At 40.9% G+C, this 576,716-nt stretch overlaps 5 protein-coding genes across 9 annotated transcripts; 3 read left to right on the top strand and 2 right to left on the bottom strand.

Annotated features, from left to right (window-relative positions):
* Positions 1–659: 659 nt before the first annotated feature.
* LOC124795765 (polyubiquitin-C) lies at positions 660–18,323 on the top strand. The gene is made up of 7 exons (XM_047259850.1): positions 660–791; positions 6,483–6,688; positions 6,849–7,076; positions 10,975–11,202; positions 15,245–15,472; positions 17,504–17,731; positions 17,824–18,323. The coding sequence occupies exons 2-7, from the start codon at positions 6,499–6,501 to the stop codon at positions 18,099–18,101; spliced, it is 1,380 nt and encodes a 459-aa protein (XP_047115806.1). The 5' UTR covers positions 660–791; positions 6,483–6,498; the 3' UTR covers positions 18,102–18,323.
* A 58,539-nt stretch (positions 18,324–76,862) lies between these two features.
* On the bottom strand, positions 76,863–173,557 carry LOC124795518. 5 transcript variants are annotated; one of them, XM_047259583.1, is made up of 10 exons: positions 173,518–173,544; positions 173,245–173,380; positions 167,843–168,021; positions 144,939–145,110; positions 124,941–125,664; positions 101,222–101,407; positions 100,953–101,073; positions 100,613–100,840; positions 77,212–77,326; positions 76,863–77,112 (listed from the first exon to the last, which is right to left on the bottom strand). In XM_047259583.1, the coding sequence occupies exons 3-10, from the start codon at positions 168,009–168,011 to the stop codon at positions 76,884–76,886; spliced, it is 1,944 nt and encodes a 647-aa protein (XP_047115539.1). In that variant the 5' UTR covers positions 168,012–168,021; positions 173,245–173,380; positions 173,518–173,544; the 3' UTR covers positions 76,863–76,883. The 5 variants fall into 5 exon arrangements, with proteins under 5 accessions (XP_047115539.1, XP_047115538.1, XP_047115541.1 ...); XM_047259582.1 differs by having other exon boundaries at positions 173,245–173,557; XM_047259585.1 differs by having other exon boundaries at positions 144,939–145,127; positions 173,245–173,551.
* Positions 173,558–176,635: 3,078 nt separating this feature from the next.
* On the top strand, positions 176,636–404,903 carry LOC124794649 (proteasome activator complex subunit 4-like). Its single transcript, XM_047258171.1, has 34 exons — positions 176,636–176,993; positions 185,956–186,096; positions 187,912–188,028; positions 188,105–188,149; positions 188,231–188,447; positions 196,314–196,505; positions 206,967–207,115; positions 211,696–211,902; positions 212,267–212,546; positions 235,994–236,209; positions 236,296–236,394; positions 237,591–237,728; positions 238,437–238,652; positions 246,490–246,647; positions 246,860–246,949; positions 252,758–252,938; positions 265,794–266,045; positions 266,785–266,913; positions 274,196–274,387; positions 275,562–275,749; positions 290,627–290,756; positions 303,387–303,628; positions 319,154–319,349; positions 337,116–337,230; positions 337,421–337,563; positions 353,530–353,618; positions 354,839–354,970; positions 367,711–367,877; positions 376,671–376,793; positions 376,971–377,176; positions 391,060–391,170; positions 391,257–391,376; positions 391,464–391,676; positions 404,471–404,903. The coding sequence occupies exons 1-34, from the start codon at positions 176,773–176,775 to the stop codon at positions 404,603–404,605; spliced, it is 5,550 nt and encodes a 1,849-aa protein (XP_047114127.1). The 5' UTR covers positions 176,636–176,772; the 3' UTR covers positions 404,606–404,903.
* Positions 404,904–410,378: 5,475 nt separating this feature from the next.
* LOC124796035 (probable cytochrome P450 6a14) lies at positions 410,379–464,357 on the bottom strand. The gene is made up of 7 exons (XM_047260120.1): positions 464,182–464,357; positions 459,003–459,238; positions 456,890–457,155; positions 450,705–450,936; positions 445,395–445,562; positions 439,243–439,482; positions 410,379–410,428 (listed from the first exon to the last, which is right to left on the bottom strand). The coding sequence occupies exons 1-7, from the start codon at positions 464,355–464,357 to the stop codon at positions 410,379–410,381; spliced, it is 1,368 nt and encodes a 455-aa protein (XP_047116076.1).
* A 37,157-nt stretch (positions 464,358–501,514) lies between these two features.
* LOC124796036 (cytochrome P450 6k1-like) lies at positions 501,515–506,761 on the top strand. The gene is made up of 6 exons (XM_047260122.1): positions 501,515–501,636; positions 503,294–503,529; positions 503,635–504,129; positions 505,190–505,363; positions 506,115–506,324; positions 506,436–506,761. Exons 1-6 carry the CDS (start codon positions 501,515–501,517, stop codon positions 506,549–506,551), a joined length of 1,353 nt encoding a protein of 450 aa, XP_047116078.1. The 3' UTR covers positions 506,552–506,761.
* The last annotated feature ends 69,955 nt before the right edge of the window (positions 506,762–576,716 follow it).

Here is a 576,716-nt window from a genome sequence, read left to right on the forward strand (position 1 = left end):
TCAGTTTTATACGTAATAAAATCAGTAGTTCACCAAATATAATTAGCAAGCTATCAAAAGTTGTTTTTGGTGAGATATTAAGAACAACTTATTATGGGACAATTTTCGCACAGAGTAGACTAATTGTGGGATAGAGATGTTGTTATGTGTTACTAAATTCAATAATGTGATAAACTAAAGATGAAATTTTAAAATCCCAATGCCGGCCATGGTTTGAATAAAAGATTATTACAACTGAAGCGGATCTTTCTAAATTAATTTAAAACAACAGTCAGTCCGTTATGGTATAACAAGCTGCCAATCACTATAACGTGTCGGAAATGGAAGCAGTGGCAAGCATGTCAGTGGTGGAAAACGGCATACTATGCTCAGTACTTTAAAAGGTGTGGCAAAATAACGGTGTGGATTTCACTGGAGATGATGTTCTTTTTTTTCTTTTATTTCATATATAGATTTTTCTGGAATATGGCTCACTCTGTTGACTGCAGGTGCATTTTGGAAAATATGTGCGTATACTGATTTATAAGCTGTCGTTTCGTTTCCTTAAATATATTTTTTATGCCAGCGCCATAAAGTAGAAACATATTTTAATTTCCAGAGCCAGCGATGACATAACAAAAGCAATAATGTGCGATCAATAAATGTACTGCACCAGAGATCTTCCTTCCAAGATTGCTGTCGTCACCATTTAAGCGACGTTGGGCCTGTCATTGTCATACGACTTTGAGGTGTGGCGTAGCTGGTTGAAATTTTGACGGTAGTTCGCATTTGACAGTCGTTCTCTGTTTGTGGTAAGTAAACGGTGTAGTTGTTAGTGTTTTAATATGCTAGAATATAAAGGACGAAGAGTAGATGTAATAATTCCTGTGTGACGCAGTTCACAAGATTAAGAAATTCATTTTATTGCATCAGGTGAAGTTTGGCGGGATATGTTTCGTACATTTTGTTGTGGAAGTAAAACTTGTGGGTGGTTTAAAGGCGTTAAAAATATTGGCTTAGTAATGTGTAAGCCTAGAGACCTATGCCTTCAAAAATTGGATCCCATAGGAAGTTTACTACAAATTCGATGCGTCTCGGGGTTTCCTTGATCAATATGAATTGGTGACATGTCTACCGCTATTGCTTTACTTATCTGTTAACTTGCAAGCTTCGAATGTGAGGCGAAGTATATTCCTATTTAAGAACAGAAAACAGGAAACAACAATTTAGCAGTTGGTCTCACAATTTTTAAGAAAGTGTGCCTATTCGCACATTTTACGTAAATTCTACACTTCACACCGATAGTGTGGTTTCAGCTTAAGGTGTTGGACTTGCAAGTAGTTGTATAGGGCATTTGAGGAGTTTCTGAAGGTACATTTTTAAATCTTTGGTAATTAATATGAGAGGTTAAAATCGTATTCATTAATATGGTTCGGCCGTTATTATAGTTGTAGTTACAACATTGTAATTTATTTGTGAATAAGAGCTGTGTATGTTTGCACTTGAACTGTCTTGTTTGTCACTTATATTAGCCTTTGCCAGTTGGGGTGCCTTTGTACCACTTTAGTTTAAAATGGGTGCTGCTCCACCTAATAACATTAATTTGTAGTAGAAGTGAGTTTTCTTACCACTTCGATTTCTACAGGATATTTCAGTTGCCTTTGCAACTTCGTAAAGCTCTGTAAGCTTGTGGTTATTCTTTAATTGCTTGGGCATTGAAGAGTTTCTGATGACAATGGTAGAAGTCTAACAATGCCAGGTTACTTGAAATATCTTGATTTTTCCTAGTAAAACTGCAGTATTGAGCTAAAACTATTTCTTATTACTGGTAACACCGGACACAATCCAAATGTACTCACAGGTTTTTTTTTTTTTTTTTTTTTTTTTTTTTTTTTTTTTTTTTTTTTTTTCCCAAGGGGGGGGGGTTCGGGCGGGCTTTGGGTCTGTAGTTATACTGAACAAAAATGTAACTTTGTAGCCCAACTAGCATTAAAATTGAAAATTTACTCTAATAAGCACATTTTCTCTTATGTAGGTACTGTTACTGTAGATGTAAAATGTTGTCTGTTGCCATGTATAATTTAATTTTGGTCTAGTATTAAAAAAAAAAAAAAGTGGTACAAAATTAACCCAGTTGACTGTAATGCGTTACAGTGTTCATGGAGGCTAGTTAATTTGAGTATAGGCCTAATGTTCAGCTACAGTAGTGAACAATGTAAATAATTAGAGAATTGTCCAAAACAGTCCAATTGGGTCTTTTGTGATTGTTAGTGTATGGTACGTTTTCTAAGTAGCTAAAGTATATTAGGTTTAGGCTACTGCTGCATTGTTTTGTATTGCTGTTAATATTCTGCATTAATATTTATGATGTGTGTGAAACTAAATGTATTTACAAAAAAAAAAATGGATGGGAACATCCGCTCTTTGTGCAGTTGGCACAAAATGGCATTACAGGCAGTGAAGGCAGTTACCAGTGCAAAGACAGATAAAAAAATTGTTATATTTGTCACTGAGCCTGCATTGGACTTAATATGTATGATTTAGGATAGTGTAACTTTGAGTTTTACAAAGAGACTTTGTACTGCACAAATATTGTGGAGAAGATTATAGTCAGAACTATTGTCGGTGGCTTACAACTGGCTGTGAGATGAGTCATCCAACAATGACACAGTGACTTGTCATTGTAATAGGCATAGACTGTATAAGAATATTTTAGGAAAGGACAGGTTGTGGACTGTGGTATGGTTGAAAGAACCATCCTGGCATCTTCCTGCAGTGACTTTAGGAAAGAAAATATGAACTGGACTGTCTGGATAGAGCAAACTGAGGAATTGAGGTTACCTATTGGTTTATAGATAAATTTTCAAATGTCATTTATCCTTGATGAAACTACATGTGATGCTCTTTCATTCAGTGCCATAATTTATTTAAAAAAATGTATTTTGTAAATTAGTCAGTGAAGGTGAATGGACACAACTGCAAGCTTGTGTAGTAGTAGGTTGAGCTTCAAATGTGTGGAGCTGGTACAAAGATTTTTCATCAGCTTTGATGTTGAGAAAATGTAAGCTTGCTTGCTTAGTAATATGGAAACTGTATCACATTAAATTTTGAGGGGCTGACTGGTATAATTATTTCAGAATCAAGAGAGATGCTTGTTTGAACCTTCCATTACTTAAGTAAAGTTGGATGCAGTCGTGAGGGGAAGCCCACTAAAAACTGACAGCAATATTGAGATTTCTTTGGTGCTGTAGGTGCTATGAAAACAAATACATGTTCATACAATGTTATGTGTTGACTTTCTCTCTTCCTGCCTTAGAAATATATATTATTTCATAGAGGAGCATATACAATCTGGAGTGCTTGGACAAGCTTGTATTACTGAAAACCTAAGCTCTTTGGTCAGTTAGGCTGCATTTGCAACAGTATTTCTGGCTTCCATAATAGATTCTCATAACTTCAAAATTGAGCCATATGCTTCTAAACTTGTAAAATGCATTACCAAAAATGCAGTATTATAAATTGAAGTGGACTCTAAAGGATCATGTTCTATTATCTTATTAATTGCATGATGTGATGACTTTGTCATGAAAGCATTTAGGTAACTCAGTTTTGGGTTGTGTTGGTGTTAGTCATCAAGCACAATAGGCATTGTAACCTTTTAAAATTGATCAGGATTTGGAGTTTCATGCAAACATGTTTGTCCTGAAAGTTGTTCACTTGCCAACTTAAATCAATAACAAATTTCTATCAATGTCTTTTCTTTAAACACTGCTACTAAAGTACGCAGAGGAGTTGGAAAATAACTTTCCCCTCCCTGTCGACTGTGGTCAGTTGAGTGTGAAAGGAAAAAAAAGAGAATGAGATGTTAAAGATAAGATATGTTTATTTTTCTGCATAATTTCAAAGTACAGTGACATTTGTCATATCACTTTATAAGCTTCAAAAAGCCTTCCAGGAAAAATCAGGGTGTTGCATACGGAAGAATCATTGAACGGCTTGTTTGATGTCAGCATTCCTGCCAAAGCGCCTTCTGTTGAGTCTCTTTTTCAAAACAGGAAACAGGTGGAAGTCACTTAGTGCAAGATCCGGACTGTAGGGCACTTCCAACCAAGAGGTGCAGTATGGTTTTGTGTTGCCGTCACCATGTGTGGTCTTGCATTGTCATCCAATAGCAGAACACCAGATCAGAAGGCTAGGCCGCTTTTTCTGAATCACCTTTCAATTTTGACAGTGTGGCACAGTACCGCACAAACATTGATGGTTGCATCCTCCAGAAAGTCCAGCAGCGAAACTCCTTTGTCATCCCAGAAAACAGTGAGTAGCACTTTACCTGCAGACGGAGTGCTTTAGAACTTCTTTTGGACAGGTGATGGCTAATGTTTCCACTGTATGGACCTTTGATTCAGGTGTGTAATGGTGGAACCATGTTTCATCCCCCATCACAATCAGAAACAGAAGGTCATTGCCAGATTCAGGGTAACGCACGAGCTTTTCCAGGCTGAATGCCATGCATTGTTCCATGTGTGTCGGGGCCAGTTGGCGGTGCACCCATCGTGCTGACACCTTCCTGTATCGAAGAATGTCGTGGATGATCTTGTGAGCTTGCTCATGTCTGATTCCAAGTTCTGCCGCTACTCCATCGATGGTGATACACTGGTTTGCTTTAATCATGTCATCCAGCTTACTGACATTTGCATCTGTAGTGGCCGTGCACGTCTGTCTAGGTCTCGGTATGTCCTGCACGTGCTGACGTCCATCACTGAATTGCTGACACCATCTCTCCAGCATTTGCCTTGACATCACACCTGACCTCTACACCTCAGCAAGGTGGTTATGAATTTCTGTGCCCATTCATAGTGGATAACGGCTCTCACTTCCACCTTTAACCACAACCCCAAAACGTACCTTCTCTCCATAGCTCTGGGAAAAGACTGAGTGGGTGGCCTCTGCTTTGCACAGGTACTGGCAACATTGCCATCCGCTTGATCGCCGTCAACCTCTACCCACTGGTGTATCGGTATCTTGCAAATGCGCGTCACCTGCTGTGTGTGTGTGTGTGTGTGTGTGTGTGTGTGTGTGTGTGTGTGTGTGTGTGTGTGTTTCGTCTTTTGCCCATATCACACAACTGTGCCCACAGTTGGCAGGGGAAACATATTTTCCAACTCCTCCTCATATAAATGTAATGTAGAGACAGTGGTTGAAACCATATAAACTATACAGGTCAGTACTTTCTTTTTGGGGAGTTCTCTCTCTCTCTCTCTCTCTCTCTCTCTCTCTCTCTCAAATGAATCAATTAAGGTGCCAAGAGTACAGATATAGAGTCATAAATAGAGCAAGTGGGTCTTCTTCACTTTAGTGTGTTGTACTCTATTGATACCTAAAGATTTCAATGTGACACTTTGTAACAAAACTCTTGATAAACTGTTCAGGATGTAATCTAAGAAGTAATCTCCATGTCAACATTTGCTATTGTGAAAGTAATTTACTGCTGCGTGTGAGCTTGACAGTCAAATCGGCAAAGTTAAGGCATTATACTCCTATTAGGGAAGTTTGTCTTTATCCTGCCTTGTACTGGTTCCTTAATGATGGAAGTCTATGTGGAATGTAGAACACAGAACAGGATAACATTGCTATTGATGTAAGGGGAAGGGCTATAAATCATGTCGCCGGTAGGTGTGTTGGAATAATTGTTTTTGAATCTAATTGAAAATAAGAGGACACGTGGTCAGAAACAAAAATAGTTACGTTGAAAAAGAAATTTAAATAATACTGTTATATGTATTTCTAACTTTATTTAATATATAAACTCCGTCAAAAGTAAGAGCTCATCTGGATTTGTATGGTCTTTCCAACAGAATACAAGAAAGTCTTTTTCATGAGTGTTGTCTTTTCTGAAGTACACAATGCATGACTAAGGGCTTCCTCCCTCCCTCCAGAGATTGGAATTTCTTCTCTGTAAGAAAGGTGCTTGAGAGATCAACTACTGATCCATTTCACTATTGATGTTTCCCAAAATTTTTGAGAAAGTTGTGCATTCTAGAATTGTATCTGTCATAGCAACAGGTTATATTAAAGTATCCTTTTAAATGGTCAGAATGTAGCCATGATCATATTCATGTAAGACGACTTGTTCCACATAATTGCAATCACACAAATAATCCATGGAAAATGATACTAACAAATGTTTACATGTGCTGGAAAGTTTATGCCAGATTTTTACCACTCCCCCCCCCCCCTCCCCCCCCCCCTTTGCTTTGATGTCAGCAATACCACAGTGCAGTCTCGTGTCTTGAATGAGTGGCACTAAAATTTGTCATCGAAGAGGTATAGCATGTGGGTTTTGAGGTCATAATATTGGTAGAAAACTTTAACATGAATATTTCAGGAATTTGTGTAATGTTTAGTGCATTTTCTATTTATTTTGAGAAGAAAGTGTTATTAAAATGGCAGTCTGATAATTAAATGTAATCATACCTGTAGTGTTTAATCTATTTTATTTTCAGATCCCACAAAGAAGATATGCAGATCTTTGTAAAGACATTAACAGGGAAGACAATAACACTTGAAGTTGAACCTTCAGATACAATAGAAAATGTTAAAGCAAAGATTCAAGACAAAGAAGGAATTCCACCTGATCAGCAACGTTTGATATTTGCTGGTAAACAGCTGGAAGATGGCCGCACTTTGTCAGATTACAACATACAAAAAGGTAATGTGCATGTTCATGTCCATGTGACAACATTGTTGCCACAAAATAGACATGTCTCCTATTTGTAGCATTTTGCAGCTTTTCTGATTTTAATATACTACAATCCAGTTGACTGTTTTTCTGTTCAAACAGTCCTACAATATTTCCATTTTGTTTCTAGAATCAACACTTCACTTGGTTCTCCGTCTCAGGGGTGGGATGCAAATATTTGTCAAAACTTTGACTGGCAAAACAATAACATTGGAAGTTGAGCCTTCAGACACAATAGAAAATGTGAAGGCAAAAATTCAGGATAAAGAAGGCATTCCACCAGACCAGCAGAGGCTAATTTTTGCAGGAAAACAGTTGGAAGATGGACGAACACTGTCAGATTACAATATTCAAAAAGGTAAGTTTATATTCAAAAGTACTTGGTGAATACTCATAGTACATACTTTTTGTGCATGATCTCATAACTAGTCTGAAAAAGTATAAAATGTCATTATGGAAGCCAAATAGCACACATTTTGTCAGGTACTATTAAGATTCATCAAGTGCAAAGCTGCATGAAAACTAACAATGCTACTAACAATGCAGGAAACAAGAAATTTCTCCCAAAAATTGACTTAAAATCAATTGAAGTAGGAAGTGCTGCTACCAAACCTGCCAAATTCACCAGAGTACATTTTAAGAGATCTTTGTAGATCAACCAATAGGATACTTACTTGCTTTTGTCCTAAAGTTGACATGGGCCATTAAAATTACATATTACAATAGTGCAACATTATGTCCAGATGAATTGCAACCACATGTACAAAACTACCGACCATTGTTGCTTGCTAATAAATTTCCAGGGCATGTTTCCATGAGGCCATAAAATTGGTGAATGTAAGCTAGTAAGAGTGCAGCTAGCAAGGAATGAAATGAGAAGAAATTGGGCTTCATGGATATATTTTTTAAGTTTGCAGAATGCTTATTGCTGCTGGATAAATAGGTTTTCCAGAATTTTACCAGAATGTTGAAATAAGATTTCAAATGCCTCTTCAGTGATTGTCCAAGAATTGCAAATGAATGTATACCAATTGAAACTAGTGATTACATTTTGGTTTTTAGTCACTGGTGATCCTTCAGAAGTTTAATACATATCTTTAAAGTTCACTATTCATAAACAAGCCTCTTGGTACTAGAAGTATGTAATCCTTTCGTGGGAAATATTTTAATTTAGGTTCGAAATTATATAGTTTTCATTTAAATTTTGTTGACTGGCACACTATTTAGCAATGAATTCCTGCTTCAGACATGTCCCAATATTATGAAGTACCTGGTATCAAATTTAAACTTCTTGGATGAAGAGCCACTTGCATGTAAACTCCTCCCATGCACTTTTCTTGCTTCGTATTTGGAATACATTCTAAGCTTTAGGAATTTTTAGGGTACGTAATTTTGCCAGTTGTCCTTTCAGATAGTGATCTTTTTATGCATTACTGTCTTGTAGCTCTAGTCATAAATGAATCAAATTCATGAAATAGTTTTCTCATTTGTCCCCTTCCTTCTTGCTCTCCACACTCGCAACAAAAATCTAAACTAAGTGGTTATTTTACATGCAAAAATTTTTGAATAAAAGTGTATGTCGTGTATTGCAACCCACTGTAAAAGTGATATAGTATTGTGTACCCCTTAAAGCAATATATAAAAAATTGTATATTTGATCTCTTGATTCATCTTGGATCTTTTAGGCTTAATCAAGAAAAGAGCACTAAATAGTTTTTAGATGACACACATATCACCAATGCAATTGCAAATAGTGTAAATGCAATTAAAGGAAATTACAGGTAGGAATATCAGCAATGTAGGAAAAGAATCACTTTTAATACTAGAAGGTATGTCTGTATAAAGTTGCATTCTGGCCCAAGATGCTGGAGTTGGTCATGTTTGCATGAGGTGTGCTTGCTTGTGGTTTCTCTGCTGGTGAAGACTGACCAAAAGCGTTATGTAAGTGTTTTAATTGTTCCTGTCTGCAACTCAAGTGTCTTCTTTACAGTAAGTAGCAATGTCTCCTTCATACATTGATATTTCTACCTGGATTTTCCATTGTTGGATGTAAGATTAAGGAAGATAAAAAATTACCAGGTGGATTTTGATTATGCCGTTATCTATATTCTAATATTATCACATAACAGGCCATTAAGTAATCTTCGTAAACTATATGTAGGTAAATAATTCAGTGATAGGGCACATTAAAGGTGATACTATTCTCCTTAGAATTATCACTGGGAAGAAACAAGCCTATGTAATATTCATGCCCCCTCTTTTTGTTAATTATAATGGTGCTGACATGAGACATGAATAATAAACCTGTACTGTAAATGAATCTGAGCGGCATGGTCACCTGATTGTAAAAGAATGTGATTTTAAAGAAAATGGAAATGATGCTAAAATTGAATATATTGTCTAGATACAAAAAGTAAATAAAGTTTCAGTGATGCTGCAGAGGTTTTTGAGTAATTGGAAATACACTGTATTGCGTTATCAAGTAGACTGTTGCAAAGGAGCTTTCTTGATGGTAAGATTTGACTAAGCATTTGCAGTTGCAAGTGTGATTGTAAATAAGAATTTGGTAACTAACCATTATTGGTAGACAGAAAACTATGTTTAGGTAGTTAAGATTTAAAACCTTTAACGTGGTGTCAGTGAAGTGTGTGCAGTTGCAAATATGGACATTATTTGTTGTATAATAGAATGATGACATTGAAAATTTGTGCAGGACTAGGATTTGTCACAAGCTGTGGCCTTTGGCTGTCAGTACATGCTTAATGGCTAGGCTCAAACTTCAATGCATTGTCACCAAAGTGTTTACAACCTGCACTTGTACATTCTTTATGTATGTTCTGTACAGGGGAGACATTTGAGTCACTACTTCTGGACAAATAAAGTAAAAGGTTATTACAAATGACTGAAGCGATTTCACAGCTCTACAATAACTTTATTATTTGAGATTTTCACAATGCTTTGCACACACATACAAAAACACTTTTTTTAGGCATTCACAAATGTTCGATATGTGCCCCTTTAGTGATTCGGCAGACATCAAGCCGATAATCAAGTTTCTCCCACACTCGGCGCAGCATGTCCCCCATCAATGAGTTCGAAAGCATCGTTGATGCGAGCTCGCAGTTCTGGCACGTTTCTTGGTAGAGGAGTTTTAAACACTGAATCTTTCACATAACCCCACAGAAAGAAATCGCATGGGGTTAATTAAGTCGGGAGAGTGTGGAGGCCATGGTATAAATTGCTGATCATGATCTCCACCACGACCGATCCATCGGTTTTCCAATCTCCTGTTTAAGAAATGCCGAACATCGTGATGGAAGTGCGGTGGAGCACCATCCTGTTGAAAGATGAAGTCGCCACTGTCGGTCTCCAGTTGTGGCATGAGCCAATTTTCCGCGGGCTACACGTGAAACTTGCCCGCACGCGTTCAACCGTTTCTTCGCTCACTGCAGGCCGACCCGTTGATTTCCACTTAGAGGCATCCAGAAGCTTTAAACTGCGCATACCATCGCCGAATGGAGTTAGCAGTTGGTGGATCTTTGTTGAACTTCGTCCTGAAGTGTCGTTGCACTGTTATGACTCTGTTATGACTGACTGATGTGAGTGCATTTCGAGCACGACATATGCTTTCTCGGCTCCTGTCGCCATTTTGTCTCACTGTGCTCTAGAGCGCTCTGGAGACAGAAACCTGAAGTGCAGTTTCAGCCGAACAAAACTTTGAATTTTTCTACGTATCTGTAGTGTGTCGTGACCATATGTCAATGAATGGAGCTACAGTGAATTTATGAAATCGCTTCAATCATTTGTAATAGCCCTGTATTGCAGTGCATGCACGTCTGAAGTAATCGGCACTGCAGTGACTACAGCTTTTGTGATATGTGTGAAATGTTTTTTCAGCTGTAGTGGTCACCTTGCCAGTTTTGAGCACGTGTGCGCTGCAATATGCTGATTGTACATAACACTTAAATTGCGTAGAATGATGTGCAACCAGACAACTATTTAGTGTTCTTAACTGTGGTTGTCATTCCCTGTCATTATATTAAATCAAGGAAAAACAAAATATTGATATACAGTAGTGTTGGCACAAATATGAATCTTTTTGAAAGTGAGCATGGTTATTTCAAATGTAGCAAGAAATTGTTACCTGTGGTTCAAAGGGAAAAAGGGTAATGTACCTGAAGGTTGATATTGTTTCTGGCTTCTCAACCCATTGCTGTTCTTCAAAATTTTAACTGATGAATGTCTTTCTACTTCAGAATCTACATTGCATCTAGTGTTACGTCTTAGAGGAGGCATGCAGATTTTTGTAAAAACTCTAACTGGGAAAACAATAACATTGGAAGTTGAACCATCAGACACAATTGAAAACGTAAAAGCAAAAATCCAAGACAAAGAAGGGATTCCACCAGACCAACAGAGATTGATCTTTGCTGGGAAACAGCTTGAAGATGGAAGAACTCTCTCAGATTACAACATACAAAAAGGTGAGGGCAGGGTTGCAGAAATAACAGGAAGTTTTGACTTCCTGGGTAATGTTTTGTTTTGGTAATGATAGCTTGTGATCATGACTTGTGTTGTGTGTGGGATTTAGTAGTTGCAGCAAATAGTGTGTTAAGTATTCTTCTGCACTGTAATCTAAAACAAAAATTTGTTGGAAAAAGTTGTCTAGGTATTAAAGAACAGTGAATCAAAAATTTGTTAAAGTGAAGTTGTTATACTCTTCATTAATTGGTTTGTAATAATGCAATACAATAAACTGAACAGGTGTCTCACTAGGAGAATTAAAATTGTAACTGATGTTGTGCAGAATTTGTCCATTGCTAGAAAAGTGTCTAATACTAAGGTGTTAGTCTGTAGAGCTATATTAAAGTTTGAAAGTAGAAGCCAGATGCAGGAAGTCAGTTATTAAAATTTCTTATGTTGTGAAGGTTTTTAGAGTATGTAAAAGTATAATTTAATGTGCATTGTGTTCTCATACAGATTGTTGAAAAGAATCTTTCTTGTTCTTGTTGTTGAAAGATTTGACTGAGCATGTGCAGTGAGAATGAAAGGTCATTGTTAATAAATAAAAATGATTTATGTAACTACTACACGATTCAGAAAGAAAGAACAATTTTTAAATTGTTCATCACACACACACACACACACACACACACACACACACACACACACACACACACACACACACACACACACACACACACACACACACGAGTAAGAGGTAAAAAAAATTGCATGTGTTACAGCATAAAGGATTAAGTTTTGACACAGCTGGACTGTTTGTAGCAATATAGTAACCACAAGAAGAAATAATTTTGTGTTTGAATTTGCGCAAAGTCGGTCCAGTGTTAAAGTGCATTCTGCTGTTGATTCAGCAAGAAGCTGCTTTTGCACAAGCAGATTTATAACTGGCTTGCAGAATTCATGTAAGTTGGCTGCATGTGAAAAGGAAAGAGCACTGGTCAGCCATACATGTCTGTCAATGTGGGGGGAGGGGGGTGTTATCAAAGATGCATTCACATGGATCCATTGGGAATCTCCAATACAAGCAGATGAACTTAAAATTCCTGAAACAATGCTGTGGCATGTCCTGAAACAGATGCCTGCATATGAAGCAGTAAGTTACTGCAGCAATTGATTCCCACTGACCATACCAGTAGACAGTAGGTACAAATTTTCATTTCAGTTCTCCAGGTGTGGCAGAACACTTTTCAGAAAACTCATCTTTTCAGACATCTAAATTCCATTGGTTGGGTAAAGTAAACCATCGTAATGTAAGATTTGTGAGGGGTCATAATTTGTGAGGGGTCATAAAATCCTGATCTCGGAAACAGAATGTTCACAAAGTTTGTGGACCTTTCCTTTCTTGTGGAGGAAATGGACACGGATGCCGTACCTTGACATGTTGCAGAATGTTTTTAAACTTCATGACAATCCCAGTAATTAAATTTCTGTGCATGGTGGCACACAGGCTCACTTCCACATTCAGGTATGGCATTCTTACCAGTGCCCCGGAACGCTGGATTGGAAGAGGTGTAAAAGGTCATGTTCATTGCTTTTGGCCTTCCAGATAACCAGAGGTGATGCCCTGTGATTATTTTCTGAGGGAGTACATAAAATAAATCTTGCTTACCTCTGGCAGCTACTCTTAAAGAGCTGAGAAATCGAACTGTTGATGTTTATTTAATAAATGTGGACCTATTGATTTTTCATGTGAGATCAGACTAATCAGACATCTCGTGAGCAAGGCATGGTATAGTGTCAGTGTGAACATAAAACACTGAACCTTCCTCTGTCCATTGAGAGCACTGTATTTATATCTTGCATATTCTCTGTGACAGGCAATTGAAATATGGTCTGGGAAGTCTAGAACAGGGCCAGTGGCATAATACTGTTTCGTGCAAGAATGTTGTCAGCACTTGCTGTGAGGTGTGATGGGAACAAAAGTAAGGGGTCAGCTGTTTATCTTAAACACCCAATGAGGTAAATGATCATAAATTTGATTGTTCCATAAGGAGATTTTCATTCTGCAGTGGAGCGTGTGCGGATATGAAACTTCGTCAGATTGAGACTGGCAAAGGTCCTGAGTTTGAGTCTCGGTCTGGCACAGTTTTAATCTGCCAGGAAGTTTGATTGTTCAGTGTTTAAGTCACAGCTGTTTAAACTGTGTTGTTATCTGCAAACAAGGGACAGGGTCTCAGCCCACAATATATTCGAAAATAAAAAAACAGTGAAATACTTCTCTGCTCTTTGTTGCCATGCAATCGATCTGTGTGACCACACTAAGTGGATCAATCTTCAATAATTAAATCAAGGGAGGAGGTATGTGGATCAATCTTGTTTAATATATTAAACATGTGACCCATGAGTAAACAATGATCCACCTGCCTTCTTCCATGACTTAGGAAAAAAAAAACATTGATCCGCTTACTCAGTGTGCTTGTGTAGATCAATTGTGTATTCACTTAATCATTGCACTTGATAAATTTTTGTGCCTCTGCAATTAATCAGTGAGATGCACACTAACGTCAGTCCACTTTATAACACCAGCTGCCATAATCACAAAATATTTCTCTCGGAACTCACTACCAGACTAGAAAACAGCAAACAAGACGATGGTTTCAATTTTGGCACAAGAAATAAATTGGCTACTTAAAACTGACATGTTGACGGCCTCTGAGGAATAGGTAATCACAGCTGTGACTGCCACTGGCCCTGGCGCAGTGGTTAGCACACTGGACTCGCATTCCGGAGGACGACGGTTCAATCCCGTTGTAACAAATAAAAAATATTAAAATAAAATAATAATAAAATATAATAATAATAATTTGTAATAATAATAATTGTTAGTTTGGATAAGTAATTGAGGGATTAAAATTTTACGCCGTGAATTTATCGAGCTTCGCACGTCCGAAGATGTACGGAACGTAGCCAGGGCTCATTATGTATTTTTTTTGTAGACAGTCTGATATCTGACCTCAGCTTCAATCATGAAGATGGAGTGACTAAAACTACTAAAACAAAGCAAGGCATAAGATTAAATAAACATATTCATTTCAACACATACATTACGATGTAAATTACACTTACGTAAAATTCTAGATAAATAATGGCAGATCATTCACAAATGAGAGCGACTTATTAATTCTGCGCCTCTTTTCTGCTAATAAATATCAATATGGCTAACTGTGGAGCCGCACAAAATATTAAATCCTTCTAGGACAACGAATGACATGAGAGAGTTGATGCCTACTCGCTGTGACAAGAGAGCGGTGTTAATTGCTTTATTTTGCATTCTCTTGTCTTATAAAATCGATACATATAATCTAAGTTAACTAACTTAAATATTATCTGTGCTCTAGTGCAAATGGTTCCTTAAACCGTCTCCGGCCATCCTGATTTAGGTTTTCCGTGATTTCCCTAAATCGCTTCAGGCAAATGCCGGGATGGTTCCTTTGAAAGGGCACGGCCGATTTCCTTCCCCATCCTTCCCTCACCCGAGCTTGCGCTCAGTCTCTAATGACCTCGTTGTCGACGGGACGTTAAACACTAATATCCTCCTCCTCCACTGGCCCTGCTCTAGACTTCAACCATCTGTTCTTTGTGAATCACCCTGTACTATGGATGGGCAGGAAGCTGCATTTGCATAGTGAAGATTCAAAACCTTTTATGCTGATTGCACACAATTACATTTAAGTTGAATGGAATGTGATGGTGTCCAAAGAGGAAACTATTAGTTATATTCTTAACTGTGATTGTCATTTTCTGACATTTCATTAAATTAATGAAAATGAAATAAAAATATTGATAGTGCTGGCACAAATATGAATCTTCCTAAAAGCAATCATGGTTATTTAAAATCTAAAAAGAAATTAAGGTTCCCAGTGGTAAAAGCTGCATTGGCTACTGTTGAGGTAAAGTTCTTCAAAGGGGAAAAGGGCAATGTGCCTGAATGTTATGTTGTTTCTGGCTTCTTAACCCGTTGCAGTTCTTCAAAATTTTAACTAGTGAATCACTTGATTTCAGAATCTACATTGCATTTAGTGTTGCGTCTTAGAGGAGGCATGCAGATTTTTGTAAAAACTCTGACTGGGAAAACAATAACATTGGAAGTGGAGCCATCAGACACAATTGAAAATGTAAAAGCAAAAATTCAAGACAAGGAAGGGATTCCACCAGACCAACAGAGATTGATCTTTGCTGGGAAACAGCTTGAAGATGGAAGAACTCTCTCAGATTACAACATACAAAAAGGTGAGGGCGGAGCTGCAGAAATAAGTTTTAATTATGTGTTTCTTTTGGTAATGATGGCTTGTGGCAGTGACTCATTATTTGTTGAATGCACAGCATTTACTAGCTGCAGCAGATGGTATGTGTTGAATGTTCTTCTGCCGTGTATCTAATCTAAAACAAAAAATTATTGGATTGAGTTTGCTTAGTATTAAATATCAGTGAGTCAAAAAGCCTAGAAATAAAATTATTATACTCTTTATTAATTGGTTTGTAATAATGCAATATAGGAAACTGAATAGGTGTCTCAGTGGGCTAATTGTAATTGAAGTAGCACAGTTTGTCGTTCTAGTAAGACCACCAAGAGAATTGGTCTGTGAATCAAAGTGAAGTTAAAATAGTAGTGACATTTTTGTTTATTGGAGATTATGGGGGATAAACTGACAGTGTGCCTAAATGAGTACTTCCTCACTCCTCATTAGTTTTCCCGATCCCAGGTATGAATTTAACTGTCAGATCTCTGCTCACTCGGAAATGGGCTATTGCCCCATCAGATAAACCCCGTGCAATCAAGCTAGCTACTGCAGTGTTGATATCTTCTTTCCACTTCTCCCAGAATGAATCCAGTCCTATGTTATCTCCACATCAGTAGTACCAGGTTAACCCATAGTTGGGTGTACTGAACCAACTCTACATTATGGTTATGGAACCTTACAGACAGCTCATATCTTGGTGGAATGCTCCCTCCTTTTGGCCCTCAAACATTGTTGGAAGATTCACGGATGGTTTACGTGGTTGTCAGTGTTCTCTGTAAAACTGGTTTTTATTTGCAATAATGTTTTATCTCAGGAGCAGGAGTAAGGTGGTTAGGGATGGGGCACCTGTCATTGTTGTAGGGGCTCCCCAACCTTATCACTTTCACTAGGCTACTCTCTCATCCCTTTTTTATTCTGTTTTAATTGCTTTTAGATTCAGTTTGTGTCCTTTCTGCCACACCCAGTTTTCTGTCCTAGATGTTGCATTCTGTTGAATAGTGTGCACTCAGATATATTTACAATATTAAATATTCCTGATATTAATATTGTGCTACACCAGGGTATTTGAACCCACACCTTTCTCTGTGCACACACATCAGATTGATAAATGTAAAACTATTTAATGGGTGAACTCAACTTCAACCTGTTGCTATTCACTACTGGCATAATAGATAATGGAAGGGCAGCACTAGTGACAGATCACAAGTCAGGAAGCACATGAGCTCAGCCAATCTTAGAGTATGACCTACAAAAGGCAAGAGGTAGACTTTGGGTCAGTATGAAATCTATAATTTTGGAATAGTAAAATGGGTAATTAGACTGTCAAATAGCAATGTAAGTGTATTATGACTTACCAACCAATAGCATTATTGTGCTAAATATACTGATAAGGTTCACTTTGGGGATACCGTGTTGGTTTCATAATAGTATAAGCATGGTGAGACTATTTAATCACTGTAGTGTTAATTAGTAGGTGCAATAAAACAAATATGATGATTAGACTAGCAAGTGTTTTCATAGTATGTAAATATTTCAAAAGAAGTCCCCAGGCAGTGCACAACCCAATGTTGCCAGTTGTTAGGAGAAAAAGTTTGAATGTGGGGTGGTATTGACATCTGATGTTGAAAAAATTCTCTGTAGGGAGCAGCCATACCACTATACTTCACTTCTTTCAATACCTTTCAGAAATATTTGACAGTCTTCAAATGACACTGTGTGATGTGCAGAGAATTGTGTGTAAAGATAACTAAGTGTTAAAACAGATTTCAGTGGAACTTAGATATTACGAAAAGAGCATTTACAAAGCACTTTCTTTTCTTAGTTTGCCAATAATAACCCAAGGTTTCAGTCTGCGCCCAATGTTTACAAAATTTTTGAAGACTTTGAGTGCATACACGGAGCATCCATTTTTAATTTTACCAAAAAATTCAATTTTTCTCATTCAATAAACCTTATGAAAGGTTACTGCTGTACATTGATTTGTGTGGGGTTAATACAATCTGCATATTTTTCACTTCAGAATCAACTTTACATCTGGTGTTGCGTCTGCGTGGTGGTATGCAAATTTTTGTAAAAACTCTTACTGGCAAAACAATAACTCTAGAAGTGGAGCCATCAGATACCATTGAAAATGTAAAGGCAAAAATTCAGGATAAAGAAGGGATCCCACCAGATCAGCAAAGACTCATCTTCGCAGGGAAACAACTAGAAGATGGTCGTACCCTCTCAGATTACAACATCCAGAAAGGTGAGTAAAGAACTGTTTGTCATCCAGTGACCTCATTATACATGGCTGTTGGATATGTGATTTTTTTTACACCCTGGTAAATTATTTTCCAGAATCAACATTGCACTTGGTGCTCAGATTGCGTGGTGGTATGCAAATTTTTGTCAAGACATTAACAGGTAAGACAATAACATTGGAAGTGGAGCCATCAGATACTATTGAAAACGTGAAGGCCAAGATCCAAGACAAAGAAGGTATTCCACCAGACCAACAGAGGCTTATTTTTGCTGGTAAACAATTAGAAGATGGGCGTACTTTATCTGATTACAATATTCAGAAAGAGTCCACTCTACATTTGGTTCTGAGGCTTCGCGGTGGTTGCAGTGTCTGAATTTTATGGGCTTCAGATATGAGTGACATTTTTGTTCTGCTGTGAAATGTATAAAATGAGCATAATGAGTATTTTGTGAAAATTACTAGTCACTGTGATAGTTATTAGTTATTTAAGTTTGACATAATATAAAGCTTTGAATTGAAGTCTAGTCTATGAAAAAACTCAATTGTTAGCTGTAAAAGTGTTAATTGTTCTGAATAAATGGTATATAAGTTTTAAGTGAGTGTTTTTGAAAATTGAAGCACTGCTCTTTCCTTTGATGAAGACTTTCCATTATTTCTCGTAGTGTGTAAAGACAAATTAATTTCTGAAACTGACTGCATGTTAGCCTCGCTGCAAATTGAATTTGGTGATGCAAAATTGTGTGGGGTCATTAATCAGTTTAGTGTAATTAATTCTATTGTGATAGAGGCTATGTAAAACACAGAGAACTTTGAAGAGCATAGCACTCAACTTAAAAATAATTTTCTGTTAACATGACATAGGGCTACGAAGCCAAAAGACGGGCTTCTAGCACAGCCTTAGACCATAAAATACATTCGTGTCACTTAGTTCATTATTATTGTAATTATTGGCATAAAATTCAATCCAGAAATTATTGCAAACTAAAGCAGACTATTAATTTTTAAAACGTTTACTGAATTTTTGGCGAGACACTCATTTCTTATTCACTTGACATGTCACTAAAGTCTTCAACAATATTTAAAACATGTGTTCATGGACTATGCTCAGAAAATGAGGCAGAACAATGTAGAACATAACAAGTGATCCAAATAAAATGGAGCCTCAAGAAAATAGCTTTGACAAAAAAAGTGATACGGCAATAACTAGCCACAAAATTCAGTTATTTCCTCAGTGACATTGATCCCAGTAATAAACACAGATGCATTAGATGTACGTATACAGACTGCATGTTTCACCAACAATGTTAAATGAAAACTCTTAAGTGGATTACGCAAGTCATCAGGTCACTACACAGTAATAATTCTTTTGGTTATGTTGCTTAGAATATCAATTTTGGGCTGATTTTGTAGTATTCCCTTCCAATGTAATTTTAATCATTGGTCAAGGCATATTTCCTGGTTGACGTAAGTATGCTGTGCTAACAGATACATATAAAACTGGAGAGAAGCAAACCACCTCATATTACACATTTCACTCTTTCCAGTTACTGGCAAAATGGGCTGTGACACTGTAATAAATAAAAAAAATTGACTAATAGATCTTCCTTTATTAAATTTATCTGCCATAAGCATGAACAGGGACTGTTAAGCAGTATAATGCAATAAAATGTGCTGTTTGTCAATTCAGTGTTCACTGAAAGCTAAAACACGGGAGTAACAGTCTGCATTGCATAAGACAGTGATTTAGGGAGTGTCTGACCTGTAAACACTAGGCACTTTAGTTACTGAACAGCTGTTGTGGGGATTTAAATGTCAGCCACAGCTGATTACTAGTTAAGGAGATGGACTGAGACTTAGGCACTTGCTCTGAAGATAGAAGGAAAGGACATGCATTCCAAAACATCACATACTTACTGCATATGGACACAGCAAGAAACCAGAGGAAACATTTATTGCATTTACACACTGAGCTTTAATTTTCATAAGCAGTATTGTGCTAGTTTGTCATTAATAAAATATTCTTTTCCTGGTATCCCTGAAGGTATTCTATGTTGAAGTGTTCAGATAACAATGTATGTCAGTTTGGTTTTTTAAAACTCTTTGAAAAGCCTTAAGTTTTACCTCTGACAATAAAAAAGGCTATAGATCTTCACAATGTCTATATTTGTATGTGAGCAAGGCAGTTGGCATTAAGAAAATTCACTTAAAAACTTCCACCCTGTTAACTTTGTACACACACTGCGGACTACCACTATCCACAGCCTCTACGACCAAATCCAAACCTCCCCCTTGTCCCCTCATAGCTGATAAATCCTTTGTTGTAGACCTGCTATATTTAACCCACTCTCAAAATCTCCCTCCCACCAAACAGAATCCTGAACCTAAACAGATCCGAAACAGTCGTGAACCTTTCCTCCAAAAGCCTTAGCCCAGCAGAAATCTCATTTCCTAAGGCCTCACCTTCTGCTTCTCTCAAATTCAATCATGCAGGACTTAGTAAAGATCTTCTCTTCCTCTCCCGGTGGCTACAATGGAAACAGGTTTTTGCCACCAACCTTACCAATTGGACTCGGACCAACATTGAACCCTGCCTGTCTCAGGTCACTCTTTCATCCAAGTGTGATCCATCTCCACTGCCCCCAAATCACTCCCTGTTAACTTGCCAGAATGTCTTAACCTCGAACCTTTCCTCACCATTCCCCAAATCCCTCAGCATGCAAACTAACCTTACATCTGGAGAAAGAACTGCACCATCTACAAACTGATTCAGACCTTAAGACCCTACATGGTGACAAAGGCTCCACCACTGTTATTTTGAACCACAAAGATTACTTGGCAGGAGGACTCCTCCAGTTGTCAGATTCATCCACCAACAAACCATGCCACAGTGGCCCTATTCCAGAAATCCAGCCTCTAGTCTCTCAAAGTCCTTCGGTCATCCCATAACTTCTCTCCGGAGTCCATCTCTCCCCTCACCCCTGCCACTCCCTGCATTCCTACATTGGACATGATTTTATGAAACCCAACCACCTAGGATGCTTCATTGTGCACAGTTACTCTGCCCATAGTCAAAGAATCTTGACCATGACAAACTACATCAGCCTGTTACACACAACGTGCCGTCCTGTATTAGATACCATTTCCTGCACAGTTCCTGTTGCTTTACACAGTGCCCTGCTCGTCACTAATGCCATTTCCCTTTACACTAACATCCCTAATGCCCATGGCCTTACCACTATTGGACATGTAAATTTCTCAATGCCCAATGGACTCAAACCAAAAATCTCCTTCCTAGTTGCCATAATCTCATCAGCAGTTACTTCTCCTTTGAAGGCATGACCTAAAAACAAATATGGGGTATAGCTATGGGCACCCTCACAGCACCATCCCGCGTCAACCCATTTGTGGGCCAATTAGAGGAATCATTCCTAAACTCCCAGAAACCCAAACCTCTCACCTGGTTGAGATTCTTTGACATCTTTATGAACTTGATCAAGTGTGAAGACACACTTTCCTCCAGAGCCTCAACAAATTCTCCATTTGCTTCACTTAGTCCTACTCAAGCCAACTTCTTTGATGTTTACCTCCACCTCAGAGATGGCTACATCAGTACCTCTGTCCATATCAAACCTACCAACCACCAGCAGTACCTCCACTTTGACAGCTGCCACCTGTTCCATATCAAGAAGTCCATTCCATACAGCCTGGCCATCTGTGGCCATCACATCTGTAGTGATAAGCAGTTTCTCTGGAAATGAGGGTCTCACTGAGGCCTTCGCAGACTATAATTACTGTCCCAACCCTGTACAGAAATGAATCCCCTGTGCCTTATCTTTCCATTATCCAACATCTGTCACAGCTGGTCATAGTGGAGCATTCCCCTCATAACTCGGTACCACTTAGGACTGGAGACTTACCTCTTGTCATGCCCCCAACTGAGAAATGTCCTACCCTCTATTCCTCCCACAGTGATATTCCACTGCCCAACAAACCTATACAAGATACTTGATCATTCCTACACACCTTGTCTCATATCCCTGTAGTAGACTTAGATGCAAGACATGTTCCATAAACAACCACCACCACCAGTCCAGTCACAAACCTGTTAGCTTCTTGCTAAATCTGTGTGAGCTACAAGCTAAGCTGCAACCACTGTGCTGCATTTAGGCATGACAACTAACAAGCTGTCTGTCCACATGAATCCCCATTGACAAAATGAACCACAGCAATGCAGAGCACGCTGCTCAACAGTATTCTTCAGTCCAGTTCCTGCTTTACAGCTTGTGCCATCTGGAGCCTCCTCCCCCCTCCCCCCCACCAGCTCTTCTGAATTGCACTGGTGGGAAGTCTCGCTGCAATATGTCCTGTTCCTGTAACCCTCTTCCACCTCAACCTTCGTTAGTCTGTGTCCTAACCCCTCTAGCCCCTTCCCTGTTCACATTCCAGCACTACACAGCCCTCTATTCCACCAATGCACCCACAGTCTTTGTACTTACCTCCTTTCAGACTTGTCTCAGCCTTAGTATGGAAGACTGCAGTGAGAGAAGACATTGCCATTGGACGACAATACTAACCATTACTACTTGACACTGGCGTACCTGATTGTATGTAACTCAGCACTGCAGAATTCACAGCACCTTGAAAATGTATGCATCTCAATTAAGAGTACGTATCTTATATAAACTTATTGTCACTGTTTTGGCCACTTTTATTAACATAATGGCAGAAATCATCGAAATTCACAATAGTGAAGAGCAATCGCAAAAGCAAAGGATAAAACCCTTACTGATAAGTTATAGGAAGTGTAGTGGAAATTTAATTCCTCAGTGTCACATAGGCTGTAAGTTGAGCATAGGACTGACAGGGCTATAATGTGCATAAACCAAGTGGACTGCGAAAGACACTTGGTCTGAACAGCTTAGAATGGACATTCTTGTAGTCTTACTTGGTGTGTGGTGTGCGCGCACACGCACACGGTAGGTTCAAAATGTCTGACCACTTACACTTATCAAATTTTCTCAGAATGGCTAGCAACACTTCACACCACGCACAATGTGAAAAACAGCAAGGAAACTGAAACACATTTCCAAAGCACAGAAATTATTTGAAATAAATATTTATGCTTTTGTGAAAACGTCTATTGGTTTCTGATACTTTTTCCCTTTCATCATTTTGTGGGGGTGTCAGTGAGATTAAACTAAGAGGGCTATTCAGAAAGAAGGAAAAGTTTCCATCTGCCACCAAGTGCATGTTGATAGCACATATTTTGGTACATGCGTGCTCGGCAGCTCAGTCGACATCCATCCGCGACAGCAGGAACGTCTGGTTTTTCCGATATTCGAATTTTAAATGTGCGCTGCAAACAAAAATGCCACCTGTTGTGAGGTGTGGTCTGTGATAAGGTTTTTGTTGGCAAAAATCCTAAAACCTATAGAAAGTCATCGTGAACTGTGCAAAGTGTACGGAAACAACGTAATGAGTGAACGTTTAAAAATCGCTGAACTTCTTGGTGAAGAGAAGTGGACGCCTGAGCATTGACTGATGATCTTGTCAAAGTTGATGAAACAATTTGTGAAAACTGTCGCTTCACAACAGGGTTTTTAATTTCTTTTCCACAAGTTTCACGGACTTTTGTTTGAAATTGTCACTCAAAAGATTGGGTGCCTAAAATGCTCGCAGAGAATGGGGGCAATTTTCACATTTCTGGAGGCCTACCACAAACATGGTGACTCTTTACTGGATTGAATCATAACCAGTGATGATCCTTGGGTGAAATACGTCAATTGCGAGACAAAATTATAGTCCATCATGGAGTGGGGCACCCAAGGTCTCACCGCTTCCCCCCCACCCCCACCCCCTCCAAAAAAAAGAGGAAATGTTTGCAAACTTTGTCAGCAAGGAAGTTGATGGCAACAGTGGTTTGGGATAGGCAAGGTGTGCTGCTTATTGAATTTCTCGAATGTGGAGCAACCATAAATTCTGGCAGTTAGTGTCAAACTTTGCAGAGCCTTTTCAAAACAAATGCCGGGGAAAGCTGACATCCAAAATTTTGATTTTGCATGACAATGCCTGACCTCACACAGCAAACTGCACTAAAGAAATCCTTAATTCATTCAAATGGAAAATTTTCCCTCATCTGCCCTACAGCCCCAATCTTACACCAAGGGACTTCCACTTGTTTCCCAAGGTGAAGAACTGTCTTGCAACGCAGCACTTTGTTGATGACACAGGACTCCAGGCAGGTGTGACTCACTGGCTGAAGTCTCAGGTGGGAGAATTTTACGACCAAGGTATTTCAAACCTTGTCCACCACTGTGATAAGTGCCTCAGTTTGTCTGGTGACTGTGGAAAAGTAGTATGTCAGTCACACTTTCAGATGTGTATAATAAAATGTATTTCTTGTACTTAGTTTTTTTAATGCCAAAATGTTCCCTAGTTTCTGAACAGCCCTCGTATGTGTACAGGTTGTTGGAAGTCACAAAGTTCTCTCAGTCTCAAATACTGGATGAATATAAGAGGGCAGATCAAATATCAACAGGAATTTATTTTTTATTTAAATTCATTTGTTGAAAAATTCGAGGCAAGTATAATTTATTTTTCCACAGTCTCCTGCTTTGGAAATGAATTTGTCCCAGCATTTGGGTAGCTTTTTGATGCACCCATCATAAAAAGAACTGGGTTGTGTCACCAGCCAGTTGCACATGAAGTTATCCTCAAATCATCACTCTCTTAGAGCTTCTTTAAGCGATCCAAATAAATGGAAATTACAGGGCGATAAGTCCAGGCTGTAAGGAGGGTGATCAAGTGTAGTTCAGTGCATTTCCTGTAGCTTGGAGACAGTTAGAGCTGCAGTATGGGGTCGCGCGTTGTTGTGGAGGACGATGACCTGTTGAATCGATTGGTCTCGTCTTTTGTGGCAATATGCAACTCTCGCCTTGTTCAACAGTTCACAGTAGTAAGCAGCATTGATTGTGTGTCACTCGTGCAAAAAATTAATCAGTAAAATGCCTCGCTGATCGAAAAGAATTGTTCAAGGAACTTTGTCAGCTGACAGTCGAGTCTTGGCTTTCAACAGTGCTGCCTCCACTTTCCTCTGCCACTCCTTACTGGCTTGTTTGGATTCTGGAGTGTAGTGATGAACCCGTTTCATTGCAGGTGACAATCCAACTAAAAATGCATCACTTTCTTCCACAAACCTCGCTCTAAGCCTCTGATAGACTTCCAAACGTCTCACCTTCAGATTTTGGTCAAAAGTTTGGGGACCCATCTGGAACACACTTTACAGAACTGTAGGTTGTTTGTGATGATTGCTTGACAGCTCCCATAACTGAGTCCAACTTTTTTGCAATTTCTGATATTCTCGCCTGTTGATCGTCGTCATTAATATCATTAACTGCATGAATGTTTTTGTGTGTAATGCTGGTCCGAGGACGGCAATCGTGCTGATTTTCCACTCATTCTTGTCCTTCCTTGAACTTTTTATGGCAGGCAAACACATACGTTCTTGGTAATGTTTTATCACCGAGTTGTGCAGTCAATCTTTGGCAAATTCGCGCCGGTGTAACTCCTTCATGAGCAAGAAATTTGATAATTATGCATTGCGCAATGGAAGGGTGCACTTGTTACTCAGACATCTTGAGCGCTACTGACAAAATGGTGGGAAATATATAACAGCACACTCTCCTCGCTTCTAACGGTCCCGCCTAACCATAGCAGAAGCACAGGGCCAGTCCTACCAACTGTTGATGTTCAGGAACAAAAATCCCATTTATATTTGATCCCCCCTCGTAGTGTGGGTAATATGAGGTATACTGCCTCAAGGCACATACATTTCCTAACTGTAACACTTGGCTTACTGTGCTAAACCTTTAGTATAAGATTATATCACGAGTTGATTATGATGGCATTTTAAGCTCGGTCAGTTATGACAGTAAATACTTCAAATTGCAGTTTTTATTGGCGCTGGAAGCTATTTGGCAGGTAACCTATGAGGAGCATTAAATAAGTAATGCAATAATTTTTTTCTCTGCCATTTTCAGCTGAAAAAATCTGGAATTTCTTGTGAGACATCATGAAATATTCCTGCTTCAGTCCCTATAGCTTCAAGAAGTTCCAATAGGTGTGGGCGCTATACCTAGCCTTCAAAATGATGTCTGTAATGGAGTTGCCATTACAAATAGAACAGACACTGAATTTCTTTTGGTGAAAAACAGTGCACTGCACACATCCGTATGTGCTTGCAGAACATCTATGAAGACCTGACAGTGAACAAAAGCACAGTGAGTCATTGGATAAGGTGTCTGTCATCATCGTAACAAGGTCGTGCATAACTGTCCAGTCTCCCATGTGTCGACTGGCTGCACCTAGCTGTGATTCTTGCAATGTTGGAACATGTAGACATTCTCATCAAGGTAATCAACATATCACAATCAAACAACTCACTGCACAACTGGATGTCTGTTGGTAGCACCACAGTCTAATGCATAAAGTCGTGCCACACCCTGGTATGAAAGTTGTTACCTTTTGCAGCTGGAGTGACACTAGTGCTCCAAGCAATGAGGTGGTAGTCAGTCACATGTGTTGTAAGGATGATGTTCATTTTTAGTTCTTTTTTACTTAATTTATGAAATAGTTGTTATGTTTATGCATCTATCATTGGTAAATTCTTGTGAGATAGGAATTAACGTGAAATACATTAAAAAACAGCCAAGTCACACTGATTCAGTGACATAAGCTACATCTTGTTCGTGAATAAATTCTTTCAAATATATGTATATTTGCAGCTTATTTCGCTGACACAAATATGTATTTCATGCATGAGAAACATATATTTCTGTTGTTGGCTGTTATCATAGACACTTTCCTTGAGACTTAAAATTTTTATATACCGGGTGTTACAAAAAGGTACGCCCAAACTTTCAGGAAACATTCCTCACACACAAATAAAGAAAAGATGTTATGTGGACATGTGTCCGGAAACCCTTAATTTCCATGTTAGAGCTCATTTTAGTTTCGTCAATATGTACTGTACTTCCTCGATTCACCGCCAGTTGGTCCAATTGAAGGAAGGTAATGTTGACTTCGGTGCTTGTGTTGACATGAGACTCATTGCTCTACAGTACTAGCATCAAGCACATCAGTACGTAGCATCAACAGGTTAGTGTTCATCACAAATTTGGTTTTGCAGTCAGTGCAATGTTTACAAATGCGGAGTTGGCAGATGCCCATTTGATGTATGGATTAGCACGGGGCAATAGCCGTGGCGCGGTACGTTTGTATCGAGACAGATTTCCAGAACGAAGGTGTCCCGACAGGTGTATTGGAACCCGGCGTGAAATCAACCTTCTTTGAGAAAAAAAAAAGTTTCGTATTATGTACTGAATGCCCTCATGTGCAACTATGACCAGGTGACTGTGTGCTAGGGTAGCCATTTAGTAAGAGAGATATTTTTGGAAGGTGAGTAATAATAATAAAGTTCAAGATGTTGAACAAGATATTGTACTTGATTTCTTATACACCGGTGTTGGCTCAATCAAGAAATTCAAATTAGCGCACTTCTACACTATATGTTGTACTAAACAGAGTGGATCCGGTGGCCGCTGACATGCACACGGTATCAGGCGTGAAACCCTGCTGTGTCTGCTGGCAGCCCTGGGGCTATCAGTGTGTGAAATATTTAGGGTAATTTTAAGAGAAACAATATGAGATGTTACAAAGACACCAAATCAGTTGTAGGTGAGGCAGAAGGAAGAATGCAAGAATTTCACTGCTTCTGTTGTGTGTCTCCTGACAAGATTGTGAGAATATGACAACTAAGGACTAAGTTGTATGTGTAGTGATGCATATCAAAACTTATCTTTCACTTGCTCAGTATGCAAATGGGGTATGACAGATAATCATCAATATTGTGCAGGAAGTACCCGCTACTATATACAGTACAGTGGTTTGTGGAGTACACATGTGCAGATGTAGATAGGTTTTCCAAACCTCCTGACTTGTCTTAAGTGGAAAGTTTGCATATGAAAACTAATCCATGAATCTAGGAATAGACCTAATGGTGACTGTAGTGGGTATGGGCAAGGCGTGTAGCCAGCCAATTTTAGATGAACTTATTAAGTTCATTGCTGGATTCCAAGTGATAACGAAGGGACGAGAGAACAGCCTAATTCTGAGATTACAAAAATAATTGAAGGTGGGTATATATTATAAAACAAGCAGGAGCAAAATGGACATGTATAGCTGATGGCTGTAATGCATGAAGTAGTCAGGAGGAAGCCTTTATTTAGAATAGTATGTCAAATGGTTAAGGATGATTTAAAAATCTAAGTCAGAAGTTTGTACCATTGTGTTCACAAATAAATCATTTGAAATGATGTCACACCAAGGTAATAGAATGACAGGTATAGGATAAGCAGAATCTAAATACATCACACAATTTGAGTTAAATCTAACATTTGCCATGATACATGTCTGTGAAAATACGTGGTTGAGAGCAAAACAATCCTGCCCATATATACATTTTGTGCAAAGGCATACTAGTTCATTACGGCCAATAAGAGATGTTCTGATTCCAGTCTTGTGATTGTCATTCCTGTTATGGAAACACAACCCTCCTCAGAGCAGCTGTTAGCATCAGTTTGTGCTGCTGTGCTCCCTTGTAATAATATTGTATAGTACAACTATTAATAATTATTATTACAAGGACACATTTACTTGCCTGCTTACTGCATTTTTGGTAGAGGAGAGAAACTTGTACAAAAAAGGCCAACAGTTGTAACAAAAGAGGAATATAATGTCTACCAGTCAGGGGGTGAAATAAGAAACTGGAGAGCGGTAGACGTGAAATCCCTATGTAAGGCCTACAAAATTTAGTGACAGGAAACAGATTTTCATATACAGGTGCATAGAACACTATGGGAAATGCTCCTACTGATATGGGGGCAACTGAATGCTAGAGGTCCAAGCAGGATCTACAAGAGCAGAAATCTCTTTAGAAAGTCATGTGAACCATTACAAAACTCTTTCCATAACTATGAGCTGAAGTGCTTCTCAGCCATCCGATTTCAGGCAAGATGAAGAAAGATGTTGGTGGTTTACAGTAAACTATTTTCAGCGAAGACAGGCAAAATCCAGAGGAGTTGATTTGGTATACATCCATCATTTATGATATACCTATGTCGTTTTACACAAATGTGAATTGCTTGTGATTGTTTAGAAGATGCTTCTGGTTGATATGTGGCAATGCCATTGTTACATCATTGTTCTCTGATTTGAAATACTTGAAATAATTCTGAAGCAACAATAAAATCAGAAGTTATATAAAACACTGAATATGAATATTACAGTTGACAATTTATAATTTTTTCCCAATATCATACACTAAACTGTTAGAAATACCCAATATGATATAGTGTAGCAAGAATTATACAAAAATATGTAATTTATTTTCAAAAAAACAAGATATTTGCTTTTGAAAATTGTTCAAAGCCAAACATGTCCATATTTAAATGTACTTTTGAAATGACTATTTTCATTGTAAATTTGATTTGCATATATGAACTGCCTTTGCATTGCAATTTATTATTTTCACCCATATGTATATCTGCAGTAAATTTTGTGTTGATTGTGAAAAACTGCATTTAGTGGACATATCAGTCTTTGCATGTCACCACCTCATTTGTGTATGATACTGTTTATGTCTGTTGTTAACAATTATTTATGATTTATTTTCCAATGCCTTTGGAAGAATCGGACCAGTTTGGATGCCTTACAAGGCACCTTATTTGATCTGTGAGAAAGTGACTAGTTTGGGGATAAAACCAAATAATAATGATAGCTTGCTGATCTTCTGACAGTCAATGTGTAAGATATTTAGGGGTATCTGCCAGTCACACCAGTATCTCACATGAGCGGTCACAGGTTGAACAAAGTACAACACATTGTTTTGCTTGAATTATTGGTCCTATTTTCGGTTAAACGTATTAAAAAACATATGTTGAAAACAGAATGCGTTTTTGGGTATATAATTGTACTAAATTTTTTTTATGACAAAAAATTTAAAAGAAACTTTTATTGTTCTTCTTATTAAAACTGAATCTAATTATTATCATAATGATAAATTGCTGTTATTGACAATTATTGCAAACAATTTTTTTAAAGAGTGAGTTGCATGTACAAAGCGAGCACATATACTACGTCGTCGTTGCAGAGCTGTTTTTTTATCTCCCGTAGCGCAATGCATAATCTACAGTACAACAGTTCAGACTTTCTGGTATCTAAATATTGAAGAACCTACAGGTCTTGTCTTACTAGGCAAAGATTCTGGAGGAATTATGTCTTTGCTTTTTCTCATAGTTCCTAAAAGTGTAATACATTTTGATATAAGATATATTGCCAGAGACACAGCAATTACTGGCAATTAAATTTCTGTATTTGGTGACTATGTCCTCAACAAGACACTTTACAACTTCTTCTGGTGCATATGATACAGATATGGGCCTTGTGGTTGTTCATAAATATGTACCTCCAAATTTCCACAATAAAATATCTTTGCATCCTCCACTGCATACATTTTGATGCCATATTTGATAGGTTGTGATGGCATATAATGAAGCCATGAACATTGTGCACCAAATAGATGCTGTAAGTTTTTTTTTTTAACAAACCTGTGAAAAATATGTCTTCTGGTAGTAAGTTTATCAAGCTTTCTTCATTCCTGACATGTTGTAATATCATCAGATCAAAGGCTCCTCAGAAATAGTAGAAACCTGCGAGAACTCATGGTCACACTCAGAAGTGTAATTCCCATCTCACCCTATGCCCACAGCTCTTCCACATTGACCATCCAACTTTTTCAAGCTCATTTGAATAATGATACTGATAGTGGCCAATGATTCTTCTCTGGTTAGATCAGTACAATATCTGGGCTGTGCATACATTGAGCATAAATTTTCTATTTTTGAATGGAAAGTTTACATGTGAAAACATATGGGTCAGGGAATAGATCTAATGATGATAGTAGTGGAGGTGGACGGGTCACATAGCCAGCCAATTTAGATGGATCCATTTAGTTCTATGCTGTATTTCAAGCGATAAGGAAGGTGCAAGACACCAACCTAATTGAAGATGGGTACATCACATTAAAAAACAAACGAGCAACATGAATGTGTATAACAGAAGCCCATGTTAAATGGTTAATGATGATTTACAATGTATAGGCTAAGTTAGTTTTTTTGTATCTGTTATCACTGTGTCCATGAATAAATCATTTGTGTATGAAACTGTTAAGATCCGAGTTACTACCAACTGTTTAAGACTTATGTGTCCAATCTTTTGGAAAAACAAACCAGTTGGTTGCCTTACAAGCCATCTTATTTGATGGATAGTCATATTATTTTACCTGTTACCTGTTCTTCCCCAGAGAGAGAGGGGGGGGGGGGGGAGAGGGAGAGAGAAGGAGAGAGGTAGAGGGGGGGGGTAGGGGAAGAGAGAGAGAGAGAGAGAGAGAGAGAAATTGTAATAGCATTACTTAGGGATGATGGTTATTGCTGGAACAACTGGTTTTCAGTTAAACTGGTTCTTATCATCTCCAGTTTAACCTGACTGTTAAAACCACCCTGAGTAACTGGTTTGTGAAGTAACAGATTTTCAACTTTTTACTGCCATTACCTCCAGCAATAAACAGAGACTTCGAACAAATGGTTCAAATGGCTCTGAGCACTATGGGACTTGACAGCTGTGGTCATCAGTCCCCTAGAACTTAGAACTACTTAAACGTAACTAACCTAAGGACATCACACTCATATCCCCGAGGCAGGATTCGAACCTGCGACCGTAGTAGTTGCGCGGTTCCGGACTGCATGCCTAGAACCGCGAGACCACCGCGGCCGGCTTTCGAACGAATATTGAAAAATTCTAATGATGCTGAATGAGTAGGAGATCATAACTGACATGGGATTGAAGTTGCAAATTGGTCTCATTGTCTCCAGCAAAGACAATGAACATGAAAGAGACAGGCTTGGTGACAGCAAGAGTGAAAGGTCACAAATCGATGGCTTCTCAATATTGTCACTTCTGGATGGTGTCAATTTATTACACTGAAGCAACTACAAAATTGAGGCTTTAATTATTATCCCAAGTTTATAGCACATCAATAAAATTGTGGGTATATCAATAAAATATACCTTCTCTTCCATAGAACATTGTGGGTATTTCTCCTTCTATGACATCGCAAATTTATTGTGACTTCTCCCGTTTTCAGTCTTTTAAACCAAATGGAGCATTGTACTTCGTTGATACTGCACATCATAAAATACTTTCAAACTAGGGATGGTACCATTCTGCAATGCAACCGATGTCCAAGGACAACAGCAAGACACTACCCTGTAGCCCAGGAGGAAACAAATCTTGCATGTTGCATGCAGTCGCATACCATCTACGAGGGCAGTTCAATAAGTAATGCAACACATTTTTTTTTCTCGGCCAATTTTGGTTGAAAAAACCGGAAATTTCTTGTGGAATATTTTCAAACATTCCCGCTTCGTCTCGTATAGTTTCATTGACTTCCGACAGGTGGGAGCGCTGTACGGAGCTGTTAAAATGGCGTCTGTAACGGATGTGTGTTACAAACAACGGGCAGTGATCGAGTTTCTTTTGGCGGAAAACCAGGGCATTTCAGATATTCATAGGCGTTTGCAGAATGTCTACAGTGATCTGGCAGTGGACAAAAGCAAGGTGAGTCGTTGGGCAAAGCGTGTGTCATCATCGCCGCAAGGTCAAGCAAGACTATCTGATCTCCTGCGTGCGGGCCGGCCGTGCACAGCTGTGACTCCTGCAATGGCGGAGCGTGCGAACACACTCGTTCGAGATGATCGACGGATCACCATCAAACAACTCAGTGCTCAACTTGACATCTCTGTTGGTAGTGCTGTCACAATTGTTCACCAGTTGGGATATTCAAAGGTTTGTTCCCGCTGGGTCCCTCGTTGTCTAACCAAACACCATAAAGAGCAAAGGAGAACCATCTGTGCGGAATTGCTTGCTCGTCATGTGGCTGAGGGTGACAATTTATTGTCAAAGATTGTTACAGGCGATGAAACATGGGTTCATCACTTCGAACCTGAAACAAGACGACAATCAATGGAGTGGCGCCACACCCACTCCCCTACCAAGAAAAAGTTTAAAGCCATACCCTCAGCCGGTAAAGTCATGGTTACAGTCTTCTGGGACGCTGAAGGGGTTATTCTGTTCGATGTCCTTCCCCATGGTCAAACGATCAACTCTGAAGTGTATTGTGCTACTCTTCAGAAATTGAAGAAACGACTTCAGCGTGTTCGTAGGCACAAAAATCTGAACGAACTTCTCCTTCTTCATGACAATGCAAGACCTCACACAAGTCTTCGCACCCGAGAGGAGCTCACAAAACTTCAGTGGACTGTTCTTCCTCATGCACCCTACAGCCCCGATCTCGCACTGTCGGATTTCCATATCTTTGGCCCAATGAAGGACGCAATCCGTGGGAGGCACTATGCGGATGATGAAGAAGTTATTGATGCAGTATGACGTTGGCTCCGACATCGACCAGTGGAATGGTACCGTGCAGGCATACAGGCCCTCATTTCAAGGTGGCGTAAGGCCGTAGCATTGAATGGAGATTACGTTGAAAAATAGTGTTGTGTAGCTGAAAGATTGGGGAATAACCTGGTGTATTTCAATGCTGAATAAAACAACCCCTGTTTCAGAAAAAAAATGTGTTGCATTACTTATTGAACTGCCCTCGTAATAGACCATATTATGTGGAAAAACATAAATTCTTTGTCTCTTTAGTGATGTACCAATTCTTATTCCATGTTTCTTTCCAGTTTCTAAATGTAGGTGGTGGTTGGTTGGTTGGTTGTTTGGGGGAAGAGACCAAACCGCGAGGTCATCAGTCTCATTGGATTAGGGAAGGATGGGGAAGGAAGTCGGCCGTACCCTTTCAAAATACCATCCTGGCATTTGCCTGGAGCGATTTAGGGAAATCACAGAAAACCTAAATCAGGATGGCCGGACGCGTGATTGAACCGTTGTCCTCCCGAACACGAGTCCAGTGTGCTAACCACTGCGCCACCTCGCTCGGTGTGTAGGTGGTGGTATTAACATCACCTTTCCCAATTTCTATAACAATCCAATATTTCAAAGTGTTGGAGATATTATAAATAAATGTCACTCATTTTTTAAAAAAAGTTTTGCTTTAAGAGCAAAAATTTTATCATTGCTACTATGGCAAATTGAGGTGCTGGTTTGTTTTTTTACCCAGTCATTTGTGAAAAAAATGAAAAACACCTGTTATAACCGAGATCAATCAAATACCGAAAAATACCAATTATTCAGAACTAAAATACCACTATCACTTGTAGCCATTAATCTTGTCCATCCCTAGCTAGACTTAAATTGAAGCTAACAGATGCTGTCAAAGTAACACAATAGAACCCAGTGGAAAGAAAATAATTATATTCTTAATGATTACTTTAGGGATAAAAATCAATATTTGTTCAGACAGTAGTGACTACTATTTTCCTGAGTTTTGTGTAAGATTTAAACTGAAGTGAAACCCCTATTTTACATTTTCATGTGGTCCAGGCTTAAAAAATACAAAACTGAGGAAAATGCAGAAGCGAGGGAAACATTAAAACCCTAAAATACAATAAAATACTTGTATGATTAAAAATCATAATCCTCTCCAATGCAATATATAAAATCTGTATAAATGAAGGAAATTAAATTTACGATACAATGTTAATACAGTAATTTGTGTAATGAATTTCATCAGTTCCTAAAAAAATCACGGGTGTGGAACAGCAGTTAAAAACACTTCAAAAAACTGAAATTGGTGTCTGGGTACTAGGTAATCGAGCTATTTTACAACATGCTATGACCACATATTATTTGTCAAAACATGTATTTTTGAGAGATCTTTTGTTTGTGCTCACCCAGAAAAAAGCAAAAATTGATGAATGTGGTGAATTTAATGGAAAACTGTGAAGTACAGTGATAGGCATCGAAATCTAACATGTGGGAATGTGTGTTTTCCTTCTGTAGCCAATGGAAGTGCAGCATATCCTGATGATGCAAGAGCAGTGGCCTCTAATGTATTGCTTGTAATTTTTTCCTTGTTCACTGTGCTGAGGGGAAAGCTTGTTAGCACCTAAATGAGCTAAGGAAGTCACATCAAAATGGTGTAAGCGAGCGTTCACGGTGTATTTCGATACACTGATCGGCGAATACAAATTGAGTTGACATGAAAGTAGCAACAGCTTTCGACTGGAACAGATCCTGCCCATTCACCCCCCCCCCCCCCCCTCCCCCTAAAGCAACCGAGTGCTCATTCTTCCATCAAAAGGGTAACCAGTGCAATCCAGAGTATCGCGCATGTAAATTCTGTGGGCTATGCCGTACAGTCAACAGTGCATACATAGTCTTTGGGCCATACTTATCACTGTATAGTGCATATGTTTTACCTAGTTTGCTTGTTTGTACTAGCAGTGTTTTGCAATTTAGAATAAAACTGAATGCTTCTAAATGTGAAGTTTACGGGTACGAGTACAGTAGTCACAAGACTCTAAGGCAGTGTATTTCCAAAGTCCATCCATAGCAGCTGAACGAAATCATACCTGTTATTAGAAATTGCGCACCACAATGTGCAATATCTTCAAAATTAAAATATTAGAGCACACCCTGCAAACAATAAGCCTTGATTAGGTTGGAAGGTGATAATTTGGTGGACTCCATTTAAATAAAAGAATTGCTGGAAATGTGATGTGAAGAGGCAGACTTTGGTGAAATGGAATTGGTCCAGAGACAGAAATTTTGAGCAGCAACAAGCTAAAGTGTCTTCGTCAGTTTTGTAAAGTATATTAGGAGATACAGTATTTTTATTTTATGCGCTGTATATGATTGTAAAACAGGAAAGATGGAAAAATATAAAATCTCACAGCAGCTAACTGATTAAACCATAAGTATAAATGCAGGTATCTGCATAATGAGAAACTTTGTCACCATTGCTGTTATTGTTTAATGCATTTCTTACGAGCTGCACTTCATATGCTCACTGCACTTCATAAGCTTCACCATGTTGAAATGTTATTTTAGGCTTCATGAGAGAAACAGAGACATGAAAAAATGACTTTGTTTCCCCAACTGACGTTATAAGCTTATTAGAAGTTGGCTCAGTAAATTTCTGTACACTTTGTTAAATGTAAACTCAAAAGAAATCACAGGCACTATAGTTTTATGCCTTCTATCACGGCTGCCAATCCTTTTCAATTTACAGTGTGTCGTCCAAAGTAGGTACATGAGTAGTTTATGTAGTTGTTCAACTGTATCATGTCAGATCTGAACATGGAAGTCTTTAAAATGTGCTATCGCAAAACCCTTGTTCTATTTTTGTATGAGATCTCTGCCATAGCATATGATCTGCACAAAAAGTATATTTTCAGTACTTAAAAAAACTTTCACCCCTGCCCACATTCCTGCCGTTGAAGGGCCACTCTCCTTCTCCACACATCCGGCAGGCGAGCTCATTTTGTGTGTGTTATCGTGGTGTGGTGTCTGCACCAGCTGTCGGGTGACTTAACAAGTCACCAGCCATTAAGAGCTCATTAGCCAGAAATAGCTGATGTTTCATTGATTCTGTTTGAGAATATTCTTCGAGATTCAGCGTTTTAATTTAAAAGGTTGATAATCGATACTATTGCTCAATACAGTACATCAGAAATATGTGCAGAAAGATGAGACTGAGTTATAAATGGCAAAATAAAACGTGGCAGCTAGACCCCTTTGTTGTGTATTGGCTCAGTCAGGAAATTTCTCATCGACTGTCCTGTTTTCGCATTGCTGCCACAACCCAGCAACAGTAGTAAGTTAACTGTGCGGTGAAGTTAAACACTACAAGCTGTATTGGCAATGCCAGTCATGGATTACATCAGGATTTCCTCTCTCACGTTTCCCAACTCCACAACAGCCTAAAATATTCCCTTAACACCACCATTGCCCACCATGCAAACCATCTCTCTTTTGTGCCACTTACAACTTGTTGAGTCACATCAAATGTCAATAGGAAGTAAACAAGAAGAAGTCAAGCAAGACGTCGAATAAGAATGTAGAATCAAGTTATACCTAACTAGGAAGAAACATAAAATTGAGGAATTCTTAGCATTGATTTTATCGGTTTTTCATAGGGCTATGAATTTATACAATAGAATCATGAAAAATGTAAAATCAGAGAACGTAAAATCGAAGCACCACTCTAATAATGTACACAATAACTATGTATCAATTATGTATGAAATGTCAGATAGCAAAACATCTGAGGACAGTGCTCTACAGCCATTAAAAACTGGAATAATGACATGGAAATCCCCAAGTGGCTGTTTGCTACTTTTTCATAGAGTAGCTTATGGTGTTTCTATAATGTCATTCTTCGCATTAAATCTATCTAATTGTATACAAAGAAGCATGTAAATTCCCAGTTAAATAAATTCTTTCTTTTAAATATGAGTTTTAGTGGCAAAATAATCTGTGGGTGTACTTCCAGCGACTAGTGTCCAAATGGCATGATAACAACTGATTTGAACTAAGTTAGGAGAGTACAGAGTACAAAAAGCTTGAAGTGTGCATTTCATTGAGAGTTCTTTTAGTAGATACAAGAATGTCATGTCAGTGGGGGATAAAAAATGGGGGGGGGAGGGGAGGAGGGAGGGAGGGAGGGAGGGAGGGAGGAGGGGGAGAGAGTATTATGTATGATAAAGTGTCTTAGTAGTGGAGTACAAATGTAGATGGTGGTGGTGGTGTAGTAGTAGTGAGGTATGATGCAGCTCTCCATGCTAGTCTATACTGTACAAGTCTCTTCATATCTGCGTGACTACTGCCAGCTATATCCCTATGAACCTGTTTGCTGTAGTTAGGCCTCCCACATTTTTTAGACAAAGCCTGAATCTCAAATCATCATGTTTTAATTTATTACATCTTTACTACTAACACTATTTGCATCAAATTTTGCAGAGAGTATCCAAATACACTACTGAATGTCCCTGCACAATCATATCATTGCACAAAACATAGCTCAGGAGATATGATGTCTATGGACCGTCACAAAAGTGTTAACTATCCTGTGATGTCTCAGGATATATTATATCAACTTTCTTTTCAGTTAGTAAGGTAGTGTGGTAAATTTCTTTTCTCCCTGATTCGATTCAGTGCCTCTTCATTAATTACCCTATCAACTCATCCCCCATTGTTCTAAGGCACCACTTTTCCAAGGCTTCTATCCTTCACTTGTCAGTATTGTTAATTGTCTGTATTTCCCATCCAAATAAGGTTACAGTCCATACAAATACTTTCAGAAGAGACTTCCTAACATTTAAATTTATATGCAGAGTTAAGAATTTTTTCACACAAAAGGTGTTCTTGTTGTTGCTAGTCTGCATTTTGCATCCTTCTTACTTCAGCCATCATCAGTTATTTTGCTGCCCAAGTATCAAACCTAATTCAATAGTTTTAGTCTCATTTCTTACTCTAATTCACACATCACTTGATTGAATTCAAGTATGATCCATTACCCTAGTCTTAATTTTGTTGATGTTCATGCAGTATGATTTCTGTACATGATGTAGATAATCTTTTGTTCCAAGTATTTTATCCTTGATGACTTGTGAATTCCAAAGAGTGCATTAGAGTTGATATTGTCATAGCTTTTTATAAATCTACAAATAGTCAAGTATTTAATAGATTTTCAGCCGTATTAACATAAGCACAGACTTTAACTTTGTTACCATCTGATTCACAAACTACTGTTGCCAGTGACTCATTTTCCCTCTTTCTGCTGTTAAGATGTTATCAATAAAGATTTATTTAAAATTCTTTTTACTACTACTGCATGAAATAAGTTTCCCCAAAGAGTGCTAAAATTACAAGATTTGGGTATCCCCTAGAAATCATGATTCTCTGACCAGTCCTTCCACTTCTGAAGCACCATGAAAAAATGAAGTCAATGAAACTGTCCCTTTTTTTAGAATCTACTGTATGTGTTATATTCATAAATATTGAAGGCATGTTAACAGCCAAACAACAGCAGCTACACAGTATTTTTGTTGAGACAACAAATGTTATATTTTGTGCATTCGAGAAACGCAGAGTTGCCAGCAATGACATCAAAAAACTCCGAGGAATGATTCTAGTGGCTGAAAGACCACAAAGACAATATATGGAATGCATCCTTTATGACATTAGATCTAAAAGTGTCCAGTGCCTTAACACACACACACACACACACACACACACACACACACACACCACTTATACAATTATACAAGTTATATATATTGTGCTCAGTAATAAACAGTTTGGAATTGTATCTCTATAGTGCATCACTATTCTGCTATCACGGCTCCTGTACCCCATTCCCACAGTGGTGACCTCGAATAACCATGTTGCGTAATAATTTTGCTGTTAAGTCGAAAATCTGCAGCTCTGGTTACACCACTGAGAATGCTGTCATTATAAATGGTACAACCTCACTATTTTTAAAGTAAAATCGACTACACCTCTCAACAAATGCTTGTGAATTCCACAAACGTTCCATGAGCAAAATTGTTAAATATCTGCCAAGCCTTGGAAAATATTACAAGCCAAACAACATAGCGACAATGCCTTCATTGTTCACCACATCTTCAGATCAACCTCCAATCACTGCCGATGTCAAGCAGTGAAATGTGCCTTGATGAGTGCCAAATTTACTGAGTGATTTCATGGTAATCATTCCTGATTTGACACCAAGTAAATCTATTCCTGGTACTTCAAAGAAAAGTGCTGCATCAAATCACAATAAACAATGGCCACCCACCTCTGTAACACACATTACTCTAAGTGCCTTTGAGCATCACACAGGACAAAACATCGCATGCTCCAGTGCTGGTAATTATGAACTTTATGACACTAGGTTTAATGAGCTGAACCATATGGATGCCGTCTCAAATGCCATTATGGTTGAACAACAATAGCCTGAGTCATGGCACTCCATCACTCTATGTCGTCACCCATCTGCAAGCAGACCATGGGATGACAGTTTACATCATCTTTCAGTACCTGTGCATTCCAATTTTCCAAATCCATTTCTGACCATTGCGGCTAAATGTGAGTTCCGCAAGATGAACTATGATGTTACTCATATCCCAGTCGTGCCAGGCATCTCAGCTGACTCGCTTCTGGTCCAGCACTGTGCTTTGCATGAGCATCACTCACACCCCACACCGAAACCAACCATGGACTCCGAGAATATGTTTTTTATATCCTCACTTTGGCAAGGTCAGATTCCGCTGCCTCCCACCTCAAGTCACACGACACCCATGCCATGCCAGGCATCTCAGCTGACTCGCTTCTGGTCCAGCACTGTGCTTTGCATGAGCATCACTCACACCCCACACCGAAACCAACCATGGACTCCGAGAATATGTTTTTTATATCCTCACTTTGGCAAGGTCAGATTCCGCTGCCTCCCACCTCAAGTCACACGACACCCATGTTGCGAATGACTGCACATCTGCATAAACTCCACAAAACACTGCCTCTGCTGCTGGATGATAAATGGATCATGCCCTCCTTATTTGCTGTGCCATGATCTCATGCACACTCTCACATATGTTTTCTGCGGTCTCATACATTTGACATTGGGAAAGTCGTACCTATTGCATCGGCCCCAGAACTTCACTCACACGTGTGGCTCCCCAGAATTTCACTCACCCGTGGGGCTGTTCTTTGATCAGCCACCTAAGTTCTACACATACTGCCACATGACACTAATGTCACCCGTGCTGAACATGAATCAACTCACCACATGCCTCCATATGTTGAGCCACATTTCCTGCCCATCTTGGGCATCGACTGTCCTGTGCCTCCTGCACTGTGTCACGCCCACCTTGTGATGGTGCCTTACAATCAAACCAATGATGGTCATCATACCATCCACCATCATCTGAAACTATCGTTGTTCCGTGCGGATTCTCCCATGATGTGATTTGACCTCAGGAACTGTTTGAGCCAGTGGCATCTTTGGGAACTACGAGAAGTTTGCCACTTTTCTTAACCACCTTGCTGACAGTGTGGACCATATTAGGGACTTGCGTATGTGCATTCTGGCTTCTCACGAACACAAAACTTCCAAGACACTACTGCTACAATGACTAACATGCACGTCTGAACGGCGGCTACCTCTCCTCGTCAATGGGACTACTTTGGGCAACGGCACACTGTCTTTGCTGTGGTGCCACCTACGAGCTCTAATTGATCCAATGCTTCTACCTGATAGTGCTATGGACACTTTGACTCCTAAAACTGCCAGAGAACATCCAGACAGTGATGCTAGCACCTTTGGAGTTTAAACTTTGCCTTGTTGACACAATGCAAGCACTATCACAACACCAAATTGTAATCAATAATCAACAGTGTTACACTGCAGTTGATGTCCAGTATGCCTGCACCAAAACCAATTTTGCACAATGCTGGGTGAGCTGCTCTAACATTCCATGCAGCCATGGACTGCCCAACGACAGCTGAACCAGGCTGTGGGCTGTGCCACCCTCCTCTACTACCCCAAGCACCTTTCACAGGTCCAGTGTACAACCGTCACCAACTGCTAGAGACAAGGTTGTTGCCCCCCCCCCCCCCCAGTTGGCCACCATCCTGATTCTGTGTATAAACAAAAGCCGCACCAACCAAGTGCATCATCTGCCTCCGTGCCCAACATACAGCAATGCCACTGCTGATTTCACACCAGATTTTGGGTGGATGCACAGCGCTGCAGATAACCCTGTGCCTACCCAAACTAGAATGGTGACCTGATGTAGGTGCACCAGGCCGCTCTTCATTAACAAGATGCCTCTGCACACCATCATAAAACAGCACTGACACAGTGTTTTGATGGGCAGATGGTTGCTGACTATCTTTCCATGACAAGGGCCTGCACACATATTTCCTTGTTGATACTGGGGCTGATGTGAGCACTTTGCCGCCTGCCCTCTAACTTGCTTCACTGTTGCCACTGCTGCTGCAATTGTGTGTGGCCAATAACATTTTAATCACAGAAGCTGGAACTGCACACATCACACTTGATCTCGTAACAGATATGCACATGCGGTGGACATTCTTAGTGGTGGAGACAGTTGAACCAGTCCTGAGAGATGACTTGCTCCAGCACTACCAACTATTGCTGGATTTAAATCATGCCCTGCTATTATGATGGGATGCTCAGCAGCCTGTTTGTGGTGTGGTCAGTGATACACTACCTGCCGGCCCAGTAACACCCATGGTTACGCTGCTGCAGCTTGACATGCCACTCAATCTGAAGCTACAAAGTGAAGCAGCTATGCTTAAAGGCAGCTGAGTACTCATCATTACATCATGACAATGAGGTCATGCAAATCAACAACAAACAACTACAGAGACGAATCGTGGATGCCACCACAGCACTACATGCAGCTCAAGAGTAACTTGATGACCTTCGTCACGTTGACACTGATCACTACCATGGCACTGCTACTACAAACATTTCCCACATTCCTGGAGTGTCATAATCCCCATTCAAGTGCACTCTCAAGACAATCCTGTGTGATGTAACAGTGATGGCAAATCACATTGCACCCCATCTCCAGGACAACAAAATCAAGCTCCCTGTCATCTAGCCCCCCACAAACTTAGAGAGGCTAAAGCTGTGGTGAATGAACTTCAACAAGCTGGCATAGTCAGGCCATCAACCAGAGCCTGGGCCTCTCCAGTTAAAACTAGAGCCTAAAAAGAATGGTACTTGTCATCTATGCAGTGACTACCACTACCTCAGTACCTGTACAGTCACTGACAGCTAACCTGTTCCAAAACTTGTACGATTTTTCCCACAACTTGGCTGGGGCAAAAATTTTCAGCGTTGTTGATTGCAAAACAGCATACCTGCAAATTCTGATGGCAGCTGAAGATGTACCAAAAACTGTAATAATCGTTCCATTTGGTCTCTCCGAGTTCGCCTACATATTGTACGGACTAAACAAAGCAGCAGAGACACAGCAAAGATTTATTGACAGCATACTGTTCAATTTGTCTTTTTGTTATGCCTATTTAGATAATCTTTTTGCAAAATGAGTGAGACCTTGATGACCATCTGTGTATTGTCCTTGATAAGCTGGCCTCTCATGGGCTCATGACAAATGATGACAAGTGCCAACTTCGGCAATTCCATGTGACCTCTCTCGGACACCATGTCGAAGCATCTGGGGTGCATCCTACTCCTGAGAAAACTGAACAGATACGCCTCCTCCCACCCTCCAACAACTAACAAGAGCTGCTTACGTTTCTGGGGCTCACAAATTTCTATGACCCAATTGCAACATGCAGCTGAGACTTTACTATCACTCACACAAGCATTGACCAGCAAGAACACATCTGATAGAGAACGCCTCGACTGTACATTGCAATGTGGATTTTTTTTTTATTTATTTATTTTTATTTTACAAGTCTAGTTCCGGAGGATCAAATTGAGGAGCAAATCTCCAAGGTCATGGAACATGTCAGTACATGAAATTACAACATAAAAGTGACAACAGATAAAATGTTTATGAAGTTTATGAACCCAAAAAGACAAGCCGTAAGTTTATGTAGACACAGTCAACAATGTAACACAAGAATCAGCTTAAATTTTCAAGGAACTCCTCAATAGAACAGAAGGAGTGACCCATGAGGAAATTCTTCAGTTTCAATTTGAAAGCGCTTGGATTACTACTAAGATTTTTGAATTCTTGTGGTAGCCTATTGAAAATGGATGCAGTAGTATACTGCATGCCTTTCTCCACAAGACTCAAGGTAGTGCGATCCAAATGCACAGTGGATTTCTGCCTAGTTTTAACTGAGTGAAAGCTGCTAATTCTTGGGCATAAGCTGATATTGTTAACAAGAAATGACAGTAAATAATTATATGTTGAGAGGCCAATGTCAGAATACCCAGATTAATGAACAAAGGTTGACAAGAGGTTCATGAACTTACACCACTTATTGCCCAAACCATCCACTTCTGAGCCAAAAATATCATTTGAGAATGGGGAAGAGTTACCCCAAAGTATAATACCGTACCATATGTCATAAGCAAATGAAAATAAGCAAAGTAGACTACTTTTCATGTCAAGCTATAATTTACTTCAGATACCATTCAAATAGTAAAAATGGCAGCATTAAGTCTTTGAACAAGATCCTGGATGTGGGCTTTCCACAACAGTTTACTATCTATCTGAACACCTAGAAATTTGAACTGTTCAGTTTCACTAATCCCATCCCATTCTGTTGAATTAATATATCAGGTTGTGTGGAATTGTGCCTTAGAAACTGTAAAAACTGAGTCTTACTATGATTTAGCTTTAGTTTATTTTCTACAAGGCATGAACTTAAGTCTTGAACTGCGCTGTTTGAAACAGTGCCAATGTTGCACACAACATCCTTTACTACCAAGGTAGTGTCTTAAGCAAACAGAAATATCTTAGTCACCTGTAATATTAGAAGGCATATCATTTACATAAATAATGAAGAGGAGTGGCTCCAGCACTGATCCCTTGGGCACCTCCTGTTTAACCATTCCCCACTCAGACCCTACGACATAGTCATTCTCAACTGTGGAGAATGGCCTTTTGCGATCTGTTATTAAAATAAGAGGTGAACCAATTGTCATCTACTACATGTATTCCAAATGGTCCAACTTCTGGAGCAATACTTTGTGATCAACACAATCAAACACATTAGTTAAATCAAAAAAAGATGCCTAGTGTTCGAAACCTTTTGATTAATCCATCCAGAATCTCACAGAGAAATGAGAATATAGGATTTTCAGTTGTTAAACCACTTCTAAAACCGAACTGTATATTTGATGCCAAATTACGTGAAAGAAAATGATCAGTTATCCTTAATACTTTTCAATAACTTTAGCAAACACTGATGGCATAGGAATAGGTCTAAAATTGTCTAAATTATCCCTCTCTCCCTTTTTATAAAGTGTCTTTACTACTGAGTACTTTAACCATTCAGGAAACTGACCATTCTTAAAGGAAAAATTACAAATATGGCTAAGTACAGGGCTAACATGTGCAGCACAGTACTTTAATATTCTGCTAGCACTCCATTATCTCCATTAGAGTCCTTTGTCATCAGTGATTTAGTTATTGACTCAGTCTCCCATTTGTCAGTATCACAGAGGGGTACTTCAGACCTCAGTGTCAGAATGACATTTTCCCAGAGAGTTATATGATTCCCTGTAGAAATTACATTTATATTAAATTCACCAGCAATGCTCAGAAAGTGATTGTTAAATACCGTGTGTGTTATCAGTAACAGAAACATTTTTACTACAAACTGACTTTATATCGTCAACCTACTGCCTCTGACCAGACGCTACCTTTGTGACTGAACACGTGGTTTTAATTTTATTCTGTGAATTAGTTATCCTATTTGTGACTGAACACATGGTTTTAATTTTATTCTGTGAATTAGCTATTCTATTTGCAATTTGCATACCACTTATTGTTTGCCTTCCTAATAACATTTTAAGCACTTTGCAGTACTGTTGTAATGGGCTGCTGTAGCTCAACTGTGACTACTTCTATCATTTTGATAAAATTCCCACTTTGTTCAACATGATATACTTATCCCACTACACAGCCACCCAGGCTGCCTTTCACTGCTATTACCCTGTTTAGAACATTTTAATGGAAAGCGGCTTTCAAAGAGCATGAGAAATGTGTTAAGGAAAGCATTATATTTGTCATATATGTTATCGACAGTATAAATATCCTGCCACTCTTGTTCCTTAACGAGCTTAAAAAATTCACTATTGCTGTTGGATTAGCTTTTCTATATGGACTGTAATTACATATACCATTTGCACATTCTGCATTAGATCATATGAATTCAGGAGGTCTTACAACATCTTTTTCTTGCACAGTCACCTACAAAATTAATATTCAAGTCACCTCATATAACTAATTTTTGATACTTCCTATAAAGTTTACCAAGAACCCTCTCTAGTTGAGCATAAATGCTCTGAAGTCAGAGTTAGGGAACCTATAAATAACAACAATTAGAAGTTTAGTTTACTAAATTCAACTGCCCCTGCACAACATTCAAATACTTGTTCAATGCTGTGCCCTGATACATCTATGGACTCAAACAGAATACTGTTTTTTTTACAAACGTGGCCACTCCCCCATTCCACAAGGAACTACTTGAAAAACAGCTTGCTAATCTGTATCCTGGTAAAGGAAGCCTCTGAATTGAATTGTCAAATTATTTAAGTGGTGCTCTGATATATCAATAATGTCAGAGTCAACATCTATAACCAGTTATCTGACTTTATCTCTGATGCCTCTTATATTTTGATTAAATATGCTAAGTCCTTCACTACCTGGACACCTAACCTCCTTTGAAGGCGATTCCTTTGTTAGAGGGACTTCCTTTAAGTAGGGATACCTATCAGCTGAATAAAAGGTGCAGCTCTAACGCCAACTACTACAGGAACTTACCCAAGAGTGATCCAATCACTGCCCACTACACTGTCACCTATAAGCTTTGCCAGTTTCCCCTTCCCATACCTATTGAGATGCAGCCATGCCTAGTGAAACCCAGCCAAATTGATAGACTCAACTGGCACCACTGCAATGTGAGCCAGGTCCTCTGCCATCAGTGCCTTCTCCAGCGCCATGTTAACACGCCTAACAGTAGCATTGAGATGAGGCTAGTCATGACGCTGAAACTGTTGCATGAAGTGCACATTAATGCCACCGGTTTGAGTAGCTATCTTCACCAGGTCACCACTTACATCATACTCCCTGTCCCTATCAAGACTATTTCCAGCTCCACACACAATCACTACTTGATCCTCTTTTTGTAAAATTCCTACATAACACAGTCACCTGAGCCAGCCCTGCACTGGGCTTCACAATACTTGTGACCTGGTACTCACTTCCCAACACTTCCTGCAACTGCCCACACCTCTACCATAAACTGCCCAGCAGCAGGACCTTCTTCTTTCTGTAAGAATTTGCGGCTGACTCAGGCTCCCTGACTGCTGATGACTGACTGCTGATGACTGCTCTATGCTTCCTACACCTACAGATACAAGACACTCCTCTCCACTAAACTCTGACAGTTGGTCAAATCTATTGGTAATACACAAAGTACAACTGTCTGAATATCTCCTCCTCTGAGCTGCCTTCTCACCAACTGCCAATTTCCATTCCCAATCACCCGTCACCCTCCTCATCCTACTAGTTACTTCTTTGCATTTAGTAACTGTACCTGAAGGGCACAGATCTTACACTCCTGCTCCTATATCAAATTATTTCTGCTACAAATCCTGCATTTCCAGGAGACGATCTCTTTAGAATGTCCACTGGCTTTCCCATTGCATTCCCCCAGATTAAAATACTTTGAACAAATCTCACACTGTAACCCACTACTCACAAAGCTACAACAAGCCCACACTTCATAGTGATCTCAAATTTGGATCTCTACTAAGAAAGCAACTACTTTTATTAATACTACTAAACCACAACTAATACCAATACCAAAAAAACTTCACACATAATTTCTTATCTAAAACCAAAAATTCAAGCGACCACTGGAACACTCAATGAAATTAAACATGATGCATGAAATATTTCACTACAAACAATAAGAAATGTCAGCTGAAGGTTACTGTACTAAATTTAATAAATGAATACAATGCACAAACAACTCTATAAAATACAATTGGTGAAAGTTTCCGAAAGTTCATTTAACCGTTATTTCACCAGAAACAGCATGAGACACTGTTGAAAATTACTAAATTTAATAGAAGAGTAACAGTGCACAAACACTTTGTCAGAACTTAAGAACTGCTACAGCTGCAACTGTACTCTGCGAAATGTAAACACCCTGCTAATATTTAGATGAACGACTGAAAACTACTAAATTTAATATTCAAATACAGAGCAGAAAAAACTTTGTCAGTACCTGATACTAACAAACTACTACAGAAAAAAGCATGTCATGTGGTGGCGTCTCAATCTACATTAAAAGCAATCTTGATTTACATTAATTAATCACAGACCTTATCAGAATATGCCTTGAAGGCATATTTGAAGTAGCTGGTATGGTAACACAGACACAAAAAATTGTAATTGTCTCAGTTTATCGGACACCGGGCACTGATTAAATAGTATTTATAGAGAAAAATTAATACTTTAATATGGCAATTGTCCAAATATAAACAGCATAAAATAATAATTGTAGGTGATATTAACATAGATATAAGGACAAAGAGAAGAAATGTAATTCATATGGTTAATTTCCTGAAATCATTGGACTATTACTGTCTCAGTGAAAAGCCCACCAGGTTGAATTCACGTCTTGATAACATAATTAGTACTGTACATAGACACACTCAGAATATCAGATCATGCAGGGTTATGGATTCAATTTGAAAATTTAGCTCTTAATACTGGAGGAAGAGAAGTCACATATAGACTACTAGGAGAAGCCAAGGTAAACAAAATTATAGACCAGTTAAAGGAAATGGACTGGTTTCATATAATGGATAATAATAAAACTGTTGACAAATGCTTTTCCAGTTTCATGAGCACATAGTAGAAAAGACGTGCCCCACTGTAACCAAAAGATACTGTTTGGACATCACACATAAGCAGCATCCTACAAACAAGTGGTATACTCCACAACTTAACAAACTCAGGATACTACTATTAATTCTAAAATATAACTCTGAAAGAAGTGATTGGGACAAGAAAAATTACATAAACATGAGAAAACTCTTCAGATCCAAAATAAAAGATGCCAAGTGCAGTGCAAATGATGAGTATATTTTAAATTCCAAAAATAACAGTACAGCAGTCTGGAATGTTATCAAAAGGGAAATCAATAATATAAGTAAAGAAAACGGAATCCTTATTGCCTGTGATAAACTCTATGAACATTTTGTAAACGTTGCCAGCACTACCACTCTACTCAATAATTATACATTATCGGTAGAAGTCCTATAATTCATGCAAAACAAACACATGAGAAGTTTATGTAGACCCTATTCACTTGAAATGACATTCATAAATCGATCCACAAACTACGCAGTTCCAAAACAGATGACTATTCTGAACTTTGTAAGTCCATCATAAAGTGTATAGCAAAGGAAATCAAAATGCCACTTCTTTCACTAACAGAGTACTTGATGAAGGAATTTTCCCAGAATTTCTTAAACTTACACTTACATTACTTATAGCTCACAGTTACATCACCTATGTGAAAAAGTGGCGATAAAAACTTCCCAAATAACTACAGACCCATTTCAATAGTACCTATCACAATGAAGATAACAGACAATTGTATGCATAAGCAGGAATACAGCTACTTTGAAAGCAACAAAATTTTAAATGAGCAACACTTCAGATTCAGCAGTTGAAGCTTTGGTGAACAGTATTTATGAAGGGTATGAAATAAGGCTTTCTATGTCTGGAACACTTATTGGTTTAAGCAAAGCATTTGACTCAGTGCCACATGACTTAATTCCCAAACGTTAGAATATTGTGTCATAGAAAGTAATAACACAGTTTATTCAAATATTGTTTAGGTAGTAGGTTACATCTTATGTATGTATATAAGCAGAGATCGGCACTGTATCCAATAAAAAGAGGAATACCCTAAGGCTCTGTTATTGGGCTTTTCCTGTTTATTGTCTACATTAATGTCTTTTCAAATTATATACCATGAAAGGATAGACAATATGCTGATGACATAACATTAAAAACCACAGACAAAAATTCACAAAGGTAGAAGCTAGCAATAGAGAAATGATGCAAATGACTGATCATTTGTGTCGTGCCAATCAGCTGTGCATAAACTAAACAAAAACAGAAGAAATAATTTCTAATCTAAAGGTAATTAAAAATGAAGACAAAACAGTAAAACAATTTGGACTGTTCATAGGCCAAAATCTCTCTCGGGAAGAACACACAAATTATCTGTGTAGCAAACTAGATCATGTACCTTTTTATTGTATAAACTAGCTGGGGTACCTGGCTTCGCTCAGGGACTTGATATGAGATTGAGTGGTAGCTGGAATAAAATGATAAACTTTAACGAATAAGACGTAATTTTTTTAATTGAAAACATGTTCGAACTATTTACAATACCTGTTTATAAACAACATTTTTCATTTTATTATCCGGGGTATATGCCTACAAATTTTTTGAATTTCCTACTCAAGATCAAGTTACATACAGTTGACTGTGAGAGCAGCAAGAGTCTTTGAGGTTGATGCTGCAATATTTTAAAGTTTGTCCTTGAGCTTTGTTAATTGTAAAACTGTAAGCTAATTTGATTGGAAACTGCAGTCTTTTAAATTGGAATGGCAGTTCAGTAGAGATCAGAGGTATTCTTGGGATAAATATTGTGTGTCCTTTGTACTTTCCTGTCATAAGTTTGGCTTCGATGATGTTATTCGATGGCTGTTTGACTATCATCCTTGTTCCATTACATAGTTTTGGTGAATTGAAATTTCTGAGTAGTATGATTGGAGGTCCAATTCTAAGATGGAGGCAGTGTAATGGCATTCCTGGTATTGGCAAAATGGCTCTAAGCACTATGGGACTTAACATCTGAGGTCATCAGTCCCCTAGACTTAGAACTACTTTAACCTAATTAACTTCAGGACATCACACATATCCATGCCCGAGGCAGGATTCGAACCTGTGACCGTAGCAGCAACGTGGTTCTGGACTGAAGTGCCTAGAACTGCTCAGCCACAGCAACCGTTCTGGTACTGGAAAAGAGTTTAGAAATTCTGTAGGGAAGCTCACATTTTCTTCAATGTTTACCATTGTGTCGATCAATTTATATATTCTCTCTTCAATGGGAATTTTATTTTTAATATTAAAGTTGATATCGTTGAAAATATTGTTTTTAGTTGCCAAAATTGTCTTTTCAAGTAGCCAATCCAGATTGGTATAGTTGTGAACAATGTTTGGATAAATGTGGTTGATGAATACGTTTTCAGCAGTTGCTGTGTTGCAGAAATCACTGTTGAGTTTAATGAGGTTGGTTGTCTGGTCAGTAGGATATGTGCCTTCACCTATTTGTAAAAGTTGTTGAGCAAAATGTGCTACTATTTCATGTTTCAATAGTTCAACTCTCTTTTTTTTTTTCTTTTTTGTTAATCATAGTTTTTGTTTGTGTGGCCAGAGAAGTGATTTTCTTTTTAAGGATGAGTTGATCTTGTCTGCTGGTGTTGACTTGGGGATAACTGGAAGCGTTTGAGGAAAATCCCTTGAGAATATTAGTTGAGCTCCTCTCACCACTTCAGAATTTCCTTTCAAGTCTTGTAATGATATATCCATGGCTTCGAGTGACTTTTTTGTGAAATTGTGCATTCTACATCTACATTTACATTTATACTCCACAAGCCACCCAACGGTGTGTGGCGGAGGGCACTTTACGTGCCACTGTCATTACCTCCCTTTTCTGTTCCAGTCGCGTTTGGTTCGTGGGAAGAACGACTGTCTGAAAGCCTCCGTACGCGCTCGAATCTCTCTAATTTTACATTCGTGATCTCCTTGGGAGGTATAAGTAGGGGGAAGCAATATATTCGATACCTCATCCAAAAACGCACCCTCTCGAAACCTGGCGAGCAAGCTACACGGCGATGCAGAGCGCCTCTCTTGCAGAGTCTGCCACATCTCCGTAACGCTATCACGGTTACCAAATAAACCTGTGACGAAACGCGCCGCTCTTCTTTGGATCTTCTCTATCTCTTCTGTCAACCCGATCTGGTATGGATCCCACACTGATGAGCAATACTCAAGTATAGGTCGAACGAGTGTTTTGTAAGCCACCTCCTTTGTTGATGGACTACATTTTCTAAGGACTCTCCCAATGAATCTCAACTTGGTACCCGCCTTACCAACAATTAATTTTATATGATCATTCCACTTCACATCGTTCCGCACGCATACTCCCAGATATTTTACAGAAGTCACTGCTACCAGTGTTTGTTCCCCTATCATGTAATCATACAATAAAAGGATCCTTCTTTCTATGTATTCGCAATACATTACATTTGTCTATGTTAAGGGTCAGTTGCCACTCCCTGCACCAAGTGCCTATCTGCTGCAGATCTTCCTGCATTTCGCTACAATTTTCTAATGCTGCAACTTCTCTGTATACTACAGCATCATCCGCAAAAAGCCGCATGGAACTTCCAACACTATCTACTAGGTCATTTATATATATTGTGAAAAGTAATGGTCCCATAACACTCCCCTGTGGCACGCCAGAGGTTACTTTAACGTCTGTAGACGTCTCTCCATTGATAACAACATGCTGTGTTCTGTTTGCTAAAAATTCTTCAATCCAGCCACACAGCTGGTCTGATATTCCGTAGGCTCTTACTTTGTTTGTCAGGTGAGAGTGCGGAACTGTATCGAACGCCTTCCAGAAGCCAAGGAAAATAGCATCTACCTGGGAGCCTGTATCTAATATTTTCTGGGTCTCATGAACAAATAAAGTGAGTTGGGTCTCACACGATCGCTGTTTCCGGAATCCATGTTGATTCCTACAGAGTAGATTCTGGGTTTCCAAAAACGACATGATACTCGAGCAAAAAACATGTTCTAAAATTCTACAACAGATCGATGTCAAGGATATAGGTCTATAGTTTTGCGCATCTGCTCGACGACCCTTCTTGAAGACTGGGACTACCTGTGCTCTTTTCCAATCATTTGGAACCTTCCATTCCTCTAGAGACTTGCAGTACACGGCTGTTAGAAGGGGGCAAGTTCTTTCGCGTACTCTGTGTAGAATCGAATTGGTATCCCGTCAGGTCTAGTAGACTTTCTTCTGTTGAGTGATTCCAGTTGCTTTTCTATTCCTTGGACACTTATTTCGATGTCAGCCATTTTTTCGTTTGTGCGAGGATTTAGAGAAGGAACTGCAGTGCAGTCTTCCTCTGTGAAACAGCTTTGGAAAAAGATGTTTAGTACTTCAGCTTTACGCGTGTCATACTCTGTTTCAATGCCATCATCATCCCGGAGTGTCTGGATATGGTGTTTCGAGCCACTTACTGACTTAACGTAAGACCAGAACTTCCTAGGATTTTCTGTCAAGTCGGTACATGGAATTTTACTTTCGAATTCACTGAACGCTTCACGCATAGTCCTCCGTATGCTAACTTTGACATCGTTTAGCTTCTGTTTGTCTGAGAGGTTTTGGCTGCATTTAAACTTGCAGTGAAGCTCTCTTTGCTTTCACAGTAGTTTCCTAACTTTGTTGTTGAACCACGGTGGGTTTTTCCCGTCCCTCACAGTTTTACTCGGCACGTACCTGTCTAAAACGCATTTTACGATTGCCTTGAACTTTTTCCATAGACACTCAACATTGTCAGTGTCGGAACAGAAATTTTCGTTTTGATCTGTTAGGTAGTCTGAAATCTGCCTTCTATTACTCTTGCTAAACAGATAAACCTTCCTCCCTTTTTTATATTCCTATTAACTTCCATATTCAGAGAAGCTGCAACGGCCTTATGATCACTGATTCCCTGTTCTGCACTTACAGAGTCGAAAAGTTCGGGTCTGTTTGTTATCAGTAGGTCCAAGATGTTATCTCCACGAGTCGGTTCTCTGTTTAATTGCTCAAGGTAATTTTCGGATAGTGCACTCAGTATAATGTCACTTGATGCTCTGTCCCTACCACCTGTCCTAAAATATCTGATTGTCCCAGTCTATATCTGTTAAATTGAAATCTCCACCTAAGACTATAACATGCTGAGAAAATTTATGTGAAATGTATTGCAAATTTTCTCTCAGTTGTTCTGCCACTAATGCTGCTGAGTCGGGAGGTTGGTAAAAGGAGCCAATTATTAACCTAGCTTGGTTGTTGAGTGTAACCTCCACCCATAATAATGTTTATGGCTCTGACCACTATGGGACTCAACTGCTGAGGTCATTAGTCCCCTAGAACTTAGAACTAGTTAAACCTAACTAACCTAAGGACATCACAAACATCCATGCCCGAGGCAGGATTCGAACCTGCGACCGTAGCGGTCTTGCGGTTCCAGACTGCAGCGCCTTTAACCGCACGGCCACTTCGGCCGGCACCCATAATAATTCACGGGAACTATCCTCTTCTACTTCACTACAGGATAAACTACTATTAACAGCGACAAACACGCCACCACCGGTCGCATGCAATCTATCCTTTCTAAACACCGCCTGTGCCTTTGTAAAAATTTCGGCAGAATTTATCTCTGGCTTCAGCCAGCTTTCTGTACCTATAACGATTTCAGCTTCGGTGCTTTCTATCAGCGCTTGAAGTTCCAGTATTTTACCAATGCAGCTTCGACAGTTTAAAATTACCATACCGATTGCTGCTTGGTCCCCGCATATCCTGACTTTGCCCCGCACCCTTTGAGGCTGTTGCCCTTTCTGTACTTGCCCGAGGCCATCTAACCTAAAAAACCGCCCAGTCCATGCCACACAACCCCTGCTACTCGTGTAGCCGCTTGCTGTGTGTAGTGGACTCCTGACCTATCCAGCGGAACCCGAAACCCCACCACCCTATGGCGCAAGTCGAGGAATCTGCAGCCCACACGGTCGCAGAACCGTCTCAGTCTCTGATTCAGACCCTCCACTCGGCTCTGTACCAAAGGTCCGCAGTCAGTCCTGTCGACGATGCTGCAGATGGCGAGCTCTGCTTTCATCCTGCTAGCGAGACTGGCAGTCTTCACCAAATCAGATAGCCGCCGGAAGCCAGAGAGGATTTCCTCCGATCCATAGCGACACACATCATTGGTGCCGACATGAGTGACTACCTGCAGATGGGTGCACGCTGTACCCTTCATGGCATCTGGAAGGACCCTTTCCACATCTGGAATGACTCCCCCCGGTATGCACATGGAGATGATAATTTTAGCGTGCTTTAGAAGTTCACCCCACCCAGATGATTTTGAGAATTTGCTTACCAGAAATTGTTCTTCGGCTATATTCATCGGTAGTTGGGCAGTTCATCCTCCCTCCATAAGAGTGGCTGCAAGGCCAGATGATGCCAGTGCAGTGGGTTGTTTAGCACCACCAGCAATAGATTTACTAGAAATATTTTCCTGGTGCCACCTGGTGTGTCCAAGCAAATAATTCCACCACTGTTGCTGTTGATCCGGTCCGTGATGATATTGTAAATTTTCTTTTGATTGTCACTGAGGAGTGGTTTATTGTTAGTAATGTACTGGAGCAGTTTGGTGATGTAGTTTTTGTCTGTGCAGTTTCAAAGTTTGGTACACTAATCACATTTTTTCATGGTATTTGCATCCCAAATTGTACTAAGGTCTAGTAGTTTATTGCTAAACCTTTATCTTCTGTCAGAATGAGTGTTTTGTTGAAGATGTCGTCACTGAGTTCAATAGTCAGTTCAGGATGAGCTTGTCGGATTTGGTACAGTATGTCATCATTCATACTCTCTTTGAAGGAGTCCCATAGCAGTTTTGGATTCAATGGGTTACATGTTGTTATCATTATGGCAAATATGTCTCTCTTATGTTCAACTGAGGTTGTGAGTGAGGCTTCTTGTAGTGTTAGTTGCTTGTGGCTGTTGTTTTCTGGTAGTCCTAAGCATTGGCATGCTTCTCTGTACGTCTGGCATAGGTAGCCAACAGTCTTGAGATCTGTGAAAGTTGTTGGTCCCTGTATTCTGTGTAGCAACATCCAGAGATAGAAACATTCGGTGTTGTTCAGATATACAGTGCATAATCAGCCTAGTGCGCCAGTTTTCATGATTCCTAGACGACCTTCACTGGAATCCTTGTTTTCATTGTGGGAAAATTTTTCTTGTTGTGTTCCACATATAATAGGTAGGAACATCAACACACAGTACTGTTTTTGCGAATGGATTCATTTGGCACAGTTGGTAAAAAGCTGTTAATATTGTGTACTGAGGTGATTCACTTCCAGTTTTTCTGATGGTGTCTTTTGGGAAGTGAACTCTCCGTCCATCTCCAAACGTACTGCTAGATATTGCACAGCAGGTTTGCATTCATGTATGGGAAATTCAAAAATCCACCACACTGTTGATTTATCTCCCCATTTGGTACATGAGAATCTCGTCGTTTCTGTTTTGTTGTTCTCTGTTTTTGGCTACTTGAGATGCTGTCATGTTACTGCCTTTGTTCACATACTTGCAGAAATATTTGATGGATTTCACCAAATCACAGTATTCTATGGTTATAAGTGCTTGGAACATTTTGGAAAGTAGTGTGTTATATGGTACTAACCACTGATTATCTATTTTCAGTTGCTGCCTCGTAGTCGTATTTTGCTGCGAAGTCACCAATTTTGGGTGATCGTCTTCTGTATTTGGGATAGTCATCAAACAGGGCTCTGGCTACTTTTTTTTTTTTTTTTTGTACATTTTACATTGCTCATGTGTAGCGAATTATGGTTTAAAAGCTCACATGGTCCATGAATCAGGTTTTTCACTACTGTGTTGTACAGTTCTTGATCTTCTTGCGGCTTGGGAAATACAGTTTGCATGATTTTGTCGATATCCATGGGATGAATTCTGTCATGTAGACATATGAGAGTGTTTGAGTGAGGCAGTCCTCATTTTTGCCATTCAGTTGTGTACACACAGCATCTAATGGTTCCAAAGATGTGGTATTTTGTGATGACTTCAACAAATATCACTTGTTTTTGTTGGAAAATACAGGATATTATGTCATGTTGAAGCACAAGGGCTTGTCAGTATCTTAGTTGTCCTTCGATTTCTGGCCACAATCAGTTGCATGTGCAGGTTATGGAGATGCAGATCATCCATATTTTCTTATGTATATCATGCCATCTTGAGTGTATTCATGCATTTGTCTCTGACTTCCTACGTAAGATGAGGGTAAGATTATCATTGTTGCAATGTCGTTGATGTTTCCATCATTTATGATTGCATCTCGAAGGTGGATGTATTCCGTTGTGCACAGTTTATTATGATTCAGTCTTATGTGAGGCACCCATTCTGCTTCCATTTTTTGCATGCATATCTACCAGGAATTGCTGGAATAAATGGCGAGTGTTGAGAATGTGATTGTATCTTTCATTGTCTCTGATCATTAAGCGGTAAGCATGGAAGTCCTGGGAAGTGACTTTTATTTTGTTTCTATGCCTATTTCAGGTTGGATTTGTTTCAGATTACAATGATATCCATCCTCTCTGTGCAGAAATATTAAGGGGTGTCTCTGCAATTCACTGTAGTTCTTCTCTTCTCTGTTGTACAATTAGGTCACAGCTTGTGTTTTCATTGTCCACAATTGCAATGGTGGCTTTGTCTATTTGAGATGCATTAAATTGAGGTTTGTGTTCTCCACGTGGTCTTTTGGTGGCTCAAATTACAACTTTATAGTCATCACGAGTCATTTGGTCTAGCGCTGTTTTGAATACATGATCAGTTGATTTTATTTGTGTAAGATCCTCCGTATATCTCATACTATTTCTCATCTCAATCAACTGACATTGGTGCATTGTTGATCAATTTCTGTTTCTTTATTTCCGATGAGATATACTTGCAGATATTTATGGTCTTGAATGGGTATAAGTAGTAATGATTCCACGTGTGATAGATTTGTCCTTGGATGGAAAAAACATAATCAATATCAACTCTGTTATTGTTGATTGAAGTGACACTGAAGGAAGTCATTTCGAAGCAGGCATTGTACGCTTTTATATTTTGAAGAAAGTGTTTCGATTCTGGAGTTTTCCCAGTCAAGCAATGTAAAAATTCCGGCAGAGGTGCTTCCAGTGGTGCCAATCAAATTTTTCCATTCATGCAACAGAAAGTGGTGTTCCTCTACTGAAATTTTTCTCATTGCAAAATTGGCAGATGGTATCCATTTTTCCGATTACAATATGTTTGTGTTTGTTATATTCTTTAGTCAGGTTGTAGTGAAATGCTTCATTTGTTAGGTTGTTCTGTTTACTTGTCCTTGTCCGCACTTCTCGTAGGGTGATATCTTCAGGGCTAGCTTGAGTTTGCAGTTTTTAATTAGAAGAACGTGTCACAATTCTTGCAACAGAAACCTGGTGTTCCTCTACCAAAATTTTTCACATTGCAAAATTGGCAGATGGTATCCATTTTTCCGATTACAGCGTGTTTGTGTTTGTTATATTCTTTTGTCAGGTTGTAGTGAAATGCTTCATTTGTTAGGTTGTTCTGTTTACTTGTACTCATTCGCACTTCTCATAGGGTGATACCTTCAGGGCTGGCTTCAGTTTGCAGTTTTTTATTATAAGATTTTTCAGTCTGTTCATTTCGAAGTTCTTCAGTTTCTCTGCCCATCACGGAGCTCATCCTAATTTTCTGGGAGCTTAAACATGCTTCGCACTCTTTGTCTGTTTCATTTCTTTGCTGATCTTTTTGTTTTCCCCATTTTGCTTCAGAACTGGCAAGATCTTCTTCTCTTTCAGGTTTGGGCATTGTCTAAAATATAAATAAAATGTACTCTTTATTAACTTTACATACTTTATTTTTGATTTATATTCAGTCACTGTATTACTTTGACTACTCAAACTTCGCTGTTTGTTTTTATTCATTCACTGCACTAATTTTTCGATTCCTTCCTTTGCACTGACAAAAAAACTGACATTCAAACCCATAACAGGTCTTGCTTTATATATCTATACCAATGGGTAGCCCCACCAGTGCCGAAGTCCAGAATATACCAGAAAGGATTTGAATGGTCCATAATCTTCCAGAACATTCCACAACATTTGAGAGTGTTCTGGAATGTTTCACAATGATACACTAAGTTCTGGTATGTTCCCAAACATTCTGGAATCTTTCTGAATTTTCCAGACTATTCCCAAACATCCCGGATCATTGTGGGACTTACTGAAATGTTGTGCAACGCTCTCAAATGTTCTAGAAAATTTCTAGAGGGTGAAACTTCCTAACCCTTATACATTCAAAAGCACACTCTTCAGGTAAAAATGGGAATCTTCTGCATGGATGGGAGACAGAAGTCTACCACACCATGTAACTCCTTTGATCATACTGGGACTCATCTCCGAGTTTTAGCGGCACACACACTATACACGTACTTTTATAATGTATATTGATTAAGGAACAGTGTGAACAAACAGTTGTTGCTCCAGGTATATTTTGGTTTCTTCCATTCTTATTGGCAGTATAGAGTATTGCTCTGGGGCAATTCCTCAGGAGCTAAATGTATTTTCAGATGGCATAAGATGATATCAGATGTTAAGTATGATTACCACCCAGAGAGTCCTGCAGAAACCAGCTTAAATATCACAACATAATGACATTATCTCACCTGTGTGTATGTGTGTGTTTTGAGGGCAGTCTATGGCAACTGAAGCCACACTGCGAGCAGCAGCACCAGTGCAGGTTGGGAGTGATAACTGGATGGGGGTGAGGAGGACGCTGGGGTGGGGAGGGGGAGGTATAAGAGGATAGGGGTGGCGGACAGTTAAGTGCTGCAGGTTAGACAGAGGGCAGGGAAGAGGTGGGGAAGGGGCAGGGGTTAGCAGAAAAGGAGAGAAGTAAAAAAGACTGGGTGCAATGGTGGAATGAGGGCTGTGTAGTGCTGCAATGGGAACAGGGAAGGGGCTGGATGCGTGAGGACAATGACTAACGAAGGTTGAGGCCAGGAGGGTTACGGGAACATAGGATACATTGCAGTGAAAGTTCCCACCTGCGTAATTCAGAAAAGCTTGTGTTGGTGGGAAGGATCCATTATGGCACAGGCTGTGAAGCAGTCATTGAAATGAAGGATGTCATGTTGGGCAGCATGCTCAGCAACAGGATAGTCCACTTGTTTCTTGGTCACAGTTTGTAGGTGGCCATTTATGTGGACAGACAGCTTGTTGGTTGTCATGCCCACATAGAATGCAGCATGGTGGTTGCAGCTGCGCTTGTAAATCACTTGACTGGTTTCACAGGTAGCCCTGCCTTTGATGGGATAGGTGATGTTTGTGACTGGACTGGAGTAGGTGGTGATGGGAGGATGTATCGGACAGGTCTTGCATCTAGGTTTATTACAGGGATATGAGCCATGAGGTAAGGGGTTGGGATGGACGAGTATATTGTGTAGGTTTGGTGGACAGAGAGATACCACTGTGGGAGGGGTGGGAAGGATAGTGGGCAGGAAATTTTCTCATTTTAGAGCATGATGAGAAGTAGTCAAAACCCTGGCACAGAATGTAATTCGGTTGCTCCAGTCCAAGGTGGTACTGAGTTACAAGGGTAATGCTCCTCTATGAACATACAGTGAGACTTTGGGAGGTGGTGGGAGACTGGAAACATAAGGCACGGGAGATTTGTTTTTGTACAAGGTTGCGAGGATAATTATGGTCTGTAAAGGATTCAGTGAGATCATCAGTATATTTCGAGAGGTCACTGCAGATGTGACGACCATGGGTGGCTAGGCTGTATGGAAGGGACTTCTTGACATGGAACGAGTGGCAGCTGTGGAAGTGGAGGTATTGCTGGTGGTTAGTAAGTTTGATATGTAACCATCTTTGAGGTGAAGGTCAACATCTAGGAAGTGGTTTGTTGGGTTGGCTAGGACCAGGTGAAGGAAATGGGGGAAAAGCGTTGAGGCTCTGGAAGAATGTGGATAGGGTGTCCTTACCCTCAATCCAGATTGCAAAGATGTCTTCATGGATCTGAACCTGGTGAGGGGTTTAGGATTCTTGGTGTCCGGGAAGGATTTCTCTAGATGGACCATGATTAGGTTGGCATAGGATGGTGCCATGTGGGTGCCCATAGCTGTGATCCAGATTTATTTGTAGGTAATGCCTTCAAAGGAAAAGTAATTGTGAGTGAGGATATAACTGGTCATGATAACAAGGAAGGAGGTTGTTGGTTTGGAATCCATCGGGTGTTCGGAAAAGCAGTGTTCAACAGTGGTAAGGACATGGGCATTAGGGATGTTAGTGTAAAGAGAAATTGCATCAGTGACGAGCAGGGCACCATGTGGTAAAGGGACAGGAACTGTGGAAAGTCGGTGGAGGAAATGGGTGATATTTTTTAAGGGGGGGTAGGACGTCAAACGGGCTGACTTGGAGCAGGAGAGTCACCACAGGACATTTTAATTTCTACTGTCTATACTTTTACAAAAAAATTCATAAAACTTTGTCACCATGACCAGGAAGGATTGAGGGCTCACACTCATCGCAGTGGAAGTTCAAAAACGTAGCAAAATACCTTTTTTTTACATATGAAATTTCATCATTTTTTCATTTATTACTGGCTGCATTTGTTGCTATAGGTACACTTTTCTTTCTAAGTAAGAGAGATTCTTCGATGAATTTTTCATAGCATACAAACAGTAGTTACAGGTGTATGAAACTCTGGAATTTTCCAAATCTATTAAAAAACTATGGAAAAAATTGAGATAATTAACTATAACACTTGAATTATTTCTAAAGATGAAGTTTAAAATGTAACAGTTCATTCATTTGGTCATAAATCAAATAACTTCTAGAGTTTCATACACTTATAACTATGGTTTGTATGCTGTGCAAAAGTCATCGAAGAATCTCTCTTACTTAGGAAGAAAAGTGTACCTATAGCAACAAATGCAGCCAATAGTAAGTGAAAAAATGATGAAATTTCACATGTAAAAAAAATGTGTTTTGTTAAGTTTTTGAGCGTCCACTGCTATGAGTATGAATCCTGAATCCTTCCTGGTCATGCTGTTAAAGTTTTATGAATTTATTTGTAAAAGTATAGACAGTGGAAATTAAAATGTCCTGTGGTGCCTCTCCTGCTCCAAGTTGGCCCGTTTGATGTCCTACCCCCCTTAAGAGGGTGGGTTCCATGTAATAGGTTGAAGGTATTGGTCTACAAGAGCAGAGATTCTCTCTGTGGGGGCACAGTAACTGGCCACAATAGGGTGTCCTGGGTGGTCGGGTTTATGGACTTCAGCATGCATGTAGAAGATAGGAGTGTGGGGAGTGGTAGGGGTGAGCAGGGAGATGGACTCTGGGGAGAGTTTCTGGGATGGGCCTAAGGATATGAGGAGTGACTGGAGATCCAGCTGGATCTCTAGAGGGGTCACTGTGGCAAGGTTTGTAAGTGGATGTATCTGACAGCTGGTGAAGTACTACTGCCAGGTAATCCTTGCAGTTCAAAACAACATTGGTGGAGGCTTTGTCTGCAGGTATGATAATAAGGTCGGGATCACTTTTTAGATGGTGGACATTTGTTCTTTCTGCAGATGTAAGGTTAGTCTGCATGTTGTGGGATTTGGGGAACGATGGTGACGCAAGGTTCAAGGTTAAGAAATTCTGGATAGCTAACAGGGGCTGATTTGGGGGCAGTGGAGATGGATCACGGTTGGATGAAGGAGTGAACTGATTTAGTCTGGGTTCACCACTGGTCTTTGGTTGAGTCTGACTGGTACAGTTGGTGGCAAAAAAGTGTTTCCTCTTTAGGGACCAGGAGACGGATAGAAGGTCTTTAACAAGTCCTGCATGATTGAGTTTGGGAGCGGGGCAAAAAGTGAGATTTTTGGCAAGGACTGATATTTCTGTGGGGCTAAGGCTTCTGGAGGAAAGGTTCATGACTGTGTCTTGAGTTTGTTTTGGTTCTGGATTCTGTGTGGTGGTGGGAGTGAGTTTTGGGAGGTGGGGTAAATGTAGTAGGTCTGTGAGAGAGGGCTTGTCAGCTGTGAGGAGATGTGGGGGAGGTTTGGAGGTTGTTTTAGAGGTGGTGGACACTGGTAATCCAATGCAGGAGTAGGAAGTGAGAAGGATGGAGAGCTTTCTGAGGTGGCGTTGTGCATGTTGCTCTAGTTCCTGGACGGCAAGAGTTTCAGTGTGTGTTATGGGATTCACGAACTTGGGATTGCATAGCAGGAGAATTTTACGGATGAAGAGTAGGTAATGCAAGGAGGTTTGGGCTTGGTTGATATAGTTTTGCAGGACTACATTGGTAAGGGCTAAGGATTGGCAGAATCTGAACAGATGGAGGTCATTGCGAAAGGAACGGTGGCACCCGGAAACAAGTAATTTGATAGTAAGACCATTTGGGGGGATTCCATGAGCCAAGCAACAACGCAGAAACTGTACGTGGTACTGGGTTCTGGCTAGGGCTAAGGAAAATTTTCTGTACTGACGCAGATGGAAGGAGCAAGGCTCCATGGTGGTGGAAAAAACACGAAAAATTACATAAATAATGAAGAAAAATTCGCAAAAATACCACAAAAAATCACAAGAAAGATGAAATGGATGCAAAAAGGGGAAACATGATGAAATCTGAGGGAGTTGACAATAGCAAAAGGCGAAAACTCACTAAAATTAGTGTGAAGTCACAATGAATCAAAGGAAAGATTATATAGGTAGCAGATCTGAGGGTGGACAAGCGCGAAGAAGGCGATACCAAATATAACTGGAAGAGGTGGAATTATTGGGTGCAAACTGGGATAGTACGGAGAAAGAGTGGGGGGTGGGGAGGGTTTTTAGAATGAGATACAAGATCATGTGGTACCAGAAAGGTGCGGGAAACAACACACGAAAATATGGGACAGTGATGCAGGGAGACTTATCAGTTTGATGGTATAGGATTAAAGATATCCACAGATGGCTAGGCTGTATGGAAGGGACTTCTTGGTACGAAATGGATGGCAGCTGTCGAAGTGGAGGTATTGCTGGTGGTTAGTAGCTTTGATATGGACAGAGGTTGGTTGGTTTGTGGGGGTTGAAGGGACCAGACTACAAAGGCCATCAGTCCCTTTTTCCACGACCAAAAACACCCTTGAAGAAGAAAAAGAACAAGCAACACAGATGACAAGGGATGACACACAACAAGAAGGACATAGACAAAGACCAGAAAAGAGGAGTTAAAAAACACACAGAGTGTTACAGTGGTTGGTCAACCATGGTAACAAAAAAAGGAAAAGCCAACCACCAAGAGACACACTAAAAACCCCAATCTAAAACTGTAGGCAAAAGGCCAGACTCAACAAAAAAAGACACAAACCCTCAGATCAAGCACTAAAATCCCCTTTCGCGAATAAAACTCAAAACTAAGCTTGCCATGGCAGCGTCATACGTTAAAAGTGCAGGGAGTGTATCAGGCAGCGCAAACTGCTGCCTGAGCGCAGTTAAAAGTGAACAGTCCAACAAAATGTGGACCACTGTCAACACTGATCCACAGCAGCACAGAGATGGGTCCTCGCGGCGCAATAAATGCCCGTGTGTCAGCCAGGTATGGCCAATGCGTTGTTGGCAGAGAACAACTGAGTCCTTGCGAGAGGCTCGCAATGAGGAGCACCACACATCTGTAGTTTCCTTGATAACCTGAAGTTTGTTTGGTGAAGGCAGCGTGCACCATTCATCACTCCAGGCACCAAGGACCTTCTGCTGCAAACTGACTGGAGACCACACTCCGAAAGGCCAATCTCCAGGGCCAGTGCATTAACAGCCTGTTTGGCCGGCGTGTCAACCCGTTCATTACTCGGGATGCCGACATGACCCGGGGTCCACACAAAGACCACGGAGCGGCCGCAACGGACAAGAGTATGGAGGGACTCCTTGATATTCATCAACAGATGAGAGCGAGAAAAACACAAGTTGATAGCTCATAAACCGCTGAGGCAGTCACTACAGATAATGAAGGACTCACCTGAAAAGGAGCGCGTATACTCTAGGGTACGAGAGATGGCGAGAGCTCTGCAGTGAAAACACTGCAGCCATCCAGCAATGAGTGTTGTTCAGATTGTTCCCCAAGAAGAAGAGCATACCCAACTTGACCAGCAAACATTGAACTTTTGGTGTAGACTATGGCAGAACCATGAAACACGGCAAGGATGGAAAGAAAGCATCAGCAGAGGGCATCAGCTGGGACTGAGTCTTTTGGGCCTTGTGCCAAATTCAGCTAAAGGCATGGGTGGGGCACATACCACAGTGGTAGATGTAGATGGGCCCGGAAAAGAGGTGGGAGAGGGAAAAACTCAAGCCCAGAGAGAAGAGCCTGGATGCGAACCGCGATCATACACCCTGACCAGGGCCGCCATTCTAGAAGATGGGCGACCGAGTTAGGGAACAGGAGACAGTAATTTGGATGCCTGGGCAAACTACAAACATGTGCAGCATAAGCGGCCAGTAGTCGCTGGCACCGGATCCGCAATGGAGGGACACCAGCCTCCACAAGGATGCTGTTTACAGGGCTTTTGCAGAAAGTGCCAATTGTGACGCGGATCCTGCAGTGAAGTATGGGGTCAAGCAACTGCAACGCGGAAGGTGATGCCGAACCGTAAGCCAGGCTCCCATAATCGAGACGGGAGTGAATCAATGCCTGATAAAGTTGTAGAAGGGTAGACCGATCCGCACCCCAGTTGCTGTGATTCAAGCAACATAGAGTGTTAATATGGCACCAATATGTTTGTTTAAGCTGCCGAATATGAGGGAGCCAAGTCAACCGGCCATCAAAAAGCAATCCCAAATACTGATGCGTCTCCACCACAGCAAGAGGTTCACCGTAAAGATAAAGCCGTGGCTCAGAATGAACAGTGTGACGCCTGCAGAAATGCATGACGCAAGTCTTGACGGCCGAAAACTGGAAGCCACGCAATACAGCCCAAGACTGCACCTTGCGGATAGTGCCCTGCACCTACTGTTCAGCATCCACAATGCCAGTGGAGCTATAGTACAGGAAAAAGTCATCAGCATACAAAGAAACCGATACGGACATGCAGCAAGCCCATTGATAGCAACTAAAAAGAGGCAGACACTCAAGACAGAGCCTTGTGGAACCCCATTCTCCTGGACCCCCACCCATGAAGTGTGGTGAGGATGTGATGTCGCCATGTTGTATCATATGCCTTCCACATGTCAAAAAAGATGGCAACCAGATGCTGTCGGCAAATCTACATCTACATCTACATCCATACTCCGCAAGCCACCTGACAGTATGTGGCAGAGGGTACCTTGAGTACCTCTATCGGTTCTCCCTTCTATTCCAGTCTCGTATTGTTTGTGGAAAGAAGGATTGTTCGTATGCCTCTGTGTGGGCTCTAGTCTCTCTGATTTTATCCTCATGGTCTCTTCGCGAGATATATGTAGGAGGGAGCAATATACTGCTTGACTCCTCGGTGAAGGTATGTTCTCAAAACTTCAACAAAAGCTCGTACCGAGCTACTGAGCATCTCTCCTGCAGAGTCTTCCACCAGAGTTTATCTATCATCTCCGTAATGCTTTCGTGATTACTAAATGATCATGTAACGAAGCGCGGAGCTCTCCGTTGGATCTTCTCTATCTCTTCTATCAACCCTATCTGGTACGGATCCCACACTGCTGAGCAGTATTCAAGCAGTGGACGAACAAGCGTACTGTAACCTATTTCCTTTGTTTTCAGATTGCATTTGCTTAGGATTCTTCCAATCAATCTCAGTCTGGCATCTGCTTTACTGACGATCAACTTTATATGATCATTCCATTTTAAATCACTCCTATTGCATACTCCCAGATAATTTATGGAATTAACTGCTTCCAGTTGCTGACCAGCTATATTGTAGCTAAATGATAAGGGATCTTTCTTTCTATGTATTTGCAGCACATTACACTTGTCTACATTGAGATTCTATTGCAATTCCCTGCACCATGCGTCAAATCACTGTAGATCCTCCTGCATTCCAGTACAATTTTCCATTGTTACAACCTCTCGATATATCACAGCATCGTCCGCAAAAAGCCTCAGTGAACTTCTGATGTCATCCACAAGGTCATTTATGTATATTGTGAATAGCAACGGTCCTATGACACTCCCCTGCGGCACACCTGAAATCACTCTTACTTTGGAAGACTTCTCTCCATTGAGAATTACATGCTGTGTTCTGTTATCTAGGAACTCTTCAATCCAATCACACAATTGGTCTGATAGTCCATATGCTCTTACTTTGTTCATTAAACGACTATGGGGAACTGTATCGAATGCCTTGCGGAAGTCAAGGAACACAGCATCTACCTGGGAACCCGTGTCTATGACCCTCTGAGTCTCATGGACGAATAGCGCGAGCTGGGTGCCGTACAAATAGCAGACTACACGCAGACCAGATTATCGGTGGCAGAGCAGCCCTTACGGAACCCACCCTGGGACAGAGCCAGAAGGCCCTGAGACTCAAGTAGCCAACTAAACCTCCGGCTCACCATGCGTTTGAGCAACTTGCACGGAATGTTGACGAGGCTAATAGGGCAGTAGCTCTCTACCTCCAGTGGGTTCTTGACAGGTTTCAACATGGGGATGATGATGCTTTCCCGTCATTGAGACGGGAACTCACCCTCAACCCAGATACGCTGGCAGTTCACCGAGAGGTGTTTGAGCATCTGATAGTGGATGCGGTCCGGCCCAGGAGCCATATCAGTGCAAGTGGCTAGGGCACTTTGGAATTTGTACTCACCGAATGGAGCATTGTACGATTCAGGGTGGCGCGTATGGAATGAAAGGCTCTGATGTTCCAACCACTCTTTCAGGGAGCGGAAGGCCAGCAGGTAATTTGTAGAAGCAGAACTCTGAGCATAATGCTCTGCTAGGAGTTCTGCAATCATGTCGGAGTCAGTACAGACTGGTCCATTCAGGGAAAGCCCAGGTATGCCTACGAGGGTCTGATAGCCATAGAGTTGCCTAATCTTGGCCCAAACCTGCGATGGAGAGGTACAGATACCAAAGGTGGAGACATACCTTTCCCAGCACTCCTGCTTCCATTGGCGAATAAGGCGACGGGCTCGGCCAGGGAGCCACTTAAATTCAATTATGCGGTCCAGTGACGGGTGCTGTTTATGACGTTGGAGGGTCCGCCTGTGACTGCAAATCGCCTCAACGATCTCTGGTGACCACCAAGGCACAGTCCTCTGCCGAGAGGACCCAGAAGAACAGGGAATTGCAGATTCCGCTGCAGAAACAATGGTGGTGGTGACCGTGTGAACCACCACATCAATGGTGTCATTAGAAAGAGGCTGAATAGTGGCTATGGAGGTGAACGAGTCCCAGTCACCCTTATTCAAAGCCCATCTGGGGAGGCGCCCAGGTGAATGACACTGGGGCAGTGACAGAAAGATCGGAAAGTAGTCACTAGCACACAAGTTGTCATGCACACTCCTTTGGATAAATGGTAGAAGGGCAGGGCTGCAGACTGGAAGGTCAATGGCTGAGTACGTGCCACTTGCCACACTGAAAAGTGTGGAGGCACCATCATTTAACAGAGAAAGGTCGAGCTGTGCCAACACTTGCTCAACGACAGTGCCTCGACCTGTTGCCACCAGTCCACCCAACAAAGGGTTATGGACGTTGAAGTCGCCCAGTAACAGAAAAGGTGGTGGCAGTTGGGCTATCAGCACAGTCAATACATGGTGTGAGACATCACCATCCGGTGGCAGATAGATACTGCAGACAGTAACAGCCTGTGGCGTCCACATCCTAACAGAGACAGCCGCTAAAGGTGTTTGAACAGGGACGCACTTGCGGTAAAGAGTGTTAAGGATATAGACGCAGACTCCAACAGATACCCTCTCATAAGCTGCCCGGTTCTTATAATAATCCCGATAGCCGCAGAGGGCGGGGGTTTGCAACACCGGAAACCAAGTTTCCTGGAGAGCAATGCAAAAGAAAGGGTGAAGGCTGAGAAGTTGTCAGAACTCAGCAAGATGCTGGAAAAAACCGTTGCAATTCCACTGGAGAATGACATTGTCCTCGGTCGAAAAAGGCATTAAGGGACTGTGGAGGCAGGTTACACTGCTGGGTCATCTACCGCCAACGAAGGAGAGCCTGAATCGAGGACCATCATGTCTGAGGAAGAGGTGAGATTGAGGTCATCGGGGGATGCCAAAACCTGCAAATCATCCTTGTCCTTCTTCTTCTTCTTCTCCCTCTCCTCCTCCCGCTGCTCCTTAGGAGCAATCTGGGAGGGAGTTTCAGAAGGAGGGCCAGGGACAGACGAAGAGCAGGAAGCTCTGCGATCTGCTGCTCCAAGCGCCTTGAGCCACTGACTGAGGTAAGCTGTCACGCTGGAGGATGCCATAGGATGAGAGAAGCCGAAGGGGGGGGGGGGGGGGAGGGGGGGCAGGGTCTGTTATCCCTGACAGTTTGGGGGTTGGAGCACCAGAAGAAGCAGTTTCCCCCATCACAGACATGAGGGGAGAGCCAGGGCAGCCCTGAGGGCCCACTGGTGGCTTAACAACCGCAGGGACAGCCGTCGCCACCGGGGGCAATGAAGTTGCAGTCGCAGCATACAAGGTAGTCATCTGCACAGGATGAAGCTGTTCATATTTCCTCTTCGCATCCTGATAGGTGAACCTGTCCAGGGTTTTTATTTCCATGATTCGTCACTCGTTATGGAGAACAGGGCAGTCAGGTGAGCAGGGGGAGTGGTGCTTCCCACAGTTGATGCAAGTGGGAGGAGGCACACATGGAGCACCCGGGTGCAGAGGATGACCGCAATCCCTGCATGTGGTGCTGGAGGTAAAGTGAGATGACATGTGGCCCAACCTCCAGCACTTGAAGCACCACATGGGAGGAAGGACATATGGTTTCACGTCACAAGAGTAAACCATCACCTTGACCTTTTCAGGCAACGAGTCACCCTCAAAAGCCAAGATGAAGGCATTGGTAGCTACCCTGTTTTCTTTGGGTCCTCTATGCACATGCCGGACAAAGTGGACACCCCGTCGCTCTAAGTTGGTGCGTAGCTCCTCATTTGACTGCGAAAGGAGGTCTCGATGAAAAATAATACCCTGGAACATGTTAAGGCTTTTATGGCGCGTAATCAAGACAGGGATGTCACCCTTCTTGTCTCAGGCGAGCAATGCCCGCGACTGGGCTGGGGAGGCCACCTGGATCAAAATCGCCCCGCTGCACATTTTAGACAATGCTGCCACTTCCCCAAACCTATCTTCAAGGTGGTCTATGAAAAACTAGGGCTTCGTTGCCTGAAAGGTCTCTGCATCAGTCCTGCAGCAAACTAGGTACCGAGGCGAATATGGCTCTTGAGACTGAGTCACCCTACGGCCCTCCCAAGGCGTGGCCAGGTAGGGGAACGATCGGGAATCATAGGTCGCAGCATCGAATTAATTTCGTACAAGCTTAGAGTCTGCTGGGGCCGAGCAACCACAAGCTTGATTTGATTTAACCCATCTCATTGTGGGACATCTGCCCAGATACCACCCACTCCGACCAGGGACTCTCCCCACAGGTGCCACCCAGCCTCAGCAAGAACCATCTGGCAGGATGGTCACTGCCAGGAGTCCTGGTGCCCCAGAAGGATGAGCACCTACTCCTTGGCATACGCGGGGAGGTCTTAGCTCTGGCGTCAGCAGTGTGATCCCTGTGTTGTCAGGGGGTTACCAGCAAGAGGGTACATGACAACCCCACCATGATGGACTGATTGCCAAAATGGTCCAGAATTGTCGTGGGCACAAAGGATGGTATGACACAGGAGATAAGAAGAAGGCAACCCATAAGACATTGGGTGCAAAGCCTGCTACACAACAATAAGTAGCATGCAAGATCTTGGTGCATGATGGACAAACAAAAAACACCATGTAAGGCATCCTTCCCCAAATGACATGCACTAGCAACAGAAATTTGGAAAGGATAGAGGTCACACCCAAGAGCGGACCAACACATAAAGGCTGAAACGTATGGGACTCCTTTTAATCGCCTCTTATGACAGGCAGGAATACTGCAGGCCTATTCTAACCCTCAGGGGTGGACAGAGGTACTGATGCAGCCACCGTTGAGGTGGAGGTCAATATCTAGTAGGACCAGGTGAAGCAAATGGGGGAGAAGCTGTTGAGGTTCTGGAGGAATGTGGATAGGGTCTCCTCACCCTTGATCCAGCTCGCAAAGACATCATCAGTGAATCTGAACCCAGTGATTAGTTTAGGGTTCTGGGTGTTTAGGAAGGATTCCTCTAGATGGCCCAAGAATAGGTTGGCATATGATGGTGCCATGTGATTACCCACAGCCATACCCCAGATTTATTTGTACATAATGCCTTTAAATGAGAAGTAATTGTGGGTGAGGATATGGTTGGTAATGATGACTAGGAAGGAGGTTGTTGGTTTGGAATCCGCTGGGTGTTGGGGGAAGGTAGTGTTCAATAGTGGGAAGGCCATGGGCATTAGGGATGTTAGTGTAAAGGGAGGTGGCATCAATAGTGATGAGCATGGCACTGTGTGGTAAAGGGACAGTAACTGCAGAGAGTCAGTCGAGGAAATGGTTGGTATCTTTTATATAGGAGGGTAGATTCTGGATAATAGGTTGAAGGTATTGGTCTACTAGAGCAGAGATTCTCTCAGTGGGGGCACAGTAACCAGCCACAATGGGGCATCCTGGGTGGTTGGGTTTATGGACTTAAGGCAGCATGTAGAAGGTAGAAATGTGGGGAGTGGTAGGGATGAGAAGAGAGATGGACTCTGATGAGAGGTTCTTGGATGGGCCTAAGGATTTGAGGAGTGACTGCAAATCCTGCAAGATTTCTGGAATGGGGTCATTGTGGCAAGGTTTGTAAGTGGGTATATCTGACGGCTGGCTGAGTCCTTCTGTCAGGTAATCCTTGCAGTTCAGAACAACAGTGGTGGAGCCTTTGTCCATATGTAGGATTATAAGGTCAGGATAACTTTTTAGGTGGTGGACTGCGGTTCTTTCTAAGGATGTAATGTTAGTTTGCATGTTGAGGGATTTGGGGAACGATGGCAAAAATAGTCACTTACTGGAGTTGCCTTCCTCATGACTTGCTATAATCCATAACAATTATAAATAACTGAATATAAAATTTTTCAGTAAGCTACGATACTCAGCTCGTACAGTACTGCTAAATAAATATAAGAGCATGTTAGAAACTTGGCTAAAATACAGTTTCAACTGAAGAATATCTGGAAATGTATGTTTTTTCTCAGTCATAAAAAAAAATTTGAATCTTAAATAAGCTGTTTACTGTATAATTTTTTTTTATTTATAATTAATTTTAGTCGATTATTGTATTAAACTTGACACCACTGTAAACTTTGATGAAGCCCACTGTACGAAAATACTGAAAGAGGAATAAAAATATTCTATTCTAAGTACAACCCTAACATTCCCCTTCCCCATCCATTGGTATTGCTGCAGTTAATGTAATCCCTAAAATCTCAATGAATGTACATGCTTTGTGGACATTGTCAAATATTACTCAATGGGAAACTACACCAAGAGTTTTCAGAACAAGCTGCCTATGAAGGACAAACAGATACCATAGTAAAAGAATACTGTAAACTTTACAATGAAAACCTTTATAGCAAACACACTCTTCAAACAACACTTGTACTTCCTCCCATGTATCAGGTTCAGAAGGAGCAATGGATAAAGTTGATGAGTCGTTATTAGCAGGAGCAGCCACTTATTTCAGAAGGTGTCGGAAAACCTAAACAGTAGCCCCAACCAAGCAGGTACCTATTCTAATGTGAAAAAGCAAATGAGATTGCTTATCAGCTATTATTAAATGGCAAAGCAGTTTCTTTGAACATCTAAGATAAGAAAAAGATAATCAGACACCTAAAGACAGAAAAACACATGTTTTTAAAAAACCTTTCACATTAAATAAATTGGGACTGACTATGGACAAATAGGTGGAGGAAACACATAAAGTGACATGTCATGGAAGTGCGTTAGTGCCATCTTTGACATCCTTATGAACAATCAACTCTTTCACAAGGCAAGAAATGTGAGACAATAGTGAAGCAACTGTTGACAGCCCTAGACACCATCTCTACATATTATGAAAGGAACTAATTCACTGAAAACTCAACTACGTCCTTCTCATCTGAGGATCAGAGAGGCACAAAGTAGTTTAAAGATCTCCCAGGGGTTAGACTGGACTGCACCTCATCTATTAAGAAGCATTGTCTGAACAACAAGCTGAAAGTGGCTGCCAGAAATAATGATGTGCACGAACTGATACTGACAACTTGATGAGCACAACCAGCAGATGTGATGATATCTACACTAGTTTTGTGCAACTCTACAGCTGCATGTGTGTTGTGGCACTGGGTGCAAATATCAGAAGAATATATTGCTTTGATTTGCTCAGAATATAAACTTAGGGAACTCACCTTCTCTGCTAATTTAGAGCGCAATATCTTTCTCCAATTATATTTGCAACTGAATAAGTTTTTTAGCAAATGACTTGATAGATTGCTTTTACAATAAAAAAGAATAAAGAAGATTCTTCCATTAATGTATATTAAAAATGTCAGAATACTTTATCTGTCATCACCACAGTACTAAAGATTCTCCCTCACTCTGTTTTAGTTACTTATCAACTTTTTCAAAGACACACTTTCAAATTTCATTATTTCTTTTTAAACTAAATTTAGTGTCGGTATATATTCCTTTAATGCTTTAGGTATGTATTTTCCTCAATAAACAAATTTAAATTGTCAAATAAAAAGCAAATCCACTTACAGGTAAATATTCTCAACATTGTTTATTAATTTCCAATGTATAGAAAAATACATATTGCATGTAACAAATTCGTACATCTGTTCTTGACAAAGGCTTTCTAGAAAGTAAACAACATCACAATGACATACAGCATGGTACATATTACTCACTCAGTTTCCACTAGAGATGACAGCACATACACTCATTGCTATGCGATGGTGCTCATTGTTTGCCAAATACTCTAGATAAATTATCGGAAGATCACTTGAGCAATAATGATGCTGACAGTGAAGGCCAAGAATTTTATGGTGACGTAAGCAGTGACAGGAAAAGGAAGTCTAAACCACATCCTGAAGATTGGAAGAAAAATGCCAATAAAATTCTGAGAATGTGTGGACAGGCGTATATTGGATACGAAAGATGTCGAATTGGTAAAAACACTCATGATACTCCAAGCGAGGCACAAAAATTAAGTCCAACATGTACTTCGAAGATGTGCCAAAAATCCGTTCAAAGAAAGTGTCATTAGTTTTCTGCTGATGATAAGCAGGCAGTATTTAACACATTTTGGGAAATGATGTCATGTAGGAAATCCTCCTCGAAGTTGTACCTTGAGCCTATTCTACAATCCAGACAATAGCTGTATGGACTCTATGTGGAAAAATGTCATGTGGAGAAGGTTTCCCCATTAAGTCGGGCTACCTTTAACTTGATTTTAGAAGATGGTAATATTAGCTTATTTTCTCCCAAGAAAGACCAGTTGTGTTGTAGTTACAGGCTTGGTAACTTGAGTGAAGACGTGTGGAAGCAACACACAGAACGGAAAGAGCAGGCAAGGATGCAAAAAAATGCTGACAAGAAAGAAGCCCAGCAGAAGCTCTGCTCAGTGCACACCATGGACTTACAGGCCGTGAAAGTAGCTCCATTTTTAAGTGCAAGTGCAGTTTGTTATTAAATAAAGTTGGCTGTTCATAACTTTACAATGTATAATTTAGAAAGTCATGATGCAGTATATTACTGGTTCGATGAAACGCAAGGTGACGTGGTTGCATTGTGTTTTGCCTCGTGCATCGTGGACACCCTATCCAGAACGATTAAGGAAAATCCCGTTCAAGTCATTCTGTATTCTGACAGCTGCACATATCAGAACAGAAATGTGATATTATCTAATGCTCTTTTAAGATTAGTATTTGATGCTGGAGTATTGATTACACAAAAGTTTTTGGAGAAAGGCCATACTCAGATGGAATGTGCTTCAATTCACAGTTCCACTGAGTGCAAGCTTAAAGGACGCGAAGTTACACTTCCTAGCCAATACGCTATATCTAAAGAAGCAAGAAAAAAGCCACAGCCATATGAAGTCCATTACCTACATTATTCCTTCTTTATCAGAGAAAAGTTTGTGGCAGTACGACTCAATTAGGCCTGGAAGAGCCGTAAAAAATGAGCCTACAGTTACCGATCTGAGGGCACTACTGTACCGCCCAAATAGTATTATTTACTACAAGTGCTCTTTCAACGAGGTATGGCAAGAATTACCGAGGCATCCGAGGAAAATTCTTGGAGATGTTTGCTTCCCAAAACAATACAAGGAAAGACTGAAAATCAAGAAATCCAAATGGGATCATTTACAACAACTTAAATCTGTTCTTCCTAAAAATTGTCGTAGTTGTTATGACAACATTCCTCATGAATGGAAATTATCGCTGAGATAACTGTATGACTAGTATCAGTGCAGTGTAATTCTCGGTTGCTGCTTTGAGTGACAAGGATTTTTCTTGAAGAAATGTGCATACATTATCGGAACTATGTAAACAGTATATTTATTTCAAATGTTTCTATGAAGTCTTTCAATAAAAAAATGATTAATGCTCCAAAACGTGTTCCTACTAGCTTTCTCAGCACCAAATACCAACGTAAATGTGTCAAGTCGTGCTGGGAAACTGACAAACAAATAATGCGTAAGTAACAGATCATGGCATAAATACTGAGACAATTCCGTGTATGTGCCATAATTAAGCTTTCTGAAGCGTATTTTTTTTTTGTTTCACATTTTTATTTGATCCAATATTTCCTTGTAGTGCTATGTCGCAAATTTAGCGCCACTGTGAAATGTATTGTGCAGTTTAGACAATGTTTTGTCTCTCGTGTAAAATTCTTATTTTGCTACTTATGCTGTATTGTTTCTTCGCCGACAATATGTAAAATTATGTTTGAAATATGGTATATGTCCATGATTTGTTTTCTCTGCAATACATTCCTGTTCTCAAGATTCATCTATGGCTTTAGAATGCACCATACGTGGTAACTTGGAATTTCATTTTCCAAAGTTAACAGGTTGTATGCCGTTCTTCAGTATTCCCACACAGAATAATGTACTATCTAGAAGTCATTCAACCAACTGGTGTCACAAGAAGGAAAACTAATATCTAAAGGTGGGACCATTGTGTAGAATCTATATTCCGTGAATGTGGGGCAGAGTAGACCTTAGCCCAGTTCTTTTAATTTAATATACTTCCAGTCTAGTGCACCATAGACTCAGCTATGATCAATGGACTTGTTGGTTGTCAAGTTTTCATCTGCAATTGGTAATGGAAAGTTCTTGGTGGACACCAATGTACACCTCTGCCCCAAGACTGTAACTCCGTTTATACTACAATCACACTCTCCTTTCCACAGGCTCCCCCTCTCAATCCACTGCCCCACATCAGTGTAAGCTGTGCACAGCTACCCCTGTCTGTGGCCAGAATGCTCACTGGTGCCACATTCTCCTGCACCTCTGTCAGCCACCATTCTCCCATCCTTTCCCTACTTCCTTGTCCACTTCACCTGGCACAACCTCTCAGCATAGTAAGGCTGCAGTGCTGGCGCAATGCATAGTCAGGGCAATGTAGCTATGTAGGGTATGTGTACTTAATAACTCTGAAGAAGGATTTATTTGAAAGCTACCAAAGTTCTCAGTCTTGCTTATAAGCCAAACACCAGCTCACTACCTCAAATATTTGGTGACTTGCTACTTTTACTCCTTCCATCATTTGTTGTTTAATGTTTGTAATGTTTATAGTTTTTTCTAGTTTGAGTTAGGTATGCAGGTTGTATGTGGATGCTTTTGACACAGAAAGTAAATGTGGTTCTTTTTGCTGTCTAGCTTACTGTGACTATTGCACTATATTAATTTTTGTTTTATTTACTTCCTTTAACAGTTGATTTGATTTGGCCACAACTAACTTGTCCAGTTGATACCCCCACCCTCCCTTCTCCATTAATAAGTGAATAGTGTTTTATTCATCCCATAACATACAATTTCTAATCATATGATTAGTGTCCAGAAGACATGTCAAAAAAATGGATAACATAACTTAGGCCTAATTGGTACACAGAATTTTAACATTAATATAAACTTTTATTTTTCTTTCCTCCCTTTTGCGAAGGACAGCTACATTTACACACAAGACTATATGTAAATTCATCCTGCTCAAATGTTCAGTTTATCCTTCATGAACTCCTCAACAGTGTAGTAGCAGTGCTTGACAAGTTCACACTATTTCATCTGGAAGATGTTCATCTCCAAAACTTAAAAGAACAGGGTCCGACTCATGAAATGAACATAAAATTCCTGCAATAAGCTTTTACTGTGTCTCATTTATTGAACTAATTTTATTTCACTATTTGTCATATCACATTTTGATTTAATATTCTGCATAAGGTATGGAATTTTCTCATAGTCAGGAATATCTGACCACAAAGACAAAGAGACAGGTACAACAGCATATCCCATCGCTTCAAGTCCTTTGCACATCATATCAAAATGACCTCGCAGACGTTTGCAGTTTAGTGTATAACAACCTCGATGAAAAGCCAGTACAAGGATCCTGAAATAAATAACCATTATAATTGTTTCTGGTAGTTAAAATTTGACAGAAGTAGGTTTACTACATGAACACTGTAACTACATCATTGCACACACTTACACTTTGCTGTCAGGTGGTATAATTAGGTCTTCAATAAGTTGCTTCATGGGTTCCTGGTCTTTAGAATGATTCACAGCTACTGGGTAACCACCTTTCCTCATTACAATAACATGATCTAGAAATGTATGAGAATTATGTTAATTATAACAATTATACAAAAACAGAGCTTGGACAAACTATGTTGTAGTCAGTACCTAAGGGAGAATGGACAAGTTTAAGAAAATATGCCCTTACAAAATTCACTCATATCTTTGCACAAGAATGTAATGCACTGCAAGTCTTTCAGTCTTTTTCCTTCAAGCACTATCTATGTCTCCTCTTCTAAATGATACTCTCGAATTTTTCTCCTGCCTCAACTTGCAGAATAAAATAAAGAATTAAAATTAAATTGTATATTTGAAGATTGATCACAACTCAGCAAACAAAAGACATAATAATCAGCTAACGAGCAAGCAGAAAGGATGATATAATACTAAACTTTTGACGAAGTAGTTGTGCAGATCTAACACATAGCAAAGCTGGTATATTACGATGTTATGAAAAATACATTGCAATGTGACACAGAAAATCTTTTTCCCTATTTCATAATTAATACTCAAACAACAACATGAAGTGAAAAATTTATTTCAATGTGGTACCTTGTTACAGTATAACTGTATTCTTTAAAAAATTAGTTCCTTTGAAGTTCACAACTCTATCAAGAGTAATCCACTTTCGTGGACACGTCTGTCATCACTTAATTGCAAACCTTGTAACTTATCATTTCTGGGCTGATCCTGTCAACCAGTACTGGTTGCTCTTGTGAATGTCCACGACAGTTTTCTGGTTCCCATGAGACAGTAGCTATTCTCCAGCCTGGAGGTAAAGGGGAGGGTTTCACTAATCCAGTGGAAGTGAGATGGTCTGCCCTGACCTGGCTGTTTTGAAAGGTGAATGGCTTCCACCAGGTGGCTGGTGTTTCTTAATACCCTTTGGGTACAAACTACTGAAAGTCTTGGTAAGCAGCAACACTTTGCAGTAGTACCATGAGCATTAACAGGAAACGACCAATAAAAGTGCCTACTTTCTGCAGTGGAGGCTGATTGTGTCTGCATGTGAAAGTAATTCTGTGGAGCTGTGAGGAGCTCATGAAGCCAAGGAAGTGGAAGGCAGCACTATTGGTACGCAGTAGTAGTTTTGAGCCCTCTGGGACAGAGGTAGGGTGCAGGTGTTCAGAAGTCTGTAGTCAGGGAACAGTCAAGTTATAATCTCTGTATGGGAAATGTTCAACATTTCTGGAGGTAGGTTACTGTGTGTGGGAGGGGGGGAAGGGGGAGTCTTGATTTGCTGCCTGTTTTCAAGATGGGTATTGCTGTTTAGCAAGTGTACATGGACTGTTTGAGAAGAGGCCACCTAACACAGTGTGGAGCTGCCGGCTAGTTGGAGGTGACGTGGGAGATCCTTAGTATGTTCTTATCCTGTTTCACTTAAGACTGTGGTCCTGTGTTGTTTACAGAGGAGATGGTAGAAAGCGAATGGTGACAGTGCAGTGACTGACTGCAGTGTTTGTTGTCCAATCCAATGGTCAGACTTTGGAGCTTCTGGAAAAGTAGCTACAGGGCAATGATTACTGGGATAGAGGAAATTCCTCTACGTTCATAGGTCAAAGTGAGGCTGATGACACCTATTTAGTCTGATAGCATATATGTAACAGGGTATATGCCAATAAATTTTGGAGAAAGTCTAGGAACAAGATGTCGCAGGATATGTCTTGTGGCGGCCGCAAGTGAGACTCAGCCGAAGCTATGAGATGACAGACAAGAAGCACTTAGTGACCCTGTCTGGACTGAAACCACATGGAATTTCATCTTCATCAACCAGAAAAATTGACCATCAGCAGTACAATGAAGAACGCCAAGTCGGGTAAATCCTATGACCCAGCAAGGTGCTGTTTTTAGCAATCATTGGATACAGTTGTCTGCTTTTGTGGTTGTGCCGGCTGTTTCTATTTAGTGCTGTGGACCGCTGTAATTTGTTGTAAATGTGTACCATTTAAATCACAAATGTGTGAATAACTCTCTAGGAATATCTATTTGGATTGAGTTTGGAGAGAGTGAAATGAAGACTGAAGCTGAAAGTACTTAGTGCAGACAAAATGGATCTAATAGCAAAATTGTTGGCATGTATGGAGGCAGATAGGAAAGAGCAGGAGGCAAAATGAAGAGAAAAAAATCTAGAAGTGGTGTAACACAATATTCCTCACAACTGGAGGAAAGATGTTCATGTGAAAACAATTGTCCGATAGTTAGCATTTAGAGAAGTATCCACAGTGTGTGCACTGGCTTGATCTATGTACAGAGTCAGAGAGAGATGCGCGAGCCCAGAACATTACAAAGGTGTAATGTAAGTGGGCATCTCCACCTGCTGTGAAGGGATCGCTTATGATTTTGTGTCACAGCTTGATAGTGTTTTGGAAGGTAGAGAACAAAAGGCGCTGCTTACAATTACAAGATCCACATACGTTTGAAACAGGCTGAAAAGAAATGCCATTCTCTTCTGTTATGTTTTGCTTTGAGATTTGGTTTGGAGATGCTGTTCTAATGAATAAGAGATTTGTTACCTAATGCTGTAATTGTTACATTAGAGCAACAAAATACAGAAAAGTTCTTTAAAAAGAATTTATGTCATTTCATAGCTTGAATACTACAATGCTCTCTTCCAGCCTTTGATTCTCTGCAGTTGGAGAAGAAGTCACAGGGCAAGCGTTGGTGGCACTGCATAGCAGGTCAACTGCGCCAATAAAATTCTGGAAAGACGATTGTACAAGAAAATAGTTAAGGTGAAAGTATGATAGATAGCATCAAGGTGACATCGTTCGGGAAGTAACATGTAACACATCTTCTGGGCTCAGGCAGCCATATAATGGCACCATTAAATGCCATTTTGGTGCCCTATGCACACAACATGGATAAGAGGTGTGAAGAGAAGAGAGCTTTACCACAAATAAGAAGAATTTTCAAGAAATAACCAAAGAAAATATGATGCTGCCTAGAGCAACCGAAGTAAACAGCAAAGACAATACAGATGAGCTCACGATGTAATGTCACCAAATGTTATTACAGTTTTTAGAAAGAAGTAATTTTATGATTCAGTAAAAACCAAATAAGTTTGAATTACAGCAACAGAAGGGATAAACAAGATTAGCTAACTACAGCAACCAGGTCAAAAATGAAATGTTTTAGTGCTGAAATAACTGTTGACATGTGAGTCATAAATATTATGTTTACAAAATGGAAGATTTTGGCATGATGGTTCTGAGGCTACATGTGCAGCAGTAATCTCCGAGAGTGACTCTGCAGCAGCTGACCTACAAAACAGCAGCTTCACTACACTTTGCAGTGCAGCATCTGGTCAGCTAACTATGTGATTATTACACAGTGGCTGATGGCAACATCATTTCATCCATACACAATGCAGTGGCAGTATGCGGTATGCCTGACCCCCTTTTTTTTGCGGTGATCTGCTCATGAAGTGTTGTCAATGTACGTTCTACTGATTCTTGGTGTTGATAGTAAAACAGAATCCAAGGGTTTCAGGGTTCCTGGGTATATTATATATTGCTATAATTACAGTACACCACCTACCACCTGCAACATGTAAAGCAGTTTAGCTGAAATATGAGAAAAACTAAAAACTTTCGACAAACTGTCAAAAAATGTTAAAGCCCTTCAAACACAAGGAGAGGAATTAATAGATAGTATGAAATCCACTAAAGATGAATTAGCTGATAATATGAACCACTAAAGAAGAGTTACCTAATAACATTATTTCCCATGGACAAGGATTAGAGGAGGTATCTACAAAAGTAGATAAGATTTCTTATACTGAAGCTACCTTAGTAAAGTTTCCCAAGGAGTTACAGCTTGAAATAGAACAGCTATGTGATTTGTTCAGAATGGAAATTCTAGAACAGTTTTAAGAGGTAAATGGTCAGATGAAAAATATAGAGGAAATATCCACCTAGGAATTTGAAGACATAATCAAGTCTCATAGACAGCAAAATGAGTAAAAGTTTTAGAGCAGAGTAGAGATTTTGGTGAAGTAATTGGTGTCCCAAATACTTTGACTAGTTTGGATGAATGTTTACGGGAGATAGTTGAACAAAAGGTACAAGAGAAAGCTGAATCCACAAGTGCTACAATTAATTCTTTGTTCAATATTGTAGTACACCAAAAGGAATTTCTGAAGTTCAAACCACATGTGTCTGAACTTCCAATTGCCTTTTAGAAGCAATGTAAAGAAATGTTACCCAAAGGGTTGGGCTGATACCACTAAAATTAACTTTACTGTTAAACAATTACAACGGGAAGCAGTAAATTGGAGATCCAAATGCAGAAATAAGTTTAAGACTTTGAGTCAATTTGAAGTAACATTTAAATGAGAATGTGCATGTCCTAATGAGTATACTAAAGTTTATGATGTTCCTAAGCCTAATTTTGAAAAATATTCAATCTCAAATGAATATGATGTTGAATATTTGAGCTGTGTAAGCACCCTACACTATGTGATCAAAAGTATATGGACACCTGGCTGAAAATGATTTACAAGTTCGTGGCACCCTCCATTGGTAACGCTGGAATTCAATATGGTGTTGACCCACCCTTAGCCTTGATGACAGCTTCCACTCTCACAGGCATACGTCCAATCAGGTGTTGGAAGGTTTCAAGGAGTGCTGCACTGAGGAGAGGTAGCGATGTCGGTCAGTGAGGCCTGGCACGAAGGCAGCGTTCCCAAACACCCCAAAGGTATTCAATAGGATTCATGTCATGACTCTGTGCAGACAAGTCCATTACAGGGATGTTGTTATCATGTAATCACTCCACCATAGGCCGTGCATTATGAACACAAGCTCAATTGTGTTGAAAGATGCAATCACCATCCCCAAATTGCTCTTCAACAGTGGGAAGGAAGAAGGTGCTTAAAACATCAATGTAGGCCTGTGCTGTGATAGTGCCACGCAAAACAACAAGGGATGCAAGCCCCCTCCATGGAAAGCATGACCGCATTATAACACCACCACCTCCAAATTTTACTGTTGGCAATACACGCACTGGCAGATGAGTTCAGCGGGCGTTCGCTATACCCACACTCTGCCATCGGATTGCCATGTGTACTGTGATTCGTTACTCCATACATTGTTTTTCCACTGTTCAATCGTTCAATGTTTATGCTCCTTACAACAAGCGAGGCATTGTTTGGCATTTACTGTCATGATGCGTGGCTTATGAGCAACTGCTCGACCATGAAATCCAAGATTTCTCACCTCCCACCTAACTGTCATAGTAATTGCAGTGGATCCTGATGCAGTTTGAAATTCCTGTGTGATGGTCTGGATAGATACGTGCCTATTACACATTACGACCCTCTTCAACTGTCGGCGGTCTCTGTCTGTCAACAGACGAGCTCGGCCTGTACACTTTCGTGCTGTACATGTCCCTTCACGTCTCCACATCACTATCACTTTGGAAACAATGGACCTAGGGATGTTTAAGAGTGTGGAAATCTCGTGTACAGACGTATGACACAAATGACACCCAATCACCTGACCACATTTGAAGTCCATGAGTTCCGCAGAGTGCCCCATTCTGCTCTCTCACGATGTCTAATGACTACTGAGGTCGCTGATATGGAGTACCTGGCAGTAGGTGGCAGCACAATGCACCTAATATGAAAGACATATGTTTTTGGGGTGTCCGGGATACTATTGATCACATAGTGTATGTGCAGGCAGTACATATAGTGATATTAATGTGTGTCTGTATTTTAAGGTTTATGGCAGTAAGTATGTGTGCCTTATGGATTATCTGAGAGACATTTTACATCATAATAACATAGTATGTAAGCAGTGAAGTCTATGATGCATCAGACATCCTACGTTATAGATTCCCTATACTTACAGGAAGAAATGTAATAATAAACAGAGACTTAGGTGGGAAAGATTTATGATGCATTTTCTCTCATGATCCAGGAGGAGTTTATAATAAGATAATCTAGAGGATGTTATGAACCTATGAATGTTGTATGCCTCATGTTACCAGTCAAAAATCTGAAAAAAGTATCTTTATTTATTTTAGTTACACAGTTATATTTAGCTTAATTACTTACTTGAGGCAAAGCTAGTGTTTATTGCTCACTGATTTGTAAATAAAACTGGATTTAATCAAAAAAGTTTACACATTTACATAATATAAAGAATGTTATTATACAGGGTGATTCAAAAAGAATACCACAACTTCAAAAATGTGTATTTAATGAAAGAAACATAATATAACCTTCTGTTATACGTCATTACAAAGAGTATTTAAAAAGGTTTTTTTTCACTCAAAAACAAGTTCAGAGATGTTCAATATGGCCCCCTCCAGACACTCGAGCAATATCAACCCGATACTCCAACTCGTTCCACACTCTCTGTAGCATATCAGGCGTAACAGTTTGGATAGCTGCTGTTATTTCTCGTTTCAAATCATCAATGGTGGCTGGGAGAGGTGGCCGAAACACCATATCCTTAACATACCCCCATAAGAAAAAATCGCAGGGGGTAAGATCAGGGCTTCTTGGAGGCCAGTGATGAAGTGCTCTGTCACGGGCTGCCTGGCGGCCGATCCATCGCCTCGGGTAGTTGACGTTCAGGTAGTTACGGACAGATAAGTGCCAATGTGGTGGCGCTCCATCCTGCTGAAATATGAATTGTTGTGCTTCTTGTTCGAGCTGAGGGAACAGCCAATTCTCTAACATCTCCAGATACTGTAGTCCAGTTACAGTAGCACCTTCGAAGAAAAAGGGACCAAAAACTTTATTGGCTGAAATGGCACAGAAAACATTCACCTTAGGCGAATCACGTTCATACAGAGTTGTTTCCCGCGGATTCTCAGTGCCCCATATACAGACATTGTGACGGTTGACTTTCCCGTTAGTGTGGAAAGTTGCTTCATCACTAAACACAATCTTTGAAACGAAAGATTCATCTGTTTCCATTTGAGCAAGGATAAAATCACAGAAATCGATTCTTTTAATCTTATCAGCTGCAGACAGTGCTTGAACCAATTTCAGACGATAAGGTTTCATAACTAACCTTTTTCGTAGGACTCTCCATACAGTTGATTGTGGAATTTGCAGCTCTCTGCTAGCTCTGCGAGTCGATTTTCCTAGGCTGCGAACAAATGCTTGCTGGATGCGTGCTACATTTTCATCACTCGTTCTCGGCCGTCCAGAACTTTTCCCTTTGCACAAACACCCATTCTCTGTAAACTGTTTATACCAACATTTAATACACCACCTATCAGGAGGTTTAACACCATACTTCGTTCGAAATGCACGCTGAACAACTGTCGTCGATTCACTTCTGCTGTACTCAATAACACAAAAAGCTTTCTGTTGAGCGGTCGCCATCTTAGCATCAACTGACGCTGATGCCTAGTCAACAGCGCCTCAAGCGAACAAATGTACAACTAAATGAAACTTTATAGCTCCCTTAATTCGCCGACAGATAGTGCTTAGCTCTGCCTTTTGTCGTTGCAGAGTTTTAAATTCCTAAAGTTGTGGTATTCTTTTTGAATCACCCTGTATGTTCATCTGTTTTCATCTGCTGGGGCGAGAAAGTCTAGTGTTAAATATAATCACTGGTTCAGGAGCAGTGCATAAGTTTAAAGTTGAAGAGAATAATCAAAAGCACTAAAATGCTGCTTTGTAAAGAATCTGAAATTCAGTTTAGTGATAGAAATACATTTAGTTATACTTGTTACTTTATTGTACTATTAATTTGATTTTGTTATTACCTACCCGAGGCTCTATAGCCACATTACCTTTTATTTAATGTTTGGCTAAAGCTAAAGAAAATGTTTTACATTATGTTACAAGCCTTGGGAATCATGTGTTTAACTTTTACAAATCAGCTGTCAGAATAAGCAACTTAAGCATTAGTGCTGGATCAGTTGCAGTAACACCATAGTATTACTTAACCTGTAGTATATAAAGGAATAAAAGTTTTATTGGTGAACCACTGTTACTTGTTTAAGTGGCTGCCTACAATACCCATTAAACACAAAGAACAACATAATATTGTGAAGGAGAACTTGCAAGAATAAGCAGAAAGCTGATTAAGGAAATACGTTGCAAAAGCAATTACACTTGCATTCCAGGTTGATAACTTGGTATTAGTCCAGGAATTCCTCCCTAGTTCTAACCTAAAGTGAGGAACAAGTAATTTTTTTCAAAGCCACACAGAACCTTTCAAGGTGCTGGATATACCATATCCAAAGACAGTATTAGCAGACCCAGAGACTGCTCAGAAAAAGGGCTTGTACAACACTGCTGTATTAAAGAAATTCAAATCCCCACGAGGATTTGCACCCTTTGCAAATTCAGTGGATTGTTAGCAGTCTCAGTTAATTGCTTCATTGCTTCACATGTAGTTTTCCACAGAGCAATTTTTTCCTTTTCAACTATCCTACTGTCTATAATTTACATCCTGTTCTTACTATTCTATCTTGCAGCATGAAAATAACAGGAGAAGCCTGTTATCTGGGTGCAAAAAACATACATTACTACTGATTGTAAGCTCTGTTTGAGTACAAGAAAGGTAATTTTGTATGTTTTGTACATGGGATTTTCTACCTTTCCTTTCCTCTTATGAGTAAAGTATGTGTTTCGAATTTCTTTTATAGGAGACATTGGGTAACATAGGATATTAAATAGGTACTGTAAACTGTTAAGTATGGAGATACTTATGTTTCACAGTGATGAAATACCATGAGAGACCACTGACTTACTGACAGATGATCAAAAGGCTAATTACTACTGATGACTGGCTTATTGTTACCCAATCTCTACTGGCTAGCCATAGGAGTGAAGTCAGAATCATTTTTGGGGTCTTTTTGGGTGAAACCAAGACCAGTCCATACTGTACGGCACGGCACATTGGCCAAACTTCATTCTCCTGTGTCTCAGTGAAGAACCCATTATGCAGGGTATCTTGAGACGAGGGTTGGGATGGGAAGTTGTCTTTGGGGATCTGTATTCTTCATTTCTTCAGTCCTAACACACTTATTCTTAATTTTTTTTCATTCTTCTCCAGCAGGAGTACTGGTTCTGTCTTCCCCCTGTCAAGATTCACATGTTTCTATTGCTGAAACCCTTCTCTTATCCATGACACATTATGGTAATTACAACTTGTTTACACAGGTAAAGCCAAGAGACAATTCAAGTAACCTAGGGCAACATACATATGATGTACTGGCATAGACAGTATCTTTTTGACACTATGGTAAGTTACAGGACCACTGGTATTATGATCTTAAGTATATAATAGTAACGTGAAATAAATGGAGGGTTTAGGGGTAATGGAAGGAAGCTAATATCTGTCCTTAAACGAGACTGTGACATATCAGTGAAAAGAAAATAGTGGAACAAGAAAGACCTTGGGCTGTGATAAATTCATATGTTTGTTAATGATTGCAACAGAGAGCTAATCACTTGTTTAACAAATGAGGAGCAAAACTAGTCTAAATGATTAATGTTATCTCCAATAAAGTTGCTTCAGTTCATTAAAGGATATGAAAAATATGATAGATATTAACATATATCTTTTTACATGAAGTCAAACAACTGATGTGTATTAGGCAGAGGTGTCTTGTCTTATAATTATGGAGAAGAGTACCTACAACTTAAGAACAAACTTAGAATCATTCTGAATAGAACTTGAGTGATTTACCTTTGAAAAAGATAACATGCATGCAGGCTCTGTATTGCACAATTTGAAAGAATGTAAACAGAATTTTGATGCAGTCACTAGTGAGCTAGGGTGTGAATTGGACATTTAAAGAAGCTATGATCCCCCTTGAAAATGTTCTATGCTGAGGGGGCCGAAATGTTGGGTTTAAAAGTGAAATCCATTCGACCAAAACATACCAGCCCTGGAGATTTTCTTAAGTGTGGCGTTTCCAGCTATGACAGTTATAAAACGAGTTAGGGAACGTATGTTTGAAACAGTGAGGTAAGGTCATCAGGATACTGAGAAACTTTGTCACTGGAAGTTATAAGGGTAAGGCTTGTAAGCTGTGGATAAAATTACAAATTGCTAAGAAGAGGTTGATACAGTTTTATATAGACATGGGAAAGGAGGAGGATAGATGAACTCACAGAAGGGATGGTCTAATCCTTGGTCAGATGAAACAATGGAAGGAATGGCCTGTACCATTTCTTTTATGTAGAGGGGAAGGAGAGGGACATCTGCATCACAAAGACGATATAGTATAAACACAGTATACATCTGAAGGAAAAGGTGTAAGCACAGTTCTTGCAAAGGTAGGAAACTGTATTGCAACCATTTGTAACACAAATTAAGTATTCTCCAAAATAGTTGAAATCAAATAGACTTACCTGGGCAATGATCGGTTCTTTGAATATTTGTCTCTGTACATGTTGGCTTATCACAAATCTGGAATCTAAAATTGTGGGAAGATGTGTAGAGGAAAATGTCTGCTTATATGGTAATTAAAGACATAAACCTTTCCAATCTCAATTAATTTGAGAACCTTGTAATATTGCAAACAATGATTTACGAACAGTGAGATGCAAATTACCTTTGAGTGAAATACTGAAAGAATGATTGAGCCTGGTCAAATAGGGCAAATCTCTTATGGATTTTCTCCATGTACGAAAATCTAGCAATGTAATTAGGAAATGGCTGGATGACAATCGTAGTTTAAGAAAGTGAGAGAGGATAGACGTAACCACAATGGAAATGCAATTGCCGTTGAACCTAGTAATCGCAAATCAAAAAGACTGAACAAAGAAATATGCGCACACAAATTTCGTATTGTGAAAGAACAAAACTGAATTTGAATTTGATTTTAATAAACTTTAAGTTTAATCACAATAAGTTAAAAAAGATGAAAGTTATAAATTGACTGTAATTAGTTAAATAAGTAGTTTTACATGACATATTTCATCTTAACGGGGGGGGGGGGGGGGGGGGGGGGGGAATCTGTGATGTAACATGATATTCTACCACTTCCTCACACTGAGATGAAAGATGTTCATGTGAAAACATTGCTTAGGTTAGTTAGCATGTAGATAACTTTCCACTGTGCATGCACTGGTTTGATGAACACACACAGCTGGAGTGAGACGTGTGAGCAAAAAACGATACCAAGGTATGATGGCAATTGAACATCTCCACCTGCTGTGAAGGGGTCTCTTATGCTTTGGTGTCATGGCTCGGTGGCATTTTGGAAGGCAGAGAACAGGAGGTGCTGCCTACAATGATAGCGCCCAGAAACAGCTGACAGATGATGGAGAGAAATGTCATTCTCTTCTGTTCTGTTGTAATTTGGCTTGAGATCTGTTCACCCAATGTTGTAACTGTTACAATGGAGAAAGAAAATATAGATGGGTTCTTTAAAAAGTAGTTAAGTCATTTCATAGCTTGAATACTACAAAGCTCTCTTTTTGTCATCAATCCTCCACAGATGGAGGAGAAATCACATGGCTAGAGATCGTGGCACTGCATAGCAGGTCCACTGTATTAAGAGAATTCTGTAAAGGCAGTTGTACAAGAAAATAGTTAAGGTTAAAGTATCATCAACAGTATCCACGTGACCACATTGTTTGGATAGTAATAGGCAACATGTCTTCTGGGCACAGTACAGCTACAAAATGGCACTGTTACACACCAGAGGGCACAGGAGGAGGTCTAAAAGGAAAGAGATGAGAAGAGGGCCAAGAAAGAGCATAAGATTACGGAATGGGAGGAAGAAAGAAACAAATGGCTTGAAGGTATGTCCGCGCAGTTCAGATTAGTGCTGCAAGCATGTAAAAATGAACTAAAGGAACAAAGTGGGCGTGAAACATAGAAGTTGAAAGACAAAAATTCTAGATTACTAGGTGAGAAGGTTTCTCGTTATTGTAACTCAAAAGGTTATGACCTTTCACAAAATAATCAGGAGAAGTATAATGTTTTATCCATGCAAGAAGTGGTTCGAGCCATGTCCTTTGCCTCTCATAGCAAAGCATTAGCAACTGGGGAAAAGAAAGATTCACATGAATTAGCGGATGTATATGAAGAGATGAACTCATGTTTTAAAGTGTTGGGACATGGTCAGGTATTACTGAGGAGTTGGCAGTGATTATTAATAATGATCTCTCAGAAATAATCTCTCTACAGAAGCTGGAATTGGAAGATGAATTACACATCTGGGGTGAAAAAACTGTTAAGTATTTATCAAATGTGGAAGGGTTTTACAGAAATATTCCACAGTGAAAGAGCAGGAAGAAGAAAAAGGATGGATGGAGATCAAGAATTTTTTGGTAACTAATGTAGAGGCCAGAGGAAAGGGAAACTAAACTAAGTAATCAGTACACTGGCGTAACGCTACTGAGAGTGGCTGACAGCAAAGTGCACAAGTGGGCACCATTGTGACTTGCTCAGTCTTTGTCATATCTACAAGGTAGACGACATACAGAACAGATATCACAGGTGAAGTCAGGGGCAGAGTGGTGACGAACATGGAGGAAGACCAGATTACCACTGGGGCATCATTAATCAATGAAATCACAAGTGAAGAATCATACCATCCCTAATGGTTTTTGTGACTTCCTCTACGTCAAATGCTGCATCCTCCCAAAGAATCAGTGACTCCATGTCCTGGTCTAAATATGCAATGAGTTTGCAATGATTATATCAGCACACTCCAAACACAGAGGCACTTCATATTCAAAGTGTTGAGTGGAATTGCAGTTAGATTGCCAATATCATGGGTGTTCAGGTAGCCTATGGCACCTGTGTGTTTGAATCTTCTTGATACATGGTTTCCAGTAATTAGCCTTTTTTCCTTTCTTTGTGGTACCAAAATGCTTAGATGTCACTAGATGGGTTGACAGCAACAGTATCCATTCTTGAACGGATATGAAGCCTTCACTTTAATGTAATTATTTGATACAATATTTTATTTGTATTTTAATCTGCTGATTTCATATGCATTTTGATTGCAGTAATGTGGTGACATGCAAACACCAAAATTTTATGCTCTACTTATTCACTGTTTCTTTACAATGCTTCCATCTTGATAGTTTACTTTACAGTGATGCAAACTGAACCCATTATAGCTAACAATTTGAAAATGTAGTACAACTTCCTTTTGATTCTTTAGTTTGGTGACATTTGTTTAGTTCATTATTATGTTGTATTGATGGATACCAAGTTATTATGTCTGAAGTCATACTTTATACTCTTGTTATCTCAATAAATTATTTCTTGTGTCTTGGGAGAATTATACGCACTCTGTTTTTTATGTTTTTTTATTTTTCGTCTTTTTTGTTGAAATGGTATTTTTGGTGAAGAGCTGCAATGTTATATTCATGCCCTGTTAGTTGGAACTTTTTTTCCTTATTTGCTAATTTTATTTAGTCTACGAGTAATGACTGCATTTTTGAAGCAATTCATAGTAGACAGCAATTACACTGTGTTGATTTGCTGTTTTGTTTGTTACTTTTTCAACCCATTGTTCCTTCACATTATGTTAATTTTTCAGCTACCAGTTCAATGTCCTAATTAGGACACCAAAAAAGGGGGGGCAGGACTATGTAACATATAACTTACAGGCTGCACTTGTCGGCTAGTGCTGGTTTCTCTTATGAATGGCCACACTGGCTTCCCAGTTTCTGTTGAGCTGTGGCTATTCTGCAGCCTGGAAGTAAAGGACAGAATTCCCCTAATCTGGCTGAAGTAAGTTAGTCTCAAAGTTAAGTGGTTTCCACAGGATGGCTGGTGTGTCTGAATACCCTTTGGGAAGTAACTACTGACAGTGGTGGCAGGCATCAGAAGTTTTCAGTAGTACTAATTCTGTAGAGTTGTGAGCAACTCATGAAGTCGAGGACTCAGCCAGCAGCCCTGGTTGATGCAGGAGTTTTGAGCCCTCATGGAGGTGTATTTTGTAAGTCTGGAGTCAGGATTCAATAACATTGTTCTCTATGTGTGTAAAGCATAGAAAGTTTCCAGCATTCCCATGAGCAGGTGTGGGAAACGTCTTAGTATGTTCTCCGTCCCCAAGGTGGTGTTGCTGTCTAACGAATGTACATGGGTGTTCAGGAACAGGCTGCCTAACCATGCATGGAGCAGCTGGCTAGCTGGAGGCATTCTCTAATGAATGAAGCTTATTTCGCAAGGAATGTTAGAGGATTATAAACAGTGTTTTTCTCCAATACAAATTTGAAGTGAGCAGTTCTTGTATACATATTTCTACTGTTTGACTTTAGACTGTAGTCCTGTGTTGATTGCAGAGGAGATGGTAGGAAGCAGCTGGTGACACTGTAGTGACTCAGTTATTAAAATCTTTAGAGCTATTATGCTGTGGTCAAATGGATTTCACATTTAAACCCAACTTTTCATCTTCATCTGCAGAGGACATTTTCAACAGAGTTCATAGCTTCTTTCACACCCTAGCTCACTACTGACTGCAGCAAAATTCTGTTTACACATGTTCCTGCTCACTGGCATGATGTCACAAAGTTGGAGTGCCTGAGCACAAATGGCCGTTGTTGACCACGATTGTCCACTGTTGCTATCACCCCATGGTGGAAGACTGGTACACATCTTTTTCAGCACTGGGATCTAAATGTAATTCAATTTCATGCACTTCTCCTTCCTATTGGAATTTCTGGAGTGTTTTACAATCTCTACGGCCTCTCTGTATAAATTTTCATGGTATCTCCTAGTGACTGCCAGGACTAAAGTACCGGCAGCCGGCACCTTAGCCCTGGCAGTCACTAGGAGATACCATGAAAATCTATACAGAAAGGCCGTAGAGATTGTAAAACACTCCAGAAATTCCAATAGGAAGGAGAAGTGCATGAAATTGAATTACATTTGGATCCCAGTGCTGAAAAAGGAAAAAGAAGTGTACCAGTCTTCCACCTTGGGGTGATAGCAACAGTTGACAATGGTGGTCGACAAAGGCTGATTGTGCCCAGTTTTCAAACCATGTGGTATCATGCCGGTGTGCAGGAGCATGTGTAAGCAGAATTTTTCTGCAGTCAGTAGTGACCAAGGGTATGAATTGGATGCTCAAAGAAGCTCTGATCCCCTTTGCAAATGTTCTCTGCAGAGGTGAACAAAACATTGTGTTTAAATGTGAAACCCATTCTACCACGGCATAATAGCCCACAAGATTTTATTAATTGTGACATTTCTGGCAGTGAAATATTTGGCTGTGTAGCTACTGACTGCAATGTTTGTTATCCAATCTAGTGATTGGACTTGGGAACTTTTGAAGAGTAGTCAGATGGCTACAGGGCACTGAGAAATGGGATACGGGAAGTGGCTATTTTAAGCCTGCTGTAAAAGTCACAAGGCTGGTGACCCTTTTTTAGCTTGATAGCTTATGTGTAGCAGGGCATAGAAATTATCCATGTCCACCAGTAAACATACTGGAGGAAGTCTACAGAGCCACAAATTGTGTGATTTCTCTCATGTGCTTCAAGGCACTAAGAGCACGTGGACTCTGGCCACAGGCACTACTAGTTCACAACAGAAGCTCTGAAACAACAGATGAGTTGGAAAGTTTCAACCTGAATAGAGACTGTACCTTCATGAACAAAATGAGCTTGGCTTCTTCCATCTTCCGGCCTAATAGCAACCCACTTATTGTATTACAGCCATTCCTTCTTAGTAGAAAAAAATATCTCTCTGCATAATTTGAACCAACAATCTTCTGATACACATAAACTTGTATTATTGTGGACATATCTTCACAAATATAAAGTAGTCCATTGTACTTTCCCATTTGTGAGTTAACTGAACCCATTAAAAACCTGTTGGGGCAAGGGAAACAAAGAAATAAAGTTCTGGCTCTTTTTTTGTTAATATTGTCGTTTTCTTAGTAGACTTGTAAACTGTCACCTCACTTCATGATATAAAATACAAAGCTCTATAAACACATTAATAGGCTGCGTGAACTGATTAACACAGCACTGTAAGCATCCAATTGGTTGGCTGCCAGTGATCTGTATGATAGCATTTTGCAACTGAAGGCTGCAACATACTGTCAATAAATATGAAAACCTATACACAATTTGTGACAAATGTAAGGTTCTGTTGCTATACAGTGTAAACTTATTACAGGCATACATACAATTTATCACCAAAAAAAATGAAAAAGTTCTGTTTGCTGTAGTAAATGCAAGATGCCTTAAATAATTTAAAAGAAAATTCAAGGTTTTTCATTCTCTAGAGAAAGGATAATCATAAAACTGGAACCTCTGTTCAGTAGTACGTCACTGAATGGAGCAGATAATTTACATCAGTGCAATGATAATGCAAGAAAAATTCAGTAATTTTCCTTAAGTTATTTATTACAATTGTAAGTTTTGCACTACAGTTGCTATAAGCTACGTTGGGGGAGGGGCAGAGGTGGACAGAGGGAAGGAGGGAAGGAGAGAGGGAGGGAAGGGGGAGGGAGGGATGGGGGAAAGGAAAGGGGGGAGAGAGGGAGGGGGGAGAGGGAAGGAGAGGGAGATGGAGGCAGAATAAATGGATATGCACATACAATGCATTAAAAAACACTGATGCTGACAAATGGTTGTGAAAAGGGTGTGTCATTTTCTTTCACATGTCAAATTCATTTTAAAGGCATATTGATTTAGCCATAATCTAATAGCTCCAATTAATAGGAAATTTTGCAGTGATTTGGCAATTTTAGTTGTACCTGAATAAGAACAAACATACAACTGATCAAGGTGTTGGCATGGAGAATTTATAAAGGAAGCTACTTTCTGAATCAAGCTAGCAATTAAGCTGGGCATAGTGGTTGAGAGGATATAGAAACAGTTCACAATTATGAGAAAGCAATCTTCAATAAAGAATTTCGACAGGAATAGTTATAAATTACTGCAGAAGGTAGTTATAAGGCAACACACAGCTCGAAAAGGCTGAAAAAGCTGCACACTCCATGTAAGCAAATACGGAAGTAAACTGAAATGTTTTAAACACCAATGTTGGATTACAAATTTTTGGTACACATACAAAAGAAGTAGCTTGAGATAGTGTCGAATAATAGTTAATACTGCATGTCAGTGTAATACATTTCACTCAGGCCCAAGGAGACCATGTAGATCTACAAGGGTCTTCGACCACTGTATTTTATTTCTTTGTCTCATTCTGTATGTCAGTCTGCAGCGCATTTTTGCAAAATCCATCTCTCCATTTTTATTTTTGTCATCAGCATGTCGTGGCCTGGAGGACTAGACTTTTGACTTTTTGGTGTCACTTGCTCCTGGAGGAGTTTTTTTCACTTCAGTTGAAAATATGTTATGTGAAATACGGTATTAGAAAATCCTGGATGGAATATAAGCAATTGAATGAATAAAGACATCCACTTACAATGCAGAAGTGGCACTAGGCTATGAATTAAGACACGAACAAGAGGTTGAACACTGCAGTCACATAAATAAAAGGCACTTACTTACAATTCTATGAAAATTTAGCAGTTGAAATGCAGCTGAAAGTAACAGTTACGTGTACTAGTGTAGATTATATGACTGTCATCACAGTAAAATGCACTTACAGTGTTGACAGTTTTTATGTGACATGCAACTGTTGCTAACGGTGCGATGAATCACAGGATATCCAGATGACCAATTGTGAATTAGATGTTGGTAGCCAATGAGAAACCTGCTTTTCATTTGTTTCACTTTGTAAATAAAGTTAGCTGACATTTTCTTTCTCTCGTTGTTGTTGTTGTTTTGTTGTGGTCTTCAGTCCTGAGACTGGTTTGATGCAGCTCTCCATGCTACTCTATCCTGTGCAAGCTTCTTCATCTCCCAGTACCTACTGCAACCTACATACTTCTGAATCTGCTTAGTGTATTCATCTCTTGGTCTCCCCCTACGATTTTTACCATCCACGTTGCCCTCCAATACTAAATTGGTGATCCCTTAATGCCTCAGAACATGTCCTACCAACCAATCCCTTCTTCTGGTCAAGTTGTGAGACAAACTCCTCTTCTCCCCAATCCTATTCAGTACCTCCTCATTAGTTATGTGATCTACCCATCTAATCTTCAGCATTCTTCTGTAGCACCACATTTCGAAAGCTTCAATTCTCTTCTTGCCCAAACTATTTACCGTCCATGTTTCACTTCCATACATGGCTACACTCCATACAAATACTTTCAGAAATGACTTCCTGACACTTAAATCCATACTCGATGTTAACAAATTTCTCTTCTTCAGAAACGCTTTCCTTGCCATTGCCAGTCTACATTTTATATCCTCTTCGACCATCATCAGTTATTTTGCTCCCCAAATAGCAAAACTCCTTTACTACGTTAAGTGTCTCATTTCCTAATCTAATACCCTCAACATCACCCGACTTAATTCGACTACATTCCATTATCCTCGTTTTGCTTTTGTTGATGTTCATCTTATATCCTCCCTTCAAGAGACCATCCATTCCGTTCAACTGCTCTTCCAAGTCCTTTGCTGTCTCTGACAGAATTACAATGTCATCGGCGAACCTTAAAGTTTTTATTTCTTCCCCATGGATTTTAATACCTACTCCGAATTTTTCTTTTGTTTCCTTTACTGCTTGCTCAATATACAGATTGAATAACATCAGGGAGAGGCTACAACCCTGTCTTACTCCCTTCCCAACCACTGCTTCCCTTTCATGTCCCTCGACTCTTATAACTGCCATCTGGTTTCTGTACAAATTGTAAATAGCCTTTCCCTCCCTGTATTTTACCCCTGCCACCTTTAGAATTTGAAAGAGAGTATTCCAGTCAACATTTTCAAAAGCTTTCTCTAAGTCTACAAATGCTAGAAACGTAGGTTTGCCTTTCCTTAATCTTTCTTCTAAGATAAGTCGTAAGGTCAGTATTGCCTCACGTGTTCCAGAATTTCTACGGAATCCAAACTGATCTTCCCTGAGGTCGGCTTCTACTAGTTTTTCCATTCGTCTGTAAAGAATTTGTGTTAGTATTTTGCAGCTGTGGCTTATTAAACTGATTGTTCGGTAATTCTCACATCTGTCAACACCTGCTTTCTTTTGGATTGGAATTATTATGTTCTTCTTGAAGTCTGAGGGTATTTCGCCTGTTTCATACATCTTGCTCATCAGATGGTAGAGTTTTGTCAGGACTGGCTCTCCCTAGGCCGTCAGTAGTTCCAATGGAATGTTGTCTACTCCGGGGGCCTTGTTTCGACTCAGGTCTTTCAGTGCTCTGTCAAACTCTTCACGCAGTATCGTATCTCCCATTTCATCTTCATCTACATCCTCTTCCATTTCCATAATATTGTCCTCAAGTACATCGCCCTTGTATAGACCCTCTATATACTCCTTCCACCTTTCTGCTTTCCCTTCTTTGCTTAGAACTGGGTTTCCATCTGAGCTCTTGATGTTCATACAAGTGGTTCTCTTATCTACAAAGGTCTCTTTAATTTTCCTGTAGGCAGTATCTATCTTACCCCTAGCGAGATAAGCCTCTACATCCTTACATTTGTCCTCTAGCCATCCCTGCTTAGCCATTTTGCACTTCCTGTCAATTTCATTTTTGAGACGTTTGTATTCCTTTTTGCCTGCTTCATTTACTGCATTTTTATATTTTCTCCTGTCATCAATTAAATTCAATATTTCTTCTGTTACCCAAGGATTTCTACTAGCCCTCATCTTTTTACCTACTTGATCCTCTGCTGCCTTCACTACTTCATCCCTCAAAGCTACCCATTCTTCTTCTATTGTATTTCTTTCCCCCATTCCTGTCAATTGTTCCCTTATGCTCTCCCTGAAACTCTGTACAACCTCTGGTTCTTTCAGTTTATCCAGGTCCCATCTCCTTAAATTCCCACCTTTTTGCAGTTTCTTCAGTTTTAATCTACAGGTCATAATCAATAGGGAGGGAGTTGATTTTTGACGTTATTAGCATGCATTTTATGAATAACCTCGTAAATTGTGACATATTTGAAAATTACAGATAAATGTTTCTGAAAACAAACATTATAAATATTAGTGCAGATCATTTGTAGGTGCACTTTAGCACAATTCTACTGTTGTGAAAGTGCTGCATTTCATAAAAGTACACTTTCAGTGTTGGCGTATTTTTTGCAGCATGCTATTATCCATGTTGCTTTGCATGCTCATGTTCAATAAGCAGCAGTCATATTTACAGCCATGCTAATCAAAAATACTTTGCTGTGTTTTATGAACATGTCACAATTTTCAAATGTGTGGTTAGGCAGGAACCTAAGAAACAGCTTATGAGTAACAATAGTTATGTAAAAGTGCACTTATGATGTCATACATCATGCGTCATGAAAAAGCTGGTCACATTCCAAGTGTTCTTTCACAATTGTCAAAAAATGAATCTTCATACATCAAATTAATTTGTTGGCTTTCACAAACCAATAATACCAAAAACTTAAATTTTTATGAAGAAAGACAATATCAACTAATTTTACTTAAGAAGCAAAATAAATGAAGAACAAGATCCTCACTGGCAATCAATTCTTACTCATGAAAGGTTGTCTTGATTTTGTGAGATTCATTATGCCGTTACAACAGCTGCATGTCATGTAAAAATTGCCAGCACTGTAAGTACACTTTCACTGATATTACAAATAGCACTATGAAACCTGGAAAAAACCACCTCTTCTTTCTATATCTGCTCTCTGTGCTGATCTCAGGAACTACGATATGTTTTTTGATCAGTTTTTGATTAATAGACACACTGATTCACAAGAAAGGTTTGTGTATATAATTTAAAAGTATTTGTTTCAATTACAGTGAAATGAAGTCGTCCACTGCTGTGAAAATGAGGTCATTGACATCTGGTGTTACACCTTCCACAACTTGAGAGAACAGCAAACCTTGACCAAATTCTGTATTGGGCCTAGTGATGTAGCAGTGAAGTGCATGCCTGAAAAGTGAAAGGTTGCAGGACTGAATCCTGGCTGGACCATTGTTTTTTCACACTAACCCAGAATTCACCTCTGAGTAATGTGGAGTTTTACCAGAAATGAAATGTGGTTTGGATTCCACGTTACAATATAGGTCCTCTCTCCCTGGTTGGATAACTTGTCAGAGACATGCAAATCATTTAAGTGACATCCAACAGATTATTTTAGAACATCTGCATAGTGAAAAAAAAGGAAAAGCTATTCTAAAATCTGTGGTATTTAATTTTTTATATGCATAATGTAAAGCATTTCTGAAAAACTACTTCAACATAGGATGCACCTTTGCTTCGAATACATAAAGAAAGTTTTTCAGCAGCACAGCACATGACTCAACTTTCAGCTTTCTGCTTTCCTTGAATTAAATATACATGCAACTTGATTCTTTTGTGAGGTAGGGGACAAAGTCTGCAAGAAAGGTCTGTGACAAAGAACTGTGACAATGAGTCTCAACAATGGATCAAGGTATACTAAGCTTTGCAAAGGCAGTGTTGTAACAGGCTGCATACCTACATCAAGTGTTTTCTTTTTCTTTTTTTTTTTCTTTCTTTTTCATGTTTTTTTTCTTTATGGTATTCACACTTGATACACTCAACCAACCTCCAATACATAATATGCTACAAATTAAAGTATATATTGTGGTGTAACATGTTGTCCCACCCCTTTCTCCCGATCAGGGGAATGATTCTCATGTAAAAATGTTGTTTAGGTATTTAGCCTGTGGAGAATTTTCCACTGTGTGCACTGGTTTGCTAAGTGTACAGAGATTGAGCAACACTGATTGAGTGTCTCCATCTGCTGTATTTTGGCATCGAGGCTTGGTCGTTGTTTTGAACGACAGAAAAGAAGAGGTGCTGCCTACAATGACAATGATCAGAAACAGCTGAAAGAAGCTGAAGACAAATGTCACTACATTCTCTTCTGCTCTGTTCTGAGATTCACTCTGGATATGTTTTTCTGATTAAAATGAGATAGTGTAATTCTTACATAGAACAACCACATATGGAAGAGTTCTTTAAAAAGTTTTTATATCATTTAGTAGCATAAATACCACAAACCTCTCTTCTAATCCTCGACCTTCTGCAAACAAAAACAGAAGTCACTTGGCAGGAGTTTGTGGTACTGCATAGCAGGTCACAGCACCAAGAAAATTCAAGAACAATGATGGTGTAATAAGATAATCAATGTAAAAGTTATCAACAAGAGTACTAGGGTGACAAGATCAATGGTAAAGTTGTTGGTTCAGTTCCTTTAAGTGGAGCCTTTTTAACCCTTTTGCTACCACAGATGTACTCTTTGCATTCTGTGCTGAGGCGGCTTTTATTATGGCTACACTGCTTACAAAATCCTAGTGCCTGTGCTAAAAGATGGCATTCTGGCAGATATGAAATAGTTATCATTCAATTTTTCAAAAACTATAAGTTGAAAAAAATTTATTTTTGCACGTCTTACAGTCTGATGCCTTCAAAACGGAAAATCCTGGATGGAATGTAACAATATTAGAGACTCAGCATTTCTGCTATATAATAGTCTGATATATTCACTTGATAAAGAACTGATTTTCTTTTTGTTATCTGTCATACTTACTGTGTTGCACCAAATTAAGTAAAACATTGCATGGAATTTTAAAGAGTTCACAGAGGTAGCAATGCATTGCGTTAACTTTGCATATGGTTGATTTTCGCTTATATATCGCACTGAATAAAATGTAGGTAAGAAGTCAACATTTTATTTAGAATTGACAACAGATGGACATCTCATTTCATTGTTGAGCTAGAGTGTTTTATATCTGAAAGACAGTTGTGCGGGATTTGCCTGTTCACATCCTTGTGATTACGACTCACGTCTCATAAATGGTTCAAGATATCTACATGAGGTTATTTGCAAAGGATAGTATGCAATGAGGGCCATACATTATATGATAAATACTCCACACTTTTCTATTCACCAAGATATGGAAGTAACCCACCCACAGCAGTGAGAGGTCAGCAGCACAGGATGCATTCAGACACCCATAGCATTGTAGGAAAACCAAAGCAATGAATGTATACAAATCCGCAACACTTGGGGAATGGCGTAGCAAGATGAGAATGTGCGTGCGCGATTTGCATAGTATATTTACACTGGCAGTGAAACGATTAACTGCATAATGATGTGCTCCCATAATTGCCATGAAATGTCACTCCAGATGCCATTTAAATACACAGGCAGGGCAAATAACATTCATGTCCCTTGAGAACATCCTTGGTGTGTACTGCTTAAAATGATTTAAGTTACATAAAATTGATGATGTTTAGTTACCTAATGTTGATCTCTGAATATTGTGCATAGCAAACAAAATAACTGCCATGCCAGACAAGTTATCTGGCCATAGATACTTTGTGCTACTAATGCAAAACTGGGGTGGGTTGATAGTTACCTATAAAATGTCCCAGTTTTGTGGTAAATCTTGTCTGCAAATATGAAGCTCCACCAAGACCATGTTCCAGGGCACCTTTCAGTGGGAACTCATTAACATTGTCACCATTTAGTCTTGATGCTTTTTGAATGATGTCATCTGGTGGTAGAGGCCCACTGTATGAAGGAAATAATGTAATCACTGCTTGGAACAACATCAGTAACTGCAGATGGTCTAACAGATTATAATCTGAAAAACAGTAGACATGCACGTCTCAGTCATTATAATAGATATTTATACTGTTACTGTGTAGTTGGTAGATTTAAGCAAGTGAACATACAGTGAATATATATAATTATACCTCTAGCAAGGAATTTTCTCAGGAATTGTTCCTCAAAAATACGCCGCAACAGTGGAGGGTGGAAACATCCCAGTGAAGCCAATTCAAGTGTGAATTTTATCCATGGAAGTTCAATTTTATCCTGAACATTGAAAATGATTTTATAATGACTATGTAGCAAGAAATTTGAATGTTGCACAGTGGACAAAATAAGATCATAGTCTGATTAAAACAAATTTAATTTTTATCTGGCACATTATAAAGGGATCTTTTGATGTCATTAGACCTACCTCTTCCATAATCTTATTTTTTAGAATGCTCTTCTCAATGACATTCCAATATTTGGTTCCGTAATTGGCACTTGACATTCCACTGGTAAGTGCAAAAATTGTGTTTGGCTCAGCTGACTCAAGAACATTTGGATCATTTGCAACTATGTTTGCAATATAATCCAAAAGCTTGATGCTAGAGTGACCCTACAGGAAGAAATGAGTTTGTATGAACTACTTTCCTACGAACAGTCACAACACATGTACTGCACAATGCAACAGTTAAATGAAAATGAGACAGACAATGAAGTAAGTAAACTTTATTATTTTAAATATGTTCACCATAAATTTTAATACGTTTACCCACTGTGAGAAAAGAAAGTCAATTGCCTTCATGGAAAAATGTTTTGGGCTGCCTATGGAACAATGACTGTACCCAGACTTGCATCTCTTCATCCGAAGAGAAATGACAGCCACAAATGTTTTCCTTCAGAACTCCAAAACTAAAGAAACCACAAGGGGGAAGATGAGGACTGTATGTAGGATGCGTAAAGGCTTCCAAATGAAACTTCTGAAGAGTAGTCAAAACAACAGGCATGCCAGCTCCAGGAAAGTCATGACGACTTTCTCATTGACTTTCAGGAATATAGCACCAAAATTAATGCGCAGCAGTATGTAGCCACTTCACAAAACATGAAGCGTGCCATCAAGTCAAAACACACAGGAATGTTGATGGAGAGCATTATTCTGTTGCAGGATAATGTCCCCCCACAAGTTGCCGAGGTTATTTTGACTATGTTGCAGAAGTTTCACTGGGAGGCCCTTACACATCCTCCATACAGTCCTGATCTCTCTTCATGTGATTTTCATATTTTTGGAGCCCTGAAGAAGGACATTTGTAGCCGTCCATTTGCTTTGGACGAAGTCATACACACCTAGGTACAGTCGTGTTTCCATAGGCAACTGGGATTGACTGTGTTTGTCTCACAGTGGAATGAATGTATTAACAATTATGAAGCTACTTCAGAAATAATAAACAGTTTACTTGGCGTTTTCCCATCTGCCTTGTTTTTATGTGACTGACCCTTATATTCTTCACTAGTATCAGGTTTTTCCAAACAGTAAGATAAGATTTAATGACTACACAAATTTTCAAAAATGATCTCAAGGACAGAACTCATAATAATAATAATAATAATAATAATAATAATAATAATAATAATAATAATAATAATAATAATCAATAACATTAGTAATGAGAAATTCTGTGCTAAGTGACAATGAATAGTACAGATTTGGATAAAAGAAATTTAAGGGAACAATGAGCACATCCTACATTCTATGTAAAAATGGTCATCATTACAATAAAGCAAATGATGGCTCTCTAGCCTCCAGAATATGTGCCATCTTCAGGAAAATTCTCAAGACACAGAAGAATTGCAAGGATAATAGAGGTAAGATTAGTAAAATATAATCATTTAGATTTTTGTAGCCCTTACGTATTGTAAGGTAGAGATTGTGGCATGTGAACCAGAGCTGCCACTTATTTTGTTGGTTGACTATTTGTGGGAATAATCCATAATCACAAGCCATGTACATATACTATTGTGTAATTGTGTTGTCACATTGCAACTGGAGCAAGGATTTGGATTATTCTGCATTATATTATTTGACCCACTTGACAGGTAAAATAGAACTAGAATCTCCCACCATAATGTATTACACACTGACGAGCTAAAACATTGTGACAACCTGCTTAACAGCTTGTTGTTCCATCTCTGGAATGCAATACAGCAGCAATTCTGTGTTGCATGGATATGCCAAGTCCTTGGTAGGTTTCTGGGTGTATAGGGCACCAGATGCCTATGCAGATCACACAGTTCCTGTAAAATATAAACTGGTGGTTTGTGGGTGTGGAGCTGGTGCCCAATGGAATCTCAGATATCTTCTATCAGGTTCAGATAAGGCGAAATCAGTGGCCACAACATCAATATGAGTTCACCATCATGCTCTTCAAACCATTGTAGCACAATTCTAGCCTTGTGGCATGGGCAGTTATCCAGCTAGAAGATATCATTGCTACTGGGAAAGGCATCAACCATGAAGGGATGCAGATGGTCTGCAACAGTGTTCACATAGTTAACAGTTGTCATGGTGCCTTTGATTACTATCACTGGTCCATGGACTCTGCTGTGTCCACTGTCAGATACAGTACACTGCTCTGTACATAGAGGGCACCATACAGTAGGACCAGTCTCCACTGTTGTGCCATATAGTTATGATTAGTCACCGCAGAGGGTGTACCCAGCCAGGACCACAGTATGCTTCTCCATAAATCACATAGAAAGCCTCATACATCAGCCATTGTTATGCTCCGACACCATGCAGGGTGCTGATAACAAGCACTAAATCCTGCTTTTGCCTGATGCCAGACAAATACTTTACAAATGAACAGTCATCTACAAATGAACAGTCATCCATGAACTGCAGATTTAAGCAGATGCACATCTTCACTTGGTCAGCTGTCATCAGTAGCCAGTGGTTATTGCAGTCATCATATGATGTTGCATTATATGCCAAGTGTCACAGTGTATGTTATTAACAGTCAAGAGACAGCAGAACCAGATAGGTACTACTTGTAGATTAGTGAGTCATCATTCACTGTGTTAGGATTATACAAGTATTAGCGAACATGGCAATGCTTGCTAAATATGTATAGGAATTGGTTATACATCATAAACTCCAAACTCCCTCTTTCTGTGCATCCCCCCCCCCCCCCCACCTCTCTTTGTATCACCTCCTCCACCCCATCTTTGTCCATCTCCTCTTCCCTCACCTTTCTGTCCATCACCTCGTTCCCCTTTTATGTCCATTCCGCCCCCCGCCTCTGTCCATCTTTTTTCCTCTCATCTCTCTGACCATGAGCCTTTTTTTATTGTTCTTGCAAATGAAATCTTGTCTGGAAACTGAATTCACTTAAAATGAATAGGTAAATCGGTTAGGATGATTGGTAAATGGGATATGAGAGAGAATTTCCCAGTTGCTGGAATGTGAGGGTAATAGCTTCATTGAAAGTATTTTGCATAGCTTTAATCTGCAAATGGGTAGGTCTACAAATTTCTGGGCAATGCAGATTCTCTACCAATGTTCTCATCTTAAGCAGGTAAACCATAAATACAACTTTTCTGTTTTCTCTAAAACTGACAGCAAGGATAGAAACAGAACAGCACATTATTGTGCATACAATTTTTGTTTAAAATTATGTGTAAGGATGACACAATTTGTCTAATGGCATATAAGACCTGGTATTGTAATTAAAACTGACTGCAACAAAAGGAAACAGAACTGCACATTTTCACAGCACAGCATTTTCTTTCTCAGTCAATATTAACAGAAGATCTCCACATTGCCATTTTTTAAAAAAATTAGCCTACGTCTCTCTGAATGAATATTACAGTATCACGTAAAAATCTGAACTAAACTGGTAAAGAACTTTTCAAGATTTTTGCTAACAATGTTTCATTCTTTATGCATTGTATATAGATTTATGTATCATATATATGTTAAAAAATTTGAAATAACTGGTCAAAACTTCAAGATTTTTGCTAACAATGTTCCCTTTATTATATTTACATATTATATATGTGAGGTCTGTTAGAAAAGTATCCTACCTCTTTTTTTTTCTGCGAACAGCTGATGAATTTGAATCTAACATGCTGCATGACCTGACCTTGAACCTTCGTGCATATGTGTAAATTTTTTTCCGCCTGTCAACAGCATCAGTTGTTGGCAAGCAGCATTTGAATGAGGTAGTGGGTACTGCTCGTGTTGTTTTTTCATTGCAAGGGAAATGACAGAACGACTGGAGCAGCACTACATCATCACATTTTGGCAGAAACTTGGCAACTGTCAGGAGGAAACCGTTAGGAAGATTGAGATGGCTTTCAGTAATGATGCTACGGCCATCACACAGATTAAGGCAGCTGCACACCAGGGAGAGTGAGCCACGCTCCAGTTGGCTATCAACATGCCAAAATAACCAGGTCATTGCCAAAGTGAACGCTGTGATGTGGGACCATTGTGTGCCTATCAGAGAAATTGCGGAAGAAGTGTAGGTGTCACCGGAAAGCAATCCCAGTTGCCACAGTGGAAGTGTTCCTTGTCACCAAGATCAAAGAAGGCCTGCCATGTGAGCAGCAATGTCAAAATGATGCTGACTGCTTTCTTTGAGTCCTGCAGTGTGGTACACCATGAGTATGCACCACTGAGTTAAACAATCACCAAAGAGTTCTACAGAGACATCCTCCACTGCCTATGTGATGCTGCGTAGGGCACGAGACTGGTCTTGCGTTCAACAGGAAATTGGCGCCTCCATCACAACAATACTCCAATACATGCCTCGCACTTGATTCAGACTTTTTTTGGTAAAAAAACCGGTTTCCTGGGCTTCAACAGGCTCCTTACTCTCCTGATATGGCCCTCTTCAGCTTCTGGCTGTATCCAAAACTCAATAGACCATTGAAAGGAGTGCAATTTCACACAAGACAGGACATCATGTCAGCAATGACAGCCAAGCTAAACTCCCTTCAGAAAGCGGCTTTTTCGGCAGGCTTCCAACAATGGTGGCACCGCTGGGAGAAGTGTGTGTAGTCCCAAGGAAACTACTTTGATGGTGATGAGGTGTCCAACACTCCAGGTAAGCCATCCCCCCCCCCCCCCCCCCAATCCAAAGGTCAGATACTTTTCTAATAGACCTCTTATTTCAAAATATATAATCTGTGTCTGCTGAAACGTTTGTTAGAGTAGCATTTAAAAATTTGAAGTAAATTGCTCAAGTACTTTTCACGATTTTTGGCAACAATGTTAAACAATTACTTGTCTTTATATACTAGAATAGAAGCATAGGTTTAGAACTTTAAACTCAGAGCCACATCTACACAGCAGCATCAAACTAAAGCTGAATATTTGTATTAAGTTTTAAAAAAATGAAATGACAGTTAATTATTATTCATTGTGTTGTCAACATTATTTTGCTGTAGTCTAATTTGCCCCATGAAAAGCCATTTGCTACATGTGAGCATGTCACCTCGATACAGCAATTACTTTCTGTGGAAGGGATTATCTACCTGCTACCTTTACATTAGGCACCGATGAAGATTAATGGGAATAAATTGGTGACGAGAATTAATGTCAGTACGTACACGGGCTAAGGAGATTTACCTGGAACAAAACATTTGCAGTGCAACATCAAATGCTGACAAAAACAAAAGCCAATATAACTGGCGAGTGCAAGTGAACATTTTTGTAGCAACACATTAGTTCGATGCACGGCATGCGTATATTTTGGACTATGCTACAATTTTTTTTCATATGATGGCTGCCATCCCTGTTTCCTTTTCAGGAAGACTACTGAGAATTTGTATTCTGTTCATACTTTCATTTTTCATATCTCAAACTGAATTGCAGCAACCGACGATAGTATTGCAGCAGCTACTCGCCTGTCAGAATTACTTGAGGCACGGCTGGCCAAACCAGAAGCACAGAGCAACATGGCCATGAAAATTTTAAGATGCTGCCACAACCTTGTTGCCTTTTGATCATAAAATAGAAGCCTGGATCAACATTTCATCATGCACAAACTATTGGTGACGTTGAGTACAAACCTTTTCTTCTTGCTAATGCTGGCACCAAATACTAGCATTCTTAATTTGACAAATCTGTCATTGCAAGACTGTCTAATTTTCATCTGGGCACAATAACAGATGCTAGTATCAGCTGACAGCTTCAGTTCAAAGATGCTAGTGTGTTTACAATGCGTCTAACACAACCCACAAGGCCAAGTTCCAAGTACAATTGTCTATGACATAACAGGGCATGAAAACAACATAGAACCAGCAGATGATAAACAAATTGACTAGAGAAAAGTTATCTTCATGTGAACACTTTGGCATTAACCACAAAAGCGAAAACTGTTTCTTCTGAAACACGAAATGCACGTGTGGCAAAAAGACATGTCACAAATCTGAAGTACACAACATGAAGCAAATCAGGCAAAAAATAAAATGAATGCTACTTTTTCAGTAAATAGCAAGGTTTCATCTGTGAAACTCAGATTAAATAAAGTCTCTATGAAATCTTAAACTGGATCTTCAGTTTCTTTAATTAATTAGCAAGCATACAAGCAATTAGGATCACCAAATTAAATGAATTTCAGAGTTTACCATTTAGCTACAGTGGCCAACAAAACACCAATCAAAGGCCAATTCATAATGGATGTTACATACAAGCAGTTTACTAAACAGGCCAGATGTATAGTAGTAAATTCAGACAAAGCAACAAATTTACTGGGCGTTGAATTATTCAATACCCAAGGCTTCACAATTCATGAAGGAGCAATTCCAGTCCACACTGGTGTTCCTAAGAGCAGCAAAAAGCTATTGCAAAAATGTGATACACTTTCTGATGTAACAAGCAGCATTAAAGACTACATGGTCTACATCATATTGAAGCCGAATACTGCATCACAATTATGTAACGCACGCTATTCCAATTGCATTAAAGGATAAAGTGAAACAGGAACTAGATTGCCTAGAACAGAATGGCATTGTAGAATCCACTAACAATCGCCAATGGACGATGCTAATTGTTGTACTATCAAAACGGAATGGCAGAATGAGGATGTGCGCTCACTTCAAAGCAACAGTTGATGCACAAGGCATAATACACTAATGGCCATTAAAATAGCTACACCAAGAAGAAATGCAGATGATAAACGGGTACTGACTGGACAAATATATTATACTAGAACTGACATGTGATTACATTTTCATGCAATTTGGGTGCATAGATCCTGAGAAATCAGTAACCAGAACAATCACCTCTGGCCGTAATAACGGCCTTGATACGCCTGGGCATTGAGTCAAACAGAGCTTGGATGGCGTGTACAGGTACAGCTGCCCATGCAGCCTCAACACGATACCACAGTTCATCAAGAGTAGTGACTGGTGTATTGTGACGAGCCAGTTGCTCGGCCACCATTGACCACACGTTTTCAATTGTTGAGAGATCTGGAGAATGTGCTGGCCAGGGCAGCAGCTGAACATTTTCTGTATCCAGAAAGGCCCATACAGGATCGGCAACATGCGGTCGTGCATTATCCTGCTGAAATGTAGGGTTTCACAGGGATCGAATGAAGGGTAGAGCCACGGGTCGTAACACATCTGAAATGTAATGTCCACTGTTCAAAGTGCCGTCAATGCAAACAAGAGGTGACCGAGACGTGTAACCAATGGCACCCCATACCATCACGCCGGGTGATACGCCAGTATGGCGATGAGGAATACATGCTTCCATTGTGCATTCACCGCAACGTCGCCAAACACGGATGTGAGCATCATGATGCTGTAAACAGAACCTGGATTCATGTGAAAAAATGAAATTTTGCCATTCGTGCATCCAGGTTCGTTGTTGAGTACACCATCACAGGCACTCCTGTCTGTGATGCAGTGTCAAGGGTAACTGCAGCCATGGTCTCCGAGCTGACAGTCCATGCTGCTGCAAACGTCGTCGAACTGTTTGTGCAGATGGTGGTTGACTTGCAAACATCCCCATCTGCTGACTCAGGGATTGAGACGTGGCTGCATGATCCATTACAGCCATACGGATAAGATGCCTGTCATCTCGACTGCTAGTGATACGAGACCGTTGGGATCCAGCACGGCGTTCCGTATTACCCTCCTGAACCCACTGATTCCATATTCAGCTAACAGTCATTGTATCTCGACCAACACGAGCAGCAATGTCGCTATATGACACAGCGCAATCGCAACAGGCTACAATCCGACCTTTATCAAAGTCGGTAATGTGATGGTACGCATTTCTCCTCCTCACACAAGGCATCACAACAACGTTTTACCAGGCAATGCCGGTCAACTGCTGTTTGTGTATGAGAAATCGGTTGGAAACTTTCCTCATGTCAGCACGTTGTAGGTGTTGCCACCGGCGCTAACCTTGTGTGAATGCTCTGAAAAGATGATCATTTGCATAGCACAGCACCTTCTTCCTGTCGGTTAAATTTCGCGTCTGTAGCACGTCATCTTCATGGTGTAGCAATTTTAATGGCCAGTAGTGTAGTTTCCTATCCAATTCAAAAACTAGAAGTGCTGTAATAATGAATTTAGTATAGGCACCACTTCATAGTTCACACATGATGTCCTCGATGCGGCCACTAGGGGCCACCCAGCCTGCTAATACAACGGCAGTTGCATGCACAGCCTGCTGGCTGTTAGAGCTAATGATTATATAGGCCAGAGTAAAAGGTTCCGCTGGCCACTTGTTTGCTGCTAATTGTGTTGTACCTTGCCTTCCATGTATGTATGTACCGTTCGAGCAACAAATTAAAGTGTTCTCGGGTTACAAAAATTTTTTTGGCAGTGAGTATGATATTTGACTGCACATGTTCCACTTCAGTCATTGGTCCTTTAGGTTTAATTTCCAGAGAGGCAGTGCTCTTCTTGAGCAACAGCAGGCACTGACTTTGCTATTTCCAGTTTGAAAACTACATTGGCACAACCTGCAGACCCACCGACAACATATCCGCCATTGTTCCCTGCATATGATGATGCAGTGGATGACTAGAACATCTATGAAAAATGCCGGCAGCAACATTCCCAGACATTTGGGGTAACAGACAAACACTTGTGCAAGGCCCTTTTTTGGTCATGGATTTCATCATGCGTGTATCAGTTGTTGCATTAGCTGGCCCTCTTGCAGAACCTTCAAGTCTTTCTTTTGGACAGATGTGTGATTTCCTTCTTACCTATCACTGTAAATGAACTCAAATTATCACTGCTCATGTGGAGTTTTACCACTGCCGAAAGCAGCCAAAACAGTCACACAGGCATGGGCAGAAGAACTACTTGGACCTAGCCACATTCATAATTTTGACAAATATTCATAAGGAACCCTATGCAGATCAAATGATTCATGATGCAATCATAGTTTTGCTTCTGATAGGGAAGACCAAAAGTGAGCTCTACACTGTGAAAATCCTATCCTTAATGAAGTACTGAAAATTTGAAGTTTCGCAGGCTGCAGGAAGTCATATAGAATCCTGGTCAGAAGTCTCAGAAATAAGTTTCTCTCTCCCCTTCCAGCCTTCAGTCAGTTCACACAGGAACATGAATGCTATTGCAGCAGTAGAGCAGATGTCTCCACATTGTATAGATAATTGCCGTTCACGACCCAGTCCGCATCACAACAGCAACAGCCTTGTGCTCCACTGCCTTCATGCCTACACTGTTTCATTCAACATGAATGGACCATGTATCCCAAGCACTGGGTAACGTGTAATAGGTGCCATAAGAAAGGATAAACTGCTTCTGTATGTAACTCCTTTCCAAATCTGAGTGAGGATGAAGTGAACATGGATGTGAACAATGTTTCAGCAGTGATGGTGCCTCAAAGCAGGTTATATACCGAAGTGCATGTGTTTGCAAACTATTGAGAATGCAGGTGGACATGGGTGCAGCAGCAGCGTTGGTGAATTCTCAGACTATACGATTTGGATTCTTCTCCTCTGACTCCAGTGTCACGGCAGCTGGTGAGTAGTAACAAACAACAGATTCCCCTACTTGGACAGTTTTCTGCATCTATGACTTACAAGGCCAACACCTCCACAACTGCCGCCTTCATCACAGCCACTGCTTTCTATTCCGCCACAGCCTCCTCCCTTGGGGTTGGACACATTTGTTTGCAAAAGAAGAGAAATGCTGCAACTACCAATTTAGTGTGTGTGCTGCTTCATAGTTCATGCAAGAAGTTTTTGCTTGATATGGCCATTAGAGGCCATCCGGCCTGCTAAAACAGCAGCAGTTGGGTGTGCAGCTTGCCAGTTGTGCCCCTGTTGGGACTAATGATTATATAGGTCAGCACACAAGGCTCTGCCGGTCACTTGTGTGTTGTTAATTGCATTATATCTTGCCTTCCACGTGTGTATACTGTTTGAGCAACATATTACAGTAGTCTTGGGTTACAACAAGAAAAACTAATGTCTAAATTAAATGGCCGTATAAATATTGTGACACTTGATTTGAGGGAGGTCTATTTACAAATACCTCAGGCTAAAGAAACATGTCACACACGGATCCCAAATGGCATTTTGGCTTATGGATGATTGGGCATTCCAGAAGTGGACAAGCAACAGTATGGTATGCAGGTGAAATTGGAGCTGCGAGGAACTTACATGCCTGCTGCACCATGAGGGTCTGCCACCAGATGATGAGCACCCATGGCCAGCCAAATCCCCTATGTTGGACAGCATCAATGATCTTCAAACAAGAAGGCCTCACTGATCCATACCCATAGTCCAGCCACGAACACACAAAAGCCCTATAAAACTGGAGCAAACGTGCCCCGTCTGCTCCCCAAGGTCTGTGGCTAAGATACTTTAAGATATTCAGTGCCATCAGGGTTCAGGCTTTCAGGTACCTCAGGTATGGCAACAACAATTTGGAGTGAAAAATGAGGCCCAGAAACATCACTGTGTCTCAAAAATGTAGGATGATGTCCCTTATATGCAAGTCAGGTAAATTAAAAATATGATGAGAACAATTAAAATGAACACACACGCACACACGCACACACGCACACACACACACACACACACACACACACACACACACACTTATCAGCAGAAAACTGAAAACCTGTCTTTACGGCCCACTTCTCTAACCTCTGCACTGTAAGGAGCAACTGACAGCCAGCTGTTGCAACACTGGAAGAGGAACAGGAAACAGTATAATCGTCCACAGATAAGAAGCACTGTACAGGATTCCTTACTGTAGACATGATACTATTTATGGCTCTGGCAAAGAGGGTAACACTTAAAACACTGTCCTGAGGGACACCATTCTCCTGCTCAGAATGATCTGACAGCAAGTCACTAACTCGGGTCCTGTGGCAGTGGCAGTAGTTTTTGCAAAATGCTTTACCAGTGTCTGAGTGATACGTCCAGGTATTGTTTGGAGACACCTCTGTTTCAGTACTGCTTCTGTTGGTAAGCAACTATGTTTACCGAATATCCTCTGTGTGGTTTCTCATACTTTTGTAGAACAAGTGGAATCATTTATAGAGTTCAGGAATGCTTGCCATGACCTTTTCTTGCTCCCCTTAATTGTGTATCGAGCCTTGGTGTGATTCTTAAGGCTATTAGGTCTGTTGTAGGGCGACATTTAAATCATTAAAGAGCTGCATGCCTATCCCAGATTACTGAAAAGGCATTCACCTTTCCACGAAGGTTCAGGCTGCCTCCTAAGATAAACTGAGAACCTTGGGCAGCGGCATTACAGATCATTCGTGTGATGTGGTCTACCTGTTCCTGGATGCTATCGGAATGTTCAAACACATCCAGCTGGCTGAACAGTGTCCAGTTATCCCTGCTGACTTTCCATTCTCATGCCTTCTGTTGGAGCAATTGTCCATCCAGTTAGTGAATGTGGATTGGGAAGTGGTCACTGGAACAAAGGTCGTCAATGACCTCTCAGTAAACAGAATCAGTGAGGGCTGGAGACCAGAGAGATAGGTCGATGGTCACGAATGACTCAGTAGCAGCACAGAAATGTGGGGGAGTACCAGTGTTTATGATGCACAGCTCATGAGAACTCATGAGTCTCTCCAAAACCCAACTCCACGGGCAAGTAGAGGTCAAGCCCTACAAGAAATGATGTGCATTGAAGTCTCCCAGGAGAAGAAATGGTTGGGGGAGTTGTTCATACTAGCAGCGGTACATGCAGCAAGCGAACTGTAACCCTCCAACATGCAGGAATTTCAAATGCAACTGCTTGCAGGTCAATAGTTGAGGGAGAGCAGAGGAGTGGTGTGCATTATTGACAAACACAGCAATCCCTCTCTTGGTCCTTTCTCCAGCAAGTCATCCTTGCGATAGAATGTATAGCCCCATAGCAGACGGTTTAAAATGTGTTTCCTGCAAAGACATGCACAGGGGGTGTTCTTGTGCCAGAAGCTTCAGTTCCTCCATGTGTGTCCTGAACCCATTAATGTTCCATTGGAGGATAGGAGCTAACTATCATGGGGGCGCACTTTCATCCTGACTTTCTGCCATGGAAGGCAACCCACAATGAGTGGAGGCTCAGTCTCGGGGCGAGACGATTGCCCTAGTCTGACAAGTTCCATTGCCTCCAAAGAAGAGTCAAGAGAGGTTAATATTGACATCGTTGGGCTGTCTATTGCCCACTTACATCAGTGGTGGACGTTTTGCCTTTGTTTTTCCCCACTGTGTAGACTTTGCTGCCACAGCAGCATTGGACGGAATACCAGATGGAGCCTCTGGAAGGGCAGGGCGCTCCCTAATGTTGGCAACCATGGTTTTTTCTGAAGCTCTGGGGGGAGGGACAGATTTTGAAATGATTGCAGCACAAGACCATGAACGAACCCAGGTACCAGTGCTGACACTAGCAACTCCATTTGTGTAGCAGCACTGGCTTTTTGCACTGGCTGTTTAACAACTGAAGAGAAGGTAGTAGCAAATGTTGGGGGAGCAGCATGGCTTTATATATGTTTTTGGCCTCATTATAAGGGATGTGCTCCATAATTTTAAGCTCTTGTATCTTTTGTTCTTCTAGATACATGTTGCAGTCCCGACTCCAAAGAGGGTGAGCTCCCGAGCAATCCACACACTTAAATGAAGACAAACATGGGACACCTTCCTGGGTGGCCTTACTGCACTTACCACAAGTAACTTCCCTGTGACACCCAGGAGTAATATTCCCAAAGTGCTGGCATTTGGAACGCCATATTAGGACGGGTACATAAGGCCACACACTTATGCAAAGGAAACATGTTTAACACACTCAGGAAGGTATTAAATGTCACGATAAAGGAGTGGGACTTCACAAGATCCCCAACTACCCTCTTCATGATATTTAACGCATCAACAATTCCTTCTGGAGGCCACTCATCTTTCAGTTCCCCCTTGGGAATGTTCATCAGACCCCTGCACATCACAACACCTTTGTTGTAATTAAAGGTGGTGTGCAGTTCAGTTTCGATGGCATATTCCCCAAGGCATTGCACATTCAGTATGTTCTTAACTTGTTGGGACCTTGCAGTTTCCACCAACAGTGTCCTGTTACGCAATCACTCAACAGGTTTTAAACTTCCAGCACTGTCTTCTAACCCTTTTTGAATACAGAAAGGTAAAACTTCCTTGAAGCTGGCTTCTTTCTTTTTGTCAGTTAAAAATACATTCTGACTACTAGCATGTGTTCAATTACTAGACCCAAAATTCTTAGATTTCACCCCTCAGGAGGACTGGCTACACGAGCCCTCTTATTACATTGGGTGTTGGTACCTACCAGCGGCCCACTCTTTCTGCTGGAAGGAGGAAAAGAAAATTTAGAAGGATCCATTTCATTTCCACGAGCAGCTAGGGAAATAATGGTCCACTCAGGCACAGCCCCGCCTGCCTGGTAAGCCTTACGCAACCGAGGTGTGGCAAGTTTCCCAGAGCTTGGCCACTAACAACTCTTCCACCTCAACAGTCATACATCTCACCACTGCGCAGCACACTTTGAGAGTGAGGGGAGTTTTACAGAGGTTTATGCCATCCTTGCGATACGGGCAGTCAAGCCAAGATCCCAGTTCCCTGAGACTCTCAACATTCCACAGCCACACCACGTGATGGTTGCGGAAGCAGGCCCAGAGCTTACGGTGACAGAGGACTGGCAGCGCTTACCAGCCACCAGCTCAGGACCCCCAGTGTCGCCAAGTCCGTACTTAGCAAACAAATGCTGAGCACCTGAGGGCATACGAGGCCTGTCTAAAAAGTATCCGACCTTTGTTTTTCCTGCGCTAAAGAGAGATGACAGCATGGCGCCACTGTACACAGTAAAGGAAGAGACCTTTATGTGCATGTGTGAATTTTGTCCCTGCCTTCCAGCACGTCAGTCGCTGCCTATCGGTCGTTGAGTGAGGTGCTACACAATGTGTTTGTCGGATTACCGATTCTCTCAAGATGACTGAACGTTTTGAGCAAAGAAACTGCATCAAATTTTGTTAAAAGCTTGGTTATTCTAAAAGCGAAACAATTCGTATGATTCAGCAGGTGTTTGGAGAAGATGCGGTGGATGTAACACAAATTAAGGAGTGGTTCAACCGATTCAAAAATGGCCGCACATCAGCGGAGAGCGACCAGCGTTCTGGCAGGACCCAAACTGCTCGGAGTGCAGCTGTCTTTGTGAGGATGCAAAATTTGGTGATGGCAGATCCTCATTTGACCATGCAGGAGATTGCCCAAGAGGTCAGAGAGAGTACAAATTCTGTACATGCAACTTTGCGCAATGATTTGAACATGCATGGAGTGGCTGTGAAATTCGTGCCCAAGTTGTTGTCGGCGGAACAAGAAGACCTCCATTTTGACATTGCACCATTCTGGACACCACCAACACTGATCTTGGGTTTCTGGACACCTTGATAACTGGAGATGAGTCATGGGTGTATGGGTACAATCCAGAAACAAAAAGACAGTCGTCGCAATGGAAGCATCCCGAGCCTCCAAGACCGAAGAAAGTGTGGCAGGTGTGGAGCAAAATCAAGATGATGCTGACTGTTTTCTTTGATGTCCGTGGAATTGTGCATCACGAATACACACCGGAAGGACAAACAGTGACAAAGGAGTACTAACAAGATGTTCTCCAGCGACTCTGTGACGCAGTTCGGCGCAAAAGACAGACATGGACAGCGAAAAACTGGGAACTGCATTATGTCAACGCCCCCACACATTCATTCCACTTGATCCAAAATTTCTTGGCCAAACATGGAATTACAGTCTTTCGCCAACCTCCCTACTCTCCAGACATGGCTCCTTGCGACTTCTGATTGTTTTCAAAATTGAAGACTCTCCTGAAAGAATCGCGTTTTGAGAGTAGAGAGGAGATAATGCAGAGGATGACAACGAAGCTGGACATCATTCCAAAAGAAGACTTGCAGAGGTGTTTCTGGCAGTGGAAGGATTAGTGGGCTAAGTGTGTGCAAGCACAAGGGGCTTACTTTGAAGGGGATTAGGGTCACAACCCCATCACGTATTCGAAATATTTTTTCTGGCCAAAGGTTGGATACTTTTTAGACAGGCCTCATATGCCTGGCTGAATTTTTATTTCAATTAATTCAATCACAAAGTCATTTAACTCTCCAAACATTGTGTAATATGCTATCCCATGAGTGACATACTTTTCCCACGGCTATATCAAGTACAAAAACTGAATAGTAGCTCAAAATTAAAATTTTCATCAGCGAATGGTGCCGCAATCTCAAATACGGCTGGGCACCATCTCCCCTTCAGAAGTGCACAATATCTTCGTGCCTCACATCAAACACTCGGGAGCTCTCTCACTTCTGATTGGCTACTGGAAACTAAAACCAATCAACTTCTCTTACTTCTTGCACTTTAGCTTGCCTACCAATTAACAGATATCATTACTTTATATCAAAACTGAGAGAGCTGAAATCTGGAATCTTCTCAGAATGATATCTTACAAAAACTTAGAAAGATGGAAAACCAAAAGGCTCTTCCCCCCAACTAGAATATACTAGCTGAATACAGAAATCAGACATCCTCTTTGTAAGTGACACACACACACACACACACACACACACACACACACTGTACAAGCAACCTAACCCCCCACCCCCACACACACACTAATTCATCGTCACAGTTCCACATATTCTGATTCCACATACATAGCCCTCTCGCGTCTGTCATTCTTACAGTTTATGGAAAATAAATGAAACTGACTGCACTGTGATATATAATATGCAAAAAGGTAAATAATAACTCTTGTGAAATAAAATTTATACCAAAAATTATGTATCTTTGAGAAGTAACTTTCAATAGTTTGTTTAAACTGATATACACTCAGCAAACTATTGATTGTTCTGTCAGTGAAAAGTTCAGAATAATTTCAAGTTCATAATTTAGAGTTTAAGGCAATTTTTTGTAACTCTGGAATGAAATTGGTTACAGAACTGAAATTCACACAAATTAAATAAATTATTAATACATGAGTTTGTGCATAGTTTCATTTGGACAGGTCTGAAACCAGAACAGATATTAATTTGTGTAGTTCATAGTTATTTTTTCCACTGCAAGTGTGCTTAACAAGGCTGGAAGCTAGGCTCTAATGGTTCACACACATCACATTGTGGCTACAAGAAATGACTCGCCATCCAGTGATACTTTCCTACATACTCCTTTGCGGCCGGACAGTGGGTATGTGGGGGATGGTAGATGACTGGGGAAGGAAGGCACAGGAGACCCGTTTTTGGCATATTTGCAGATGGACTTCTCACCACTATACCTGTGATGACCACAGGTGGTTAGGCTGTATAGTAAGCACTTCTCAGTGTGCCATGGGTGGTAGCTGGTAGTATGTAGGTTTGATATGGATGGAGCTGCTGAGGTAGACATCCTTGAGGTGGAGGGTGACGCTAAGGAAGGTGGCATGTTGGGCTCAGGAGAACCAGGTGAAGTGAATGGGGTAGAAAGTGTTGATGCTCTGGAGGAATGTGGACAGGGTGTCCTCAACTTCAGTCCAGATCATGAAGATGTTATTTATGAATCTGAATCATCCGAGCAGTTTGTGATTATGAGTGGTTACCAAGAATTCGTCTAGATGGTCCATGAACAGTTCAGCAGAGGATGGTGCCATGTGGGCGCATATTGCTATGCCACAGATTTGTTTGTAGATGATGCCTTCAAAGCAGAAGCAGTTGCAGGCGAGGATATAGTTGGCTATGGTGACCAGGGAGGAGGTTGGTACGTTTGGAGTCAATCAGGTGCCAGGACAGATAGTGGCCAGTAGCGTCAAGGGATTGCGGAAGTTGGTGGGTGTGGGGGAGAGCATTGAAAATGATGTGCTGTGGGTAGGCGGTAAAAGAACAGAAGCTGTGGAGAGTCAGTGGAGGAAATGGCTGGTGACTTTTGTACAGGACGGTGGGTTATGGGTAATAGGCTGAAGGCTTTGGTCCTCAAGGACATAGATTCTCTCTGTGGGGACACAGCAACCGGCACCAATAGGGGTCGTGGGTTGTTAGGGTTATGTACTTAAAGAAACGTGTAGAAGGTAGGGGTGCAGAGAGTGGTGAGGGTGAGGAGAAAGAGAGAAATTCAGGAAGTGGTTCTGGGATGAACATACGGATCTGAGGGAGGATTGGAGATATTGTCAGATTTCTGGAGAGGAGCCACTGTGACAGGACTTGCATGTGGACATATCTGACAGCTGGCGCAGACAGTGGTGGAGCCTTTGCCGGCAGTTGGATTGAGTCTGATTGGTAGTGTTGATGCTGAAAAAGTGTTTTAATTGTAGGGACCAGGACAAGGACATAAGGCCTTTAACAAGTCCAACATTATTGACTTTGGGAGGGGGGCAAAGATTGGAAAGAACTAATACTTTTGTGGGACTCAGGCTTTTGGAGGATAAGTTCATGACTGTGCCATTGCTGCAAGGCAGGGTTTGGTGGCTATGAAAGGTTGTGTCAGAAATTTGATGGAGGCACTTGTAGTCTTGGTGGGTAATGGTAGTCCAAAGCAAAGTGTGAGGAGAACAAATGGGACAGTTTCCTTTTGGAGTGGTATTGTGCATACTACCCTAGTTCCTGGAGGGCAAGGGTTTCAATCTGGGAGATGGGATGCAGGAATTTGAGATTGTAGAGCAGGAAAATTTTATGGATGGAAAGTAGGTGATGCAAGGGTGATTTGCAGGACTAGGTTGATGAGGTCTATGGACTGATGGAACTTGAACAGGTAGAGGGCATTGTAGAAGGTGTTACAGCCAGAGGTGAGTTACATGCCTGCACAGATTGTACATTGCAACACTTCATGTCCAACATTCTACCTCTTGATATATTATCATTCATGGACCTTAAAATTGGTCCCACTACCTCCCTTCACCCTCGCGCATTTTCCTGCACCACTCGCACTTTGTTGTACCCACGCCTAACCTCCTCCCTTTCGTCTTATTCAATCATACAATTTTGTGACCTCATGTAATACAATTATGTCTGCTGCCCCCTTTCTTCACACATCTCCATCCACCTACTTGCACCCCACTCACTTCATTTTCACACCGTTATCAATTTTCACTGTAAGATCATCTACTTACTCATGTTACATCTTCACCCATTTCATACTTTTTGCTATCTCCCCCCTGCACACACACACACACACACACACACACACACACACACACACACACACACACACACTTTTTGTGTGTTTTTTTATCCTCCACTATAGATTCTTGCATATCCATGTGTGCCAATGAAGAAATGTTTGGTCATCTTTGGCCAGAACCCAATCTCATGTACTGCACCTGCAGTCTTGCCAAGCTCATGGAATCCGTCCAAATGGCCTGACCACCAAATTAACCATCTCTGGCTGCAGCCCCTTGTTCCACAGTGATCTCTATCTGTACAAATTGTCAGTCCATAGGCTTCAGGACACAGTCTTACAAACTCTCCTGTACTACCTTCTCTCCATCCACAAACTCTCCTGCTCTGCAATCCAAGTTCCTGCATCTCATATCCAAGATTGGAACTCTTGCCCTCCTGGTATTAGAGCAGCACCTAATATGTTACCTCAAAAAACTGTTCAATCTGTTCACCTCATACTTATGCCCTGGACTATTACTATCCACTGTGCTTACAAGTGCCTCCATGAAACTTCTCCCACCCTCACAGCTGCCAAACCCTGCTTTGCTGACATACCAAATCTACCGCACCCTCTGAAACTTCTTCCCACTATGCTACATAACTCAGAACCTACACCAACCCATAGCACATTCATGAATCTGTCCTCCAAAAGCCTCAGCCCAACAGAAGTATAAGTCCTTCCCATAGGTCCAGCCTTTTGCCCCACTTCCAAATTCAATTATGCTGGGCTTATTAAAAAGACCTTCTGTCCTTCTCATGGTCCCTAAAGTTGAAGCACGTTTTCACCACTAACACTACAAATCAGATTCCATTCAGAATTTACTCCTCCATCTAATCATAATCCACCCCCCTTGCCACAAATCATTCCCTGTTAACTTTCCAGAATTTCTTAACATCAAATCGTACCTCACCATCATTCCCCAGATCCCTCAAAATGGAAACCAACATCAAATCTGCAAGAAGAAACACAATTCACACCTAAAAACTGATCCTGACCTTATAATACTACCAGCTGACAAAGGCTCCACCACTGTGGTTATGAACTACAGGGATTACCTGATGAAGTATCACCACCAGCTGTCAAAAAAATGGTTCAAATGGCTCTGAGCACTATGGGACTTAACATCTTAGGTCATCTGTCTCCTAGAACTTAGAACTACTTAAACCTAACTAACCTAAGGACATCACAGACATCCATACCCGAGGCACGATTCGAACCTGCGACCGTAGCAGTCCCGCGGTTCCGGACAGCAGCGCCTAGAACCACACGGCCACTGCGGCCGGCCCACCAGCTGTCAGATATGTCCACATACAAGCCCTGTCACAGTGGTTCCATTCCTGAAATCCAGCAGATTCTCCAGTCTCTCCTCAAATCTTTACTCTCTCTGCTCGATCCCACCTCTCCTACCATCTGCATGTTTCTCGAAGCACATAAATCCAGCCACCCAGGACACTCACTGAAGCCCCCAGACAGAATCTCTGCCCTTATGGACCAACACCTTTAGCCCATAACCATAATCACTTCTCTTTTGAGGGCATCACCCACAAACAAATCTGTGGTACAGCAATGGGTGCCCAAAGGGCACCATCCTATGCTAACCTGTTCCTGGGCCATCTAGAGGAACCCCACCATCCCAAACCTCTCACCTCATTCAGATTCACTGATAACATTTACACAATCTGCACTGAGGGTGATGACACCCTATCCACATTTCTCCAGAATATCAACACCTTCTCCCACATTCGCTTCACCTGGTTCCTCCTCAGTCCAACAAGCCATCTTCCTCAATGTCAGTTTCCACCTCAAGGCTGGCTATACCAGCAACTCCATCTATAACACGCCTACCAATCACCAACAATACTCCCACTATGACAGATTCTATTCATCCCACACTAGGAAGTGCCCTCCCAAAGCCTAGCCATATATGGTCACCACATCTGTAGTGGTCAGCCATTCCTCTGCAAATATGCAAAGGGTCTAAGTGAGAGACCTTCACAGACCAAAATTACTCTCCCAACACTGTTCAGAAGCAGATCTCCCATACTGTATTTCCCCAGTCATTTACCATTCCTCACAAAGCCAACAGCCAGCTGGCGCACTCCTCTTGTGTCTCAGTACCACCTGGTACTGTAGTAAATGAATAAAATTCCCTGCCAGTGTTTTGAATACCTCTCCTTATGCACTGAAATGAAAAATATTCACCCCATCCCTCTCACAATGGTCTTCTTGCCCATCACTCAACCTATCCAATATCCTTGTCCGTCCCTCCTCCAATCCCAATCAAAACCATTTGTCTCATGGATCATACTCCTGCAATAGACCTGCATGCAGGACTTGTCCCACGCATCCTCCCATTACCATTGACTCCTCATATCCCCCCCCCCCCCGTCCCCATCCCCCTTTCCATACTCCCACATTCCCACACATACCTTCTCAGCTAGACTGCTGCTTACCTCAGATGAAGCAGCAGTCCTAGGTTAGTGCCCAGAAACATGACAGTGGCAGTGTGTGTGTGTGTGTGTGTGTGTGTGTGTGTATAAAGTCATTAATGTCAGTGGATTTCCCCATTTTTTTCCGGTATTGTCATTACAATGATTCCCCATTCGTATGTGCTTTACTTATATATTTTTTCTTTCCTGTGCTGCATGCTCATAATTACACCAGCTAGCATTCCGTCTCATGCTGGGCAGTGGTTATAATGTTTTGGCGCATCAGTGTATGTACTAGCCAAATAAATAAAATAATATAATGCTGGATAATCAGGATTTTACCTTACATAAATATGGTGATTAACATAATTTGTGAAATTGGGTTACATTTGGAACTAGTCAGCCAACAAAATACATGGTGTCTCACAAAGCGGTTTATGGTTTTTGAACTTTAATAACAAAGAGGAATTAATGATGACCTCAATCCAATTGTAATCCTGTGGTGCACTCATGACTAGTGTGTGTAGTCACTTATTTGTTTTTTATTGTTTATTTCAAGTTGCTAATGACTATAAATAAATAACAAGATTGCTGGAGACTTGTCCATGGGGCAAAGAAAGTGGACTTTAGAGTGTTACTGAAAGTACGAAATCATGAAAGAAGTACAGAGACAATGGCAGGCAGAGTATGACACTGCATCACCATCACGTTTAACAATAATGTAATTATGTGACAAATCTAAGAGGGAAATTATCTGAAGAAGGGACAGTGTGTCAGGAATAAATCTGTGATGGACGAAAGAGGAGTACACACAGTGGTACAAGCATTCACAAGATCCAGAAAAGAAATCCAATATAACAAGCTGCACATGAATCAGGTGTCAGCAAATCAAGTATTCAACAAATTTTATAGCAAGCAAAGTGGAACCTTACATTCCCAGGTTTCTCCCCACAACAAGTAAGGATGATGAATAAGTGCCTCAAATTTTGTCAATGCATTTGTGAAAATGAACAATTGACTGACACCATTGTTTGATCTGATGACATGACATCTGAAACTGAATGGAACCATCAATTGTGTGGGTCTAGGCGCTACAGTCTGGAACCAGGCGACCGCTACGGTCGCAGGTTCGAATCCTGCCTCGGGCATGGATGTGCGTGATGTCCTTAGGTTAGTTAGGTTTAATTAGTTCTAAGTTCTAGGCGACTGATGACCTCAGAAGTTAAGTCACGTAGTGCTCAGAGCCATTTTTGAACCATCAATTGCCATAACAGTATGTACTAGGCAAGAGTTAATTCCCTTGTTATAGAAAAATATGAGCTGTTAATCTTCCTGGATTACCAGTCTGCAATGGTATGCCTGTCAGAGGACTTGTGGGGCCATTCTTTTTTGAAGGAACAGGGTCAGCTCTGAAGTATCTTACCATATTGCATGAACAAATTGCACTAGCTGTTCACCAACTATACTGGGATGAAGATTGTTTTTTCCAACAAGGCAGTGCACCATCACACTACAATAATGGTGTGCAGCAATTCCTGGATGAAACATTTTTTGAGAGGTGAAAACGCCAACAAGGAAGTGTTAAGTTTCCACCCAGGTCTCTCGATCTAATGCTGTTAAGACTTCTTTCTGTGACGAACTATAGAGGACGCCACAAATGCCACAAAGTTGGATCCACTGGATGACATGAGAGAAGTGATTATGATTGTCTCTGAATCCATTAAAATGGCAACCATAACATACATTTAACTATCCACTCTGCAGTGTTGCAGAGACTGTACTGCTGCTGATGATGGACATTTTGAACATATTCAACAGTAAATAATCATCAATAAAATCATACCACTATATATGATTAAAAAGTATGTAATTTTTGTTTCAGTTATTAAAGTTCAATCAGTATAAGCCCCTTTGTGTGGCACAATGTAAATAGCAGGTTTGGATCTCATATGAAAAATGTTTTCCTTCAAGATTAGTTCCTCCATCCAGAAAGAAGAGAGACAGCACTGATGATGAATACGAACATAAATGTTGTTAAATAGTGAGGATTAAGTCAATAAATGGGGGAGAAGCCAGTGAGATCCAAGCAGTACAGGCACAACTGATTGATATCACTGTAAGACAGGATGTATTATGAGTAAGGGAAAGATAAGGAGAAGCAGACCAATATCTTAACGAATAAATAAGAAAAATTCAAGTTACAAATTATATGGAAAATGGTGCAGGTTTTTGCAAGGACAGGGGTGCCACTTTGCAAATGCAAGCAGAACTGAAGCTGGAAACAACTGAACAAGGAAACCAACAAAATGCATATGACATGGAATGGAACATGAGAAACAATAGGAAAAGATCTGGTAATGTAAAGACAATAACACAGACTATAAAGAAAAGTAGCACCTGAGTACAGGACAATATAATGACATCAGAAGAGCAGGATGATGTAATGGTTGTGGTAATAGGAAACAAAAGTTGAGAAAATCTCACTGCTGAGTAGAAAAACTGAGGATAGAAAATGGAAAGAACTAATAAGGAGCTGCTGCCCGGAGGGTGGCAGAAATGTAGCACATAATGGAGATCGTTCATATTTTGTAAAAGGATGACACTGGTTACTGTCTTTCAGCCACAGCTTATTTGTACTTTTGTGCTTGATGTTCTCTCTTTTACCATTTAGAATTCTTTTCTTCTTTCATTGTCTAACTGTAAGACTTTTTTGGATATCATCTGCTGCTAGTGTCAATCTCTATACTTTCCCATCTTTTTTCTCCAACTTAACCCCCTCATTCAGTTGACTGAACTTACGGTTTAACCAGTTTAATCCCTTAAAAATTTCTGCATCCCCACAAAAAATCCGTTTTTTCCTAACCAAGGGACCACTGGTTCTGAGAGCGTTTGAATCCTTAAGATCCTTTGATATTCTGCTGTTTAGTAATTAGATTTTCCTTCTTATCTATATTTGGTTATTAATTGTCACACTATCTGAATAATTGATTCACACTTGTACAGCGCAAAAGCTATTTTCTTACACATATCATAGCAAAAATAAAGAATGAAATATAAAAGAGCATATTATATTTAAACTTACTAGCCTTGTTAATTTCTTGAGGATCCAGCAAGTTTTCTCCAAGGTACACCGCTTTTCAATCACATATGACGCACAACTGTCCAAAAATTCTTCATGATAAAAATTACCACTTGTCTTCAGATACTTCTTCACTACTTTACTCACAAGTGCATGCACTTCATCAAATGAAAGACTGTTAATATTTTCTGAAACAATGTTCAATGTCTGACGTAAAAGAAATGGAATAGAGAGTACAGGTCGATCCACATCAAGCAAAACCCATGTAATATTCTCTGCTGTTTTTTTGTCCATTTTGTGACATGTTCCTGTAAGGCGGTCAATCAGCAATGAAACTATTGAGTCAGACAAACTGTTCCTCACAGCATACTGCAGCATTTCTGCCATATGTGATGGATTTTCTCTATCTAATTTGATGGGAAGCTGTATTTCAAAAACAATTGGTAGAGCAATATTCAGTGCATCTACTAAGGGGCAACTATCAAATTTCTTTAAGATGAACTCAAGGAATACAATATGTTGTAAACTCAATTCATTGACATTGTACCTGACTAGCTGCAAAAGGACTTGAATCAAAGGACTCGAACTTGGAAGACCTAAAAATGAAACAATTTTCAGTGCTTCAATAGTCTCATTTATTTCAAGTGATCTTGACTGTAACTTCAGTGTGTGGCACAGCTTGTGAAATTCAGCACTCTGTATGACAAACTGCTTAGCTTGATGTGAACTGCAAAAAAAGCAAAACAATTTCTTATAAAATAAAGCACAATAAAAAAGTAAACTGCTTTTGACCAAACAAATACATATTACTGTAATAACTACAGTCAGTGCAAAGCATACACTGGCACTTCTTAACTTGTGGAGAACAGAAAAGGATTAGGGAAATTTAATTGAGTGTAGTCACCTAATACAGGAATACAGAGCAGAGAGAAAAGGAATGACCACTTTGTAGCCACTAATATGACAGGTCTGGAGATATGGGATAAAATAGTGACATGGGAGTGTAACACAGTTGCAAGGTAGACTTTTCATTCATTCATTATATTCTGTAGATCCCATCTGAAGGAAAACCTGCAGGGACATGGGATGAGTAAAGATATTCATTAATAAGACAAATCACAAAAACTTAGTTTTACACTGTGTATTGCTTAATGCTATTCATGCTATTTCAGCTAAATATAAAATAAAGATATTCAGAAGAAAGAGCTGTTTTAGCTTAATATTTACTTTATTACATTGGTATTTAAAAAAGAAAATTGTTACCTATATTCAGAAACACTTGGTCCTGTTTATGGTGTATTATTGCTTGTCATGCTTTACAGTGAAAACAGCTATTTGTCCTGAAGCTAACGCAACTCTGTAATTCTCGAATCTAAATACTCAGATACTTTGCAGAAGAGTGTGTAATGAGTTACATTTTTAATTTTCTTTTGGATCATATGGGATTCCCAATTTCTTGCTCAATGGTGGATGGGAGCATGTGAATACCCTTGTGCAATTAGATCCAATCTGAACCATAGACAAGGAGCCAAAGTAACACAAAAAATATTCTCGTGTCTTGTATTGTAATTGTGTAGCTCTCAGTTCAACCGAAACTGATTTTTATTATTGGAGAAAAAAAAAATCATTCTGGAATAAATGTACTGGGAAGTGAATGTGACCACATAAAAACCTCTATGAAATGTGTGGTTATACACTTAGTACAATATTCTTACTCACACTTCTGCTGAATAAACAGTATTTATTTTAGGTGAAATGCCCCAGATAATCCCATTAGATAACAAGGAGTGAAATTATACAATATAATTGGACACCCTTACCTTTAGGGAAACACAATGAGAGAGACTTCCAAAGGCAAAACAGCTGAGCAGAATTTCTCGAGTATAGCTTGAGCACATATGACTTAACACACATTGTATGACTATTCCTATCTACTTCTGGTGCTAGCAGGTCACTTTGCTCATTTGAAACCATATAACACAAGTCTCAGCGATATTAAGATTGAAACTGTTTGTAGCAGACACGTTCAGCTGTCATCTGAGCTGTGTCTGTTAAGACAACCTGCCCCCTCTCTCTCACCCCACCATTCTGAGGGCAGTTTCACATCTATAACACAGACTGTCAGTGACACCACTCTGCTTCCCCTTACAAGGATGAGATTCCATTAATGCAAGAGGGATGCCATTAGCACCACATTTTACTTTGAAAAGCACAATTTTGTAAGCACACAAAGACCTTGACAATACCAACACAATAATTCTTCTTGTTTATTACTGCCAGGACTTTATTTGTAACACCTTGTATTGCTTTCTCTGTGAAGAGTCCTATCTGAATTTGAAACTAAGATGCAGTTAACAAGTTCTTCTTAGTCAAATGTGATAGTGTTCTGTCATAGGCCATTTTCTCAAACATTTCTGAAAAGACTGGAAAGAGTGAAATAGATCAGTAATTAGAGGTGGTTTGCCTATCTCCAGTGGTATAAATAGCTGCTACTACATCATACTTTAGTGTTAGGAAATGTGCAGTGATTCACTGATTGCAAAGACAGCTGGAAGGTAGTCCTACTAAGTCTGCAACAGATGTTAATATTCTGCTGGGTACACTATAACCAAAAGATTTATTATTTTTTGTGATCTGACAAATTCTGTAATCTCCTTAGGAATTTCATTTTTAAAAATAATGTCTAATGGCAGTGAATGAAGTGACTGGAGAAGTAAGTGTAATGCACCCACATCTAGTTCTTTATTAGTAGGTGCAATGTTTGCATCCACTGTGAAAAAGTAATAACTGGATTTGGAGGTCAATGATTTCAATGCATCACCATTTTTGCTGGAGCTGTTTTCTAGGAGCTAAATTGAATTTGGATCACTGTTTTTGTTTGTTTCTTGTAAATAATGTTCAAATTGTTTTTGCTTTGTTCTTTGAGTGTTTTATTTCTTGAATATATTGCTTGTTGTACACTTTCTCAAAAACTGTCTCAAGGATTTACTACACTGGCGGTAATGGAGTTTTTCCTTGGAATTAAGCACAGCTCTCATCCAAGCACAAGGTGCTTTAATCCCAGATGTTTATAAAGGACAAGAAGAAGAAGAAGAAGAAGAAGAAGAAGAAGAAGAATATACCCAAACCACATAATTATAAGACTGATTAAAAAAATTAAGTTTCAATATGTGGTAAAAAATATAATATTGAGAACAATATACGTGGAACGCACAACTATTGGGCATGTCTTGATGAAAATTTAAAAAAATCATATGATATTATTTGCTTGGGATGCCCTGAAGGATAGGTACAGCTGCAAAATAGGAAAAAGTTTTATTTGTTTTGCACAATGGTAACAAGTTTTCAAGATGGGGATGAGTAAAGAGTTAAATGGAACTGAACATCCAGTTTTTGTGAATTCTCATACGTATCAGGCATCAAAGGTAAAAAGAAATACAGCAGTAGTGCTCTGCAAAGTTCCAAGTCTTGTGCTACGTAAACTATGGTGAGAAACCATCCAGTACAAAGTGTGTAACGTGTGATGTGCACCCTGACAAATCCAAAGTCGTTGAAACTATTAACTCACAGCAAGAAATTGTGTGCAGATCAATTGAAGAGAACAGAGTGTTAACTGACAGGCTGAGAAATACTGAAAGTGAACATAATAAACTAAAGACTGGAAATCAGGCCAAAAGTGGGTGTAATAAAGAAGTAGTTTACACAACGGCCGAAGATAATGTTAATAATGCCATTACTCCAATGCATGCTGCTGGCTGCACAGATCATAGCGTATAAATTCTCATGTGCTGCATCAAAGTAATTTATCAGAAAACCATCAAATCATAAGCCAAGAGAAAAAGGTTGCAAAAATTAAACAACCTGTGCTTCCCCTCCAGCCAAAATTGGCACTTGAAAATAAAAACAATATTTTTCTAATGCTCGAGAAGCTGGAAAATTTAACTAACACAACAAATGCCACTGGAAGAAAAGTGTTTTTACTGGATGATAGTCATCTTAGAGGTGTTTCCCATGAAATAAAAAATTCGAACAAGGAGGTAAGTGCCATAGGTTATATCAAAGCAGGTGCTCGCATTGACCAAGTACTATCAACAGTAACAGATACTTCTCAAAAGATAACCAAGTAAGACTACATTGTGATCTATGGTGATCTAAATGATGTTGCACACAAAGGTTTGCATGCCACTAATGAGTTAAGAACAGCTCCTGAAGCATTCTAATGTAATTGTGTTTGACATTCGACACAGGCATGACTTAATACAATCCTTGTGTTTAAACAAGGCAGTAATAGCTCCAAATATACATTATGCAGAAATCTGCAGCAGTTCTGTGAATATTCATAGGATTGAAGCTCACAAATTTGGTTGAGAACTTTACACCACTCATGGCCTTCACCTCAACTGCTATGAGAAAAATCATTTCGCCACTATAAGCTATGACATTATTGCAAATGCAAGGAACAATGTGAACCCAGGACACTCTGCTTGAATGAAGAGTGTACCACTACATAAGATAATTGTAGGACTCGGTATAGGCACGCTACGGAGGACAACTGCCAGGTGAATAAACAAGGTAAAAGTGCTTCTTCTCAATTAATCAGTGTGTGGAAACATACCAAACTGGAGAAATCAGTAGTCAAAAATACCATGTCCTGACCTTCAACTGAAACTACTAATTAATCAATGTCCATGAGCCACGAGGTATAGATTATGCCGATGTTCTGTGCTTTAGTGAGCACCATACTGATTCTGGTACAGAAAAACTTGTGACAAATAATTATTACTTAGCTACATCATTTTGTAGAAAGTGTAAAGAAAGAGGTGGTATTGCCATTTATGATAAAAACAGTGTCACATGAAGAACAATTGATGTGGAGAATTACTGTTTAGAACGACATTTTGAAGCATGTGCCATAGTACTGTCTTTGAATAACTCCCATATATCAGTAGTTACAGTGTACAGAGCACCTTCAGGGGAATTTAATCTCTTTTTGAACAATTTAGATGCTCTCCTAATATACTTATTCAAACACAAAAGAGATGTGATAGTGCTTGGGGAAATTTAAACTTTCTAACAAATTGCAGAGACAGACTAAACCTAGAAAATCTGATGACTACATATAATCTTGCTTCTGCAGTTAGCTTCCCTACTAGAATAACTTCATGAACAAGCACAATGATCGATAATATATTTATAGACCAGACTAAAATAGATGATACAACAACCAGGCAAGTCTTGAATGGTCTCTCTGACCACAATAGGTAAAGACTCACTATCAATAGTGCAAGTATCTGTGAGAATGACAGTGGCACCAATTAGAAAATAGCTAGGACAATTAATGTAGAAAATATCCAGACTTTTACATCACATATCCAAGCCACAGACTGGAGACCTGTGACAATTTACAAAATGCCAATTCCAAGAATAATCTTTTCAGTAATGAAGTGGCACTGATATTTAGTAATAGTAGTAGTAGTAGTAGTAGTAGTAGTAGTAGCAGCAGCAGCTTTATTCATCCATGGATATCTTTTTACAAGGGTATAGGACATGTCAAACTATTTACAAGTTTAGACCAATTTAAAATAAGCTAATATTTACAGACTTCTAGTTAGAGACAATCATTAGATTCTACTCCCGGTATACATTACTATTTTTTACAAATAACTTATTAAATAATGTAATGCCACACTGTTCACTCATATCTCACTATCAGTCAATGCACACACTATACACACATCGTTTCATAACACTTCACTCACTTCAACCACTACACACACACACACACACACACACACACACACACACACACACACACTGGTGATCTCTGGACCATTTTCTGTACTGCAACTTCCCATTTGCTATACTGAAAAACTGAGTCAGCAACCCTCCAAAATGAGTGAGATGTTGAGCTCAGAAAGAGGAAGAGGTGTTAGTATTGTGCTATGCACAGCTTGAGAGGAGTGTGTTTCTAGAAAGGAAAAAAGAAGGAAAAAAAAAACAAAGTGAAGGTGTTATGTGGAATGTTGGATGTTTTATAATCATTATTATTATTATTTATTTCTATAACATTTTTTTTATCAAGCCCCTACTCTGTTTTATCTAAGTAATCCTTCAATGTATAAAACATATTGCATAACAGGTACTTTTTAGCTGCCTTTTTAAATAAGTGTATTTTTGCAATTTCTTTAATCTCTTTTGGTAATTTATTGTAAAGTTTTATTCATTGGTAGAAAATGCTGTTTTGAGTTTTATGTTTATTTTTTTATTGGTAAACGTAAATTGAGTCTATCTCTTGTTGCATGGTCATGGACAGAGCTGTTTGTGCAGTAATTACCAATGTTATTTTTGATGTGTACAACTGACTGGTAAATGTATTCACTGGACTAGTATTTTTGGCTATTATTCTTATGGCTCTTTTCTGGAGTTTGAAAACTGTGTTCATATTTTGTGCATTTGTTCCCCAAAAAAGAATGCCATAGCTAAGAATTGAGTGTACATATGAATAATATGTAACTAAAATACACTGCATATTACACACTGATGATAGGATTCTAGGGGCATAACATGCTGATGACATTCTGTTTGCAAGTACCTTTGTGAGTTCACACCACTTCAACTGAGAATCAATATTCATTCCTAGAAATTCTGCACTTGTCACACAATCTATAGAGGTGCCATCTACATTTAATTTAACATTGTCATTTTTCCTCTTCAAACTGAAATTCATGGCATTAGTTTTATTTATATTCAATGTCACTTTATTGCTTATTGACCAATCATAAACTTCCTTCAGAGTTTCATTTGCTTTCTCAGCAAGGAGTTATCTTGTTTCCTCAGTGACTATAATATTGCTGTCAGCAGCAAAGAGAATTTTTTCACCATGAGTAACACCACTGGGACAGTCATTGATGTATATCAGGAATAGTATTGGTCCTAACACGCTACCTTGCGGAACCCCTATTCTAATTTATTTTGGTTCTGATAAGTGTTTTATTAAATGTTTAGATCTACTTGAAGTATGCGTTATCTCTACTCTTTCTACCCCATCTGCTAGGTATGATCGAAACCAGTCATTGGCTACCCCTCTTATTCCTAACACTTCTATTTTATTTAATAGAATCTTGTGGTCGGTAGTATAAAATGCCTTAGAAAGATCCAAAAATATGTCTCTGACACACTTATCTTTATCAAGAGCATCAAGTACAACTTTTGTGAATTCTACTATGGCTGACTCCATATTTTTGCCACTTCGAAAACCAACTGTGATTCGCTTAAAAGATTGTATTTATTCACATAATTCATTAAACTGTCTTTCATAATTGCTTCTATAATTTTTGAGAATGCTGACAGCAGGGAAATGGGCCAGTAAATTTCTATGTCTTCTGCATTACCTTTCTTAAGCAAAGGTATAACTCTTGCCTGTTTCAGCTGCTCTGGAAAAGTCCCTGATGTGAAGGATTTATTTATTCTATTTGTTAAGGGGCCTTGTATAATCCCTATGCATTGTTTCAGTACACACATTGGTACTTCATCTAAGCCTACTGACTTTTTATTTTTTAGTTTTTGAACAGTTTTATTGACTTCATTCTCTGTGGTTGGAAGTAACATCATTGTATTTAGTGCAACATTATTTACAGGTGTTATATTTGTTTTGGGGAATTTTTGTTGTAACTTCTCTGCAATACCTGAAAAATGCTCGTTTACATAGTCTGCTAAGTGCTGTGGATCATTTATTACCTTATCCCTCTCCCTTAGCAGTATGTTATTCTGGGTTTGTTTGCCTCTCCCGGTTTCCCTTTTTATAACATCCCAGACTGTTTTGCTTCTATTCTCTGCATTATATATTATTTTGTCATTAAATGACTTTTTTGCAGCAGTCAGCACCTTCCTGTAGATCTTTTTGAATCTTTGATAGAAATTTAAGAATTCTGGATCATTGTGAATCTTTTTCATGGAACTGAGTTGGTTTAGTGTTTGGGAGGACTTCTTAATACCTGCTGTTATCCATCTGTGTTTGTGACATGTTGATACAGACATGCATAATTTTGGAAATGCCTTTTCCAAATTCAGTTTAAACAACATGGAGAATTTAGAAAATTTCATATTCGCATTGGTTTCCTTATACCTTCATCCCAGCTTTGTTTTTCTAGTTTTTTTGAAAAATCTTTTATTTTGATTTCTGATAGATGCCGTTTTTAGGCTTGTAGTTTAGGGAATGATTCAATGTCTGATTTTACTGTTGTTATTTGACAGAGATGGTCTGATAGTCCGAGATCTTTTACAGCTACATCACATTTTTCCCCTGTCCATATTTGTGGCCACATGGTCAATTACTGATGCAGTCATTGTAGTAAACCTTGCTGCACTATTGACCAATAGGGACATGCCAAAACTTTGAAGGATGTTTATGAAGGTGATATTAGTGTTGATGTTAACGTCCCCACACAGAATTATGTTGACCTCTGTGCTGGATCTTTATCTAGAACTTCTGTTAATTTATTGAAAAAAGTGTCCACACTACCACTGGGAGATCTACACACACAAAATGATTAATTTCTTGGTGGTATCAAGCCCTGTTAATTTAATAGCTGATATTTCAAAGTGTTTGTCTTCACTTTCTGTACTGAGGTCATGTCTTGATTTGAACTGTGTTCCTTTTCTGATATAAATGCATGATCCTCCACCCTTTGCAGTGGAGTAGTTCTGCAGTAAGAGTTTGCACTTTCATACAATGATAATACTACATGTTAGATTTCTGTGTCTCTACACCAATGCTCAGTAATACAAACTACTGTGCAGTTCAAATATTGGAGCTCAACTTCTAATAGTTGTATTTTATTTTTTATTGATTGCATGTTTTGATGGAGGATAGTTAAGTCTGAGAAATGCCCCATGTTTCTCTTTCCAATGTTTTTTTTATTTCTTTGTGACATCTGGTATCTGTGATATTTGAAGTGTTAAAATCTATCTTGTGAGTGATTGCTTCAGTATTTTTTAAACTGCTGGAGATACTCTTTAGGCAGGGGAACCTGTTGGCTGGATTTATCCTAAAAAAGACCTACTTTTCCTACCTATGACAACAGGTATTTGACCATGTGTGGCCTGAGATCCACCCCTTATATTTTTATGAATCAGCTGTACCAATCTTCCCTTCCCAGTCCTGTATAGGTGTAGGCCATGCCTAGTGAAACCTCATCGGTTGATAGTCCCGACGGGCACCAGAGAAACATGAGCAAAGTTGGTTGTCCTCAGAGCCATCCCTAACCCCACATTGATCCGCCTTGCAGCTCCGTCAAGGTGTGGTCAATCATGATGCTGGAACAGTTCAACGAAGTGTATGTTGGTGCAATGAGTCAGGGAAGCTATCTTGTACAGGTCACCACCTATGTCATATGCCCCATCCCTGTCCAAACTGTTTCCTGCCTCACTCGCTATCACTACATGGTCCTCTTTTGTAAAGTCCTTACATAAAGACCCTAGATCCTCTATCACATGACTCAGCCCTGCATTTGGCTTGAAGATACTAGTGGCCTGGTACGCTGCCCCTAAACTTTCCTGTAACTGAGGGCCTACACCTCATCCATGGCTACTACCTAACAGCAGCACTTTCTTCTTCCTAACACTTTGTACATTCCTAGACTTCTTGGCCTTGGTTGAAGTGTGCTGCACATTTCGTGCTCCTTGTTCTACCTGAGGCTCTCCTCCACTTAACTTTGGCAGTGGTAGATTCAGATCACGTTCTCTTTCTTCCTATCCTCCTACCAGCTGCCAGTTCCCAACCACCCTCCTCCCCCCCTACCTCCCTTGATCCTTATCAGTTCCTTCCTTGCTTCCTCCAACTGTGCCTGACGCGCACAGATTTTTCTTTCCTGTTCCCCAATCAAAATGTTCCTACTGCATATTCTGCAGTTCCAGGAGAGAGAGAGCCTCTTCTGTTCTCCCAACGTTCCCCCACTTTTTAAGTGTCCTTGAGAAAACAGGACGCAATGACTCCTTTGAAGCGGCCTTAAAAATACTGAAAGGTCATTTTCTAGAGCAGATAGGTATAGCTCTTATAACAGTACAGGAAGTAAGAAAAACCACTATTTCTTTAAAAAGCAAAAATCCAACTGGTGTTGACAACATCTCCAAGGTATCTTCCCTGACAGGATGAAATATGCTATTGTAAACCCCCAATACAAAAACACTGATGCCTCAGATGTTGCAAATCATCATCCTCTCTCTCTCTTGACTATATTTTCTACAGTCCTCAAAAAATTAATATATGCCGGGATAGTCAGTCATCTAAAAATCTTTGCAATAATTATTAAAAACCAGTTTGGATTTAGAGAAGGTATCTCCGCAATCGAAGCTATATTTTCATTTATCGGTAATGTTTTGGAATGCCTTGACAAGAAGATATTGCCTTTGGATATATTTTGCAATTTGTCTAAGACCTTTGACTGTGTCAATCGTAGAATACTTTTACAAAAGCACACCACTATGGAATCCGAGGACAAATGGGCAACTAGCTCAAATCCTATCTACAGGGCAGACAACTGAAAATAGTGTTGGATGTTAACAATACACTGGTAGGATGGGTAGAGTCCAACTGGGAAACAGTAAAGTATGGGGTTCCGCAAGGGACGAGTATTGTGAGGCAGTAAGACATCCTCTGACGTAGAATTAAATGCCAACCAATTACCTGAGGATGTTCTGAATTAGTTCACAGTAAATTCTCTATCAAAAACTTCAGCAAAACCAATTACATTAATTTCTGTTCTGGTCACAAAAGCCCGCATGAGATAAACACTGCACATGGGAGCCAGCAGATAGAGAGAGTAGATTGTTTGAAATTCTTGGGCATACATACAGATAACCCTGAAAAGGCTTAGTTCAGCAACATTTGCCATCTAGATAATTGCCAAAACTGGAAACATCAACGTCTTAAAATATGCTTACTTTGGCTATTTTCATTCACTTATGTGTTATGGAATAATCTTCTGGGGCAATTCACCACTGTTGAAAAAGTTTTGACGAGTCAGAAAAAGGTTGTCCGAATTTTATGTGGAGTACCTCCAAGAATCTCATATCACAACCTTTTATAAGCAAATAATAATACTAGCCATTACTTCACAATACCTGTTTTCAATCATGACATTCATGCTTCACAATCCTCCTCAATGTGAAACAAATGGCACATACCATCTTCATAACACAAGAAGGAAATGTGATATACACTGTGACCTGAAAAATTTGTCTCCGGTGCAAAAAGGTGCAAAATACACAAGCACAAAAATCTTCAATGCACTTCCAAGTAATATTAAACATCTATGAGGTAGTAATGTAATATTTAAAAGTAAATTAAAGGAGTTCTTGCTTGAAAAAAGTTTCTTTCTCTAGAAGAATCCTATAGCAGAGAGAGATAAGATTATTTACCATGTATTGTTGTGTATTTCTGATTCAATATATCTTCTGCTTTAATTAGATTAATTGGTGATCTGTAAGTCAAGACGATGGTCACTTTTACTCTGTAAAAAACTGTTTAGATAAGATCTGAAAATTGTATCTTAACCTCTGTTTGAGAGTGTAATTAGAACTTACTGACCGTGTTACTTTATTATCATTTTCAATTTGTACTCATAATCTTTGTTTATTGTCCTGATGGAAACAAATGTAATAATGAAATAAATGTTTTGACTCATTCCACATCCATTCGTTACCACACAAAAATGGATTTATGGAACACAGATTGCAATAAATAAATTTTCTATGTGAAGTATGAGTGTCGTCATATGTGCACATGTTAAATAATAATTATTGTTGTCCACTATTAAAACAAATAACAGGAGGAAGGAAACAGAAAAATGAGAAGAAGATATGACCAAAATCACAGAAAATCATAGGTCTGATAAGAAATGTAGTAAGCTACTTAGAATCTATTTGTAAATAAAGTTTGTAAAATATTTTTCATTTGTGTGACAAAACTGTCTCAGCTGAGACAAAAAGATAAAGCACACACCAAGTACCAGGAATGTATAAGAAGCTTCAACAGTAATTGTTGATTGGGGGTTAAGGGATTAAACAGTATGATCTTGAAAGTCTCTTCAGATTTGCTACCAGATCCTAAAATCAACTTGACTCGATATTTCGGCGATCCAACTGTTCGCCATCTTCAGGAAATGCTGCTTTTGCTGATGAGTCCCGCTGAGAACAGTTCTCAATGGGACTCATCAGCAGAAGCAGCATTTCCTGAAGATGGCGAACAGTTGGATCGCTGAAATATCGAGTCAAGTTGATTTTAGGATGTTCTCAGCGGGACTCATCAGCAGAAGCAGCATTTCCTGAAGATGGCGAACAGTTGGATCGCCGAAATATCGAGTCAAGTTGATTTTAGGATCCGACAGCAAACCCGAAGAGACTTTCAAGACTTATTACGCCGGGAAAGCCTACGTAGCCACAAACAGTATGGTCCTCAGCTCTTTGGTCAAAAGGGATATGGAGTTAGAAATTTGATCGGATTCTGAAAATATGTAGGAGTGATAAGACTGGGATATTAAATGTCATATCCATGCCAGAGCTGAGAAATAATGTAAGGATGTGTAAAATATATGGGTGAGACCAGTACATAGGGCGGAGCAGATGAGGGGACTCTTAGGTCTCATCTGTGGTGAGATCAATCACACCTACATCCAACTCACCACCAACACAATTAAAGGCAAAGACAGTCATAAAGTAAAGAATCCCTTCTACACAGAAGATTTGCAAGAATAAAAGCAAGAAGGCTAAAAATGTAATAGCTATCATCTGGACCAGCAATAATAAAATAAGATGAGAGAAATAATCAGGCGAGTGTCCCCGTGTGATGGGGCCACCCCCCCACGGTTGTCCCACCCCTGTCATATTTCAGTTATATTCAAATTATTAATGAAAGAAGACACCCATAATTAATTGAAGTGTTACCCCTAAACTGGAAAAAGGGGGGGGGGGGGCGCTAGTTCCATCTAAAAGCAATTAAAATACAGTAAAAGACAGACGACCAAGTTTCTGGCAAAGGAAGTAGCGTTGAGGGTCCCCCAGACCCAGACCAGCATGCAACAGGAGGCACTGTATCCCACCAGATGTTCCATCTCCACGTGAGGAGAGATCTGCACCTACAAATCTGCATCTAGCATCACCAAACAGTCAGCCAGCTCATTCCCTGAGATACTCCCATGACTTGGAACCTAATGAATGACAACTTAGCAAGCTGTATGACTAAGATCAGAGAGAAAGTCATGAATAGCAGATATCTCAGAATGACAAGAGTACCATCAATCAACAGCGTGGAAACTGCTCACTGAGTCACTACAAATTAAAACATGGCTGAGGGAGGTCTGATACATAAAATGTACGATTCTGTCAATGGCTATCGGCTCTATTGTGAAAACACTGCATGTTCCCAACAACAAGTGTTATTCCTGTCCTATCCATGGTTTTATAACCATTGGTGCAAATGATGGTAGCACTCAGATAATCTTGAAGAACTGAGAGGAACAGACATTTAATGATCGTGGGGGTGCCTGGAACTTTAGGTCCTTGAAATAGATTGGTCTCTATTCTTGATCTGCATAGGTGTGAAAAAAACATGGGGAGTAATTCTAAGGAGGAGGCTGCAGAAGAGGGCTTCAAGGTACATTCCAACTGATAATCTCACCTGAGAGCAAGGGTCAGGGGGTCACTGCACCTTGTGTGCAAAAATAATTTGACAAGTTGGACTGGTAAATTGTCATGTGGTGATTGCATAAGTGTGCATGAGTTTTTATCAAAGGGGAGCCCCAAAAAACCAGGACTTTGTAACAACATCCAAGTACTGGTTATGTATACAAGTAGTGTTCTGGGACAGGATGGACTGGGATACGAGAACATAATTGCATGACTCATTTTTGAAGCCATGGGAAAAAGTTGAAGAGGAGGGTACCTTCGGATGGTGCCAATAACTGGCATTCAGCCAAGGCTCCAGATTTGGAGCTATATCAAATGCAGAAGTTCTTGACATAAGGCATAGGGCTGGAACACAATCTGATGGAGATAATTACCCTACTGATGGCAATGGGAAAAAGTGTAACACACAGAATGGAGACCTGAGAGGAGCCACTCTCTTGGAACCATGAGGAGCTGAACAATGTACCTCCTCAAACCTGAAACAACCGCTGGGATAAAAACTGATGATTAAAAATTAGTAGGGAGTCTTGACAGTCCCTGTCATGGAAGGTAAGTAAAATGTGACAGTGCCAAATGATGTTTTATGTAAGTAAAAACGAGTGTAATGAAATGTTGATGTTTAGAAAAAGTCTGTTGGATTGCTGTTTCCCAAATTGTCGCTTGTGGGTCGTCTCTCCCAGAAATTTCACTTGTGGGAAGGAAAGAAAAACCCAATGATTCAAGAACTCAGCACAATCAAAATGCTACCATCCTTTCACGCAGTTTTTAGAGGACATTGGAGAGACTAATTGGTCAGTAGCTGTCAATGGATGTTCTGGCTAAAGGACTGGGATGATGATGACACTATCTTGGCATTGTGAGGAGAAAACACCTTCTAGCCTAATATGGTTGAAAACTCTGAGTAGATAGTGATTTTGAGGAACATTCAGATGTTAGATCATCTGATTATGAACTGACTCAGGGCCTGGGGCCATATCGTGTGACAAGTCAAGAGCCCCAAGCAGTTCCAAGCAAAGGCTCATTGTAGTTTGGCATGGCGCAGAGAGGGGGAGGGAGGTGTTAAGGGTAGGGAGATGTCTTAAATTGATCACTTATGTGTTCTAAAGGTAGCTGGAAAAGATGATGATGCCAGCACTGTCACAAAGTGGATTTCATGGTACTCAGCAAAAATCAATTGTTGGTACAAATACAACCTGAAGGAAGAGATCCAGAAACAGTTGCTTAATTTTAGCAGCCCAGGAGATTATGGAGTTTGGCCCACGCCTATCATGAGGCAGCAAATGTTCGTAAGGAGGAAATGTAATACACCAGGAGCACTTCTTACTTCATTTAATTAAATAGGAGACCTTAAGTGCAAAGCCACTTACAAGTAAGGAGAGTAGTTTGTGAAAGGTGTTCTTGAGATGTTATGGGGCCCATCCACAATTCTAAACAGTTGCTGCAATGTCTCTGGTCCTCCACAGCAGCAAATGCGTGTCCATGAAAAGGAAAATAGCAGTTCCAACTGAGTGGGTTGCCATGTTGGAGACATCTCCCAAAACCTCCTCGATGCAATCTGAAGAGGGGGAGTGACAGTGGCAGCAGAGGTATACAAATGTGAGTTGGTCCTTCAAAGAGTCCAAAGTGCTAATTGATCCATTGGGTGGAGGTAAGAAAGCGGATCAGCAGAAAGTTGCCACTGTTACAAAGATCGTCATGTGGCGATCACTGTAGCGAAGCCACATTATTAAGAAATGAGGTCGTAAGGTTGATAGCCAAAAACTTGCCATGGGAGGCATTGAAGTGGGTGGGAGTATTGTCAAGGAGGTGGCAAGATTAGGAAGATGGATTACAAGGAAACTTGCCAATCAGAAGGCCCCTATCAGGCAAAGTATTACTTCTGCATAGCTGTTGGTGCACATTAAAGCCCTGAAGTACGAGAAGAGGTGGGGGGGGGGGCATGGTAGAGGTTGTATTATGGTGGCCATCTCAAAGTAAGTACATGGCCTGCCTGGAGGTATATAAATGTTAAAAATGGTGATAGCTGGGTTGTTTGTGTTTCAGGGTGTATACGTGGACAAGCAAAAAAAAATTCCCGGATTTTTTACGGATATCTCGTTTAAAAAGTATACATTTTCCCGGCGAAAATACACTTTTCCATGCTAAGTGACAGTAGTTTTCCATAGATTTTTCCTTTGGAACTGTAAAACTTATCACTCCTTTGAATGGTTAACATTTTATACACTAGTGTAGAACTTCCCGGAAAAAAAAATGGGGAAGAGAAGTTTTGGAAAGACCTTTGATGTGCAGTTACATATACGCTGCACATTTTTGTATTACAAAAGTATAAATTAGAACTGCACCAAACACAGCACGTTAGTTTCCGGAGCGTTGAAACCGAGATTGCGACATCCTTTCGTAAGCCAGTCATATCTCAAGCAATGTGATCTCACCAGCCAATGATAGCAGATATTCAGAGCATAGGACACTTGCTATAGTCAGCCAATAGCAAGATCACTGTCACGTAGCACGAGCACACAAAGAGGAAAAGTTAATGGTTTACATTAATATACACAGTATAGCTACGAGAAAAGCTAACCTTTCACATATAATATTGCACACAAATGTGCCAGTAAATTTAAAATAATGATATAAATGTCTGGTCTTCAGGGGTCAAAATTCTTGTAAGTGGCTGGTCCTCAAAGTGTTCAGTTTTAAATGCTCTTGATTCAAGAAATTAATCCCACTTTCTCACACGTAACATAATTCATCTTGAGTAAAAAGAAATTTACTTTGAAAGTAACGCTTTTTGAACCACCGTTCGCAATATAACCCCGAGATTGCGAGAAACAGATTCGATTTAGCAGTTGACAGAGAGTGCCAGAAAACAGGCATTATTGAGTGTGCGCAGCTGCAGTGGTGTAGGAAGCCTCCATGTTCTTATGTATAAAGCACTTAGAGAGGTTACATTATGACATAAAAGAAACAGGACATCAGAGGATACTCCAAAAGCATCAGAATTTCGTAAACCATACTAAAATGCATAATTCGGCTTGAAGTGCACATTGATTTTTTCCAGTCCCATCTAATATTAAGCTTTTCAGTGTGGTTTTTGGGATGTAAATTTTCTTGGAGTACTAGTACTCTCATAATTAGTTCTTTATTATGGCATAGTGCCACACACAGCAGAAGATGAAAACATGCACTTTAAATTCAGCGAGTTGTAACTAACGAATACTGTGGAACGAAACAGTTCATTTCAAATTAATTGATTGCCTCAGTGGAAAGATTAACAAAGCCAAATATCTTTAGCAAACTGACAAAAATAATTTCATTGTTCTGCAAGGCGATTAATGTTTGACTGCTAAAAATTTGTAAATAAAATAAAATCAGAAAAATGAAACTAATAATATATTTTTGCCCTCTGTAATTACATGAATGTGTTATAATTCATTTGATAGCTCCCAGCCGCAGAAACCCGTTTTGTTTTCATTTGACGTGGGAGCTGTAAACGAAGAGGAAACAGCGAAATCACTTACCGCAAACAGGGGTCAGGTGGAGACTAACCCCTCCCCACTACAACTCAGAGAACTCTGTGCATGCACGAATCTGGCAGCTAGGGCGTGTGAGAAAAATTTTTCTCGTTAGCATCTGGCTGCTTGCTGCCTATACAACTAACAGCCACACTTCCAGGTAGCAGGAAGCAGGAGAAGGTACTGCTCATACGCGAGTCGTCTACAGATGCACATGAGCCCGCTGGCAACTGGTCAAACGAACCTAATGTAAATAGTTGTGACATCACGCTCATAGAAAACAGTGTATTGTTACTAAATATTACACAGTCTCTGCCCTAAGGCCTTTGACATATTTTTGCTGTTTGCAGACACTTGTGTGTGCACGGTGTTTTGTTGTTGTAAATCGTGCATGTCCTTTGGCACTAAAGTTTTAATTGTTTTTCCTCTCGTTTACATTTTATTGCTGAAGTATCATTCTCCAGTAGCAGGATACAGTAACATTCTTTGCTAGAGAATAAATTCTTACGTCAAAATTACAAAAATTTAACTGAAAGATAAAACAAAGATAAATTCCTGAAATTCCGAAAAATTCCCAGGTTTTTCCCAGTTTTCTCCCGGATGAAAAAATTCCTGGGTTTTTCCCGAATTGTATACACCCTGTGTTTGTATTGCTACTGGTTCCAATATCATTTGGAGGGGAATCCACTCACAGCTGACATCTGTGTGAAGCAATGTACAGACTTCTCCAGATAAGCTCTACGGGTCAGTACAGTTCAGACATAAAGCATGGTAAGCTTGAAGAGTTGGGGAATGATCGTCAGTGAAGTGTGTTTCTTGGAGAGCAACATAAATTGCAAAATGAGAGGAAATTAGCTGTTGTGGTTCTGGTAGTTTCATTGTACCATCATGTTCAGAGTGTTCAAATCAGTATGCAGGAGCCAGGAAGACACTTCGCATCTCGGGATCAACTGTCTTATCACTGGCGGTGGTGGAAAAACATCAGTAAACAATGATGTGGAATCTGACGGCACAGCAGAATATGGCATTTCCATGGCCACTGGAGTAACGCTCTCCAGAGATTTCTTCTTTTTTTTCTTCACTTTCACAACTTTTGGCACTGAAAATTCTGACCTATCCACTGTGGGTGTTGGAGTAGATGAAGAGCACATAGTCTGGCCATCAACAGTCTGCAGCTCCTGCGGCCCCTGGCTTGTGTAACATCTCTTATCAGTGGATTACTTGGAAAAGGGTTCCTGAGAGAGGGCCCTGTAACTGGTAGAAGCCAGAGGAAGGAGCTGCTTCTCCAGATGGGCGTGAAGTTAGTGTCATTACTGCATGTAACAAAGAACTGTGATAGCTCTGTGCATTCATAGTTCCTTAAATGATGTATTATTTGATGTTCCAATTGTACTCTTGCTATTTCATGATTATTCTCTTGAAGATATACTAATCTACACCTTAGATAAATTGGGATAATGCTGACAAGAACAAATTTTGTTTTGGTATAACAATAGTTACTGCTGGTTTGAAAGTAATTTTCATAAATGAAAATCAACACTACTAACACATTTATGGAGGTTATTTTAAAAGAGGCACCAAAAGATAAAAGTTTATGGACTGGGTAAAAAAAAAAGGGGGGGGGGGGGGGACATACAAAATTTAACTGGTATCAGTGAGTTTAAATATAAACTCAGTGAAACTAGAGGATCAATTGTGAAGTTGTTATTTTTCAGTTGTGATCCACTTTTTTTCTTCTGGAAATATTAATAAGTGCATTCTTTTTTAAATGAATTTATCTTAAACAGACAATGATAATTTGTCCAGTACTATGCTATTGAAAATCTGTGCAACATGAGTCACGACACCTGAGTGTCTGTTATATAATGAGGGTAATTTGGTTCCTGCAACCAAACACATTTCCCTGAACTGTGAAGATGAGAATTTACTCTCGAATATATCCCCTTATCCCAACACCCTTCTACACTGAAGCAATGTTGGTCTTGCCCATCACATTCCTTCCTCCATTTGAATTTTATCTTTTTATTTACTTATTCTTCTCATCTATAAATGCCTCTGCTCTCCATTGTGTTTGCCATTTCTTCTACTTCTTCTTCCTCCTCCTCCTCCTCTAAAACAATTTTTTTTCTTCTTCTTCTTCTTCTTCTTAATTAATGTGCTGAGCTCCTATTAGTCTGAAGTTTTATATCACATATTTCACTATATTTCTCTTCAAGCAAGATAGATCTCTATCAGGCTAGGTTCCAACTACTCTTCCATCTCCCCCATACAATATCTCTTACCTCTCTGAAAAAGGAACCAATGGTTCCAAAACCTTGGAGTGCTGTTATTTAATTTTACATTTTTCTACTGGATACTGGGTGTTTCACTTTTGAATGTTCCTGGCTAACCATCTGTTAATTTGTTTATTTCAAATAGATCAGTTTCAATGTGTGTGAATGTGTGTGTGTGTGTGTGTGTGTGTGTGTGTGTGTGTGTGTGTGTAAAAGAAAGCTGCATCTGCATTCCCTCCAACCAGTTAGTCCTTTTCATACCAGTTTCTGTGGAAATGGTACAATTCCTTTTAGAATACAGACTGCCTATGGATGTTTGTTATTGCACGTTCAAATTCTATTAGGTAGGAAATCTAGTGCAAACCAAAGTTTGCTGCTGGGGGAAACTAGAATTCTGTATCTCAGCTGGTGATAGGACAAACAGTGATGAGAAATATTCATGTGTATGTCAATCTTTGTATGCCATAAAACGGTGTACTGAAAATGTATATAAAAAATGTAGCTTTTGATAAACCAAAACAATAAAAACAAACCTTTCAGATTTTGACAGTTCAAACAGTGACCTCAGAGCCTGCATGACATGCTTATTGTTCATAATTGAATGATGCACTTTCACAACTTCCATCAGAGATTTGGGATCAGTAGTGCATTTCAGGTTCTGCATCAGCAAGTCTCTGGAAGTTTGCACACCATGGGAAGAAACATCTGAAACATAAAACATGCTATTCCTTAAATTAAAAATAAATAAATAAAATAGAGAGAGAGAGAGAGAGAGAGAGAGAGAGAGAGAGAGAGAGAGAGAGAGAGAGAGAGAGAAGTGTTTTATGTGGAAGTGAACATTACACAAAAATGGCTCACTTGTATTTCCTTTTTCATTAAAGAAAATGAAAGTAAAAGAGATTTAAGGAGAATTGTTTAGTTCATCCATATTTCTTTGCTAATTTCAGAGGGGAGTGCACAGAGCAAGGAAGCAAAATCCACTCAGCAAACAAACGGTGACAGGGAATGTAGCAGTGCAGGGGAGCAGCCCCCCCCCTTTCCCTTCCTCCCTTACTGAGGCTACACTGTCTGTGCCATGTGTGCATCAAGTGTCTAAACAAGTAGGTCTCACTCAATGTATTGAGCCTTAAGTACTAAGAATGACCCATAATGGACTGAAACTGCTCCATCACTCATTATGCCATAATATTCGACAACGGCTACTAAACACACTGATATTTCATTGTTGTATGAAGCACCCATAATGGACTAAAACTGCTCCATCACTCATTAAGCCACAATATTCAACAACGGCTACTAAACACACTGATTGGACAGGAAACACTGGAATCCACCAACTTCCCTTGATTCAGAATTAGGGAGCATAAAAGAGGAGTATGTGCTGGCAGTAATGGATGGAGAAGACTGGCTGGGATCGACTTCCTCTACAGCACAGTTTTAATCCATCATAAACTTTGATTCACAACTCAGTTTCTTGCCAAGTAAAACAATTAATCCACAATGCTAATTTACAGGCAATCATGAAATTGGTTTACAAATACAACAACACTACTACAGGATTTAGAATAAAACGAAGTATTGTGTTGAACAGTTTGAAGTATACAAAATCATTGTACCAATTCAGAAACAAATTAAATCTAAATTTTAATACTATTCAAATTGCAAAAGATTATGCAGTAACTAGTTTAATGAATGAAATGTCCCACTTAATGCTCTGACACAAGAAAATTATTTCAAATATGAAACATTTGAATATAATACTCATTACCCAGATAATTTGTTAGGAGCTTGTCAAATTATGTGAATACATTACAGTCAGCTGGAACTGCTAATATTCACAGAATTAATACAATACATTCAAGGTAAATTTTCAGAAAGAACAGGATGAATGAAATCCTTATCAACATAAGGTGCATAAGTTCTCCTGAACAAAGCCTATACCAGATTGGATAATTGGTGGGCTGCAGGGGAAGAGGAGTTGGGAGGGGGGTGGAGGGAGGCTACAGACTCTAGAATAATTAAGTAATGAAGGTAAACAATACAAGTAAGATGCTAACAAAGAGAGAGGATTTAGCACACAGTACACAAGAAGTAAGAAGAAACAGAAGTGGGAAATGATGGGTCTGATGCGGGGGGGTGGGGGGGGCGGTGGGGTGCAGGGAAGGGGGGGAGGGAAGGGGGGGGGCACATAACAGGATGGAGAAAAGTTGGGCAACAACAGAAAACAGATGGTGTGCCTAGAAGTTTTTAATTTTTCCCACAAAATGACATTCCTATATCAGCCAAAAGTATCAAGTTTTCCAACGATCGACTTTTGTAATTGTTTTGCAAGTGATGTGTTTTTCTACATCTTGTCAAGATAAGTTACATACTTGAAATAGCAAATTCTAAATTGATGTAGGAAAAGCATGACCAAGGGTAAATTCTGTTTTTTTTTTTCACCCCATTTTTCTGAACCCAGTCTAATAATTATTTTGTGCTGAGACTGGTCCATCTTGTTGCGTTTTAGAATTTGGCATTTTCAAAGTCAATATTTCAAACATCTTGTTACTGGTTTCTACTCTTCAATATTGTGTTTTGGTACTATGGCATTATTACTTTATTTTTGTAAGTAACTTTTTATGCATAAATCTGATGCTTCTCAAAGTTCAATCTTTAACTAGGAAATCCCATAAACTACAAAGGAAGGAAGGAAGAAATGAAGAAAGGAGGAAGGACAGGAAAATTAGGGTTTTGTACCTTGTCAATGGTTAGGTTTTTAGGGGTGGAGCAAATGCTCAGATAGGGCGATGGTAGGAAAGGGAATTTTCCATAGCCTTTTAAAAGAAATAATCTACGCATTTTCCTTGAGTGATTTATGGAAATTACATAAAACCCAAATCTGGATGACTGGATTGTGATTTGAATCTCTGTCCTCTCGAATGTCCAGCATGTTACCAACTTGCTCAGTTCAAAGAATAAAAATACTTTTATATTGGGGGCTTCAAGTTATTCCATTCCATTGAGAGACATCAAAGTATGATGGTCAAAGTCAGCACTTGGTGGATGGAGCTTCTGTTAAGTACAGGTCACTTGAGATTATGAGAAACTGTAAAGAAGCTTGTTGGTAATGAGCAATGCAATAATATGACTACACATTATCTTCTTACAAAAACTTGAAAATATACACTGGAGTGAAAAGTCACACTTTTAAGTAAGGTAAGTAACAAATTTAATGTCTTGACAGTAGTGTTGTCATTATTAGATGAGATTAGATGTATGTTCCATAGAGCCAAAAATGACATGATTCTCGTAGGTGTGGACCAAGTCAGAAAGTATAACATAAAACATTTGAATATAATACTCACTACCCATATCATGGACCATGAACCATGAACCATGGACCTTGCCGTTGGTGGGGAGGCTTGCGTGCCTCAGCGATACAGATAGCCGTACCGTAGGTGCAACCACAACGGAGGGGTATCTGTTGAGAGGCCAGACAAACGTGTGGTTCCTGAAGAGGGCAGCAGCCTTTTCAGTAGTTGCAAGGGCAACAGTCTGGATGATTGACTGATCTGGCCTTGTAACAATAACCAAAACGGCCTTGCTGTGCTGGTACTGCGAACGGCTGAAAGCAAGGGGAAACTACAGCCGTAATTTTTCCCGAGGGCATGCAGCTTTACTGTATGATTAAATGATGATGGCGTCCTCTTGGGTAAAATATTCCGGAGGTAAAATAGTCCCCCATTCGGATCTCCGGGCGGGGACTACTCAAGAGGATGTCGTTATCAGGAGAAAGAAAACTGGCGTTCTACGGATCGGAGCGTGGAATGTCAGATCCCTTAATCGGGCAGGTAGGTTAGAAAATTTAAAAAGGGAAATGGATAGGTTGAAGTTAGATATAGTGGGAATTAGTGAAGTTCGGTGGCAGGAGGAACAAGACTTCTGGTCAGGTGACTACAGGGTTATAAACACAAAATCAAATAGGGGTAATGCAGGAGTAGGTTTAATAATGAATAGGAAAATAGGAATGCAGGTAAGCTACTAAAAACAGCATACTGAACGCATTATTGTGGCCAAGATAGATACGAAGCCCACACCTACTACAGTAGTACAAGTTTATATGCCAACTGGCTCTGCAGATAACAAAGAAATTGAAGAAATGTATGATGAAATAAAAGAAATTATTCAGATCGTGAAGGGAGACGAAAATTTAATAGTCATGGGTGATTGGAATTCGAGTGTAGGAAAAGGGAGAGAAGGAAACATAGTAGGTGAATATGGATTGGGGCTAAGAAATGAAAGAGGAAGCCGCCTGGTAGAATTTTGCACAGAGCACAACATAATCATAACTAACACTCGGTTTAAGAATCATGAAAGAAGGTTGTATACATGGAAGAACCCTGGAGATACTAGAAGGTATCAGAAAGATTATATAATGGTAAGACAGAGATTTAGGAACCAGGTTTTAAATTGTAAGACATTTCCAGGGGCAGATGTAGATTAAAACTGAAGAAACTGCAAAAAGGTGGGAATTTAAGGAGATGGGACCTGGATAAACTGAAAGAACCAGAGGTTGTACAGAGTTTCAGGGAGAGCATAAGGGAACAATTGACAGGAATGGGGGAAAGAAATACAGTAGAAGAAGAATGGGTAGCTTTGAGTGATGAAGTAGCGAAGGCAGCAGAGGATCAAGTAGGTAAAAAGACGAGGGCTAGTAGAAATCCTTGGGTAACAGAAGAAATATTGAATTTAATTGATGAAAGGAGAAAATATAAAAATGCAGTAAATGAAGCAGGCAAAAAGGAATACAAACGTCTCAAAAATGAGATCGACAAGAAGTGAAAAATGGCTAAGCAGGGATGGCTAGAGGACAAATGTAAGGATGTACAGGCCTATCTCACTAGGGGTAAGATAGATACTGCCTACAGGAAAATTAAAGAGACCTTTGGAGATAAGAGAACGACTTGTATGAATATCAAGAGCTCAGATGGAAACGCAGTTCTAAGCAAAGAAGGGAAAGCAGAAAGGTGGAAGGAGCATATAGAGGGTCTATACAAGGGTGATGTACTTGCGGACAATATTATGGAAATGGAAGAGGATGTAGATGAAGATGAAATGGGAGATATGATACTGCGTGAAGAGTTTGACAGAGCACTGAAAGACCTGAGTCGAAACAAGGCCCCGGGAGTAGACAATATTCTATTAGAACCACTGACGGCCTTGGGAGAGCCAGTCCTAACAAAACTCTACCATCTGGTGAGCAAGATGTATGAGACAGGCGAAATACCCTCAGACTTCAAGAAGAATATAATAATTCCAATCCCAAAGAAAGCAGGTGTTGACAGATGTGAAAATTACCGAACTATCAGTTTAATAAGTCACAGCTGCAAAACACTAACACGAATTCTTTACAGACGAATGGAAAAACTAGTAGAAGCCAACCTCGGGGAAGATCAGTTTGGATTCCGTAGAAACACTGGAACACGTGAGGCAATACTGACCTTACGACTTATCTTAGAAGAAAGATTAAGGAAAGGCAAACCTATGTTTCTAGCATTTGTAGACTTAGAGAAAGCTTTTGACAATGTTGACTGGAATACTCTCTTTCAAATTCTAAAGGTGGCAGGGGTAAAATACAGGGAGCGAAAGGCTATTTACAATTTGTACAGAAACCAGATGGCAGTTATAAGAGTCGAGGGACATGAAAGGGAAGCAATGGTTGGGAAGGGAGTAAGACAGGGTTGTAGCCTCTCCCCGATGTTGTTCAATCTGTATATTGAGCAAGCAGTAAAGGAAACAAAAGAAAAATTCGGAGTAGGTATTAAAATTCATGGATAAGAAATAAAAACTTTGAGGTTCACCGATGACATTGTAATTCAGTCAGAGACAGCAAAGGGCTTGGAGGAGCAGTTGAATGGAATGGACAGTGTCTTGAAAGGAGGATATAAGATGAACATCAACAAAAGGAAAACAAGGATAATGGAATGTAGTATAATTAAGTCGGGTGATGCTGAGGGAATTAGATTAGGAAATGAGGCACTTAAAGTAGTAAAGGAGTTTTGCTATTTGGGGAGCAAAATAACTGATGATGGTCGAAGTAGAGAGGATATAAAATGTAGGCTGGCAATGGCAAGGAAAGCGTTTCTGAAGAAGGGAAATTTGTTAATATCCAGTATTGATTTAAGTGTCAGGAAGTCATTTCTGAAAGTATTCGTATGGAGTGTAGCCATGTATGGAAGTGAAACATGGACGATAAATAGTTTGGACAAGAAGAGAATAGAAGCTTTCAAAATGTGGTGCTACAGAAGAATGCTGAAGATTAGATGGGTAGATCACATAACTAATGAGGAAGTATTGAATGGGTAGATCACATAACTAATGAGGAAGTATTGAATAGGATTGGGGAGAAGAGAAGTTTGTGGCACAACTTGACCAGAAGAAGGGATCGGTTGGTAGGACATGTTCTGAGGCATCAAGGGATCACCAATTTAGTATTGGAGGGCAGCGTGGAGGGTAAAAATCGTAGAGGGAGACCAAGAGATGAATACACTAAGCAGATTCAGGAGGATGTAGGTTGCAGTAGGTACTGGGAGATGAAAAAGCTTGCACAGGATAGAGTAGCATGGAGAGCTGCATCAAACCAGTCTCAGGACTGAAGACCACAACAACAACACCCATATCATTTGTTAGGAGATTGTCAAATTATGTGAATACATTACAGTAAGCTGGAACTGTTAATATTCACAGAATTAATACAATGTCAGAACAAAACATAGTTATGCACTTCTAATAATGTTATTACACACAAAATGCCTAATCTCGACTGTTGTTACCAAATTCTGTCGAAACTGAAATCTAACAGACATTCTTAAGCTGGTCTAACAGACCCTGTTAAGATATTCACATATAGAGTAGAAGGAGTTGCCTATCAAAAAGTCTTTAAACCTCTGTTTGAACTGTGCTTTATCTAAAACCAAGTTTTTAATGGTTGCTGGCAATTTATTGAAAATGTGTATTGCTGAATATTGGACATCTTTTGAGACCAAGATAAGTGATTTTAGGTCTTCATATACATTCTTCTTATTCCCAGTATTGAAACTATGTATTGAGATATTGGTTGGAAACAGAGACATATTAATTGAAAGGTTGTTTCACAAGGTTAGTGTCACAAGATTCGTGAAGGAAACTGCCTGTGACCTTTGTGAAGAAACTATTCCAGCATTCATCTGAAATGACTGAGGAAAAACTGAAATGAAACAAAATCTGAAAGGTTGGGGATTTGAACACTATTCCTCCTAAATACGAGTGCATTGTCTTAATCACTGCACCATCACATTGCTGTCAGCATTCAGTTGGAAACCCCACAAATGACAGCCCAAACAATGCACTAAACTATCTCATGTTGCACATTTGTCCAAACAGCATGCTGCAGCCAACAAGCTAATAAAAGTTGCCACTGCTATTGTCAAAATGACAGCAACTCATTCCTACATATCATCATTTTGTCTTTTGTACAGCATGAGAAGGCAACTGCTACAGTAGAAAGCCATAAATACTACAATACTAATAAATGTCATAAGAGCACACAAAATCTTACTGTTTTTGGTAATATTTGTAAACAATGACTACAAGAAGAAGTCGTATCATATTAAATTTGTTACTGCATGTGATATCAGCATGAAAAAACTGTGTGTTGAATATAGCACCCCAAGATATTTCAATAGCCAAGTGACCAACCACTAAGAAACTACAGTGTTTTATTGAAAAGACCAAACAATGAAAAATCCAGGATGGAATAACAACAATATTATAAAAAGGAAAGATTGCTGCACACAATATAGAGGAGACAACATATAGACTGCCATACATGTTGAGTTTTAGCTGAAAGGCCTTTTTCTAAAGTAAACCACTCTCTCAAAGAGTCATGCAAGCACAACTCTCAAACACATGACCATTGTCTCTGGACAAACAGATATCTTGTGCCTTATCTCTCCAGTCGCCTACCACCTCTGTGAGTCCCAATGTCCGACCACAAAGGAGCATTCCCTCTTGATTCATTACCACCCAGGGCTGGAGAAACAATCTCAGGATTTCGACTACCTATCACCTTACCCTGAAATGAGGAACTTCATACCCACTATCCTTCCCACCCTTCTCACCGTGGTATTCCACTGACCACCAAACCTACACAATATCCTTGTCCACCCCTACTCCAACCCTGCTTCCAACTCCTTGCCTCATGGCTCACTTCCCTACAACAGACCTAGAGGCCAGACCTGCACCATACAAACTTCCAACCATGTGCTGCATTCCACAAACAAGATGTTTGTCCGCATGAGTGGCCTCTGGCAAACTCTGGCCAAGAGACAGCTGGACCACTCAGTTGCTGAGATTGCTGCCCAACACAGCATTATTCAGTCTGGTGACTGCTTCACTGCCTGTGTCATCTGGATCCTTCCTACCAACATCAGATTTTCTTAATAGCACATGTGGGTACTTTCCCTGCAATATATCCAATGTTTCTGTAACTACCCTGGCCTCAACATTTGTTAGTCCCTATCCTTCACCCACCATCCTATTCCCTTCACCCACTCTAGCACTACACAGCTTTTTATTCCACCAGTGCACACACAATCTTTCTTCCCCTCCTCTACTTCTCTCCTTTTCTGCTCCTCTCCCTCCCCCCATCCCCCTCCGAGTCTCCTTCCCGACTGCACCCAGCTACCCTACCCTGTCCACACGACATCCTTTCATGCTCTCAGAAGCAGCACTTTACCTTCTTCCCCCATCCCTACCCTTCTATCCCTCCCCCAACCCACCCCAGCCTCCTCTTCACCCCCACCACCCAGACTGCTTCTCACATTAGGTGTGGTTGCTTGCAGTGTAGCCTCAGTGGTCAGAAAAAGTAGTCATGTGTGCATGTGTGAGTTGTTAGAAAAAGGCCTTTTAGCTGAAAGCTCAACATGTATGGCAGCCCTTTTGTTGTGTCTGTCTGTGACTCAACATCTTCTCTATATAGTGAGTAGCAATCTTTCCTTTCCATTATACTGTTTTATGGCCACTTATTTATGAAGTATGAATGGTTTGGCCTTGAAGTGAGAAGGCTAATGTAGCATCCCTGCCAGCATGAATTATTTATGCTTCATAAACAGGTCATAACACTTTAGCTCCACTGGATTCCACTAAAGTCAACAGCTTCATTAACATGCTATTCAAGATGCTTATTTGCTAAAGAAATTGTAAGAGGGATTAAAACACAACTGATTTCTGAACCATCCAAATTTTTGTTTGACCTTTGGAATGACAACTAATTCATACGTGTGTCACAGGTTTACTATTAGCCTGCTTGGGGTGCTTACTGTCGCCCAACTAATAAGAATGTATGAGAACTTATTTATGTCAGTTCAGGTTTTAGATACGTACTATTTACACCAACACTCAAAGGAATTCTTGGTGGGGAACAAATGCACAAAATACAAACAAAGTCTTCAAGCCACAGAAACGGACCTACAAATTATACGAGCTAAGAATGATAATCAAAAACAGTAACTGAGCTAACTGAAAAGATCTGCTCAAAACATTGGGGTTTCATCTACACCAGTCAGATATGTACATGAAAGTAGCCTTAATAATTACTATAACAAACCGCTCTGGCCTTGATCATGATCATCATCATCTATATTGAGTTTACATGGAAGAATAAACATAAAAATCAAAACACCATTTCTATCAAAGGATAAAATTTTACAACAAATAACTAAAGAGATTATTAAGAGAGACTTACTTAAAGATAGAATTAAAAAGTACCTGTAAAGCAATACGTTATTTGCAGTGAAGGATGACAACACAACACCCAGTCCCTGAGTGGATAAAATTCCCTGACTCAGCCGGGAATCAAACCTGAGCCCAAAGGATTGACAATCCATCATGCTGACCATTCAGCTACTGGGGGTAGACAGTGAAGGATTAATTCGTCAACACAGATTGCGAGTTTGATATAAATGTAACTCAAGTAAATAATAACAAAACACATCTATCATTTTACAACACATAGTCAACTTCTTGTCCCATCGTTGTCATACTGAACCTGTAAATATGTACATACAAGTGTATACGAATTATATTTATGTAGGAAAGTTCTGGCAGAAAGAAAATATTTAAAAGTAAAGGAGGCTACTCACTTAATAGCAGAGGGGCTGAATGATCAAGAGACACATGCAGAAGAGAATGAAAACTTTGCTAGTTTATGAAAGAAATCCTTTGACAGCCCCCCCCCCCCCCCCCCCCCGCCCACCCCCCCAAACACACACACACAAAATTCAAATTTTATTAGTCTTAAAATGTAGTACCACGAGTCCAATATCCTTGTAAAAGTTATCCACAGATGGTAAATGTTTTCTTCTTATTCTACTACTACTACTACTACTACTACTACTACTACTATCAGTACATGAAGACTTATTTCAAAAGGGAGTTAATTAATGTAAGAGAACATGAAGTATGACTTATAAGACTAACAGGATTTACAACTTCCTTTATACCATAATAAAATAACACAACAGGGAGAGGGGGAATGGGGTGGGAGGGAGGTTCCCACCCCATGTCCTCTCTCTCTTTTTGCTGCATTTAAGACATGAGGGTCGATCCTCTCAACACACACACTGTCTAAATTTCTTGTGACACAGTAAAATTATGCACCAAACTGATTCAGTCTGGTTCAGGTTCATTGATTATATCTTCATGATTTGAATTCATGGCCAAGACACATTGTTTTTGTTCCTTCACAACATCAACACCACCTCTCTCATCTACTTCGCATGGTCCTCCTCAACCCAGCGTGCCACCTTTCTAGATGTTGACCTCCTCCTCTCTGATGGCCATATTCACACCTCTGTCCACCAACCGTACCTGTATTTTGACAGCTTGACACCCCTTCCACACCAAAAAATCCCTCCCATACAGCCTGGCCACCCAGGGACGGCATTTCTGCAGTGACAAAAACTTCCTTGCTCAGTACGCTGAGGGTCTCACCATGGCCTTCAAAGACAGGCACTATCTCCCAGACCTAGACCACAAGCAGATCTCCCCTGCCATTTCTCCTCACACCCCCAATCCTCCCACCTCACCCAAGACCCAGACAGAAAAGTTTATGCCAGTCATCACCCTTTACCACCCTGGACTGGAACAACTCAACCACATCCTTCGACAGGACTTCGATTACCTATTGTCATGCCCTGAAGTGAGGGACATCCTACCCAAGATACTTCCCACCCCTCCTACAGTGTTGTTCTGTTGCCCACTCAACCGTCACAACATCCTAGTCCACCCCTCTGCCACTCCCAATCCCAACCCCCTGCCACAAGGATCATACCCCTATGGAGCACTCAGGTGCAAAACCTGGCCAATCTGCCCACCCAGCTCTTCCTACTCCAGTCCTGTCACAGGTTTATCCTACCCCACCAGGGGCTGGGCCATCTGTGAAACCAGTCATGTCATTTATCAGCTCTGCTGTAGTCATTGTACAGCTTTTCATGTTGATATGAACATCAAATTTCTGTTCAACAGGATTGGTTTTGTTTTGCTTTAGGGCAAAAAAACAACTGGGGTCATACACGCCTAAGTCAAAACTATATTACACGAAGACAGAGAGGAGTTAAAAAACGACTACACATCAGTCCCAAATAACATAATAGAAGACAGCTAAACACAGGCAAGTGGAAAAATGGCTAAAAAAAGACACCATACAGAAACAGAGGTCCAAAACTAAAAATTAAATGGCCTTTGCCATATTGCTTTGGTGGATAAAAATTAAAACACAGTCGACAGCCCGCACATCATTTGCTAAAACAGCCGATAACTCAGACGGCAAACCCAAGCGGGAATGTAACCGGTTAAAAAAATGGACAGTCCGTCAGGAAGTAGCGGACAGTTAAAACTTGGGGCGCAATGTGTACAAAGTGGTGAAGTAGCGCCACTTATGAAATGACAATGGCTAAAAAGGCACTGCCCAATATGCAGCCTACTTAAAATAACCTCCTCCCGGTGGGAGGGCTGAGAAGAGGTTGTCCAAGCAACTGGGAGAGGCTTAATAAGATGGAGCTTATTCCCGTGAAGCGAGGACCATTGGCGATGCCAAAGGGACACCACCTCCTGAAAGACGGCAACACAGAGATCATCAGAGGGAATATAGGAACTCGCAGGCTGAGGTATGAGGACCGCAGCCTTGGCAACACCATCAGCAGCCTCGTTTCCTGGCAGACCGACATTACCAGGAACCCACAGAAACATCACACTGGCTCCACCAAGAGTGAGCAGTTGACAGTTTTCCTGGACATGCTGCACTAAGGGATGGCAGCGCACACAGACTTTGAAGGGCACTGAGTGAGTCTGAGCAGAGGACAGAATCGAAAAGGCTGTGTCGCTGGATGTACTCCGTGGCCTGATACAGGCCAAAGAGCCTGGCTGTAAATACTGAGCAGTGTGCTGGAAGTTGATATCAAAAGACACGGGTGCCAATGGCGAAGGCACACCCGACCCCACTATCAGTCTGAGAGCCATCAGTGTATACAAAGGTACTATTGCGAAGATCCATGCAAAGGTCATGAAAAAGAAGGTGATTGACTGAGGCTGGAGTAGTTTCCTTAGGAAGTGAATGGAAGGCCAAGGTTAATATGGGCCACTACAGAAAGCCAAGTTGGTGAAGAGTTCACGCCCACCAGGAAAGGTGCAGGTAGTGTTAAGTTAAGCTGCCGTAGCAAGTGCTGAAAGTGGACTCCAGGAGGTAACAGAGAAGAGGGATGTGCCTCATACTGGTGATCAAAGGAATCATCAAAGAAGAAGGCATAGGATGGGTGGTCACGCATGGAAGACAAATGGCATGCATACCTGCTGAGAAGAAAGTCAGGGCGGTAGGAGAGTGGCAGTTCAGCAGCTTCAGCATACCGACTCTCAACTGGGCTAGTGTAAAAAGATGCCCGTGGCCAAATGGATGCCATGATTGTTGATAGTACTGAGATGGTGTAAGATTGATGGATGTGCAGGTGCATAAACAAAGCACCCATGGTCAAGTTTTGAACGGACTAGGGACTGGTACAAAAGGAGGAGGGTGGCACGATTGCCACCCCAGGAAGTACCATTGAGGACACACTGAGGAACCACGTACAGCGGACTGCCAGGTAAGACACATGGGAGGGCCAAGAGCATTTCCTATCGAGCATGAGCCCCAGGAATTTCGTAGTTACAATGAACGGAAGGGCAACAGGCCCAAGATGTAAAGATGGTAGGAGAAACTAACTGCATTGCCAGAAATTTATACACATGGTTTTGTCCGTGGAAAAGCGAAAGCTATTGTCAATGCTCCAGTAATAAAGATAACCATGACATCGCTGAAGACACCGCTCAGTGAGACAGTCCATGGAGAACTGCAATAGAGGGCAAAATCGTCAACAAAAAAGGAGCCAGAGATGTCCGGTGGGAGACAGGCCATTATAGCGTTTATTGCAATAGCAAAGAGGACGACACTCAGGATGGAACACTGAGGCACACCATTTTCCTGGATAAAGGTGTCTGACGAGGCAGAACCCACCTTGAAAACGCGATTTTTTAAAAAATGCCTGAAGGAAACAGGGCAGGTGGCCACAGAAGCCCCACATGTAAAGAGTATGGAGAATACCAGTTCTCCAGCAGGTGTCGCAGACCTTCTCCAAATCGAAAAACACGGCCAGTCTGGGATTTCCGCAGAAAACTATTCATGAATACGGTGGATAAAGTAACGAGATGGTCAACTGCAGAATGCCAACTGGAAATCCACACTGTGCATTTGTCAGTAAATTGCTAGACTTGAGCCACCATACCAGCCGGGCATGAATCATAAGTTCCATCACCTTGCAAATGCAGCTGGTAAGAGAGATGGGGCAGTAGCTAGAAGGAAGGTTTTTGTCCTTATCGGGCTTAGGTATGGGTATGACTGTGGCTTCACGCCAGCGTCCGGGAAATGGGCCCCCTGCCCAGATGCATTTGTGCAAGAGAAAGGTGCTGCAACATCTGAATGTGGATGGCGCCTGGCCCTGGGGCGGAGGTTCTGGATGAACTAGCTTCCTCATAGTAAAGGTGGCACTGTAGCACTCACGATTCGGAGAAGAGAAGGGTGTTGCCTGAGTCTCCTCCACTCGTTTCCGATGGATGAAGGCAGGGTGATAGTGGGAAGAGCTCGAAACTTCTGCAAAATGGCAGCCCCAGGTGTTGGAGATAGCAATAGGGTCCATGAGGACATCATCTACTATTGTCAGGCTGGAAATTGGGGAATGGATCTTAGTCCCAGAGAGCCGTTGGAGGTTGGCCCACACGACAGAGGAAGGAGTGGAACTGTTAAGAGAACCAGTGAATGAAATCCAGCTAGCTTTTTTGCTGTCCTGAAGAACGTGATGACACTTTGCACTCATCTGTTTACAATGAATGCAGTTTGCCACCATAGGATCACAGTTAAAAATGCAGAGAGCATATCTCCGTGCGCAAATTTTGTCGCAGCATGTTTCAACCCACCAAGGGACTGGGACACAATGTGGTAAAGAGGAAGAGCAAGGAATGGAACGTTCTGCAGCAGGAAGGGTAACATTTGTGAGATATTCCATCTGGTCATCACAGCTGGGGAAATCATGGTCTTTGAAGGTCGCCAAGGAGGAGTAAAGCTGCTAGTCAGCCTTAGTAAGCTGTTTTTTTGGTGTGCACGTGGATGGGGTAGGAGTCAGCAAATGGATAGCACATGGGAAATGGCCGCTCAAGTAGGTGTCAGAAAGAACGGACCACTCAAGACGATGGGCAAGCTGGGCGGTGAAAAAGGATAGGTCCAAATGGGAATAGGTGTTGAAGGAGTCGGAAAGGAAAGTGGGTGCTCCAGTGTTAAGGCAGAAGAGGTAAAGTTCGTTCAGAAGGTCAGTCAAGAGGGCATTTCTCTGACAGGTCTTGGGAGAACCCCAAAGGGGATGATGTGCGTTAAAGTCACCAAGTAGCAAAAATGGGGGAGGTAGCTGCCCAATAAGCTGAAGGAAGTCTGCCCTGGTGACATCGAATGACGGAGGGACATAAATGGTACAGAGGGAAAAAGTCAGGTGGGGAAGAAAAAGGTGAACTACAACAACTTGAAGATGGGTAGTCAGGAAGATGGGTTGATTACGAATGTCTTCCCATACGAGCAGCATGACGCCACCATGAGATGGAATGCCGACCTCAGGGGGAAGCTCAAAACAAATTGGTAGGAGAGCTCAAAGTGGTCGTGAGAGCGCAATTTCGTTTCCTAAAGGCAGAATACAAGGGGACGCTGGGATGCTAAAAGTAGCCGTAAATCCTCTTTGTGGGACCAAAGGCCATGAATGTTCCATTGGAGGAGAGTCATGATGAGGAAGAGATGTAGGGGTGTAACCTCAGTGGCTGCCACTGAAGAGTCACTACTACAGATCACAGAGGCAGGAGGATCCTGCTCCATGGGGCCCACAGAAGCATCGGCTTGCTTGTGCAGTCCAATGCTGAAAAACAGTTGGTGGTGTGCACCGGCAACATGGAGGCTGGCCGGGCTAGGTATCATGTGACATCACCGTCGAAGACGATCTTCGAGTTGGTGAAGGAGGAGACCGTTTGCCTTTGGTGGACTTCTTTGAGCCTTTCCGGTTAGAGGAAGACTGGGGTGTTGTTTGGCTGGAGGGACAAAGGAAGTCTTCACAGAAGTGCTCCTCCCATCCTTTCTGGCCTACCAGTTGTGTATCTGGTGGCTTCGCCCCTTGAGCCAAGAGTCTGATGGCTTGTTGCCCACAATGCGATGCTACCTTGACACTGGGCGATTTCACAACCTCAGAGCTGAATCTGAGGTTGCAAGCCTGCGTGGCACTTTTTCTTTACCCGCATCTCTTGGACAGGACGCTCAGCAAGATACACAGGACAATCCTGAGATGAGGTGGCATGGTCTCCATTGCAGTTGATACAGCACAGAGAAGGAGGCGGACAATCGCCCTCGTGCGCATCCCTACCGCAGGTGACATTTGGCTGGGTTTTGACAAGACATTATAGTGTGGTTGAAACAAGGACACTGGTAGCAGCGCATCAGGTTTGGAATATACGGATGGATTGTGATAATTTCATAGGCTGCTTTGACTTTGGACAGGACGGAAGCACCACTCTATCAAAGGTGAGAAGAAAAGTGCGGGTGGGTACTAAGGAGAATCTACCTTTTTCATTACATGATGGATGGCAATGACGCTCTCATCAGAGAAATAAGATTGGATGTTGGTCTCAGTTAGATCGTTGAGAAGCCTGGTGTAAATTACACCATGGGTAAAGGGAGCCACGGAGAAGCGAGGCAGCAAGCAGTTGTCATGCTTGAGAATCAGAAGCAGTCTCCAAAAGCAAAGTGCCATTTGTAAATGAGAGAAGGATTTCATATGGCCGACAATTGCATCAATACCTTTCTGAATAATAAATGGATTTACCGTAGCAAAGGACTGACCATCTTCAGTACGTGAGACCACAGGGAACTGTGGTGCACTGGGAAGGGTCTTTGAACCAGTAGCCTCATGATGTTGATTGTGAAGATGATTGACTCACTGTGAGGCAACCCCCGTGATTGCCAGCATATCCGATGACGCACTCCTTCCAACTGGGGGTCCCCTTCACAAGGGGGCACACCCGCCTTAGGTGATTTTTCACACCTCCTGAATACCTGATAGAGGGATCAATCGGCAATTCGGGAAGGTTGCAGTTCAGGGAATCACCCCTCCCTGGGCCTGGCCTATACCAGGGGGTATGTGAGAAACCTACCGGTCGACCCGGAGCTGGGAATTATGCGTTACCCAGTTACCTGTTATGCGTCAGATGCGTGGATCGTCCTTCAGGAGCGCACAAGGAGGAAGAAGGAAAAAAGGAACCTCAAATGCCGAAGTGAAGGAACGAGAGGTGAAGGGAAACAAAGAAAGGAAATGGGAGTGAAAAACAAAGGTGAGACTGTTCTTGTTTCAGTGGCAGACAATGCAGAACATTCCCAATAACACCTCAAACATGTTCCTCAAGTGAGGGGAGAAAGAATAGCAAGAGGATAGACACACAGAACAGAAGGGATTAAATGCTGCAAAGGCTGGGGCCCAGTGGTAGCCAAGCAAGAACCTGCCAAAGAGTGGTGAGCCCCCGGGGGTGGGGGGTGGGGCGAGGGGTAGGGCGGTGTCCACCAGGATAAATGGTCGCCGCCAAACTGAGGTGAAGAGCGCAGTAGACCACCTTGAGGAACAACATGCAACTGAACGTAACACACCTGATTTAAATGTCTGCTTCACAACCCAAGCCATCTGAATCCTTCTCTCCACCACCAGCTTTCCTGAAACGCGCAGATGGGAGTTACCCTTGCAACACGTTCTTCGTTCCCGTAATTATCCTGGCCTCAAACTATGGTAACATACTGTTCCCACACCCTCCACCCAACAGTTTTGACACGTCTATCCTATCATCTTCTCCCCATTCTCATCTCCCACACTGTTTATTTGCAGCCCTCTACCAATGCATCTGCCCATCTTACCCCATTCCTCTCCTTTATGCTACTTTTCTCACCACCTCCATTTCCCACAACCTTCTGATGCTGTACTTGTTGGTAGTCTAATCCCTTCACACTCCACCAGACAGTGTTCATCTCTCTCCCCACACGTACACTAATATGCTTCCCCCTCCCCAACCCCTCCAGATTGCTGCTTGCATCCCACATGATAGCTGCATTCCGGCCCAAAAATGTTGGCAATCGTGTGCGCATGAGGTGTGTGTGTGTGTGTGTGTGTGTGTGTGTGTGTGTGTGTGTGTGTGTGTGCGCCTCCCTTTTACTGATGAAGGCTGTTGCCTACAGCTTTATGTAAGTATTTATTAATGGGGCCTGTCTGCTGCTTGACATGTCTTCTTTACAGTAAGTAGCAATGTGTCTTTTCCTACACTGTTCAAAAAAGAAGGAAAATGCATAAAAGAATTTCGGCAGCTGTCATCCTTTCCACACCAAAAAACTCTCCCCCATACAGCTTGGCCAGCTGTGGATAGCTTATCTGCAATGATGACAACTCCCTTGTTCAATATGTTGAAGTATTCATGAGGGCTTTCGCTGAAACAACTTCTCCCCAAACCCAGTCTGCAAACGGATTTCAATGCAATATCCCCACACACCCCTTATGCACAAAAAGAGCAAGCAAGTCACAAAGGAGTGCCCTCGTCATCTCCAAATATCGCCCTGGATTGGAAAAACTGAATCATATCTTTTGCCAAGGTTTTAACTGTCATCTATCATCATGCCCTAAAATGAGGGAAATCCTACCTGAGATCCTTCCCACTCCTCCTAAAGTGGCATTTTGCCACCAATACAACCTACACAACGTCTTAGTCATCTCTGTGCCACTCTCACTCCCAAGACTCAGGTGCAAGACCTGCCCAATCCACCCAACCACCACTTCCTACTCCAGTCCTGTCACATTCTTATCCTATCTCATCGGAAACAGGAAAAGCAGCCATTTCATACAACAACACTGCTGCAATAACTGCATGAATTCTTATGTCAGCATGACAACCAACTACCTGTCCATCAGAATGAATGCCCATTGCCAAACTGTGGCCAAGAACAAAGCTGACCACGCAAATGGCACAACATGCTCAGTTTCAACGGCTGTTTCACTAACAGGGCCATGTGGATCCTTTCCTCCATCACCAGCTTTTCTGAACTAAGCAGACAGAAGTTATCCTTGCAACACACCCTTCGCACCCATAGTCCTCCTGGCCTCAGTCTCCAGTAACCTACTACCCCCACACTTCTACCCATTAGTTTCCCCTTCCTCTGCCCCAAGCCGCTAGCTATCCCTCCCCAATCCCTGTAGGCCTAGCTGGTTCCTGCCTCTCTCCCCCTCTACCCACCCACAACTCCCATCCCACCTACTGAACTGCAATACTACCACTGTGTGTCCAGCTGGCATCATGTAGGGGCACAGTGTGTTTATGCAGGTATGTTTGTGTGTGTATCTAACTCAAGGAAGGTTTCATTCTAAAAGCTAGGTCAACTACTCTGCTTTTTTCTGAGTAGTTCCCTTTACTCCTATTATAGTTTATATAGTTTTATAACCGCTGATTGTAAACATTCTTAGAGTACACTTTAAACAAGCAACATGCAGTTTTTAGTCTATTTTCTTTAAGAGTACAAATAACAATACCAAATATAACAAACTATTTATCTCAAACTCTTACAAGCAAACTTCATGAATTGGCCCTCTTCGATTTTCTTCATATTTACAGGACTCGAATGTCAATGTAAAGACATCAGTTTCTTACAGCAGTATTATGTAGTTCTCAAAAAAATCCTAGAAGTAGTGTTTGAAAATATGAAAATTTTGAGCGCTGTTAAGTGTAAAGTTTTCAACAAACTGAGTTCTGTGGCTGAGTGGACAGCAGTTTGGACTCATAACCACGGGGTCACTGGTTTGTCTTTCTTTAAAACTTGAATTCATATTTAGAATGAAACTGAAATATTAACTTACAAATACTGACATGAACCATAATAAACCTTGATTCACAATAAATTAAATATATTTAGTAATACAATATTTGTGTTTTTTGTTACATTCATTAACCAGGCAGGAAGGTCAGAGAATTTAAAAAGGGAAACTGATAGGCTAAAGTTAGATATAGAGAGAATTAGTGAGGTGTGCTGGCAGGAAGACCATCATTTCTGGTAAGGTGTGTACATGATTAGAAACCTAAAATCAAATATGGGTAATGCAGGTGTAGGCCCAATGATAAATAGGAAAATAGGAACGTGGGTAAGCTACTACATACAGCATAGTGAATGTATTACTGTAGCTGTGATAGACATGAACCCAATACTCCCCACAGTAATATAAGTTTGTATGTCAACTAGCTCTGAAGACAATGAAGAGATTGAAAGAATGTACAATGAAATAAAAGAAATTATTCATGAAGTTAATGCAGAGGAAAATTTATTCAGATGTGGAATTGGAATTTGATGATAAGAAAAGGAAGAGAAGTAAAAATGGTAGGAGAATACGGACTGGTTAAAAGGAATGAAAATAGAAACCCACATGGTAGAATTTTGCACAGAGCATAAGTTAATAATTGCTGACACTTAGTTTGAGAATTGTGTAAAAATGTTGTATAGATGGAAGAGACCTGAAGACACTGGGAGATATCAAACTGATTATATAAGGGTGAGGGGGTGATTTAAAAAGCAGATTTTAAGCTGTAAGACATTTCCAGGTGTAGATGTGGACTGTGATCATAATTTACTGGTTACAAATTGCAAGTTAAAACTTGCAAAATTGCCAGAAGGTAGGATATCAAAGAAACAATTTTGGAGGAAGCATTAGGCAATGACTGCCTGCACTGGAGAAAAAAAATATAATGGATAGTGAATGGGTATCTTTGAAAGATGAAAAAGTGACAGCAGCAGAGGATCAGTAGGCAAAAAAACAAGGCTTAGTAGAAATCTTTGGATAACACGAGACAGACTGAATAAGATGAATGGAGAAAATACAGAAATGAGGCAAATTCAGCAATGAAAGGAAATGCAGACACCAAGAAACTGATATTGGCAGGAAGTGCAAAATGGCTAGAGGACAAATACAAGGTTGCAGAAGCATCTATCTATAAACGGAGGAAAATGCTTGACCACCAGATCTGTCTCCAATCAAGCAGATATGGGACATTACCGGATGACAACTCCAGTGTCATCCACAATCAGCATTAACCGTCTCTGTATTAACCAACCAAGTGCAACACGCATGGAACTCCATCCCACAAACTGACATCCGGCACCTGTACAACATAATGCAGGCAGGTCTGCACATTTGCATTCAACATTCTGGCAGTTACACCACTTATCAATGGCCAGCATTTCACATTTGCAATGGCTTACCTTGCACTTACATTAACTTGTTATCTTGCAATGTTTATCACTTAAATATATTGCCTAGGCAAGTATATTCACTAAATATCATTGCTCTATGTTAATTATTTTTTGATGCTGTGTTTTTTTTCTGTTAATGTTGATTCTGCCTATAGGAAGAGTAAACAGACCCTCAGAGAAAAGAGAAGTGACAGTATGTATATCAAGAGCTCAAATGGCAAGTGCCTACAGTAAGCCATGAAGGAAAAGCTAAAAGGTCGAATGAATATACAGAGCAGATCTACAAGGGAAATAAACTTGAAGACAATATTATCGAAAGAGAAGAGAAATTAGATGAAGATGGAATAGAAGATACGATACTGTGAGAAGATTACGACTTAGCACTGAAAGATTTCAGTTGTAACAAAAACCCTTAAGAAGATAATATTCTCTTGGAATTATTAAGTTCATTGTCAAGCTAGGAATGACAAAGCTGTCCTTCCTTGTGTGCAAGATTTATGGAACAGGAGAAAGAGCTTCAGACTTTAAGATGATTGTAATAATTCAGTTCCAAAGAATGCAGGTGCCAACACGTGTGATAATTACCAAACTATCAGGTTAATAAGTCACGGTTGCAAAACAGTGACACAAATTATTTACAGGAGAATGGGAAAGCTGGTAGAAGCTGACCTTGGAGAAGATCAGTTTGGGTTTCAGAGAAATGTAGAAATACATGAAGCAATACTGACTATATGACTTAGCTTAGATAAAGGCAAATTTACAACATTTGTAGCATTTGTAGGCTTAGAGAAAGATCTTGACAATGATGACCGGAATGCAGTCTTTGAAATTTTGAAGCTAACAGGGATAAAATACAGTGAGTGAAATGCTATATACAGCTTGTACAAAAACCAGAAAGCAGTTACACATAAGAGTCAAAGGACATGAAAGCGAAGCAGTAGTTGAGAATAAAATGAGGATATTGAAGCCTATTGCCGATGTTATTCAGTCTGTACATTGAGCAAGTAGTAAATGTAACCAAAGAAACAATTGGAGAAAGAACTGAAGTTCACTAAGAAGAAATGAAAACTGTGACACTGTAATTCTGTTTGAGACAGCAAATGACTTGGAAGAACACTTGAACAGAATATAGTGTCTTGGAAAGATGTTACCCTTATAATGTCAACAGAAGTAAAATATGGATAACGGGATGCAGTCAAATTAAATAATGTGATGCTGAGGGAATTACGCTAAGAAATGAGACGCTAAAGGTAATAGATGAGTTTTGCTATTTTGACAATAAAATAAATGATGGTACAAGTAAAGGGATATAAAATGCAGACTGGCTGTAGCAAGGAAAGCATTTCTGACAAAGAGGCATCTGTTAGCACACAAAAAAGAAAAAAAATTGTAAATGTCAGGAACTATTTTCTGGCTGTATTTATCTGAAGTGTAACCTTGTAAGGAACTGAGAAGGTGGATGATAAGCAGTTAAGACAAAAAGAAGAAGAATGCTGAACATTGGATGGGTTGATTGCGTAACTAATGAGGAAGTATTTAAATCAAACTGGGGTGAAAACAAATTTGTGGCAAAACTTGACTAAAAGAAGGGGTCAGCCATCAGGACACATTCTAAGGTATCAAGGAATTATCAGTTTGGTGCTGGAGTGAAATGTGGGAGGTAAAAATCGCAGAAAGACACCAAGGGACGACTACAGTGAGCAGGTTCAAACTGATGTAGGATGCAGTAATTATTTGGGGGTGAAGAGGCCAGCACGGAACAGGCAAAGGTGGACAGCTGCACCAAATGAATCTTTGGACTGAAAATTACAATAATATTAATTAAATCAGAAAATGTCATATTCATTAAAATTATGAATCCAATCAACATTTGTCAATTAACATTTGAGTTTATTAATGAATATTGAATTCAAATAAAAGCTTTAAAAATCAGCACCAAACCACTGACCTCACGGATATGAGACTAGAGGAGGAGGAGGAGGAGGAGGAGATTATTATTTAACATCTCATAGACAACGAGCACATTAGAGATGGGGCACAAGCTCGGATTAGGGAAGAATTGAGAACGAAAGCAGCTGTGCCCTTTGAAGGAACCATCCTGGCATTTGCCCTAAGCAATTTAGAGAAATCACGGAAAATCTAATCAGGATGGCTGGACACGGGTTTGAACCGGTGTCCTCCTGAAGGCGAGTCCAGTGTGTCAACCACAGTGCTACTCTTCTCAGTATGAGACTAGACTGCCACACTCTAAGCTATGGGCAATATCAGTACTTCAGTTGAAATGTCTTGCATTTATTAGCACTTGCAAAAAATTGATGTCTGTGCACTGACTTTAAATTCTTACAAGTATGAAGAAAATCGAAGAGGGCCAGTCCATTAAGGTCCCCTTGTTAGTTCATTTATTTGCATGACAGTGGTTGCACTTATTCTCTGCAAGCATTGTGAGCCAATTTTATACAGCAAATGTAATTTTCTCCAACTTACTTTGTTGCTCATTTAGGAACTTGAACTGAATTATAAAAAAATGTTTCTTACCTTGCGAAGAAAACATCCGCCTGTTACTACCAATGATGGCAGTATTTCCATGAAAAGAATAGTATTCTATTAAAGGAGGTCCTGCGCAGTAAGATGAATGAGTCCGTTTTCGAAAATGAGCATTTGCTATTTTGCAGCTCAGACGGAAAAGCTCACTGTGAGCAGTCATTTGTACAAATCTGAAAAAAGAAATAATTTCAAAAATCGTTTTTGTTTGCACCCAAAAGGAGATAAGTAAAATATGATGATAAAGAAAAGGACATGAGGTCGTTAAGTACTAAATAATACTTGGGGCAGAAGATATGGAAGTAGACAACTAGAGGCACAAACATTAACAGAAGTCACATCAAACTGAAAGATGCTGTAGATTTGACTTCCCACATGTTTCTAAAATGCATGTATTGGAAGCAAGGTTTGAGATGGTACATACACTGTAATCCAGTTTCTGTTAAGCAGAGATACCTCACAGAAGGTAATGTGTGTTATCAATACAGGACAACTATCTGCATCTACTGATTCTCACCATGGTTTTATTATCATTATGTTGAGAAGGAATAGTGAGCAGTATTTGCATATATACTAATGCAATACATATGCTACCAGTGGCTCGCCGTGTCAATCACAGAACTGATAGAAGCACAATAGTCTGGAGCAGGATGGATTCTATGATGATCTCAGACAGTTCTTAAGAGTTATATTGGCTGGAGAACTGTATGTCCTCTAAATTAGCCAAACACAACATACAGTACATGAAACAACTACTCATACAGTGGAGTACAGGTGATGGGCAAATGTGTGTGGTAAGCCCTAGAGAAACTAATTAAGCAGAAAATAAACATCCCAACAAATCAGGGTGGGGGGAATATGACTTTGGTATTAGTTTGGCAGACTTACTACATAAGCAATAACTACTTACACAAGTCAGGCTGTATTGTTGGGAGGGAGAGTAGAGAGAGAGAGAGAGAGAGAGAGAGAGAGAGAGAGAGAGAGAGAGAGAGAGAGAGAGAGAGGACGGGGGGGGGGGGGGGGGGGGGCAGGGAATCACTGACAATACATTATGAAGTACTTGTGGACTCAGAATGAGTGAGATAGTAAAAAGAGAGAACTGGCATTTTTTTTTCCTCTTCCAATATCCTAATATCCTGGAGTTTTTGGTAAGGGCTAAGCAGATAGGCACTATGATACAGATTCAGTCCACATAAAATTTTCCAGCACCATTCCCTCTCACATTCTGTACATTCCACACAATACATCAATCATCCACCAAATATACTCACCCAGGCCACTATTCCAGTGTACCATCTACAAATTAAATAATACTGCATACCCACTGAATAACTCGACAAGTACAAAGAGAAAATATGAGTTCACTGTACCCGGTTACAACTGTGACTGAATACAGTAAAGTTGTAGTTTCCATTGGTAATCATAACAGTCAGAGTACAAAAAACATTTAAAATTTCACCACAATTGTTCTTACCCTCCCAAAATGGATTTCCAACACCTACTCTCCCTACAAAATTTCTTGTCTACTGCTGTACCACTCCAATGTCAAAATATCTTGCTCTGTGAGTCATGTTCCCCTGCCACACCCCAGCTGAAAACCAGTTGCACTACCTCCTGCTCTAACCATCCAAGTAGAGGTTATTGTTGTTGTGGTCTTCAGTTCTGAGACTGGTTTGATGCAGCTCTCCATGCTACTTTATCCCGTGCAAGCTTCTTCATCTCCCAGTACCTACTGCAACCTACATCCTTCTGAATCTGCTTAGTGTATTCATCTCTTGGTCTCCCTTTACGATTTTTACTCTCCACGCTGCCCTCCAATACTAAATTGGTGATCCCTCGATGTCTCAGAACATGTCCTACCAACCGATCCCTTCTAGTCAAGTTGTGCCACAAGCTCCTCTTCTCCCCAATTCTATTCAATACCTCCTCATTAGTTACGTGATCTACCCACCTTATCTTCAGCATTCTTCTGTAACACCACATTTCGAAAGCTTCTATTCTCTTCTTGTCTAAACTATTTATCGTCCACGTTTCACTTCCATACATGGTTACACTCCATACAAATACTTTCAGAAATGACTTCCTGACATTTAAATCTATACTCAATGTTAACAAATTTCTCCTCTTTAGAAATGCTTTCCTTGCCATTGCCAGTCTACATTTTATATCCTCTCTACTTCGACCATTGTCAGTTATTTTGTTCCCCAAATAGCAAAATTCCTTTACTACTTTAAGTGTCTCATTTCCTAATCTGATTCCCTCGGCATCACCCGACTTAATCTGACGACATTCTATTATCCTCGTTTTCCTTTTGTTGATGTTCATCTTATACCCTTCTTTCAAGACACTGCCCATTCCGTTCAGCTGCTCTTCCAAGTCCTTTGCTGTCTCCGACAGAATTACAATGTCATCGCCGAACCTCAAAGTTTTTATTTCTTCTCCATGGATTTTAATACCTACTACAAACTTTTCTTTTGTTTCCTTTATTACTTGATCAATATACAGATTGAATAACATCGGGGAGAGGCTACAACCCTGTCTCACTCCCTTCCCAACCACTGCTTCCCTTTCATACCCCTCGACTTTTATAACTGCCATCTGCTTTCTGTACAAATTGTAAATAGCCTTTCGCTCCCTGTATTTTACACCTGCCACCTTCAGAATTTGAAAGAGAGTATGCCAATCAACATTGTCAAAAGCTTTCTCTAAGTTTACAAATGCTAGAAACGTAGGTTTGCCTTTCCTTATTCTATTTTCTAAGATAAGTCGTAGGGTCAGTATTGCCTCACATGTTCCAACATTTCTACGGAATCCAAACTGATCTTCCCCGAGGTCGGCTTCTATCAGTTTTTCCATTCATCTGTAAAGAATTCGCGTTAGTATTTTGCAGCTGTGACTTATTAAACTGAAAGTTCGGTAATTTTCACATCTGTCAACACCTGCTTTATCTGAGATTGGAATTATTATACTTTTCTTAAAGTCTGAGGGTATTTCGCCTGTCTCATACATCTTGCTCACCAGACGGTAGAGTTTTGTCAGGACTCTGGCTCTCCCAAGGCTGTCAGTAGTTCTAATGGAATGTTGTCTACTCCCGGAACTTTGTTCTGACTCAGGTCTTTCAGTGCTCTGTGAAACTCTTCACACAGTATCATATCTCCCATTTCATCTTCATCTACATCCTCTTCCATTTCCATAATATTGTCCTCAAGAACATCGCCCTTGTATAGACCCTCTATATACTCCTTCCACCTTTCTGCTTTCACTTCTTTGCTTAGAACTGGGTTTCCATCAAAGCTCTTGATATTCATGCAAGTGGTTCTCCTTTCTGCAAAGGTCTCTTTTAAATTTCCTGTAGGCAGTATCTATCTTACCCCTCGTGAGATAAGCCTCTACATCCTTACATTTGTCCTCTAGCCATGCCTGCTTAGCTGTTTTGCATTTCCCGTCAATCTCATTTTTGAGACGTTTGTATTCCTTTTTGCCTGCTTCATTTACTGCATTTTTATATTTTCTCCTTTCATCAATTAAATTCAATATTTCTTCTGTTACCCAAGGGTTTCTACTAGCCCTCGTCTTTTTACCTACTTGATCCTCTGCTGCCTTCACTACTTCATCCCTCAGAGCTACCCACTCCCTTAAATTCCCACCTTTTTGCAGTTTCTTGTTTTAATCTATAGTTCACAACCAATAGATTGTGGCCAGAGTCCACATCTGCCCCTGACAATGTCTTCCAATTTAAAACCTGGTTCCTAAATCTCTCTCTTACCATTATATAATCCATCTGATACCTTTTAGTATCTCCAGGGTTCTTCCATGTATACAGCCTTCTTTTATGATTCTTGAACCAAGTGTTAGCTATGGTTAAGTTATGCTCTGCACAAAATTCTACCAGGCGGCTTCCTCTTTCATTTCTTAGCCCCAATCCATATTCACCTACTATGTTTCCTTCTCCTACTATGTTTCCTTTTCCTACTATGTTTCCTTTTCCTACTATGTTTCCTTTTCCTACTATGTTTCCTTTTCCTACTCTCGCATTCCAGTCACCCATGACTATTAAATTTACGTCTCCCTTCACTACCTGAATTATTTCTTTCATCTCATTATACATTTCATCAATTTCTTCGTCATCTGCAGAGCTAGTTGCCATATAAACTTATACTACTGTAGTTGGCGTGGGCTTCGTGTCTATCTTGGCCACAATAATGCGTTCACTATGCTGTTTGTAGTAGCTTACCCGCACTCCTATTTTTTTATTCATTATTAAACCTACTCCTGCATTACCCCTATTTGATTTTGTATTTATAACCCTGCATTCACTTGACCAAAAGTCTTGTTCCTCCTGCCACCGAACTTCACTAATTCCCACTATATCTAACTTTAACCTAACTATTTCCCTTTTTAAATTTTCTAACCTACCTGCCCGATTAAGGGATCTGACATTCCACGCTCCGATCCGTAGAACGCCAGTTTTCTTTCTCCTGATAACGACATCCTCTTGAGTAGTCCCCGCCCGGAGATCCGAATGGGGGACTATTTTACCTCCAGAATATTTTACCCAAGAGGACTCCATCATCATTTAATCATAGAGGTAGAATCACTTAAAAACAGCTATGCCATATACTACTTCACTCTGTGGTTTTGTGCATGGATGAGGTTGTGAAAATCTGTATATAGACATACACAAGAAAAATCACTTATGAAGCTCTGAATTAGTACAAGCTCAATCTCATTGTTGCACCCTTTGCAACTGACACTCTCTGGAAACTCGACATAACACTACTTTCTCTAAATTCCAATTGAACCCAGTTCCTAAATAACATACTTTTAGACATGTAAAACACTTCTGATAGCAATCACAAAATTATTTTTACACGGATGGAATGATGGATGGCTGATTAATGGATGGTTTTGATCAGTGCTTCATGCACGACCATAAGAACAGCAGACTCTGCTTTCTTTGTGTGTTCATAAGATTTGATTTAATTTCTTGCTGTAAGCTGTTGGACAAATATAGACTGATCATATTAGAAATGGTCTAGCAGAATGAGGTCTGAGTTGCAGCATTTTATGTATGAATGTACTAACTTTGGCAGACATTTGTAGTGAAGACAAATTCTCTGCAACTACGAAACTGTAGCTGATTCAATCAGAGGAAGCTGATGACGATGATTTTGATTTCAAATTCATTGAATGCTTCTGTTATAAAATATCTTTATGCACGTTTTGTGAATCTCCAGAATAATGAAGCCTCTGGCAAATATTTTAGTAACTCGTGTCGATCATAACTTGGCTCCTATGTATGGATTTAGCATTACTGTTGATGTCGTACATGCAACATAAATTATTCCCATTGCTGTACTTAACACTTATACTACAATACGATCAACAGTGCTTACATTTATTGAACTGATGAATTTTATATCAAAACAGCATTGCTCGACAGCGCAACGTAACACAGAAGAGTGATATACTAAGTGCTAATACAAGACAAACATTCCTTGCCAAATTATTGACTAAAGTGCGGCACCTAACCTATAAAAACAAAATGACTCAAAGAATTTCAAATAGCTGTACAAGAACAAACTATTCACATTATCTGCGAGAGAAAAGATTAAGCTTTCTCTTATGTTGACATATTATAAACAATACTGAAGCTACACTTCACCCACTATCATCCGCACCCGAGCACGCGAGCACCTGCTAAACACTAGAGGTGGCAAAAAATAACGTAACTGATAGAAATAACCGGTTACTGAGAAGTAACGGTTACTGCGATAACCGTTCCTCTGATTCTGGCAGTTATTTCAATAACTGTTTAGTGTCAACAGTGCCTCGCGCCATCTGTTGACCGAAGATCGTACTGCGCATTTGGAAGGCGTTCTATAGACCATGGGAATAACTGTGAGACTGCGCGCCATCTGTTGATAAGAACTGTGTACTATTTCGTGGGCCTTCGTTACTTTTAGAATAAACAATTAAATAAAGTTAATGTCCGAGCCGTGGCTGATAGGAGCTGCAGTACAGGCATTAACAAGTACGGTCGTTCCCTTAAGCCACCGCCTTACGTGTTAATTTAGCTTGGACGGGTAGTACAAGGAAAGTTACTAAGGAATTCGAGCGACTATGGAAATAACTGTCAGAGCCGGTATTCTCCTCTGGCAGTTATCGTTATTGGCTCGTAGTTCTAGTTCTCTGGTAGTTATCGGGCTACCACCACAGATTACCTGGAAGCTGGTAACGGAATAACTGTGTGTCTAGACGTTCCTGACTCGGTGACTCCAGTTAAAGGTCGTAGTTCCAGGTGATATTTCCAGAGAGGATAGTAACTGGAGCGAACAAATATTTTCGTACTGCTACGGAAATAGCCGCTGGCCATCGCGAATGACAAATAACATGTCAGAAAGTATAACATAATACAGTGGAATATAATAATTATTATCCTCATCATTTGTCAGGAGATTGTCAAAATACGTGAATATATCACAGTAACTGCTAATATTTACAGAATTGGTACACTGACAGAATAAAACACAGTTACGTACTTTTAATAAATTTATCGTACACAGAATACCCGATCTTGACTGTTGCAACCAAGTGCTGTCAAAACTGAAATATAGCAGAATTTTTACCTAAGCTGGTCTATCAGTCTCTGTTACGATATTCATCTACAGAGTAGAAGGAGGGGTCACTGGAAGCGTCTGATTCCACCCGTCTGCTTCGACGTAAAGGTGTTGTGGTGTGTGAATGTCATTACGGCACGGTGTTTATGAGTTGGTTTTTTTGTGTGTGTGTGTGTGGGGGGGGCTGTCGATCTAGGTTGCAGTGCCGGAATTTGCTGGTGGTAATTAATTTTTTTTTTCTAGCTGTGATGTTTTGTGTATTTATGAAGTATTGAATGTGATTTAATGTATGTAGGGATGATTGATTTGTGGACTTTTGGGATTGTGGTTTTATTTTTCGCAGTTGTAGGTGTTGGTTTTTTGGCATCAGTAGCTGTGGTGGACCTATATAGGTCACCGGATAATGACCGATTCCCATTTTCATAATTGTGTGCGTTGATGTTTTAGTATCGTCATCTGAGGTTGACCTATGTAGGTCAAGGGAAATGTCTGATTCCAATTTTCGTACTTTTAGTTGTGGGTATTGGTGTTTTGGTATGGTCACCTATAGTTGACTTATATTGTTCAAGGGAAGTGTCCGATTCCTGCAGATTTTTGTTGGTGTAGCAGAATGCTGTATTTTTTTTCTTTTTGTTCTTCATTTTGTGTTTTGGGATCATGGTGTGTTTTTTTTACTAGCTTGTCCTCACCCTAAAACCCCCAACTTCCCGCAGTTGTCCCATTGGTTTGATTGTATTTTTGGTGGGAAATGTTATTGTATTATTTATATGTATCTTCGTGTTTGTTGCCATGTGTATGTAGTGACGTTATAGACACACTTAAAATAGACATTTCCGGCATATTGATGATGGGTGGAATCAGACACTTATGTATCAAATAGTCATTCAAACACACTGCCTTATCTGAAACCAAGTTTTTGATGGTTGCTGACTTGCTGGCAGCTTATTGAAAATGCATGTTCCTGAATATTGGACCCCTTTTGGACCAAGGTAAGTAATTTTAGGTCTTTATGTAGATTGCTGTTCCCATTTCTAGTACTGATATTATGTATTAAGCTATTGGTTGGAAATACTTGTAACAAATTTCATTAAGGAATAAATATACTAGGAAGCAGTGGTTAGAATACAAAGTTCCTTGAACAGGTTCCTACATGATGTTCTTGAATTGATACCACAAACGATTTTTATTACACGCTTTTACATGCGAAAAACTTTTGCTACGTTTGATGAGTTACCACAGAATATGTTCTCTTATGAAATAATAGAATGAAAAAATGTGGTATGCCCTTCCCAACTGAATTTATTATCGAGTTGTAGTCCCAGAAATGTAACACTGTCAACCTTTTCGATCTGCATGTCTTCATATGTTATAAACATGCTGTCGCTGGAGAAATCGAGCAGTTTGCAAATCTGACATAAAACTTGGATTAGCGTACTCACACTTTCCCCAATAGGACTAGCTTTTACAGCACAGGCGTAAACGAATCTGTCACATTACGTATATTTTGTTGTATTACAAGGCTGTACACTTTATTCTATTATGTGAGCAGCACAAGAAATTAAGCTTAGAATTTAACCTACAGTACTCAGTTTACATATTACTTCATACTTAAAAACGCACGTTGTTAACATTTTACTTAAACAGTGCTTTGGTGAAGTTCCGCGTACTTTCTGTCGCAGCTGCGAAGATAATATTTCCAATAGCGACCGATAACCTACAAACATATAATCTGAAACACTAATAATCGTTCTAACATCAACTAAAATGTACCCGGAGTTAATAAGCTGAGGTTATGACACGATTCATACGACATTCCTGCTATTTCACACTACTCGCAGTTATACTGATAACTAAACTGATGGATTCCAACTATGTCGTTATTTAACTGTCGGAGTTATCGGTATTCGCTAGCGAAAAATAACTTGGCAGTTATTAATAACCGTTAACGATAACGGTTATCAAAGAATAACTGGAACTGTGATAACGGTTACTCCAGAATAACCGTTTGGCCCACCTCTACTAAACACCCATGCGCGTCCACGACCTACCCTGTTACCCCTCGGCGATAGACATACAAGATACAACCTGTAATGTTGGTGACAGTGTTGACAAACGAAAGTGTACTCGTGGACAAATGATATCCAATAATACAAAAGGAAAGATGGCTGCCAATGGATGACTGTTGGAATTGAGGAAGAAATAGCAAGTTGTGTGAACTGATGAAATGGAAGAGTACCGTTAGTCATTAGATGGAATACGCAAGACATTAAGTCGGGTGCAGCCACTGTGAAGAGGTAGTCAATCATGGATGGACCACAGCGAAGTATAGACACTGATGTTTGTTGTGAAGAAAGTGGATTCAAACCTCAAAAAGAAATAGTTTTCAACAAACTATTACCGTTTGCAAAGGAGCTAGAAGAAGATGCAACACGACTGCTATCAGATATTAAAGCGAACATTGGAAAATCAGTGTTGTTACGTGAACTGCGACCAGGTTGTGGAATTTGGACAGCAAGACTTTCCAAGTAAGTTTAGTAACTTAAATGTTAACCAGTGTTATATATGTACCTTTTTTTCAAATCTCTAGGCTATGGTGAGCGACAAGTTTGTTCATTATGTAAACATACAACGTCATTGTCATCGCAGAGGTGAATAATATTGGCATATTTGCTTTCCGCTAAAGAAATTCGTATACATTACAATCAGATTGCTGTTACCTTTGTACGGAACAGCAATACATACAAAATTTGCCATTACAGAATCGCTCAGCTGTAAAATGACACACGTAAACACCAATTTTTATGGCTTTCGACTTAGAAATATTGCATGATGTTACAGCATCTGTAAAGAGAATTGGAAAAAGAACATGTTTTTATCGATCTTACGTTTCTAATTGTTGGAAGTTATACGGTTTATTCACAAATTACTTTTTACATGAAGTTGACCTCCAGAAACTTAAGCTTTTACCTCTCAACTTTATAATGCATATTATGGTCGATAACAGTTCATTTTACACCAGTGGTTTGGTAATAATAAATACCATATAATATTGTTATGTTATACTTGTGTATGCTATTTAAGAGAAGGTGTATACCAGTATCAAAGGATATGCATTCATTGCGAGTTTTGACATTACCCCCCCCCCCCTCCCTCTCTCTCTCTCTCTCTCTCTCTCTCTCTCTCTCTCTCTCTCTCTCTCTCTGGCCATTAATTTCTTTACTATCGTTTATTACTGTTTCTTTTTAATCATAAAATGAATTGCACACACATCTTGAGATGTAATCATTATGCTGTCCTGTCAGTTTGTGATGGATGGAAATTATTGTGACCTTTTCCTCCCAATTTACTGAGGTACTTTATTGAACACCTTTTCTTAGTTGCGCGCACACACACACACACACACACACACACACCAAGAGACTTTAGTTTATCTATTCCATTTAATTTTTTGCCGTGTTTCACAATTATTGAAAACAATAGAAAAGTAGAGATAACAACTCACCATGCAGAGTTTGTGGCGGTTGGTCATGGCATAAACAAATGAGAGCTGTGAGTACACAGTGATAGAGGAGTGGGATGGGGGAACAAGCCCTCTTACAGTGCTGGCAGCCTGTGTCAGTGTTGTATGCTCCTGCCAAAACAAAACTGACGTAATGGTTATAGGGATTATCAGTTCCTTTTGGTGCTTTGGGGGTCATACTTGGTTGCTCTCTTGGTCTGGAATTAGTCTCTTCACTCAATTCAAAATACAAAACAAAAGCGATGCACAATACAAAGCAGAGTACACAAAGCATTCGATAACTGCTACAGTGCAGTTGTTTACGGAGGTTAGCAGTGTTGTAAATGTGGTTGTTCAGGTCCAACCTCTATCAGTATCTTAAGATACTATAGATACAGGCCCAGTTAAAAAGTATTTTTCCACGTACATGACATCACTTGCGGTGCCCCTCCCCCTTCCACTCCCCTTGTACACTTGTCGCCCATGTCAGTTTTCGCTACTAATTGTGATAAGCAGTGTATGCAAATCTTCCACTTGGGGACACCTGTCACCCCTCTCGGCGTGGCACCCCAAGTGGCATCTGCAAACAACCTAAGATGGCTGCTCAGATTGTCTCCTAAATCGTTTTTATATATAAGGAACAGCAAAAGGCCTATAACACTAACTTGGTGAATGTGAGAAATCGCTTCTGTTATACTCAGTTACTTTTTTGTCAATAACTATGAACTGTGACATCTCTGGCAGGAAATCATGAATCCAGTCACACAATTGAGGTGATATTCCATAAGCAATTTCACTACAAGTTACTTATGTGGTACCTTGTCAAAAGCCTTCTGGAAAATTAGATATACAGAATCAATTTGAAATCCCTTCTCAAAAACAATCAACACTTCGTATGAGTAAAGAGCCGCTTGTGTTTCACAAGAACGATGTTATTTCCATGTTGACTGTTTGTCAAAAGACCATTCCCTTCAAGGTAATTCATAATCTTCAAACTCCACGTATGTTCCAAAATACTGCTGCATGTTGACGTTAATGACAAAGGCCTGTAATTTTGTGGATTACTCCAGCTACCTTCCTCAAATATTGGTGTGGCCTGTGCAACTTTTACAGTCTTTGGGTACGGATCTTTCGTCCAGTGAACGATTGTATACGATTGTTAAGTATGGAGCTATTGCATCAGCGTTCTCTGAAAGAAACCTAGCTGGTATACGATTTGGACTTGTACACTTGCTTTTATTGAGTGATTTAAGTTGGTACACTATGAGAACATCTACTTATAAGTTAACTCATATTGGCAACAGTTCTTGATTTAAATTCTGGAATATTTACTTCATCTTCTTTGGTGAAGGAATTTTGGAAGTCTGTGTTAATAAACTCTGCTGTGGGAGCATGGTCATAGATAGTATTTCCATTTCTAAAGTGCAGAGAAGCCATGGGCGCCCATCTCAGCTCTGCGCCCCGATCGGTGACTTGTTTTGCTTGGGCCTTAAACAGCCCTGCAGGGTCATGGCCACAAAATCTCTGAGACAGACAATGCATTACTGGTTTTGCACATTGATTAGAACAACAGGGAATAGAGAATAGTACTAGATTTCAGTATGAGGTCCTGGATTCGAGTTCTAGTTCGGCACACAGTTTTAATCTGCTGGTAGTTTTAATGCTCATAGATGTCTGCAAACATTCCATAAGGAGACAACAATTGAGGTAGATTCCTTCAACAGGCCACACAGATGAATAACACCAATGTTTTTTAATATTCTATGATATTGAAATCACTGCTTAAATTGTTTAATGAATGCAGTTTCATGTACTTTCTATGCATAGATATATTTACGTAACAGAATTGCATTTTATTTAGACATGTGGATTGTGTGACATTCAACTGACAGTAATTGTTTTGTTCAAACAAATTTTGGGCTTGCATTCAGACATTGTTAACTTCATCTCATAATATTTCGACTGGGTGTCTGCCAGCCATCTTCAGGTGAGCCATTGAAGACTGATGAAGACTTGCACCATTCCACAATATATAGCACACTGCAAGTGTTCTGTGCAAGCATCTACATAAGGTCACACTTCTTTGTGTGGGCAACAGTTTGTTTAAAAGCTATCTAAGGTTGCAGGCCTTTTGGGATCAGTGAAAGACGTCTTGCTATTGTGGAAGACCGAAATTTACAAAGTACCTTGTCATTGTGGTGTAGCTCATGTAGGGCAGACCACACACACTTTCAAAGAGCACTGCACTCAACATCAATATTACAAAACCAAGCAAGTCTGCTATTGCTGAACACTGCATTTCCGGTAGATATTCAATGCAGTATGACAGAACTATGATTCTGACCACAGCAACATCTTTTTGGGACTTCATTATTAAAGAGTCCATGGGAATATGCCTGGTGGAAAAGTTAGTGAACTGTGATAATGGCTACCAGTTGAACAGTGCATGGAACCCCATTGTCTCCTTGACTTGTTCTGATCGAAGACAACAGAGTGCGCCAACGCCCATGGTGAGCACCATTGCAGAGGGTAGCAGAGTTCTGTGTTTCCACAAGCAAGAGCACTGCCGCCAGGAAGTGTGGCACATCTGCCAATGTGATTTTAAAGCATGTGTGGAATACTTGCAGTGGACTATATTTTATGCAATGGAGCAAGTCTTCATCAGTATTTGATGGATCACCTGAAGATGGCTGGCAGCTGCACAGTCGAAATATCATGGAATTAATTAGACAACGACCGACTGCAGGCCCAAGATTTGTTTGAACATTCAATTTGCCGGGAAAATTTTAAAATTCATGGTTGTTGCTTTTTCACATTTGAGAGTATATTTTCACTTCGCTGACGAGAGCAATGGGAGGAAGGAGTGTATTCCCAAAATAACTGCTAAAGCCTTTTTATACCTTCAAAACTAACAGAAAATGCACTGTCTTGGGGTAAATGTACTGCAGTCCGTAAGGAGCAGATTCATGTGTGTCTAGAGTCTGGGTTGTATTACATAGGAAATTCAAGCTGCCATTTCAGGAATTTGGTTTGTTTAGTGTGTGAGACTAATTGGGAGGCCCTGTCAGGAAATATGTCTGTGGACCAGGCTGAGAATCACGAATATATTCCTAATAACTCTTAAATTTTTGAGTTTTCTAGATCCAGTGTGAGAAAATTGGTATTCAGTATATTGCTTTATTATTTACACAGGTGCAGTGTTTGATCTGAGGCAAGACTCATGGGTAAGACCAACATTTCTAATGGAACTGCATCCTTTCTTTTTGTGGCATTTGAAAGGATTTTTTAAGAGAATTTCAACCACATAATGTATGGGACTTGATCAAATAGCATCAGGATAACAGAAACACAAACCACTGCCCCACAGTCAGGAGAAGAGGTTGCACAAACATCTGTCCTTTTATACCAAATTAGTGAAGAAACATAACTTGGGTATGGTTCTTGTGTTATCTATGCACTCGGAGCCCATCATTTTGTGTTCTGCTGTTGTAGCAGTCACGTAACTTACTTTTAAAGCTATCAAGGCATTCACAATGTAAAAGACAACTGAAAACGTTAATAATGTTTATGGTGAATGTCACAAAACTATTAGCGCAGTGGTGGAGTTGTATGCTGAAGAGTGCCAAGCACTTACAATCTTTCTTTGCAAACATTATAAAAAAAGTTCTGGAAACTGGAAGTAAGGAGAATAAAATACAAGGAAAAAGAAGAGCAATTAGTGAAGAAAATGAAACTAACACTTTAGCAGCAGTAACACAATGCAAATGTCACTAAGTGGCATCTCAGAAGTGCTAGATGGATCAACCAAACTAGTGTTCTGTGACTACTACATTCCATCTGTGAATACTACATTCCATCGCATTTCGTAGTCTTCATATTTCGTTGCATCTACAGCTTTATGACAGTGGCTTTGGGAATTGGTTGCAGTTCACCGAATGTTATCTATGAAAAGTGCTTAGTGGTGTGGCATCTCTCTGCAAATTTTTTTTAAAAGAAGAAGCATTGTTTATGAACCATGGGCAAGACATTCTTCAATGTGCACTAATCGTCAGTTGAAAATCCACTCATGAAGATGTGGACCAAAACAATGCTCTGGGTCTGTCAGTGTTTAATGCATGTTTTGCAAGACCTGCATCATTGGTTCTTGTTTTATTGATGGGTATCTAAGTACACTCAAGTATCTCAAGCTCCTACAATATGCTGTTGCCCTACTTATTGGAAGACATCCCACTGGACATAAGGCAGTCAGTGTGGTACTAACATAATGGATATCCCTCCTATTCAGCACTGCAGTGGCAGACCGTCTTAAGAGAATATTTGGAAAGCACTGAAACGGTTGTTCAGGAAACACAAAATGGTCTGCACACTCACCAACCTTAAAAATACTATTGTTTTATCTGTTGCAAAAATTAAACAGGAGACCTTTTGTGAAACACCGATGACTCACAAAAACATGAAATGCCGTATAACACAAACGCGTGTTGCTGTTAACTCCAGAGGAAAATTATCATGCAGAAATGTTTCTCCAGAATCACTTTATAGTGTGTGGCAATGCTCAAGGTCAACATTTTGCGCACTTTGTATGGCAGCAGTGATAATGAACACACGAACCTTACCTGAGTTATGTGTTTAACTACATTTGATATAATATGGCAAACATTTGCAGAACCTCTTCTCCTGACAGCGTGACAGTGGTTTATGGTGCTGTTATCCTGATACTACTGATGCAGTCCCATACATGTATGTCATTGAAATTCTCTGAGAAGCTTTTTGCAAATGCTACAGGAAAAAATGTATAGTTGTGTACAACAAAAGTATGTTGTTTAACTGTTAGACCACATTAAAGATCTGTACAAAAACACCATTTTTAGTGCACTTTGTCTTGCTAAAGGGTTAGGAAAAGTGACATTGATGGCTGGACATAAACACTGTAGTTTTGGATTTTATAAAGAAAAGTATGACTATGCCATTCATGGGGATGATGGAAGCACTCGCTGTCTGAAACCTGTTCCACATATTCAGAGTAACTGACATATTTCATCTTTTTGGAATGTGGTCCACTGTTACTTACACTTTCGAAAATAGTGTCTCAGTTTTTATGATGGTGTTCTTCATAGACATAGGTAACACCTAAACTCTGCGAGAACAACATTTTTCATCATGAACTTCAACTCTTTTGTGACTTTTTACTTGTTTTTTCATCTAACAGTTTTTCCTCTCTCTTTTTGCACCGTTTTCCATCGGACAACTGTGACAGAAAACTGTAAGGTTCTACTTGAAAGAAAGTGAACAACATTACATGACACACAAAGTTAATCACTTGCACAGTGATTGATGAAAGAAGCCGTGTCGATTGATATTGAGTCACCTCAGTCTACAGCGACAACTTTGCTGGCACTGCCAATGTAGTCAGCATTAGCTAGTGGATGATACTGTGTTCAGTGCGCTTACAAACCATGAGCGAAATCATGTTTCTTGTCACGTCGTGTCAGCGGTTGTGTCTGTTAACCATTTGAATGAGTGCTCAAAACATGCACTGTACTGTGGGTGCAGGCCAGTGGGGACAGTGTAATGCTATGGGGCATATTGATGTTCGTTCCCATGGGATCTGTGTTGGTAAACGAAGGCACCATGACAACTGTCTAAACATTATTGTGGATCACCTGCATCCCTTCATGCTTGGACTCTTCCCTGACAGCGATGGGATCTTCCAACTGGATTATTGTACACGTAATAAGGCCAGAAACATGCCACTGTGGTTGGAGGGAATTGATAGTGAACTCATGTTGGTGTCTTAGCCACCAGATTTGCCTGATCTGAACTCGATGGAACACGTCTGTGACAATATTGTGTGCCAGTTCCACACACACAAACCACAGACCTGTAATTCATGGGAATTACATGATCAGTGTGTAGACATTGGTGCCACATACTGCCGGAAACCTACTAAGGACTGTTAGAACCCATGTCATGCAGAATTACTGCTGTACTGCATTCCAAACCTAAGCCAACATGCAATTAAGCAGATGGTCATAGTGGTTTGACTCATTAATGTATATCAGAGTTCTGAATTTACTTACCACAGGTACAACCTGCAATATAGCCAATAAGTAAACACAAAAGTAAAGAAAGAAAGCATTCATAGCTTTTTGGTATGGATGAAAGTAATGGTTACACTCTTTTGGTTTCAAACATTTTTCTGTTGCATGCACTTAATTCTCATTGCTCACATTGACTGACTAGTAGTTGCACAGCACACACCGTTTGAAAATGAACTGTAACACTCCATGCATACAGTTTCTGATCACAATGTAAAATCAGCATCTCTCTCTCCCATGTGTGAGTTTGAAAAGTGTAATTTTTGGTAAGAGATGTACAGCATGATTTTTGGTTTTGGTAATATGAAAATTCTTTTTTTAATCACTGAATACCATATTTTCAGTAACTAGTTGTAAAATATTAACTTTAGTTGCAACAATCATGTTTAATGAATTACTTGTCTTTCTTCCCAGGCGTACAGGATGAGGCATAATAAAGAGCAATTTTTAAAAGACCGTTAAGTAAAAACAATTCGTTAAATTTTTTATGTCATAATCTTAAAATACATGAAAAAGCATTTTCTGCAGTAGTAAAACGTAGGTTATTTTTTGAAGATATCTCCTGTACGATGGTGTCCATTTTGACGCACACATTCCTCCAACCGGACCTTGAAGTTATTCATCACATTGCGCAGCATTGCCAGTGGGATTTGAACAACTTCCTGTTGGATCCACTCCTTCAGGGCTTCAATTATTTGAGGGGGGTTATTTTGGTAAAATTTACTTTTCAAATAGCCCCACAACAAAAAGTCACATGTTGTGAGGTCCAGTAAACAGAGGGCCATGCAATTCCCCACTTCGGGAGATCACATGATTTGGAAACAAATGATTGACAATGTTCATGTTTACTAGAGCACTGTGGAAGGTTGCCCCGTCCTGCTGGAAAAATTCGTATTGTTCACTTTGTAGTGTGCAAGTTGTGGCATAAAAAAGTTTTCCAACATGTCTGTGTATCTCTGTGAAATCACTGTTAAAGCATTGCCAAGACCACCTTCAGAAAAGTATGGCCCTGTGATCCCTAATGAAGACATGGCGCACCACACAGTAACTTTTGCACAGTGCAGTGGTTGCTGATGCAGTTCTCTTTCGTTAATGTCACTCCAGAACCGAAAGTTCTGGTTTTCCATGTAACTGGAGAGATGGAAGTGACCTTAATCACTGATCCATAAATGGTTTACAATGTCCTTGTCTTGATTAATCATGTCCAAAAATTCTTAGCAGAAACAGCTTTGGCTCACATAATCTGTTTCCTTAAGGGCCTGAACCATTCGGATTTTGTAGGGGTGAAAGTGCAAATCTTGGTGTAAAATTCTTCTTACCGTTCTGTTCGGTGTGTTCCCAAGTGTAGCGCTGTGCCAGTGAGCTGAGTGACAAGAGCTTCTCTCAAAGGAAACTCTTACATGTTCGATTTTTTCAGGTGTGCGCACCGTTTTTGGTCTCCCAGGTTTTGTTTTTGTCATTGGCACTGTCTCCTCGAAGTTCTCAACCCACTTTTTAATCACACAGGCAGACGGCACTAGCCGATTTCAATTAATGTTGAAATGCTTGCGGAATGCACAGCTTGCTAGCTGGTATGAACTATCGTTTTGATAAAATGCTTTGACAGCATACATGTGATGCTGTGGAGTCCAGCACTCCATTATAACTAAATGTTATTTCTTGCCAAATGTAACTGACGCTATCCCATCCACCTCTCTCCGATGCAGCTTGATTCACGTGCTTTTTAAAATTGCTTGATATTATGCCTCACCCTGTATATGGACCCTCCGCCACACACCGTCAGGTGGCTTGCAGAGTATGGCTGTAGATGTAGAAGGGTTGAAAACAGCTCACAATGTATTTTCATATGTGTAAATTTATGATTTCTTATACAGTGTATCTCCTTTCCAGATACATAAAAGTATATGGACTGAAATTTTCAAAAGAAGATCACATAGCATTCATTCATTTGATGTATGAACTAACGACCATTCCTAGCCTGGAACCATGGCTCGTCAGCAAGTTTGCAAATGTATCGATATGCCTCTTGAAGTAAGATTGTATTAAATTTGTGGTAAATCTGTACAGTTATTTTAATTAACAAATCCATTATCTTCGTCTCCCTCATCCTCACAATCAATGGGTCTCTCTTAAACTTTGGTGCGAGGAATTCTGGACTCCCTTACAACTTTCTCAGTTGTACCCTTATTTCCTCCCTTAGGAATCTAGGATAGTTTTCTTTTCTAATTTTATATGCCTCTATTGGTAGTTTTAAAATTTTGTGTTCTGAAGGTAAGTACTGGCAGCCATTCTGTCTACTATAGTTTTGCAGTTATTTTAATCCCATAACCAAGGATTATTTCAATAATCCATCTGTGAAAACTGTTGTTCATGAAAACCCTATGCATTTAATAGGTATATTTAATTGATATAATATAGACGAGGATGGTAAATAAAGGGATTTCTGTAACTTCAAGGGCAAATCAAAAAGTAGCAGTAAACTGTCAGTATTAATGCAATTAACATGTCAGGCATTTGAAATGCCTTGGAAGTGAAAATGCATGCTATGAGAAAGTTTCGGTGTACACCGGCAGATATATTATGTTAGAAAGTAATAACTTAAGTCTGGAAATACATCGTAAGTAATGAGTTAGCCGTTCTTTCTGGCATCTGAGTCCAGCAAGCTATGCAGGAGAGCCTCTGTGGAGCTTGGTAAATACTGTGAGCTACTGGTAGAAATTAAACTCTGAAGGTGGGTCCCAAGTCATACATGGATAGCTTAGTTGATAAAAGCATTGCCTGTGAAAGGCAAATTTGAGGGTCTGAGTCACAGTTTAGCACATAGCTTTAATTTATCAGGGGGTTTCAAAGCAGCACACTGTCCTCAAAAGGGTGACGGATTCATTTGGAAGGACAGTGTCAGCTTCATTACTTACTAATGTTTGAGTAAACTGAAAATCTTTCCTTTATTTATATGTTATAAATTTACTGATTAGCTGGAGACAACATGGATGGGAATTTATGGAGATTAAGTAACATTTGTGAGCGAAATTCATCTTTTCTGTGAACTGTAATCACAGAAGATAAGATCTGCTGCTACCAGTTGTATTTGGAGGCATGAGATTTACCAGTACCCACATCTCAAGAAGTGTAGTCTGTAAACATTTAATACCAAGGCACCCCTGTTGACTGCATTTTTGACAGAATTTCACTGAGATTTGCAACCAAAGATAAAGTTGCCGATGTTTAATTATAAAAAGCAATTCTGTAAAATTACCAGTGTGTTTGACCTGAGTTGTAAAAGCTTGTAAAGTGAGAGTCTGCTGCTTGACATTGCTTTTTTGCCAACTTTTCTTAGACATCCATGCTCTTATCATATCCTGCGCTCGAAGATTCTTTTTCGTCTTCTGTCCCTAGGGAATTCTGAAAGACGAGTTTTTTGCAGATATCAAAGAGTGCTTCCACATAACTTCTGTTATGTGATTGGTGCGTGTGTACGTGTTTAAATTTTGAATGTCACTTTCTTAAGCAAGACTAGTAGACGTCAAAGGATGAAGAGCACACAAGGCATCATTAGCCCAAAAAATAAAGAAGTTATTACATACTACAGTCAAGTTAGCAATGGCATCTGTTTTGGAAAAAATAGCACCTTTCTGCCTCAACTGAATTTTTGTTTTAGATCATTTCTGTTTGGCCTTAAATGAACCATTATTATTCAGTAGATACTGAGAGGAGAAAGCGAAAAGTACTGCAGTCTTGCAAGTGTAATGTTTAAACTTTGACCTGTATGAATTCTGTGTATTTCTGTTTTAAGTTGTGGAATACACTCATTTCATTGTCTACAGTTTATTCAAAAATTGTGTGTAGGAAGAAGGAATTGCTGTCACCAGATGAATTACAGTTGCCATGGAAACCACTATTTGAGCTCTGCGAGAGGATAATGAACACAAGTCTCACTGCAATTGGAATGTATAGATACTTCTCGTAAGTATTTTTAGGTGTTAATGTATGGCAGTTTTATCTAATGTGTAAATATCTAATTCTCAGTTTCACTTTCCAGTTCACTAGAGAATACCTTGAAGAATTTAGTTCATGCTGCGCGTTTGTAAGTAGTCAAAAATATTATATTTCTTTGCTTTCTGCAAGGGAAAGAAAAAAATAAATAAATGTTTGTCTTTTTGATTAGCTACTTTCCTCCTGAGGCAACACAAGAAATGCTTGATGCCTGGCGACCACGCCTATGCCCTTTTGACGGAGTTAATATAGAAAATAACATCGAATTTCTAGAGTGGTTTCTTCCTATTGCACTCCCGCCTGAGAAAAGCCATCTAGGATACAAACTTTGGTTTGAAGAGCTAATGAACCTTTGGAAGGTTTGCCACAATGCTCCTATGTGGGAAAATGTGAGTATAACACTTAACATTCCTTTGTTTATTCAGTTGTAGCTGTTTAGGAGCAGCAGTATTAGTTGTATTTTATCATAATATTTATGCATTGTAAATAGCCATTTGCTAATTCACACTGTTCTCTAAAAGTTGCTGGAATACAGTACACCATTTGTTAAGTGGTGATCCCCCAGCACTTTGTGCTCATTGTCCTCAACATTTGACAGTTTGCCATTTCCTGAGGGAATGCCCTTCATTTTTTTTAAACACTTATGTTCTAATTTATGTTTGCTGTCTGAGTTATCGACTGTTTTAGTGAACGACGCTCGGGCTGTTGACTGTGTTTTACTTTTTATCCATTGTAGCAATAAGGTGAAGGACATTTAATTTTTATTTCAGGACCTTTGTTGTCTCTCTGGCATATTTTATGGACCTTTCTTCAAGTCCCTGTTTTTAGCTGTCTTTCCTTCCGATTGGGCTTACTGTGTAGTCGCTTTTAACCCCTTTTTCGGCTTTGTGTTCTATGGTTCAAACATGGACACGTATGACCCTAGTTGTTTTTGTGCCCTAAACCAAAATGAACAGATCTACTACCAACTTGAAATACTGGCATGGGTCATCTACTTTGTGTGTTGCAAAATAATTTTATCAGATTGGAGCAGTAAATAAATGAAAGATTATTGCTTTTATATTCACCACATATTTCTTAATATTCTCGTCATATGAAACAGTAAGTGTTAATGGATTATTCAATGATACTGTGATTCAGGGTGTAAAATTATTTTTCTTAAATCTAATCATGACCTTCATGTAAAGCTTGGTTTGCATGAGAGCGAACACAAGTGAATGAACATTGTTTCTAGTGTAAATGCGAGTGTATGATTCACATTCATAGGTGCTCGCTTGTATACCTCTGGTTGTCAGTCTTTCAGTGAATGATCAAAGGAAGTTCACGTTCCCTTTGCTTTGGCAATTTGCATGTTGTGAGCAGCATAGAGGGCATTTGTCATCTCAGTCTGCTTATTTTTCATGTACAAACTACTTCTGTTATTAAATGCGAGTTGTGTAAGCAATGGAGTGGATAGAAGGAAATTAATGCTGCTAATAGAGGGGGGAGAGCGAGAGAGAGAGAGAGAGAGAGAGAGAGAGAGAGAGAGAGAGAGAGAGAGAGATGTGTAGTTATCCAGATCTGTGATAATTACTTCAAATCCAGAATTTATATTTAATCTATGCCACACTTTTTATAAATAACTTTACCTACTATTCATTAATTAACCAGTTATTCAGGGTGTCCAAGGAGGAATGGTTGGTATTCAAAAATATGATAGGAACAATCATTTGACACAATAAAGCCTAGTAAACATGGGCTCTAAAGTGCAAACCTTAGGAACTATGAGCACTTGTTCAGTAGAAGAGATGTGCTTCACAGTAGCGAAGATGAACAAGTGTTCATAGCTCTTAAGGTATGCATTCTAGAGCCCATGTTTACTAGACTTTTTTGCTTCAAATGATCATTCCTGTCATGTTTTTGAATATTGACCAGTCCTCCATGGGAGTTAGAGGAAAAAACTGCTTTATTTTATGGACAAATTCGATGTTATTTTTTGCCAATTTTGATTTCACGTTTTGTCAATTTTTGTTTCACGTTTTGCCAATTTTGGTGTCACGTCTTGCCAATTTTGGTGTCACGTCTTGCCAATTTTGGTGTCATTTTTAGTCAGTATAGGTGCTAATTGTTGCCAAATTCGGTCCTGTTTTTTGAATACTGCTTTATTTTTTGTCAGATTTGGTGTAATTTTTTTTGCCAAATTTGTTTATTTTGCCAGTTTTGGTGCGTTTCTTGCTAGGTTTGATGTTATTGCTTGCCAGATTCAATATTGCTTGCCCTTTGGCAATCGGCATTTAATTGCTAGGTAGGAGCATGGTGATTTCAGGTATCCTGGGAGCTGGTGACTGGCAAGGGCTCTTTTCTTCATAAGCTCTGCTGGATACGCTTCAGTGAGCACCGTGCGGCACGGCCGTGGAACATTGTGTGTCGTAGGGACTGGGGACGTGGGCTTAACGCCCAGATCGCGAGGATGGTGAAAACATGTATAAAAATCCGCTCAGTCTCAAAGTGTGTTGCGCCCCGATGAGATGCATGCATGTTGAGGAGGAACAGTTGCTAGCGGGCAGCTTCTGGAGAATCTGTCCCACTTCAGTTGTATATGGCTTACCCAGGCAGGTGGGGTTCTGTCTAGTTGGATGTCCTTCCCTAGCTGTTCATGAGAACTCCAGTAGATGTAGATCTAACAAACGAACTGCAACAGAAATGGGAAAGTGCATCGCTGACAGAAGTCCAGAATCTTATGGAAAGGGATGTTGGTGAGCTTCAGAAGTTGGCACCTTTTATCGTGACATACAATCTGCCGACGTTGCTGGAGTGTATTGCAGCAGGTTTTTCTGCAACAAGATTAGACGTTACGTCCCAAATCCGATGTGCTGCTTAAAGTGTCAGTGCTTCGGTTGCACAACTATGAGTTGTAACAGTCCTGCTACTTGTGGAAGATGTGACACTGTGGCTCACGAAATAGGTTTTCTGTGCACTGACCCACCAATGTGTCTTAGTTGCCCCAGGCTCATCTGGTTTGGAGCAGGGGCTGTCCTGTCTTCACTGAAGAAAAGAAGATTCAGGAGATAAATCACACAATGTGTCTCATGCTCTTGCTGCAAAGAAGAAATTTAAGGCCACTCAGCCACCAAGTTTTGTGAAGTCTTTTGCCTTTCTGTTGAAGCAGCATGTCCAGAAGATCATTGTTAGCACTCGGACTATGTCGGTTGAGCAGGGCACATCTGCTTACAACTGCAAATGCAGCTGTCATCCTGCCCCAATGGTTCTGCAGCTCAGCCTTTCTATTGATGAAACATTAATAGTTTCTAAACACAGTGTTGGCCAAGGTAAAGACAGACAGAGGAAGAGATCTGGCAAAGTGTTTGTTACATTGACCTTGCCACAAACCAAGCTGGCGACAAAGACCAACAGGCCAAAGCAATCCACTGTGAAGCCCTCAGACTATGCAACCTTGTCCTGTGTCCATTGCATCCGACAGTGACCGTACAATTGATGGTATGGACATTGTTTGCCTGAGGTCACTGGTGAATCCTTCAAGTGACACCCCCCCCCCCCCCCCCCCCAAAAAAAAACCCTTCCTCCGCTGCTGCAGTCTCTCCACCATGGCGGAACGATAGGGGGTAAGACAGGGGCAGACCTACAACTGTTAAGAAGGCTTCCATACTTCAGTGGAACTTGTAGGGGTTCAGGACGCACATGGAGGAACTATGTCCAAGTGTCGATCATTGTGTATTTGTCTTCAGGAGACTCGTTTCAAATCATCTGACGCCCCTGCACTACGTGGATATGTTCCCCACAAACAGGACAACCTCAGTGGAGACAAAGCTAAAGGAGGAGTGGCTATTTTTGTCAATTTATAGAAAAGCATCTTTATTTGGCATTAGATGTATATATTGCAGTTATTTGTGAATGGTTTTGGTTGTTTCAACCATCATTCAACTGGAAGAAAAGTTATAACATGGGTTGGTTTAAAAAGGCATGTTAGAACTGTCAGGAGCATATTTATAACTTACCTGAGTTTTTCAGTGTATTTTCAAAATTGGGTTATGTTGCATTCCACGTTTTGCCCTTGTTACATTTGGTATATGAAAGTGTCCTCTTTAAGAAATATGTATTTTTATATCATTTTGTTCCTGTTGATGATGGTTGAAATAACTGAAACCGGTCAAAAATAAATGATATATATACAGCTAATGACAAATAAAAGTGCTTTTCTGTAAGTATCTCATGGCTGTAGTTAGTTACCTACACAAATTTTTAATTTTATTTTTCACAACAGCACGTACCACTCCTTGTCTGTCTTCCTCATGACCAACCTACCAGCACTACAGTGTCCGTGCATGTTCGTCATTGGTTGACCATATGTTACCTCTACCTGCAACCACATGTCGTGCTTGATGAAGTGGCTCTCTATAACCTTCTTACTTGACCCCCCAACCTCTTCATCCTCTCTGGTGATTTTAATGCACAAAATGTGCTTTGGGGCTCTGCAACTACCTGCCTCCAGGGGTAGAGCAACGAAAGGTTTCTCATGTCTTCATTTGTGTATTTGGTAAATATGGTCTCAAGCACTCACTTTTGCCACTGCAACAGGGTTGTTTTCTGCTATCGCACTGCAACAGGGCTGTTTCTGCTATCTATTTGCCACTTTGCTGTCCAGCCCTTGCCTACATTGCTCAATAGAAAGCGTCCACTGACTTAAATGTCAGTGATTACTTCTTGATCTGGATTCACCTGCCAGACAGAGTGATGCCTAATAGAAAACCCCTGTGATGGGTGAGCAGTAGAGACACTTTACAGCTACCTTGCTGAGTATAAACATTGTATCAGCATCCAAGAATGGTTGGACCAATTGTGTAAATTGTCCACCATGTCGCTGAAGTGTTACCTCTGCAGTTTTCTGGGCAACTGAAAAGGCTGTCTGTCCCTTGAGGAGTGACGGCTGCTGCTCTGCAATCAGGACCAGGTTGGCAGCTCTGCTTTGGTTCAAGTGCTGGCCAATTGCAGAGAACCTCACTGTTTTTCTGTCGGCAAGGGCTAAATGTTGCTGGTTTATTCGACAGAGCAAGAAGAGATCGTGGCAACAGTTCCTGATGGCCATTAACTGCTCCATGAACAGTACAAGAGTACTGTTGTATGGGAGACCAACAGGAGGATTTCTGAGAGAGAAGGAAGGTGCCCCAGTGCTCCAGTGGCTTCTCTGCTGGACGTGGTGCACCATGAAGGGATTCAGCCAGCCACTGGGGCATTCTGTGCAAGCCTCTGTGCTGAGGCTGCAGAACCACTGATTCACATCAGACAATCGCTTCTCATGGTTCGTCAGGCATATAAAATGCTATCCACATCATACACGCATGCACACTATACCATTGTTTACCCTCCAATGGCAAGGCTTTTTTGTAATTGGCAGTAACCAACCAAGCCCTTTGGATTTGTATGAAGGATTGCCTTTTAGAAGGTTGTGGGTAGTTTTAATGTTCTACATCAGGGTTGCCTTAGAGTAGCCACCTTGACTCCTCCAAAGGCCCAGACTTATTTTAGACTTTACAAATTTCGAGAGAGATTACACGAGACGTTACATTTCACTCTCTGTTTTTTTACCATTGTAGATATGTGTCGCTCTACTGTTATTCCAGTCGAGAGGATCACCCATCTTCCCTTCTGTGATGTCTGTGGTGTGCAGATCACTGTATTCGACATTATAACTGAGTATGGTCTCTATCATTATGAGAGGGCATAAGTGAATCTTGGTGTAGATCAGCCCTCTATTTTTGGCTTATAACGAGGCGAGTGTAGTGAAAGTTTTAAGGTTGCATGATGTTGCCGGACTCTGGCCTCAGCTTTTGGTGTGTAGGTTTTAGTGCGTTGTATTATAGGGATATGCATTGCTCCTCTGGAGTGATACATAACACCACACTCTGTCGACTTTTCTGTATAGAATATGTGTAATTTACAATGGTACAATTATGATCTAACTGAAAGATGGTGTGGTCTGAAGTGTAACAGCTGATTTCAACCGTATCCAAAGTCACACATAGAATATTCATTTACTAAATACTGATGTCCAGATCTGAAATATGAATTTTCTAGCAAATACATGTAACTGTGGATGTAAACAATACCAAAAGACAATAATATGAAACTGCCAAACATGAGTAAAAGTCACCTTAGGGAAATATTGTGGAAATAATAACTATGTGATAATATCCTATGTATTGAAATGTACTGCTGACACTGGTAGCAATGAATAAGATTATCTGACTTGTTTCGTAATTTTCAGAAATATAATTACAAGCAATGTGTGATGCAGTGTAATTTATCAAGCATTACTACCATCGTATTTCAGTGTAATATTAACAAAAATGTATTTCTCTTAAATGTATTAACACTTAGGCGCCGACGCCCCGTAAAAATAAGGGCGTGCGCGGCCTGCCCGGAAGTCCGGCGCCCGTAATTTTACAGGCGCATGTTCTCGTTCTTCCCCTTCCTTCCTTTGTGTGTTCTTACAGCTCCCGCTTGTCTGGGAGGCGCTGCATGGACTGTAATTCGAGTATTGGTCTCTAGATGGTGCGGGCATACTGTGGAAGGGTAGTTTCCCTTTTTATTTGTCGGGTTTGTGAGCGGCGATTTTTTCCCACGCGGTCTCAGTAGCGTCGACATGATCACACAAAGTGCAGAATTGCATCCTAAAATAATTACAGGAGGTTACCGTGGATAAGACATACTGTATCCATCATAATTACAATTTTGTGTAAAATAAAAAAAAATTCCATGTAGAAAATAAAGTGAATGTACATTTGACCAATTTTTCCTTTTTTCAAAAACAATGTTATAATAATAACGCTTGTCAAATGTATGTATTAATTCAAGAGAAAGGTATTATATATGGTTTTAAACAAGAAAGTCTAAGTTTTCAATAGAGTACTTTTATTGCTATAACTGAAACCTTTCATGAGTTATAGTAGTTTAAAATACGTTAAAATCAGCCAGTCTTTATGGCAGACACCCGTGCACAATGTCTCAGGACCCAAAGTGTTAAACTTTTCATATGTTCAAAGTTATAGAAACAAGTAAATATGTTAAAACTGTACAATTCATGATGAGGACATTATTAGCAAATGCAAACAAATCTAACTTCCTGATAACCAAGTCAAATACATAAGTTTTACCTATATCATGAAATTCTATATTTAATTTCATCTCTCAGTATATGGTAGGAACTATTTTTATTAACTAGTTTGGCCATAAGTAAAGAAATGAGTAACTGAATTGTTAAATTGAATATTTCGTATGTCACTACGAAAACATACTGATTACTGCGACCTTTGTATTTAAAAACATTAATTTGTAAATTAGAAGTATTGTACCATCTGAATTGTCAATTCAGTATAAAACTTTTAATTGTAACTCACTTAAAGTCTGTTTATAATAATTAATCTATTACGTGTTTGCTATAAATAATGGCAGATTTTTGAAGCCAGCAGGTCAGTTTTCCATCAGATTTTTACATGGAATTTATGTTTGTTGTTTGCCATGACAGTGTGATGAACAGTATTATTTAAAGTGGTGCCTGTGTAAATTTGATTATTACACAAATCACATGTAAAGTTTGCATATCGGAAGAATTCTAGATTATTTTCAAGAATCAGCTGTTGCAACAAAGAAGAAAATTATTTGTACTCCACTGAATTTATACCCCTGTCTGATGAACTATTCACAATATTAGCTGTTGTCATGAACATGGACAAATTCTTTTACATTTCAGCAGATTTTGAACCAGCATAACGTTACAGGCCAGCGCCTCACGCATATCGCTGTAGTTATATATGTTCCACCAATATACATCTCTACAGAAAATGGACATCCTGGTGAAGCCAGTTCTAGACAACCCTCCCATTAAAATTACCTTTGAGTATCTTCTCCGTTAACTTCTCATGCAGATGGAAAAATACTGAGATTCCATATGAAACTATTATAAATATTGTGTACAAATAGTGAGATGAATAAAGAGGGAGTCTTATTAAATACTAGATGTGAATGTTGTTAGAGTTAAGCTTGACATCCAATCTGGTGTTCTGTTTCAGAGTGTGCTACTCTTCCCTGACACTAACTATTATTTGGAATAAAGTTTTTTGCAAAAATTTATTTCACTTCATACTGTTCTATATAATACCATATCTAAGTACATCTTACAGAGTTGCTTGTGGACTGTGGTCTATTGCAAGTAATGTGAGGTTATTGCATAATTTAACTTATACTCTCATGTTTTGCAGGAAATCATGTGGTTGATGGCTCGTCTTGCCCATCACAATATTGGATATATTGATTGGGAACCATATATACCACTTATGTTCACAAGGTTCTTGCAGAGTCTTTATCTGCCAGTTTCTTATAAACAAGTCCAACAAACTAGGCTTCACAAAATAGAGGCTGCTCCAATGGCACTTTGGATTGTTGCTGTACTGGTAAGCAAATCTATTTCTGTTTTGCACTGCTCTCACTATGTATATGAAAATGTTGTAGAGCTGTACAGTCTTTCAGTGTCTGAGCTGTACAGTCCCTCTCTTTTCGTCCCTCCCCCCTCCCTCTCCTCTCTCCCCCCCCTCCCCCTCTGGAAGTGCATTTTTGTCTGGAATTAAATTTTGTCAGCAGTTGTACGATAAAGAACAAAAAGGTGAACATTGAGGGCACATCGGAAGAATAAGTGCTTAAGGGATGACTTTCTGGAATAGCTTTGTTTGTGAAGTCAGCGGTGTGCGTTATCACATAGTAACAATATTTATTACAGTCTTGTTGGTCACTTTCTTACTTTGTGCCTGTAAGGAGTCTCAGTAGTAACAGCCACCCCTTTGATTTCTTGCCTATTAAATGCAAGTGTTCCACAAAGGTTAAATGGTCATAGTTCATCACATATTTCAGTCATCAAGACTTCTTGAATGTGGAAAACCATCCACAACAGAACGACCTTTCTTGAAACGAGAAAACCTTTTCCAATACGATTGGTCAAAATAGCACTCTCCTCACATGACACAAATGTTAAACCTGCCTCCATCCCTGTATTAAACCCAAAGGATACCAAATACAACAAATATTCAATATACTCCACTTGTGACAAAAATGGTTCAGATGGCTCTGAGCACTATGGGACTTAACATCTGAGGTCATCAGTCCCGTAGACTTAGAACTACTTAAACCTAAGGACATCACACACATCCATGCCCGAGGCAGGATTCGAACCTGCAACCGTAGAAGTCGCACGCTTCCGGACTGAAGCACCTGCAACCGCTCGGCCACAGCGGCCGGCCCTACTTGCGACACTGTTTTGTAACACTTAAACAATGTATGTAATATTCCAGTAAGCAAAATTCAGTTCGTAACTTCAGGATAGATAGTAGAACTTCAAATAAGAAAATGATAGTTGATAAATACACTCTAGTAACTTAAGCATGTTCTGTAACTGCACGATGTTCACTCAGTTTATCAGAGTTATTTTTTCCAGAAAATCAGGCTACAATAAGAAATAATTTTATGCTTAACAATGTGAGTGCAGAAACGTTCCCAAGACGTATTGTGCTGCATTCGCAGGGTCGGACGACGGCCGGTGGCCACCGGCCATCAGTGGATGGCCAATTACTGGTGGCCGCTGTAGTGTGAGGAAACTCTCGAGCATAAATGGTTCATATCTTCAAGCAGCCATGAGCTTTTCCGTGAAAGGTTTTTCTATTGCTGGTGAATTATAAAGTGAAGAAGTTACCTTTGAGGTTCCATTAGACTGGTAACTTTAGCAGATGGCTCAAATGCAGTTAAAAAAAGAAAAATAAAGGAATGAATGGACTCAGAATTCATGACTCTGCCAGCTATATTATTTAATGTTTACCACTAAACCATGAGCGAATGCAGCAGTATAATAACTCAAACTGAAGACACTTCCTCCAGACACTTGCGCATCCTGCAGTGTTCCCACGTCTTGCAGACGACTAAACTTAAAATTCTTAGGGCAACCAGTTTTTGTGCTGTCTAGTGTACAGAAAACATATTGAATCTTCAATGTGACAGACTATTCTTATGTTTGTAAATTTTTAGACCCAGTTATGAAAAAAAAAACACTTGCATACAGACAATTAGTTGCAAATAAAGTAGTTTCAATTTGTGTATTTCTGAGCGCCAGAGGTAACAGTGATACCGTCTCATTCATGTAGTAGGTATAATTCAGATGCTTTCTAGAAAAATGTTGTTGTAGTATTGTGCTACACTCAAGACTGTTGTCATATGGTGTATAATGAAGGGTGCTGGGTGATTGGTGGGTCCAGAGTCCTCTGTGGAAACACTGGTGACAATTCAGAATGACTTTTGTTGACTTCAGTACATGACGTGAGGTGATGACACCTTGTTGTCCATTGCTGGTGCTGACGTATGGGCAGTGGCTCCTGTACTGGCTACTGAGCCGGTGCCCTGCTGTGCTGACAGCAAGCCCGTGGAATGCCAGCAACCTTTGGAGTCCATGGCCATAGCTGTCAGTGGCGCACTACTTCCCTCAGCATCGTGGAGGCTGAGTGGTCCCTTGCCATGATGGCATGTGAAAATGATTGTGTGTTGGTCAAACTCGCTGCTCTCTGGCAGGAGTTGGACAGCACCTGGCACTGTGGTGCTAAGTCTCACTAGTACCTATTGTTGGCGGCAGCAAGCATGGATGGCAGTTCAGTGGAGTTGTGGCACCAAGTCCCATTGTGGCACCAAGTCCTGTGAAGAGCATAGTGCTGACGGCAGTTGCAGCACAGTCTCGAACCCACGGGGGCTGCTGCTGGCGGTGCTCAGTCATCTCCCTGTCCAGCATAGTCCAGGGGCTGCTGGTTTCTGGAGATAAGTGATCCTTGCCTCAAAATCCAGAATTATTCATATGCCTCGGCACACATTCATTTCATTGGAACTGTGCACGTAATCATGTTGCCCATAACAGGAGCCTGACGTGGTGTGGTGACATCACCCCATTGGCTACACAGTTACCGATCTGTGATAGAGTTCACTGTTGTGCTCTGGTATCCTGGCTTTGCAATCCCCTTGTGTCTGTTATTGTGACCCATATGTCTCCACATTAATTGCCATAGGCTCGTGGCTGTTAATGCAACTATCCACAGTGGCATCCACACTGCTTCTCATTATTTTAGATAAAGACTAATAATTTTAATCAAAGATGGCTCCTCAGGTCTTGCCTAGCTCAGTTCTCTATTTTAAATTACTTCTACCCCTTAGTCTGTGAAGCAAATATATAATACTAAATCAGTCACTCTTAACTACTACAAAAGTTACTATACTGATCTCATACTCCGTAAATCTGTCTTTTATCTCTTGCTCCAATCTACGGGAACTTGAATTACCCTTGGATTAGGTACTTATACGGGTTGTTGTTTCAGATACATAAGAGCTAGGGAGAGCAAAATCAGTCTCCATGGCAGTTGGATTTGCGGCACTCGAGATCAGTTAGGCTACCTGATTCTTGTTTCTCAGTACTGTTCCACAATTGCACTGCAGTAATCTGTACCAGCTGTGCAGCTACCCTCCAACTTTATGAATGGCCCAGGCTCAGTTCCTGGTTTGTCGGGCCAATACAGCTATGGCTACGTTACATTCAGCAGTGTAACTCCCCTCATAGAAAATGGTAAACGGAACATGGGTCCCATAATTTCACACAGTCCCATTGGTTAATAGGCCACTACCTCACAGTTCTAAATACCTTGCCCTCATGAGTTTCACTTGCTGATAGCAACTAGCAGCCATCACTGCATTGTTGTAGACTCAGTATATCCATTTTACATCTGCTCTCTGAAAGTATGGTTCCTGTTCGACCAGCTTCTTCTGGCAAGGTCACTCCTCTGTTTTATCCTTGAATAGTTGTGTGATGGATGCACTCCAGCTCATTGCTATCTTGTGAGTGGGCATATGGTGACTAACCCACTCTGACATTGCTGGAGCTCACCCTTGGTCATCACCACGTGTCAGCCGCTGTCACTTGCACAAATCTTCCAACTGTTAACAACTTCACAGGATAAGTGTGCACTGTGCAACACCTAAAGACTGCTTGCTTGTCAGCCACCGATATCTTCACCAATACATTACAGCCACCATAACAACTTGCTCAGTCTTTTCAGGTAGTGCTAAAACAAAAAGAAGATGGGACTTAACTGTTCCTGCAGCGCTTGATGGACAACTTCATGCAAATTTGTTAATTCCATCCACGTGTCCCAGATAACATCCCCAATGACTGCAATACCCTCTTCATAGTTAAGTCTTGCATCTAGTACTTGCATCTGTGTTTGTATGGCGTCCAGATCTTGGTTCAGATTGCTATCTGAGAGTAATCCACGATTTCCTTTGTCAGCTGTTGCAGCGGGCATGTGGTGTTTAACACACTTCTCTCGGAAGTTCACATTCTGTGTGGAAAGCCACTCTACAGTTTGCTAACCCCCTTGTGGCTTCTGCCATTCTGTTCAGTTGGGGTCACATCGGTTGTATGTGCTATTCCGAATGTGGTTTTGAATAGTTTACTGCCAAAGCCTATCCAACGCCTCTTCATTCTCCAGGATTTGTGCAGCACCACTGTGCTCACCACCTGCATCTGCACCTTCAGGCACGCATAAGCCTCACGCAGTTTCCTGTGCTCCTTTGAGACCTCTCTGAGCATTCCATAAGTATTTGCTAATTGCCGTAACCCTGAAATATATGCTCCAGTATCTTAATTTTATTGCACATTACCCATACATAAATGCTAAACCTAACAACCGTCTGTGACTGGATGGCACCACGTCTCGTTACCTGGACAACAAAACTTCTCTGGCCAGATGATGATCTTGGAGTTCCCTTGCTCCGGCCCCGTCGAAGAGATACAGCACTGTCAAAACTAACCTTCTTCTTTTCCGGCCTTTTGTTCTGTATGGCAAACTGAGGGCAGGAATCAATATCACCTCCCCTCTCTTTAGAAGCCTTCTGTCCCAGTACAGCATTAACACGTAAACAAGAAAACTTACCCTAAAACAAAAATCCCTCCCTCCCTCGCCCCTCCATCCCCCGTCCCCCCTCCGTTGCCCCCCTCCTTCCTCCCTCCCTCCCCCTTGCCTCCCTCCCCCCTTGCCTGCCTCCCTCCCTCCCCCCCTGCCTCCCTCCCCCCTTGCCTGCCTCCCTCCCTCCCCCCTTGCCTCCCTCCCCCCTTGCCTCCCTCCCCCCTTGCCTCCCTCCCCCCTTGCCTCCCTCCCCCCTTGCCTCCCTCCCCCCTTGCCTCCCTCCCCCCTTGCCTCCCTCCCCCCTTGCCTCCTTCCCTCCCTCCTTGCCTCCCCTTCCTTCCCTCCCTCCGTCCTGTTGCTCATCCTTCTGCTTCATCCTTTCACCTCTTTCTTCACCTTCACTAATACCTCTCATGAAATTGCCTCCAGTGCACCCTTGAGTTGTAGCAGGTGCCCAATATCTCTCCCTCCTTCCTTCCCTCCCTCTCCCTCCTTCCCTCCCTGCCTCCCTTCCTGTCCCCTCCCTCCCTCCCTCCCTCCCTCCCTCCCTTCATGTCCCCTCCCTTCCTCTTCTCATCCTTCTGCTTCATCCTTTCACCTTTTTCTTCACCTTCACTAATACCTCTCATGAAATTGCCTCCAGTGCACCCTTGAGTTGTAGTAGGTTCCCAATATGCACAGTTGTTGTCCTTGTTGGCAGCAGCATCTTCACATTTACTGTTGATGTTGTTTCAATTACTTGGTATGGGACCTCGTACCATGTTACAAGCTTCTTTCCCCTCAGAGTATATGGGCTTGATAAAATTACCCACTGTCCTATTCTATACTGAGGTAATGTTCCTAATTGCTGCACTGCCTCCTACTTCTTCATTGCCTTTGTATTTGCTTGCTTGATGCTTCTCCACATTCACCTAACCATTCTTGCAAACTCTTGGACCAGCCCTCATTTCCATGTTGAATGGCAATTGCATCTTTTTTTCTGACCACCACCTCAAATTCTTATAACTCAATGCTGGTGTGTACTTTGGTTGGTTTGTAGGCACTCAGTATGAAGGATAGATACGTGTCCTAATCCAAATGGTGTGAATTCACATAATAACTAAACATCTTTCTTATTGTCTGATGATCTCATTCCATCCTTCCATTAACTTGTGGATTAAGTGGTCTGGTTTTCAAGACTCACATCTTTCTTCAGGTCTGACACGAATTTTGTCCCTTGGTCTGAAATTATTGGTACCCCAAACTTCATTAACCAGCTATAAACGGAGGCCTGCACGACTGTGATGGCCTGCTGATTGAGCATTGGCACCATCTCTGTGTAACAAGAAAAATGATCTTTTGTGGTCAGCACAAAATATTACCTGCTGGTGTTCAGTTAAAAGGGCCCAGCCTGTCCACTCCAATGAAACTGGACAATTCTGTTGCTGCTGGCAATCCACCCACTGTGCACAATCCACACAACTTCTGACATATTGATCTAGATCATTATTCCTTTCCTTCCAACCAATACGTTTTTGTCACTCCCTGATTCTTTGCCCAGCAATCCCCTTCCCCCATGACCCGATAACATATGACTGTGCATTTCACGCAATACACCTAGTTTCAACATGGCACCATCACTTGAAGTCCTAATTTTACTCCTGTACATAATAATCAGCCATGCATGCTAAACTGCTGTTGCTTGCCATACTATCGACTCTCTTCATCTGTGCTCTGTGCCATTTCCCAATGTCCTGCCCTAGTGCTTGTGCTTCCTGTCCAACCCCTCTGCTTTTCCATCTTTCTTCCAAGGTTTCTGGATTACTTCATATTCAAATTCACCTAGTTTCAATGTCCATCTCATCAGTCTATTGGGTGGGTCCTTCAAACCTAGTAACCATTTCAAAGTGACATGGTCTATCACTACCCTGAATTTTCTACCATACAGGTGACACCGGCAGTGTTCTACTCCATACACCAAGCTAAGCATACATTGATCAGCCACAACATTGTGACCATGGCGCATTATCTTATTGAAAAATGCCACTGCCATTGGGAAACATGATTGTCATCAAGGGGTGTAAGTGCTCTCCAACCAGTGTACGATACTCCATGGTCATCATGGTGCCTTGAACGAGCTCCACTGGATGCATGGATGCCCACATGAATGTTCCCGAGACCATAATAGAGCCACAGCCAGCTTGTCTCTGTCTCGTGATTCAGATGTTGAGGAGCTGTTCCCATTGGCAAGCTTAAGAAGGTACCGGTATTCATCAGACCGTGCAGTGCTCTGACAATGCACCATTGTCAGTGCCAATGGCACTTGCCTATTTCATTCGTGATGTTAACATTGGCACATGCATTGGTCAACAGCTGCAGAGGCCCATTGTTAGGAGTGTTCGGTACACTTTGTGTTCAGACTCACTTTTACTCTGCCCATCATTAGTTCCTCCACAGTTCATTGTCTGTCCTGTTCTACCAGCTGCTCTATTTCTAAACTGAATCTTCATGAAGTTTTCTTTACTATGAAGCCATCCATTATCTAACTTAAAATTCAGAGCACTGAAATAATTAATGAAATACTTCATAAATAAAATATTTGTTCCTCATAACTAACAATATTATAATCAGAAGTAAAAGCTTCTCCTTCTATTATTTGCAAATCTCCAGATTTTGTTTTTCTGTCCTTTTAATTATGATGATAACTCTTAACACTGTCAGATATTTGATTGAGTCACTAATCTGAAAGCATATGCTGGAGCACATCCTGTTACAACTGCTGATGTTTTTGACAACCCGAGGGTGTTTACCACGATAGTTTCCCACTGAATTTCAATTTTGAATGGCAATTAGTTCACATATTTAGGCTAAGTGCATCATGCCAAGAGCAAAAATGTGGCATTATTCCACATTCTGTACTGGATGATAATTATTCTTCAATTTGGTTGTCTCCTTGCCACTTGGCCTATTTACTTTATCAAAAGAGATGATGTGGCAAGAAATATGTGTACAGAAAATTTCCGTAGGAAATAGTTTGTTGAATGAATGAATGAATGAGTGAATGAATGAATAGCAAATGAATTGACCTACTTGAGACAGAGGAAATGTAGACGCAGGAAAAGCTGCATACTCTGTTTCTTGAAAGGGAAGATAAAAGAAAGAGGAAAATAATTCAGATTTATAGCTGTGTTGATGTCATGTTGAATTATTAAGAAAATAGTCATATGATTACGACAGTTGTAGTTATTATTCACTTTTGGAGTAATATCAAAGTTGCTGATGTTGTGGAATAAGTAGTATAAATGCAGCTTGTGTTGAAGCAGGACAGAGCGTTCTACTATAACAGACAGCCCATTTAATGAGAAATCCAATTTGAATTTGAAAATGTGTGCTTTGTTTCTTAGTTACTCATAATTAACAGTTGACTTAGTTATTGTGCTCTTGTAGAAATTTCCTTTTTGTTGCTTGTGGTGGTTGTCTTTTGGATGAAACAAAGATTCCATCCACACACTATGTTTTCTGTTAAGTTTGGGTACACAAGGTGAGAAATTGATTTCAGAAAGTTATTTGTGAGGAAGAGAGAGAATCTGCAATAATATCAAAAGATTTAGATAATTCTCTTTCTCTCAATGATAGTATGAAGAAAATTTTAATTCCCTGCATTATACAGAGTGGCGCACATAAAACAGGCTCCTGTGTTGAAAGGAATATGAATGAAGAAAATCAACATACATTATTGCTTTCTTACATTTTTATTGTACTGTTTCATTATGAACTATATAATTAACAGTTTAAGTAACATATTTACTTTTATTAGTTTAACAAGCATATTTTAGAAAGAATTTAAAGTCTTGTGTTCAAAATGTTCTTCACCAACATCCAAGCAAAGTTGTGCACGTCGAAGCATGTTAAGGAAAACACTTTTCAGTACTCATTGAGGAATGTTCAAATTTCTTCACATATATTGTTGTTTTAATGTGTCAAGTGTTCTGGGATTGTTGCGGTAGACTCTAGCCTTTACAAATCCCCAGAGGTAAAAGTCACATGGTGACAAGTCGGGAGAGCGGGGTGACTACGAGCCCTCACTAATGGTCCTCTCTTCTGTAAAATCAGCATGTATACGAGATAAGGACAAATCCGACAGATGAGAAGTTGCCCCATCTTGCTGGAAATATGCACAACATTTTTCATTTGGAGTTAAAAGAGCCAAAAATCCATTGTAGACTTGCAAGTAAACGTGTGTGTTGACAGTTTCGATGAAAAACAGTGGCCCCATAATTCTGTTACCAGATAGAACACACCATACACCAATTTGTAAATCGTGTAATGGCTTTTGCAGTATGCCATGGGGATTCTCTATAGCCCAGTGTCTTGTGTTTTGTGAATTAATGTAACACGAACGATGAAATCAAGCTTCATCTGTCAACAAAAAAGGAGGAACGGATCAAGATGTCCCCCAGTGACATTTTCCAGCAACCAATTACAGTAATGTGTACACTTACCCTTGTCCGCTTCTTTTATTTGAAGAACACCACTCACATGGTAAGGTTTAATTTTTAAGCCATGAAGGATGCATTGACATGGCCTGCGAGATATTGCACATTGCTGTGATAATCATCGTGTTGACTTGTAGGGACTTCTTTCAATGTGTGCCGTCACGTTTGCCACAACTTCATGTGTACGTACAGTCGGTGCCTTATTTCTCTTTGAATTAACAACACTGCCTGTTGAATGCTACTTTCTCACTGGATCCTGAATTTTTGATGTTGCAGGAATAATATTTTCATGAAACTTCTCTTGAAAAAGTGTCACAAACAACTGTAATGGATTCAGACTGCACATATTCTTCAACAATGAACACATGTTCTTCAATGGAGTAAGGCATGATAATGAAGTACATAGTTTATAACGACTACTTTCCGTATGAACTACTCACACGTTGTTGGAAGGTGGCAAAGACTCTGACAAGCTAGTAATGCTTCACATGCGTGTTCGCTGTCCGGTTCTGGCCGGTTTTATGTGCACCACTCCGTATTAAGCAGATTTACCGTGCAGGAGTGAAGACATTTCTTTGATTATCCCCCTCTTTCCCCCCCCCCCTTTCCCCCCTCTCCCCCCTCTCCCCCTCTCCCCCTCTCCCCCCTCTCCCCCCTCTCCCCCTCTCCCCCCTCTCCCCCCTCTCCCCCCTCTCCCCCCTCTCCCCCCTCTCCCCCCTCTCCCCCCTCTCCCCCCTCTCCCCCCTCTCCCCCCTCTCCCCCCTCTCCCCCCTCTCCCCCCTCTCCCCCCTCTCCCCCCTCTCCCCCCTCTCCCCCCTCTCCCCCCTCTCCCCCCTCTCCCCCCTCTCCCCCTCTCCCCCCTCTCCCCCCTCTCCCCCCTCTCCCCCCTCTCCCCCCTCTCCCCCCTCTCCCCCTTCTCCCCCTTCTCCCCCCCCTCTCCCCCTCTCCCCCCTCTCCCCCTCTCCCCCCTCTCGCCCCCCTCTCTCCCCACTCTCCCCCCTCTCCCCCTCTCCCCCCTCTCCCCCCTCTCCCCCCTCTCCCCCCTCTCCCTGCTCTCCCCCCTCTCCCCGCTCTCCCCCCTCCCCCCCTCCCCCTCCCTCTCCCCGCTCTCCACCGTTTCCCCCTCTCCCCCTCTCCCCCCTCACCGCTCTCTCCCCCATCCCCTCTGTCCCCCTCCCCCCTCCCCCTGCCCTTCTCCCCCTCCCCCTCCCTCTGCCCCTCTCTCCCCCTCCCCCTCCCTCTGCCACCCTCTCCCACTCCCTCTGCCCCTTCCCTCCCATCTCTGTTTCCCCTCCCTCTGTCCCACCTCCCCTCAAAAAGTAGTATCAGTAGCAATAACTTTTAATTTACGTATGAGAAATATTGTGAAATGGCTGTAGAGGGACGTAGTGCACTGTGTTTGTGTGAACTTGTGTGTTAAATAGTATTATAATTGTTGAAATTGTGTATGTTTTAGGGAAGACACAGCAGCGCACAGAAACATTTAGATAGATTGATGAAGACATTGGAATCTTATTTCCATCCAGCAAATTTTGGAAGATGGTTCATAAAGCTGAAAGATTTCTTAAAGAAGCTTCCAATGTATTTTATACAACGGTTGCATTTGTAAGTAATTTAGTGACAGTTTATTTAGTGTCCATTAATAACACAGTGGTTATTTGCAAAGCAAGCAGAGGCATAGAAACTTCGGATTGTACTATCTATGATTGTGTCATCTTTGCTTCTTTCCTTCCACATACAAAGAGAGTCCTTCTTAGCCTAGGTTCTGAGTTACCTTGATCCCTCCTCCCCTCCTCCAAACCCAACATGCTCCAACCAATTCTCCCTTACTTCCTGAACAAGGAATTCGAGTTTCAGAAGCTGGGAGAGTTGTTATCTACATTTGTATGCTTCTTTTATTTGTACTGGGAGTAGCACTTCTAAAGGTGAGTGCTATCCAGTCCATATGTCAGTCTTTAAATTTCATAACATTTTGTACTGAACTTTCAATTTATAGAAAACAAAATGAATAGTTTTTAAGTAAATAATATAACTTGCATTTGCTGATAGAAAATCAGTAAAAACTGCAAAATGATGAAACATCTTTGATCCATCCACTTGAATTTTTGTGAGAAAGTGGTCATCTGGAGGAGTGGTCTTCCTAAAGGGTGACCAAGGTAAAATGTGGGGGCCAAACATCATCATTTAAACACAATGACAATAACTGCTACAATGAAAAACCAGCTCTTACAACATACTGATAACAGTAATAATAAATAAATACATACATACCTAATTGTTAATGTAATGAAATACATGGAAATTAGCATCTGCACACACTTTTTCATACATTTGTTTACAGTCACATGCTTGTATTCCTTTTCCACCTCAGATAGTAAGTACATCAGTTTCTAGTTGTAAAGCTCAGAAGCAAAGAACTTGTAATTAAGTAATACTATGTAAGGCAATTCCTAATAGGAATTCTCATTTTCACTATCAGTGTTTTAGTTGTCATTACACTGAGTATCTTGGTTCATGTCTGCAGTTACATCTTCCCAATTATCACCATCCGATTTCTTCATTCACTGTAGAAATATCCCATTCAGTATTGGCAGCATTGCACAGTCGACTGATTCATTGCCACCTTCTTCTCCAGAGTCCACATTTTATGAAGATTGAGAACCAGAATTAATGTAGCATTTTCTAATTGTTTCATTTTTCACTTCATTCCACACACTTTTAATCCAGCTGCCAGCATCACCTATGGTCACAGCCCTAGCTAACTCGTACAAGGATGTGGTATTGTCCATTTTTGCAACTTGGTAACTTGGAAGCTTCTTTTGGTAATTAAATTTGAAAGACCGGATCACTCCTTCATCAAAAGGCTGAACACACAGTATCATGTTGGCAAGGAAAAAAAAATATTTCTATATTTGATAACTTTTTTGTTGCAATGACATGGTGCATTATCTACGACAAGCAGGATATTATGTTTCTGAATGCTCATTTTTTAATTCACATATCATCCACACACGTTTATTTGCAAACCAAGAGACAACAAGCAAGGAAATGTCATTGTTTTTGAAGCACCTTGGACAGTCTGCTTTATGTATCACTACTGGTCTTTCTTTTTCACCGCAGAGGTTAGCATAGAGACCGATCAGTAATCTGTGTTTCGCCGTTTTGCCACCTTTGCACTGATCACTCTTCACAGTTAGTGTTTTGTCTGGAACAGGTTTAAAAATAGACTAGTTTCATCCATGTTGTAAATGTCACTATCACAACAGCCACTTGCAATTACACTGAGTCTCAACTTCAAGCTGTATACAACATCTTGAGTAATGTCCGCACTTTCTCCACAGACTGCTTGGAAAACAGTACGATGTTGAACACAAAATCGGTTCTGTCAGCTGTTGGTTGCAATGAAATTAGGAATTCTGAGATCTGAGGCAAATTTAAGATTTTTTTCTTGCAGCATTGGTCCATTAATAATCAATCTTTGGCACATGCTCTATTAAACCACTCTAAAACAGCATTATTAATGTCTTTGAAAGGCTGCCTCCATCTTTTCTTTGAATTTTTGTTGGCGTTTTCTTCCCATTCCTTAACCTACCTGCCACATTTTGCAATTGTATTCTGCATTTGGCTTTTTCCAAAATTAAACTCGATCGCTAACTGACACTGAGATTTTCCTTTCTCTCTCTCTCTCTCTCTCTCTCTCTCTCTCTCTCTCTCTAATTACAGAAATTTGATGTTCTAGTGAAAGAACAAGAAGTTTTCTTTTATTTGAAGCAGCCATAACTGTTCACTACAGAGGAAAAATCAGAACTGTTTGCTATTTGACAATGAAAGTTTAGAGAGTGTTGTATCACATTGTCAACGAGAAACCTTACAGTAATATGGTATTGTATCTCTCTCTTCTATAATTGGTTGTGGTCATCTTAAGGGGAGGACATAATTAGTTAAAGTGTGGTGGCTGTTTGGGTAAGAGGTGGTCATCTTAAAGGAATAAAGATGCATTGATCTTATGGAAGTTTTTTTCCTGTTCCGTAAAAATATGGTTCTTGAGAAAAGGGATCAACCTAGAGGGCTGGTCGTCTTGAGAGGTTTCGTTATAGGTGTATCTTCCTCCATGCATTTAAGCACTTTGTCTCCAAATTTCCACAATGCCTCATGGGTTCAGGTGCAGGTATCTTTTACATTGAGCACAGTTCCCTAAGCATCAGTTATATCTGTACTGTGCAAGCCACCTTCTGGGGTTTGATAGAGGGTACTTCTAGTATCAATATCATTCGCCCACTATCCTGTTCCACTTGTGCATTACGCATAGGAAAATGACTATCAGTAGGCTTCTACAGGAGCTCTAATTTGTCGTATTTCCATTTCATATTTAAATTTGTGAGATGTCTGTGAAAGGAAGTTCTTCAAACATCTGCTCTTGAATTTTAAGAGTAATTCTCTCCATGATGTACAACACCTCTCTGGTAGCATCTGTCAGTGCAGTTTGGTGAAAATCTCTGTCTAGCTTATTAAAAAAAAAATCCTTGATGAAATGTGGCTCTTCTTTGAATGTTCTGTGTCTCCTAAAGTAATTGTACTTGGTAAGGATTCCAGACTGAAAGCAAAATTCTATAGTAAGTTGGACGAGTAATTTTTAAGCCACTTCTTTCATTGATAAGCTATATTTTCTTAGCATTCTTTCAATGAATCTCAGCATGACACCTGCTTCTCCTGTAGATAGTTTAAGTAATTGTTTCGCTTTAATTCAACCTGAATGGATACTTTGAGGCATTTTATGGTTCTTACTGTTTCCACATTTTTATCAACAATAACATAATTACTGTAATGAATCTTCCTAGCTAGGTATGTGCAGTATGTTTGATTTATTTATTTTTATTTATTTTAAGGGTAAACCAACAAGCCTTGCACTAAGTGTTAATCCTGACACACACACACACACACACACACACACACACACACACACTTCCAGCAAACTTGACAATGCTTCACAATTGCTAAATATATATATGGAAATTGAATATATATTCTAACCTGTGGTACACGTGGAAATTGTATTAGGTGCAAACTTCATCTCCTAATTGCAGTTTCACCTACTTTGGAGGTATACAGTTGACCATCGGAAAAACACTGATCATAAGTAAATTCCAATATATTTGAATTTCTGACCTTGTGCTTTTTTCATTGTTACTGCAAATGAAACCTTTACATTGAACCTGTAAATTGGTTGGGATCATTGGTATAAGAGGCATGAGAGAGATCTCCCCAGCTGATGGATCTGTGAGGATCGTGCCTTCAGTGACATTATTTTGCTTGGTTTTTAATCTGTGAAAGGATAGCATTACAATGTTTTGAACTATTTACATTGTGTAGTAGTATTCTGATACAAGCCGGTAAAGCCATAAAGACAACTTCTGTAATTTACAGTTTTTTCTGTTAAAACTAAACTGCACATTCTTGTGTCTACAACGTTTGGAAAGAAAATGAAACCACACATTTTCACAGCTCAGCATACCATATTCTATCTTGCAGTTGGTTTTAACAGAAAACCTGTTTTGAACGTTTGTGTTAGAATATCGTGTAAAAATTTGAAGGTAAATTAGATAAAGAACTTTTCGACATTTTTGCTAACCACAGTTCCCCTCTATATATCAGGATAGATAAGTATAATTTCATCTTATTTTCTTTGTCTAATACTCATTCAGAACAATAAAAAAAGAGGTGCTGCAATGGTTAAACACCGGGCTCTTATTGGAGAAGATGGTGTTTCAAATCCTAATCCGGCAATCCAGATTTAGATATTCTGCTGTTTCCCTAAACTTCTTAAGGCAAATGCTTTGATTGTTCCTCTGAAAATGACGTGACTAATTTCATTTCCCAACCTTGTTGAACCTGATCTTGTGCTCTGCAATGATATTGTCGTCAGTGGGATGTTAACTACATTACTGCCTTTTTTCTGTTGGTAACAACACTAGCCCAACACTATAGTGCACATGTACCTATCGGTTTCGTATGATACAGATGCATATCTTAGTCAGTGAAATATAGAAAACAGAGAAAGGCAAAGGTAGATCACCTACTCTAGTCAGGCCTTGCCGAGAAAGCAGCACACGATTCCTCTTCCCAACAGTATTATAAATTGATTATTTTTACAGCTTTTGATTTTCTCAAATTGTTTTCATTTTCAGTGAAAGACACAAGCACTTGACATGGGAGACTCCAGTACCTGACAGTCATAAATTAACAGAAGATGACATTACAAACTTTGTAGAGAGTGTGAAACCTGTTGCACTTCAGGCAATGTTTTCCAAATTGGGACTTACAGAAATCAACCAAGCTATGCAACATTTGGCAACTTTGCGTCCTAATATAGTAATACCTCTTGTTGTTGATCGGTAAGTTGCATTAAATATTTTTATGTAAGGAAAGGAATGTTATCGTACTTACAACCTCATAATGTCATCCAAGTTGAAATGCTTTTTCATAATCATTACTACTACTACTACTACTACTACTACTACTTTGTGCATTTTACTCAGGAAACTTCATTTTTCTGAAACAAAAAAAACTAACCATTGTATTTGTATACATGCTCTCTTGGACACACATATTGGGAGGTACATTAGTTTTGTGTGAAGTTTGCAGAAGCCATGTAATTACTTTACTATTTAGCATTTCATTACTTTTACATACAATGTAATACTTCTTATTTTTTGTTAAAGTAGTGCCTGATTTTCTTTTTTTTTCTTTTTATTTCAGCATGTATGCAAATTTAGAGACAGTGACAGAACCTCATAAGCTCACTGCTGCAATGCAGTGTATGGTGGCAGTTGCGAGACCAATGGTCCAGGGTGCTCGGTTGGGTTACAAAGAAGGCCCTACACATGTCATCCCACTGCTGATGTCAGTGCTTCCTGGAATTGATCCAAATGATGTCAGAAAATGTTTCGTGACATTTCAGTTTATTGCAACATTCTCAACATTGATTCCAATTGTGGACTCCTCACAAGCGTCAAATTACTGGAGTGATCTCACAGAGGTAATGTTGATTAGTTAAAAGTGCCAAGAGAGTAACTGTAGCCTGATTACTTTAAAAAGTGGAAATTGTCAATTATAAATCTTTTTGTCCTAAAGCAAAATTGCTTGAAATGTTGTTTGTTAATTCGTTCAGATTTATACTTCATACAACTCACTAAAGTTTCCATCAACCAGCTGCTTAGAGTCTGAAGGTAATACTGCTATTTTTGATAGTTGTTTACTGTGCTGACAATGAGATTGTTACTTTTGGAATACTAACTCACTGATGTGCTCCACAGATGGTAATATAACAACCACCGATTCCTTCTACATGCCTCATAGTGTAATAATGCCACCACTGGCCTCCGTTTGCCATACAAATTTGAAGTAAGTGTTAGCTTGAGAATGGATTGTTGTGACCCACCTTTTTAATTGATTGATTTTGATTGATTGATTCTATTGCTCATCAAGTTCTGTAAATCTCACTATGAAGGAGAACATTCAGGGGTATGAAAAGAGACATATTATGCACTAACAGGCAGAAGCAATCACTGCAGGCTACTTCTGTAATGACATATTACAATAATCTACTCAAATTGGTAATTAGCTAATGAATAGGGAACTTTCATTTGTCACACCTAGTGACTAATTTTTATTGTTCTGTGAGGCTCTCATGATGTTAACACAGTAACCATAGGTAATGATATAATATGAACAGTAGCACACATGAATCTGCTGCATGAACTTCCAATTACAGCAATATGCAATGAACTGTGTGCTGTGAAACATATGCGCCTACCCAATATTGCCCTACACTGTCATTCATGCCATTGGTTTGCTGTCTGTTCTGTTACACAAAGTGGACAAATCTTCAAGTCTTCAGTGTTCGTATTTGTAGATGAGGCATTGACATTGCAAAGTTCAATTGTGGCTTAAGGGGAGTTGGAATGCCCTATCCCAACAATGTTAAAATTTAGTGATTTGGCTTCCCTGTATTTCAGGAACCACTGTAGCCATTGACATGAAACTTCTACAGGACATTAAACTGTATGTTCTGAGTCTACTGAACTACAATAATTGCATTTCAGCCGCTGCTTTTGTAAATACAATTTTTTAATTATACGGTTAAAATTTTGTGTACATTTTTGTACATTGTGCTAAATAATTTTAATTATACATAACATTGTGTTCTTCTTTTAGTTCACTAGACTCAGGATATGTATGTTATTACTCCCTGAAAATTTGAATACTCTACTCGAAGTGGTTTCTGAGATTTAGGGAAAAATGCAACAAAAAAATGTTAATTTTCAGGAACAACTTCTAAAGTTTCAAAAGACTGTAACTCACTCAATATATGCTTACTTTTTATTTTTAGTCACTCAGAAGCACCCTGCACCATACTATATATCATCCTCTTGATCTTTTTCCAAGTTTTTTTTCTTCTTTTCTTCTTTCTGGACTCCTTAGTGGCCAACTGTAGTGCGTACTTTGCTCTATCAATGTGAACCTTGTCCATCTGTTAAAGTCCTCTGATGCTGCTTTGCTCCAGGATTAATTCCCATATGCTGTAGCACCTTCACCCTACCAATGTTGCCATCATTAAAAGCAATAACAGCATCACTGCCCCCCCCCCCCCCCCCCACTTTAATGTCTTCATTCCAACTAAAACAGTTTTTGGTAAGTGAGTCCACGTAATATTATTGAACGAGTCATTGGGATTTTGAATCTGACCATGCAGCCATTTCTTCTGTAATTCAGGATTTGCCAGGTCTCTGTAAATAGGTTTTATGATATCCATGACTGCTGCTGGGATGGAATGTTTATGGCTGTATGAACTGTTTGAGTACTGCACCATGAATCAGGTCCCGGAGGGCAAAGGTGGTGTACTGATTTTTCATCAGTTGACAGTCTGTGAAAGAAGGTAGCTCATACTGCCTGCTTCACTTCCAACAAATCCTCAGTATTATTTCTAATGGCCATCCCATGATACTGCTGTAGTTTCATCAGTCATTTTGTCTGTGAGCCTGCCTCTTATGGTTTTACCACCAGAGAGTTTCTTGTCTCTCAAACTTTGTTTCAGCTTCCTCAACCTGGTGCCCATCCTCTTCTGGACATGACCAACACTGTTAATCTTTATAATACAGCAATCCACAGCCTTCTATATAAAAAATTAACGATTTTATTAGATCTTGACGTAATGCACATAATAATTTTAACATTTTCCAGTGTAGATTATATTAAAAAAAAAAATATTTCCCATGTGTGCTTATAAGTGTCTGTGTATGTGCGGATGGATATGTGTGTGTGTGTGTGTGTGTGCGCCGCGAGTGTATACCCGTCCTTTTTTCCCCCTAAGGTAAGTCTTTCCGCTCCCGGGATTGGGATGACTCCTTCCCCTCTCCCTTAAAACCCACATCCTTTCGTCTTTCCCTCTCCTTCCCTCTTTCCTGACGAAGCAACCATTGGTTGCGAAAGCTAGAATTTTGTGTGTATGTTTGTGTTTGTTTGTTTGTCTATCGACCTGCCAGCGCTTTCTTTTGGTAAGTCACATCATCTTTGTTTTTAGATATATTTTTCCCACATGGAATGTTTCCCTCTATTATATATCATTTTATTTGGAGAATTACAAATTTTATAATGAGATAAAAATCGGAAAATGTGATTTTTTTTTTTTTTCCTGTTCTTACTCCCCTTAATTTACTAGTTCTGATAACTCATCATGTGTTGCAAGATGTAATTTGTGTTTTGTAATGAGAGATAAACTTTCAGAGTACAGTGTCTCTTCTACTGACTCATGTTGTGTGACAAACATCTTACACTTTTAACTTCAGCTATGTTAGTACTGTTACTTCCATCACTACTCTTACCTTCTCCCTCTCCGTCCTCCGGTCTCCTCTGTCTCCGTCTCCCCCTATATATAGTAGAACTGTATACTTTTTAAATGTCAAAACAGTATGTTTCATACAAGAAAGTTGAGTGTGACTGGTGATTCACTAAACACTTCAGTTCACTGTGTAAAAAGTTGAGCTATGATAAAAAAAGTCACCATTGTTTTAATAATGTTCTGTGACAAACACACCGCTTAAAGAATTTCCCAACCTAGGCAGGCTAGCTCACTGAGATAGATGTCACTTGCAGTGTGCGTTTACTTTTTATGAGTTCTTTTTTTATTTTTTTTGAAAGAATTGTAGTATATGTTAACTCTTTGACTGCTGAGGAAGAGTTAATTGTCATACTGCACTGCTCCACAGGTGCTGAGGTTGCATTTAAATGCAGCTGCAGGGTTTTTCTTTGAGTACTGTTGACGTGTATACATATTGAACAGTGATTGGGGGGGGGGGGGGGTAAAAAGTAATATATTATGGAAACTGATTAATAAATGCTGCTTAAATAATTAAAAAAATAAATTTTGTAAGAGTAATTGGAAAAAAAGGAGGTAAACATATCCTGGGTGAACTTTAACTGGCATTAATATCAGCAGACCCTCAATATTCAGTACATATATTCAACATTTAAATTTACGTACTTCTTTTTCTTGTTGCCGCCATTGTGCATAGAGCTTGGTATGACAATACTGGTTCCGGATCGCCCCCTTCTGCTCACGCAAATTATTCTTGTCTGCTTTGATCCTCTTGATGCAGGATTCTCGGCACGTTGCGGAATGATAAACAGACGGGTATGGTCATCGTGAATGTACGAATAAATTTTGCTATTGTGATAACTTTCTATAACACCTTTTAATGTACAATAGGAACACACACATTTTAACAATATTAACTCAGCGGAACTTGTCATACGTCCACCTGCTACCACTTACAGTGACAAATGGATGAATATAAAGAAATTAAAAAATTGAAGAGCATATCTCTACATGTTTTGTTTGTGACCCAATAGTATCGCTGGTACAAAATAAAATGATACCATGCAATATCCTTTTCTGCTGATGTCTAACTGCTGCGGTCGTATTACTTCCATATCTTGGTGAATAAAAAAGTTTCATGTATTTATCATAAAACGAAATTACCTCTTTGCTTGCTGTCATTTACAAAGAAACTCGTTTTCATCATGTCTTAAACCGCTTATGAATTATGATGATTGTTAAGACCACATGATTCCTGATGCACAGGGATGGAAATCGGCAAGTTGCGCATGATCGTTCTCTGGGTATAAAAAGCAATAACTCAGTGCTCTCAATTGTAAACAAAATTTGGATATCTTGTCTGCATTTCGTACTTGGCAGTCATGAGCGGAAGTAAACCATACACAAAGTTTATGCAATGTAGTTTTACCTCTGCAAACTCTTTAAAATTTCTTGCAGTTTATCACTTAATATGATGCTTCACAATAACTGTGATGAAAAGAAATTCAGTCCTTTATTGAGTTAAGATATCAGACTGTAAGATGTGCAAAAATCAAGTCTTCTTCACTGAAGTTTTCTTAAAATCAGATGATAAGTATTTCATAGTGGTCTGAATGCTATCTCTCTATACACATCACAGTATTTGGTGAACATTCCAGTGACAACAAAGCTGGTTCAGCACGGAATGCAGAGAGCACATGTGTAGGAGCAAAAGGGTTAATTCTCCATGATTCATTTTGTAGGTTTTCATTTGAGAAATGGTGTCAGAGATCACCTAAACACTTATATTATCAATTATTGGCTCTTGCTTGTCCCAGTACCTTTTTGTCTCAAAAAGCTCTAAATTTTTGAATTATTTCTTTTCCTCATTGAGATGCCAGATTTAGCTATGTACATGACTATAGAACAAATCACAGTTTGAAGATGTCATGATTTTGCATTGGTTGGGATGTTTCTCTGCTAACTAATGTGTAGTTTTTATTCCAACTTCCTCTTCTTTGTCATCCACCATACAGCATGTTGTGTATTTATTCCTCAACATATTTCTGCTTTCCAATTGTTTTCCTCTTTCACATTCATCAATGAAGGGGGTTGTTCCATTTCCCATTATAAACTGGTTTTAATGTGAGACTTGAAGACTTGTTTTACTAATCTCTATTTTAAGCTGAATAAGTTCCTCACACAACTTTTTCAATGATTCTGATAGGCGAAAATATTATCTGTAATACCAAAACTATATTTCATGTAATTTTTGTTGCCATTCTCTGACATAGTCACAAAATACAGAGAACAAGAGTTTCTTGCTGTTGTGTTCTTTTAAGGCTGTGATCTTCTAACTTTCAGTTCCAAGACTGATTGATGCTGATGGTCTACCATGTGCAAGGCTTTTCATCTCAGCATAGCTACTGCAACCTACATCCCTGAACCTGTTACTGTGTTCAAGCCTTGGTTTCCCTCTGGAAGTTTTTCCCCCGTACCCTTCCCTCCATTACCAAATTGGCCATTCCTTGATGCTCCAGGATGTGTCTTTTCAACCTGTTCCTTCCTTTAGTCTAGTAGTACCTTACATACATTTCTGCACCCATAACTTTTATTCAGTATCTCTTCATTAATTATGACATCTGCCCAGCTAATCCTCAGCACCAAATTTCAGAGGATTATATTCACTGCTTTTCTGTACTGTTTATTATCTGCATATCAGATGACAACTGAACCATGTTCTTCGTCATCAGTTTCTTTGATGTTCTATCATCTCCTGCTTAAATGAGAGACATCCAGTCTAAGACTCCTCCTAGCCCTTCTAAAGTGGCGTGCAGTCATCCACCCAACCTCCACAACAACATAGTCCATCCCTACATCTACATCTACATCCATACTCCGCAAGCCACCTTACGGTGTGTGGCGGAGGGTACTTTGAGAACCTCTATCGGTTCTCCCTTCTATTCCAGTCTTGTGTTGTTCATGGAAAGAAAGATTGTCGATATGCCTCTGTGTGGGCTCTAATCTCTTTGATTTTATCCTCATGGTCTCTTCGCAAGATATACGTAGGAGGGAGCAATATACTGCTTGACTCCTCGGTGAAGGTATGTTCTCGAAACTTCGACAAAAGCCCGTACCGAGCTACTGAGTGTCTCGCTTGCAGAGTCTTCCACTGGAGTTTATCTATCATCTCCGTAACGCTTTCACGATTACTAAATGATCCTGTAACGAAGCGCGCTGTTCTCTGTTGGATCTTCTCTATCACTTCTATCAACCCTATCTGGTATGAATCCCACACCGGTGAGCAGTACTGAAGCAGTGGGCGAAAAAGTGTACTGTAACCCACTTCCTTTGTTTTCGGATTGCATTTCCTTAGGATTCTTCCAATGAATCTCAGTCTGGCATCTGCTTTACCGACAATTAATTTTATATGGTCGTTCCATTTTGAATCACTCCTAATGCCTACTCCCAGATAATTTATGGAATTAACTGCTTCCAGTTGCTGACCTGCTATATTGTAGCTAAATGATAAAGGATCTTTCTTTCTATGTATTTGCAGCATATTACACTTGTCTACATTGAGATTCAATTGCCATTCCCTGCATCATGCGTCAATTCGTTGCAGATCCTTCTGCATTTCAGTACAATTTTCCATTGTTACAACCTCTCGATATACTACAGCGTCATCTGCAAAAAGCCTCAGTGAACTTCCGATGTTATCCACAAGGTCATTTATGTATATTGTAAATAGCAACGGTCCTACGACACTCCCTGTGGCACACCTGAAATCACTCTTACTTTGGAAGACTTATCTCCATTGAGAACGACATGCTGCGTTCTATCATCTAGGAACTCTTCAATCCAATCACACAATTGGTCTGATAGTCCTTATGCTCTTACTATGTTCATTAAACGACTGTGGGGAACTGTATCAAACGTCTTGTGGAGTCAAGAAACATGGCATCTATCTGGGAACCTGTGTCTATAGCCCTTGTGGACGAATAGCGCGAGCTAGGCTTCACACGATTGTCTTTTTTGAAACCGACGCTGATTCCTACAGAGTAGATTTCTAGTCTCCAGAAAAGTCATTATACTCAAACATAATACGTGTCCCAAAATTCTATAACCGATCGACGTTAGAGATATAGGTCTATAGTTCTGCACATCTGTTCGACATCCCTTCTTGAAAATGGGGATGACCTGTGCCCTTTTCCAATCCTTTGGAACACTATGCTCTTCTAGAGACCTACGGTACAGTGCTGCAAGAAGGGGGGTAAGTTCCTTCGTGTACTCTGTTTAAAATCGAACTGGTATCCCATCAGGTCCAGCGGCCTTTTCTCTTTTGAGCAATTTTAATTGTTTTTCTATCCCACTGTCATCTATTTCGTTATCTACCATTTTGCCATATGTGCGACAATCTAGAGAAGAAACTACAGTGCAGTCTTCCTATGCCTGTGGCAGTCCCAAACCCTTGCCACCACCATTTCCTATTCCTGCCACATCAGAGGACGGAGGCCAGGCCACCTGTGAAAGCAGTCATCATATACCAGCTCTGCTACAATCATTGTACAGCTTTTTATATTGACTACCAGCCAGCTGACTACCAGGATTAATGGCCACCACCAAACTGTGGCCGAGATCAAAGTGGACCACCGTGTGGCACAGTATGCAGCTGAATATAACATGCTTGATTTCAATTGCTGCTTCACAACTGGGCCATCTGGATTCTTCCCTCCAGCACCAGCTTTTCTGAACTACAAAATTAGGAGTTATCCATACAAAACATTCTCCACTTCTGAAATCATCCCAGTCTCAGCCTACAGTAACATACTGTCACCCCCCTCCCCACTTGACAGTTTCTGCCCCCTCTGTCCTGTTACCTCCCAATTCATATCCCCTAACTCTCACTGTGCACCGCTCTCTGCCAACACACACACATTGGTCTTTTCCCATTCTCTGCTCGTCTCCTTTTCTGTCACCTCCCTTCATCCCCCGTAGCCTCTCGCTGCTGTGCCTGGCAGCCTTGTCCTGTCATCTAGTCTGTGTATGCTCTGCCAGACAGTGCTGATTCCTGTCCCTTCACCCGTATCTTGTGAACTGGGCTTGCTCGAAGGCAACAGTTCTTCAGTACCATCGGGCTCTTCACTCTTGATCTCTGTATATTTATTGAGAGTCTGAGTTTCAAGTATGAGGTATGTAGCTCCATCTGGTTTCCTTAACTAACATTGGATTATTGTACATACTTACGGTACACTCTATAATCCTATTTTCAACCATCTTTTGCACTTCCCTGTGCACCACTGATCATAAACTCATAGGAACAGGGTAAGACTTACAAAAGAATGGTGTGGCATCCAGCATCTTAAATTTTGATATATACTCTCCTATAATTCCTGGTTTACTGGAAAATACTCCTTTGTATCTAAGTAAAATATAGGGTTATTTTTGTTTGGTTGTTTATTAGACCCTCATGTCTTCAAATTCATTTGTTTCATAAGATCATTGACCCCTCCTGTTGCATTATTGGCGGCCACTACCTTAGCTATAGTTAGTAAATAAGCAGAGTTGATTTCCAAATTGTGCTTACTGAGTTAATTTTAAATGGTACTTCATATGTGCAGTCTTCATTTTTCCAGTTACTTCCTTGGTTCAAAAATCTAGCAGTACCTTATGAGCTTGTAATCAATCTAAAGCAAGCAGTACATCTAAGTTTATATTAGGTGCTACCAATAAAACCTGCATTAATGTAAAATTATTTATTATTATACGTTACCCAGTTTCTTTCTTTAGAAGTTGCCTTTTCATATTTTTTTTAGATATTATTGAAATTTCACTACCTGAGTTGACGTGAACATCTTCTGTACCAAAGATCTTCCTGACTACCTTTGGTTTAATTTATTCTTCTAATAACCACTCACTTCTTGGAATGGTAAAGGCGATTATCTTTTCAACATACAGGTCTATAAATGCATTGTAATGTCCTGGATCCTGGCCCTTAGATGTAAATATTGGAGAGGGGTTATTCGATTGACTACTGTCAACCTTATTTAACTGACTATAATTCCGCTTGTTTCATAATATTTACTTTCATTTCTTCTCTGGAACTTGGATGAGTAACAGTTTCCATAATAATTTTCCACCTGTCAGTTTTTGCCCAATGTATAATCTTTGCAGTATTTATTTAACATATCCAAACCCTCCATAAACATTAACAGATTATTAATTGTTGCCTGTCCCTGGTGCCAAACCTCTTTTCTCACATGATGTGGTAATCTTCGTGCTAATACTGTAGCATAGTGAGGGTCATCTAAGCAATTAGATGATTACTTAGAGATTTCACCCGATACCATTCCTTATACTGCTGTTATAAAATTTGCGGTTAAGTAACTTGAAATCATCCAGGGATTTAAATTCTTCAGAATGTGCTATTCTCTACTTGGCTGCAGCCCCCTTCAAGGTAACTGTGTGCAAAATTTATTTTCTTTGAATCCTTTAGATAATGGTCTAGAAAATACTCTCAAAAAATATGTCACATGTAGCTCTACCTCTGGTTTAAATTTTGGTGACTGCTGAGACAAATTTTCCTAATTGCAGCTCTTCGATTAACTCTCTTAACTCTCTTGACAGTCTGATGTTTTCACCAAACTACTTTTTTTCGTTAATTCTTCTTTAGTTCTTTTTTAATCCTTCCCATAGTATTTGAAATACCTCTTTATTTTTAACAAAATCAACTGCAGAATTAGGTGTACTCAAGGTTGAGTCAGTTCTCTCTTGCGCCTTCTGCTCAAGTAGGTCATTTATTTCTTCCTACCCTCAGGGGCTCAGCATTCATTTGCTGAATACGGGCTTGGCGACCCCAGGGTTCTTGAGCCGGGGACTGGTAAGCGCCACCAGTCCTCTGTCACCGTAAGCTCAGGTCATTATTCAGCGACCACTGTGTGGCGCAGCAGTGGCTGTTGTGTGTTTCGGAGAATGGTGTTCTTGGCATCACCGCCTGGACTGCAAGGAAGGTAGCCTCTATAAAAAGAAACCTCTACCTCAAGGTGTGCTATGTGCTGAGGAGGTGAATAGCTGTTGAGGTAAAAACAATCTTTAGCGGGCAACCTCTGGGGCACCTGCTGCCCTCCAGTTGTATAAGGCTTGCTCAGGCATGCAGGGCTCTGCTTGGGTCGACAGTTGTTTCCCTAGCATCTCGTGGGATCCCTTTGGAACTGTCTCATGAAATTACTACTCCTGATGGGACGGGTGTACCGCCAGGAAGCACCTACACCCACTCCTCAAAGAGAGCTTGGTTGGCGAGTCCTCCCGAAAAGAAATCTTGAGAGTAATAGTAACAGGGCATTAGTTTGCCATAACACTTTCATTGTAATCAATTGAAACAGGGGAAGCTTTGAGAAGATATTCCCTTTCTATATTCCCCCCCAGGGGGTCCACAACTCTTTTGTGGATACGTGCGTGGCGAGCACGGGGCCCCGAGCCATTGCAGCCTTCTTTCTCTCCCGGGCTGCATTTCCTTTCCCTTCCCCTCCTTTCCCCTCCATACCCCTTTCCCCTCCATACCACTTTCCCCTCGCCCTCTCCTCTCCCTCTATTGGTGTCCTTGCTTATGTTGCCCCTGATCGGAGTGGGTGGTATCAGGGCGGACGCTATGCAGATGAAACGCATACAGGTCCAAAACTCTGGCCGCTCTTCTGCGGCCGTCTCTCTGCGTGGTACTGATTCCTCAAGTGCTGCTTCTCTTGCCCCTTCGGCCTTCCCTTCCGTGGCTACCCCCTGGGAGGAGGGTCAGGCCCGTCGTCTAGGGGCAAAACCTTTCCCCCGTTATCTAGTTTGCACCAGGACTGATGGAGATACTTTCACCAGTGTCAAACCTTTATTCTTTGTGGAACACATTGAAGACAAGTTCGGCGAAGTGGACTCCCTGAGCAAGATGCGGTCGGGTTCGTTGCTGATAAAAACTGCTTCGGCTGCCCAATCTGCGGCCCTTCGTGCCTGTACCCATCTTGGCACAATACCCGTGTCCATTACCCCTCACCAGTCTCTAAATATGGTACAAGGTGTGACTTTTCACAGAGACCTCATCCTTCAAACTGATGAGGAACTTCGGGACAATCTCGGACGGCGGGGTGTTCACTTTGTTCGGCGTGTTCAGAAGGGTCCTAAAGATAATCGTATTGATACTGGTGCCTTTATCCTGGCCTTTGAAGGGGATACCCTTCCTGAGAAAGTTAAGATTATGGTCTATCGCTGTGATGTGAAGCCGTACATCCCACCTCCTATGCGGTGTTTTAAGTGCTTGCGTTTTGGCCACATGTCTTCTCGCTGTTCCCAGGACCCTCTCTGTGGTGACTGTGGACGTCCACTCCATGAGGGGAGTCCCTGTGTTCCCCCTCCTGTATGTGTAAATTGTCATGGTAGTCATTCTCCACGTTCAGCAGATTGCCCAGTCTATAAGAAAGAAAAAAAGATACAGGAGTATAAGTCCCTTGATCGTTTAAGCTACACAGAGGCCCGTAAGAAATATGCACGATTGCACCCTGTGTCCATGACATCTAGTTACGCCTTCGTTACATCTTCATCCCTTCCTCCCCCTTCCTTACCCCCATCCCGGACCCCTCTCCTTCCCCCCTCCCCTGCGGCTCCCACACCTTCTCCTCTGGGCGCTGCTCCCCCTCCCCAGCCGGAGAAGTGTCCCACTCCTTCGGCGTCTGCCGGTCAAGGGCGCCTCTCCCGGGATGCCCCTTCCCGGCACCTTCCAGGTCAAAGGTCTGCTGCAGCGCGGCGACCGCGAGAGCCGCGGTCTATCGGCCCCCAGGTCGCCCGGTCTCTTTCTGTTCCTGATCTTGCTGCAGCTGGCTCCATTATGCCACACAGCCCTCCTCGATCTCAGCCTGAAAAGAAGAAGAAACATAAGTCCCGGGACAAAGAGCCTCTGGTGTCACCGGAGGTCCCTTCCCCGACTTCACAACCGGATTCTGACCTGTCGTTTATGGATGTCGCCCCCTCCTTGTCGGTGACGGGTGGGGACCCGGCGGTATGACTGGATTTAGCGTGTTTAGCCCTCATTTAAACCATCGTTCTGTGGTTCTCCAATGGAATTGTAATGGCTACTATCGTCACCTTCCGGAATTGAAATCCCTTCTTTCGTCCTACTCAGCAGCTTGTGTGGTTCTCCAGGAATCTCATTTTACTGATGCTCACTCACCGACCCTCTGTGGGTTCCGTGTTTTCTGTCGAAATCGGGTCGGACCCTTGCGGGCTTCTGGTGGCGTTTGTACGTTGGTCCGTACAGACATTGCTAGCACGTGGATTCCTCTCCAAACTACATTGGAAGCGGTTGCTGTTAGGGTCCACTTAGACTCTGCAGTCACAGTATGCAATCTTTATCTCCCTCCTGACAGGACTCTTACACCTGCTGCCTTAACCACCCTTCTTCAGCAACTTCCTCCTCCCTTCCTCCTCCTTGGGGATTTTAATGCTCATCATGCTTTGTGGGGCAGTGCCTTTCCATCTAGACGAGGTCTTCTTATAGACCAATTTATTGCAGACCACGACCTGTGCCTTCTTAATGATGGCTCCCCTACTCATTTCAGTGCTGGTCATGGTACCTTTTCTGCCATTTATCTTTCTCTTTCTTCTCCCTCTCTCCTCCCTTCATTACACTGGTCGCCACACGACGACCTTTGTGATAGTGACCATTTCCCGTTGATTATCACGCTCCCTTCCCGCTCCCCGATGGAGAGGTTACCTCGTTGGTCTTTCCACCACGCCGATTGGCCTCTATATACAGCACAGGTCGAGTTTTCTCCCTCTTTGTCGGGTTGTATTGATGACGTCCTACGTGACGTGTCTGACGCGATTGTTCGCGCTGCTAACCTTGCTGTCCCGCACTCATCTGGACAATTTCGTCGTCGGCAAGTCCCGTGGTGGAATACGGCCATTGCCATTGCCATCCGTGATCGCCGTCGAGCTTTGCAACACTTTAAGAGGCACCCATCTGTAGCCAGCCTTTCTACCTTTAAGCGCCTTCATGCTAAGGCCCGTTATTTAATTAAACAGAGCAAGCGGATATGTTGGGAACGATTTGTTTCTTCCCTTGGTTCCACTGTCCCTCTGTCACGGGTATGGGCTACACTTCGCTCTCTCCAAGGTTGCCATCGGCAGTCCACCCTCCCAGGCCTTCACCTCCCAGATGGCATTTGTACGGACCCATTAGTTCTCGCAGAACATCTTGCGACCCATTTTGCAGTGGCATCAGCGTCGGCCTCCTATCCAGCTGCTTTCCTTCATCAAAAACAGCAGGCTGAAGCTGTCACCTTATGTTTCACCACTTGTGAGTCAGAATCTTACAACGAACCTTTCACTGAATGGGAATTTCTTTCTGCTCTATCTTCTTCTCACGATACGGCCCCTGGCCCAGATTCCATTCATAACCAGCTGCTTCAACATCTCAGTGCTCCACAACGGCACTATCTTCTTCGGGTGTTTAACCGTATCTGGCTCCAGGGTGACTTCCCTTCTCAGTGGAGGGATAGCATTGTGGTTCCTGTCCTTAAGCCTGGTCAGAACCCCCTATCTGTTGACAGCTATCGGCCAATTAGTTTGACCAATGTTGGTTGTAAGTTACTTGAACGGCTGGTTTCCCGTCGGCTCACTTGGGTCCTCAAATCTCGGGATCTATTGTCCCCTTACCAGTGTGGCTTTCGAGAGGGACGATCTCCAATCGATCATTTACTTCGCTTGGAATCCGCAGTTCGGCAGGCTTTTTCCCAGCGCCGCCATTTGGTTGCAGTGTTTTTTGACCTTCGCAAGGCCTATGACACGGCCTGGCGCCATCACATCTTACTAACCCTTCATCAGTGGGGTCTTCGGGGCCCACTCCCGATTTTTATCCGCCAGTTCCTGATCCATCGGTCATTCAGAGTTCGAGTTGGTACTGCTTTTAGTTCTCCACGGACCCAGGAGACGGGCATCCCACAGGGTTCTGTCTTGAGTGTCCTTCTTTTCCTCATTGCTATCGATGGACTTGTGGCCTCTGTCGGTCCCTTGGTCGCCCCTGCCCTGTATGTGGATGATTTCTGCATTTGGGTTAGTTCCTCCTCGATGCCATCTGCAGAACGGCAGCTCCAGGTGGCTATACGGCGTGCCTCTGCATGGACCCTCTCACACGGGTTTCAATTCTCTCCTTTAAAATCGCGGGTGGTCCACTTCTGTCGCCGTACTACGGTCCACCCTGATCCAGAGCTCTATCTCGCTGCACAAAGATTGCCTGTGGTTCCACAGTTTCGTTTCCTAGGTCTTCTTTTCGACAGCAAGCTCACTTGGCTGCCCCATATCAGACTCCTGAAGGTAGGATGTTTCCGTAAACTCAATGTCCTTCGCTTCCTTGCCCACTCCTCTTGGGGTGCGGACCGTTCCCTCCTCCTCCGTCTTTATCGTGCTCTAGTTCTGTCACGTTTGGACTATGGTTGTCAAGTTTATGGTTCAGCTGCTCCTTCCACGCTGCACGTGCTGGATCCGGTCCACCATCGTGGTATCCGTTTGGCCACCGGTGCCTTCCCTACTAGCCCTGTTGATAGTCTCCTGGTTGAAGCTGGGATCCCCTCCCTTTCTGTTCGGCGGTCCCAGCTTCTGGTGTCTTATGCCCTTACTATCCGTTCTTCTCCCGCTCATCCTTCCTATTCTATCCTATTCCCAGACCATGGACGTCGCCCGCCTGACTCCCGCCCTCGGGCGGGTTTACCGGTTGGACTGCGCCTTGCGTCTCTTAACCGTGATTTTCGGCTTCCTTTTTTGTCCAGTCTTCCTCGCTCCCTCCCCTCCACCCCTCCTTGGTTAGTTCCTCGGCCTCGAATTCGGATGGATCTCCGCCGCGGTCCGAAAGATTCCATCCCCCCGGTGGTGTTCCGTTCCTTTTTCCGCCAAATTTTATGGGAGTTTCGGGATGCTGTTGTTTTTTACACTGATGGCTCTAAATCTGCTGATCATGTTGGGTATGCCTTCACGTCCTTTGTTGGAACGGAAAATCATCTACTGCCACCCTCATGTGGGGTGTTTACTGCGGAATTGATGGCAATTTCCCGGGCCCTTACCTTTATTAAACAATCCCAACAAAACCGCGTTTTGTTATGTACGGACTCGATGAGTGGCCTTCTTGCTATTGACCGGTGTTTTTCGCGCCATCCCTTGGTCTCTGCCATCCATGACCATCTCGCTGATCTTCACCGTGCTGCTTGTTCCATTGACTTCCTATGGGTCCCGGGCCATGTGGGTATCCCGGGTAATGAGCTCGCTGATCGTTTGGCTGGGGGAGCAGTTACTTACCCCCCGTTTTCTGTAACCCCTCCTGCAGCGGATTTACGGCTTCACATCAAATCCCACTTTGCACAGTCATGGGCCAATTCTTGGGAGGCTACTCCACTGTCTAATAAACTTCGTGCCATTAAGGTGAATCCAGGCCCATGGCGTTCTTCCTTTCGCCTCTCCCGCAAGGACTCGACCACACTGTGTCGTCTCCGCATTGGCCATACCAGGCTGACCCATGGTTTCCTTTTGCGTGATGAGCCACCCCCGCTATGTGGTTGTGGAGCCTTCCAGTCAGTGGCCCACATTTTGGTTGAATGCCCCCTTCTTTTGGCTCTGCGTGCTAAGTACAGACTCCCCCACACTTTACCTTTGATGTTGGCTGACGATTCCCGGATGGTCTCTCTGGTTCTAGGTTTCCTCCGGGAGAGTGGTTTTTATTCTCAGTTTTAAAGTTTTTAATCTCCCTCTGGTGTTGGGGCAGGGCGGTGAGTGTTTGGGTGTCTCCCACTGTAGGCAGTGTTCAGAGATTCCTGATTCACCTCCCTGACCGGGATCCTCTTTTCTTTCCCTTTTACTCTGTTTTTACCCCTTCTTTTTAAGGCTTGGTTAGTTTTTCTATTCCCATACGTACTTTCTGCATTATAGCAGTTGTACCTTTTAAGTCACAGGTGGTCTTGCCTATGCTGCTTCAGCATAGTGTTGGGTTCGTTCTCTTGCCAACTTCCCTCATTTGTTTTTACTATTGACAACGTGACTGCCCTTTTACGTTTCCCCTTTTTCCGTTTTATTGTTCCGACTTTTCTGAGATGTCCCGTTAGCAGACTGGAGTCTATTTGAAACAAGGGACTGATGACCTTGCTGTTTGGTCCCTTTAACCTCAAACAACCAACCAACCAACCCTTTCTATATTCACAAGGCATTGGAAGGTATTGCTGGGTCTGAAAAGTGTCAAACGACTTCGTAATGGAATGCTTTCAGTTGAAACCTGCTAATTCCAACCAAATATCCAAGCTTCTGGCATGTAAGGCCTTAGGTGACTACCCAGTCGAGGCTGAGTTGCATGACACCCTTAACTTTAGTAAGGGCATGATTACCTGCTCCGATACAATGGAGGTGGACCCCTCGGAGTTACGTGAAGAGTGGAAGAATGTGGGTCTCACGGAGGTGCAGAATTATATGAAGACAGTCAATGGCAAATTGGAAAATCAGCAGTATTTATTCTAAAGTTTAGTACTACAGAATTACAGTAACATATCCTTGCAGACTATATCCACCTTAAGGTTCGCCCTTTTGTTCCTAACCCCATGCGATGCTGTAAATGTCAAAGATTTGGCCATACCAGTATGGGATGTAATGGGAGGGCTACATGTGGCAATTGTGGAGGCTCTGCTCGCAAGTCAGGAACTTCTTGTACACTTCCTCCAAAATGTGTAAACTGTTTTGGGGATTACCCATTGCGGAGCAGAAAGTGTGGGGTTTACGATGAGGAAAAGAAAATTCAAGAGTTAAAGCAATGAGACACATACCTTATGGTGAAGCTAAAAAGGCTTTCAAAGCCATGCAACCACCAGTTTTTGCTACTTCTTTTGCACCAGCCCTTAAGGCACCATTCACTAAGTGTGATGCCTTCACACGAACTCAGACCACAGAGTCAAGTACGAGCACATGCACTTGTCGATGTATGTGTGGGAGAAAGGCTCCACTTGCAACTGAGGTCATTCGGAAGCCGTCAGCAGTAGGCTTACCACCTAAGCCACATACCACTCTCCAACATCAGAAGGCAACTAAGTCATCCCCGCAACCCAAACAACTACCTCCTTCTGTCACTAAAGAAAAATGTCCTTTGAAAAGTAGTTCCAAGTCCAACAAAGCAGCAGGTAAACCTTCGGATTGATGAGCTCTCTCACTTTCTGATGGAGATTATGCTCTTGAGGATATAGACTTCCAATCGGAAGAACCAGAGAGCACGGAACCGGCTAATGTTCCCCCTGACCTCCCCGGTAAAACACCGTCTCCGAGGGAGAAAGAAAATAACCACCATCGCTAACCAATGGCTTCCACAGTGCCTCTGTGATGCAGTGGAATTTGAATGGATATCGCTTACATTAGGAAGAATTGCAGCTGCTGGTCCAGCATAAACCTATCTGCATCTGCTTTCTAGAAACTCATCTTAAAGTCACACACACGCACCTGCATTACGGGGCTACCACACATACAGGAAGGACGATACTTCTGGAGACAGGGTTAAAGGTGGAGTGGCTATTTTCCTTGATGACAGATGCCACACCTATCCTGTCTCTCTTAACCACAACCATGCAAGCAACTGCTGTGAAAGTTCTTTTTACCCTTTACTATTACAGTGTTCTTTGTACCTGCCCCCCAATGATGCTTTGGATGCAGACGCGCTGGCAGACCACCTCCAGGCACTCCCACACCCATTCCTCCTTGTGGGGGACTTCAGTGCCCACAGTGTGCTGTTGGGTTTGGCTACTACTTGCTCCAGGAGTCGGATGATCGGGCGACTTGTCCATTCTGAGAATATCTGCCTTCTGAATGCGGGTCAGATGACTCACTTGTCCACAGCTACAGCGTCTTTTTCAGCTAGTGACCTTATTTTTGTTCTCCAGCCATTGCAGACTCAGTTCAGTGGGGAGTGGCTCCAGATTTACGTTCTAGTGACCATTTCCCAGTGTGGATCTGTCTGCGGAGTAGGACAGTGGCCAGCAGGATACCACGCAGGTGGATGATACAAAGGCAGGGTGTCTACAACCTGGGACAACTGGGAGATCCGGGAAAAACCTGGGAATTTTTTCATCCTGGAGAAAACTGGGAAAAACCCGGAACTTTTTTTGAATTCTGGGAATTTTTGATTGTTTTTGTTCTCATTTAAATTTTGTAATTTTGACTGGTAAGAACCAGTACTCTAACAGAGGATATTACTGTATCCTCCTACTGCAGAATAATACTGCAGCAATAAAACATGAATGAGAGAAAAAAACTGAAATAAAACTTAAATTGCAAAGGAAATGCGCCATATACAGCAACTAAACACAGTGCTCATACAAGCGTCTGCCAACAGCAAAATGTGTCAAAGGTTTTAAGAAGACTATTCAATGCTTTGTAACAACAAATTGCCTCCGACGAGTATTAGATTTGTTTTAGCAGTTACGAGTGGGATCATGTGCATGCACAGTACCTTCTTCCGCATGTGGCTGTTGGCTGTGTAAGCAGGTACAGCAAAAAAAAAAAAAAAGGTGGGGGTGCGGTGCAGCTAGGTGCTACCGGGAAAAATTTTACTGGCGCGCCCAAGCTGCCAGATTGCGCAGCAGCCCTGGATCTAGGAGTGTGTGTGTGTGTGTGTGTGTGTGTGTGTGTGTGTGTGTGTGTGTGTGAGTGAGTGAGTGGGGGGGGGGGGGGGGGGATTGATTCATATTCCTGAGGAGAAAACCTTGTTTCACAAAGCACCTAGCATCCAGTGCACGTTGGTCTATCGGGTATTCGTATGACTTTGAAATGTGTCCCTGTTGGCTTTTGAACGTTCTTGAACACATTTTAAGTTGATTTCTGAATGAATCATAAGTTGATTTGTGAATGCGTGCATAGTGTACGTGATGTCGCTGTCAGTGGAATACTCGTCGCATATAGAAATAAAAAAGGGGCTATACGAGCTGAGCAGAGTATAGCCGAACGAAAGAAAGCCAACCACTGTCTGATTATGTGGTTGATTGGGTTTGCGAATGATGAGATTTGTTATGATTACCAGCGAAATCCATAGATTCAGACTACCAGAGTGCAAATAAATGACTAACAGGAAGAACAGGTAAGAAAGATTATTATGTGTTATCTTCTCGGTGTGTCCAAGAAAATGAAATTTTGACAGAAAAGTTTTGGCCAGATCAATTTACTAGCAAGGGCCAGTTGTACAGTCTCCGGCTAGCAGCCACTTTAAGGTCTATTCTGGAAGTAGCGCGGAAAACGCGTTTTACGAACACGTAATAACGCCTAACCCAAGAATAATCGCAGGATAACTAAACTGCTGATTCTGGCAGAGTTGGTCAAGTTAACCGGCAAATAAGCTTTGACACTGGCGGGAATAGATACAGAATTAGTGATGACAACATTGTTTGTTAGAACGAGGAAGGAGAAGAAATGGTGAAATCACTTAAATTATGGAAGAATATGACGAATCCAAATTTATATAAATATTTCGCACTGCTAATTTTCAATCTCGTGCTTGAGAAACTGGAGCGTATGAATGAAGTGTAAAACTATTTCCTAGCATAAAGCCTTTTGCATGTAGTAAACTTAATAGGCATTTGATATTGGTACTTTGTGAATTATATTCTGGCGTGCTATAAAAATGACCATTTCTGCCAAAACAGTCTCGTTTATTTGGCGTGTGTTACAATTGCTGCAGTATTATAAAGGCCTATTTTGTTTTATCTCGCAGATAGTGACAAAATACAGGTTAATCAGCTCGAGAAACCATACCAGTCTTGGGCCTATTTGTAATTACAGCTTTTTCAGTACTAGACAGCAACATTTCGATTTTTCATGTAGCAAAACATTTGACGATCTTTGATGAGGTAACAGATCCTTTCGCAGAAAGGAAAGCACGCCATGTAAAGCTGTAGCAAGATTAGAGAGAGAAAATTCTAGGAGCTAAGGATTGAAGAAATGTGTACGGTCTTGCTTGTCTCTTTTTCTTTACTGGGTTTAGGTATCCTATAATTAATTTTATGTCACACAAAGCAGCAAGTTGTTAGCTAATAGGGAATAAAGAGTGCAAATTTTCTGAAGAGTTTTTTTTTTAAAAAAAATAACAAAAAAGGGGGGGGGGGGGGGGGGAGGACAGGATGTCAAACAGGCCGACTGGAAGCAGGAGAGGCACCATAGGACATTTTAAGTTCCACTGTCCTGAATATAGTTTGATGGCATCCAGAACAAAATATACACGTTTCAATTCCACAGACCGAAATACAGTGATGTGCGATAGAAGAATTCTGTGTGAAGAGGTGTGGCGCTGCACTTTGGCACACTTAAGATCAAATAACATATCTTACAATTCCTCGGACACGTATGTTTTATACATCAGACTCTTCAGAAAGATGTGCACTACAAAATGAATATATTTTTGAAAATAGAGGGAAATATTCCACGTAGGAAAAATATATCTAAAAACAAAGATGATGTGACTTACCAAATGAAAGTGCTGGCAGGTCGACAGACACACAAACAAACACAAACATACACGCAAAATTCAAGCTTTCGCAACAAACTGTTGCCTCATCAGGAAAGAGGGAAGGAGAGGGAAAGACGAAAGGAAGTGGGTCTTAAGGGAGAGGGTAAGGAGTCATTCCAATCCCGGGAGCGGAAAGACTTACATTAGGGGGAAAAAAGGACGGGTATACACTCGCGCGCACATGCACACACACACACATATATCCATCCACACATATACAGACACAAGCAGACATATTTAAAGACAAAGAGTTTGGGCAGAGACGTCAGTCGAGGCGGAAGTGCAGAGGCAAAGATGATGATGAATGACAGGTGAGGTATGAGTGTATATTACTATTTCTACTTGTACTCGGGTCTGCTTCTACTGTCACCTCCACATCAGTGATATTAGTATCACTTGAGTTATGTGATTGCTGTCCTACATTTATTAGCTTTGGGACTCTTTCACCAAAATTTTGCTCACTCAAAACTATGCTATTGCTGGTCCATAATTGGTTCCTTAGTTACCTCCTCATGAGGATTATATCCATTTTCACTTGCCTCATCCGTCACTTCCAAACTCTGGGTTGCATTGTTTCGCACTCTCCTCGTTCGGGTGTATATTTTTCACAATTAAAATATCAATATCAGCACAACACACAATAATTTTTTTTTTACAACATATTTGAACAACTGCGCTCTGTTCAAAGATGATTGTTTGTGATAAAATCAAAATATACTTTTACCAACCATAGAATTGTTCTTTTATACTATGTCTATCCTACTCATACCTGTGAGTATCTCATGATAGCCGTGAGTACTTATCCTTTCCAATGGGTCGATTTTCATGCCCCAGTTTGCGGTGCAAAGTGTATATACTGATGCCTCTTCTTTAGTCTCCTCCTTGTTTCTTGTTTATCTCTTTTTCTTGAGATCTCTTGTGAAGAGACACGATACAACATGTTCAGTAGTGGCATGGGTCAATCAATGAAGTTACACAACAGTTAGCAATTTAACTTTTGAAACTGCAGGTTTATTGGCATTTCTGGAAATAAAATCACTTCTCATACTTTCATGCGGTCAGCAAATTTTGTGTAACAGTTTGTATGTGTAATGGGACTTAATACGTTGCAAATCGTTCTAATGAATTAATTAATCTGCATTACAGTGTTACTAAGCTACGTTATCAACTAAGTGATATGTGTCTCAATCAGAACCTTAATATTTTGAATGAACTTTCAGTTCATTTTTGTCAAAATCAGCACTTGTCTCAAAATTAATTTCCAACTTCGTGCATTACGTCTAAGTGCGTTTGCAACAATTGTACACGATTCACTGGACAGCTTTATCTCTAAGTGATAACTCATCTCAAAGTAAAAGCCACACATAAATTCACACATTTTCATGCACACAAAATTCAAAACACCTTTATATTAAACAGGTAAATTATCGCATGCAATTGCTAATTAACATTTCCCATTCTGAATAAACGTCAAGAACTTGTATTTCATAATCAATAAAATTTCATAGCTTGAAAGAAACTATTAGTTTCCTAAAACGGATTCAGAATACAGCCTAGACGATGACGTCACGAATTGATACCTGCTTGGAATGAATGAAATACCTGTACTGAAAAATACTGTCCGTTGAGTAATTTACTGACTTCTATAAGAAATTTGGTACCCCTTGCATCGCTATAGGAGAAAGTAACATATCACTTTTTTGAAATAATTTCTTTCATCTCAATGTGTACATGTGTGAAGTCACAGAGAAAAGGCTATATGTAAGGTATGAATGTAAGGCTCTCCTCCCAAATACCAGGATCAATTGCATCCAAATTTTAAACAGAAACAACAAATTTCACAAGTATCAGCATTGTGGTGTTTATAATCTCCTGATTACAAGAAGAGCAGAGATATAGACAAAAACTTTTTTTTTAGCCCCTGCCATATAGGCTGCCCTGCATGCCTAACATGTTGTGATAGTATTGGCCTGCTTTATCAACCTGCTTTGTTGTCCAGTCTACACAGCAGGGGGATAAAACAGTTTTGAAGTCCCTGACATGTAAGCTGTCATGGATGAGAGCTGTTATCAGCCTACTTTATCAACCTGTTTTGCAGGGGCCATGTGTGTGGATGGGCAGGGCTGGGGGAAGGTTGAGATGGATAGAGTAGGAACTGGACAGAGAGCGGAGAGCAGGGAAAGGGGGAAAGAGCCTGAACTGCCTTAGTTGGCAGACTTGTGTGCATGAGGTTTGCTTGCTTTTGTGAGTGAATGGTGTGTGTCTCTCTCTTTCTGATAAAGGCTGTGGCCAAACGCTTATGTGTAGATGTCTTTTAATTGTGCCTGTATGCAACTTAGCGTGTCGTCTTTATGATAAATAGCAATCTGTCTTTTCCTGCATTGTTAATATTCATACCTTGAGTTTCCAGTGTTTGACAAATGTCATTGACTATTCCAGCATCACTTGATACATACACTTACAATCTCTTCTTGAAGCACAATGTTCAACATTTACAAAAGTATGTTGCTGTATGAGACTTGAATAAATCTTCAATACTACTCGATGATGTTAACCTCTTCAGCTGTCAGGAACTGGGGCAGAGCTCTTCTATACTAGGCTCTAGATAGACCTCCTTTCTATGCAGCTGCTTTGTCGAGAGAGAGAGAGAGAGAGAGAGAGAGAGAGAGAGAGAGAGAGAGAGAGTAGGGGAGGGGGAGGGGGGCCGCATGTCCCCTTCAGAATTTCCCATTTGTCTTTATGAATTGCAGCAAGTCATCCTTAATGTCTGTGATTCAATGCACATTGCCGACTGTGATGTGGCACTGCAATTTTCGGGCAATACCACATACTCACCTTGACAATGATTGGAGGATTTCCAGAAGAAAATTGAATATATCTCAACTACATGCCGAAAGAAGCCATTGTTATAATATGTAAATAACTATGTACATATGCATTTGTAGATGCATCTGATCAAAGAACACAGAAAGATGTAGAAATAATTCCATTGTTTGCATAATTTTTTTTTGAACATGTTAACTAGAATGTCTCACTTAATGGTGATTGTAGTGTGTTGTTTATTTTTTAATATTTTCCACAGGAAGAAGAAACAGTTTGCTTAGCTACTGCAGACTTTGAAGACTTTGTGCTTCAGTTTCTGGATCGATGTTTCACGTTAATAGATAGCAGCTCTCTAGAGGTAACACGGTTAGAGAGAGAGAATGACAGACGGAGCAAACTTGAGAACATGGCAGAATGTGCTCTTGGATCAACAGTCACAGCTTTGCTGATGCAAACATCTCCCAGTATTTTTAAAGTACGATTGTTTTTCCTGAAATTTTGGTGTTTCATTTGTTTGTGATAATGTGTGAAGCTCTTTCTACTAAAAGACTCTTTTTGCAGTCGGCATTGCGGAAATTACATGCACTTGTCATTGGGAGGATAATGGAGACAAAAGTTGCTGGACAGTTTGTTGCTGCCATTGTTCGATCATTTTCTAAGGTCTGTATAGAAATGGTACATTCTTAAATTACAAAATGTGGAAAGGATAGATTGCTGGTCAGCACATAGAGGAGGCATTTAGTTGTAGACAGGCACATTGAAAAACACGGTATAATATTTTAAGCTTTTGGACAAAGTAATTCTTCCGAAGCAGAAAACACACATGGCAATGGGTGTGCGAGACATCCATGTGTGAATGTGTGTGTTTCCTATTTCAGAAAAAGGACTTTGTATTAAAGCTTAAAAATCTTAAGTGTCTTTTTCATCGTGCCTCTGCGACTACATGGCTCTTCTATGTGGTAAGTAGCAATCTAGCCTTTCCATATTGTTATTACTCCGTCCTGGATTTTCCATTGTTTAGAGAGAGAGAGAGAGAGAGAGAGAGAGAGAGAGAATGGAAGTGGGGGAGGAGAGAAGTTTTTTTTAGAAAACATGTTACATAAGAGTAAGGATACATTTTACTTACCATATGAATAAATACTGTCAGAGCTGACAATAGCCTTTTTTCAATGGTTTTTCTGCTTGCTAACTACATAACAGGACTCAGAATAAAGACAGGTGTTATAGACATTGTGCTAGTAAGAGTGAAGAGCACAGAAAACAAGGAAAGAGTGGGAATTATAAGTATGTGTTTAGATAATCAAGGGAAGGGCCTGAAGTGCATAAGAGTCCTTGTTTGCATCTACATGAAAATATCTGTGTTTAGGCTAGAGTGAGATGTGCTTCAGTTTTGTGTGTGGTGGGATATTAAGCATATTTCAGCAAAGATTATACATTAAATTTGGAGGTGTAAATTGTCACAGTAACTATTTAGACAAATCTGCATGTGACATTGTGTGTGTGATTGTGTGGATGTCATTTTTTATTTTTTATTTTTTTTATTTTATTTTATTTTTTTTAAAGATAGGATTTAAAGACTTTATGAAGTATATCAGAAATACATATGAAAAATCAATTTAGCCATAGATATTAATTGCAATTGTTTTCTTGAATATGATTGTTTCATTTGTTATGTTTACGTTACTGACTTCAGATTCAAAATAGTGAATGTGCATTTAATCTAAGCCGTTGGTGTTTTGCCATTGAAATGAATTGATGTTTTCTGTTTATCATGGCTGCTGATAACTTGCTGTTTACAGCATTTAAAAACTTGTATTACATAGATTTTATGTAAAATGTACTTTTTCAAATTGCAGGTGAATGCAGAAGAGACTCTGAAATCATTAGTACCTCAGTTTTGCAGCAGAATTCTTATCTTAACAGAGAATGATGAAATATTGAAGGATGAAACACTTGATGATGAACTGTTGTACAACTTATTGATACTTTCAGAGGTGTGTATGGTTGCTAGTGGAATATAAGTAATGGAAACATTGAAGGTGACAACTCACCATATAGCTGAGGCATTGAACTGTTGATAGGTACACACACACACACACACACACACACACACACACACACACACACACACACACAAATTTGCATGCATGCAGTGTTTCCTTGTAGCTGTGAAGAAAGTATAGTATGTTTCCTCAGTTATGTTATTGTGACTGACTTAACTACACAATGAGTTGTTACTTTTACTTCTTCCATTATTTGTCAAATAATCTCAGTTTGAAGCTCAGTCAGTTAATGTAAGTTACAGTGAAGTTCATATGAAGACACTGCTTAACCGATAAGCTTCTTGAACCTTAAATTCCTCGTTTTAAAGGAGGTTGTGATTGAATGATCTCTGTTCTTTATTTTTCTCAGACGCAAGGCATTTTAGTTAATTGTCTTGATCTTATCTGTGAAAAACATGAAAAAACTTACTTAATTTTCTTGTATCTTTCAGGTCCCCATAATCTAGCACTTCTCCCTTAACCCTTACTGAGGATTCCTTGGTTTTGACCTGCGGCTACCATATTTTTACATTACTGTTGATTTATTATTACATGTTTTTTGAGCAAGTCTATCCACTTATTCTTTCATAGTGTTTTTTACTTCAATTGTAACATGTTTTAATTATGCCATAGTAATTAACACCGGTTTCTCTTTTCCAGATTGTTGACTGTGATGGGAAATGTCTTATTCCATACATCCCTTCAATACTAGAAGTTCTTGACCGTACATTACATTTAACTTGCCGCGATGGTTATGTTTTCTCCAGCAAAATTTTACGAAATGTTCTGTACAGCCTAAGTTTTATCATGCCATTGGAGTATAGAAGTTCAACAGAATCATATGACAGTCATGTGAAAGATTACTTGCCAATAAGAGTGAGTATGCTGGTTTTTTGCTTGCCAATAATAGATAGCTGTGAAAAATATCATTGATGATAGAAACTTCAGGTAGGAATATCAACAGTACAGGAAAAGACAGATTACTACTTACCGTAAAGAAGACACATTAAGTTGCAGACAGGCACAATTAAAAGACACTTACATAAAGCTTTTGGCCACAGCCTTCAGCAAAAGAGAAACACACAGCATTCATACACACAAGGAAGCATACCTCACACACATATGACCACCAAGTCCAACAGGGGCCAGAATGCCTTCTGGGAGAAATGTCTTTTAATTGTGCCTCTCTGCAACTCAACATGTCTTCTTTATGGTAAGTAGTAATCTGTCTTTTCATACATTGTTTATTGATGATAGAGGTAGAGCATTTTAGTTTTGTCTTCCTTGTTAGTACAGTGTAACTATTATGCAGGCTCAGTGACCAAGCAGGAACAAAAAGTAAAGTATTTTTTAGTAATAAGTTATTCGTGCCACAGTTAGGAGAGAATTAATGTGGCATTTATCAGAGGTAAAATTAAGATAATTATGTTAAAAGTGTGTTTTGTCAAGTAATGTTGGCAGATTTTCCCATTGAGATGTCGTCAAGGATCTGTAAGTTGACAACTTGTCACTAGATTTTGAGTAGTTATTAAGAGAAGAATGTGTAGGCAATTTGTTTATATAGAAAAGTTCCACAAGGTTTCATAATTGTGCAATTTCTGTTATTATCATAACTGAATGACTTTAAACAGATGTTCAAAAACTGTAATGTTTTTGAATTACCCAAGCATACTATTCACAAGTCCAAGTGAAAGACAAAGCCCAGATGATTGCCAAACATGCTTACAAGTGGTTGACAGCAAACTGGTTAAATCTTAATGTCACAGTGAGATTATACAGGGTTTATATGCCCTGAGACAACCAAGAAATGTGGGAAAAACCTGGGAATTTTTTCATCTGAGGAAAAAGCTGGGAAGGACCTGAGAGTTTTTTAGAACCCCATGAATTGTTAAGTTTTGAGTTAAATTTTTGTAATTTTGACTGGTAAGAACTGATATTCTAACAAAGACTTTTACCTTAGCCCACTACTGCAAAATAAAACTGCAGCAATAAAACATAAACAAGAGAAAACCGCCAATATAAAACTTATGTTGAAAATAAGATGTGCCATTTACAACAATAAGACTCAGTGTTCACACAAATGCCCGCCACCAGCAAAATGTGTCAAAGGCTTTAGGAAGAAGACTATGCAATACTTTGTAGCAGCGGACTGCTTTCGATGAGTATGGTGTCACAACAGTTTAAATTAGATTTGTTTGAGCAGTTGTTTTAAATTAGATTCATTTGAGTAGTTGCCATTTGGCTCATATGCATGCGCAGAGCTGAAGTTGTGTATAAGCAGAATCTTTTCCTGCTTCTCACTATTTGAATTGTGGATGTGAGATGTATTAAGCAGTAGCTGCAAGCTGGCAGATTCATGCCTGCACAGAGCAGTTGGAGTTGTAGTGTGGAGGAGTCTCCAAGTGACCTGCATTTACGTTTTGTGATTTTGTTGTTCTCTATTCGTTTACAACTCTCACGTCAAATGAAAACAAAATGGATGTATGTGCCTGGGAGGTATCAAATGAATTAAAATACATTTGCACCATTTCAGAGAAGTAAAATATGATATTAGTTTCAATTTTCTGATATTATTTTATTTCCACACTATTGGCAATAAGGCACTAATCACGTTGCAGTTGTCGGTGTGCTAAAGAAATATGACTTTCATTAATATTTTCCGCAGAGGCAGTCCGTTCATTTGAAATAAAGTGTTTAATTCCACACTATTATCTAGTTTCAACTGTTGCTGTATTTCAGCTTCTGGCATGTATGACATTATGCCATAATAAAGAAGCAAACATGAGATGATACAGTAACGGTATTCCAAGAAAACTAGATCTAAAAAAACCACCTTGAAAAGCTTTAGCAGAATTTTACATATCTGCCTACTGTGAAACACAGTGTTTTTTATCACAAGACATGTTTCAACACTTGTCTGTAGCCTCCTTTAAACTGGGTGTTATTTCTTAATTTGTGTTGTTTACAGAAAGCCGTTCTTCACTAAATTATAAACTGGCAGCCCACCATTTTGTATCATTGTAACTCACCACAAGACTTTATATTTACTCCTGGAGTAGAATGTAAACTGCCAGTTATACATTTTCGTGCCTTCACAAGTAATTTCGTTAATTTTTATACAGTTTGAAAAATTTATGAAAAGCTTATTGTCATTAGTTCTGATACATATGAACAACTGTTTTTTATTATAATTTTTTATTTTTGCAGGAAATTTGTATTTCTTATTACCAGCATTTTGCAGTGCTGTGTGGATGTAAACTTTGCTGGAAATACTACATAACATTAGTGCAGAGTAAAAAAAAAATTTAAAAAAAATCTATGTTGTTGACACAACATCACAAAACATTAGAGTATTTTGAGTTGTAGAGTCTAGTTTTGAAATGAGTATTGTGCCAGAGACTGCTCTCTAATTTTGCCTTCCTTATCTAGATAGGATATGAGAAAATAATTGCCCTAAGTACAATAACTTTGTGTGTCCCCTCCGCACAACATGCTGCTCTGCTGTACATGGTCATGTGATGCCCCACTGCACATGAAATTCCAACCAGAAATAAAGACGAAAGGCGTATGAGCTGAGCAAACACTAAGCACTGGCTTCCTACGTCATTAAGGTTGCACACGTGCAGTAGTGCCTGTCTTCTGCCACTCTCAGGCAACTGCTCAAATGAACCTGTTTCTAATAGGTCGCAGGAAAATCTTGCGAATGGTGGTTTGAGAATAGTTACTTTGAAAGTAAATTTCTTTCTACACAGGATGGACTATCTTAGCTTTGAGAATGTGTGATGAATTTCTTAATTCAATGTTTGACTCTCATCCAGAACTTATTACTTTGAAGACCAGCCACATAGAAAAATTTCTGGCCCAGAAGGCCAGACATTTAAAGCTTAGATTTTCTTGCAACTATGGTATATGTATATTAATTTAAATTACGAACTTTTCCTATTTGTGTGTTTGTGCAAAATGTGCTACGCTCTGAATATCTGCTGTTATTTGATGGTGACATAACATGGCGTTAGCTATGATTGGCAGACAAAAGTGCATCACAATCTCAATTTCAGAGCTTCAGAAAATAACGAGCTGTGTTTAGTGGAATTCGTATTCATAATTTCATAAGACGAAAATATGCAGCGTACATGTTGCTGCACTTCAAAAATCTTTCCAAAATGCATTATCTTTTTGTAGAGTTCAGTTTCCTAAAGTGCCGGGAAGTTCTACACCAGTGTGTGTAAAATCTTTACCATTCAAAGGATGATAAGCTTCATTGTTTAGAGGGAAAGTTCACTGTCGTCTAATGCAGAGAAAGTGTATTTTCAATTGGGAAAATGTGTGTTTTCACTTGGAAAAATCTGGGAATTTTTTTCTTTGTCTTATACTGTTTCAGACAAACGATAGTGACTTGATAACATAGGAAATATTCATTGAGGGAACATTATTTAATGTTACTAATGTACTGCTTCCAGGGTTCGACAAGGAACTATCTATTTTATTCTGTGAGTTAGAATACTTAATTTCTATTTTTCACATATGCCATGAATAAAGATCAAATCATCATTACATTTTGTGCAGCAGTCTGTGACTGTGCATGACATTCAAATGTCACATAGTGTCGACTTAGAATGAAAACATCATATCTCGAAAATAAAACAAAAGTGTTTTATTTCTTGATTAGTTAGAAAACGTATCTCAGTCATTAGTAAGCCAGTGAGAAGTAATGACCTATGTGCTGCACTCATGTGAGAAAAAAAAGAAACCACATATACTTTTAGGCACCCATATCAAGTGAGAAAACCACACATAGCTTTTCTGAGGTATGAGGATTTCATTATCAATGACAGCTGAAAATTTGATTCATTTAGAGTTTTTGAAAAAGAGTCCAAACTAATAGATAGATACGATTGGAAATAAAGAAACAACTTGGGGACAAGAGAGAGAAAAATAGAAGACCTGATCTGTGTCTACCCAGCACAGAGGAGAAACTTAACGTAGTCATTATATCCCTCAAAAACAGGAAAGCTGCTGGACTGGATGGATTTCTCACTTTCATTAAACACTAGCAGGGAAAGTGCGACAATACCTATTATAATTTCACAATGGAATACTGGGCAGAGAAAAAACCTCTCGGCAATTTAAAATTGGAAAACTGTTGCTGTACTCAAATCAAGAAAACCTTAAGACAACCCAGCAAATTATTGTCCAGTTGTGCTACTAAGCCTCTGTTAACCCTCAAGCAGGCGTGCCTATGCATAAAGTGCACCAACCAAAAATAAAGTTATTTTGTGTGGTTCCGTTGTTGTTTCACAACTGTAAACCCATACCCATTCCTACATTATTGGTTCGGGTGACACAGCGATAAATTGTATTGTCATATGTCCAAGTGAGCAATAGTAATATAAAATACAAAGTGAGCTAGGCGAGAAAAAAATGTACAATCCGTGAAAAAAAAATTATCCAATTACGAACTAGCAACATAATCCCACATTGAGGCAGTTGTCTACAAGTTAATTAGTGATCGAATAAGTAGCTGGCTGGGATCTGATGCAACTGCACTGCTTAATGCGTTGAGTGGGTTATTACTGTCTCTGTAACATTTGGCCTTGACAACAGAGTGTTATAGTGAAAATTTATTTTCTTATTGTTTAATAAAACAGTGGTTAAACTCATATTATGTAAGTTTATTTTCTTGTTGTTTAAATAAACTAAGAATAAATGTGATTTTGACCGTACATGACTTACCTTGATAATATAAAGAAAGCTGTTCTAAACATGTGTACAAAGTGCACTGCATGCCTACTCGTGTTATGAAAAACGGTGCACCCACTGGAGGGTTGAAAGTTGCTGGAAAGACTTCGGTACAGTAGAGTATATCCAATAATTGGTGCCATAACCACTTTACACCGAGCGGGACTTCATGCAAATTGTAGCTGCTGTGAGAAAGTTCTCACCCCATCATGATTTATAGAAGCAGTCTTCCAAAGGAAAGCTTGTGCCATTTATTGACCTCACAGCAGTGTACGACGCCACGTGGCTGGATGGATTTATGGGTAAGCTAAATTAAACCGTTCCATACTCAAAAGATTATGATGCAAAAGATGCTCAAAAAGTGCTCCTTTAAAGTCAATGTTGGGGCAACTACAAGTAAATGCCAATACCATAAAGAACAGCCTCCCACAGGGCTCTGTTTTAGACCCACTTTCATTTCACTTGTACACCAGCTACATAGTGCGGTGCCCCGTTGTATCTTCTCTAAAACTTAGAGCCGCGCTCCTTGGACTATCAGTGTGAACTTACTTTAATGCCGGATACAGGCTCAGCTTCCCCGTAGCTCCGGCCTCTCCTGCTTGCATCAAACTCTTCTCTGAGGATTCTATATTTTGAAGAAAGTGAAAATTCATCTACTATTCCAAAATCCTATTATCTAGTCCAAATAAAGACACACTCAAAATTCAGTTACATTCGAAATTCAATATACCATTTCACTGTCACATTAAACAGTAAGCTCACACTTTCTTAGGGCATTTGCACACGACTGAATTCAACCAAATTAAATAACATTTTTTCTCAACGTTACAATTCTAATACACATGTCCGTCTACTTGAGACCAAGTCACTATTAATAATAATAATTTTTTTATCCGTTGTCTCTCCACAACACACAACAATCACCAGTGTTTTTCGTGCATGAAATCCGTCCACGGAATTCTGGGCCGGAAGTTTTTCTTTTCTCTTTGCTGCAACTGAGCGCGTCACTTGTTGGTCCGGTTTTGCTCTTCTTTCTCGGTTAGCCTTCACAAATAACATTCTGCGGCAGTGTGTATCTGTTTATGCTACAACCCACTACAAAATAACGTGTGTTCGAAGCAGCTGGAACACAAATGACTCCAGACTTTTGTAAAATTCTGGGGGCACTACAATAGTCAGCACTGATTCTGTACAGTTGAGCTATGCTGACGACCTAGCGATAGCACCTCTTTCAAATAAGGTGAATTATCACTTACTAAAAATTAAGAAAAGGTTGACCATTATTACACAAAGTGATGACTTTGCCTGATCCCCAATGAAACAAAAGTCAGCTTATTCCACCTAACCAACTGACTGGCAAACAAAGAATTGAATGTAATCTTTCACAAAAAAATTACAATACATTTGACAGCTCAGATATTTGGATGTTACTTTTGATAGACTCCTGGCGTTTAGGAATAACGAATAACGTAGAACTAGTAGGACAAAAGCTAAAAATCTGTAAATTATATGTTAATGAAACTGCTGCTGCTAAATGGGAATCTAATACAAACACCTTGAGAACTACAGTGCACCCACTTTGGTATCCTGTCATTGAATATTATTCTCCTTTTTATGGTAGAAGTAACCATGAGTTAACAAAATACATATCCATCTCAATGACAATGACATGTTCTCTTAGGTCGACACTAATACCATTTCTGACAGTACTCACCAATATTGCTGCCCCAAGTCTCTGACAACAACAAGCAGTGACACATGAATGGACTAAACTCAAAAGATCTTGAGACTTACCATACAATTGTCTAAAATCTAGAGAACCAGTATAGGTAAACAATAGCCAGCTCTTCCCAGAAAGCTGTGATCTAAGTGAAGAGTAGAGAAATCAGTGGTCATCCTTCCATACTCAAGAGAAGATAGATAAAACAGATCCAGTCATCCAACCCCCATGAGCTCCTCCAGCTGTGTCAGAACTGGCCTTGCCATGAGAAAACCAACACTACTATTTAAATGGGGAATGACCGACAGACTGTGGAACATTGGAACAAGTATTGGACCACATTTTCCATGACTGTCCAAAAACAAAATTCTTGGGTACCTGCACACTCCTGGCTGGAGTCTTTGTATATCCAACTTTGATCAGAAATGGCTGTCTCAATCTTTGTTAGCTACTGCCAGTTCTCCAGCTTTATAGATATGCTTTTACTGTTCCATATTATCATGTTTTGTCATGTATTAAACTAAATTAAGTATGTGTAAATCATAGATCTGTGAGCCATACACGAAATAAACTAATCCGTTGCACTGTGTAATGTGTAATAAAAAATGTAGGGCCAGTTTCATAATGCATAAACATTTGAGTACTTTGTTAATACAATTACCAATACTTCAAAGTCAGTTGCAGTTATTCGCCAAGTTTTTCGTGCCATTTAGCCACATCATAAAAGTTGGAATAAGAGAATATAACTACCACTTGTAAAGTTCTTTTGGGTCATGCTGGACAACCAGCTAAATTGGAGTGAATTCATAGATAAACATAATTTTGTGTGAAGTATATCACCACATATCTTACATATGTGTTTTCAAGTATCCTGAAATGCTTACACTCAGTTATTGCTGCACGTACCTCTTGATGATATTTGCTGTAAAATAATAATCAACTTAAGATGAACTGTTAACGTGACAATAATATGAGACGCACAAATTTTGCATATATATTTTCTCTCTTTGTCAGATTGCTGAAGGTCTTAAGGAAGTTCCCCTCACGTAAAACAAGCTCCCCTCACATATATGAAATTAAGAATAGTTATAAATTCAAAAGAAAATTACAAAAAATATTGAATAGGCTACCCCCTACAAATTATCTGATTTGATTATGTAGATGACTGAATTTAGCTGCATGGGAGAAGCAAGGCACATTACAGATACATATAAGCCTTATCTTGTCGTTTACCCATTGCTACTGTTCTTTTAGGACTGGGGAAAACCAGGCAATGTCCATAATCTCCAAATGAAGTGGCATGTTCCAGATGAGGAGGAAATAAAACATGTTCAGGATATTGTCAACCGATATTTACCAGTGGAACTAGAACGTATCAGCAGTTACATCAATGACAAATCACAAATGACAAGGTATGTAGGAAGTATGTTTATGATACTAATTAATGCTTGTATTATCATTGCAAAAATTGAGTTTTTTTTTTATGGGTTGTAACAGCGGAAGATAAATTGTGTCCATGAGATTATAATGTTGAGTTCTCTCACATTGATGTAATTTTTTTACAGTCGTGTTTGTCAAATTAGTCAAAATTTCCATTGAAATTTGTAAATATGTTATTTCTTAGGGAAGAACTCCAGTGCTCATTACACATCATAAATGGAATACTTGGATGCAGACCTCTTCTTCCACAATGGGATGAACCACCAGTTAAACTGTAAGTTAACAGGCATTGGTATTTTGGAATTAAAATAATATTTACAAAGTTACCAAGTTGTGCCCCACAATTTGCTTCCTAATTTCTCACCATGTGTTTTTTCAGTCTCTTCACCTTGTGCAGAGCTGGTAGGCATAGGTAATTGTATTACTGAGATAGGCTGTGGTTTTGTATCGATCTTGACTATTATAATCCCTTCCCTATGCTATTCATAGTAGTTCACCTGCATTCTTATTTTCTTGTTCATTATTAGACCTACTGCAGGATACTTCTGTCTCATTTTCTGTTCATAACCATGTACTCAGGTGCCACTGCATTTCACTGTTTTTCATTCTCAACCTTTCCATTATTCTTTTCAATTTCTCTAACCTACCTACATGATTAAGGAGCTGAGCAAGATGGTGCAGTTGTTAGCACAATGTACTCACATTTGGGAGGACTAGTGCTTCCCTGAAACACTCCAGGCAAATGCCAGGATGGTACCTTTGGAAAGGGTATATCCAATTTCCTTCCGCATCCACTTGTAATCTGAGCATGTTCTCTGTCTCTGATGACCCCACTGTCAATTGGATGTTAAACTCTGGCTTCCTTTTGATTACAGTACCGTAATATTCTATTCCCTGACCCATAAAATACCAGTTAAAAAAACTTTCAGTAGCGTACATCTGTATATACAAATGGGGCACATTTTCCCTCAGGAGTATTAAATGATATAGTAAATCTGGAGGTCAGTAGAAAATATGTCCTTGGTATCCCCGTGCACTGACATGCCACACTGTTTCCGCAGATATCACCTGATGTGGTCACACTTAAGTTCATTTGTCTGTATTGTGGTTTTGAATTGCAATGCTTTAAAATACTGAAGTTGGCTAGTATGAAAAAACAAACTTGATCTTTACCCACAAATACTTTTCCTTCAACGGCAACAAATCAGATGGGTAGCTTTGGAAACTGTAATGGTACTGACCTGTGTCAACCTTTTCATGGGCTGCATGGAAGAAAAGTTCTGACCAGTTGACATCACAGCAACTGAGAAGAGTACTCCACCTAACATCTTCGAAGGATGCCATGGGTGTGATGATGGTCTTGTTATATGGCCGAAACCGGTCACCTATGTTCTTGTAGCATACATGGTGCGATCAAGACTAAATTTTAAAAAGAAAAATTTCACAGAATTATATTTTACAAGTGCATAAAATTAAGTTGACCCCATCATAGCTGGTTACCCAAAAGCTCAGTCCAGCCAGTGAATTGCTGCAGGGGGTGAATCTATGAAGTTTTTCTAGGTACTAATGAATTCTATTTTTAGGCAGTTGTGGAAAATGTGTGCCATTTTGTTGCAATGTCCTACAGTCACATAGGTCATCATTGGTAATTCCCTGCTCAGTAGCTTTGCTTTGGTCACAGCACGGCTAGTCCTGATACCATTGAGGGAGCTCCGTATTTTTCATGGTTGGTTAGTACCTGAGAGTTAGATGGTTGGATCTACATTACGTAACTTCTTATGACCATGGAGGGATGTCCACTAATTTCTCCAGTCGTGTCTTATGTTGTGTCTAGGCAAGACAGCCTAGACACAATGCGAGGAAGCTGAAAGGCACGCGCTAAGCTAAAGCAGGATGGCGTGAGGTCTGAAACAGGATACGTAATGAATGCTATAAAGAAAAGTACGTAGCTGCTGGGATACTTAACTTTAATCCATCCTTGTGGTACATTTGGAGAGTGTGGCGATACAAGTGAGACTCTTTAGATACATGCAATGTTACTAATGGCGCCTTGCTAGGTCGTAGCCATTGACTTAGCTGAAGAATTGACTTAGCTGAAGGCTATTCTATCTATCTGCTCTGCAAATGAGCGAGGCTTCGTCAGGGTGCATCGCTAGCTACGTCGTCCGTACAACTGGAGCGAGTGCTAGTACGTCTCTCTAGACCTGCTGTGTGGTGGCACTCGGTCTGCTATCACTGAAAGTGGCGACACGCGGGTCCGACATGTACTAATGGACCGCGGCCGATTTAAAGCTACCACCTAGCAAGTGTGGTGTCTGGCGGTGACACCACCTTCCTCCCCCGCAAATCGGCGAACGGTCGTGTTATAAGGCTTCCGCCCGCCGTGGGGAGGACCCCATGTTGACGTATGCGATGAGGTGGGGAGCCTAACAACAGGCGAGGCTGTGCCACCCGGCCATTCGGCCCGAGGGGAGCTAGGAAACACCTGAAAACATAGTCCAGGGTGCACGTCAACATGCGGTGTATGCGCCCTTAGAGATACAGGAGGGGCCGAAGGGTCGACCTCCATGTGGTCGGGGCACCCGACGGGCGAAGACGACATCTGGTCCGGAGTGGGCAAAAGTTCCATGGCAGAGGACATCTGGTCATGGGAAGCGATCGGCGGCGCGTGACCCAGGGAGGCGCCAGGCGGTTGCAGCGACGCGTCCACTGCAGGCAGCGCCAGCGGGAGAACAGGCGACGGCGCGTCGCCATGAGGCAAAACGGAAGGCAGCGTCGGTAACACCTGGGGATGAGGCGAGCCAGTAGATAGGTCCCCAGGGCGTTGACCAGACGGCACTGTCGCTGAAAGTAGACGGGGAGTGGCAGAACCCAGGCGACGACAGAGGCGCAGCTGATTGAGATGCCGACGCACCTCACCAGAGGCCCCCAAAACCAAATACATCGCGCGGCCGAGGCAGCGAAGAATGCGCCCTGCGAGCCAACGCCGTGAACCTCGATAGTTGCGATAGAATACAATGTCGCCTGGAGCAAAAGCAGGAGTCTGCCACTGCACAGGAACCTGATGCGGTGGATGCAGCAAAGACATCAAGGTTCGATGAGGACGGCCGTGGAGCAACTCAGCCGGCGAGCGACCATCTCGGGGCTGAGAGCGATACAAAGACAAAAAGAGCAACAACGCGTCCTCCCGAGAATGCGACTCTTTCAACTTCAACATCTGTGACTTGAAAGTCCGGACCAATCTTTCAGCGGCACCATTTGACTGAGGCGAAAACGGCGCGGATGTCAGATGTTGAATACCATTGGCCTTGCAGAATGACTGAAATTCTGCGGACATGAATTGTGGGCCATTGTCGGAAACAATAGTCTGCACACGTTCAATCACACCTTGTGATTCTAAATCGTGTAATGTTCTTGCGACCTCATCACGCAATGCGTGGGGAACATTGGGCGCTCTGAAAAATTTCGGTTGCACGTTTACTTTCAGTTCCAAATGTGCTTCATAGTTCTTAGCGCAATCAAGGCCCGGTGCAAAAATGTCTGCAAATTCGTCACATAGACGAGAAACACTGGCGGAAGGCACAGTCTGGTTCACTGATAGGACCTGATTGACTATAGACATGTTAAACAATTGAAATAAATCTAAACCAAACAAGTTCACTGCAGAAGAAGACCGTAAAATGACACAAGTTTTGTTTGTCCCTTGTATGTTGCAAGAAGGCTGCACTGTCCTAACACAGGGATAGGCTGTCCTGAATAACTAGAGAGCTGAACATTTGCGGCACGCAACAGAGGTTTGCCCAGTCGTTTGTACGTGTCGTGATTGATCAATGAAACTGCAGCTCCGGTATCGAGCTGGAATGGGATCACTTTGCCTCCAAGGTCCAAGTCTACAAAAAGTTTATTGTCCTGCTGACGACAAGAGTGACTTTCTCGTGCAATTTGAACTGATACAGGTACAGAAGCACTTGCTAATTGATGTGATTTCCGGCGACGTCGACGCACACTTTTTGTGGGACGCACACAGTCACTTTTAGAGAGAGTGGCAGTGGCACTGGGCGGAGTGGAATTAACTACATGAATGTCCATGGGCGAAGGTTCACGAGCCTGATTGTCCATGGTTCGATTCCGGCGCGAAGCAAAGGCCTGGAATGGTTGTGATTGTCTGATGTGAGCTTTTTCTGGCAAACACTTTGAACATGTCCTTTCTTATGACAGTAAAAGCAAATAGCTTGGTGTGACGGGCAATGTTCACGCGAATGTCTAGTCGCACACCGCGGGCATGATTTCACTGCATTTGCTCGCTTACGCGGCACACGTGGAGAGCTAGGCGGCAGCTGCGCGGACGAGCGCGAGGGCCGTTTATCGTTCCGTGCAGCGTGGCCGGCGGGCCGGTTAATGTGACACACGGCTGGCGAAGGTTCAAATGATTCCTGTGCAAAGTCAAGTGTGTCTTGCCTATCCAATATGTCTATCACTTGTTGAAGGGAGGGATTAACTAGTTTCAAAATCTGTTCCCGTATATGAACATCAGAAACGTTCTGTGCAATTGCATCACATACCATTGTATCTGAATAAGGGAGTCCACATTCACACTCAAAAGCACAATCCCTAGTAAGGCCTTGCAATGTTGCAACCCACTCCCTATTAGTCTGACCGGCCGTACGTTTTGTACGAAAGAACGTATACCTTTTTGCAACGACATTGACTGTTTCTTTGAAATAGGCATCTAATGCCGACAAAATTTCTTCGTAGGACAGAGTTGCTACGTCGCGTCGGGGAAACAATTTCACTATCACACGGTAGGTGGACACACCTACACAGGCCAATAAAAAAGGCTGCCGCTCGTTACCTTGAATTCTGTAGGCGGCGAGATGAAATCCAAACTGGCGTGACCACTCCATCCATGTTTCCACCGCTGCATCATACGGTCGAAATGGGGGTGCAACTGCATGTTGTGGCTGCGGTAGCGATGAAGCGGCGGCGGCCGCATCGTTTTGCAGTGCACGTTGACCCTGGACGAGCTGTCCAAGGGCATCCAATAACGCCTGCGTCTGCTGATTCTGCAAGCGATGAAATTCGGACAGTACATCGGGCGAAGCCATGACACAAGCAAATGTAAGCAAAGCAAGTATAAAGAAGAAGACCGCGTTTACTCTCGTCGCCAAAAAATGTTGTGTCTAGGCAAGACAGCCTAGGCACAATGCGAGGAAGCCGAAAGGCACGCGCTAAGCTAAAGCAGGATGGCGTGAGGTCTGAAACAGGATACGTAATGAATGCTATAAAGAAAAGTACGTAGCTGCTGGAATACTTAACTTTAATCCATCCTTGTGGTACATTCGGAGATTGTGGCGATACAAGTGAGACTCTTTAGATACATGCAATGTTACTAATGGCGCCTTGCTAGGTCGTAGCCATTGACTTAGCTGAAGGCTATTCTAACTATCTGTTCTGCAAATGAGCAAGGCTTCGTCAGGGTGCATCGCTAGCTACGTCGTCCGTACAACTGGAGCGAGTGCTAGTACGTCTCTCTAGACCTGCCGTGTGGTGGCGCTCGGTCTGCTATCACTGAAAGTGACGACACGCGGGTTCGACATGTACTAATGGACCGCGGCCGATTTAAAGCTACCACCTAGCAAGTGTGGTGTCTGGCGGTGACACCACATCTTAGATTATAGCTTGGTGGGGCAAGTTGGCCAGTGAATTACTGAACGATCCTCATAGTATCACTGAACCCCATAGATGGTAAATTGCTCTCCACCACTCTCCTCCATTTAAGCTGCATTAACAACTCTCCCCTCCCCCCCATTACTGTTTCACCCCTGTTCCTTTCTTCTGTTTTCATAATTTCATTGTTCATTCCATTTTTCATTTCTTCTCCAGTACTAATTTCTCTTTATTACTTTGGGCTTTATATTATCGCTGAACTAATGGTGACAGAGTGGTTATTTCATTCCGTGGAGACAAGTACTGGCCAACCATTCTGTTTTTTTTTATTAACAATAGTAGTACTTTCCTTACATAAGATTATTATGGTGAAACAACAATAAAATTTTCATACGTGTGTCCATGAATTTTCCAGATTTGATAGCTGCTTGAAAACTTCACCTTTTAAACTGGCAGCAGAATGTAACAAAGGTTATGTTACAATGCCAGATGGAACTAATGTACGAAAAGTACTTGCTGAAACCATGGTTCGATTACAACAGAAGATCCTTGCCTGCACCGAAGATGACACTAAATCACTGTTCTGTCTTATTACTGTAAGTATCCATACTAGTTTCTCATTGTAATCTTAGGACCATCCCGGTTAATTACAGTATTGTTAATGTCTTCCTTTATTGCGATTTTCATGTCATTGTACTACAATGACAGTCCTTATTTACACATATCAAAAAACGTTTTGCATCACCCCGGTTCCCAGAACTCCTGAAGATAGATGTGGACTGTGGATATTGTATCTCAGACACAGTCCCTTTGACTGTTCAGAGATGTCACTAAACCCGCCCAAAGATGTAAACAACCGTGCATGAGCAGCGCCTTTTAGATGGAGGCGGTTTGACAGCCGATCAGTTCTAGTCATTCCACCAGGAAGGAGGTACATGGCTTGTGTTGTCTGTAGTTCAGCCATGCTTTAATGGTCAATATCATGGTTCGATCGCGTCCACATTGTTACTTTGTGCCAGGAAGGGCTCTCAGCAACGGAAGTGTCCAGGCATCTCGGAGTGAACCAAAGCGAAGCTGTCTGGACATGGAGAAGAGAACAGATAGACAGGAGCTGTCGATGACCTGCCTCGCTCAGGCCGCCCAAGGCCTACCACTGCAGTGGATGACTACTATCTATGGATTATGGTTCAGAGGAACCCTGACAGCAAAGCCACCATGTTGAACAATGCTTTTCGTGCAGCCACAGGACGTTGTGTTAAGACTCAAACTGTGTGCAATAGGCTGCATGATGTGCAACTTCACTCCCGATGTCCATGGTGAGGTCCATCTCTGCAACCACAACATGCCAAATGGACCATTCTGGATTGGCATCACGTTCTCTTCATCGATGAGTGTTGCATTTGCCTTCAACCAGACAATCGTTGGAGACATGTTTGGAGGCAATCTGGTCAGGCTGAACACTTTAGACACACTGTCCAGCGAGTGCAGCAAGGTGGAGTTTCCATACTGTTTTGGAGTGGCATTATGTGGGGTCGATGTACGCTGGTGGTGGTCATGGAATGTGCCATAACGGCTGTATGATACATGAATGCCATCTTCCGACTGATAGTGCAACCATATCAGTGATGCATTCGTCTTCATGGACAATTCGGACCCCTCTTGTGCAAATCTTGTGAATGACCTCCTTCAGGATAACAAAATTGCTGGGCTAGAGTGGCCAGCATGTTCTCCAGACGTGGACCCTTTCAAATATGCCTGGGATGGAGTGAAAAGGGCTGTTTATAGATGACATGACCCACCAACCAGTCTGAGGGAGCTACACCAAATCGCTGTTGAGGAGTGGGACAGTCTGGACCAACAGTGCCTTGATGAGCTTGTGGATAGTATGCCACCACGAACACAGGCATGCATCAATGCAAGAGGACGTGCTACTGGGTGTTACAGGTACCAGTGTGTACTGCAATCTGGACCACCACCTCCGAACGTCTCGCTGTATGGTGGTACAACATGCAATGTGTGGTTTTCATGAGCAGTAAAAAGGGCGGAAATGCTTTTTGTGTTGATCTTTATTCCAATTTTCTGTACAGGTTCCAGAACTCTCAGAACCAAGGTGATGCAAAGCTTCTTTTGATATGTGTATTATTTGTGTTTGTAGTAGCTAGGAGTTATTAACTTACGTGGCTTCCTTCTCTGAAAATAAGCCTGGGATAGTAGTATATCCACCAAGAGGTATTTTGTCGAACATAAACTGAAGATAATATGACACAATAGTTGTCTGTGAAGGCTTTCAAGGCATGTCAATGCAATAAAATCTTCATGGTTTTCTTGCCACTTGATGTCACATGTTTGCCATAATAATTGCCAGAAGATGGAAAGATAACCTTTCCAAAATGTTGCACTCTTACTGTGACATAATGCAGCAAGAAATGTGAATGTATGGGTAAAAAAATCCACTCACCAAGTGGTGACAGGAGAACACATACATAAAAGTACTGAAATTTGCAAGGTTTTGGAGCCAGAGGCTCCTTCTGGCAAAAGAATTGAAGGGGATGGACGAGGTTTAAAGGAAAAAGATCGTGGAGGTTTAGGGAATGGGAGGGTTCAGAAAAGTCACCCAGAACATGGGTCAGGGGACACTTATCCGAGGGAATGAGAAGGAGAGACTTCATTGTTGGGGACTGCACCAAGCGAGATTTGAAAACCTCGGGAGCTTAAAGGTGGAACACAGGCTAATGCAAATGACACAGATTACTGTCAGTAATCACAAGTTTCACCAGATTAATTTTTGTTTCACATAATTTCTGTTGTCATACTTTTCAAGATAAAGAATAAGAGGGGTGTTTTTCCTGTTTCGTGATTTAAAACTGAAAGAACATATATGAAAATATATTTATTTCATTTTGAGACACTTAGCTAGTGTCAACAAATGATCTAAAAATGTTCATTCTTTTAAACAAATTATCACTGGAGATAGTTCATGGTGTGGGTTCCTGTAGTCATGTCCTAGTTCATGAACCACAGGCAACGTATGAGTGGCCAAGTAAGTGGTCCCGACAGTTGGGATACCAGCTACTTTGGAATAAGGCTGTGCATCTCGGACATATTCTGAGTCGTGGTCACCTTTGTGCTCTTACGGCAAAGACTACCAAATCCACCAGTTAGTCCCTCAACCGTTAGGGGTAAAACTCAATGGGACTCGGGGCAAGCAAGGCTAGCAACCTGCTTCCCAGGTACTTTAAATATGATGCTGGCAACAATCAGAGCAAAATGCCTCGGACCTTTGGAGGTGACGGAGTCCCACCTCTAACTGACAAACCAGGAACTCCTAAGATACGACTTGGCATACAAATGGTAATGAGATGGGGAGCCATTAATATCAATGATGGCTACTCTGGGAAGAAGGTAGAGCTGGCAGAGGCTGCAAGTAAGATGGGGCTGGACGTTTTAGCTGTTAGTGACATTCGGGTAAGGGGTGAGAAAGAAGATGAAGTGGGAGAATACAAGGTCTACCCGTCAGGAGTCAAAGCAGGAATAGCACAATGGGGTGTAGGGCTTTACATCAGGAAAGAAATGGAACCCAGCATAGTTGCAATAAGGTATGTAAACGAACGACTGATGAGGATAGATTTGACAGTGTCTAGCAAGAAAATTAGGATTGTGTCAGTATATTCGCATTGTGAAGGGACAGATCAAGATAAGATGGATAGTTTTTAAGAGGCACTCAGTGATGTAGTTGTTAGAGTAAAGGACAAGGACAGTGTTCTGCTCATGGGTGATTTTAATGCCAGGATTGGAAATCGAACAGAAGGGTATGAAAAGGTTATGGGTAAATTTGGAGAGGATATGGAGGCCAACAGGAACGGGAAACAACTCTTGGATTTCTGTGCTAGTATGGGCTTAGTAATCACAAACTCCTTTTTTAAACATAAAAACATTCACCGGTATACTTGGGAAGGCAGGGGAACCAGATCTGTCATTGACTATATAATAACAGATCAGGAATTCAGGAAGGCTGTGAGGGACACACGTGTATTCAGGGGATTCTTTGATGACACTGATCATTATTTAATCTGCAGTGAAATTAGGATTGTGAGGCCGAAAGTGCAGGAGGTCAGGTCCATATGTAGGAGGATAAGAGTGGAGAAACTTCAGGATAAGGAAATCAGGCCCAAGTACATAACAGCGATCTCAGAAAGGTACGAGTTAGTTGAATGTATTCAATTACAGTCATTGGAAAAGGAATGGACAAGGTACAGGGACACAGTACTAGAAGTGGCTAAAGAATGTCTTGGAATGGTAGTGTGTAAAAGTAGGATGAAGCAAACAGCTTGGTGGAATGAAACAGTCAAGGCAGCGTGTAAAAGAAAAAAGAAGGCGTATCAAAAATGGCTACATACTAGAACTCAGGTAGACAGAGAAAGTTATGTTGAAGAAAGAAACAAAGCCAAACAGATAATTGCAGCATCCAAGAAGAAATCTTGGGAAGACTTTGGAAACAGGTTGGAGACTATGGGTCAAGCTGCTGGAAAACCATTCTGGAGTGTAATTAGCAGTGTTCGAAAGGGAGGTAAGAAAGAAATGACAAGTATTTTGGACAGGTCAGGAAAACTGCTGGTGAATCCTGTGGATGCCTTGGGCAGATGGAGGGAATATTTTGAAGAGTTGCTCAATGTAGGTGAAAATACGATCAGCAATGTTTCAGCTTTCAAGGTAGAATGGGATAGGAATGATGATGGAAATAGGATCACATTTGAGGAAGTGGAGAAAATGGTCAATAGATTGCAGTGCAGTAAAGCAGCTGGGGTGGATGAAATTAAGTCGGAACTCATCAAATACAGTGGAATGTCAGGTCTTAAATGGCTACACAGGATAATTGAATTGGCCTGGGAGTCGGGACAGGTTCCATCAGACTGGACGAAAGCAGTAATCACACCAATCTTTAAACATGAAAACAGAAAAGATTGTATCAACAACAGAGGTATCTCTTTAATCAGCGTTGTGAGTAAAATCTTCTCAGGTATTGTTGAAAGGAAAGTGCGAGTATTAGTTGAGGACAAATTGGATGAAAATCAGTGTGGGTTTAGGCCTCTTAGAGGTTGTCAGGACCAGATCTTTAGCTTACGGCAAATAATGGAGAAGTGTTATGAGTGGAACAGGGAATTGTATCTATGCTTTATAGATCTAGAAAAGGCATATGACCGGGTTCCTAGGAGGAAGTTATTGTCTGTTCTACGAGATTATGGAATAGGAGGCAAACTTTTGCAAGCAATTAAAGGTCTTTACATGGATAGTCAGGCAGTAGTTAGAGTTGACGGTAAATTGAGTTCATGGTTCAGAGTAGTTTCAGGGGTAAGACAAGGCTGCAACCTGTCTCCACTGCTGTTCATATTATTTATGGATCATATGTTGAAAACAATAGACTGGCTGGGTGAGATCAAGATATGTGAACACAAAATAAGCAGTCTTGCATATGCGAATGACTTAGTTGTGATGGCAGATTCGATTGAAAGTTTGCAAAGTAATATTTCAGAGCTAGATCAGAAATGTAAGGGCTATGGTATGAGGATTAGCATCTCCAAAACGAAAGTAATGTCAGTGGGAATGAAATATAAACAGATTGAGTGCCAAATAGGAGGAACAAAGTTAGAATAGGTGGACGGTTTCAAGCACTTCGGATGCATATTCTCACAGGATGGCAACTTAGTGAAAGAACTGGAAGCGAGGTGTAGCAAAGCTAATGCAGTGAGCGCTCAGCTACGATCTACTCTCTTCTGCAAGAAGGAAGTCAGTACCAAGACTAAGTTATCTGTGCATCGTTCAATCTTCCGACCAACTTTGTTGTATGGGAGCGAATGCTGGGTGGATTCAGGTTACCTTATCAACAAGGCTGAGGTTACGGATATGAAAGTAGCTAGGATGATTGCAGGTACTAGTAGATGGGAACAATGGCAGGAGGGTGTCCACAATGAGGAAATCAAAGAAAAACTGGGAGTGAACTCTATAAATGTAGCAGTCAGGGTAAACAGGCTTAGATGGTGGGGTCATGTTACACGCATGGGAGAAGCAACGTTACCCAAGAGACTCATGGGTTCGGAAGAAGAGGGTAGGAGGAGTTGGGGCAGACCAAGGAGAAGGTACCTGGATTCGGTTAAGAATGATTTTGAAGTAGTAGGTTTAACATCAGATGAGGCACCAATGTTAGCACTGAATAGGGGATCATGGAGGAATTTTATAAGGGGGCTGTGCTCCAGACTGAACGCTGAAAGGCGTAATCAGTCTTAGATGATGATGATGATGATGATGATGATGATGATCACTGGAGAATATTGTGTGATTCCAAAGTATATAAGTGACCTGTGTGTGTGTGAGAAGATGAGGCAGAGACATTTTAATGTTATATAAGGGATCCAGCAAACAGCAGCATGAAGTGCCACGAATAAACTGAAGGAGAACACTTAGTTTCATGAATTCGACATTTGCCTCTCTGATCTTCACTGGTCTCCAGAAGTTTTCCAGACAAACATTTCTTCATTAATAGTGACAAAGGCTATGCCTTGAAACCCAAAATGAACTTATATGAATTTTGTAGATGATGAAACGCTCTTTTATCAGCAATGTGCTTTTATTCATTGATTTGAAAAAAATGATTGACTTTTTTGCCAGGAATGGAAGAACCAGTCTCGTATCATTTTTGTAACATATTTGTCAATTTTCTTGTCCTCTGGTAACATTTAGTATGCATTTCTGGAACTTGTGTTGTGGCAAATGTAAACAGTTCTTTTGGACTTAAAATGTGATTGTCACTTGGATGCTGTAAACATACTCTTTTTACTATACGTTTAATAGTACCGCTAATGCCATCACATGCATTTTTGCCATGACTCGCATGGAAAAAAATTCCATTCTGCAGTCACCCTTTGATCTTCTGTGATGGCAGAAATTTAAGAAGTTCTTAAAGTTTTTATATTGTGCAGGGCTGCCATCACTGAAGTAAGCAATATCAGGGTGTATACACCCTAGGAAATCCAGGAAAAACCCAGGAACTTTTTCATCTGTGAGAAAACTGTGAAAAACCTGGGATTCTTTTTAGAATTCTGGGAATTTTTCTTTTTTTCCATCTAAATTTTTGTAATTCTGACTTGTAAGAACTGTTACCCTATCATAGAACTGTACTGTAACCTGCTACTAAAAAATAACACTTCAGCAATAAAATATAAATAAGAGGAAAAAAAAATTAAACTGCAAAGGAACATTTACAACAACAAAACGCAGTGCGCACATAAGTGTGTGCCATCAGCAAAATGTATCAAACGCTTTAGGACAAAGATTATACAGCACTTCACAACAACAAACTTCTTATTATGAGCATGACATTACAACTGTTTACATGGTCCATTCGAGCAGTTGCAAGCAGGCTCATGCGCATGCTCAGTTGAGTCGCATGTGAGCAGTACCTTCTTGGCTTCTGACTACCTGAAGTGTAGTAGCAACAAGCAGCCAGATGCTACCTGGAAAAATTTTTCTGGTGCGCCCAAGCTGCCAGATTTGTGCCATTTCAGAGCAGTCTGAGTTCTAGTGGGGAGGGGAGGCAGTCTCCACATGACCCGTGTTTTCATTTATAGCTCTCACGTCAAATGAAAACAAAGCTGATTTCTGTGCCTGGAAGCTATCAAGGGAATTAAAATACATTGACATAATTATGGAAGGCTAAAATATGTTATTAGTTTCAATTTTCTGATTTTATTTTATTCCACATATTTGGCAGTCAAGCATTAATCGTCTTGCAGAACAATGAAGTTATTTTTGACGATTTTCTAAAGAAATTTGGCTTTTATTAATCTTTTCCACAGAAGCAGTCAATTTATTTGTAACAAAGTGTTTCATTCCAGGCTATTGGCTAGTTTCAACTGTTTGCTGAATTTCAAGCGCACAGTTTCATCATCTGACATGTATGGCTTTATGCCATGATAAAGAATGAAACACGAGCTACTACAGTACGGGTACTCTAAGAAAATTTGGATCCCGAAAATTGCTCTGAAAAGCTTAATACCATGTTGGGGCATACTTCTTTGTGAATCTTGACGTACAAATGTGCACCTTAAGCCAAATTGTGCATTTTAGTATGGTTTACGAAATTCTGTTGCTCTTGGAGTATACTCTGGTATCCTGTTTTGTTTATGATATATTGTAAGATCTTTTAATGCTATATAATTACGAACATCTTAGATGTCATCTTAGATGTGCACGTTTAGTAATGCCTGTTTTCTTCTGTTCTCTGACCACTGTTGTTGTTGTTGTTGTTGTTGTGGTCTTCAGTCCTGAGACTGGTTTGATGCAGCTCTCCATGCTACTCTATCCTGTGCAAGCTTTTTCATCTCCCAGTACCTACTGCAACCTACATCCTTCTGAATCTGCTTAGTGTATTCATCTCTTGGTCTCCCTCTACGATTTTTACCCTCCACGCTGCCCTCCAATACTAAATTGGTGATCCCTTGATGCCTCAGAACATGTCCTACCAACCGATCCCTTCTTCTGGTCAAGTTGTGCCACAAACTTCTCTTCTCCCCAATCCTATTCAATACTTCCTCATTAGTTATGTGATCTACCCATCTAATCTTCAGCATTCTTCTGTAGCACCACATTTCGAAAGCTTCTATTCTCTTCTTGTCCAAACTATTTATCGTCCATGTTTCACTTCCATACATGGCTACACTCCATACGAATACTTTCAGAAATGACTTCCTGACACTTAAATCAATACTGGATGTTAACAAATTTCTCTTCTTCAGAAACGCTTTCCTTGCCATTGCCAGCCTACATTTTATATCCTCTTTACTTCGACCATCGTCAGTTATTTTGCTCCCCAAATAGCAAAACTCCTTTACTACTTTAAGTGCCTCATTTCCTAATCTAATTCCCTCAGCATCACCCGACTTAATGAGACTACATTCCATTATCCTTGTTTTCCTTTTGTTGATGTTCATCTTATATCCTCCTTTCAAGACACTGTCCATTCCATTCAACTGCTCTTCCAAGTCCTTTGCTGTCTCTGACAGAATTACAATGTCATCGGCGAACCTCAAAGTTTTTATTTCTTCTCCATGAATTTTAATACCTACTCCGAATTTTTCTTTTGTTTCCTTTACTGCTTGCTCAATATACAGATTGAACAACATCGGGGAGAGGCTACAAACCTGTCTTACTCCCTTCCCAACCACTGCTTCCCTTTCATGTCCCTCGACTCTTATAACTGCCATCTGGTTTCTGTACAAATTGTAAATAGCCTTTCGCTCCCTGTATTTTACCCCTGCCACCTTTAGAATTTGAAAGAGAGTATTCCAGTCAACATTGTCAAAAGCTTTCTCTAAGTCTACAAATGCTAGAAACGTAGGTTTGCCTTTCCTTAATCTTTCTTCTAAGATAAGTCGTAAGGTCAGTATTGCCTCACGTGTTCCAGTGTTTCTACGGAATCCAAACTGATCTTCCCCGAGGTTGGCTTCTACCAGTTTTTCCATCCGTCTGTAAAGAATTCGTGTTAGTATTTTGCAGCTGTGACTTATTAAACTGATAGTTCGGTAATTTTCACATCTGTCAACACCTGCTTTCTTTGGGATTGGAATTATTATATTCTTCTTGAAGTCTGAGGGTATTTCACCTGTTTCATACATCTTGCTCACCAGATGGTAGAGTTTTGTCAGGACTGGCTCTCCCACGGCCGTCAGTAGTTCCAATGGAACATTGTCTACTCCGGGGGCCTTGTTTCGACTCAGGTCTTTCAGTGCTCTGTCAAACTCTTCACGCAGTATCAAATCTCCCATTTCATCTTCATCTACATCCTCTTCCATTTCCATAATATTGTCCTCAAGTACATTGCCCTTGTATAGACCCTCTATATACTCCTTCCACCTTTCTGCTTTCCCTTCTTTGCTTAGAACTGGGTTTCCATCTAAGCTCTTGATATTCATACAAGTCGTTCTCTTATCTCCAAAGGTCTCTTTAATTTTCCTGTAGGCGGTATCTATCTTACCCCTAGTGAGATAGGCCTCTACATCCTTACATTTGTCCTCTAGCCATCCCTGCTTAGCCATTTTTCACTTCCTGTCGATCTCATTTTTGAGACGTTTGTATTCCTTTTTTCCTGTTTCACTTACTGCATTTTTATATTTTCTCCTTTCATCAATTAAATTCAATATTTCTTCTGTTACCCAAGGATTTCTACTAGCCCTCGTCTTTTTACCTACTTGATCCTCTGCTGCCTTCACTACTTCATCCCTCAAAGCTACCCATTCTTCTTCTACTGTATTTATTTCCCCCATTCCTGTCAATTGTTCCCTTATGCTCTCCCTGAATCTCTGTACAACCTCTGGTTCTTTTAGTTTATCCAGGTCCCATCTCCTTAAATTCCCACCTTTTTGCAGTTTCTTCAGTTTTAATCTACAGGTCATAACCAATAGATTGTGGTCAGAGTCCACATCTGCCCCTGGAAATGTCTTACAATTTAAAACCTGGTTCCTAAATCTCTGTCTTACCATTATATAATCTATCTGATACCTTTTAGTATCTCCAGGGTTCTTCCATGTATACAACCTTCTTAAACCAAGTGTTAGTTATGATTATATTGTGCTCTGTGCAAAATTCTACCAGGCGGCTTCCTCTTTCATTTCTGTCCCCCAATCCATATTCACCTACTATGTTTCCTTCTCTCCCTCTTCCTACACTCGAATTCCAGTCACCCATGACTATTAAATTTTCGTCTCCCTTCACAATCTGAATAATTTCTTTTATTTCATCATACATTTCTTCAATTTCTTCTCTGACCACTGTTGAAACAAATTCTAACAGGCCGTGGGAAAATATTGTGCACCATGGTTTCAGAAGCATTACTTAAAAAGTAAATTTCATTTTACACAAGATGAATTATGTTAACGTGTGACAATGGCTCTTGAGTTTCTGAAATCAGAGAGCGTTTGACTCTCATTTAAAGCTTAACACTTTGAGGGCTAGCCACTTAGAAGAATTTCAAGCCTAGAATGACAGAAATTTGTGTCATTATTTAAAATTTTACTGGTACTTCTGTGTGATGTATCTTAAAGTGAAACACATTCAAAAAAGACCAATATTGTATGTGAAAGCATAGCTTTTCTTGTAGCTATGCTATGTACATTAATTTAAACTATTAACTTTATCTATTAGTGTGTTCACAGTAGTTAACAAGCAAACATTTATTGTTTCTTGCAAAATCAACTTTGAGAAAGCATGAAATATCAGGGAGTGTTTTCTTGCTTGATTTTAGTAGTGACTCTGAGAAATTGAAATTTAGCAGTGCTGTGCCAAGTTTCAAAGTTTTTGCACAAGATACTTAACAAAGTCTTCAATTGCCTTCATTAATATGTCCAATGTAGGTCAATAAGTTAGTATCCATTGCTTGAAAATAACATTTTCAGAATATTGTAAGAATTCCTGCTCCAGTAAAAAATTATGCAGTTCATATCCTTCAGGACACTCAGAACAGCATGCACTCCTCATTTTCCAGATTGCAAACAAGTTTCTGTAAAATTTCAGTGTATGGTTCTTTACCCCGTGCAACATTCATCTACAGTTTTACATTTTTGTCATGAATGCATACGCATATGTTATGCAGTCCATGACTTTACAGTAACACATCTTTTGGGCAAAGTTTATAGAACTTCATAAAACCAGTTTTATCAGAAGGATATATGTCTATTTCTTTCAGATTATGCAAAATGAGACTTTTGAACTTACAGGACACACAGTCTCCTTTTATTAGCATATATAAGACTTAAATATCATCACAGTAAAAAGTCTGGACATGTGTTTCCACATCCTTACCTATTTGCCAATTTATAGCTTCCTTTTGACAAAATATGATCTTCTTTTAGTAATACCCCTGATTTCTTTACCATATATTCTGTAGTGTACAGAAACATTTTGCAGTTTTTTTGTTGCATAACTTCTATTAAATTTCGCTTGAAAGTTGTCAATTTCAACTGTTACAGTCTTTGCACTCAGAACTGCTGTGTTCTTCAGACAAACAATGGAAAGACCTGGTTGGAATATTAACAATTATGGAAAGGACAGATTGCTACCCACTGTAAAGGTGACATGTTGAGTTCCATACAGACACAATGAGAAGACTGTTCACATTAAGCTTTTGTCCAAAGTCCTCATCAGAAAAGAGAAACACACATGCAGGCACTGATGACTATGCAGTTGAGTGCCCCACAAACCAATCATCGTCATAATTGCAGCACATACTTCTTTTTGGGTTTTTGAAGTCTTATCCTTATGAAATCGCATTGACAATATTGTTTAAGGTTTAAGGATCGCTTCAATGTATTGAAGATGTGATTAACAATTTCTGTCAGTAAAATTGAAGATTTGCAGCCTGCTTGTATGGGTTAGGCCCTAAAGAATCGTTTTGTGATGTTTTTGTGCAGTTTTACAGTTATTCAACTACACATTGATGATTCTTTGTCTGCTAACAATCTGAAGCAATTAAATGTAGTGATACACGTGACTGCACCACCAGACCCAAACGCAACCGCTTTAGACACACAACAAAGTTAAAACTTACAGGTTTAAACCTAAACTTTAATGGGCTAATATAGTATGCTAAGTTGTGAGAATCTCTGAATACAGTCAACCAGAAACCATTCAGATTAAATAAAAAAAATCAATTAATTAAACACCAGATGTTTTGAGTTTGCTTATGTGCAACATAATGAACATGGATGCTGGACATAAGATGTTTCATATATGTTTATAACTGAAAAACACATCTATAAAAATTAGAATTGATTATATGCTGTTCATCTATGAGATATTTTGTAACAATCATTTACGAATTTTATAAGTTTTATTAATGCTTGTAACTATCAACAGTTAGACTTGTGTGAAACATGTGCAAAAGTTGTCATATTGATGACTGCACAAAAATTTTAAACAAGTAAGTAAAATAAGGTTTCATACATATCACAGTCTTAATGTGCCCTTCAATGGCCAAGTACGTGTACAAAGTGGATAGTCACAATATAATATCATCAAAATACACAGAGAGAAACTGAGAATATAGCAAATACATTTCTCGGAGATGCGGCATTGTCAGTGCTGTGAGTTATGAGTTGCAGCAGTAACAAGAGCATCTACCACTGCCTGAAGATGTCAAAACAGTTGTATCGATGAAATATTGTGGGATTTGCACAACATTATGGGACATGAAACCCGAGAAGTGTGTTTGCACCAGATCCATCGGAAAAGACTGAAAAGTCACTTTCAGTTTGTGTTAGTAACTAAATATCATAATCTGTTCATTCTTGAACTTCACATGGATCATAAATTACTTGTTTAATAAATGTTTGAGTTTGACTTAGTATTTAAAATTTTATTGTGTTTCCAGTGTTTGTACTCCTTTTGGCTCTTTTTATTTTCAGATTTGGGATTCCATTATACGTGTTAGTAATACACGCAGCAATTTTGATGCACACTGGAAAAATTTTCATGTAGTGAAGAAACTTCTTGAAGACAAACTTGTTGGGCAAAAGCGACATATGCGTGCTGTTCTTGTTGACAGAGCATATCTTCAGTATGAGTCCTTACAAGAACGTAGCACAGTTTGCTTAACAGAAACACACAGTCTTATTATGCTTAGTCTTCTGACACTCAGTACTAGTCATTATAGTGAGGTGAGTTGATAGCACAGGTCATGATTCCATCTCTCTCTCTCTCTCTCTCTCTCTCTCTTTTCTGGATCCTTCAGGCGATACTTTAGAGCCTATTGTAAGAGAAATGTCTGCAGTAGGCAAGTATTGTGGAATACCCATGATTTACTGCATTCTGATATTGTTTTAAAATAGAAATGTGGTGTGCCATTAGGTTCTAACCTGCATCCATTTGCTGTTCTGCTGCCCCCCTCCACTCCCACCCCCTGCCCTTCTTTTCGGCTCACTATAACAAACATAAATATTAAATATCTCTTCATGATGTGTAACTAGATATACAAATCTCATTACCTTTGTAGACAGAAATATATGATGGAGGTGAAGCATGTAGCTTTCCCTCCCTATAGTTCTGTCATACAGGATGTAATTTACTTTCTCTGTCCCCTGCTATAACCACTGAAAATGGCAAAGCAAAAAATTCTGATAGTGAAGGCTTATGTATGTGTGTGTGTACATATTCAAAAGGCAAATATATTTATCATATGTTATGTCTTCTCCTGTGTGCATTGTTTCAGTCGGCAATGTGACTCAAAATGTGAAATAAACATTGTGAATTTTTGCAGACTTTTGCATGTGGCTGTGGAAACTGTAAATCGGACATTTAATTATTGATATATGTCATTTAAGATTTGATTATTAATGATATTCACAACATTTGTATTGCAATTTTTTTCTATATTGGTTCAACTTTTGAAATTTCCAGGTTCGTTCACGAGCACAACAAACGTTGTTCACGGCACTTGACACTTTTTCTTATTCTTATCTTGTGCTTGTACCAAAATTATTGGAATATTTAAAAGAAGATTCCAAGGAGCATCATGACCAATTTAAGGTAGTTATTTATTTGTTATTGTGGTATCTTTTTCAATCTCCCTTTACTGCACCATCCACTTTCTACTTAAGCTGAATCCTTCCATCAGCTAACTGCACACACTATCCTCCTTAAACTTATAGAGTTAATTCAGCAGTGCTATTACACTTTGTTTCTTTGTGTTGACCCTAAGAATTATTTGTTGCCAGAAGGAATATTTTGCTTTGAAGTAGTGTGTGTATGTGTGTGTGTGCTGTTATGAAACTGCACAACAAACTGTATGCCAGACTGGGACTTGAACACAAATGTTTGTTTGGGAGAGTTGCTCTTGCTGACTGATTTATTTGTTGGCATTTTATGTGAAGATTGATTATCATAATTATTTGGAGAAATACTAAACAGCAGTATGTGTTTCCAGGATTTTTTTGGAGTAATGGCTAATCTCCAAGTTTTCCCATGATATTTCAATAGCACCGTAACTTTTTTCTTCAGATGTGCAGTAAGCAGTTCTTGAAATGAAATTCTGTCCTTAAAATGTTGATCTACAGAGAAGGCACACTTTTAGAAAAAATGGTCTTGTGAAGGAATTCTGACATCTGAGAGAGGTTTTTAAGCAGCACAGATACTTGTAATATTAAAAGGAAATATGTGCTGTGACATGTCAGTACGATATCCAAAGCATATTTACCCCTCCATCAAAACTTAAGTGTCTGGTATGCTGTGCTAAATATAATTTAGACCAAAAACAAATGTATGCTGCATAACATGTCGATGTGGTGTATCATATGTTGAGAAACCTACAGAACAGAGCTCTGAAGAACATTAACATTGCACTTAACTTGAGCATGCAGCTATATCAGCAGTTGTACAGCATTACTTCATTGCATTAGATTAGACTTGCTGTTCATTCTATAGGTTCATAGTGAGGAGGTTATCAAGGATTCAGAATATATCATGAAATGAAAAATATAATGCATGACTACAAAGGAAAGAAAATGTTCATGTATCTTCCACAGATCCAGAGTGAAAGGGTTGTTGGATGTGAAATGTCAAAAAATATCAAATATATATTAATTTGAAAGATAATAAGCTTGTCACAAAACATGCAAATGTACAGTACACTGAGGCGCATGTGATAATCCTCTGACTGTTGTAGCCACACATCAGAGAAAAATCAGTTTACAACACTTATTTACACTGATCACATTGCTGCAACAAGGATATACAGTGGGCAGATTTTATTTAGTAAATTATTTGGCATTAATAATTAGCGACCTGAAAATTTGCATTTGCAGTAAATGTGAATATAGATGCAAGTTATTCCTAAAAATGCGACAACTTGAAATTATCTAGCAAATGCTGTCTTGAGACAGATCGTATGCAGAGGAACTATTTTATCAGAGATAGTTTCGAATACTTTTTTATTCTGCATATAAATATTGAAAATGTAACTAATTTTTGATTACTGATATTGTACAATTTGGAAAGATAATGTGTGTAAGAATGTGTGTGAAAATAACAAGCGCACCTGTGCATGAGCACAATGGCATATCAGTGTGCTTGATGCTCTGCTCTGCTGTGCCAATTAAATGACCTCCAAAAGGACTGGTCCACATCTAACGATCTGTCTGTGCATCTAATAAATCACTGCAAATCTGTTGCATCCTCAAGACACGGTTTCAGTCTACTGTGTGTGTGTGTGTGTGTGTGTGTGTGTGTGTGTGTGTGTGTGTGAGAGAGAGAGAGATCTATTTTTGACAAAGACCTTACAGGCTGAAGGCTTTATTTGTGACAGTCTTTTTGTTGTACCTCTCTGTGCCTCGGCATCTCTGTTAAATGGTGAGTGGCAACTTTCCTTTTCAGAATATTGTTACATTCCATCCTGGATTTTCCATTATTGTATTAGGGTATCCATACACATATGAGAGATTCTATTTCAACCCTAATCTCATACAACAAAAGTTTTGAGTTGATAGAATTGAAGACTCTTTCCTCCTGTGTTTCACAAAGTTACTAAATTTTTAAGGAGAGCATTAGATTGTTGTAGTGCTTGCTTCATAATTTCTCACAAATCCATGTGTTGCATTAGTGTCAGGAGTCAAATGTCACGTGATGGAGCGATCAAGATCAATACTGTATCAAGTGCTTCTGTGTATCAGGAAATCTCAAGCCTATTCGAACGAAAATATTGTTTGCTAAGCTCTATGCTTTGGAACTCTTAAACGTAAATTTTTACGAAACCTCAGTAGCCAAAACTTTATCTATAAATGTTAGATGATCCCTGTATTAATCTATTAAGTGCTGTAAAAATGTTTACCTCAGCAGCAACAGTTTAATATGTGAATGTAAGATGACCCTGTATTTTTCGAATGACGAATTTGGGGTGAGAAAACTCGTCTTATGATCAGGTAAAAACAGTATAAGAGTTTGCGCTCTTGAAGACACTGCTGCAAGATGTTCTTTATGAACTTAACCCAGTGTTGTAATTGGCTCTTCCATAGAATAAATAGTTTATTTTATCTACAGTCTCTCAAAAGATTATTGCATAGTACAGTATTGAGTGAATGTTTGATAGCAGTCTCATATGCAGGTCAAGAGGGTGAGAGTGATTTCTAAGAGCAAACCAAGAGAAACTAATAATTGTGATCAAGCTTGAACAGCATTTTTTTAAACTACAGTTTCTCCGTTTGCTGTAGGGTCAACTACTCACTGTAATCCTAAGTCTAAACTGTCGATAAATATGCTACATTTATGTATTTCAATAAATTCAGCAGTGATCTACCTAAAGCACTGGCACGTATCAGCCATTTTATAATTCACTGTGTATAGAAAGGTAAGAAACACTAGACTGAAAAAAACATCTGACTAAAAACTGACCAAGTGCCAGGTTTGTGGTAATTTCCTGTCTCTGAGCTATGATTTGTCAGTGATGACGTGATTTGTGCCCATAGATATCAGCAGTTTTGTTCAAACTTCTAACTCCAACTTCCAGGTTTTTGCACATCTCATGTCTGTGCAAATCTCCTTTACATATGATGTGTTTTGTGTGCACAAATGTGATGCATGCAAATATTTGCACAGACAGATGGTTGCATGCAGAGTGGCCTTACATGCTGTGTCTGTCAATGTAGGACTCAGCTGTAGGATATAGCATCCTACAATAGAGAAATACACAAGTTTATCAGCTAACTGAAATTAAAAAGTTGGTATAATGTGAACCCTTTTAATGTGGCAGTTATAGTTGGTTGGTGTTTTGAATTATGGTTGCGTAAGTTATATGTAGAGGTTGGGACTGAACTACCTAATTTATGATACTGCCAACCTCGGCAAGTAAATGAGCTATAACCATTGTGACCCCCAGTGCTTAGTGTCCTTGGCTTTGCTATGTGTTATGCATTACATGATGCTTTCTTTTCTTGTTTTTAAATGAGTGAAGAGACTAATCGTGGTTTATTGTGGAGTTTAATTACAACTTGCACAGGACCGGATGGGGTTTTCTATCGCTATGACAGTATGCCAGCTCTGCTTTCTCAGAAGCACAGATCAGGGTTATAAGCTGGCTGCCCAATGAGAGGGAGGCTGGGCTTGTTTCCTCGGAACTACTACTCTCTCATCAGGCAGTCTGTGTTCTTGTTTGTTTGTTTGTGCTCATTGTCAACTGCCGTGTTATAGTGTCATTGCTGGAGTGATTGGAAAACAAAATCTGTTGACACATTTTGATTGTACCAGAAGTCTTCCCCTAACGTGTGGATAAGTTTGAAATCAATATTCTGCAGATTTTATAATTATTGAATTAGGTGGGAAAAGGAGAATAATGTTGATAAGCACCTTAAATCAGACAATCAATCCATTCACCGATGAGTAAACGCTGCTGTTTCTCAATAGAAACAATCATTTGTTGCAAGCTCAAATAGAGCCAAAGGAAGAAAGTAATCAAAGACCATATCTGCAAAAACTGTATAAATTTTTGCAAAACCAAACATTCCAGTCAAAACCACTTATTATTGAACAATAAAAACTATTTCTTCCTATTTTATTCCCAAGCAAGCGTTACTTAGTTCTTTTTGTTTCAAAGTACGTTGACTTGGCCTACAGGAACATAGTGTATCATCTTTTTAAATGTGGGTGTATAATAATGTACATAAAGGATGCTAATTTTGCCAAAAGTATATGCTACAGGGGTAGTTTGAAAAGTTCTGGGAAATTTTTCAGTATAGTCTCCCTGTACATTAATGCCATTAGTCTAGCAATATTCCCAGTGCTTTGATCCCATCTCGAAAATTGGATTCCTCCAGGCCTCAACTTCAGCTGTCAGTTCTTCGTTTGAAGAGAATGTCTGTCCATCAAGGAAAATTTTAAGCTTGAGGAAGAGATTGAAGTCTGATGGAGCAAAATCAGGTGAATAAGGCAGACGTGACAACAATCTGTATCTTAGTTGATGTACTTTCCTCAAGGCAATGACACTTGAGTATATGCATGCATTGTCTTGGTGAAAGATGACTCTCATCATTGCCAAACCTTCCCTTTTTTTTCATATCATTTGCTGAATTTGGTCGGGGTGCTTAACTTGATATTGTCCTGTAATCGTTTGACCAGTGAGAAGATAATCTGTCAGAAGAAACTACTTCAAGTAGCAGAAAACTGACGCCATGAGCTCTCCGGCCGACCTTATCGCCTTTGCCTACTTTGGTGGTGGTGAATCAACATGTTTCCACTGCTCTGACTATTATTTTGTCTCTGGGCTATAGCAGTGGAAGAGAGATTCATCTGCGAGCGCAAACTGACACTAAAAAAATCTTGTTGCTCTGGAAAGGGCTCAAACATTGTTCGGACATACCGATTGTGATGCATTTCTGATCCTGCTTTCAGAGTTGGGACAACCATCTGGCAGGTAATTTTCTCATACCCAATTCCACTGTTGAAATGTGTTATTCCTATCCAGACGACATTCGTATAGCTTTAGCAGTATCTCAGACTTTCAAGTAGTGATCCTCCTGGACAATTTTATGTACTTAATTTCTTTGGTAGTAGGATATCTTGACTGACTACTATGTGGATCATCTGAGCTGTCCCAAACAAATTTAAACTTGTAAGTAGTCTTCATGGATTTGCCACCGTATCACGTTGCGCAAATTCCACAATATTTCCTCTCAGACATTTTCAGCTCGTTCAACCTTGCTGGTGTCTAGGTACGACTGACTGTATCCGCATGTCAACGCCCCGTTTCTAAAACATGCGTGTGAAGAAAGCACAGGCGCAGAAATCGCGCATGCGCAATAATTTGCAGATAGATGTTGCCATATTCAAACTCCCTCTGTCAAAAATCGCAGAGCAGCTCTCCTGCGCGTGCGCTATACACTGTGTTTGCCAACAGTGTGGCCAGATTTTACTCACAAACGACCATACTAGACCAATGTTATGAAGGGTCTGTTATCGAAGAATCTTTCGTGTCATGATTTAATAGCAGCCAATGCAGAGTTCCAGGCTGTGCTCAGTTGAAATCCCGCATCCTTGTTGATGAGATTATTTATTGTCCGGATATGTATTGCTTCCTTAATGATGCAATCCCAGAAAGATGATGCCAGGGATAAAACTTCCATCTTTTAATAAATAATCCGATGTCCTGTATTCAGACAGTGTTTCGCAATTGCCAACTTTTCCGGTTGACGAAGGAGTGCATGATGCTGATGTTCACCGCAGCGTTCTTGTACTGTGCGGCACGTCTGGCCTATATATACTGCCCCACATCAACAAGGACTCTTGTACACACCACATTTCCTCAGGCCAAGGTCATCCTTAACCGAACCCAATAGATTTCTCAGTTTTGGTGAATTCATTATACTGCTGTAATCCAAAGAATTTAACACTGTCAAACTCTTCTGTCTGCTTCTCATTGTATTTTGGATGTATCCTGATGGGTAAACTTTTTAAAAGCTGTGAAGTGCATTTAATATGTTTTTTGAAGTTTATTGGTGGAAACCTAGGAACCATTTATTAACGTCCATGAAAATTTCTTTAACAAACTTTGTGAAACTTCTTGATTTGCTAATTATCAATAATATTTGTATCATCTCCAACAGCAGCAATCTAGCCTTTTCATGTTAGAAAGACTTTCACCAGGTGACCGGTCTATCTGACGGGAGGCCTTAGCCACACAACATTTCGTATTATTTTTTGAAGTCAAATGATAAAGATGCTGATCATATATTTTTCTAATATTTTCAGAAATGCTGGAAAAAGTGAAACTGAACAGAAATTTTGTCATTTCTTTTCTAAACAGAGATTTAACTTGAACATATTTCAACAATTCAGGAAATATACCACTGATAATTGACTGGTTATATATTTAAACTGAGAACATAACTCTTAACTTTCGTTGATGTGTTATCATAACCACCAGAATTTTTTAGGTTTAAATATTTTATATTGGAAATTATTTGTACTGGCATAGTGAGGGTCATATTCATGTTACTGAAGCGATTTATAATGGCTGGTTTGAGATGATTCCTGGCAGTATCTAATGAATGTAAGAACCCCATCTTTTCAGTAACAATCATGAAATGTTTGTTAAAAATTTAGCACCACTGCACACCCCTTTTACCAATGTATCTGTTGTTCTTAATGCTATCTGCACCTCTTAAGAACATGAAATGAAATTAGATACCAGTGTCATGATGCAAGTACCAAATAGCTGGGTCAGTGCAATAAATGAGCTGATTAAGATTAGATGTTATCAAATAATATACTTTACAGGTCTGGAGGCTTTAGTTTAACTAACAAATGTGATCCCGCACACAATTTACTCAGATTTCATTGGAAGTGATATTAGTCCTATATAGGGCACTGGTGATTTATAGAATTTCAGAGCTGTTTTTCTAATAAAACACTTAATACTTAAAATATTTGCTTTTCAAATAGTGATGGTGATGAACTTGTATGTCTTAGTATACAGAGATAACCAGGGTAATTTTTTGGAACTGGCACCTCTTTTTTTTTTAAATACTTCATGTGCTTGATAAATGTAAATACAAATATGTAAAATGGCTAGTACCGGTACATAACTTCAGGATTCAAAACCACTAGTCGTATTGACAAAAATATGTAAGAAGAAAGCACTTCTATATTTGGGACAAAGCTTCTAATCAAGTAACCTGCTGTTCTGAAAACTAAGATTGCTCTTACCTTTTTTATGATTTTTTACTAGCAACATTGTGTGTTGTACTCCTATTTCTCTCTTTGTGTATTTGAGTATTTCCTGAAGATAATTTTTCTTTTCATGGAATGTAAATATGTTTTCTTACAGGGTGCATTATATGTTTTATTGGGTCCGAAGCAGAACCCACTGGTAACTAGGCACGACTGGACAATGTTGAACTCATTGTGGCCAGCTATTGTTCTTGCTAAACCTTCAGAAAAAGCATCAGTCATCAACTTGCTGGACAATTTGGTGGAAACAGTACATAAACATTTTCCAACCATTACCATTAATCTAGAGGTAAGACATTGCTTCCATTGAATAAAATTTAAGTGCTACATTTTTTTGCTTCTTCACTGGCATATTCATAACAATACATTCTTGTATACAGCGGAAGTTGCTGTAGGGTTGGCAACAACTGTTTTAGGCAGAAACCTCCGTCGTTTGGTTTTGTTGAAGCTGCTTGTGCAATCGTCATATTGTGCTCTATATTATTAGCTATTTCTTGTTGCCAGTGGCTCTCTTTGCCGAGTTATGATTGTTTTTATAATCAGTAATAAACCTTTTATAATTGTAGATACTATTAGAAGCAGTAAGGAGATGAGGCTGTAACCTCCCTTTCCTCCAGCATTCAACAGAAAATCAGGGTAGTAATTTAACAGATAAGTTTGGCTGTTTATTGTAAATAACAGCCTCGTGATGACTGGGTGATGTGTGATGTCCTTAGGTTAGTTAGGTTTAAGTAGTTCTAAGTTCTAGGGGACTGATGACCATAGATGTTAAGTCCCATAGTGCTCAGAGCCATGTGTGTGTAAATATAACTAATGTTGTGTGTCATCTCTAATAATTAAATTTTTTTAAAAAAGTTGCATCATTAAAAGTATACAAGCTCACATCGCTACATGCTGCAGAATTGTGAAGACATTGGGCAAGTGCATAGAAGTTGATAAAGTATTAGTGTTGGTAATTTATTTAACCAAGAATCCTTTTACAATGATGTAAAATCTCTCTTTGTTCCTCTCTCTTTGTTCCTCTCTCTTTTGTTCTTAATTGTGCTATTCATTTCTGGTCCTCTTAATTTATTTTTTCGTCATCATCATCATCATCATCTCTGGCACAGTACTTAATCAGAGTACTGTCTTTGATTCCACTTCATCTTTGTCTCCCGCTGTCCCCAAAATAGAAAGATTCCTCTCCTCCAGGGGCCTGAGTGACCTGTCCTCCCTTTTTAACCTTACCCAATCTATCCGTTCCTCCTCCCTCAAGAAAGAACTAACAGGTCTGAAAGTAAGGTTAGTATCATGTAGTTTTCTGTATGTTTCTGTCAGCTGTTCTGACATACCTCCTTAAGGTAAGTTCTTGCCTGAAAGACTGTGTCACAATTTTATAATTTAATCTGTTATACTTTTTAAAAGTTACATGCACTTTGATGTAATTTTTATAGCTTTGTATGTGGCATAATGATGTGTTGCAGATACCAGATACTTGCCTAGCATCAGCTCGTAAATTGTGGAACAGTTCACCCCTTCCATCAGTGGACCTCATTTCAGATACTGAGGTAGAACTTGGACTACAGAAATTACATGAGAACAGCAAATACAATCTGGAACAGTACCTCTCATTGCTGAATGCTTTAATGGATGCTCTTGAGCAAGGGAATCTGTGAGTAGGTGGGAGTTGTATTTCCTAAATCAGAGAGAGTGTGCCATCCAAAGCGGTCTTCAAAGTAGTGTGCATGAGTAATTGTTGGATGGTAGTAAATGTCAATCAGTGGTCTTAGCACTGTAGTTTTTTCTAAATTCTTTTAGTCTGATTTTCTTTTTTGTAATGGAATGTATTTGTTTAAAAAAGACTAATCCAAGTAAGTTATAAAACACTATGGAATAAAAAATCTTGGTGCCTGTGTGACTGTTGTATAGTTTAACAAAGCACAGTCTTAATATTTTTAAAGTATGCCTGATGTTGATAATACTAACTTTTGCAATTAAAATAGTCTTGTTACTTCCAGTTGTGCATACATATTTCTATTGACACAGCTACAATTTACAGAAAAGAAGAATATCTCATTGTTTGGTGTAAGGGAAACAATTTTATCCACAGAGGTCCTTTCATTTTTCATGTTGTGTCCATTCTCTGGGAAGATACTCTTGTTTCTAGTGCCATACTGATTGAAAGCTTTGATGTAAAGAAATATTCCATATATTTCACATGCTTTCTTCATTTGAGCATGAAATTACATTGAGCTGATGTAAACACGCAGAACTGGTCATGTGGGAACAGTGTGATGATAGCTTACATTTTGTGATGCTGTAGCATTTGGCACTTATGCTGTCATTTGTTTATCATTCAAGATATTCACTTTCATCAAATAATGCAAAGATAAATTAGAGAAATAACCAAAAACCTTAAAATAAGAATATTCTGCATACCACCCCTTTGAGAATAAATATTACTTATGGAAAGAAGGCTCACTGATGGGATCCCCCAATATTAGGAACACTGACGAACATTTTCACCAACCATATGGAAAATGTAATCTTTGACACAATAATTACAAAGGAAATATACAACATTATTTAATGCTACAAATTTGTGGATGATGTAATGTGTATAGTAGATGAACAAACAGAAGAAATAAATAAACTTCATGCAAATATAAACACTACACATGAAAGTATTCTATTTGCTGTGGGGGGGGGGGGGGAGGGGGGGGAAGAAAAGAAACAGAGAAACAAATATACTTACTGAGTACAACAAACTGTAAACGAATGGTAACTGAATTGTTGAAGAGGTAGGAGTACTGCGTAATTGTGATGGCAGTATCCAACAGATTCAAGGTACCAACAGTTTGTTTTAGAGGCACCAGGTACAAATTTCTAACCAACACTTGGTATGATAACAAAGAAAATAATGAGAAAGAAGAGTGACCCAGGATTGTCCAAAAATATGACGACATAATAAGACAAGATATTCAAAGTGAAATGTACAATTCTAACACTTACCTGCCAAGAGATAACTTCTTGAAGGATGCAGCTTCTGTCCACCAATCCCTCCAAACCTTTCTTGAGGAAGTTATGTTGGGGGGGGGGGGGGGGACTAAGGTATCAAGGAAGAAGTGTATTGCTATTGGACACACCATCACATCGGTTGTCAGGTCTCATACCTTCTCATCAACAATACTGACAGGCATTTCCCTTCTGCTCCATGGGAAATACATCTCAAAGAAGTTGCTTGATTTTGTAGCAAGTTTGTGTTTGTTCCAAATATAACATTTTTTTATGCAGTGCGCGGTTTGCAAGATACAAGTGGAAGAAAAAGAGATCTTTCCACTCCCTCCTGCCTTTAGGTCACAACCTAGAAGCACCATCTTTAGTACATTTACCTCCCAACTGTTGTTCTTGATAAAGTCCTGAAGTCAAAAATTGTTGCATATTCCATGCACTCTACACCCCTTGTTTGAGTACTTGATTGACAGGACTAGTATACCAGTGTGTCTGGAACTACAGGCAGAAATTTCAAAACTAGATACAGAGAACAAATAGGAATCTGATAGTAAGAAAATAGCCATCTACCTCTGCCAACTGCCTGATAGAGCATTCATGTGAACCATCTAACATGGAACAGAATATGTAAAGTATTGGAATGAACAATCACAACAGAAAACTAACATTACAGCACTCATACTGTTGTTTGCGATTCCCTGCACTCATATTTCCCCCCTTTTTTCAGAGCATCCTCTACCACACAGAATTACACATGCCCCTGCATAACAAACATATAGTGTAAACACCTCAACACAAACAGATGACCAAAAAACACAAAATCTGTGGTGTCATCGCTATAAGTGTTTTTAAAAAAACACATGTTGAAAGTGAAGTGTACTTGCTAGCACTGAAAACTGGACATTGTAGTGTATGAAGGACAATGAGGTTACAATTTTGAAGTTTTCACTCCAAAATGTTATTTCATTACCCCCACCCCACCCCCATGGGACGGGGGGGAGGGGGGGGGGGATCATCATACAATAAACTCCCGTTTATCCAAATCGTGTTTATCTGAAATCACTGCATCCGAACAGATTTTTCCGATTTTTTGCGACTCACATTGACACTGTCTGACGCATTGTGCAGCTATGCTTTTGGCTATCTAGACTGACACTTGAAAAGTTTCAACTTGTCTGTGCCTGGAGCCATACATTTACTGGTGTTTTTTGGCAGTCTACTGCTAATCAGTGCACTGGCATATACCAAAAGTTCGAATGTCTTCAATCCGTGCATGTGTTGGTTGAAGTTTTAGCATGTTTCTTGTTCGTATTACATGGTCTCATGCCATTGCTATCTATTGCCACAGCCTGGTTTCAAAAGTCAAAAGCTTTATCTAGTGCATCTCGAATGTTGTCAAGTCGTACATCTGTGTGTTTTTGATTTAATGTTTTGTGCTTTAAAATGTCCAGAGATGAAAGCGTCCAAAACCAAAAAATAATCACTTGAGTATCGGTACAAAAAGCGCTGAACGTGACTACAGGCACGAAATGAAAAAAGAATGTGATCTTGTTGGAACAAAAGCTTTGCACTTTGCAGAAAATTGATGCTGGTGAGCCCCCTTCAAAAGTTGCTGCGGATTTGAATGTCGGTAGGTGTACGATTTCTGATTAGAAGACAGATCGATCAGAAATTGAAAAATTTTGCTCCATCTAAGCATCAGACAGCATAGTGAAATATCGAAAAACAATGAGAAAAGGTGCACATCCCCAGTTTCAGGAGGCCTTATTTTTGTAGCACGAGCAAATAAGAGCCACAGGTGTGCCAGTTTCAGGTCCTCTACTTCGTCAAAAACTGATGACTTTTTATGAGCTGATTGAAGGAAAAGAGCAAGAATTCATCAGAAGTGGTGGCTGGTTGGATCGGTTCAAGAAGCAGCATGGCATTCGCGAAATTTCCATCAGCGGCGAATCATTATCCGGGGATGAAGCCGCTATCGCTGATTTTAGGAAGAAACTGTACACAATCATTCACAAAGGACGTCATAGTGGTGATCAACTTAACAACTGTGATGAAACTGGGTTGAATTACAAAATGTTGCCAACAAAAACCTTTACCTCTAAACAAGAAGAAGTGGCACCCATATATACAAAAAGGAAAGAAAAAGTTACTGTGCTTGCATGCCACTGGCAGCCGTAAACTGTACCTTACTTTAATTGACAAATCTAGAACACCAAGAGCATTTAGATGGCAACCAGCTGATAAACCTTTGCCATTGTGGTATACGAATCAGTCTAAGGCATGGATGAATAGTGCCATCTTCAAAGAGTGATTCCAAGCAGAGTTTGTTCCAGCTGTTGAAAAATACATTGAGAAGAATGGACTTCCTCAAAAAGTGCTACTTGTTGTGGAAAATGCTCCTTCTCATCCAAATGATCTACAAGATGGGGCTATCAAAATTGTGTTTCTCTCACCAAATGTCAAATCTTTGACAACCAATGATCCAAGGTGTTCTTGAGGCGATGAAAAAAACAATACAGACACGAACTGCTGGAATAGTTAATCGGTGCGATTGATCCTGAAGAAGATTTTGTGCAAGCTCTTAAAAAAAATCGATGTTTTAAGTGTAATTCATTGGATTGCTGAAGCTTGGAATCTAATTCCTCCAATTTCTCTCGTTAGGTCTTGGAAAAAACTCTTGATCATAAGGCAACTCATCAATGGTGGGAAGAAGGAGGCAACACCAAACCTCAAGCTGACATGCCAGAAACAGATGAAAATGATGTAATTTTAGTGAGTTTACTGGAGGAGCTACTGGGTTGTGAAGAGGTGAACTTCGAAGATGGTGAAGAGTGGGTGAAAAATGATTTTTTCATTTGACTGAGGAAGAAATTGTCCAAATCGTGACCAATCAGAAAGCATCAGAAGAATATGTGTCAGATGATGAAGCAGAGAAAAAGATATGAAGTGATCCGAACCGCCCCTCAGTACATCAGCCAACAGGAGGAGGCGACTTTTGCTGAAATCATTTGTTTCCAACGTTGGAGATATATTGCCGCAACAAAAGTTTCTTGAGCCAAAAAACAAAAAAACCATAAACCATTACATACTTTTTTACCAAAAAATAAGTTCTAATAAAGTGTCCTGGAACTTCAACAACCATAAGTTAAAAGTTTTTTGTTTCATAATTTTGTACAGTAGTTTATTTTTTATGCCAAAGAGTAGGTAATAAAATTAAAACTCCTGTTTTTGCCTGCTGCCAAATAAGGCGGATTTTTTTCTATAAGAATGCAAAATAAATGAGCTTTGTTATTCAACATTTAAAAACTTGAGTTTTTAATCATATTTTGGCATCTTTTTAACATGTCAACACAGTTTTTTCAGTCAAACACATGCAAGCTTATTCACAACCATATCAGTAACATTCTGCATACCCAACACACATTTTATGATCATATTTCACGGTATTAACGCAATTCGGGGTGTTTCTGTGAGAAAACGGGGACTTCGGTTTATACAAAATTTTCGTTATCCAAAGCAGCTGCTGTCTCGATCATTTCAGAGAAACAGGAGTTTACTGTATAATAACATATCTGAAAACATTATATAACACCTTAATTATATATAACAATGAGAACAATCAATTTTTGTCAATGTAATTGTATAGATAAAAAAAAATCTACTCACTTAGTGGCAGGAGAACACACACATAAAAGGTTGTAATTACACAAGCTTTTGGAGCCATTGGCTCCTGCTTGAGGCAGATGGGTTAAAGGGGACTGGAGAGGTCTAGGAAAAGGGGTAGTTTTTGGAAAAGTCACACAGAATGGCGGATCAGGGGAGACTTAGCGTACGGGATGAGAACGAAAAAGTGTTGGGGACTGCACTGGTTGAAACTTGAAAGCCTAAGAGCTTAAAGGTGGAAGATGGGTGATATGCAAGACAGAGATTACAGCTAAACCAACATGTATGAGTTAATAAGAGTGGAAAGTTAAGTGCATTGTACGTGACAGAGCTTGGAGGGAGTCAACAAAAAATAAACAGATAAGAAAATGAAAGATGTAGAAAACTGAAATGGAATGAAGAAAGTTACTCTGAAGAAATGCTGAGATGGAAGAAATTAATGTAAATTAAGGCCACATGGATGGCGAGAACCAATGATATGTTGTAGCGCTACTTCCCACCTGCAGAGTTCTGAGAAAGTGGTATCTTGGGGAAGAACCCAGATGGCGCATGTGGTGAAACAGGCACTGAGGTCATGATTGTCATGTTGTAGAGCATTCTCTGCAACAGGATATTGTGTGTTGCCACTATACACCCTCTGCTTATGTCAATTCATCCATAGTGATAAATTGGTAGTAACCCTGCTGATGTAAAAGACCAAACAGTATTTACATAGCAGCTGGTATGACGTGTCGTTTCACAGGTGGCTCTTCCTTTGATAGTATATGTTTTGCCAGTTGCAGGGCTGGCATAGGCGGTGGTAGGAGGGTGCATAGGGAAAGTTTTGCAGCAGGGATAGTCACAGGGGTAGGAGCCATAGGGTAGGGAGATGAGTGCAGAAGGAGCAACAGGTGTGACAAGAATATTGCAGAGATTGGGAGGGTGATGGAAAGCTATTCTGGATGTTGTGGGCAAAATCTCATGCAGAATGGATATAATTTCAGGGCATGATTTTAGCAAGTCACGACATTGTTGAATCAGCTGATTCATACTTTCTAGACCAGGATAATACTGAGTGACCACTGGTGTGCTCCAAAATTGTTTGTTGGAGGGATCAACACTAATAGGATTGGATGTGATGGCTCAGGAACTCTGCTTTAGGATTAGGCTGGTGGGGTAATTACATCCGGTGAAGGCTGAGATGAGAATGGTGATGTATTGCTGTAAAGAGTCTGTATCCGAACAAATATGTTTGCCTCGAATGCCAAGGCTGTATGGGAGGAACATTTGACATGGAAAGGATGGCAACAGTCAAAATGTAAATACTGTTGTTAGTTAGTAGGTTTGATGTGGATAGAAGTGTGTAGCTGACCTCTGATGAGGACAAGATCAATATAAAGGAAAGATTATATACGTACAGCAAACATTTAATAATGCAGGCCACTGAGGATGCTTCGTAAATAAAAGGAAACAAAATGTGCATGGTGTAAAAACAGACAGTCTTTTCTTTAGTTGCATAGAGGGACCATATCTCCAAGAAGATAATACTAGAAGCAAATAACCAATGTTATGGCCTTATATAAGCTAAAGGAACATCACATTAGGTGAAAAAGTCACACTTGCCATACACGTGACACTAAAAAGAAATTGTGATGTTTCTCTTGAAGTGAACTTTTTGTATTAATCTTTATGGATGATGGAATGTAGTCGAATTAAGTCAGGTGATGCTGAGGGAATTAGATTAGGAAATGAAACACTTAAGGTGGTAAAGGAGTTTTGCTATTTGGGGAGCAAAATAACTGATGATGGTCGAAGTAGAGAGGATATAAAATGTAGACTGGCAATGGCTAGGAAAGCGTTTCTGAAGAAGAGAAATTTGTTAACATCGAGTACAGATTTAAGTGTCAGGAAGTCGTTTCTGAAAGTATTCGTATGGAGTGTAGCCATGTATGGAAGTGAAACATGGACGATAAATAGTTTATACCCCCGCCGGCGAAACGTTGCACTTGACAGTTCGCTTTTTGTCTATTTAGGTTGGCTACACTGTAATAGCGATGTTGCAACAGCAGCCTCTATACACACAGCAGACGATACAGTTTTCCAACCCGTCTCGTAAATACAAGCGACTGAGCAATTACAGTGTATATAAAGACTCGTTTTTAGTTGTACTACAATGACAGGAAGTAAACAACCGTATAACAATACATGTAAAAGCATAACAATGCGCACCCTTTCGATAACGGAGCAAAGAAATACAAAAAAACAAGCATCTGACGACTGGTACTTTCAAATCAATAACGTACGTAGTTTACAAAATAAATAATAACCGAGATTGCAATAAATAACCAATATTAGTAATTTTTCACTCACCAATTTACAGCGATAATGGCGCAATTCCATCCAGCTCGCCATCGTCACTGTTGTCCGACTCATCGCCAAAACCGTCTTCATCGTCGTCATCAGCAAGACAAATCATTAATTGTTCATGGCCACTGATAATTCCTTCTATTGTCTGTGCTGCTCGTATAAGCTTCTCGACGTGCTCTACTTTTTTTCTCCATGAGGCTGCATCCACAGTCACAAGAGCTTCACGCAACAGCTTTTCCACCTCTGTTATTGTAAAGGACTTGTTGTTGTTCCTTACATACATTTTTACATCACTCCATATTAACTCAATAGGGTTGAAATGGCAGTGATATGGTGGCAGCCTTATTACAGTATGACCCTGCTCCTTGGCAATTTCGTCTACTACATATGTAGGTGTCGTAGGCTTATTTTCTTTAACAAGAGAATACAACAGAACCTTTGTCATACTCATATCCGCTGCAATATTTCGAGCCTGTAACCACTGCACCATAACTTCTTTCCGATCATTTGTGGTTGGGGCTTTGTTCTGTATCACCGAATGATATGGAGCATTGTCCATTACAATTGTTGTAGGGACAGGAAATTGTTTTAAAAGGTTCCTGAACCACTCAACAAATCGTGTGTGATCCATATCTTCATGGTAATCACCAGTCTTTTTCGATCTAAAAACTAATAGTGCGTCAGGGACAAAACCACTGGAGGAGCCTGCATGAACCACAATTAATCTAGCTCCTCTTCCTGTCGGCTGATGGCCGCTACTGCTGGGTGTGTTATCCGTCCAACATTTACTGACAGCTTCCCCGGCATTAACCCACGTTTCGTCTAGCCAAATTATGGAATGAATGTCTCTGCCCACAAGTTTGTGCAAGAAAATACTACGAGCGGTAACAATATGGGCCCTCTCTAACAGTACTTTGCGTCCGTCTAGCGTTTTGTAACGGAAACCCATATTTTTTAGCACAATTTTTAGTGATGTTTTACCACCCCTGAAGAGTTCACTTTCTTTTATAGAGATTAATAACTTAGCTACAGTCGGATACTCTTTTCTGCTGTAGTAAGCATAAACATGCCTACGAATTGCATCAGTCTGGAAAGAATCTGAATCTGTGATAGGACTAGGCCGCTTTTTCTTCTTTCCCGGTGTTGATAAAAATGTATTATTTGATCCAGACGGCTCGGAATCATTACGGCTCACTTCAGTATCTTCCAAGTTTTGTAGTAATACTCCCTTACTTACTACGGTTCTTGCACTAATACCAAGAGTTTTCGACGTACGTTCCACCACTTTGTCGGCAGGAATTGATGGCTGTCCATGAATGCTTACGTAGTTTTTCTCCTGCTCGTAAAACTCACGAGTTCTGCGTATTAACTCCAGTGCCTGGCTGTTTAGCGGCACCCCTCGACGCAAAGGATTGTCACTAAGTGAACGAAGTCTTTTCGGTGGCATTTTCCAAGTATGTACACTCACAACGTAACAAAAGTCACAACGATATAGCACACAGTACAACGAAAACACGCGGTAAACAACATACAATTCACGTTGTATACACATTCACTAAACAAAGCCAGCAACGCGGGAACTTTGACGTCACAGCACGTGAGTAACAGCTGTGCTCACTGCGCTGTGATTGGCTGGCGCCCCATGCTGAACGCCTAGCGCCTATCGTTCTTCACTTGTTACTCTGTTACGCTGCCAACTTCATGCGCAAACGTCAAGTGCAATGTTTCAGCGGCCCGGGTATAGACAAGAAGAGAATAGAAGCTTTCGAAATGTGGTGCTACAGAAGAATGCTGAAGATTAGATGGGTAGATCACGTAACTAATAAGGAGATATTGAATAGAATAGGGGAGAAGAGGAGTTTGTGGCACAACTTGACAAGAAGAAGGGACCGGTTGGTAGGACACGTTCTGAGGTATCAAGGGATCACAAATTTAGCATTGGAGGGCAGCGTGGAGGGTAAAAATCGTAGAGGGAGACCAAGAGATGAATACACTAAGCATATCCAGAAGGATGTAGGTTGCAGTAAGTACCTGGAGATGAAGAAGCTTGCACAGGATATTTCAGGGCGCAATGATGGATAATCAAAGCTTTGGCAAAGGATATGGTTCAGTTGTTCCAGTCTGGGATGGTACTGGGTGATGAAGGGGACACTCCTTTGTGGCTGGTTTTTGCGGGTGGTTGGAGGATTGGGATCGTGAGGAGGAATGGCATAGGAGGTCTGTTTGTGGACTAGGTCTTGGGGATAATGCCTGTCTCTGAAGGTCTTGTCGAGACTCTCAGCATACTGAGCAATGGGATTTTTGTCACTGCTGATACGCCGTCACTGGGTAGCTAGGCTATATGGGAGGGATTTTTTGGTATGCAAGGGATGACAGCTGTCAAAATGCGTGTACTGTTGGTGGGTGGTGGGTTTAAGTTGGACAGAGGTGTGGATGGAGCCATCAGAGAGGAGTAGGTCAACGTCTAGGAAGGTGACATGCTTGGTTGAGGAGGACCATGTGAAGCAGATGGGAGAGAAGGTGTTGAGGTTGTGAAGGCATGAAGATAGGATGTCTTGACCCTGGGTCCAGATCAAGAAGATATCATCAATGAACCTGAGTCACCCTGGGGATTTGGTATTTTGGGAGGCTAGGAAGGTCTCTAGATGGCCCATAAAAAGGTTGAGAAACAGGATGTGGGACTGGATTTTAGTGAGGGAAAGGGATACTTTTCTGAACTGGTGCAGAAAGATGGAGCAAGTGTCCATTGTGTCAGGAATGGTGTAAAGGAAAAGGGAAATATGCAGAAATGGGCTAAACAGGTGTGGATGGTTGTGAGAGGAACTTGGTAAGTGAAAAGACGCGTAAAGATGCGTCAAAAATACCTGAAGACATGCAGAAACATGCACAGGTACACAAAAATATGCACAGGTACATAAAAATATGCAAATATGTAAAAATATGCATAAATACATAACAGTGCAAACAAATACGTGAAAATATGAAAAAATACGTCAAACTGCGTAACACTACACACAAATACGTTAAAAACGTACAGAAATGTGGGTGAAAAGGAACAATGAGGTATGGTCGTATGTGTGAGTTCTGCTTAAGCATGTGTCTGTCTGTCTGTCCTCTTTACTGACGAAGGCTGTAGCCAAAAGATATATGTGAGTGTCTATTAATTGTGCCTGTCTACAACTTGACGTGTCTTTTATATGTAAGTTTCCAATACTAAATTTATTACGTGCGTCAGATGGCACATATGGAGTGCTTATTGGTGACATAGGAAAAACCGGTGTCTTTGCCAACAGGTGCGGCATCAGCACAAATAGATGCTTTTCATGTGCTGGGCAAGCTCATTATGCAGTGAGTCGGATCATTGTCGAAACTCAAAGCAGAAGTCGTGGTTTCGTGGTTGCCTGTGAGAATACGTGAGATCTGTGGCACAAGCTATACACCATATTTGAACAGAAAACAAAACAAGCTGTACATTCTTTTCATTTAAAACTTTGCAGTTTTCACAAGAATTCAGGCGATAACATGGTCACACATCTCGCTTCTTTAGAAAATTTAGTTCTTCGAATGCCACAACTCAGTGTGAAATCTGAAGAGTCATGGTTATTGATGTGACTACTTGACACACTGCCTGACAGTTATAAAAGTCTACGACTGTTGTGGTGGGCCAGCTCTGAAGATCAACAGACACTAAAACATTTAATGCCTGTATGAACATTTGATGAAAGTATTTGTGCTTATTGGGGGGATAAACGAGATAAGTGACTGTGATGGATTTGGCCATATTAAAAAATGTGTACCAAACACAAAAAAAAAAAAAGTCCACAACTGAAATAAATGTGAACCGCCTGACCAGGCTTTCATTGGTCAAATTATGAGTGCAAAATTAGACAAGCACTCGTGGACTGATTATTTTGGAGCAACTAATCACATGGTCAAGAAATTTGAGTGGTATACATCATTTACAAAGTTTTCAAAACCATTGCAGATATTTGTGGATAATGATTACATTATGAACACACTAGGAAAAGGACTATTTATTTTGCAAATTTTGGCAATGCTGAATGGAAGTTATACGATATGGATAATGTTTTGTGTAGTCCAGGTGGCCAAAGAAATATCTTTTCCGTATCATTTGCTGTGGATAAGGGATTAGACCTTTATTCACTGACAGACAACTGTGAGTTCCGAAACAATGGCGTTGTAAAAGCATGTGGCTACATAGTACCAACTTATTGAAGATGATGATTTGAGTGATAAAACGGTCATCCTTGTAATCCTGAGGCAAATTTTGCGTTAAATGAATCCCTGCAAATGTGGCATGAACACTTGGGTCGTCAGAACAAATGTCATGTCCAACAGTTTGTGAAGCAACGTGTTGTTGAAGTTGAAGGCTTTGGCACAGAATTTTATGAGGCTTGTGTTAAGGGGAGCAGCATAGGAGCAGTTTTCAGTCGCAACAGCAGCCAGCCACACAACTTAGAGAAGAGATTCATGGTGAACTGTGTGAGTCTGTCAGGGTGTAAATTGCTTAGAGGACCTCAATATTTTCTCTACTTCACTTAAGATTTTTCAAGATTATATTTTCTCTAGCAGAAGTCTGAGATTGTGGAGAAGATTGCATAAATGGTTATCATTGTGAAGAATTTTTGTTATCAACTTCCAAAAGCATTTCATTGTGATGGCTGACAAGAATTTGATAATACTGAAGTTAAAGATTTGATGAAATTAAATGGTATACAACTCATCATCACAAATCCTTACACTCCAGAGCAGAACAGATGTGCTGAGCGTATTGACAGAAGTGTTGTGGAACTAGCTCGTTGCTAGCTTAAGGTCTGCCAAAGTTTTGGGGCAGAAGCAGTAAGCAAGGCTGGTGTTAAAAGAATTGGTACAAGTTACGTGAATGGCAGAACACTTCATGAGGTATTCAGTGGGAAGATGATACAGCTAAATAAAAGTAAAATTTTTGGGGTGAAATGTTTTGTTCATATTCTCAAGGAAAAGCGAAAGAAATGGGATCCAAGAGGAAACCCAGGAATCTTTGTTGGTTAATCTGATGGTACTGATAGCTTTTGAGTGTGGATTGAATCAGAAACATGGATTATTCTGAGTAAGGATGTTGTTTTTTAACCCAAGAAAACTCCCAATTGAAATAGGCAATGAAGAATTGAACAGTCATGATGATGATGATGCAAGTTTATTTAAAGAACCTGCATAAATAAGTTCTAGTGAAAGAGAATTGAGGAATAGGCAACTATTGAAGAAACCAGTACATCTTATTGAAATGATGCTGGCTGAAATAAATGAGCCTAAGAATTATACAGAGACAACTGTAGACAGAGCTTAAGCAGCAATATTTTCAATGACACAGATATGTTATAAACTGAATAATTAAGATGATTGATTGTACTGACGAGTAGCTGTTCAGGGGCTGTATAGCCTCTTTGCTAGCACTTCTACCTTCTGAGCAGAGTTGATGTTTGCCCCTCATACCTATAAGTTTTATTGATACAGGCACTGAACGTTATTTTACAAGTTCTAAGTTTAGATGAGTAAACTTGTTAAAATTTTTAACTCTTTAATTTTTTTCTTCTTTCATAGTCTGATAATGTATATCAAAAGCATCTTATTTGTATGTTCCTTAAATCTTAATTACATGTACATTGTTATTAATGAAGATATATATTAAACAGTCTATATGGCTTTATTCACAAAATAATTGCAGACTTGTTCAGGAAATTCCTTTTCCCATTTAAAAAATTCTGTTAACAATTCTACAAGCAGTGGCAGTCCCAAATACACAAACACAATGCCAGATTACTACATTAAATAAGCCAGCTGTTTGTTCTATCCAGGACACAACTATTTCAGACATTAAGTATTTGGTCATAGAGGGAAAGAAATTTTAGACCTGTAAAGGGAAAGGTGACATCAGTGTTGATGAAGTGCTTCTTGAAAGGTGTCAGTAAACTTCAGTAAAATCACCCAACCATATATTTCTAAAGATGAGCTGTTTACTTCAGTGATACCAAAATTCATGCATGGCCTCTGCTGCCATGAGAATGCCCATGAGAACACACATACATTTGGAGCCAGTGCCCCAGGAGAATTGCAGCTTGGTGGCTGCTTTTGTAACCTCAGGGCATCACTGTTGCTGGTGGAGTTCTTGCTGCTGGCAGACTCACACCCCCTTACATGGGATGTTCCTGACTAAGAGTATTGTAATATACGTCAAGACGCGCTCCCTCTGAAACAGCTTTAATAAGACCATCCTCCTAGCCTAATATGGGAGAGGACTGTGTACTGCCAGATCTTCTATGTGAAAAAGTGTTTTCCTTATTCAGTGGCTTATAAAAGGATTTCTCCAACATTTATGCACTTGGAGTATAACAATGTAGTACGGCAGGTAATCAAGCTGTGATGTCAGTCATCCATTGCAACCTTATGTGGTGTGACAAATATGGTAAACTCCTGTGAAGAGTCAACATCTGAGAATTTGTCTGCAATTTCAGCAAGCTTGTACAAATCTAATTTTCGTGATATTTGTTATATTAAGGATGAAACCAATATCAGTTCTGATAGTTGTCGTACCCAACAACAGGTGGCAACACTTCTAAGTATTTACATTTGAGGGTTAGACTGTTTTCCACACCTGTTTTTAAATTTTTGCTGTAGTAGTGATTTGGTTTTTGTGATATCTGCTGCCTATCTTGAAATTGTCCTTTGGAACACAGTGACCTCCCAGTGTTGTCACGTTTGCCCCAAGAGCAAATGGTGCTGTTGCAACTGCTGCACTGAGAGTCAATGAACAACTCACGAGTGATGACAGTGGATCTTCAATACTCACATATCTTGAATGGTTGGCACTCACATACCGCTCTCTTTCATCATTCTTGTTGTGTACCTGTGAAGCTTCCATTTTTGTGTAAGGGTCACCACTTTGTAGGGAACAGACAGTACAATGGTATGGTAGGTGCTCCAGTTTATTTACGGAGTTATATGCAGACAAAAAGTATTTGTGCATGTGTACACTGTGTTCCAACTGAGCCAGAGTGTAGGTGCACATTGCTGGTAATCCTCGTTGAATAATCTGAGCACTGTCTGTAAATTCTAACAACGGTGTTGCCAGGTCCACTGCATTGATGTAGTGTGGCACTGAAGCCTCCACAAGGACGATTACCATATTCACTGTTTGTCATTTATTTTCGTTATTCATTCTTAATAAGGATTGGTTCAGTGTTTCTATCACTACAACTTTCAGCATTGATTCTGTTAAATGTCCATTTCATTCACTCTTCTGGATATATTGATATAATTTTTCTATGATTTTTAATTACTTTTCCAAATGCTATTGTAGCAGTTTAACAAAGGTATCAGGTGCTTTGATTTTGGTCAGATCTGACATTAAATTCTTTGCATCTAATGTATCTAGCAGAATGAAGGAAACTAGCCTGATTTAGTAATATAGATATGATATTTATCTGAGTAAGTATTCGTTGAAGATAATTCTCTATTTTACTTTCTCTAGTCATTGGCGCTACCACATAATGGCATTAAGCTTTGTTCGGGATCTTGTGCATCCAGATTTGGCATACCCTCCCAGGGTGGTGAAATATTTCCTCAACACTTTGATCCATGATTCTTTGGAAGTAAGGAAGGTAAGTTAACACAATAGTAATTTGGGGTGTAGCTAATATATTATTGAGGAATTAATTCATTATTGATGTGTTGCTAAATTGTAATCTTTCTTCCTTTTTGATGTGCAGTAGTTCATTACAGATACTTAATAATAAGCCTGTGTGTAACAATTAAACATACATGTAGCATTCAGCAAGTATCAAAACAAAGGTTATGACTTGACCTTAACAATATCTTGTGTATGTCCTTTATCTTCTAACCAATTTCTCTCTTTCATCAGATTATGTAACTTTTGGCTCTTAAAGTTCCTGCTTATTCAACTTGCATGTGTCTGCTACCAGTTGGCAACTAAAAAAAACATTTTTATTGGAATTTTGTTGTTGATGGTACTTTTGTGGGTGTGGACATTTAAATTACCTTTATAACTTTACCTCCACTGATTGTTTCATTGTTTTTAAAATATTTGTTTAAAACATGGAATTGTGACTTACTAGAATCAGCACTAGAAGTATTTATGAGAGAATTGCAGAAAAACGTGGAAGTGTGATAGAAACTTAGTGGTACTTTAGCTGCACCTGCTAAATATTCAGGGCCTTCTCTATGTCACATGTACTCACAATTCAAATGGACCATTTCTTCGTGGAAGGCACAAGTGTTCTACACACCCACTCAGCACATCACATTGCCCTCCGTATTCTCTTTAGTTTGCTGTACATGAATTTCTGTGTATTGTGTATTTTTGCTAAGTTGCTGAAGGCATATGAATGTTGTGGATATTTTTAATTCTTACACAATTTACTAATGTCTAAAAAATTTTATATAGCAGACAATGCTTTGAGTAGTTGTCACACCTTAATTGCATTGTATATTCTTGTGGTGTGTTTATGACTTTGACATCCTTTATCCGTTTGATAATGTCCAGCATGTTTGTCTTACAACAAACAGATTCATGATCTGTAGGCTCTAAACTACTGCAGTCCATACAGTGGTCATACCTTGTTTTATGAAGTGTCTTGTTTACAAAATGCATTTTCCAATGCTTGTTGTAGTAGAACTTTCAATGTTTTTGTCTGCTCTTGTAACAGACCTTCATTTTTGTTTGTTGTTGTTGCTTCTTTAGTTTCTGTTTTTATTTTGGTAAAACTCTGTGATATTTATTTGTGTAGATTGATTGTAACGTAACCACATAGAGAATGTTATTTTTGGCTGAAAAAAAAAATTACCTACCACTAGTAGAAAATTCAACTCTACTGTTAAGAAAATGGAAGCCATTGAATGTTGTTGTGTGTGGTGAATTACAAGGTGCCTCTGGAAAGTTTGGTGAATTATCTAAAAACTTCTGGCACCCAGTTGTAAAGGTGATGGAAACTGTGAGCAAACACTTCTTCCCCTCTTCTCATAAAATCAACTGACAAACAGAAATTCATGCTGGATCGTGCCCTTGCTGTCAAAAAAAGGTAATAAATGTAGTCATAATCTTGGATTTTGTAAGCTGACTTTTTTTGGGAGGCAGAGAATACAATGAACACCATGCCATAGGCTGTTACTTCATCTCTGTATCATACTGATAGCACCAAGTCATATTTCCTGTAATGATGCGGATATCCAACACCACATGACCAATGTGTTTCAAGCAGTTCTACAAGAAGTGTTTACTGACAGTTTCCAATGCTTTAAACTGATGTCAGAAGTGAGTTGTAGCTAATGATTGCTTTGAAGGCCAAGATAGGTATTTTGTTTGTAACTCCTGTTTCCTTTATTTCCTGAGACCATTCACTGAAACTTTCAGGTGAACTTTGTATGTTGAATAACCTAGTGAGATAGTTTAAGGAGCTCAAGTGCTATCCCATTGCACACACTCTGTTTCCTTTACATGCACAACTGTCCTTCATATTTCTCAGTCATTCAAGTATGAGTGGCATCTATGTGTGCTCTGTACAAGGGAAACAATGTTGGGAATATCTTAAGGTACTGCATCAGTTCTCATGTTCATCAGTTATGAAGTGCTGTCTGCAATCAACAATGAATTAAGTCAGTGACACCCAGTTTTACTGACATTATCTTGCATCTCTTATCAGCTACAGAAAGTTCAGCATTTCAAACCATATGGATAGTGACACACACTATGGAAATAGTGTTGATGGATAGTAATTACCAAAATGTGTGGAGAATGTGCTTGTCATGTTTGAGAGGTATTCTCAGTGTTTATTTAGTGTACAAGATGTAACCGCTTGCAGATTTTGTACCTTATCACACCAAGTAATGCTTCTTGCATGGAGATTTCATATTTGATTTCTAGTTTTTAAAGCTGGAGATTTCTAGTTTTTATCAGTGTTTTGAGAAAGTTTACTATCTACAACATTGTTCCTTAAGCTGACACAAGTTTTGAGCAAAAGATAAGATTTGATTAAGAGGCTTTGATAATTCTGTGTCTTCTAAAAATTACACAATAGATTCAGAACTTTGGGACGCAAGGTTTCTTTTGTTAATGTATCAAGAACATGAATTAAATACACACTGCTTCTTTCACAACAACAAGAATGTTTATTTACACTTAAAAGAAGTGAACATGATATGAAGTGCAAAGATATTATAACATAAAATGCGGGTAATGTACTGGAAAGTCCTCCCCATTGTTTCCAACCTCCTGTGATTTGATCAGTTGGATTGATATAATCTCTGTCAGCTCCAGAATAGTGAAGATGATGGTTTGATAAATTCTTCCAGAATAGCGAAGATGATGATTTGAAAAAATCTGTCTTGGCTTCTTGGTATGTTCTTTACTTTTGTTATAACCTGCAATTTAAGACTAACAATGTTTATTGAATGAAAAAACAACTTTAGTAACAAAAGTTACTGATGGAAATTAATATGACCCATAGCTCTAGATAGGGTAACATGCAAGAGTTCCTGGTTGAAACTGATGTAAGTGAAAGCACTATCACACATTGTAAATATGATAGTAAGCGAAGTCTCATCAAGTGTCATGTGGTGGCGGTGGAAACCACATACTCGTCAGTCGAAGCACTAGACAAATCAACTCTAAATCAATCCATGACAACAGCAGTGGTGGTTACAGTTCACTTTTAGAGGTGAAGCTGGATAATAGCAGCTGCGGAAGAGACTGCAGTTGGATGGCCTTATATGTGCCCATTATGGAAGTTTAAGTGACTGCCCTTTGATAACAGCACTGTTCCCAATGCAGGTGCCCTCATCAGGTGTAGGCAATGTTACACATATCAATACATCCATATCTTCCAATTGCATGTCTGTGTCTTCCATTTGTTCACTCTTTCAATCATATGGCGAGGGATGGTAGGGCAATATCAGTTAATCTTTGTTGAGTTCTGGATGGGCTCCTCTTGAAATATTATTGGTTAAATTGCTACTATTTCCAGACATTAGTGTAACTTTCTTGGTGTGCACTAAATGTCAATTCATGAAAGGTGTATGTAAATGTTTTCATTCATTATGCACAATGTCAGCTATATTAAGTTCTTCGATATGTACTCGTATCCTGTAAGACAACAACTGACCTACCAACACCAGAAACGGTTCCCCCCCCCCCCTCCCCCCCTCCCCACCCAATGATGACAGGTCAGACATATTTTGGCATTTCAATATGCACTTGAGAATGGACTGAGCAAGGTGGCGCAGTGGTTAGCACTCTGGACTCGCATTTGGGAGGACGATCTTTCAAACCCATATCCGGCCATTCTGATTTAGGTTTTCCGTGATTTCCCTAAATCACTTCAGGCAAACGCCGGGATGGTTCCTGTGAAAAGGCACGGCCAATTTCCCTCCCTGTCCTTCCCTAATCTGAGCTTGTGCTCTGTCTCTAATGACCTCATAGTCAATGGGACGTTGAACACTAATCTCCTCCTCCACTTGAGAATGGCTACAAAGCCAAAATCATCATTGTGTACGATACATAAACAGATAACACTCAAATGGCAAAGACTTCTTTAAAAAATTGTATGTGACAATGTTCCCCCATGAAGGTTCACTTGCTGGTTGGTTGGTTTATTTGGGGAGGGGACCTAACAGTAAGGACATTGGTCCTGTCACACTGGGAAAGGATAAGAAAGGAAGTCAGTTGTGCCCTTTCAAAAGAACCCCCAGCATTTGCCTGAAGCGATTTAGGGAAATCACTGAGAACCTAAATCAGGATGGCCAGATGCGGATTTGAACCATTGTCCTCCCAAATGGGAATCGTCGTAAAGGAAAGATTATTAACTAAACTAACCAATCTGAACAGGCCTTGAACGTCCAATAGTACCGACGTTAGGCATCAGGGGCTGCAGAGATGGAGGGGCTTGTGGTCAGCACACCGGTATAAATATATCAAAATAGTCTGCCTATGATGACAACTACATGTTTTATATTGAGGAAAGTTAATGAGATGGCATTTCGTCCAATACCCTCCCACCATTCAAGGGCCTTGGAACAAAATCTTTCTGGTGACAGATACTGCCAATACTAATTGTTGTGTGTTATTGAAGCTTGCAGTAACCAACAGAAAATTTCATTTGATTGCTATCAAGTCTAGTTATGTTTGTGATCTTTGCTAAAGAAGTAATGTGATTTGATGTGTGCCATAATACTACCAGTACTACAGAATTTGCCCTCATTTCTTGTCTTGAGGTGTTCAATATTTTGTTAGGTGTGGTGAATTCATTGTCCCTTTTGATAATGACATTTATAATTGTTGCTTCAATGACAGCAAGCTACATATAGTTGACCATGGGAGAAGCAGGAGTTTTTGAGGTTGATGCCACAACATTTTAAAGTTTGTCCTTGTGATTTGTTAATTGTAAAACTGTAGGCTAATTTGATTGGAAATTGCAGTCTCTTAGATTGGAGTGGCAGTTCAGTAGAGACCAGTGGTATTCTAGGGATAAATAGTGTGTGTCCTGTATACTTCCCAGTCATAAGTTGGGTTTCGATGATGTTATTTGATAGCCATTTGATGATCATCCTTGTTCCATTACATAGTTTTAGTGAGTTGATTTCTGAGTAGTATGATCGGAGGTCCAATTTTATATTGAAGGCAGTTTAATGGAATTCCTGTTACTTGCAAACCGTTTAGGATTTCTGTAGGGAAGTTCACATTTTCTTCAATGCTTACAATCTTGTAGATCAATTTGTACATTCTCTCTCCACTGGGACTTTTCTTTTGAATATTAAAGTTGATACATCAACAATATTATTTTTAATTGCCAGAATTGCCCTTTCAAACAGCCAGTCCAGATTGGACTGGGTGTGAACAATGTCGGATAAATGTGGTCAATGAGTTTGTTTTCAGCAGTGGCTATGTTGCAGAAATCATTGTTGAGTATAGCAAGGCCGGTTGTCTGGTCAGTAGGATTTATATTCAGTCACTGTATCACTTTGACTACTCACACTTCACTGTTTGTTTTTATTCAATCACTGCACTACTTTTTCACTTCCTCCCTTCATCACTGATAAGAAACTGACCTTCAAGCTCACAACAGGTCTTGCTTTAGGTACACCTACCAGTGGAAACCCCCACTAGTGGCGAATTCCAGAACATACCAAAAGGCTTGAAGTGTTCCACAATGTTCCAGAACATTCCATTATATTTGAGTGTGTTCTGGGATGCTCCACAATGATCTGGGATGTTCTGGAATGTTCCTGAACATTCTGGAATCTTCTGGAACATTCCAGACTATTCCCAAACATTCCATGATATTCCGGAACATACTGGAATGTTTGAAATGCTTTTGAATACCCTTGAATGAATGTTCTGAAATGTTCCTGAATACTCCTCGTTGTTCTAGAAATTTCTAGAGGCGAACCTTTCCAGTCCTTTTATTTTCAAAAGCACGCTCTTCAGGTAAAAATGGGAACCTTCTTCATGGTTAGGGGATAGAGCGCTACCACACCATATAACTCCCTTGTTCGCACTGGGTCTCATTTCTGAGTTTTGGCAGCACACACACTGTACACTTACTTTTAATATATATATGGAATAGTGATTATCTTTTCCTTTTGATTGTGTAATGTTATGAGTGAAAGGTCTCGGCATATCGATCAGGGGCAGATAAATCAACATATTTCCATCTGATGTATTTCATCATCTGAATTTAATAACCATTCCTTAGTTCATCACTTTTTATTAAATACCTTCCAAATTAGGAAGAAGTTTTTATTGTTTCATAAATTGCTGGGAAGAATGATTGTGGACATATACAGGAGATGAACTATCAGTTGCCAATATTGCATTCATCTCTGGCAGAATCACTGAGAATTTCACTCTTGATCAGAGCTGGTGATTATGTTGCAAAGTGGTTCACCAACAATTTGCCATTACAGGTTGGCACTTAGGAGAAGATTAGTAGCAAGTTCAGGACATTTGTCAGTTGGTTCGACCATTGACAGTTACATGTGTGTTGCATCATTGTAGCAAATTGTGGTAGAAAAGGGTGGCTGGTGAAGGATGGAAACTCGTTCATATTGTGATATTAACATGAGCGTTATTCTGTATACTTCTTAACCACAAATGGATGAGCCAGTCTGACTAAGTTGTGGCAACCACGTATCAAACACATCGACTGTAAGGAACAGAATGGTAATCACTTTTAAATTCAGACTTTGATGAACCTGCGTTTTTTTTACTGTTTGATTGTCCGGAGCCCAGTAACTGTGTTGGGCACAGGGCACTCAACATAGTACTATACTCAGAACAACTTTGTTTGGACTGTAATAAGGATTGCAGCAAAGGGTAGTACGTTTGAAAATTTATTTACTTATCTGCATAACTTCTATCCGATGAGCATTTTTTTCTACTGCTTCCCCAAAAACTCCATTAATTTCAACATGACTCCTTCAGACAAAAGTGCCCTTTTTGTGGATAATCCTTTTATTACAGATTTTTGCAAGGAAGTCTTGCAGTACTTTTGGTTATAAGACTGTAGACATTAACATATACCCAAATGATATTTTCTAGTTAATGTTATGAATTTTAAAGTGAGGATACCAGAGATATTAATAGAATAGATTTCATCTCTCATGAATAATAAAGGTGCACCTTTATGATCATGTTGTGATCTCTATACCATTGTAAAACGATTGTAAGCAGAGGCAGTCATGTTGATGCTATCAACAAATATATTAGGTTCACTTTTGAGGTAGCCTGAAATGAAGGCATACTTATTAACACAGAAGGGAATTATTCACATAGCTTTCACATTGTTCCCAAATTCTTAGTCAGCTCTCAAAGTATCTTTAAAAGATTTCCTGTTGATATTAATTTCACTGTTGTAGTGGTGACTGGGAGAAGGGACAACATATGGAATAATATTTTGGGGAGTCAACAGTAAAAATATTCAAATAGTTTTCAAATTACAAAAAAGAGCAATTCGTATAATAACCAAGAGTGGCAGTAGGGCTCACTGCCTTGAACATTTCCAAAAGCTGGAAATCCTAACTGTCCCCTGTGAATACATTTTTCAAAGTGTTATGTATGTAAAAAAAAATATTGACTGCTATATGAAAAATTCATTAGTACACAGCTATGAAACTAGAAACCAATTCAATCTGCATCTAGAGAGGAAAAATAAAGTTAAAACTCAGCAGAGCTTGTTGTACAATGCTGTTAAATTATATAATAAATTACCCCAAAAAATAAGAGATATTGACACAATCGGACAGTTCAAAACAAAACTAAATTTTTTTTTATTAAATAAAAGTTATTACGCAGTAACGGACTATCTGAATTAAAACATGTAGTGTAATTAAAGTAGCCTGCATTGTAATACATGAGGAAATAATTATGATATGTAATCAAAAATTGTACAGTACTATAAGAAAATTACAAATTACACAAGGATATAAAACTAATTTAAGATACCTCAAAAATGTGTGTAAATACTAATTTTATGTGTATAATTGTAGGTATATTGTATTGTATATGATTTTGCTGACGAAATCCACACAATGTAAATTGTTACATGGATTAATAAAGAAATCAATCAATCAGTCAATCATAGAACACTGAAGCTTTGTACCCAGTCCACACGGTGTTTGCTTGGCTGCAGTGTGTACGAGAGGCAGTGAATAAATTTTGCACAGCTTGGCACAAGTTGCCAGAAATGATCAACACCTCCTAGCCAAATGACACAGCTACTCGAGTGGCTTGCATAGCCATGCTGGACTTAACAAGGATGCACACAGGCTGTGAATTTGCAGTGTGCACAGTCTCATCGCTTTTCCTACGTGCCTCTTGCTGCATTATGTCATAGCTAACTGACATGTTTTCTTAGCTGTTTGTAAGGGGCATTGCATTTGTTGAATCAGAAGTGGAAAGTGCTCACCCACATGAAAATGAGTGAGGCTCAGCAGTGTCGATAACGAGTGATGGGGAATGAAAGCCAGTCACTCAGCTTTGCCACGCAGATGCTATGTTCTAGTTCATATCTTTCTTGCATGTAGGTGACCCAGAAACAATGTTTCTTCCTGATACTGTCAAACCCACTGGAAAGAGCATGTTTGCCTTTTCGGTATATTCTTCATATATAGTGATACCATCATCACTTCAGAAAAGATTATGTATTTGGAGTTGGCCAAAAGCATGGAATCAGTATGCACTACTTCTTCTTCCACAAGAGCTGCAGAAATAGTGTGAAGTACACAGATATTATAATACAAAATTGTCAGTGTGCTCTGACAGGTGTTGCAAGGCAGCAGATTGTCAGATTAGTTGAAACTCTGCCTATCTGAATTGGCTTCAGGCTCCAAACAATTCCTATAAATTCCCCAACAAATACTCCTGTAGAAGGCATCAGTCACCAGTGGTGGAAACAATTGCAACAGGATGTGAGGATTAGAAACATTTCTCACTGTAGCGGGTCATACTCTGTACTGAATATTGAGTGGAGGTTGAAATTATTAGCGATGAGGTGTTTGGACTCACTATAAGTGCCTACAAAGAGGACATTTATGTTTTGACTACATGAGAAACTTAAAACCACTAATGTGAAAAATAGTCTGTATGTACTATCATTTAGCTGAGATCAACTGACAATGGTACAGCTCAGTCAGGACCGTGTAGAGGAACTGGGTCAGTTTGCACAAATAGCAGTTAGATCTACAATAATATTTACTTACATAATGGTTAAAGGTGACAAAGAGACTCGCCCCTTCTTATCACCACCACCACCACCACCACCACCACAAAAACTTCCTCTTCCTATTCCTCCTCCTCCTCTTCTTTTTAAAGAATTGAAGTGCAGACAGGTAGATGTTAAACTGTGAGGATATGAAATGTAACAGTCATTTAGGCTTACAAGGGAACCACACAGCAAACAGATTTTTGTGATTTTTTTTTTTTGTGTTTATGGTACATGAAGATCAGAACTCAAAAATCAGATTGCAAAAGCAGTTCAATGCAACTCTCAAAAATTATCTAGACATTGACTTCGAAAGTTTGCAACCATCTTTAATAGGCTAAAACAGGTCAATTTTTCTTGGCAGATCATGTGAGAATGTGGCAGAGGGGTTGTCAACCACGCGTGTGGCACTGGCTCAGTTCCCAGCCTTGCCAAAGTTGTAAACAAAGCTGCAGGTTCCATGAATATTTCCAAAAAGTTTAAGATACATTTTTTTTAAATTTAAACAATCTTTTGTAAAAGATCAGTAATTAAGAATTCATATTTGCAATGAAAACTGGGCTTTTGTGGGCAATATGTAATTAGAAATAACAAGATGTGTTTTTTTTAAAATTAAAATAGCGTTTAGATACTCTTTAATTAGCACACATTTGATGTTTTTATTTTTAATTGATAAGATATTTGAATTGAATAGAAAAAAAGGAAAGAAGAGATAATGACCGAAAGAAGACTCGAACCAGTGATAACTGTCTTGAGCATTAATGATTCTTTTCCATCTTTACCTATTTTAAAGTTCACAGAACTGCTACTAGAACATGTATCTCTGTTTAAAAATTTGCATCAGCTTGGAGTAAAATCTGTTAAAACCCCTACATTGCAGGCGAGCATTCTACCATAGAGCAACACGGCGTGTTGAGCAAAATGAGCCTTGCATTAACTTACTAAAGATGGTTGAAAAACTTCAAAGTCAATTTTTTTGAGAAGTTTTGGGAGTTGCATTTAACTAATTTAGGGGGTTAGTATTTGAGTTTCATGTACCATAAATATAAAAAAATACAAAAATTCGTTTGCCATGTGGTCTCCATGTTAGACATAAACAAAGATAGCAGCAGTCTTTGATTCATTAGTAGGATACTAGGAAACAGCAATTTTTCTATGAACTGGATTATTTATGAATCACTTTGTATGGTTTTCAGTAGAATATTTTCAAAGTGTTTGTGTTTTATGTCAGGTTTGGTTAATGGGGGATGTTGAACATAAAATTTCAACACCCTTTTCTTTGTACTAAAGGAACAGTGAAGGATGATCAATTCCACCTCCCGTATGTACTTAGAGAGGAATGGAACTTCATCAAATAATTCATCATTCATTCTTACACAATAAACTAGAACACAGCCAATAGAGTAAATGAAGAACAGTGTTCACCAGTGGCTATTTCTGCACTTCAGTGCTACTTGACAGTAAAGGTTACCTGACCTGGAGAATGTACAATATAACATCATTGTAGAATAGTTCAGTTTTTACTGATTTATGAGTAAGGACCTGTTGCAGTGAAAAATTGTGTAGGTAGTAGTAAGAATGGCAACATAAACTGCTGTAGACTTACTAGAGAGTGTATCAGAAATACTTAAAAAACTGAACTGTGGAACACTTGATTCAAAACACATAAAAGATCACTAAACTGTCAGTTTCAGGATGGAATCTGTACATATTTTAAGTCCCCACTCATTGTTCATAATAAACAGGAAGTTAATTTAGTACTGCAGAGTGTGCAGTTGAAACAGGCTGGTTGAGAATCTGACTAAAAAGCAGCTTTTAAGTGAAATGTAAGACCTTCATTTGCAGAAAGGGTAGGAACTGAATATCCAGTCAACAAGATATTCAAGTCAGGTACAGGTATTTAAACAGTTGCAGATGATGTAGGATGTTCATGTGATTTCATAAAAGAGGAAAAGATAGTACTGTAATATTAAGTGGGATATACAGTAGCCTGGACAAGGACAAAATACGGAATATCCGGAGTTTGATGTATATAGTGATATGGTCACTTAGTGTCTTTGGTATGTGGCACCAAACTGTTCTTAGTTGTTCCAGTGTCATGCCCAACCATATGTTTATAGTGAAATTGAACACATTAATGCAGAGTTAGAAATGGCAGTGATCACTGAAGGATCTACATTTCTCTGTTGCTAGGGCTATTTGTTGATGAAGTGTGATCAGGCACAGTCCACACAAGAAAACAGCATTTTCAAGGAAAATTAAGGGGTGACTAATGAGAGTACAGGAACAGGTCTCAACACAGTTATGTAGCTGTTGTTATGGATTGGAGAACTTGGAGTGTTTTCAGATGAAGTTTGGTGTCAACAGCATCTGACAGTGAATGTATGTACAGGGCAATGCAAATGCTCACAAGCTTGACTTCGGTAAAGCTCGTATAATATAATGAAACAGGGGAGTGAACCATAGAGTAATCCTGGATATCATACCTACTAAGTGAAATGGCCAATAGGCATAAGAAGGTTTTTGAGGTATCATATGTGACTATAGGGCAATCCAGATTCCTCCTGTAATACCCAACTGTGATCCACACAACCATTAACTTGTCTACTGTTGTTTGCTTCATGACAGAGTTTCACAAAAATTCCAGGAAAAGTGAATTGACAGATTCAAAGAAACTTAAGATGGAATCCGGAAATGGTCTTAGGCTCACTGCATAATGTTTACACACAAAGAGTAATTCCATAATCATCCGCAGAGAACCACGTGATGCTGATTTCCTGCTGTATTGTCCTCTGCCCTGTGGTGTCATTTGAATGCATTGTGGAGGGGTAAGGGGTCAGCACACTGCTCACCTGGCTGTTGTCAGCTTTTGAGACCTGGAGACCATTACTTCTCATTCAGGTAGCTCCTCAACTGACCTCGTGAGGCTCTGTACACTTCACCAAGGAAAAATCCCTGGTGTTGAATTGTACCCAGGTCCTCTGCAAGCGAGTAAGACGTACAGACTGCTCAGCTACGGAGCAGATACTGTTCACATAAGTACTGTAAAAAGTGGACCAATTAGCTTGTGAAAGAGGTTTGTAAGCTGTCACTTTTTAGGTTCTCTTGTAAGGAATCGTTATATGATACTCTGTCAAGGAATGGAATGACAAAAAAAACTTTGTAAATTAAAATGTAAAAGGTGTCCTCTGTCATGTAACTTAATGTAATACTCAGTGTGCATACTGATGTAGAAATCCACAAATATGATCATAGCTATTACGGGGAAGCTTCAGATTAAATTGTTTGTAGAAGTTACATTCATTATGCAGTGAAAGAGAGTGGAAACGAACACACTTGGAGAATTTTCGTTGCTCGTGCTAATGAAAACATTATGAAATACCGTAATTTATATTAGCCTAAGTTTTCAAAAAGCTAACTTTTTCTGTCAAAATGTGAATATAGAAATTACAATTTTGATTTTATTACTATATACTGCATCATAATTTGCCAAACAAACAGTGCAACTTTTGGTTACAGATTGCGATACGAGGCACAGTTTTCTTGTTGAAGCAGCAGAAGCGCCCACATAAAAAAATTGTTATTGATCCACGCTCCCTTTTGAAGGATGGTATTAAGTTGGAGAGTAAAATAATTCCAGGAGAACGAGATGACAATGCGTGGGTTCAATATAATGGAAGTATGCGACCACTGACAGCTGAAGAATGGGATAAACCAAGATACGTTCATGATATGTATCATGGCTATTATTCTTGGCCAAAGTAAGTATTATGGACATTATTGGTGATGTTGTTCTACTTAAATAAGATAAAAAATAAGAGTATGCATATAGCCGTCATAAAAATTGCCATCACCGGGATCTCTAAGGTGGCCTTTAGATACTTTAGATATCTAGTCTTATGTTTTTTAGTGTCATCTAGTGCCTGATGTAGAGTGGCTCTTAACGTAATTTTTGAAAGTGTTGTATTATTCCCATCTGGAATTTACACTATGTCAAAATTGAATTTGGCAAATGGTGGGGTTATTTTGGAAATGAAATGGTTGGTTTCCTTCTGTGATCTACAATCTGAGATCATTTTCTCATCTGATGATTGTAACATCAATGGTCTGTCCCTTTGCTCTTTTAAAATTCATATAATATTCGTGTATGTAATCAGAACTTGTATTTTTGTTTTGTTTCACTTGGCTGTTTGATAAAGCAGGATGTCTGAAAGGGAAATTGTTTGCATTTAAACAGCATAGGCATTTTATGTGTGTGTTTTTCTTCAGATGTCTACTTCCATTACTCTTTATTGAGTAGTTCATTTCATATAATTTTGCGTTGTGGATGATACAAAGTGTAGGCTGCTCAAATCCATTTCAATCTCAGCCCTTACAGATAGAAATGATCACATGCTTAGCATTACACAGCTCTTCCTTTTTCTTCTGAACCATTAGTGATTTATTAAGAGTTTTGGGGAACTCAGTAGTAATCTTATGACATGGCAGTCGTGATTTCTCTTTGCACTTTCCTCAAATGCAATGTAAAATAAATTAACTACTTACATAAAACTTCCTCTGTCATTAAAACAGTGTCAAACTGAAATCCAAACTGCTAACTGAGTTACTCACACACACGTTCTGACTTCACTGAAAGTCTTTGCACATTGTTATTCCCTACTTGCAAATGTTGTCAGACATAAGGGATATAAAAATGGAAAAAGCTGACATACTAAAATTACTTTCATTCCGTAATGTTGTATGGGATAATTTTTTGGGGTAACTCATCAAACCAAGCCAAGTTTTCCAGATATAAAATTATAAGAATTATTTGTGGCGTGAACTCAAGAACATCTTGCAGAGGCCTGTTCAGGGAACTTGTGATATTAACTACTGCTTCCCAATATATTTATTCCTTAATGAAATTTATCATTAAAAATACATCTCCTTTTTTCAACCCAGCAGCTCTGTACAAGGAATCAGTACTAGAAATTAATAATTTAACAGCAGCTGCAAAAAGTTTCAACTGTCAATAAAGTTCAGTTTAAGAGGAGCATTTATTGGTGGCCAAATTTTTCTACTACATTGATGAATTTCTTAGTAGAAACAACTGGGTGTATGTATTTTACTAATAATATAAAATAATGTGAATATTAGTACAATTTGATATCTGTACAAACTCAATGTAGTAATGAGATCATTGTAAATACGTGCTGTAAAATGAGTCTTCTGTTCAGTGCTTATTACCTTTTAATCTAAAATATGTTTAAAAATTTGCTAACTCGCTCCTCATCCCTGACAATCATTCCATTTGGGCTCTGTGGAAGATATGTTAACATACTTATATTTGTTTTTCATTCTAAGTATTTACTGTGTGTTCTTGTTCTGCTGACATCTTGTACATCCTGGAGGATCTTCTCATTAGGAGTCAATTGGATCAAAAAGTAAATCTAAATCTTATCTACTATATGTCATTTCTCTACATCGGAGTGACAGTTCCATTCAAAAAGAAGCCCTTGTGACTGTCGTTCTCCATCACAGCCCCCCCTCTCCTTCCAGTAGCTGTACTATAACATGGTTTGGGGGATATCCTGTGTGAAATGTTGAAACATGAAAGGGGAGACACAAACAAGATGATATTTTCAGTCAGGCAACAAGAGATGCTCAGTTGGATGAGTTTTTGGTGCAGAAGGTTACAATATACACTGAGATGAGATGACAAAAGTCACGGGATACCTCATAATATAGTGTTGAACCACTTTTTGCCTAACACAGTGCAGCAACTGTGTGTGGCATAAACTCACATAATTGGAAATCACCTGCAGGAATATTGAGCCATACTGCTCCTATAGCTGTCCATAACTGACAAAGTGTTGTCAATGCAATACTTTGTGCATAAACTGACCTTTCAGTTATGTCCCATAAATGTTCACTGGGATTCATGTCGGGCGATCTGGATGGTCAGATCACTCATTTGAATTGTCCAGAACGTTCCTCAAACCAATCGCAGATTGTTGTGGCCCAGTGACGTGGTACATTGATGATGATGATGATGATGATGATGATTGGTCATCTGGTGCCATAGCCCATTAACACCAAATTTTGTCACACTGTCTTAACAGTTATATTCATCGTATGTCCTACATTGATTTCTGTGATTATTTCGTGCAGCGTTGCTTGTCTCCCAACACTGACAACTCTATGCTAATGCTGCTGCTCTTGGTCATTAAATGGATGTAATGGCTGTGCATTATCTGTGATGAGAGGTGATTTCTCTAATTTTCTGATACTGTGGATCTCAAAATTTGAACTTCCTAACAATTTCCAATATGGAATGTCCCATGCATCTAAGCTCTAAATGCCATTCCACATTCAAAGTTTGTTAATTCCTGTCGTGTGGCCACAATCACATCGGGAACTTTTCCACAGGAATCACCTGAGTACAAATAACAGCTCTGCCAATGCTCTGTCACTTTTGTCACCTCAGTGTAATTTTAGATGCAGCGGGGTGCATTTACAAAAGAAATGATTTACAATGCAATGATTAGACTTCTCCATACAAATTTACTCTTCCTAACTGGTTTCTGCATTTAGCCACTGATGTGTCTTGGATAGTGCTGACATTGTTATGTTTGATTTATGTGCTGGCCTGGAATTCTTCAAAGAAGACTGCACTAGCCAGATCATACTCCATGGAAGGCGAAGCCCAGAGCAGAGTGCACGATCTTAACCTTGATTAAATTGGTTATGGGCATTTATTTAAGCACTTGATCCTCTGCAAAGTCAAGTACAAAAACCAGTGGTTAGCTGTAATTAAGCTGTTCACCATCATATCCTTTCTGGTGTCAGTGCTGATTTTGCATTGATATTAATTTGTTCATTCATTCATTCTGCCTCATAAGTCCCCTTAAAGAAAGGAGAATCTTCAGTGATGTGAAATGGAATTAATGTATAAATTAACAGAGTCTCTTGTCTAACTAGTACAAGCTATTTGTACTTACGCAGGATATCAGAAAAAAAAATCTGTTGCTTGCTCAGTAACAGTGAAAGCTACTCTTTCTTCTTCTGTTTAATTATTGTTTATATGATTATAGTAATATTTATAATGAACAATCCCTAAGGGGCATAGCATTTGTTTGCTGAGTACGGGCTTGGCGACCCTGGGGTTTCTGAGCTGGGAACTTATAAGCACTGCCAGTCCTCTGTCGCCATAAGCTCTGGACATGCTTCAGGGACCACTGTGCAGCTTGGCGGCGGAATGTTGTGTGTCTGAGGGAATGGGGATCTTGGCTTGACTGCCCAGATCACAAGGAAGGAATAAACCACTATTAAAAAGAAAAAAGAAAAGCCACTCAATCTCAAGGTGTGCTGCACACTGATAGGACGCATGGCTGTTGAGGTGGAACAGTCATTAGCAGGCAACGTCTGGGGAACTGGTCACACCTCAGTTGTATAAAGCTTACTCAGGTACGTGGGGCCCTGTCTGAGTGGACCCTTATTTCCCTAGCTGTTCGTGGGACCAAAATTGATCCTCAGAAATTTCATTTTTCCCTTCCCAGCAGAAAGGGTGGCCCTCTGGAAGATACCAACACCCCAAGGACTCGTGTAGCCAGTCCTCCTGATTCAGTCAGTAGTAACAGAATGCAATGCATTTTGCAGAATGGGAAAAGAAAAGAGAGTAATTTTGAAAAAGTTTTGTGATTTTACATATAGAAAGGCTTAGAAGACATTGCTGGCATCTTAAAATCTGTTAAGCGCTTGTGCAATGGGTCCTTGTTAGTCGAAACATTTAGCTCCCAACAAGTGAAAAACCTTCAGAAAGCTCAATGCCTTGGGGAGTATGCAATAGAAACTGAATTGCACAACACCTTGAACTACAACAAAGGCGGTGTGACTTGCAGGTATCTAGCTGACATTCCCCGAGAAGAACTGAAAGCCGAATGGTGCCGGGAAGGCATTGTCAATGTGCAACACATTATGAAATGGGTGAATGGCCATCTCGTAAAATCAGACTCATTTATCCTTACTTTTTACAGCCACAAACTACCAGAGTGTGTGAAGGCAGGTTTCCTATGCCTAAGTGTACAATCTTATTACCCAAATCCAATGCGGTGTTTCAAATGCCCACACTTTGGCCACACTGCTCTTGGCTGTAAAGGAGAAGCCACTTGTGGGAAACGTGGTAAAGCCACCCATGATGGAGTTGGTTGCTCCTCTCCATCAAAAAGTATGTCAACTGCTCTGGTGATAACCCTGTGTGGAGCAGGGACTGCAGAGTTTTTGCTTGAGGAACAGAAGATCCAAGAGATCAAAATTACAAAGTGCATTCCATATGGTGAAGCCAAGAAGTTTTACTAATCCATGCAGCCACCCATGTTTGCTGCCTCCTTTTCTTCCATTTTGAAGCAGCTGGTCCTGAAAATTGACACCACTACACAACGGAGATTGCTACTGTCAGCACTAGCACCTGAATTTGTCAGTGCACAGGTGGTGTTGCAGTTCCTTTGAAGCCCTCTTAGGAGGTGACCTGTACCTTGGGGGACAGAAGAGTGCCATTCCGCCATCCAGGACAGTGTCATCAAGGAGAGCAAAAAAACGGTCATGGCAAGAGTTCCTGAACTCCCATCATTCGTTCCACTTGTTCTATAAAATTGTGGGAAGCCCTGAGGAGGATATCCGGTAAACGCAGTGTAACGTAAAAATATAAAAACAGTGATATGTAAAAAATATACAGCAGTCTGCCAATGTATTCGTATTCTTAATGACTCAATAGTAGTGGTTGAAAACACTTTTCTGCAAATGACTCACACGAATGTTCTTACTAGTGAAATATCTTTTACGTTAGCCCGACACAGATCAGTAATTAATAAACTGTCTCAGTTGTCAGAGTAGTTACGTAATCATCGATAGTTAATTGTCCTTTCCTTCTTTACCCAACGCCTTTTATAATATTCCAGGCTCATGAGAAGTCGTGTGCTTATCGCACCAGAGAATATATCACAAGTCTGTTCGATGTAAACTACTGCAATATGTAACTTAGTATTGTGGTTTCATCTTGATTCCCCAGTATAAGATAACAAGAGTAGCATCTACAAAAGAAATCCTATAATGGAACTGGAATCCTGTGACCAGACCTTTTCTGCGTGGGATGTTATCTTGTTATATAAAGGAAAGCTGTGAGTAAAAATTGTTAAAATATTATCAGCAGCCACCGGGCTCATAGCATCTGAAAGAAAGTTAGTTGTCCTAACCGCTGGCAGGTCTCGTAGATGAGCTAAAAGAAAAATGTTGAAGATTTTCTAAGATGGTGCTTAACAACGAAAATTCTTTGTTAAGGCCCATATCTACTTAGGACAATCCAGGTAACAGATTACAAATTGATTGACCACATACACAAATTCTTTTGACAAAATAACTATTATATTTTTTTGGTTTTAAGTACAACTTACATTATTAGCTGGTACAGCAAGATGAGCTTTACACAAGAGTGTCCTCTTAGGTCCAAATCCAAGCAGATAAGATAAGTGAATGACAAAGGAAAGATACTTCATCCATAGAAGTGCAAGAGTCCGTGGAATAACTTGTCCATTGTAGTTCTCTCTCTTCTTCCTTGGCGTAACTTGTCAGTTCTTTATAAAATTTATTGTAATATTTAGCTTACATTTTTTTTTAAATCCAAGACCACCCAGGAGAAACAGTACAGCAGTCATTTACCAATAGCAATGGTGCTGAAACAGGGGCATCTCCAAATGACACCCAGAGACATTGCACAGATGTTGGTCAAACATTTTGCAAGCCAGGGTCCAGCATTTAGTTGCTACCATGCAACTGTCGAGAGGGCAAGTTGGACTTCAGATCCAACTGTTCTGAGGTCTACAACTCTCCTTTCTCCACGTGGGAACTCGAATCAGCATTGTCTGAGAATACTGATACTGCACCCAGTCAAGACTGAATCCAGTACTGCATGCTTCGCCATTTGCCAGCGGTGTCAAAGGAAACTCCCTCAAATGTTTTAATCTTATTTGGCAGTCAGGAAACTTCCCAAACTCATAGAGGGAGGTGGTTCTAATACACTTTCTGAAACCAAGAAAGGACCGTACTTCTCCCAGTAGTTACAGCAGTATCGCCTTTACAAGCTGCATAGGAAAGACCGTGGAACAAATGGTTAACTGTCATCTGGTCTGGTTGTGAGAGACCAGGCAACTCTGTAGCCGCCCTCAGTGTGGATTCTGAAGATTTCGGTCCACTGTCGACAACTTGACCCTCCTAGGGGTGGCTGTATCAGTATATTCTTTGATATCAGTAAGACATATGACACTACTTGGAGACACTGTATTCTCACTCAAATGCATCAATGGGGCTGTTGTGGGCACCTCCCCATCTTCATACGTTCTTTCCGTCTCAGCCGTTTCTTGGGACCCGAGTTAGTGACACACTGTCTCATCAATTTGCGCAGGAGAATGGTGTTCCTCAGGGCAGTGTTTTAAGGGTTATCCTCTCTGCCATAGCCATAAACACTATCACATCCACAGTAAGGAGTCCTTTACAGTGCTCCTTATTTGTGGACAATTTTGCTGTTTTCTGTTCCTCTTCCAGTGTTGCGATGGAGAGCCGTCAGTAGCAACTTAAGGTGCAGAGGTTAGAGGAATGGGCTGCAGAGATGAGTTTTTGGTTTTCTGCGGTAAGTGTGTGTGTGTGTTCATTTTAATTGTTCTTGTCATCTTTTTAATTTACCGGCCTTGCATTGGAGGGCCACCATCCTACGTTTTGGAGACTCTGCAAGATTTCTGGGCCTCATTTTCGACTCAAAATTATCATGATTGCCACACCTGAGAGACCTGAAAGCCAGAAACCTGAAGGCACTGAACATCATCAAATGCCTTAGCCACAGGTCTTGGGGAGCGGACAGGGCGCGTCTCCTCCAGTTTTGTTGGGCTTTCATGTGTTCATGGCTGGACTATGGGTGCACCATGTGTGGGTCAGCGAGGCCCTCTCTTAATTACGGATCATTGATGCTGTCCACGATGAGGGGATTCGGCTAGCCAAGCGTGCTTTTCAGATGAGTCCCTTACCCAGCCTCTGTGCTGAGGCAGGGGAACTGCCACTTACCATCAGGATCTGGCGCCAGCTGAGTCAAGTGTAAGTTCCTCGCAGCTCCAACTTCACCCGTGCACCATACTGCTGCTCATCCGTCTCTGGAGCGCCTTTTTTCCAACCATCACGAGCCACAATGCCATTTGGGATTTGTATGCTGGGTCACTCAGTGTGGAGCCAGAATGACTCCAAATCCAGGGTGTTAATAATGTAGCCCTGGTTACTGGAGAGGCCCAGAGTGATTTTAGATTTGGCGCAGTACAGGTGAGATAGCACTTCTGCTTCCATTTTTAATGTGATATTTTCTGACATTTTACCTGAGCACCGCAACCATGTAGCTGTTTTTACGGATGGGTCTAAGCAGGGGTCTCTGTTGGTTGCACTGTCATTTTTCCCAGATCATGTCCTCAAGGTCAGACTGCCCCCCAGAAATTACTATCTTTGACGCAGAATTATATGCGATCTTGCAGCACTGTAGCAGGTGGGATGTTCTCCCAGTGTTGGATTTCTTGTCTGCTCAGATTCTCTGAGTGCCCTTTACTCTCTCTAACATTTGTACCCAGCAGAGAAAGTAACCTCGAATATCCAGGATGCCCTCCTCCAACTACAACAACTGGGGAAGGAGGTTTCTTTCTGCTGGGTACCTGGGCACGTTGGAATTGCGGGGAGCGAAAGGGTGGATCAAGCAGCCAAGGAGGTGTGTCGTGATCCTCAGTTATTTTGGAGTGCTATCCCCCTGCATGCTATCACCTCACCGTTGAGGTACGAAGTCATGTGTCGAAGGGAAGACGAAAGGCTGGCAGTGACCGATAACAAGCTCCGTGTCCTCCAGTTCACAACTCGGCCATGGGGTACTTCCTTTCAGCCATGTCAATGGAGACAAGGTCCTTCTTACTCGTCTTCACATAGGCCACAGTCCTATGACACACGGATTCTTACTATGGTGAGAGAATCTTCCAATGTGTGGTGCCTGTGGCTAGTAGATCACGGTGCAACACATTTTATTGGACTGCATTTTATTTGCCGACCAGCGGAACTTGGTGGACTTGCCGTCGAATAGATATCGAGAATGTGTGGTCATTCCGAGCACATGAGTGTATCTCAATTTTAGTTCCTCTCCACATTGGTTTGTTTTAATAAGCACAAGGGCACTGATGACCTTGCCATTGGGCACCCAGAAAATTGTTTCTTGCCAAACAACTAAAGGAAAACTTTTCTTCCCCAATCTGTATAATCAGTTGATTTATAAGAATAGAATTTCTTTAATATGATGGCTTTCACAATTTTTTTTTGCATTATGTCTGTAAACTCTTGGAAAACCACAGCATCAATACAAGGAGCCAAAGTCAGCACGCAAAAATTTAACAGGAACATATAATTGTATAAATCTGAGACAGGAGGAACAATTTTTTATCATTAGTTACAAATATTACTAGGGAGTAAATATATTGGGAAGCAAGCTTAAAGGGTCTATGATCTTTGGAGATGCCTCTTGATTTGAAGAGATTTGCGGTTGTGTACTTTACTCAGTATTATTATTGCTCACTTTTTGATAAATAAGTTATTTATTTTCTTTAGTTGTATTGTCCCAGAAGATAATTGTGTAAAGCAACAGGTAAGAAAAGGCACAGTGCGGTGTCTAATCCCATTATGGATGCAAACTGTTCAGTGTTATAGGAGGTAAACACTGTCACATTATCAGAATAAAGGTGGTTTGGGTGATGTCAAGGGCAAAGATTTGTTTCAAAGTCTGTGATAATAGCAGCAATAGTCATTTGCGGGATGCGAAACATAAAAGGAAAATAAAAAAGGAATCAACCATGACCAAGGATAGCTACATCTGCATGGCGACTCTGCAAATCACACTTTAGAGCCTGGTAGAGGGTTCGTCAAATCACCTTCACAACAATCTCTATTATTCCACTCTCAAGCAGCGCATGGAAAAAACAAACACCCGTATCTTTCCATGCAAGTTCTAATTTCCCTTATTTTACTCTGATGATTGTTTTTACCTATGTAGGTCATCATCAACAAAATATTTTTGCATTCAGAGGATAAAGTGGGTGATTGAAATTTTGTGAGATGACCCCACCGTAACAAGAAATGCCTTTGTTTTAATGCTGTCCACCCCAGCTCCTGTATCATGTCCGTCACACTCTGTCCCCCTATGTCTTGATAATACAGAACAAGCTGTCGTTCTTTGATCTTTCTCAGTGTACTCTGTTAGTCCTATATGGTAAGGATCCCGCACTGCGCTGCAGTACTCCGTAACAGAATGGACAAACATAGTTCAGGCAATCTCTTTAATAGGTCTGTTGCATCTTCTAAGTGTTCTTTCAATGAAATGCAGTCTTTGGTTTGCCTTTTCCACAAATTTTCTATGTGTTTTTTCCAATTTACATTGTTTGTTAATTGTAATTCCTAGGTACTTAATGGAATTTATGGCTTTTAAATTTGATTAATTTATCGTATAACCGAAGTTTAATGGATTCCTTGTAGCACTCTTGTGGATGACCACACACTTTGCATTATTTAAAGACAATTGCCAATTTTTACGCCATACGGATTTCTTATGTAAATTGTTTTGCAGTTGCTTTTGATCTTCTGATGACTTTTAGATTGTAAACGACAGTCTCATCTGCAAAAACCTAAAATGGCTGCTCAGATTGACTCCCAAATTGTTTATATAAATAAGGAACAGCAGAGGACATATAACACTACTTTGGGGGATGCCTGAAATAACTTCAGTTTTCCTTGATGACCTTCCGTCAGTTACTACAAACTTCGATCTCTCTGGCAGGAAATCATGAATACAGTCACATAACTGAGACAATATTCCATAAACACACAATTTGATTACAAGCTGCTTTTGAGGTACAGTGTCAAAAGCCTTCTGGAAATTTAGAAGTACAGAAACAATTTGAAATCCCTTGTCGATAGCACTCAACACTTCTTGTGAGTAAAGAACTAAATGTGTTTCACAAGACCGATGTTTCCTAAATCCCTGTTCACAAAATGTCAATAGGTCACTCTTTTCGAGGTAATTCATAATTTCAAATACAGTATATACATAACATTAAATATTACAGAATTTTCTTTTCTTAAATTAATAAGAAAGTCCCAGAATCTTTTAAAAAATGTGAAGGTGAGGCAATGAGAGAGCGGGACTCAAACCAACAACATTTGACGCAACTGAGCAGGCTTCCGTAGCTGGCATTATTATGATTGAAATTCTTCTGGGCACTTTACCTAGTCATTGTATAAAATATTTTAATTATAAACTGTAAAACCGACATTTCAACCACATTACAATGGCTGTCCTCAGGTCAAGTTTATAATTAAAGTACTTTATACAATGACATGGTACAATACACTGAAGAATTTTAGCCATCACAAGAACATGTGACTTCATAGCTCCTCTCCTCTATCCAATACACCACATGAACTTGCATTACGTTCAACTATCTTACAATATCCAGAAGAATTTAACTGTTGATTCATCATTAACTGACATTTAATTATAACAAACCATACCAAGAATGATGCGTTTTTGATAAATCTTCAACGTGCCACTGCTTTGAAATGGCATACTTGGCTAGTAAGAAAGTTATAGTACGAAAACAACCAAATACAAAGATTCTTTAACCACCAATATGATGTTTTCTGTAATTTGGTTATGACAAAATGTACCAAAAATGATACACTTTTGAGAGACGCTCTATGAATCAGTATATCTTATGACAGTGTATGTATGTATGTATGTATGTATGTATATATATTCAGCATCTCCTCCTAAACTACTGGATCGATTTTAACCCGGCATGGTACAGGTATCACTTGCTGTCTGTGAAGAACTGCTTACCTCTCAAAGGGATGGGTGGTGGTGGGGATGAAAAAGAAGCACGATGCGTCACAAGGAAATACACAGATATCCTCATCCATTATTTGAGAATGAGAGCACCTGTGATTTTGACAAACTGTGCACACAATTTCAAATCTTTGTAAAATATTTTCTCCCTGACACTCCCCACAAAATGATGAAATGATGAAAAGATAAAGGTTTATCGCTTACTGTATTTTCACTATTCATGCAGCAAAACTGCTGCATCAAACATGACATTTTAATTTATTTCTTCATTACTAATAACTTGATGTGCGTGTGTGCGAGTGTATACCTGTCCTTTTTTCCCCCTAAGGTAAGTCTTTCTGCTCCCGGGGTTGGAATGACTCCTTACCCTCTTCCTTAAAACCCACTTCCTTTCGTCTTCCCCTCTCCTTCCCTCTTTCCTGATGAGGCAACAGTTTGTTGCGAAAGCTTGAATTTTGTGTGTATGTTTGTGTTTGTTTGCGTGTCTATCGACCTGCCAGCGCTTTCGTTCGGTAAGTCACCTCATCTTTGTTTTTATATATAATTACTAATAACTCAGTTTGAAACACATTTGCTGACAGTATCCATGTAAGTCGGAGAAGATTGCATGAAAGATGACTTGCGTAGGTTGCATTTAAACGCTCTTATTTCCAGTTTTTTGAACAGAAGCTCAGGGTTTTGAAAGTGATCGTCCGAGGTTGCAACATTAACCAAAATACAGTCATGTATGCGCCACATTTGGGAATACCTTGTAATCATTGATCCATAAATTATTAAAACATGGCATAGGCAAAAGAGATTCTGAAATGTAATTAATGATAGCAGTAAAGCCGCTGTGGTGTATTTAGTGCTAGGTAAGCCTGTGATGTTGTTTAGAAAATATGCCTCTGTGACATTAATTTTATAAGGAGTTGTCTAATTTTGCAGAGTGTCATTAGAGGAAAGTTTTCACTTCAGCTTCTGCGTATATCGTTACTTTAAAATCACCACAAATACTGTAGGTGATTAAGTTAGAATGAACCATCAAGATCACAATAATATTTGTTTATTGCATCAGGTCACTGTTCTCCATAGGCTATGTTGTCTAAATTTATGAACTTTAGGTGCTGTTGAGTTTTTGTGCTGTTACCAGATGAGTGGCCCATTGACTATAGGCCTTCGTGAGTGAGCCTGTCTATATCTGTTTTGAAGTCATCTTTAAAGCCAAGGGCACTGGGCGATCTTTGAAGACATGTAGGACGGCCATTGCTTTACGAATTATGTGATCTTTGACATCAGTTGGTGTCCCTAAGCCAAGTGAGAAGTTTGAGCATTTCTATCACAGCGAGTCCTAGAGATGGCACAAGGCCCTTTGAATTTCATTGTGTGCACTGTATTGTGAACCGTAAATCCAGAAGTGTGGAAAGAGTCTACTCCAAAAACACTGTCCACTTTTGGTTCAGCAGCCACCAGAAAATTTGCCGGACGAGTGATGTGGTTGGTAGTAAAACTGGAACCTTTCTTACCAGAGGCATTGAGAGGCATTGATGGCTTCTATGTGCCTTAAGACGTCATCGCTGCCTGCAAATCCAATGGCCCAAAATTTAAGTAAGTGGATTGGTTTAACCAAGGACACATAAGCACTCATGTCCAGTGGTAACTTCATAGGACGTTTGCCAATGAACAGATCTAAGTACATTTTCATGACTGCATTCTGACAAGTCTGTACTCATATGGTTCAGTTTTGTAGAGTAAGTTGTATTTGCATCAGAACTGCTAAAACATACCTCTCCAAATGTCTCTTTTTGCTGTACCTGTGATGTGTTGCCCATCAATAGGGGCAATGGTACTGTTGTTGATGTGGCCAGTCACTGCCGGTGTGCACTACGGATCAGTGGGGGGTCCCACTGTAGATGTCGTGACAACCCGCACGATCTGTGTTGGTGAGCTTACTGCCACGTTTTCTTCAGTCATAAACAAAATTTGGGCTGTGTGAGTAGTTCTACGGGCTTGAGCTATTTGCTTTACTTCTTTCAGAGAAAGAAGTAAAGCGATTTCCTCAATATAAGGTTTCTCACTTGTGAGTCGGGTATAAGCCACACTGTAACTTCCCTGGTTAAAGAGACTGTTTAGTTCTACCTGCAAAAACATTCGAAACTGCAGTTCCTACTTAACCCATGTTGGTAGGCAGCCAAATCTGTGTAAGATTGATTGGCCCTTGCAGCGGCACAGTTATGTTCATCCTTTATGTGCACCTACCTGTGAACTTGTTGCAGCAGATCGCCGGTAGGAAAACCGAGCAGAAACGTACCGTACTGCAACTCACATCAGGCTGCATACAATGGTACTATTCTAAGAATTGGGAAAAGGTCTTAATTTTGAATGAAAGGTAGAAATACTGGCAAAACTTTGGTATGAAAATGCCTGCCATGTTATTAAATTTATCGGTGTCTATTGCACTGTAGCTTTTAGTTGCAGATCTGTTCAACATGTCACATGGAATTACTATCTTTTCTCATACACAAAATTACTTAAAAAATCTGTACTTTCGAAAAAAACACAGGAATACATATACCTTCACTTTAAAACACTTTTGAAACAAGTAACACAACTAAGACTGGCAAATTGTAACTTCCTTTGGAGCACATACTACACACGACCATACCATTGAAAGGCTGGGCTCTGACTTCCTTAGACTGCTATAAGAATTCTATGCATCCAAGGGAGAATACACACGAAGAATACTCCATTCTGATTGGTCAGTTTTCTTTAAGTCCAATAGAAAAACTTTATTCTCCCGCATTAGTCTGCACTTTTCATGACTAACCAATCAACAAATAGCGCACTTTCTAACTGTACTTTTCCCGAAATAAGTATTTAACAGTCTGATATTTTGTTTATACTTTGTTATTAACTATTTTCATTTGCACTCCAATTAGCTTTCCTTGTACCGTAAACGTACTTAACATATTACAATACAAAATTCCCCTTCGTCTGGATTCACACTATCTTAAAACTTTCTCGCACTAGTTGGTACAGCGTTCATCGGTAAAACAATGATCTACATATTTACTTTAGACTACTTTCTTGCATCATTCACACTGCTAAAATCATATACAAAACTGTACAAACATAAATAAACAAAAAAGCCTTCATGAAGTAAAGAGAACAATTCACAAAAACATTCTCTTGACCAGTTTCTTGAATGTGTCTCTGCACTACTGGACTCTGGTGGTCAAAATTCTTAACTACATTATAGTTCTTTCTGTTTAGTCCTGTCCACCGCTGTCCTCTGACAGATGAAAATTAGAACTACGTACTCAACTGAACTCACTTCAGGCCGTCTGTCACTGTGCATGCACAAGTCATTCTCCCAATACACAGGCTTAAGGCAGGAGCGATATAATTTTTTGGTGCCAGAATTCTAAATCTGCTGCAGTAACCAACTTTTTGTTGAAAAATGTTCTTGCAACAAAGAAAATATTCAAGACAACTGAAGTTCTGCTGGGTTCGTTAATGGCTACAATTTATGTATTAGGTGACAAGAGCATGACCTTTTCAGTCTCTCCGAATCAGAAATTTGAGAAGCTGAAAAATATAACTGAACTCATTGGCAGTGAGCATCTCACTCTTCATGTTGTTCATTAAATGGTGGAAAAGCCGAAACATGGGTGACATAGGAGGTGTTCTGGATACATTCACTAATGCTTGCACTGCCTGTAATATAGGGTCGTTAGTTCCTGATAACCCTGTGGAGTTCACCTTAGTAGTTGCTGTAAGTACTCCATGGTTAAAAACCTGCATTCTTGCTTAATTACAAAGATTTCCAAAGTCTGTTTTGCTTGTGTCATGGGTCCCGAGTCATTACTACTTTTTGGAAAAGCCAAGTTACACATGAAACTGGTGATGACTAACTGGGGTTTATTCACAACAAGAGATATACACCAGCTGCTCTGCAGAAACAGTGCAAACTGTTGTAAGTCCATTCTCCAAAGCAAAGCAAAGTCCACTCCAATGTCATGTCAAAGTTCTGCCTGCAATAATTAGAGTCCACAATATAAACACCTTACCCAAACTGATACCACATTCATGAATACACCTCAGATTGCATCACAAGGCAGACGGTCCCTCGGCCAGCTTATATGCGTCAGAGAGTGCTCACAATGATGAGCACACTCTGGGGAATGGCATCACATTGGCTGACATGATGTCGTGCCAGATATTTGGTTCCCCTAGTGATGTAGGGTGATAAAACTACAGTTTTCAAGTTAGGACAGTTTTTATGAAGTGTGAAAAAAGAAAGGGGAAAGTTACAAGAACAGGAGAGAGTTTCATATTTACTCTTTACTTTTGACATTTGTTCCAGGGAACTGCAAGTATATGCTCCATCTTCAGATCAACCCAGTCTCAGTAGATCACATGAAGAATTAAGTGATGGAGAAAAAGAAGTTGACATTTTCTTTTCCTCACAAGGAAACATTGACAAGCTTGTTAAATATTTAGCACTTGAAGAAAAGAAAGGAAAGGACAAATTTAATGGCTACAGATTCATTATGTTCAAGGTAAAATAAGTCAGTTATTTCTTTCGTGAAAAATGTTGTTTTGCAACCAGTTATGACAATAATTTTTATGTGATATAGTTTTCACGCAATTGTGGTGATTTTATTTGGTCAGAAGTTCAACATTGCTATACATTAACAAATTTTCTTTCCACTCCATTTCTTTCAGTATTCCACCTTATGAAACTTCTTTCCTCACTTATAGCTGCAGATGAAACATTACACTCAACTTAGTACAGTTCATTAGAAATGTTTAGATTTGTTTTGGGGAATAAGTGGAACGTAAAGTTCATAGGAGTGGTAGGAGAAATGGTTTTAAGGGCTCCGGCAAAAGGGAAAACTATTATTACTACACAAAGTAATTCAGTCTTCAGCCCCAAACTTTTTCTTCCTCACAGCAGATTTGTGAAGGACATAAAAATTCATAGAAGATTGGTTCATATGAATGTAGAAAATGAGTTGCTGCCCATATTAATTACTGGAAATTACTGTGAATGATCAAGATTTGTTTAGACACTGGAATCCTTAGAAAAACACAGTTCAGGGTAACACTGACCTGGAAATTTCTTAAATGGTAGTGTCTTGTTTCTTTTGTCTTCTTTATATTATCTGATCTTAAGGTTGTGTAACTGAAAGCCACACATAGCTCGCTGGACCACGACATACGATGCAGATATAGTGCTGCAGTCTGGTTAGTGTTAAAGTGGGCAGTGTTTTTCAGATTGTTACTTTTTTTTTGTCAGTCAGTAGTCTGTTGGTGAGATTAATCAGCACAGTATAGAAATTTTGAGAAATGAAAATCCATCTGCAACCAGCAAATATTCGACCACATTGATTTGTTGGAATTGTACCATTCTATTCATATGCAATTTTCATATTTGTTGGAGAGAACATCCTGCTTATTGTTAAGAGCTGAGGTATTAAGTACATTTGCAGTATGTCCAAATAAGAATTTCATTCCCGTATTTTAAAAAAAATTGATTCGGACACATAATGGGGCTTTGCTGTAGACGGGGGGGGGGGGGGGGGGGGGGGGGGGGGGGGGGGGGGGGGGGGGGGGGGGGGGGGGAATCTGTCGTATATTCATCACAAAATACAACATTGACATGTGTTATGAATGAGATGCATATTATACTGTGAGCTTTAAATTTTATCCAAAAATATAAATTTCCAAAGTATGACTTATTGCATTATTCATTGTACATGTGAATGAGAAGCCCCTGTATCCTTAGGTCAAAACAGTACATTTTTTCTTATGGGAAACATTCCACGTGGGAAAAATATATCTAAAAACACAGATGCTGTAACTTACCAAACGAAAGCGTTGGTATGTTGATAGAGACAATAAAAAACACACAAACACACACTTCAGGAAAGAGGGAAGAAGAGGGAAAGATGAAAGGATGTGGGTTTTAAGGGAGAGGGTAAGGAGTCATTCCAATCCCAGGAGCGGATTCCCTTAGGGGGAAAAAAAGACAGGTATACTCTCTCTCTCTCTCTCTCTCTCTCTCTCTCTCTCTCTCTCACACACACACACACACATCCATCCTCACTTATACAGACACAGGCAGACATACGTAAATGCAAAGAGCATCATTTCGTCTTTCCCTCTCCTTCCCTCTTTCCTGATGAAGCAACCTTGGGTTTCAAAAGCTTGAAATTTGTGTGTGTGTGTGTGTGTGTGTGTGTGTGTGTGTGTGTGTGTGTGTGTGTGTTTTTATTGTCTCTATCAACATACCAGCACTTCCATTTGGTAAGTTACAGCATCTACACTCCTGGAAATTGAAATAAGAACACCGTGAATTCATTGTCCCAGGAAGGGGAAACTTTATTGACACATTCCTGGGGTCAGATACATCACATGATCACACTGACAGAACCACAGGCACATAGACACAGGCAACAGAGCATGCACAATGTCGGCACTAGTACAGTGTATATCCACCTTTCGCAGCAATGCAGGCTGCTACCCATGGAGACGATCGTAGAGATGCTGGATGTAGTCCTGTGGAACGGCTTGCCATGCCGTTTCCACCTGGCGCCTCAGTTGGACCAGCGTTCGTGCTGGACGTGCAGACCGCGTGAGACGACGCTTCATCCAGTCCCAAACGTGCTCAATGGGGGACAGATCCGGAGATCTTGCTGGCCAGGGTAGTTGACTTACACCTTCTAGAGCACGTTGGGTGGCACGGGATACATGCGGACGTGCATTGTCCTGTTGGAACAGCAAGTTCCCTTGCCAGTCTAGGAATGGTAGAACGATAGGTTCGATGACGGTTTGTATGTACCGTGCACTATTCAGTGTCCCCTCGACGATCACCAGTGGTGTACGGCCAGTGTAGGAGATCGCTCCCCACACCACGATGCCGGGTGTTGGCCCTGTGTGCCTCGGTCGTATGCAGTCCTGATTGTGGCGCTCACCTGCACGGCGCCAAACACGCATACGACCATCATTGGCACCAAGGCAGAAGCGACTCTCATCGCTGAAGACGACACGTCTCCATTCGTCCCTCCATTCATGCCTGTCGCGACACCACTGGAGGCGGGCTGCACGATGTTGGGGCGTGAGCGGAAGGCGGCCTAACGGTGTGCGGGACCGTAGCCCAGCTTCATGGTGACGGTTGCAAATGGTCCTCGCCGATACCCCAGGAGCAACAGTGTCCCTAATTTGCTGGGAAGTGGCGGTGCGGTCCCCTACGGCACTGCGTAGGATCCTACGGTCTTGGCGTGCATCCGTGCGTCGCTGCGGTCCGGTCCCAGGTCGACGGGCACGTGCACCTTCTGCCGACCACTGGCGACAACATCGATGTACTGTGGAGACCTCACGCCCCACGTGTTGAGCAATTCGGCGGTACGTCCACCCGGCCTCCCGCATGCCGTCAGCTGCACATACGGTTCACGTCCACGCTGTCGCGGCATGCTACCAGTGTTAAAGACTGCGATGGAGCTCCGTATGCCACGGCAAACTGGCTGACACTGACGGCGGCGGTGCACAAATGCTGCGCAGGTAGCGCCATTCGACGGCCAACACCGCGGTTCCTGGTGTGTCCGCTGTGCCGTGCGTGTGATCATTGCTTGTACAGCCCTCTCGCAGTGTCCGGAGCAAGTATGGTGGGTCTGACACACCGGTGTCAATGTGTTCTTTTTTCCATTTCCAGGAGTGTATATATATTGTGACTTACCAAATGGGAAAGCGCTGGTAGATAGAGTTTTTTGTTTCTACCAGTGCTTTCCCGCTTGATAAGTCACAGCATCTTTTTAATATATTTTTCCCATGTGGAATGTTTCTTTCTAGAGAGAGAGAGAGAGAGAGAGTGTGTGTGTGTGTGTGTGTGTGTGTGTGTGTGTTGCCTTGATTTGGTTTATGTGGGGAGGCAGAAACAACAATGGTCTTAGCCCACTATTTATTGTGCAGTTTCATTTGATATGATTCTAGTAAAGCCAGTTGGTTCCCTTCAGAAGTAGTAGTAGTAGTAGTAGTAGTAGTAGTAATAGGAGGAGGAGGAGGAGGAGGAAACCATTTATTAGTTCCTTATTAGACATAATTTCTTCGGGCTGTACCAACATGAATATTGTAACACAGTAGATACGACAATCAAAAATACACCACACTGTAGAGCATCTCAGAGAATTTATTTATTTGTCATCAATACACCTCTACATGTGAACCATTTATAACATGAAGAATATTGAGTCTATATTCAATTTCTTGCCAAGTTCTTTGTAACATTTCCTCTGTTGTTGTTGCAATCACATTAGTGATACAATGCCTCAATGTAGGAATACCTTCCCTTTGGTCACATACACACGGTCCTTCACAAATCCTCATGTGAAGAAATGAAGCAGTGTAATGTCAGGTGGACATGGTGACCAGGCAGTGGGTCCTCCGTGTCCGATTGAACGATTGGGAAATTTCCTATCCAGGAACTTGTGAACAGCCATTGACCAGTGCAGCGGAGCTCCGTCTTGTTGAAAAATGATGTTGGGTTGCAAGTCTTGTATCTGAGGGTACACAAACTGCTCCAACATGTCCAGATACACTGACCCATTCACTGTCTGTTCTGCAAAGAAGAATGGTCCAACAATCTTTTCGTGCATTAGCCCGCACCAGACGTTTAGTTTAGGGCTATCACAAACATGTTCAACGACAACGTGCGGATTTTGTGAACCCCAAATCCAAACACTATGCCTATTAACGCTTCCTGATAGATGAAAAGTTGCCTCATGTGAGAATAAACATCTTTCCAGGAAGCTGGCATCCATGGCAATACGCTGCAGCATATCCGCAACAACTTGTTGTCAGTGTGGTTTGTCGTTCGGCGTCAGATGTTGCAGAATTTGCACTTTGTAAGCACACATACAAAGACGCTGGTGAACTACACGATGCAATGTTGATTGAGGTACATCAAGTTGCCTAGATGCTTGACGAATTGACTTACATAGGCTTCTGAGAAATGTTTGTCTGATGTCCTCCACTGTCTCTTCTGAAACTCCATAATGTGCACTGCCAGAATGTTTCAGAACACTTCTTGCTGCCAGAAACTTCCTATACCATTCCTTAATTGTTTTCGCATCAGGTAGATGACATTCATACACATAACGATAATTTCTTTGCACAGTAATTGGCAATTTTGTTTCTGCAAACCACACTACTGCTTGCGAGGGCTGCTGTGGAGTTGCCATTTTCCCTTCATGTGACCGTGCTGCACTCTTGTGACGACACTTGGCACTTCTGAGGCAGGAATATAAATTCTTTGAGATCCTCCACAATGTGGTGCATTTTTCATTGTAGTATCTACTGTGTTTTTTCTCTCCTGGGTCCTTGAAATCATGGAGGTTTGAGTGGGACACCCTGTATTTAACTCTTCAGTGTGTTCATTCACCACAAGGCACAAGGTTTCCCAGTAGTGGTGACAAGACCCATCCTTGTGGACACCCCCCACCCCTCTGGTGGTGGTTGATCACCATTTTCTCATTCATCATGGAGGCTTCAATCTTTCTTCTACTTAGCATGGTCGTAATCCACTTTCATACGGTGGTATCAGTGCCATGCTCTTTTGCACCTCCAATCATGGATTCAAAGGTCATAATGCCAAAAGCCCCCCTTGATATCCAGGAAGATGCGGAGAGCTATTTCTTGAAAATGTAGAGCTTTTTCCACCTTCCGAACAAGTTGAGATGAAGTGCTGTTTCACATGATTTACTCAGTTAATATGCGTGTTGGTTTATATGTAGAGGAAACTTAGTTAATCAATTTTTCTTAACACACACATTAACCAGTTTCTCTAATGTCTTTCAGAGAAGGGAAACAGATTGATCAATGTCATATCCTAAGCCCTGGCATGATCAGTTCTCCCTGGCTTTGGAAAGACAACCACCTTAATTGTCCTCTAAGATTTAGTAATGATTCTTCCTGTTAGGCTGGCTGCTGTGGCCGAGTGGTTCTGGGCACTTCAGTCCGGAACCCCGCTGCTGCTATGGTCGCAGGTTCGGATCCTGCCTTGGGCATGGATGTGTATGATGTCTTTAAGTTAGTTAGGTTTAAGTAGTTCTATGTCTGGGGGCTGATGACCTTTGAACCATCTTCCTGTTAGGTTGACACTAAAGAGTCTGTGTAGGAATCTAATTAAAGCCCCTTCAGCCTGTTGTTTTAGAGCTAGAAAAATTGTGTTTGGACCTGGTTTGAAACCAACACTGTCTCTTTCAGGTTCCCAGTTTCTTATTGATTACCTGTAAACCAGTGTCTCTCAGGGACTGACTCCTGGTCTTTGTTGTCTGCCAGAGTGCATTGAGGGAAATGAGTCTTGAGGAGCATGTCCTGCATCTCACTCGCTGGTCTCATATACCAGGGTGTCTACGACCTGGGACATCCGGGAAAAACCCGGGAATTTTTCATTGCTTTTGTTCTCAGTTAAATTTTTGTAATTTTGACTGGTAAGAACCAATACTCTAAGAAAGGATATTACTGTATCCTGCTACTGCAGAATAATACTGCAGTAATAAAACGTGAACGAGAGAAAAAACTGAAATAAAACTTAAATTGCAAAGGAAATGCGCCATATACAGCAACAAACACAGTGCTCATACAAGTGTCTGCTAACAGCAAAATGTGTCAAAGGCTTTAGGAAGACTATGCAATGCTTCGTAACAACAAATTGCCTCCGATGAGCATGACATCACAACTATTAACATTAGATTTGTTTTAGGAGTTACAAGTGGAATCATGCGCATGCACAGTTGAGTAGTATCTTTTTCCGCTTGTGGCTACAGAAACATGGCTGTTGGCTGCAAAAAAAAAAAAAAAAAAAAAAGGGGGGGGGGGGGGTTGTGGGCATTGGCATCAGAACCAATAAATAGTTGTTCTTTGTGCTGTGAGCAGCTGTCTACCAGTCCTCCACTTCCTGTGAAGGAGTAGTACCGTATTTACTTGAATCTAAGCCACACCTGAAAAATAACACTCAAAATCAAGGAAAAAAAATTTTCCCGAATCTAAGCCGCACCTGAAATTTGAGACTCGAAATTTAAGGGGAGAGAGAAGTTTTAGGCCGCATCTCCAAATCGAAACAAAGTTGGTCCATTGTAATACGAGACACAATTTAGGTCGAATGAATGATGATACAGCTACAGTAGTTTGATTCGAGTCGTAACCTTAGCAGTTAAACTTTACCCGGTAGCCATTGCTATGCGTCAGGGGCTCTGTCCATATTTATAGGGTACCCTTCCTTTTTCACGTGCTTCGTCTGGTTTGAATTGATTGCTTATTTTTCTTTGATCTGATAAGTGCCGTTTTCTTTGTTATAGGTGTTTACGTCACCCTAAGCCGAAAATGCATTACTGTACTGTGTCATGCATTGTTTGTCGCATTCTGACAGTGCAAGTTTACGGCCTGTCGCAGCTCGCGGCATGGCTTGCTTTTGTGCGCACTACCGCCGCTTACAATTTAAAAAAAAAAGGGAGAGAAGAATCGTCTCATTAGTGAAACAATGGCAAGAGACTGCTATTTGTTGTTACTTACACTGCTGATTTCTTTGATAATGATCAACAAGAACCAAATAATAGACTGAGTATGATAGAAGATGTTCTGAACAGGAGTTTAGCGAAAATTTTTCTCCGTTTGAAAATCTTTGCAGGCGCCTCTTTAGTTCATTACACTCTGCACAGAAATTAGAGTCATCTTAGATTTAAAAATCTAGTCAATTGCTGTGCTTCATTTCTGACTGTATCACTATTAGGCATAAGAATAATAGGAATATAGACATGAAATGATATGTATATTCTTCCACGTTTGCTGTTGTCTCAGTCTAGTTTCGTAGTTTATTAGGCAGACAAGATTTAAGTGAGATAGCAGCAAACACATAACAATACATGGCAAAATGTTTATATTCATATTATTCTTATGGTGAAGAGAATACTGCATGTGATTCACATTTCATAGAAGTTCCTATTGGCAACCATCTCTTCTCACAGGTAGGAAAAAATTCAGAACATAGAGTTGGCCATATTGACAAACATCCTGAACAGTCTTGCCAGTTGAATTTTCGTCTTACATTGAAATGCTGCTACATTTGAAGATGAACAATACGGAATTTGTATTTACTTCGTCGGATAATATATGAAAATGCTGTGGTCGAAACTCGGGGCGGAGAAAAAAAAGCTCGTCTTCCACCTCTCTCTCTTCTTCTTCTTCTTCTTCTTCTTTTTTTTTTTTGCTGACACAGAGGATTTGGGCCGGTAATTATCTTTGTGCCTACAAAGCCTGCCTGTGTAGCGCTACATATATTCTACGGCAGAGGTTAGTTGTGGCGGCACCCACCAACATTTTTCATTTTTCAGAACTTCTGCTTGCTTTGCACTCGATTCTAAGCTGCAGGCGGTTTTTTGGATTGCAAAAACCCGAAAAAAAAGTGCGGCTTAGGTTCGAGTAAATACGGTACTGTCCTGGTAAGGAAGACAAGCCTAGGCCTATTTCCTTCATGCTTCCTTCATCAAGCCATTTCGTCGTGAAGTCCCTGGAGCGAAGTCTGCCTTCAACATGAACAAAATTTTATTCATATTATCAATATATATATATATATTAAAAAATAAGGTTCCTGGATCAGGACCATGTCCACTTCCTCTCTTCGTAGAAGATGACTAAAGGTGACAGGTGCCCCTTTCTGAGTAGCAGGTTTTTTGCAAAACTTTCAGTCTACAACTTGCTGCCATAGTCGCTTCAAATGTCTGTGATTACTCTGTCAGTAACCCATGAGAACCTTAAGTTGAATTTCAGGTCCTGTCCTCACAGTGCCATCAGCGATTTTTCACCGAGTTCCACCGCATGGGTTTGTCCATCCGATATAACCTTTAGTTTGACTACCCTCTGGTCCTCTGTCAAGATCTTCTAGTTCTGTACCACTACTTTCCCAGACAGTGTCTGAGAAGGGTACCCTTAAGAACTTTCAGTACCCAAATTGGTATCTTTGTGGTCTTAGAAGAGCTCAGCTGCTTTATTGACCAACAGATCTGCCTCCTCCCACAGAGGGATCTTGGGCACCATCTTCAGATGCCAATCCACTGTTCCCATCCCTTTGCAGTCAAAGATAAGAGCCCCCTTGTCTAAATAGACCCTCCTGAATTTGGGTCTGGACTTGCATCCTCCTCAGTCTTCTCAGAGAAAGCCATGTGAAGAAGTTCGACATGCTGGAGTTTATGATGAGTGGATATCCTTGTTGGATAAATGCCATCCTAAATACCGAGACTGCAGTACTATAGGTCTGTTTCTCTATTTCTTGCTTCACCTGTTTATCTTGAGAAGTGGAAGTGTCAGACTGTTTCCTTGTTCTCATGTTTTCTGTCTTATAGGTAGAAGAGTTTGATTAATCCCTTCACTCTGAGACAGTCTTTTAATCCCTTCCCCTTCCACCCCCCACCCCCCACCGCCCAATTAACATTTAGGAAGCCTTTCTTTATCTTCCTTTTCGTTCCTGGAGAAGTTCCCTTCTTTGAGCCCCAAACAAGGATTTGATCTTGACCTGGTCCAACTTCTCAGAGACAATTTCCCCTTTCGGACAGGTCTGTTGCTTGACCCAAGTGTGGAAACAGCATTCAGCAGTTCGAGCACCTATGCTTGGGAGTTTTTAGGCCTCATTGAGTCCCTCAGTTTCTGTTTTGTTTTGCTCTGTGTTCTCCATTTTGGTTCCATGAGAATTGTGGATTTATTCAGATGACACCAAAGAATCCCTGTTGTGCAAGCCTATTTGCTGAGGGAGATAGCTCAATATCCCTGAGGCTCTCTTAATGGCACACATTCCCACACGTTTTGCACTACTCAGCACACATTGCATCGCACCTTGGTTTGGGTATATTGGGAAATGGGAAAGGACTTCGGGAGTGGATGTGGGAGAGATGGAGCATTGTGGGACACTCTTCATCTGGTTCATATGTGAGATCTGCTCAACATGGGAAACCCTGTCAGTAGCTGTGCTACTACCAGAACAGCCATCAGCATCTTGCGAGCACATAAGCCTCTCTGCCTGTACCGACAGTTCTTCTGCAAGGTGGTGTCCCCCAAGAGGTTCAGACAGATTTAGTGACAACAGCTTAACGAGACTGCTTAAATCACTCATGCAATCCATCCTAAAATATTGCTCAAGTTTGAGAGACCCATATCAGATAAAACTAACAGCGGATATTGAATGTTTACAGAGAAGGGCAGCATGAATGGTCACAGGTTTGTTTAATCCAGGGGAGAGTGGCACAGAGATACAGAAAGAACTGAAGTGGCAGACACTCAAAGACAGTTGTGAACTATCCCAAGAAAGTCTATTAACAAAGTTTCAAGAACCAGCTTTAGTTAGGGATATACAACAACCCCCTATGTATAGCTCACACAGGGATCTTGAAGATAAGATCAGAATAATTACTGCACACACAGAGGCATTCAGTCAGTCATTCTTCTTTCCCTGCAGGTCCGGGGGTTAGAATAGACCCAAGGTAACCTGCCTGTTGTAAGGGGCGACTAAATGGAGTCTCTCACTTTTTGGCCCTATGAGTTCAGGTCCCATTCTGTGGTTTGACCTGCCACTTTCAAAATTCTACAGAAGTGTGGGTCATATGGGGAAGGACGCCTTTTGTGGTGCACGAGTTATCCATAGTGTCCTTAGATTCAGTCTCCTGAATCTCTTGTCATGGCTTTGAATCTCCATCTGCGATTCAACTATTTGGGCGAGGACACTTTCCGGGGTATGTCATCTTTTTCCATTGTCTCCTGTCCTCTTTCACCCCCATGACAATAATGGATTTCTCTGCGCCCAATATCCAGCACGGTAGCCAGTCTGTTGTGGTGGGGCTGTCATGTACCCATTTGGTGATAGCCCCCTGACAGCAGAGGGATCGCACTGCTGATGCCTGAGCTGTGAACTCCCCACGTATGCCAAGGAGTAGATGCCTGTCTTCCTGGGGCATCCGGACTCCCGGCAACGGCCGTCATGCCAGTTGGCCTTTGCTGTGGCTGGGTGGCACTCATGGCGGGAGCCCCTGATCAGATTGGGTGGCATCAGGGTGGATGACCCGCAATAAAGCACACTAAGTCATCTCTTGCTGGTGACTGTACAGCACCAGCAGTCTCTAAGAAGGGCAATATCGAATACAGTGCCGACAGTTATGACCCTAAATCGTTTCCCTCCCTCACTACACCATGGAAGGAACATAGGGCTACAAAATGGAGAAAGCCATATTCACCTTGATTTTTAGTCTTTAGCAGAACTGATGGGGGGACTCCTTTCTACTTATAAAGCCTCAATTTTTCATCGAACACCTTGAGGATAAGTTGCGAGAAGTGACAGCGTTGTCCAAGATGCAAAATGGCGCAGTCTTGTTCCAGACAGCATCCCCAGTGCAATCCTGAGTGTTACTCGCCTGTGACAAGCTGTGTGATATTCCTGTTTCTGTAACTCCCCATAAAAGCCTCAGTGTGGTCCAGGGGATCATTTTCCACCGCGATCTCCTCTTGCAGTCTGACAATGAGCTCCACGCCGATTTAGAACGGCGGGGTGTTCTCTTCAGCTGGCGCGTTTACAGGAGACCCAACGACAACAGGGTTGAACTGGTGCCTTCATCTTGGCCTTTGAGGGTGATTCATTGCCTGAAAGGGTTAAGGTGATGGTTTACCACTGTGACATTAAACCATGTGTCCCTCCCCCTACACGGTGCATTAAGTGCTGGAAGTTAGAGCGCATGTCGTCCCACTGCACTTACAGCACCAGATGTCAAGACTGCAGACGTCCACTGCACCCTGATACTCCATGTGTGCCTCCTCCCACTTGCATCAACTGTGGAGAGCACCACTCCCCCTGCTCGCCAGACTGCCCAGTACTCCAAAAGGAGCAGAAAACCATGGAGTACAAGACCCTGGACCGGTTGACTTACACAGAGGCTAAACATAAATTTGAAAGATTACCCCTATTTGGTTGACGTCAACATATGCTGCAGCTATGTCACCATTGCCATCCCAAGTGCCAGTGGTTCCTCACTCTGTGCCACGAACAGTGGGCACTATGGGCGACCAGGATACATCCACCCCCTTGGTGGTTGGGGGCAAATCTTCCTCTGTTGCTCCCAGAGCACCTACTTCGAGAGCAAGGTCCGCCCCCCTCCCCCCTGCCGGAGAAGCAACAGCCTCCTCCTACTCCTCTCGTGCAGAAGGGGTCCTTTGGGGCCCTCTCTCTCTGAAGGTATCCACTAATGCAAGGTGGACACTCGCCAGTGGCTCAAGGAGCCAAAAGCTGCTGGACGAAGAGCTTCATGTCTTCCTCTGTGCCTGAAGCTACTTCAGAGAAGTCCTCCCAGCAAGCCCCTAAAGAGAAGCGAGAGGGCAAGCAAACAAAGAAGTCTGGTAAGAAAAAGGATACTCAGGTGGCCCCAAAACCACCACTCCCTACCAATTCTGCACCTGAAGATGCGCCGAAGATCTTAGTGTCCCCTGGAGACCTGGATCTCACTGATGCCTCATCCACCATATAAATGGCTACAAATACTCAATCGGTGGCAGCAGGTGACCCTGAGGCATATCCTGCCTCCTTGCATATTTCATACCTTCCCAGCCTCACAATAATGTCATCCTCCAGTGGAATTGCAGCAGTTTTTTACACCACCTGGGTGAGCTACAGCAACTCTTAAGTTTTACACCTGCTTTCTGCATTGCCCTCCAGGAAACCTGGTTCCCAACAATGCGGACACCTGTCCTCTGCGGCTATAGGAGATATTACAAGAACCGTAGTGACTATAATAGAGTGTCAGGTGGAGTTTGTCTATGTCCTGAACTCAGTATGCAGTGAACCTGTGCCTCTTCAAACCCTACTTGCAGCTGTGGCTGTCAGGATAAGGATGACACGTGAAATAACTGTCTGCAATGTATATCTTCCTCCAGATGGTGCAGTACCCCTGAACGCATTGGGTGCACTGTTGATCAGCTCCCTAAACCTCTCCTACTTTTGGGAGATTTTCATGCTCATAACCCCTTATGTGGTGGCATCGTGCTTACTGGCCGAGGCAGAGATGTCAAAAATTTACTGTCACAATTAGACCTCTGCCTCTTAAATACAGGTGCCCCCACACATTTCAGTGTGGCACATGCACATATTTGGCCATTGATCTTTCGGGTTGCAGTCCTGGCCTTCTCCCATCTATCTCCTGGAGAGCACGTGACGACCTGTGTGGTAGTGACCACTTCCCCATCTTCCCGTCACTGCCCCGGCGTCAGGCCCACAGACACCTGCCCAGGTGGGCTTTAAATAAGGCAGACTGGGATACTTTCACTTCTGCTGTCACCGTTGAATCTCCCCCACATGGTAACATCGATGTGGTGGTTGAGCAGCTAACTACAATGATCCCTTGTTCTTTAGGGTACCCTGGTGAAGGACAATCCCTTGGTGGTCGCCAGAAGTCGCTGAGGCAATTAAGGAGTGTCGGCGAGCTCTACAGCGGCATAAGCGGCACCCTTTCCTGGAACACCTCATAGTCTTTAAACGGCTCCGTGCCCGCATTCGTCCGCTTATCAGAAGATGGAAACAGGAGTGTTGGGAGAGATATGTCCTGACCATTGGTTGCCATATGTAACCTTCACAAGTCTGGGAAAGATGAAACAAGTCAAGTTTTTGGGTACCAGACCCCAACAGGTGTTCCTGATGTTAACATAAATGGCGTATTATCTACCGAAGCAAACGTGATTGCCAAGCACTTTGATGAGCACTGTGCACGCGCCTCTGCATTGGAGAATTACCCCCCCCAGCCATTCGCACTCTCAAACGGCAGATGGAAGGGAAAGTCTTCTCATTCACTGCACACCACAGCGAATCCTATAATGCCCCATTTACAGAGTGGGAGTTCCTCAGTGCCTGTGCACATTGCCCTGACTCAGCTCCTGGGCCAGATCAGATCCAGTCAGATGATTAAACATCTCCTCATGATCTTCAACCGGGTCTGGTGCGATATTGTCTTTCCATCACACTAGCGGAAGATCACTATCATTCCAGTGCTCAAACCCAGCAAAACCCACTTGATGTGGATAGCTATCAGCCCATCAGCCTCACCAACGTTCTTTGTAAGCTGCTGGAACTTACGGTGTGTCAGTGGTTGGGTTGGGTCCTGGAGCTCCATGCCAGGGCGGTTTCCGCCTGGGTCACTCTACCATTGATAATCTTGTGTCACCCAAGTCTGCCATCCGAACAGCCTTTTCCAGACACCAATGCCTTGTTGCCGTCTTCTTTGATTTACGAAAAGCATATGACTCCATCTGGCGTCATCATATCCTTGCCACATTATACGAGTGGGGTCTCCAAGGCCTGCTCCTGATTTTTATCCAGAATTTCCTGTCGCTTTGTACTTTCTGTGTCCAAGTTGGTGCCTCACATAGTTCCCCCCATATCCAGAAGAATGGGGTCCTGCAGAGCTCTGTATTGAGTATATCTCTGTTTTTAGTGGCCATTGACAGTCTAGCAACAGCTGTAGGGCCATCCATCTCACCCTGTCTGTATGCAGATGACTTCTGCATTTTTTACTGCTCCATTAGTACTGGTGTTGCTGAGCGGTGCCTACAGGGAGCTATCTACAAGGTGCAGTCATGGGCTCTAGCCCATGACTTCCAGTTTTTGGCCGCAAGGTCGTGTGTTACGCACTTCCGTCAGCATTGTACCATTCATCCGGAACCAGAACTTTACCTTACTGATGATCGCCTCACTGTAGTGGAGACATATTGATTCTTAGGACTGGTTTTTGACTCCTGATTGACTTGGCTTCCTCACATTCGTCAGCTTAAGCGGAAGTGCTGGCAGCACCTCAATGCCCTCTGCTGTCTGGGCTACACCAACTGGGGTGCAGATTGCTCTACGCTGCTGCAGCTCTAAAGAGCCCTTGTTCAATCCTGCATTGACTATGGGAGTCTGGTTTATGGTTCGGTGGTACCCTCAGCGTTGCGTTTACTCGACCCAGTGCACCACTGTGGCGTTTGACTAGTGATGGGAGCTTTTAGGACGAGTCTGGTGGCCAGAGTCCTGGTGGAGGCTGGAGTCCCTCCATTGCAGGTCAGGCGTACGGAACTGCTCGCCAGTTACATTGCACACGTTCATAGTTCTGCGCATCCAAATTACCATCTCCTTTTCCCACCCACAGTGGTTCATGCCATGCATTGGTGGCCCAGGTCAGGGCTTACAATTGCAGCTTGTGTCCGATCCCTTCTATCTGAACTGGAGTCCTTGCCTTTACCACCTATACTCAAGGCCCATGGTGTACATCTAGGCCGCGGCTTCGCCTGGACCTTTCACAAGGCCCAATGGACTCAGTTCACCCCACGGCTCTCCGCTGTCACTTCCTCTCGATTCTTGACTTGCACTGAGGTCATGAAGTGGTTTACATCGATGGCTTATGGCTGATGGTCACATCGGCTTTGCGTATGTCCATGTAGGACATGTTGAACAGCATTCCTTGCCCGATGGCTGCAGTGTTTTCATTGTAGAGCTGGTGGCTGTACCTCATGCTCTTGAGCTCATCCGTTCATGCCCTGAGGATTCGTTTCTTCTGTGTACTGACTCTTTGAGCAGCCTACAAGCTATCGACCAGTCCTACCCTTGTCATCCTTTGGTAGCGACCATCCAGGAGTCCATCTATGCCCTGGAATGGTCCGGTCGTTCAGTGGTATTTGTCTGGACCCCAGGACACATCGGAATCCCAGGCAATGAACTTTGACAGGCTGGCCAAACAGGCTACACAGAAACAGTTTATAGAGATTGGAATTCCAATCACTGACCTACATTCGTTTTACACCGCCAGGTTTTTCGGCTTTGGGAGATGGAATGGCACAGTGTCAGTATGCACAACAAACTGCATGCCATTTAGGACACTACGAATGTGTGGCAGTCCTCCATATGGGCCTCTTGCAGGGACTCTGTGGTTCTCTGCCAGCTCCACATTGGCTATGCTTGGGCGACCCACAGCTGCCTCCTGCTCCATGAAGACCCGCCTTAGTGTCGATGTGGCACCCGGTCGACAGTGGCCCATATTCCGGTGCACTGTCCCACTTTGACTGCCGTGCGACGAAATCTTCGGTTACTGAACTTGTTGCCGCTAATTTTATCTTACAATGCCTCATTGGCTGATGTAGTTTTATGTTCTATTAGCGAGGGTGGGTTTTATCATTTGATCTAAGTTTTAGCGCATGTCCTTTTGTCCCTCTGTGTCCTCCAACCCAGGGCTTTCAGGGTGGAGGTTGTAATATGTTGCAGAGTGGCTGGCTTCACCTTTTTATTCTCACAGTCAGCCAACCATGGTAATCTGTTTTGTCATCTTAATCTCTTCTGCCTGTTTCTTGCGTTTCTGTGGTTTTCTTGTCCCCTTTTGTCCATTTAAGTGTTTGGTACCCTTCAGTCATTCTTGTGGTTTTTCGTTTCCCTCCGTTTCGTGTTGTCAGTTGCACTTGTTTTATTCTCACCCTTGTGGCATTGTTTTATTCGGAACAAGGGACCGATGACCTAGTAGTTTGTTCCCCCCCCTCCCTTTTAAACCAACCAACCAGTCAGCCATTCTTCCCACACTACATACATGAGTGGAACAGGAAGAAACCCCAATGAGTGGTTCAGTGGGACATACCCTCCGCTATGCACCTCATGATTGTTTGCAGAGTATATATGTAGATGTAGATATAACATGAGAAGGGTTACTTTCCAACTCTTGCACATAATGGGGATTTTCCGTAGACTTGGGGCAGGGGAAGGCTTCTGTGTGTGTTACGATATGTCGCACATTCATCAGAAAATACTGTTCTGACGTGTGTTGTGAATGAGAGGCATGTCATATTGATACACTTGACAAGTAGCCAAAAATAGAAATTTACAGTGTATGAATTCTCATTGTATTATTCAGTGTACATTGCATATGAGAAGCTGTTTTATACCTAGAAATTTACAGTGTATGACTTATTGAATTATTCAATGTACATTGCATCTGAGAATCTCTCTTATCTCTAGGTCAAAACAGTACTTGGATATAAAAACTACATATCCATTGGATCTGTGTGTGAATCATTGTGCCTTACACAGGAACTTACATATCTCTGTGCCCTAGACATCTTGTGGAGGTATCACAAGTTAACGCTTTATGAGGCTTTCTCAACACTTTCATGCAGCACTTAATTAGTACTGTATTGACATTGAACCACATAGGACATGATTATTCCTCCTGATAAATTTTCTGGCATGTTAATGTGTAGGTTTCATAGTCACCATTTCAGTGGGGCTGGAGATGTTGCTGAATCATGCCCAATCAAGCAGCCATGAAATTGTTCATTAAGAACAGCATTTTCAGTGTGCCAAATAATAATTTTCATTCACATACCCTTCAGAAAAATATGCTCTGAACAGGTACCAAGATAACTTTCCAGTGTATATCATAACATGAAGTGGATTTCTTTCTAACTTTTGCTCATAAAAGGGATTGGTCTTTGACCAGAAAACCACTTTTCTCATGAGTTAACTGTAATACATCACAAATTCATAAGATTTGAAAATTGTGCCAACAAAGCATGGCAGGCTGAAATTTTCTGCTGTAGGTTATTGGCAGTTAATTCATTCACAGGCATTGGTCTAAATCCTTTAATTTTCAGTTTAATGTGTTCATGCATTGTTGACTGTGGTTCCTAAGGTTTAGCTGCTGTGTTTTGAATAGAATTGTTGGAAACTTTTAGATTCATTGAGTGATGATGATACTTGGCTCTTGCATTTTCTTATGTCCACGACATGGCCTCTCTTTGGCACTGCCTGGAACAAAAAGCATGTTTCTTCCAATCAGGCAGAATTGAGTTATGAGTTATTACCTCACCAGATTGATCTTTAGAGACACTCATTACCTGTGTCATCATTTGCCCTGTCTGTGGACGTTTATGCACCCACACACAGGCAACTAATTGCTCCTGAACAAAGTAAATGTGTCTGGTCACATCAGCCATGGTTTCACAGCTGAAACAATACAGTACAGACAATGTACTTTTCATTAGCTACAAAGCAGGTATGCCAATAAAACAACTACTAGTGTCACCAATTTTACAAAATAATGGGACGTGGGTATGCTTGGACACCATGTGTATCTGTATGAGATTTGTACCTGTAAGTTTCATTAGAGTGTATGAAATCTATGAAAATTCATCAAGTGATGTTTTATTTGGACTAAACTTGTATAAATGAAATTTTTGAGTTGTCAAATGCGGTCTCATTTTGCTTGAGTAGTATGTTGTGTACTTTACAGGGTTTGTTTCGGAATCATGGAGATGCATATTTGAGGTATTTCTCCCATCATCTGGAGGAGCTGGTGGCTGATAAAAATGAAAGTAGTCAACGTTGTGCAGCAGAAATTATAGCAGGTAAGAGATTCATTCCCGTAAGAAATTTTTAGAAACTTATTTGCAGAGGCAGACAAAGAATTGACAGACTGCTATGATTCCAATTTTTCGTTTTTGAGTTTTAAATTTTTTATTAAAATAACATTTCTGCTGCTTTTGTGTCCAACTTTAGATGAAGCACATTATATTTTAAGCTTTTTATGTGCCTTAGGAATTATTCGAGGTTCGAAACATTGGCCTTTTGAGAAGGTATCTTCAATGTGGAAATTTTTGTCTCCGGTCATTGAAACTGCATTGTCAAACATGACGGAAGAAACTGTCGGAGACTGGGGCGTCTGTTTTGCCACTGCTTCTGTAAGTTGTGTAAAATTCTAATAGAGACTAATAAATTTTGTCATTTTCTAAATACTCCCACTATTATTTTGATTTTTTTCTTGTTCAGAGGTATTTTCTATTCTATTAAATTTTGATTTTATATGCATGACCTGTACGGTTTGTAGAATGTGAAGGCAGTCTAGATGTTTTGCACTTACAAGCAAAGTTTGTAATGGAACAAACACCTCCCCACTAAAACAGTGCAGTCACAGCACTGTTCCAATTTTGTAGAAATCTTCAGTTACGAGCACAATTTATTTGGCTTATTACACTGACGCAATAGAAATACACAGTAAAATCAGTAATGTAGGAGTTTGATGTCACACAAATAAGCTGGCCAATGTTAAAGTCCATATGTACTCCAAAATCAAAGTGGAAGTCATCAGCAGATAGTGACCGATACAGTGAATCTTCCATAAAGCGAGTACATAAGAGAATAAGTTATCTGTGCAGCAAGTGCATAGTTATAGCCAGTCAGTGGTCACGGGGTCCTGCCAGGTGACATGACATAAGCTCTGGGGATGTGCCCTCTTCCCAATGTGTTTCTTGCAGAGACAGTTCATAGGTTGCAGCACTACGATTGGTGAGGGCTGAAGGCAGGGATCGATGTTTGCCAGCGGTGACAGCTTTATGTTTCCATCAGAGTCTGCTATTACACTCCTATCCCATAGATGCCACATAGATACAGAAGTGGCCCAACTTGTGCTAGCTCTGCTTAGGGTGTGGGGTGCCACCACTGGAGCTGTAGCCAGAAGGTCCGGGATCTCCACCACGATGACTTCCAGCTACGCAGGTGGTGCTGGAGTCCAGTCAATGGTGAAAAGGTCATCAGGGGCCCGGCATTGATTGCAAAGGAGAGGAGTTGCCTGTGGCTTACAAAGCTGCAGATGCAGGTTGTACTCACCAGTGAGGCACGCTCGCAGTATCCTGAGGTGCAGCTGGTTCTGGTGGTGCTCCAGAGGTGACTCTCTGCGGAAACCTCATACTTCTGGCGGCCTTGCGGAACCTGGGTGTTGGTTGGTACACATGTCGGATGGCATCCAAACAGTTGGACTCACACCAGAGTGCCAGCCTAGTTTTGGGGATGGACTGGGTACCAGGAAAGATGAGGGTCTGATGGTAAGACCAGAGAGAGAGAGAGAGAGAGAGAGAGAGGAGGGGGTAGGTGCAAGGCTGCCATTGGGGGAGCAGTTCAACAGGGATCTTCCCTGCAATTCAGGTGGCCAAGAACAAGGTGAGGATATTGTCTGATGGTGTGAATTGTGCCAGGGCTCTCATCTTCTCTTTCGAAGTCCACACCATGTGTTCCACTTACCCATTGGACTGAGGTTGAAGTGTTACTGTTAGGCATCATATCCCACACTCTTCACAGGATCTGGAAAACTGAGCAGAGGAAAACTGGAGGGCCATAGTCTGAGTGACAGTTGGTGTTTGCCATTGTCATGGAGCCCTTGGGACAGATATACATAAATTTGGAGTACGAGTCTACCACAAACTACAGGTGTTTGCCATTGTCATGGAGCCCTTGGGACAGATATACATAAATTTGGAGTACGAGTCTACCACAAACTACATCATCCAATGTAAGGAAGGACCAGCAAAGCTTTTGTGGAGGTACTCCCAAGGGCTCAATGGGGACAAGCATGAGAACACTTTGAGGGGTGCAGATTGCTATTGTGAACACTTTGTGCAAGACTTGACCTTGGCCTCGATGCTTGTGTTGATGGCTGCCCAGTATGCCTGGTGGCGTCTGTTGCATGTGGGATACACACCAGTAATCTACATATAGGAAGACATGAACCGGGGTGCAGAGCCCGGGACATAACGACCCAAGGCGGATCAAGTTCAATTTGCTGCAGAGAACACCATCACAGAGTAACAGCTGGTTTTTCAAGGAAAAGGAATGTTCCGAGCCAGTCACGTTCCTCCACTTAGATATGTGGTGGCCACCCACATTTAACTCATTTAGTTACTGTACCAAGATTAGGATCTGCTCTTGTCTGGGCTGCAATCAGTGTAGCATCAAGGGGAAAGTCATGCAGGCCCAATGTAGAGTCTGAATCCAGGTGAAAGATGACAACTTGCTGGGTGTCAAATTCCAGATCAGGGCCAACTGGATGCTGGAACAAAGCATCAGAGTATGCGTGGTGTCTGGTTGGCTGAAAGATGATGTCATAGGTATTGGCCAGTAAGAGCAATACCTGATGCTGCAACCTTTGCGCTGTTCAGTCCAGGAGGCCAGAATGTGGCCCAAACTGTGTAAGCAATGGGTTGTTGTTATTCAGCAGCTAGAATTTGACACCTTACAAATAGGTGTGAAATTTCTTACTATGTAAGTGGTGTCCAGTGATTCTTTTGCAGTCCGGAACTAATTGCATTGGGCAGCATTGAGTGTTTTGGGCATGAATGCAATATGATGTTCACAGCCATCCGTCTCCTTGTGGGACTGCACTGCCATGACCCCATGCTGCGAGGCATCTGTGGCAAGGAGAGCCATTTATGGTGAAAATGGGCAAGGCATGGTGCCAATTGGAGAGCCCATTGAAGTGTGAAAAAAGCTACACCACAGTCCGGAGAGATAGCAAATTATGGAGGCGTTCATCAGTTTATGCCTGTGTTGCTATGATGTCATCTAAATAATGGCAACTTGAAGGAATATCCTGTATTAGCTGCTCCATTGGCATGTCGGGAATACCAAAGGGCAGTCTGTTATACCTGTAGAGGCCAAAGAGTATGTTGAACAACATCAGGTTCCAAAATTCCGGGTGCAGTGGCAGCTGTAAGTATGCCTCTGACAAATCGACCTTAGTATAACAGATACAGCTTTGTAACTTGGAAAACAAGTCTTACGCACGGGGAATGTGAAAAGTATTGATGATGACTTGGGCGTTAACAGACTTAAAACCATCACACAGGTGGAGTGAGCCATCTGTCTTTTTCATGATTACAAGGGGCAAAGCCCACTGGCTCATTGATACAGGGATAATCAACTTGAGGGCCTCCAACCTGTCCAGTTTTGTCTTAACTATGTCCAGCAGGACGTGCGGAATCAGGTGAGCCTACACGAAGCGAGGCACGGGCCCTGATTGTAAAGGAATTTCTATGGTTACATCCACAGCCCATCCTGAACTGAGGGTAAACAGATCCAAATAAGAGGCATTCAGATTGTCAATGGTGTGAACTGGAATCACCGTGCAAACCACACTCTCTCTCTCTCTCTCTCTCTCTCTCTCTCTCTCTCTCTCTCTCTCTCTCTGAATTGGAAAACCCAAACTATTTGAATACGTCTAACCAAAGATATTTTCCACAATAGCAGAATTAACAGTCAGAAAGGAAAGCTTTGTGAAATAGTTTTATTGGAGACTTCTATACCTAAAACACCTTTCGCGCGCATGTCATGGCCACTCTCCAGTGAGAAGTCTTCAGCACAAGAGAATCTAATGCAGCATAGGTGGTAGTAGTCGTAAGAGAACTTGATCCACATGAAAAGAAACTTCCAAACCACTCACTTGTAACATGATACCCAGTTTGACAGGTAGACCAGTAGCAGAACAGCTCAGTGTTTCAACAGAGTGCACTGCTTCAGGAGCAGAGCAGTGATGAAATCCTGTGAACAAGACTGAGAACCAGACTCCACATTGTACCCACGGTTCTGGGCATTGGACAACCTACACACTTTCAGAATGTTTTGTGGGAGACAGCTTACAGAGCAGACACAACACAGTGTGCGAAGACCACATAAGAAAAAATCACCATTGCCAATCTTATTCGGTTGCCTTGTAATGCTGAACAAAAAACAAGTAGCCAATTGATGTGGGCAGCAGGAACGAGGATGTTGGTGGAAACACCAAAGACAAGAACGTAGAGGATGCAGATTGGAATTCTATTAAGACAAAGAACACAGAAAATATTATGAAAATTAGTTACAAGAGAGAGAGTGTTCAGAGACACGGGAAGCATTGCTGTCCTGTTCATGTGCCTGAAGGCGGTTGCACCAGCACAGCTTGACGTGTTTACTGGAGCCACTGACACAAGAAAGTGTCTTCCTATTGTGCCTATGGAAAGTGTTTACTGTCTTACTGCTGGGGATGGCAGATGCAGTGGACTGAATCTCCCACTGGCTTTTGGTTTCGAGTGTGAAAGCTTGAGAAATTTTAGGGACTTCATGTAAGGATGAATCCATAGGCCATGAAGGCTGGGAGTGAACTTCCGTGTCAGGTGAAAGTTGGAGTAGGAAATCCCAAATGAAGGAGCCAGCATATGATTGGTGACATTGCTAGATCTATCCCCCAACTAAGAATGTTTCAAGCATTATGAGCAGGGCCCACCAACCACCTTCAGATTTTGATGATCTAACACTCCAGTTAGACAGAATATGGCATGATATCCCGCAGGAAGACATGAACAATTCTGTCAATCAATGCCAAGCCGAATAACTGCCTGCTTAAGGGCCAGAGGTGGAGCAAAGTGTTATTGACTTGCCAAATTTGTGAAACTCTGTCTCTTGAATAAATCATCCAGCTTTTCTGAAATTATAATCATTTGATCATCTATATATGTACGTAACACCTACCACTTTCCATCCCATTTGGATAATTCATTCATGGTGAGTCATTTTTATTGTCTTAGAATGTATGCTGCTGTAGTAAGGCCAACTGCTGTTGCTGTTGTTTCAGTAATTGTCGATCAAGAAGCCACTGTTCTTGCTGTTGTTGGAGCCACTGCTTCATGAATTCTGTGTCCAATATATTGATGTTGGAGCCACTGCTTCATGAATTCTGTGTCCAATATATTGATGTACTGAGAATTCAAAAAGACTTATCACCACTTTAGAAGTTTACAGTTATGGGCACAATTTATTTGACTTATTAAACTGACACAGTAAAGTCAGTAACATATAAGTTCGATATCACACAAACAGGAGATAGCTGACCAGTATCAAAGTCCCGATCATACAGTGAACATTCCATCTAGTGAGAACACAAGAGAATAAGACGCGCGCGCGCGCGCGCGCGCGCACACACGCACACGCACACACACACACACACACACACACACACACACACACACACACAGAGAGAGAGAGAGAGAGAGAGAGAGAGAGAGAGAGAGAGAGAGAGAGAGAGAGAGAGAGAGAGAGAAACACCTCTTCAGAAACTGATACAGCTAGTTGAATTGTGCTCCATGTTTGATGTATGAGCTGCTTTGTGCCATGAGAAAAGTAAAATTGGATGCTAGTAAATTATTATTTGGCATGTGGCTGTAATTATCCACATTAAAATACCTGAAGATTAGTTATCTGTCCTGTAAAACTGGTAACTTAATAAATAAAGGACACTGTGACACAGGTGGAATTTTATTTTCTGTGTTTAATAATGGCTGTGAATGTCTCCTAACATAGGTAAGCCTGTCTACCACTTGTATTCAGTGAGTGGTTTGTCTGACTCTAGACCATTACTTACATTCCACCCAGTATTTTCCATTCTGTTAACCTTTTTGCTGCTATCGATGTGCTGTTTGCAGTCCGTACTGGGTCAGCTTTTTTTATGGGTGTAATGCTCACCATATGATGGTGCCTGTGCTGAGAGATGGCTTTCCGGCTGACGTGAAACACTTATCATCCAATTTTTTTTGCAAACTATTGGGTGAAAAAAATTTGATTTTTGTACATCTTACAGTCTGACATCTTCACTCAAAAGAGTTTGCAGAAGTAAAAACACATTGCATAAACTTTGCGTGTGGTTGATTTCAGCTCATACATTGCAGTGAATGAAATGTAGCTGAGAGATTGAAATTTTATTTAAAATTGAGAGCAGAACAATATCTCATTTCATTCTAAAGTTAGTGGGTTCTATATCTGATGGACAGTTGGGTGCGACACGTGCAGATTTGCTGACAGCTCTGAAATACTTATCATTAGTTTTTAAGAAAACAATTTGATGAGAAAAAAATGAGTTTTTGCACATCTTACAGTCTGATGGTATCTTTGCATGATAGAGGGCTGAACTACTTTTTTTTTACATGCCACAGTTACTGTGCTGTATCAAATAAAGTAAAACATTATGTGAAATTTTAAATATTTTGTAGAGATAAAAACACATCGCATAAACTTGAATGTGATTGATTTTACCTCATACATTGCAGTGAGTGAAATGTAGATAAGATCTCGAAATTTTATTTAAAATTGAGAGTAGAAGGAGATTTCATTTTGTTCATGAGTTATTATGTTTTATATCCAAAGAACTGTTGCTTGTGATGTACCCATTCGCATCCTTGTGCAGTGCAGATCTTGTGGTCATAACAGTAGTCATATCTCAGGAATGATTCAGGATATTGATATGAGATTTTTTGTAGATGATAGCATGCAATGTGGCACATATGTTGTATGATAAATACTTGAAACTTTTTCATTCACTGAGATATGGAAGTAACTTGTCTTCAGCAGTGAGAGGTTGGTGGCTCAGAATGAATTCAGACATCCATAGCACTGTAGAAAAATCCAAGCAGTGCATATATACATGCTCACAACAGCAAAAGGGTTAAAAGTTTTGAGAAAAGAAGGAAAATCAGTAAAATAAGAATAGGAAAAGAGAAAAAATAACTGATGAGACACTGGGATATCAAGTTAAGGGAAACTAAATAATAATAATAATAATAATAATAATAATAATAATAATAATAATAATGATGATGATGATGATGATGATGATGATAATAGCAAATGGTACATAGCTTTTCAGCTGGAAGATAATGTATTAATTGAAAGACATACATGTGCAGTTACCAGATGGCAGTTATAAGAGTCGAGGGACATGAAAGGGAAGCAGTGGTTGGGAAGGGAGTAAGACAGGGTTGTAGCCTCTCCCCGATGTTGTTCAATCTGTATATTGAGCAAGCAGTAAAGGAAACAAAAGAAAAATTCGGAGTAGGTATTAAAATTCATGGAGAAGAAATAAAAACTTTGAGGTTCGCCGATGACATTGTAATTCTGTCAGAGACAGCAAAGGACTTGGAAGAGCAGTTGAATGGAATGGACAGTGTCTTGAAAGGAGGATATAAGATGAACATCAACAAAAGCAAAACAAGGATAATGGAATGTAGTCTAATTAAGTCGGGTGATGCTGAGGGAATTAGATTAGGAAATGAGGCACTTAAAGTAGTAAAGGAGTTTTGCTATTTGGGGAGCAAAATAACTGATGATGGTCGAAGTAGAGAGGATATAAAATGTAGGCTGGCAATGGCAAGGAAAGCGTTTCTGAAGAAGAGAAATTTGTTAACATCCAGTATTGATTTAAGTGTCAGGAAGTCATTTCTGAAAGTATTTGTATGGAGTGTAGCCATGTATGGAAGTGAAACATGGACGATAAATAGTTTGGACAAGAAGAGAATAGAAGCTTTCGAAATGTGGTGCTACAGAAGAATGCTGAAGATTAGATGGGTAGATCACATAACTAATGAGGAAGTATTGAATAGGATTGGGGAGAAGAGAAGTTTGTGGCACAACTTGACCAGAAGAAGGGATCGGTTGGTAGGACAAGTTCTGAGGCATCAAGGGATCACCAATTTAGTATTGGAGGGCAGCGTGGAGGGTAAAAATCGTAGAAGGAGACCAAGAGATGAATACACTAAGCAGATTCAGAAGGATGTAGGTTGCAGTAGGTACTGGGAGATGAAAAAGCTTGCACAGGATAGAGTAACATGGAGAGCTGCATCAAACCAGTCTCAGGACTGAAGACCACAACAACAACAACATGTGCAGTTGTTAATGATATGAAGCTGACTACCATCTAGTATTAGCAACAAAGAAGTTGTTAAGTTGTTCGCACTCTCTCTCTCTCTCTCTCTCTCTCTCTCTCTCTCTCTCTCTCTCTCTCTCTCTCTCTCTGGTAGCCCTGTGCCAGGCAATGTGAGTTCTTGTGCTCTCGTAAAGGTAAGTTATTTGTATTGTAATAACCGTTTAATACTCACTAAATATGTGTACTAGTATTTTTTAAGGTTACTATTAATGGTTCACTTTTCTTTACTTATTATTCCAGAAAATGCGAAAATATCATAGTCAGGTTGTGCAAAAAGATTGTGAAGCCAGGTGGTATCTGTATTTTTGTTTATGTTTTGGTGCAGGAAACTTAACGAATCCCATTTAATTGTTCTATTTTTCTTTCCAGCAGTTTAAGTAGAGTATGTCTATTCATTATTAGGTTAATATTTCTGGAAAGTAGCATAAATCTTAAGTTGTGTGCACGAATAGTTTATTTACATACCGTTTGCATACATTAAAGTTGCAGAACATTAAAAGTTACATTCTATTGTGAATAAGTTAATTAACAGATACTGTAGTTATGCGAGTCCTGTGTTCTTGTTTTATTCAGAAGTAATTAAGTTTGTATGTTTTTCTTGTTTTATTTGGTAGTAATTAACTTTTTATGTTATTCATACAGCTGAAGCACTAACCAGTAGGCCTAATTTTTCTGGCTCATAAATAACAAAAACTCGTGTAGTGTAGTGTGTTAAGTGATATAATTCTACTTTTAAGTGTTGAAACTGTGTGTCAATGTATGATAACTGGTAAGTGTGGATGTAGGATAGTCAGACAGGGAGTTAGTATTTGTGGATTGTGGGTTGGAGTTTCACTTGGGTGACTGTAGTAGAGAATGAAGTTCTCCCATGGAACTGTAGGCTCTGCAAAAAAAGACGAGAATCTATGAATGAGAGGAAAAGATTTGTACTCTTCAGGCTGAATTAAAACATATGTGAAATTTGAACTAGACAGGTCGAAGGGGAAAAAATATCACGGGAACTGGGTATAGATAACAAGCAATTGGGTGAATGGGGAACAGCTCTTAAATTACTTCTACATTTGAGCTTACAGTATCAAGTAAATTTGACTTGTTAAGTGAAATAGGAGAGGATGCAGTAGGATGCATCAGACTTTTAGCAAAGTAACAAAGTGTAGGTCGGGTTTGAAAGAGAGTAGGAAGTAAAGAGTGTTTGTTACTAGGTAGTTACCATGTCAGAGGTGAAGGCCAGATGGTCCATGACAAATTAGGAACAGAGTACCAGGTCACAATTATTGTGAAGCTAACTGCTAGCCTTAGCCAGCTGGCAGAGGACTTAAGGAAATTGTCCAAATATTTTTAACAAAGAGGATCAGGTTACCGTAGTAGGTGGAGCAAGGAACAATCTAACTAATGGCATTAATTACACCATTGTGGATGACATGTATGAAATAGGATTAGCAACTCCACATGCAAATGTGAGTTACGTTGAGGTCCTACAGTGCCATGACCATACCTGGCTTAACACTGCTGTGAACTGTATGAACACGGAGTTGAGCAGGCTGCTGCTGACTGAAATGAAATCTCACATGAATGCAGTACCTGTTGTTACAATTGGGAGATGGGAATATAATAGACACAGCCTATACCCAAATAGGAGAGGGAAAGATAAGATGGCTGATCTTCTTGCAGAAAATGTTCGGGGGGTCTGCAGTCACGTAAAGCAAGATACGTGTGGCTACTAATGTCAGAGAGGTACCTTGTTTGGATTAAAATCAGTATTCAGACACCCTGCTTAAAACGGAAGATCTCCACAAAATACTTAAGAATACACAGAAAAGTGAGGTAGCTTATTTTATCAAAATACTAGAAGATGTAGTAATGTGGTAGAAGAGCTTCTTGCCTGGTTGGAAAATTTAAAGAGCTCTGAGAAAATAGACATCCTGCACCTACCTGAGCACCACACGACCACAGGGTTAGATAGGTTACAAATAAAAGATAACAGTCTAGCATCTTACTCTTGCAGAACTAATACGGGAAAAGGAGGATTTGTTACATATATTTAGATGGAACCAAGTTCAAAAACATTGAGACAAGTAATTTTTGTAGTGACCAACACATAGAAGTGTGTGCTTGTGAACTAATACTGAAAAATAGTTATTTTTTATTGCAACTGTAGGAAATTTTGAAATGTTTAAGAGAAATTATGATTCTGTTGTATGCTGTCTGTCAGACAGCAACAAACAGTTAACTCTGTGTTGATTTCAATGTAGATATTCTAAAAGCTAATGATAGGAAAAATGATCAGGAAACTATGGTATAAAACTTGTGAATGGCTGATACAAAAGCTGTTTATATGCATTATATAGCTTGAGCGTGCCATCAGAACGATTTTAAATTGCTGTCTAATACCTCAAATCTCTATTCTTGATGACTTATTGTCTTGCTACTTTGTTTTGGTGGTCCATACGCTCTGTGCTAATGCATTCCTCAAACATCCAATTCTTCTGGATTACATTCTATCTTGCAAGGAATGCTAAATGAAAGATTGCATCTTCTCTGCTCCGAGCTACGAAATGACATCGAATGAACTCTTGTTTATTTTAAACTAAATTACTTGTCATTAACGAATACTACAGTAGCTGAAATAGGCTAGCTACATCAATGGTGACAGACATCGTTTGTTAAAATGCATCTGACTTAAAGGTTGTACAGACAGTCAGGCGGTATATTAAAAGGTAATTACATTGTCGCTGGGCTATGTATTCTGGCAGTCCATGACACCTTCAACTGAAGTCATCATGGTGTAAACATGCACACCCAGATAGTAGACACTGCACATTCATCACCAACATACCTCGGCCCTCACATAGAATCTGTGCCAAAATAAAATGGCATGAACCATCACTAATTTCGCCTTACACATTATTTCTACCTATTTCGCCCCATCACGATCATCTTCTAGTGGGACAGTTCTTCTTAGTGGACCAATTCTTTGTAGTGGACCAGGATATTTGCCAAAACATCCTGATACACTACAAAAACGTATTTGGATCTTACAGTTTGATCTCAGTGATGTACCTTCTGACACAGGTGGATAAAGACCGCAGGACTCTACTTGATGATGTTTCCTTTGGTGAAGCTCAAAGCAAGAAAATAACCATACACCTAGTAACAAATGCTCTCTTTGATCATGATGCACAATTATGAGTTAGGATAAATAAAACTGTGCCTTACAGTATTGATACCCCTCAGTGGAAAACAGTTAGACTAATTAATGACTCCCAGACAAATATTTTAAAGAATATTTTACGAGAGATAACCTGGGATGAAATTTATAATGAACTTATTCCATGATAAATTCATAACATGCTTTGAAAATAGCTCCCTATGTAAGCTAATGAGAAAGTGCTTAAACCATATGTCTCTAGAGAGAGTAAAGTATCTTATGAAAGAAAAAGGTAAATATATTTGTTGACAAGAACAATTAGAGATCCTGCAGTAGCTGCACACTACAAAAACTACTCAAAATTATGGAAAAAAATTATCAAAAATCAAGAAACATGCACATAACTTTCAGAAGTTAGTAATTCTGACAACAGACTTAAGGCCATATGGAATGTAGTGAAATGAACACAGGAAACTGGCCACAGAACGGTATAACATCAATATTGAACTGAATGGTATTAATGAAGAGTCATAGGTAGCAAATGTATTAAATAATCATATCTTAACTATAGTAGAAAGTATAGGGACAAACAGTTCAAGAGAAAAATTCAGCAGTAAGTTGAAAAAGTAACTCTCATAAAATTCAGTCATATTGAATGTTTCACATACTTCACCATTTGAAATTAAGAAAATTATACATTCTTTAAAAAATATAAGCTCATGTGGATTTGGGGGTTGTATATTCAAGATTTGTTCCCATGTAATAAGCCCTGTATTACCTGAAATATGTTATGTGTCACTAACTCCAGGCATTTTTCCAGATAGCCTGAAATAATGCTGTTGTCAAAACCCACTTTAGCAAAGTGATAGTTGAGATGTCAGTAACTACTGACGTGTTGCACACTGACATCATTTATCAAAATTTTGGAGGAGAATAGTATCTCTCCTGAGCAGCAATAATATCCTCAGCACATATATATGAAGGTAGTATCTGTTCCCGAAAGAACAGATACCATTGATGATCGTGCAGCTTCCCTAGAATGAAATGATAATTACATCGAGCGTGCAAGGGATAAGTTCCTGCAGGCGCACTGTCCTTTGTTCCCTCAGTGGCTCAGATGCATGGAGCGTCTGTCATGTAAGCAGGAGATCCTGGGTTTGAGGCCTGGTCGGAGCATACATTTTCACCATGTCCCCAATGGTGTATATCAATGCCTGTTTGCAGCTGGGGGTGTTGATTTAATTATCATTTCATTCCAGGGAAGCTGGAACAGATACTACCTTCATATATAATTAAAATATGGCTACCCGGCCATTGACCTTCTTGTGCAAATGCACACGCTATGCTCCAGCTTGTACAGGATGTGGTAGATTAATCTGACACGAGTAATGAGTGTGATGGGCAACATCTATTGGGCGCACTACAAATGTAGTGGTGTGGACATGTTGGGAATGTGGGTCTCATGGGGAGCGTGCAAGGGATAAGTCCCTGCAGGTGCACTATCCTCTGTGCCCTCGGTGGCTCAGATGGATAGAGCATCTGCCATGTAAGCATGAGATCCCGGGTTTGAGTGCTAGTTGGGGCACACATTTTCACCAAGTCCCCAGTGATGTATATCAACACCTGTTTGCATCTATGGTGTCGATTTAATTATCATTTCCTCAGCAAATCACAGTTTGTAGTTCAGAAGGGTTTTTATACTGAGAATGGCATTTCCATGTTCGCTCACCAAATTTTACATACATTAAATAACAAAATAGTGCTGGTTGGTATTTTATGCGACGTATCTAAGACATTTGACTGTGTGAAACACAGTATTCTCCAATATAAACTGATGTTTTGTGGGATTGATGGTTTAGCCAACCAATGGGTAATGTCATATCTAATTGAAAGAATGCAGAAAATTGTGCGTGGTAATTCAACCAATGCAATAAGAAGAGATTCGTCTGACTGGGGAGAAATACATCATAATGGGTTTCCCAAAGCTCAATCTTAAGTCCACTGTTGCTCCTCATATATGTAACATCTTCCGTCTAATATACAACAGGCAGAATTAGTTCTCAAAATGAATTTTTCATTCTGCAGCGGAGTGTGCACTGATATGTAACTTCCTGGCAGATAAAAACTGTGTGCCAGACAGAATCGAACTTGGGACATTTGCCTTTCATGGGCAAGTTCTGCACCAACTGAGTTACCAGAGTACGACTCTCGTGATAATGTTGGTTGAATTACTAAGTACAGTTTTCTGCATTCTTTTGGTTGCCTACATCATTAATCCTGTGAAACTTCAGTGTATCTAGGAGAATGTTGTGATTCACACAGTCAAATGCCTTGGAAAGGTGCATGATATGATAATACAATTGAACACAGAATCATGAACGATGATGATGATGATGATGATGATGATGGTGGTGGATATCATCATCATCATCGTTCTCATACTTCGAAAACACTATTATCTACTACTGATTGTAAAATTAATACCTCACCTCATCCACGGTTTGGACAAGATTCACAATTACAAACTGCTCTAATGGCATCTCTTAACAATACAAATCATTTATCCTGAACACTCTGTAAGCAGAATTTTTTCTCTCTGTTAACATTCCAGGAGCAAACCCTTGTTGCAGTCCATAGAACATGTATAACATTGTTTTTCACTAGCAGTGGCCATTAAATGCGCGCATTCGTAAATTATTCAAACCGTACATAATTTTTACGGGTATACTGTAGGGGTAACTCATCTCTAAGAAAGAAAATCTTCGCTGTTCGAAAATGTACTGTAAGAAAAATATATGTGGTGCTCACCCATAATCACCTTGTAGACATCTCCTTAAGGAGTTGGGTATTCTGACTACTGTTTCACAGTGTATATTTATTCCCTCATGAAGTTTGTTGTAAATAATCCACTGCACTTCAAAAGGAACTATGATCTACATAACTACAGTACGAAAAGGAAAAATGACATTCATTACTCTGCATTAAAGTTGTCTTTAGCACAAAAAGGGGTGCACAAAGATGCATAATTGATATAAAATGTCTGACAGATAGCAAAGCAGAATTTGAAAACAAACTGAAAAAGTTTCTGCTTGACATATACTTCTATTCCTTGTATTATAGTAATGTGCAAAAGATCGTTGGTAGGAATTGCTAACTCTTATGTGTATATTTAATAATAATAATTATTATTATTATAAATACAAAAATAAACTTGTTAATGATCGGCATGATGGCATATTTACAGAATAATTTGTGATGTGAATGTAAAATGACTTGTTCCACAAAATTAAGATTTATTGTGCAGATGATCCATGGAACATAAGACAAACTAAATAAATGGGGGTGTAATACGTTTACAGCTAAATATATACTTTGCAAGCCACAGTATAGTGTGCAGCCGAGGCTACTTTGTATCATTATTAGCAATTTTCTGTTTTGTTGAACCCACATATTGAGTGAGGGGAAGAAATGACTGTCTATATGCTTCAGTGCATACCTTAGTCTCTCTTATTTAATTCTCTTGGTACAGTAAAACAGCAGAATTGTCACTTAGTCTTCCTCACATACCAGTTCTCTAAATTTATCCACCAGGGTTCTCTGAGAATGTCACTTTTCTCATGAAGATTTCCAGTTAAGCTTAAGCGTATCTGTTACTTATTTATATGGGCTAAATGGATGTGTTAAAGCCACAGCAATCAGTTTCTGAGTAATTACTGCATTATCTTATAATGGTCCAAGGATGATTCTTCCTGTAGGCAGCAGCTACATCAGAAAACATTTTGTAAGTGCTGCTTACTCTGTTTGATAAATTCTTATTTATGTCAAGAACTTTTGCAATTCTATTACATTTCCTTGGGATACACTCAATGTTGTTTTCATTTCTGCTGAACATTCACCATCCCACGTACCATACTAAATATTTGTATAAAATACTTCGAGCCATTTGCATATATGTGTGGATACACCATAAGAATATAGATTGGTCATTAGTTGATAATGCTGTACAGCGTTGAGTGCCTTACAGAAATTTAAGAAGGCAAAATCTGTCTTTAACCTGCTTCTCTTATTTGCAAGATCCTGTGCCCGAGTAATGAATGTCATGTTTAATGTTAGTAGTTTTTCCGGAACCTATACATAATCTCAGCTTCTAATTCTCCTGCAGTGATCAATATTGGTCTGTAATTCTGCGCATCTCTTCCTCTTTTTCTTTCTTTTTTCTTAGTTTGGTTATTGTGGAAGATATGCACAGTTTTTTGGTTACTGTTGTAACAGTACTGATGACTTAAGATTCCTTTCTTACTGCTGAGTTTATCTGCCTCCATTGTGGGTGTGTGTGGGGGAGGGGGGGGGGGCGACGCGCGCGCACACCAGCTTAAACTTATCAAGCTTTCAATGTATAGCGATGAATGTTTGTAAAGGAACACAGATGAGAGTGAATGGTTATTTGACAACAAAGTAAAGAAACATATTAACCATAGGAACTTCACATTTATGAGGGAAATGTAGTATATTAGTGCTCTGTGTGAAAAGAATTCAATTAACTTTTGCTGGTTAAAAACTGTGTGTGTATAAACATGCATAAAATAGAAGTTATTTTTGATCTGTGACATATTACAGACAGGCAAATGTTTTACCTAGAGATGTTAGTACATGCCATATGAGTGAGTGAAATGACTGTTGATTTTTTTTATAATTACATTACTTATTGCAATTGGTATCCTAATCTCACAGATTTAACAACACACTTATGCTATATTGTGTAAGCGATGGAACCTTTTTAACCACCATAGGCTGTCAGTTTTATTCCTTTAACGTACCATGCATATAAATTACATTGAAGGAATAAAACTGATGGCATATGGTGGTTAACATAGTTCCTTCATTTAGATAACACATTCAGGTTGTGAACCCTTGCATAAAGAAATTACAGCTGTGCTGTGTTAATCAGTCTAACATTTGTGTTATTGTAGTTAAATGAGCTGCATATAATTACTATTTCAGGAATGTCGTGACCCAAATAGACATCACTGGCTCCTAGAGCTTTTGATGAAGGATCCATTCAGAGATGAAGCGTCTTTCATTCAGTGCGGGTAAGATTTATGCAAATAAATTTTTTCAGAACTAGTGATATTTGTTGACATTTTGCACAGTGCTAGACAAATTTTGACTACAATCATTTCTGGATTGCACATTTCATTTATTTGTTTTCTGTTTTAAAATGGTAATGTCATAATTGTCCATGTATATTTCTTCCCTGTAGAAAGGCCATTAAAAATAAGACTGTCAGTTGGCCACTGTTTTTTACAATTATTCTGTTTAGGATTTTTGGGACATATACAAATGCTTGGATGAATAAGTCCAAATAGAATGAAAAAAAATAGCCAAATTACATTTAACTTTTACTGTTACTATGTATTAGAGAGTACCCATTGTCATTATTTGCCTTAACATCAGTGGGAACATGAGAAGGCTTTTGCAGTTGTGTGATATTTTTCTGTGTTATAACAGCAAACATTTTGTAAACATCACAAAAAAGATGATGTACAGTAAAATTCCTGTGTAATGAATCTCTGGGAACTACCTATACATGTTAGGAATTCAGTCAGACTCACCAAAAGGAATCACTCCCTTGATCACACAGCACCTTTGTGGACTTCAGCAATACAATCATATTCTGTCAGTGCATAATTTATCTTTTATTGTGCCCCAAATTGAAAAATATAAATCTCAAGCATCTTTGTACACTCCCAGATAGGAATTCCGCTTCCAATCCAATCTGGTACACACTTTTACCATTCCTGACACTAGTGGAGATATCAGTTGTACGAGAGAGTAAGCTTGAAAGGTGATCTGTTGGAGGTGAAGCAAAAACAGATTGCTTACACAAAATATTATATCTACTAACAATTAAACTCACCTTCATAACTCAAGTTACATGCTTCTAAGGAATAATTTCATCAGGGTGCTTGGGGACCAACAATGAGTACCGAGGAATGTAATATAAGCAATTAATTGACTGCAATAATTGGCTTGCTACAGTCTGCATCAACCCTTATATTAAGAATTTTTGACAGAAATTGTAAAGCAGCTGTCCTTTCTTGTGTTGTCCATTAAAAATCCATAATATGGAGCTGAAATAAAAATAAAAACAGGAAATGTGTGTAGTTTTACTGGTTTGTCCTTAGAAAAATATAGTGACTTAAAAGAATGGTGTTTAATTAATTCTCAAGGTTAATATGTATTTATTTTAAATGATTCATAGGGGCTTTGCACCTACTGTTTATATATAGTACCATTATTTTGCTTTCAGACGATTATATGCTTTGCAAGGTGCCTTAAATCAGCAAGAATGGAGAGTATCTGAACTCTTCCATAGGTTGATGGAATACTTCAAACCATTTCTTACGCATCCATTCCAGAATGTAAGAGACCGGCTAGGAAGGTGAGTTCTCACAGTACATGAAGAGTGTTTTGTATATTCAAAAACAAAATCAACCACTACTAAAATTAGAGAATTATACCTGTCGAACCCTCTTTTTCTCTTAAATTATTTATAGAATTGGGAATAATGTTTCTTTGAATTTCACACACACACACACACAGATATTTATTTTAATTACAAGGACTACAAAAAAATATATCCTTTGGACTGGAAATGGAAAATTCTAATTTTATGTGATGTGTGGTATGGTATAAAATTGCCTTTCAATTTATTCCCCTTCATTTTGTGTGTATGGTTGAATGGTCTCTTAGTTAATGGAAGTAGTAATAAAATTTTCGTTTTAAGATGATACAGATTCTGTATTGTTTTCATTATGTCTGCAAAGATCTTATCCCAGGATTTTTTTCATCCTTTGGAACAGCTTGAAATCACAAAGAGCTATGCCAAGAGAATGTAGAGCTTTGACATCAGTAAGCAGTTCTCATCTCTCATCTTTAATGGAGATGTGCTGTATTATTCACTCATTGTTAGGATACAGCTTTGTTTGCACTTTCCTTTGCTGAACTGCCTCACAAATGTGACACAATAATTTTTCACTAGCACACTTGATTGACAGTCTGGCCTCGTGATGCATATTTATGATGATTACTGATATAGTTCCGAAAATCAAAGTGTGTGCTTTCCTTTTTTTGTGATTTTTTTGTTTCCAAATTGTACAGAAACCTCTTCATCTTGTCTCAAGAGGCTATATTTTCAGGGACCTAGAATCATTTTTAATGTACAGCAATATGCTCCCTTCAGCTTAAAATAGAGGCTTAAAATGGATAGTTTTTGTTGTCATAGGACCAGTGCCAGTACTAGCCTCTTCAGAAAATTTTGTTGCTCACAGGTCCGATCAGAGACAACACTTGTGTGATGGGTGATTTTGTCATGGATGCAACATACTCAATCGTTTTATAGTGTTCTGGAGCACTGGTAACTCTTCTTTGATAAACATCCGTACTCGAATGTTGAAGCAATTGTTACATTAGCATAGCATTCGGCAAAACCCCAATTCTTTAATGAATTGAACTCCCATGTATAAAATAGCTTCAAATATCTGATTACTTTACGAATCAGTTAATGTGTTAAATATCTTATGTTCAGTGTGTGAGCTAGAAAAAGTTTGGAAAAAGTCTGAAATTACACTTAAAGTTTGTTGAAAGTTGCTACATCCTCTCATTATACAACACAGGGCAATTACAATGTGGGTAATTTGCAGTGCATTTTAAGCAGAAGCTAATTTCTCATGCAACTCAATGTTTATGACATAATATGTCCTAATATGTGTTGTACAGTCATATAATTTTGCAGCCACATTCATTCAAATTTGTGGATACGATGTGCGTAATACGTTAAGAGTAGAGTTAGTGCTGATGAAGTAATAAATTAAGTCATGTGTGATACTGAAGTTTTGCTGCAGGAACAGTGAAAATGTGGTAAGTGATGAAAAGTTTGTTACAAGTCACTCAAATACTGGATAAATATCCTTCGCCATCTGCCTGCCGCTCTCTCACTAGCTGTGTAGAACAAGCAGCTGACACTCCTCCTTTCATTCCATTCAAAAGTAATGGTGAGTGTCGACAGCATCGCAACACGAAACACTTAAGTATGCCACTGGCCCACATCTAGACTCTTACCACCTGCAGAAATGAGTACTCTTGTTGAGAATTTGTCCAATTTTGTAGTCAGTTCAATTGCTACTACAAGTGGGTTCAGACAGACTGCAATTAAAGTGTGGTAGATGTTCCTAAAAAAGCCAAAGTACATAGTACAGATTCCCATTGTTGCCAACATGACATAATTTGTTGCCTGCTGACTACTCCCCTCCCCACACTCTAGTTCTCAGCCAAGCTGGTATTATTGTTCCCTCACCAACACTTCCGTAGTGCTGTGCTTGAGCAACTATTAAACACAGACTGCAACATCTTCTTGGGTGCAAGTCATAGTAACAACAGCAACTACACTCCTGGAAATTGAAATAAGAACACCGTGAATTCATTGTCCCAGGAAGGGGAAACTTTATTGACACATTCCTGGGGTCAGATACATCACATGATCACACTGACAGAACCACAGGCACATAGACACAGGCAACAGAGCATGCACAATGTCGGCACTAGTACAGTGTATATCCACCTTTCGCAGCAATGCAGGCTGCTACCCATGGAGACGATCATAGAGATGCTGGATGTAGTCCTGTGGAACGGCTTGCCATGCCGTTTCCACCTGGCGCCTCAGTTGGACCAGCGTTCGTGCTGGACGTGCAGACCGCGTGAGACGACGCTTCATGCAGTCCCAAACGTGCTCAATGGGGGACAGATCCGGAGATCTTGCTGGCCAGGGTAGTTGACTTACACCTTCTAGAGCACGTTGGGTGGCACGGGATACATGCGGACGTGCATTGTCCTGTTGGAACAGCAAGTTCCCTTGCCGGTCTAGGAATGGTAGAACGATGGGTTCGATGACGGTTTGGATGTACCGTGCACTATTCAGTGTCCCCTCGACGATCACCAGTGGTGTACGGCCAGTGTAGGAGATCGCTCCCCACACCACGATGCCGGGTGTTGGCCCTGTGTGCCTCGGTCGTATGCAGTCCTGATTGTGGCGCTCACCTGCACGGCGCCAAACACGCATACGACCATCATTGGCACCAAGGCAGAAGCGACTCTCATCGCTGAAGACGACACGTCTCCATTCGTCCCTCCATTCATGCCTGTCGCGACACCACTGGAGGCGGGCTGCACGATGTTGGGGCGTGAGCGGAAGGCGGCCTAACGGTGTGCGGGACCGTAGCCCTGCTTCATGGAGACGGTTGCGAATGGTCCTCGCCGATACCCCAGGAGCAACAGTGTCCCTAATTTGCTGGGAAGTGGCGGTGCGGTCCCCTACGGCACTGCGTAGGATCCTACGGTCTTGGCGTGCATCCGTGCGTCGCTGCGGTCCGGTCCCAGGTCGACGGGCACGTGCACCTTCCGCCGACCACTGGCGACAACATCGATGTACTGTGGAGACCTCACGCCCCACGTGTTGAGCAATTCGGCGGTACGTCCACCCGGCCTCCCGCATGCCCACTATACGCCCTCGCTCAAAGTCCGTCAACTGCACATACGGTTCACGTCCACGCTGTCGCGGCATGCTACCAGTGTTAAAGACTGCGATGGAGCTCCGTATGCCACGGCAAACTGGCTGACACTGACGGCGGCGGTGCACAAATGCTGCGCAGGTAGCGCCATTCGACGGCCAACACCGCGGTTCCTGGTGTGTCCGCTGTGCCGTGCGTGTGATCATTGCTTGTACAGCCCTCTCGCAGTGTCCGGAGCAAGTATGGTGGGTCTGACACACCGGTGTCAATGTGTTCTTTTTTCCATTTCCAGGAGTGTAATACATAAATAAAAGATCGCATTCATGGTTCAGCCCAGTTCCCAAACTTTCACTCATTCTACCATCTTCTGACATCTGTTGGTACTATCTCCACGAAGGGTCTTGGTACTGTAATTTATTCTCATGACAAAAATTACAGTCAATTTAATATGATTTATTTCGTTTGTTAGACTTTTCATTCTGGATAAATTTTCCGTCTTGTTTCATCTGAGTGTCAGCATCGTGCTCTAAAGCTGTTTAAAAGCTGGTAACATTTTACCCAGTATTCTAATACATGAACGGTGACCAAATTTCTCATTTGCAGCCCACAGAGTAAATCATTACAATTTCTCATAATCAAATAAAATATTGATCGTTGCTCAGACTTAAGTAATGTTCTTGGAGGACGTTTCTGCTTTTGAATGTTACCTTCACTTGAAAAGCAGCATAGTGTTTGACACTGTATCCATATGTGTATGAGAACTTATTGCAAACCTGTTCAAATACTTTAATTTACAGTCCAGTGAGCAGCAATTTATATTTTGTTACATAATTTTTCTGTTCAAATACAACAAAAGTTTATAAGATGATAGAATTGGTGCCATTTCCTCTCGTGTTTCACAAAGTTGTCAAATTTCAAGCAGAGCAGAGTTACTTGTTTATCCCTTGCAGTAGTGCCACCCAAGTCAAATGTCACATGATTGTTTGAGCAACATTCATACTGTATCGAACGCTTTGGGCTGCAGGAAATCTTGAGCCCGTTCAAAGGCGAGTATCTTTTGCTCAGTCCTGCCTCTCTGATTTCTTAAAAAAAATGTGCATGTGACCTCAGTAGCCAAATCTTCATCTAGAAATCTAAGACAATCCCTATGTATGAGGACTCTGTTAAACAATGTCGAAATGTTAAACTCAGCAGCAATAATTTAATCTGTGAACATAAGATGACCTGTCTTTTTTAAATGGTGAATTGGGGAAAAAAAAACTTTGTCTTGTAATCTGGTACATGCAGTACACAGTTTCTAATTGAAGTACTTTTTACAGAGATTATACCTCTGAATTGGTAGATCATTGCAGCTTTTTAAATTTTTATATTCAGTCAATAACCATGAAATACTGAAAACCAAATTTTTGTTTTCTCTGGAAACTGTTACATTGGCAAGAACGTGAACCATCAACCAGGTTGGTTTGTTAGCAATATAGATAATTGCCATAGTGTCAGAAGCTGGCTGAATTTTTTGATGATTTGTGTGTGGGATGTATTGCATCAAGTCAATGTTTGGTAGTTCTTACATTACTGAGGAAGCTACACAGGAAAGGGGAAGTGTACTTCCATGTCACATTCCTTTCTAAATATACCGATTTTTAAATGTTTACATCACTATAATTAATTTGGTTGTTCTGTTGGGAGAGATGGGAGGAGGAGAGAGCAACAAGTTTTGTGAACATATGTTTGTAATTAAATGTGTAGTGATAAGTCATTTTAACCTTATTAACCACACATATTATGCAATATACGATTATTCCACTGTTTAATTTTCTTTGAAATTTAGCCTTCATTTTTAGAACTCGTTAATTCAAAGATGGAGTGGATGCAGATTTCCATGCAGGCCTCTTCAGCTCTGCACGACTGGTGCGACATGACCAATTCGAACCTACTTCCAGTATTTGAGCCTTGGTTCCCTCTGCTTACCTCCCCCCCCCCCCCCCCCCCCACCTGCCTCTCCCCAATTACCAAATTAACTAATCCTTGATGCCGCAGATGCATCTTATTAATCTAGCACTTACTTTGCTGTTTAACTTAATTTCTGCCTTATCTGATCTTCAGCATGCTTCTGTAATCTTGCTTTTCAAAATCTTCTGTTCTCTTCTTGTCTGTAATAGTTACCATCCATGTTTCACTTTCATATAAGGTTGTACTCCAGACACACACTTATAGAAAAGATATCATAATACATAAATTTATATATTATGTTACAGTTTTTAAGTACTTTTCATGCTATTGGTGGTTTTCATTTCATATCCATCATTTACCATCATATGTTATTTACCTGCACAAGTAGTAAAACATGTCCATTGCTTCCCGCACCTTGTTTTGTAATATAATCTTCCCAATATCACTTGATTTAATTCAACTACATTTCATTACTATTAATTTTTAATTCAACTGTTCTTTGATGTCCTCAGCCATTTACGATATGATTACTGCGTCATCAGCAAATTATAGTTTTTATTTCATCTCCTTGAACTTTACTTTATTTTCAAAATTTTTCTTTAATTGCCATAACCAGTTGCACTGTACAGGTTGAGTAACACATGGGCTAGGTTACAACTCTTTGTCTCACTCACTGTTCAACAAATGCTTCCCTTTCTTCCCTTTCATATCATTTGACTTTATAACTATAGTCTGTTTTTTATACAAGTTTCAGACGACTGTTCACTCTTTGTATTTTATCCCATATAACTTCAGAATACCTAAGAATGTATTTCATTTCAGATTATCAATTTTTTTTTTTCTGAATTTACAAATGCTATAAATGTGGGCCATTCTTCAACATGCCTGCTAAGATAAATCATAGTGGTAATATTACTTAAGTTGGTTCTGTCTTCCTCTGGAACAGAAACAAACTGATTGATCTTCCCCAAGGTTTGCTTCAAACAAGCATTCTTCTAAAGATAATTGGTGTTAATATTTTGTAATCGTGATTTATTAAAATGATGGTTCACTAATCCTCATACCTGTCGTAAATTAACCTCCTATTGAGATTATTGCATTCTTCTTAAATCCTGAGTTATTTTGCCAGTTTCATATATCCTCCATATCAGATGGAACAGTTTTGCTGTCATTGGTTCTGACAAGAATATCAGTTATTATGAAGGAATTTCGTGTACTTAAAGTGCTTTGATTAAATTTAGGTCTTTCAGTACTCTTGTACAATCCATTTTGCATTATGCATCACCCATCTCATCTTCATCCACTATTTCGTCCTGATATTGTCATCATATTTCTGTCCTTTGCATAATCCTACTATGTATTTCTTCTACATTTTAGCCTTCTTGTATTCACTTACAAGTGGACATTGTCTTCCTATCATCACTGGTTTCTTCCATATTTGTGGTATATGCAGGGCTTGGCCAAAAATGAAAGTGTTAGAAGTAGAAGCTCCAGATGGCCAAGAGTTTAGAAAAATAGCATTTTTGACACGGGTCAGGTGGAGCACAAGCTTTTTATGTTAGTGTACTTTCCAGGCAGCTGTTTTCGCAGCGGACAGAGTGCAAAATGGTAATCTGAGGCTCGGGATTCGAGATCATATGTGGAAATTTTTTTTATTTATGTTTTTTGTGTTACTTACACTGCAGGTAAACCAAAATAATGCTCAATATGTTGTACTTATTAATATTTTGTAAAAGGCATGAAAATAAAAGGCAAAGGAAAATTTTTGATCGCAAATAAATTTCCGGGAAGTGATTGTATGTAATGCATCCATGAGAACTCTGCAAGTAACTTTCTTAGAAGGTATTGTAATTAAAACATACAGGACTTTGTGTTCCACTAGTTTAATTTTGCCTTTGAGCAGCCCTCAGCAACTAATGAAACACTTCGATGTTTGTTTCAATAATTTAAGCAAGAAGCTTCAAAACTACTCTTATCTCATGGAGAGAGAAAAAGAAATCACATCCCAGGAACACTACATTAGAATACATTCCATTGTAAATCGTCAGCTATCCTCTCCATTATTTGCTGAAATGATGCATTATGCATGGTTTACTGCCAAACTGTGCTGTGAGAGAGAATTTGTAATTATAAAAATGCAGCATTTGTAACAAGTGTGAGATGCTGAAATAATTACGACTTTCTCTGTATTTGCAGTGAATAACATCCAAGCACTTTTAAATCAGCAACTGTAAAATAACAAAAGTGCATGCAAAGTTCTTGTGTATGCGTTACAGTCCCTTCATGGAAATTTATTTGCAATACCAAATTTCCTTTGCTTTTCCTTCTCATGCCTTTTATGAAAATTTTAATAAATGCAATATAATGAGTGTTATTTTGGTTTATTTGCAGTGTAAGTAACATAAAAACAGAAAATAAAAAAAAGTTAGTGCATCAGGATTGAGCCTCGCTCCTCAGATTGCCTATGTGCAAACTATGCTCAAATAAATGACTCCTGCTGTACCTGATGCGCGTAAAAAATGCTATATTTTTCTTAACATATGGCCATCTGGAACTCCCACTTCTGTCACTTACATTTCTGGCCAAACCCTACATATACTATAAATTTGGAAGAAATCGGTGATGACGAGTTGGCGATTTCCCCTTTTTAGTGCAGCCCACTTATCTTCAATTTTACCATTTGCCAAATTACACTTCCTGTCTGTCTCATTTTTTGTGTGTGTCTTTATTCCCTTTGTCCATTTTCCTTTATACATTTTTATGATTTCTTTTTACATCAGCATATTTTCATATACTGTGAGTAATCTAAGGACATGTGTTAGGTCTGTGTCTCATTGCCAAGTTTTTCTTTGCTGTTTTTGCTATTTCACTTGGTACACATCTCGTTTACTATGAGGCACCTATTGCTGTAGGGCTAACATAGTTCAGGAGATATTATGTCATAAACACTGAGATGTGTGAAAAACTGCCACCTTATGCATGGATTTTAAATTTATTACTCCTTTTCTACCAACTCTCACAGTCAGTATCCACATGCCACTGAATGTACTTACACAGATAAATCATTGTGCAACACACAGTTACAGAATGTGAGTTCAAAAACACTGAGGCATGTGAAAAATTGCCACATCATGCATGAAATTTCAATACATTTATTCTTTAGTACTAAGACACTCTCACAAGTGGAGTAGAATTTAGGAAATCCTAGACATGTGGCAGTGCTTTTGACAGCTTTCAACTTCCAAAGGCAAATAGCTATAGGTGAAAACAGTAGCCGTTTACAGAGATATGATGAGACGTTGCCAAGAGACGTTTACAAAATCACATTGTAGACACATGAAGTAGCTGCACCCAGCCTACAGAAACTCTCTGGGATTGTCTCTTAATTTCAATACCATACTTATACGTTTGGAAATATGTGTATTTTTTTGTACAACTGTTTCGTAATTTATAAGCCGTTTTCACGAATACATGGAAATGAAATCGTTTTGATACTTCAATATGAACACTATTCATTTGTTGTTTCCATTTCTGATATAATATTGGCATAATGAATATCCAGGCAATGCTGGGTTTTTCACCCAATAACTAATAAATCATCTGCTCCTGGAAATGTTTTGCAGATTAAAACCTTGTTTCTAAATGTGTGTATTACCTTTGTGTTTTCTATCTTTAATCTTCTGGAGTCCCTGCAAGTTTCTTCCATGTATGCTGTCTTGATTCATGATTCTTAGTGATGGTTGCAGGATTCTAAAATTCGTCATCTGTCATTTTTTCCCCTACTGTGTGTACTCCTGCTATTTTTCCTTCAGTTTCTTTTCACACTATCAGATTCCAGAATGAAATTTTCACTCTACAGCAGAGTGTGCGCTGATATGAAACTTCCTGGCAGATTAAAACTGTGTGCCGGACTGAGACTCGAACTCGGGACCTATGCCTTTCGTGGGCAAGTGCTCTACCAACTGAGCTACCCAAGCATGACTCACGCCCCGTCCTCACAACTTTAATTCCGCCAGTACCTTGTCTCCTACCTTTCAAACTTCACAGAAGCTCTCCTGCGAACCTTGCAGAACTAGCACTCCTGGAAGAAAGGATATTGCAGAGACGTGGCTTAGCCACAGCCTGCGGGATGTTTCTAGAATGAAATTTTCACTCTACAGCGGAGTGCGCGCTGATATGAAACTTCCTGGCAGATTAAAACTGTGTGCCGGCCCAAGACTCGAACTCGGGTCCTTTGCCTTTCGCGCGCAAGTGTTCTACCAACTGAGCTACCCAAGCACGACTCGCGCGCCGCCCTCACAACTTTAATTCCGCCACTACCTCGTCTCCTACCTTCCAAACTTCACAGAAGCTCACCTGCGGATCTTGCAGAACTAGCACTCCTGGAAGAAAGGATGTTATGTTACCACCTTGAACTGCTGATAAAATTCTTTACATACATAACAAATTTTGGTTGCTTGACCACCATCAGGTTCATAAAAGTATTCACAGCATCACGTTAGGTGAAATATATAATCATTAACCTCAGATCATGAATTAGACACAGCTGTCATATGATAAAATTAATTACACCAACAGTGTAAAAACAGTGGTAGGTATTGCACTCATTCAGATTATAACTGCAGTCGGCATTCATCCTTTTTAACAGATTCATATCACATACAAATTGGCCTCTGCAGGCTCATGTAAGTACGAGCAGTTCTCAGTGAATATTTAAAAAGTCGTAATTTGAAGCCTTCTCATGTGACAGTTGTGCAGAAATTATGGAAAGATGACAGTCAGAAATGTGTAGATTACTGCACGTGGCTTTTGAATGACTTCAATGATGGTTCGTTAGACCCTATCCATTACATGATGAGTGATGAAGCATGGTTCCATCTTTCCAGTCATTTGAATTCACGGAACATGAAGTACTGGGCAATTGAGAACCCTAACATTGTGTACCAGCAACCAGCCCTTGATGAAAAAATTGTTGTTTGGTGCGATGTAGCAGAAACGCCTATCATTGAACTGACAGTTTTTGACACTACTCTCAACATGGTTGCACATATGGAAGTTTTTGATACATTTTGTGCTCAGCACGCTGTCTATGAAAGACAGTAGCGCTTATTCCAGCAAGACGGGCCAGCATGTCTCACGTCTAAGTTATCCCTGAAACAAGTCCATGATGTGGTCTTTGTGGAACGAACTGTCAGTAAACATTTATGGCCACCACATTTACTGGATCTAATTACGTGATTTTTGCCTGTGGGGACACTTGAAAAGTAAGACCTATGAAACAAATCCACACACAATACAGGAACTGAAAGACAATGTCTGTCATGAAAACATCATCAGCCACTAAGTTGCCACCATAGATATCCTAACTTTATGCTAGGTGTATCTGAATGTACTTAGACATGCACAGCTGTGTATTGATGTTGCAGTGGGTCATTTTCAACATCTTCTATAAATGTATTTTTCACTGTATTTTTTGTTGTCAATAAAAGGCAAGCCTATTTCAGCTCTTCGTTTCTGTAATTTCAGTGCATTTTGTTAATACTTACACAGACTACTTTCATCTGCCCCACCCTGTGATACCATATGATAACAGTGCCTAATTAATGATTTTATCATTTGATGTTAATGATTTTATATTTTGCTTAATATGATGCTGTGAATACTTTTATGAACCTGATGATGGTCAGTCGACTGAAACTAGTTGTGTAAATAAAGAATTTTATCTGCAGCTCAAGACAGTAATATTACATTTTTCAAGTGTAAACATTTTGTTTGTATTCTGAAAATGGTAATGTATTACTGGACTTAAAAGCTTTTTCTAGTTTTAGGTATATTTGTGCTGAATAGAAACATGCCAGTAGTATTATAATAAAATGCAATGATTTTCCAGGTTGTTTTTCATTATTATTGTACGTAATTTTGTAATAGCTAAATAAGTTGGTAGGAATGGTTGCCAGATTGAAGAAAATGCTTTTGATGCTTCTTTCCTAATAAGAAATTTGAGTCAGTATTTAGTCTGCAGGTGTTCTTTTGTCTGAATCCGTAGTCAGTTTTTGCAATCAAAACGGTCAGTAATTTTAGCTGTTGGTTCAGTTTACATACCTAATTATAATTTTTTTTATTTAAATTGCTCTAGTGCAGGAATCATTCGTCTGAAATTGATGAAACTTTCTGGAATTGTTAACAGTAGACTTTTTTATATTTAGAACATTCATGATCACATCAAAGGCACTTATAGTGTGGTATACTTGAATAAATGTTCAAAATGAGAATCCTGCACCATTTTGTCTCCTTGTGAGGTTTCAGCAGTTCCTGTATATGACAGTAATCTGGAACAGTATGTGCTGCTATACCTTCTCACCGGCTTCAGAATCAATAAATACATTTGCACTGAAACAGTCTTAAATATTCGAAGTTTATTCATATACCACTTTACACTTTCTCCTTTCGATGACAGAAGATAGTAATTTCTGATTTCTACTGATTGAGCTCATTTTCAGAAGTGAGCTGAAAGCGCATCAGCAGAGATGTCCCTATGTTTCAGCTGATAAAGGAGTATCACCCGTGATCAACAGCTGGCAGACTAATACAATTTTACCTGTGAGAATTCAGCTGGCAACTTTGTGGTTGGGTTACTGTCTGTGCAGCTGACAAGGATGTAGTTGAGCTTAACTACTTGAGGGATCAAACTAACTTTCCATTACATCCTTTCTCTCAGGGTATTCACTCTTGCAGCACAGTGGGAGAGCCTCTTTGGAGATTAGGAGGTAGAGGAACCAGTGATAAGTTGAGCCTTTGAGTTGTTCTCCAAGACGCAATTGGATGATGTATTGCTTGCAAACAGCAAGGATGCAGATTTGTGTCATGCTCCTAAGCCGAGACAGAATTTATCTTATCACAAACATTTATCACACAGTATACTCATGTAAAGAGTTGTGTTGTTAAGTTTGAATTGTTAAGAGGTTCTGGCATGTAGCTTGTAATCTGAAAATACATCAGTTTGGCAGTTGCGATTAAAATTTTATCACTTACCAAATGAATGAATTTAGTTTGTGTGTTGTGATATTTTCCACCCTGTTGGTAAAAATTATTTCTAACATGAAGATTTTTATTTCATTCTAAATCAGTATCTACACATACGTACTCCTCAAGTCACCATGGTACCTTTTACCACTACTAGTCGTTTCTTTTCATACTTCACTTGCAAATAGAGCGAGGAAAGAATGACTGCCCATATGCCTCCGTATGAGCCCTAATTTTTCATATCTTATCTTCATGGTCCATACGCAAAATTTCTGTTGGTGGGGTAGAATTGTTCTGTAGTCAGCTTCAAACAACGCTTCACTAAATTCTCTCAAGAGTGTTCCTTGAAAAGAGTGTTGATTTCTTTCCAGGGACTCCCATTTGAGTTCCCAAATCATTTCCGTAATACTATCTTGTTGTTTGACCCTACGAGTAACAAATTTAGCATCCCTCCACTGAATTACTTCGATGCCTTCCATTGTGATGAGATCACTAAACGATGACTATTTTCACCTTCCTCCTTTTTTGTACTCCCCCATCATTACTTGTTTAGTAATCTGTCTGGGCTTTACTTTTTTAGTAGTCTATCTGTGAAATGAATATGTTTCTGGAATTATTGTTTCACTTGTTTTTTCATTTCCAGTGTCATAAGCAATATTTTAGAAACTGACATTGTGTTTCCTGATGGACCACGGACAAAATCACCACACATTTCAGATTTTGTTGATAGTATTCTACCCCAACTGGAGATCTTACATCAGACAAGTGAAAAAACAAATAGTCCAACAAAAAATCATGTTGTACAGAAAGGTAAGATAAATAATTGATGTAGTTTATTTTTAATTTTACAAGAAAATATTTTTTTAAAAATGTGTGTGTGTGTGTGTGTGTGTGTGTGTGAGAGAGAGAGAGAGAGAGAGAGAGAGAGAGAGAGAGAGAGAGAGAGACATTTTATAAATAGCAGCAGTAATGTGAACCAAAGATTGTTGTTAGAATAATGTAAATACAGGAAAAAACATGGTTAATATTTTACCATGTTAGCTTTGGCGCTACTGAACAAAGGCATACAACTCCTGAGTATCATAAATTTTTCTGTCATATTTTGGTGAGATGTTAAATCCCAGCTTTTTTTGAAAGCTGTTTGTTCTCAATTTTAAAGCAAGTGCAAGTGTGTACCTATGAACCTAGCAGTTTCAATATGAACACAGCACTAACAGCGAGTACATTGTTACCACTTTCATGCCATATTATTAAACACATAATTAAAAAGCTGCTTATAAAGAATGCCAATTAGGGACACTTACAGGCAAATGCGAGAGACAGGTCTCCTGGACATGTAGGTATGTCCATGGTGGGAATTAATAAATCCTCAAAAATGAAATATAGCCATTTGGGACGCCTCTACATCTTCAAAAAAGTAAACTGTGTATTTCGTGTCACGAGTGCACTTAAGTAAATTGGTAAAAACAAGTGAAAAATTGATGAACAGAGTCACGTACAAATCAGGTAGTTGATAAAGCCAAACATTTACTTAAAAATTTGGAAAATTGCAATATCATTTTTCTAAGCAAGTTAAATGGCCAAAGTTCAAAAGGTGCTAACTGACAGTTATGACAGGCTTATGAATACTGAATATAAACATAAAGTCCATGACGACTTGTGTGGTAGTGACCATTTTCCCATCTTCCTTTCACTACCCCAGCGTCGCTCCCATGAATGCTTGCCCAGATGGGCATTTAGTAAGGCAGACTGGGAAGTGTTCTCCTCTGCTGCTACTGTTGAATCTCTTCCCCCACGGTACCGTCGATGTGGCTGTTGAGACACTGACTGCAGCGATTGTTTCCGCTGCGGAACGTACCTTTCCTCGTTTGTTAGGGTGTCCCCGGCGAAAGTCAGTGCCTTGGTGGTCTCCGGAGGTCGCTGAAGCCATTAAAGAGCGTCGGCGGGCTCTTCAGCGACATAAGCAGCACCCGTCTTTGGAGAACCTCATTTTATTCAAACGTCTCTGTGCTCAGGTCCGGCGGCTCATCAAAAGGCGGAAACAGGAGTGCTGGGAGAGGTACGTTTCCACCATTGGTTCCCGTACTTCACCCTTCCAGATGTGGATGAAGATTCGGCGCATCTTTGTATTGCAGCACTCTACAGGTGTCCCAGGGCTTACCATCAACAGGGCGCTATGCACCGATGCCGCTGCAATCGCCGAGCATTTCGCTCAGCACTATGTTGGGGCCTCTGCGTCAGGGAATTACCCGCCCGCGTTTCATGCGCTGAAATGCCGGGAGGAAGGCAAACGACTTTCTTTTTCTTCTCGCCACCCTAAGGCATATAACGCCCCATTTAGTTCGTGGGAACTCCAAAGTGCCCTGGCACAGTGCCCCGATACAGCCTCTGGGCCAGATGGCATCCACAATCAGATGCTCGAACACCTGTCCCCAGACTGTCAGCGATGTGTTCTTGCCATCTTCAACCGCATATGGGACGATGGTGTCTTTCCATCGCAGTGGCGAGAAAGTACCATCATTCTGGTGCTGAAGCCTGGTAAGGACCCGCTTAATGTGGATAGCTATCGGCCCATCAGCTTAACAAACTCTCTGTGCAAGCTACCGGAACGTATGGTGAGCCGATGGCTGTGTTGGTTGCTCGAGTCTCAGGGTCTTCTGGCTCCGTGCCAGAGCGGCTTCCGTCAGGGCCGTTCCACTGCCGATACTTTGGTCTTCCTTGAGTCTGCAATCCGCACTGCTTTCTCCAGGCACCAACACCTCGTCTCCGTCTTTTTCGACCTCTCCAGAGCATATGACGCGACGTGGCGGCACCATATTCTCGCCACATTGCACGGGTGGGGTCTCCGGGGTCTCTCCCCATTTTTATTCAGAATTTTTTATCTGTTCGGACATTCCGCGTTTTACTTGGCACATCCCATAGTTCACTTCATGTCCAGGAGAACGGCGTTCCACAGGGCTCTGTATTGAGTGTGCCACTTTTCCTTGTGGCCATTAATGGCCTTGCAGCAGCAGTGGGATCGTCTGTCTCACCCACGTTATATGCTGACGATTTCTGCATGTTTTTCAGCTCCTCCACCATTAGTGTTGCAGAATGTAGGTTGCAGGGAGCAATACGCAAGGTGCGGGCGTAGGCCCTAGCCCATGGGTTTCACTTTTCTCCTGCGAAGACTTGTGTTATGCACTTTTGTCAGCGTCGAACTGTCCATCCCCACCCTGAGCTCTATCTTCAGGATGCCATGCTCAGGGTTGTTGACACTTACCATTTTCTGGGATTGCTGTTCGATGCCCGGCTTATTTGGCTTCCACATATTCGTCAGCTCAAGCGTCAGTGCTGGCAGCATCTGAATGCCCTCCGCTGCCTCAGCAACACAACTTGGGGTGCAGATCGTAATACGCTGCTGCAGCTCTACAAAGCCCTCGTGCTGTCCCGACTGGACTATGGGAGTGTAGCGTATGGCTCAGCGTCGGCCTCAGCATTGCAACTGCTGGACCCCGTTCACCACTGTGGGGTTCGACAGGCAACAGGAGCATTCTGCACCAGCCCTGTTAATAGCCTACTTGCTGAGGTTGGGGTTTCTCCACTTCGCGTTCGGCGTCAACAACTCTTAATCGGCTATGCGGCCCACGTCCGTTGTTGGCCCCGTCACCCTAACTACCGTCTCCTTTTCGCTAATGTGGCAGTCCATATCCCACACCGGCGGCTGCGATCAGGCCATACAATTGGGATCCATGTTTGGTCACTCCTTAGTGAACTCGAGTCTTTGCCTCTTCCATCTGCTTTTCAGGTCCACCCACATACACCACCTTGGAGTATTCGTCGGCCGCAGCTTCGGCTGGACCTCTCACGATGGCAAAATGATTACATTCCTCCTGCAGTCTTGTGTTGCCAATTTCTTGCTCTCCTCGATGCATCCCGTGACTCGGAGGTTATCTATACAGATGGCTCGATGGTTGATGGCCGTGTGGGGTACGCTTATGCTCATGCGGACTATTTAGACCAGCGCTCCTTGCCAGAAGGCTGCAGTGTTTACACTGCAGAGCTAACAGCTATTTTTCGTGCCCTTGAGCATATTCGTACCAGCACTGAAGAGTCCTTTGTCATTTGCAGTGACTCTCTCAGTAGTCTGCAGGCTCTTGACCAGTGCTACCCACGCCATCCCATTGTTGTTGCTATCCAGGAGTCCGTTCATGCTCTTGAACAGCGTGGACATTCAGTGGTGTTCGTATGGACCTTGGGACACATTGGGATAGTGGGAAACAAACTCGCTGACAAGTTAGCCAAAGAAGCTACCCGCAAACTGATGTTGGGGATCGGCCTCCTGGCAACCGATCTCCGATTGGTGTTGCGCCGTCGGGTCTTTGGGATGTGGGGAGACGAATGGCGCACTCTGTCTGCATCCAACAAGTTGCGGCGAGTAAAGGAGACCACGACTGTGTGGGGTTCCTCCATGCGGGCCTCTCGCAGGGATTCTGTTGTTCTCTGTAGGCTCTGCGTTGGTCACTCTTGGCTGACGCACGGTCATCTGCTGTGTCGAGAGGACCCCCCTCATTGTCGCTGTGGTGCAATCATGACGGTGGCCCATATGTTGTTGGAATGTCCTCGTTTAACCGCTCTCAGGCGAACTTTTAATCTCCAGGGTGATTTATCATCTCTTTTAGGTGACAATGTCTCTGTGACAGATCGGGTTTTAAGTTTTGTTCGCTGTATATTTTAATTAGTTTTGTGTTGTAATTCGACTCAACCCTAATCTTTTAGGCTGGAGGTTTTAACGTGTTGCAGAGTGGCTGGCTCATCCTTTTATTTTCGTGATCAGCCAGCCACGATCCTCTGCTGTACGGTTTTAATTCCTTCTGCCTTTCTTCTCTATGTTGTTTTTGTTGTTGTGCTCCGTTTTCCATGTTGCTTTATTATTGACCTTGGAGCTTTTCTTCCCCCGGAGCTTTTCTTTTAGTGCTTAGAATGACTAATGGATGGTTTCACTGTGCTCTGTGTGTTTCTGAAACAAGGGACCGATGACCATTGCAGTTTGGTCCCTTTAATCTTTAAAGCAACCAACCAACCATGACTTTAGACTGCAGGTTACCGTAGTCTGCACCTAAACGTTTGATAAGAGATTATAGGAAAAAGTAAATCTTGAATATAGGCCACACTAATGAATTTATCTTTAGTTACAAAGAACATCTTCTTCTACTTCTAATACTGCGTACATGATGCATACACTAAATTATTTTGGGAATGCAACATAACAGTTGATAAACATCAGGTTATCGGCTAGACATTATGCAAAGGAGTACAGAAAGTGGGAAGATGGATGTAGATTTCACGTAGATAAAAAAAAAGTAAGACTCTTTTTAATAGTTAAAAAAGTCAGTGTTCATTTTGATAGTGAAAGTGAAAATATCCAGATGTGCAAAAAGACTTGGTTGAAGAAATGACTCCAATTGTGAAGGCTGCAAAATAATAAGTAAAAGAAACATTTAGGCAATGGAATTTAATAGTTTCATATGGGTGAGTTCACTGATTTATGCAATTGAATAAACTATCTGTTTTTGTCACAAAACTACAATTGCTAAAATACTGCCTCAAGATTTGAAAACAGTTTGATATTTTTCAAGTGTTACATGATCCACCTCATGCAAAAATTTTTATTTACATTCCCAAACAGGGAACACAGACCAAACACCACTCTATTTTGGTGTGTCGAACAGTACTAATTAAATAATGTAAATGAACGTAGTGTGCTAAAACATACATTTGTTGCTGAACAGCAGTGGTGCAGTTGTTTCTTTCTTGAAGAACAGCTACTGTATTCAAAGACAAGGTATAAGTTTTTCTGCTATTTTCCTCTTAAATCTGTAATGGCTTACAGAAGTTACTGCAGTAACTTGTAATGGTATTAATTTGAACTTACAAGAATCATATAAGTGACATTCTGAAATGATGAATTATGAGCTGAGAGAGGAAAATGTTAATTAAACTCACACCATGACTTTTCAAGCTAGAATTTAGGAAAAAGGGCTGGTCTATATTCACACAAATATTGTGCACACAATTAAGGAAAGATTATACAGTGAGAGTTTCTCATTCAGAAATTTCATTTGAGTGTTGGTTGTGTGTGCAAAGATTGTTTTACATTTTGTCTAAGAAGGAGAAACATCTGTCAGCATCCATTGTAATTGGACAATGTCAGGATTGTGGCCTATAAAGACTGCAGTTTACATTTGTGTGTTATTATTACGTGTGTTAGTCAACTAGTTGAGATACCATGCCCGCCATGTGAATATTGAATTAAGAGTTTGGGAAGGCTACACCCAATGTCGTGCAAGATCAGAGTGGCTCCACACAAATAGTACCCAAGAGGATAGACATATTGTTTGCTCACTCATGCGGGATTATTCAGCCACTTCACATACTGTGAATGATGAAATGGGATTGTTTGCAGCAAGACAAGTATCTACATACTCAGCACAACAATGTCTAGAACACAACTGGGAGTGAGCATAGCAATCATTGTTGGCACTTCCTTTGATAAGGCAGCAGAGATAGGTATGCCAAATAACAGGACTGAAGACACGAGTGACACCACATTGTCTTTTAAGATGACTCATAGTTCTGTATAAGACCATACTGGACATGTCTGTGTGAAGGGTTCAAGGAAAATTAATATCTCTAGGTTTTATTTGTTATCGTTTGTGGCCAGCACCTGGCAGGATGGTATTTGCTGCCATTGTGTACACAGCAATTTCAACTCTGGTTTGCATAATAGTAATTTAGAAAACAGTTGATGCATTTCTTGCATGTTAAGGCTGGTGGCTGTGCCCTATCTTCATCAAGGTCTCTGTGATGTTATTCTTTAGTAGGGTAAAGCAAGACCGCTTATTGCCTGTGCTGTCTTGACCTCCCTCAATACATAGTGTGTTTGACTATTGTCCTGAACATCATGTTCTCCAAATAATTGTAACCCTATAATGGCCTGTCTCCCGCCAGGCATCTCCGGCTCCCTTTTTGTTGATGATTTTGTCCCTATTGCAGTTCTCCACGGACCTGTCTCACTGACCGGCATCTTCAGCGATGTCTTGGTCATCTTTACTCATGGAGCATCAACAGTGGCTTTCACTTTTCCACTGACAAAACCATCTGTATGAATTTCTGGAGACGCAAGTGGTTTGTCGCACCATCTTTACATTGTGGGCCTGTTGCCCTTCCGTTCGTTGAAACTACGAAATTCCTGGGGCTCATGCTTGATAGGAAACTTTCTTGGTCGTCCCATGTGTCTTACCTGCCAGCCTGCTGTACATGGTTCCTCAATGTCTTATGTGTCATCAATGGTACTTTGTGGGGTGCTGATCGAACCGTCCTCTTCCCGTTTGTACCAGTCCCTTGTCCGTTTGAAACTAGCGCTCTATTTATGTGTCTGCATGCCCATCCCTGTTACACTGTCTCAACACTATCCACCATCGTGGCATCCATTTGACCATGGACGCCTTTTACACTAGCCTAGTTGAGAGTCTGTACGCTGAAGCTGCTGAACTACCACTTTCTTCTCAGCAGTTATGCATGCCGTTTGTCTGCCACGTGTGGCCACCCATCCAATGTCTCCTCCTTTGATGATTCCTTTGACCATCAGTATGGGGTGCGTCATTCTTCTCTGTTACCTCCTGGAGTCCGCTTTCGGCACTTGCTACGGTGGCTTAATTTCACACCACCTGCGCTTTTACCGGTGTGTGTGAACCCTTTACCACCTTGGCTTCATGAAGTGGCCCATGTTAACCTTGGCCTTTGTCTCTCACCTTCAGTTTCACAACCTTCGCATGGAACTTCACGATAATACCTTTGTATACACTGATGGCTCTTGGACTGACCTTGCGATCGGGTGTGCCTTTGTCATTGGCACCCATGTCTTTCAATATTGGTTTCCAGTACACTGCTCAATATTTACAGACGAGCTCTTTGCCTTGTATCAGGCCACAGAGCACATCCAGCGACACAACCTTTTCAATTGTGTCCTCTGCTCAGACTCAGTCAGCACCTTTCAAAGTCTATGTGCGCTTTACACCGCCCATCTCTTAGTGCAGTGGGTCCAGGAAAACTGTCACTTGCTCATTATTGGTGATGTTTCTGTGGGTTCCTGGTCATGTCAGTCTGCCAGGAAACTAGGCTGCTGCCAAGGCTGCAGTCCTCGTACCTCAGCCCGCGACTATCTATATTCCCTCCCACCGGGAGGAGGTCATTTTAATTAGGCTGCGTATTGGGCACTACCTCTTAAGCCATCGTCATTTGTTAAGTGGCGCTACCCCACCAATTTGTACACATTGCGCCCACGTTTTTACTGTCCACCGCTTCCTGATGGAATGCCCATTTTTAACCATTTACATTCCTGCTTGGATTTGCTGTTTAATATATAGACCATTTTAGCAAATGATGCGCGGGCTTTCGACCGTGTTTTACTTTTTATCTGCCAAAGCAATATGGCGAAGGCATTTAATTTTTAGTTTTGGACCTCTGCTTCTATATGATGTCTTTTTTAGCCCTTTTTCCAAATGCTTGTTTTTAGCTGTCTTCTATTCTGTCAGTTGGGACTGATGTATAGTTGTTTAACTCCTCTCTGTGTTTGTGTGCTATAGTTTTGACTTGGGCAAGTATGACCCCTGTTGTTTTTTGCACCCTAAAGCAAAGCAAAACAAAACCAAAGCCAAACCAAATCATTCAGCCATTCAAAACAGTTAATCTTGTTGATGAACTCCTGTGTGGGGTTTAAGCAGTGTGGAGTGACATATCCTTATCAGTTGTCCAAACTCAGTTCAGCTTAAATTAAAAGAAAGGTCAGCATTGGCCATAATATTGATGGTTTATTGATAGCAAAATCGATTTTCAATCACATAGCGATCATCTTCAGTGCTGTGGTGTACAAATTAAACTCATAGGCACTGGTATGAAGTTATTATCAGTAACCAAAACTGAGAAACGATCACAGCAAGGAGTTATTGTGATCATTTCTCAGTTTTGGTTACTGATAATAACTTGATACCAGTGCCTATGAGTTTAATTTCTACACCACAGCACTGAAGATGATTGCTATGTGATTGAAAATCAATTTTGCTATCAATAAACCACCAATATTACGGCCAACACTGACCTTACTTTTAATTTAACATATGTGGTTGTTGGGCGCACAGCACTCCATGGAGTCACCAATCACTTCAGCTTGATGCATAGGTAGGGTAGAGCCTCTGTTCATTAAACTGTGTACTCTGTACATCCCCATATCACCTACACATTTACTCATCTATTTTATTATGGTACTATCAATGCACAATAAGTAAAATTTTGCTATATTGTATCCTGCCTGCCTTATAATTCTAATGGCCAGCAGTGTAGTCTAGGAATGTCAGCTAAAACTGAGTGGTGGTGGTAGCACACATGATTGTGATATTAATGATCTATTGCTATTGCATACTTTCAGTACAGAAACTAAAACTGTACAGCTATAGTTCTGCAAATTGTTTGTCACATTCTATTTTTTCTTCCCTCTTCCCTCCCTCCTTACCTTCTACTGGAGAAGAGCAGTTGATATCAGCAACAAACATTTCACTTTTTCAGGCGTAGCAAAGTCCATAGATAACATAAAGAGTGAAGCTGCTATAGAAGAAGCAATGAAATTGTTGAAAAGTATTGATGTGAGCAGTGATGAAAAAGATGTTGCCATACGATTGCTGAAAACAGGTTTGCATATTCCAGTTACTTTCTTTGATTGAAATACATGATCAAAATGTTAGAGTACTTGAACACTTAAACTGAAATTGAGTGTTACTTATTCCAGATACACATACTGGATCTCTCTCTGTATTTTTGTGCATGTTTCACTTGTTTCCATTTCTATTCACGTGAATGTCTGTTTAGTTTGCAGATGGCTGACAGGCAGCTTGACACGGGCTGTTTATGGAGGAGTGCCAGAGTTTTTTAAATTTTTCCATATTGTGTGCTTGATGGAGAATTACGATGTTGATGAGGAGCTTTGTAAATGTTGTACTAGTTTGTTGGGTATGCTAGCCCAAACTACTACATTGCCAGAATATATTCCACCTGCCATGGAATCAATCAGCATGGTAAGAGAATAATGACAGTATACCATTCATAATGGACTAAATTCTAGTTTGTGTTCAGCAGTACACTGTCCTATGATACAAAATTATGATTGAGAGTTAAATTCTACTGGTGATTCACAATTAAATAAGGAATCATGTTGTTAGTTGATGAGGTTCTTGCTTCCCACTAATTGTTATATTATGAAATTTGAGGTTTCATACTTTTGTCCTAGATGATCAGTTGTACATGCATAGTATCAGAGAGATGGAGACAATTTCTCCACAGCCATTTAACATCTGTTGTTTGCCAAATAGTTATTTAATCTGTATTGTTTGTGATTGTATATTTTTATTTATATAGCCCGTATTTGTCTGTTGACTTTCATTGTATATGACACAGAACTAAATTTAGTTTCTTTAGGGAAAAAAGTGATGAAACTTACATTCAATTGCAAAAGTACGAAGTTTAAATAATTCAGTTGTTTTTATGTTATTTACCATGTACAGTGGAATAGATTTCATCATTAAACAAGCATTATTATCTTTTTACAACATTATCCTTTGAAGTGATAAGACAACTTTTACACAAATACACTTTAAACTACCGCCAGTGTTTCTCGTATGTAGAGGGTGAGGGCCAAGCAGAATATGAAGAAAAAGAGTGTAACCTGTATGTTTTTGGAGAGTAACCTGCCTTCGATAGTCTGTACCCCAGATTGTCTAGATATATGTTGCATCTGGTGGTGGATGTCCTCTCAGTTGTTAAAACCGAGCAAGATGGCGCAATGGTTAGCACACTGGACTCGCATTTGGGAGGACGGCGGTTTAAACCTGCGTCTGGCCATCCAAATTTAGATTTTCTGCGATTTCCCTAGGCAAATGCCTGGGAGCTTGTTCACCATCTGTAAAGACCTCTATGTCAATGGGACGTTAACCCAGTCTTTCTTCCTTACATTGTTACAACTGTTTTACCTCTTCATTCAGATATTCAGAACAAATGCAGTGATTTGCTGACCATTGTTATGTAATATTAGCTGTTTATTTTATTAGTGTTTATCCACTGTTTGAGCACAGCTGCCAGTATTTTTGACAATTGGTTATATTCATGAATTTTGTACAGAAACAACATCAGCAGCAAATGGTATGACATGCAGTATTGCTCCATTTATTTTAATTATATATTTTTTTAAGACTGTTCTTACACTTCATTAACACTAATTAGGATGAATTTGTTCTCATGTAGTTTCCACAATAGTTGCCTATATTTTTAGGTGATACTCGCTATTCACATACAACACAAAACAAATTTCCAGTTTACTGTGTCAAGAGCATATTGCAGATCAGAATTAGTTACAAAAGTCTCCTTATTCATCTGGAGTCTTCTTTTCAGGATCACACATAATGATAAAGGTGTTTCCCTAGTTTGCATATAAAAAACATAAAGGTAGGTTTACACAGACACTAAAACTTCCACATTGCTAACAATATATCCCAGCAGTGTTGTCTGACAGCATTGTGGCCACATGAATTGCAGCCACATGTATGAAAACATTACTGGCTACTGCTGCACAGAAATGTTTGTAGCAATACATTTACAGATCAGAACTATTTATTGGGCCACACTGTTGTCATAAAGTGGACAAACCTTACCTAGTGAAAGTGAGTGTGGCTCTCATACTTTTGCTTTGCACAAGAAATTAAGTTAGAAAACGCACCTTGTGTATACATCCTTTGTTAAGCAAGTGGAATGCTTCAAAACATTCAGCTCATGAACTATTGCTGGATACGTACCTTTTCCATAATTTTACTGGAATGTTGAAATATGATTTTGGATATCTTGTACAAGAATTCATCTGATATTGTGAAAATCAGTACAAATATGAAACAGTATATAGCAGTTACAAACAGATTGGCAATCACCACTCTTCAGTTTTCAGCTACTGTTGATTCTTACAGAAATTTAATGTATTTCTTTAAAGTGCACTTTTCATCAGTAATCCTCTTGGCACTGGAAGTGTACAATGCTCTGGTAAATGGACTGAACAATTTTATTGAGGCAGGTTTGAAATAAGAATGCAGTTTTTATGTATATTTTATTTTGGTTCATCAGTACATGAAAACACATTTGTGTTTACACTATCAATTCCTGCTGCAGGCAGACAGTATGAAACTCAAAGCATCAAATGCAAACTGAGTGGACAGGAAACCTGTCTCTATCTTGCAACATTGGATTCAGCTGGCAGCAGCAGTGCACTGATGCAATGAACACGAGTCGTGAGAATTCACAAGCTTGCTAGCACCGTCTCCCTCCCACCCTGCCGTCACAAACCCAAACACTGTCTATCCTATGATGCATCATTGCAATCTACAGTGCCAGTGAACATGAATTTAAAGTGATTTGTGTTATCTGTTGTTGTACAACATTTTTTTAGTAGATAGTTTTTTAACGGATAAAAAAGTATTCATGTGATGTGGGCTATAAATTGAAAGTAATAGCATATACAGAGCAACTTGGAAACAGAGCAGCTGAGCAGCATTTTGGCCAGGTGGCTAACAAAGAAGAACTGAAAAAAAATGAGGAAGACTAAATGTAGAAAATGAGGACTGAATACAAAATGACCAAAACTAAGTGATGTGTTGAAATGAATTCAAGGACACTGTAAAAAAGAGCATTGAAGTTGATAGAAAAGTGATTCAAATACACACTCATAAGCTCTTGCTACAGTGCAACTTAACAGACTTTAAGAATGGAGTTGGTTGGTGCTACAGGTTTATGAAGTGTCGTGGCATCCACAAGAGTATGAAGAGAAAACATTATCTTTCTATCACTTTATTATTCAACATCAAAAGAAAACCAATGTGGAACTAAGCCAAATAGTGAATGTGGACGACACTCCTGTGACATTTGATGCACCGATTAACAGAACTTTTACCATGAAAGGCGCTAAAACTATAACTATATAAACTATATAAGCTATAACTATATAAACAAACTCTTTGCCTTTACAAATGTCTGCTTGTGTCTGTGTATGTGTGTGTGTGTGTGTGTGTGTGTGTGTGTGTGTGTGTGTGTGTGTGTGTGTGTGTGAGTGAGTGTGCGCGCGCGCGCGTGTGAGTGTATACCTGTCCTTTTCCCCCTAAGGTAAGTCTTTCCGCTCCCGGGATTGGAATGACTCCTTACCCTCTCCCTTAAAACCCACATCCTTTCGTCTTTCCCTCTCCTTCCCTCTTTCCTGACAAAGCAACCGTTTCTTGCGAAAGCTTGAATTTTGTGTGTATGTTTGTGTTTGTGTGTGTGTGTGTATCGACCTGCCAGTGCTTTTGTTTGGTAAGTCTCATCATCTTTGTTTTTAGATATATAACTATATAAACATATCTAAAAACAAAGATGATGTGACTTACCAAATGAAAGTGCTGGCAGGTCGACAGACACACAAATAAACACAAACATACACACAAAATTCAAGCTTTCGCAACAAACTGTTGCCTCATCAGGAAAGAGGGAAGGAGACGGAAAGACGAAAGGATGTGGGTTTTAAGGGAGAGGGTAAGGAGTCATTCCAATCCCGGGAGCGGAAAGACTTACCTTAGGGGGAAAAAAGGACGGGTATACACTCGCACACGCACACATATCCATCCACACATATACAGACACAAGCAGACATATTTAAAGACAAAGAGTTTGGGCAGAGATGTCAGTCGAGGCAGAAGTGCAGAGGCAAAGATGTTGTTGAATGACAGGTGAGGTATGAGTGGCGGCAACTTGAAATTAGCGGAGATTGAGGCCTGGTGGATAATGGGAAGAGAGGATATATTGAAGAGCAAGTTCCCATCTCAGGAGTTCGGAAAGGTTGGTGTTAGTGGGAAGTATCCAGATAACCCGGACGGTGTAACACTGTGCCAAGATGTGCTGGCCGTGCACCATGGCATGTTTAGCCACAGGGTGATCCTCATTACCAACAAACACTGTCTGCCTGTGTCCATTCATGCGAATGGACAGTTTGTTGCTGGTCATTCCCACATAGAATGCGTCACAGTGTAGGCAGGTCAGTTGGTAGATCACGTGGGTGCTTTCACACATGGCTCTGCCTGTGATTGTGTACACCTTCCGGGTTACAGGACTGGAGTAGGTGGTGGTGGGAGGGTGCATGGGACAGGTTTTACACCGAGGGCAGTTACAAGGGTAGGAGCCAGAGGGTAGGGAAGGTGGTTTGGATATTTCATAGGGATGAACTAAGAGGTTACGAAGGTTAGGTGGACGGCGGAAAGACACTCTTGGTGGAGTGGGGAGGATTTCATGAAGGATGGATCTCATTTCAGGGCAGGATTTGAGGAAGTCGTATCCCTGCTGGAGAGCCACATTCAGAATCTGATCCAGTCCCGGAAAGTATCCTGTCACAAGTGGGGCACTTTTGTGGTTCTTCTGTGGGAGGTTCTGGGTTTGAGAGGATGAGGAAGTGGCTCTGGTTATTTGCTTCTGTACCAGGTCGGGAGGGTAGTTGCGGGATGCGAAAGCTGTTGACAGGTTGTTGGTGTAATGCTTCAGGGATTCCGGACTGGAGCAAATTCGTTTGCCACGAAGACCTAGGCTGTAGGGAAGGGACCGTTTGATGTGGAATGGGTGGCAGCTGTCGTAATGGAGGTACTGTTGCTTGTTGGTGGGTTTGATGTGGACGGACGTGTGAAGCTGGCCATTGGACAGGTGGAGGTCAACATCAAGGAAAGTGGCATGGGATTTGGAGTAGGACCAGGTGAATCTGATGGAACCAAAGGAGTTGAGGTTGGAGAGGAAATTCTGGAGTTCTTCTTCTCTGTGAGTCCAGATCATGAAGATGTCATCAATAAATCTGTACCAAACTTTGGGTTGGCAGGCCTGGGTAACCAAGAAGGCTTCCTCTAAGCGACCCATGAATAGGTTGGCGTACGAAGGGGCCATCCTGGTACCCATGGCTGTTCCCTTTAATTGTTGGTATGTCTGGCCTTCAAAAGTGAAGAAGTTGTGGGTCAGGATGAAGCTGGCTAAGGTAATGAGGAAAGAGGTTTTAGGTAGGGTGGCAGGTGATCGGCGTGAAAGGAAGTGCTCCATCGCAGCGAGGCCCTGGACGTGCGGGATATTTGTGTATAAGGAAGTGGCATCAATGGTTACAAGGATGGTTTCTGAGGGTAACAGATTGGGTAAGGATTCCAGGCGTTCAAGAAAGTGGTTGGTGTCTTTGATGAAGGATGGGAGACTGCACGTAATGGGTTGAAGGTGTTGATCTACGTAGGCAGAGATATGTTCTGTGGGGGCTTGGTAACCAGCTACAATGGGGCGGCCGGGATGATTGGGTTTGTGAATTTTAGGAAGAAGGTAGAAGGTAGGGGTGCGGGGTGTCGGTGGGGTCAGGAGGTTGATGGAGTCAGGTGAAAGGTTTTGTAGGGGGCCTAAGGTTCTGAGGATTCCTTGAAGCTCCGCCTGGACATCAGGAATGAGATTACCTTGGCAAACTTTGTATGTGGTGTTGTCTGAAATCTGACGCAGTCCCTCAGCCACATACTCCCGACGATCAAGTACCATGGTCGTGGAACCCTTGTCTGCCGGAAGAATGACGATGGATCGGTCAGCCTTCAGATCACGGATAGCCTGGGCTTCAGCAGTGTTGATGTTGGGAGTAGGATTAAGGTTTTTTAAGAAGGATTGAGAGGCAAGGCTGGAAGTCAGAAATTCCTGGAAGGTTTGGAGAGGGTGATTTTGAGGAAGAGGAGGTGGGTCCCGCTGTGACGGAGGACGGAACTGTTCCAGGAAGGGTTCAATTTGGATAGTGTCTTGGGGAGTTGGATCATTAGGGGTAAGATTAGGATCTTTTTCTTCGTGGCAAAGTGATACTTCCAGCAGAGAGTACGAGTGTAGGACAGTAAATCTTTGACGAGGGCTGTTTGGTTGAATCTGGGAGTGGGGCTGAAGGCGAGGCCTTTGGATAGGACAGAGGTTTCGGATTGGGAGAGAGGTTTGGAGGAAAGGTTAACTACTGAATTAGGGTGTTGTGGTGCCAGATTGTGTTGATTGTAATTTTGAGGTTTTGGAGGGAGTGGAGCTGGAAGTGGGAGACTAAGTAGATGGGAGAGACTGGGTTTGTGTGCAATGAGAGGTGGTTGAGGTTTGCTGGAAAGGTTGTGAAGGGTGAGTGAGTTGCCTTTCCGGAGGTGGGAAACCAGGAGATTGGATGTTTTTTGAGGTGAAGGGTGGCATGCTGTTCTAATTTGCGGTTGGCCTGTAGGAGGATGCTCTGAATAGCCGGTGTGGATGTGGGAGAGGAAAGATTGAGGACTTTTATTAAGCATAGGAGTTGACGGGTGTGTTCATTGGCTGAGTTGATGTGTAGGTGAAGGATTAGGTGGGTGAGGGCAATGGATTGTTCAGTTTGGAACTGGTATAGGGACTGATGGAAAGAAGGGTTGCAGCCAGAGATGGGACATGAACAGGTGGACATGAAAACATACACTACACTGTTGTCCTTTCATGTTGTGCTGACGGTACTAAACTTAAACCAGTGATCATTTTCAAGCACAAAACCATGCCAAAACCTAAAATACCTTTGGTGGTGGTGTTCACATACATGACAAGGGTTGGATGGATGAGGCTGGTATGAAGTTATGGATTAAAGGAAAGATGCTTTATTGAAGAAGAGTTCTCCTCTTGGGCTAGATCAGTTTATTAGTCATTTGAAAAATTCTGTGAAAGAGAACTTGAGACAGGAAATACAGAGCTTACTGTTACTCCAGGAGGACTTACTTGACAATTGCAACCTCTTGATGTCTCGATAAATAAACCATTTAAAATATATATGAGAGAGAAATGGAGCAAGTGGGTGCTGGATGAAACCTTACATGAATTCATGCCAAAGGGAGCTTTAAAATGACCTACAATCAAACAAGTATGTCATTGGATAAAACAGCTGTGGTCTAGAGTGAAAGATGGCATAACTAATGCTCTTGATGATGGTGAAGGCCATCTTATATTTGTTGAGGACAACAGTGATGATGATGATGATGATGATGATGATGATGATGATGATGATGATGAGGAGGAGGAGGAGGAGGAGGAGGGAAGTTCAGAAGACAATTTTCAGGGGTTTTAGAGGTCAGTTCGCTTTTGTAAACTAAGAATTTTTTTTAGTCTGGCCTTGCAATCTAATAATGGAAATGTCATTTTTTTAAACAAATTGATTAAAAATTAAGGTACATTTTATAGTCTTTAGTATCTTATAGCCCGTAAAATACAGTAGGGTTGAAAACTTTGAACTTTTTGTTTACTTAATCAAGTGTGATTTTGAGCTCATCGGCAGTTGCTTGCCAACTGTTGTTTTATCAGACACTCTTTGTAGACGATACTTTTGATGTCTCCTAGATCTGGTCATAGTTAAATCACTTTAAGAAATTCATACTTCTCATGTTTTTCCACTGCTGCATTGCTGCTCACAATTAAAAACCAGGTATATGTACACGCAACCTATCGACAAAAGAAAAACAATACTGTTTTCATTCAGACACACAACTTCAGCATTGTCGGTGAGAGAAGTAGGAAACAAAGAAGAGAGGGAGAGGGAAGCATTTCCAGATGGGGACAGAAATAGATATTGTCCTGCAATACGAAATATTCTCCACCCTTGATGGACAACACCCACAATTCCACAGCAATGCATGGGCTAGTATCTGCAACATTGGCAGTTTTGCCTGCAACAGTGAAATGTTGCAACGTGTTGCAGCCACACTGCTGCAATGTTAATGGCAATGCTATTGCAGCCAAATGTTGCTGTAAAATGTGGCCCACATTAAGAAACATATCCATCCTCTAGCATTATAAGAGCGTGCAAAAATGTAACAGGACACAGAGAGTGCTCCACTGAACAATTTGAGATAGGGAACCAGGGGTCAGAGAAGCCAGCTTAAAGAGATGTGAAAGTAAACTTGTCTGCCCCATTGTCTAGTGTTGCTGTTTTCCAGCTTATTTACAGCCAACATACATACAAGTTTACATGTACTGTACTGTTTGTTTACATGTACATTCTTTATTTCCTGCAAGGAAACAGGGAGGATGAGCCTGATTACTAGGAAGTCATGTGCTGGTTTTGTCCAGTTTACTTGTCCATACAGAGGCTCTATTGTATCGTATTTATATTGTCCCATGACAGAATGTACTATGAATCAATGACAGACCCAATCATTACTTTGTGCTATTCAGATACGTACAGTACAATATGATGGAGCAGTGCTGGTACAGTTTCGCAGAGCTCACTGACTACATGCACCTCGTGTATGGGGAAGTACGTTGCAATGCTCTTGCTGCTGAAAGGCTGTAGAGGGAACGATTTATCAGACGTCATCCTTCATGATGACTTTATTTCTCTTGATCGATGAATGCGGGTGACTGGTTCATTGGAAAGAAGAAATGAGGGACCAGGGAACATGAGGACTACTCGCACACCCGATTTTGAAGAGGCGGCCTGTGAGGTCACCTGACCTGAATCCCCCTGACTATTTTCTACGGGGATATCTAAAATCACTTCCTACCACACCATACATTCCGGGTTCTAGTTGATGCTTTCCACAGTAACTCCTCCCCCACATCCAAGAGAATGGGGTCGCCCCACAGCCCTGTACTGAGTGCTGAGTGTCCCTCTCTTTCCAGCAGCCATCAGTGGTCTAACAGCAGTTATGGGGTCCTCAGTATAACCCTCCTTGTATGCTGACAACTTTCACCTCTACTATTCCTCATCTAGTGTGGGTGTCACCGAACGTTGACTACAAGGAGCCATATGGACAGTGTAGGCTTTTGATTTTCTGCCGCCAAGACTCGCATTATGCACTTCTTCAATATTGTACCATACACTCATGACCAGAACTACTCAATGTGGTGGAGACTTATCACTTTTTAGGAACTGGTCTTCGATACTTGGTTGACATGGATTCCCCAACTCAACCAGCTTAAGTGAAAGTGCTGGTTACACCTTAATACACTTTGCTGCCTGAGCAACACAAGCTGGGGCACAGAGCACTATCCCTCTGCAGCTTTGCAAAGCACTGATACAATCCCGTCTCGATCATGGGAGTCCGGCATATGGTTCAGCATCACCCTCAGCATTGCGGATACTGGATCTAATATACCACTGTGGGGCTCGACTTGTTATAGGAGCCTTTTAAGCAAGCCCTGTGAACAGATTACTCGTGGAGGCTGGGGTCCCTGCATTGTGGGCTCAGCACTGACAGCAGCTTGTCAGTTACACTACCCACATTCACAGCTCCTCCTAAGCATCCAAACTACCATCTCCTCTTTCCTAATACAGTGATTCATCATCTGCAATGGTGACCCCGACAAGAGAATAAGATTGCACTCTGCATCCGGTCTATCCTCTCTGAACTATAGTTGTTTTATCTCCCACCTCTCCTCTGGACCCACCCCTGTACACCTCCATGGTGCACACCTTGGCCACAGCTTCATCTCTATCTATCACAGGGTCCAAAAGAGTCGATTCATCTTGAGGCCTCCCGTCACCAATTTTGCTCCATCACTGGTGCATCCCATGGTTCAGAAGTCGTCTACACTGATGGCTTGTTGGTTACTGGTCACATAGGCTTTGCTTATAGTCAAGTGGGACACACTGAACTACTCTCCTTGCCGAATGGCTGTATTGTTTTCACTGCGGAGTTGGTAGCCATCTCTTGTGCTCTTGAACATACCCGTTCCTGCGCTGATGGATCCGTTCTCATGTGCAACGACTCCTTGAGCAGTTTGCAAGCTATCGACCCGTTATTCCCTCGCCATCCCTTGGTCATTGCTATCCTGTATGTCCTTGAACAGCATGGGCACTCAGTGCTCTTTGTCTGTAGTAGGTCTGTTGATAAAATATCAGTATTTTTTTCAAAAAATATCGATATATATATATATATATATATATTGGCAAAATTTTTTTCACCAGTATATCAATATCGAAATGTTGATATCAAGTGCTGATATTAACATTTCATATTATATATTTTTCACAATTTTTGATAAATATTTCAAGCTGTTCTTTTGAAATTGTTGTAGCATAATTTTACTTTCTCTATGTGAAAGAGTCTTACTACTTTTTGAGCTTTCATCACCTCCAGTCTTTCTCTTTGACTATATGAAGCGGGGTGGTGGCTTGAATGGAATAACAAGATATCCGATGTGAAGAAATAGCACACCAGTTGTGTTAAAAAACATTGGCATTCTTCAAAAGCAGTTGCTGAAAGTGATGGACAAAAATCTAAGTGACTATATAGGTCTTTGCAGTGGGCAGAGATGTGTGAGAGGAATGCTGACATAATCGGCACTTGGCACTACCAACTGAAACTACAGCGTTTAACTTCACCATGCAGTTTTGACACAACTGCTAGGTCACTGGTGTCTGCAGAAACAAAAGAACAGGGAAGTCAACGTGAAGTGTTCCATTCAAATCCAATATGTGATGAAATGGAACAGTGGACCCATAAGACACTTTTTATTGTACCACTTATCTGCAGTTACAACAATTTTTAGCAAAGTGGTTATCGCCAAGTGTGAGCGCGCATCAGTTTCCTTTTCAATTTTTGCTCTAAGAGGGATAAGCAGGCTGCTAGCTTCTTGATGTACAGAATATCTAATAATAAATCAATACTTACAGACACAGCCCTAAAACTGGCTGGATATTTATGATGTGCAGCCAATATTTCTTTTGGCCAGTACGTCAATATTATTTTTTTTCTGTCAGTATATCAATAATTTTTCTCAATATATTGAGGGCTAATAATGATACTTTTTTAAAAAATATTTATATATCGGATTCCCAACATTTTTAAAAATATCAACAGTCCTAGTATGGACCCTGGGTCACATTGGGATCCTGGGAAATGAACTGACTGGTAGCCTGGCCAAACAGGCCACTAGTAAACTGACTCTTTGTATCAGTATTCCCGAAACATACCTCCAGTTGGTATTACGCTGTCAAGTTTCAGGTCCCTGGAATACTGGATGGCTCGCTCAAACTACGGGTGATATAAAGGAGACCATGAATCTGTGGAGGTCCTCTGTGCAGGCATTTTGCAAGGACTCGTCCTTTGCCATCTCCGCTTCGGTCATATTTGGCTGACTCATGGTCATAACTAGAACCCACCCCACTGTCAATGTGGCATCTGTTTGATGGTGATCTACATTTTGCTGGACTGTCCCCAACCCAGCTGCCCTGTGGTGAACTTGTAGTCTCCCTGATTTGTGAACCCTCGTTGTGGGAGGAGACGATTCCCCAGCAGCTGACTTAGTTTTACGTTTTATTTGTGAAGCAGGCTTTTACCACCCCCTTTAAGGGAGGGCCACTTAACCTTATTTGCCTTTATTGTGTTAATTACACCTAGCTTTCCAGGATTTGCCTTTCACTTTCTTCCTCTGATGACTACTACTGATTTACCACTTGATGGATGTAGGGACTGATGACCTTGCAGTTTAGTCCCTTTCACTACAAGCCAACCAACATTTGTTTGCAGCGGCATTGCTGTCAATGCTAGCTGTGAGGTATGATGGGGACAGAAAGGGGTGTGGTCACCTGCTGGTTCTACACAGTTGGTGAGAGAGCAACAGCAGACGACATTTTTGACAGCAAGAGATGAAAGAATGTTGTCACATTATCACATCAATTTAGATGCAAAATGTGCAGAGTATTTGGAAAAATACAATTGTGTTCTCAGGACCCACTGTTACCACAACCTCAGAAATTGCAATATATTCAGAGGAAACAGCCAAATATTTATGGTAACAAAGATGACAAATTTAATTGCTACTTATTTCACTTGCAGCAGTGCAAGCTGTTCTGTTATGTCCCAACCTAAATACAATCTCATAATTCATGAGGGGAAAAAAGTACCCCCCCCCCCCCCTCCTCACTTTTCATTGGCTACACGAAACTGACACCTTGCTAACCTGTGAGCAATAGATAAACACTGTCATGGCTGGCGCTGGGTCTGATAAAGACCTTACCAAAAATAGTGTGGTAACACAGAAGATCGATGTAGATAGTAAGCATGAAGGGATGTGAAGATAAAAATTATGTAAAAGATTTCTTTTTGTTTATTTCATTTCTCCTTTGTTTTATAAAAATGTAGACAGTCAATGACGTAAGTTTAGAATTAGTAGTAGCAGCAGCAGCAGCTACTACTACTATCCTTTTACAAGGATATAGGACATGTCAAAGTATTTACAAATTTATATAATGGAAGGAAACATTCCACGTGGGAAAAAATTATATATAAATACAAAGATGAGGTGACTTACCGAACAAAAACGCTGGCAGGTCGATAGACACACAAACAAACACAAACATACACACAAAATTCAAGCTTTCGCAACAAATTGTTGCCTCATCAGGAAAGAGGGAAGGAGAGGGGAAGACGAAAGGAAGTGGGTTTTAAAGGAGAGGGTAAGGAGTCATTCCAATCCCGGGAGCGGAAAGACTTACCTTAGGGGGAAAAAAGGACAGGTATACACTCGCACACACGCACATATCCATCCACACATACAGACACAAGCAGACATCTGCTTGTGTCTGTATGTGTGGATGGATATGTGCGTGTGTGCGAGTGTATACCTGTCCTTTTTTCCCCCTAAGGTAAGTCTTTCCGCTCCCGGGATTGGAATGACTCCTTACCCTCTCCTTTAAAACCCACTTCCTTTCGTCTTCCCCTCTCCTTCCCTCTTTCCTGATGAGGCAACAATTTGTTGTGAAAGCTTGAATTTTGTGTGTATGTTTGTGTTTGTTTGTGTGTCTATCGACCTGCCAGCGTTTTTGTTCGGTAAGTCACCTCATCTTTGTATTTATATATAATATTTACAAATTTAGATCAATTTAAAATAAGCTAATTCATATACACATATATTTACAGACCTCTAGTTAGAGACAGTCATTAGATTTACTCCTGGTATACAATACTACTTTTTTTTTATTTATTTATTTTTTTTTTTTTTACAAGTAACTTATTATATAATGTAATGCCACATTGTTCACACATATCTATCAGTCACTGCACACACTATACACACATTGTTTCATAACGCGCGCGCACACACACTGGTGATCTCCGGGCAATTTTCTGTACTGCAACTTCCAATTTTCTATCCTGAAAAACTGGGTTGGCATCCCTCCATAATGAGTGAGATGTTGAGCTCAGAAAGAGGAAGAGGTATTAGTATTGTGCCATGCATAGCTTGGAGGTAAGTATTTTTAGAAAGGAAAAAAACCATAAAGTGAAGGTGTTATGTGGAATGTTAGATATTTTATAATCATTATTGTTATTATTTATTTGTATAACATTTTTTTTATCAAACCCTTTCGCTGTTTTAGCTAAGTAATCCTTCAATGCATGAAATGTATTGCATAACAGGTACTTTTTAGGTACCTTTTTAAATAAGTGTATTTTTGCAATTTCTTTAATCTATTTTGGTAATTTATTGCACAGTTTTATTCCTTGGTAGAAAATGCTGTACAGTGTTAACTTTTTTAGCAGATACTTTATATCAATAAAACAGTTTGTAATTTTAATTAGTCAGAGTATGTTAAGAATAAAATTTTCTCAAGGCGCTCTTAAAGAAGGGAGTCATAGTGTGCTGTGGTAAATATGATATATCTATTCTTCAATGCTTCCTCTTCATGAGGAACAGTTGTATTAACTCATTAATTGTTTTTAAAAAAAATGTAGTTATACTATTGCAGTTATTTTAGTGCAAAATGATAATTAGTCATTTAGTCCCATTTAATATTAGGTACTCTGCATGGAGAGATAGTATGTAAAATGTAATGTTTTGTCCAATCTGGGCAAGTTACTTTTTGTCTAAAAAGCAGCTAAAAAGAAAACTTAAGTTTAAATATTTGTTTTAGGCTTCAAAGAGTAATTCCTGGCAAGTGAGATCGACATGCGTGGAATTCATGCAAGTCTTTGTTTTTCACAACATGCCAACAATACTCGGAAATAAGTGCTGGGCAGATAACGTATGTATATTTAAATGATCATTGATAGTATTAACAATTGTTTGTTCTAATGTGCTGAAATGAATTTAAACTTTATTGTTTCAAAGGTTAAAGAAATTGTGTTGCGATTGTTGGAAGATGAATGGTTAGATGTAAGGGTAAAAGCATCTCAAGTATTAAGTGGCCTACTTCATTGTGATTTCATAGACTCTACAATGGAATTAATGGTAAGTAGCATGTAGTAATAGTCAGTTAATGATATCCATGAAACTGCTTGGAAACATTCGTAAGATTTTGATGTATAATGTCTACAGGATATGTTCAAATTGAAGGCAAAAACAAACTTGCCAAGGAAGAAGAAAAACTTAGCACCAGACAGCAAGTCTCAAGAGTTACTAAGATTACGGCATTCAGGAATTCTTGGCCTGTGTGCATTTGTCAGTGCATATCCATATGACGTGCCCGATTTTGTTCCAGATGTGTTCCTAATCCTTGGAGAACACCTCAATGACCCACAGCCAATTCCAGTAAGTTTGTTTTAAATTTCTAATGCCATAAAATGAAATCACTACTAAATACAATCGGCTGTAAAGCTTAACTTGGTCGTTGGAGATACAGAAGGGTAGCTGTATAAATCACACACACACACACACACACACACACACACACACACACACACACAAACACGGGTCTCTCCCACAAATGGCTTGACTGATGTGTAAATTGTTGCCCAGTGCAGGTAGTGGGATGAATGTGATGTGATGTGATGTGTGTGTGTGTGTGTGTGTGTGTGTGTGTGTGTGTGTGTGTGTGTGTGTGTGTGTATGGGAGGGGGGGAAGCTTTCATAACTAATAGGGCGGAGAGAGGGATAGGCTTGAGGAAGGTTAAAATGGAAGGATGTGTCACTCAGACATCAGGATGAGGAGGACACACTTGTACTGACAAGGGAACCTCCCCATCGCACCCCCCTCAGATTTAGTTATAAGTTGGCATGGTGGATACGCCTTGAAAAACTGAACACAGATCAATCGAGAAAACAGGAAGAAGTTGTGTGGAACTATAAAAAAATAAGCAAAATATACAAACTGAGTAGTCCATGCGATCATAGGCAACATCAAAGATAATCTTAAATCAGGAGCGCCGTGGTCCCGTCGTTAGCGTGAGCTCCTTTTTTCTTTATTTTCGCAAAGTTATGATCTGTCCATTCGTTCATTGACGTCTCTGTTCACTGTAATAAGTTTAGTGTCTGTGTTTTGCGACCGCACCGCAAAACCGTGCGATCTAGACGAAAGGACGTGCCTCTCCAATGGGAACCAGAAACATTTGATCGCAAGGTGATAGGTCAACCGATTCCTCCACTGGAAAACACGTCTGATATATTCTATACGACACTGGTAACGGCATGTGCGTCACATGACAGGAATATGTTGTCGACCCACCTAACTTGTACACTTGGCGAATGGGTGAAAAGAATCTTCTACCTTGCCCGATTTAGGTTTTCTTGTGGATGTGATAATCACTACCAAAAAAGTGATGAAAACATAAGAGTTTGTCACATAAACTGCAACAAATGAATCCAAAAGTCTCACAGTCGCACACTTTTCCCTGTGCTGTGTCAAAACATATGTTTTTAATGTTTTCAAATTTTTCCGTGTGTAGACCGTCAAATCCTGCATATGTCCAAGCCAATCTGAACATGTCCTGGAATTTTGGAGAGCGAAGTTGATTATGTGTGAGTGCCTGAACTTTGATAATTGTCTGAAAATAAAAAAATTAAAATTTTTGCTCGAAGGAAGACTTGAACCAAGGACCTCTCGTTCCGCAGCTGCTCACGCTAACCACGGGACCACGGCGCTTATGAGGTCTGTCTATGCTTAAAACTGCTTATCTTGCACATGGACTACTCAGTTGGTATATTTTGCTTATTTTTTCATAGTTCCACACAACTTCTTCCTGTTTTCTCGATTGATCTGTGTTCAGTTTTTCAGGGTCTATCCACCGTGGCAACTTATAACTAAATCTGAGGGGGGTGCGATGGGGAGGTTCCCTTGTGAGGAAATGGTAGATAAAAGATGGAAAGGGGGGGTGGGGTCAGTATCTACAATCAGTATGTGAAAATATATGAGGCCAACAAATGCACATGAAAAAAGTGCTGTTGCAAACAAGAACACAAGATCATACTTGAACACTACGTAATAAAATAAAAGTTTTAAACTTGATAGTATTAGTTAACCAAAATATATATTGTTGCCAGGGCAGCTATTGTCAGTCAGTGAATGTTTGGTTACAGGCCTTATTTAACTCCCTACCCCCAGTGAGGAAAATGGAAAGTTCATGAAAGATCCTTGGCATGTGAACAACTTGTAAATATTTTGTGTACGATATGTTCTTCATGTGAGGTTCCCGAAGTCAGAGTGTATATATCCTGGGACAACTGGGAAATCTGGTAAGAACCAGGGAATTTTTTCATCCGGGAAAAATGCGGGAACCTTGTAGACTTCTGGGAATTTTTTATTATTTTAGTTTTCAGTTGAATTTTTCTAATTTTTACTGGTAAGAACAGACGACTCTTACAAAGAAGTGTTACTTTCAAAGTAAATTTTCTATTACGCAAGATGAATTATGTTACATGTGAGCATGTGTGATGAATTTTGTAAACCATGGAGCATTAGACTCTCATTCAAAACTTAACACTGAGGACCAGCCACCTAGAAAAATTGCGGGCCCAGGAGACCAGAGATTTATGCCATTACTTAATATTTTACTGGTGTGTTCATGTTTGATATATCTTAAAGGGTAACACTCACTAAAAAAAAAAAAAAAAAAAAAAAAAAAAAAAAAAAAAAAAAAAAAAAAAAAAAAAAGACCAAGTTTCGAGATCAGTTTTTGATATTTATTTTAGTTCTTTCATAGATTACAAATTGTACAATAGCAATGACAAAAAGTGTTATTATCCATAAAACAAAGTGCGAAGGGAGTTCTTGAGCAATTGCACACATAATTGGCTTTTCTATGGAACGGTCAAAGTGCTCGATGGAACATGTATTCAGCCAACTAACCCACGAAACATGTATATATGTTAATTTAAACCATTAACTTTTCCTATTTGTGTGTTCGCACTGCTTAACATTGATGTTGCTATTGGCTGACTACATCACGTGAATATTTGCTCTGAATATCTGCTGTCATTGGCTGGTGAGATAACGTGACATGAGATGTGATTAACTGTCAATCTCGATTTCAATGCTTCAGAAGCTCCCGTGCTGTATTTGGTGGAATTCCTGCCTATACATCCATAATGTGAAAATATTCAGTCCAAATGTTGCCGTGCATTAAAGATTTTTGCAAAGCGTGTTGTTTTGGGCTGGGTTTTGTTTCTTAAGTGCCAGAAAGTTCTATGCCGATGTATAAAACCTTCACCATTAATAGATTCATAAGTTTTACAGCTCCGAGGGAAAGTATTTTGTCACTTAATGTGGAAAAAATGTACTTTCACCAGGGCTGTAGTGTATTTGCACCTGGGAAAAAGTGTGTTTTTAACTGGGAAATTGAGGAATTTCTTTTTTCTGTTCACATATTCATGGTGTAAGTGGAAAGTGACTATAAGCTACATCATATATAAGCTTGTGATCCATGTGGGATTAGTGAAGATAGAAGAGGTGTGAATGATTACACTTATTATTACAAATTTACCGCCCTGGGGGCTCACCACTCTTTGTCAAGTTCGTGCTTTGCCACCACTGGGCCCCAGCGTTTGCAGCGTCTTTTCCTTTCCATGCCACATGTCTACCCTCTTGCTATTCTTTTTTTCCTCCCTTGGGGAACATATCTGGGGTGTTTTTGGGAGTGTGTTCTGCATTTTCAGTAACCTGACATCAGAACAGTCCCTCCACTGTTTTTTCTTTCCATTTTATTTCTCTGTTCCCCTTCTCCTATCCTTTTTCCATTTTGGCATTTGAGGTTCCTCTGTTTCTTCTTCTTCCTCCTCCATGTGCACTCCGTAAGGCCGGCCCAGGCGTTTGGTGTGTAACTGGGTAATGTGTAATTCCCAGCCCTGGGTCTACAAGTAAGGGTTCGCAAGTACTCCATGGCACAGGCCAGGCCCAGGGAGGGGGATTGCCTGAGCTGCTACCTTCCCAAATTGCCAGTTGGACCCCTCTGATAGGGCCCCACCCAGCTGGAAGTAGCGTGCCTTGGAGATGCTAACAATTGTGGAGGATTTTCTCGCAATGACCCAAACTACTTCTTGTCAGTCTATGTCTACTAAATGTAAATGGAATGAGGCTAATGAATCAAAGGCCCTCCCAGCTGCACCTTTGTCCCTTGTGTTCTTGCATACTGAAGACGGTCAGGCCTTTGCCGTGGTTAATCCGTTTATTACTCGTAAAGGTGTTAATGCAGTTGCCAGCCCTGTGAAATCCTGCTCTCGCTTATGCAGTTGGCACTTTACTTTTGGAGACTACTTTTGATTCTTAAGCACAACAACTGCTTGCAACTTCACTCCTCTATGGCAGTCCTGTTTGTATCAAGGCCGATCCAACGCAAATTCTTCGCATGGCATTATTTACACTAGGCTGCTCGTTGGTCTGACTGATGCTGAAATCCAAACTTACTTCTCTGATCAGGGCATCATTGCAGTCCATTGGGTGATGATAAAGGTAGATGAATCCTTAGTGCCCACATGCACTCTTTTTCTGACGATTGACAGAGTAGTGCTTCTATCCAAGATCAAAGGAGGGTATGAAGTTATCATGGGCTGATCATAGATTACGAACCTGGTGCACTGCTACCAGTGTTGTCATTACAACCACACTTGACCGTCCTGTCGACACCCGGCCCTACCTGTGATAGGGAAGCGCATGAGGATGATTGTCCGTTTCCTTCTCCTCGCTGTATCAATTGCAATGACGACTGTGTAGCCTCGCTCTGAGACTGTCCTGTGTATCTCGATGAGTCCATGAGATCTGGGTGAAAGAAAAGGCACTGTACCATGTTGCTCACAAGTTGTTGGCTAGTTGGAAACCCTTCATTTTAACACCCGGCACTTACAGTACCATCCTTGCCGCATCTTGCTCCACAAGGGACATGTCCATGCAGGCATGGGACCTTAAAATTGGCATTGCAGTTGTAATATCACCCAATGTCACAGTAGCATCCTCGTCTCCTTCTTCTCAATCTGCGCAACAATCCACTCAATTTTCATGTCGCACAGTGAAATCACTTGCTACACAACCAGTAGGTTGGAAAGGGCAGAAGGAAAATTCCTGGGAAGACTTTTTATATCCCTTCGGCCAACAAACATCAGAATCGTCATCTGCCAACTGCAAAGGCTCCAAGAAATCAAACAAAGGTAAACAGTGTTGTCCTTTGCCAACTTGGAGATCCCCTTCAACGGTGTCGCTGCGTGGTACCTTCACCCAGCCTACCTCCATGTCCCTGGTGTGCATCGTCAACTGCTTTTCTGCCCTGGACTCCACACACTAACCAAGGGAGAATGCTGACACCTCTGTAGATCTCGTGGACAAGGATCCTCCAGCATCTGCACCCTGTAGCAGACTGTCCTGAAAGGTTGGCACTCAGCTGCTGCCAAGGTGACACACTTGATTTTCTTCCTCCTCACCTTTCCTCGTCATGACACTCTTCCAATGGAACATTTGCAGCCTTAGATCCAACTAGGAGGATTTACGGTTGTTCTTTGAATTACAGCGTCCTCCTGTTCTCTGCCACCAAAACACAAAATTGTGTCCTCAAGACCTCTTTGATCTTTTACATTTCTGTCTGGTCCATTTGACCTTCCCCTGAGGGTGGCAATTCCCTTTCATGGGGGAGTTGTGCTGCTCATCCGGGGTGATGTTCATACTGACACTGGCTCCCTGAACACCCAGCTGCAAGCTGTTGCAGTCCACATTTTCCTTCTTCACTTCACCTTTTCTCTTGTATTGTTTGCATCCCTCTGTCATTTGGTGTCACTAGGGCAGACTTCATCCAGCTTATTGGGCTAATCTGTCATTCCTTTATGCTGCTCTGTGACTTTAATATGTACCATCTGATTTGGGGCTCTCCCAGAACCTGTTAGAGAGGTGACCTCTTGGCTAACCTTCTCAAGCAGTTTGACCTCATCTGCCTTAACACTGAAGCACCCAATTTCCTTTCAGACTCCATGCACACCTATTCCCATTTGGACCTCTCATTCTGCACCACCCAGCTTGCCCGAGTGACCATTTCCCGTGTGCTGACTCCTACCCCACCTACAGGACCTTCGATGAATGACTTTTCCCCAGTTGTGGTGACCAGGTAGAATACTTGACCAATGGTTGTCCTTGCCACCGCTGAACTTTCCATTCCTTTCACTTCATCCTTACTGTGCCGTGTTCCGGTCCCTTGGAGGACTGAGGCATGCCATGACGCAGTTCGCATGCGGAGATGTGCTCGCTGCATTTTGAACCATCATCCTACGATGACAAACTGCATTCGTTATAAACGGTTGCATGCGCAGTATCGTCGCATTCTTCAGGATAGCAAAAAACGCTTGCTGGATTTATTTACTAGTTCTTTTAATGGTTCTGCTCCCTCTTTAGTCATGTGGGCCAACTTCCAATGGCTCTCTGGGACCGAGGTTCATTCCCCAATTTCTGGCCTGACCATTGCAAATGATGTCATAGTGGACCCTGTTGCTATCTCAAACTCCTTGGGTCGCCTTTTTGTGGAGATTTAGAACCCCACCCACTATCACCCTCCCTTCCTCCATCAGAAATGAGTGGAGAAGGCTTGGGCGATTCCCTTCTATTCTCAGAATTGTGAGTGCTACAATACTGCATTTACTATGAGGGAGCTAGATCATGCCTCACTTCATCCTGATTCTCCGCCCCAGGGGCGGACGATGTTCACACTCAGATGTTGCAGAACCTTTCTCTTGCAGGCAAGCACTTTCTCCTTCATACATACACACATACACATCTGGGCAGAGGACACGTTTCCCAGACGCTGGCGAGGAGCCAGTGTCAGACCCATACTTAAGCCCGGTAAGGACAAACACCTTCTTTCTAGCTATCATCCCATTTCTCTCATCATTTGTGTTTGCAAGGTGAGGGAATGTATGATTCATGCCTGGCTGGTGTGGTGGCTTGAGTCTTGAAATTTACTAACCACTGCACAGTGTTAATTTCGAGTGCACTGTTCTGCAGTTGACCATCTCTTCACTATGACAACCCATTTAATGAATCTTTGTGCACCCATATTTAAATTGGATGATGGTGGGCATCAGCTGACGTAATTTTTTTTTTTAAATTGAAAATGAAATTCCTCCAACTGTATTTAAGATTTCATATTTATTTGGCTACTAGTTTCAACGTTGTGTTAACGTCATCTTCACTTAGGTGATATCAATTGTGTGTGGCTTAGTACTAGAGTAGTCTGTGATGAGACCAATACGTGCTCCACATGGATGGCGAGCAGTAGCTACACTCATGCTCATAAATTAAGGCTAAATGCAGAATGTGGTGCCACACAATGTGGCACTACACAGAACAGGTGCTAATAGCTTAGGTACACAGGGAACACACATGACACAGATCTGTAAGTCCATGGTATTGGTGATAAATTGAGAAAACTGTCCCAAAACACATGTGCTACAAAATGCCACTGTTCCCTGCACATGTACCCTGACATCAGTACGGGATATGATCACCATGCACAGGTACACAGGCCGCACAACCGGTTGGCATACTCTGGATCAGGTGATTGAGCAGCTACTGGGGTATAGCCTCCCATTCTTGCACCAGTGCGTGTCGGAGCTCCTGAAGTGTCCTAGGGGCTTGAAGACATGCAGCGATATATTGACTGAGAGCATCCCAGACATGCTCGATGGGGTTTAGGTCTGGACAACAGGCAGGCCACTCCGTTCACCTGTTATCTTCTGTTTCAAGGTACACCTTCATGATGGCAGTTCAGTGGGGCCGTGCGTTATCATCCATCAGGAGGAAGGTAGGACCCACTGCACCCTTGAAAAGGCGGACATACTGGTGCAAAATGACGTCCCGATACGCCTGATCTGTTACAGTTCCTCTGTCAAAGACATGCAGGGTTGTACGGGCAACAATCATAATCCCACCCCACACCGTCAAACCACGACCTCCATACAGGTCCCTTTCAAGGACATGAAGGGGTTGGTATTTGGTTCCTGGTTCACGCCAGATGAAAACCCAACGAGAATCACTGTTCAGACTATACCTGGACTCGTCCGTGAACATAACCTGGGACCCGTGAACATAACCTGGGACCACTGTTCCAATGACCATGTACTGTGTTCTTGACACCAAGCTTTATGGGCTCTCCTGTGACCAGGGGTCAGTGGAATGCACCTTGCAGGTCTGCGGGCGAATAAACCATGTTTGTTCAGTCGTCTGTAGACTGTTTGTCTGGAGACAGCTGTTCCAGTAGCTGTGGTAAGGTCTCGAGCAAGGCAACCTGCAGTACTCCAAGGCCGTCTAAGGGCACTGATGGTGAGATATCGCTCGTCTTGTGGTGTTGCACACTGTGGACGTAGTGCCTGGACATGTTTCCTGTCTGCTGGAATCGTTGCCATAATCTTGAGATCACATTTTGTGGCACACAGAGGGCCCGTGCTTCGACCTGCTGTGTTTGACCAACCACCAGTCGCCATAGTATTCTACCCCTCATAACGTCATCAGTATGTGTTCTTTGAGCCATTTTCAACACCCAGTCACCATTAGCATGTCTGAAAACGTCTGCACACTTACTTGCTGTACCATACTCTGACATGCACTAACGCATCTCTGTGTATGTGGACTGCTGCCAGAGCCACCGTGCAACGACTGCAGGTCAAATGCATTGCATGGTCCTACTCCGAGGTGATTTAAACCCGCAAGCCTCCCACTAGAGTGTTGTTTCGCCATGTATCAGGATTATCCTTAATTTATGAGCATAAGTGTAGTTACTGCCTGCCATCCATGTGGAGCATGTATTGGTCTCTCTGTGGACTTCTAGTACTCAAGACACACACAATTGATATTATCAAAGTGTACGGGCCTGAAGATGATGTTGACGCAATGCCGAAACTAATAGCCAAATAAATATGAAATCTTAAATGCAGGTGGAGGAGTTTCATTTTCATTAAAAAATAGATAAATATAAAAAAAATTTCATGAATGGTTTTCTGCATAAATACCAGACTGCAGCAGTGTTTTTTGGCATGGAGAAAGCCTACGACACCTGCTGGAGGACTGGTATCCTACGTACACTCTACATGTGGGGCTCCCCCAAGTTTTCAAGGTACATGTGGGTTCTACCTTGTCGGAAACCTTTATCAGGAAAATTATGTGCCTCATGGTTCCATCCTGAGCGTTGTCCTCTTTGCTATTGTCATTAACCCTATTATAGCCTGTTCCCCACTGGGCATCACTGGCTCCTGCCGATTTTGCTATCTATTACAATTCTCTGAGGACTCATCTCCTTGAGCGACACATCCAGTATTTTCTTGATTGCGTTTACTCATGGAGCATCGGCAGCAGCTTTTGCTTTTACACTGCCAAAGCTGTTTGTATGAATTACTTGTGGTGCAGTTGGTTTCTTTCACCGTCTTTACATCTTGGGCCTGTTGCTCTTCCGTTTGTTGAAACTATGGAATTCTTGGGGCTCATGCTCAATGCGAAACTTTCTTGGTCCTTCCACGCGTCTTACCTGGCCGCCCACTGTATGTGGTCCCTGAGTGTCCTACGTATTGTTAGCACTACTTCCTGGGGAGCAGATTGGACCATCTCCTCCATTTATTCTGGTCCCTTGTCCATTCAAAACTAGACTAAGAGTGTTTCATTTATGGATCTGCATGACTGTCCATCTTATGCCATCTCAATAAAATTCCTCACCATCGTGGCATCTGTTCTGTTGGCCAGTGGCGCCTTTTACGCCAGCCCAGTTGAGATTCTGTGTGCAGAAGCTGCCAAATTACCGCTGTCATACTGCCGTGATTTTTTTCCTGAGCAGATACGCATGCTGATTGTCTGCCATGGCTGGCCTCCCATACTATGCCTCCTCCTTCTATGACTTCTTTGATCGCCAGTATGGGTGCATCCGTCTCCCTGTTACCTCCTGGAGTTCGCTTTTGGCTATTGCTTCGGCAGCTTAACTCCATGCTACCTGCCATTTCCCCAACCATTCACCACCTTGGCTAGTGGTGAACTTCATTCGCTTCCCAAGACCACTACTCTGAACTCAATCTATTGCTGTAAGTCTCTCGATCTCTCCCAGCAGACTGGCCAACCTCCTCTTGGCCCTTTCACCGTGAGGAGATCATTTTAGCTAGATTGCGTATTGGGCTGCATCCTTGTAGCTATTACCGTTTGTTAAGTGGTGATCCCCCACCACTTTGTGCTCATTGTCCTCAACCCTTGACTTCTCACCATTTCCTGTTTGCCGTCTGAGTTAACGGTCATTTCAATGAGTGATGTGCGAGCTGTCGACCTCGTTTTACTTTTTATCCCTTGTAGGAATATGGCGGAGGACATTTAATCTGTAAGTCAGTACCTCCGTTGTCTTTATTGCATATTTTAAGGCCCTTTCTCCAAGAGAAAGTCCTGGTTTTTAGCTGTCTTTCCTGCCATCGATTGGGCTTAATGTGTAGTTGCTTTTAACTCTTCATGTTGGATATTTCGGACATGAACATGTATGACCTTTATTGTTTTGCACTCTAAAACAAAACAAAACAATTTCAAATGTATCTATACAACTCTACTGCTGTTGAAATCGGATAATGATATGGTTGCATTCATAGATAGATTCTCATTCAGAATTCAATGTATAATCCAGTCCAAGTACAAAAATTTCATTTGAAAACATTTGCAACACCCGGTTTCTTCATCATACTAGAGTCACCCGTCACTGTTTAATGTGTTGGAATATTCAATATAAAAAAGTTAAACTTCAAAAACACTCAGAATAATCAATGTTGTTACAGCAAGGAGTATTTTATTCCTCTGGGCGATTTGATACAAATGACCATCTTAACAGTTTGATTTAATTTTACCGATAAGTGAGTTATTAGGCAAGATCTGCTGTTCTGCATTAAAAGTGTAAAAATGAATCATTGAATTCACTATGCTCCTCATTATTTTGAACTCAACAATAAACCTAATATTATCAGTATTACCAAGGAATCATTTAAAGAGTGTTGCAAAATCAACAAAAATGTATGTTTTCCGGATATCAAAACACCTAATTACTGAGTGTTTTAACAGCATGCTTCCTGTTTACACTGTATTGTGAAATGAGCATCCCAAACTATTTTTGATGATGTGACTGATGCAGAAAATGGGTGTGTGGTTCTAAAGTTTCATATCCATTACAAAATTTATTTCTAAATATATTAATGCTACTAGTAATGTGAAGAATATGGAATTTGTTACAAATATTTAAATACTTTATTAACAGAAGTATCCACCCCACTCACTTGTCTAGCATTTTAGGTTTCCAGTCTTATTGACTCTTTCACAATGTTCTTTTCAGTAATCATTGTCTTGCTTATTACCATATCTTACACCTTGGAAGTTCTCAATTTTTCAAATTTTGTCCTGCACAAGCACCAACAATCATTACTTCTTATCCTGTCCAGTAAGTCTCCCTTTGCATGGGGTTCTGGTCAACTTTCCATAACTCTTCCCATTTCATAAACATAGCCAGTCCTTTTCCTTCAACTGTTCTGCCAGAAGGAGGAGCCAATGGCTTGAAAAGCTTGTGCAACCCATATCTTCTATATGTATTTTTTCCTGCCAGTACTTCGTGAGTAGATCTTTTTTTTTTTTAATCTATTTACATTATATTATAAATATTTTCTGAGGTAGTTTCATATACAGTACTACCATTGTTAAAATTTTAGCAATGCATTTATAACAAAAGCATGGCAAGTGTTCTTTTCCCTATGCGGTATACTAATCTTAGTTCAGTGTTATGTACATACTTTATACTGCAATATCCACAAACCCACCTGAATATCTAACATACACTGAGGTGACAAAAGTCATGGGATACCTCCTAATATTGTGTTGAATTCCCTTGCCTGGCATAGTGCAGCAACTCGACATGGCATGGACTTAACAAGTCGTTGGAAGCCCCCTTCAGAAATATTGAGCCAGGCTGCCTCTATAGCTGTCCATAATTGTGGAAGTGTTGCCATTCCAGGATTTTGTGCACAAACTGACCTCGTGATTGTGTCCCATAAATGTTTAATGAGATTCATGTCAGGCGATATGGGTGGCCAAACCATTCACTCGAATAGTCCAGAATGTTCTTCAAACCAGTCGCGAAGAATTGTGGCCGTCTGACATGGCACACTATCGTCCATAAAAATCCATCATTGTTTGGGAACATGAAGCCCAGGAATGGCTGCGAATAGTCTCCAAGTAGCAGAACATAACTATTTCAAGTTAATCATCTGTTCAGTTAGACCAAAGGACCCAGCCTATTCCATGTAAACACAGCCCACACCATTATTGAGCCACCAGCATGCACAGTGCCTTGTTGACAGCTTGGATCTGTGATTTTTGCATAGGATTCAACCAATATGGTCCCGAGCTCAGGAGAGGCGCTGCAGACGATTTTATGCCGTTAGAAAAGGCACTAGCACCTGTCATGTGCTGCAGTAGCCTATTAACGCCAAATTTCACCACACTGTCCTAACAGATGCATTCATCGTACGCCCCACATTGATTTTTGCAGTTATTTCTTGCAGTATTGCTTGTCTGTTAGCACTGACAACTCTACACAAATGATGCTGCTCTCAGTTAAGTGAAGGCCGTCGGCCACTGCGTTCCCTGTGGTGGGAGGTAACTCCTAAAATTTGGTATTCTCGGCACGCTCATGACACTGTGGATCTTGAAGTACTGAATTCCATATCGATTTCTGAAATGTAATGTCATGTGCATCTAGCTCCAACTACCATTCGGCGTTGATAGTCTGTTAATCTCTGTCATGTGACCATATTCACATCAGAAACCTTTTCAAATTAATACAAATGACAGCTGCCAATGCACTACCCTTTTATACCTTGTGTATCCGATACTACCGCCATCTGCATATGTACATATTGCTGTCCCATGACTTATATCACCTTGGTGTATTTCTCTAATCCAGACAGAAATTACTATTTGTTAAGACCCTCTTTATTGCAGCAGTTCTTAGTAAGAGGTGCATTTTTGTGCACACTGCAACTCACAGTTTTTTCTGTATTATCTTCTGTGATATTTTTAATTAATACTATCCCCAACTGTATTGACCATGTTAAGTAATAATGATAATCTTTCATTCCAGGCGACAATAAGGAAAACTCTGGGAGATTTCAAGAGAACACATCATGATAACTGGCAAATACACAGTCTCAAATTTTCAGAGGAACAGCTGGAAGTTTTGGGTGATTTGACTGTACCCCCGTCTTACTATGCATGAGGTCCCTTTATTTATCCGTCTTGTGGTGTTGGACTGAAGATTGTGGATGTACAGATTTGTGATGTGTAATATTTTGTCCCTTGAAGCAATTTTATCTGATTAGGGTTGAAATTAAAGCTACAGCAGAGAAGCACATTTATTTGCACAAACAAAACAGAAAGATATGCAGAGTTTCAGCACGACACGCTTGACATTATTGTGTGCAAATGCCACTAGTTGTTAATCTCTCTCTCTCTCTCTCTCTCTCTCTCTCTCTCTCTCTCTCTCTCTCTCTCTCTCTCTCCCCCTCTCCCTCCCCCCCCTCTCCCCCTCCCCCCTTTTCCCTCACCCCTCTCTCCCTCCCTCCCTCCCCCTTCCTCCTCCTACTCCCCCTCCCCACCCTCCATCTCCCCCCCCTCTCCTTTTCCCTCCCCAAAATATAATTGTCTGATGCAAAACTGTTTATGTTCTTAGTGTAATGTTTTGTGTGTGTTTCCAAGGAAGGGCTGTATTTGTAATGAATGTCTTGTGAAATTTACAAAGAAAAGAAATATAGTCATGTTTTTGTATCAGGAGAAGGTCTGCTTATGCATGTAATAATAGTTTCAAACAGTTTTTTATGTGTAAATATAAATCTTTGACTGTGTTGGAGATTAAAGGAAGAAGAATGAACTTATTAGTTCAAGTTTTAAAGTGGAGCCTACTGGTCACATCAGGAAATTGTAGAGTAGGGAAAATATTGTTACCCAGACATTTTTAGTTGATATGATTGTACTACTTTCCTTTGTTTGAAATCATCTATGCTTGCCTCTTTCTCAAATTGTTTGTGTACTTATGTTCTGCTACCTCTGGACAATTGCTCAAATGATGTTTGTATTGCATGGGTGGAATCTTTTCCATTAAATACAGAACAGCACTGCTGTAGCTAAGTCCTGTATGCATGTGTTGATGATACAATGTTGTTATGTTATACTATATGTATATAGTATCTTTTGTATGTAATATAAGCGGAGATGTATTAAGACATTTATAAATTATACAACACAATAAAATATTGTTCTTAATTTCATTTTACGTATGTACCTTGACTGATGGGGAGGGTTGGACAAAAATGGTGTGACATGCGGGGCAGTAAAAAGTGATAAAAATGCATGAGGCCAATAATCAAACAGCAAAAAAGAGAAAGAAATCCCATATTAATTACAGAAGCCTTCTGTGGTACAAAATGCTGCTTTTACTGTAGTTAAGATTGAGAAGATAAAAAGTTCGGAATATAAGAACACACATTGTCTGGTCTTTTTGCAGTAATTGTATACTTTACCTCCTTGTATTTTATAACTGGAGGTAAACCTCAGGCTTTTTGCAGGTGATGAAATTATCTGTAGTGACCTTTTGCCCGAAAAAAGACTGACATAATTAGTATTCTACCAGTAGAGAAATCGGTAATCTAAGAGACTGACATAATTAGTATTCTACCAGTAGAGAAATCAGTAATCTGATACAATCACCAGTGTGCAGAGATTTGTGAAGATGTGTATCATGATAGTATTTTCAATTCAGATAAATGTTCCCTTTTCCTGTAGAAGACTGGAGCAGCTTAGAGATTGAAAAATGATACTGGTCTAAATGATCATCTGTATTATAATATGTATTTCCCACTTGTAGCTTCAAAATTTACTCCTGATAATTACCATTAAAAACTAATTAGAGAGAAAATTATTGAGCTGTACTACTATTGCCTAAAGTCTTGCAACATCAATTACACTCAGACTGACAGTTGCATGTGTCAGTTTTATAATGTTATTTACTCATTGACACATGTAAATCCATTTAAAATTTTTGTACATAGAGCCACGTTGTTGGAACATGAACTTTGGTTCACTTGCAGTGAAATGTGGACACACAGGTGTTACAGACAAGAATATTTTTAATGAGTCCTTCACACAAATATTACATACTTCCTGTCCCATTACCATGTGGAGTGTGGGGGGAAATGCTTTGGTACATGCCTTAATTTTTGTTAAATTATTCACATTTCACTTACAGAAGATGCACAATAGGATATTTGACTGCTTTCTAGAAATCATCGTAAACGGTTGATTATGTCATTGTAAACGCTTTTCCCCCCTCATGAATTTCAGTATTAAAATGAAATTAAAATAATTTGAAAGCCCATTAAAATGTTCCATTTGAGACATGTGATGCCTATGACATCATTGGCTAGCATACTGTTCATGCTGTCATGAAGCTCATTCACAGTGACACCTTGTTTTGGAATTTAGGTTTCAGAAAATAGGGTTACAAATGGGTTGTAGTATCAAATGTACAAATACATCCATAAAAGCTCCTGAAAAATTGTCTTTAGTTTTCCAAAGAATGAGAAGATGCTTAAAACATGGTTGCAATTCGCCTTTAAAGATGCAAATGAGATAGTGGTCACTGTGTGTATTCATTTCTGTGAGAACCATTTTGATGTAAATAAGTAAACTGTTTGCAGGTATTGAAAAGCACTAGTAACTTCAGCTAACACTCTTATAACATGAGTATGGCTTCGTCTTACTCCTAGCCCGTGAAGTCTCCAGAGCTTCAGCCAGTTACAGAATGTTTTCGATGACATGACCAAATCTTTTAAATTTAATTATTTTTAAACTTTAATTAGATAATAATTAGTTATTTTGTGAAAATATTGACCGAAATGCTGTTTGAATATTACGTAATTCAGATTAACAACATTTTTAACCATATTTTTAATGTAGGGAGATAGCCTACTGGGGCATTCTCAAGCAATGTGTGTCTAAATTTGTCCATTGGAATTTCATAAAAAGGTCAGCATAATTTCCATTCGATTTCAATGAGCATTTGTGTTATCCTCTTACATGGAGCATACTGATATGTTATGATCCTAGTAGTGTGCATATGAAAATTAAGTTTCTCCCATCAGGACTGATGCAAAAAGTCTTCAGGATACTCTAGGATGGGTCCCACTAGTGTCTTGTATTCAGGTTTCTATACAGATGTATTGCACTTTCCCACAACCTTCCTAACAAGTCTGAGTTATTCATCCACATTCTGTACTGGGAAACCCCCAGTGGGCTCACATCCCTTTTTCAAGGCCATGCTGGGCCACCGTGGGGCCTCAGTCCTTGGGGCACTACTACATTTTCCGTGGTGCACAGGTCCATCCTTCTACTATTCTTTTCTCGTCTTTGCCTTTCCATTGAATTGTCTTCTTGGTGCCGATCGTGCTTGGATCTTGTTTGTGATTTTGAACACTCATTTTCTTCCCTCGCAACATTCTATAACTTTTCATTCTTAACTGTGCGGTACCTTTGTTGGCTTGCTACTAGTTTCCAAACCTAACACAACTGCGGATCGTGTATGGAAGGTCACCCAGTGCACCGTATATTCTACTTCTTGTGCCTTTCTTCTTTGCACCCTTCCTTTCTTGCAAAGATACTACACCCAAACCCCAGCACAGTAGCCATTGCATTGTGGGGGAGGGGGGATTGTCAAGTACCTGCATGGCAGTAGCCCCCTGACCACACAGGAATCAAAAGTTTGGTGTCTTAGCTGGGAACTCCCCACACAAGCCAAGCTTTGTGTGTCCAGTTTGGTTGGGGCATAGCGACTCTGGGCAATGCTGTACTGGCAAAGTAACCATTGTTGTGGCTGTGTGGTACTTGCTGGAGAGTCCCCTTTTGGAGAGGGTGGTACCACGGCAGAAGGTTTGCTCATGGAGTGAATTAAAACTCTTCTGCTGTTGGCTCCCAATGCCTCAGCAGTCTCTTCAGATGGGGAAGATTATTATAATGCAGGGACATACAACCCCATGACTTTTCCCTCCCTGGCTACACTGTGGGAAGAGGTACAAGCCAAATTTCTGAGTGAAATACACAAATACTCGGACTAAGGGGGATATTTCTACTGCAACGAAACCATTACTTTTTGTTGAAAACATTGAAGAAAATTTGGGAAATTGAGTCTCTGGGAAGAATGTGAAATGGTTTGTTAGTTAATTAAAACTTCCTCTGCTACCCGGTCTACAGTTATTCAGGCATGTGATTGTCTAGGTGACAAACCTGTGACCATGTTAAAGTTTGAACATCGTCCAAAGAATTGTCTTCCAAAGAGATCATGCACTCCAAATGGATGAGGAGCTCCAGAGAATCTCCAGCGGTGGGGTGTATATTTGATCACATGTATAAAAAGGGCTCAAGGACAATCATACAAATAAAGAGGCATTTATCTTAGCCTTCGAAGCCTCCTGGAAAAAGTTGAGGTCATGGTCTACAGATATGAAGTGAAACTGTATGTCTGACCGCCTTTGAGGTGCTTCAGATGTTTACGCTTTGGGCATATATCATTCCACTATGTAGCAGGCCCAAAATGTGGCAACTGTGGATGATCTCTCCATGAAGGTAGTCCATCTGGACATCCACCTTTGTGTGTCAGCTGCACTGAACATCTCCCTCCACAGTCACCAGTTTGCCCAGTTTTCAAGAAAGAACAGAAGGTCCAGGCATGCAAATCTATTGACTACCTGTCGTATATTGAAGCACAAAAGAAAATTGGACACCTGCATACTGTGGATATGGTGATCAATTATGCTAACATCAGGACCAAGGCAAGCCCTCCCCACTAGATTCCCAGCAACCTCTCCTCCTGTGGTTACCACGATACTTTCTTCGGGAAACATTTCCTGCACCAGGCCGGGGAAGCATTCTCCTACTTTGACATCTACCAGTGTGGGGGCTTCCTCTCAGGACCCCTCTCCCCAGCCACCTCAGGACTGAGACTCACACCAAATAATAGCTGAAGAAGCTGCATCCTGTGTGTCCCAGAGTGGTCTGCTCTTCATATGCCCCCAAACTCAGTGTAGGTAGCCTCTTGAACAAACCTTGCCTACCAAAAGTTATGAAGAAAAAGAAGAAGAATCGGGAAAAGGCTCCTCTGGTGCCCCTGAGGAGGCCTTATCCCCCCATGCAGTCAGATTCTGAGCTGACATTTGTGGATGTTATTCCATCCCACTGATGACAGGCGCAGATCCTGCAACATGACCAGTCCTCCTGGCCCTTTCACACCTAACCGACCATCAATCATGGGATCATTCAGTGTAATTGTGCATTGCTCTCAAAGAAACACAATTAATTGATGACCATTCTCCAACACTCCACGGTTATTGTGTGATCTGTCGGAATCGTGCTAGTCCTGAGAAGGTATCTGGAGGGGTCTGTACTTTGGCTCATGCAGATATTGTCAATGAATGGATTTCCCTTCATACGCCATTGGAGGCAATAATGGTGCAGGTCAAATGGTATCAGTAATTAACCATTTGTAACATTTCCATACCTCCAGATAGGCCACTTCTGTTAAAGAGACCGCACTAATTCAACAACTCCCAGCCCCACCCTCTCTCCTGCTTGGGGGCTTCAGCGTGCACCACTTCCTTGTGGGGAGTATCACTTTGTCTGGTAGGGAACTTCTAATTGACCAGCTCCTCGCAGATCGTGATCTGCGCCTTCTCAAAGGTGTTCTCATACCCACTTCAGTGCTGCCCATGGCACCTTTTCAGCTATCTATCTAACAGTCTCTTTCCGTAATCCTGTGGCTTCACTTCATTGTTCACTACACGGCAACCCTGTTGTTAACTTGCCACCCCAAGACAGACCAACTACCGTTTTTGCCACTTAACAGAGCCAGCTGGCCTTTGTATGCCTCTGCTATCACATTCACCAACTCTGTCAAACTGTATTGATCAGATTGTGCAAGACATCTCAGACATTATCATCCAAGTCTAGAGGTACCCCACTCTCAGCCGGTGCCCTGGTGGAGTACTGACAAGCCCTGCAACAATTCAAATTGCATTTTTAACAGACCAGTTTCATTACTTTTAAGCAGCTTTGTACTAAGGCTTGCTGTTTAATCAGACACAGTGAGAAGGAAAGCTGGGAGCACAATGTTTCCTCCATGGAGACGTATGCCTCTACATCTCAGGTGTGAGCCAAGCTCTGTGGTCTTGTGGGGTGCCAATGATCAATGCCTGTTCCAGGTCTTGTCCTATAGGATGACCTTTGTGCTTTTAACTTATATTAGATTTACTTTCATTCCAATTGATCTATAGTGAGGAGGTCCTCCAGGATGTATAACTTGTCAGAAAAACAATAATACATGACAAATATTTACAACTGAAACAAATAAGCTAATGTGCCTTCCACAGGTCCCAAGTGGAATGATTGTCATTTTTTTAATGAACTCTATATGAAAGAATCATTTTACAAACACTATTGCACTGAATTTAAAATAAAAAAGTTTTTATTTATTTATAAGGTAATAAACATGTAATAGAACTACTATAATACTTACTTACAGTGAACACATTACTGCACTGAAATAGTGCAGAAGTTAGATTGTACTTACACACACACACACACACACACACACACACACACACACACACAAATCAGTTGGTTCTACTGAGAAAATCATCAATGGAGTAGAAGGAGCTGGCCACCAATAGATCCTTTAGGCTTCTCTTAAACTGAATTTCATTGGTTTTTAAGGCTGCTGGTATGTTATTGAAAGTGTGTGTTCCTGAATAATGCACACCTTTTTGTACAGGAGTAAGTGACTTTAAATCCTTGTGAAGATTATTCTTATTTCTAGTATTGATTCTATGAGTTGAGCTGTTGGTTTGAAAAAGTGATATATTTTTAATGACAAATTTCATTAAGGAATAAATATATTGGGAAGCAGTAGTTAGTATCCCTAGTTCCCTAAACAGGCTTCTGTAGGATGTTCTTGAGTTCACACCAAAACTCTTACTGCACGTTTTTGTGGCCGGAAAACTTTAGCTCGGCTTGATGAATTACCCAAAAAAAAAGAAAAATATCCCATATGACATTATGGAATGAAAGTAAGCATAGTATGCCAGCTTTTTCATTTTTATATCCCATATGTCTCACTCAATTTGCATTGCAAATAGAGATTTGTTAAGACGCTTCAGCAGTTCTGTGGTGTGCTCCTCCCAGTTGAATTTATTATCAAGCTGTAATCCCAAGAATTTAACACTGTTTACTTCTTCTATCTGCTTGTCATCGTATGTTAGGCATATACTCGTGGGACACCCCTTACAAGTTCTGAAATGCATGTAGTGTGTTTTTTCAAAGTTTAGTGACAAAGAATTGGCTAGGAACCAGTGATTAATATCCACAAATATTTTATTAGCCTATCTTTCTAAGACTACACTTGATTTGCTATTTATTGCAATGTTTGTATCATCGGAAAGCAAAACAAAGTTGGCATCTGGTAATGTTACTGGTGAAAGGTCATTGATGTACACAAGAAAAAGTAAGGACCCTACAATGGAAACTTGTGAGATCTCACATGTAATTAGTTCCCAGTTGGATGATGCCTGATAGCTTAATACATGTCTCTTTCCTAATAACACCCTTTGTTTGCTGCCATAGATATAAGATTTGAACCATTTTGCAGCATTTCCTGTTACAGCATAATATTCTAATTTACTTAAAAGGATACTGTGATTTACACAGTCAAATGCCTTTGACAAATCACAAGATATACCAGTTGCCTGCAATTTTTTGTCTAATGGATTAAGCACATTTTCACTGTAAGTGTAGATAGCCTTTTCAATGTCAGAACCCTTTAGAAATCTGAACTGCAACTTTGACAGTATGTTATTTGAGATAAGATGGTTATAAAGCTGATTGCACATTACTTTTTCTATAATTTTTAAGAATGCTGGCAAAAGTGAAACTGGATGGAAATTTGATGATATTTCTTTATCTCCCTTCTTAAACAGTGGCTTCTTCAGCATATTTCAACCATTCAGGAATGTTCCACTGATAAACGACTGGTTACACAGATAGCTTAATATGTTACTTAGTTCACAGTCACATTTTTTAATTAACTTTGTTGATATTTCATCATACCCACTAGATGGATTTGATTTTAAAGATATTATGATGGAAATTATTTCCACTGGGGTAGTGAGGGCCAAATTAATATTATGGAAGTTACTTGAAATGTCTGGTCTGAAGTATTCCATAGCAGCAGCTACAGAACCTGACAACCCCATCTTATCAGTACCAATTATAAAATGTTTGTTAAAAAGTTCTGCAACACTATTCACATCTGTCACCAATATATCATTTACTCTTAATGCTATTTGTCCCTCTTCATGTCTGGTTCTACCAGTCTCTTCCTTCACGATATCCCATATTGTCTTTATTTTGTTATCTGATATGACTATCTTTTCCTTGTAATATATTTACTTTGATGTCTGTATTACCGTCTTTAATATTTTGCAGTATTTCTTGTAATGTGCTGTAGCATCAACATCAGAACTGTTTCAAATTGACAGATACAGTTTTCTTTTTTTCTTCGGTTCTTCCAGAACACCTTGTGACTCACTTTGCACCAACACCAGTGTCCTCTTCCTATCCGGCTACCTTTCTACTGCAGAAGCAACAAGTTGAAGGCATCCATGTATGTTTCACTCCCCACAAAGCTGAATCTTGTAAAGAATCATTCACTGACTGGAAACTGGTTCAGGCTCTTACTTCATACCACAACAGAGCCCCAAACTCTGATACAATTCACAGTCAGATTCAACACCTGAATGTTCTCCAAAGGCAGCATCTCCTCAGGGTCTTCAATAGTATTTGGCTCACCAGTTCTTCTGGATTAGAGTTGGCACTTCACTCAGCTCCCCACAGATCCAAGAGAACACCGTCCCACATGGCTCTATGTTGACTTTACTCTCTTCCTCATGGCCACCAGTCTAATGACCACTGTGTTGTATCTCAATGATTTTTGCATTTGGTACAGCTATCTGCTGAATGCCAGCTCCAAGGTGCCTTCTGCTGGGCCTCTGCATGGGCTCTTTCCCATGGTTTACAATTATCTCCTGCAAAAAAGTAGACCTTACTTTTGGGGTTACCCTCGTACCTTCTACAAACTGAGGTGGAGCTCCTAAAAGTAGTAACTTATCTAATAGTATACTTGCCTGAATATTATCAGATGCTTTTCCAGTATCCGGAAATAGTGCTGCTGTATATTTGTTCCCACCAAAGCCAGCTAACACGGAAAAGACTAATATTGAACTGTTGTCCATGCAGTTTCTACCTTTACGGAACCCGATTTGTGATTCAGTTAGTAAGGATGAAAGTTCTACCCCCCATTCCAATCGCCTTTTTATTATTTTTCCAATATTTTAGGAATACATGATGACAATTCAGTCGGTCTGTAGGAAATGGCTAAGAATGGATCTTTCCCTTTTTTATATACAGTATATGATCTGTCTTCCATTCTGTGACCAATTCTTGATGCCATTCGAATTCCATTATAGGTTTGAAGAACTAATTCTACAGCATTGTCAGCCATGTTTTGTATCATGGGATATATGATCTAATCCATTCCTGGAGCAGTGTCGACACCCTCTTTCATGACTGATGTCAACTGGTAAATACTGAACTGTTTAGTTAGCACATGATGAGTTGCAGGAGTTTCCCTTTGTCTTCTGGTTAGCTTACTGCGAACACTTGGTGGGGAAAGAGGGTCACAAAATTGTTCTATCCACTCATATGATTGCATTTTATTGACTGCAGTGGCGATATTCCTAAATCTGTTAACCTTCTGCCATATCTCTGATTATTTAGTATTCTTGGTCAAATTACTACAATATCTTATCCAATGGATTTCAGTGTTTTCTTGGTTCTAGTTGCCATTTGTTTATAGAGCAAAAAGCTGTTCACATTAGGTGTTTAACATATTCACATAACGTTGCCCTTCTGTCTTGTATTATTTTATTGCAATCTTCATTCCACCATGGATTATCCAGCCACCTTGCTTTCCTTGATAAAGGTCATTTTGAGATAGATTCATCTGCTGCATAATATATGCTAATCTGTAGCTGCATATAGGACCTGTGTGGAGGTAGGCTTTTTCCTATTGATTTTACGTCTAATTCAAGAATTTGGTGATATAATCCACTTTGTTCATGTTCCAAGTCAGTTCGTTGGCAATATGTACTCTGTTACTTTTCTCGCAGTGTATACTCATGGTTACAGGGAAATGATCTGATTCCATGGTATCCTGCAGAACCGACCATATGTGATTTGCTTCACACAGGGAGAAGCTGATGTTATATCCACTGCAGTTGGTCTCATCCATGGCCCTTAGTTTAATTTTGCAGATCCATCATTGCAGATAATTATATTATAATCGTCAGTGCAAGATATTATGTACTCCCCTACCTCTTCCGTTGTCGAATGAGCCACTGTCTATATTAATAATTTTGGTCTCGCTATATTTATTTAACACACTCGACGTGTGTGTGTTCTAATAACTTTCTCCTGCTTTTATTGGAAAAAAATTGGGATATTAACTATTGAAATCCTATTTACTCGATTGCAAACCAAAGATGACGAACAGTGTTATTAACCACTTAATAGAAGAAATCTATGGTGCGTGTTCAAAGTATTCAAAAGCTCATAGGATAAAGTGCTAGCACAGTCTAATATAACAGTCGCGACACTTCGCCTCGATTTTGTTGCCTACAGCGCCAGCAGCGCCCCAAGCGGCTGGTAGGTTACACTGTGAGTTCGGCGCGATCGTGAAGGAGAATAGTGGTTGTTTATTTTGATTTTTACAATGGCTTTTACTGGCGGGAGCGTTTGTAGCGCAATAAATTGCACCAACAACAGAAAGAAGACACCAAAGCTGTCTTTTTTTAGGTTTCCTAAGGATCCTGAGAGGTATAACCATCATGTTACTAAACTGTATCGTCAGGATTCACTTGCAAACTATATGTGTATAAATGATGAATGTTTCGTTTTAGGAGCAGAAAATGGCTTGTTAATAGCAGGCGAGAAGACCTCATGAAGAAAGACCCAGTGTACCTGTATAGTAATATTAGGTTTTGTTCGCTACATTTCGAACAAAACCAGTTCATGAACGCAGACAACAACAAACTCGTGTGGAATGCAGTACCCACCCTGTTTGACATTCCAAATAAGCCACCTCAGCTGACGATGAAGAGGAAACTGCCACAAAGATTCGACAGTCAATCTAAAGCAGTAAAACAGTCCTATGACACAGAAGCAGCTGGTTCAGCTCACCATGTATCAGTGCCAGCTTCGTGTGAATCGTCAACACAGACCTGCTTTGACGATGAAGTGGTTAGATTAAGTGCAGCTGTTCGTGTCTTGCAAAAGCGTGTGAAGTGTCAGAATGTGCAAATCGCTAGACTTCGAGCGAAACTGCTGTTAATCAAGTTATTTGTTAAAGTGAGACTCGTTTGCAGGCTGAAATATTGGAATCAAGACGTAGTTTCTAACAACAAGAAAGCAAATAAGAAACTGAAGAAGTTGGCTCATTTGGGCTGCTGATTTCTTTGGTATGTATTTCGTTCACTTCTGTTGTTAGTCACTTAATTTCCCTTGCTTCTTTCGTGTGATGACATTATTTTGTCAGCACCTTCTTCACTGACAGATTGTTTGAAAATTATACAAATATTTGGTTTTTCGTGAAATGTAGTGTAATCAGCTCATTATAGTGTTTTCAGCATATTCTTCCCACTATTTGGCAGTTGCTTGTCCCACTTAGAATAATAAAAAGATGAAGGTCGTACTTGTGGCAACAGGCGAAAATGACAAACAAACGCAGTAGGCCTACAGAACGATAAACGAGCTGTCGATCGTTTTTGCAAGTAGAGGTACATGTCTGTGCTTCTGACATGTGAATCTGTGTGTTTATATTCTTTTGATATGAACGTGGTAAGCTGCAATTCTGTCCAATGTCACAAGTGTTTCTTCACGAATGTGTTGTAGCTTGCCACTCTATTCATGATTTTTGTCCGTGCTGGCGCTTATTTTAGAATCATTTTTAGAAACATATATGCCTTCTGATACCACACAAACCCTTGGAGGCAAGAAAATAACTCAAATAATGCGGAAATTACGTAGGAAATGGATGTAAACAAACATTATGCTTACGACGCGTCTGACGTTCACCTTACCTACCGCTTGGAGCGCTAGTGTCGCTCCATCTGTCAAACGGCAACAACTTTTACAGCAGTGAGTGTCGCGACTGTTATATTAGACTGTGGTGCTAGTCTATAGCCAACTTCTTGAAGAGGCTCTTTGCTTATTAATGTTAAATATAGGATGAAAGTGGTGGTAGCGATTTTTTTTTGTAAAAAAATAATCAGTTCACTGCGTAAAATATTTAAAGAACAATTTCACGATATATTATTGAATATCCATGCAAGCAGTGAAAAGAGATCATAAAAGATAAATAAAAGAAATATAATTAAAAGTATATATTTTGTAATAGCCTCAACTGCTGTTAATAAGAAAGCAATACTATTAATCTTTATAGTGAGAATAAGTTCAAAATAACGGGAAAATAGTATTCCTGCGAAAGTTTTGAACTCTATTGTTGATTAATTTGTTTTGCCTAAGAATGACTCTGATTGATTGAACGGAAAGAGCTCGACAGGGTAGCGTAATAGCAATTCCAGTTACAAGAAATGAGTGTATAAGTGACACACTAGAGACCAATCAGAGTCTGCCGAAAGAAATATTATTTCACAGCTAACTGTAACAAAATGTCAAAAGAAGCGTAAATATTATATCGTTGGCTATGAGGTAAAAAACGTATCTTTGTTTTATTTGTTGAGAACGTTAAGGGACGAAAGAAGGGTAAATCAATGCAGATTTGCGGAAACGGGAATAAGCAAGAAAACAGGCAACTTCAAAATTTAGTTAACGCTTTTTATATTATCGTACGCTGAAAACCACACATTTCGAGATTCTCAGCGCGGAGGTTATTGTGCTCGGTTTATATTCTGAGTCAGGGATACAAATATTAGCTCACAGTTATGAAGCGTATACACGATTTGGTCTCGCTATTAACATAATTCATTTTGTGCTACAGTTATGTTAAGAATTCTTTACAAGGACTAACGAGCATTAATAAATGATGAGTAATGAGATTTACTTAAGAGAAAATAAAACTAAATATATATTCTGTGGCCCATAGTCACGTACTCAAAGTTACGTAGTTGCAAAGGTCAACGGCGTAAAAAAAACTAGTTGATATTTACTGAGTACACTGATTCACAATCAACGATTTTCTTGTCTTGTTAGATTGTGTATTGATGGTGAAAAACGTAACTCACTCTGTAACACTCGATTTTGCACGTTACTGTCCAAAGCAGGGATTCCTATCCACCAATGTAGGAAGTGTCGACCACTGACAAAAAATTGCAAAGTGCACCATTACAAATCTTCTCGTGTCTCCGAGTCTTTTCCAAGCATACACTTCTCCTTGTGATTTTTTAACAGAGTTACCGCAATTACCATCTGAAATAAACTGCACGACTAAATGACTCTTTCTCCTCTCTCATTCCTACTGCCAAGCCCATATTGGCCAGTACCCCTTTCTTCTATTCCTTCCCCTACAACCGCGTTCGAGTTCTCCACGTTTATTAGATTTTCATATCCCTTTAAATACTGAATAACCCATTCGATATCCTCACGTACTGCCTCCATCTTTCCGTTTTGTTCTTGTGGCGTTGGCGTGTTTATCAGAACTATCGTTGTCAGCGATGATTTGCTGTCGAATCTGATGAGAAAAACTCTATTACTTAGCTGTTCTCAGCAGCTTACTCTCTCGTCAACTTTCGTATTCACAAGGCTTCCTACTCCTGTTATACCACTTTCTGCTGTTGTTGATATTACCCTACATTCATCTGACCAAAAATCCTTATCTTGTTTCCACTGACCCCACTATATCTAGACTGAGCCTTAACATTTTCCTTTTCAGATTTTCTAGCTTCTGTATCACATTCAAATTTCTGACTTTCCATGCCCCGATCGTAGAACGTTATCCTTTCGTTGGTTATTGAATATTTTTCTCGTTGTCATCTCTGCCTCGGCAGTCCCCTCTCGGAGATCTGAATGGAGTACTAGTCCGGAATTTTTTGCTCATGGAGAGACCATCATGACCATTTATCAATTACAGGCCACATCTCCTGCGGACGCTAATCATGTGTCTTTAATACAGTGGTTTCCATTGCTTTCTGCATCCTCATGCTGTTGATCATTGCTATGTCTTCCGCATTTTAGGGTCAGTTTCCAATTCCAAGAGTAAGAGAGTGCCCTGAACCTCTATCCAGTCCTCTGCCCTCTTTGACATGGCCTTTAGTAGGACGTGGGTGACTTTTTATGCTGGAAATCTTTGGCCGTCATTGCTAATGATTTTAATTCAAAATTTAAGTAGTAGCTAGATTCGAAGCCGGGGAACAGCAGTGTTAGTCAAAGACGCTACTCCTAGACCACGTATCATTGCTATGCTAAGGGAGTCGACTTGAAATTGTTATCGGCAATACGGCACATTGCGTGTATGACATCCCTTTTCTAATGACGCATCACCTGGGGGTAAAACATTGTCGTCTAACGTGCGTCGTATTTCGTTTTTCTTTCCCTGTGCCGTCGTCCAGTGGTCTTAAATATGGGGAACTCTTCCCTTGATAGTGACCCAACGAATGTAGCTCCAACTGGACAGAGGAATGTGTAAGCAACGCATGACATCATTCCTGTTCTGTCACTTAATCGTCTAAATACACCACCAGAACGACAAAATGAATACTATCCGTTCCCATAGATTGACGCGCCTGTCGCGCATTCATCCTCGATATATCTCCATTTTCGCACTTGCCTATGCGGCCAGGTTCCAATGTGTCGCCAGGAGCATGGTGCAGAAATATCTGTATGTACTACCCTCTCAAATCGTCAAATCAAACCAGACAACTAATTCCTGATCAAGCGCCTTCTGCGTAACAAGCAACGCATTGCACACTGTCACCTTTTTCGCACGCAGATAGGCCTATAAATTGCTTAAGCACGCTTTCGGGTGGCAGCGGTACGTTCATATCCTGCATCGGGAAGACGGCGTGGAAGCTCGTTGGCGTGACCTGTTTCGTGAGAACACATCCTAGCCGCATTACAGACATCTCCTGCTCGAGAGCGGACAGTGTTCCTCGCGTGTTCCTTAACTGCCGACTACTTTCTTGCTGTGCATGATGGACGACTCCTTTCAACAATCCATGTGTGTGGCGATCTTCACTATTCTCGTGGTAACTTCGTTTTCCACGTTGGTAACTCTCTCATTATGTGCGGTTTTCACCTAGCCTTGGCTGCCGGCGACCTCCTCCGGTATCTTTGCAGTATCTCTCTCCAAGTCACGCCCACTTTCTGCGACCTGACAGTAAATAAATCTTTTGACTGCAAAGTTTCACTTCTGCTCCTAGTCTCCCAAATTGTGCTGGTGTTTGTGGCTCATATGAGAGAATTGTTCTGTGCTCTCAGCATTGTCCTGTTTTATTTCGGCCAGCTGTTCAGTGCGCCTAACTGAATTGTAGTGTTTTCTAGCATCGTGAGTATCTTATCGAGTGGACTCAGGACTTGCGCGCCCTCCACAGAAGTGCTTTGTGCTTCCCTCTCGAACTCTCCTCGATTGACGTGTCGACTTCCTTGTTTCTCAACTTTCCCTGGAATGCTTACGAGTTCAAATGGCTCTGAGCACTATGGGACTTAACATCTGTGGTCATCAGTCCCCTAGAACTTAGAACTACTCAAACCTAACTAACCTAAGGACATCACACACATCCATGCCCGAGGCAGGATTCGAACCTGCGACCGTAGCAGTCTCGCGGTTCCGGACTGAGCGCCTAGAACCGCTAGACCACCGCGGCCGGCAGTGCTTACGAGTCTTCGCTCAAGTGCCCCCAAGTACTCGGGGCTCGTTGGTGTCTCTCTTCTGCCAGTTGTCCCCTAAAGGCGACAGTCCTTTCAAAGCAAAGCAAACGCTCGCTTCGTTTAACCCATACCTCTGTGGCTTCCGGAAAAGTCTCACATTGTCCATGTGCAGCTTAAGTGAAGCCCTTTCCTCTTGAGCGTCCGGCGGCCAAGTATTACAAGATTGTTTTATTAGAGAAGCTACGCCATATAAAATTGAGAAATCTCTACAGATTCATTTAAGGACTCACGTCTCCTCTACGGGAAAGAATAGAATATATATATATATATATATATATATATATATATATATATATATATATATATAGGCAGAAAACTCATTAATTGGTTCACGTATCAGTTACAAGTACATCCTACAAAGCACTGGACATAGTCTACTATTTATCAGGGATGGAGTGGGTGCAGCTCCACCATTAAAGATTCTGCAGTTCGCACGTGAATGATATCATTTCAATTTGAATTGTACCACAAAAGCTCGGAACAGAAGTTAGGTAAAAATAGTTCAGTTATTTCACCGGAAAAATTAACTTCAATTGTATTTCCCAAAAGCCTGATGGATTTCTGTACAGGTATGACGTCATTAGAGGGCAGAAAAATACCATTTAAATAGCACATCTACTACTTGGGCATGATCTTTTGATTGCTGAATGAACCTGACGTTGTATATCAACGTTCTGAAAGCTTGGTGTGATCAGGCACTGAACATCATTAGGAAGCGTAACAATATTTTGGTGGGAGGCTCTTCTCTAAACATTATAGGGTTTCTGTGCAGATGTGTAACTAGATCGAGGCTAGATTGTGGATGCTCTTGATACTCTAACGCCATAGCCAGATAGTTCGACAAGGTAGAAAGGCACAGTACTGTCCTTTCAGGATGGGCTTGGGCGCAATGAAAGCAACGCCCATCAAAGCTCTGTTGACTGAAGCTAACGAGAAGCCCCTGTATCTTTGGAAAAAATGTTTAACAGCCCTTCATGTAACAGAAAGTCTAGCACACACAAATCACCCAATTCACAAACTGCTCCATGAGTACTACGAGGTGCATTCAAGTTCTAAGGCCTCCGACTTTTTTTCTGATTAACTACTCACCCGAAATCGATGAAACTGGCGTTACTTCTCGACGTAATCGCCCTGCAGACGTACACATTTTTCACAACGCTGACGCCATGCTTTGCTTGTAAAGGAAAGAGAACGAGTGAGAAACACGTATTTCAGGCTGGGCGCTTTACAATTACAGTATAATGATCTAGGTTCACGTTTCCAAAAGAACTTTGTAATCGAAGAGAATATAGGAGTTCATAACCGAATATGTGACGATTTAGTATGTTCTTGACAGGTAATTTGTACGGTAAAGTATCTCGTTACGTGAAAAGGCCTCTTGGCAACTGAGTTTCAGACAAAATATGTTTCTTAGTAGATTTCTGTCAAATAATAATTTTAATAAATCTTTTTTAACAAAATACATGATGTATTTAACAATATATAAATGCATGTGAATGATTAACAGACGTACCTCTTAAGGTTATAAAAGTATTTCTGGTCATATTTGTTTATGATTAAACACTTTGATGAAGAATACTTGTAAAAGCAGCGAAAATATTTGCATTCTCAACCACGTTATGCCGTTGTCGAACACCTAATGGAATTTTATTGAAATAGGAGACCAGTCGACCTTTCAAGATTAGAAATCGTTATTTTGTGATATAAGTTACCTTTTGTTGAAATAAAAAAAGAACATTTTTTCGGTACAACATGAAAATTTTTAAACAATGTGTCAGAGGAAGCAATGACTGTCCGATCAATCATTATTGAAGTGGAGTCTGTTGTAAGCTTAACGCCTATAAGAGAAGTATGTATATCATACTGTCCCGGAGCTGAATGGCTCGCGAGGATGCACAGTGGATCTGTGTATAGTTTTCTCCCCATGGACTGTGTCTACGGACCTTGCTGAGTTGAGATGGCGTGCGTGCCTCAACGATATAGACACCGTAACGTAGGTCGAAACAATGGGGTGCCTGTTCAGAGGCCAGAAATACGAGTGGTTCCTGGAGAAGGGTAGAAACATTTTCATTAGTAGCAGTCTGGATGTTACATCAACCAAGAAGGCCTTGTTATTTGATCGCTTTCGACAGGAAGTCTCCAAGGAGACCTCCGGCCATATTGGCACTAAATGATAACACTCTTTTCCTGATCGCCAGAATAATTTTATTTTTCATCTTATGACCCGTTTCTGGAGAACCCTATCACCAGATCAATAGCGAGAAATATAGTATGTAAGACACCATATTAAAAAGAGTAAATTGAAACAACGTAGTAACAGCCGAGAACATACTTCCTGAAATAAATGCAGAGTATTTTGTCATTTGCTACTCCATAACACCATCAATGCCCTGATTAAAAACTACACGTGTCACGTGTAATTTAGATTCTATACACAAGAAAACTAATTTTTAACAAAACAGATCAAATTTATAATAACAAGGAGGTAACTCCAGAGCTCCAAGCTGTTGGAATTCGAACACAGGAAAGTGACACATACGGAAATAATTCAGTTTGTTAATTTCGACCAAAGTATTTAAAAACGTGGTAAAATGAAAATTATAAAAAGTTTAAGAAATATGAAACTTTAATAATATGTTAGAAAGGTGGATTCAGTGACATTTATTGTGATTAAGAGGAACCTTTACATTTATGGCCAATTAGCACGTTACATTTAAATGAGGGTGTGGCATCCTGTTGGTGGTGTATAACAGAATAGCAGTGACAGATGATCTCGATGTTTAACAAAAACCTACTATTAAGTATATGTCTGGCATGTATCCTTGTATGGAAGTGAAACGTCGACAATAAACAGTACGTATAAGAAAAGAATAGAAGTGCTTGAAATGTGATGCTGAAGATTAGACGCGTAGTTCGAACGACTACACTGAGGTGCTAAACGTCATGGGGTAGCGATATGCATGTATACAGATGGCGCTAGTATCGTGTACACAACGTATCAAGGGACAGCGCATTGGCGGAGCTGTCATTTGTACTCGGGCGATTCATGTGAAAATGTTTCCGACGTAATTATGGCCGCACGATGGAAATTAATATACTTTGAATGCGGAATGGTAGTTGGAGGTAGACGCACGGGACATTCCATTTCGTAAATAATTAATAAATTCAATTCTCCGAGATCCAAAAGAGTCAAGAGTGTGTCGAGAGTACCAGAGTTCAGCCATTACCTCTCACCAAGGACGACGCAGTGGCGGATGGCCTTCACTTAACGACCGAGAGCAGCGGCGTATGTGTAGAGGTGTCAGTGCTAAAAGACAAGCAACACCGCGTGAAATAACCACAGAAATCAATGTGGAACGTACGACGAACGAATCCGTAAGGATAGCGCGGCGAAGTTTGCCGTTAATGGGCTATGGTGGCAGACGACCGACGCGAGTGCTTCTGCTAACAGCACGACGTCTTCTGCAATGCCTCTCCTATGTCAGTTGTACCTTAGACGACTGTAAAACCGTGTCCTGTTCAGATGATTGCCGATTTCAGCTGGTAACAGCTGATGGTCGGGTTTGAACACACATAGCCACGGAACCAAGTTGTCAACAAGGCACTATGCAAGCTGGTGGTGGCTTCATAATCGTGTGGGCTATATTTACATGGAATGAAATGGGTCCTCTGGTCCAAGTGAACCGACAATTGACTGGAAAAAGTTATCAGAATGAGATTTTCACTCTGCAGCGGAGTGTGCGCTGATATGAAACTTCCTGGCAGATTAAAACTGTGTGCCGGACTGAGACTTGAACTCGGGACCTTTGCCTTTCGCGGGCAAGTGCTCTACCAACTGAGCTATCCAAGCACGACTCACGGCCAGTCCTCACAGCCTTAACCTGCTTCGCAGGAGAGCTTCTGTAAAGATTGGAAGATAGGAGACGAGATACTGGCAGAAGTAAGGCTGTGAGGACGGGTCGTGAGTCGTGCTTGGGTAGCTCGGTTGGTAGAGCACTTGCCCGCGAAAGGCAAAGGTCCCGAGTTCGAGTCTCGGTCCGGCACACAGTTTTAATCTGCCAGTAAGTTTCATATCGGGAAAAGTTATGTTCGGCTACTTGGAGACAGTTTGCGGCTATATATGGACTTCATGTTCCCAAAGAACGATGAGATTTTTATAGATGACAATGTGCCATGTCACCAGGCCAAAACTGTTAGCGATTGGTTTGAAGAACATTCTGGACAATTCGAACAAATGATGTGGCCATCTAGATCGCGCGACATGAATCCTGTTGAACATTTACGGGAGGTAATCGAGAGGTTAGTTCGTGCGCAAAATCCTGCACCGGCAACATCTTCGCAATTATGCGCGGCTATAGAGGCAGCACGACTCAACATTCCTGCAGGGGACTTCCAACGGGTTGTTGAGTCCATGTCACGTCGGGTTGCTGCAGTACACTGGGCAAAAGGAGTTCCGACATGATATTACGAGGTATCCCATGTCTTTTGTCATGTCAGTGTAATGATGCGTTTCTGAATAGATCAGAGGAAAAAAAAAATTTATAGTAGAACTTCATTTAAAGAAGGAATCGGTTGACAGGACATATCCTGAAGCGTAAATGAATCATCAGTTTGGTAATTAAGGGGGGGGGGGGGACGTGGAGAGTAAAAATTGTGGATGGAGACCAAGGCTTGACTACAGTTACCAGGTTCGAATAAATGCAGATTCCAGTAGCAATGCTGGGATGAAGTAGGTTGAACAGAAAAGACCAGCACGGAAAGCTGCAAAAAATCATTCTTCGGACCGAAGGCCACAACAACCTGTAGTTATTTGTTCCAAGTGTGGTGGCTAAGAATTATAATTTTAAATTTGTATGAAATGTAATAATAACAAAAGAAATTAGAAAATTTATATTTCCATTTAATCACACATTTTCAGACCACTAGGAAACTTTCTTTTTCTGTTAAACAATTTAAATTTTGTTCTTATAAATGACAAAAAGCATTAAACATTTATTGAGCAGTTTAGTAAGGGAATAGGTAATCGACTTTCAAATTTACAATGATGTATCACTAGTGGGGGTAACTTCGAAAGCGGTTTTTTCACACAGTGAGAAAAACTGGCTGCCAGAGAGAGAAAACGCGCTAGCAAGAAGCAGGCGAAAGCGTAGTGCCGGTTTGTAGTGTAGCTACACGAAACTAGGACGAAGAAATGTCTTTTGACGCTGCTCCATTCTGACATCGGCGTCTGACCTCAAACCGGAGGACCTGAAGAAAATACTCTCGCACGCATATTGACGCATGTTGGAGTGGCCATCGTTTTCCACCTTCAGGTGGCTACACACGTAACTGCGTGCTTGAGAAGCTTGCGCACGTAAGCATTTTCTGTAAGAACGCCCATCTTCCTTTCACCTAGACACATGCACTGCTGTGCAAGGATCAGTTTGTGCTTAGAATACGTGGAGATCCGAAAAAGGATTTTGTGCACGAACTAACCTCTCTATTATCTCCCTCAAATGTTCGATGATATTAATGTCGGGTGATCTGAGTGCTCGAACTGCCCAAAATGTTCTTCAAACCAATTGAGAACAGTTGTGGCCCGGCGACACGGCGCGTAGTTATCCATATAAATCCCATCGTTGTTTGGAAACACGACGTTCAAATGTGTGTGAAATCCTAAGGGACCAAACTGCTGAGGTCATCGGTTCCTAGACTTACACACTACTTAAAGTAGCTTATGCTAAGAACAAAACACACACACCCATGCCCGAGGGAGGACTCGAACCTCCGGCAGGAGGGGCCACGCAATTCGTGACATGGCGCTGCAAACCGCGCGGCCTCTCCGCGCGTTGGGATTACGACGCCCATGAATGGCTGCAAATGGTCTCAAAATATCCGAAAATAACCACATCCACTCAGTTGGATCACAGGACCTAATCTCTTCCATGTAAACACAGTATACCATTATGGAGGCACTACCAGCTTGCACAACCTGAGTACATACCTTAGTGGGGTCTGCGCCACACGCATATCCTACCTTCAGTTCTAACCAACTGAAATCGGGACTCATCTGACCAGGCCACGGTTTTCCAGTCGTCTAGGGTCCAACTGACACGATCAATAGCCCAGTTGAGGCGCTGTTAGCAAAGGCACTCGCGTCGGTCGTCTTCTGCCGTAGCCCACATACGCCAAACTTCGCCTAACTGTCCCAGTGGATACGTTCGCCGAACATTCCACATTGATTTCCGCGGTTATTTCGCGCAGTGTTGCTTGTCTGTTAGCACTGACAACTCTACGCAAACGCTGCTGCTCTCCGTTTTAAAGCGAAGGGCGTCCATCACTGCGTTGTTCGTGGTGAGAGGTAACGCCTGAAATTTGGTACTCTCGACACACTCTTGACTCTGTGGATCTCGGAAAATTGAATTTATTAACGATTCCCGAAATGGGGTTTCCCACGCGTCTAACTCCAACTGCTATTCCGTGTTTAGAGTCTGTTAATTCCCGACGTGCGGCCATAATCACGTCGGAAACCTTTTCACATGAATCACCAAAGTGCAAATGATAGTTAGCCGGCCGCGGTGGCCGAATGGTTCTAGGCGCTACAGCCTGGAACCACGCAACCGCTACGGTCGCCGGTTCGAATCCTGCCTCGGGCATGGATGTGTGTGATGTCCTTAGGTTAGTTAGGTTTAAGTAGTTCTAAGTTCTAGGGGAGTGATGACCTTAGAAGTTAAGTCCCATAGTGCTCAGAGCCATTTGAACCATTTTTGATAGTTCTGCCAATTCGCTGCCTTGTGGAATACTACCGTCATCTGTATACATGCATATCGCTATCCCATGACTTTTATCACCGCAGTGTATGATATAAAGACTGATAACGAAACTAAAAGAAATATGTTTTAAATGTATCGTCTTGTTTTCAGCTGTTAGTGTTTTATTGTAAGACTACAGTTTCGGCATTATGCCATTTTCAAACATTAGTTTTTGACATATGGTTTTACGTTTGGAAGAGACAACAACCTAGTATCGTAATGTGTAAAAGTATGAAAGTTTTACTGTTAAAAATTATTCTTATGGCAACAGACGTACGGAAATGTGTAAAGCCCTCTCTCTGACAATATTATCGTCATATGTTCTTTTTCTCTAAAAATTGCTAGGCTATGTAGTGAAACTATATTATCGTTATCATAAAATCTGATATGTAGTCCGCCCCTGGTAGCTGAGTGGTCAGCGCGATGGTATGTATGATATAAACGGCTCGGGTTCGATTTCCGGCTGGGTAGGAGATTTTCTCCGCCCGGGGACTGGGTGTTGTGTTGTCCTTACCATCATCATTTCATCCTCATCGACACGCAAGTCGCCGAAGTGGCGTCAACTCGAAAGACTTGCACCAGGCGAACGGTCTGCCCGGCAGGAGGCCCTAGCCACACGGCATTTCCATTTCCATCTATGTAGCCGCACACCTTGTGTTATGAAAACTATTTTTCCGACATTTCAGTATTCTAACATTTTCTGGAACTCCTAATGTCGGACATGTCAGTATTCTGATAGAAAAAAAAAAAAAAAAAAAAAAAAACAGAAATTAATTACTCTTCCTATAAATCAGGAAAAATCAATTCTCTTGTATCTGACTGCGATTTTTAATATATTCTCTAACATCTCCTAACAATTATACTGTAATGCACCTGCATACAACAGACAACTTACCTCGTCGCTGCAACTGCATGAATATTCTGCATCCTGCAACAGGCGAAAATAATTCAAAAGAAATACTGCGATCCTTGCAGAGTGTAATGCTGATGAAGCTACTCGACTTATTCTTCTTGTATAGAAATTAAATGATCAGGAGGGAGTTAGTCAACAAGCCATAAGTGATGTAAAAAAAGCAAGGAATCAATAAAAACTTTAACTTTATTATATTCTGCAAGTTGACGATTCACACACTGAGAAACTTTACTCAGACCTTTCCATGGACAGTTTGAGTAGCAAAAACTTAAATTATTCCAAAACGTCTTTAATCAATAATCACGAATGTGGTCACTACAAAGACACGAATATTACGAGTACTTTCAATGAATGCATGCACAAATCTGACAAAATCCCACCAGCGCGCAAGCAAGCAGCAACTACGCGCAACGTAAAGCCAAATTACCAAAAATCCTCGATTAATACAAAAATCTCCTCTGGTGCCACTAGCAAAGGCAGAGCAGGCTGCGACCTTCCCTGACGTGTGGCTTCTCTCCACGCCAGGCTGCGTCCGACTACTGTTAACAACTGTTCGCTCGCTACCACTCACGATAACAATGTCCCAAACTCAGACTTCGTGTATGCACGCAACAGCAGAATAAATAGCCACCTTTCACAAAAAAAAGAAAAAAAATATGAACGTCCAACTTTCAACTATATGTGAACTTCTTGCGCTTGAAAATGGTATAATGCTGAAACTGCAATCCTAAAATGATACACTAACAGCTGTTTGCAATATGATATCACTTAAAAAACTTGTAGGAGCTGTAGACCCATATTACAAGAAAGTAGAAAAAATTACTCTGCAAAGAGCTATTCTATGAGTTGAAGATATATCCTCGTGATTGACATAATTGTTTCAGTATCTACAAATATATTTCAACCTCCTATCGCTTACCATTGTTTTTAAAGTAGGATACGTACTTGAGAAGCACTACAGCACCAGACAACGGTTGATTGCGATTACTTTGCTAGCTGAAGGGGCTATGAAACTGCAAATACTCGTCTGTACACATCTGTAATACGCGAATGTGGACTTATCCAGGCCTCACTTCATCTCTTCCTGCCGTAGATTAACATATATTTTCCTTCTTCCTCTCCTGTAGTTGGTCCTGGGACAATTTATCTATTTCATAATGCCATGTCTGTTTGCGACAGCTCTGTATTTTCTAAAGAGTATAATGCACTTAACATCCCTCTTAGACGAAGAGATATTGGTACTTTATTTCTTTACTATTAGTTTTAAAGTTGTAGGCTTTCGATGTAATGCTCCAGATTTCAGATGCTCGAATAAACATTTGCAGTAATTTGCAGTTGGTTTCTTTCACAATGCTCGAAGGCAGGAAGGTTGTCTGGCAATTGATGGTTACTTGTAAGGGCCTGCGTAATGTTGGTCTAGCATGTGTAATGGTATGCTTGCACGATCTTGCATGACCGAAAATCGAATAACCCTCCAGCGGCTTGAACAACCCAAATGCTTTCGCAAAATTGCATTACAAACGGTCAAGAGCGACATAATTTTTTTATAGTTAATTAATTTGTCCTAGATATTGTTGAAAGTATCTGCCGGAGCCCGAGAACTGCAGCACATGATGTTCCTGCAACGTCTGGAAAGAGGAGTCAACATAATATACAGGATGTTTGGGTGGAATAGTAAACATTTTAGGAGATGGTACTAAAGACTAATTCAGATAAAACATTCTGTGTAACATGTATCCAGCTTTTGTTGGTTACAGAAACATAGTTGTTAGAATGTAATTAGTACTCATAAAAGGTGTTAAGCATAGGGAAATAATTAAATTCAGAGCGTTTCCGAATTCTCTTGACAACACCTCTTGTGAATCATCTGAGATTGTCTTGGCGTTCTCTTATGTCGCGAACACTATTCTTAATCCGAATGATTAATTTGTCTCTTGTGTCTACTTTATAGATTTCACCTTTCAACCATCCGCAAAGGCGAGAATGGGAAGGGGTTAGGTACGGGGACCTTGGTGACCAAGAAGCGTGACTAATTCATCCGGGAAGTGTTAGTGTTAAAAAAAAATTGTCCCCTGACGACAAAAATGTGGATGGGCCTCCGCATGCAGGAAGAACATGTCCATCGTTGCAGGGAAAAGGACCTCTTCCAATAATGCTGGAAGCTTATTTTGAAGACAGTCCAGATAGCTACACTCTTTACGACTATGCGGCAACACAACAGGCCGACAAATCACAGTCACAGTTAAAAAATGGTGTTGTAAATTCAAGCACAACTTACAACTTGAATTTCAAAAGAAAAGTGGTAATTGATAAATAACCCCATAGCAAGCGGAGTAACAAGCTGCATCACTGTAACCAGTCCGCCTGCTTAGCTCGCCTCACATGCCAGCGGGCCCGGGTTCAATTCCCGGCCGGGTTGGAGATTTTTTCCTCTCGGGGACCGGGTGTTGTGTTGTACTCATCGTCATTTCATCCCCATCATCGGCGTGCAAGTCGCCCAATGTGACGTCGATTGAAATAAAACTTGCACTAGGCGCCCGAACTTCTCGGCCAATGATGTCATACGCTCATTTTAAGCAATAAAAACTGGACACATATTATGTGAAATGTTTTATTCGAATTAATCTATACTGTCGCCTCCTAAAATTCCGTATTTACAACGGGCGTTCAATAAGTAACGCAACACACTTTTTTTCCGGAAGCCGACTGGTTTAAAAAAATGTTCCAATGTGTGTGAAATCTTATGGGACTTAACTACTAAGGTCATCAGTCCCTAAGCTTACACACTACTTAACCTAAATTATCCTAAGGACAAACACACACACCCATGCCCGAGGGAGGACTCGAACCTCCGCCGGGACCATCCGCACAATCCATGTCTACAGCGCCTCAGACCGCTCGGCTAATCCCGCGCGAAGACTGGTTTCATTCAGCATTACGATGCACCACATGGTTTCCCACTCTTTTGGCTACCAGAACTTAAGTATTCAATTTAATCTCCGTTCAGTGCGACGGCCTGCATGCCCGAATGGCACCATCTACTTCTCGACGTCGGAGCCAACGTGTGGCTGCATCAATGACCTCCCTGACATCCACTTACTGCATCCTGCAGAATGTATCCTTCATTGGACCAAACAGATGAAAGTCAGAAGATGCTAGTCCAGGCTGTGGGGTGGATGAGAAGAAACACTCCAAAGAAGTTTTGTGAGCTTCTTTCGGGTGCGCAGCTTGTGTAGGTCTTGCGTTGTTATGGATAAGAAGTAGTTCGTTTGCATATTTGTGGCGATGAACACGCTGAAGTAGTTTCTTCTGTTTCCTGAGGGTAGCGAAATACACTTCAGACTTGATTGTTGCACCATGACGAAGGACATCAAACAGCGTAATCCCTCCAGAGTCCCAGAAGACCGTCGCCATGACTCTAGTGGCTGAGCGTGCGGCTTCGGTGGAGAGGTGGTGTGGGGCCACTCCATGTACTGCAGTTTTGTTTCCGATTTGGAGGGATGAACCTATGTTTCGTCGCTTGTGACGATGTTTGACAAAATAATTTTCACTGTCAGCCCTGCAACGTGCAAGCAATTCCGCAAAGACGATCCTTTGTTGCCCTTTGTGAGCTTCCGTTAGGTGGCGAGGAAGCCATCGGGCTCACATCTTTGAGTGCCCCAACTGGTGGACGAGTGTGTCATCGCTACCAACAGAGACGTCCGGTTGAGCAGCGAGGTGTTTGATTGTGATCTGTCGATCACCCCGAGTGAGAGTGTCCACACATTCCAACATTGCAGGAGTCGCAGCTGTGTGCAGGCAGATGGCATGCAGGAGATCGGGCGGGTTTGCGTGACGTAATTGTGTTGATGACAACGACTCGCAAAGCTTTTGTTCACCGCCAGGTCTCCGCAGACATTCTGCAAGCGCCTATGAATGTCTGCGACGCTCTGGTTTTCCGCCAAAAGAAACTCGATAACAGCTCTCTGTAAAGCACCTGCATACAGATGCCATTTTGAAGGCTACGTACAGCACCGCTACCTATCGGAACGTCATGAAGCTATAATGGTTGAAACGGCAATACTCCACGATGTCCCACAACAAATACCGCATGATGCGTTACTTATTGGACTCCCCCTAGTAAACTTGTTTATAACCTGAAAAGCTATCTATATGTAATGGAACTTCGAAATACAGCAATCAAACTGGAGGCTATTAGTCACGTGTGTGCATGGGGAGCGTGAGGTTTTCAAAACAGCTGCCTCATCATCATCCACTGTTGTGTTGCTTCAAGAAATCAGATGTGAAGGAAATAATGAGCTATTTTTCCCCTTCAGTACCGCCCATGTAAGACAACAAGATGTTGAAACTTAGTTGTTAGCGGTAGTCGCGCCGGGTGAAGTGGCGCAGTAGACGAGATTGCTCCCGAAACAATCTGTACTTCGGATTGGTGTCATACATTATGTATCACGAGTATGAGCAATATTTTGTCATGCGAAAGGACTGACTTTCAATCACGTGTTGACTAGAGAAGTAATTGTCTACAGTAACGCAGAAAAGCGCAAGTCAGAACACGCTACCCTCACCAGTCTTTAAATTTACTGTGACAAATGCCGTTAAGCGTCAGTCAGCTGTCAGTAAATTTGAATTATACGTTGTTCAGTCAAAGTGAAAAGCATTTTCATTCCACGTGAGGGGTTCTCGTTTTAATAGCATAAAAAAGTAGAAGTCAATATTGGCTGATTTTTGTAGTGAATTTGTCTACTACAGCTCTTAATTAGGCTGACGACAGTTACTGAATATTATACTGTAATTACACTTGTAATTTTTATGCATCGTATCTTTTTCTTCGTCGACTAGAGTGAAGCTGAAAGAGCGTCTCGGAAGTAATGATGAATGTGGTTATCTGATTGCTTACATAACATCCCTGTCAATTATGAAGCCCATCTGAAGCTCTATCATTGCAAATGCTCTTCTCAAAACTTTGGAAGCAGTGGCTCGCTGTCTGTCGTGGAAATATGTTCAACATTGCTCTTGATCTCAGGATTTTTTGTGTGTTCGGTTTCTTTTAGGCTAAGGATAGAAATAGAGTAGCAGAAAGGTAGAAGTGATGGACAGGTTCGAAAAAAGTACACACAGGAAGCGTATTATTCTTAGCCTTAAATTTTATAAGAAAACGTTAGAAGGAAATAAGCAAAATACAGTTTCTAATTGTATAAAAATTATTTTTATTGCTCTACACTGTATGTTAAGGACAAATATAATCACAGTTAGGAACTTTGAACCGGCAAATGAACACCACGCACTGTCTCCTTGAAAATGCCAATACTGTTCACGGAGAAACCACTGTTGTTTAAAGTTATTTAAATACAGGAATGAATATAATGAAAACATTTATTTCATACTTCACTGTAATATCTCAAATAATCTTATTCGCTCACATGAAACATGAAACTCACTGTGAAGAAATGGTTGATGCATCAGACAAGATATATAGTTACCTCTTGGCACTAACACTTAATTTCTAGTAAATTTTGTTTTTAGTGGCAGTATTATCTGGAATGTACAAAATCACTTTAAGTGATAGGAGCAAGATAGGAGTAAAGTATTTCAGCGAAACTGTAAGCAACACATGATTCCTTACAAAATTCTGAATCACTCCTGTTGTTTCACAATGAGAATGACTGTGTTTACCTACTGACTTATCTTTGCTTTTGACAATCGATTATTGCACCTGAAAACTATATTAACCACTAGAGGAGATATGTGTCTAGTTGCTATCTACTCTATCCATCTGTCTTTTATATTTCTTCTTTAGCATTATTACATGGTTACAATGGAAGAACATATTAGGTAAAGTTACGCTGCACATTCGATTATCTATGTGTTTTTTTACTTACGTTAGATTAGACTCTTTTGTTTATAATTATATAGTTTGCATAAAATTGGTGATATAGTGCAGAAATAACATTACATTATAGGGATAGTACACCATAAATTAGTAAATTTAATCTGATTTTCATGGAGTCTGACTTTTTGTGTTGGAATCTATTTTATGAGCTACACATTTCTGTATTTGAAACTACTTGTTTCACATTTTTGGTGTTATACATTTGCATAAGTAGATACAGTGACTTTCTATTAACACCATTGCCAGCACTTTCCCCTTTTTACGACAATTTGTTCACAAATAGCATATCTCGTTTCCACTATGGCATTTCTTTTTCTGAACCTTTAGTTTAGTATCTGCGATGTGATGATTTGCTTTGTCTGTTCATTTGTGTACATACACCACCAGCCTCACCATCTTCTTGTGCTTTTTACCACAAACCTATCAACTGAAAATGTTCTCAATGAATAGCTTTTTTTCAATTGTATTTGATTTCATCCAAAATAAATTCGTTAAGTCTTGTAGCGATTTGTAGTTTCGGTGACGTTTCTCTTAATAAATTATTAGCACCTTCTTAGTTAAAGGGTAGTTTTGCCTCTAATTATTAATTAACTGTGGAAAGTTCATTATAAATGACTTCATGACTTAACATTTACGTTTGCGTTACAGATTTTGAGTAACTTTGGTAATATTTATTTTAATAATCTCATATTCAGTAGATAGTAAAATCAAAATTGTAAGCGGCTGTAGAGCCTTTCAAGTACGTATTTTAGAAGACAGACTCAATCTTATCGGCCCACAGCATTTCCATATTTATAGTTCATGTTATTTTCCGGAGGTGGATAACATTGTAATCGCTCTCCATCAGCTCAAAGTGTGAAAGAAGTTCCGTCAAAGCCGTCCTCACTTGAAGAAGTCCCAAGCGATAGCCTGTAACAGATAATTTTACTAATATTGTGGACAAGGGAACATAGAATTAGCAAAAGAAAGTCCATACAAATATCTACTTATAGAGGGATGAGAGTTAGGTTCGCCAACTGAATTTACAATGAATTTGAAGTACTAAATATTATTTCTTACTCATGTTTATGTTTCAAGCTGTAAGGAGAAAAGCACGTGCTTATTATCTCGTCCTAATATTGTAATAATTGTGCCTATTTTTAATGAGATGACGAACAGTTTATGTTTATTACTTGAGCTGCAAATATAAAAATTAACTTTAATTCTTTTCTTGGATGGCTTGGGGTAGTAAACATCTTTTCTAAAGAAGCGGACAACAATTTTTGTTGTTCAGTTGTTACCTAGAACTTTCATGGCATGAAGTAATGAGTCATCACAATTTGTGCAGCTCCCTTATGTCGTAGATGTAAATGTATCCGGAGTCTAGGATAGATCCTTTGCATTAATTATTAGAATTCTGTTTGAGATATGAACTGAAGCTCATAGGGACTTTTTTATCGAATTTGTCAGTGCTATTTTATGTAATAAGATCGTATGACTGTCTGCTACGCATCTTCTTACATTTACCATTCTTGTATTCCAAGAAGTCTAATTTACTCTATAGATAAAACTCTATTAAGGAGATTAAAAAAATAAATTTCCTGTAGGATTTTAGGTGCTCTACTATGGATCAAACGCCACTATATTAGAATTAGTTGGTAGTCCTGACCACATGGGATGTTTGAATTCTGTATCGTTCAGTAACTCAATAAATTTTTTTAGGCGTCATGGGTAGTGTTGGTGACATGATGCAACTTGCAGTGTAGAGAAAGACAGCCATGTAAGTTCGAAAATGGCTATTGCTTTTAAGTGTGACATATTTTTTCTTTTATGACAAAAATGTTGTGCAAGTTCATTTGCTAGTATTGAAAGGGTAGCATAGCTATTTTTATGGAGCTATCACAGGTAGTTCCCCAAAGTTTAATTTTTTGAGCTCTGATTTTAAACATTACATTAAACCATAACAATCATTGACTGGCGCGGTGTGTATAAGTGTGACGTATGATGAAAGTTACATAACTCGTATGCTTACAGTGACGTACCTAAAATGTAGTCAGCTTCACTTTCTCTCGTTTAATAGCTATTCTGACGCATAAAACTTAATGAATTATAGTCTTTTTTAATGAAGGAAGGTCTTAAAGGAATAGTGTGCTCTTGCCAAAGAAGTGTAAGTCAAACTACTTGGTGCACGTTTAGGATACAATACCAAGGCCTGTCGTGATCCATTGGTTCAGTGAAATAGACAGAGGCCTACAGCAGGTAAGCAACTACAAAGATATTCAGAAGCACGGTTCAAGTAAGAAGAAACTGTAACAATGTTAGTGTTTCAAAGGAAAGTCTAAACTTAAAACAGGTGAAATCCGCAAAAAGAAAGGAAAGAAAAAGATCCGGCATTAATTCTGCAGTCTTTAGCATACGCGAGATCCCGAGGTAAGGGGAGAAGGACAGAAGAGAGATAAGCGTCGACAAGAGGTCCCTTGAGCATAATCTGAGATTAGGGAAGCAAAGGAAAAAAAAACTGAGCGGGTAGTTTTCAAAGGAACTATCGCGCAGCCGGCCGGTGTGGCTGAGCGGCTCTAGGCGCTTCAGTCTGGGACCGCGCGACCGCTACGGCCACAGGTTCGAATCCTGCCTCGGGCATGGATGTGTGTGATGTCCTTAGGTTAGTTAGGTTTAAATAGTTCTAAGTTCTAGGGGACTGATGACCTCAGATGTCAAGTCCCATAGTGCTCAGAGACATTTTTGAACTATCATGCAATTCAAGGACAGCACAGAAAACCTAATTCAGAATGCCCAGATTGGGACTTGAATTCCATCCCTCCTGGATGTTAGTTCGATATTTCACCACTGCTTTCCTTCGCTTGCTGATCCCGAAGGAAGGAACGACTCGCAATATATGATGATCGGCCAACGTAAACGGGTAACGATATAGGTGGATACTGTGTCCAGCTAAAATAGGAAAAAAATATTTGTATTAGATTCGTATAACAAAGAACATAATAATGATGAAAAAGGGGCGTGTGGTACGATAAGTTGTGCTGTATTCAGAGCATCGACTCCGGGTGCAGGGGTTCGACAATCAGCATGCAGCTGACGTCTCTGAGTACTAATGAGAACTAAAAAACCGAGTTGTCTGTCTGTTTCTCTGTTTGAACACGTTGATCTGCAAAAGCATTAGATGAATTTTCATGGGGTTTTCACAGTTCATTTGATCGTATCTTGGGGCAACATATAGGCTTAATATCGTCATAATAGGAAAACAGAAACAAAAGATATCGAAATTTAAACATATGTAAAATCGTTTGCTCAGCTTAGCACTTCAGATGTTTAATCATCACGGTGTAGTACACCAAAGAACCCATAGATGGCGCTGTTAGTTTCGAATTACACCAGAGAACCAATAGATGGCTTCTAGGCTAGAAGAGAGTGAAATTTTATAGGCTTCCTGCTGAAGAGTAGGTATGCCGTAAAATTAATCACTCAGGATTTAAGACTCAACGAAATAAAAGTATATAGTTTTAACTTGAACACATTTGTGGTCACAGCTTGTGTGTAACGACCTGAGGTTAAATTCTTGTCGCATCGATGTTTTTTATTTGTCTGCATATGACTGAAACTCTGAAATAAAGATGGCATGCAACTGAAGCACCACTTTTGATTACTGTTGATTTTGTTTCGTGTTTAGTAATAAAATCGTGAAGACTGTTGCATGCTCCTCTCATTCGTTTACTAACGTTTAGTGTATTGGTATAGCAAAAAAGAAATCAAAGAGGACAAAAGACATGAAACACGCACAAATGTAATCTAAACAATGTAGTCGATATTTTAATCCGCGGCGTTTTACAGTTATTTCTGAGCTAGACTAGGATATTTGAATTGCAATTCTCGTTGCAGTGTATTGTATGCATCAAACAATATTTGTCGTATATTTTTTCAGGCGGTTCATAAACTAAATACACAACTTATACGTCAATTACACTGTTATCGAGATATGAATGTATGGGCTGTTAGTTATCAAAGAAGGATATTATAAGGTTGTCATGTCTGGGTGACACATCTGTGCGGAGCATGCTGTTCATTGCATGACAATTGAAGGGCTTATTTCAATAGTGGTACAAGTCCATTACCTCCACTTTTCTCCTGTAATGCTCCTGATATTAATGATACAAACAAACAGAAAAAAAGGTTCATCTCTAGCAAGAAGCCATATGCTTGAATATTTCTGGTATCTCAACTGCAGATTTTACAGTATTCATTTAACTTTAGGACTCTGTATCTCAAAATGAACAAAAATGGACTTGTACCACTATTGAAATAAGCCCTTCAATTATCCCCCAGAGATTTATGTTTTGACAGTACTTCGCTTCAGTAAAAGTTCCTGGACAAAAATACGACAACGTTAAAGCTCACATGGACCATCTTCACGGACAAGGGTTAAAATCCCTTATCCGTGAAGATGGTCCATGACTGAAACCGGTTGATATTTTGGTTAAAAATAAAAGCAGCTGATGGTAAAACATGCATTTTATACATTACTTGGCGGCTGTTAAAAATCACCATCCAAAAACCTTGAATAAACCATGTTGCTGAGCAGCACGATTTCTGAATTAGCACATAGTTTGGTGCAGCTAATTTCATTTAAATGTTTTTAACGAAAACTGATCCAGAATTTTGGTATTTGTACTAAAGCTTTCATGTGTTTTTGTAAACGGATGTTTTCGACTCTAATATCGGTTATCCGTTCCTGTTGTTGTTATCAAGGATTCGAGATGATCACTTTTAAAGCCACTTACGAAAGCTCTAAGCATTTGAGCCCGATGTCGTGACAGGAACTGCGAAATTTATCGCTGCTGCTGTTAATAAATGACAGCAGCATAAAAATTGGGTTTATGCTTGTCATAAAAGGTATTTTACGACGCGGCTTACTTACTGTTTTAGTATCGGAGAGTTCGAGAGGTTCGGTTTGAAGCTAGCGCTCTGCCTTAGCAATGGTAGTTGAGATCGATTTTTTATGGAAACAGCGGAATATGGTGCAGCGTTTAATATACGAACAGCAGTGTGATGCGACCAATATGGCGGCTGCCAGCGGGATGGCCATACCTTCCCTATAAATAACTTAAGTCGGCCGTGGTTGCTAGTGGCAGTCCTATGGAATCCGGAAGTAGGGACGTAGAAACGCGGGAAGAGTCAACTGGGAGTAGAGTCAAGAGTTTTCTGTGACATAACTTCAAGACAGAACTTACCGACACACATTCTTGGTCCGGCACTGAAGTGGAGCTGCACCGCTTGTTTTCTACCAAGCTGGAAGTTGTGCCCTCGCTGCAGATCGGCGTCATCGGAGAGTGAGAGGCGGGTATTGCGATGCAGCGACCACACGGGGACGATCACATTGTCTCCGGGCTGCAGCAGTTCCGCGCCCAGCTTGCAGGCGCTCTGACACTCTCGAATAAGTACTGGCTCGGCGGGGTGTAAGCGCAGGACTTCTGAGGGGGAAACATACAAGTTGCCCTACTAAAATACGCAAGATTTGTTCTGTATAAGGTTTCTTAAAACATTTGCTAATATATCCTGCAGTCGAGGCACAAAATTTATATAAAAAAAGCACGAAGTATTACTGGTTTATATGCTAATGTCAAAAAATGTTATACTGTTGGTTAATTTTCGAGATAACTAGAAAACATAAGCAAAATAATAATTATTTTTCTGATTTATTTGCAACATTAACTTTATTTTTAACAAAATAAGTTAGTGTTACAAATGATTAATTTCAAAGCAGAATCATCAAAACATCTGAAAAGTTTGGAGTATAGAAATAATTTGTCCAATATTAAATTTCTTCAGCATGTGCTTTGGAATATGCACTGTGTGACTGTGTTAAAATAACATAAATCAAATGCTTGCCCGGTGGGATTGGGTTGGGTTGTTTGGGGGAGCAGACCAGACAGCGAGATCATCAGTCTCATCGGATTAGGGAAAGACGGGGAAGGAAGTCGGCCGAGCCCTTTTAAAGGAACCATCCCGGCATTTGCCTGGAGCGGTTTAGGGAAATCACGGAAAACCTAAACCAGGATGGTCGGACGCGGGATTGAACCGTCGTCCTCCCGAATGCGAGTCCAGTGTGCTAGCCACTGCGCCACCTCGCTCCGTTTACCCGGTGGGATGTAAGGTCTCATCGACTACGTATTACGTTATTCCAGTGTAGCAATGTTCCTTTCCACCTACACCTACGTGTATACTTTGAAATCCACCTGACGATGTATGGCGGAGGGTACTTTTGGTACCAATTTCTGGTCCCTCCTTCCATGTTCCATTCGCGAATGGCGCGTAGGAAGAATTATTGTTGGTAAATCTCTATATTCGCTTTAATTTCTCAAACTTTCTCGTAATGGTCATTTCACGAGACACACCTGATCAGTAGCATCCGGAGACCTACTAGTGATCATTAATACGTGGCGCGCCCACCCTTAAACCATGTGACACTGGGGACACTTCCAAAGATGGGACAATGTCTGTGGAGGAATGGCAGCCCATTCTTTCTCAAGGGCCGAAACCGGAGAAGGTACGCTGGGGTCTGGAGCGACGTCGACATTCTAATTTTTCCCAAAATGTTCCATTGCGCCCAGGTCTGGATTTTGGGCAAGCATTTCCGGACTGTTAGTGTTCACAAACCAATGCCTCACAGATGCTGCTTTATGACAACATGCATTTTCATGCTGATACAATCAGCATCTCCGAGTTGTTCCTCTACTGTACGCAGTACACAGTGCTGTAAAATGTGTTCCTATACTTCCGATTTTAGCGTCTTTTTAAGATCAAGAAGCGTACCAGACCCTAACCACGAGAAGCACCCCTGTACTGTAACACCAACTCCTCCGTACTTCACTGCTGTTACTACATACGACGAGAGATAACGGTCTCCAGGGATTCGTCAAACCCAAACTATTCCACTGTACTGCCACAGGATATTGCGCGATTCATCACTCCAAATAACTCGATTTCAGTCACCCAATGTCTAGTGGGGTCCCTCAATCTCAACGTCGCGTAGCATTATCTACAGAAATGTGTGGCTCATGAGGAGCTGCTAGACCATAGTACCCCATTATTTTTACTTTTTATGCACAATCACTGTGCTAGCTGGACTACTGGTAGTATTTTGGAACACACGAGCAATTCGTTCCGCTGATTTCATGCGATTTTTTATAGTCACCCTCTACAGTATTCGACATTACCTGACTGTCAGTACATGACATCAGCCGGGCCTTGGCTTAGCTGTGATTGTTACTCCGAATTTCCATTTCACTGTCACATCACCAACAGTCGACACAGGCAGCTTGAGAAGGACTGAATCGTCCTTGATAGATTTGTTATTCGGGTGACATTCAATGAGTAGTCCAAATTCGAAGTCACAGAGCTCCCCTGACCGACTCATTTTGCTATTACTGCTTCTCCGCTGACAATACAATACGGCCGGTGTCCTTTTACACTGGAGGGTGTGCTTCTCCTGACATCTTATGGCCAATTCCACATTACATAGAGGTGTCCGGTTACTTTTGATCAGGCACTGTGCGGTCGTGCGTTGCCAGGAGACTCGTGCATCACTCGCTGTCCCCTTTGATTTATGAGCTCTGGCAGGGAGCTGAAGCAGTATGGAACGATATAACCGTGTCTGTTATCCAAGATCTGTTCGACTAGATGTCCAGCTCCGGTTAGACCAGGGGCTGTTGCCAGAGATGTATTAAATTTTGCACCTACACCACAGATCACTTAAAATTTAATCTTCTATTGTTCCTACTATATAGTATATTCAGAATAAGTAAAAATATTATTGTTTAATATCCTTCTTGGTGTTGTAATTTTAGTGAACAGCGGTATATTATGAGGCGCTTCCAATAAATAATGCCACCTATTTCTGTTCCGAAATCAGGTTGATTTTATTCGGGATTTCAATACACCACATTATTCCCCATTCTTTTGGCCACGCAACCCAAGTTTTCAATCGATCAATGCCACGGCCTGACGCCACTTTACTGAGAGGGCCTTCAGGCATGTATGGTACCAGTCTACTGGTTGACGTCGGACCCAACGTCTTGCTGCAACAAGAACATCCCCATCATCCACGTACTGCTTCCCGCGGAGTGCATCCTTCATTGGACCGAACAGATGGAAGTCGGATGGCGCGAGACCGGGCTGTAGTGTGGATGAGGAAGAACAGTCGCATGAAATTTTTTGAGCTCTTCTCGGGTGCGCAGACTTGTATGAGGCCTTGCGTTGTCATGGAGAAGGAGAAAATGGTTCAAATGGCTCTGAGCACTATGGAACTTAACTGTTGAGATCATCAGTCCCCTTGAACTTAGAGCTACTTAAACCTAACTAACCTAAGGACGTCACACACCTCCATGTCCGAGGCAGGATTCGAACCTGCGGTTCCAGACTGTAGCGCCTAGAACCGCTCGGCCACCCCGGCGAGAAGGAGAAGTTCGTTTGCATATTTGCGTCAACGAACGCGCTGAAGTCGTTTCTTCAGTTTTCTGAGGGTACCACAATACACTTCCGAGTTGATCGTTGCACCATGAGGGAGGACATCAAACAGAATAAACCCCTTCACAGATCCAAAAGACTGTTGCCATGACCTTACTGGATGAGGGTGCGACTTTGAACTTTTTCTTCGGAGGAGAGGTGGTGTGGCGCCGCTACGTGGATTGTTGTTTTGTTTAAGGTTCGAATTGATGAGCCCATGTTTCATCGTCTGTAACGATGTTCGATAAAAAAAAAATTGTCACGGTCAGCCTCGTAACGCGCAAGCAATTCCGTACAGATGGTCTTTCGTCGCTGGCGCTTCAGTCTGGAACCGCGCTGCTGCTGCGGTCGCAGGTTCGAATCCTGCCTCGGGCTTGGATGTGTGTGATGTCCTTAGGTTAGTTAGGTTTAAGTACTTCTAAGTTCTAGGGGACTGATGACCTCAGATGTTAAATCCCATAGTGCTCAGTGCCATTTTTGTGTCAGCACTATCAATGGAGACATCCAGTTGAACAACCAGGTGTTTGATTGTAATCTCTCTATCTCTTTGAATGAGGGTGTCCGCACGTTCCAACAATGGAGGAATCACAGCGGTGTGTGGTGGGAGATCGGACAAGTTTGCGCGACCTTGTTGCGATGATGACAGACGCCTCGCCCAACGACTCGCCGTGCTTTTGTTCACTGCCAGGTCTCCCTAGACATTCTACAAGCGCTTATGAATATCTGCAATACTCTGTTTCTCCTCCAAAAGAAACTCAATGACAGCTCTCTGCTTACAAAGCACCTCCTTTATATACACCATTTTGAAAGCTACGTATTGCGCCGCTGTGTATCGGGATTCATGAAACTGTAGGGGCTGAGGCGGGAATATCCCCCGATGACCCACAACAAATACCGCATTCTCTCAATCGAAACTGGCCAAGGAAAAAAGTGTGTTGTATTACTTATTCAACGCCCTTCGTATTATGCACCTGAATACAAGGCACAGTAACAACACTTGTGCCTGCATACAGTTTACTCCTCTTGCATAGGACCGAATGGAGGCAGAGCATAACTTCTCCTGCAGTGGGTGGCTCACCATCAACAATGTTACAACGAATCGTAGCGAAGGAATTTCAACATAACTGAACATGTAACAGAACAACAGAGTCAGCGAGGGTACAGCACCACACCCACTTCCGTTGCCGGGGAAATGTTAGCTACGAAAATTGCTTTTGCCATCAAGGCACATACTAACGTGCGAGAGTGACTACAGCACTGACGATACATTTTTCTAAAACGTAACAAAGGCTGCTGCTTGTGGTAAGTACAAAATTAACAAGTGGATAGAAGGAACTTCTAATTTTCCATCAGCAGTGTACGAGGGTCACTCCAAAAGAAATGCACACTATTTTTTTTAAATCCATCTTTTATTCTACATGTTTGAAAGTTTTACAGTGTGTAGATGCATCCTTTAGGAACAATATTTTCATTTCTAATTCTGGACCAACCTGTTGGAGCCACTGTTTGGCAGCGTGCACAAGGGAGTCATCATCTTCAAACCTTGTTCCACTAAGAAAGTCTTTCAGTTTCCCAAAGAGATGATAGTCACATGGAGCCAGGTCAGGACTGTAAGGCGGGTGTTTCAGTGTTGTCCATCCGGGTTTTGTGATCGCTTCCGTGGTTTTTTTGACCGACATGTGGCCGTGCGTTGTCGTGGAACAGCAAAACATCCTGCTTTTGCCGATGTGGTCGAACACAACTCAGGCGAGCTTGAAGTTTCTTCAGTGTCATCACAAATGCATCAGAATTTATGGTGGTTCCACTTGGCATGATGCCCACAAGCAAGAGTCCTTCGGAATCGAAAAACACCGTAGCCATAACTTTTCCAGCAGAAGGTGTGGTTTTGAATTTTTTTTTTCTTGGGTGAACTTGCATGATGCCACTCCATTGATTGCCTCTTCGTCTGTGGTGAAAAATGATGGAGCCGTGTTTCGTCACCTGTCACAGTTCTTCCAAGATATTCATCCACACCTTTATCGTACTGTTCCAAAAGTTCGCTGCATACCGTTTTTCTTGTTTCTTTGTGAGCCACTGTCAACATCCTGGGAACCCACCTGGCACAAACCTTTTTTAACGCCAACACTTTCAGTATTCTGCAAACACTTCCTTCCCCTATCCCAACGTAGCGTGACAATTCGTTCACTGTGATGCGTCTGTCAGCAGTCACCAATTCGTTAACTCTCTGCACATTGTCTGGAGTGTGTGCAGTACGAGGCCTGCTGCTGCGAGGACAATCCTCAATATTGCCGTGCCCGCTTTCATCACGTAACCTACTTGCCCACAGACTAACTGCACTGCGATCGACAGCAGCATCTCCACACACCTTTTTCAACCTCTTGTGGATGTTTCCCACTATCTTGTTTTCACAGCACACGAATTGTATGACAGCACGTTGCTTCTGACGAACGTCACGTGTAGCAGCCATCTTGAAGACGTGCTGTGACGGCGCCACTCATGGGAACGGGTTGAACTAAGTTTGAAAACAAGCGGGAAGGATGTATCTACACACTATAAAACTTTCACACATGCAGAATGAAAACTGTATTTTTTTTTTTTTACAATAATAGTGTGCGTTACTTTAGGAGTGACCCCCGTATTTCTGTAATTGATTTTTTCACTGAAATGATCTCACGTGTTCTGCTTCTCACATATTGTCTGTAATAACGTGTATCATTAGGTGACAAAGGTCATATACTAATGAATTTAAGGTCGGTGTATGCACTGTCTTAATCCAAAGACAGAGCAATGTAGTGTAACAGTATTTATCTGTATCACTAGTGCCAGGCAGAGGAACTCAAAACAAAACTAAATAATCACTGATGTAAAGCTCTCTTACCAGCGATGAATTCATCGAGTAGCGGTGGAGCGTCGTTCCCGGCGCAGATCTGCGCTCGCAGCTGTGACTGGATGTCGGGCAGGGCCGCCAGTTCTGCCAGGCAGTGGCGCAGCACGTGGCACGTGTCGCTGGAGCCCGCAGACAACACTGCTACCGTCTGCTCGGAAACTGCACACAAATGAGTGACACTGCAAAATTACGGCCGATTTAACCTTCTAAGAGTTTGGGGTGGCGGGTTAAAAGTTTTGTTTCTGCTTCATGAAATACTGTTTGTTTTTGGAGAATTTTAATATGTGTTTGTGCGATTTTCTGTGCGGAAGACCAGTTAATAATCAAGAAACCTACTGCCCATTATCTCCAGTCCATAAGTTTACAATCCATCTCGTCAAACTGGAACACATTGCTGTAACTCAATAATTATAGTCAAAAGGAGTTGGGAACGACGGCGATAAATGAAAGTTTACTGTCCGGTCAAATCCGTATTTTCAAGAAAAGTTCTAATCAGTGCTCGATACAGCTCAGGGATGATCTCTATTCGAAGTTTCAAGTATTGCTAATTTTTGCTCTATATGTTAATTAAGTACAGGTAATTGCTCACATGGAAAGCGGTGAATCACCTACGCCACCTGCCACGCTGTTTTCTAGAACACTACAGGCAGCACATGAAATAAAAACATTGAAACTAAAACACAGGCTTCCAGTAAATTATCAGACCACGAAATTTCACTTCTATACACTTACAAAAAATAGCGCGATAACTAACTCGATCGGTAAACATATAAGTCAGACGTCTTCAGTGCCATCCGAGGCTTAGCATATGTGGTCGCGGACGGACATATGGCATATACTGAGGCATAGCGAGATACATCACGGGCGACTGACAACGATCGAGTAAAGACCATATAGCATTACGGTGATCCTTTTATAATGTTTGTGCGATTTCATACTCGATGGCAAACAGAACATCTGTACTTACAATGCCTTACGCACTTGCAGCAGTGCTCAAATGGCACCCTTTCTGACAACAAGATCTTACATACCGCTGTTATGAGAATGAAAACATGGCCTGTGTAGCCTGAAGTCTGATTATTATCCGTGCAATTAGCCAATTTCAACCGTGGGTCATTTAAGGGCTCATCTACACGCGAAAGCGATATTATAATGTTTTCGCGCTGTCAAAGAGATGATATGAAGCGCTATCGATAAACAATACGTAGTTGTGGTGAAAAAACAGCAAATGTTTTAATATTGTACTTCATCTTTTTCTCCTCTACTTAGAGTGGTGAGATAATCTGTTTCTGTACGGACGCATTTTGTCATTGCTGCGTAACTCCAGACATTTTGCTACATACTGCATACTGTACATAGGCAGATTTAAAGAGGCGCATCGACGTACTCGTTTATATTAATATACTGCCATGCAACAATTGTTATGTATATGTAAATGTCTGTTCATAATTTATGTGATTTCTTGAATGTATATTTTATTAATCTCGATGTCTTTCTTTCATTTTAGTAGTTTTAACAATGATAGAAGCTGCTGCGACATGGCAAAGGTTTGTGTGCAGTCTGATGGAAAATTATAAAGTCCTAGCATAAAAGAACTATAAGCATCACAGCAATTTTACTGCAAGAAGTCCGATATTTCACACGGCAACGCAAATATACTTAGTACACGCACGACCTCAGCCACCAATGCCATTGTTCGCACGCCAGACAATGTGTGGAAAAAATATTGTTTAATCTTAATGCTTTGAAATATTATTATTTATCTGATCTGTATGCTCATCCAGCTACGACAAGTGGTTAGATATACACATTCTTTCGGACGAGTATCCTCAACCAATGTCAAGAGCTACTACCGTCCTTACAGAACCATTCTACCAACTGTGTCGTCACAGCACACATAACGCGGCTATATAACGGCAGGAGCACCAACCACAGGACTGTCACCACTTGACAATGGCCGAGCACCACACGGTCGAACACTGATGGCTATTTAACTTCTTAATACAGCTGGAAGTTCGAGAAAATTTTGTGTGTTCTCTGTCCTTCACGTTCTGCTCAAGACAGTATTCAAATCACCACAGCTGTTCTTTATACAAAAATCCCTCCCAACCTCCGCACACCCAGTCTCCAATAATATACGCTGCTCATTCTAAATTATTTCTGTGTAGTATGTGCCTGGAAAAAAACTTTTTATTTTAAATCGACAGTGCACTTTAATTTTGTGAATTTATCCGTCACCACTCTGGCGATACCTTCTCTCCCTGACTTCGTGTTCACTTCATATTCCAGCACTCCAACCCTATTATTGCCCCTTCAAGAGCTCCTACAGTCTTCAATACAAATAAGATATCTGCATCGTACAAAAGATGCAGAACAACAAAAAGTGTGGGCTCTACCACATAAGTACTAAAAAGACACCGTTAAAATTCGGTTACACGATAAATCACACAAATTTAAAAGTAATGTGTTAAACTAAATACGCAGGGATTACAATTAAAAGCAACTTGACTTGGTACCGTGACAGAGGACATAGAAAAATTTCAAAAAAGCGCGGCTCATTTTGTATAAGGGGCGTTCATAAAGAAACGAGCCTGAGGCATAATTACAGAAACTAGTACCTGTATGTTGAGACACTTGTCCCACTGTGAAACAAGGCAGTGAATGGCTGTCTCATAAAATTCCCGGGGCTGCGATGTTAACCAGTCCCTCACGTACAGCTGGACGTCGTTGTCCGAGATGAATCGTTTTCTCGTCAGAGACTTCTTAAGGGGACCAAAAATGGCGTAATAGCATGGAGAGAGGTCCGGTCTGTATGGAGGGTGGCCGAGAACCTCCCATTTGAATTTCTGCAGGAGTGCCGCGACTGTGTTGGCCGTATGAGGCTTTGCATTGTCGTGGAGCAGAATGACCCCACGGGTGACACTGCCTGGTCGTTTTCATTTGATCGCTTGGCAAAGGCTGGTCAAGGTTTGCGATTAACGCTGAGCATTCACTGTTGTCCCGTGCTGCAAGAAGTGAATCAGAAGGGGGCCATCTTGGTCAGAGAAGAACGTCAGCATAACCTTTCCTGCACCTTTCCTCCTCCGCCAAGAGACTATAGACTTTAATATGTGACATGAATTTGAACTTGATACTTCTACCCGTTCCTGAGAAAAATGGTTCTTAACAAATGGACAGACAGACGGTTAAACAAAACGAGTAAAATTTTTTTTTACGTTCTGTAATTAAAAGTTGACCATTTTAGGATTTTTTCCTTTACTTGTGCTATAAAACCTTGCTTCTTGCCAAATTTTATGATTCTAGGTCAACCGGAAGCACCCTATAGGTTTTGATGACTGAGTTTAAGAGTATCAAAATCTGTCATATAAACAGCCGTATCTTTCGACTGCATAGACTTAAGAACTTGAAACTTTAACACCGCCAAAGGATGATAGACCTTAATAGGTGACACGAATTTCATCTTGACACGTCTACTCATTCATGAGAAAAAAGGGTTCTTAACAGACTGACAGAGAGAAGAACAATAAAGCGATCCAATAAGGGTTTCATTTTTACAGATTGGAGCACGGAGCCCTAAAAAGGGGAGTAGGAGAGCAGACAAAGGAAGAGTTAAAACAGTGGACAGTGTAATGAATCAAACATAAAAATAGCATTGCAGTGGCACATGCAGAACTTTTGGTTCGGGTATACGAGGAAAAGACATAATCATGTTAGGCTTTAGTATACACTACTGGCCATTAAAATTGCTACACCAAGAAGAAATGCAGATGATAAACGAGTATTCATTGGACAAATATATTATACTAGAACTGACATGTGATTACATTTTCACGCAATTTGGGTGCATAGATGCTGAGAAATCAGTACCCAGAACAACCACCTCTGGCCGTAATAACGGTCTTGATACGCCTGGGCATTGACTCAAACAGAGCTTGGACGGCGTGTACAGGTACATCTGCTCATACAGCTTCAACACGATACCACAGTTCATCAAGAGTAGTGACTGGCGTATTGTGACGAGCCAGTTACTCGGCCACCATTGACCAGACGTTTTCAGTTGGTGAGAGATCCGGAGAATGTGCTGGCCAGGGCAGCAGTCGAACATTTTCTGTATCCAGAAAGGCCCGTACAGGACCTGCAACATGCGGTCGTGCATTATCCTGCTGAAATGTAGAGTTTCGCAGGGATCGAATGAAGGGTAGAGCCACGGGTCGTAACACATCTGAAATGTAACGTCCACTGTTCAAAGTGCCGTCAATGCGAACAAGAGGTGACAGAGACGTGTAACCAATGGCACCCCATACCATCAAGAAGGGTGATACGCCAGTATGGCGATGACGAATACACGCTTCCAATGTGCGTTCACCGCGATGTCGCCAAACATGGATGCGACCATCATGATGCTGTAAAAAGAACCTGGATTCATCCGGAAAAATGACGTTTTGCCATTCGTGTACCCAGGTTCGCCGTTGAGTACACCATCGCAGGCGCTCCTGTCTGTGATGCAGCGCCAAGGGTAACCGTAGCCACGGTCTCCGAGCTGATAGTCCATGCTGCTGCAAACGACGTCGAACTGTTCGTGCAGATGGTTGTTGTCTTGCAAACGTCCCCATCTGTTGACTCAGGGATCGAGACGTGGCTGTACGATCCGTTAGAGCCATGCAGATAATATGCCTGTCATCTCGACTGCTAGTGATACGAGGCCGCTGGGATCCAGGACGGCGTTCCGTATTACCCTCCTGAACCCACCGATTCCATATTCTGCTAACAGACGTTGGATCTCGACCAACGCGAGTAGCAATGTCGCGATACGATAAACCGCAGTCGCGATAGGCTACAATCCAACCTTTATCAAAGTCGGAAACGGTATGGTACGCATTTCTCCTCCTTACACGAGGCATCACAACAGCGTTTCACCAGGAAACGCCGGTCAACTGCTGTTTGTGTATGAGAAATCGGTTGGAAACTTTCCTCATGTCAAATGGGACTTTTTCCTCATGTCAGCACGTTGTAGGTGTTGCCACCGGCGCCAACCTTGTGTGAATGCTCTGAAAAGCTAGTCATTTACGTATCACAGCGTCTTCTTCCTGTCGGTCAAATTTCGCGTCTGTAGCACGTCATCTCCGTGGTGTAGCAATTTTAATGGCCAGTAGTGTATTTCGTACACAGTTATTCTCGTTTGGGTAAGTACATTATTACTTTCAACAATACAGATTGAGTGTCAAGGACAACGGGACACTGAAGCGCTAAAAATTGTGCATGGTGTTCAGAAATGGTAACTAGTTATGGTTCTGAACTTACCTTCCTCGCAAATTTCGCCTTCTGTTTTCTGTTCCTGCTGCATTTTCTTCATCAGCGACTTGATGAAATCGTGGGCAGATACTTTATTGTGTTGTCGGAAGGAGAAGCTGTCTTGGCCAACAGTGCTGAAGAAGCTCGTCACCGATGTCGGCAGCTGCGCCAGTTTGAGGGCGTGGAACAGCGAGCGGCCCAACAACTGCATCACTACTCGGCCACCGTCCGACCTCTTCACCTGTTACGACGCGTAGTCACAATGTTAAGCGTGTTTTCGTTTAGTCTCCACTACTGTGCAGTTTGGTAATACATAAGGAAAAGTCAAATGAAAACTTAACACGGGACAATGAATTGGTTCTATTAAGAAATAATCACCACATTCGTTAAGACATTTATTCCAATGGGAGATGGGACGATTAATTCCCATTCCGTGTCAGCCGCCGACGGATCCGCAACCGCAGTCTCTCTTGCACTTCCTCGTCTGACTGAAACCGAACCGGCCGGAGTGACCGAGCGGTTCTAGGCGCTACAGTCTGGAACCGCGCGACCGCTACGGTCGCAGGTTCGAATCCTGCCTCCAGCATGGATGTGTGTGATGTCCTTAGGTTAGTTAGTTTTAAGTGGTTCTAAGTTCAAGGGGACTGATGACCTCAGAAGTTAAGTCCCACAGTGCTCAGAGCCATTTGAACCAATTTGAACTGGAACCGAAGTCCACGCACGCCTGTCCTCCGGTCGCCTAAGATGTGAATATCGCACAGTGAAAGATCCAGGCTGTACGGAGAATGCTGCAGTGTTTCCCGACCAAGTCGCCGAAGAGTAGCCTCCGTCCGATTAGCAGGCTGAGGGCGAACGCTATTGTGTGACAGGATGCTTCCTCTGCTCGTAGAGTTCCTCGAGCGTGGAACCACTATCAATGTGCAACGCTATAAAGACTTCGCAGAAACTGCGGCACTGTATAAAGTCAAAATGCGCAGGAGTGCTGTGGGACGGACTCATCCTGTTGCACCATAACGTCCGCCCTTATGCAGCCACTAGGACAAAAGCTACGCTTCGGCGATTTGGTTGGGAAACACTGCAACAACCTCCGTACAGAATGAAATTTTCTCTCTGCAGCGGAGTGTGGGTGCTGTTAGGGACCTTTGTCTTTCGGGGGCAACTGCTCTACCAACTGAGCTATCCAAGCACGATTCACGACCCGTCTTCACAGTTTTCGTAACAGCGCACACTCCGCTACAGAGTGAAAATTTCATTCTGGAAACATCCCCCAGGCTGTGGACATGTCTCCGCAATGTCCTTTCTTCCAGGAGTGCTCGTTCTGCAAGTGTCGTAGGAGAGCTTCTGTGAAGTTTGGAATGTAGTAAACAAGGTACTGGCGGTAGTAAAGCTGTGAGGACGGGTCGTGAGTCGTGCCTGGGTAGCTCAGTTGGTAGAGCACTTGTCCGCGAAAGGCGAAGGTCCCGATTTCGAGTCTCGGTCCGGCAGGCAGTTCTAATCTTCCAAGTTTCATCCTCCGTACAGTCCGGATCCTTCGCCGCGTGATTTTCACTTTTTGGGTGATCTGCAGTAAGACATGCTTGGACGTCGGTTTCAGTAGGATGGGGAAGTGTAGGAGTGGGTGCAGTGGTGGTCCGTCAGCGGCCGACCACGTTCTACAAAACAGGAATTGATAGTTTCGTCTCCCAGCGGGATAAATATCTTAACGCATGTGATGATCATTTTTGAATGAAACCATCCATTGTCCCACTGTGGAGGATGATAGGTTTTCGTTTGACGGTCCCACATAAGACTGTATGTTTGTACTGTAAGGAATTATTTGTTTTCGCGCAGATGTTTCTCAGCTATAGACTGTGCAATTATGCTATTACAAGTTTCCTAAATATCTATTAGCTCAGAGGCAGTAGGCGACTAGATTAGTACGCGTGTATTCTTGCATTACTGTGTCGCCTTTTGGCAAACGAACTTCAGTAATGTTCTGAGCTAAGAAAGAAACGAATTCACACATAGAGCCTTCTTGGAAGCGACCACTAGTAACAACATATTTGGAGCATCTCACTCGCTTCTTTGGTGTCAAACTCTGTATACGGCATTTTCCGGCAAAGCCCAAGAACTCGTTGGCAGCTAACTGCTCCTCCTCTGCTACAGAGATGCACGAATTTGGGAAAACTTGTTACTCCATAAAGCTATTAACCACATATAAAAACAGTCGCTCACTAATGCACCACTGAAAATAATTCTACAGCAGCGCGAGAAATCTCGTTCCTTTCGTGGCTAAGCATAACAAGCTATTCGTGACTGGAGCAAGATGCATTTCCAAACACATCAGAGTTGAGGATTTTATTGCATGATACAAGAAATGAGGAAGTTTTATTGTGATTTTCGATGGACTAACGGAGACATGCTCCATAATGTTTGAAAAAACTAATGAAACTGCTGAGTTTTTTTAATCAAGAATTCGAGTTTGCTCAAAAGCACGTATTTAGTGATCTCTATCAAGAGTAAAGGAGTGGTAATGAAAAAAAGTAAAGCTGTCAAAGTTTGTTTAAACACTACAGTAGTTCACTAGGCATGTTCCTACTGGTGGTCTTATGCTCTTGCACTTCTCACCTCTGAATTTGTCTACCCAGGTGGTTATAAGTTGTCCTACAGGTTATCGTGAACTCTGAACCATGGTGCAACTCGCATTTTTCAAGTTAAGAAACAGTATCAGAGGTGAAAGAAATGATACGTGAGAGATAAAAAGCCAAGAACTGGATAGGTATCAAGTCCTAGAACTTTAGATTCGAAGTGGTTAACACTGACCCACAGTTGTTCCAAAACGATCATTATCTGATGTAGAAACTGGCAGCTGGCCCTTGACATAAGCAATGTAGTGTAAAGAATCAAATTGGCGATATAGTTTAAGTGCATCTTCAGCGATCGACCTTACGAGATTCAAATTCTCTGGAAAAATTCTAAGGAAGTGCAAGATTACTTGAAAAATGTCGCTTGCAAATACATTAGTTAAATGTTTCTTAAGTACAACGTTTCACTACGGGATTCTTTACTAAATCGAATTAACGGGCATTTTCACCCATCTACAGAACATTTCTGAAACCCTCAGCTATTTCCAATCGAACACTCTACGGCAAACGGTTGGTGCAGTGGGGAAAGACTTTCCATTAGAATTTCGAGACTGACCCTTCCAAAGCGAGTCAATAAACACAGAAGTTAATCATAAATACTCACCACTAAAGGTCATAACGATAAAATTAGACAATTTTAAACATGGCTGACAGCAGAAATCGTAAGTAAACTTTAAGTAAATGATGTATACAGCCAACTGGTTGCGTAAAGTTTATTGTAATAAGCCTCGACCAGTTTTCAATACCATTAGGGGTCTCTTCTTCAGAAGTAGTAAAGTCACCTGTAATGTTTCAAACATATTAAAATATAAACATCTAAAATATTAAACCACTACTACAGTGGTTGGTTTGGTACTGTAGATATTTATTTTTTGATATGTTTAAAACATTGTAGGTGGCTGTATTCCTTCTGAAGAAGAAACCCTGGTGGTACTGAAAACTGGCCAAGGGTTACTGCAATAAACTTAAAACAACCAATTGGCTGCCCACATCATTTACTAGAAGATAAAATTAGAGGAATTCTGATGTTTATTTATTTACTTACATATGAATTCATTTCATCTGACAGGATTATGGCCTTCAAACCATCTTTTACATTTAATCAGATGTCTTTAGCGAGTGAACATTACAACTTGTATAGTGCGTGAGCAATAGGTAGACATGAAGATAACGATAATAATAATAATAGTAATAATTATAAAAACATATACAGTAATGAGTAGGTGGACTTTAAGGAATATCACTCTTATTAACATTAAGAAATATCCTAATTAAGTTCCTGTCGGATGTGAGCAGTGTCATCTAATAGCAACGTGTGACAACAGTGCAGAAATAAACAGTACTGAGAACAAGTTGTCTGGAAAAAGAAGTATAACTAACACTTGAATGGGGACCTTATACAAACGATGGTGACTTGCAGTGCATACTCGTATGTATACGAGGTGCGACAATAAAGTAATGAGACTGATTTTCTTTGAAAGATGTGGCAACCCTGCAGGCTGGGGTAGGCATAATATCTTTGACTATGGTCTATAAGCTGCTTCTAGTCCAAGCGGCACATCGATACAACTGCTCAGTCGTGAGTTGTGCTGTAATACTTTAACACATGTTTGTGTCTCTCGTCACGGAAATGGAGCCGCATAATATTGCGCAACGGTGTACCATTTCTTTTTGCGTTAAATTGGGTGAAAACGCGACAACAGCTTACTGTAAGCTTCAGAAGGCGTTTGGAGCGGAGGTTATGTCAAGAGCTCAAGTTTTTCGTTGGCATAAATGTTTAGTGAAGGCAGAACGAATACTGAAGATGAAGACCACAGTGGACGACCATCAACCTCACAGACGGATGTCAATTTGGCCAGGGTGCGTGAACTCGTACGATCTGATCGAAGATTATCCGTGAAAACGATTGCAGAAGAACTGAACATCAATCGAGAAACGGTTTGTCTAATCATAACTGAAGATCTTGGCATGAGAAAGATTTGTGCAAAAAATGGTCCCCAAAAATCTCACACCACAACAGCGAGAAACACGGAAAAATGTGGCAGCCGATCTGTTAGAGCAAACGGCAATCAGTCCAGAATTGTTGAGCCGTGTTATCAGTGATGATGAAAGTTGGTTTTTTCAGTACGATCCAGAGACAAAACGCCAAAGTGCGCAATTGTGCTCAAAGGGATCACCCAGACCAAAAAAGCTCGCTTGTCAAAGTCAAAAGTGAAATGCAAGCTTTTATGCTTCTTTGATTCCAAGGGAATTGTTCATAAAGAGTGGGTGCTGTGATAAACCTTTTGCATTTCTTTTATGTTTTCGTCTTCTTTAAAGGCAAAGAGAAAAGATGAAGCGGTAGCCCATCATAGAGCCTATGCCTACCGTCAGGTATTTTTGATTTTCAGTTGTTAAAAAACAGAGGAGATTTTCTTGTACCAGTATGAGGAAGGAAGGATTCGCGTTCAGCTAGTGAACGAGTGAGAAGCACGCCATTTTTAGCGAGTAATTGTAGACCACCATTTTGGGGTCGCTATGAATAAGTGAGGAGTATGTATTTCATATATGCACCGTTTAGAAAATACGGTATTATTTTATTAACAGAAAGGCCGTGTGAGTTGTTATTTCAAATAGTACGATAATTACAAAAACTGAACCCCACCTGTGTACTTTGGAAAATTACGAAGATCCGATAAGCTTAATGGGAACACGGTCAAGACTTTAAAGGTGAACGCGGCGACCAAACGTAGCATTATAAAGAATGGTAAGCACAAATCTACAGTGGAGAAAGAAACTACTTCGCCCTGCAACATAATATGAACTAATACGAACTTATTTACAGGCATAGCTCAGCTTATTGTGCTTGTCATTCATGCCGAAAAATTAATCTCATTAATTCAGCACATTTTAAAAAGCCACGCATTTCAACATTTTATTATCATCTATTCCATACCAATATTACTACAAAGAAATTTTAGAAAGACTTCGTAAAATAGTTCTTCATATCCGTGCCAATATTACTGATAATTGGATTCTGCATCACGATAATGCGCCATCCCATACTGCTCTGTCAGTACAGCAATTTTTAATCTCAAAACAAATTTCAGTACTACCACAGCACCGTATTCACCAGATATCGCTCCGTGCGACTTTTTCTATTTGCAAGAATCAAAACGGTGGTCAAGGGACACCATTTTCAAACAACACGAGATGTCCAAAAAGCTGTGACGAGGGTCTTGGAGGATATTACAGAAGATGAGTTCCAGAAATGTTACCATCAATGGCAGAAGCGCTGGAAAAAGTGTGTGCAATCAAAAGGGAACTACTTTGAAGGAGACAACACTAAACTTGACTAAAACGGTAAGCAACATTTTTTTTTTCACATTAGTCTCATTACTTCACTGTCGTACCTCGTATATTGTAGGAGATTATCAGATTACTCGGTACATGAAATTCTGTGTGAGTCTTTCTCTAGAGAAAAGTCTGTAAATCAGTCACTCGCTTGCTATTAGGTTTAGAATTCACATTTGAGGACCAACGGTGATGTCGACAGCCTAGGATGGATGCCCTGAGGTGGGTATTTCGTACCTGATCGATGTGAGCGACAGCGTCGAGGAAGGGAGAAGTGGTCGGCGCCTGGGAGGTAGGCAAAGCCTCGGCGCTTAGCGCGAACACGGAGGAGGCGATGCAGTCGACGCAGTAGGCCAGCAGGTGGCGCCGCGTCAGGCAGGGCGCGCAGGCGGCCACGTCTCGCAGGCGGCGCGCATGCGCCTTGACGTGGGCAGCAGCCGCGCGCAGGGCCGCCGGCGTAAACGACGGCGTGAGGCTGCTGCGGGCGCGCCGCCACTCGGAACCTGTCACAGGCAGAGTAGTGGCACGAGTCAGTCACCAGATGGGCGTTACACTTTCCTCAGTCACATTTCATTTTTGAACAGCGCCCATGCAGCTGCACCACACCGTAAAAAGTTTGATCATCCCATTCAAAGAGCACACTGGATGGTAAAGACAGCTGTAGATGGAGTACAGGTGGTTATAATTAAACTTATGCTAGTTGAGGGGAGGGTCCCATAAAAAACGAGTGGTTGCAGGACAATGAAACATTCTGGAAACTTTGTAAGGAAGGAGAAATATCGAATGAACCTTCGAAAAAAAATTTTCTACATAACAGTATAACTTTCGTTAGTTGCATACAGTGGTTAGGTGTCAGGTTACAAACGTTGAAATTACAATGAAATGAACACCCTTAGCTGCTTACAGGTGTTGACATACGTCAACGGGGACATGTTGAAAATGTGTGCCCCGACCGGGACTCGAACCCGGGATCTCCTGCTTACATGGCAGACGCTCTATCCATCTGAGTCCATCCATCGGACATGTACGAAAGAACATAACAGTGCCCGAACTCTTACGGGAATCGGCAACGCGCCGCGAGTAATGAGTATAATGGGCGGGGGCACTACGAATGTAGTGCGGGACAATACGTTGAGAATGTGGGTTTCGCAGGAGGCGTGCCAGAGATAACTCCCTGCAATCGCGCTATCCTTTGTGTCCTCGGTGACTCAGATGGATAGAGAGTCTGCCATGTAAGCAGGAGATCCCGGGTTCGAGTCCCGGTCGGGGTACACATTTTCATCTGTCCCCGTTGACGTATGTCAACGCCTGTAAGCAGCTAAGGGCGTTCATTTCATTGTAATTTCATTCTAACGAGCTGCATGGTCACCGATGGTATCTGTTCTTTCAGACATGTCCGAAAGAACAGATACCATCTTCGTATATATATACAAACGTTGCTCAATGTGAGGACCATTTGCATCCACGACAGCCTGGAATGGCGCTATGTACGCTATATATGGTGTTATAAAGTAGTCACATACTGAAAGAATAATAGTGGTAGCGTGTGTACTGTATGTTCTACGAGGGTTGGAACTTAAATAGTGGCAACTATTTATTCACAACCGATACAAAAGAGTTACATGTTAGTACCTGTTACTGTCCTTCAAAGTAGCCACCAGCGTTGTGCAGAACCCAGATATGGAAGGCGTAGTACACCGTTAGCAGAGCCTGTTCTGTTGATGGTGCGAATAGAGCGATCTACTGCCAGTCGAATCTCTGGAACAGTTCTGAAACGAATGCCACGAAGTGGTTCCTTCATCTTCGGAATCGAACCAAGTCTCAAGGACATAAGTTCGGCGAGTATGGAGGATGGAACAGTACTTCCCAGTCCCATTGAGCGAACAGAGCAGCCACAGCTTGCGCTGTATGCGCCCGCGCATTGTCGTGCAAAATGATGGGTAGGTTGCGCAGAAAGTGTCGCCACTTCTTTCGCAAAGCTGGTCGCAGGTAATGCTCCAGAAAACGAACAGTAATACTGTGCATTGACGGTCTGCCGTGGAGGAACGTAATGCGTTAGGATAACACCATCATAGTCGTACACGAGAATCACCATAACTTTAGACCGCTCCATTCGCACCATCAACAGAACAGGCTCTGCTAACGGTATATTACGCCTTCCACATCGCTGGCAACGGGTTCTACACAACGCTGGTGAGCACAGTAACAGGTGCAAACATTTAACTCTTTTGTATCGGTTGTGAATATATAGTTGCCACTATTTAAGTTCCAACCCTCGTATAATACTATATGACACTATGTAAAAAAAGTTGTTCATTATCTTTTACAGTTAACGTTTTTCAGTACTCACCGTCCTGGCCAAACAGTCCCAAGAGGTAATCGTGCATTTGGGTTCGCTTGGAGAAGGCAGGAAAGTCCGTCGACAGCACTTGGGCGACGAGATCCTTGTCCCGCACAAGAAGGAACTTCTCTCTGCCCAGATTCACCCACGAACACGGATCGTGCGGTGCAGCTTCGTAATGCACGTGCAGAATTTCGTGTAGAGGCTTGGGACGCACCAGTTTCGTAATGAAGTCGTCAGCATACCTGCACACAAAAAATAGCTTGCAGTGCTACTTACGAAACCAAGGCTGCATAATATCTTGAAGATGTCACTGAAGTTTGCACAAGCAGCATTTCTTATCAGAGTTATAATTTGACAAGGAGCAGGTGAAATGATTGGTCAAGTTTTCCTGGAACTCAGCACTCATGTCACTCCACTAGAACAAAGCAGGATGGCTGCAGTGTAATCGGAAATACGGTCCTCTAGTTACCTCGTACTACGTTCTAATGCTCAGTCATCTTCCTCAATAAAATTTTAGTTACAACTGGTGAAAAACAGCGTGTGGGTACATTACGCATGAATCTGTTTAAGCATTAAGGGACAATGTCTGATTTGTCAATGGGATAGCTGTTCCTTACTATTTAGATGCGCAAGTATATTTTACAGCTATTATTGCAAACGTGTTGTAAGATTGGCTCAAAACATTGTAATGTAGCAAACTATAGCCTCTTTCACTCATAGGAGGCTAGGGTGAGGATTTTCTATTGATGAAAAATCGGAGTAATAGAAATTAATAATATTAGCGTCGGACAAACACATTTCCACTATGAAACCTTCACGGGTTATTAGCCGAATTGCGTTGTCTTATAGTCGCAACGTTTCAGTGGATTGCGTATCCATCATCTTCAGGCGAAGACGACGCCACTCGGCTGATAACCTGTGAAGATTCATAGCTGAAATACGCCGAGAAAGCCTGCAATCACATTTCCACTAGCTTTCTCTTTCTTAAGACTACTCTCTTAATGAGAATAATCTAATCTTCTTACTAGAAAATTTTAATTGCCCAGATCCCAATAAAAATGTGTATAGGCAGCCAGGTTCGGCAAACTGAACTGCTATCTTCAGATCATCTATATACGTAGACCATTGTGTCACTTTATGTAGTGTACTGTCGTTTAGTCATGGACATATTTGGGAACAACTTGTTGAAGAAAACGCTGCAGTGTAACATAATACAATTAAATCAGCCGTTAACACCGACACAGCTGCCAATAGCCTATGAGCCAAATGTTTTTGATCAAAGTCTTTTGTGCGGATTTCGCACAATCATGGTCTTATTGTATGACGTATAAAGTTACACGGAATTGTTATCTTCTCTAGTAAGAAGATTACATTATTCTAATTCAGAGATAGCTCTTCTGCTGACAATGTCAGGAAACTATATTGTGCTAATACTTTTATTAGCAGTCCCAGTACATAAAGCGAATGCTCCCATCTCTGCTTGATGCTATTACAGCAGAACATTCGTTGATTGTGTTTTTCATTCACAATTGCAATCTATAATTAATTAAAGTTTCCTGATTATCAACTGTGTGAGGTCATCGAAAGGATGCCACGTTTCGGTGACTGTCACTGCCATCATTTTCCGGCGAGGACATGTTGACGAGTTCACCTCAGGACATAACAACGCTACACACACGTTATAAGCAGCATTATCTATACTTATTAATGATATTTTATGTAAACATTTTTATGTGAGTGTGTACAGTACATTATGTGCAGTACTACGTGAGTTAATTGCGTATGTAATGCTTGTTTCTATACTGTAAAATAAGTATTGTGAATTTCCTGTTGGCTTTTCTAGGGATCTTCGAACGACGTTTTTTTAACTTTTTTCTGACGGCACCAGCAAAGGCGGATAAACCTCTCAAAATGCCAGCTATTAGTGCTGGCGAAATGTTAGAAAAGTCATTAAGCAATCGTCGGCCGAATCCCTGGACAAAAACCAACATAAAATACGTCAACAAATCGAACGAAAAACTCAACAATTTTGTATTGTGAATACTTTTTAATGAAACTTCAGTGACCATAAAATTATATCTTAGCTGTGTAAATCTCTGTAAACGATGGTCTGTCCCTATAGGAAAATGCCCGTTGTATTTTGAACGTAGTCTTCAACTAAGAGATAAGGGAAATACTATCGTTTTCGGCGTGTGGAGCCTAGGCGCACGTTGTAAGAGCATAGTCATTCTCAGTTTAACCGTCATCAGGGTCAGTCAGCTCTAAACAATTGCTGTGTTGCAAAATAATAAAACCCCGTTACAACAACACCAGAACTACGAACACTGAACTGTCTCGGACCGAAGAACGTGGAGGCAAATAAACCATACTGAAGCTGTTCCTGCAGCTGTGATAATGAAAGGCCTTATACAACTGAAAAACCACAGAATAGTCGAATTGAGTTGGTACATAGTTTGCTTTGGACAATTTAAAGACGTCCATTATTTTTCTTCGGTCAGGTACCACCGTGATATGAAACTTTCGAAACGACAACAAAATTCCATCCACAACTGTAAATTTTATTTGTGGTTTGCTGTTCGTCGGCTCTTATGCAATTATCAAGCAGTAAATGTTATGCATGCCACCTGTCGCAAGATTTACAGCTGCTACGATCTACTGTCTGGGAGCTCTGAACCATTTTTTTAAGTGTAATAAGAGAAGATTATTCATCATCGTTTTAGGTTTGTAAATAGAGATCGGATTACTTTTTTTCACTTCTCATTTGTGAAAAAGACGATACCTCTACTTTTTACTAAGTACTTCTCTATCTTCGATGTTGGTAAGTGCTCTGTCTATCGAATACTTTATTTGTCGTAGTATCGCTTTAACTAACGTAATTTTAACTTGGCGTCTAAAGTAAAACTTGGGGTTTGCTAGTTCGTGTATAGTTACAACTACGAGAGCAACAAACTGCAGTAATATGCTATTAAATGCCTTAGTTGTAGGAGTGCTGTCAGCTGTTGCTACTTCAGGAACGATCTGTATAGATATTAAGAAATGATCCAGTCATTCTAGTAGTGCATTGGAGCGTAGCTAAGGTTTCCTAATAAGGAGAAATTTCTGGTACCAATATACGGATAGGGAGCTACTGCGTGTTTGACCATCTTGGGTTTCACTAAAGTAGAAAAGCTGTACGGAAGAAAATAGCGATAACCAAATGACTAAGACAGAAAACAAACAACTGTCCTGCTGGAACTTATGACAGATTTAAATTGCAACAGATTCACAGGGGAATTTCCCAAGATTAACTGTACTAATCCCTGCCTCAGTTATAGGTATAGTCACTGCAGTTCGGGTAAGAAAAGTATTCAGTTGAAGTATTAAATGGATAAGCAATGTGTTAAGTGATTCAGAAACAGATCCCTAATTGCGTATTAGCTTCTTCAGAATTACTATAACCTTGAAAGTGTCGAGTATAGTTTTTCATGCCACGGCCACTTAATTTAAAGCTTTAAAGAAAACATTGTTTTGTAATTGCCTTTTAGAAGTAACTACAATGAGCTCAGCTGTATCGCGTTAGAAGATGATGTGTGTTTATTCAGTTGCTGTCCACTGATACTGTAACATTCAAACTGCTTGTTCTGTTGAACGGTACGGTACTTTGAATTATGTAATTGACTTTAGGTAGTAGCTATGTCGTAATTTTTACTATTACGCTAGATCAGGTTATAAATTCTGATTTAAGAGAAAAAAACACGTTCGGACAATGGAATTTGAAGCTTACGAGACTGTAGAACTTATTTCGCTTCGCTTAAACTCTAGGTTACTCCTCGATTGTAAGAAATGTCTTGGGCCGTTACTCTGATGCAAATTAAGAATTTATTTATCCGAGGTTCCTAGATCATTTTCACCCATTCCAGGCACGGTAGACACGGTAGAGCCATAATATGACCACCTGAAATACTACGTAATACAAACCAAGGTACTGTGCAGAAAAAGGCATATATTCCTACTTCACTGTCTGTAAAATCTCATCAAATATCAAAATATTAACAGCGTTAGGAACTGGAGTATCCTTTACTTCTCTATTTCAATTAAATTCTTGAATTTCCGTATATCTGGCACTTAACGAAGCCTTAGTGAACGAATAAAATTTTTGTAGCATATCCTTCCGTTCGAACTGGCCGATTTTTATCTTCCATTCAAGTTATCCGGTAACAGACACTATAAACCCGGGCACAGCACTTGTTTCTTCAATTTAAGTGTCTTTGATACAGAGCCAATGATCATAACCCAATTGCAATGAAGAAAGAAATAATTTATGTTTACATTGACATGATGTCCGAGAAAAGCCGCGGTTTACTATTACGAAAATATATCCGATTAAAGCTTTGTTTCTTTTACGGAATGAAATATTTCTCATTGCTACGAAGTTATCAAATAATTAATTTGCGATATTTCTTACTTATGATGCCTTCACTGCATTAATTAATCCCAGATTGTGTTACACGCGGGTAAATTCATATGCCAAATAAATTACTCGTATTTCTAAATTTTCTTAGGAATCGGTGTTAATTTAAACTCACTCTTGAATGGAAGTAACACTGTAAATAAACTGAACACGCGAATATTGTTATCTAACGAAATTATTAAAGTCGGATCGATTATGTGTTGTAGGTTGTAGCGTCCTTATGTTCTTATGGAAACATCTAAATTTTACATACAATGTTAGTAGAAGCAGAGCGACATGACTCAACGTCGAGGCTCGGAGGTAGATTCCTATAGGATTAAAGAAATGTTGTGTATTTAGGTATCCTCTGTAACTGCCGGTGAACGCTATATGCCGGAGAACGAGGGCAATTACTGTAACTTTTTGTGAAACGTACCACTGGCCGGAAACTAAGTACGAAAAAAAAAAAAATTGTCCGAGAACAAGAGGTGCAAAATCGAGTATAGGGAGATCACAAGTTTTTCAGAGAGTCAACACTGTAACTTGTCTTCGAAAGAGAGAAGGAGTGCAGTTTTTTCTCAATGGTCAATCAATTATTCGAAAATTAAAATGTATATGTCATAGCAGGCAGGTCTTCATACTACTAGCTCTACATTTATCTACAGTAAGACTGAACGGCATTGGTGTATTAATGTATTCCACATTCACACGTAATAAATAAATCACTATAAGAGTTACTGGTCTCGTAGGACGTACCTTCTGAGTGAAGTAACCGCAATGATGGCCAGAAATGTCGCAGCCACCGCCAGCCACCACCAGCGGCTGTGGTCGCCGGCGAAGACGTCTGCGGAAGTGAGCGAGAGGAGTAGGTGGTTCAGAATGGCCATGGCGAATGGTGGCAGCCGGCGGTTGTCCCCACTCTCATATACCATCTGGGCGGCGCCACGGGCCCCGCTACGTCACTCTTGCTTCTCACTCTATCTGCTTCTCTTTGTCTCGCTTCCCCACCGACGATGACTCGGTACTTGGTGCTGCAAAGCGCTGACTACTGGCTATCGGCTCTGCACAGGCGGGTGTAGGTAGCGGACTTAGCAATCTCATTGCAGCTGTGGACAGCATAGTGGGGGGCTTCGTCTTCATTCCTGTGTCCCTACATCTACTTCCCGCAATGCGTAGATGGTTACTAAGATCCTTTTAAGGACGAGTATTTGATCACGTTATTTTCTCCGCAAACAACCGTAACATGTGTGACGGAACCTTATTATGTAAACCTATATCTTTATTTCCTGCTTTCTACTACATTCGTGGATTTTGAGCAGGAAGAATGCCTGTCAGTATTCCTTTGTATGAGCCAGGATTCTGTGTTTTTACCACAGTAATCACTAACTGATATATATGTGGGAGGTAGTAAAATGTGGCTTCACTCCCGTCAGTAAACTGAACAATGCCTTTGTACTGATGTCTCTGATTTGAAACCATTCCTCTGACTAAATAAACTCACAACGAATCACTGTTTATTGCTAGTCGACACATAACAAACATTTATGTGCTCATAGCATTTTACAAACTCTATGCGATCCCATATTTCTTTTTGTCAATAGCTTTACCTTCCGATAAAAATGACAGCTAGCGTTCTGTACTGACAGGATTACAAAATTATGCTATTTTTATTTTCCAAACTTCCTCTTGCACTTTCATTTATCCATTGCCTTATTATCTAATGGGTAAGTTATCCTCTGGCTTTCTATCTGTCCGTCGTTTTGATAAAAACATTCGTAGACTTGTCTTATTCGCCTATTATAAACAATGTATTTCCCTATGCTTTTGTATTATTCCTTGCTGTGGCCGAACGGTACTAGGCGTTTCAGTCCGGAACCGCGCGACTGCTACGGTCGCAAGTTCGAATCCTGCCTCGGGCATGGATGTGTGTGATGTCCTTAGATAAGTTAGGCTTAAGTAGTTCTAAGTTCTAGGGGACTTATGACCTCAGATGTTAAGTCTCATAGTGCTCAGAGCCATTTGAACCTTTTTTTTTGTATTATTCCTTCGAGGAGTCACGTTTGAGGCGTTTTATATTATTTATTTTCTAGCTTTCCCATAGCAAACGTTTCACTTCTGGTCACATATACGATACTAAAGTTTCAAGAAATGTCATTGCAGTTCTAAGCGCTGATTTCTTTCAGCAGCTTTTATTGGAATTGAATATTACATTGATCTGGGAGTTTAGAGATAAGGAATTTTAATGCTGTGTGTTGTCGTACCGCACAATTCATCGTGGATTTAAGCTGAAGTGTTTCAGCGAAACCAAAGTAAACGTGGCTTGGTGATACGAAAATATAAAGTGTAGCACAGTGCAAATTCTTGATTTCATCAGCCATTATAAACCGCAAAAAACTGGATTCTTGGAATGTTTGCGATGAAACGTAAGTCATGTTACTGTTCAAGATAGCTATCGCTCGTACCTCAGGATGTTACACGAATAATTTGTTACTGTAGTAACTGGTGCCTTGTTGGGTTAAATGTTTATATAATGGTGAGAATCCTGCTATTCCGATAACAAGGAAAGCTCGTTTTTAACGTCTCGTGGGCATCTAGTTCATCAGACGAAGAATTAGTTCACGCAGAGAAAAAAAACTGAATACAAGATCAAACGTTTTGTAAAATGATTTGTCTGGAAGTATGAAATAAAATAGTTTAGAGAAGCATTTACGCGCCTTTGAATGATGTGCTGCAAATGATAATGCACGGGCTACATGATCCGCCAGTTATATATCCTCTTGTACTCTTTAAAATTACAAGATTCTAAATTAAATATTGAATTTTAAACTCTCGGTCGCCACCTCATTTGCTGTACATGATTTCAAGGATCATTCGAAGTTGCGTTAAATGTTTCTCTAACCTATTTTATTTAATAGTTCCAGACACATCATTACACAAAATATTCAGCCACTTCTTTTTCATTTTTTTATTTCAAAACTTTTATTGAAAGCTAAATACTATATCAACGCAATTTTTTTACGCGATATAGCTAGGCCTTAAAAAGATGAACTTTTGGATACTATATTTACATAGCTCGCAAAAGTTATTCGAGAAATATTTCAATTTTCCTTCAAATTACAGATTAAGTTTATCTTTATTACCATGATATTTTATTTTTTTATTTTTTGCAAAACTACACCTCACGTTGGTCCATTTGATAACCCATTCGTTACTTTCCACCATTCGTTTGGCTATAAAAATTCGGAAAACATCCTTGTGCAAATTTCCCTGAAACCATTAATTAAGTTTTTCTTAGTTACCCTGATAACTTTCGAGCAAATAAATCACTCTTTCCAACGCTAGACGTCATGTTACTCAATTTGATACTCCATTTGCCCATTTCGCACTCTTTCTTGGGCTATGCATATGCGGACAAAAGTCCACTGTTTAATTTCACTGCGCTCAACCATTTGACGAAGAAACAATTTAGGGAAACAATGGAAAAACTAAACTAGTATGACCTAAAAAAGTAAATGAGTCAAATTGTTGCAGTAGCTCGTCGCCTTGGCGCGCTCTCCTTTAGCACAAACCATCACCTTTGTGACAGGTTCATTTATTTTCATGTTATATTCTTTTCTCATAACATCACCTATGTAATACTGAATTAAGTTTTTTCAGCTAAAACAGCTATGTCGTCAGCATATCTCAGGACATCTATTATTTTGTCGCGCATTAGTACACTTATATCTAACTGCTCACTGCTTTTTTTAAATCTCTCTTTTATAAAGAAAAAAAAAAAAACTGGTGATAGTGCACATACTTGCTGGTCATCTTTCTAAATATGGGATTTTACATGGATTGAGCGTAAAGGGCTCATATCAGCTGTCTATCTTTGTAGTCTATTTCTACTTCCTTTATCGCTTCAACATTTCTTTCCATTTTATATTACCAAGTGCTTTCTGCATGTATACAAAATCTGTGTATGTTGTCATATTCCATTCCTTTCGTTTCTCTGCATCTTGTTTTAAAGCTAATATCATGTCTCTGGTTGCTTGTCTTTTTTCAGAAGCGAAATTGATGTTCTTCGAGTGTATCTCCAGTTTTCATAGAATGTGATTGAGGACGAAGTTGCGAATTTCATGCCATTCGCCTTTTTAGGGAATTATAAGTTTTCTCTCAAAATCAGTGGGCAGTTTTCCCTGTTGTCATATGTTTCACATAAGATTATATAACCTGTCTTTCCCTTCATTTGCTCTCTGTTTGAGAAGTTTGGCAGGAAGATTGTGATTACTTGAGACTCTACTGTTTCTTCAGAGCTAGTTTCAAGGTAAGACATATGATTTTCCATGTTTCTTCTCGGAGTAAGGAAACTGTTTGCTTTTTTACGTAGAGTTGTATTCAAGTCTTTATTGTGGGTCTACAAGCGAATTTCATAAAAACAATTCTAAGATACAAAAATTTGTTACCTAGAACTGTTTTCGGATATTCAGAAATTTCAGCCATGTGGCGCAGGTAGGAGTTCAAGATCACCATAAGCCGAGACAGTCTAAAAATAAAATTTTGATGTACATTAGGAGTGTAATTTGTAAGTCGTCTTGGGTTATGGCCTAGGGAGCTTCCGGTATAATTGTTTCCGTCTTCTCTGCTGTTGTTGTTATTTTGGTCTTCAGTCCGAAGACTGGCTTGATGCAGCTCTACATGCTGCTCTTTCCTGGCAAGTCACTTCATCCCAGAATAGCTACAGCAACCCACAATCTTCTGAATCTTTTTACTGTATTCATCTCTTGGTCTTCCTCTTCGAGGTTACCGCCCACATTTCCCTTAAATACTAAATGGGTGACCCCTTGATGTCTCAGAATGTGTTCTATCAACTGATTCCTTCTTTTAGTCAAGTAGTGACATATTCAGTACTTCCTCATTAGTTACGCAATCTAATCTTCAGCATTCATCTGTAGTACCACATTTCAAAAGCCTCTATTCTCTTCTTCTCCAAACAGTTTTTCGTCCATGTATCACTTCCATGCATGGCTACATTCCACACAAAAACTTTTAGAAAATACTTCTTAACACTTAGATATATATTCGATGTTAACAAATTTCTCTTCTTCAGAAACGCTTTTCTTGCAATTGTCAGTCTGCGTCTTATATCCTCTCTACTTTGGCCTCATCAATTATTTTGCTGCCCAAATAGCAGAACTCATATACTACTTTAAGCGTCTCACGTCCTAATACAATTTCCTCAGCTTTACCTGATTTAATTCTACTACATACCGTTATCCATGTTTTGCTTTTGCTGATGTTCATCTCATATCCTCCTTTCAAGAAACTGTCCATTCCATTCAACTGCTCTTCCGAGTCCTTTGCTGTCTCTGACAGAAGTATAATGTCATCAGCAAACCTCAATGTTTTTCAAGTTTGTTATCACAGCAAATCATCCCATTGATGATGCCTTAGAACAAGAAAAGGCGAAATGCGTCTGGGAAAAATAAATTAAGTGGCAGCACGAAAAGGCGGTTTGATTTACAAAACAAGTACTCAAAGTTTTTAATACTTCTCTCTAACCTTTAATTTCCACTCCAAATTTTTCTTTGGCTTCCTTTACTGCTTGCTAAATGTACAGATTGAATAACATAAGGGCTAGGCTATAACCCTGTCTCACCCCCTTCTCAACCACTTCTGCTCTTTCATGCCTTTCGACCATTATAACTGCCGTCTCGTTTTTGTACTTTTTAAAAAGCGTTTCGCTCCCTGTATTTTACCCTTGATACCTTCATAACGTCAGAGTATTCCAGTCATCATTGTCAAAAGCCTTCTTTCAGTCGACAAAGGCTGTAAACATAGGTTTGCTTTCCTTCAGCTATATCTCAAGAGAAGTCGTAGGAGCAATATTACCTCGCGTGTTCCTACACATCTCCAGAATCAAAACTGATCTTCCCCGAGGTCGCCTTTTACCTGTATTTCCATTCTTCTGAAAAGAATTTGTGTTAGTTTTTTTAACCATGAGTTGTGAAACTGATAGTTCGGTAATAGTCACACCAGTGAGCACATGAGTCCTTTGGAATTTAAATTATTACATTTTTGAAGTCTGAGGGTATTTCGCCAGTCTCATACATCTTACAGAACAGATGGAATGATTTTGCCACGTTCGACTCTTCCAAGGGTACATTCCCGAATAGTGCATGGGTCAAATGACTTCCGGTAAGCCTCTGTAAGAGATGGAATTTCCCTGATATCCTAGTCATAGTCATTTTATGTGAGATATGTGGGACGACGGAGTTTATTGGCCAGCTTTTCATGGTACGTATGCAACTAGAATTTCAAAACAGGCAGCCTTCAGCTATGCACATCACCTCTCTTGTAGTGCCTACTAATAAGTTTGTTGGTCATCTCCATAACACTCTCCCACTTACCAAACGAACAAGTGGGGAAGCGTAACGCTCTTAATTGGATCTTCTCTATCTTCTTTTTAACCCAAACGTATAAGACTTCCAGACTGAGACAATAATCAAGGGTCAGTCGAACAGGTGTTTTGTGAGCCGTTTCTTTCACAGATGAATCACATTTCATCATATTCTCCCAATGAATCTTAGCCTGACTTTATGTCTTACTGCAACTGCGGCTTCCAGTGCTTTATTGTCAGTAGTGTTACTGAACAACAATGGGTCTCTTGGCCTATTTATGTGCAATACGTTAAACTTCTCTGTATTCAGGGGTAACTACAAGTCACTTCAGAAATTGTCGATCCTCTGCTTGTCTTCTTGCAGCAAACAGCCTCACACAGCTTCCAATTTTATTTACTAAACTAGTCTTTTTCCAAATACTACATAGTATTTAGAAAAAGGCTAGTTTAGTAAATAAAGTTGGAAGCTGTGTGAGGTTGTAGACGATTCCATTGTGCATAGGAAGGCTTCAACACCAGAACACTGTAGGGAAGTGCAAGCAGACATGCAGAGGATCGACAATTTGTGAAGTGACACATGTATTGAACACACATCCTTATCTCCCTTTCTCTGTGTCACCCTCTTCCTTCCCCCAACTGTCCACCTCATACTCCTAAAGCTATCTATCTTCCACTCCCCATTCTCTCCTTCATTTTCTTCTTCCCCTCTCTTTGTCAATTTCCGCCACCCCTCTCTCTCTCTGACCATATCTTACTCCCCCATTCCTCTGACCAAAACGTCCTCCCTCTCTCTCTTCCAGTCTCTCCCTCTTCCTTTTCCACCTGCCTCATCCTTTGTCTGTCTATGTCCTCATCCATCTCATTCAGTCCATCCCTTCAACTATCTCAAACTGTCCCCAGCCATGATCACTGGCATGTGTAGCTCATGCAACAGAGTTCAATAAACCAGGTCCAGCGTGCATCGCAGGCTACACATCAAAGGCTTGAAAAATCATTTATTTGTCCTGATGTACAGGCTGCCAAGCAAAGCAGGTTGGTAAAGCAGGCTGATACTACTCCAACACAACATGCCTGTCATGGAGGGCAGCCTACATGTCAGGACTAGAAAATCGTTTCTTGCTCCTGACATGTAGGCTACCCTGCATAGCAGGTTGATTTGGCACGCCAATACTGTTCCCATACAACATGTCCATCATTTAGGGCAGCCTTTATGCCAGGGACCGGAAAACACATTTTTGACCATATCGCTGTTCCTATTAGACCTAGGAGGTTATAAATCCCACACTACTAATAATCGTGAAGCCTGCTGTTTCTGTGCCAGAACTGGTTGAAATCGATTCGAAGGTTTTGGAGGAGATCCTAGACATAAACACATCACCCATCCACTCCACTTTATATAAATGGGGTATTAGAGGTATAAATGTGGATATTTCTACTGATGTCTGAGGACAGTGGACTGAACAACATTAGATCAGTATTTACTTCATTTACAGACTAATAATTACACCTACAATGAGTAGTATGTTTAACGTTGGGTAGTAGTTCCAACTATATGTGGCACAGGCAAGCCATTAATATCTATTTTCCCCTGGTCAGGTACTGAAGTGTGGATGTGTGGATGCAAAAAGGGTAGTTTATACTGACTAGAATAGCCCATTTCACAGAGCAATTACAACTGTGCAGATAATATCAGGTAGTAAATTGTGTGGTGTGTTTGCATAGAGACTGTTAGGTACCAGAAAACGCCGACTACAACATTGGAGTGGGCTTATATTAATGTACCAGTGATCACAGTATCTGTACCTATACTCCCAACTCCCTGTATAAAAGAAGAGTTATGTATGTTTAAACAGCAAGAGTCACATAACATTCCCTAAATTACTTTTTCCCTAGTCCCTATCTTCCTGTTAAGAACAACTAGTTGGGTTATTTCTGTTAGGAAGTCCTGAATCTAGCCACAAACCTGATCTGATATCCAGTAATATCGTTTTTAATTCACTAAAGAACAGTGTGTAACTGTAATGAACACCTTCCGCAAGTGAAGGAACACAGTATCAATTTCAGTGCGGTTGTCTGCAGCACTCTGGGTGTCATGGGTGAACGGAGCGAGCTGAATTGCACAAGATCTTTGTCTGCTGAGTCCATGTCAGTCTTTATAGAGAAAATTTTTTTCTATCAGAAAGGTCCATAATGCGTAAGCGTGGAAAGTGTTCCCTAGTTCTACAACGGATTGACGTCAACAATATAGGTCTAGACATGTGTTCATGTGTCAATACCCATAACGACAACGGAAATTTCCATTGATTTCCCCTATCATTCGGTACCCTTCATTGTTCCAGTGTACGATATGCTGATGACGGAAAAGGAACAAGTTCTTTCGTATAACCAGAACGGAACGCACAGGTGTCTCATCAGGTCCAGATGTCTTTCCCTGTTTACACTGGTTGTCTATTCTACGAACACATATCTCAGTATCTCGTTTTGGCGTTCGTGCGATGCTTAAAAGGATAAACCATCGTCATTGATTGCGATCTTCAATGTCAGTGGTGGTGATTATTATTTTGAGATTACATTGCTTCCAGACTAAGGGAGGAATCTGAATAGTAGTTTTATTTCGTTGCATATTGGCTTAACCCACACATGAAACTAGATATGTAATCTAAGTGCACGTGTTTTTTCTTACAGAATACCTGATGCTGTGTATAAAAATAATGTTGTTGTTGTTGTTGTGGTCTTCAGTTCTGAGACTGGTTTGATGCAGCTCTCCATGCTACTCTATCCTGTGCAAGCTTTTTCATCTCCCAGTACCTACTGCAACCTACATCCTTCTGAATCTGCTTAGTGTATTCATCTCTTGGTCTCCCTCTACGATTTTTACCCTCCACGCTGCCCTCCAATACTAAATTGGTGATCCCTTGATGCCTCAGAACATGTCCTACCAACCGATCCCTTCTTCTGGTCAAGTTGTGCCACAAACTTCTCTTCTCCCCAATCCTATTCAATACTTCCTCATTAGTTATGTGATCTACCCATCTAATCTTCAGCATTCTTCTGTAGCACCACATTTCGAAAGCTTCTATTCTCTTCTTGTCCAAACTATTTATCGTCCATGTTTCACTTCCATACATGGCTACACTCCATACGAATACTTTCAGAAATGACTTCCTGACACTTAAATCTATACTGGATGTTAACAAATTTCTCTTCTTCAGAAACGCTTTCCTTGCCATTGCCAGCCTACATTTTATATCCTCTCTACTTCGACCATCATCAGTTATTTTGCTCCCCAAATAGCAAAACTCCTTTACTACTTTAAGTGCCTCATTTCCTAATCTAATTCCCTCAGCATCACCCGACTTAATTAGACTACATTCCATTATCCTTGTTTTGCTTTTGTTGTGTTCATCTTATATCCTCCTTTCAAGACACTGTCCATTCCATTCAACTGCTCTTCCAAGTCCTTTGCTGTCTCTGACAGAATTACAATGTCATCGGCGAACCTCAAAGTTTTTATTTCTTCTCCATGAATTTTAATACCTACTCCGAATTTTTCTTTTGTTTCCTTTACTGCTTGCTCAATATACAGATTGAACAACATCGGGGAGAGGCTACAACCCTGTCTTACTCCCTTCCCAACCACTGCTTCCCTTTCATGTCCCTCGACTCTTATTACTGCCATCTGGTTTCTGTACAAATTGTAAATAGCCTTTCGCTCCCTGTATTTTACCCCTGCCACCTTTAGAATTTGAAAGAGAGTATTCCAGTCAACATTGTCAAAAGCTTTCTCTAAGTCTACAAATGCTAGAAACGTAGGTTTGCCTTTCCTTAATCTTTCTTCTAAGGTAAGTCGTAAGGTCAGTATTGCCTCACGTGTTCCAGTGTTTCTACGGAATCCAAACTGATCTTCCCCGAGGTTGGCTTCTACTAGTTTTTCCATTCGTCTGTAAAGACTTCGTGTTAGTATTTTGCAGCTGTGACTTATTAAGCTGATAGTTCGGTAATTTTCACATCTGTCAACACCTGCTTTCTTTGGGATTGGAATTATTATATTCTTCTTGAAGTCTGAGGGTATTTCGCCTGTTTCATACATCTTGCTCACCAGATGGTAGAGTTTTGTCAGGACTGGCTCTCCCACGGCCGTCAGTAGTTCCAATGGAATATTGTCTACTCCGGGAGCCTTGTTTCGACTCAGGTCTTTCAGTGCTCTGTCAAACTCTTCACGCAGTATCATATCTCCCATTTCATCTTCATCTACATCCTCTTCCATTTCCATAATATTTTCCTCAAGTACATCGCCCTTGTATAGACCCTCTATATACTCCTTCCACCTTTCTGCCTTCCCTTCTTTGCTTAGAACTGGGTTTCCATCTGAGCTCTTGATATTCATACAAGTCGTTCTCTTATCTCCAAAGGTCTCTTTAATTTTCCTGTAGGCGGTATCTATCTTACCCCTAGTGAGATAGTCCTCTACATCCTTACATTTGTCCTCTAGCCATCCCTGCTTAGCCATTTTGCACTTCCTGTCGATCTCATTTTTGAGACGTTTGTATTCCTTTTTGCCTGTTTCACTTACTGCATTTTTATATTTTCTCCTTTCATCAATTAAATTCAATATTTCTTCTGTTACCCAAGGATTTCTACTAGCCCTCGTCTTTTTACCTACTTGATCCTCTGCTGCCTTCACTACTTCATCCCTCAAAGCTACCCATTCTTCTTCTACTGTATTTATTTCCCCCATTCCTGTCAGTTGCTCCCTTATGCTCTCCCTGAATCTCTGTACAACCTCTGGTTCTTTTAGTTTATCCAGGTCCCATCTCCTTAAATTCCCACCTTTTTGCAGTTTCTTCAGTTTTAATCTACAGGTCATAACCAATAGATTGTGGTCAGAGTCCACATCTGCCCCTGGAAATGTCTTACAATTTAAAACCTGGTTCCTAAATCTCTGTCTTACCATTATATAATCTATCTGATACCTTTTAGTATCGCCAGGGTTCTTCCATGTATACAACCTTCTTTCATGATTCTTAAACCAAGTGTTAGATATGATTATGTTGTGCTCTGTGCAAAATTCGACCAGGCGGCTTCCTCTTTCATTTCTGTCCCCCAATCCATATTCACCTACTATGTTTCCTTCTCTCCCTTTTCCTACACTCGAATTCCAGTCACCCATGACTATTAAATTTTCGTCTCCCTTCACAATCTGAATAATTTCTTTTATTTCATCATACATTTCTTCAATTTCTTCGTCATCTGCAGAGCTAGTTGGCATATAAACTTGTACTACTGTAGTAGGCGTGGACTTCGTATCTATCTTGGCCACAATAATGCGTTCACTATGCTGTTTGTAGTAGCTTACCCGCATTCCTATTTTCCTATTCATTATTAAACCTACTCCTGCATTACCCCTATTTGATTTTGTGTTTATAACCCTGTAGTCACCTGACCAGAAGTCTTGTTCCTCCTGCCACCGAACTTCACTAATTCCCACTATGTCTAACTTCAACCTATCCATTTCCCTTTTTAAATTTTCTAACCTACCTGCCCGATTAAGGGATCTGACATTCCACGCTCCGATCCGTAGAACGCCAGTTTTCTTTCTCCTGATAACGACATCCTCTTGAGTAGTCCCCGCCCGGAGATCCGAATGGGGGACTATTTTACCTCCGGAATATTTTACCCAAGAGGACGCCATCATCATGTAATCATACAGTAAAGCTGCATGCCCTCGGGAAAAATTACGGCTGTAGTTTCCCCTTGCTTTCAGCCGTTCGCAGTACCAGCACAGCAAGGCCGTTTTGGTTATTGTTACAAGGCCAGATCAGTCAATCATCCAGACTGTTGCCCTTGCAACTACTGAAAAGGCTGCTGCCCCTCTTCAGGAACCACACGTTTGTCTGGCCTCTCAACAGATACCCCTCCGTTGTGGTTGCACCTACGGTACGGCTATCTGTATCGCTGAGGCACGCAAGCCTCCCCACCAACGGCAAGGTCCATGGTTCATTGGGGGGGAAAAATAATGTGTGAATCAAAAATGTTTTATGAAAGTATTGTAGCAAATCGTGAGACAGAAATTCAACAGAGTGGTAGTTCAGTTCCCCTTGTATGAAATGAACTGAAAATCCTAAATATATTGCTTCGAAGTCGAAACGTTTATGTTCTAGAAAAACAAAAATAATGGCTGCACCGACTGCTGCATAAACTTGTGAGGGGGTTTCTTGGTTCTCCAGCGCAAAAATAGTGGAAAATGAGCCTTTTGGGGATGGAAAACCTTGGAAATACGGAAAGTTTTTGATTCGTGTAATAATGCAATCTGCGAAAGTATCATGGTTTTGTAATTGTCGAATTGTCTTGCCTGAAAGCTCACGTTGATTACACCAGCTACCAGGAGCGAGGGTCTCGTGTTTCACTGGTTGCCTATAATGCGCAAGGTACTAGACTCGTCAGATAAATGTACAGGATCTCTTCTCTCGGTTATTTAAAGGAGGATGAGTGACGTAATTCATGCCTCGCCTACCGTAGTCTGAATCGTGATGTATAAGCCTATGTTGTTTGCACATTCGGTATTCCACACCAGACAACAAAGGAACAACGTATGTACACTCACGAGAAACTAAATTAGGGACACATGCCTAGCAGAAGGGATTTTTCTCTGGTGATGGTGGCGTAGAGGAGTGGCATTGATCCCAGTGACAGTTAAATCTATGCAGAGCTATCCTGATCCACGACTGCTCAACCGCAGCCAACTCAGGGAGATTGGTTGGAGAGGGATCCACGAGGAGCGCATCTGGTTCCTTGTCGTCCTACGTCTGCTGAATAGGTTTCGAGTTGGTCTCTGGAACAACACTAACAGAGTCAGACCTGTAGACATTTCCTCAAGTCAATTACAGTTCGGGAGCTGTGTGGGAGTGTAGCGTTTTGTTGAAGATGTGAACGTATAACTTCCTTGTGGAGTCTGCATGCTATCAGATGGATGCATACGCCCGTCAGTGAGTTGTCTATCGATCGCTGGGGAGAGACGATGGCGGTCGTACCAGGCGCCCTGCTTTATTCCAGGTTAAACTACTTCCGCCCCCCCCCCCCCCCTTACTCTGCCCCTACGAGCATACCTCCAGAACTGTTATTGGTGAGATTTGGCAAGCGACTTGCTCTAACTTCAAAATGGCTCTAAGCGCTATGGGACTTAGAACTACTTAAACCTAACTAACCTAAGGACATCACACATATCCATGCCCGAGGCAGGATTCGAACCTGCGACCGTAGCAGCAGCGCGTTTCCGGACTGAAGCACCTAGAACCGCTCGGCAACAGCGGCCGGCCTTGCTGTAGCAATCCATGGTTGTGAACGGCGAGTCTTACTATAATTACGTTGTTGCCGGCCACTGTGGCCGAGCGGTTCTAGGCGTTACAGTCCGGAACGGCGCTGCTGCTACGGTCACAGGTTCGAATTTTGCCTCGGGCACAGATGTGTGTGATGTGCTTAGGTTAGTTTGGTTTAATTAGTTCTAAGTCTAGGGGACTGATGACCTCAGATGTTATGTCCCATAGTGCTTAGAGCCATTTGAACCATTTGAATTACGTTGTTGCCCATGTATGCTGAACTGTTCTATTCTCTGTGATAACAGGAGCGAAAAGTCTATAAGAAAGTAGCTGTAGGTAATTCAGACGCTCATTAGCTTAGGGAAGACTATTGTACTTTAGAACATTTTTCAGACTTTCACCTTTCAGCCTGTAATAAAAGTTTAATGTATTTTGTTATTCTGTTTTGAAATGATAGCTGCAGTCTTCTTCTGAAGTTACAAAAATTACCTCTGAAAAATAAGGTTTTTCCAATTGTGAGAAACTGTTCCAGGGTATAACATGGTCATGTAACGAGCTCCTTGTACACACTGTGAAGGCCCAAGGAATGTACCTAGAGACAAATATTCTATTCAAATTTGAGAATGTGGCAATCCAGAATATCTCATTAGTATTGTATTTAATAGTCTGTGTGTTGCATTATAGCTCTACTACACATCAGTAATTAGTAAGAGAAATCAAATTAAGAAGAAGTACCATAAAAGACCAGCCAAAAGTAAAAAGCATCATGAAATTGGCACTATTGCCAACAAATAGAAATTTCCATTTTCAAGGCGGGGAAAATTGTTGAGACATTAAAGAAACGCAGTTCATTAGGTAAATATTACGTGTCCTGTAGTAGAAAACCTTCAGTTCCGAGGTACAAGATGATGCAAGACTGACGATGTATTGCTTAACTGTCCACATGTTACATAATTGGTTTTAAAAAATATACAGAATTTTACTCACCATAAAGCTTTGTAACTGAAGAATTAGCGATATTCACCAAACAGCTTTAATACATTATTCAGCACTTAAATACGTAGAACTCGTAATATTTACAAATGTTGCACGAAACACAACCTCATGACTCACAAAAATAAAAACAGTAGGAAATGCGAGAAACTCCTTACGGCTGTCTCTAGTGAGTATTTCATCATGTGACTCTAAAATCGGTCACTAGATTGCAACACTGACGAGGAATCATTATGTGTTCTTAGGAACACTGTCCCCCAGGTACAACTCTCTCTCCCATGTATTAGCCTTGAGCTGTACAGAAGCTGTTAATGAATTTGTTAATTTTTAGCTTGTCATCATAAGTATTTGAAGAAGATTTTATTATTAATCGTCAGGTCCGGCGATTGACATATATATAGTACTGCTACTAGTCGCATTATTACATTGTTTTCATTTATCACATCGTTTCGCGTTTCGCTCATGTTTTGCCCATCATCAGCCTACTGAAAAGGTCTACTGTTATCTATTTGATAGTTTAGTAACTATGTCTAGTGTGATCTTGATGCAGTCGCTTCTTGTGAGAAAATGAGATGGGATGGGGAAGGGGTAGCGAACTCGAGATAGTAACGTCTATTGATGTTAGCTGTTTTTGTTGTTATTTCTATGATAGGCTGTATCTCACTGAATGCGGAATTAAACAATATAGCGTTCTAGGCTTCGCAACAATTCCCTCGAGGAAAGTAATTAGAAAATCTGTGAGTTTTGCACTTGTAGGGATAAGCAGTTGGAAATATTAAATACAGTCGCATATTGTACTTATTCATTGATGAAACATGTTTCCAACAATATATTTGAGACTGAGAATAACAGTGATATTCACAAAACTGTAATAGCACGAAAAATGATTTTGGACTACATTACAATTGATGTATTCCATGGATTTCAGGGAGGGTGACATGTGCGATGTAAATAGAAGTCAACAATATGTACTTGATTTAATTTGAGACCAATACACTGAAATGTCATTACATTACCGGGGGGACAGTGTACCTAGGAAAACATAATGTTTCCTCGTCATTGTTCCAATCTAGTGACCGATTTTAAAGTCACGTGAAGGATTCCTCACTAGAGACTGCCATAAGGAGTTTCCGGCATTTCCTACTGTTTTCCTTGTTGTGAGACATTAGATTGTGTTTCTTGCAACGTTTGCAAAAATTACGAGCTCTACATATTCAAGTGCTGAATAATGTATTAAAGCTGTTTGGTGGATATTGGTAATTCTTCAGTTACACAATGTTATGGTAAGTAAAATTCTGTATATTTTTAAAACTAGTTACATAACATACGGACAGTTAATCCATACTTCGGCAGTCGTACCATGAACTTGAAGGTTTTCTGCTACAGGGAACGTGATATTTAACTAATGATCTGCGTTTCTTTAATGTCTTAACAATTTTCCCCGTCTTGAAAATTGAAATTTCTATCTATTAATTAATTCTAAACATACATTGACATAAAATATTAAACTTCTGTGAAGACTCTATTAAATGGACTAGAAATAGTTGTTCAATAGAATATTCTTTAATTTAGTGTCAAACTCTACTACATTACCTACTCTGCGCAAAATAATTAAGGGATTAATTTTTTAAACCTCTCACTCATTATCCTCCATTGCGACACAGAGGTGTGAAATTTGGCTCAAAAATATCTGCAACTTTTCTCTATAATCTTGCAAAAGCGTAACACCCTGTGATATCACGCTCGGGCTCGGCCGCTCTTCAGACAGCAAGGTGTCGCCACATGCGAAAGGTCAGAGCTCATAAGTTCGTATGAGGTTATTAATGTCACATTGGCACCAAATTTCACCACAGTTTTGCCCAACGCCACCGTGGACGTGTTACATGAAGGAATAGAACATCGCATTCCCTTTTAACCACATCTCACCCTTTCTCTCGACGCCTCTGTGATGGAGGTCAGAACCACGACGTCCAGTGTTGAAATCTCGTAATTTTCTTATGAATGGCCGAGGAAAACATTTCAGACTCGCCACCGCTCAGAGTCGACCCCAAAAGGTCAGAGGAAGTGGCATAAAAGGCTTCAGTGAGAACATTCCTTCCCTTGGGACATTATTTACACCGATTTTGCAGTAAAAAACGATAGTTCTCAGTGTTGTGAGCAATGGAGCGACGTTCTTGACTATCGTTGACACGGCTGACACCGTCCAGACGATTCAGCCATTCTCTAAGGGTATCGTGGGGTTGCAGTCCTATTGAACGTGATATGACTCCTTTGGCGAGTAGCGCGACCGCAATTTTTGCTCTGGTATACAGGCAGTGCTCAAAACCATTCGACGAAATTTGAACGTGATCTGTAGCGGCAAAGGATGTTTATGTTTTCTTTCTCACTCCTCCTGTTTTCTGCGCTCTTGTGGTGTGACCATAAGGGGGGGGGGGGGGGGGGGAGGGGAGGGAAGGACGAGGGGCTGGGACATTGACACATGCATGAATAAAATGGCAGAGGGTCCCACTAAGACACCCAGTTCAGCAACACCCTTGGTGCTACCCGTGTTCCTTTGTTGAGCACTTTAAAAATGTACGTGTACAAAGACAACCCTTGGCCGATCGATAAGACGTGCAGATAGGCAACTCCTTCGACACCCCTCAGATTCCACATGAGTTCAAGCAGGCGTTAGAACAGCATTGCAGCCCCACTTAGCTGTAGGGTGTCCAAGGGGTTGCCTGCCTGCAGGCGCCAAGGACTCGGTCAAGGATTGTTTGTGAGCAGTTACAGTTTTAATGTGCTCGGGTTGCACCGAGAGTGTTGCGAACTGAGGGGTCTTAGAGGGACCTTTTGCCATTTTATTCACGCATGTGTTAATGTCGCAGCTTTCTCCTTTCCCCTGTGATCACGCCACAGGATGGCGCGAAAGAGAAGGGCTGAAAAACCAATAACACTCCCCGCTGCTTCAGATCACGTTCAAATTTCGTCGAACGGTTTTCAACGGTTCGTAGTAGTTCCACCTTGTATACCTGAGCAAAAATTGCAGTCACACTACGCTACAAATCTTTCAAATCACGTTCAATGTGCTGCCAGTCCCACGATACCGTTAGAGAAGAGTTTGATCGTCTGGAGGTGTCAGCAGTGTTAAAGGTTATCAAGAACGTCGTTCTGTTGCACAGCGCACTGCACACTGTCGTTTTCGACCACAAAATGTGTTTAACTGAACGCCCGAAAGGAAAGAGTAGTTTCGTTGACGCCTTTTATGCCACCTCCTGAGGCCTCTTGGTGTCAATTCTGAGCAGCAGCATATCTGAAATGCTTTCTTCGACTACCAGTAACAGCACTGCGTGATTTCAACGCTGTACGTCGCGGTTCTGGTCTCCATCGCAGAGGCGTCAAGACAAGGGGTGAGGCGTGGTTTAGGGGAAGCGTGACGACCATCCCCTTCCCCTGACACGTGCACGGTAGCAATGGTCAGAATTGTGGTGAAATTTGGTACCAATGTGACATCATTAACCCTCCTTACACTTCACATGAACTTCTGAGCTCTGGCCTTTCTTTCGCTTGTGTCGACACCTTTCTGTTTGAAGCGCCACTGAGACCGAGGGCAATGTCGCAGATAGCCACGCTTTTGCCAATTACAGATGAAGGTTGTGGGCAACTTTGAGCCAAATTCCAGACTTCTGAATCGCAATGTGGGAACATGACGGGTTTCCACTAAAGTGACCCTCTAAATCTTTTTGCGGTATCGTGGCATAATGTGCTCTGGCAGGCTGTTCAATACGCATGCACTCATGTCTCCGACTCCTTTCTGTGCTAATGTTAACTGTTTGAGCTTTTTATAGATGGCGTTTCTGGCGCTAGTGTTATGTTCACACTTTACATTACTTTCTTGTGAAGAGATAATCAGGACAAGGGACATTAACACACACACACACACACACACACACACACATATATATACACTCCTGGAAATTGAAATAAGAACACCGTGAATTCATTGTCCCAGGAAGGGGAAACTTTATTGACACATTCCTGGGGTCAGATACATCACATGATCACACTGACAGAACCACAGGCACATAGACACAGGCAACAGAGCATGCACAATGTCGGCACTAGTACAGTGTATATCCACCTTTCGCAGCGATGCAGGCTGCTATTCTCCCATGGAGACGATCGTAGAGATGCTGGATGTAGTCCTGTGGAACGGCTTGCCATGCCATTTCCACCTGGCGCCTCAGTTGGACCAGCGTTCGTGCTGGACGTGCAGACCGCGTGAGACGACGCTTCATCCAGTCCCAAACATGCTCAATGGGGGACAGATCCGGAGATCTTGCTGGCCAGGGTAGTTGACTTACACCTTCTAGAGCACGTTGGGTGGCACGGGATACATGCGGACGTGCATTGTCCTGTTGGAACAGCAAGTTCCCTTGCCGGTCTAGGAATGGTAGAACGATGGGTTCGATGACGGTTTGGATGTACCGTGCACTATTCAGTGTCCCCTCGACGATCACCAGTGGTGTACGGCCAGTGTAGGAGATCGCTCCCCACACCATGATGCCGGGTGTTGGCCCTGTGTGCCTCGGTCGTATGCAGTCCTGATTGTGGCGCTCACCTGCACGGCGCCAAACACGCATACGACCATCATTGGCACCAAGGCAGAAGCGACTCTCATCGCTGAAGACGACACGTCTCCATTCGTCCCTCCATTCACGCCTGTCGCGACACCACTGGAGGCGGGCTGCACGATGTTGGGGCGTGAGCGGAAGACGGCCTAACGGTGTGCGGGACCGTAGCCCAGCTTCATGGAGACGGTTGCGAATGGTCCTCGCCGATACCCCAGGAGCAACAGTGCCCCTAATTTGCTGGGAAGTGGCGGTGCGGTCCCCTACAGCACTGCGTAGGATCCTACGGTCTTGGCGTGCATCCGTGCGTCGCTGCGGTCCGGTCCCAGGTCGACGGGCACGTGCACCTTCCGCCGACCACTGGCGACAACATCGATGTACTGTGGAGACCTCACGACCCACGTGTTGAGCAATTCGGCGGTACGTCCACCCGGCCTCCCGCATACCCACTATACGCCCTCGCTCTAAGTCCGTCAACTGCACATACGGTTCACGTCCACGCTGTCGCGGCATGCTACCAGTGTTAAAGACTGCGATGGAGCTCCGTATGCCACGGCAAACTGGCTGACACTGACGGCGGCGGTGCACAAATGCTGCGCAGCTAGCGCCATTCGACGGCCAACACCGCGGTTCCTGGTGTGTCCGCTGTGCCGTGCGTGTGATCATTGCTTGTACAGCCCTCTCGCAGTGTCCGGAGCAAGTATGGTGGGTCTGACACACCGGTGTCAATGTGTTCTTTTTTCCATTTCCAGGAGTGTATATATATATATATATATAAATCAAGAAATAGAAAGTACACAGGTTTTTGATAAAGTCTCTGCAGAAAGCTTCTGTATTCTGAAAACACTATTCCTATAGCTTGACTTTCCCAAAAACTTGTTACATAACTTACTAGTAAATGGAAATTTTCTGAATAAACTAGTTTCCTCAGTATTAAATCCCTATACTAGTAAAGCGTATTGCAAACATAGCTGGACCAAAGTAATTCATTAATCTGGGCAATGGGTTTTCCATTTGAGGTTGTGATGATGTACTTGTCGTCCAAAAAACATAACACTTTCTACTTTTTGTGTATCATATTTGAGAAACTAATTTTTGAAGCTTGTGGAGCTCTGTGTGTACCGAGTCTTCTCTAAATTCAATGATACTTGCCTTGGATCCATTTGCCTCAGATCTGTTTGCCTTAAGGCAAGTGGATATGCGTATGTTTTTGAAAATTTCATTATCCGCGAGGCCCAGCATTGAAATTACACGGTTACCTTAAGAGTGGTCGAGGAAAACATTTCAGACTCACCGGCGCTCAGAACCGACACGGAAAGCCTCAGGCAGTGGCATGAAGGGGGTCAATGATACCACCCCCTTCCATGGGGCATTGATTCCCACACATTTCCCGGTCGAAAACGACTATTCGCAATGTAATTGGCAACAGGATGACATTGTTGGAAACCATGGACTCTACTGACACCCTCGGACGTTTCAACCTTCACTAAGAGGCTGCATCCTCAGTGAATGTGACTGCGTTTCTTTGGAGTGCAGTGCGACTGTAATTATTGCTTTCGTGTATTGGTTGGAGTTCTGGAGTTACTAGAGATCATTCAAAACCATTCGACGCAGTCTGATGCGATCTGAAGCAGCAAAGGTGTTTATGCTTTTCCAAATCTCCTATTTCACGTCCTCCTATGGCGTGATCGCGCGGGGGTACGAATAAAACGGAAAAGGGTCCCGCTGAGACCCCCAGTTCGGCAAAACCCTCGTTGGCACACGCCACCTTTATTGAGAATTTTAAAAATAAACATGTGCTGAGACAACCTGGGAAGTGGTCCTAGGCCCCTGCAGGCAGGCAAATGGATTCAGACGGGTGTCAGGATTTGTCAGCGTACCGGTTCAATTTTTAAAATTCTCAATAAAGATCTCTTTGTGTCGATTCTGAGCCGTGGTGAATCTGAAATGTTTCCCTCGGCCAATCATAATAAAATCACGTAAATTCAACACTGGACATCGTACTTCTTACCTTCATCGCAGAGACGTCAAAAGAGGGGGTGAAATGTGGGTAAGAAGGGTTGTGAAGAGCTACCCATCGGGTGGCATGTACACGGTGACATTGTGCAGAATTATGGTGAAATTTGGTGCCAGTGTGATATCATTAACCCATCTTACATGTCCACAGGGTCTTCTGAGCTTTGGCCTCCACCTTCCCCACGCTTTTTTTCTTTTTTCTTTTTTTTTTTTTTTTTTTTTTTTTTTTTTTTTTTTTTTTTTTTTTTTTGCATGTGTGGACACTGTGGCGCCGTCGAATCCAAGGGTGTGATAGCAAGGTGCAACGCTTTTGCACCATTACAGAGGAAGGTGCCTTTCGCTACAGTCTGGAGCCTCACCAGATAGGATCAAGCGAGAACAAAGAATTTAGATATGTAGAATTATTACCTGTCGAATCATATTAGCCGGTCGCTGTGGCCGAGTGGTTCTAGGCGCTTCGGTCTAGAACCAAGCGGCTGCTACGGTCGTAGGTTCGAATCCTGCCTCGGGCATGGATGTGTGTGATGTCCTTAGGTTAGTTAGGTTTACTTAGTTCTAAGTTCTAGGCGACTGATGTCCTCAGAAGTTAAGTCACATAGTGCTCAGAGCCATTTGAATCATTTTCAAGGTGCCTTTGAGGCAAGTTAAAAACTTCCGCATCACAGCGGGAGACAATTAAAGCGGTTTCGAAACAGTGCTCCTTTAATCGTGTTGCGCACCAAATGAAAGTATTTGTCGATTTGTTCGGAGGTCATGTTACATGTCGTAGCGTTCATTTCTAATATGATCTCTGAAACATGTAAATAATTCACATGGGAAAGGCATTGGTTTCTTCGCTACTGTGTTCCTTTCCATTTGATTGTAATACAACTTAATACTTCATTTACGCTGGTCCGCGGTGATTCAACTGGCCGCTGCGTCCTTGAATTGTCACTGTGCAGCTGGGCGCGCCACGGTTTGCGATGCTGTGCGAGTGGATGCGTCACGTGCGGGCTCTGGCAGAGCGGCTGGGGCGAGCTCGTGGCTCTAGCGTTACGTAAGGCAGCTCGCCTGTGCGGGCAGTCAGCTGGATGACTGTGCAGAGACACTGTTGGGTGCGACAGAGAGCGGCGTATAGCTCCGTCTCTCTCTGCCGACTGGCGCGATATGCGCTGCGTCAGGGGCCCCGGTCCGACCTTGCTGCTCGCAGCCGACTTGCACAGTCACCAGGGCGCGGCGTGCGGCGTGCTGTGGAGGAGGGGCCAGGCATAGGGACAGCCAATACGGCTGCGTCAGGGCGTAGCTCGAGCGTGGGAACGCTGTCCTGATTTGATACCTCCTGCGTTTAACAACGCCCATCGCCCTAGCTGCGCTTCGGGGAAGACAGAAAAAACATTACTGTGACAAACCGTCAAGTAGGAGAGGTAGGAAAGACGATGTGACGACCTTCACACAGCGATTTGGGCCCGTTACCCACGTTCTGTGAACTCGATAAACGAGGGTCGTTAAAGTGCTTTTCCTTGCTAAGCATGTAACGTCCTTTCTATCGAACAACTGTACCCTTATCAGTACACCGAAATATATTTCGGTCAAGTAGTAACCGTATTTCAGCTTTAATTGTACATTTGTAAGCCAGTCAACAGTAATACGGCAGTGCATTCCTGAGTGACATTACAATGAAGGACGATAAGTTCACCGGATAAAAAAATTTGTCCCCCCCCCCCCCCCCAGTGGGCACGCACAGATGAATGGGTAAGCCTTTATAGATAGCGCAGTGATCGAGAAAAAGTGCTCTACTTGAGCAAAATGCAGTAGCGATCAATGAGACATTTATGTTTCAAGCGGACATTATACGTAAACATGGGTAAATATAAGGGCGTGACAGAGTGGCAAAAGGGAGCAATCGTGTTTGGCCGTTCCTATGGCCATACGGTGTGTGAAGTTGGTGGCTTTGTTGGTATTTTGCAGCGGAATGTGCAACGGGTCTAGAACAACTGTACTCTTATCAGTACACTGAAATATATTTCGGTCACGTAGTAACCGTATTTCAGCTTTAATTGTACATTTGTAAGCCAGTCAACGGTAACACGGTAGTGCATTCCTGAGTGACATTACAATGAAGGACGATAAGTTCACCGGATAAAAAAATTTGTCCCCCCCCCCCCCCCCCCAGTGGGCACGCACAGATGAATGGGTAAGCCTTTATACACTCCTGGAAATTGAAATAAGAACACCGTGAATTCATTGTCCCAGGAAGGGGAAACTTTATTGACACATTCCTGGGGTCAGATACATCACATGATCACACTGACAGAACCACAGGCACATAGACACAGGCAACAGAGCATGCACAATGTCGGCACTAGTACAGTGTATATCCACCTTTCGCAGCAATGCAGGCTGCTATTCTCCCATGGAGACGATCGTAGAGATGCTGGATGTAGTCCTGTGGAACGGCTTGCCATGCCATTTCCACCTGGCGCCTCAGTTGGACCAGCGTTCGTGCTGGACGTGCAGACTGCGTGAGACGACGCTTCATCCAGTCCCAAACATGCTCAATGGGGGACAGATCCGGAGATCTTGCTGGCCAGGGTAATTGACGTACACCTTCTAGAGCACGTTGGGTGGCACGGGATACATGCGGACGTGCATTGTCCTGTTGGAACAGCAAGTTCCCTTGCCGGTCTAGGAATGGTAGAACGATGGGTTCGATGACGGTTTGGATGTACCGTGCACTATTCAGTGTCCCCTCGACGATCACCAGTGGTGTACGGCCAGTGTAGGAGATCGTTCCCCACACCATGATGCCGGGTGTTGGCCCTGTGTGCCTTGGTCGTATGCAGTCCTGATTGTGGCGCTCACCTGCACGGCGCCAAACACGCATACGACCATCATTGGCACCAAGGCAGAAGCGACTCTCATCGCTGAAGACGACACGTCTCCATTCGTCCCTCCATTCACGCCTGTCGCAACACCACTGGAGGCGGGCTGCACGATGTTGGGGCGTGAGCGGAAGACGGCCTAACGGTGTGCGGGACCGTAGCCCAGCTTCATGGAGACGGTTGCGAATGGTCCTTGCCGATACCCCAGGAGCAACAGTGTCCCTAATTTGGTGGGAAGTGGCGGTGCGGTCCCCTACGGCACTGCGTAGGATCCTACGGTCTTGGCGTGCATCCGTGCGTCGCTGCGGTCCGGTCCCAGGTCGACGGGCATGTGCACCTTCCGCCGACCACTGGCGACAACATCGATGTACTGTGGAGACCTCACGCCCCACGTGTTGAGCAATTCGGCGGTACGTCCACCCGGCCTCCCGCATGCCCACTATACGCCCTCGCTCAAAGTCCGTCAACTGCACATACGGTTCACGTCCACGCTGTCGCGGCATGCTATCAGTGTTAAAGACTGCGATGGAGCTCCGTATGCCACGGCAAACTGGCTGACACTGACGGCGGCGGTGCACAAATGCTGCGCAGCTAGCGCCATTCGACGGCCAACACCGCGGTTCCTGGTGTGTCCGCTGTGCCGTGCGTGTGATCATTGCTTGTACAGCCCTCTCGCAGTGTCCGGAGCAAGTATGGTGGGTCTGACACACCGGTGTCAATGTGTTCTTTTTTCCATTTCCAGGAGTGTAGATAGCGTATAGATGGTGTAACACTCGTCGCCACGAAACACGACGTCAGAATTGAAGTCGGAAAAAGATGCTGACTGAGAGGGACCGATACGCTTTTCACGGCTTGTGGATCAAAATCCCTTCCAAACTCGACAGGAATGAAGGTTCATCCCAAACTGATAGCGAGAGAACACTATGACGGGAAATGGATGCCATGAACATTTGGAGTCGATCACTTCGCAAGAGACCACTGCTCACATGGGCTCATTAAGACGGCAGCGGCAAAGTTCATCAGGCTGGGAGAATATATGACTGAGTTTCTGAACACTCCCCCGCCCATCACATCTCGACTGGGCTGCATAATCACCTGACCTCAACCCATAGAAAATCTGTGGGACATGTTGGAACAGTGTGTATAACACAGACATGCCTGTAATTTGGTGGAAATGCGCGACCAAATTCTCAGCGAGTGGCTTAACCTGGATGCTGCGAAGTATCGGCACAATCTTGTGGTCTCACATCCTAACCTAATCTAGGCGGTTATCTAGTCCAGGGGCGGAATTACACGGTATTAAAGAATGTTTGTAATGATTTCCCGAGGGATGACTGATTTTTTGTCCGGTGAACTTATATACTTACGGAAAAAGTGTTGTGCTTTGAGCAAACACAAATTCTTCTTTTTCAGCATCCAAACATGTTTCGGTGAAATTTCACCACCATCACGTGTTTCACTTACTTTTTGTCAAATAACGTGTAAAGAAATTTTACTTGATAATGTATACAGTTATGAGATTGTGGTATTTACATTCATAACATATAAAGTATCATGTAATGATGTTTATGTGGTTGTCTGACATTTGTAGTACAGCTGATATGCTGTAGTTTGTCATCTACAAGGACGGTTTTTGCATGGTTTAGTGGATCATGGAAACTAGTCACTACATGCATGCATAGCCGGCCGGTGTGGCCGTGCGGTTCTAAGCGCGTCAGTTTGGAACCGCGTGACCGCTACGGTCGCAGGTTCGAATCCTGCCTCGGGCATGGATGTGTGTGATGTCCTTAGGTTAGTTAGGTTTAAATAGTTCTAAGTTCTAGGGGACTGATGACCTCAGTAGTTAAGTCCCGTAGTGCTCAGAGCCATTTGAACCATGCATGCATAGTATCATGTAAATACTGTACCTCTAAGATTAACTAAATGCTTCGAGACACCGAAACGTGATTTGAGACATTTGATTGTGCGCAAAGAGCAATTACTTTGATATATAGCAATTAGCAGTAAGATCTTTTATCTATGGAGTTAATAAACAACCATTGTTTTTAAATGAGAAGTTACATTTATTTGACAGTCTAATTTACTGCAGAGCGAGTACTCCGCTGCAACAGGTCAATTTATGTGTGGTATGCACATAATACCGAAACAAGGAACATAAGGATATATAGGATACCCATTTCAAACCTCGTACATATGAAAGGCCGAGAAAAAAATCTACAGTAGATATGAAAATAAAATTGCACAATGTACTAGAGTATCTCAAAGAATTTATTTAATAAGCTCTGCAAGTGAACTATTTGTAATACGAAGAATATCGAGTCTGTGTTCAGTTTATTGCCAAGTTCTTCGTGCCATGTCCTCTGCCATTTTTTCGGGAAACTTTTTTGTTGTCGACGTTTGGTGAACACATTATGGAAATCTCACGAATATATCATATTCCCATCTACTCCAAACCGGAATTCTGTCAGAGATTTCTAACACGAAATAATTTTGGTTAAATATGACGCGCAATAGTCCTTTTTTTTTTTTTTTTTTTTTTTGACTTGTAGTCCGGGGTGATGTGTTACACTACAGCATCACCGATCTATTGCGGTCTAACTGTGTTGGTGAGGCAGTAAATTTCCACAGGGCAGTGACTGCGTCACTGCAATTCACTTTGGAGGTGTGGCGGTGGGACTTGTAGTCCCGTACCACCCTCTGACGGTGATAGTACGTAATAGTCCTCTCTGACGCGTCAAGTACTTAAGCGACCGCCCAAGCTGTTTCGTTGCGAGAAACAGGTCGCTAGCTTTGTAATAAATTAGTGATAAATGTTTCTGATACACCTACGAATTTCTAACATAACAACATATAAGATCTGTGCTATGAGAAAACATGATGGAGAACATCTGAATATGTCAATGACACCGTTGTCTGGTATACTAATAAATTTTCTCCTACACCAGTGTGAAAACCTGAGTCTGCACTATAGCACAAAAATGTTTTAGTTTTCGCTTCATTTGAAAGATCGCCCCCTCTTCTTTCATGATTTTCGGGAAGCAAGTTCACCAGCGAAATAATGTGTTAAACCTGTATGAACTTCTACGGTTTCTCTTTTTAATGTACGTATAGCCTCCTTTTTTTGTTTCCCGAGCAACAAAAATTCAGCCATTTTTACTATCAAAACTCGATAAAGCTTAACCTCTAAAGAACTTAACTCAGCTTAAAGTATGCTAGAAAAAATGTGGAAATTTGTGCTAAGCACTATCGGACCAAACTGTTGAGGTCATCGGTCCCTAGGTTTACGCACTACTTGAGCAAAATGCAAACTTAAACTAACTTATGCTATGGACAACATACACACACACACACACACACACACACACACACACACACACACATGCCCGAGGGAGGACTCGAACCTCTGACGTGGGGAGCCGCGCGAACCGTGGCAAGGCGCCCAAGACCCCACGGCTACCCCGTGCGACAAGTATGCTAGAGCTCACTAAAAAATAAATAAATAAATAAATAAATAAATAAATAAATAAAATCCAGGTGAAATTTATGGTGGTTATAATGAAAGGCATTTACCCACGGAGGTCCAGTGTGAGCTATAATTATAGTGTGGCAGCGAAACTTGCTAGATATGCTAATAGGTTAATGCAGAACCTATTTACGCTGGAAAAAAATTTGTTGCAATTTTGCTACTCGATGCAAAACTAGCGCTACACAGCCTCTAGTCAACATGTCCGGTACTCATATTCAACTAATTTTGTAAGCGATGGTTAATAATAAAATCAACATTATGCCTTTCTCACTTGTTTGATTTTTTCTGACTGCATCCCATTCCTAACGCCCTGCATATGGAAACGTTTATATACGTTTTTCTTGCATTCAGAGTGCCATATTTGCACCAGGCACCCAAAATTGTTTTCCAGCATAAATTGGATCCGCATTAACGCATTAGAATATCGACCAAGTTTCGCTGCCATACTATAATTACAGCCGACAATGGACCTCTGTGAACAGCTGAAATTTAATTACAAACCCTCGGTATATTCTCGGACTCGTTTTATTCCTGCGAACCTAAGTCATATGACCCACCGTCCTTTAAAGGCATTCGAGAGCTCCAGTAAACAAAAGTACAGTGAAATAAAGCTTGTTAATATTTTCAGTACATCTTTTCTGTAAAACAACTAGTTAAGATCACGGTGCGACATTATTTGCCCGACATGTCTATCAGATATGAACGAGCATCGTATAAATGCACTCACGATTACGACCAGCCTGGAAGCGTGTAGGCTATCTAACAGCTGCGTCATATGATCGTGCATTGTTGCATTGCTGCAGTCACGAACCCAACACGGACTGTTACCGCAAAAAACTAATTATAGCTCGATACGCCACCTTAGCAATGGGCTCCACCATTTTATTTTCTCCGCCCTAAAGGCCTGGTACGGCTCTGTGTCCCGGATGTTTGAATGTGTACGAGTTTTGCGAACCTGTACCTGAAAAACAAGAAAAAAAGTAATACTTAACTTTAATATCACGAGGTGACAATTAAAAATTTATGATTACCCCTCTTAGGTTGGAGGCGAATGGAACCACGCATCAAAAGGTTGCGCTGAAAGAAATGTGTTACAGAATGAAATCCATTTGGGAGGTGAATAAGCGGATATGGTACCGTTTCATAATAATTGCCGATGAAAGCTGATGTTGTGACTCGTTTACTCAGTTAAAAAAACGATGACATATCCATATTTGCCGTGACATCTTTCATTTACCCCTGGTCTCCGCATATTATAGTGTCAATGAGATCCTTTTATGCGTGTTATATCGCACTTATTTCATTTGCATAGAACTTACTCTCCTGCTTGTGATATACTGCATACTCATGGAAATGAGTCAGTATTGGTTCTGATAAGGACGCAGATGAAGTTTCCGGTGTGACAGGTTTAAATGACATTCCTGTCTCTCCCAGGGTACGGCCGACATTATATCGATTGAGGTAATCAAATGAGCAACAACCTAGTTGAGGCGTCTTGCTTGTCCCTTTCAGTAGCACCACATGACTTTAATTCCCTTCTTTCAGCGAAGAGGTATATTCTTCTTTGGCGCACATGAATCTAGGTCGTTACAGTTGACATATGTCCAATATTGAATGGTAAGAGAGGCTCAGAGGTCATAAGATGTTACTCTTTTGCTTTGTTCATTTTCAGTCTACTATCTCGTATGGAGTTATGTTTTGGGACAACGTTGTCCTCTCGCCAAGAATATACTGAACCCAAAAAAAGGGCAGTCAGTTCGCAACTTTGTTCAAGGTCGTTATTCAAGTGCCTCGGAATTCTTACTCCGGCATCTGTGAACATCATAATATATTATTCCATCAGGGGATTTCTTATGAATATTGACTCATCCAGAAGAAACTGCAATATTCAATCAGTGAGCCCTAGACAAAGAAACGATGTGCATTTGGGTAGAACTTCCATAAGTAGTGTACAGAAACACGTCCATTTTTTGTAGGGTTTCAGTAGCCATGAAAATGTTAAGCGATAAACTACGAGTATTCAAATTCAAGTACAAAGATTTCCTTATGCCACACTCCTACTATTCTTTACAGGAGTTCTTAGCAGTAGTTGAGAACTTTTCTCTGTAATGTGTTGTTTATTCGTATACTCTCTCACAGTTCTTCCGTGTTTTAGTAATTCAGTTCTTTTGTTTATAAACTTCCTGATCAGTACGTTGTAAACTATGTACCGTCTAGTTCCACGACCAATAAATAAAATGTAGACTTTTTGTATTATTTGCTGTTAGCTCTGAGACTTCACATCCTCTATTTCATTCTAACAGCCGCTTCGTGGCAACACAGAAGCGTTATATTGAAACTGGGGAACGCATTTGGGCACAAAACGTGATTCATTGTCATGTTACTATAGTGAACTGGCAGTGTTCCAATCTACCGTTACTACTGTCTTGTTTTTCGGATTATTAAAACAGATTATAAAACGTTCAGAACAATAATAAACTACTGTGTAAGGAGAAATTCACCCTGAAATAAAAAACAACTAATTACCATTACAGCTGCACAAAAAAGACGAAGCATAACGAGAAGCAGAAGCGAATATAACGATCTGCTAATCACAAAAATTGGAGAACCACAACAGAAGAATACAAACAATTCGCCTATTTTAGATGCAATTTGATGCACAATCTTCCAAATAAGGAAGGCGTTAGGAACTGATTGGCGTGGACGGAGAAAGCTGTTAACAAACTCTACTGATTTTCAACCTACAGCTGAGTAAAATGTTTTTGAAACGGAAGTCTGTAGCACACCGTTATGCAGAAATTAAACAGATACAGCGGAAATCCGGAGATACGGCTGTGTTTGAAATGTAAGGCTGTTGACGGTTGTTAAAATTTAAGGGGTCAATGAAGATCTAAGAGGCATTAGCGGAAACAGACGAGGAAATAATTCTAAGTGGGGAGAGTCAAGGTGTGGGGCATAGAGTGACTCATTTAGGAAGAAAATCTCAGATGTAGACAAATATTGGAAAACATATACGGACTCCCTCGGAAGATGGGAACAGTAGGTGTGCAGAGACGTAAGAATGGAAAGGAATAGGAATTCTGCAGCAAAGCTGGTGGAATACATGTGATCTTTGAAGATAACCAAGCAACTCATGTTCAATGACATACTGTACATCTGATTAACGGGCATTTTCAGTATTGGGTATGCATATTCAGTATAGAAGTGGTTGGTCTTTGACAGGCGCTCTCTTTATGTACGGGGTAAAGATTAAGACAACAGACAAACAGCAGGGACGCATTCCTGACTGGAAATGAAGGAAAAAAGGTCCTACGAACATGTGTCTGGAAATGCATCGTTGCCAGGGCAGATGGCGCTGGCGAATGACAGTTCCTCTGACCACGTGCTGTGTGTTCCTTGTATGTTGCAGGTGACAGGGATGGTAGCGGTTGTCATGCAGGATACACATAATCGTATTTTACCGTGTTATACCATGTTGGTGGGCCATTTTCTTGGAGCTCTTTTCAATATTCTATAGAACCCGGTCCTTGAAAACTGGTATACGCACAGTTCGCCGCCGACTCTCTCCACATTCGGCTGTCTGAAAGGACCCATAATCTCACGAAGGTCCAACAAGGGCTTGAAATGTTATGTGATGTGGTTGCTGTCTGTGAAGGTGTTTTGGTATAGCCGTGCTGCCTCTCGACCGTTTCCGTATGTTTTGCTGCACACAGACACCATTCGGCTTGTTCCCGACATGAATAACGAACCATTCCATTGGTTACTGTACGCTGCGTCAACCACGCAGCCTTCAACACACAAGGAACACACGGCACGTACTCAGAGGCACTGTCATTCATCAGCGCCATCTACCGTGGCAACGATACATTTCCAGACGCACGCCCATAGGACCTTTTTTCGTCCATTTCCAGTCTGTAATCCGTCCCGTCAGTTTGTCGTTTTACTAATGCTCACCCTGTATAAAAGGGCAATTTTTTCACTGACTGGCTTATCATCGCCCAGCCCAAACCGCTAAGGATAGAAACTTGAACTTTGGAGAGGTTGATGATGTTATACTGTAGGCATCGCTTAAGAAGGGGTTTTTCGAAATCTCATCCTTAAGAGCGTGAAACATCTACATATATACTCCGCAATCCACCATACGGTGCGTGGTGGAGGGTACCTCGTACCACAACTAGCATCTTATCTCTCTGTTCCACTCCCAAACAGAACGAGGGAAAAATGACTGCCTATATGCCTCTGTACGAGCCCTAATCTCTCTTATCTTATCTTTGTGGTCTTTCCGCGAAATGTAAGTTGGCGGCAGTAAAATTGTACTGCAGTCAGCCCCAAATGCTGGTTCTCTAAATTTCCTCAGTAGTGATTCACGAAAAGAACTGCTCCTTTCTTCTAGAGACTCCAGCCCGAGTTCCTGAAGCATTTCCGTAACACTCGCGTGATGATCAAACGTACCAGTAACAAATATAGCAGCCCGCCTCTGAATAGCTCTATGTCCTCCCTCAATCCGACCTGATAGGGACCCCAAACGCTCGAGCAGTACTCACGAATAGGTCGTATTAGTGTTTTATAAGCGGTCTCTTTTTTGAAAATATGTCGCTGTTAATGCTGTTTTGAGGCTAGAACTAAGAAAATTTGTTTTTGGTTTGTCGGTCAGAAGTGAAGAAATAAATGCTGCTGCATTTTTGGAAATTTAGCTCCTATGGGAGTGAAATACTTGGTAAATTTTTTTGAAAGCTAATCGTTATTAAAGAACAATTAAATCATTTTTAAAGCTATGTCTATGAAAATTGGTATTTGACCAATCGGTTAGAAATTTAAAAAAATACGTGTTTCAGTGTTTTTGGAAATTCAGCTCCAAAGGGGGTGGATAGAGAAAGAAAATGTTTATGGGAAATTTCATTATGAAAGCATTTTCGAAGCTAAAGCTACGAAAATTTGGATTTGGCTTCTCGGTTGGAAATAAAAAATAGCGTGTTTCATAGTTTTTGGAAATTCAACCCCTTAGAGGGGTTAAAATAGGCGATGAAGATTTTTATGAAAATGTTTCGTTATGCCAAAACATTTTTAAAGCTAAATCTATGAAAATTTGTATTTAGCATCTAAAGATATATGTATTAGGGGATAAATGTTTCTACGGAAATATCACCGTAAGAACTTAAAGGAAATCTGAGCAGACCATACCGTCAACGCAAACGAAGCAACGAGCGCTATGCTAGTCTGTTTACAGTTTGGGAAAGACTCAAAAGGCGAAGCGCAGCAGCTAGCTTCTCACTTCGCACAGAGCAGAGGGACGACCTTGAACGAGTAAGCGACAGGAGACTCAGAGAGAGAGAGAGTGTGTGTGTGTGTGTGTGTGTGTGTGTGTGAGAGAGAGAGAGAGAGAGAGAGAGAGAGAGAGAGAGAGAGAGAGATAGCTCTGTCTCTCCCACGCAGCCAGTCTCTTTCTGCGCATCCTCGTATCTCGCTCTGCCTGCCGCGTTGCTAAGTGACTCGCAGGAATCTGCAGTCACTGCGAGGCAACAACGGAACTGTTGACTGTCTCTCTCTCTCTCTCTCTGTCTCTCTCTCTCTCTCTACTGCGTGTCACTGACCTACATCCATAGCTTGTTAAGGGTATCTAGTTCAGAGTGGTCTACGGCCTCGAGCACAAAACAGCTATGTAGTTTCATGATATCAAAATTGCCGTGAAAATCGATCCTCGTCCTGGAATACGGTAGTTTTACACAAACTTCCGGTATATTTGCTAGATAGCAGTTTCCAGTATCAATATCCGCATTTATCTCTGTTATCGACTTCTCTAAGTCATAACAACTGGATCGTTAACTGCTGACAACTTAATTTTTAATTAAACTTGAAAATTTTCCGAGTGGAGCCATCAGAAACACCTGATGGCATTCTGTAATGCTCTGAACGCTGTACAATTGTTGGAAAAATGTGAGAATATCACAGCAATGACATTAGAAATTTACTATATGTTCCGCTCAATTTTTTTCAATGAAAATTGTTATAGATCCATGGTTAATAACATTTCAGGGAATTATCATCCAGTAGGTATGGTGACAAATCGACGAATAATATTCTTAACACTGAAAAACCAATACTAATTACGTATTAGTCAGCTAAACAGTGGACAAAAAAATGGCTCTGAGCACTATGGGACTTCTTCTGAGGTCATCAGTCCCCTAGAACTTAGAACCACTTAAACCTAACTAACCTAAGGACATCACACACATCCATGCCCGATGCAGGATTGGAACCTGCGACCGTAGCAGTCGCGCGGTTCCAGACTGCAGCGCCTAGAACCGCTCGGCCACTCCGGCCGGCAAGACTGTGGAGAACATATCCCACAAATTACAGCAACAGTGATAAATTTTAGAGCTCGGAAACCACAAGTATCAGGTAAACCTAACTATAAATTTTCTTCCATAGCTACATATCTTTTTGCTCTATGTGCTTAGTCGGTACTATAGCATCATTATCAAACGCCTATGCTCGTTACAACCAGACCATCAAGCGATGGACCCACAACAATTTTCTCTGAAAATACAAATATCGCGAAGACTGTACCGTAATAGTGACTAAATAAATACACAAGTCAAAAATGAAGCTGAAGAAGGTTTATTTACCGAATTATAATTTTATTTGTTATTTAGCACCCTAGACTTTCCAGAATGGCCATCCAGAAAGTATCGTGACACATCGATGAATAATATTCTTACGACTGAGAAAGCAGGGCTAATTACATGTTAGACAGTTGAACAGTGGAAAATATATCGGACAGACGACAGCAACAGTAAAAACTGTTAGCGCTCGAAACCACACAGTATCAAGCAAATAAGTGCGAGGACGTGTTGAAAAGCAATCCTATATTTGATTCTGTTCTCAGTATCGGTTGAGGTATTATGTGTTATGCATGTTAGTCCGCGATTTCCCCGCTCTCTTCATGCAACTTGCAGCCCGCTCCCTCTAGGAGGCTCCGAAGCCGGCCGATGTGACCGAGCGGTTCTGGGCGCTTCAGTCTCGAACAGCGTGACCACTACGGTCGCAGGTTCGAATCCTGCCTCTGGCAAGGACTTGTGTGATGTCCTTACGTTAGTTAAGTTTAAGTAGTTCTAAGTTCTAGGGGACTGATGACCTCAGATGTTAAGTCCCATAGTGCTCAGAGCCATTTGAACCATTTTTTGAGGCTCCGAACTGTAACATGGCGGTATCTAAAGTAAATACGTTGGTGCGTAACTAACAGCTCAAAAAAGAGAGTTCGTCCACACATTGAGCACTTTCTCTTTCAGCATGACAATGCTAGACCACACACGAGTGCTACGACATTTGCAACAATCAGATTCCTACGGCTGACTGTCATCGATCATCTCACATACAATCCCGACTTGACCTCATCCAATTTTGACGTTTTCAAAACTCAAACAACGTCTGCGAGAACTTCACTTTGATAGTGATGAAGCGGTACAAGCAGAAATGAGTCTGTGGCTTCATCAACAAAGTCAAACATTTTACAGTGACGATATCAACGAACTGGTCCCTCATTGAGAGAAACGTGTTCGTCTCCATGGTGACTGTTGAGAAATACATATGTAGACTTGAAGAATGAAGGTGTAGAATGTTAATAGAATTTGTTCTGTTTGAAAACTTTTAAGAGATTTCACACAAAAAATTCTGAGGCATTACTTGTCTGAACACCCTCGTATACTTCTTAACTATAGGGCGTAGTTGTAGGCATATTTGTGAACACCAGAAACGACTAGCATAAGAAATATGAATGAAAATTACGACGAGACTGTTCGCCGTTTCATTAAAAATAATATCTACAATGTTTATGGCACATTTGCTATTATGGTAATTCCGACAGGACAAGCGTGATAAATGCGAAAAATTGTCTACAAACTTATTACATGATAAAAGCAGCAAGATCTATAACCCAGATTAACGAGAACTCTTGATTGGACAGATAATGGAAAAATATACGTGTTTTACCGGGAACTGCTTTGTGTTTGGAGCTTACAGGCTCTCAACGGCGATGTTATCAGCGCCCCGGAAACAGCTATTTGCGTCACTTGGGCATTACTCGCCAGAAATCGGCAACTTACGTGTAAAATTACATTTATAAAAATGGTTCAAATGGCTCTGAGCACTATGGGACTTAACATCTGTCATAGGTCCCATAGAACTTAGAACTACTTAAACTTAACTAACCTAAGGACAGCATACACATCCATGCCCGAGACAGGATTCGAACCTGCGACCGTAGCGGTCGCGCGGTTCCAGACTGAAGCGCCTAGAACCGCTCGGCCACACCGGCCGGCTTACGTTTACAAGAGACTATTTCGTATCAATTGCTTTCAATTTACTTTCGGGGAGTAAACGTACATTTTTTTCTGTTTCTGCTTATCATTCATTTTTTTCCTGACGACAATTCTCATTTTTCGGCCAGTCAGACCGTCGGTATAGTCGAAGGAATTGTGTTCTGCGCACTCACACCTGTCCAGACAGCCGAGCGCGCTAATGCGCCGCTTTTGGGGTACGGGGAGGCGATCCTGTCTTGGATCAAAATCTGCATTGCGGATTAAGGGCGAGGGATGGTGACGTGGCCAACATGGATGTGGTTTTTAGTCGGTTTTGCACGTCAAAATAAGTAAAAATACGGACTGGCAACCATGTACTGCCTCAGATACAGGATACACAAACATTTAGAAAATGTTTTCACACTTGAACGTAAACAAACATTGTGGTTATAATTAAACTTCGTTATTTGTGTGGGCCCCCGTGAAAAACTAGCGATCGTAGAAAAATATAACTTTGTGGAAACTTTTTTAAGGACATTTGGAAGAGAAATAACGAGTAAACCACTGAAAGAAACATATTTTGATCTTTACAGGAGAGGGCAACATTAGTTAATTGCGTACCGTGTTTACGTTCCAGGAACAAACGTTGCTCACTGTGACGACCATCTGCTCGCACGAGGGCCCGGAACTGCACTAGACATTCCGTTTCACTAATGTTCGCAGCATTTTTAGAACGGTGAACCAAGTTCAGCTGCCGTGCACAGCTCGTGCACTGCTTGAAGATCGCAGGTTGAGTACAGCATTCTCATCTACGGCAACAGTAACTTCTTCGACAGTTTGTGACGGAGTTGGCTATCGGCCTCTCCAGGGAGTAATTCCGAAATCGCCCGTTAATTCGAACTTTCGAAACATGTTATTTATCCCCGATGCGGAAAGAGGAACTCTCTGTATTCCTTCAGTGTGTCGATACTTGCGAAGAATAGCAACACTATTGCCGTTGTTTTGATAAAACAGCTTCGCGAGTGAAGTCCTGCTCACCTTGTCCAGACCCATGTTGACAGTCTGCAGCTGTAATCCACACCGATGTTTGTGCTTCAGCGCTACGTCGCCGTGCCAATACCGGCTGCTAACGGAAAGTTAGAACGCTAGCACTACTAACAACGCAAATCCTGCAGCCCACAGTCTGGAGACTATTATTATAAAATTTGGTACTTACAGAGTAAATAGTTTTTAATTCTACATTAAAGTGTCGAAAGTTTAATATTAACCGGGGTGTCTGTAGACGCAAATGGAGCACACCAATTCCGTCCCAGAGTGGGCTGGCGTCACGAAAAGCATGCGGGCGCCAGATACCACTAATATTATCTCAACCCAAATAACAATGCCGACCCTGTAGAAGAAATGGGAAAAGGCAAAAGAAGAAGACTCTTGGACAGATCAGTGAATTTCAGTGCCCCTATGTGCTTGAGAAAATAGGAGTCACGTACGTAATAGTGTATTCAAAACGAAAATACTCGTTCTGATTAAAATAAAAGAAATCACCATCGTTTTCTTTTAACTGATAAATCGACAGAATATTCGCGAACTGAGTAGTCCCCACCTGGAGAATCGAGAGGTTTTGTGTGCCTGCGTTCGCTGTAAGATGTTCCAGAGCATCAACATTTTGTGTTTAAATGAAAACCAACTTTAAATCACTTTCCATATTTGGCTCGCTTCAACGGACTATCGACAGCAAGCTGTCCCGCTCGCCGAAGTGCGCCAAGTTGACATTATGTGGTCCCCTGCATAATAAAACATTATCACGGCCGCGCCCGATGACAGGATAGCCGAGAGAGAGTGAGTTCAAGGTTGAGAGTACTACGTTTGAATGAGCGCCAGTACTCGCAGAGATAGACGATTGTCATGTTGGGTGCGGGATGACGGAGCGTTTCAGCTTCGTCACGCCCGCCTCAGACAGAGAGCGTCGCGGCGAGTGAGACGGCGCTAGGCGAGAGGCTGGTGGTGGGGGAAGAGCGCCGATACTTAAGGCAGAGGCCGGCCCGTGCCAGCACCACAACACTCCCACTCGCCGTGCTGTGCTATCTGGAAGACATGAGTGTTTCGAGCAGACTGCTGCTGCTGAGCGCCGGCTGCGCTCCCAGCCTCTCCGTCTGGGCCCTGCCGGCTGCCGCCTTCGTCGCTGTCATCGCAGCCTGCATTTCTCTGCGGTACAGGTACGACACAATGCAAATAGCTAAGGTTTGAGTTTTCTTCCTTAAGTATCACTCTACTGGTGCTTCCGAAAACGAACCAGAGTCTTAGTGAGGGTAGCATTAAATAGGCAGTGGTGAATCTTACAGCGCATACAGTAATTGAAATGGTTAGTAAACTATAATACAGTATAAACCGGTATCATGAATGAGGTAATGGCAACATAGTACAGTAACAACAATATTGTGTCAATACGTGATTACATATGCATTTGAGTGTCTGTTATACGTGATAACAATATCTGCAGACGGTCTGGAGCAAGGACAGAATTAGCTACTCTGCCGCAGCGCTTTTCTGTCGGAAACACGTCCGCTAAGTTACAAATTTTGCTTTATTTTTCTGGGCTGTTTTGTTGTGATTTCGATGCCACATATTTACTGTTTACATCTAACCTTGTTTTTATTCACTCGGCAATACTTCTGACGAGATATTCGGTATTATAATCTGGACACAAGTTTAAATTCCTTTAGTTTTCACTAAGTATTGGTTTCCATTATAAAATCATCTGATGATTATACGAAGCACATGCAGTAAATCGTCTTTTTTTTTCTTGACACATCAATTTGCAGTGTGTCAGTGTGGCTTCAGGACTCCATATATCTTACAGATGTAGAGATGTGTCTTCCTCAACGATGTGGAAACACTACAAATTGACGAGACAACAAACCCTAAAACATTTTATAGCAGTGACTCCTGTAAAAACCAACAGTTCCATACTTTAGCAGACAAATTTAGTTGCAGCCACTGCAATTAGACCTAAGCTATGCTCTCAGAAAATGAGCAATGAAAATAATTCATTGGAACTTTCCAAAGACGAATTAAGCTGAATTCGCCCTATTAAATAATTTGCTGAATAACTTGCACACTTTGGTACTACAGCCCTGATTTTTTGAACCAGTTTGCCTGAAAATTTATCAAAGTTCCACTTGAAGTAATTAAGTTTCTATCATTATTTGTTGTTTCATATATTTGTACTAACAAATAGCGTATACCATACACATACAAACAAGATTTACTTAATGTACAGGAGAGTATCACAGATACATATAGAAACAAGATTTACTTAACGTACGGGAGAGTATCACAGAAATATAAAAAAAACTCAGCTAGCATAATCAAAGAGAAAAGAATTTCAGCACAGCAGTTTTCAATTACAGTGAGGAATCTACAGTTTATCTAGGACCGTGTGTAAGCAGTAGGGCATGAACGGCTGAAGAATATAAGTAGTCGTTTGTGCCATGCTCAATACATAATGACCTTCAGTGAATTGCGAAGTACGGATTTAGATGAAATCAGCATACTACAGCGTCATGCTTTTGTTTGGGGTGCAACAGCAACAGTTGCTTATGAATCTTGCCAGTTGTATGGCTCTGGTGCATTAAACTTTTTTGTTACTGACATTTCGTCCTGAGCTGCAATACATATCTTCAGATGTACTTCTCACTAGACAAGACCCAGCAGAGACAGGCGTATCTCTCAAGATACTCAACGCAGCCCTGGACGAAAGTCATGAAAAAAAATAATATCATGGTCGATGAGAGCCCGGAAGCTTTACCAGTAACAAAGACAAGCAGTAGTGGAAGGCCTGGTTCAACAGGCGTGTTCTCTGTTGCGTTGCAGACTGCTGCAGTGGCTGCTGTCCCTGGTGGTGGAGACGCGCCCCCTACACGAGGTGCTGCACGGCCACTACGTGTCGCGGCCGCAGGAGTCCGCCTCGTGGGTGCGGCTGGGCCGGCAGCGGCTGCTGCTGCTGAGGGACCCACAGCTCGCCTGGCAGCTGCTGTCCGCCCACTTCCCCAGCTTCCCCGCCAGGGCGCGCACCCAGGCCTACGACGACGGGCTGTTCGCTCAGGAAGGTGAGAGACCTGTGATGGCATTTAGCCAGTCTCTCTAAGACACAGGTTATATGGCTCAGTTCCCACTGAGTACCGTAGCGATACTCAGGCAGGCCTGTGTTGCAGGAGAGCAGTGGAAGCGGGCCCGCAGCTGCCTGACGCCTTCCTTTACGCCGTCGGCCCTGCGCTCCGCCGAGCCGCAGCTGCGCGCGCACGCCCGCCGCCTGGCCTCGCTGGCTGGCGGGTCTGCAGCCGTTGTGTCGCCGCGGCAGCTGCTGGCCTACTGCACCGACTGCATCGCCTCAGCGCTGCTCGGGCTGCAGACGCGGACCCTCGAGGACGCGGAGGGCTGCTCGCCGTTCCTGGAGGCAGTGCAGCGTGCGCATGACGCTAAGACGGAGTTCGGCCGCCGCTTCGTGTTCGAATACCTGGGTCGAGCCGCATTCGACGCTCTGGGGCTGGGACAACTACCCGACAAGATTGCCAACTTCTTCAGATCGGTGGCTGCTGTCAGTATCGACCACCGTAACAGCAACCCTGTGTCTTCTCACGACTTTGTACACCTGCTTACGAAGAAGATGAAGCTGGAGGGCGCAGATGATAATGCTGTCCTACATGAAGGTAACTACAGGAACCCACTTGCTGACAACATCAGATGTGTGCACACTACCATATCACATTATTATGACCACCACACACGTCACACAACAAATGTCACATAATATGTCCTGGCAATATAGATGTTCAAAAAGACAGATAAGACTCTGTAGTTTTTTTTTTCAAGTGAAAGAAAGGATTAATCGTATTGTGAAATGGACTTCCATTGCTTTTCTGGTAAAACGTAAATTCTTTGTGTAGCTCTGTCGTGAAAATGTGTTACTGGCGAAGGGGTTAATAACACTGTCGTTATTGTCGAGGTGATCGTTCCACTCTGGGTGAAGACAAGTCGACTTACAATAGCAGCACCGTTACTTTCCAAATAAACTGGGCAGTAGCGTTCTGTGACTATGAAAGCACTCCAGTGAACCAAGCTGGGAACAGAGCTCTGAAGTAGACTGGTGGCTTAAAGATGATACATTGATGGGAAAAACCAATTTCCTCGCCGCTGGTGACAAGCAGCAATATGCAATGGATCGCGGCTCCTGCATGACGGGACATCTGGGCATCAAGAGACTCCAGTGAGAGATTTCGGAGAGCGAAGGCTTTTCTGTTACGCTGTTAGAAGGCGTGGGTGACGTAGTGGTAGCGGGGAAGCATCAGTACTGTGGTCTAAGAAAAGTTTTTGGGTTAGGTTTCTACTGTCATTAATCTTGTGGAAATTACTTTCCACTGATTTCGTAATTTCTTTGTCCGTACTTTCACATGGACACAAAGATTGTTTTCCATAGTATGGGAGTAATCCTACTAGAAACTGCATGTCACGTGGTTATGGTTGTAGGGAAATGCCTGAAATAGCACCACTAAGTTCTCAAAATATTCCCTGGTTGAATTCTTCACCATGACCCTTTCAGTAGCTCACAGAAGTGCTTTAGATATCATTTACAACTCTGTACAACTGCTGTGAGTACTGCAAACTTCCGGTGATACATGTGCGACTAGGTGGTCGTAATAAAGTGACTAGACAGTGTTTCCTTTGGATTCAGTGGCATTTCTCAACAGTCAATCATTTTCATCGTTGCAGTTTCGAGTCAGACCGCCGCCATCCTGTCAGCTGGCGCTGGAGAGACCAGCCACGTCCTGCAGCACTGCCTCCTGGAGCTGGCCGCGCAGCCACAGCTGCAGCAGCGAATGCGCTCTGACATCGCCTCTGCTCAAGATCCAACTGCGCTGCCTCTACTGGAAGCCGTTGTTAACGGTGAGCACAACGCCTTTGCAATCTGTATAGTAAAGATAATTTATTCAGACAGAATGTCCTACTTCAAGAGAAGTTATGTTGTACAGAAAATTTTAATCTGTGAGTGTAACGAGATTCAGAACGGCGTAGGTGAAGAACCCTCTAATGCGAAGAATGTCAGTACCCTTAAACTCGAAAAAAACTTAACGAAAACGCGGGAATTTCGAAGAAAAAGTTTGTAGTATGTCAATGAATACCCGTTTACCATATGCATTTCTTCTTGGTGTAGCAATTTTAATGGCCATATGGAGGTGTGGAACACTACAGAGGGGCGGGCACACGTTGTCATGTTTCACATATTCCATTCACCAGAGAAAAGTGAAAAGGGCAAACAAATAACGCCAAGAATATCTTGCACCTCACACTGGAAGATGGAGAGTGTGTATAGATGATGATTAATAAAAAAGAGATGTGTAAATAGGGACGAAAAGAAGTAAAGATAATGGTGGTGGAGAAAGAAGTAACTGTTTGAGTCTGTTCTCCAAACCTCTGCGGCAAGTTACTGTGAGCGGTGTCTGCTGTGTTGAAAATGCCTCCAATTTACATTGGTAGTCTGTGTTCATCTTATTTCCCTGAGAAATCGTCGTGCTTAAAATATAACTTTAGTACGAGTAGGGTACTCACCCTTGTTTCCCACATGTAGTGTACTGTTTGTCGTACGAAGCTGGATCCTCGTTACCTGTGGCTGACGTGTTGTACTTGTGCTCGACAGAGACGCTGCGGCTGCACCCCTCGGAGCCAGTGCTGAGCCGCGAGTGCCGGCAGGCGTGTTCGCTGGGAGGCGAGCAGCTGCAGCCGGGAGACCGCGTCCTGGTGCCCGTCTGGTCGCTCAGCAGGGACTGCGGGCCCCACGGCTTCCAGCCAGACACAGGCGTGGAGGCGCCACAGCTCGTCTTCGGCGGAGGACCGCGAAAGTGTGTCGGTAAGTACAGCATCTTATTCATCCCACCTGCGATCTTTATTTTGAATGCACACGTACCTTAATTGACTTGACTTACTCAGTGCGTAACCTAATGTGGTCTTTCTGTTTCAGGTTACAGGCTGGGTCTGTTGGCTGTGAAGACCGCCGTTGTCGAACTCTTATCGCAGTACGAGCTGTCCACTAAGGACGGAAAGACGCTCCACACCAGGAGTGTCGACAATCTCTAGCGATCTGAAATTAGAATAGTGGCTTGACGTCCACACTGCTGCATTCCTTGTAGTCTAGTAGAAGTAATTTACTTTCATCGCCGATATTATCCAAAGAATACACTGCATGAGACTGAGATACATGCTGCTATACGTTACCGTGTAACAGAGCTCAGAATTTTACTACTGTGTAGTAGTTCAATAATTTATTTCATACTGAAATATTGTTCATATACTTAAAAACGCTGAATAGATGTTGTCAGCATTTTTTTATGATAATTACTTGTAAAGACCCTAAAGAACATTTCGTCTTAAATTGTTGGGCAAAACAAGTAATAAGACTGAATAAGCTAATCATAATGTTAATAAAAGCCAATAAATTATTTTATTTTGTACATATTGTCTTTAGACATCTTTTTCTTAGCAGATAGCTCCTACTTTCTTCCTATGTCCTACTGACTCCTGATTACACTACAGTATTGTTGACGCCAAAGTTTTATGTGGTATGGTGATTACTGTTTTGAGCATTCTCACTTGTAACAGCTCTTACCGACACAGGCTCTCTGGCCATATTGTTCGACTGCCTGCTTCTTCCAAATCAATTGTCTCAACATCATCTTGTGCTTTGCACTTTAGAAAAATGGTTCAAATGCCTCTGAGCACTATGGGACTTAACTGCTGAGGTCATCAGTCCCTTAGAACTTAGAACTACTTAAACCTAACTAACCTAAGGACATCACACACATTCATGCCCGAGGCAGGATTCGAACCTGCGACCGTAGTGGTCGTGCGGTTCCAGACTGTAGCGCCTAGAACCGCTCGGCCACTCCGGCCGGCTTTGCACTTTAGATCGGCTGTATAATAGTCCACGGTTCGACCTCATGATACTCTAAGGTCTTCAACAAAAATTCGCATATCAGTATCGCGAATGTAACACACCAGTAACCAAACATGTGACATTTTCGCCACAACCTGTTTCGAGGTTACATTACCATTTTATCAAGCGCTATAAAACAAGGCAACAAATCAATATATTGCTACACTACACACACTCATAGCTATAAAATATTGATACTGTCCCGTAGTATAATGTTCCGTTAAAACTCGTATGCCATACGGCACTGTCGAAAGTAAAAATCCAGCAGAAAACATGCTTTGTTAAACATAAAACTATTCTTAGGGTATCTCATGTTGGTATCTCTTCAAGGGTCAGTGGTAAAGTCAAGGAAGCCGCTTTCACGTAACAAACACAGCACATTCCTGCAACGCATGTGTCACAGCCCTCCACGAAGCTACGATCAGCCATAAAATCTATGAACATTGTATGGCAAGTGCTAGTAAATTCTAAAACTACACCCATGTTACAATGCGTGCATCTATAAAGGAATTACCAACAGGAAACATTGCGCCTAAAGCCTCAATTCGAATAAGTTGGCTGCTGCTTCCCAAAAAGGGCATGGCTAAAGTGGGCCAAGGGACATTTCTGTCTTTTCGCTTAACACGCTGACGCAGTCCTTTCTTAAAGCGCAAAAGATATCCACTTCTTCCAAATTTGACAACAATCAATTTTTATCCTCAAAGTACAATACCCTCAAGGTGTCTGCGATGTTATGCAAAGATGCTGTTCGTTCTTGAGGTGCTTCGTCGCTGCCGATGAGCCGTTCTCTTGTTATTATATTCTTTAAACATTACACTGAAGTTTCTTCCTGTTTGTTGCATGTACTTAATTTCTCAATTCTGAAAGTTTATTGCATAAACTGCCACTCTCCCCATACATTTCTCTTCTTGTGACGATCTTATGCTTCAGCCTCGGTTGCACTTTGTTGTCCGCCCTGATCGCAATTTTCACCCCTTTGCAGGAGTTTATGTTGTGGTGAAAATATCACACATTTGACTACCGGTGCGTGACATTCGCAGCACTGATTCATGAGACAGTTGTAGGATGACTTCACAACACATGAAAATTCCCATGCTTCGGAGGAAGAAGGCTATCAGAACAAGAAGTGTCCTTCATTCTTCGGTTAGTCGTTTTGAAAGCAGCAGCGAAGAGTCGTTCAGGGCACGTATTTGACATCACGACAGAAAATATACGCAAAGGCCGAAGACACAGCAATGATAAATTCCCTGGGAATGCAAAACGTGGCGGAAACCAGGCCACTGAAGACGTTGAAGTATGTCCAGCAAGGGGGAAGAAAGAAGAGCGAAAATTTACTGTAGATCGGAGTAGAGAATGTTAAATATTTGAATTACATAGGAAAATTGGGAAATTTTAAAAGAGAGATACATTGTCAGAATTTAAAATAATAGAACGTTATGAACTGAAATTGAAGGAACAAAGGCCAAGTCAGTGACGACAGAGTATCAACTGTATCTTCTACAACTTACAGGTTCATACACAAAAAATGGTTCAAATGGCTCTGAGCACTATGGGACTTAACTTCTCAGGTCATCAGTCCCCTAGGACTTAGAACTACTCAAACCTAACTAACCTAAGGACATCACCCACATCCATGCCCGAGGCAGGATTCGAATCTGCGGCCGTAGCGGTCGCACGGTTTCGGACTGTAGCGCATAGAACGGCTCGGCCGCCGCAGGCGGTTCTTACACCCACGTCTCCTAGTAGCAAAACCAAATAGAGAAAATATATCAGGATATTACCGAATTCATAAAGTACTTGAAAAGCGTTACGGATCTGATACCATATGGAAGGTGTAAAAACAGATTTAAGGCCTGAATCAGCACGACACTGTACACCACAATCGCACCTGAACTGGACTGTAACATGACTGATTAAGTAAACCATGCAAAATGTTAGTTAAAAGAACACACTGGTCGCCATGGAGGGCTGTAGAACCGGCCCAGGCGGTCTTATAACCCTCGGTTGACGTCAAGACAGTGAAGCGGTGTGTACGTACCAGTCGGTTGAATGGAGTCAGTGCAGTAAAATGGGTCGACATGGAAACGTGACAGATTGACGGAAAGGAGCTATCGTGTTTGGACGTGCCCATGAGCACGCCGTGAATGAAGTTTCCTGTTCTGTTGCTGTGTTAACAAGAACTGTCCAAAGTGTCTACAAAAAATGGTGTACCTGTCACAGCTTTGTAACACGGCCGAAGGAAAGTGATCGTAAAAATATTCCAACCGACACGAACTGAAAACCGGTTTCAATCTCTAGAGGAATTGCTATTGTTAATGAATGCAGGTCCATGTCAAAAGTGCCCTAATGATCATTGTGAAGAAAAGTGGATACAAGGATCATTTGTAGGTGGATGGCTAAAGCTTATTGCTCACAGTGGCACATAAATCTTCAGTGGACCAAACAACACAGAAAATGAACAATAGCTGACTGGTTGCATGTAGTGTGGCACGAAGTGTCGCGATTTTTCGGTTTTTCAAATGATGCGACGTGTCGATTGCACCGACGCTTCAAGGTCAGTTCAGGCCCGAGGTGGGTCTGTGGTGTTTTGGGTATGTTTTTAATACCATGATTTGGGCCCACTCATTCATGTAAACCTGAAAATGACTCAGGACTTTTAACACTTTCGGTGACAAGCAGTGTTGACCCTTCTACTATATCTCCATGGTGAGAATGCTGCCTTCGTGTCCGCAGCTCTTGGTCTAATGGCTAGCGTTGCTGCCTCTCGATCGCAGTCACAGGTTCGATTCGTGGCCGGGATGGGGATTTTCTCTGCCAAGGGACTGGGTGTTTGTCTCGTCCTCATCATTTCATCATCATCGCCATCATTCGTGACGGAAGCTAGATTGGACTGCGTAAAAATTGGGACTTTGTACCGGCGCTGATGACTGCGCTGTTGAGCGCCCCACAAACCAAACATCATCATCATGAGAATGCTGTGAACACTCCGTCTTCGCAGATGACAACAGCCTTCTTCTCAGAGCTTCACGCATACATTCCTGGTTTGACGAAAACTCAATCGTCCTAAAGCATCTCGACTTGTCCGCTGAATCACACGGGCTCAGTGGCATAGACAACGTAAGGAACTACTTGGAACAGCAGACGATACGTAGAAATCAATATCCACGCTATTTGGTAGCTCTAAGGGATTTAATCATTTTCAGCTGGATAATGGCGTATCGAAAGAAGCTTGTGGACTCTCTTTAGAGTCGGTGCCATGCTGTAGGAGCATGAAGACTCGTGGGTGTGGCAAATATTTAGCTGTGTTCTTAGCTGTACTTACAGGAATTTCGTATTGGCCTCGACAAAAATGAATTTTACGACGATAAAAAAGCTATTACTACACCGATGGCTGTCAATATTTTCTGCTGCCACTATAGTTTGCAAGTGAGAATTATAGAATGTATTTGATCTGATCAGTCAGTAGCGAGAACTCAAATATTTGGCTACATGATGCCCAGCAATGGATCACGTATCGATACCACCCCGTGGGCCTCAGCATTACCAAGGGAGTTGCAAGTTTCCGTCAGACGCCGACAGCGGTCGTGCGGAACCTGGCGCACCCAATGGAGTGCGCCTGGTGAGCCACGCCTCCAGCGGCTCTGGACTACCCTGTACACTGCCAAGCGAGACATTTTCTTCCACTCATGTTCCGATCGCGAATGAAGCAAGAGAGACGTGACGCGAGACATGACGTCTGTGTCATTTGTACGTCAGCTAATCAATTTTATCTTAACCATAATACTAGGACTATTCAGAAATTAACCTCCTATTAGCCCTTTCTTTTAATCATCAGTCTTGTGACTGTCGTGACTGGTTAGATGCGGTCTGCCATGAATTCCAATCTCTTCATATCAGGATAGCATTTGCATCCCACGTCCTGATTAATTTTCTGGATTCATTGCAATCCCTATCTTCCTCTACAGTTTTTACCATCTACAGCTGCCTGCAGTACCATGAAAGCTACTCCCTGTTGCCTTAATACGTTCTATCATGCTGTCCCTTTTTCGTATCAGTCTTTTCCATATGTTCCTATCTTCGCCGATTCTGTGGAGAACCATTCGCAATCCATGATCCACTTCCAGTATAACACTGCATACGTACACGTGCCCTTACCATCTTCTGGATTATGCGGATGATATATTCCAAAACTCCGATGGTATATCTCCAGTCTCACAGGCTCTGCACACTGACTTCAATAGTCGATTGGCTGCCGCTTCCTCAATGATTGTAGAAGTTCTGATGGAATGTTATCCATCCCTTTCGCCTTATTTGATCGACCGTCTTCCATACCTGTGATAAACTCCGCATATTGGGTCCCATTTCTTCTTCTATCACGTTATCAGAAGAGTCCTGCCCTCGTAGATGTGTTCAGTGTATCCTGACGCCTATCCGCTTTCTCCTCCACAGTTGATACTAGAGTTCCCATTGAACTGTTAATGTTGTCGTCCTTGCTTTTTATGTCACCCTAGGTAGTTTTAACTTTTTTAAATACTGAATCAGTCCTTTTGATGGCCACTTTTATTCTATTTCTTCACAATTCCCTGCAGCTATTCGCTTTTGCCTTGCTGCACTTCCTATGTGTTTAATTATTAAAACCTATTACAAATAAATACTTGTAGTTAGACGGTGCTTGCATGATTGGAAAAGGAGACAACTGACTAACATATTGTACATGCATTTGAGAAAATTATCTGTGATTTCCCTAAACTCCTTGAGGCGAATGCCGTGATGATTGCTTTGAATGGGACATTGCCATCGACTGTCCCAGTCTCTGTTCGATAAAAGATTGTGCTACACTGAGAGAGGACAAGTTACTCTCTCACCTATTTTTCGTATATGGAAAATTACTAAAAATTTTGTTACAACCTTATGCACCTTGAGTGAGACTCTAGAAAGTTAACGGTCTGAGCAGATGTTGATGCAGTCTGGTAGGGCGCTAAAAGCATGAGCTATTTTTATGGTTCTAAGTTCATAGAAAGGGCATGTTGGAAGTTGAAAGCAATTGGTGGCGAACCCATCCCTCAGTAAACCTTGCCAGACAGGCTCACAGCCGTACAGGGCAGACAGAGCAACCTCTAGTTGAGACGGGTCTCCAGCAGGACAATGCCGCTATACCTGCATTGGCGCCAGCCGAAAGCTGGGCTGGGTGCGACGGACTGAAGGGATGTGCCTGCACAGTGGAGTCATAAACTAGACACTGTGTGCAGAGTCATGCATAACAAAAATTCACAAGTTTTCATGTTCACCAATACCGCAAATGGGCCTGTGACTCACTTCGATTGGCTGCCTCGGTTGTATAAGAAACTCCGGCTTCTGAGAAATGTTTAGAGATAGAATCTTTATTACACCTCATAGCTAGGACTAACATGCTCCAAGGCACAGGTAATTTAGATAAGGATCTTTAAGATTGTATCTGTTTGCTTGTTGCTGCAGGAGAAAAACATCTTCTCCCTCCATGAAAACTTAAGGAAGCCAGTAATTGGCTGTTTCTTTTTTTTCCAGAGACGCGGGTTTCTTAACTCTTGCACTTGTTCGACATGAGTTTGTGCTATCGTGTAGGAGGGGAGACTTAGCGCCTCTAAAGCCCTGTGATTGGCTCAAGATGGGGTGAAGGCGGTGTCGTTCGTGCACTTTGCGGAATAACGGATTTTTTTTTATCTGAAGACGTGTGAGGCACTCGGGTTCTGGACTTCGGTGTGGAAGGATCTTCTGGTCGAAGCTCTGACGTGTGTGGTTGGTGCTTGGGACCTGTCCTGAGACTGACTTCACTTGCAAGTAGTAAGACTGCAGAGCCTGTGGTGAAGTTCTTGCTGTACCAACAGTGTGACTTCAAATGTCTCGGATTACTTATTTGCCGAGGGTTTTTGGTTTACCAGTCTTGACGTTTGGTATCCTTATGTGCTCTATCGTATAAGTGAGCCAAATTGGTCCTTGGTATGACCAGCGAACGGGTGTGTCACACACCGAAATCTATCGTGATTTCAAGGCTCTGCTAGGGAGTAAATTGCGATCCGTCTGTCTGTTCGCTAGAAAGCGAGACTTCTGCATTTCTTTCATGGCCTCGGTTGATTCACAGGTGCCGCCTCCACGTCTCGCCACCGCCGAGCACTTCCGCCAGCTGCAATTTACATCGCCGCACGAAGCAAACAGGGTAATGTATTGCTGTACCGGCATCAATCTTCACTTGCTCTAACCTGCACCTATATAAACTTCAGTAGATTTGATCAATCAAAGTCTGCTCAGCGTAATATCAGTTCAGAATGCGTTATCCACTTTTTAGACCCAGAGTACTTGACTCACTTCTGCCACCCAGGATCCTTGTCCCTTGTTCTCTTAACCTTACTATTAGTTGTTTACAGTATTCAATGAATAACTATACTTTATGTCTGTGTTTTCTTTTAAAAAATAAATGTTGTTAGTAAATTCTACTACATTCTCAATCATTTTATATAGTCAGCACCACAGGTTAACTTTCATTGTTGTGTGCCATGCCAGGACAACTTTCAACACCTCTACTGAATTCGTTATCGACAGGACGTTGATCTAACATTCATTCGTTCGTCTTACGGTTAAATATCCCATGGTGTAGTTACACACGCATCTTGAAAGGTGAAATAAAAGTTGGTTCTATGACTTTCGGAAAATTTTGGTCATCAGAGAGAGCTTGAATTACCATTCTGCAAAAAGCGAGAGATCGGTGTAATGGTTATCACAATGTCATTTGTACTGAATACATGAAAATTAACTGAAACAACTGGTGTCCTTGAATAATTCACGTTGTAAGGCCTGTTTTCCCACACCTCTCAATGTCAGCAGTTTTAAAGCTCTGACTAAAAAAAATGGCTCAAATGGCTCTGAGCACTATGGGACTTAACTTCTGAGGTCATCAGTCCCCTAGAACTTAGAACTACTTAAACCTAACTAACCTAAGGACATCATCACACATCCATGCCCGAGGCAGGATTCGAACCTGCGACCGTAGCGGTCGCGCGGTTCCAGACTATAGCGCCTAGAACCGCTCCGCCACTCCGGCCGGCGCTCTGACTAAGCGGCTTGCCAGTTACAGAAGTGGCTGGAAACACGAAGAACTAAAACATTGGATAGACGGTTCGCTATATCACTCCACCGGCAAAAGAGCAGTAATTCGGCTGCAGGAAGAAATTTTGAAAGACAAATAAGCTTGCAAGAGAGAGAGAAAGAGAGATGGGACGCTTGTTTTGGCATTGTTCTCGCTGAATCTTATTGCGATCTGGCAGTTTTCCCAAGGATCGTGCGCCAAGTATTTTTCTTTCAGCTTGGCCGAGACAATCTCATTGCTAGTCTTTTCCACTGTCGTTTTCTGCGAACGATTTGTGAGTAACTGTTACTCCGATAAAAATTAATTTGTGTGAGCTAGGAAAACTAATTCTGTCTGCCACGAGGAAATGCCATCTGTTATCACGGCCCAGGCGAAATTAATTCCAATGGTAAGAGCTGCCTCACGTTTGTGGAACAACTACATACGACAAGCAACATGCTATTTTACTGATTTTTAAAACACAAAAGGAACAAAGCAACACACAGTAATAATACCGAGTGGTTGTAATTAAAATGTAGCTACTCACAAAGGTCCAGTGTCAGCTGCAATTATTGTATGGCAGCGAAACTTGGATAGAGATGCTAACGCGTTAATACGGACCGATTTACGCTGGAAAGAAATCAGTTCTAATTTTGGCCACCAGGTGCACATCTGGCGTTGTGATTGCGAGAAAGAAGTATGGAAATGTTTCCATCTGTAATGGAATAGGAACGGGACATGGGCAGAGAAGGTCTAAGAAGAGAGAAAGGTGTAATGTTGATTTTATTATTAATAGACACTTACACAATTCGTTCAGTATAAGCACGTTGATAGAAATTTACATTCATAAATCAAAACGCACATGTAGTTATTTATCCTGTAGTTTCTGCTGTTGCTTTAGCACACATACACACGAAACACACGCACATACGCACACACATACATACATAAAAACACACACAGGCAGACAGAAAACAAGTAAAAGCAAAACATCGGTAAGGTTGGCATCACTTACACAAACAAATGCCACTCTAGAAACACACCAGAAATTGAAAATAACAGTTGAAATAATGTTCTGTTGCGAAATAACAGTGACTCTACTCGAAGAAATGCGACTTTCAGACAATTTCCCACATGACCTTCTAGAAATGAATTGTTCGTACCTATTCATTATGTTATATATAAGAACTGTATTACTATTTTAAATCTGAAACAGAATGTGCGAATCATGTAATATTCGAGAACGGTCACTGAGGATGTCTTGTTAAAAAAGCAAAACGAGTCCAGATGCACGAATAAAATTCATGTCCTGCCTGCAAAAGGACATTTTCATGATAACTATTATAACTGGTCCAAATCATTTCACAGAAACAGAAAATCTGAAGTAAATTGCTTTAGCTGAATTTGTACCTAGTTTCTACTGAAGAAGATGATGAAAGTTGCCTGTTCATTCGGAAATTTCATTTTTACCCCCTGCTACATCGCGACACTTAGCTTTGCAATACTTAGTGTGTCTTTACTACACTCAGCTTCGACTGGTAGAAATAAGCTTTTTGAACAATTCTTTACGTGTCCACTGAGACACTTTCACATCCTTGGATGGCTGGGTTGTCTGTTAGACAATAGGAAGCTTTCACAGTTTGAAAATCACAAAGTCTTCCTTGTTGGAACGGACTTCGCCATTCTGGTTCTGTTCCTTGTACTGTTCCGTGTTCTGCGCTGACTGGAGAGAATTCTGCTCTGCGAGGAAGACTGACTTTGTTTCGTGTCTATCTGATTAAATATGATCTGAGGACGGCGCAATAATGAAGAATGACGTTATTCTGTTGCTTGCCGTGGCGAAGCTTAGATGAAGTGGTTAGACTGTCTCGGAACTACTTGCTAACGTAATGGACAGTATACTCATAGAATGAGATTTTCACTCTGCAGCGGAGTGTGCGCTGATATAAAACTTCCTGGCAGATTAAAACTGTGTGCCGGACCGAGACTCGAACTCGGGTCCCGAGTTCGAGTCTCGGTCCGGCACACAGTTTTAATCATAATCTGCCAGGAAGTTTCAGTATACTCATAATTACTCTGCGGACAGGCGTGCGGCAGTATTGTTCGAAGGGCGTTACGGAACCTCACAGGTTGCTGTTTTGACTAAATGGGTGCGGTGTGGCAGAGCGGTTCAAGGCGCTTAAGTCTGGGACCGCGCTACCGCTACGGTCGCAGATTGGAATCCTGCCTCGGGCATGGATGTGTATGATGTCCTTAGGTTTGTTATGTTTAAGTAGTTCTAAGTTCTAGGGGACTGATGACTGCAGACGTTAGGTTCCATAGTGCTCAGAGCCATTTGAACTACTTTGAACTAAATGAAACTGATTATAGTGACGAATATTATCTTTTAGTCCGTCGTTCTGTGGACTAAATGATTCACCCTCTCCTGAATCGTAAAAGAGCTGCCGTCTACTAAACGTTGTGTACTGAGGACTTGTATTCGGTTGTCAGTTATGAAATTCACACATGTTTGCCTTGCCTTGGGAACCCATGTGGATTTGCAAATTAATTCCATAGTTCGTTGACAATATATCTACATATTAATGAATTCTTTCTGAATTATCCCTGCTTAAACCCAATCACTTCTTGTCACCTGCATGTGGTCTTGCGCCATACTACCACGCAGCCATGTTGAAGTTAATTTTTTCATTCTGATCGCGGCCCATGAATATTCTGGTACAACAGAGGCCACTCACTGAATTAAGGTTGCAAATGCACATCACCAGAAATAATTATTTTCTATTAGCACGAAATTAGGTTGCATATGCTGAAAGGTAGGTCGATGACTGCATTTAAGGCAATCGATGCTTACTAAACTTCTGCGTAATAATCTGGCATCTTACTCAGACCTTAGATATTAACGATTTATGTGTTGATTTTGACGGTTCAGTTACTACTATTTCGAGTCCATGATTATATGTTTGAAGGGACAGCCTCATTGCATTGCTGTATACTCACTGTAAACAGAAAGCAAGCACTTATTTAGTTCTTGGTCAGTTTCTTGATGAATCATGAGAGAAGTTCATAACACATACCTTACAAGGACACCACATAACACTGCAGTGCCTGAAAAATAAGTGGACGCCACATTTCCCCCACCTAGCCGTGTCAGCTTGCTGCTTCATTTCGGCGACAAATGTGAACAATTAGTCAGAAAATGGCTAACATTAATGGACAATTACAAGGTAGTTGCGCGTTTAGTAATCAGAGACAAAACAAATTGTGATCTCATTCGTGACAACCGTTGAACATTTAACGACTTCGCTTGAAGAGGTATGCGGCACTGGCGAACAGCCTAAAAATTCCTATCCAAATATTTAAAACTTCTATTATGATACCCATTACCAGAGAAAGGAAAGCAAATACGAACAGTTAATCATCGAGGAGCGAAATCATCATTTATTATGAACAACAATTCCAGTCTGCGATCTGATATTTTCCGGGCAAATTTGTAACTAGTGGAATTCTGTCTTCACTTTGAATATTTAGGTGCCACCAACGTAGAATTCTGAAGTACTTCTCTACAATGCTGCTGGCCCAAATCGTCTACTGATCTGCGTGACACTTTCCCTAGTAGAACTGAGACAGTAAGTTGTTTTCTCATTCCGATACTGCGCTTTTACTATCAACTACCAGCAGAGCAAATTTCATCCAATACAGTGAGTATCGTTGTGCCTTTCTCGGCCATATTGTGATTCATGTTTGCCGCTTTGTTTCTCGGAATGTGTTATCAATGCTGGTAATGCAATGCAGATTTAGATTTTAGACTGGGGCATGATGGGTCTGCAGAATGTTGAAACTGTTTTCATTTGACGTGGACAGCACTAAGAAGTAACGTAATTAATTGTTGTTGTTGTTGTGGTCTTCAGTCCTGAGACTGGTTCGATGCAGCTCTCCATGCTACTCTATCCTGTGCAAGCTTCTTCATCTCCCAGTACCTACTGCAACCTACATCCTTCTGAATCTGCTTAGTGTATTCATCTCTTGGTCTCCCTCTACGATTTTTACCCTCCACGCTGCCCTCCAATGCTAAATTTGTGATCCCTTGATGCCTCAAAACGTGTCCTACCAACCGATCCCTTCTAGTCAAGTTCTGCCACAAACTTCTCTTCTCCCCAATCCTATTCAATACCTCCTCATTAGTTACGTGATCTACCCACCTTATCTTCAGCATTCTTCTGTAGCACCACATTTCGAAAGCTTCTATTCTCTTCTTGTCCAAACTAGTTATCGTCCATGTTTCACTTGCATACATGGCTACACTCCACACAAATACTTTCAGAAACGGCTTCCTGACACTTAAATCTATACTCGATGTTAACAAATTTCTCTTCTTCAGAAACGATTTCCTTGCCATTGCCAGTCTACATTTAACTCCTCTCTACTTCGACCATCATCAGTTATTTTACTCCCTAAATAGCAAAACTCCTTTACTACTTTAAGTGTCTCATTTCCTAATCTAATTCCCTCAGCATCACCCGATTTAATTTGACTACATTCCATTATCCTCGTTTTGCTTTTGTTGATGTTCATCTTATATCCTCCTTTCAAGACACTATCCATTCCGTTCAACTGCTCTTCCAAGTCCTTTGCTGTCTCTGACAGAATTACAATGTCATCGGCGAACCTCAAAGTTTTTACTTCTTCTCCATGAATTTTAATACCTACTCCGAATTTTTCTTTTGTTTCCTTTACTGCATGCTCAATATACAGATTGAATAACATCGGGGAGAGGCTACAACCCTGTCTCACTCCTTTCCCAACCACTGCTTCTCTTTCATGCCCCTCGACTCTTATAACTGCCATCTGGTTTCTGTACAAATTGTAAATAGCCTTTTGCTCCCTGTATTTTACCCCTGCCACCCTCAGAATTTGAAAGAGAGTAGTCCAGTTAACATTGTCAAAAGCTTTCTCTAAGTCTACAAATACTAGAAACGTAGGTTTGCCTTTTCTTAATCTTTCTTCTAAGATAAGTCGTAAAGTTAGTATTGCCTCACGTGTTCCAACATTTCTACGGAATCCAAACTGATCTTCCCCGAGGTCCGCTTCTACCAGTTTTTCAATTCGTCTGTAAAGAATTCGCGTTAGTATTTTGCAGCTGTGACTTATTAAACTGATAGTTCGGTAATTTTCACATCTGTCAACACCTGCTTTCTTTGGGATTGGAATTATTATATTCTTCTTGAAGTCTGAGGGTATTTCACCTGTCTCATACATCTTGCTCACCAGATGGTAGAGTTTTGTCAGGACTGGCTCTCCCAAGGCCATCAGTAGTTCTAACGGAATGTTGTCTACTCCCGGGGCCTTGTTTCGACTCAGGTCTTTCAGTGCTCTGTCAAACTCTTCACGCAGTATCTTATCTCCCATTTCGTCTTCATCTACATCCTCTTCCATTTCCATAATATTGTCCTCAAGTACATCGCCCTTGTATAAACCCCCTATATACTCCTTCCACCTTTCTGCCTTCCCTTCTTTGCTTAGAACTGGGTTGCCATCTGAACTCTTGATATTCATACAAGTGGTTCTCTTCTCTCCAAAGGTCTCTTTAATTTTCCTGTAGGCAGTATCTATCTTACCCCTAGAGAGACAAGCCTCTACATCCTTACATTTGTCCTCTAGCCATCCCTGCTTAGCCATTTTGCACTTCCTGTCGATCTCTTTTTTGAGACGTTTGTATTCCTTTTTGCCTGCTTCATTTACTGCATTTTTATATTTTCTCCTTTCATCAATTAAATTCAATATTTCTTCTGTTTCCCAACGATTTCTACTAGCCCTCGTCTTTTTACCTACTTGATCCTCTGCTGCCTTCACTACTTCATCCCTCAGAGCTACTCATTCTTCTTCTACTGTATTTCTTTCCCCCATTCCTGTCAATTGTTCCCTTATGCTCTCCCTGAAACTCTCTACAATCTCTGGTTCTTTTAGTTTATCCAGGTCCCATCTCCTTAAATTCCCACCTTTTTGCAGCTTCTTGAGTTTCAATCTGCAGTTCATAACCAATAGATTGTGGTCAGAATCCACATCTGCCCCTGGAAATGTCTTACAATTTAAAACCTGGTTACTAAATCTCTGTCTTACCATTATATAATCTATCTGGAACCTTTTAGTATCTCCAGGATTCTTCCATGTATACAACCTTCTTTTATGATTCTTGAATCAAGTGTTAGCTATGATTAAGTTATGCTCTGTGCAAAATTCTACCAGACGGTTTCCTCTTTCATTTCTTCCCCCCAATCCATATTCACCTACTATGTTTCCTTCTCTCCCTTTTCCTACTGACGAATTCCAGTCACCCATGACTACTAAATTTTCGTCTCCCTTCACTACCTGAATAATTTCTTTTATCTCGTCATACATTTCATCTATTTCTTCATCATCTGCAGAGCTAGTTGGCATATAAACTTGTACTACTGTAGTAGGCGTGGGCTTTGTGTCTATCTTGGCCACAATAATGCGTTCACTATGCTGTTTGTAGTAGCTAACCCGCACTCCTATTTTTTTTATTCATTATTAAACCTACTCCTGCATTACCCGTATTTGATTTTGTATTTATAACCCTGTAATCACCTGACCAAAAGTCTTGTTCCTCCTGACACCGAACTTCACTAATTCCCACTATATCTAACTTTAACCTATCCATTTCCCTTTTTAAATTTTCTAACCTACCTGCCCGATTAAGGGATCTGACATTCCACGCTCCGATCCGTAGAACGCCAGTTTTCTTTCTCCTGATAACGACGTCCTCTTGAGTAGTCCCCGCCCGGAGATCCGAATGGGGGACTATTTTACCTCCGGAATATTTTACCCAAGAGGACGCCATCATCATTTAATCATACAGTAAAGCTGCATGTCCTCGGGAAAAATTACGGCTGTAGTTTCCCCTTGCTTTCAATCGTTCGCAGTACCAGCACAGCAAGGCCGTTTTGGTTAATGTTACAAGGCCAGATCAGTCAATCATCCAGACTGTTGCCCCTGCAACTACTGAAAAGGCTGCTGCCCCTCTTCAGGAACCACATGTTTGTCTGGCCTCTCAACAGATACCCCTCCGTTGTGGTTGCACCTACGGTACGGCCATCTGTATCGCTGAGGCACGCAAGCCTCCCCACCAACGGCAAGGTCCATGGTTCATGGAGGAAGCGTAATTAATTATAATAGGAAAAAATTAAAGAAGTGCGAGAATTTTATCGAAAGAACGCCCTAGAGAATTTTATCGTAGGTGTTACACCCATTCAAATTCAGATTACTTTCTATTTCGGAATCAAACATAGACAATTTAAAAGACGAATTTTCTTCAAGTGAGTTAACAGATGTAATTCTGGCTAACGTGTTTGTTTTCCTTTTCTTTTTATGTTGTTGTGGTCTTAGGACAAAACAGAATACATCATAAGAGCTCAAATCGTGACTATAGATGGGCCTTTTCCTAGGGAACGCAATTCATTTTTTTGAGATTAGTTAACGCAGAGGTGCCTAAGTGGAACAAAACTGTAATAAATAGCAATAGTGAATCTGGAACGCTAATTAAGAAGCAACGTAGTGAAAAAATGAACAACTGGAACAATTTTCTTTTATTTTTAAGTGGCCATTCGGTAAGAGTTTCGAAACAACCGTTTGCGACACTAGAAAATCAAATCTTCTTTTTTTTTTTTTTTGGTCATCAGTCTTCTGATTGGTTTGTGCGGCCCGCCACGAACTCCTCTCCTATGCCAACCTCTTCACCTCAGAGTAGCACTTGCAACCTACGTCCTCAATGATTTGCTCGATGTATTCCAATCTCTGTCTTCCTCTTCAGTTTTTGCTCTCTACAGCTTCCTCTAGTACCATGGAAGTCATTCCCACATGTCTTAACAAATGTAATGTCCTATGATACTGTCCCTTCTTCTTATCAGCGTTTTCCACATATTCCTTTCCTCTCCGATTCTGCGCGGAACCTCCTCATTCCTTACCTTAACAGTCCACCTAATTTTCCACATTCGTCTGTAGAACCATGTCTCAAATGCTTCGATTCTCCTCTGTTCTGTTTTCCCCATATTCCATGTTTCACTAACATACAATGTGGTGCTCCAAATGTAAATTCTCAAAAATTTCATCCTCAAATTAAGGCCTATGTTTGATACTAGCAGACTTCGCTTGGCCAGGTTCAAATGGCTCTGAGTACTATGCGACTTAGCTTCTGAGGTCATCAGTCGCCTAGAACTTAGAACTAATTAAACCTACCTAACCTAAGGACATCACACACATCCATGCCCGAGGCAGGATTCGAACCTGCGACCGTAGCGGTGCTTGGCCAGGAATGCCCTTTTTGCCAGGGCTAGTCTGCTTTTGATGTCCTCCTTGCTCCGTCCACCATTAGTTATTTTGCAACCTAGGCAGTAGAATTCCTTAACTTCATCTACATCTTCTTCATGACCATCAGTCGTGATGTTAAGTTTCTCGCTGTTCTCATTGATGCTACTTCTCACTACTTTGTTCTTTCTTCTATTTACCCTCACTCCATGTTCTGTTCTCATTAGACTGTTAATTCCATTGAGCGTCATGTAATTCTTCACTTCCACTCAGGACAGCAATGTTATCAGCAAATCGTATCATTGATATCCTTTCACCTTCAATTTTAATCCCACTCCTTAATCTTTCTTTTATTTCCATCACTGCTTCTTCGATGTACAGATTGAACAGTAGGGGAGAAAGACTACACCCTGTCTTACACCTTTTTTAATCCGAGGAGTTCGTTCCTGGTCTCCACTCTTATTATTGCCTCTTGGCTCTTGTACATATTGTATATTACCCGTCTCCCTCTACAGCTTACCCCTACTTTTCTCAGAATTTCGAACATCTTGCACCATTTGGCATTGTCGAACGCTTTTTCCAGGTAGACAAATCCTATTAACGCCACTCGATTTTTCTTTAGCGTTGCCTCCATTATCAAACGCAAAGTCAGAACTGCCTTTCTTGTGCCTTAACATTTCCTAAAGCCAAACTGGTCGTCATCTAACACAGCCTTAATTTTCTTTTCATTCTTCTGTGTCTTATTCTTGTCAGAAACTTGGGTGTTTGAGCTTTTAAGAAGATTGTGCGTAAATCCTCACACTTTCAGAGTTGTGTGGGTGATATTTTCCGAAATTTAGATGGTATGTCGCCAGACTCACACATTCTACAAACCAGCGTGAATAGTCGTTTTGTTGCCACTTCCCCAATGATTTTAGAAATTCTGATGGAATGTTATCCACCTCTTCTGCCTTATTTGAGCTTAAGTCCTCCAAAGCTCTCTTAAATTCTGATTCTAATACTAGATCCCCTATCTCTTCTAAATCGACTCCTGTTTCTTCTTCTATCACATCAGACAAGTTTTCTCCTCGTAGAGGCCTTCAACGTGCTCTTTCAAACCTATCCACTCTCTCCTCTGCATCTAACAATGGAATTCCCGTTTCACTCTTAATGTACCATCTTTGATTTTAATTTCACCAAAGGCTGTTTTGACTTTCCTATATGCTGAGTCAGTCCTTCCGATTATCATTTCTTTTTCAATTTCCTCACATGTTTCCTACGCCATTTCGTCTTAGCTTCCCTGCACTTCCTATTTATTCTATTCTTCAGCGAGTTGTATTTCTGCATTCCTGAATTTCCCTAAACATTTTTGTACTTCCTTCTTTCAGCGATCAACTGAAGTATTTGTCCTGTTACCCGTGGTTACATTCTTTGTGCCTATGTTTTCTTTCCAACTTCCGTGAGTGCCCTTTTTGAGACGTCCATTCCTCTTCAACTGTACTGCCTACTGAACTATTTCTTATTGCTGTATCTATAGCCTTAGAGAACTTCAAGCATATTTCGTCATTCCCTAGTATTTCCATATCCAATTCCTTTAGGTATTGATTCTTCCAGTCTAATGTCTTAAACTTCAGCCTGCTCTTCATCACTACTAAATTGTGATCTGAGTCTATATCTGCTTCTGAGTACGCCTTATAATCCGGTATCTGATTTCGGAATCTCTCTCTTACCATGATGTAATCCAAATGAAATCTTCCCGTATCTTCCGGCCCTTTCCAAGTACACCCACATCTCTTGTGGTTCTTCAACAGAGTATTCGCTATTACTAGCTGAAATTTATTACAGAACTCAATTAGTCTATCTCCTCTCTCTCTCTCCTTCTCCCAAGCCCACATTCTTCTGTAACCATTTCTCCTACTTCTTCCTCTACAACTTAGTTCCAGTTCCCCATGACTAACAGATTTTCATCTCCCTTTACGTACTATGTTGTCCTTTCAACAGTCTCATATATTTTCCCTATCAATTCATCTTCAGCTTGCGACGTCGGTATGTATACCTGAAGTATTGTTGTCGGTGTTGGTTTGCTGTCGATTCTGATAAGAACAACCCCATCACTGAATTGTTCACAGTAACACATTCTCTGCCCTACCTTCGTATTCATAACGAATCCTACACCTGTTGTACCATTTTCTGTAGCTTCTGACATTATCCTATACTCTTTCGACCAGAAAACCTTGTCTTCTTTCCATTTCGCTTCACTGACCCCTACTATACCTTGATTGAGCCTTTTCATTTCCTTTTTGAGATTTTCTAGTTTCCCTACCACGTTCAAGTTTCTGACATTCCACGACCCGACTCGTAAAACGTTATTCTTTCGTTGGTTATTCAGTCTTTTCCTCGCGTTTAGCTCCTACTTGGCAGTCCCCTCCGGAGATCCTTATTTGGGACTATTCCGAAATTTTTTGCCAATAGAGAGACCATCATGACATTTTTTCAATTACAGGTCATGTGCCCTGTGGATGCACGTTATGTGTCTTTAATGCAAAGGGTTCCATTGCCTTTTGCATCCTCATACCGTTGATCATTGCTCATTCATCGACCTTTAGGGGCAGTCTCCCACCTCTGGGACAAGAGAGTGCCTTGGACCTCTGTTTTCGTTTTGATCTGTTAGGTAGTCTGAAATCTGCGTTCTATTACTCTTGGTAAACAGATAAACCTTCCTCCCTTTTTTTATATTCCTATTTACTTCCATATTCAGGGATGCTGCAACGGCCTTATGGTCACTGATACCCTGTTCTGCGCTTACAGACTCGAAAAGTTCGGGTCCGTTTGTTATCAGTAGGTCCAAGATTTTATCTCCAAGAGTCGATTCTCTGTTTAATTGCTCGTGATAATTTTCGGTTAGTGCACACAGTATAATGTCACTCGATGCTCTGTCTCTACCACCGGTTCGATTCGGGGATCGGACACAGCGAGCTGGCAAATAGAATGTGTGGAAGCACTAACGTAGTTTTCTATGGATCGTTAACTCAAGAATTTCGTGGTTTCGACGAACGAAGACCAACGGGACCGAGATGTAGAGTTCGAGTTTGGTGTGCATCCGCACGGAAGCGATCATTGACCGTCTTCGCCTGAATTACATATTTGTGGTGTCTGTTCTTTTCGAAGTGCCCGAAGGAACAGGTACCACATGTATAATTAAAGCGATGATGGCCTATGATTCCTTCAGTGCAGTTGCATACCAAGCTCGAACTCTTAAGAGAATCGGCGAGATGCCGATAGAAATGAGGGTGATGAGCAGGGGCATTAAATCAGTAGTGTGTGGTATGAGTTGAGAATTTGGGTCTGACGGGAGGTCAGTAGTCTAAGGAGTTGTTATGACCACTCTGTGTAGATGACGTAGTTGTCAGTGCATGTCCTAGTAAGCAGGAGATTCGGGTTCGAATCCCCGTCCGGGACAAATTTCCAACTTGCCCTATTGATATAAATCAATGCTCACTGGCAGCTAACGTATTTTATTCCTTTGTGTCTTGATTCATAGTGGCTGTTCTGTGTGAACAGAAATGTATGTACTTCATATAAACAGAAGTGAAAGACACCTCCTGAACCTCGGCCACTCTGTTCCTGCGTAGGAAATCGGGATGGTCATGGGTGGAGCTTGAGATCACTGTCAAATGCCGGCAAAAGATGTTGGAGATATCAAGAGGATACACTTTAATACCGTTTGCAACCGTCAGACCTGATACTGTAAGAAAGAGCTTTTTGCCGTGTAACCTCCCCACAAAAAATAAATAAATAATAATAATGATTATGTGATTCTAATTTAGTGTAACCTCCCTACAGAAATTCATTCACATTTAACCTCCACACAAAATTTGTTTCCCATTTAATGTACCCACAAAATTCATTTCTCATTTAATGTAAGCTCGAAACAGAAAAATTCCTAAACCTCGTAATAAAAAAAATAAATTCAGTAACCTGGTAAATTTTGGACGACAGCAGTGCTGTGTCATGGCCCTGTAAGATCATTCTGAATAAAAAGCAAAAATTCTTACCTCAATAAGGTCGCCAACTATCTGCTCTTACAATAGCTTTTTCCGACACTGCTCTGTGCAATGCTGGCCCACAGATTTGTCATTATGAAAGGAAGCAACTGATTTTTCTTTCGCAACAATCGGAATGATCATGGATTGGAGAAATTAGTAAATTCTTTAAGTTGAAATGAATGCTTGTTAGAAATTACTTTATATGACAAAGATTATTATTAGGACATTTTTAAAAGATTTACATGGGATTTTACATAACATTACTAGATATGCGCGAAGCTGCTTTTACCTTATACTATAACACTCAGGCTCCGCCATCGCTGCATCACGACCGGCCCAGCCAACACGATACACCAGACTGCTCGCTAGCAACAACTTACTGCTACAACCACACAGTTCCTACTGCATACAACACTGCTCTTTGGTCTCAGATTCTCTTATAGCTTACATATCGCAGGCAGCAATACACCTCTCACAGCCAGCAACATAACGTAGTTTATGCCAAATGACAGAATTGGGTAACATGGTTAAGAGAACTAAGAAAGGAGATCCAAGAGAATTCTTTGCTGTCTCTGATAATTCGGCAGCTCTCGGAGCACATCACTCTATGTTACAGTTCCCCATCGGGGGGGGGGGGGGCGTTCAAAACAAAGGGGAGTACATCTTATCTTCACGCACGAATCGTGCTCCGATTTTCCTCTCTTTACACGAAGTCTGGTGTTCGCCATGGAGGGAAGACATTCGGGGTATTGAATCTTCAGCGGCAGAGAGGATGATGGTCGATACTGCTGTGGAAATTCGGTTTGCGGAAATTTGCCAAAAAGCAGCAAACCTTTCTGTCAGCTTTAGAAATCCGTCAAATCGTCTTGCGCATGGATTGTACGTGGTTAAGCATGCACAGGAAATGGTCACTCGGATGTGTGTCTGAGACGATGAGCCATTCTAGACGGTGAGCTACAGCAGGAGAGCTCTAGGAGTGAGAGTGAATATATAGAATCTGCAATAAATGTAGGTTCGCCTGCGTTGAGGGAGTTTATGTTAAGATGGCCCAGAATATCTGCCAGGAGCGCGCCCTTCGCACAGCCTCTGGGAGAGCCCCAAATGGGATAGTTCGCCATGACGTAGATACGGGTACGAAAAAAGCAGACAGAGCTGTTCATGTTCAACACAAATGAATTAACGTTACATGGAGAATTCAATCTGTTGCGTGCTTCCAAACAAAACCACCTCTTTCGTTAGTCAATAAGTAGCGAGCGATTAAGTTTTCTTACAATCCTTCACCACCTTTTTATTGGAATCCAACAGTACATAATAGTGTAACATTTTGTAAGCATGAAGAACTGTTGCTCTTCCGTTAGGCTGTACATTCGAAGAACATTTCATATCTTTGGAACGAGGTAATTTGTGAGGTCCATCCATCCTTTCCTTAGGCAGGACCTTTCCTTGTGCACGATTTTGTTCAACTGATTAACTAAAATACTGCACAGAATTTAATCAGTGGTTAGAGTGGTTACAAGATTCTGTGTTATAGGGCAGATTGTCACTTCCTGGGAGCAGAGTTAAGATCTGTACTCGGGGGCTGTAGTTTAAGCCATGTGATTGAGATATTTGTCAGACGATTTAAGAGTAGTAAGTGTCACTACCGAACAAAATTTGTTAACTGGGCGGTACTACGGTTATTAAACACTGGAATCGGGAGGAAAGAGTGCACTACTATTCAGTATTGACTTACTTGACTTAATTCCTTTGCCCCTGTCATCTGTCTCTGTCTTTGGCCATTTGCCTCAATTCTGCCCAGTTCTTACCAACTCTTTTTGCTTCCCCTTCCACTGTCCTCTTCCATGTGCCCCTTGGTCTTCTTCTCTTCCTTGTTCCCTGAGGATTCCATTCCAATGCTTTTTTCTCGATGGCTCCATCTGGTTTTCTCAAGGTCTGCCCCAACCAGCCCCACTTTCTCTCTCGTATCTGGTCTTCTATAGGTATCTGGCTTGTTATTCGCCAGAACTCCTCATTACGTATTTTTTCTGGCCACCAGATATTCATGATGCGTCGAAGACATCTATTTATGAAGCTTTGCAACTGGGATATTATCTTTTTATCCATTTTCCAGCTTTCACTGGCGTACAGGAGGACAGCCTTCACATTTGTATTAAAAATACGGATTTTTGTTTTGTACGTGGTATTTCTATTTTTCCTTATTGGGTACAATTGTATGAATGCAGCATTTGCCTTTTTAATGCGGTTTTTCACGTCATCTCCAGCTCCACCATTTTCCGCCACTATACTACCCAGATACAGGAATGAGTTGACAGTCTCCACCCGCTGCTCACCTATTAACAATAGCACCTCCATGCTCCCTGAATTTACTCTCATTTCCTTTGTTTTGCCTATATTTATCTTGAGGCCAGGAGTCTCTGCTTCTTCTTTCAGCAAGTTTAATATAGCTTGCATATCAGTCAGCCTTGGAGCTAATAAAACTATGTCGACTGCAAAATCCAAATCCTCCAGACGTTCGTGGATCCCCCACTGGATTCCTCGTCTCCTGCCTGCTGTGACTCTTCTCATAACAGAGTCTAGAACGAGTAGAAAAAGTGTTGGTGACAAAATGCAACCCTGCTGGACTCCAGTTGTTACTTTTATGGGCTCTGTCATATTTCCCTTGTGGAGTACGCAGCATTTGTAGCCATCAAATAGATCTTTCATGATGTTTAAGATCTTCTGTGGTATGCCATACTTCCGCAACACCTGCCAGAGCACTTTATGTTTCACGGAATAGAAGGCCTTTTGAAAATCAATGAATGCCAGGTACATGGTTGCTTGGAATTCTTTGCTTTGCTCTAAAATGATCCTAAGAGTGTTAATAAGATCAACACAACTGTGTTGTGCCCTAAAACCGGCCTGTTCTTTACGCAGTCGCTTTTCAAGGGGTTCTTTAATTCTGTTTAAAATAATTCTGGTGAGGACCTTACTGGGCACTGAAAACAATGTAATACCACGCCAGTTGTTACAATCTGACAAATTTCCCTTTTTTGGGAGCTTTACCACCAAACCATTTTTCCACTCCTTTGAAGATTTCTCTTCAAGCCAAATATGCTTCAGCAAAGGATGCAGCATTTTAACAGTACTTTCAATATCGGCTTTTAAGAGCTGGTGCTATGTTGTCTCGGCCTGGAGCCTTTGTGTTTTTTAGTGTTTTCAAGACAATCCTAATTTCGTCCATTGTGGGGCACTGCAAATTTATATCTTGATCTTCTTCGACTTCCTCTGGAACATCTCTTACTTGTTCCTCTTGGCTGTCTTCACAATTTAACAGTTCCTTGAAGTGCTCCTCCCATCCCTGTAGCTGTGCCTGTTGAGTTGTAAGCATCACCCCATCCTTGTTCTTAACTGGTCCTTCATGTCTTAAGTTCTTCATTGACAACCGTTTGGTAATATTGTAGAGCTATTTCATATTTCCTTGTCTTGCTGCCTCTTCTGCTAATTTTGCTTGCTCATCTATCCATTTCCTATTATCTTGGCGTAGTAATGTTTTCACTTTTTTGTTCGCCTCCATGTATTCTTTACGCGCTTCGCTCTTCTGCGCTCTTGTCTTACAAAAATTTAACTTAAGTTTTAGTTATTTCCTGTGGCTGATTTCATTCCACGTAGCATCGGAGATCCATTCCTTCCTTTGACGTGCCTTAAATCCTAAGATTTTTTTTCTCCCATATCTGAATAACTGTCTTTGATTTTTTGCCAGCATGTTTCAATTCCCTCTTCCATAAAGTTTTCTTCAGAGAGGACCTGGAATCTGTTTTGTACTTTAAGGGCAAATGTTTCTTTGATCTGTTGGTCTTTTAAACTTGCCACATCTATTTTCTTGCACCTGTGATTGAGCTTGGTTCTATTTGCCACTATCTTCAGTCTGAATTCTGCCAAAACTAGATGGTGGTCACTTACAACGTCTATTCTTCTATTTCTGACATCTAACAGAGAGTGTCGGAACTTGCGGCTTATGACTATGTGGTCTATTTGATTTTCGGTAACATGGTCTGGAGAAACCCACGTTATCTTATGGCAGTTACGATGTGGAAACAATGTGCCTCCAATGACTAGGTCATGTTCAGCGCATGTGTCTATCAACATTTCACCATTTACATTCCTGATCCCCATTCCATGCACGCCCATGATATGTTCAAGCCCTTCATTTTCTGAACCAACTTTTGCGTTCAAGTCACCCATTAAAATTTTTATGTCCCTATAATTTGTTTGTCTAAGGACTCCGTTAAGCTCTGTATAAAATGCATCATTTAATTCTACTTTAGCTATTTCAGTAGGTGCATAGCATTGAATTACAGTGACATATCGCACATTTGTTTTAAAGCGTGCGGTTATTATCCGTTCTGAGACTGTTTTCCACTCCAGTAAGCTCTTCTTGCTGCTTTTAGATAGTAAGAGCCCTACACCATTCCTATGCATCGCGTCCTCATCTGTCTGACCCGCATACAGCAACACTCCACCATTTTGTGTTTGGAATTCCCCAGATTCTGGCCACCTTACTTCACTTAGTCCCAATATATCTACTCGATAGTTCTCCATCTCTTTTTCAACCTGTCTTAGCCTCCCTGCCTCTCTCAACGTCCTTACATTCCAAAAACCGATATGGGTTTTCCTTTTCAGGCCAAAGGTCATATCCTTAAGATCCATCCGGCTGTTTCTCCTTTTAGTTTCTGTGATATCTGTTTTTTTGGTGGTGCAGGTTTTCAGCCCACAGCCCCTGAGTGTCCTGGTGGGGCTGCCACCTCATGGCCTGGACACCTGCCAAGGTTTTATTTCAGGGCCTTACCCCTTAGATAGCTTGTCTTGACCACGACTACAGAACGCTATCCATCCCTTCGCAGTAAGGCCTACGTGCATCAACGTTGTCCTGGTTTCCAAGGATCCTCCGCTGTCCACATTAGGGGACTGTGTCTGCTGCCACTCAATCACAAGGAGGAAAAGGAAAGGAAGGGAGTGTATAGAACGAGACAGAACAGAATAGGATAGGACAGGACAGGACAGGATACTAGATGGGACGTTGTGAGACACACTTTGTCTCGATCCTCTATGGAGACCTGTCCGACTTGGGAGGCCCTGCTGGTAGTTACACCACCGCCGGCATAGCCCTCCACTTCATTTGATTACACAAACCCCCTCGCCCACACGGACAGTGTTTCGTTAAGGCGGTGTCTCCTGCGGGGACTATTCAATATCAAGTTCACATATTATCAAGTTTCGGCTACAATAAAAAATAAAAAAATTTAATGAATGAAGTCCCTATAAGATTAACAGATAAAAGCTAACAATGTGGAGCAACAGTGGACCATGATGGTGGGTTATGTAGCTGTAGGGTGTAGAGTATTGTCGTGTTGTGCTGACGGCCATTGTGATGGACACTGACTCTACGTATTGACTGTTCCAGAGCACAAACGAAAGTGAGGCTGAGAGACCCTGAATGGGTCTTATTTAAAAACTCGGTTCCAGCATGAAAACAATAGACTGTTAACTATTTTCACCCTAAACTACCGTTCCTGCTAAAACGTATGTCTGTCTTACCAGTGAGTTCTGGGGGAACTCTTAAGATCTGTTGCCATTATCTGCCTGGACAGCCAACTACCTCCCAGGAAACTATCCCTGCAGTTCAAAAAATGGTTCAAATGGCTCAGTACTATGCGACTTAACTTCTGAGGTCATCAGTCGCCTAGAACTTAGAACTAATTAAACCTAACTAACCTAAGGACACCACACACATCCATTCCCAAGACAGGATTCGAACCTACGACCGGAGCGGTCGCTCGGCTCCAGAGTGTAGCGCCTAGAACCGCACGGCCACTCCGGCCGGCATCCCTGCAGTCCTGGCGTCCTCCTTCAAACCAGGAGTTTCTCTAATCGCCACCGCCGTCTTGCTGACCGCGAATAATTATAATTTGAAAGGCGTTGTCTTAAAATTAACCTAGACCAAAATTACTCTTTACAGATCAAGTAATCGATACTAATAATAAAACTGTAAAATGGCCGTGTCTGTCTGATCGAACACGCTAATCTCCAAAATTACTGGACGAAATTTCATGGGGTTTTCACAGGTGGCTTGAGCGTAGCTTGGGGCAATGTATAGGCTTTATTTCATCAAAATCGAATCAGGAAGAAAAGAGATATCGTGGTTTAAAGTTCTATCTAAAATCGTCGTACCTGTCTGTTTGTTCGAACACTCTAATCTCCGAAACTACTACATGCATTTTCATGGGGTTTTCACAGATTAACTTGAGCGAAGCTTGCGACATTTCATCAAAATGGGATCGGAAAAAAAAGAGATAATGAATTTAAAAAAAGTTTTACCTGAAGCTGCCGTGTTAGTCTGTTTGAACACGCTGATCTCCAAACCTACCTGACGGATTTTCATGGGATGTTCACAGGTATCTTGAGCGTAGCTTGGACAACACACAGACTTCATTTCATCAAAATCGGAACACAAAAAAAGATATCGTAATTTAAATCTAAGAATGTCTGCTCACGACCTATTACATCAAGTAACTGTTAGGTTTTTAACTCAGTGACAGATTTTCGGACGTTTACGACAGTGACAGAATTAAGGGCAGCAATATTATTTTTACGAATATAAACTAACATCGAATTTACTTGGTTACTATTATGGATTTCCTGATTTCGCTGTGCCTATTAAAAATATAACAACCTTCCTTCTTTCTACAGGTTTTATTTATATTTGACTTCTTTCCTAAGAAACTATACAATGAATTTTTTTTTTACCTCTTTGAAAGAAGTATTTTCGGACTTTTACGTCAATGACAAAATTTAGCCCCACAATATTATCTTTACGAATACAAACTAAGATTGAATTTACTTTGTTACTATTATGGATTTACTGCTTTAATTTTGCGTATTTAAAATTTAACGACATTGCTTTGCTCCTCTCGATACTTTTTATTTATATTCTTTGTTAGGAAAAACAATTTATTAAGTTTCATTTGGGTGCCTGTTCATTATATTTTGATTTCCTTTTTTTTATGAATAAAAATGCCTAAAAGACGAGCAAATCCTTCCGAATACACCAGAACGTCTAAAAGATTGAGGACTACGTGATCTCAAGAATCCAATAAAGATGGTGAGGTGAGGCTTGCTCGAAACATCAGGCTTTAACTCACCCTTTGCAAACTCCTTCCGAAAACGAGGGGTGATGAAACTCCGATCGAGAGTCATGAGTTATCTCGCTCCTTAGAACCCTTCACTCACTGAGATTTAAACTTGCTTCTCTCCACCATCACATCATAGAAACGGAAATTCTGGCCGGGAAGTGGCGCAGACGAGAGCGTTTTTATGTCCAGAATCCTGGTTATTTAAAACAATTCACCATTTAGTTTTAAAGTTTTATGTTACGCCAAGACGGTACACAAAGCACAAAGCCAGACGTTGTGTGTTACTGGTGTGGATCCTAGTGTTAGTTTCTTTCCGCACGGACAACTCTACGTGGCTCTCTCCCATGTCAGTGAAGCAAACAAGCTCAGCGTTCATGTCCCCAACTTCAAACGTTATCTACAAAGAAGCTTTATAACTTCAAAATAAATTACATGCTTACGAAGCTTCTGGAACAGCTATAAAAGAGCTAGTTTTCAGTAATTTCCGTCTCACTCTCGTCTGAGAGACACACAGAAAATGTAGTTCCACAGCGTGTTGACTGTTCGGTTCATCATCATACCACAGACGTACAACTCTCTTCCTTATTAGTTGGCTGGTTCAAATGGCTCTGAGCACTGTGGTCATCAGTCCCCTAGAACTTAGAACTACTTAAACCTATCTAACCTAAGGACATCACACACATCCATGCCCGAGGCAGGATTCGAACCTGCGGCCGTAGCAGTTGCGCGGTTCCGGACTGAGCGGCTAGAACCGCTAGACCACCCTTGTTAGTTCTTCAATAGTGAAATCACTGTTTATTTAGAAGTACTGTCGCTTTGTTCCACAAATTTATTATACATTTGGATGTAGTTCCGTACTGTCAGTAACTAAAATTCATCTTTAAGCAATCTGAAGTAAGTAATTAATGATGTCGAAGACTTCCTAGAAAACGGAATTTAAGGTGTCGTTCGCAGTGAGAACATACACTGATAAACCAAAACATTATGACCATCTGTGTAATAGCCTGTTGTTCCATATTTCAAACACAGTACAGCAAAGATTCTCCTTGGTATGGATTCTACCAGTCCTTGACAGGATTCCACAAATATGTAGCACCAAATGTCTAACACGGGTCAAGCAACTCCCGCACGGGATGGTGGTTTACGGGCACGCAGCTGGCTCCTGATATGTGTTCCAATGGGTGCAGATCAGGCAAATTTGCTAGGAAAGACTTCAATGTGAGTTCACTATAATGCCCCTCGAACCACTGTAGAACTATTATGACCTTGAAACACGGACAGTTCTCCTGCTGGAAGATGTCGTCGCCGTAGGGAGAGACCTGAAGCATGAGACAATGCGGGTGGTCCACAACAATATTCACGTGGTTCACTGCAGTCATGCTGGTTCGGATTACCACCATAGATCCCATGGAAGTCCAACTCAGTATACCGGAAGCATAATTGTGCCCTCACCGGCCTGCATCCGTGGCGCGGCGCACGTTTCGTGCAGGCATTCGCCTGGATAGTGGCGTGTAAGGACCCAACCACCGATCTGGTGTAACAAGAAATTCCATTCATCCGGCAACCAACACGTTTCTATTGATCCAAGGTGAAAACTCAGTGATGCTGTGCCCACGGCAATCATAACTGACGATGTTGCGTCAACACAGGAGTACGTAGGGGTCGTGTGTGCGGGTCTCCATGAACAAAAGTGGCCTTCGAACGGTGTACTACGAAACACTTGTGCCTGCAACAGCATTGTCCCTGTCGTCAGATCGGCCACAGATGGCTGCCTATCCTGGACTACACAGTGGTGGACCCTCCGACCTCTGCGTTTTGTGATGAGTCGTGGTTGTCCAGTACCATGCGGCCTACTTGTTATTTCAGCATACTTCAACCACTTTCCATAGGTGCTCGAGACAGTGGTACGCCAGTAGGTGACCAGCTCGCCGTTTCAGAGCTTCTCGTTTTCAGCCGTAGCGCCACAACAGCGTGCCTTTTGTCAAAACCGCTTACTTCAGCGAATTTCCACATTTTCGGCCCGTATCTTCGCAGTAATGAGAGCCCACTCGCTCTCCTCCACTTACATTCTTTCCTTACTGCGCCACGTGCCCGCAACACCACCAGGAGGCTTACAACCTCGCGTGGGCAGTGACTATAATGTTTTGCCTCATCAGTGTATAAACCGGTTGTAAGGATTTTGCTTTATACAGAAAACTGTAATTTTTGTAATATTTTGGACGTCACGCGAAAAGTAAAGCTTCAATAGCGGGCAACATCTCTGCGAAAGAGGTTGCACTGCGAGAGACTGTTAGTAGAACCTTTTGTTGTGAGTGGAGTGCAGTCTTGGAGACAGAGAGGAGTCAAGTTGTATCTTGTGATGGCGGATGTGTGTAGTCCGTCATGCGTGCCCGCAATAATTTCCTTACATTATTTTTCATTTACGTCAACGGCCTTGCCGCAGTTGTAACACCGGTTCCCGTCAGATCACCGGAGTCAAGCGCTTTCGGGCTGGGCTAGCACTTGTATGGGTGACCATCCGGTCAGCCGAGCGCTGTTAGCAAGCGGGGTGCACTCAGCCCTTGTGAGGCAAACTGAGGAGCTACTTGTTGAGAAGTAGCGGCTCAGGTCTCGGAAACTGACATACGGCCGGGAGAGCGTTGTGATGACCACATGTACCTCCATATCCGCATCCAGTGACGGTTGTGGGTTAAGGATAACACGGCGACCGGTCGGTACCATTGCGCCTTCTTGGCCTGTTCGGGAGAGGTTTAGTTTATTTTAGTTTTATTTTTCATTTTCGGAGAAGTATTTTGTAAATTCATTCAGAAGAGTTCATAAAATTAACAAACATTTTTAATCAACCATTGAATTTAGTTTTTCTTATGCAGCACTATAATACAGAATTAACAGATGAGAGCCGCATGCAACAAAGTGTACTGCAACTCATGTATTATTAAAAATTTTGTTGTCAAGAACTTTTGGTTTTCTGTTCAACGATTTTAAAACGGCATTCTACAGTGATGATTTTCATGGACTGTTAGCAACATTTTTCTTGTAAAAACAGTGAATAAGTGAAGTGATATGTCTTACCAAAGGACTGAGTAATACTTAGATCAAAGTTTTCAAGTACTCATTTAATACGTAACTGCATGGACTGCTTTCTCCATCAGCGCATTACAGCTTCAAAGATGTACATAGTAAATTTAATTTAATAATTTTCCTTTTATGTTAAATGTGATTATTTGTTCTCGTATTTTCCTTTTTTATGACTAGTGTAGAATTTTGCAGTCTAATTTATGTAACTTACAGAAATTATCCCGCAAAATTCTGGCCAGAGAGGCCGAGGCGTCATGTAACGGTTTTGTTTTATACAGACAACTGTAATTCAGGTAATATTTTGGTTGTTACGCGGAAAAGCAAAGCTTCAATACCATTTGAGTAATAATGGGCAACATCTCTGCCAAAGAGATTGCGCTGTAAGATACTGTGAATTATTGATGGGTTAAACTGCTATTTTCCGATATCAGTGATATCTGTGAATGCTACTTTTCAGTATCTGTTATTCTTAACTGTGCCCAGAATGGGATTTTCACTCTACAGCGGAGTGTGCGCTGATATGAAACTTCCTGGCAGATTAAAACTGTGTGCCGGACCGAGACTCGAACTCGGTATCTTTGATTTTCTCGGGCAAGTGCTCTACCGACTGAGCTACCCAAGCACGGCTCACGCCCCGCCCTCACAGCTTCAATTCTGCCAGTACCTCGTCTCCTGCCTTCCAAACTTCACAGAAGCTCTTCTGCGAACCTGGAGAACTAGCACTCCCTGAAGAAAGGATATTGCGAGACATGGCTTAGCCACAGCCTGGGGGATGTTTCCACAATGAGATTTTCACTCTGCAGCGGAGTGTGCTCTGATATGAAACAGGCTGTGACTAAGCCATGTCTCCGCAATATCCTTTGTTCCAGGAGTGCTGGTTCTACAGGTTCGCAGAAGAGCTTCTGTGAAGTATGGAAGGTAGGAAACGAGGTGCTGGCAGAATTGAAGCTGTGAAGACGGGTCGTCAGTAGTGCTTGGGTAGCTCAGTCGGTAGAGCACTTGCCCGCGAAAGGTAAAGGTCCCGAGTTCGAGTCTCGGTCCGGCACACAGTTTTAATCTGCCAGGAAGTTTCATTCTTAACTGTGATTTGTCGCAGTTAAGAATCGCAGTTAACGAATCCAGGTCTTGTATCCTTCCGCACTCTACCACTGAAAAGTAACGTAGCTCGATGAACATACATAGAAAGAACGGTTGCAGTATAATACAGAAGGTAACTGGCAGAAATACGCAATGAGACGAACAGAAATCACACTTTTATCTACAGACAATAATCAGACTGAAGTAACCGCGATTTGTGAGCGTCTCTTACTCATTGCGAAAGGTGGGACACTGTCATTAATAGCGCCGGCCGGTGTGGCCGAGCAGTTCTAGGCGCTTCAGTCTGGAACCGCGCGACCTTTACGGTCGCAGGTTCGAATCCTTCCTCGGGCATGAATGCGTGTGATGTCCTTAGGTTAGTTAGGTTTAAGTAGTTTAAAATTCTAAGGGACAGATGACCTCAGATGTTAAGTCCCATAGTGCTCAGAGCCATTTGAACCATTTGTCATTAATAGGTTGTGTGATCGTCGTGGACAGTAGTGTGTGCTCTCTGCAACGTGCTCCCATCCTGGCCACAAGATTGGTAAAAAGTTCTTGTGGTAGGGCGTTCCATTCTTCCACCATCACGGTTGACAACTGCTGGATGGTCGTTGGTGCAAGTGGACGTCCTGCAATACGTCTCCCGAAAACATCCCACATGCGCTCGATGGGATTTAAGTCGGGGGAACGGGCGAGCCAGTTCATTCGCCGAATATCCGCTCGTCCCAAGTGCTCCTCCACGTGTGCAGCTCGGAAAGGTCGCGCATTGTCCTCCACAAAAATGAAGTCAGGGCTGGATGCACCCCTGAAAATGTGCACATAAGGAAGAAGTATAGTGTTACAATAACGTTGACCGGCGAGTTGCTAATTACATGACACTTAATAAGCAAGTACGCAGGTTGTTCGTTAATTCCTGTTACAAATTTCTAGGACCTGTAGAAGGAAGTGAGTAGATAATATTTCGAATTGGAATCCATGTCCGGAAACGTACCGTTTCCGCGCTACAAACATTTGAAAACATGCTGATAATGCGACCACTTTTACAAGTAACTGATAAGCCATGATCCAGTACATCACTTGTTTTAAAGTTCCACTTATAATAGCCAAAAAAATTGCTCATGTACTCGTTGACGGATTCTCTTCGACGTGATGCATTACAGTCGCTTCCCATTCAGATGTGTGGTGTCTCCTTGGAGCATTACAGTCACGCCTGCCGACGTTGGAGGTACCCTTTCTCGAAGGCATTGCGTAATTGAGGCGAAATGGGTATGCGTGGAGTCTGACGTTGTGGAGAACGATACTGATAAAAGTGGCAAGCAGGTCTTCCATTACTGTGAGCTTCTTTATTCAGAAGAATCATGTCGGTGTATTCTGCAAATATGTACTCTACCATGTTGCACTGACACTCACGGGTACGTGAATGAGGCTCGAACCAGTTTAGAGAGGTAGGACAGACGTCGAATCACGTCAACCGATTCGAAGTCACCCCCCCCCCCCCCCCCACCACCGCCCACCGTGACTAATCTGTTGCAAATCTACCTAGCAGACTAGCAGACACGTTTTCAAACGGCTGTAGCACGGAAACGGTACGTTTCCTGTCTTGGGTCCCTATTCAAAATATTATGTACTCACTCCCGTTTACAAGTCCTAGACCATTGTAACGGGAATTCCCGAAGACACTGTATATTGTAGTGAAAGTAAATACGAAGTCTCATGTGTTACATGCAAGTGCCCTTCAGTGAATCACGTGATTTACTAATCAAACATTCTAAAAATGCAAAAAAATAATCCTCTATCCGTATTAACGCCCATAACATCATTTAATGAGTGGAAAAAAATCAGATATGCAATCTGCAGAGGCGGACGAGCGAACTGAAGATGAATACTGATTCCCACGTATTCAAACGAAGTTGTGAAACCGATCAAAGAACTAGATTTGCTCACTTGAAATACAATTCCAAAGTAACTTCTGTAAATAAATCAGAAAAACCATGTAACGTATGATTACATAAGGCACTGCTAACGAGCAGCCATCTCACCGCAATCCCGACCGAAATTGCTTCATTTCAATATCACGAAACATAGCACCTATATTAAATAGTTCGACATGCCCATGCCATAGCAAGCAGGAAAGCAAAACGTGTTCGCAGCAGCAAGCGGTACTGAAGAATGTCCCTTCGTGTATGTGCCGTGCGGGTCTTGTTAACTGACTTTCTGCACTACGCAATACGATTGGCTAGCTAATCTCAAGAGTCTTAGTGACTTCCTTAAGATATGCTACGCTCTTTCCAACCAAAGATAACGCTACTCTAGCTCACGGAAGAATTAATGTAGGTTCTATGAGACCTTCGAGGGCTTATTGATGTCGTATAAACACGTATCATGAAAAGTGTCTATAGCAATCAGTTTTCAGACAGAAATCTGGAACTTTGAGGACGAATACGTGCTTCCGAATGTGTAAGAGAGGTTAGTTAAAATACTGGTTTTAAGACAGTCGATAAAGCAGTATTATATTAGCACAAAAATATACTTATCTTTATGAAAGGCCTTTTCCAAATCAACAGTCGGTAAGCGGGTCTCTCGCGTAAATTTCGGACACTTTTTAGTGTTATATTGCGTCAGGAATACTGCATATGTTGACCCTCTTCCGCTACCCCTAAGAAGCGTACACGAAAACCGAACAATCACGTTATATATCAATGGTGAGATGGCAGCATCTTGCAGCACTAACAGGCTGGTCACGTAACGGCTTTTCGCCCACGTTTGAGACGATTGACCTCGTGAATGGAAAGCCAAATTTCGTGTAGCTGTTAGAATAGAGGAAAAGACTACTGTAAATTATGTTTTGTGTGGTGTCACCGCAAGGCACCTAGGTTGTAGGCTTCAAATCGGCCGCGATGCTTCTGTACACATCGGACCCGCGAGTCGCCATTGTCGGAGCCGCCACTCGGCTGGTCTTACGAGACAACCTAGCGCACTGGCCAGTTCTACAGCCGACTTTAATAGGAATGGTTCACTTGTTACAGCTTCAGAGATCTCATTTGCAGAGACGCTAGTTAGCATAGCCTTCAGCTAAGTCAGTAGCTACGACCTAGCCAGGCGACACATACAGTTTATGCATTGACAATTGATCTATATGTGTGAAGCAATCAGAATTGTAAAGCAGTATTCGCAGTTCTGTCTATAACAGCACTTGTAAATATTATTGTACAAAATCAAGATCGACGTTCATCACTGATGCTGAATTAAAGCTAAGTATTTAATTGTATTCCTGTCTACTAACTTTCTGATCACCTAAGATGTTCCAGATACATCCCGTCAAGTATAGTTCATTGCGCCTCACGTCAGACTACGTGATCAACGCGTGCAATTAATGGCCACACCTCGTGATCAGACTAAGAGTCAAATTGCGTGACTCAGACGGCTTTTTCCATGAGGCCCATAGTTCCTCCTCATACATAACATTTTGTATTGGCTTGCTATATCTTTTTGGATCCTACCCACGACATACTACTATATTTTATTATTTCCACCCAGGGCATATGTTTAAAATAACTTAAACATCTTAACAGTTTGCAGTAAAATGAAACTTTTTTTTATTCAGCTGAATTTTTCACTAGACATGACTCTCTTCAGAAACAGTATACAGGGTGGTCCATTGATCGTGACAGGGCCAAATATCTCACGAAATAAGCGTCAAACGAAAAAACTACAAAGAACGAAACTTGTCTAGCTTGAAGGGGGAAACCAGATGGCGCTATGGTTGGCCCGCTAGATGGTGCTGCCATAGGTCAAACGGATATCAACTACGTTTTTTCTTATATAGGAACCCCCATTTATTATTACATATTCGTGTAGTACGTAAAGAAATGTGAATGATTTAGTGTACCACTTTTTTCGCTTTGTGATTGATGGCACTGTAATAGTCACAAAAGTATAAGTACGTGGTATCACGTAATATTCCGCCAGTGCAGACGGTGTTTGCTTCGTGATACATTACCCGTGTTCATATTTAAAAAAAAAACGCAGTTGATATCCGTTTGACCTATGGCAGCGTCATCTAGCGGGCCAACCATAGCGCAATCTGGTTTCCCCCTTGAAGCTAGACATGTTTCGTCCTTTGTAGTTTTTTCGTTTGACGCTTATTTCGTGAGATATTTGGCCCGGTCACTATCAGTGGACCACCCTGTATATACGGTGTGGACTGAAAAATCAGTTCCAACCCCGGACAGCACTAAAGAGTCAGGACTGTCCAAATTAATCCCGAACGTATGGTAATGTCACAATTTAAACAAAGAGAATGACCTGCAAACAGGAAACTAGCTTCAAAGTGAAATATCCGAAACTACAATATGACTATATCCACAAAGAAAGCTAAAACAATAGCTTTTATGGGAAGGGATTCCATAAGAACCAAAATACACTACTGGTGATTAAAATTGCTACTTCACGAAGATGACGTGCTGCAGACGCGAAATTTAACCTACAGGGAGAAGGTACTGTGATATGCAAATGATTAGCTTTTCAGAGCATTCAAGCAAGGCTGGCGCCGGTGGCGACAGCTACAACGTGCTGACATGAGGAAAGTTTCCAACCGATTTCTCATACGCAAACAGCAGTTGACCGGCGTTGCCTTGTGAAACGTTGTTGTGATGCCTCGTGTAAGGAGGAGAAATGAGTACCATCACGTTTCCGACTTTCATAAAGGTCGGATTTTAGCCCGTCGCGATTCCGGTTTATCGTATCGCGACATTGCTGCTCGCGTTGGTCGAGATCTAATGACTGTTAGCAGAATATGGAATCGGTGGGTTCAGGAAGGTAATACGGAACGCCGTGCTGGATCCCAACGGCCTCGTATCACTAGCAGTCGAGATGACAGGCATCTTATCAGCATGGATGTAACGGATCGTACAGCCACGTCTCGATCCCTGAGTCAACAGATGGGGACGATTGCAAGACAACCACCATCTGCACGAACAGTTCGACGACGTTTGCAGCAGCATGGACTATCAGCTCGGAGACCATGGCTGCGATTATCCTTGACGCTACATCACAGACAGGAGCGCCTTCGATGGTGTGCTCAACGATGAACCTGGGTGCACGAATGAAAAAACATCATTTTTTCAGATGAATCCAGGTTCTGTTTACGGCATCATGATGGTCGCATCCGTGTTTGGCGACATCGCGGTGAACGCACATTGGAAGCATGTACTCGTCATCGCCATACTGGCGTATCACCCGGCATGATGGTATGGGGTGTCATTGGTTACACGTCTCGGTCACCTCTTGTCCGCATTGACGGCACTTTGAACAGTGGACGTTACAATTCAGATGTGTTACGACCCGTGGCTCTACCCTTCATTCGATCCCTGCGAAACCCTATGTTTCTGCAGGATAATGCACGACCGCCTGTTGCAGGTCCTGTACAGGCCTTCCTGGATACAGAAAATGTTCAACTGTTGCCCTGGCCAACACATTCTCCAGATCTCTCACCAATTGAAAACGTCTGGTCAATAGTGGGCGAGCAAGTGGCTCGTCACAACACGCCAGTCACTACTCTTGATGAACTGTGGTATCGTGTTGAAGCTGCATGGGCAGCTGTACCTGTACACGCCATCCAAGCTCCGTGCCCAGGCGTATCAAGGCCGTTATTATGGCCAGAGGTGGTTGTTCTGGGTAGTGATTTCTCAGGATCTACGCACCCAAATTGGGTGAAAATATAATCACATGTCAGATCTGGTATAATATATTTGTCCAATGAATACCCGTTTATCATTTGCATTTCTTCTTGGTGTAGCAATTTTAATGGCCAGTAGTGTAGTAGTGAGCAATATAGTACCATAACCGGTCAGTCGTTTTAGTTATCTGGGGCCTGATATCGCATAAAAGAATGACAAAGATGTAAACAAAAAAGTAGCTAAATTTGGCAAACGTACGAGGGAAAATAAACATGTACTTTACTAATAAGTTACAAAAAATTACACTAATAAAATTTTATGAAGTAACAGCCGTCCTCACACTGCTCTGCGGAGGTGATGTATAGGTACATAAGGAAAAGACCCAACAAGGTACAACAAAAGCTAAAAAGCAACGATAATAAACAATAGCGCGACCTCTGTAAGCGTCGGAAAAGATGTATTTTGCTTCGCCGGAAGGCGGATGAAAAATGATAAAAATTTCGTTCATTTTTTTGTCAATTATTACGTAGACACAGTCTTTAGTTCTCGTAGGGAGAAGACGTATTTTTTGTGAGAAGTGAGTAGTGTACATTGTGTTGTCTGAACAATTTTTTTTAAGGAAGTATGAAGTATGATTTCTTTTTAGTGTAAAACCACGAAAGTTTTATTTTCTTCCGTGCATTGTGCTAACGTCATGTCACTGTAGCTGCCTGCATCTGAAGAGGAAGTCCGATAAAAATCAGTATTATATTCACGGTCAAAAATGGCGGAAGAAGAGGCATATAACTAAATTCCGTAAATCTCAACGGCGTAAAGAAAGCAAAATCGACGCTACTACTGTCTTACAATGTACAATACTTGTAAATTAAGACTGAAAGACAATTAATTCACTTCAAAATTTATAAAAATCGAATTTGATGGTACTGTGGTTGATTCGATTAATAATAATATTTGCACATTGACTCGTCATTTACAAGCAACAAGAGAGTAGCATCCAGGCATCTGAAATGAGACTTCTCAGTGCTGTTCAATAGTTATACCAGAGTAGACAGATTAAGAGACAGCGACATAATGAAGGAATTAAACATATTTAACATAAGAAACAAACTGAGGAGAACAGAAGAAATTGAGCGAATAAATCGACAGAATGAACTGCGGCATACTAGCTTTGAAAGCCAGAAGCTATATAATCCGGTACGCGGAAGAATCCTGAGAGAGCAAAAGAAGAGGTGGGTACCGCAGCACGCAGCATGCAAAGGCCTAATACTACAAGTACAGTGGAAGAAGAACAAGAAGAAGCAGAAAATATATTTTCGACAACACATCTCTCTCTCTCTCTCTCTCTCTCTCTCTCTCTCTCTCTCTCATTAAGCCAAGGAAACCAGCATTTGAGCGACGGAGGAGCAATGTTTACAGACTGCCTGCAGAAACTATCGAGAAGATGAGTGACACACAAGAACTACTCGGAGTCTAGTCACCGACTGACGCTGCAGTTTCTCTCATTTCAACAGAGGCGCGCTGCGAGGGAGACGCGAGGCGCTGGTGGAGGGGACGCGAAAGAGAGAGAGAGAGAGAGAGAGAGATAGCGATATATCTTGCTTTCCGTCTGTTACTACTTTCGCTTAGTCATAGCTGCCGCTGCTTCATCTCTTGTAAGGTAGTACGCCAGTCGCTGCTTCCTCCATTTAACAATAATTTGTTGCGTAAGTTAAGAATGAACTCACAAACTGCGATTACGAGAGCAGTTGCATTAACAACTGCAGCTATCCGGGCATGCTTCTAGGAGCGGCCCAAATTTCCATTTGTCCTGGCGTCTACCCTGCTTTGTGCTTGCGATATATTACCGTGATTCCCGCACGGGGGGAGACACTTCCTCAGTAGATATCCATTAACTACTCTAACAGTTTATTAGTCGTTACCAAAATGAAGAAATTACATGGTGATGGAAATGGGAGTTTTAGTTATTGCCTACTTTGACTATCTTCAAAAAGCCTTGCACAATGGGTGCCCAGCAAAATAATATAGTCTTTCTTTTCCTGAAAGTTTCCTGTGAGATAAAAAATTATTGATAGTAAGGGAAAAAATAATGCAGGCTTGGGTGTGATAACATGGAGACTTGTTTCATACAGGCATCCTAGTACGAGAGCTTTTAGCGTACCAGCGACAGTTCCTGTGGGCAGTCTTCAATACAATGTTCGCATGTCTTGTTGAATGGAGCATAGTGACAAAGCGAAGACTGCTTGTCCACAATCCAGGCTAAATGACACAATCCACATTGTCTGGAGGATCATTTAAACACTGGTGATGGGTACAATATCACATCATGCTAGGTTCCCACTGTGGTCTTCAGTCCGAAGACTTGTTCGATGCAGCTCTCCGTGCTGCTCTATCCTGTACAATCCTCTTAACCTCCAGAAAACTACTGCAACATACATCCATTCAAACCTGTTTGCAATATTCATTTCCTGGTCACCCTCTTCAGTTTTTACCCTCACACTTCCCTTCATTACCAAACTGATGCTTCCACTGCGTCTTAGGATGTGCCCTATCAACCGATCCTTTCTGTTAGTCAAATTATGCCATAAATTTCTTTTTTCCCCAGTTCGATACAGAACCTCTTCATTAGATACGCTATCTACCCACTCGATCTTCGACATTTTTGTATATCACCACGTTTCAAAAACTTCTGTTGTCTTCTAGCTGGAACTGGTTATCGTACTCATTTCACTCCTGTACGAGATTACTCTCTCAACAAATACCTTAGAAAAGACTTCCTAATCCTTGTTAATAGGTATTAACAAATTCATCTTTCTCAGAAATGTTTTTCGTTCGACGGTCTGTCTGCGTTTTATATTATCTCTGCAGCTATTATTTTGCTGCACAAATACCAAATCTCATCTAATACTTCGGTATCTCATTTGCTAATATAATTTCTTCAGTATCATTTGATTTAATCAGACTATGCTCCATTATCCTTGTTTTAGTTTTGTTGTTTGTCCAAGACACTGTCATTTCCTTTCAACTCATCTTCCAAGGCCTTGCTTTCGTTGAAATAATTACAATGTATTCGGCACACCTCGAAGTATTTATTTCTTTTCCCTGTACTTTATAGCCTTCTCCATATTATTTTGTTTTACATTGCTCCTTGTTCAATGAACATATTGAATAATATCGGTGACAGGCGATTTGCCTCTCTTAGTCCCTTCTCAGCTACCAGCTACTGCTTCCCTTTCAAGTACTTCGAGGCTTTTAACTGCAGTCTGGTTTCTGCACAGTTTGTAAATGATCTCTCTCTCCTTGTATCTTACCACTACTAGGTGTTCCACATAGTACTGACAACCGAAATATTTTAAAGAATATCGAAATGAAATTTCGAGCAAGTGACAGTACACAAGACTCAAGGATTTTGAACTTCTAGCTAACTAGCATACTCCAATAGGAAATGTGTGATGACATTATAGCCGTGGTTCATAGCCTGGAGTAAGCCTTTTGGCTTGCGTGTACTACCTGTGAGATCTGTACTTGCACAAAGCCGGCAGTTGTAAAGTGTGCCTGTAGAAAGTAACTTTTGCGTGCTTGCTGACGTTGTAGAAGGGTAGGATGAGACATGAAGTCGATTTGTAGCCTATGTCTCCCTGTTGGTACAAAATCGATTCCCGCTTCCACTTCCCAATTTGATATGAGGACTGCTTTTCATACAGTCTGATACCGTCACTAAATAAAACACAGCCTACTTGTTTTAAATATAGCTCGGTACACTGACGTTGCGTGTGGTGTACAGAAAATGAGAACTACCATCTCTCCCGCTATTGTCGCCCATATTCAGGAACAGAAATGGTCATCGTCCACGAAGATCTGGCCGTCTACTTCAGGGACAAGTACTGTAATATTCTGTTTGTTTTCTGCCTTCCATCACTGGTTGAGATTATATAGTAGGCTTTTAAAGATATATTAAATAGTAATTCAACGAGCAACATCGATATGAGATAACGTATAGCTATAGATAGGATTGAATGTACATCTCTACCTATCTTCCTATGTTTTCTCTTCCATACAAGAACAATACTGCGTATCCATTATTTTACAGTTTAAATTCTGCCATTAGAGAGAAGCGGACGCGAATGATCTATAATCGGCGTTGTAGCTAACTGCACGATTAAGCCCATCTATCTGAAATTCGTCAAGATTGATTCAATTAACTATGAGAAGATCTCGAGTTGTAAAAGATGGAAGATGTTATTTAATGTTAAGACGACGCTTACTCAAATGTTGTGCGAGTCTTCCAGAGGAATATAAAGAAAAAAAGTATATGAAACATTACTATCACTGTTTTAAAAATTATACTAATCCCATTTAAAGCTGCCTTCACAGACACTGTCGCTTCTCAGTGATTCTTTTGTAAGATCTGCCTTTCCAGGGACACCATGATCGCGAATCATAATATTTCATACTACCAGGGGTGGATATTATAGCACCATATTGCCACTGTCCATGGACGGCCCACTGCTACGGTCGCAGGTTCGAATCCTGCCTCGGGCATGGATGTTTGTGATGTCCTTAGGTTAGTTAGGTTTAAGTAGTTCTAAGTTCTAGGGGACTGATGACCACAGATGTTAAGTCCCATAGTGCTCAGAGCCATTTGAACCATTTGAACCATGGACGGCTCCGGACATGGGTGCGGGAACTTCATGAGCTCCGTCTCTCATCATCGACTGTTTGTAAGAAAAAAATATTTACGCAGTTATATAACATGCAGATAATGTTGATACACGCTGAGCTGCCTGATAATGAGTAGAAATACGTTCTCTGTCCGTTTAGAAACATGCTAGCGAAAAATTCCTTCACCCCAAGGCAGTCGTTCGGCAATGAGGCAACATGGAAGAGAATACTTCGTAAAATTATGCTCACTTTATTTTGCACTTGCAATGTGAAAGCCGTCTGTAACTGGTAAACACGAGAACCCCAAATGCAAATAATTAATTGTCGTAAAGCATATATTAGCGGCAATGGCAATACGGCGTGTCTGGTGGCATGAAGTTCTGTTAAAACTTGCTGCCGACGCTCAATATGCAAAATGTCCCAAATCCTTAGTGTAAAAAAGAAAGTTAAACCTAGAAATTGGATCCTGTAACAAACCAGTGGTCGCAAATGAATACACTATCTGATGGTTCAAATGGTTCAAATGGCTCTGAGCACTATGGGACTTAACATCTATGGTCGTCAGTCCCCTAGAACTTAGAACTACTTAAACCTAACTAACCTAAGGACATCACACAACACCCAGTCATCACGAGGCAGAGAAAATCTCTGACCCCGCCGGGAATCGAACCCGGGAACCCGGGCGTGGGAAGCGAGAACGCTACCGCACGACCACGAGCTGCGGACTATCTGATGGAAAATATCCAGACACCCCTACGTAGTGCCTAATTGACATCTATATGTGACGAGAGGGGAACCCGCCGGAATAAAAGGAAGTATTGTGTTGTCTGTAGCAAAACAGTAACAGCATAGTAGGTCGGTAAGTAGAGCTCAATTACACTCATGCTCATAAATTAAGGATAATTGCAGAATGTGATGCCACACAACTTGGCACTACACAAAACTGGCGCTAATAGCATAGGCACATAGGGAACACACACGACACAGATATTGGTGATAAGTTGAGAAAACCGTCCAGAAACACATGTGCTACAAAACGCCACTGTTTCCTGTGCATGTACCGCGACATCAATATGGGATATGATGACCATGCACACGTACACAGGCCGCACAACGGGTTGGCATACTCTGGATCAGGTGGTCGAGCAGCTGCTGGGCTATAGCCTCCCATTCTTGCACCAGTGCCTGTCGGAGCTCCTGAAATGTCGTAGGGGTTTGAAGACGTACAGCGATACGTCGACCGAGAGCATCCCAGATGTGCTCGATGGGGTTTAGGTCAGGAGAACAGGCAAGCCACTCCAATCACCTGATATCTTCTGTTTCAAGGTACTCCTCCATGACGACAGCTCGGTGGAGCCGTGCGTTATCATCCGTCAGGAGGAAGATGGGACCCACTGCAACCCTGAAAAGGCGGACATACTGGTGCAAAATGACGTCCCGGTACACCTGACCTGTTACAGTTCCTCTGTCAAAGACATGCAGGGATGTACGTGCACCAATCATAATCCCATCCCTCGCCATCAGACCACGACCTCCATACAGGTCCCTTCCGAGGACATTAAGGGGTTGGCATCTGGTTCCTGGTTCACGTGAGATGAAAACCCAGCGAGAATCACTGTTCAGATTATACCTGGACTCGTCCGTGAACATAACCTGGGACCACTGTTCCAATGACCATGTACTGTGTGCTTGACACCAGGCTTTACGGGCTCTCCTGTGACCTGGGATCAGTGGAATGTACCTTGCAGGTCTCCGGGTGAATAAACCATGTCTGTTCAGTCGTCTGTAGACTGTGTGTCTGGAGACAACTGATCCCGTGGCTGCGGTAAGGTCCCGAGCAAGGCTACCTGCAGCACCCCGTGGTCGTCTGCGGGCACTGATGGTGAGATATCGGCCTTCTTATGGTGTTGTACGCTTTGAACGTCCCGTACTGTAGCGCCTGGACATGTTTCCTGTCTGCTGGAATCATACTTTGTGGCACACGGAGGGCCGGTGCTACGACCTGCTGTGTTTGACCAGCCTCCAGTCGCCCTAGTATTCTACCCCTCAAAACGTCATCAATATATGTTCTTTGAGCCATTTTCAACACACAGTCACCATTAGCACGTCTGGGAACGTCTGCGCACTTACTCGCTGCACGGTACTCTGACATGCACCAACGCACCTCTGCGTATGTGGACTGCTGCCAGCGCCACCGTGCGACGACCGCAGGTCAAATGCACCGCATGGTCATACCCCGAGGTGATTTAAACCAGCAAACCGCCCACCAGAGCGTTGTTTCACCATGTGTCAGCATTATCCTTAATTTATGAGCATGAGTGTATTTTGAACGTTGACTACTACTGGATGTCATTTTAGTAACAAATCCATCAGGGACATTTCAGCCTTTCTAACGCTGCTCAAGTCGACTCTTTTCATGTGAGTGGGAACGCTAACAACCGCAGTTAAACCAAGACCTGGCAGATATAATGTACTGACTGACAGAGATGGTCGAGCATTGCGGAGGGAGGATGTACAAAAATCAGAGCTCCAAAGTACGGGATGTTCTTTCCGCAGTGCCCCATGATTGTTAGCCCCGCGTGCCGTATGGTTTTTCGGCTGCCTGGGTTACTTGCCTTCAGGTGGACTCTCCCAACATTTCACTGTGTCGTTTATCTCAGTATTATCGTTGGCGTGTGTCGTTATGTGTTGACGTGAACGTTTAAGTTTAGTTCGTTTGTTTCGTTTTTGTCAGTGTTAAAATTCTAACCACTGAAGAACGTGTGTTTTTAGTCGAACAAGTGTTCAAAGCTGGACATCGTGATACTGTGCGAGATTTGATTAACAAATTTCAGCGTACGGGTTCAGTGACAGATGCATCGAGAAGTGGTCGTCGTAGCGTTTTGTCTGAGGATAAAGTACTCGATACTTCCGACAAAATGTCCATGATTTCGAGCAAGTCAGTACGGAAACTCGCCCAGGAAATCTATGTTAGTGTCGGAATGGCCCACACAGCTGTAAGGAAAAAATTAGAACTTTTCGCATACAAAGTGACAGTCGTGCAAGAACTGAAAAATACTGGTCATGGCAAGAGACTGCATTATTGTCAATGTTTCAAAAATTTCGATCAGCAAAATGGAAGGGATAGTCTTAATGAAACGTTTTTCACTGGTGAGGCGTGGTTTCATTTATCCGGGGACATGAACACGCAAAATTCTCGTATGTGGGGTACCGCAAATGCATGATGTATTATGAGGAACCACTTCATTGTGTGAAAATAGGAGTTTGGATTGCAATTTCTAGACGTCGGACTGTGGGTCCCATATTTTTCAGCGAAACAATAAACTCACAACGATACTGCAGTGAAATTCTGTACCTATTCATAGGAGAACTTGTGATAAGTGAAATGCTGAACGGTTATTTTCAACAAGATGGTGCAACAGCGCATACAGCTCGCGTTTCAATGTCGCTGCTTGCTGATGTTTTTGGTGATCGCATAATTTCACAGGGACTTCGGCCTCCACGATCGCCTGATCTAACACCACCTGACTTTTTCTTCTGGGGTACAGCGAATGCAACTGTCTATAAAAACCGTCCAAAATCTATCGATGAATTGAAAACTGAAATATCCACTTTCACTGCTTCTGTTACAAAAGAAGTGTTACAGCTTGTGTTTGGAAACATGATTAGACGAATTCAATTGTGTATTCAAAAACAGGGAGGACACTTTCAATATTTAATTTAAAAATTTGCAAGTAAAAATGAATATTCAATAAATTAATAACTTGTATTTCACTGAGTTTCATTTCGGTATATTCACTGCGGCATACGGCACGCGCGGCTAACAATCATACGGCACTGAGAAGAGACTTTTTGAATACCCCGTATTACTAACAGTACAGTTACCACAAATAATGTACGTAGGGAGTCGAAATGAGTGGGATGCAATGGTCGAGCAGCTGCTTTTAACTTACACTTTTCTGTTGTCAGTACCAGCTGACACTTGAGGTGAAATGTCACTGGACGGCGGATAACTGGAATCGAGTGATATGGAGTAATAATCAGGCTATAGCCTGTGGCAGTCCGATGAAAGCGCTTCAGTTTGGCGATTGTCTGGAGAATGCTACAGGGGTGGACAAAAATATGGAGACGCCAAAAGCACAACATATTATCATGACTAATACGGTGTTGGAAAACCGCTGGCCATCAGAACATCTTTCAGGCGTCTCGGAATGGATAAAAACGGGGACTACATGGTTTTGAAGGGAATCTTAAGTCGTTCTTCCTGCGAAATAGGGGGAAGCTCAGGTAACGATGATGGGGGTGGATAGCGATCACTTACCCTTCTCTCCAAACAAGGCCACAAAGGCTGAATAATAATGACATCTGGTGACAGCGATAGCGCAGATACGACAGTTCATCCTCGTGCTCACAAAAACAGCCCTGGACGATATGAGCTGCGTGAACGGGGCCCTGTTGCTTTGGAACACAGCATCACCATTAGGGAACAAACATTGCACCACGGGATGGATCTGATCAGCCAAGAGCATCACGTAATTTTTGGCAGCAATGTGACCTTGCAGAGTAACTATGGATATCACGACATGGCTGCCCAAAGTATCACCGAAGCCTGCCATTTTTCACTTTTGGGACGTAAACTCGGCCAGAAGTTGGAAACAGTATGAAACAGTACTTATCCGACCAAACGACTTGTTTCCACTGCTCTATCGCCCAGGTGTCATGGTTTCAGAACAACAATTTTCTGTTGCTGACGTTTGCTTCACTGATGAATAGTTTTAGAATTCCAACTCGCCCTGCGATTTCCTGCTTACGGAGCTACCTTTGTGGTGTTTAGACGCTGACAGCGTTCACAAGCGCGACAATCAGCTCTTAAGCGACTTTTGCAGCTTTCGTCCTCCCGCTTTAAGTCACCGATACGGTGCCTCTTAAAACACCAAACATTTAGTCTATCTTGGTTGCGGAAGCACCCACCATACGTCACCATACGTCACCGTCACAGGAACCGTTCGTGATCAGATACAACAGCGCAACCTGTAGGCTTGCTAGCATCTGCATTCATGTTCAAGCAAGCATTTATCGTGGTGTTTCGATATTTTTGTCCAACACCGGTATCTGACATCATGTTTGTGCCAACAGAGATGTATGGAGGAAGTGGTGTCGCGGAATGGGGAATTTTATCGTGGTTAAGGTGTGGTCCCATTATTGCTCTTAAGGAAACGCTAAATGTGGAAGGACATGAAATCATTTTACATCATTGGGCACTGCGTACAGTAGTAAATCAGTTCAGAGATGATGGTTCTATGAGCATGACAATGCACCAAGTCACAAGGCAATACCTGTGAGACAATGGTTTGTGGACAATAATATTCCTGAAATTGTCTGGCGTACCCAGAGTTCTGAGCTGAATAGAGCGCCTTCGGGATGAGTTAGAATACTCCACAACTTTTTTTGGCGTGCTGCACTACACTTCAAAAAGACACAAAAAAATGACACTATTTTTCGACATAGTTACCAAGTCTCCGTCAACAACCATCGGAACGTTACAAGAGGCGTTCAATTCCACCACGACAGCTCGTGTGTTTTACCTCCATTGCGTTTTGTCATTCTAGCTATTAACAGTAGTTACCTCCTTGTATCGCACAGTCATTAGTGTTCCTGCCGCAGATTAAGATTATATTGATTAAGACTTTGGAAGAGAGATCTGAAAGTCATTTTTCATCGGGAATTGTCATTTGCAGAACCTTCTACGTATCTTTCTTTCTCTTTGTTAACACTAGAGGATTCTACTGAGCTACCTTTTTTTCTTGTATGACTTTTCGCAACGGGCTTTGTGCAATAAGCACTGAGCTGATATAATGAAAATAAAAAAAAAATATTTAGTTTCAAAAGACTTCGAGAGTTAATTTTCACAAGGCGGACTGGCGGTTTTTAGTTTCAAGGAAAGACTCTCATACTGACATCTTACAGGAAATACGAACATTCTTAGGCGCGAGTTATTACGAGCGCGATGTATAAATAATATCTCTGACTTTTCCAAAAGCTGCTATTGTGAAACGTATGTCACACTTAACGTGGCACTGGAGATGTGGCTGGTCATGGAAGGGTTGGTGATGTATTGAGGAATAATGACTCAACGCCAGAGGCATGTTTTATCAAGTAATAACATACATCGCTACGAGGTTGGTAATGGATGCTACTCTGACGAGATTTTAGTAAAAGTACTGCTAATAGACTCCAGATTCTATAAATCCTGGCAAACAGTCATAACTAAATAATACAGAGGAACCCTGAAGAGCATTAATAACTTCCTATATAGAAACGCGTTCCGGTATTTGTGATTCACAACATAATTGCTCGCTGATTGTGCTCTATAAATACATTTTTAAGTGACTCTGAGGAGTATGAAGGCAGAGGTATGCTTCGCTTTACGTATAAAAGGCGGTGCTTGTGTGTGATTACTTGACTGAACTGGCACGATGCCCTTAAATGAAAGTTGATTTTTGTATTGACGGAACCAGAGATGTTAAAGAGAGACTATAATCGATTAACAACAACGTCTATTGTATTTAAAAAAAAATCGCTTTTACAGTCCACGAATTATAACATGCATTTTACGTCCAGGACTTTTTTTTATCGCTTTTGGTTCACAAAAAGGAATTCCAACCCAATAATTTAAAGAAGACATGATTACGAATAGGAGTAGGATTGTCTATTTGCACTGAAAACACAGATTACTGTGTGATACGACACGGTGTGGACATTATCTATTAGGCAAATTTATCGCAAGTAGGAACGACCCGGGGACGGTATCTGGGAGTGCGAATACAGCAATGTTCACGTAAGAATTATGTCAAACTGATCGGTCATCTATGACAGAGCAATGACGTCGTCAGTCGCCACAACAGTCTGACATCCACAATTTTGATGATGAATTATTTCATAAATGCATGCAGATTTATAATTATTGAGAATTTTACACCACATTGTCTAAAAAGAGATTTAACTTTTATTCATTGTCATTGGAGCTTTCGCTTTCTCGTCGCGGTATTCGAGTTAAGCAAAATTTCTTGGTATTCATAGTATCTTCGTATCGTTACTTATTGAGAAAAAGTTATTGTTGAAACAGCTCAGTCTGTAGAGGGGGGAGGAGGAATACTTCTTGTTCCAAGGTACAAGATGATGCACGACTGACGAAAAATGGTTTAATTATCCACCCATTATTTAACTAGTTCTAAATATATACAGAGTTTCACTCCCTATCAGACTCTAAAACCGAAGAATTAACAATATCCTCCAAATAGCTTTAATATATTATACAACACGTGAACATGCAGAACACGTGATATTTATAAACGCTGCACGAAACACAACCTCGTGTCTCACATATCTCCATGTGATTCAAAAATCGGTCACGAAACTCAAATAGCGACCAAGAAATATCACGTGTTTTTAGATTCACTATCCCACAGACACAACACTCTCCCTTGCTATTTATAGACTCCTGCACATTCATGATTGTTCCCTGGATAATTTGGTGTCCAATGTACTGTATGTGGAAATGGGTGCCTTGCTGTTAAGAAATGTGTATCTACTTCCCACCGCTCATTTAATGAAAAACTCTTTGTGATGCTTGGCAGTCCTCTCGCAATTTGTGTTGTTTAAAGAAAACACGGGTCAGCTGTTTATTGCATTGAATTATTTAGAAGATACTAGCTGAGTATCTGGCGTTGCCTGCCTATGTATTTATTCCACTCATATATTAGTCCATCTCCTCCCTCTCCCTCTCTCTGTACATCCCCTACTCCCACCTCTCTCAGTCATCTTCTTCTCCCCACTAATTCCATCTCCTCCTCTTCCTCTCTTTGCGAATCTCCTCCTCCCCTTATCTCTATCCATTTCCTCCCCTTTTCTTTCTGTGTCCATCTCCTCTTCTTCCCTCTCTCTGTTCCTCTCTTCCTCTTTCCATCCTCTGTCCCTCACCTCCTCTCCCCTCTGTCCATTTACACCTGCCTCATCACTGTCCATCTCACCTTCTCCGTGCCTGTGCCTACCTCCTCATTCTCCCTAGCTGTCTGTCCATCTCCTCGTCCTCCTCCTCTCTCCGCATTATCACATCCTAATATGAAGCTTGTGGTTCGAGTCAATTGAAGAATGGGATCCAATTCGTCGACTTTGAACAATGGCGTCATATTTTAGTCGTAGATATTAATTTGTTTATTTTCGAGCCATAGATAAGAAATCGGTTATCTTCTGTGGCGAAGCGTCATAATCGTAAATAGAAGTAAATGAATGTGTTATTAAGACACAGATATTATGCACCTTTTGGTCGCTTGTGGTAATTAAAAAACATTCGTGTACATGTTTTGAATTATATCTCTGTCTGAAAGTGAGTGGATACAATTGCTGCTTGCTCTGCAGCTGAATAGTGTTTTGTAGTATGTAAGTCAGCTGAAGAGTGGAATACTAATACTAGCGAAAGCAAAACAAGCGACGTACGTAACACTGGAATTACGTACCTCACCTGAACTACGAAGGCTGTATCCTGTTTTTCAGCTGACCATGTAGGTCAGCTTAAGTACAGGATACAAATTTTGCGTGTGATCCTTTTTTTCACGTTCCCTATTATTAGTATCTTATTCTTCAGTTGATAATAGTACTAGCGAAGGCGAAAAAGCCGACATACGTAAAATTTGTATATTTGACAACTGAGGTACTCCATGACAGTGTTACTTATGTCACTTTTTTTGCATTTGCTAGCGCTACTACCCTATCATACAACTGACCTATGTAGATCAACTGAAGAGTAGGATACTAGGCTTTTCTACTGTGAAAAAAGTGATATACGTAACATTATGTTCGAAATATGGATGTACGTCATATTTGTCCGCGATATGTTTTCTCTGTACTACAATATTTTGTTTCTCAACATTCGTCTATGCTTTTAAATTTTTGCAAGCTGTGGTAACTTGTGACGTTTTGGTCAAAGCCGACGGATTCTATCCCGTTCTTCAGCATTCCCGGTGGTTCTTAGATCTACAGTATTTCTTTCCCGATTGTAACTAACATATATACCAAATTTTATTGAAATGGTTCCAGGAGTTTAGGGTGAGCTTTTCACCGGCGGCTTTGGTCGCATAGCACATGTCAAATATATTTCACACATTTTTCGTATGTAGTTGTACAATTTTCACCTTTATATCTAGTGAATTTCGCCTGCAGTTTCATTTTCACGCAGTTTAACGTTTACGACGTCGTATTTATTGACTTGTGAGTTGCAGAATGATATAAATTTGAAGATGCACCCAGTGGCATAGTTGTATGTGCCTACTGTCTGCAAGATGTGTTGTGAATAGAGTTAGTGGTAAAGAAGTAATAAATCGTCATACTTCATGAGGCAGATTTACTACACAAACAGTAAAAATGTAGTAAACGACAAACTTTTTTCCTTTCATCGTTTCGTGGGGTCATCAGCGCGAAAAGCTTTCGTAAAGGGTTGGATATGTGTAAAGTTTGTTGTCATAACCTAACTGTTCTCATTCTCAAATACTGTATGACTAAAGCATGAATATTCTCGCGTCGTGGGTTACCTTGCTTTTGCATCTCCACTAGGTGAGTGGTTCTTACACCCACAATTATTTATTCTTTCCAGGCGGTAAATGGCATGCGTTTGATTGAAATAGGTTCAATGGTTTAGGAAGAGGTGGGGGAAACACACACACACACACACACACACACACACACACACACTGTAACGTCTATTAGCAAAAGACATATTATGTAGTAAAGAGAAAACATTGTGTATCATGTTTTGTTATTGTATGGAATTATGTACTTTTTTTTATTATTTATTTTAGATAATATCTGTGTCGGCGAGTACTGAAACCGCCACAGACGATAAATATCAAACAAAGATGAGAATGTGTGACTAGTATAAATAATACAGCACGAACATTAATTTCTCTGTCTTCTTCTTGGAGTTACGGGAGTAGGATAGCCTGTGACGGTGTGTTGTACGCTAGCGTAGCCTTCTTTTGTCAAGATTGAGAGATGTACGCCATTACGTACTCATTTTAAAGGTGTGTAATAATTAACATATTTAAATGTTTTGAATAGAGTTATTTAATGAAACCTTGCATTATTATTTGTAATAGCTTGCTCGGCATATTATCCCATCCCTTTAAGACATTTTCAGTTATTTAAATATTATCCGTGGTGCAGAGCTGCGCTACGAACGAACGAGCCGCTGCCGCGGCGCATTCAAACTGCATTAAATGAAATCTATCATACCGCAAGGAAGCGGGGAGGTAATAGTGAAATAAAATTATTTCTTTCAGCTTTCGGACATGCAGTGCAGAGCAGCAGATTTTATGATGTGTTTTGCAGGTTGACGCGGGCTGCTGATAATATATTACTAACAGTACAAAAAAGATAATTTACCTTCGTAACATAATAGGAATCTTGCTGTGCTTAGTTCTGGTCTGGCAAACCTTATAGAAAAAACGTCTTTTTCTCCGATAATAGTCTCATGTTCTTGTGCTAGTCGTGGTAATTATTGGTGTTTTACTGTTAACAAAAATCCACTGCAAAATTTTGATGTTGAGCAATCATTGCGAACTGTAACATCAGTATTCACAGCAAAGTAATTTTCATTTTCAATAACTATAAAGTAGGGAAGATATGTTGAATTTTATAGTGAGTTACAGTAACGTAAAAATGTTCCTTTAATAGAAAGCCAGATACAGAACAATAACGAGACGATATATTCTGCTTTGTTGAAAATTAATGTTTATAAAGAAATTCATGGCGCAGCATTACTGAAAGGTATTTCGCGGCTCTTTTCGTATATGCGTTGTTACGCAAGTAATAATAATAATAATAACAACAAAACAAAATAATAGAAAAGAGAGAGAAGAAGTGAAACTGTCGCCCAAAAACGCGGGGCCCGAATTTGCAGTGGCCACGAAAATAATTGTTTTATGTATTTTCTTTCAGTGTCTATTGTTATATACATGTATGTATTTAGTATTTATGTATGTGTATCATGATTAATGCCATATATTAATGAATGTACAAACATTCTTTCATGAAAAAACGCACCACTACAAGCGAGTCAGAGGAAACGATCCTGATAGTACTGAATAACTGTAACGACTACATCATCCGGGGGCAGCCGAACCCCGAAATCAGATAAACTAAAGGTAAGACTACAGTGTAGTTGTCCTGTTTGTAGAAGCTTAACTCCAGTGAAGTGATCTCATATCGCTAGTGGTGTGCGTAGTTTGAAGTTAGTGTTTATGACCGGGCAAAGTTGGTTGTAGATAGTAATTTTTAGTGTGCAGTGTATTGTAGATAAATTAACATATTTTGTGTGCAAGGAAAAACTGTCAGACCTTGTGTTCGAGTAGGTAATTTATGAATATGGTTAAATTGCGTAGTCAACGTCCGAGCAATATGGATACTGAGGAACAGCCATTAGTTAGTGCAGGAAATGTAGAAACGGGTGCATTAAGCAGTACAAGTACTCTCTTTGAGGATATACCACGCGAAAATGTGGGGGCAGGGGCACAGGAAGTGATGCCACCGCCCACCAGTGCTCAAGGAGAGGTAGATAAAGAAATTGCACCACCTCCAGAAAAGCAGGAACCAGAGAGTGGTAATCTGCCTGGGGGGTATTCACTTCAGGCGATATTAGAGCGCGTGCTGGATTACCAGGCAAAATTTGCACAACAGCAAGCCGAGCGAGATCGCCAGCAAGCTGAGCGAGATCGCCAGACGGCTGAGCGAGATTGCCAGTTAGCAGAAAATTTCCTTGCCCAGCAAGCTGAGCGGGATCGCCGGCTAGAGGAAAAGTTTCTTGCCCAGCAGGCTGAGCGGGATCCCCAGCAAGCTGAGCGGGACCAGCAACTTGTGCAATCGTTAGAAAATATGAAAAAAGAGATTGCCTGTATGAAACAGAATTATGAGTCGATACCTAAGGCCGTGCAGGAGTTGACTGTACAGGTCAACAACCTGCAAGTAGCAAACACTAACAGGGTAGACGAGATAGGTGTTTTAGCCAACCGATTAGAAAAGCTAGAAATAGATTCCACACAGCTTGTAGAGCATAAGTGGAACGAACAAGCGACTAAAATTGAAACCGAATTCAACTCATGGCTAGAAGCGAAGGAGAGTGAGATAGACAAAAATATTAATTCTAAGGTACAAGCAGCCATGGCAGATAGAGATCCCGAATCGTTCAGTACCGCAGTAAATAGTCAGGTACAGAACGACGTGCAAACCATCAAACAAATACTCAGTGAGGATATTCCGCAGTGGCAAGTGAATATTAACAAACGGATATCCGACTTGAAAAAGGGTTTAGCACAGAGTAACAAGCATCTTGAACATGAAACTATGTCGCCAACAGCCAATGTTTTTGGCAGCGCACAAACTTATACGCGACGCAACAATGGTGAATCTTTAGGCGATAATGCGAAGAGCTGTAGCTTCGGTTCCGAGCGCACAGCCTATGTCCCAGGAGCAAACCAGTATAGTCCAAAAATATTAGTTGAAGAAAGTTTGATAAAAATAGGCAGTTTCAAACGTTTACTACTGAACGGAAGTCAGTACACCCAGTAGTATTCATAAAAAGCTTTAAAAATATCTTGCCTAGTGTGTGGAACGAAGCACAGAAAATTCAATACGTAATGTCATACATTCAGGGTGATGCAGCGTTGTGGGCTACGGAAGTAGCAGACAGCTGCATGACGTATGAACAGTTTGAAAGGGCGTTTTTGTCGAAATACTGGTCGCCTTGTATACAAGAGCGGCTAAGAAAAGAAGTATACAATCCCGAACCGTACTCACCCCGTCTTGGGAATCTGAGACGGTATTTCGAGAAATATATAAACAAAACGCGCTACTGGGACGACCCTATCTCACCAAGAGACATAATAAGACTCCTAAAATCACATTTACCCATTCATATCAAAGAGAAATTAATACACGTACCAGAGAGAGACATGGAACATTTCCTGTCTGTTCTAGATTCAATAGACTTAATCCAGGAAGACGCAAAAGCAGCGTGTGATCACTCGAGGAATAATGGATCAGGGTGTAAACATGATAGAAATAATAGTGCACAAAACCACAACCATGGAAATGGTGGGGGTGGTAACAAGCGGCAAGAGCATTCGCAAAATGGTAATAATGGGAGAAGTCAGAACGGGTATAGTCAACCGTCCCATAACAAAAAGCGTCGATTTGACGACCGGTACGATTCCGGACTGCCAGGAACCAACCGCTGGAAAAATGCGCGATGTCAGTGGCATAGCAATTACAGCGACAGTATTCGCAATTGGAATCAGAATCAGCGACCAAGCCCAGAGCGGCGGGGTAATGACCGGTACGATAACAACAGACCACCACTGCAAAACGCGCCTATTGCGCAGTCGTGGCGGCCTACAAATCAAAACGTACACATAGTAGAGGTCGCGGACAATAGCCGTCCAAGTACCTCGCAAGCAAGCCCTCCAACAAACTAGAATCGGCCTCGATATGCTCTCCATCGCTGGCCGAGGGGTGGAGTGAAAGCAACACAAATGACAATAATATCCCTGGAATACATATGCTGCGATACGACGACGGTATCAGTATGGATAAAGATCTACTGACCGAACCGCATGAATGTAAGAAAGATAGCAACGAAAATGTGCAAGCCATAATAGAAGCGAAAATCAATGATGTTGCAGTGAATATAATCATCGACACAGGTGCCTCGGTGAGTGTAAAGAGTACAGAGTTGTGTAAAGCGCTGGGGAAGGGACGTAGCATACCGACTTTCCCGGTTAATAATTGCAAGGTGTCTGGAGCTATAAGTGCACAGAGCCAATTAGTTAAGTACCAGGTGCAGGTAGAGATTTATAAGGAGGGCGAAGCCATAGTGAGCTCGTTCCTCATTGTTCAAGGGTTAAAGGTGGTCTGCATTCTGGGAGTAGATTTTCTCCGTGAGAGGGACGCAGTGATCGACCTCTCCTCGGGAAAACTAAGCATAGTTAATAAAGGTAGGAGGATTGAGTTGTCTATGATGAAACCGAAGGAGGTACTTGTGCCATGTTGCAATCGAATTAATATCAAAGGTAGGAACCCCTGGGTACTACACCTCAATGATTATTCACCTGTGACAGATCTCTATTATCCGAGTATAGAAGATCGAAATTTTGAAACAAATGTTGTTGAATTTCAAACCAAAGTACAGGAATCTGAAGGTTTAAGCAACATACAAAAGCAACAGTCGACGCAGCTGCTATCGGAATATACCATTGTATTTACCGACCGACCAGGAATAGTCAAGGGGTACCACTATTACATAGAGGTGATGCCCCACAAAACATACTGTCGCGCATCTTACTCCATCCCTTGGTCGAGGAGGGAAGTAGTGGCGAAAGAGATTCGGAAGATGTTAGAATGGGATATCATTGAGCCTTCTCTCTCCCCTTACAGTAGTCCTCTTGTAGCAGTGGCGAAAGCCAACGGAAAAATCCGGCTAGTGTTAGATGCACAGGACATCAGTAAAATTATTATACCTGTCAGAACGCGCCCAGAAAATTTAGATGAGCAGATACAAAAATTCCACGGAGTGCAGTACTTGACCTCGGTCGATCTTAAAAGTTCGTACTGGCAAATCCCACTTACACCAGAATCAAGGAAGTACACAGCCTTCATATTCGGAGGGCGAAGTTACCAATTCAAGGTACTTCCCTTCGGATTGAATGTAAGTGCTGGAGTATTTATTACTGCTCTAGACACGGTACTGGGTCCAGACTTGTTAGAAAAAATCACAGTATATGTTGATGACCTTGTAATCGCTACTGCTACTTGGGACGAACATATGGAATTGCTGCATAGAGTATTAGAGAAATTTAAGCAAGCAGGTGTGACAGCAAATTTAGAAAAGTCAAAATTCGGACGCAATAAAATTAAATTTCTAGGCCACCTTATCACGCCGCTTGGTATCAGCCCAGACAACAAAAAACTAGAGGCGATCCGAGAATTTCCGAGCCCCCGAACTAAGAGACAATTGAAAGCGTTCATTGGACTTACGTCTTTTTTCAGAAGGTTCGTACCTAATCAGTTGTTAAATGACGCGTCATTGTTGAATCCACTGCGAAAAAATGTGCAGTGGGTTTGGACTGACAAATGTCAGCAAGCTTTCGAAGCAATTAAAACCGCCCTGCTGAATGCAAATATTTTGCAGCACCCGGACCTATCAAAAAATTTTTGTCTTGCGACAGACTCGTGTTCCAATGGCTTGGGAGCGTGCTGTTCCAGTGGAAGGAAGGCAACGACCCGGCAACAATAAAGATTATCGCCTTTGCCAGTACGACTCTAACTAGCTGCGAGAGAGCCTACTCGGCAACCGAACTGGGAGCGCTCGCCGTAGTCTGGGCCGTAAAAAAGTTTAATTACTATCTATATGGGAAGGAGATTAAAGTGTATAGTGACCACCAGGCGTTAAGTTTTTTGATGTCATGCAAGCTATTCCATACCCGACCAAGGAGATGGATGCTTACCTTACAAGAATACCGAATAAAGATTATGTACATAAAAGGACAAGATAACATAGTAGCGGATGCTTTGTCGCGACTGCCGGTAGGATTACCGGAGTTAGCAGAAATGCTAAAACAATCCGCCGAGTATAAAGTGCTTTTAGTACGAGACAATGCTTACAGGAAGGATTTTCTATATATATGTAAAAATATGTCTGAACTACAGAGATCAGATCCGATGTGAGCAAAAATCATTAACAATATTGAAAATGATGCCAACAATAGAGATGAGCAAGGTTTTAAAATTGTGGACAATATTTTGTATCATAAACTTAGCACGAAAGAAGACTGCTGGGCAGTATGCATACCTAACCAGTCCGTCAAGGTCATAATATGGCACACGCACTTGGCATGGGGCCATGCAGGGACCGGGAAGTGCGCAGAAATCATGGCGAGATACTGCTACTTTCCCCGAATGAAACACCAAATTCAGGTAACAGTTAGGACTTGCGCTATAAGCCAGAAAGCAAAACACTATAATAGGTCCACAAAATTTGAACTTCATCCCATAGTTCCACTCCGGCCGCTCCAATTAGTATCTTTGGATGTAGCAGGTCCCTATCCCATGGCCAGAGGAGGTATGAAATATATACTGGCTATGTACGATATTTTTTCCAAATACTTGGCAATTTATTGTATAAAATCAGCTACTGCCAAAAGCATAGTCAGATGGATCAATCAAGAATACTTGCCTCAAGTGCGGAAACCTGAAGCCATAACGACTGACAATGCCACATATTTCACGGGTCGCACTTGGAAAAATTACCTCCTGGTTCAAATGGCTCTGAGCACTATGCGACTTAACTTCTGAGGTCATCAGTCGCCTAGAACTTAGAACTAATTAAACCTAACTAACCTAAGGACATCACACACATCCATGCCCGAGGCAGGATTCGAACCTGCGACCGTAGCGGTCGCTCGGCTCCAGACTGTAGCGCCTAGAACCGCACGGCCACTCCGGCCGGCAATTACCTCCTGGAACAAGGTATACAGCATATTCTGGTATCCCGGTTCCATCCAGAAGCAAGTTTAGTCGAAAGAACATTCAGAGAATTGAATAAGTTCCTTAGAATTTACATAGGGAACAGACACACAAAATGGCCTGAGTTGGTACCTAAATTTGTAGAAATACACAATTTAACACCCCACTCAAATACAGGATACCCACCGATAAAGATATTGAAAGGGGTTAATGAGACACAGAATGAATGGCTCACGCCTTTACCGAGACTACCAGCCAGGGCAGAAACAAGAGAGGAAAAGATAAGAAAGATATGGGACAACCTAACCAGCTGTGCCGCAAAGAGAAAAAAGAAGTACGACCGAGGTGTAACTAACAAACAGAAATATAATGTAGGGGACATGGTGCTTATTCGTAACCACCCCAAATCTTCAGCCACCCTAAAGCAAAATAGTAAGTGGCAATTGGTATATTCAGGGCCCTTTGAAGTAATAAAGGTGCCACACGAATGTAGCTATTTGTTAGCACATCCCCAGACGGGGAAAATAAAAGGACTGTATCCACGTAAAGATGTAAAATTATTTATTCAGTGACGTGTCAGATGTAAATAGTAGTAGTTATGAGAGGATTTCAATTGTGTTTTAGAGTATAAGTATGTTAGCTTTAAGAAAGAATTTGTGTACAGTTAAAATTTTGAGGAAGTAGAATCAGTAAACTGAGCAATAGCATGCAAATGGAAGACTTTGTTTACAGACAATTAGTGTCATTAAAATACTATATGCTTATCAAGCAATGAAGAATCTTTTTGTTGATAAAATAATGATTAATTTCTTGAATCATTTTTCATTTGCAGTAAATAAGTACAATTAATGATGAAATCTCATATAGTAATGTAACAGATGTAATTGTGTTAGAATTAAGGAACCCTGAGAGAGAGTCTCTACTAGCCAAAAATTGACTTTGTAGTATGAAACAACTATGTGATGTAACGTTTACTGCCAGTAGTGATCTGAGAACGACACTGGAGCAGAATTCGATCAAAAACAAACCCGTTCCGTGTAACCTACGCTTTGTATGTATCGATGCTTCAATTGAAGCCTGTGTACTTGGTACACGCCCTTGAATATTAATTACGCGGTACGCGAATCAAGTCACCCGGAAACTACACTGTAGTCCTGTAGGACAGATTATTAAAAATAATACTAGTACTAAATGAAGTATTTATTGAGCAATATGCCGAAGTCCAGCTGTCATGCACATGGTAAAATCTGTTTGCTAGATGGGTGATAACCTGGCAAGCTACACTGAAAGAGGAAAAGAAAGCTATGTACCAAAAATCACACACATTTAAATAATTACAAAAAAGCCATATATGCCTAGTAATAGTATTAAGTGTGTAATGACAAGGTAAAAACAATGGACTCAATGTAGATGAGAGTGATTATGCTAAGAACAGTTGATATGCATTAAAAATAAACTGTGTGCATAAACAATCTAGAAAAGGACGGAGTATTGTGTGTAGTAGGGACAGAAAATGACTGTTGTATCTGCACCAATATATACGTCGGTATAAGTTAAGTGTTGAGTGACTAACTGTCATAGTGCAGTGCTCAACGAACAATACACTGTGTGTAAAAACGGTAGTTAGTGATTCGTTCTGAGTTGATTCAAACGAACATCACTCGACGGAACCATTTAGTGTGTGTGAACCGAAACATTTTCGCGTGTTGAGAGACGCTCTGGCAGCGTATCGACCGTGAGAATAAGTGAAAGTGTGTAGTACAACGTGTGTGTGACGAACCCTGAATACTAGTGTCACAAGAAACCTGTTATCACGCCAAAACATCCTGTGCACACCAGCGAAGCGACGGCTTACTGAACAATAAACGCTTTTAATCAAGTTGCATTTTCTCCCACAGCTAATAATCTGTATCCTTAAAGACAGTACACCGTTGTGGAATATTTGTTTCATGCATTACGACGGGGAGCCATGCGGAGAAGCAGAGACGAGTGCCGTGCCGCCAGCCAGCCGGTCGCGGGAAACCACTGCAACACGCCGACATTGGTGAATGGTTCGGCGCGGTTCGCGACTGCTCGGGCGCCACCTCAGCACGCCGTCGCTGTTAGTGCGAGCAGGTCGTCGACCCCAGCGGTCGTTGGCACGCCGCGTTCCAGACGACGCTAACAACAGTTGCTTCGCGCCGCCCGCTTCGTACATTGTTGACATTCAACCGAACATTACCAACTACGTTGTTAATGTACTAATATGAAAATGATTTATTGGACACGAAATTACGTGACAAAGATTTTTTTTTCTTTAGTTACTGTGTATAGACTCAATATATTCATTGGTTCAGTGATATATGTTATATGTTTTCGTCACATTAGTGAAGCAAACTGACACGAATGCCATACCATGGTAGAACATTTGTCGTTAGTAAGTGTAGAGACAATCCATTACACTACTGTAAAACTGTTTAATGATTGACTTTCAGTGTAGATTTTTGCAAGCTGTGGTAACTTGTGACGTTTTGGTCAAAGCCGACGGATTCTATCCCGTTCTTCAGCATTCCCGGTGGTTCTTAGATCTACAGTATTTCTTTCCCGATTGTAACTAACATATATACCAAATTTTACTGAAATGGTTCCAGGAGTTTAGGGTGAGCTTTTCACCGGCGGCTTTGCTCGCATAGCACATGTCAAATATATTTCACACATTTTTCGTATGTAGTTGTACAATTTTCACCTTTATATCTAGTGAATTCCGCCTGCAGTTTCATTTTCACGCAGTTTAACGTTTACGACGTCGTATTTATTGAGTTATGAGTTGCAGAATGATATAAATTTGAAGATGCACCCAGTGGCATAGTTGTATGTGCCTACTGTCTGCAAGATGTGTTGTGAATAGAGTCAGTGGTAAAGAAGTAATAAATCGTCATACTTCATGAGGCAGATTTACTACACAAACAGTAAAAATGTAGTAAACGACAAACTTTTTTCCTTTCATCGTTTCGTGGGGTCATCAGCGAGTAAAGCTTTCGTAAAGGGTTGGAAATGTGTAAAGTTTGTTGTCATAACCTAACTGTTCTCATTCTCAAATACTGTATGACTAAAGCATGAATATTCTCGCGTCGTGGGTTACCTTGCTTTTGCATCTCCATTAGGTGAGTGGACCTTACACCCACAATTATTTATTCTTTCCAGGCGGTAAATGGCATGCGTTTGATTGAAATAGGTTCAATGGTTTAGGAAGAGGTGGGGGAAACACACACACACACACACACACACACACACACACACTGTAACGTCTATTAGCAAAAGACATATTATGTAGTAAAGAGAAAACATTGTGTATCATGTTTTGTTATTGTATGGAATTATGTACTTTTTTTATTATTTATTTTAGATAATATCTGTGTCGGCGAGTACTGAAACCGCCACAGACGATAAATATCAAACAAAGATGAGAATGTGTGACTAGTATAAATAATACAGCACGAACATTAATTTCTCTGTCTTCTTCTTGGAGTTACGGGAGTAGGATAGCCTGTGACGGTGTATTGTACGCTAGCGTAGCCTTCTTTTGTCAAGATTGAGAGATGTACGCCATTACGTACTCATTTTAAAGGTGTGTAATAATTAACATATTTAAATGTTTTGAATAGAGTTATTTAATGAAACCTTGCATTATTATTTGTAATAGCTTGCTCGGCATATTATCCCATCCCTTTAAGACATTTTCAGTTATTTAAATATTATCCGTGGTGCAGAGCTGCGCTACGAACGAACGAGCCGCTGCCGCGGCGCATTCAAACTGCATTAAATGAAATCTATCATACCGCAAGGAAGCGGGGAGGTAATAGTGAAATAAAATTATTTCTTTCAGCTTTCGGACATGCAGAGCAGAGCAGCAGATTCTATGATGTGTTTTGCAGGTTGACGCGGGCTGCTGATAATATATTACTAACAGTACAAAAAAGATAATTTACCTTCGTAGCATAATAGGAATCTTGCTGTGCTTAGTTCTGGTCTGGCAAACCTTATAGAAAAAACGTCTTTTTCTCCGATAATAGTCTCATGTTCTTGTGCTAGTCGTGGTAATTATTGGTGTTTTACTGTTAACAAAAATCCACTGCAAAATTTTGATGTTGAGCAATCATTGCGAACTGTAACATCAGTATTCATAACAAAGTAATTTTCATTTTCAATAACTATAAAGTAGGGAAGATATGTTGAATTTTATAGTGAGTTACAGTAACGTAAAAATGTTCCTTTAATAGAAAGCCAGATACAGAACAATAACAAGACGATATATTCTGTTTTGTTGAAAATTAATGTTTATAAAGAAATTCATGGCACAGCATTACTGAAAGGTATTTCGCGGCTCTTTTCGTATATGCGTTGTTACGCAAGTAATAATAATAATAATAATAATAATAATAACAAAACAAAACAATAGAAAAGAGAGACAAGAAGTGAAAACACACACACACACACACACACACACACAGATTTATACGTACAAATGTACATACATTTTTATAATTTGTATGGATTACTCGGGTGTTGTGCTGTGAAATTTTCTCCTTTGTGGTAATTTCTGATGATGATTTTACATTCGATTGTTGTGGCCAGTTAAATTCTCGTTGTGAAACTCTTTGATATCTTGGATGTGACCAGTAGACTATAGTTCCAACTTCTTTAGTCATATATTTCTTTAGCGAGGTGGTATAAGTATTAGAGTAGTTTCGGTACGTCATGTGGGACGAATCTAGTTACGTTTGATTGTATTCTTGCTATTATTGACGGATGGCTCCTTAATAGATGTGTTTGGCGTAGCTTTGGCATTTCATTTCACAAAGGCAAGGTCGCAACTCTACTACGGCACTGTCACTCACATCATCTAGGTCGGACCGTTTCTTCTCGGAGAACTAATTTCGAGAAAGAAAACTCTTTTACAGGTTTTTTGGAGGTATAAGGAAATGAAAAAGGTGTTAGTATTACGCGACTCTCACACTAAATACAGAGTGTTTTAAAAAAGTTGCCATATTCTAACAGTTTAAAACAAGAAAAAGTTTCAGGATCGTTTTTACTCCTCGCGCTACTCAATTATCCACTGTGGCGTGCAAACTGTGCGTTATCTACTGCGGTCTCTTGTGTTTATTGTGAATAACCCCGTGTTTGCAAGTCGCTGGTAAAACTTGAACATTTTTTTAGGAGAAAAGCGGTGTCCAAGAAAACGTCGTCGTACGTGACACTTGCCTGGATTTCTTCTTTTTCAACACCCAGAACGAGAGGTAGTAGTAAAGTTTTAGTTGTCACACCTTCAAAATACACTTATGTAGTTAGTATTTTGTGTATTGGTGGGTACATGCCCGCAGTCCTGGTAGACATTATAATTCCCGCACCACAGTACTGGAGGGGACAAAACTAAGTGGTGCAACTCATTGATAAAGTAGAACATCGGCGGTAGTTGGTTTTCCGCGCTTGGAGGGAAATAATGATGCAACAATTCAATCTGAGTTGCTCCAAGTGTACGGCAACAGTGCATCATCAGATGACAGGGGTAGGACGAAGAGCAGGCTGAAGTTTAAGGGAATGGTCATGAAGAACCACCGTGTAAGTGTTATACTGAAGAACTGAGGGAAAAAAGTGGTCATTTGAAGTAGTCCGAGACTGCAGAAGCAGGGAAGCTAAAGCGAAATGGCTACAGGAAAAATGTATTTTGAAAAGGAAGTAGTTATATCGGAGATACGGATTTGGCATAGAATACTGAAAATACCTTTCAGACAAATGACAAGCAGACAACACTGAGAGTGGAAAAGGAATTCCAGTTTGGACGCGGGGAGGGAGCGGAGGCGAGAAAAGTACATTGATTTCCTCTACGAGACAGAGAGAAACTGTCTGATAATGCGATACAGGAGCAAATCGAAATCGATTTGGGGAAAATAGGAGATCTGGTATTAGAGTTTGACAGTTCTTCTGTAGTCATTCGCTGAAAATATATGTAAGAAATTGTTCGAGTTAGCATGCACAATCTTGGAGACTGTACATTAACATGGTGTCGGACTTTGGGAAGAGTCCAATCCGTTACATCCCAAAGGTAAGAAAAAATAACTGCTAGAATTCTCGCACAATTAGCTCGGCAGCTGATATATACCATTTGCTGTCAAGATTTATACATTTAAGACTGGAAAAGAAAATAAAGAATCTGCTAGGTGAACATCAGTGTAGCACTGGGAATGGTGAAGGCTCAGGAGAGACTGCTCCTAAGTTGTCCTTGATAATGCGACGACATTTTCATAAAAAGTCAGTACACCTTCGTCCTTGTCTTCTTAGAAAACGTGAAGTGGTAGAGGATGTTCGAAGTTTTCAGAATGACAGTTTTCAGAATGGCAGTTTTCAGAATAATAATAGTTATAATCTGTAGAGAAGAATAATATGCAATATTAACAAGAATAGAAAAGAGAATAACTGGAACAACCAAGACATTGCTTGGATTGTAAAATATGTAATGCAGTGATGCAATATTTTTCCTCTATTGTCATCTACCGACGACACACCGAAGGAATTAAAAGAAGAGTTTAAAAGTGAGATTAAAATTCAGGGCGATGCACTGTGAAAGTGATGAATAATTACAAGACATGTGGAGTGGAATGAACAGTGTGACGCACACAGAATATTCACTACAAGTAAACCAAAGAAAGGTGAAAGGACTGAGTCGCATAAAAAACAGTATCGAAATATTTAATTAGGGCTATTTAGTAAAAGAACTCTGCAACCCTGGAAGCAAAATAATGGGTGACAAACGAAGCAAGGGGGACATAATAGGTCGACTAGCAACGACCTAGCGATCATTCCTCATCAAAATAAGTCCACTTATATCAGACATAAACGCCAATTTGAGGAAGAAATTTCTGAGAATGGACGTCTGGAGCGCAGTATTGTTTGGTAGTGACACATTTCTGTACGGAAAAAGAAGAGATGGGGGCGCTTGCGATGCGGTATTACAGAAGGATGGTGCAAACTAAAAGTCAGATAATAAATGACTAGGTTCTCGATCGAATAGGCGAGGAAAGAACTGTATGGAAACGACTGACTGGAAGAAGGGGTAGGTAGGATGATTAGTTATGCGTTGAGACATCGAGAAACAGCTCCAGTAGTGTTGTAGAGGGTGAAAGCTGTCGGGAAGGCAGAGGTTGGAGAATATCAAAGAAATAACTCAAGACATCGGGTATATTACTCAGCGCGGTAGAAACTGGCGCAGCAACGAAGTCATGGTGGGACGAATCAAATCAGTGAGATAACTGTGACGTAACGTACCTTACAAGGAAAGAAGCATTGGGTCTAGTGAAGCAGGGGATACAACCCGTCGGCTTTGACCAATGACGTCATACATTAGTCAAAGATAGTAATGTCTTCATTTCGAGGCATAGATAATAAAACTGTTCTGTGCTCCGAAGAAGCGCTGTCATCGTACATTAAAATAATTATTCGTAATGATATTGAAGTAATTTGGAGTATTAGTTTGTTATTGTAGAACAATTCTTAGCGTCTTATTTTCGTTTATAGGAATGGATTTGTCTGTTTGTGGGTACGTAATTTTCGTTACTGTCTGTCTAGGCGAGCCTCGGTTATTCCTCGATATTTCCGTGTGGTAAGTTCACTTTTCCATTTGCTTCTTTCACGGTATTTCACTGTTTTGTTATTTCACTATTTTATTCCACCAATATGTGTATTTTCGTGTTGTGAAGTACGTAATACAAATTTCTCAGCTGTCGATCTTCTTTCGTTTCCCAGCACTAATATTTTCAAGTGTGTACTTGCTATATAACAAGCGAAACCACCGATACAACTAAAATTTGATCCCGTACTTCACTTCGCCTTTACACTGACGACACAACTAAAATTTGTATCCCGTCCTTCACTTCTCATCTACACTGACACTATATATGTCAATTGACGAGCTAGATACAAATGTTGCGTACAGCTATATAGCTCAAGTAACGAATGGGATACTGTTAGCGTCTAAGGCAACAAGAAAACTGTACCCCATAGTGAAGTACGGGATACAAATTGTACGTGTGTCGCCTTCTTGTCTCCGTGTAGTTCAACTGAGGTACAAGTTGCAAATGTAACGTACGTCTTTTTCCACCTTTTCGTTACCAGTGTACATATATAGAGGTCAACGGAAGTCTGGTATACATATATTACATACGTAGGTCCTTCTGTCATCAGTATTACTGATATGTACTTAAGAAAAGACTGTTACTAATAGCGGAGATGAAATAAACAACACATCTACAAGTTGTATCACGTGCTCCATTTAGGGTTTACTGAAGCGGTGGATACATCGTTCAAGTGAAGAACAGGACAGTAATGCCAGTGAAAACGAAGAAATCGACTTACGACAAACTCGTATTCCGTACTGTAAGTAAGCAACATACTTCGAATGGGCTTTTAATTTGTATCCGGTATTTCATTTACGGTTTAGTGAAGCAGGGGATATACAGGGTGATTCAAAAAGAATACCACAACTTTAAAAATGTGTATTTAATGAAAGAAACATAATATAACCTTCTGTTATACATCATTACAAAGAGTATTTAAAAAGGTTTTTTTTTTCACTCAAAAACAAGTTCAGAGATGTTCAATATGGCCCCCTCCAGACACTCGAGCAATATCAACCCGATACTCCAACTCGTTCCACACTCTCTGTAGCATATCAGGCATAACAGTTTGGATAGCTGCTGTTATTTCTCGTTTCAAATCATCAATGGTGGCTGGGAGAGGTGGCCGAAACACCATATCCTTAACATACTCCCATAAGAAAAAATCGCAGGGGGTAAGATCAGGGCTTCTTGGAGGCCAGTGATGAAGTGCTCTGTCACGGGCTGCCTGGCGGCCGATCCATCGCCTCGGGTAGTTGACGTAAACTGTTTAGACCAACGTTTAATACACCACCTATCAGGAGGTTTAACACCATACTTCGTTCGAAATGCACGCTGAACAACTGTCGTCGATTCACTTCTGCCGTACTCAATAACACAAAAAGGTTTCTGTTGAGCGGTCGCCATCTTAGCATCAACTGACGCTGACGCCTAGTCAACAGCGCCTCAAGCGAACAAATGTACAACTAAATGACACTTTATAGCTCCCTTAATTCGCCGACAGCTAGTGCTTAGCTCTGCCTTTTGTCGCTACAGAGTTTTAAATTCCTAAAGTTGTGGTATTCTTTTTGAATCACCCTGTATAGTTCCAGTGAACAACAGGACAGCAATGGTAGTTGAAACTAAGAAATCGACGTACGCTGAACTTTTATCCCGTACTGCACTTGAAAATACAGTTCGAAAGAGTTTCGAGATACAACTGACATACATGTATTCTTTGCTAGTAATATATTTCCATTCATTTCTTTCCATTGTATTTTGAGGAGAAATACTAAGATACAAACATGCGATATCGTTAACGTGAAAATGCTACTGGCCCTTATATAGGTGAAGTACAGTTTTTCACTCTTGCATTCCTTTGTTTATGAACATTCTTCTCAGCTCTTTCATCTTTGTAATACATGCTCTCTGACCAATACTGACGTCATTGGTCAAAGCCGATGGGTTGTATCCCCTGCTAAACTAGACCCGAAGCATTCTCACACTTACTCAGATCGTATCTGCCGCCTCTGTTGTTTCGGAGACACTTGGCGTTTTGTCCGTAATTGCGAAGTCAGTGGAACTCCAACATTTCGTTATAGTGCGACATGAATAATTCGACTGTAACTCTAGTAAGAGCTTTTTATGGATTGTACTATACTCATAACACACTATACTGAAAAAGGCTACGCAGTCGTAGTTATGCAGTATCCTATTTCTGTTTTTCTCCACTTGGGGAACAGACTGGTGGTGCAGTTTACCTCAAGAACATTTTCATATAATTTACTTCACAAACAGTTGGTACCTTTTGGTGCAGTGTAATAGTGGCTATCATGACTCTTCAATTTATAGTGGCAAGCAGTGTCCGCATCTCTCGTAGTAAGCTGAGATGTCTCTTAGTCTTTACTTTCTGAAAGCTTTCCTGTCATAAACTGTATACACAAAATATTCATCAACTGAACATGGACTGGTTACATTACTATTCTACAGAAGTAACTGCTCAAACATTGAGACAAAAGCAACACGTACAAAAAATAAGCTATTTATTTCTCAGTATCACTCTACACGCAATACCTCAAATAAATCGCGTTTAGGTAATATTAGGTTAGCTGTAGTGGCAACAGATACACGAACATCCACCAGTTCTTCAGTAGCTGCTGCGACTTCAGCACAAGGCTGAATATCATCGTTGTCTTCTGCCTCAAGCAGATCCACAAAATCTTTTACATTCGGAAGGAATTCATCATACGCAAAATCTGTATCTTCCTCCTCGTCGATATCCAGCAGATCCCCAATATCTTCCCTGCTGGGTACAAATTCATCACACATCCAATCGTCTGGTTCTCCAAAATCGTCAATCGGCCAATATTCCAGAAACAGCCCGAGTTCTTCAGTTAAATCATCTTCAGTTTCTTCAGAATCATAAGCCAAAGCAAAGTCCGTTTCCAGAAGCGAGCTGTAAGAGAAAATTACTTTATATTACAACGTATTATGTTAGTAATTTTCTGAAAATATCGTCACTATGATTGGCATCGTACTTGTTTGTTAGTTTATGAAACTAAAGCTACTAAAATGTCATCAGAAATGGTAGCAGGGGCAGAGATGACTCTTAAGGGGGCGTTATCCTACTCTTGTGGTAAAAAAGCCAATTACACTTTTTTGCATCTTTATAGTGGTCAGGAAAAGATATCTGCAACAAATTTATTTATGATGTTCGAATAGGTTTATCTCAGAATTTCCCTGCAACCTTCTCTGGAACTATCGAGTTCGGTACGTTTCAGGATATAATGTTCTATATTTAATTGTTGGCCACCCTGAGATCCATGAAATTAGTCTGCATGTTGAAACACAGAACGGAAATGAATCGCCCGAATTAGTTGTACGGTAGACTTTTCCTAAAATAAAAACTTCTTCAAGATCCTTAAGCTACTGCTGTGTTGAATACAATTTCTGCTTTCAATATCGGTTATATATGAGTCACACTAATACTGGATGGATAAGAGGAAGCAAGTAATGGAGAAAGAGAGAGCTGAGATAGTTTGTATTGTCACCAGACCTTCTCCTAGATCAAGGTCAAGGTCACCGCTCCCTCCTCACCCTTACCTATCATTATAGGGTTAACTGCATGGGGTATAAATGGCAGGAAATTGAAAAATGGGGGATGGGGTGTTATCCAATTGGCCGGGGGTACTAGAACCTGTATGGTTGCCAGTTTTTTCCAGGACGGCAGATGTAATGTGGCTAACACTATGACGCCATAATTTCTTCAGTGGCACAAATGAAAGATGAAATCGGCAAGCTCTTTGGATTAGGGGACAAAATATTGCCCTTTACTTAAGACAGAAAACGTAGCTTCGTCCAGATCCTTAACAGCAAAATTTATAACAGCGCACTTGAAGAAGCTGGTCTAATTGGCTGTACTTGGCAATCTATTTAGTTGTAGCCACTTCGGGAACCCAGTCAGACTTGGCTATGTCGGGCTATCAATCGAGTTCCGTGAGTCAG

This window comes from Schistocerca piceifrons, chromosome 4 (genome assembly GCF_021461385.2).
Source record: "Schistocerca piceifrons isolate TAMUIC-IGC-003096 chromosome 4, iqSchPice1.1, whole genome shotgun sequence".
NCBI classification, from domain to species: domain Eukaryota; kingdom Metazoa; phylum Arthropoda; class Insecta; order Orthoptera; family Acrididae; genus Schistocerca; species Schistocerca piceifrons.

Excerpts from the sequence above, each read along its gene's own strand:
- LOC124795765 (XM_047259850.1), top strand. The coding sequence starts at position 6,499 with ATGCAGATCTTTGTAAAGACATTAACAGGGAAGACAATAACACTTGAA. Across the intron at positions 15,473-17,503 it reads AGATTACAACATACAAAAAG|AATCAACTTTACATCTGGTG; the intron begins GTGAGGGCGGAG and ends TTTTCACTTCAG. Across the intron at positions 17,732-17,823 it reads AGATTACAACATCCAGAAAG|AATCAACATTGCACTTGGTG; the intron begins GTGAGTAAAGAA and ends ATTATTTTCCAG.
- LOC124795518 (XM_047259582.1), bottom strand. The coding sequence starts at position 168,011 with ATGACTGCTCACAGTGAGCTTTTCCGTCTGAGCTGCAAAATAGCAAAT. Across the intron at positions 101,408-124,940 it reads TCAAGAAATTAACAAGGCTA|GGTCACTCTAGCATCAAGCT; the intron begins GTAAGTTTAAAT and ends TTCTTCCTGTAG. Across the intron at positions 101,074-101,221 it reads AAAATAAGATTATGGAAGAG|GATAAAATTGAACTTCCATG; the intron begins GTAGGTCTAATG and ends TTCAATGTTCAG.
- LOC124794649 (XM_047258171.1), top strand. The coding sequence starts at position 176,773 with ATGGATGGACCACAGCGAAGTATAGACACTGATGTTTGTTGTGAAGAA. Across the intron at positions 186,097-187,911 it reads GTATCGATATGCCTCTTGAA|GAAGAAGGAATTGCTGTCAC; the intron begins GTAAGATTGTAT and ends AATTGTGTGTAG. Across the intron at positions 246,648-246,859 it reads GACAAATCACAAATGACAAG|GGAAGAACTCCAGTGCTCAT; the intron begins GTATGTAGGAAG and ends GTTATTTCTTAG.
- LOC124796035 (XM_047260120.1), bottom strand. The coding sequence starts at position 464,357 with ATGGTATATGAGAGTGGGGACAACCGCCGGCTGCCACCATTCGCCATG. Across the intron at positions 459,239-464,181 it reads GCGGTTACTTCACTCAGAAG|GTATGCTGACGACTTCATTA; the intron begins GTACGTCCTACG and ends TTTTGTGTGCAG. Across the intron at positions 445,563-450,704 it reads AGGCGAAATTTGCGAGGAAG|TTTCCGAGCAGACGGTAGCA; the intron begins GTAAGTTCAGAA and ends ATTTGTGTGCAG.
- LOC124796036 (XM_047260122.1), top strand. The coding sequence starts at position 501,515 with ATGAGTGTTTCGAGCAGACTGCTGCTGCTGAGCGCCGGCTGCGCTCCC. Across the intron at positions 501,637-503,293 it reads TGCATTTCTCTGCGGTACAG|ACTGCTGCAGTGGCTGCTGT; the intron begins GTACGACACAAT and ends GTTGCGTTGCAG. Across the intron at positions 505,364-506,114 it reads ACTGGAAGCCGTTGTTAACG|AGACGCTGCGGCTGCACCCC; the intron begins GTGAGCACAACG and ends TGTGCTCGACAG.